Source organism: Ambystoma mexicanum, chromosome 12 (genome assembly GCF_040938575.1).
Source record: "Ambystoma mexicanum isolate Mex_15411 chromosome 12, UKY_AmexF1_1, whole genome shotgun sequence".
NCBI classification, from domain to species: Eukaryota; Metazoa; Chordata; class Amphibia; order Caudata; family Ambystomatidae; genus Ambystoma; species Ambystoma mexicanum.
Window position 1 is genome coordinate 1,111,517,663 of NC_090936.1, and position 541,878 is coordinate 1,112,059,540.

At 47.0% G+C, this 541,878-nt stretch overlaps 1 protein-coding gene across 1 annotated transcript; it reads right to left on the bottom strand.

Annotated features, from left to right (window-relative positions):
• Window positions 1-63,340: 63,340 nt before the first annotated feature.
• On the bottom strand, window positions 63,341-438,933 carry KIN (Kin17 DNA and RNA binding protein). The gene is made up of 13 exons (XM_069629676.1): window positions 438,669-438,933; window positions 377,035-377,129; window positions 345,903-345,946; window positions 345,688-345,810; window positions 241,596-241,777; window positions 210,185-210,233; window positions 201,280-201,337; window positions 186,779-186,905; window positions 169,452-169,502; window positions 125,126-125,194; window positions 111,347-111,446; window positions 64,310-64,410; window positions 63,341-63,626 (listed from the first exon to the last, which is right to left on the bottom strand). Exons 1-13 carry the CDS (start codon window positions 438,885-438,887, stop codon window positions 63,564-63,566), a joined length of 1,281 nt encoding a protein of 426 aa, XP_069485777.1. The 5' UTR covers window positions 438,888-438,933; the 3' UTR covers window positions 63,341-63,563.
• Between the last annotated feature and the right edge of the window lie 102,945 nt (window positions 438,934-541,878).

Consider the following 541,878-nt stretch of genomic DNA (forward strand, 5'->3'; position numbering starts at 1 on the left):
GGGTGAGTTTATAAATACCTCACCCTCCCAGGAGAATATATGGGTGCAGTTCACCCTGGAGACCCTGGATGCCTAGGCAGTTAGTCAGCAGCAGGCTGGCCTGTGGTGGCAAGGCGGCACGGGCCAGAGGGGGTCATCTCTGTACCCGGTGCCCAAAAGGATGATTTATTATGATCAACCATATTGATTATTTACCTATAACCATGTTTTGTATCAATAAAATCCAACGGCCTTTTATTGCCAACGCTTGAACAAAGTGGTGTGGTAAGTATTTTTGGGGGACGAGGCAAGGCCGGGAGGCTTGATGCCAACCCGCAAAATAACATATGTATGTCTGCTGCATATGGGTTCAACGGTTATGTGGATTGAAGGTGGGCGGCCAGCGTGAGGGAGGATGCTGGCCGGAGACATGTGGTATGACAAGACAAGGCACAGGAAGACTATTCAATGGAGACACAATAGATTCATTTAAAAAATCAAAACAACCATTGTCAAAATATATGTTGGGTTTTATTTTAGATCTTTATTTCAATTGAACATAAATAATAAACATTACACATTGTAAAGTTCCGGTTGCAGCACATCCAGGGAAAATCCGCGGTATTGTCCACTGTCGCTGGGGAAATGTTGTCTAATGGCAAGTACCGCACAGGCAGGTATTACTCTCTGAACGCGGTGTCCGAGCCTCCCGTGAAGCCACCAAGTGAAGCAACGATAGGCCACCAGCCTGTACCACCTGTGAAAATGAAAGATGCAAACTGTATTAAAATGACAAAACTTTCTTATCACTGTCGATTCAGGTAAAAAATGTCATTCTGCTTTGAAAAAAATTCTATCTAGAAAATGCACAATATGGAACCAATTTACATGCGTTCGAATGATATGTAGATGTAATTTTATATGTGGGAGACGACCATGACATAGTAGTGGCATCACTGACATCACAACCAGAGTATACTTACTCGTTACTCGGATTACGCGGACGAACAGTGCCGCGAAGTTCGTGCATAAGCACCATCATCATCCTCAACACGGTCCGTGAGAGGCAGGCTTCCCTGAACTCTGGCAGCTCGGTGATGCATTGCGGACTTGGCTCCCCTTCCGAAATGTAGGCCAGGCACCCGGAATTTTCACGGCAGCAGCAGTTCTCCTCCTCAGTTGGCATTAGCTCGCACCGATTGCACGTGCACCAGGTGGAGACGCCGTCCATGCGACATGGTCCAGGCTCTTCATCCGTTGACTGGTCCTTCCAACTGCCGTCAGAATCCCCATCGTTTTCGCGTGCTTGCCTTTCCAGTAGTTCCTCCTCGGTGTACTCGGGCTCGTACATATACGGCATTATTGTAGCCATTGTGTGGTAAAGAAAGTAAAATAATTTACAGAGATGGTACAGGTGTTCACAAGGCCTAGAAGCGGCGAAGGTAGCTGACCAGAGCACAGAAACGAGTCACAGAATACTCAAAGTAACACACAGAGAGTAATGGAATCGAAAATCTGCTGCTGTGTGTTGTGAAACGGTGTGTTTATACTTATTGAGGAAAGAGGCGTCCTGCCATTTCCATGGCGACACTTCATTAGCTGAGGCGCAGCGATTGTTGACACGAAACGTGCTTTGGCGTTGGGAAATGGGCGGTACGCGTCTGCTGATGTCAGGCTCAGGGGCGGGGGATTTGATTTAGTGCCGCAAAAGCAGTGCAGCCAGGGCGATGGGGGGAAATGATAGGATTATCAGAAAATGGCGGCTGATTTCGAGTGCGTTAATGGACGAAAAGTCGGGTAAGGTCCATAGGAAAGTTTTCTACGATCTACCGAGTTATGCTTAAAACACATGGCCGAACCGTAGGGACAATAAAATAAAAGTCCCGGAACTATCCTTTAACCCTAAGAAGTTGTGTATATTCCCCTTGGGTAGATATAAAGGGATTCTGCGAGAAAACCTACCTGTATTACAAATACCTTGTGAGACTAGAACCTTTAGATACCTGGGGATTGATGTCTATCATACGGTGGAGGCTGAATATAAACAACACAGAAAAAGCAGTGACAAACATTGAGAATAGCATGAGATTCCGGGTTAAGCTCCCCTTGGCCATGGTAGGGAGGGGGGCACTGTTGAAGATAGTTGTATTGCCGAGGTTGCTACACTTTTTTGGGAATATACCATATATGATACCCAAGAGATTCTTTGTTAAACTTCAGAGCATATGCAGAGGGCTCATATGGCACAATACCAGGAATAGAATAGCCCTCTGGACTACAGAACGTGTATGATAAAGTGGTCATAAAATTGCCCAACTTTGAGATTTACTATTTGGCCAGTCAACTACAATATGTGGCCAAGTGCTTAACGGAAGACTCAACGTCGGAGTCCAGATTGTTGAGGGCTGACAGTGTCCTGTACTTTTTGAAAGAGTGGATATGGCTGCCAAAATCGGAGCTCAAAGGGTGCACGAGGATGTTATAACTGGGATGGAAGATGTGGCTTAAGGCTTGCCAGACCATGGAGAACCCGACCCCACGTTCTCCACAGGTGCCGTTATTGGCACTGACTGGAAGGGAGGAGGACTTGAGGAAGACTATTCTTAAGCATTGGGAGCCAGTAGTCACAGCAACGCTGGGAGATGTATGACAAGATGGGGAGATAATGGAATTCAATGCACTGGTAGAGGACACTGGCCTACACTCAGGGCAGTACATTACGTATACTAGATTGATACGGCGGGTGAAAGAAACATGGTCTGAAAAAGTGCTGGAGGACCATCCCGACATGGCCATTGAAACAATTTATGATGTCTCAGTGGGGGGCATGAGGTCTCCCGAATCTACAAACTATTGATGTCCAGGGCGGGAAAGGAAGTGATTCAGCTGAGACGGGACTGGGAAGAGGAAGCAGGGGAACCCCTGGGAGATGGGTTATGGGAGAGGGTGCAGAGATACCACTAAAATGTATCCAGGAATGCGAGGCTGCAACAGATCCAGCTATATGTCACTCCCCAGAGGATTGATTGATCCAGAACGTATATGACCCCCCAGAGGATTGCTCGATTCAAGGATGCAGACATACAATCATATCCCAAATGTGGTGAAGTGAACGCGGGGATGATGCATATGTTCTGGGCATGCCCAGAAATTGGAATATTCTGGGGAGAAGTGGCCCACCGCTTAACCGAGAAAGGGATCACGCTAAATGTGGAATCTGTGTGGGCATGTATGGTAGGTTTTTTTTCCAGACCGCGTACACTGAAATTCGTGAGCAAACTCAAGGACTTGGCCTATATACTCGCCAAGCGCAGGATCGCCATGGGTTGGAAAGCAAGCAATAGGCCAAATGTAGAGGTTTGGTGGCAGGATCTCCAGATATGGGCGGAAACGGTAGTATGGAATGAAGTGGCCAATATGGGCGGGGGGGGGTGAGGAAGCGGAAACCCTGGTAGCCTGGAGACACTTAGTGGCCACACTGTCTGGGTTCACCCAATCCTGTACAAGTGAATGTGATTCCTCTGAGAATACAGAGGGGGCGATACCCCAAGAGGAAACAGCGGAGAGCGAAGTGAAGTAGGCTCGAGTTAGAGGGGTGGGTAATGGGGAGACAGTGGACACGTCACAATATGGAACATGACGGTTGAAGTCATATGACATGCACTGTTGTGTTTGTTTGTGTTGTAAGGTTGTTGATAAAATCAATAAAAATTGTTTTTAAAAAACTAGGAATGTCACTTTTGAAGTTGAAGTTGATGCGAGTACAGGAAGATTTGAGCAAAAAGGCGGATCTACTTTACGAGTCGCTATGTACCTAGGATACTTTGCTTTGAGCTCTCACTTAGAAGAGTTTTTTTGAGTAGATTGAAATTCCTGTACTGATGCCTGAAGATAATGTTAATTTGGATGCTCAGATTGTAGTGGAGGAGATTCAACAACTTAAATTTGGCAAATCTCCGGGTTTAGATGGTTTACCAGTAGAATTGTATAAGTCCTTTGGTTCTGTATGCGCTCAGTTTTTGTGTGAATTATATAATTACTTTGTGTGCAATGGGGTTTTGTGTCCAAGTATGTGAGAGGCGATCACACTAATATCAAACCAGGAAGAGATCATACGACATGTGGGAATTATAGGCCAATTTCGCTGCTCAACGTGGATGTGAAATTGTTCTCTAAAGTTTTAACAAATAGGTTAGATGGGTGTAATGGGGGGCCTAATTCATACTTCCCAGGTTGGTTTTATGAGAGACAGGTTCGGGTATATCAGGACTATAATTGATATGAAGGGGCATCGATAAGACAGTCTTCCAGATACAGTTCTGGCATTTATGTATGCTGAAAAGGCATTTGACAAAGTCAATTGGAAATTCTTGACGTACACTATGCAAAGGATGGGGTATGGTGCAGAGTTTCTGAATACAGTGAGTTTTCTACATTACACAATGACAGCGAGGATATGGGTGAACAATGAACTGTCTGGTTCTTTCTCTCTTACATGTGGCATGAGACAGGGTTGTCCTTTGTCGTCCTTTATATTTAATATTGCTCTGGAACCGCTGGCAGCCTATATTCGTCAGGATCAAGGGATTCAAGGGCTTTGTTTTGGTGATAAAGATATCAAAGTGCTATCTTATGCGGATGATATGGCAATTATCCTCTCCAACTCAGAAGGGGGGCAGGGGGAGTGTGGCCTTGAAGGATGATTTTGAAAAGGTGGGCAGATCGTCAGGTCACAAAGTCAATTGGGAGTAAACAGAGGTCTTTCCACTCTCTGCGACTTGTAGAAGGGGAGATTTCTTAGAGTGGAACTGTAAGTGGTCGGATTCTCATGTGAAATATTTAGGGATTTATCTAAAACGGGATTTGAAGAAGTTAGCGTAATTTAACGTAGGGCGGCTGGCTGGGGTGTTGATGAATGAAGTGTGGAAATAGGAATGGCTACCTATGGGTATTGGGGCTAAAGTCAACGTGTTTAAAATGTCTCTCCTACTAAAAGTTCTTTATGTCCTACAGTCGTTACATCAGGATTCTCTAAAAAGGTGCTGAAGAGGATTGACAATATTTTCCATAACTTTTTGTGGGGCGAGAAAAAGAAACCGACAATGTCTAAATACATACTGATGCAAAGTGTCCTGTAAGGTAGTTTTGGCTACTCAGATCTTACTAAATATAGGGCGTTTCTACTGAAGGCGGCAAATCATTACTTGGTACGTGAAAATACGCAGGAACTACTTTTGTTGATGGTAGAGAAGGATAGGTTTTCTCCATTCGGGTTGAATAACATATATTCGATGGGAAAATTGCTAAATGTCAGGGATAAACTATCATCTATTTCGGTGACTACGGAGGCCCTGGTACATAGGTTAACTGTGAACGAGCAGAACTGTGGTTGCATTATAAGGGCTCTCTTTGGAATAACCCTGGTCTTCAGATTGTGAATAAAATGTTATGTTGTCAAAGTTGGATCTCAAAAGGGGTTCTGGAGATATGATGCGGGAGGGGCGTATGAAACCTTTTGTGGAACTTCAGTATGTTTTTGGTCTGGGGAATAAGGAAATTAGTAGATCCAGGGAGTTAAAAGTCCGTTTTGTTGCAAAGATTAAATATGTGGTCTACCCCAATAGAGATTGAGCCACGTGGGTGTGCTATATTTGCGCCTCAGCCACGCATGTTGTTGACATTCCTTAATCTAATGCCTATGGACCTTTTAGTTGTTGAACCTTGGGCAAAACTGCATAGGGCTTGGGAGGGAGATTTGGGTTGTTACATTTTGGATAAGGAGTGGAGGCAGATGCAGAGGCAAGGTTTTAGGAGTAGAATGGACATGCATTTGAGACTTACCCTTCAGAAGATTTTGGGTCATCTGTATTGGACTCCAGTACGGATGCATGGCTTGGATTTAATGGATTACAATGTGTGCTGGGGTTGTGGTAAGAAAGGGGCACTTTGTTACATATGTTGTGGGATTGCTCTAGATCAAGGGATTTTTGGGGAATGTGTTGGATAGAATGAACACAATATTATCTATAATCTTTACAAGATTGCCTCTTCAGATTCTTTTTTTGTCTGGCAGGGGAAAATGTGTGGTTGCTAAAAAGGTTTGGACGATGGATAGACAAAGAACTGATGGTGGCGGCTAAACAGATCCTGAAGCTGTAGAAGACCAGGAAGTAGCCATTAGTGGAAAATTGGTTGAATGATGTGCAGATACTGTCAGACTTTGAGAAGGTTTTGTTTCATAAGCGGGATCGAGAAGACAGTTATTTGGACTTTTGGTCACCCTCTAACGAACTGTACGGTATGTAGGGATTTATGGTTTGAGTAAATGGTGAGAATTATGTGTGGGTTATGTGGTTGTGTATATGTGTGGAGTGTCTTTTAGCCTTGTGTTTTGTTGGATTGATGTTTGAGAAATATATGTTTTGAGATGGCTTGCACTATGTTGCTTTCTTTGCCATTTTATTTTATATTTTGTTATCAGTTCTTTAAGATTTATTATATGGTTGGTAGTATATTCATTTGTTCCCGTGGGGTTATTGCTCATAGTGTTACATAGATGACTTTATACTTTGTTTGATTTGGTTTCATTGTATAAAAAAGTGTAAATAAGAGTTTTACACAAAAAAAAACATTCGACTCTTTGCCCCAGCACCTCTTTACTACCTGCCATATTTCTCATCTAGGATCCTCCACAGCTTCTATTACCTGTTCCACCATCTCTCTGCCCTGCGGCGGCACGCATTATAGTACTACAAACAGTAAAAGATCTACCATTTTCTGCTGTTTATAGCGTCGACCATGTTGGTTTGTAGTTTACTTTTTTCTTTACTTTATTGAATGCATTCTCTTAAAGGTTTCTCAATTGATCAGTTCCCTGGTGTTCACGGCTTTACTGAACAGAATGCTTGCTCGTTTGTCTGAATTAAGGGGGTAATTCATAGAATTCAGCGCACAAGTGGTGCACGCGGCTGGCACACAGTGTGCGTGTGCGATAGTCTGCGCCAGCCACGCGCGCTAAAATCCATTTCCGCGCACAGCGTATTCATGGATTTCAACATCCATTGCCAGCCGTGGCACAGAGTGGCGCAGCGACCCTGCAGCAGCACCAGTTACGCCCCCAAGAACGCCCCTAGCGCAAGGAAAAGCCATCAAAATCCTCAATCCAGCGCAAAGGGCTGCAGCAAACGTCGAGCGGGGAGCGTGTATTACTGGGGTTCGCGGGAAGTCCTACACGCGATTTCAGCAGGGTACGTGTATTTCGGGGTGCGCGGGAACTTCCACATGCGATTTCAGCAGGGTATGTGTATTTCGGGGTGAGCAGGAACTTCCACACGCGATTCCAGCAGGGTATGTGTATTTCGGGGTTGCGCGGGGAGTCTCACACGCGATGTCAGCAGGGTATGTGTATTTCAGGGTGCGCGGGAACTTCCACACGCGATTCCAGCAGGGTACGTGTATTTCGGGGTTGCGCAGGGACTTCCACACACGATTCCAGCAGGGTACGTGAATTTCGGGGTGTGCGGAAACTTCCACACGCAATTTCTGCAGGGTACGTGTATTTCGGGGTGCGCGGGAACTTCCACACGCAATTTCTGCAGGGTACGTGTATTTCGGGGTGCGCGGGAACTTGCGATGGGATCCCCACCGAGTTGGCTGCGTTGGTCGGGGCAGGTCCACAGGGGGCTCTGGTGGCATCTGGGCTGGAAGACGGCATGGAGAACGACTGGCGCATAGCCTCCACAGAGGAGGAGAGGGTTGCCAGAGTGGCCGACACATGTACGAAACCCCCGACCATGGCCGCTCCCAACTGGGCCACGTTGGCACGGTGCTCTTCGTGATGACGTGCGTGCTCCCCCGGGAAGCAAGCACGTCATCACGAAGGACACTCGTGCGCTACGCGACACCAATCAGGACCTTCTCCATACGGCCAGGGGTCCCCTCGTCCGCAGGTGGAGGGGAGTCAGATGACATGGACATCCCCCCTACCTGCGGACAGGCCTGGGATGGGGCATCCCTGCTGGTGCATGGTGGTGCAGTCACAGTGTCAGGGACAGTGACATGCACAGGCCCCTCCACGGCCACCTGTGCTGCCTCCTGCTCCTGCCCCTGGACTGCACCACTTGCACCAGCAGGGATTCCCCCACCAGGCCCCATGTGCGGCTCAGTAGCGGCCTCCTCCTCCTCTGTGGAAACCACCAACCTGGATGGCTCCACACCGTCTTCCGCCGTTGCAAGCCCCTGTGGGGGCTCACCCACCCCTTCCGCTGCAGCCGTGGGGGCATCCCCCGCCGCTTTGCTCCACAGCACCGTCTCTGCCCTCTTCTTCACTTGGCTCTGTGTAGAGGGAAACATAGAACACAAGCATCAGGATACTGTACAATGGTCCCCTAGACAGGAAGCAATAGCAGATGAGTGGCACTGTCAAAGATCACTTCCATCATGTCCCTCCACAACACATGGGTCAGTGCAGGCAAAACACATGCAGTAACAGGCATGGCGCATGCTATGGACATTAGCATACATGTCCAAGGGACTCTTGAACATACAATGTTGTTTTGGAACTCACATGCATCATGGGTCATGCCTATCACATGCACACACTTCACCTCGTACACCCCAGACACAGTGGATGCAAGGATAACTAGGCTGCATCAGTGAATCTGAACATTGTCACAGACATGTGTCATGCATCCATAGCATTCACAAGTCACAGACACGCAGGTCAGACACACAGACATGGACACCATACATGTACATGGCATCAGCACCCATCCCTCACCCCCACCCATGTCCAGGAACAGAGACTGGCATGCTCTCATGTGTCCATTCCACATAGGGCTCCCCATGTTGCATTTAAACACATGCACCAACCGTGTGGTTCACACATTACTGGTCTCACATGCATGACCATGATGTCCCTGCACACACACATGCGTACATGGCCTATGTCACACATACAGGCAAGTATCAGACAACCAGCACACTGCAACATGCCGTCTCACACAGCAATGCTTGGCCACTTACCGCTCGACTCCAGACGGGTGTGCCTCTCAAGGATCTGGGCATGGAGCGCTGGGCGTACGCGTTCCAGGACCCTCATCTGGATGGTACTCATGCTGCCCCGGCCTTTATGAGGGTCCTGGACCTCAAGTCCTCCCAGCGCTTCTTGACTTGCTTGATGTTGCGGGTTGCTACCCCCTCCGCGTTGATGGCAACCACAAAGTCGTCCCAGATCCTGTCCCGTCCTTCCTTGTCGGCGCGTGATGATCCGAATAGGGCATCATAATGCCCCAGGGCAAGCTCCACCAGGGCACCAACTTCCTTCTGACTGAAGCTGGTGGCCCTCTGCCTCTCTGGCTGGGGGTCGCCAGTGGTCTCAGATGGTGTTTGCCCCGACATGGCGACCCCTGAGGCAGGCGTGGGTGCGCAACTGGGTCCTGTGGCTGGGCTGTGGAGCGACGGTATCCCAGTCGGGAGTCTTCTGTTCCAGCAGGGGTGGGCACCGCAACTGGACCCCTGCAGATGGCTGATGTGCAGGCACCAAATGGCAGGGCACGAGGGCAGCAGGCAGTCAGGCAGCAGCAGGTGGGAGCGTGCTCGGGGCTCTGGGGGGCAGTGATTCGGCCTTTTGGGCAGGAGCGTGGTCTTCCGTGTGTTTTCGCGTGGCCAGCTTGATACAGAGTGATTTGGCACGTGAAAAAATTGCACGTCAGCGTGTAATTCGAGGAAAGGCCCTTAGCGTGTAAGCGCGTCTGCACGCATATGAGATTTCATTGGACCAAAGGCCCTTAGCGCGTAAGCACGTCTGTGACGTATCGCGCACGGGCGTTGCCCTGGCAGGGCTTGAAGATCCCATATGGATTTCCATTGCTCTGCATGTGCTTCTCGTGGGGTGCGGTGCGTGTGCTTTCCAGGCGTTGGGGTTCATACGCTATTACTTCATAGCGGGTGGGTGTTTGCTACGCGTTTTTCTACACGCAGACAGTGAGTGGTACCCCGCTCGCCCAAGGCCTATCGCGTGTGAAACTTCACGCACACCCCTGAAATACATGTGCCCCGCTCAATCGCGTGTAAAACTTCCCGCGCACCCCGAAATCCACGTACCCCACTCAATCGCGTGTAAAGCTTCCCGCGCACCCCCGAAATCCACGTACCCCGCTCAATCGCGTGTAAAACTTCCCGCGCACCCCCGAAATACAGGCACCCCGCTCAATCGCGTGTGAAACTTCCTGCGCACCCCCGAAATACAGGTACCCCGCTCAATCGCGTGTGAAACTTCCCGCGCACCCCTGAAATACACGTACCTCGCTCAAAGGCGTGTGAAACTTCCCGCGCACCCCCAAAATACACGTGCCCCACTCGCACAGGCCCAATCGCAGTATGGGACATTCATCCTTGCTGTATATTGCCACTTTTATAATGCGCAGGGACGCTACTGCCTGCCTTCGTGTGGCGGACGTGTTTCGGCTTGTGCGTGTCTTTGGCTGTGCGTGGCTTTGCCCTATTTGATTCCATGAATACGTGTGGTTCGAGTGCGTGTGGGCGTTCTGTCTGCTTCCCTGCAGTACATCCCCAGTTACGCCCTTATTTTCGCACGTTGTTCCCCATTCCGCGCGTTCCGCCCTGTGTTCCGCCCACTTTCTGGTGTATGCGCCGAGGTTGTGCGCTTTCACTGTGCGCATCGTGCATGCCGTTCGGGATGTTGCAGTGACGTGTGCGCCATGCACGGGTTTGGCGCCATCCCAAGGAAAACACGCGCAGGGACTTCCATGAATCGCACGCGTGCGCCTGTTTTTTCGCGCTTGCGCCAAGATTTTCGGCGCACATTTGTTCCATGAATCGGCCCCTAAGTCTTCTGTGAGCAGAGGCAAAGGCTGTTGTGTTGATGCTACATTTAGCAGCAGAAAAGAAAAGGCGAGAGCCATTTCCGGCCAGCCTAACCCACTTGAAGAGGATTGCTCCTCCCAATAACAGCTCGGCTCAGTGATCGCTCGGGAGGGGAAACGCAACGCAGGATTAGCATCAAGATTACCCTTGCAATTTTGCTGGCAAACAGCTTGCAAGACTTTAAGATCTGGTCAAAGGGAGGTCCGTCCGGATGCATCAGATCCGAGGACTGCGAGACAGTCAAAGCCCTGCCTTTCAGTGCCTCGTGGGCTGGGATTTCCAGTTGCGATTTACCTACGCTAACTTTTCCCAAAAATAACATTTAAAAAGATGAGTGACAATACTACTCTTCACCACTAGATGGCATTGTCAGCAATGTTTATAAACATCAGACATTCGTTCTGAGTATAGGCGTAGCTTCAGCTTTGAGTAAGGTTTACAGTGAGCATTTGGCAGAAATCGAATAGCTGGTTTGCGGACGGAATCCAGACGAATACTTACTCGAAGCCATAGTTCCGTGCACCCCTACTAGCAATGGCTTTTGGCCATTCTTTGGGGCCCACTGGCCATGGCCACTGTACATGTTGCACCAATAGTTTTCTTTGCCGCCCACCAGCCATGGCCTTGGGCTGTGGCCACTGTACATGTTGCACCAATAGGTTACCTTGGGCCCACTTATTATAGAACCTCTTTTTTCTTTCACTCTCTTCCGATTCCCACGTGATTACCCCGATAGTCCCTCGATAATGGCAATGAGCAACAGATACAGCGGCAATGGACTACTCATGTCTGCGGTATTCTCCAAGTGTTCTTGTGCCTTTCTGCATTTTAATCGACTGCCTTTTTGGCTCCCTCTGCTAAAATCGAATGCAAGTATCTAGGTATCTGTACCCTAATACGCTGCTACCGCGGTTACTGCTGCCTTACTTTCTGTGCACGCCACTGCATCTACGGTGGTCATTGTTATTATTATTTAACATTGTGTGCAATTGCCTACGACAGCACCTCTACCTCAACCACCCTTTTTGTAGATCTGGTAGGCATCGGCTTTTAGACTGTATTAGGCCAACATGCCCTCCACCCTCACTACTCTATTTGCAAGAATACTGCCCACCCTACTCTACCTCACACCAGTGGGACAGTACCCAATTACACCACCGCCTCCCTCCACTACCCCAATCTTCACAACACCATGACTATGCCGTCCATTGCTCACCACACCAACCCTTACCTCAACAACCCAGCCTTATGGCTCCAACACTTTGCTTCCAGACCTTCACCAAACATACCATGTTCCATCACCCTGAGAAATGCCAGACTTGGTTCGCGATTCACGCATGCCTCCCATCACTCTGTGCATCTTAACTAACAGCCTCCGACCTCCACCGCATCCACACACTTGAAAAACCCATCATCACCTCACCCCAACCTCCCTAACACCAGCAATATTAAGGGTGCATTAATCAATGTCAGATCACTCAGGCTCACGCTCTAGAAGTGGCTGACCTTATTCTTACCCTCGACCTCGACTTTATGGCTATCACCGAAACTTGGCTTCATGCAGCCTCTGGCCCACTACTCTCCCTTGCCATCCCTCCAGGTTACAACATTATCAGACACGATCGTAACTCTAACCAGTCCAAAGGTGGTGGCATTGCCATCATCCATGAAAATGCTCTAAACTTCCACCTCTCCACTGTGCATCACGTTTCCTCTATGGAAGCACTGACAGCCAAACTAGCCGTCACTCCTAACTACTCCATCACCTTCCATCTACTTTACCGGCCACCTCGGCCGCTATCCACCTTCGCTGAGGACCTCTCCAACATCATCACTCATAACACCAAAACCCAATCCCAAGCCTCGATATTAGGGGACTTTAACCTGGGCCTCACTGATACCAATGACACTGCTGCCATGACTATTGATAATATGCTTATGAATGCAGGATTCATACAGCTTATCAACAAACCTACCCACGTTAAGGGCAGAACCCTTGACTGGCTAGCCTCCCACAATTGTCCTATCCACATCATCTCTAACCAACAGTATGCATGGACCGACCACAACTTAATTACGTTTAACATTCAGTCCATACCTGCCAGCCTCTCTCCTACCATTGCACCGGCTACTGCCACCTGCAATAAACGTGACATCACTTGCAACAGACTCCTCCCCCTCCTCCTCCTCCTCCTCCCGGCTCTCAATGACCAGGTTCGCTCATGCTCCGACCGCACGGTTATGGTTGACACCTTTAACCTTGCTATGCAAAAAGCCTTAGATATCATCCCCCCCATCCAAACTGAGAAAACCCAAACCTCGAGCCCACCTGAACTCTTGGTTCACACCCCAGCTCAGAACCCTGCGCAAAGAAAAATGAATTGCGGAATCACATTGGAAAAGCAACCAGTCCGCAGCCAACAAATCGTGCCACCTCCTGGCCACCCTTAACTACAAGGAAGCCATATTCCAGGCTAAAAAAGACACTTACAATAAACATATCGAACAAGCCAAATCCAACACCAAAGAATTGTTTAGAATCCTAAAAGAACTTGAAACCCCTGACACTGCACCAGACACTTGCATCAAAGATAGCACTTGGTGTACCAAAATCCAAGAGGCTCTCCTCGGCAAGATTGCCACCCTCCAAATTAAAATCAATAACAATCAATCAAGCCTACAATCCAACCCACAACCCAACCCTATCCCCACCCTAAACCACCCCATCCCAGACTCTGACTCCTTTTAGCTTCTCTCCACTCTCCATTTCCGAAGTGGAAAAGATCATCACCAGCCTTAAACCGACCAACTGCCAAGGCGACCTCTGCCCGGTACCTACAATCAAGGAAGCAACTCATGACCTAGCGCCATTCATTACTACACTCATCAACTCTTCCTTTAGCTCTGGGATCGTACCTGACAATCTAAAGGACACGTGGGTCATCCCCCTATTGAAAAAACCTACCCTGTACGCTAGTATACCCACAAACTACAGGCCAATCACCACGGTCCCGTTTTCACTAAAAGTCCTCGACCGTGCAGCATATCTACAAATTCAAGATTACCTTGAATCTAACAAACTCTTGGGATTTAGGCAATCTGGGTTCCGGCCACGTCACGGCACTGAAACTGCCCTCATAGATTTAAAAACACATTTTAAAGATCTAAAAGACAAAGGCAAACTTGCTCTCTTACTCCTCTTGGACCTCTCGGCGGCCTTTGATCTCGTCAATCATGAAATCCTCTGCCACCACCTTAAATCAGCTGCACACTTCTCTGATAAAGCTACAACCTGGATTAGCTCCTTTTTAGACAATAGATCTATGCGCGTGTTCTCTCCACTAGCAGCCGCACCACCTGCGCCTGTCTCCTGTGGCGTGCCACAAGGATCTTGTGTTTCACCCACATTGTAGAACGTATTCACCAAACCTCTCTTCGATATCTTGGACTATCTGGGTGTCACTTGCACCAACTACGCTGACGACACCCAGATACTAATCCCTATCTCGGGTGACTACACGGCTGACTCCCTCGCTATCAATGTCATCTACCAGGTCATCCAAGCGTGGATGGCACAACACAGACTCTGTCTTAATGATGAAAAGACTGAGCTCCTTATTCTTGGTTCGCCACAAAAACTTACCAAACTCGACCCTGCGTTCAAGTCCTTCATCATCGATGGGAATATTATCCCAACCGCCAAGGACACAAAAACCCTAGGGATCTACATTGACTCGACCCTATCCTTGACCAGACAAACTAACTCAGTCTCTTCCACAGCGGCATATACCTGCAAGCTTATTACCGCCTGTAGCCCTTTCCTCTCTGCAACCAATTGTGTCACCCTGACTAGAACTCTTGTATTATCCAAGATTGATTACTGCAATGCACTGTACCTAGGCACCAATTGCTGCAACCTAAACAAGTTACAAATTGTCCAAAACAATGCGATTAGAGCTGCCCTCAACATTCCCAGGCGCCAACACATATCCGACACCAGACGCAGTTTTCGCTGGCTCTAAGTCCCACACCGTATCTCCCTGAAAACCCTGGCTCTTACCCACAAATGCCTTCATAACCAAGCTCCCTGCTACCTGGCCAACCGATTTGCCCTCCACAACTCCATTAGACTCCGCAGAATGGCTCATTTAAACTGCCTTGAGGTTCCACGTTTCACTCTCCAAAGATCAGGTGGAATTAGCTTCCCTATCTTGGCAGCTAAACTCTGGAACATGCTTCCTAATGAGCTTAGAGCAGAACCCTCATTCCCAAGATTCAAACACCTTACGAAAACCTGGCTGGCCGCCCAGGACATTTAGCTCTGGGTTCTCTGCTTAATTTGTACATGTATATGTAATCTGCTTGTCCTCTCATTGCTATTATTATACCTGTAAATTCTGTATTATACTTGTAAACTTTGTAATTATGGTTCTATCTGTTTTTCTTATGTTGTAACTAAGTGATGCGCTCGGTTGCCCCTGGGCCTGGTGCGCTATACAAATAAATAAAAAAAATACAAATATTCCTGTGATAATGAGAAATCACTCGAACATTTAAAAATAATTATCCCTGTCCTCATAGGCACTCACCCAAGAGCCCTCCTTACCGTGGTCCCCCCCCACTGCCCTCAGCTGCTTCTTCCATCTCTGGCCCGCTCCCATTACAGTGTTTTTTTTTGTTGCTTTAATAACTTTTATTTTTTATCAAATCTTCACCAAAAAATCCAGTCCGGGGGGAGGGAGTGACACATTTCTTGTTTGGAAAATATCAGACAAATCCATCCTGCAAGTCACAATTTAGTTGGCAATAGAATTTTCGGATTTCCTAGGACTCAAGGCCATCACCACAACTATAGAGGGATGATAAAAAAAAGATATGGGGGGTTTAAAAAGGCTTAGGGGAGTGGGGGGTGAAATGTTTCACCTGAAATGTGAAAGTAGGATAGTCCATTCCAGCCACACATTCCAAAACGTCACCTAGTAACTATTGCTGGAAATTCACATACAGATCTGAGCCACATCAGCAAGGAATTGTGGGTATGCAAAATGAGCCCAAATGCAAGCTGTTTGCTCCAGGTAATTGTCTTCGTCTTGGAGGGTAGTGCTACTTTATACATATCTTACTCAACCCAAGATGGACATTTTGCAAGGCTGAAAAGAAATATAACACTATGCACACCTAATAGTAACAATATTTGTGAATAATTTGAAATAAATCCTCAAATGGTTATGAGAAAAATCTTTACAAATATTTTGAGGTGCGGGGGAGATAATCTCAACCTTGGCATCTGGGTTGGTACAATAACAAAACAAGAAGTGGATGTTCCCAAAGTGGGGAACTCCCGTCCCCTGCACACTGTCTAAGATCTATCAAAACAGACCAATAATTTTTAACCATATGGTGTCTGATATACAAAACACCATATGTAGTTAATGCTCTTCAAATGTATTTATATACTGTTCATCAAAAATAATTGAAATGGAACATTTTCATAAGTATTAATAAACCAAAACTTTCATGATTAACACAAGAGCTTCAATTTAATTCATCATTTGATGGCCCAACGCGTTTCGAGTATTCACTCTTCATCAGGGGCAAAATTCACAATTTTCAAAGTTTCTACAAAAGCAAAAACAAATTACGGAAGAAAGTATTAATGAATAATATTATAAAACTTAAACAAATCTACTGTGCAACAACAGTTTGTGGCAATCAAAACAAAATATATCTTCAAACCAAGCTTGATAAATGCATGATATGGGTAACATCTATGTAGTGCTTCAATATTGACATCAACATTGTTATCAACCTAATGATGTACATTTTAGATTAAATTAGTGAATTCAACACTCCAATCGGTCCAGAAAACTAAGGACTATTTATTTGAACCAAACCTGTAGATAAGTGTATGATTAAAAGATGTGATGAGAAGTGAATTCTACTGACCTTGTGTTTAGGCTGTATTTTTCAAACTGGAATAGAACGTTTTCTTAAAAAGGATGAAAAACATCCGGCATCATATGTGGGAGGGGCTATCACCCAGGGTATACACGATACTATCTGTAAAAATAGTAATCAGGGATATTAAGGGCTGAATACGCACAATTAACAAAAAGAAATGTATGTTAAAAAAGAAGGTGCTAACCCTATTAGGTGTATATGCCACATGATGACACTCCAGCCACCGCAGTAGTTTCCAAAAGGAATGTATATCAAGCCCGTACTCTATTTCTATGAGTGATCAAAAAGACTCCACATCAGCGAACTGCATGGGAGGGAAGAAAGAGTATACAAAAAGTACTTAGTCTCATGGTGTAATGGACCAGGTCTACAGTAACCCATAATATAAATCAATTCAAGACTTACTTATTTACACGAAAAAGAAGTCGCTCTGCAGAACACGCAAAGATTCACAGGAGCAGGCGCCGCCGCTGCTGGATGTAAAGGTTTTTATCGTTGTCCACTTAATATAGCGTCATTAGGGTGACGATTGCGCGTCCTACGTCACACGCGTCATAGCGTGATCCCGTCAACGGGAGCGGACGTCAGCGTGCACATGCGTCGTGCAATTGTCCGGTAATTAGCATGATTGAGATGAAAGACGCGACCGCGTCAGAATTAGATGTGTCAGAAGTACATGAGCGTGATAACAGCTAAAGTTCTCATATACGATTGTAAGGAGAAGTGGAACGCATACAAATGCATTCCGAAACCGGTCGAGATCGAGTGCTCCAATATATTTAGCCAAACAGAAATGTAGGGCTACGGTTCAACAAAATCTGCGAGTGTAATTATAGTAGGTGTTACTTACACAAATGGGAAGAATAACTCAGAAGTAGTAGAAAGTGAAGGAGTGGAATCTCTATACTACGAAAGATGGTCATGGGCATATAATATGATCTATTGTTATTGTCAAAAATTAATGTTAACCTCAAATGATAAAATGTTCACTCTGCTGCTGTTCCATCTATGGATTCACAATCTGATACAGGACATACACACCTGTATATATACAGTACTTGAATACTCATAGTAAGCAACTCCTATGTAGTAATGACTTCTGACACAATATTCAACTCATTTAACAGTATCTGGTAAATATGGTTAAAAATGATGGAAACTGCTAAATAGATAAATGGTAGCAGTTTTATAGAAAAGGTCCCAGATAGTAATTTTCATTAATCCCTAGTGGGTTAAGAGAGTCAAGGCGATGGATCCAGTATAATTCTCTTTGAGATAATCTCTTTTGTAGATCTCCTCCTCTTGGGAGCGGGTGGAGTACCTCAAGTATAACCACTCTCATTTGTGCAACATTGTGTTTGTGATTTCGAAAATGCCTGTAGACGGGTGACTTAAATATTTTTGGTTCTGATGTTTGATTTATGCTCCGTCCATCTTTCTTTGGCTTTCCTGGCTGTTTTGCCCACGTAGTATTTACCACATGGGCATCGTAGCGCGTAAATGACATTTTTAGAATCACATGTAGCCTATTGTTTGAGTGGAATTTTCTTGCCAGTATTGGCATGTCTGATGTGATCACCCTTAATTACATGTGAGCAGTGTTGGCAGTTGAGACAGGGAAAAGTTCCATTCTTTGGTTTGCTCAGGGTGCTTTGTGTAGATTGTCTTACTTTTTCTGCTTTGATCAATCTGTCTCTAAAATTACTGCCCATTTTAAATGCCCCTTTTAAATGCTAGCATGGGTGGTTCTGGAAAAAGAGTATTCAACTGAGGGTCTGTTTTGATAAGGTCCCAGTTCTTATGGATTATCCGCTTTATTTGAAAGCTTTGACTAGAATATCTTAGTGTATGTATTAAGTTGTTTTTGATATCCTTTGGTTTCTGTGTCAAAAGTTCTTTGCAACTTTGGGTTTCTGTTCTCCATATCACATTTTCTACTAGATCTTCAGGGAATCCTCTTTCAATAAATCTGTTTTTTAGGATCCCAAATTCATCCTGTAGATGAATTTTTTAGGATCCCAAACACATTGTGTCAAGACCTCCTGCACCCCTAGCTCTCTCACTACCTCTGTGCCCAGGAGTTGCAGTTTTGAGGGAATCTCTGGTCAGCCACAGATGGTGGTGCAACGTGTTTCAGTTGAAGAAGGCAGCTCACTCGAGTGCAGGCCTCATTTTAGCACACGACTGGATGCGGGAAATTCGTTTTTGGTATTTGTCACCGTTGCACAGCGACAGGAGGGCGCACAGTTGCGGTCGCAGTCAGTCTTGTATCTCAGGTGCCTTGGATGCTGGAACACCGAATTCTCGCAGAGACGACTCCTTTAGGACAGTCTGGTGGTCCCCAAAGTTCCGAGCCAAAACACGGAACTGCAACTTCTGCTGTTCCATAAGCCCAAACCTCGAGCTGGACAGCCACTGATTGGCGCAGGGACACCTCCAAAGGCTCTGGATCGCAGGACACCATGCAGACATCTCAAATGGATGTTTCCTCCACTCCTAGGGTCGAAGCCCCACTGTAGGACTTCTGAAGATCTCTTGCCAGGCATGGCTCTTCCAGGACAGCAGCAGAAGTTGGTCACCAGGCCTTCTTCAGTCGTGTCCACGGTCTCTTCACTCTTCTTCAGCAACACAGGATACTTGGCTCCTTGCAGGATTTCTCCAGGATCTACGGGGCATGGCTGCAGGACACCTCTTCTTATCCAAAGTCAGGTGAATGATCAGACTCAGCCTTCCAATGGCAGGATATGCCCCACACAGCAGTGGTCCAAACAGGGACCAATGTGGGTCTCAGGCAAGCATGCATACCAGACTCTCTGGCACCAGTATATGGATTGGGTCCACACAGTCCCAGCCCAGTTCCTCCGACCACACTCAAATGATATGCACTAGATGCAAAAAACAAGCCTTTCCCAGATAAGTGCATGACCATAAAAGGGATTCCCTGACATGAAAGAGAAGAAGGTCAAAGGACAAAATGGCCAAGGAACAAATTAAAAACCTTGTGGCCCGGCCATGTTTGGGCACTAGCCACTGTCAGTAGCCAAACACAGTAAATGCGGTAAGGCCAACAAAGAGTACAGTAAAACATAGGAAAAGAACCTGCTGCCAAAAAAAAATCCTTTTGGAGAGTAGTCCAGGTCCATACAAAAGAAACGTAATTTCACCACATTGTAAGATGCATTGTGCAATGATAGAACGTTACCAGAAGAAGCCTAAGGGAAACAGTTTCCCAGTACTGACAGCCTGAAGGACTAGCCAGTTTCCCAGTCCAATTACTAGGAGTAGCAGCTTGGCTAAGGCGTTTCAACGGTTGTGCAACTCGCTTCGAAAACTATTGCAATCCTGTGTGTTTTTTTCGTTTCTGCCGCCATTGTTTTAGTATTGTTATTGTCCTCGTGCTGGTTCCTCCCTGTGCCTGACATTGAACATTGCAGTCTTGAGGTTTCTTCCCTCTCTGATTTTGAAGTTTGTCAAGAATTTCTCCTTGACTGGGATGAGTATGAGTACCCCAGTAATGATTCTCTTTCACTTCTTTCATTGTCCATGCTTTATCTCACTTGGAGGAGTAGGAGCGTTCCAGTAGGGATTGCCCCAAAATATAAAATAAAAAATGACAAATGCATGCTTTTGCCACATTCAACAAAGATAAAAAATGCTGAATCCAAAAATACTGAACTAGGAGAGCGCAGGTTGCGTGGGTGTCCCCCAGTACCCTAGTTCGGTATTTTCACGTTCGGTGGGACAATTGCACAAATACCGAAAAGCTTGAATTGCAAAATGCAACAAAGTGAGACTTGCTATTTTGTAATTCGAGCTTTTCGGAATGCTGTGTGATAATGTAGATCCATTCCAGTAATTATTCCTTTCACTTGATTCAGTGTGCATGCTTTATCTCGCCTGGGACGTGTAGGAGCATTCCAGTAATGATTCTCTTTCACTTCATTCAATGTCAATGCTTGATATCGACTGGGACGAGTATGAGCATTCCAGTAATGATTCTCTTTCTCTTCATTCGATGTCAATGCTTGATATCAACTGGGACGAATATGAGCATTCCAGTAATGATTCTCTTTCACTTCATCCAATGTCAATGCTTCATCTCGACTGGGACGAGTAGGAGCAGTCCAGTATTTATTTTCTTTCACTTCATTCAATATCAATGCTTTATCTCGACTGGGACGAGTATGAGCATTCCAGTAATGATTCTCTGTCCGTTTTCCCAGTTAACTGCCATATTCGGGGATAACGTCCCCAGGTTGATTATTCGGGTGGGACCTTCTCTCTGGTTTGTCAGAACGCCCTTGTGATTCTTCTGCTGCTTTTCCTTCATGTCTTTGCCCAAGTGAGTTCCCAGTTCTTCGTCTGCCGGTAGGTTCTGCTTTAGTCTTAGCAGAGTGGTATCAGCATCTGGCACACCACAGCCCTGTTGTGGTCACGCCACCACTCGGCTCACTATCTGGATAAGGATGTCTGGCATCCACCATAGCTTCCCTCCTCTCTCTGGTTTTGTGATGTTGCACATTTACTTCTGCAGTATGTTTCTACTTGGTCATATGATGCCACTCATCAGCCTCCTCTCCCTTTTTCCACTCTCCTACCCTTTCTTGTATTATGTAGCCATGTGACTTCCCCAGCACATCTCGTATTCCATTCTCTCTGTTCTGTAATCTCTACTCCTCCACAGATCTTTCTCCTCAACCCAGTAAAAGAAAAGATGATTTTTCTTTCAAAGGAATAGTCAAGAGTTTGACGACAATAGCACATATTGGTAGTTTCTTCATACAATTCTTTACTGGATGTATTTGAAGAGGTGCTGATGAAAGGTTTCTCTAGTAGTTCCTCACGGGAATGGGTGTCCTTGTCCCCAAAAGGGAAGTCTTTCCCAATGAGATCCCACTTGCCTCGACCCACACGGAGGCTGTAGCTGAGTGGGCTCACCTCCCTAGACTAACAGGGAGCCTCCCCTTGGGGAGAAGGGATGAATTATAGTGATTCATCACACACCTCACCTTGGTCTTGCCATTGCAGGAAAAATTATCAAATGGTGGAAGATATATTACATCCACTAAATATGGAGCCAGCCAGACTAGATGTAAATAGGAGGTTGGTGGCACTTACTGAGCAGGAAAGAAGACAGGTTTGGGAATATTGTGAAGGACACTCCTCAATCATTGGGCAGAAGCAACTCAGCCAGTAGGGCTGGAGAACTGGAGATGGAACTAATAAAAGTCACAACGCAACAAAGCCAGATAAAGAGGTACAAGGGAGATCAAGTGAAAGTCGTGAAATCTTCTGAAAGGACCCGCAAACCTGGCCTCCCTATAATAGAGGAAAAGATATATAAAAAAAAATTAGCCAAAGCAAGAGACCCAGCAGAAAGGTATCTGCAGAAATGATCGAATTAGAAAATACCTACTGCAAAATGAATGCATTTCTTTGGTCGAATTTGTTAGGGATTTTTGTACATTTTTAGTAAAAGATAGATGGGTGTGGTGTAAGGGTATAGGTTAATGAAGGTGGGAGTGGCAGTGGCGGGTGTCTCCCTCCACAATATAAAATAAGAATTCAACCAAAAACAATTTGGTCATTTTGCAGTAGGTATTTTATTTTCGATCATTCCACAGTAATCCAGCAGAAATGGATGCACCCCTGTGACATATTGCCAAATGTGGAAGATTACAGCGAGGGAAAGGTACAGTTAATCTAGTTTTAGACCAGGCCTCCAAAGTTGAACATACCACTAGCTATTGGTGAGTGATAATTGACTGAGTAAGAAATGATGAGATGTGGGCAATGCAAGGGTTGAGTGACTATGTATGCCTGGCTAATAGCCTGCAACTTGAAAGTTTATTCCCATTGGGACATACTATGAATTTAGAGACAGAAGGCAAATGTAGTCTTCACACAAATATGTAACTGATGGCAGTTCACCTCGCAACAGGGAAAGGGACAAGGCACAAAACCTGAAACACGCTGACCAGAAAGGGGAAAGAAAACAGACAGCAGCTCTACAAATAGAAGAATAAAGGGTTTCACAGACACATAATAACAGCAATGAAGGTTCCAGATAAATGGATTGAACTAGGACTACAAAACAATGCTAAAATAAATGCATGTTTGTAGGTCGCCTAAGAAAAAGGCTGGTATTTCTAGCCCAATGTTAGGCGGCCTACAAAAACCAAAAAAGAGAACATTGCTTCACCCCCTCACCCCCACCGTCTATGGCGGGATTAGTTCAAAATCGTGGAGGGACTGGGTTAACAAGTACAATTGGTAAAAGTATTAACAATTTAACAACTTACCATATCAGAACAGGTCAAAAGGAAAGATTTTGAAATATTATTTGGCATCTCTGTGTATATGTCCAATATACATAATCCCTTCAGCTCTTTCTCCAGGCCAAAGCAACTGCTAGTAACACTGCTGAGAGACTAACGCCTGGTGGGAACTGCAGACCTGAATGCCTAGAAGGAGGGTGGCTGGATGCTGGAGAAAATCCCAAAGATTACACATTCTGGTACTTCCTACAGCCCGGCAGTTCAATAATGTGGCTAGTGGATTCCAGAATAGCTTGTATTACCTAGGCAGGCATGAACTGCATTGATTTAAAAATCCCTTATTAATCAGGGGAGTAAAAAAATTCAAAGGCTTCCTGAAGAGCACCAGGTACCCTGGGGGTGGGGTGGGCAAAAAATAAATCCCCACTACCTTGCAGTGTCACTTGGAGTTCCAGTGTTGAGAAAAGTGCAGTGTGTAGGCTGACCTGCGGCTATGAGAAAAAGTCAGGTAAGTCCCAATTGTTACCTGTATTACAAGTAAAAGAAAGGCACAAGATATGAGAGCCAGTTGGCACCTGAGGAGCCAGAAGAGCAGAACGGGTAAACCATGAGTTCAGGCCAATTAAATGATGAAGAAATCAAATTTTCCACAATTGAAAACAACAAAACATACTAGAAATGTATAGAGACCCTGCCCTCTTGGAGGAAAAGGTATACAACATTTTGCATGATGAATTTGTTTTGGACTAAAAAAAAATATGTGCAAAACAGTGGCAAGAATCATTTTTTAAATTTTTTTATTATTTGATTTTGGTTTGTTATACCAAATTTACATTCATGCTTACAAGTCTCCAAACTTAATATTTGTAAAATCATTCATCATACGACTAAGTTATGTTAAGTTTAAGAACTCATATAAAATTTACAATAGCAGTCTGAATCCTCCTATTTTTTGTCAAAAGAATCAACTTCCATAGTTCCTGTGGCTTAATTAAGACATAGTTCTCGAACAGGGGTTTAAATTATAAAGTCCTCGTACTCCCCAGCTTTGGGCACTCGTTTATTAGATGTTGAAGCGATTCTGTTGCCATGCAGCCACAATTAAATCTACAGCTGCTATCTTCAATGTTAATTTGTTTCCGACAGGCTTTCATTTCTCCAGTGTACAAAATATTTAGACGAAAGCGTAGAATTATCTGTCTGTAGTCGGCACTAGGAGCTTTAAGCAGGTAACCTTCAGTGGTTTTTAATTTCTTATCAATGAATATAGCAGTGTGGCCACATTTGTAGTTTTTTGCTTGATTCATAGTCGTAATCCAATCGCACAGGAAGATCTTGTTTTTTGCGCGAACAGGATTTGTGAGAAGAGTGTCTTCATCTGTGTCTGCTTCTTCTAAAATCTGCTTTATTATTTTTCTCCAATTGCGTGCAAATGACTGGTCAGCTTTTTTCATATGCTCAGCAAGTATGGTGAGAACAGATGGGCATAATTCAGGCTCCAGAAATCTCCTATGCGTCAAGCAGATCCTCCATTTATACAGTACATAAAGTGATGGCAAATCAAGTTTGTACCGTAATTGGACTATAGGAACAGAATTCTGAATGTTTAAGATGGATTTCCAGTAACAGCTTTCAATTTTTAGTCATTGTTCTTGGTTAGCCAGTTTACTCTCTGATCCATAAAGAACTGTTGGAACCATTTTTTGCAAATAAAAAATAATTGCTGGTTCAATTGAAAATGTTCCAAATGTATGCAAAATTATTTTGGGTTGAGATATAGAGTGATTTACTTTAGCTCGAATGTCCTCCTTATAGGGTTGGTCTTTGCTACAACTGCTGATATTAACTCCCAGGTACTTGTAGGCCTCCAACTCTTCCAGTGGGGAGGTCTCTAAATACCATTTGATAGTTTTCTTTTTTCTTGGTGTCTCAGTTGGATGTATCGTCAGTATTTTGGTCACCAAGTCGTTTCTTTGAGTGTAGTTTTCTAGGATATGGAGTTTTTGTAATCCAACCAGCTTTTTGTACATTAAAATCAAATCGTCAGCGTAAACAGAATCTATTTTTCATTATGGTTAAGTCTAATTGATGCATCACTGACTTCCGGATTTTTTTTTTTACTGCAGTTCCAGCACATCCAGCCATCAATAACTTGATCTGAACTCTGAAGCCATCAAGTGTGTTACAGATACCTTAAAGACAAGGATGTACAGGTTGTGGACATTCCAGCCTTATACAAACACCTTCTCTTACCTTGGGTCATTTCTGGGCTCCACAATCTAATGAAATTGACGAGGCATGTTAATATATTCTAGTGCACACACCGTATGTGGTAGATTCATCCAAGCTATTTACACTTTTTTTATTTAAAATGATATAGTTTATATATAAACTTTTCATTTAATTGCATAAGACATTTTACATTATTTACAAATTAGAACACTATGCCGCATCCTTAAGAAAAGAAACGAGGACCAAGAGACACAAGAGTTACTTTAGGCGACTTGTGTAAGCTCCAAAATATTGTCAAGGAATTGTACAACTGTGTATATCAGCTTATTATGTTTGCCTTGAAGGAGTTTTAGCCATTGTTCTTGTTGGTCTGAGATCTTCAATAGGTCTCCAAAGAGGATTCTCTTGTCCGCTACTGCAGGGCATATCATGATTAGATGCATGAGAGACTCTGTTATTTCTTTATTCTTGCAAAAGCGGCAAAAATGTCCTCCTTTGGTATATTTCGAATTTGGGATAGTCTTTGTCTGGTAGGAAGGATATTTAGTCGTAGTTTCATGAAAATTGTTCGAATGACTGGGTCCGGAAAAAGTTCCAAGTAATATGGAAGTTCATTCAGAGCTCGTATGTCAATTGGGCATTGTAAGTTCATAGAGTATGCTGACTTTTCTGCTTTTGTTCTAGACCAATCATTACACTGAAGTTTGATCTTTGCATGCTGTGGTCGGTTTATCAACATTTCCGTTGTGATTTCTTCTTTTGTCATTTGGTTGAACAGCTCATTCTTCCATGCTTTCAAGCTGGTATTATGCATTGCTTGTGGCGTTATTTTAAGGATTTGCATTGCTGGGACTGTATCTTCATTTATGACTTTACGAAGGAGATCAAACTGCTTCCAGCGTACTATTGAGACAAGTGATTGTAGGGCTACCTCAAAACGTATTCTGGGCATAGGATAGTTCCTTGGGAGCTGTAAGATTTTACGCCAGAATGATGCCTGTAGCTTTTGCCAGTTTATTCTAGTAGCAATGGTCATAGCGTCGCTACCATAAGTGATGATCAGAATTATCTTTTGGCGGTAGAACGCTATGATCGGTTTTGCAGAGAATTTTCCATAGCGTCTATGCAGCATCACGCCTTGACGTGCTAGCAGTTGGATTTTTCCTTCGAGACTGGTCACCCAGGCTGTTTCTTCCTTTTGTTGGTTTAATAACACGCCAAGATATTTTAACAAGGTTACCGTATTCAGCACTTTGTTATCCAGGGTGAAGTTTGGTCTGCTTTGGCAAGACGATTTATGATAATTGGTTAATGCCATGATTTTGTTTTTTTTTAATATTTATCCGGAGTTCGTTATTGGTCATATATGATTCTGTCATACGTAGATTCCCCTGTAGTCCAGATGGCGTTTTGTCTAGGAGTACAATGTCGTCAGCATACATCAAGTATGGGATCGGAATTGAGTTTATCTTTGGTGGATTGAGATTTGCAGTGTCGATGCTTGTGGAGTAATCAGCAGTTTACAGATTATACAGGGTTGCTGCTAAGGGGCATCCCTGTTTTAGGCCATTCCAGGTTCTTATCGCCTCCGTCGTTGTACGTTCTTTTGTTAACCTGACCGAAACTGTCGTGTTGGTGTATAATAGTTTGATCGGTTCGCTGATTTCAAGTGGGCAATTCCATTTAGCAGGTTTGTTCCACAGGATGGACCCGTTTATGACATCGAAGGGCATGTGTAAGTCTATGAATGCTGCATAAACGGGGGCGTTGTTGCTTATGGCTACATGTTTTAGCAGGTTTAAAGTTAGACGGTTTACATTAGTTCCTACGTTCGCGGTGAAGCCGGTTTGTCGACTATCCAACTGGTTGGAAGCTTTCGCCCATGTGGTCAAGTTTCGTAGCAGATATGAGGCGAACAATTTTCCCAAAGGATCTAGCAGGGCAATTGGTCTAAAGTTGGCCGGATTATCTCTGTTGCCCTGTTTATAAATTGGAATCAGTACTGCTTTGGTCCAAGTAGATGGTAATAACTTGACTGTATTTATTAAGGTTAGTATGAGATCCATTAGGTTCGCCCAAGTCTCTGGATCACGCTTCAGGGCAGCATTAGATAACCCATCCGGTCCGGGTGCTCTTGAGGAATTTAGTTTGCCAATCATTTCTGCAAATATGTGCTTCTCCCAGGAGATGGTCCATTGATTTGAGATTGTCGCTATCTCCATATTTTCCTCATTATTCCGCGATTTGTAGAGATTAGAAAAATGTGCGATCCAATTCTTTTGGGTGACATTAGATACCATCGCTTGCTGTTGCTGGTGATTATTTTTTAGCAGATCCCATAGAGATCTCAAGTTCTTGTTTCTGAGTGTTTGTAGCATAGCTTTGGCATCCGTTTGCTGCAGGGCCATCACGTTTGATTTGGTCCAGTTTCTGTATGCTTGCTTTGCTTTCCGGATGTTTTCCAGGTTTCCCGGGTTTGGATCTTTTCTCCATATACGCAGATTTTGGCAGAGCAATTTTCTTTTTTTAACTATTTCTTGGTTGTAGTAATGTTGGTGGATCGGTTTCACTGTAGCAGGCTTGTTTTTTTGGAAGGGGAGAAGGACCCAGTCATAATTTATTTTCTGGTCATCTGGCAGAGGGGTTTGTTGGAATACCTGCGGGATGGTGGCCAGATCTTTGCTGATTCTTAATCTGGTGTAACCTCCAACAATTTCTATCTGAGGAGGAGGAGGACAGGGGGCGGGCACGTCCACTCCCGCAACTGCTATCGAGAGGATCGAGTGATCACTCTGATTAGTAGATATTATTTGAAATTCCAATAATATGTTGGTTATGGCTGGCGATAAATATATGTAGTCGATGATGGTGGTAGCGTTTTGACCAGTCCAGGTTGGGATCAGCAGGTTCTGAGCATCATGAGGTTGCTTTATTAGTTGTAGATTTCTCATCGAGGTCTCTTTAGTCCAGCGTAGGGCTCTGGTTGAAAGGTCAGATTGCTTAAGGAGTCCGTTGATGTCATACAGATCCTCACCAGCGTTAATAGGCCTGCGGCCGCGCGGCCCCTAGAGCTTTTCAGCGCTGGGTTGAGGGCAGTAATAAATCCATCACAAGCTGGGGTTTTAGTCAACCACGTCTCTTGAAGGTATATAATCTGGCAGGATTCTAGCAGTGAGTCTGGAGAGTCGAAGAGATGGGAAGATCCTCTTGTATTCCACGAGCATAGTTTCCATCTGTCGCTCTTTGTTTCGATTGATGGTTATGAGCAAGGTTCTGGAGGTGTCAAAGGTTGTGATGGACCTTCATCATAATCTCTCCAAAAGGTTTGTTTATTTTGTAGTTTTCTGTTAATATTACACTGGTTGGTTGATGTAGGCGTGTGAATTCTTCCAGAATATAAATTAGTGCTCATATGTCGTGCTGGTCTATCATCTCGCGACTTAGTATCGTCGTCAGGGCAGTTCACTTGTTCATATGAGCGTGTAACGTCATCACCATCACTTGTTTCATCCACAGTTGGCTTTAGTACAAATCCTAATGAGAGCAGAGGCGTGGGCATGTCTAAGATTCGGTTCATGATCTCCGGGGTGTAAAGTTCAATCTGGACCTTGTCTAGATAATATTCATCTTCAAAACTCACTATCTTTATATCTTGTGAGCTAATTAATTTAAGTTGTGGGATTGCATGGAGCAATCTTAGTACATTAGTCATGTTGAGTATGATGGATGTACTTGATTCATTAATACAGGCTAGTCGTAGAATACATTTCTGATTTTTCTTCCACGGATCTATAAATTGTGGTAGAATGTAAGTATCGGTCTTGTGAGGATTCCTTATGTCTTTTCTCTGGATGTCTGGAGAGTCAATTGCCGAGGCTGATGTAGACGCCTCAGTCTCAGTAGTTTTGTCAGACAGATAACTTGTTTCATGCGACTAGTTTGACGGGTCATCTGATATGTTTGTGAGGTCTCCTGTTTGGTGGAGAGAAGCATTGAGATTGTTTCACAGGACAGATTCAATTACTTTAATGAATCTGTTAGGTCAATTGCATATTCATCTATTATTACAAGTATCGATTCATTGATTTTTGGTAACTGTTCATTGGACTCTTGGTGAGCTGAATACGTGCTGAGGTTGAGGAGATCTTCTGTTTTCACTTCCGGGGTGTTGGAGGATCCTTTTCTCGGGCTTGTCATGTGGTCACCCTTTGGGTGTAATCTCATTAGATTTCTAGGGGTGCAGTTCTGTTTCTTAAACTCAGGGCCTCCCGGAATATTCCTTAAGAAGGCTCGGGAGCCTGTTTGTTTATTCCCCTTTGTTCGTTTGGTTTGAGGTTTTGGAGTCTGTTTCACCCGCTACATCTCCTTGTAAGTTTTCTTAATTGAAAATATCTGAAATGTATCTGGAGGGTTCGGTACTCAACGTATCTGATGGGTTTGTGTTAGCAGACTGGAGGCCAACGGCTGAAGTTGCCCTAGAGGTTGATAAACATGGTGGCTTTTGCGTAACAACTGGTAGAATTACACTGTTTGAAGGAGCCGTTCGGGGATCTTGAGGAGCTTTGGGGATTGACACAGGATGAGCCTTCGTCAGGGAAATCATTGTGGCAGATAGCATGGCTTTTTCAGCGCGTTCAGCTGCAGCCGTTTTGAAGAGTCTTGTTTGCCATTGATCGGAAAGTTCCGCTTCTCTTTCTAATCATTTTTCTACATTGGTGATGAAGGCTTCTAGATGGATTTGCTTCGTGTGGATTAATGCTAAGAGCGTAGCTTGATCTTTAGTACTTTCGTTTATTTATTCATACAGCTTACAGAACGGAATCATGGCTTGTGTGGTGACGGTTGTGAGCATATTTTGTAGATCAAGCATTGTAGTCGGGATCCTCTGAGGAGATTGGTCTTCGAGGGTGGGGGATAATGCTTTGCTGAAAGCGTCCTGTTCTTCTTCATAGTAAAGAGGGGTGTCACTCTTCTTCTGTGTGCCTGAACCGAAAGGGAACGAGGAGTCCATTTCATCGTATTCATGCTTTAGGTTCTTTATCGGTTGGTCTTTTCGTTTGGAAGGTTTTTTTGGCATCAAGTTCTCTGCCATCAATTTGGTGGGCATGGTTCGAGTTGACGTGGTTGGTAAGTCATTTAGCCGCTTTGGCCATGTGTCTCCGAAAACCTCTTTCCTCTTTTTGATGTTGGTCAACGGTGATTCAATTTCAGTGATGTCTAAAGACAGGCGGGCTACTTTTGCTCTAGATTGTTGAGTGTCTTTAGCGCTTTCAGCTTTAGAAAGGCTCTTAGCAGTATAAGATTTCAGCCATCTCAATTTGGCTTGCCTGGCTTTTTTTTTTTTTGACGAGTCAGGTATTTCATGATTCTGTATGTGCTCTCGGGGGGAGCATAGTTGAAGGTAGGTGCTGTGATAGTCTTTGATAGGAGGGCCAGATTTGTCTCAATGGCTTGATCTGTTTTACCAATTCCTTGACTGGCTGGCCATGTTAGGTGAGACTGTTAGAGTTTCTCTTCCTTTTAAGCAGGGTTTTTCACACAGCAATGGGGTTTGCACCAGGGGTACCGTAGTTAAAGGAGATGTGGTAAGGGCTTCCAAATTTGAAACAGTGGTGGCTGTAGTCTCAGTGTCCGGCCTCGGAATTTTGTTTGAGCTCAGACTGGCAGCGCCATTATCCCGAGGAGGAGAAATCAGTATCTGCCCTTCTACGATTTGTTGAGGGAGACATGCCGCCATTACTTGCAGATTGTCTTCTGGCGAAAGCGGGATTTCTCTCTGAGATGGAGTACGGGAAATTACCTCTAGTTCCTGTGTGTTGACTGCTGTCGAATTGGCACTGATGGTCTGGGTAGGTTCGCCATGTATGTCTCTATTTGGCACTTGGTAAGTGAATGGGTGCATTATTCTCTTCGCAATTTCTTGCTTAAGTAGGACTTCTTTTATTGAAGGTTGTGATGAATCATTCATCATATTGGTCTGGTGTTTCTTGGCACTCTTTCCTCGTAGCCTGGTGCGAGGACCCGATTTCTCTGTTTGGGACTGATCTCCTCCAGCACTAGACGTATTTAATCGGGAAGACATTTCTAAGGCAGTTGTGTGCTCAGGCGAGGAAAGATAGTTACTGCAAGTTCTGCAGTGACCCGATTGCAAGATTTTCCGTACTTTGTCTGATGGTATGGCGGAGCAGCAGTTTTATATAGTACCAGACACCAAGGACGGCAAGACAGCTCGAGGTAGCAGGAGTGATATCAGGATCAAAGGGGCGAGCCCCTGCAGTCTCCTGGTAGAGCTCTGGTCCTCAGAGCTAGTGATCAGACAAAGAGGCGCAGAATATTTGCTAAGAGCAGGTAGGCACTGGAAAGCACTGGCGGCCCACGGTTTCAGGGGCCGGTATCGGGATTAGGATCAAAGGGGCAAGCCTCTGCAGTCTCCTGATAATTCTTACCCTGAGGGTTAATGGTCGACGATAGATGTCAAAATATAGGCAGTTCGAAAGGATCACCTACCGCAAGTTCCTCTGGTGGTGGCAGGCGCGGCAACATGCCGGGGATTGTGAATGGAAGTGATGCTTCTGTTCTAGTTGTCCCTCACAGCCGTGAGGTAAGGTCCAGCCGTGGGGGGGGGGGGATCAGCAGGTATACCGCTGACCCAAGAACCCAAAGGACTCAAAGACCAAAAGACTCAGCGTCTCGACTCCGCGGCCCGCTCCACGGTCTGGGTGTGTTTTTGAATCAAAAGACAGAGAAAGTGGACTGGAAGTCCTTGTTGCTCGTAGCTCGCCGCACATCCTGCAGGTACTGCAAACCAAAAGACTCAGCGTCTCCACTCCGCGGTCTGGGTGTGTTTTTGAATCAAAAGACAGAGAAAGTGGAATGGAAGTCCTTGTTGCTCGTAGCTCGCCGCACACAGTATCCTGCAGGTACTGCAAACAAAAAGACTCGGCGTCTCTACTCCACGGCCCGCTCCGCGGTCTTGGCGTGTTTTTGAATCAAAAGACAGAGAAAGTGGACTGGAAGTCCTTGTTGCTCGTAGCTCGCCGCACACCTGCAGGTACTGCAAACCAAAAGTCTCAGCGTCTCGACTTCCATAGTATTCGCATATCCATAATATACAGAGAATTGCTGAGGGCGATACATATGAAATTCTCAAAATGCTCTCTTTTTACCCTTCTGATATCAGAGTAACTTTGTTATAAAGGGGGAAATGTTTTGAAAGAGCATTCTTGTTTTTTAAACATATTCCCATCAAGTGTCTCAATCCCACTCCTTGGGTGCATTGTTCAGTGTAATTTGTACAATCCTCTCCTGTGTTTAAGGGTCTGTTTCCTATATTTCACTTGGCAGCCGCAAGGAGGGAAACTAAATGCTTGAAAATTAATATACATTCCCATAGGACGATAAAGTGGACAATTCTTCTATTCCACACATTCAGTCATATACCCCACAAGCTATTGCTAAGAAGATGATCAAACCTTAGATATGGCATGCAGATGATGTGAGCAACCAAATTGTATCCTCACACCTGCTCCCCTTGGATCCAGTTCTCAGGTGGCCAGGGAAAGGCCATCACTTTTGGATCCTGACCCTGGGGGTGGAGATGCGAGAGAGGATCACCTGGGTGAAGGGGCCTTGGTGATTGGGAGAGGATATCTGCATGTGAGACATGGTACCCCCCCTTTTCTGGTGAGAACCAATCTTCCCCTCCCCCTGCCTTTATAGGCTGTTGCAAACCATCTTCCCCAATTTTCCTTCATTCAGACAATGAGACGTGGAAGAGAAGACCAAAAGTAGTGCACACTGATTTGTCATTTCACCACTCTAGTGCTGAAACGAGGAAGAGGCGTAAGGACTGTTGTGACGGTCAGGCATGTCCCAATAACTATGGTCAGGCAATGAGAATTACGAACTAACATCTTCAACTGTTAAATGGTTGCATGTGTATAAAACGAGAAGCAGCAGAGGAGAAGCAGCCGGGCAGGAAAGCGTGGCCATCCGAGGTCGCTCAGGTGGAGCATGGGGCGGTGAAAAGGACACTGACAGCAGAGATGCCAAGAAGACACCTGGGCCATTGCAGGACGCAAGAGGATCTGGAGATGAGCAGAGCCCATTACTGTGTGTTCCCTGTGGGGGACACAGACACTGCTGCAGGAAGAATCAGACAGAGTAAGCGCTGCTCATCGGAGGTCCTCGGGAGTGAGAGAGGAGCGAGCAAAAGCCCAACAGCGAAACCAGAGCACCCGCCGCACACTGGTGAGTGACAGGGCAGGTTCACTCAGGCTGGGACGCTCCAGTGGCTTGGTGTGGGTGACGGTGAATGCCGGTCAAGCAAGAGCACATGATAAAGGGGTCTGAAAACCAAAAAGTGAACTACTGAATACCAAATCAATTGCCAAGCACATAATACATATTGAATACTGATAAACGAATACCGAACAAGTTGACAAGCACGTTTTAGAATGCTGAACTGAAGAAAGGATATGAGAATATTGCACAAATGAAACAGAAATTGATGTGCATTTGCGAACAAGATACATTTAAAGAGATAGCATTTGCAAACACAGAGCAAAAAGCAAAACACTATTGGATAGTGTGGCAGTAAGGTGGTAACCAGGAGAAATACCACAAAGGAAAGCGTGAGAGTCACATGTTGATAAAGGCAAGAAGCCATTAAAGTGAAACAGAAGAATAAGTGGACTTATAACGCAGATGAATAAAGGAAACCTGTGTTGTCAAGAAAGTCCAATGCGAAAGAATGAACTGTTGTAAAGTGACAAGGGTTATCGGTTCCATGACCTGTGCCTAGACAGAGAAACCCTTCTTTGGAGTAAACCAAGAGAAGTCAAGAGGCTGAAGTTGGTTAGCCTAAAGTTGTTCAAGTAATCGAAAGGAAAAGGCAAACAAAATAAGTTGATGTGACTGTGAAGTTGAAGACTGAGACCATTTTATGGAACTGTATTGAACTTGGGGAAGTGAACCCCAAAGCCCTTTTGTTGGAGCTGCCTTAAACTTGGCGAAGGGAGCCAAGAGCAGGCCTGGAGCTGGAAGAAGCTCGGAAATTTTGGTTGAACATGTTTTCTTTGGTTGCTGACATCCCTACACTTTGTTTAGCTTTAGTTGTGAGGGCAAGAGTTTCTCCGGGCCAAGTTTGTGCGCTACTATCCCAACCGTTAGCTGCGTTCCGCAACTGCTGACCTGCTTATCGTGCCCTCTTTTCGACGAGCACGGATAGGTCAGGCTTTTTCCGTGGCAGCAGCTATTTTGTGTAATGAGCTGCCACTACCCATAAAGAAACTATCTAACCACCTAGCTTTTAGGAAAACAATCAAGACATTTCTTTAATTGTCTGGCCTCTTTTTGTCTTTCCTGCTATGGACGCTGCTCTCTCTAGCGCCAAGATACCCTTGGGTGGCCATTGCGCTTAACAAATGCCCATGACATAACAAGTATAGGTTTTGGACACAAACCTATACTTGTTAAGTTGAACTTACTGACTCAGACTATCCTTAGTTTTCTTTAGGTAGGGAAATCCCACCTTAGTATAGGGCAAGTTAGGCCTTACAAAATCCTGACATTTGAGTTAATAAAGACCTTTTATTTGAACTTTGAATCGGTTGTCTGTGTTTTGCTTCATGATACCTTCACAATGTCCACACCTCATGCATGTTTTTGAAGAACACACACTTCCAAACCTCATAGTAAACGGTACCTATTTGTACCAGACTGAAAAATGAAAGAAGGTGGGTTTCCAAATACATCCTGTACAGAAATAATGAAACAAAGCCAATCACATAAGCATCAGGCATTCTGTGTGGACGGGCATCTCAGACAAAGAGATGCAATAAAAAGGTATTCATTATCTACAATCAGTACTGAGCTACAGATGGCAAAGCACCAAGCATGGCCAGCTCCACATACACTCAAGCAAGTGTAATACGAAAGCAATTGTAATCCTCTTCTTCTCAGGCTGTAGATCCAATTTTCTTGGGCACTTCATAGATTAGTGAATATCTCAATACAATACTGGGAAAACATGCATTGGTTGAATAGCACATAGGGTAAGAAACTACATAGTTTGTAACGCACATTCTTGTATCCCTAATGGAAGTGCAGATATAGAAGCATATTTATTAGTACCCGGCGAGGGGGTGTGGCAGCCTCTCAGAGAATGAGGTGGCTCGGAATAGGGTCATTACCAGCAGTAATACCCCCGCTCCGAGCAGCCTTACAGCTGGGGACCGCCATCTTCTGCCGCCGGGGAATGAGGTAAGTGGTGTCCCATTTCCCCTCTCCCCTCCCTCCTTCCCCCATCCACAGAATTCCACCCCCGCCTCCCATCCCCACTTACCTTCATTGAAATCCATTTATTTCGTGAGCAGACGCGCTGGTAACACTTGTCCCCAGCGCGTCCGCCCCTGATCTGCAACAGGCCGTCATGGAAAGGAAGAAGGGACTACATAGTCCCTTCTCCCGTTTCCATGGCGCCCATTTTTTTGTTTACTTTTTTCAATTTTTTTCAATGGCTGCCATGCAAAGGGAAAACTGACTTTGTTTTCCCTTCCCTGGTGGCCATTTTCTTACATTTTTTTTCTCTGTTCAGAAACGCTGGAGCGTTTCGTAACAGAAAAAAAAATACTTATAGTACGGGGTACTAATAGCAATAGGCCCCGAGCAGGTGTGGCATTACCACTTCAGGTAGGCCCCGGGGCATTACCCCTCACCTGCTTGGATCCTATTGCTTAAAATGAGAAATCTGACCAGAGGTGATGTTCCCTACCTCAACCAAACTAAAACTCGGGTCTGTCAGGAAGTCAGTGATGTTCAAATAAAGTTTACCATCCTGGTCCAAACTTCTAAACTATCCCTACTACTGAAACACAAAAGTCCAAAACAACAACAAAAACATATCCCAGGAGAATGTCTTGCTTCTCCAGGGTAGAAATGTCTATGGCTAGGAGAATGCCTCCTTTCTCCTAGCTTGTGAGTTAGACCTTGAGTTGAAAGTCACTTCTTATTCAGTTTTCTCTCCCCTAGTTTGCTTCTCTTAGAGTCCCTTTCTTGAAAGGTTTTAAGGATGTTGTCCCTTATTGTTGAAAAGAGATAGCGGAGAGAATAGCTGACTCTTGGGGTGATCCGGTGTTGACAACATGCAAAAGAGGAAGATCGACTTGGACAAAAGACCAACTCCTAATGAGTTATCTTCCGTGGTTCTGAAGTTCCCAGTGGAACACAGAACTTTGGCATTTGTGGACATTCGCTGCGTGGGGCAGGGATGTCTCAAGGCTGTCGGGAACAACTTCCAAAGGATGCTGGTTTCTGCTTACCGGGTTTCTATAATTTCTGTTTCCCCAAATCACTAAACTGATGGAAACAGTTTTCTCCCAACCCAGGAGAATGACTCCGTTCTCCTTGATAAAAGTCTCTCAAGTTTAGGTTTCACATTGGTGCTCATAAATATCACTGGACAGGATTTCCAAGATGGCCACCTGCTAGTGCAGTCACAGCCAGTTGAGCTCTGTCCCCAAAAAGAAGCCCAGCTCGGCACAGAGGTTGTGAACAGACGCAGCTCATGTAACTTGCTATTCAACTCCGAAAGGACCGGCAGCAAAGCAAACAAACAAAAGTAAAAAGAGAAAAAAGGAACAAGTTACTTACCTGTAACTGTTGTTTTCCAGCATGGGTCTGGCATGGATTCACATGCGAACCCTCCCTCCTAACCCTCTGCGACCGATGAAAGTGCATGATGCAGCCGGAGAGCCATCTGGAAATGGAAGCCTTCGAGAGGGCCTTCCCTTGGTTCACAGTTCCAAAGTTCACAAAAAGCTGTGATGTCTTCCGAAAACTCTTTGTGCGGTCCACGTAGAACTTCAGCGCTCTAGCTACATCCAGCGAGTGCAAAGTCCTCTCGGCCGGCGACAAAGGCAACGGGAAGAAAACTGGCAACACCAAGAGCTTGTTGAAGTGGAAGTCCGACGGCACCTTGGGCATGAAGGAGGGGTGCGTCCTCAGCACCACCCTTGTCTCGTGGAAAGTCAAGTATGGAGGCTTGCAGGATAGGGCCTGGATCTCTCCCACCAGTCGTGCGGAGGTGATGGCCACCAGGAACGCGGTTTTCCACGACAGGAACTTCAACGGTGCCGAATGCAGAGGCTCAAATGGTGGCCCCATGAGCCTGGTCAGCACCATGTTGAGCTCCCACGCTGGGGCTGGAGCCTTCACCGGCAGGAACGATCGGAAAAGTCCTTTCATAAATTTCTTCACCAGGCGATGAGACCACAGGGATGACCGTCCTGCAGTCCTGGTGTATCGGGAAATCGCTGCCAGATGTATCTTGATGGAAGCGTGAGCCAGTCCAGCCTTGGCCAGAGACAGTAGGTACGGTAGCACTTGGGGGGCCGTAATCTGTAGAGGGTTAATCTTCTGTGCACGGCACCAGACAGAGAACCTTTTCCACTTGTGTCCGTAGCACTTGAGAGTTGAGGACGCCCTGGCCTTTGCAAGAACCTCTCTGCAGTCTGCCGGGATATCGTACCCTCCAAACTCTAGTGCTGTAGGAGCCAGGCCTGCAAGTTCAGCGACTCCGGGTCTTGATGAAGGATGGCACCTCCTTCTCTGGAGAGAAGATCTGGGTCCGTCGACAGTTTGACTGGTGGGGACGCTGACAAGTCCAGAAGGTCCAGGAACCATATCTGTCTCAGCCACGCCGGTGCAACGAGGATCATCCTGCACCGGGACCTATTGAGTTGGTTGACGAGTCGCAGTAGCAACGACAACGGAGGGAACGCATACGGGAACAGGCCATCCCAGGGGAATGAGAAAGCATCGCCCATGCTCCTCGGCTGGCGAAACCTGCTGGCGATACCTGCTGGCGAACCTCTGGCACTTGGAGTTCGTCGCCGTCACGAACAGGTCGATCTGGGGTTTGCCCCATCGTTGGAAGAGTCGATCCACTTGGTCCTGACGTAGTTCCCACTCGTGGCACGACAGCAGCTCCCTGCTGAGTGAGTCGGCAATGGTGTTCTTTATCCCTGCTAGATGAAAGGGTACCAGAAACATCCCCTGGGCAATGGCACAATGCCACAGATCCTGGGCTTCCTTGGAGAGGGCTGGGGATCTGGATCCTCCCTGCTTCCGGATGTAGAACATTGTGGTGGTGTTGTCGGTGCAGAGCCTCACCACATTGCCCATGAGAGATGGGAGAAACGACCTGAGGGCCCAGAACACTGCTCGGAGTTCCAGGATGTTGATGTGGAGTGGCCCCTCCTCCGGGAGCCAAAGGCCTCTCACATGAAGATCTCCGGTGTGCGCTCCCCACTCTTCCAGGAAGGCATCCGTCATCACCGTCACCTGGTGTGCTGGGGTCTGAAAGTCCGTGCCCGCCGTGAGATGCGCGTGGGTGCCCCACCACCAAATTGCTTGATGGAAAACTTCTTTGAGTGGGATCTTGCCCTCGAAACTGCCCGCCGCTTGCATCCAACGGGCGTCGAGGAACTCCTGTAGGGGACACATCCGAAGCCTGCATAGGCGCACCAGGTAGATGCATGAGGACATCATCCCGAGAAGGGACTTGACGGACCTCACCCTGGCCACGTCCGTAGCCAGCAGACGCTGCACCTTGCCCAGGATGGCCTTCGTCCTTTCCTCCGACGGCTAGGCCAATCGCGCTACTGTATCGAGCCTGGCTCCCAGAAACAGTGCGACCTGCGATGGAACCAGGTGGGATTTGGGGAAGTTGATGGAGAATCCCAGGTCAGTGAGAAGCTGGACGGTCTTCGCTGTGTGCTCGACGGCGAGTTCCCTTGTTCTTGCTCGGATGAGCCAATCATCCAGGTAGGGGTAGACGTCGATCCCCTCAGGCGCAGCTGCGCCGCCACTAGTGCCAGGCACTTGGTGAATACCCCGGGCGCTGACTTCAATCCGAATGGGAGGGCCTTGAATTGGTAGTGCCGTCCTTAGACCACAAACCTGAGAAACTTTCGGTGTCCTTTTAGAATGGGGATGTGAAAGTACACATCCTCCAAATCCAACGACGATAGGAAGTTTCCCTCCTCCAGCTGGCCCAGCACGTGCTGGAGGGTGACCATCCGGAACTTCTGTGCTAGATGTATTTGTTTAATCAACGCAGGTCCAGGATGGGACGCCATCCTCCTGTCTTCTTTCTGACGAGGAAGTATCTTGAGTACACTCTGGAGCCCCGGAGCCTCTTTGGGACGAGCTCGATGGCTTCTTTCTTGAGCATCGCCCTTACTTCTAACAGCAGTTGAGGGACATGGTTTTCCTTCCTGGCCACGGGAGGAATGCAGGGGCACTTTTATAGAAATTTGAGAGTGTGCCCGCGGGCCATGGCATCCAGCACCCAACGGTCGGTGGAGATGGGACTCCCACACGCTGACGAACTTCGCCAGCCGGCCTCCCACTGGGGTGCTCAGGTGGGGGGGCCCGACGCTACGGCCGGTTCAGTCTTGCTTGGCATCGGCCTTGCCGCCTTCGCCTCCCTGGCGACGGCGACGGCGAGATCCACCTGACTTGCCTCGTCCTCTGTAGGCCTCTTGCGACGAGGAGCGTGCCGCCGCCTGCCGGTACGTCGGGGAGCCACCGCCGAATCCTTTGTAGGCACCTTGCTTGCCTCCGGAGTTCCGAAAGGGTGGCCGTCGTTGCTGCAAAACTCCCAAGGCCCGAGCCGTCTCTGTGTCGGTCTTGATGGCCTGAAGTGACTCATCCACTGTTTTTCCAAACAGGCTGTTCCCGTCAAAGGCCATGTCCAAAACTCTGGTTTGCACGTCCTGGCGGAAATCTGTTGCCTTGAGCCATCCCCGCCGTCAAAGGCAAACGCCGTTGCCCAACTGGCGGAAACCGGTGTCGGCAATGTCCGTGGCCACCGTTATGGCATGGTCCGACACAACCTCACCTTCCTGTAGGATCGCCAGGGCCTCTGCCCTCTTGTTGTCCGGGAGGAAGTCCAACAGGGGGGCGATCTTGTACCACAACTCCCTGTCGTAGCGGGCCACAATCGCTAGGGCGTTGGCCGCCTTAATCGTCGTCGCCGCAGACAAGATGTCTCGTCGTCACATGGCATCCAGTTTCTTTCCCTCGCCGTCCAGTGGGGAAGTTGAAGTTGAAGCAGACGCCCCCGCCGCTTTCTTCTTGGCCGCCACCGAGACGACTGAATCCGGGGATCGGCTGTGCCCCAAGGCACAAAGGGGCAGCATCGGGGACCCGGTACTTCTTCTCGTACCGGTCCCTCTTGGCAGGCGTCGTGGACGGGTTCTTCAGAAGAGCAAGTCCCTCGTCCCAGATGTCATCCAGCAACGGCAACGCGAGGACCGTCTTCTTCTTGGCCTTGCGCCGTTGGTAGAGGAAGCCTTCCTTCTTCTGCTCCTCGGGGCAGAGCTGGAAAAGCTCGGATGCCCTGGCAAGCATGGCGTGGAAGGAGCCAATTTCGTCGGGAGGCCCATCCCGTCGGCACCACCGTCGTAATCCGTCCCCGTCGTGGCCGTATCTGTTCCCGTGTCATCCTCAGGGACAGGGGAAGGAGATAAAGGCTGGGGGCGCCGTGAGGGCTGGAAGGGCAGGGTTGGATGAACTCTCCTCCTCTTGTTTGGGGGACTTCCCGACGGGCCCGGTTCTGCTGGGTCGTCCATTGGGGGTAGGGGCAATCTCGTCCTTATCTCTGTGCATAAGGTTTGGATTCCCATCAAAATGGCCGAGTTGTCCTGTGGCTCGGGTTGCGACGGTTGCTCCTCCTCCACGGGAACCTCGTCGGCGCCACCGTCGCTCTCTTTGTCCTCCTCGTCGGGATTACTCCCGCGGGACCAGACCTCCTCAAACTTCTTGTTGAGGCCCTCCACGACTTCAACCAGCTCGTCCTCGAAGGCTGTATCCGTGTCTGTAACGGCCACCGCCACCCCCCCTCTTTTTCCAACGGGGACTTCACAGAGGTCTTCTCGATGGGCTGAAAAGAGGATTCCCTCCGCGGTAGCAGGGAAACTCTAGGCCTGAGGTCACCTCCACTGGGGTAGCCTCCACAGGCTTCGCCAGGGCTGTCGCGACTACCTCGGTAGAGGCCTTAGCCGGGTGAATCAAGGCCTTCACCACCTTGTGCGCGCTTGAGGCCTTCACCTTGGGGGGAGGGTCACTGCCTCGCTCCCCCTCGGCTGGTTCCTTCGAGATCCACCGGGGCCTCTCCAGAAGCTTAGCCGTGTTCTCGGATTTTCTCTTCCCCGAGCCAAAGCGTTGGCTCGTGGTTGATGGCGCCGGTGAAGGTGCGGCCTGCCTAGCAGCCGAGGAGCCCGACCGTTCGGCGCTCCAGGTACCCGCGGACACTCAGTGCTTTGCCTTTTGTTGCGCCCCTGTCGCCAGAGCACCCTCACAGGACTTAGAAGACCGCTCAGACTTCTTCTCACCTGCTGGGCTCTTTCCTTCCAGCCAGTTGGCGAGTCAGGTCCGACGATCCCACATAGTCCGATCCGTCATGTTCATGCAAAACGCACAGTCCTTCTCCACGTGCGTTTTGTCTTCGTGAAGGCAGTAGAGGCATCTAGAATGCTCGTCCTCCTTGAACACGCTCTGTAACCCGCATCCAGGGCAGTTCCTAAACCGCTTGGATCCGGGTGTCGAGCCCTTTTCCTGGGCCATGTCCAAGAGGTAGGCCTCAAACTTCTGGAATCCTCCAAGAAGCATAACTCGACAAAAACTTCACCCTTGAGGGGCGTGAAAATTCCGAAACGGGTCCCCGCTGATCGGAAGTAGAAACGGTGGAGCTGGAGGCTCGATTGACCGAAAAAATGAGATAAAACTCTTTGAAAAAACACAAAATGCAGTAAAAGCTCGAGAGCTATAGCATGAGGACTCCCAATACTTGAACGTGCGGTACAAATCTGGGGATGGCTGCCAGGGGCGGGGCATGGCAGTCATTGGCTGGGTGCATTATGACCCAGAGACCAGTGATTGGTTACAACTAAGAAAGACAGATCAGAAACGAAAATGATACTGATTTTTTCTTTACCGAGGATTCCCAGCCTGACGACGGGGAATATTCATGAGCATGTGAATCCATGCCAGACCCCATGCTGGAGAAGGGGGAAATACACACCGATGCAACTGTGGCGCAGATCGGCACCCCCCCTACGCAGCAAGCTGTGAAGGCCTGTGAGTGTGTGCGGCTCGCTGGGACACGGCTGCTAGATGCAGCGGATGCGGGGGCCGGTGTGGCCCACACCAGATTTCACTTATCCTCATTAACGGGATCAGCCTGCTGGCAGGCAAAGTAAATCCCTCTGTACCGGCGCAGCTGTTACGTCACCCCAGGGTGTGGCTTCGGAGAGGGGAGCTTGCACCATCAAGAAGACTAAATGGAGTCCCGGGGGCCTTTGAGCACTATTCCACAGCTCATAGTCACACGTACATGCACAAGAACTCAGGAGTGCCTTTTCTCTGGTGGGTAATCTAACGGGGCCGGCCTCGTAGGCGGTAACATATAGCTATCGGGAGAGGCTGAGAAGGATGCCGCCCCATTGAGCCATAAGGTGAGCACCCTGAAAGTGGCAGAGTGGCATCTTGACATCCTGCTGACCTGTCGCGTGGATCAAATAGCACATAGTGGCAGTAGCCTTGTTTACCCCTCCCCCCTGGAGGGTCGAGGTCCCTCGGGATGTGTAGTTTGGGGGTGCATGAGCAACTGAACTCTGGACAGGGCGTGTAGAGGAAGATACCCCCGCCTCCAACAGACAGGTTAATCGGCTCAGCAGGCGGCACACGCAGTTCATTGGGATACCGGACAACAAGGGATTGCTCTATATAAAGCATTTTGAACAACAAGGGGCAGAGGAGACGCTCCTGTGGATTTAGCAGTGAATGCCAGGACTCAGGGGGGAAAAGATCAGCGCATATGCCCACACCACAGTTCACCTCCAAAGCAAACCCAATTAGTAACTGTTGATTAAGGTCGGAGAGGGCACATCCGAACTCCAGACCAAATTCTCTGCCTCCCTACACACACAGTTCAACTCCTTTACTAGTGAATTCAAGTCTGCACTGGCGAATATGAGGAAAGACATCGCCTCTCTCGGGGAAGGAACCAATACGAACAAAAAGGCGCTCCGAGACCTGGCCCTTGACACCTCTAAGTCCGATGAATTGGTAGAACATCTGTCCAGGACAAAGCACAACATTGAGTTGCACTGTGAAGATCTAGAAAATAGATTGTGGTGGTCTAACATCCGTATAAGAAATCTCCCAGAAACGGTGCAGGACACAAACTTGAAAGACGAAGTGACAGGTATCTTTATGGACCTGTTGAACGCAGAAGGGGAGATAGACATCCCAAATTATAGGATTCACAGAGTGGGGCCAAAACACCAGGATCCGGGTGCACATCCCAGAGACCTTAGCCGCACTTACATGCTTTCCACAAAAGGAGCATATCCTGAAGGCAGCCAGAAAGGCAGCCCCTATAATGTTCAATGGCGAAGAAATTCAACTCTTCCAAGACCTTTCCCTACTGATGCCTCAAAGACAGAGGGATATGCGGTGGCTGCTGGTACATTTGCAATCCAAAGAGATAACTTACAGATGGACCTACCCATTTGGCCTCCTGTTCAGCTGGGAAGGAAGACCGCATCGGGTGACAACAAAGGAGGATGGGGCCCGGCTACTGCAGATTGACCTTGATGACCATCCTGGATCAAACCCGGCCCGACGGTATGCCCCCCGGGCACCCCGCCATTGGGAATAGACAATAGAACAAGGTCACATGAAAAATGAGAAAGGCCCGCCGAAGCAATCAACCTCAAGCACCCCGGCCACCAAGGATACAGCTGAAAATGGACACCATGGCTGATTGAGTTAACATATCGCAGAGACAGAATATTTATCGCAAGAAAGCTGGGGCACGTGGAATGCTCGACTTGGAATGCATTAAAGACCTATGAATGTGATACTAGGATGCCCCAAACATACTCCTGGTTCTAATGTCAGGCCACCTGTTAGGGCCGAGTGCGAGGTGAGACTAGCGAAGGTGGTCTACACCAGGGAGAGAAGTGGGAGGGGAAGTTTAGTTACTGGTGAGCGGGATTTGGAGTTAGTAGGAAGGTGGGGGAGTAGGTGGAGGGAGCTGGGTAATACACAGTGATCCATTAAATGATATGATATCACATCGACGCCTGTGCCTAGGACTAGCCCAAGCATGATCATAATAAAAGGGAACAACCTTCAGGTGCCTCACAATCAACATTAGGGGTCTGAATATCCCCGTCAAGAGGGGGAAACTACAATAACTTCTCTCTACACATCACCCGGACCTAATTGCATTACAAGAAACACACATCAGGACCCAAGACTGTCACAAGCTGACGATAGGGCACTACCCAAAAACTATACAGGCAAACGTCAAGGGGAAGACAGCGGGGGTACTTCTCACCTTTAAGCAGGCACCGAGGTATCAATCTTGAAGACTAATACTGACAAAGAAGGCTGGTATCTCGTGCTCCTTATACAATTGGGACCTCTGACCACAACACTGCCATCCATATATGCCCCACATTCTGGCCAAAAGGGGTTTCTGGAAACTGTCATATCGAACCTAGAACATTTTAACAAAACCAAAATAATAATGATGGGTGACTTAAACATTGCATGAAATCCCCTTCAGGATAGAAGTTCTAATACAAAATATGCCCAACCTCTGTCATCACACGCCCTAAAAACGAAATTTGAACAACTGACACTTAGATATGTCTGGACAGCCTTGAAGGGTAAGGAAATAGCATATACCCATTATTCCCATGTACATAAATCCTTCTCTAGAATTGAATACATCATGCCTCCCCATTGACGTTGGACCTCAAATTCCCCAGACGGCAACCCAAATTATGAAGCTGGAAATTCCCAAGGGTGTTATTGAGAGATCAGGTCGTTTGTGACGACTTGCAACACAAAATCACAGAATATTTTAATATTAACACTAGTGGAGAAATAAGCAATGCAGTAATCTGGGACGCATTTAAGCAATATTGATAGGGGAGATTATAGCGACGGAGGCGCACAGGCAGAAACTTCAAAGAAAGACTGAATTAGATCTCAAACCCGAAATAGAAAATACACCTAAACAAATGGAGATGGACTCCAGTCGGGCTCCCCACAGGCTATATAGAAATACTAAGGGCAAACTAGACCCCTTCCATATGAAACAAGCCGAAAGAAGCCTATTATACTTAAAGAGGAATATTATATTAAGGCAAACAGAGCAGATAGACTGCTAGCATGGGAACAAAAACAGAAAAATGCAGCCCAAACAATTCCGGGGGTGGAAGATTCAATGGGGAAAAAGGGTGATGACGACAGGCCTTCTACAGCACCTTGTATAAATCAGATCATCCCGACCAAGGAACAAGTTACTTACCTGTAACTGTTGTTCTCCAGCATGGGTCTGGCATGGATTCACATGCTCATGAATATTCCCTCTCGTCAGGCCGGGAATCCTCGGTAAAGAAAAAATCAGTATCAGTTTCGTTTCTGATCTGTCTTTCTTAGTAGTAACCAATCACTGATCTCTGGGTCATAATGCCCCTAGCCAATGACTGCCCTCTACCTAATCCCCTCCCCTGGCAGCCATCCTCAGATTTGGTAGCACGTGAAGTGGCAGTATGACCAAGTGAAGAGCCGCAGAGGGGAAGGAGGGAGTGTTCGCATGTGAATCCATGCCAGACCCATGCTGGAGAACAACAGTTACCTGTAAGTAACTTGTTCCTTCTCCAGCATGGCGTCTGGCATGGATTCACATGCTCATGAATCTAAGAATACATAGCAGTATACACATGCACAACTACGGGAGGTGGCAACAGGCTCAATATTAAGCAATACAAAAACTCAACATTAAGCATCTCTTGCCTCCCCACCAGGCACACCTTAAGCGAACAGGTTGCGCAGCACTGCTTGGCCGACCCTGGACTCCTCCCTGGAGCCCCGATCGACGCAGTAGAATCTTGTGAAGGTGTGCGTCGACCACCACGTAGCAGCCCTGCAGATGTCCAGCAGGGGCACACCAGACAGGAACGCCATGGTAGCAGCAATCGCTCTGGTCGAATGGGCTCTCGGATGGCCGGGCAGCGGTCGGTTTGCCAACCGGTGACAGTGCATGATGCAGCCAGAGAGCCATCTGGAAATGGAAGCCTTCGAGAGAGCCTTCCCCCGATTCACAGGTCCAAAGTTCACAAACAGCTGTGATGTCTTCCGAAAACTCTTCGTGCGGTCCACGTAGAACTTCAGCGCTCTAGCCACATCCAGCGAGTGCAAAGTCCTCCCGGCCGGCAACGAAGGCGAAGGGAAGAAAACTGGCAACACCAAGGGCTCGTTGAGGTGGAAGTCCGACGGCACATTGGGCATAAAGGAGGGGTGCGTTCTCAGCACCACCCTCGTGTCATGAAAAGTCAAGTATGGAGGCTTGCAAGATAGGGCCTGGATCTCTCCCACTCGTCGTGCGGAGGTGATGGCCACAAGAATCTTCCAAGACAGGAACTTCAACGGCGCCGAATGCATAGGCTCGAATGGGGCACCCATGAGCCTGGTCAGCACCACGTTGAGCTCCCACACCGGGGCAGGGGCCCTCACCGGCGGGAACGATCGGAATAGTCCCTTCATGAATTCCTTCACCAGGCGATGAGACCACAAGGACGCCCGTCCTGTAGTTCTGATATATCGGGAAATGGCAGTCAGATGTATCGTGATGGAGGCGTGAGCCAGTCCAGCTTTGGCCAGCGACAGTAGGTACGGCAATACTTGAGGGGCTGTAATCCGCAGGGGGTTAATCTCTTGTGCATGGCACCAGACTGAGAACCTTTCCACTTATGTCCATAGCATTTGAGAGTTGAGAACACCCTGGCTTTTGCAAGAACCTCTCTGCAGTCAGCCGGGATATCGTACCCTCCAAACTCTAGTGCTGCAGGAGCCAAGCCTGCAAGTTCAGCGACTCTGGGTCGTAATGAAGAATGGCGCCTCCTCTGGAGAGAAGATCTGCATCCATCGCCAGCTTGATAGGTGGGGACGCAGACAAGTCCAGAAGGTCCGGGAACCAGATCTGTCTCGGCCACGCCGGTGCGACAAGGATCATCCTGCACCTGGACCTCTTGAGCTGGTTGATGAGACGGAGCAGCAACGGCAACGGAGGGAACGCGTACAGGAACAGGCCGTACCAAAGGAACGAGAAAGCATCGCCCATGCTCCTCGGTTGTGCGAACCTGCTGGCGAACCTCTGGCACTTGGAGTTCGTCGCCATCGCGAACAGGTCGATCTGGGGTTTGCTCCACCGTCGAAAGAGCCGATCCACCTGGTCCTGGCGTAGTTTCCACTCGTGGCATGAGCGCAGCTCCCTGCTGAGTCGGCGATGGCGTTTTTTATTCCTGCCAGGTGGAAGGGAACCAGAAACATCCCCTGGGTGATGGCCCAGTGCCACAGATCCTGGGCCTCCTTAGATAGGGCTGGGGATCTGGTGCCTCCCTGCTTCCGGATGTAGAACATCGTGGTGGTGTTGTCGGTGAAGATCCTCACCACTTTGTCCTTAAGGGACGGAAGGAGCGCCCAGAAGACGGCTTGTAGCTCCAGGATGTTGATGTGAAGAGACCTCTCTTCCGGGAGCCAGAGGCCTCTTGCGTTGAGATCTCCGGTGTGGGCCCCCCCTCCCTCCAGGGAGGCGTCCGTCGTTACCGTCTCCTGATACGCCGGGGACTGAAAGTCCATGGCTGCCGCGAGGTGCGCACGGGCACCCCACCATAGAATCACCCGACGGAACGCCTTGTCGAGCGGGATCCTGTCTTCGAAGCTGCCCGCCGCTTGAATCCAGCGGGTGTCGAACTCTTGTAGCAGACGCATCCGAAGTCTGCAAAGGGGCACAAGGTAGATGTATGAGGACATCATCCCGAGGAGGAACTTGATGGACCTTACTCTGTCCACATCCGTGGCCGACAGGCGCTGCACCTTGCCCAAAATGGCCTTCGTCCTTTCTTCCGACGGAGATGCCAATCGCTTCACTGTATCGAGCTTCGCTCCCAGAAACAGTGCCATCTGCGACGGGACCAGGTGGGATTTGGGGTAGTTGATGGCGAATCCCAGCTCCGTGAGCAGGCGGACGGTCCTCGCTGTGTGTTCGACGGCGAGTTCTCTTGACCTTGCACGGATTAGCCAGTCGTCCAGGTAGGGGTAGACGTGGATCCCTTACAGGCGCAGCCGCGCCGCCACAGGTGCGAGGCACTTGGTGAACACCCTGGGTGCCGACTTCAATCCGAACGGCAGGGCTCTGAATTGGTAGTGACGCCCCTGGACTACGAATCTGAGGAACTTTCTGTGTCCTTTTAGAATGGGGATGTGGAAGTAAGCATCCTCCAGGTCCAGTGACGATATGAAGTCACCCTCCTCCAGCTGTCCCAGCACGTGCTGGAGGGTGACCATCCGAAATTTCTGTGCCTTGATGTACTTGTTCAACCGACGCAGGTCCAGGATGGGGTGCCAACCGCCTGTCTTCTTTCTGAGGAGGAAGTATCTTCAGTATACTCCGGAGCCCCGGAGCCTCTTGGGGACGAGCTCGATGGCACCCTTCTTGAGCATCGCCCTTACCTCCAACAGCAGTTGAGGGACACGATTCTCCTTCCTGGCCACGGGAGGAATGCGAGGACACTTCTTTTGAAATTCCAGTAAGTGTCCACGGGCCAAGGTGTCCAGCACCCAACGGTCGGTGGAGATGGACTCCCACACACTGACGAACTTCGTCAGCCGGCCTCCCACTGGGTTGCTTTGGTGGGGGCCAGACGCTATGGCTGGTTCAGTCCTGCTTGGAAGAGGCCTTGCCGCCTTGGCCTCCTTGCTGACGGCGGCGAGACCCTCCTTGCTTGCCGCGGCCTCTGTAGGCCTCCTGGGACGAGGAGCGGGCCACATGGCGGTAAGTAGAAGAGCCGCCGCTGGATCCCTTGGAGGCTCCCTGTCTGCCTCCAGAGCTCTGAAAGGGCCGCCGTTGCTGAAGGACTCCTAGGGCTCGGGCTGTTTCCATGTCTGTCTTGATGGCCTGGAGGGACTCATCCACCGTCTTTCCAAACAGGTTGTTGCCGTCGAACGGCATGTCCAACACTCTGGTCTGGACGTCCTGGCGAAAGTCCGTTGCCTTGAGCCATCCTCGTCGTCTGAGGCAAACCCCGTTGCCCAGTTGGCGAAATCCAGTATCGGCAATGTCCGTTGCCACAGTTATGGCGTGATCCGACGCCACCTCTCCTTCCTGCAGAATCTGTAGGGCCTCCGCCCTCTTGTCGTCCGGCAGGAAGTCTAGCAGAGGAGCTACCTTGAACCAAAGCTCCCTGTCGTAACGGGCCACAATCGCTAAGGCATTGGCCGCCTTAATCGTCGTCGCTGCCGACGAGATGACTCGTCGTCCCATGCAGTCCAACTACTTGCCCTCGCTGTCCGGCGGGGAAGTGGAAGTTGAAGCCACCGCACCCGCTGCTTTCTTCTTGGCCGCTGCCGAGACGACAGAGTCCGGTGTGGGCTGGGCCCTGATGCACAAGGTGCGGCATCGGGGACCCGGTACTTCTTCTCGTACCTATCCCTCTTGGCGGGTATCGTGGAAGGGTTCTTGAGGATAGCCAGCCCTTCGTCCCAGATGTCATCGAGCAACGGCACCGCGAGGACCGTCTTTCTCTTGGCCTCTCGTCGTTGGTAAAGAAAACCTTCCTTTTTCTGTTCCTCAGGGCAGAGATGGAAGAGCTCGGATGCCCTGGCTATCATGGCGTGAAAAGAGCCAATTTCGTCGGGCGGAGAGGCCCGAGGGGGGGTGATGACGGGATGTCCGTTGTGTCATTGCCGCCGTCCTCCGTCCCCGTCGCCGTATCCGTTGCAGTATCCTCCCGGGGGTCCAGCGAGGGGGATGAAGGGTCCACAGGCCTCGCGGGCACGAAGGGCGGAGCGGGGTGGACTCTCCTCCACTTGTTCGGAGGGCTTCCCGACGGGCCTGGTTCTGGATCCTCGGTCGGGGTCCGTGGTAACCTCGTCCTCATCTATGTACATAAGGATTGGATCGCCAACAAAATGGCCACCGAGCTATCCTGGGGCTCGGGTAATGGCTGCGACAGACGGGATGGCTGATCCACTGGGCCCTCGTCGTCGCCATCGTCGCTATCTTCAATCGCATCAGTGGGAACTTCCCCCTGGGATCGAACCTTCTCGAACCTCTCGTTGAGGCCTTTCACAGTTTCCACCGGATCCTCCTCGGAGGCTGAATCCGAGTCCGTAATGGCCACCGCCTCCCCCCCTCTTTTTCCGCCGGGGTCTTCACGGGGGTCTTAACGATGGTCTGGAAAGAGGATTCCCTCCGCGGCGGCAGGGAAACTCTGGGCCCCGAGGCCACTTCAACTGGCGTAGCCTCTGCCGGCTTCGCCAGGGCTGCTGCGACAACCTTGATAGAGGCCTTTGCCGGGTGGATCAAGGCCCTCACCACCTTAGGTGCGTCCTGGGCCTTCGCTTTGGGTTGAGGGTCATCTCCTCGCTCCCCCTCGGCTCCCTTCGAGATCGACCGGGGCCTCTCCAGAAGCTTACCCGGGTTCTCGGACTTCCTCTTCCCCGAACCAAAGCGCTGGCTCGTGGTTGATCTTGCCGGGGAAGTCGCGCCCTGCCTGGCAGCTGAGGAGCCCGACCTTTCGGCGCTACCGGTGCCCGCGGACTCGCGGTGCTTGGCCTTCTGTTGGGCCCCCGTCGCCGGGGCGCCCTCACAGGACTTAGAAGACCGCTCAGGCTTTTTCTTCGCCTTCTCATCTGCTGTGCCCTTCTCCAGCCAGGCGGCGAGGCGGGAACGACGATCTTGGCAGGTCCGTTCCGACAGGTTCTTGCAGAATGCACAGTCCTTCTCCCGACTTTCGACTGTACAGGGGATTTTGCTAGACCCCTGTATGACCACTCTGACCTTTCCCTTGCAGCTCTCCTACGGCCTTCTGGTTTCGGTAGTTTCAACAGTAGGGGGGAATTAACCAGAGTCCCCCGAGTGAGAACCCACGTGGTGCCGGACCCCTCTGTAGCTAGTTTCCCCTTTGAACTGTTAACAGTTCTTTAACTACCCTTTTCTATTGCCATTTGCAACTTTCGTTCAACACAGTTCAGTTTATTTGTTCTCCCCTCGACTCACCGGCTGTGATGAACTGTTTGGTTCCTCTTTCATCTGGAGTCAAGGATGGTGCCACTGTAGCATGTGGCTCCCCCTAACCTGCTTATCAGCATAGGAGGGCTCTGTGTACCATTGGCATCTTCTGCAACACACGCTGGCTATTGTTCGCGGTCTAACGATTCATTTCAGGGAGGCTCCATAGGCCTAAAGTTGGAAAAGGCATGGTCCCTTCTCTCCTTGTCAATCCTCTGCTCCTCACCGCCTTTCTCCGTCTCCTGAACTGCTGTACTTGGATAGCTGTCTTGTCGTGCAGTTTACCTTGCTCGTATTGGGTTCTCGTGCTCCACCTTTTATCCCTGTGGGGAAGGGGAAGGGATGTCAGGTGGGTGTGATTCTGGTCAATTGCCTGACTCTGCCTGACCCTTGTGTTGGGACATATCAGGTAAACGACTCTGGTGTTAGTCCATTTTCTTTCATACTGTGAAAAAGTGTTCATGTCGGAAGGGTGGCGGGGGGTTAGAGTTTTCAAGTATCCTACATGGCAGGATGGGGAAAAGGTGTTAGAAGAAGGGGGATACTGCGTCTCACCCGTTAGTGTCCCACTTTCACTCCCTGAGGACCCCCCATCCAGGTGATCCTCCCTCACTGGTCTACCCCAAGGACTGGATCCAATAGTGATGGCTGTGTCCTGGCCACCTGGATGACAGATTCCCGTGGCCTGTCAGGGAGACACCTTCAGGTTTCTCACAGAGGCAGAACACTGGAAATGAGGAAAGAAGGAGGAAATCAGGTGAGCAAGAGGGGCAAGATAGATATTTAAGAGCCATGGCGATAGGGTAGAGCCCTGGGGGACGCCAAAGGTAGAGTGAGGAGGTGGAGGAGAAAGGGCCCAGTTACAATTGGGAAGGGCAGTTAGCGAGGAAATAGGTCAGCCAATCCAGTGCCCGGTCAATGATGCAGAGGGTGTAACAGAGTCGTTTTATGAGGATAGAATGGTTGACCATGTCAAAGGCAGAGGTGAAATCAAGAAGAATGAAAACAACGGGAGCGTTGGAGTCGTGACTTGGAAGCATAGTTTCATGGGAGTTCAGGAGAGCAGTTGCCATGCCTCTGGATGCCCGGAATCCAGATTGATGGTCATGAAGGTAACCAACAAGATCAGTGTGGAGGGTCAGTTGGGGGAGGACCAGCTACTCCAAGAGTTTACCCAGAAAGACTGTCATGGAAATAGGGTGATAGTTAGCTGGGCAGGAGGGGTAAGTAGATGGCTTTTTAGAGAGAGGGGGCACAAGGGACTGCTTGAGGAATAGAGGGAAAGAGCCAGAGGCGAAGTAGTGTGTACATAAGTCAGCAAGGGCCAGGGCGAGAGAGGAGATGTTGTCCTTAATGATCTGGAGGAGCAGGGGATCACTTGTTTGGAGGAGACCTTCATAGAGCAGATCACTTTAGAGAACTCACCTGGCGCTATGGGCATGAGGGAGGAGAGGGAGGAGGTGGAAATATGGGACCCAAGGGAGGCAGGCACATGAGTGGAGATGGGGTGGAGGAGAGTGAAGACAAGATGTCCTGAGTGGTATCCAGTATTTATAAAGAAATTATTATGTAGACATGCACATATAACAGAGGTTTTACAACAACAAACCCTAACGAAAATGTATGTGGCGGTGGGGTAAAGGGTTAAATATTGTCCCAGTAATTCTAAAGAGGTGAACGGAAGTGGGAATCATTACTGGTACCCTCATACTCGTCCAAGTAATTCTACACATGTGAAGAGAAGTGCAAATTATTACTGGTATCCTTAAACTTGTCCCAGTAATACTAAAGAGCTGGAGAGAAGTGAGAATTATTACTGGTATCTTCATACTCGTACCGGTAAAACGAAAGAAGTGGAATCAGAAGAGAATCATTATTGAAACATACATACTAGTCCCAGTGACTGTCGAGTGAAAGAAAAAAAACAAGAGTCCATTTGAGAATCTTTAGAACTAGCCCAGCCAAGAGAAACAGTGGACATGGTCTATAGAAGAAGTATCAAGTGGACTGAAAAGAGAGCAAGAGAGGAATAACTTCAGAAGGTGAAAACAAGGTGTCAAGGACACGAGAGAGAAATTGAAAAGCCCTAGTTCTGAACTGTATTAACTGGTCAGAACAGTTGCCAAGAACTATCTACGTTTAATAGCAGACCACAACAGAAGGGAGTCACTCTTCTGTGCTTAGGTTATTTTTGATAGTGGTAGTGACAGAATACTTTAGCTTTGGAAAGAGGACATAATCTCCCTTTTGGACTCACCGACGACTGACAAGCAGCCTAGTTAGTTTTTTGCTAGGTAGGGAAAACCCATAGCTTAGGGGTAGCCAGGAGTTTATTTCTTCACAGTTTTGTGGAATAAAGTCCATAGAATGGAAAATATCCGTCTCCGTCCTTCCCGGCGGTGACCTCCTCCCATGTGGCCAGGGGACGGCAGCTGCTACCTGATCATTACCCTGGGGGCAGCTATATAAGGGAGGATCACATGGGGGAAACAACCTCCGGGGAGATGTCATGGCTTCATCAGGTCAGACATGCTATCCCCTACCCCCCGCCTCCATTTTCTTTTCAAAATAACCTTCCTCTATCCAATTCCCTCATGGCCTATTGTTATGTATCCACCATATCATTCATCCAGAGATCATTCATCATTTGAGACTGTTAAGAATATTTATTCAAGTATTCCAAATCAGTTTTCAAAAATGTCGTTTCCCAGAAGGACCGTGATAGTGGGACGAGGAAGAGGGATCGAGCAGTGCAGAGTACAGGAACCTGCAACACCAGTAAGCGCTCTAGTGGTTAGGCCTTTACACCAGCACCCAGGAACTTTAAAAGGCACCTGAAGCAAAGAATGGTTGTCGACTGCAACTGGCAGGAGAGAGCGAAGTCTCTCCATAAGGCTGAAACCGAAAGGCGAGAGGCAGAGCCAGGAGGCTCACCAACAAAGATCAGAAGCTGGTGTGAAGCAAAGGCACGTCACACCAAGGCCAGGAGCCAGCAAGGGACTCGTGGGCGTTCAGAGATGATCACAAGCAGCCCTTTGCCTACCAACGCCCGGAACAGAGATGATGTGGAGAAGAGGAGCTGCAAGAGCGGAAAACCCACGAAGGAAGTGGTCGGGAGAGAAAAGCTAACAAGATATATCTCTGGTTGACCACGAAGCTGCACAACCATGCCAACGAATACAGGTGAGTCTGCCCAGAGGCAGTGGGGACCCGTGGGTGTATCAGCGGCCATACCGAATGAAAGCAAATGAAGTGCAAGGAACCAAAAGGGAAAGAGCAAATGAACTGAAAGGGACTTTAAATTGCAAACAAATCCCTTACAACCAGATAAATATATGTTGATAATACATCCGAAGGACATAGTAAAAGATAAAGTGTATATGCAACTTTGGGAAAAGGGCAGAGAACCCCTATAACTACAAGTATGGAAATACAAGAGGTTCTGGCAGGAAAGTATAACAGGCAGTCACAAGTGCATGAGAATCAGAAGCCCTAGCAGATTATAAAAGGCAGTCACAGGAGTGTGAAAACAAGAAGAGATATATTCAAGAAGGAGAAATTACTTACCGTAATGATCTTTCTATGGATTCTGACAGATGTCCTCATCCAGCTCTGCTGCTCTGAAACTTTTTCGACAGGGGGCGTAGTGGACCTCGACTTGGCCCTCGATCTGTCCTCGACCATCAGCTCCGGACGGGACGTCAGGCGTCTTATATATACCACATCACTACGCCCATACCTCAGTTCCCTCCTTTTTCCTGTGATTGAACGCTGCAGAGGAAAAAGGATGTGAGGCAAGTCTGATCAGCTTGTAAACAACGGAACAATGGGAAACATCCCAAAGGGGTGAAACAGTGTCAAATTAGTAAATGGAAAGAAATGTTTTTTTTTGTAAAAAAGCAAGCGGCTAGCCAGATGGAAGCGGTCATCACAGTCCGGAGGTGAGCAGCAAGTGTCATAGTAACAGATTTTGCAGCACTGCCCTAGCAACACGTGCATCCGCCCCACAGCAACATCCACACAATAGTGCCTGGTAAATATGTGCAAGGATGACCATGTGGCTGCACGACAAATGACTCCCCTCTGTAAGGCCATAGAAGCCGAGACGGCTCTTGTGGAGTGTGCCCCGATTCCAGAAGGAAGCTCTTTACCAGCAGATTGGTAGAACTCCACAATGCAAAGGATAATCCATCGCGAAAGAGTCCGTCTTGTTATGGGAAGACCCAACCGAGACAAAGAATGGGCCACAAACAGCTAGTCAGATTTTCAGAACGCCAATATCCCAGCAACCTAATTGCTCAAGACTCTTTCAGGATCTAAATGATGGAACCGTTCCTCCTCCTTTGAAGGGTGCAGTGGAGGGTAGAAGACCGTTTGATCTATGGACAGAGGTGGAACTCAGAAACCACACTAGCGAGAAAGCCAGGTCTGACCATAAGGGAAACCTTTTCCTGAAAGAAAACGCAGGAATGGGTGGTTGCAGCACAATGCCTGCAACTCACCAATCCTTCTGGCTGACGTGATCAAAAACCAAAAAGGCTGTTTTCAAGGACAACAGTCACAAGGAACAGGAATGCATGAGCTCAAACGGAGCCGCCATAAAAAATGTCAGAACCAGATTTAAGTTCCAATCCGGGACAACAAAGGGAGTTGTCAGAGACATATTCACAAGGCCCTTCAGGAATTGGGCCATAACAAGTGTCAAAGAAAAAACCTTGATCCGGGAACCTTTTGAATACAGACAAGGCCGACAAATAACCTTTGACTGTGGTAACCTGAAGGCCTGCTCAGGCCAGTGACAGAAGGAGCTGCATCACTGTAGTGTTGGGACAAGAGATGGGATTGATATTGCGATCCCTGTACCACGCCTCAAATCTTCTCCATCTGTACGATAAGATACAGAGATCTTGTAGACAGTCTGCGTGCAGCCAGCAACACCTCGAGCACCTTCTCCGAGAGGTCCCAGTCATCATATCTCATCCTCTCAAGAGCCACGCGTGTAGATTTAGGGACTCCGGGGTTGGGTGGAGTACCCGACCTTCTGAATGGGTCAGGAGATCCGGGCACTGAGGCAAATGGTGAGGCGGACAGATCCAAGAGATCCGAGTACCAGGTTCTCCTCGTCCAGTCCAGGGCGATCAAGATCATGGTTGCTCTGAACCTCTTCAACCTCCTGAGAACCCATGGACTGACGGGAATCAGGGGGGAAGAAGTAGTGGAGTGGGAAGGTCCAATCCACCAGAAACGCGTCCCCCAGTGCACCTTTCGCTGGGAATTCCCTCAAGCACAACTGTCTGCACTTCCTGTTGGACTCTGTGGCAAACAGATCCACTGCTGGGGTACCCCAAAGAGAGAGAGAGAGAAGACCTCTTCCAGGACTTCCTGGCACACTTCCCACTCGTGTGAGACCATGCTCTGCCTTGTCAGAGCATCTGCCAAACCATTCTCTGACCCCGCCAGTAGAACTGCAGAGACCGAGATCCAGTTCACAAGCAATCAGAACCACAGCTGCATCGTCTCTCTGCAGAGGGCAAGGGAGCGCACACCACCTTGTTTGTTCAGGTAGTGCATGACCACTGTCTTGTCCGTCAGAATCAGGACATGTTACCCCTTGAGAGACGGGGCGAAGGCCCTCAGGGCTAGTTGGATGGCTAGCAATTCCAACCTGTTGATGTGCCACCTGACTTCTGTTGCTGACCAAAGGCCAATCACTTGCAACTCTTTGCAGTGAGCGCCCCAACCCTTCAGAGATACATCCATGACCACCCGGGCCTGAGGCCAGAAGGGTTCCCCCGCCAAAAGATTGCCACGGTCGGTCCCCCAGTTGAGGTCATGGACCGCTTGGCTTGACACCTTGAGTGGATCTGTGAGTGCTCCGAGGTACTGTGACCAGTGACCTCTTAGGAGCCATTTAAGGATTCTCATGTGCAGCCTGGCCTCTGGCACCAGAAAAATATAGGAGGCCATTAGACCTAGGTGACAGAGGAAGGAAGGCGTCATTCTGGAACAAGTGTACCATCTGTGCTATGTTGCTGACTTTCTCCTCGGGAGGGAAGGCCTTCCCCACCCGGGTTTCTAGGACTGCTACAATGAACTGGAGCCTCTGGACTGGCGTCACATGGAACTTGTTCAAGTTCAGGGAGAAGGCCAGCCTTTGGAGTAGAAGACAGGTGTCCTCCAAATGAGCGAAGACCTGCCCCGCCAACTTCCCTCGGATCAGCCAGTCATCCAGGTATGGGAATACATGGACCCCGGATCACCTGAGGTTAGCCGCGACTTCTGCTATGAGCTTGGAGAAGACCCTTGGAGCGGAGGTCAACCCAAAGGGAAGCACTTTGAACTGATAGTGCTTGTCCCCAATTTAGTTATTTTTGCATTTATAAAGCACGCTAAACCCTCGGGCATCAAGGTGCCGTTACAAACAAGCTACTTGCCGTGCTTATCGTTATACAGGAAACATCCGCAGGGCTGGAATAGTCAATTCAAGTGAGATGCAGGCAAAGTTATACACAGCACAAGGCTGGCATTGGTTGATTCAAGTGATTTGCAGGCATAGGTTATACATAGCACATGGCTGGAGTAGACAATCTAGGCGAGTTGCAGGCATAAGTTATACGTCCACAACACAAGGCTGGAATAGTCCGTTCAAGACAGCACGATGCTGTAATAGTCAGTTCAGGTGAGTTGCAGGCCTAAATTATGCACTGCACAAGGCTGGAATAGTCGATTCAGGTAGATGCAGTCGTAGGTTATACACAGCACAGGGCTGGAATAGACCGTTCAGGTGAGTTGTAGGCATAGGTTATACACAGCCCAAGGTTGGAATAGTCAATTTGGGTGAGTTGCAGGCCTAGGTTATACACAGTACAAAGCTGGCATCGTCTGAGCATAGGGATTGTGGTTGCGCTTTCCAGGTGTATAGTTATTGTGCAATGCTGTAGCATGCTGGGGGGCCATCGAAAAGGGGAGAAAGGATTATACAGAGTGGGCGGGTACTCATTGGGCATAGGGGGCTGCTAGCTAAACCAGAAGTGATGCCGGACAGTAGGAGGCTTGTGGGGCAGGGGGTGGGTAATTATGTCGGACAGCGTTGGGGTGTGGGACCATCGCACACAATTGAGTACATACCGGCAGTACCTTTAGATACAACAGGCTAACCTTCTGCCTGGGGGCAAGTCGCTGCATCAGTGGAATAGGATGCCCAATGGCCATGCTGTATGGAAGTTTCCATGGTAACGTGGGGCTTCTATGCAGGGAACACGGCGGCCCTCTGGTCGGCGCTGGCTGTTGGCCCTAGAGTGCGGAAGTTACAAAACCAAGGTGAACAGGTTCCGTTGGTGGTAATGTAGCAGGTGAGATCTGAGGCACTGTGCCCTTGGCCTGCGCAGACTTTGCTGCAGAGGGTCGGGTGTGTAGGTTTTATTGTATCGAGCGGCGAGCGTGGTGTAGAACGTAGAGAAGGTCTAACAGGCAGCAAGCTCTGCAGACCTGCGGAGCACAAAACCGCACTCTTGGCCTGCGCAGGCTTTGCTGCATAGGGTCGGGTGCATAGGTGTTATTGTATCGAGCGGCGAGCGTGACAGAGAACGTAATGTCGATCGGTTTGCGGAGCACAACACCGCGCCCTTGGCATGTGCAGGCTTTGCGTGCAAGGCTGACCCAGCTGGCACTGAATAACGCTTGGGCTAAAGCCAACAGGTCAGCTTGGTTGTCGTAAAAATCAACACCTCCCGACCTTGTATACATGGGATCAGTGTCCCCCCCCTGGTCATCGTCCTGGTCGACCCCGAATAGACATCATGGATTCGGATAAACCTGACCTGGAGAGCGAAACTAAACACTTGTCTCCGATAGTCCAACAGTTTTTATTTCGACGTTGATGGAACAGCCGTAGACATTGATCAAGGATTGAGTAATGCTGTGACGTCAGGACACCACGCTGTTGACAATGAAGAGATGGACCAGCCGTCGATTGTTTATGCGCCTTTATCGACATCAAGCCCGAAGGTCTCTCCGACGTCAATGGCGACGACGGATTGGCGTGTAGGGTCAGGAGTACCAAGCGCTGCTGAAGCTTGCTGTTCGGGGTGGACACCCACACCTGCAGCAGCCTAATTTTTAAACATCTCGAGCATTTCTTTTTTAGAACTGTCCCCACGAGTGGTCGGCACAACAGGGGGCTAAACTTTTTCTGTTGAAAAGCTGGACTTGTGTCAATGACGTCTCTTCCTTTTAAGGGATGAGGACAAGCAAGAGTGACTCCTCAAGTGTGACCGCTTTTCGGTTTTTCGCCAATGTTTTTCCCCTCTCCTTCTCGAGGGTGGGGGCCTTCCGTCTCAGCCTCGGAAAACCCGAAGACTACCGCGCCAGAGATTTCGGGGACCGTCGGCCCAAAACAAGTTTGGCGACCTGCTCTTGGATAGATTTTAGAAAAACAGAAAGGTGATGGCTGGAAGGTTTTGAATTAATCATAACCACGGGCAAAGCTCTAAGCAACCCTCCAAACCATCGTTTTTCAGCCTGCCAAGCCATTACAGAAGGGGAAAACCCATATGCAAATCAGGCTCGGTCCTACCCCAAAAGGGGCAGTCCAGCCCGAACTGGTAGGTCACAACCCGTATGCATGAGACTACAAGCATACCAAGACATGTTTCAGCCTTGTTGGGCGACATCAATGAGGAGTAGCTTGAGTCTCTAGGCCGGGCATACCCGTCCCACTCGGGGTGACTTTAGAAAAACAGAAAGGTGATGGCTGGAAGGTTCTGAATTAATCATAACCACGGGCAAAGCTCTGGGCAACCCTCCAGACCATCATTTTTCAGATTTGGCTGCATTTTGAAGCACGACGCAGATCTCTCTGTGTTCTGATCCGCGCCTGGACACCACAGACAATTGTCATAAGGATTGGTCACCGACATTTTGGAATCTTAGTCCGTGCACCTCTTGAAGCCTGAAACCTGGTGAGAGGACATTGTGGTTGAGGAATTGAAAAAAAATTGAATTGAAAAAAAGTGAAAAAAATTATTTTAGTCAATTAACGCAGAGTAAAGACTCAATGTCGTGTTCCCAAAGCAGCGTTTAAGCACGCGGAAAAAAGGAACCGAGGTATAGGGCATTGTGACGTGGTATATATGCGGCGCCGGACATCACATCCTCAGCAGATGATCGAGCGCCAAACAAGAAGGATCGATGGCCGAGTCTACTACTCCCCCTATCGAAAAGGTTTCCAAGCAGCAGAGCTGGATGAGGATATCTATCAGATCAGGAATCTACAGGAGAAAATTGAAGAGACATATTGTAAAATCCGACAAGTTTGTGCATTTACATTGCGGTGGGTCATAAAAGGCATAAGACTTATATGAGAAACAGCAAAGAACAAGGAAGGATCCAGGTGAAGGGAGCCACCCTCTTCAGCAGAGACTTCTGATTATCACAGAACGTTTGTGTTGGAAACATTTATTCTTATTTTGTAAACACTTATCAAAGACTCAGAGAGGTTAAAAGACAATTCCAGCTTCACCTTAGAGTTTAGTTTTAGTGTGAGGGTCAGAATAAAACTTTGGACAAAAGACAGTATTGTTTTGGACATTCCAACACTGACAGACCTTAGTTTTGGTTTAGGCAGGGAAATCCTCTTAGAGCAAGGTCAGAGAGGCATTTTCCCAACCCCTTTTCGTTTAAATAAAAGTCTCTAACAAAAAACATGGCAAACCTATGTCCGAGTTTAATTTATGACTCCTCACAGGGGCCACAATCCTGCCAATTGCATTTCGTTGTTCGCCTTCTCTGTTGGGAGGTGATCCCGATGTAGATGCTGGAGCACCATTTTCTTTTTTTACACACACTGGGAACATGACAGAATCTGGAGCAGGGTGCCAACTAATTGGGTCCTGTTGCCAGATATGCATTTTCTTCTGCAGCTGTGATTTAACAGATTGTGTGTTGGTTGGAAGTATGCTCTGCCACTGTGGGCTAAAAGGGGCCACAATTGAATTTGCATTTGGGGAGTATTTAGGTTCTCTACGAAAAAAATCTTTAAAATGAACTTGAGAGCTGGAGGATGACCAAGTTAATGCTCGCTCTATGTATAACTGCATGCTGCTTTCGGGTCATTAGGAACTATACCTTCCTTCAGGTGACACCAATACACATTTTTCGCCCCACGCTCTGCTGCACATCTAAAATACGCCCATGGCCCTTCTCTCCTCTTAGAGGTATTAGTTTCTTTATAGGCCATCTGATTTGTTTGGCTTAAGGCCACTATTACCCTTTGGCCTCCACTTCTGACTATTTTATTTCAATATCGAAGCAAAACTTTGACAATCGTTATTTCTTTAATTTTAATATCATGCTGGTAAATGTTTAATATGGACTCGAAATCAGGGCCCCCATTCAATTGTGGTTATTTCTGGTGTATGACATCTACACCCAAATCCTGCATACAAAAAGTACCTGACGTTTTCAGCATATGAATCATACTATGTGCCATGTCTTTGGGTGCTGTGCATTTCAGTGGTCATCACTTCAGTGTCATGTCTTTTGACTCCAAAACATTCGGCACCATGTCTGAGAGGTATGCCTTTTGGAGGCAAGTCTTTGAAACATAATTTTCAGCATGTGGCATTTTAGCTACATGTTTAAAGTGAGTTGTTTGACGCACCATCATTTTTCAGGGTTGTGTATTTCGGAGCTTATGCCACAGAATCATATTTTGGTACTGAGGTAGCCAGTTTATATTTTGCACTTCGAGGTTCCATTGCAGGTATGATCTCCTCTGTCTAAGCAAGTGATGCCGTTTTGAGGCTTAAAGCTTAATTCACAGAAGTGTTTTATAATGGCAAAACTCCATTGGAAAACACTCTGAATCAGGGCCTTAATCCTAACCATTTTGTGTTTCAATATGGACATCCCTACCCTTAAGGCTATTATCCATTGCTTTTAGCAGTAGTTTCCCTCCCCCATATAAAGAGGTTTAAATAGGAGATGTCTTGTGGGCCATAACTGATAGGGGGTGGATTGGCATTCTTCACCATGAGAACCTCCTCTGTAGACATTGTTGCTCTGGGCTCCTGGGGTCCAGTTTTCTTTCTCCACATTAAATTGTTTTAAGTACTCAGCATTTGGTAGCATTCAAATTACATCATCCACTTCTTCTAGTTTGGTGGAGTCATTTGTGACGATCGAAGCCATAGGTATAGAGACTTTCATGACATGACATATGCTACCCAACATCCTGTGTCTTTATAGTTTTGGAAGGGGACCGCCTAACCTTCTCACAGATGGTGTCACCAAGATCCGTTGGAAGAAATGTATTACACAATCATCATTGCTAAATTCGTAGGAGTTGGTTATGAGACCCAGGAAACTCTTATGTGTTTTGTCCATAAACCCTGAACATTAAAGACACAGGAATTGGCCAATTTACAAAAGCATATAATTGCATTAGATACAACCTGTCTTAAGTCAAATCTAAAAGAATCCTAGCCAGGTTACATCTTGGTCCTCCAACCACTTCCTCTGTGATGGCAAAGTATCCTGTTGCTGATCGGCCCATGCCAATTTTCATTTTAAACGCCAAGTAAATACATGAATACACTGGACTGAAGATTACATAGCAACTAATGCACAGCATAAGCCTCTAAAACCGATTCATGCTACCGAAATGTTGGCCATCAGTCAGATAAATAAAATGCAATCATTCTAGAGACTCCAATTGTGTTTATAATTGACTGGATGCGTAGCCAACAGGGCAATGGCCTGTAAGAAATTAAATGGCTGACTTCGAGAATCAGGTTTCTAGCGAACATTGTTAGACAATGAAGACATACCAGAGTAAAGAAAATTAAGTAGAAATATACAACTTTAATGCAGAATTAATTTGGAACTGCTTTCCAAAGCCATTTGCATTGTGATAGTATTTAAATATTTAGTCTGTTTTTTCATTAAAAATGTATACCAGATGGAATTAAAAACCCTGACATAGTAGAGTCTTCTGACTTCTTAACAGCACTGAGGTGTATGTTTTTATAAGGGCCACCCAGCAAGGGCTCCACACAATTCAAATCTCAGGCAAGTTTGGAGATGTCTTCATACTGTATTCCTTCAAGTTTTCGTCCTTTTAAAGGCCCCTGGAAATATAGGAGCAGAATTAGTTTTGAATCCATTTAATGACCTTCCCCATCTTTGCACTGTTATATTCATGTCATTGCCTTGGAAACTTCATCCTAAGTGATTTAAAACTAAGCCAATTGACATAATAAAGGGATATTCATGGTACATTATTGACAAGTTTAAGACCAACATGACTGCCTTGGTTTCTCTTCCTTAGTAATAAGATATTGAGCTCAGAAGTTTATCTTAACTTTTATTGGGAAAAGCAATAGCTGCTCCAGTGCTGAAATGTAGCACCCGCTTGTTAAACAATTAGTCAATGACTGCTGTCTTCTCCCTCTTCTATTGTACACTATAGCCTGCGCCTTTCCAGGGAAAGAGAAAAGGAAAGACCACCTGTTATTGCAATAGCCTTTTAGCGGTACCATTATGCTATGGGGTCTACCCAACCCACAACGGGTATCTTAATAAAAACATCAACAAAAACATCACAGTTAACAATGCAATGTATAAAGGCACAAAAGGATACTTGACATGGAAAAAGACAGTATAAATGAGCACCAGAAAATGTTGTGCCATTAGTCGAGTCATACTTCATTCTTACAAATACCATCAGAAAAATTGCAGCGATTCAATTAAAAACGTTTTTTCTACAAAGACCATTGGAACATTTAAGCCAAGCAACTGAAAGCATACTTACAGAGTCAATGACTATTATGGCAGAGAAGCTCTTTTCGTTGATCGAATCCAAGATGCCCTCATGTCCCCGATAACCTCCATTCAAAATCCGAACTTTTTTCCCTGACAAAATAAAAAAAAAAAACACATTAACAGAACATACATTATACGCTGCCCACTCGAATGTTTAAGTCTCAATGGATAAATAATGTGATAGCCACTTTTGAATTGAATCCTGCAACAGAGAAATTTGGAAAACGCATTAGAACATATAAATGTAACCTCTTTTTTTGCATAGAGGTCATAAGAGGCTGCAAGAGGGCCGATACGTTGCATTGAACAAATTCCCCATAATTAGGTCAGCAAATATACTTTAGAATGGTAACTGGGCGACTATTGACAGTAAATATTGTGTTTGGTCTAAAATCTGAGGAAAGTGGAAGGTGGCCGTTTGCATAGCACCCACTCTGCATACGACAACACCATATACATCAGAGGGTCGAACGATCTGATTCAAATCGTGGCAACGTTCAAACAGTCCTCTGCCAGAAACAATGATGTCCTTGACAAAGCAGTAACAGCGCTCCACTTCCCTCAGATGGGAGGTGCTCCTCTATAGTTAGGGTTACATTATTATTCACTAAGGATGTCTCAGAAGCAAACAACAAGATTAAGATACACCTATGAGTTTTCTGGCTTCCAATAGAAGCTGTACACCACAACGGGAATGAAAACATTTTCCAAGTCTAATGAATATGCAAATATAATAGCAAACAGGGAAAATAAATACTGTGCCTTTTATTGTGTTATTCCAACAGTCCCCTAGATACCTCTGCTAGTCTTAAATAAAATATTCCTTGTCTCAAATTAGGATGTGCCTGAACAATTAACTAGAAGTGCCAAAAAGTAAACTTGACAGATGTGTCCCATGATTTTCCACTTTTCTTCTCAAAATATACTATTGGGTACTGTGATGAAGCAAGAGTATTTGCCTCCTCTCCCTTTGAGGCTAGGGAGGTGCACTCCGCAAGACCGTACCTAGAGTTCTGGGCAAGTGGGACCTCAATGAGAGTGACTAACCTCTAAGGGTCAAGGATTCCCATTCCCATAAGGAACTTCTTATGGCAGAAAAACTATCTACATATATGGGACTGCATGTAAATACCAGTAACATGGTTTCCCTTCTATTGGCTTCAGGTAATGCTGGACAGAATACACCACCTGAAGAGATGCAACACAGTGTGGAATAAAGAACAGACTGTAAAAAGAACAAGCGAATCATGGAAAGACAGGAAGAAGCATACACAGGGCAAGCCCTCTGACGTAGGCATGTGTTGGAGGGGCGGAACAGTGTGGAATCGCAGACCAAGCAGCAACCTGCGAGGAAGAGAACGTCAGGCAAGGACACCGGAGGCCCGGTATCACATACAGTCAAGCATGCACTGTAGATATGTGAACCACAGGAACACCCAGAGTGGTGTATCCACCACAAAAAGATCATACTGGGCCGGGGACCTGACTAACAATGCTGAGATCCGAACAAGTTGGAGGAACAAACTCTCCTGTCAGCAAAGCTGTGTTGAATGCTGCAAGCTAACAGAAAGAGGAGGGTGAGTAGGGAAGAGAAGGGAGAAACAAGAAGCATAGAATAACCAAAGCAAATGTGTCCCAACATTGATCCCTGTGAATCAACCCACACGAACTGAAGGAACCTGTGTGATTCTGACAAGGGGGAGGTAGCACGGACTGTGTGAACTTTACTGCAGGAACAGCAATATTGAAGCTGAAACCTGAAGAAAGCAGGAAACCCTGTATTGGGAGAGACCAAGAGAGTTGGTTCATGGAAATTATAATGAATACTGGCATTGTTTGATGAGACTTTGATAAAAATGTTGAGTTCAGCCCAAGCACCAGTTATAAAACCCAAAAGACACTTGAAGCAAAAACCAGAGGAACAGCCCCCGCCGGGGGGATATCAAGTAAAGCAAAAGGGTATAAGATACCCCAACAAAGAGGAAGAGAAAGCCCAAGAAGTAGAAAGGTTTAAGTTGCTAAGAAAGAAAGGAAAAGACCAAGGAGGGCATGAGAGAGACTAGAGGGCGTTAAGTTATTTATTTTCCATTTATAGAGCGCACGGAACCCGGGGGTATCTGGGCGCTGGTTACAGATAAGACATATAATGTGGCATACATTACAGATAGTTTTCAGATATGCCTATAGTACGTGGAGTAGGTAGCACCATTTCAAAGACTGTTTGAATAGCCAGGTTTTTAGTTTTTTGCGGAAGGCCGAGTATGATGGTTCAGATCTGATGTCGAGAGGTAAGGGTATCAGGTAATATTTTCGCCAGCAAAAATATCGCCGAACATATGGTCGTCGGGAACAGCCATAGGCGATATTTTTGGTTGCGAAAATATTAGGTGCGGGGGTGTCCCCCGCACATAAAAAAATGATGCGGGGGTGTCCCCCGCAGGATCCATGTGTTATTTTTGCCTCAAAAATATGGCGATATTTTTGCATCGCAATATTTTTGCGGCGAAAGTATCACATGGAACCGAGGTAAGGTGTTCCACTGTTGTGTCGCCATGACCAGGAAGCTTCGGCCCCCTGCTTTGGCTCTTTTGAATTTTGGTGTGGTAGGGTGGTGTGATATTGCCGCTCTGGTCGGTCTGTCAGAGTGAACGGTGGAGATTTTGGTGACAAGGTTAGATATTAATATTCATGCCATATCCCCGTCTCCTGTGAGACTCCCAGCTTCTAGACTTGTGTATTCTTTTGTCCATGTTCCTGAGTGAGTGGGAACCCTTTCCTTTACTCTATCTATGGGAGTCATTTGTGTTGGAGTCATACTTTATACATTTTACTGTTGCAGCAGAACACAGCATTTTCTCCGCAGTGTTGCTGGAGAGCCCCTTGGGCTTCCCTTTTCATTTTCTCACATTTTCCTTGTGTGAACTAATGTTCCCAAGGGTAGAGGGATACATTTTATTCTTTCTACGATTCCCACTGTGAGATCAGCATACCCCACTGTATGTGGAGTGCTGAGGGGTTACACTCTAGCCCCTTTATCACTGCTCCTGTAACATTTCCGTTACAGTGAAAAGCATACCTGAAAGGCTAGTGGTAGTAGATGCGTTATCGACTTTTGTGCGATCTTGCCCCGCAGGCTGTGTTCACAGCTGCAGTAATGCACAGAAGGGTCACCAGTGACCGAAAAGGGTGGCTGTATTCTTTTTTGGCATTTCTTCAATGCTTGTCCTTTCTTGGTCCTTCTTCTGCCGTGCTGGGTGGGGGAGGTCCTCGTTTGACAATTGTTTTCGGAGGGAAACCTTGGTGAAGCCTGCTAAGGCTCGAGAGTGTCTGTGAAGACAGGAAATCAGGAAATGAGGGAGAAGTTCGAAACTTCTCAGTCCTTTGTCTTCTGGCCTGCCTGCCTGGAACCAGTTCCAACTGGGAGGCTGGCTTTCCTGAAAAGACAGCCACCCACCAAAGTTTGAACGTAGCATGAGTGCTGATTGGCTTGGATCCTGAGACTGAAGACAAGTAGACCACTGGAGCCAAATCCGATGAGGAAGAAGAGAAGACACCTGTAGCTATTTCGAGCGACCGGAGATGCCTGCTAAGTAACTGCTACCTGTGCTGATCCTTTCTTCCATGCGATGGAGGAGTCCCGCAGATGACGACTCCGACCCTTGAAATGGTGTGTCCAATCGTATTTGCAGACATCCCACAATGAGCTGTGACATTCCTTGGCTGCAAACCGCCAATGTCCTGGGACCTCAAGGCTAAGCGCTGTGCATCGTCTTCCGAAGAGAGAATCTCTCTGCAACTTTGGTGGACTCATTCCAGACCTCCAAAGGCAAGACTTCACTCCATGAAGTCCCCTCACCAGAGTGCTGGACCGAGATAATGAGATGAATCGCTCGGACGACAACCATTCTTCATCTGGTGTCTTGAAAAATGCACCAAATCCACACAGCCACAAGAAGCTAGGGAGAAACGTTTGCTGGGAGCCTTTCCACCGACTGCTGTAAAGAAATTCCATACAGTGTGTTAGGACAGTTTTTCTGAAGTCAAACCGAGGGCTTAGTAAAACCATACAACTGGGACAGTACAAAACTCCACTCTTAGTATACGGCTGTACCACCTGAGTATTTGGTAGTGTAGACAGAGCAGCCAGGCTTATCTTAGGAGGGAGAAAAGTTTGTAGCTTGGTACAAAGAAAGTGTATCCTACTTACGGTCCGAAGAAACACTACAACACTGTAGCTGAGGCTAAAAGTGCTTTCCACCATACCCTCACTGCCTATCATAAGCCACCCGGCTTATCTGTCACTCATAAAGCCCAAATGAGCTAATTATTGGAAACCACTTGCTGACACCTAGACTGATGAGCTTATTTTAGACCCAGCCGAACATAATTACACATCCTTTAACTCCTGGCAAAAACAATTCTCATCAATTTCTCGAGGTCCTGGCAAATTTAGTTGGCAGCCTATACTGTGGAAAACCCAATAAGCTAATTTTGTTTGCTGCAAAGTAATTCTGCTGATCTGTACTAATTGGTAACTTCCTTGCTTTTATCTGATTTACCATCAATCATGTCTGCTTTTCCCGGCCAAGTTTCAAATTTAGTCTCCAGACTCAATTATTTCACAGCGAGATACTGCCAAAGACCTTTTACTGTGCAAGCATGATTCAGGACTTTTTGAAACCTGTCCTTACAATGCAATTTTGTGTTTGGCATCCATTTGAAAACATATCATTCTGTTCGGACAAAATACCAAACAGTGAGCCAATATTTAATTTTAAGCATATCCAATTTTCTATCCAGTTTCCAGAATATATTTTTACATATTGATGATATGCGTGTAATATTTGAGATACCCTTCACTTCCTGGCCATTCTGACCCAAAAATATGCGCGGCCCACAAGCACTTTTTTTATCTTTAAAAAGACATTCTAATTTCTGCAATACTAGAACCATTGATCAGCCTGTCATGTTATCTATACTCAGTTGTGGTGGGGTGCGGTCGGAACCCCTCTACAGTGAGTTTTAAGGAAGTTTATTAACCATAAGGGTGGTTTCAATATTGAGGGACTGATCACTGCTTACCGAAATAGCACAGGACCGGATATTCTTTAGGGCACAATTTATTTGCTGGAATCAAAAATGAAATTGCTGGAACTGGTGGAGGGAAAGATCTCACGTTACATCCTGCCTGTCCCTTACTCGGTCCCGGTTGAGGCCCTAAGGATGAAGCATGGCCTATATTCTTTAAGATCACACTGGTTATTCCAGCACTGTACATTTGTTTTATCCCTTCATTCACCCAATTTGGATGCCAACAGCTTGTTGGGACTGATTGCAAAACACTACGACCGGTACATCTCTAACCCCCTTCATGAAGGATCTTCGGGAAAACACCAGGGCACATTTGGCTGATTTATCTCTGACTTTGGAAGAGCTGATTGCTTATCCTAATGCCACAAGTAAATTGAAAGTTAGAATGGCTGCTTGGGATGCTGGCTTAAACATCAGCAACTTGTATAACAAAAGAAGTTACTCTTCATTTGCTAGCCAGGGATACTGCCTTAGTACTCCTTGTTCTTACCTAGTTAAACCCTGTACTAGTCAACTGAGGAGATTCATTCTTTATATGAGGCTCAACATCTTTCTCACCAGGGAACTTATGGGCCAATTGTCTGGGATCCCTCATGATGAGAGACTATGTTGTTGTTGTTGTAGCAATAAAATTGAAACCATTCAGGACCTTCTTACTGGTTGGCCCAATTTTGCTGTTCCTTATGCGAAAGGTTACACCTCCTTGACTACTCACATGGAGTCTATAGAAACGGACCAGTTTTGGAACGCCATACATAGTGCCCATTCCACTGTATTTATGGCTGCTGCTTTCTATATATGGAACGAAGTTTTGCGGAAATTGAATACATTTTTTTGAATATACAGAGTATCGTAATATTAGTATTTCTTTCTATATGATCTTTTCAAATAATTAATATGTATATTCTGCTGTTAGTTTAAATTTTTTTATCTCTTAACAGATTATCATTTGTATGTTACATATTTATTCTTTTGGTTGTTTCAGTTGTGAAAATTTTTGAATGTAATGTGCATACGTTTTTTTAAAAATAAATTCACAATAGATTAAAAAATAATCACAAAATAATATACAGGGTTCCTGCCACGAACCCTGTAATAAGCTTCTCAATAAGCATATTCTCTTTTGGAACCACTATCAAATGCCATGCATTGCAGCATTCAGCACCTGGTCGCATCAAGTGGCAGTTACTTAAAATGCTGTGTGCTAAAAAGAAATTCTTTTTTAAAACATTTTCATGAAAGTAAAAAAATGCACATGTACATTTATAGCAGCAATGTGTGTACCATTTTTCTAAAAGAAAGGAAAAGCAGTTTGACGAGATGTGTACAACATTTTTAAATGGCACTTGGTGTGTGGAAGTTTAATATGTTGGCAGTGCATGCATACTTGCCAACATGACCCTTTCCAATATATAGGTGCTTATCAAGTTTTGTTTTTTTCTTTGCATTCTGTGACTTGTAATTCCACTTTTCCCATTACACAACTCAGACTACAAGTCCCAGAATGCAACAAAAAACAGCATTGGACTGGAAGATTTGAATGTGTGCCGTATATGCAATAGAACATGGAAAATACGGTGTGTTTAAAAATATTCCTTTTTAGGAGCATTTTCATTAACGTTAAGAAATGCATGTATGCATTTATAGCAGCACTGTGTGTAAACTTTGTAAAAGAATCAAAAAGCTGATGAAAGATTTGTACAACAATTGTAAGTCCCACTTAAGTGCTTGGAAGTTTAATCTCTTCGTAGTACATGCATACCTGCTAACATGACCGTTCCAATCTATAGGTGCATCTCTACTCCTATTTTTCTTTCTGCATTCTGGCACTTGCAGTCCAAGTTTCTTAATGGAAAAAGTGAAACTACAACTCCCAGAATGCAAAGAAAAAACAATTGATAAGCACCTACATATTACAATGGATCATGTTGGCAAGTATGCATGCACTGCCACCATATTAAACTTCCACACACCAAGTTCCACTTCATATTCTACACATCCTTTCCATCTACTTTTCTTTTACAAAAAATGTACACAATGCTGCTATAACTGCAGATATGCATTTTTTTACCGTTCATGAAAATGCTCTAATAACTAACATTTTTAAATGCTCATCATTTTCCATTTATCATTCCATATAAATGTCACACTCTCAAACCTCCATCATTACATCCCTTATTCTGCCACCATTCTCCACCTGCTCACACAGCACAACACTTCACCTTACATATAAAGTACTCTACGTTCCCAATCTGTACTATGAGACACCAAACACTACTGCAACAACAATCCACTATTGCATTACCACTAGGCCACAATTTCCCTATTCTTAAAAAAAACACTGCAACACATTACAAATACATTGCACCACAAACACAGCACTTTTCATTAAAATCAACTGCACAAAAATAACTAGACATGCACCTTTTTCTCACACCCATTTTTGCCTTTTTCCTTCTAATGTCCCAAACAGAACTACTCATACTCCGATCGTTGAAACAACATAGTTGATATACTTTAGTACACCATCCATACCACAACTGTATTACCTCTTTCTCAACAATTCCTCCTAGCTTCATAAATAACAACCTCTCTTACTAAAAGTACTGCAGCATTACCACATATACCCACTAACTTTCTTTTACAATTACAACAAAGAATTAGATTCCTGAAGACAGCTACCGAAAAAAGAACACTCTTCACATCCTAAGTACATTAATATAGCATATATACGTCTATAATTGTAACAATGTACTTTCACTATATATTAGCCTCGAGTATTCTCTTCAAATCCACATTAATTTCACTCTTACTCATTATATTGCAACATTCAAACTCTTTCTATTCCCATCCAAACACCACAATTATAACACCCACTGTTTTCCTCAGAACATCATAATGTCCCTACTTATGTAATCACAGCACCACTCCCTTACTCAGTAGAGGTCATGATTCCTGCCCCTCATGTCCCCAGACTTCCAAGATGTCAGGCTGGAGCCAGGCCACGATCACCTACATGGCCCTCAAAGGCCTCTCCATCCCTCCAAAGACCCACTTGGAGTCAGACTTGGTGCTTGTGGCACCAGACTCACTCACTCCCATAGGATAACATTGGGGATTGGACTTGTAGTGAGTTGATGGGGACAAGATGGATGCCCCCACATATTTCGGTTCCCAGAACTGCATGTGCGGTCTAGTCTTTTGGGTGTGGTTCAGCCCAGAGACACCTGGGATACCCAGAGACTATTTAAGCCACACCCAGGCTGAGAAACATGCTTTGCGTTTTCTGCACCTGCAGCGTGACACTCATCGTGTTCGGATCGGTCTCCAGTAGGCCTGCATCTTTCTTCTGCACTCAGCTCCTGCAAGAACAAGAACACCGTTAGGAACAGCCTTACCTTGTAGCGCTTCTGCCCATCATTCATCGCTCCTTCTGTTCTGCGGGCATCTTCGGCGGTGTCATTCCCATCCCGGCACGCCGCTTCATAAGGAAAAGGGAAAAGAACAGAAAAAAGGCATTAGTAAGCATTATGCAAATCTTTGCTTATTGTTAAATACTGGGGGGATCTCTGTCTCCGGAACTTCTCATCCATCTGCAAGAGGGAAAAGACACTCCAGGTTAGCGTGGAAACATCTAGAGGTGCCACATACCACGCTTACCCACCGCATTTGTTCTTCATACCGGCATCCACGCTGAAAACGTCGCGGCACCTAAAAGACACAGAAAAATAACTCAGTTCAATGGAAATACGAAAGGGGTGCATCGCGCTCTCACTCACCTTCACCGCTACTCATCTCAGCAGCACGCCGCCATGCCCGGACGCTGACCATCATCAAAGGAAGGAAAGGAACGAAGTTAGAGAACTGTTCAAAAGACTCATACTTACCTGTCGGACTCTTGCCAGTGAAGTAACTAGGCAGCAACGAGCCTGTATCAATCAACGCGCCCCTGCGCTGAAAGCAGGATGGAGAGCACACTATCCAAGAAAACAAGGTGAGCTGTGGATCAAAGGGAAGGGTTGGACCGGGGAAGCACACAGAGACAATCGGGAGTTAAACTCTACCAATCCTGTGTTTCAGGCCCAGTCTCCAGTCGAATAGCCTCCAGGGAAGGGTTCAAGGTCGTAAGAGGTCAGAACAGGCTGAGTGACATCCCCATGGATACCAGGTGAGCGTTACAGTAGACCAATCCTATCACACCTGAAAACGCTTACTCTTACAAACTTCCCAACCACACCTACAACCCCACTACACAATCACAAAATACTCTAATCATCTCTACAATCACACCCACATACCCATGCACAATACATCCAAATGCATTCCACATCTTTCAAAACCAAACTTTTTTTTCCCCAACAGACAAAACAAAATGCCTACTAAAAAGCAGATAAGACTAAAAGCAAGCCATATAGTCATCCACCTCAAACAATTTATAGAAAACATAAAAACAAAACAGCTAGTAACCTCACTCAACAAAATTAAACCAGCCACCACTAAAAAAAGGCCCCTCTTGCAAAAACTAAAAGTAAAAAAAGATGTACAAACAAAAGCAAACCTACTAATGAACCTAACCCTATATCTACCAAAGCAAACGTAGCCAAAGTAAAGCATTCCCAAAATTAATTTTACAAACAATGTTCCACCGTTGAGATCTTCAAAATCTTATAGAAACAGCTGAAAACGACTGCAGAAGACTAATCATAATCATTGAATCACTAATTGACATGGCATTTCTACTAAAGAGAACTACTCTCTAAGTTTCCATATTGTTTTTAAACAGAATGAAACCACCAACTAAATTGATCAATAAATTACGAAAAGTAAACATGCGCAATGTCAATATAGATACCTTTTCAAACTTCTGTGAAGGTGAATGGATTCACACAAGCAGCACAGAACCATATTTCAATGCATAGGCTAATAAACAAGAACAAAAAAAAACAATTGCCATAGACTAGGTATGAAATGGTAGGAGACACCATTATGGCTAAAGAAACCCTTATAGAATAAACTTCCCCTACAACTCGCCCCAAACAAACCATCCACTGTACAAACGGACAAGCAGCTCAATGTGTAATGTACGCCAACAATCCTTTAAATCTTTGCGACAATTTTTCAATCACAATGTCAAGCGAAAACCTCAAAAACACCAACCTCCTAACAAACGCATACAAAAAAGAAATGGCTACGTTTCAAAACATATCTGCTGAAATACCAGGCCAAGAATGGGTCTGTTGTCGCAAAACATTTTTAAAAAAGGAGCACAAAAATAGTAGATTTGACCTACAAAATAGACTAGGAATTCCAATGGTTCAAATTAGCTTTATATATATAACAGCAGAAAATAAATACAAAATAACTGACCCCTCAATAGTTTGCACGTATTGCAGTACATATCTTGACAATAACCAAATGCCATCACGTGCCATCACTAATAACTTCGAAATATTCCCATTTCCAAAGGCTCTCCAACAACTTAACCTGCATGAGAGCATTATAATCCAAACACTCATTTTAAGCTATAATACGCCTTCAACCGAAAACGGCCAAATTGCCACCATCTGAGTTACTAGAAGGTATCCGTGGCAAAGCAGTATATTTGCCATTAGATCTCAAAGAAAAAGTAGAAACTCTAGGAGTACACCGGCCAATAGATCGATCTTTGATTGTACTAGTTATTAGTGTACCAACAAAAGACAAAACTATTTGACAACAACTAGTCGATTTAAACAAAGTTAGACAACCGTAAAATATCTGAAAGAAAACAATGAATACTACAAAGATATAAAAATAGAAGAAAACTTAAGCGAAACCATCCAAATAATTCAAGATTCACCAACAACTGGCCAATTTGACAGTGTAGATCCTGATACTGTAGCCAACATTTTAGACCAGGATACAATTCACCCACTACACTCCAAAGACACCATTGAAGATGCATTGGAAACATATCAAATGCGTCAAACCAAAGGATCCCCAATGAGCATATGGGAGAAAAGTGTAGAAGCACATTCTTTTCCTATACTCTTTCCTACAGGAAACAGAGGAAGATCTGATAAAAGATCCACTCAAATTAGTGCATCGGAATATAACTCTTTATGAATGTATAGTTTAGTTTATTATTTATATAGCGCCACCTGGCCCAGGGGCATCCAGGCGCTTGGCATGGTTACAGAGTAGCCAAAAAATTGCAAGCATGGTATAGACATTATATTGACAGTTACTGGGATTATACACATTATAAACGTATTTACAGATTTGTAATTATACAGATTATACAGGCAATATATACATCACTGAGGTGATAGGATGGCGTATTAGGCTTCTTTGGCCAAAAGCCAAGTTTTGGCGTTGTGTCTAAAATGGTGAATGGATGGTTCAGCTCTGAGATCGGCTGGTAGTGAATGCTAGAGTTTGGCGGCAAGCACAGGGAAGCTTGTGCCGCCTGCTTTTTGGAGCTTAAATCTGGGGATATTTAAACAATGTGTTTGGGCTGATATCGTTGGAGGAGATGGGGATTGGTGTGTGAAATTGTCTGAGAGGTATTTAGGTGCTTGGTTGGATAAGCATTTGTGTGTGAGGGAGAGTGTTTTATATTCGATTCTTTGTGGTATGGATAGCCATTGACAGGAGCGTCTGGTGTCGGAGATGTGCTCGCGTTTGGGTAAGTTCATAGCTGCTCTTAGTGCGTTATTGTGTATAACTTGGAGCTTGTTGATGTTCTTTTGGCTGGTGCCCAGGTAAAGAGCGTTACAATAATCGACTTTAGAGAGCACTAATGCTCTGGCTAGGGTCGTGCAGTTCGAGAGGTGAGGTCTACTGGCATTGATGAGCTTACATGTGTAAGAAGTGGCGGATGAGATGGCTTTGATTTGTCTTGTCAGTGTAAGGGAGGAGTATGTATTCTGAAGACCCAGATTCAGACAAAATGTAGAATACATTTTCCACCTCCTGTTCGAAAGTGAATTAGCAACTCTATGGTTCTGGAGTTGCGCAAACATTAAAAACATGCTCTAGTTTTTTAAACATGTTTGCTACCCAACTGCTTCAAAAGATATCACGCTGTTGTACGTTGTATGCTGAGGAACCCACCCACGTGGTTTCTTACTTTAAATTGTGCAAAGCACGCATGGGATGCTTTGCACAACTTCTTACGCACTGCAAACCAAAATAAAGAGGGCATAGATATAAAAACACCAGGAGAACTCTTTTCACTTGACCATGTCCATGCATCGAGGTACTTTCACTATCCCAATAAAACCACCCCTCCGCTTGGAGAAGTGCAACACTTCTTTTGGAGAAAAGAATATCAGTCCAGAGGAGCGCCACACATCCACATATTTTTGTGGATAAAATATGCTCCCAAATTTGGCCATGACATTGATACCACTGTTTTACAGTTTATTGAAAAATACATTAACTGCAACATCCCTCCCGAAACCACACACAGTGCCGTAGGTACACAAATCTTCCACTTCCAAAAACATAGGTGTGGCAAATACTGCCGACGTAGATATAAAAACAAAGGTAAATACTATACCAAATGTCGCTTTGGTTTCCCTAGACCAGTTTGCAAAAAAGGACAAGTAAATAGCTTGATGTCTTCTGTTAGACGCAGTGTAAAAGGCAAATCCCCTAAATTTTAATACAACATTAAAAGGGACGAATCATCCAAGTAAGCCAATGATTACAATTCAATCATTGCCCGCTTGTGGAATGCAAATATAGACATACAATATATTGCAGACAATTCCACTGCAGTTGCAAGGTATGTCACAGCCAAAGCTAAGAAAACAGAGCAAAAAAACCTCTGGGTGACATATCATATGACAAAATACGGTCACAAAAATTGTACAGCTATGGTATCAAAATGCCATCCCATATAGAATGCGGGTGCTACGAAGCTGCAGACCATTAAACAGGTACAGCCTTATCTGGCAAATCTGAACACATTGTCTGGCTAGACCTTGTTCCAGCTTCATCCCGAAAAAAAAAAAAAGTGCTAAAATCCTACCAACAAATGGAAACAATAGCCACAAATGATCCCAACAGCCAGGACATTTTAAAAAAACAACTTCTTTCACAGATATTATCCCCAAAAAAAGTATTGCTTTGGAAAACGTGCCTGTACGACATAGCCCAAAACTACTCCTACAAAAACAATATCACACCAGATGAGACAACTGGCAAATATTCAGTCTCAACTTGTGAAGGCAGGCTAGTGAAACTTACCAAGCCCAGCCCAATTAATCTTATAAAGTTATCATTTAAATCTCTGCAACATAGAGAACGTTATTACATGGCCCTAATGCAAGTAGAATTTTTAGGTGAACATGACTCATTTGAAGCTGCATTCAAAGCAAATGAAAGTCTAACAAATGTCAATTTCAAACAATAGAAAGAAATGTTGGACAACGTACGCCAAAAAGAGGAAGACAAGTGAAGCTGTACTAGATAAAGTCACTCCTGAGGGCAGTCAACCTTACAGGAAGCCAAGCACCACTAGGACAACCACTCATTTTACATTAAGCAGAAATAGCCATGACTGGGGTAGAGAATACCATGTATTAATCTAAATAATCGAAAGAAGACTTGTCAGTGCTGAAATCACAGCTAAATGATGAACAACTCACCTTTTATCTAGAAGTTACTGAAGAAATTGAACATGTTTTTAAATATGAAACTAAAACTTGTAGCTGTAAAAAATGATAAACCTTTCCTCCTGTATGTAATTGGTGAAGCTGGTTCTGGTAAAACATTCTTAATTAACATAATCAGCAAATTTCTGCAAATTTCTGCAAGACTTAACAAAAAACAACCTTTCATCTGTTATAACAGCCCCCACAGGTTTAGCTGCCTACAACACAGGAGGTGTAACTTTAAACTGACTACTGCTCCTCCCAGTAGAACACCAAAACAAATTAGACTACAAATTATCAGCAGAAGCTGCTACTGCAATACGCTGAATTCTGAAACAACTGAAATAGCTTGGATATATGAAGTGACAATGGTTTACACCTCATGTTGGATTTAATTCATCTCAGAATGCAAGCAGTCCTAAACGAAGAGCTGTTCTACAGTTCACACCAGCAAAAGGTCAACCTAGTTTCAAAACAAACAATGCCGAAAACACACTCGGCAGCATCCCAAATGTAAATCTCAAGCAACATTTTCGCTACAGAGAACCAACTCAAAACATGCATCAGTCTGCAGATCTCCCCTATGCTAACATTTTTTAAAGTGAATTTTTATTGAATTTCCAACAAGAACAATACCAATATACTCAACAAAGGTAGCAAGCGCCCCTCTCTCAGAAGAACAAGGCATGATAACCTGTTCAGTGGTTATTAACCACATTGAGAGTTTGCAGCCATCTGCTTTTTGCTCACTGTACCTTTCACAGATGGGAAATATCCATTTGCATATCAGTCTTTGTACCGCCCACACGGGCAGTCCAGCACCGAAATGCTATGGCAATTCCTCTCTGAGCAAAAAACAATGGCTGCGAACTCTCAATGTGGTTAATAACCACTGAACAGGTTATCATGCCTTGTTCTTTCGAGAGCGGTCCGCCTGCTACCCTTTTTTTGTATTTTTGAAAGGAACTTGGGGTTGGTCACCCTAGGTTACCTGGGGGCAACCAGACGGGCTCCCTGCTCACTGTACTTAGAGAGGCTCAGCTTCACCTCACTGATGATGCCCAACAAGGCTGAAACACGTGTATGGGGTTGCTGATGGTACTCTTGTTCAGAGAGGAATTGCCATAGCATTTCGGTGCTGGACTGCCCTTGTGGGCGGGACAAAGACTGATATGCAAATGGATATTTCCCATCTGTGAAAGGTACAGTGAGCAAAAAGCAATGGCTGGGAACTCTCAATGTGGTTAATAACAAATGAACAGGTTATCATGCCTTGTTCTTTCAAGAGAGGGGCGCCCGTTACCCTTTTTTGCAATACCAATATACCCCCCCCCCTTCCTCTCCACCCCACCCCCCTGAGTTCGGCCAAAGTCGGCTTCTTGTCTTTTTCTCCTTCTCCAGCTAGGATTCTCAGCTGACGACCCATTGCTTATTTCCCTTGGTCCTTAGACTAAGCCCATTAGTCTCATTCTCCTCAGACACCATGCCATTCTTGCCACCTGTTGGAGGTAACCCAGCACCCTTGACCAGTCTGCCAGGAAGCCCTGGTGATCCCATTGTAGCGAGTAAGTCACCCATTTGAGTCCCGCAAAGTTCCACATCTTCACCAACCATTCATGTTTCCTGGGCGGATCGCTCGATATGATATATGATATGGTATTTATAACACGCCGATACACAAGTGTTTCAAGGCGCGACGAGGCAAGGGAGGGGGAACAAAGGGAAGACAGACAACGATCCTACTAGGCCAGGTGTCATTCAGATCGCGCAAGTGCATGGGAAGGGGGAAAGGGAAAAGTGCGAGAGGGAAGGGAGAGGGGGGGAAGTGCAGTACAAGGGATAGTACAATAAATCAGATAAATAAAAACGGCCAGCAAGTGGCAAGTGTATGGTAAGTGCAGAACATAAGTGCTGGTAGGGGGACTGTAAGGATACAGAAAACAGTCCCCAGGTGCAGGGGTTGCCAGGGAGGCAGTGCAAGTGGGCAACTGGCGGGCCTGGGCCCAAGATCAGAAGGGAGGCCAGGTATCCAGTGCAGTATCTGTCAGGAAAATCAACAGGGGAGAGGGGAAGTGAAAGCAGAAGCAATGAGGAAGGTTTTGAGGTGCTTCCGGAACCGGAGATGGTTCTCCTCAAGTTTCAGGGAGGCAGGAAGGCTGTTCCAGAGGGAGGCCCCTGCCGCAGAGAGAGATCTACCACCACCTCGTTGCTTGGAGAAGCGACTGACCCTGAGGGAGTTGGAGCCGGAAGAGCGAAGAGGTCGAGAAGGAAGATATGTAGGAAGAGAGAGTTGAAGGTATTTCAGCCTCAGGCCCCAGAAGGCCTTGTGGACAATGCAGAGGGTTTTGAACTTAATCCTCGCAGCCACTGGGAGCCAGTGCAGAGATTTCAGTCCTGGAGAGATACGATCCCTGGGCTTGAGGCCAAGGACAAGTCTCGCAGTCCTGTTCTGGATAAGTTGCAGAGAGCGGAGAGTAGAGGCAGGCAGATTTAGATAGAGGCCGTTACAATAGTCCAGCTTAGAGAGAACCAGGGCTCTGGAGACAGTGATCTTCCAGTGAGATTTCCACTTCTGCGCCAGGATGAGTGCCCCAGCCAGCAGCATTATAACATACACCTTCCTTTCAGCTCTTGTGGGTAAGTCCTCCAAGCTAGCCCCCATCCCCAGCAGCACCAGTACTTTGTTTCTCTTTACTGTTATCTCCAGAGTCTTCTCCAGAGCATCGTAAATTGTGGCCAGAACTTCTCAATCTGTGGGCATTCCCGCCAAACATGGCTCGAAGTGCCTTCCCTTCCTCATTCCCTCCAGCACATCCACGAGACTGCTTCATAGCTCTTATTCAGTCTCAACTGGGTCAAATGCACTACACCATCAGTTTCATCCACATTTCCTGGGTTTGGAGAGATCATTTTGGGATGTGTCTCCATAGCTGGTGCCAGTCTTCCTCCCCAATTGTTTGTGCTGTTGAGTCCTCCCATTTGCTCATGTATCTTCCTACCCCAGGCCCCTCCCCTTGCTTGGCTAGTGAATAGATTGCCCCCACCACATGAGAGTTCCCCGTCTCTTTCGTTAGGTACCTTTCAAAGTAGGTCAATGCCCTGGTGGCTCCTTCCCTCACCGGGCCTTGCATCACACAGTGCCATAGTTGGATGTAACTATAGCTTTCCCTCTCCTCCAGCCCAAAGTAGTCCTCTTTACATTGATTGAAGGATTTGATTTAATTTCCCTCGAACAAGTCTCAAATTTTGTGGCACCCTCCCTCTTTCCAGTTATGGAATCCCCTACCTCCCCTCCCTGGTGTGAAATGTGGTTTGTTAAATATGGGGGAACGGCGCGGAGTTCGGTGTTGAGTTCAGTCAACCCAGCAGATGCTACTGTGCAGACCTGTTTCTATTGAGGAGCTGCAGCAACGTTGAGCCTGCTACTGCCTCTTTAATTCAAGGGACAACCTTTAAAAGTGAACTTCTGGCACGGAGCGGAGTTCGGTGTTGAGTTCAGTCAACCCAGTCCGCCCAGCACGCTCCAGTAGGCGCGAGGACCCCTTGACCGAGCTGCTACCGAATGACCTAGAAGCAACCTTGTCTGGAGTTGGACCACACACTCGCAACCGTCTGCTGAAGATGTGGCGGCTGCAGACTCAATCTGCAAAATCCAAGGTAAGCGAGACTCATTCTTCACCAAATGTGACTGTGGCTATAACCATGCCCCTGCCGAACTCAAGTTGTTAGACACAAGAACTGGCGGCAAAATGTCTGACACGGTTGTTTTAAGTGAACCATGTGGCTGCACCAGCACCGACACAGATACATATACAGACTCAGTCATTGAGGGCAGATCATCTCTGATGCCCGTGCCGAACACAAACGCCGTAAGGGAGAGGGAGGCGGCAGTGGCCGAAGTGTCACAGATAGCCCAAGAAACTATGTCTCCGCCCATTGGCATAGAACGCCTACAAAATCAGGGCACAACGCTTACTCTCCCAAACAGTGGACTTGAACAGCCGGTGACAAAGGCCTGAACGCCCACTCCCCTTGATGTTTCACATGATGTTCACAAACCCACTCGTACACCGCCGCCGCAGACCGTCTATATAGACGCGTCGGAAACAACCTTTTTGTTCGACATAACCGATGCTGATCTGTTGGCGATGAGGTCACTGTCTGTTGGAACATTAAAGCCATCTGAGTCCCTGGTTGGTTCAGTGTCTCCTCTTGGATCAGTAACAGCATCGGAGGGTTCATCAGGACCAACCGGAGAGCCCAAGTGCCCGAGTGCCGTGGAGTGCCGCAGGGCAGCCGATATTATTAACAAGGCGCAGACAGGCACGGAGGCCGACGCTCAGCAGAACTGCCAGAAATCGAAGGAAAGGACCACGAAGGCTGGTCGAGTCACTGATAATGACTCATGGAAGTCAGACAAACCTAGGGAAACGAATGAAGAGGAGTCTGCATTTATATCTGGTCAAATGAACAACACGGGCTCTGTCTTGAACCTAGATTTTGTTGCACGCGAAGCACGGCTGACTGAACGTTTAAAAGCTGACTTCATGTTAATGCGTGAACGCTTGAATGCCAGCTTTACTACCAATTACGAAAAGAAAATTGCACTGGCTCGCAAAGTGAGCACTCTGGTGAAAGAACCTAATCTCGCCAATAATAAAGCAAATTCTCTAAATGACTAACAACTGTGAGACCCATCAATCTAATCTAATCAGAAGACCGTCATACAACTGTATCCCGTAAATCAACTTCTGACTGTGTGCATATAGATGAAGTTAATTCCTTGTCGGGCGAAGAGCTGTTAGGACACAGACCAACACAGCCAAGTTCACACAAGAAACATGAAGAGACCTTAAATTCCAAAAGGGAACATATCTATTGCCGCAGGAATACAGATTCACAACAAGGTGCTTGCTGCCACGTCCATAGCGCTGATGCCATTCATGAAGCTATATGAGTCACTAAATGAGACGGTGCGGGATCAGAACTCTATTCTAGCTACAATGAATGGGAAATTAACTGCCCTTGAAATACTTAGTGAGCAATTAAGCGTTTGATTGAACTCAGAAGCCGCAGCCTCATGTCAGTGGCACGCCCGTTTGAACGAAATAACTAAACGTGAAGCCCATGAGAAAGTTGACCTTGCTGAGGCCATAGTCGAATGCACAAGGTGGATAAGACACAACGTTGCCGTACGGCCTGTTGGATTCGAAGGAAGCAAGGATTGTACTTGTCAGCATTCGAGTAATGACTCCCCTGGAACCAATCCAGCCAATGTTCAAATAGCGCGCACTAAAGAGTGTATAGCAGCGAACGAGACAAACTGTTTAAAAGTCCCAAACATCGCTATTGAGCTTGTAGATGAAAATAAAATCAATGCAAACTCAAGACAGATCAAACCACCAATACGAATGGCATTGAGAAGGTAAAGGCCTTGAGCTCAACATCTCAAACTGACATGGCAAGATAAAGAATCAGTTGAATCAGCTTCCCCGAGCACATTTCCTCAGGCGACAACTATAGATGAAGACCTTACCTCTCAGAAATTACAAACAAATAAGGCGCTAACAGCAGATCAAAAAGGATCCTTTGGCATATTCTTTGGGACTGCCAAATCTATAAATTCTACCAAGGCCAAGTCAGCGTTGTCCAAGGCTAAACAACCGAAAGTTGCGAATACCATGAGCAAGGGACCCGCCCCAAAACGCCCCCGTACCAATGGTGCAAAAAAATGTATAAGAAACTTGACACCACCGCCACGGCTAGTAGTTGCAAAAGTTGGTTCGACCGCACTACAGCCAAGAACGACAAACAGCAACAAAGATCATATGCGGAGTCCAGCCATTAGTTCAAAAACAACGACAAAACGGAATCGTGATGAAATAAATTCATCCATCGACGTCACTGCAAGCGACTCCATAGACCTATGTGATCTCTCAACATACTCAATAGACGATGAAGAACCAGCTACTTCCAAGCTGGCAATGAGACAGACACGAGATGTGTTGAGAACCAGAATTCAACCGCAAGTGATAATAAGATGCAGAGCACCCGTTATCCACTGGGACCCTCAGGGCTCCAGCCACCGACTTGCAACAATGAGCCGGATGCTACTCCCATGATGCAATATGGCTCGCGAGAAAATGTTCGAGAAGTGCCGATAAATCCGATACTGAAGCTTAATCCTAAATGTACAGCCACACAAACACAAAAACTAAAACAGCAAAGGAACAGTAAAAGAACCGAACAGCACACCATAGCTGAAGCTAGTGGGTAGAAATTGTATCTTGAAAACATCTTCAAAGACAAAAACGACATAAACCTGAATAGAGCAAACGCGATGCGGCTGTTCCATTACATTCCGGCACTACGGATTTTACGTTCGGATGACATTGCCATCGTGGAATATAAATGTGAGTCGAGATCTGATTGGGTAATTCTGCACATGAAATCGAAGACCGTTGCACGACCACTACTAAATGCCAAAGATGAACTTCTGCTCTTTGGATTTGATTTATCAGTGTGTGAAGATCAGCACAAATCAACCAATGAAAGAAGTCAACATCTTGCATCCAGCAAAACAAAAATAGATGAACTCTGGCAAGAATTGAAACATCAATCTTCCCATCCAGCCGAAAAACAAAATAAGGAAAGGAACATCTAGGATGAAGTAGGGTCAAGGGATTTGACCCAACTTTTAACTTCATGGAACACGCGAGGCTTCGCGCATCTGTTGAGAAATTGCGACTTTCAAGACATAAAAAGTACTTTTATCTGCCTACAGGAAACGTGGCTCCGTGAAATTCCCTCATGTGATGGATACACGCTATTGTTAAATGAAGCAAAAAAAAATTCTATTTGGACGCCCGTTTTCTGGTTTTCTATCAATGATGAGGAACTCGTCTGGCTGGGAAATATTAGCCACTCAAAACCCCAACCTATTTGTACAAGCGACTACTCTTCAAACGACAATGGTGGATTCAGTAGGGAAAAAATATCTGCAACAAGTCCTGTTAATAAACACGTACTGGAATGTTTCCGATTCAGTCTACCTAGCCTCGACATCATTACTAATTTACAATTGTCACAAGTCCTTTGTCGATCCATTCATCTTGCTATGTGGTGATCTAAATTACAATTTTTATGATACAACAAAAGAGCGTATCCCCAACAACATATTCAAAATTCCAACTGAATTCTCAGATCGAGCTACCAAATGGGAATACGAGCTAAAGCTAGGCCACTTTGTAATGCTGAACAGCTGTACTAGAGGTGAAATCCCTGCAGCAGACACTTGGCATCGAGGCGAGTAAAAAAAAAACTCTCGACTACATATGGGTTTCGGAAAATCTACATCGGTGTATTGCAATTTTTGCAATAAAGAGAACAGCAGCAAGCGATCACGATGCCTTAATAGTTTCATGGATGTCTCCACTGACAATCGGGCAGCCCTGTTACTCCACCTCACTAAGCATTAACACAGCTCACAATCGCCTACGCATGAAAAGCCATCAAATTGAAAACTTGATAACTGAGTATACCAATAAAAACGTAATGTGTCCGCAAGTCGAATATGAATCTTTACTAAAACAATTCATCTGTACTCATAAGCCAAGATCAATAATCGATAAATACCCATTCTGCCCAGAATTATGGGAAGCAAAGAAATTGCTACACAAAGACCTGAAAGATCTAAAGAGGTCAGGTGGAAAAAACTTAAAACCACTAATGAGGAAGAGACGTCAACAATATCGAAATTGGCTTAAATATTTTAATACCCTACGGACACAAGAACAAGGGGAACTGATGCTTTGCTTGCTAATACAAAATGAAAGCCGAAACATCTGGCAAATCAAATTTTTGTCAGTTAAATCAAAAGAGCACTCTGGCAAATGGCGTGAATGCCGTGAGCTGGGTACGGCATTATACGGCGGTCTTTAACAACTTAGAATCAGACAGTACACTGAATATTGAGTTGGCTGCCTGTGTATGGCAAGTCACTGAAAATGTTGTAGACATTGAAGCGGCAATTAATAACTTGAAGACCTCACGTGCCGCATGACCAGATGGAATCTCAAACTCAATGCTAAAAGCAAATAAGGAAAACTGGGCGCAATTCATAGAATTGCTATTTGATCATATAGCACAAACATCAACGATCCCTGAATCCTGGACCCAAGCCGTGGTAGTCCCGGTGTTTAAAAAGGGCAATCGCGAATATTTAGCGAATTATCGACCCATAGCGTTATTAGACACTATGGGCAAAATATTTGCCACTTTCCTCCAAAGGAAACACTCTTAATGGGCTGAAGAAGCCAACTTAAATGACAGAAGACAAACCGGGTTCACAAAAGAGGTTGAGTCGAATTAAATCTGATGTTACTAAACCTGGTGAAACTAGATGCAATAAAAAATAAGAAAAGATTGTTTCTAGCCTTTGTCGACTTGAAACAAGCATTCGACAGCATCGACCGACAGCTTTTATGGAGAAAATTAAAGACCTGGGGATGTCCCAATCAACATCTGTCTCCACTGATGGCCCTACATGCTAACACCAGCATTCGTGTACGACTAAATGCTGAAGGCAAGTTAACCGACGAAATAAAGACAACAAAAGGACTGAAGCAGGTCTGTCTGTTGGCAGCTTTGCTGTTCAAACTTTTCATATCGGATCTTCCGGCTGCCTTTGCACAAACCAGTTCATTTCCGCACAAAGTAAATGGAAACCACCTAACCCACGTAATTTACGCAGATGATGTGGTGCTGTTAGATAGTACTGAAATAGGTCTACAAATACTCCTGTCAGCTCTGTAAGTCTACCTAACAGCAAATCATTTGTTTATAAACGTGAAGAAGTCACAAGTAATGGCTATGGGTCCAAAAACCAAAATGAAGACGAAGGTCTTTAAGTGGAAAGTGGATAACGAGGCCTTGTCTAGAACAGATGTAATTCGTTATCTGGGAGTTCCATTCAATATCTCCATAAGAGAATGGAGTTGGACTAACGAAGTTACAGCTCGGATGAGAATTTTTGTGTTACAGGGCTTGAAACTGCACGCAAAATACAGGAAGTTTTCTATACAGCCAGTAATAACTTTCTACCGGCAAAAAGTTACCCCAGTAGTATGTTTTGGTTGTGAAACTGGTTGGAACATCAATGCCAGCTTCTGGTCACAACTGGAGGGGATCTTTTGGCGTAAGGTACTAAAACTACCCCAAGGTCTCTCAATGGTGGCAATTAGACATGAGTTGGGGCTCGATTCCTTACTTTTTACAGTCTTGTGGAAATCTATAACATTCCTTCGTAAAATGAGAATAACACCTGTGATAAACTCCTATCAGATCTTGAAGAATAAAAGTCACAACACATCTGCATCACTACTAAATAGTTGGGAAGTGAAACTGATGGCAATTATGGATGCTGTAGATATAAAAATGTCCGAGGTGCTACAGACTCCACAAGTAGCGAAGAAAAAATTTAGACGATGGAACTGGATAACTAACTTAGAAAAACGTTCCACACTGTCATTAGCGCTGGACTTAGGACCAACGTGTTACAAAGTAGGAAACTTACCAAAATATCTTGAAAAATTTCCCTCGCCATATCTCAGTTCCTAAAACTACGCCTTAATCTATATCATACCAATGAGCGGTTGATGAAACTAAAAGATTCCACGACCAAGAGTGAGGCCTGTCGATTCCGCCAGTATGAAGTTGAATCAATTAAACATCTGTTAATAGAGTGTCCCTCTATTGCCGCTCAGCGCTCACTCCACTTATTTTCGTTATGCTCCAAAAAATGGTAATATGCTGGAATGGTGGAACTATGCCATAACAGGGTCAAATGTCCATCTAACTTGTGACCTCATCCATTTCATCGACATGATCCTTCCATGCCCTTCCCGCCATTGTTTCCAAGGAATTGGTGAAGTGAACTCCCAGATATTTTATATCCTTCGCCGCCCATTTGTACGGGTGCTCCCTTCTAATCTCATCTACCATTTGTGGAGGGATTGTTCGGGATTTTGAATTTGTGGGTGTTCATTTTTAGCCCTGCTACCCCTCAGAATTCCTGCAGCTCACCCTCCAGAGCCTTCAGAAGCCTTTCGGGCTCTTGAATCGCGTATGATCTTTGAGCAGCTGGGTTGGGAATCGCCACTTCGACGTCCCCGGCTGTCCTGCTGTCCTCCTTAGCTCTATTGTGATGGGGGCGTGGTCCAAAAGTGCATTGAGCCCCACTTCCCTCTCTGTGATGTGGTCTAACAGTAGTCATAATATCAAGGCATAGTCGATCCTGGACGATGAACGAGAGAGTAAAGGGTATAGCCCTCCCTATCCCCTTCCCTCTCCCTCCAGATGTCCACTACCCCGAGCCCGTCCATTTTCGCTTTCAGTTCCTTTGACCGTCTTCCCTGCGATCCTGATATCCCCCTACTTCTGTCCTTACATGGGTCCCAAGCCATATTAAAATCCCCCATGAGTGTTAATGGGATCCTTGCGAATTTCTCCAGTCTCCTTATGGTCACCTGCCGGTAGGGATCTTGTCCCCGATTGCGGGCATATACTGTGGCGATGGTGTAGTGGTCGACCAGTCCCCGGACATGCAATGCAATGTACCTCCTCCGGGGATCCCCATCTATCCCTTCGATGGTGAAATACAGATTGTTCCCAACGGCTATCAGTACCCCTCCCCTTTTGGTTTGGTCACTTCCTTGGTATACCTACCGGAAGCCTCATATTCAAACCCTGTCTCTGTCCCTGAGTTGTACGTGTGACTCCTAGAGAGCCAGGATGTCTGGGCCCTCTCGCTTAAGTGATCTCTCTAGTTTTCTCCTTTTTGTGGGGGAGTTAATGCCATTTATGTTGATGGGAATCTTCAGCCTCATACCCCTATCCATCATCCCTTGGGGTGGCTGTGAAATGCTTTATTGGTAGCCGACACCTACCGACCCAACCCACCCTGACCCCACCTTCTCCCCTCGCTCCCCCTCCCTGCTAGGGGTGCTCAACCGGCTTATAGCCCCACTGGAACCCCTTCCTCGACAATTGAGCCCCTTCATGTGCCCAGCTTGCGCACCTGAGGGTACCAGCGTACCCCTTCCAAGACATACGTCTCCCCTCCCCTCCCCCAGGAACGCTTTCGTGCTTCCTGTCCCAGCCCTCCACAGGCTTCACCTTCTGTCTGAAGTCCCCTTGATTGTCCTTTTAACTTTTGACATATCCTATAACCTTCCCCCCCACTCTGCTCTTACTGGTTTGTGCAGGCCTTCTTTGTTCCATCAGGTCTTCGGCCCTTTCAGGCGTGGCTGAAACCCTCCCTTCTTGCTTTTCTTGCCTTTGGCCAGTATCCACTCCCAACTCCTAAGCTTGTCCTGGCCCTTGTTCGCAGACTCTCTCAGGTTAGTGTCCTCCTCTCTGATGCCCAGCAGACTTGCTCCTTCCTCATAGGAGCCTATCTTTCTCTGCTTGCCATACCAATCTGAGACCAGCCCGAACGGGAACGTCCACCAACATCTTATGTCCTTATCCTTCAGGACCCTGAGAATTGGGGCCATCTGCCTCCTCTTGATCAGTGTTACCCGAGTGAGGTCTTGGAATAGAAGAATGACTGATCCATTGTACGATATTTGGGTGTCTTTGCTTGCCGCTTGCAGAATTCCCTCCTTTGCTGTGTAATCGCGGATCGCTGCTAGCACGTCGCGTGGTCTGGCTTTGGGTTCCATTCTGCACGGTCCGACCCTATGCACTATCTATTCGGACCTCCTCTTGGCTGCTCGGGTCGAGGAGGTCAGCGAAGATGCTGGTAACCGGTCCCCTCAGGTCTTTATCTGTTACCTCCTTGGGCAGGGCTTTAATCCTAATATTACATCTTCTGGACCCATTTTCCTGATCTTCCGTCTGAAGTTCTAGGTTGCCGTGGCCAGCTGTTCCAAAAGCGTGTCTGCCTTCCAGGCATCATTGGCTAAGTCCTGGATTGCCCCTTCATTGGTGTCCACCCATTCTTCACTCTTGCTCACATCTCTTAATGTCTTGGAGGGCGTCCACTAGGTCCTCCCTCATTCCTTCGATCTGTTTCTGGATCTGTTTCTGGACTTTGGTGATTTTGTCACCAAAGTCCATGAAGAATTGCATTGTATTGACCACCTCATCTCCAGCCACTTGTGTGTGGGGGTCCTCTTTTTCCACCTGTTCATGCTCCACTTCCCCCTGCTGGGGGCAACACCACTTCCCTTCCACACAACTTTGGGAGGCTTGAATCCTGGGGTTTCTTTGCCCCTTTTGCGGATGTGATGGAGTCCTTGCCTCTGGACTTGGACATGTCGGCCTTTCCCCCTCTGACCGATTAGGTCCTCTATTTGCTTCCTTTCCGCTTGCTGTGTCCCTGGAGCTCAGGCTCTGGGGCCCTGCTTTGTGTCTGCTGAATGGGCCGCTGCATCGCCCTGTGGGCCTGCTGGCACCGCTCTGGCCCTGCGACTCCTTCTCCTTCCTCCTTTCTGTCTATATTTATCTCTGTGCCCCTGTGTTCTTGCCCTCTCCTGCGTCTGCTGCTTGGTGCCTTAGCCCCCTGCCATATTTGCCACTGTACACATGGACCACTACGTTACCTACATATTGGGCAGGGCCCCTCTTTGGACCAGCATTCGTTGTCCTGTGGCTTGTTGGGCTCCTTGGCCGCGCGTGTGGTGCTCTGCTGGGGGATGAAGGATAGTGCGAGGGGCCTCTTCACGTTCCGGGTGATAGTATCTGTCCCTGCGGGGATCACCTCACGCCCATGCTCCAGCCCCACCTCAAGTCCACCGGGTCCTCTGGCTCCTTCCTCCTTGGCAGGGCCCTCTTCCCGGACTGCCCAAGCTCCTCTTCCTTTGCGCTCATCGCCCCTATCAGGCTCTTCGCAGCAACCACGGGGGGAGTTCTGTGTCTGTGTTTATCTTCTGGGGGGGTTGGGGCATGTAGGTCCCTTGATGCCGCCGGTATTGCAGTGCTTTTCCTCCCCCCTGCTTCAGGTGGGACCCCTTTCTGGGCCACCCTCCCCGTTCCACGGGGTCCGTCCTGTCCTTTCTCAAAGCCCAGAGCGGGCAGCACGCTACCTATCTTCTTAGCTGCTGGGCCTCCGGGTTGCTGCACCAAACCTTCCCCTCGGCTGGATCCTCTTTGGTTGCCTCCTGGGGAGGGGAGGACCTACTTGCACCTCACCCCGGCTCCCCCACCTCCAGATGTGCCGGGGTCCATGCTTCACTTGCGGTGCCAAATCCTGCAAGGTCAGGCTGTTGTCTTCAGGTCAACACACAAAGGTGTGTATCTCGGCTGCCGTCTGAGGCCGAGTCGGCCCTCCTGGGGCTCTGCTTTGACGCTTTGGATGCGCCTTCTGGCGCTCAGCTGGGCGCTGCAGTTTTTTATCACCTGCACCGTGCCCCCTTCTCACAGGACCTCTGTCGCCTTTTCCAGAGCCTGGGGAGGGCGAGACTTGCTTATTTTTGCCTTAACGTGGTGCCGGGGTGCAGGGAAGCATAGATTACGGTGCTACCTCTTGTAGCCCTATGCTAACATTTGAAAAAGTATTCGAACTGGTCTGCTTACTAAAGAATGAAAATCCATCTTGAATACTAGACTAATCCATGAGCTATATTGGCAAAACTGATGTCATGGAACAATTAACTCAACTAAATCTAAATCTAAAATGCATGTCCTTAATGCCACCCCTTGCAAGCAGTAGTCAATTCAAAGATACAATGTTGAAAAAAGAAATACAACCCATACTGCATTTCAATTTAGAGAAGAGATGAGAGCACCAGGGACATTTGGCTACCGCGCTGAACTTTTTAAGTCAGAGTGCTACGTAAATGCAGCCAGTTACAGGAATACACTGGGGCAGTGCTCATGTGCCCTGGGAGAAGGTTTGTTGAAAGAGTAAAAAATATTCTGATATTTATTCGAATTGTTAGATCCCAATTTGTTGAATAAGGAGCAGACTTGCTCTAATATTAAGTCAAATTTGGTTTTGTTTGGGGAAAGTCAAATGTGGGTGTGTTTGGGAAAGTCAAATGTGGGTGTGTTTCTGTAAATCAAATTCCCTCAATTGTGACCTGCTAGCCCAGTGACTGTCCCATACCTCTGGTTTTGTCTATTTCTCCTACTGCCTCCTCTCTCTACCTGCCCATGGTATTATCTGTTTCTCCCATCTATTCCAACTGTTTCTCTATCAACTATGCTTCCCTTCTCACCAAGTCTGGTAAGAAGAAATTTAAAAAGGATATCTTGGCTTCCAACCCAGGTCTCCCCATCGCTGATACCTATTCCAGCGCCTCTGCCAGACAAACCCTCAGTGACATCCTCTTTTTCGTTCCCTCACCAGGTCTCGGGAGGATAGCTCAGGGACAACATGCTCGCCTTGGAAGCAAGACGACACGGAGCACCACAGGTTCGATTCCCGGGTCTGCGCTTAGAAACCTCAGGTTATTTATAGCGCGCTTAATACCCAATCATATCATATCTCTGGAGCCCTCATATGATCTCTACGCTCTGTCCAGTCTCCTCCTCTCCCATTATGGTGGCACACGTTGGGAAGTCCATATGGATCTCTTGGACTCCTCTAGAATCTTTATTAACATCTATCGAAATGGTACTGTCATGGTGAAAGGCCCTTGGGCCTCCCCCTCTCCTCCCCTTTACCACTCCTCTCTCCTGGATAGATCACTGCCTCCTCTCTTCTCATCTCATCTCTCAATCTCCTTCCCCCAAGGCAAGTCCACTCCTAGATTGCCAATCACCTTCTCGGATATCTGGCCCATGAAGCGTGTGTCAGTCGAGGCCTTTGCTGCAACCTTCTCCCCCCCATCCTCCACCCCATGCTGACTCACACCCTGACACAGCCCTCTCTTTTCTACTCCTCTATTTCTGCTACTCTTGATAATCTTGCCCCCGTCATGAGGATCCGTTTGAAGTCCAAAGCCAAGTGCACTTCTTGGTAGGACTCTGACCTAGCTACACTTAAACGCAAGAGTAGGGAGGCAGAGAGAAAATGGAGGGCTTCTTGCTCATCCTCTGCCAAACTGGCCTGCCGCCTGCTCGAAAGGCAATACTGGCTCGCTGTCCGCACTAAGAAGAGAGTCCACATACAAGCCCGCGTCTCAGCGACATCTAACGATTTGGCCGAACTCTTCAACATCTGCAAGGAGCTGGCCAACCCTGCTGCAGTATCCACCCCTCTCACCTCACAGGCTCTTTGCAATGCCCTTGCCTCTCACTTTCTCTCTAAAACCCTGGACATCCTGTCCACCCTCTCCTCCGCTCCCCCTCCGCCTCCCTCTCCGCCTCCCTCTCCTTCTCGGCTTGTTGACCCTCCCTCTGCTACCCCCACCCCCTTTCTCAGCCTTTCCTCTTTTCTCCCCTGATGAGGTCGCTAGACAAGTCCGATCTATCAAAACCTCATCAAAACAGATCATCTCTATTCCTCTAAAACCACTAAGGACCACATCGACACCCTTGCTCCGGCCCTCGCTGATTTCTGCAACTTCTCCTTTGCCTCTGGCTCTTCCCCCCCCACCCCCCTTTTAAGCACTCCCTTGTGCGTCCTCTCCTCAAGAAATCCACTGCTGATCCCAATGTCCGGCAAACTACCGCCCAATTTCCATTACTCCCTTTTCAGGTAAGCTCCTGAAAAAGTTGGCCATCTCTCAGCTTAATCTTCATTCCGACTCTGTTGGGTCCCTCCACGACCACCAATCTGGCTTCAGAGCTGCCAGAAGCATGGAAACTGCTCTCCTGAACATCTGTGAAGACCTGCTCTCCAAACTCGATTCTAACATTCCCTCTGTCCTCACCCTACTTGATCTCTCCTCTGCATTCGACACGGTCACCCATACCACCCTGCTCAACCGTCTCTTTGACAACCTGGGTATCACTGATCAGGCTCTAGCCTGGCTGACCCCTTCCTGATTGACCCTCCTAGGTACAAGTTGGGTCCTTCCTATCCTCGATCTCCCTCTCCACCTGTAGTGCTCCCCAGGGGTCTAACCTCTCACCATGGCTTTTCAACCAATACCTGGTAACTCTCGCCTACTGCATCTCCATTTTCTGCTCAACTTTCCAGTGCTATGCTGATGATACTCAACTCATTTTCAGGCTTCCTTCAGCCTCCTCCTCTCCTTCCCTCATCTCCAATTGCCTAATCGCCATTCATAATTGGTGTGCCGCCAACAATCTTTGTTTAAATACCAACAAAACCGGGATCCTCCTTATTGGTACACCATCTCCATCCTTTCCTCTCACTCTCTGGCAGGCCTCCCTTGGCTCTCATCCTACCCCCACCTACGTGGCAAAGAACCTTGGGTTTATCTTTGACTCCACACTTTCCTTCTCCACACACATCTCCGACGTCTCCAAAAAGTCATTTTATTGCACCTCCTTAGAGGTACTCTGCCTTTCCTCTCCTTCCCCCAAAAGCTCACTGTCTCCCAAGCTCTGGTTCTTTCCAGACTGGATTATTGTAACAGTCTCTTCCTAAAGCTACCTGCCTCCACTCTCCGCCCTTTAGAACTAATCCAGAACAGGACTGCAAGACTTGTCCTTGGCCTCAAGCCCTGCGATCGTATTTCTCAAGCCCTGAAATCCGTTCATTGGCACCCAGTGGATGCAAGGGTTACATTTTAAACCCTCTGCATTGTCCACAAGGCTCTCTGGGGCCTGGGTCCAAAATCCCTTCAACTATCCCTTTGTAAATACCTCCCCTCTTGAGCCCTTCGCTCCTCTACTTCTAACTCCCTCAGGGTTAGTCATTTTGCAAAGAAACAAGCTGGGGGTAGATCTCTGTCTTCAGCCGGTCCCTACCTTTAGAACAGCCTCCCGGCCACCTTGAAACTTGAGGAAAACCATCTCCGGTTCCAGAAGCACCCCAAGACCTTCCTCTTTGCCTCTGCCTTTGCCCCCCTTCTCCCCTGTTGATCTGCTTTTTCTCTTGGCATTGTGTACCGGGCCACCCTCTGTCATTTGGGCCCAGGTATCTGCTCACCCTGCCACCCTCCTGCACTGCCCCCAGGCCACCCTATGCACTAGGGTTCTGTATCTGCACCCATACAGTCCCCCTCTCACTTTTCTTCTGCACTTATCAGAGATACCTTATCTGACTAACTGTCACCTGCCACTTGCCGGCTGCACTACCATGGTTTATCGCCATTATTTATTTATTTTATTTAATATTTATTCTGTTCTCTCCTTTGCTCCGCACTTTCCACTCCCCCACTTCCATGCACTTTTCCACTTTTCCCTGTTCCATGCACTTGCGCTTGTGCTTTTTTAATGTCACTGGGCCTAGTAAAACCGCTGTTTTCTTTTTTTTGTTCTCCCTTGTTCCCCCTCCCGTCTTGCCTGGTCACGCTCTTCAACACTTGTGTATGAGCGCAATATAAATAAAATATAATTTCATAAGGTCTTTCTTGTCACTGAAGGTGCCGACACGTGTTTCGACCACAGAAGGGTCTTTATCAAAGTTGTGTTGCAACACCACGGCAATCAGTGGGTAATATTCTTGTGCCCCGCCTCAGATTATATCGTAGGTGGGCAATGCTGCGTGCATGCTCCGACATATATTGCAATTCGAATGTAAACAGTGTACACCATAATCCGATCAATCATGACATTTTGCTTGTAACCTTATTTTAGACATATGCAGTATGATGCAACCATGTGCTAACGTTTCGCTTACAGTATGTTTAGGTTCTCTATTTTAACATGTCACCATTATCAGTCGCAACACCACAGCAATCGGTGTCTAATTTTCTTGTGCCCCACCTCAGATTATATCATTGGTGGCCAATGCTGCGCGCATGCCCCAATATATATAGCAATTTGACGGTTAAACACTAGACCTTGTTACTGACTCAGATCCAGAACGACCGAATCCTTCCAACCACAGGTTGGACATGCGGGGAGTCCGGACCTACGCTGTCCGGCTGAACCGGTCAGTCACTTTACACTCAGTAGAGCTAACAGGTACCTCGCAGCAATCAAGGGTCCATATATAGGCACACTAACTCACGAGTACTAGAATAGCTATCGCTCAGGCACAAACAAACAATTAATTGTTAAACTCCGAATTTGGCTGCAAATACTGTCCAAACCAGTGATTTTATTTTCCCCAGAAGCATTACTCGGTGCACTGAACTAAGAATTAATGCGGGCTTTGCACCTCAATATCTTAACCCCACTGAACCTCCAAACTTGGTGAGCTTAACCCACACTACTCACTTGATATGATAGATAATAATTAAGCTTTTATTGATACCAATCATGACGCATCTTTCTCTTTCTGCTTCCTTGCTTGGTGCAACCTGATCCTCTCCTTACTTTGTGGGCCCTTCCCACTTGCATGCATTCGCACAATGAATGTAATCAAACCTTAATATGCTTGAAATCTCTATGACGCACTAATAACAATGCGATTACTACCAACTAAAATGTACCTTTGTCTCTCACAAAATGCACGACAATTACCATTCACCTTGCTCTTTTCACCTTCTGGGGCACAAATTGGGTCTCATGTTATGTCACAATTGTGTATGATCCGACATCTGATTAAATTAACAACTGCTGTATGATGTATGATGTATGACTTACACAGCCTTGATAAATACCCTTGTGTGGTCGAAACACCTGTCGGCACCTTCAGTGACAAAGACCGTATGGCACAATATTAGAGCAGGTATCCTCTCTATTCAATAAATTGGGAGCTAACAATTCGAATAAATATCTGAATATTTTTTACTCTCAACAAACTGTGTACTCAGCACCAATTTCGTAGGAAGCCAACAAAACTCTCTATACTGCATATCAGCTCCACAGAAACTACAAGTGCGCTGCATGACACCATGTGTCAACAAGCAATAGCATGACTAAATAGCTTAGAAAAATGTATCTCCAAAACAGCTGGATTAGAAAAAGTATTAACTCTGTGTCTAAAGTGCAGAGTAATTCTAAAACGTAACTTTGACGTAGAACAAGGTTTAGTCAATGGAACAATAGGTACAGTTGTTGGCATCCAAACATATCCACATGATAACAACATTCAGTTTGTCAACATCCACATTGACAAACTTGCAGAAGTAAAAAAAAAAAAAATAGGCTGCACAAAAGCATGTCTCCTCCTTTTCAAAGACATGTACATACGCAGAGAACAATTCTCTCTAGCTCTTGCATATGCAGTCACTATTCACAAATCGCAAGGTCTAACCCTACATCACGCATTGATTGGCATTGGCAGCACAGTCTTTAAAGAAGGTATGTGTTATGTAGCACCTTCCTGTCTCCGTACACTCAATGGTCTATTCCTAGTTAACTTTGATGCAAGCAAAGTCAATGCTGACATTCCTTGCATCCTAGAATACAACAGGCTATGTGCACTGTACACGCCACATCTACATATGTACACTAACTCCAAAAAGATTTTTTTTAAAAAGAAAACGAATGCAAACAGAACCTATAACAGATCTCCCAATAATACTGCTAAAAAAACAAAGAGCAACTGCTGTTCCATCAAATAATGCAACCACAAAACGTTCTAGTCCAAAATCAACTGCACATTCATCAGAAGACAAAGAGACAAACACAACTGGAGTAAATCTTCTCTTGCAGTCTTCCAGTTACAACATTTACTTAAATGGCTCAGACCAGTTGTGTTTGCAAATGCTCGTCCTTCATAGAAATGCCACCAATAATCCTGATAGCACTTACAGTGTCTCAGGTATAAGGCAAGAATTGGACTGCTGTGCAGGAATGGTAAAATGTAAAATAAACACGCAGAAAGATCCACAAGATTTCCTAATGTACTTACTACAGGTACTCGAAACAAAAACATCCCTATAAATGAAAGCTTCTAGATGTCACACACGTGGAAACATGCATGCACTCTCTGCAACCATGTTTCACAAGAGCACATCCCTAATGAACGATTTGTGTATGTAACCATACCAAATTCTGAATATATTCAATTTCACCAGCTTCTGCAGAATGCAAATAGCATAGTATGCCTTTTTTGTAATTCAGACAATCGTTCCAACATACAAATAAACTCACATGGCCAATATGTGATACTAATGCTTCTAAGATACAATGCAGATTGTACCAAAAAACTCCAGGCAGAGAGTAGGGGGGTGGGAGGGGTAGATCACTCTCCTCTGCAGGTGCCTCACTCTGGAATGGCCCCCCTGCCCATCTCCAACTTGAGCCAGACCACCTGAAGCTCCGGAAGCAGCTCAAAACTATCCTCTTCATTTTATTTTATTTAACAAATTGTTCATTTATAACGCACTTAATACCACTGAGTGGTTTCTAAGCGCAGGATCGGGATTCAAACCTGTGTTATGCCGCTTTGTCTTGCTTCCAAGACAAACACGTTGCCCCTGTGCTATCTTCCTCCCTCTTCTCTTCTGCTTTCTCTCTCTCCCTCCCCTGCTGTACCGACTGGTTGCTTGGCTACCCTCAGAGTCTCACCGGGTATCAGGCTCATTCCTGATCACTCACCCTTGCCCAGTCTCCGGGCCTACCATGCACTTAGGGGCTGTATGTGGACTCCCCACATAGGCTCTACAGTGTCTGTGAAGGCAGGAAATGAAGGAGTCCAAAACTCTGCAGACCTTTATCTTCTAGCCTGGCTGCAAGAATCCTGTTCAAACTGGGCTGCTGGCTGTCCTGAAAGGATTGCCAATTCCCCCCAAGTTTGAATCATGCAAGGCTGTTTGATTGCCTGGGTTCCTGCATAAAAGTCTGATCCTGGAAGCTGAAGAGTTAGTCGACCACTGGAACCAAAACCGAAGAGGATGATGAAGAAAACACTGCCGAGATGAATTCCAGTGACCAGAGAGCCTGCTGTGTAACCAGAGCCTGCTATTACCCTTCCTTCCAATCGACCTGCGTATCCAGAAACGGACAGCCCCAACCTGTAGAGACCCCGCTAGACTCAAGAAGACCTGCATTTTGAGCCATCCCACGTCATGCTACGCCCTTGCGGGCCTGCAATACCACAATACCCTGGGACCTCGACCCATTGCGCGGTGAACGGTTTTCTGAATTCCGAATCTTGCTGAAACTTTGTGGGCATCCTGCTGGACCTCCAGAGATGTTAATCGAGTCAGAAAAGTCCCCTCACCAGAGTGCTGGACCTTGCGAACGAGGAGAATCCAACTGGTGATATTCTGTCTTCTTCTGTGCGCCTGCCACAATCCTGCATCCAGCCACGAAGAAACCCTTGCCTGAGGCCTTCTGTGTCGATCCCTGCTGAAAAACCCCATCCAGGGTCCTGTCTTCTGTCCTACTGACAAGGAATGCACTGCCTGGGTTTTTGGCTACATATCCTTAAGTCATCTCGCCTCAAAACATTCTTCTGTGCTGTGGTACTGTGCTGGCTTGGGTATTTACTTACCTTAAGTCTCTTGTGATTCCTTTGCAGTTTAGGGGTGTTTTCTGTGATTGGGAGGCCTCTCGTCCAGTTCACCCAGGCCCACTGTTGGAATCCTCTGAGGGTGTCTTCTCTGAAGTGCCTGGGCCCTCAACTAACTCTAAAGTAGAATACTTTTTTTTATTTTTTATTTGGTTTAGTTGTAATACAACTTTTTCAAATATATATTATCATTAATTTGCACATAAACAATAAAATGTTCATTTCGATCATCAGATTTGATACATACTATGGTAATTGTTCCAATCTTAAAGCACTGTCTTCAAACTATTACATCAATCACAGTTCTATTTATTTTACTAACATAAAATGAAATGATTTAAACACACACTTATCAATCTAGTGATCAGCGACAAACTACTAATGTTGTCATATCAGCTCTTTGGACCTTAAAATAGCATTAAACAAAGTAGAATACTTACTTGTTTGAACAGTCTTCCTTTGGAACCCTGAACTTTGCCTGCAACTGAGCCCTATCTCATCCTACCTACAACTAGCTGCTAGACCACTAGGGTCCCTCTTCTGCCTCTGAGAGAACTCATGTACTAGAATCAGGAAGGGTTGGATACTTTAAGGGGCATGCCTTGAAAAGTAAAACAAGAATTGAAAAGTTGACTTACGTGTAAATGAGTTAGTTGGCAACTTTAAACTCTGAGTGAATAGTTACAAAATGTTATGACTTACCTTAGATCTGGTCTGCCATCCTGAAATCTATATATGGGATTTATTTACCTTAAATAAGATGTGTGCCTTCTAAAATAAGTATTCTCAAAGTCTTACTTTCCTTATAAACTGTCTCGCCATTCTACTAGAAAATTGTTAGAAGCTTAACATGTGTGAATTGTGTTCCCCTCTTCCCAACAGTAATGCTGTTGGTTTCACTTTATTATTCCTGTGAGGATAATTGTATGAGTGTCCCCAATTAGGTTTTGCTTCCCCCGACTTGCTTTTAGCCTGTCCAGAATAAGTCTGCCTAGCACATACTTACCTTTAAGGTTGCTGGTAGCTCCTTACAAAAGTTAGGTTTTACTTACTTTGCATAGTTGTGTGCCATCCAAAGAGAAGTTAACAAGTTATTGCTTCCCTTAGTCTGTGAACTGAAAAGCAACTGTAATTGAATATATCAAAATGGTTTACTTCCCTAGAATAACTGTTATACTTAATCAGAGTTCTAGGTTTATACTGTTCCTGGAATAAGTGGTCCACTATTCTGAAAAGTAGATTGTCCAGTTGACTTACTGTGCGATTTCTTGCTGAGCGTCACGGTACAACTGTTAGGGTCTACTACCTTTGTATTAGTGTGTAATCCAAAAGTAACTATTGGATTTGACTTCCCAAGAACTACTGTTAGGTGTTCCAAATAAGGGTATATGCTTTGGTCTGTGCACCTTCAAGCATAGTGTTGTGTTTTTAGAATTGTGGTTATATATAATGCGATAGTACTTATTTCCCCCAGGGTTTATCTTGGCCTACTCGTATTTAAATAAACCATTTATTTTTACAATACATGGTTTTCAGTGTTTCTTTGGACCATTTGTATTACAATTTCTTTGTACTGCGTCTACAGGCTTCTCTCCCTCCTAAAATAAGCCAGTTTATTTATATAGCACCTATACACAATGTGTTTCAAAGTGCTTCAAGGCAAGGGAGGGAACAAGGGAAAATACAATGACATTCTTGCAGGCCATGAACAATAAGAATGTGAAATTAACTATCGTACTCGGCCTGGTGACATTTCAGATAGTGCAAGAACTAAGACATAGATAAGGAAGGGCGGGGGACAGAAAAGGAAATGGAAACAGACAGGCGACTACCGTACTAGGCCTGACAACACTTCTGGTAGAGCCGGAGATTAACAAAAGGTGAGGGAGAGGGGTGCAGAAAGGGAGGGGAGGAACAAAACAAGCAACTAATGTACTAGGCCTGACGACATTTCAGATAGTGCTGGAGGAGGGGGTTGGAGGACAATTGGAGGAGTGGGAGGAGACAAACAAGATAGCTATCATACTAGGTCAAGGACAATTCTGATAGAGTAAGTGCATAGAAGAAAGTAAGGGGAGGAGGGGAGGAGATAGAAAAAGGGAGAAAGGAAGAGGAGGAGCAAACAGAGAATGAGCAGTGAAAAAGTGGAGAAGCAAGAGGGGAGAGCGAATACAATTGCATAAGTCAGTAGTGACACAATGTTGCGAGAGAACAGCAAATACAAGACAGGATTCAAGATGAAAATGGGAACAGTATGATTCAAGGCGACCATGAGTACAAGATGCTGGGGAAGTCCAGCATGAGAGTTGAGAGAGGGCGAAGCACTGTGGGGGGAGGGAGGAGAGATGATTGTAAGGGGGGGGAGCAGCAGGGACGAATAATCAAGCAAAACAGGCAACTCTTGTATGCAAGAAGGGGGGAGCACAACGGAACATCATGGGGGACCAGAGGTGGGGATGGCCTGTGGGGACAGAGGGAGTAAACACATGTTGGCGAATGCTTACCTGTTGTCTGGGCAGGAGTTTGGGCCCTGGGTCCTTCTGGTCCGACCAGGCCCAAAAAGGATTTGCCCTTTTCTTCGTCTGCCCTTTGCTTCGGACGCCCGGGTGAGAGACTCTCTTGATCTAAGAGTTAAGAGCAAAAGGAAGAGGCAGGGCTATGAAGGTGGGCAGGTCTTAGGCCAGGTGACCTAGATCCACTTGCACTTGCTCGCCATCTGCAAAGGGAAAGAGGCTGGAGGGCTGCTTAATTAGGGAAAAAGAGTGGCAACCAGGAAGGCACCAGGTGGGCGGAGTTTAGGCCAAAAGAGCGGCAACCAGGAAGGCACCAGGTGGGCGGGGCTAAGGCCAAAAGAGCAGCAACCAGGAAGGCATCAGGTGGGCGGGGCTTAGGCCAGGTGACCTAGATCCACTTGCACCTGCTCCTGTGCTACCCTATACTCAGGTGGTACAGCCTTATACTAAGGATGGAGTCTTGTACGGCCTCAGTTGAATAATTCTACTAAGCTCTTAGTTGGATTTCAGAAAATAAACTGTCCTAACACTGTTGGCATGCGGTGGGATGAATGTAGATTGCATTACATTGATTATTGAGAAACCTTGTGTCCAAAGGAAACCGTCCAGTAGATTTGGTTTAGCCAAAGTGAAGTGTACTTCTTGTATTTAACACAAGAACCAACACCATGGCTTGCTTTAGGCCCGAGGACTACTCTTCTGTTGCAATGGAACGTTTGTTAACAGTGTGGGAAGAGGAGGGCTTCAACTGTGAAGGGAGTAAGCATGATTTAATACAAAGGTTATGGGACCATAAGAATGGCTCCCCAGAACCTATGTCTCCTTCTAACTATATTGCTGAAAGTGAGGATGAGGAGGGTTCAGACATCTGTCCAAACTCCTCTAAGGAGGAATATGAGGGTTCTACTGAGGAGGATGTTAGTTCACCCCCTCTCCTTCTCCTGCCTCTACCTTAATCTCCACCATGACTTTTGAAATGATTTTATATAAGTCAAAGCCTGTGGAAAGACAATCTGGGAAAGTGAGAAAAGGTGTAACCAATCTGTGGGAAACCGGTTTCTGAAAACTCCCTTTTCAGTGTCTTCTGCGTCTCAAGCTTCCAGGATTGTAGAATTGGTGAGTCAGTATGACAGGACCTATGATATTGTTGTATGGATGAAAACATTGGAGCTCACTTGTAAAAGTGTTTGGTCTGTGTGAGAATGATAGAAAACCCTGGGTTCTTTTTTGGCTTCCCAAGAGAGACTGCCATGTGATCTTGGATAAAATGAAGTTATAAGTAGTAACTGGAACTCTCATAAATAGATATAAGAAGAAAGCTTCTCAATATCTAAACCCCCTAAGGGACCATGAGACTAAAGGTAGGTCTAAAAGTGCTATCTTCTCATCCCTTAAAGAATCTGTTAACACTGAGTGTAGCAGAAAAGCTGTGGTGTTAGACTCAGCTGAGCCCCCTTGTAAAATAAAGTTGAGGCTCTTAAACCTGAAAAGAGGTCCCCTTAGGAGACCCATCCACAGAGATAAAAGGCGTTAACTGCCACTTGAAAGGGCACTTGGTGGTAGAACCCATAACCTCAAATAGGGACCAAGCCTCTAGGCCCACAAAGTTAGAGATCACTCCTGTGACCCCACCTTTAGTTAACATTGACGTGAAAACCTCTTGAAAACCCACCTAGAGTGGAAGTAGGTCACCCTTTTAATAAGAACTTAAGTGTTCCTATTCCCTATTTAACACTGTGTACAAACTTTGTTACAGTCACTGATGTGACTCTGCCTACAGCTGTGCCCGAGGTAGAATGTCCCCATGAAACCTCACAGACACTGGAGGGGCTCCTTGAATCTCAAAACTTGGACCCTCGACCAACTGCTGTGGAGGGAATTCCTAGGGCTGACCAGAACTTTGGTGTTCCTGTCACGCACCCTGTGTGGTGTATGTCCTTTAGACTAAAGACCCCTCCAGTAAAATCTGCCCCAGCGCATAAGGTCAGAGACCGGACAGATGAAATCACTAGACCAGGAAGGGAATGCAAGTAACCTTTCCAACAATGGTGTTGCAAAATGAACGAATGGTAATCAGTTCACAATAATGAGAACAGTACGATTGTGCCAACCGCTGAGGTAAATAGCAAGAGGTTTATAAGTTATATTTTATGTGTCACACTATCACATCTCACATAATGATTGCTCAAGAGTTCTGTAATCGTTCACGCCACTCTTCCTGGAGCAACCAAAAGCAAATCAATTCTGGCTGATACATGTTTTAAAAGGAACTGTCCAATGAAAGCACGTGAGAATGGAAGTGATTTCACTACACATGAGCTTACTAGCGAACATGTTACCTCTATCAAGTGATTAGAATAGACCAATCATTGCATTTATTTATTAAATGTATTTGTAACATGCTGGAACGAAAGCCCTCAGACAAAGAACGCAAACAGGACATACAACACAAAACAGCAAAGGGAATCATTAGGCTTATGTCTTATAAGGAGTCAGGGGAAAAAATGGTTCATTCGAACAGCAGAGTTTTGAGCTTGTCTTTGAAGGGACAACAGTGATGAGCAGGACCTCCGGTCCGGCGGAAGAGCCTTCCAGAAGCGAGGAGCTGTCATAGGGAAGCAGCCTTCTGATACAACTGACAGTTTAGCCTTAGGAACCAACAGGAGAACAGCAATACTGGATCCTAGGGTATGCCTAACAGGAAGCCAGTCCAGCAGAGATGAGAGATACTTCAGGCTTTTCCCAAAGAAACAAGGATGCACTATGCAAAGAGTATGAAACACGATTCATTTATTTATAGGCAACCAATGCAGCAATTTCCTTGTCATTGAAACGTGGTCAAATATCTGCAATCCACAGACGACTCGCACTGCCTTGTTTTGAACCACCAGAAGGTGATTCAATTCTCCCTGACCCAGACCTTGCAATAAGCTGGAGCAATAGTCCAGCCGGGACCCTATAATAGCTTGAGCTACTGTGGCACAGCTGCAAGGGTGTAGAAATAGATTGACAAGGGCCAAGAGCTTCACATAGAAAGATGAGCAGGACACTAGATGACTCACATGGGCTTTAATGCTCAGCTCTTGGTCTAGGATAAAACCCAACGTCTTGATTTTAGGGAGAGTTTTGAGTACGCAATCAGCCACTTTAAAAGATTTGAGCGCTGGATCCAACTTGCAAAGCCTATGTGAGGTGCCTAAAATCATGTCAGTTTTTGAGTTGTTCAAAGCAGCCCATTTAATAGCATCCAACAGGGTGTATGGCTAAAAGTCCTGTTGATTGTTGCAGAGTCCTGTGCACGATCACCTGTGAGAGGGATAAGACACTGGGTGTCGTTTGCATAGTTTACATACATTATTCCTTTTGAGTCCAACATCTTGAACAGAGGTAAGGTGAAGATGTTAAACAAGGTAGGCAACATACATGATCCCTGAGGGACACCACAGAGCAGCACAAAAACGTCTGCAGTCGCCTCCTCACTGTACACATTTGCTGTTCGGTCAGACAGAAATGACAGCACTCAACTTGCGGCTTCCTGGATAAAAAGCGGCATATTCTTGAAGCCTAGTTACTAGTAAAGCATGATCAGCCAAATCAAATGCCCTGTAGCCAAGTACAAGGGGGGGGGGGGCAGAGGGAGGACAAAACAACTATCTTACTAGGCCTTGTGTCATTCAGATCGCGCAAGTGCAGGGAAGTACAAGGGACGAAGTGCCTGGGGGTGTTTGGGGGGGATGGGGGGGTGCAGGTAGTCAAAGAGTGCATCCAGAGAGAGGTTCAGTGCAGGTAAATAATAAAGTGCAGCCAACGGGTGGCTAATATGTGCAGAGAGAAGGGACTGTAGGGTTACAGATACAGACAACAAGTGCTGGGGAGCCACGAGGCAGTGCCAGGTGAAACTGGACATGCAGGGGCCTGGGCTCAAGTTCAGAGGGTGGCGAGGTGACCAGTGTGTGGAGCAGATGGGTCATCAGCAGGGGAGAGGGAGAGACAAAGCAGAAGCGAAGACGAAGGTCTTGAGTTGCTTCCGGAACCAGAGGTGTTTCTGCTCAAGTTTCAGAGAGGCAGGGAGGTTGTTCCAGAGGGAGGCCCTAGCCGAAGATGGAGCTCACCCCAAACTCTCTGCTTGGAAAAGCGACTGACCCTCAGAGTTGGAGGTGGACGAGCGGAGAGCTCGGGTAGGGAGATGTTTAGGAAGAGAGAGTTGGAGGTAGTGCGGTCCCAGGACCCAGAAAGCCTTGTCGACGATGCAGAGGGTCTTGAACTTGACCCTTGCCACCCCTGGGCGCCAATGAAGAGATTTCAGAGCTGGAGAGATACGATCCCTGGGCTTGAGGCCAAGGACAAGCTTTGCAGTCCTGTTCTGGATAAGGTCTTAAGGATGGAGAGTAGAGGCAGGACGATTTAGAAAGAGGCTGTTGCAGTAGTCCAACCTGGGGGAAAGGAAGAATACCTTGAGGAGGTGCAGCTGATAGTTTGACTTATTAGAGGCGTCAGAGATGTGAGGAGCGAAGGAGAGGGTGGAGTGGAAGATGACCCCAAAGTTCTTAGCTTCACAAGTAGGAGCAGTAACAGGGCCCAGAGTGGGCAGCCAGAAATGGCGAGAAAGGAGGGAGCTGGTGTTCCGATAAGGAGAATCTCTGTCTTACTGGCATTAAGGCAGAGATCACTGGCGGCACACCACTCCTGAATCGTGGACAGACAGTCTGGAATGAGAGGAGTAGAGGCAGCCGAGGGGAGCCTGAAGGAGAGCCGGGTGTCCTCTGCATAACACTGAAGGTTGGAGCAGAGAGCAGCAATGTGGTTGAACAGCCAGGGAGAACTGTTAGACTCCTGGGGAACACCACATGGAGGAGAGAGGGGGGAGAGAGAGAAGAGAGAGAGAGGGAGGAGAGAGAGAAGAGAGGAGAGGAGAGCGAGCGAGAAGAGGGAGGAGAGGAGAGCGAGCGAGAAGAGGGAGGAGAGGGTAGCGAGAGAGAAGAGAGAGAGAGAGAGAGAGAGAAGAGAGAAGAGAGAGAGAGAGAGAGAGAGAGAGAGAGAGAGAGAGAGAGAGAGAGAGAGAGAGAGAGAGCGCGAGCGACAGACCGACAGACGATCAGTGAGGAAGGAGGTCGGGCCTGCTCAGTGATACTCAGGTCATCACGGAGGTGATTGAGAAGGATGGCATGGTTGACCGTATCAAAAGCAGAAGAAAAATCGAGGAGAATGAGGACAGAAGGAAGGTTAGAGAGCAGGTCTTCACAGATGTTCAGGAGAGCATATTCCATGTTTCTGGCTGCTCTGAAGCCAGACTGGTGGTCATGGAGACAACTAACAAATTCAGTGTGAAGATTAAGCTGGGAGATGGCAAACTTTTCCAAGAGTTTGCCCAGAAAAGGAGTGATGGAGATCGGGCGGTAGTTAGCCGGAGAGGAAGGATCGGCAGAAGGCTTCTTTACGAGGGGGTGCACAAGGGAGTGCTTGAAGGGGGAGGGGAAGGTTCCAGTGGCAAAAGAGTGATTGCAGAAATCAGCAAAGGCTGAAGCGAAGGTGTCTATGTGGTCCTTAATGGTTTTGGATGAACAGGAAAGAACCTGTTTAAACAAGACTTTCATAGATTGGACTTGTCTAGAAACGTTGTTAGGGGTGAACAAGAGAAAGGAAGAGAAGGAAGGAGGAGAGGCGGCCACAGGCAGGCCAGGAGTGGAGGAGGAAGAGGAAGAGAGGGTGGACAGAATGTCCTGAGTTTTAGTGATGAAATGAGAAGCCAAGGCTGTACAGAGGGTCTGGGAGGGAACAGGAGAGGTAGAGACTGCAGCAGGATTGGCCAGCTCCTTGCAGATTTTGAAGAGTTGGGGCAAGTTGTTAGATGCCGCAGAGACATGTGCTTGGATGTGCGCTCTCTACTTGGCGAGGACCGAGAGTCTGTACTGCCTTTGGAGCAGGCGACGGGCCAGTTTGTCAGAGCGTGCACTTGTTGCCCTCCACTTCCTCTCAGTCACCCTGCACTTGTGTTTGAGGGCGACGAGGTCGGAGTCGTACCAAAGTTTGCACTTGGATTTGGACTTCAAGCGGATCCTCATGACAGGGGCAAGTACATCAAGAGTGTCAGGGATATAAAGATGAAGCTTAGATAGGGCTGTGTCAGGATGTGACTCAGCAAAAGGTGCAGAAGGAGTAGAGAAAGTAGTGGCGAAAGGCCTCAACTGATGCTTCATGAGTTCAATGACCGAGAAGGTAGGTGGCAGTGCCTGAGGGGTAGAGAGGGAAAGATGGGAAGAAAGGAGAATGTGATCACTCCAGGAGAGAGTAGTGGTGAGAGGGTTGAAGAGTTGGAGGTCTGAGGAGATCAGAACATCCAGCGTGTGCCCTGCAGAGGGGGTCGGGCCCGAGGGAAAAATAGAGAGAGAGACAGAGAGTCGCAGAGGTTGCAAAAGAGTACTGCATAAGGACAGGAAGCATCCAAGTGAATGTTACGGTCTCCAAGGAGGACAAGTTGAGAGGTAGAGGCAAGGAGGGAAGAGGAGAGGACCGCCCACTCATGGAGGCTACCTGGCTGGGCGGCTGGTGATAGTGGCTGCAGTGAGAGAAAGGCCAGGAGAGATAGAGAGCCTGCAGACCAGGCATTCAAAGGAGGAGTAGTCCTGCATAGCAATGATGGAAGCAGGGATCCCATCTGGGAAGATCAAGGCTACGCCCCCACCGGGACGGTTGGTTCTGGGCACGGAGAGGATCTTGTAGCCATAAGGAAGGAGAGTGTCAAAGCTTGTGACAGAGCTGGCTGTGATCCACATCTCGGTTAGACCGTGTACATCCAGATCGAGTTCTTCCAGGAGACGGCAGATGTCAGAGGAGTGTTTGACAATTGAGCGAGAGCTGAGAGTAGCAATGTGGAGCAGGTTGCCCCCTTTGAAGGTCTTCCGTGGAGGGATACAGGTCAGAGGTACACCCTGCAGAAGAGTTGTAGGCACCTAATGATAGGCAGAGGAGGAAGGAGGAGAGGGCAAGGTAGCCAAGGAGGAGGAGGAGGATGCCAGAGGGATGGCGGAGGAAATAGGCAAAAGGGTGGCTGGAGATGCAGCAGAGGCAGCCGCAGAGGTGGTAGAGGATGGGGGTGGCAGATGAGCCAGAGAGGGGAAAGAAGGCACAGCAGGAAAAGAAAGGAAGTTGATAAGGCGCAGGAAGCATCCATCAACAAGGAGGTGGTTGGCCTGAGGGCTTTGGACCAAGATGGTGCAGTTTAGGTAAACATTAATGATGGTCTTGTAGGAGTGGAAGGGGGCCAGGAGGGCCTCCCACCAGGTGCCACCATTAATGGGTGAAGAGGAAAAAGGAGAGAGAACAGAGACCATATGGGGGGTCCATAGGCCTGAAGAGGAAACGACAAAGAGGATGTTGGTAAGGGTCTGTTCTATAGGAGGCGAGGCACTGGTGTAGGTATCAGCGATAGGGAGGACTGGCTTGGAGACCAGGATATCCCTTTTGAACGTGTTCCTGCCAGACTTAGTGAGAAGGATAGGATAGGCGATAGAAAAGCAGTTAGAGAAGATAGGTGAGACAGAGAGCACCATAGAGGGTGCAGAGGGAAGAGTGGGGGGAGGGGGGAGAAGGGAGAGTGGAGTGGGAGTGAGCGAGGGAGCAAGCAGGAGGGGGAAACACTAGGGTGGGGGCACACAGTAGGAGGGGGGGCACCCAGAACAGAAAACTGGCAGAAAATCAGATGCAATACATTGACAAAGTCAATTGCCAACAGAACCTAGAAGTAAGAATGGACACAGCAGGGAAGTAGGCAGTACAATGTAAGCAAACAATCATGTGGAAACAAAAACGAGAGAACCAAACAATCACTTAGGGAACCTAGAGGTAAGGAAGAACACAGCAGGGATGCAGGCAGTGCAATGTGACCAAACAACCATGGATAAAAAAAACGCAAAAGTGCAGAACAATCGACCAGGGAACCTGAACCTAGAAGAAAAGAATGAACACAGCAGGGATGCAGGCAATGCAATATAGCCAACAACCGTGGAGAACAAAACCTCAGGAACAGTACACAATAGGTCAGGGTACGGAGCTAGGAGAGGGGAAGGGGCAAAGGAGGGGAAGGGGGCTAGGATAGGGGGAAGGAGAGGGCATGCAAGGAATGAGGGGTGCGTGCGGCCAAGTGGAGAGAGAGCAGCCTAGAGTTGAAAGGTAGCGCACGCAGCCTAAGTTGCGCGTGAGCGCACACAATCAATGATTGCGAGAGAACGAACATGGCCCAGGATGCAAGGGAGCACATGCATCCTAAGGTGCGAGTGAGCGCACGCAATCCATAATTGCTAGGAAACAAACAAAGCCAAGGATAGTGTATGCGGCCTAAGATGCGAGGAAGGCCTAGGATGCTAGGTGGCATACACGGCCTAAAGTGCGAGGGAGTATGCGGGGCCTAGTATGCAAATTACTGCACGCAGCCTAAGATGGGAGGATAGTCTTATAAAGTTCCAAGAAGCTGGACTTTATCAAAAAAGGCCTAACAACGGTCTCAAGTTCCCAGAGAACAAAGTTTTAGGCACATATCATGAGCTACAGAAATTCATAAGACATGGTTACCGAACCCGGATGAATAAATAATACAGACTTTATAGCCCATTTTGGAACTGTTGTACCTTGGAAACCTTGAGAGAAAGCTGAGAGGTCCGGCTAAAGGAAAGCTAACTTATCTAGTTGTTTGCTCCAAGTGATAGGGCTAGATAGGATTAGATTATTGGACAGAGGTAGTTTTGTTTTAGACTTCTAATGACTTAAGAGCTTCTTTGGCTAGTTTGGTTAGGCAAGGAAAATCCCATACCAATAGGGCAAGATAGGCCTTTTTATTATTTTTGTCAAATAAAGAATATGCAAACGTCCAACTCCTCCTTCTGGTTCGCTACATTACATAGCCAATTTAGGCACGACATGGAACACTAAAATGACCCAGCTGGTTTGGAAAGGGTCACTCACACACAAATTGCATAATACACAGATGTATAAATATTGATAGCACGTAGGCAACGACAACTATTATTCAGTCCATTTCACAGTTTACTGCCACACAGCAGCCCCTACCTAACCTCTAGTTTTTGCACGCACCTGCACATTCAAAGCGACTTCTGCTTGAAAAGTAGCACCAGAACATTTCCAAATATGGTGTAGTGCATATAATTGCCTAAGCCAGTATTTTCATTCTGTTGCCATTGTTATCATCTAAAAGGAAAAGTGCAAACTACCGTAGTTAATAAACGAAAATGGCACTGAAAACATCAAATGGGGAAATTGATCGCGATTCAAAAGAAACCATCCATTACAATAAAAGTCTATGTGTTAAGGCACAGGTGACATCAATCAGAGTTTACCTGGTGCAGGGATGACAGTTTCCAGGTGAGCCTGGTCCAGCCTCAGTTTGTCTCCAGAATCAACCATTTTCACAACTGCCGTGTATTTATCAATGACTTCCTATTATACAAACAAAAGGGACACAGGATGAATCTGCAGAGTTTGAAGGACAGGCCAATTAAATCTCATTAACTAGGAACACTCGAGTCTCTATTAAGACGGCAATGCCACTGGGAAGATTTAAATTAAAACACAGGAGAAGCAATCTTGGTTAGCTGTCACTGTCTGGAAAGTGCAAATGGTCTCAAAGGAGTATACAAGTGCAGACAATTCTAAAGAAAGTGCTGGTGGGATAGAAATAATGAGCCAGAAAGGCAGAATTTCTGTATCATCATGGAGAGGGTAAGAGTCAACGCTACACAAAGCCATCTTGTGTCCTGGCCCCTGCGAGGTGAGTGCCCCCCCTTCCTGCACTGTGCGCTGCTTTCCCTTTTTTTCAGCTTTTTTTCTGCTGTTTGCATCCTTCTTCTGCCTTTCCTTTTTCTACTACCTCTGCCATACCTGGGTTTCTTGTTCAGCCCCTCCCCTGCCCTCTTTCTCGTTCCTGACCCACCTACCTTACCCCCGATTGGCCTTTACTTAAGAGGAAGGCAAAAGCACCTTCTGAGACCAGGACTGCTCCACTCCATCTTGCGTCCTGGCCCCAGCAGAGGTGAGTGCCCCACACCGTGCACTGTGTGCTCCCTGCTTTTCCTTTTTACTGCCTTTTTTCTGCCGTTTGCATTCTTCTTCTGCCTTTCCTTTTCCGACAACCTCTGCTGTACCTGGCTTGCTTGTGCAACCTCTCCCCTGCCCTCTTTCTCGCTCCTGAACCGCCTCGCTTACCCCTGATTGGCCTTTACTTAAGAGGAAGGCAAAAGCAACCGTCTGGGACCAGGACCGCTCCACTCCATCTTGCGTCCTGGCCCCAGCAGAGGTGAGTGTCCCACCCCACACTGTGCGCTCCCTGCTTTTCCTTTATTTCTGCTGTTTCAATCCTTCTTCTGCCTTTCCTTTTTCTATGGCCTCTGCCGTAACTGGCTCTCATGTGCAACATCTCCCCTGCCCTTTTCCCCTCTTTTTTCTGTTCTTTTCTGCTGTTTGTATCCTTTGTTTGCCCTTCCTTTTTCTAAGGCCTCTGCCGTGCCTGGCTCTCATGTGCAACCTCTCCCCAGCCCTTTTCCCTCTTTCTTCTGTTCTATTCTGCTGTTTGCATCCTTTTTGCAGGCGCAGGCTGCGTTTGTGTACTGCTGCATACTGGGGCCTACTGTGCTCTCACCACACTTGTTGCCTCACCATGGTGTGGTGCAGTTTGTTGCAGTGCAAATGTCCCAGAAACGGTGCATTCTAGTGTTGAGGACCGGTCCTTCTATGGCCACATTTTCTTTTTGACGATTTTAGGCAACAGTCACATGTTCAGGGGAAAGGGGCGGGATGCCCAAATGTCATGTAGCCACTTATGTCTGGAAGGTCCCAACAGGAAACTATGCAAAATGTGTTGCAGATTGGTGAAACAGTGTGGAATTGTAGAAAGAATAACGCCACAGACCCACAAACAAATGTTGACTTTTGCTGAAATCCAGGGAACGGGGTGGGGTGTCCAAATGTCATGTAGCCAGTAATGTCCAGAGGGCCCCAACAGGTACCTTTGTACAATTTGGAGCAGATTGGTGAAACAGTGTGGAATGGTACAAGGAACAACTCTTCGCCACAAACCCACACATTTTCACTTTTATAAATATAGATATTGCCCTAGCAGGGGGGTTGGGCTGCATGCATGTGATTAAAACAGACAGACTTTAAAAGACTATTACTATTACAACTAACTGTTTTTTTTGCAGAATGTGAAGGCTTTCAGTTCACATTCTAAGCCTACATTAGCATGCAGTATTCCCTTCCTCATGTAGGGTCCATGGTATGTACAGTATTACATCTATTCCTCAGCACTGCATGCCTTCTGTAGTTTGTGCGTTTCAATTGCAAGGGTCTGTAACATGCAGCTTTTCAGAGGTTTTGTACTACAACTTTCACAGTCCCACACAATTGACATTGGGTAGGCTTGATGGGAGTTGTAGTTCAAAACATCTGGAAAGCCAAAGGTTTCAGATATCTGCTATATAATGTTTGTTGACAATATGCATTGAACTTGAAAACGTAGGGAAGGGAGGCCAAAGGCCTGAACATCCTGACATATCATTTTGAGAACACGTCTTTCTTTTTCTTAACACTTTTCCCACACTATTTGTGTTTAGAGGTAAGGATTGGCAATAGGTTTATTAGTATAGGCCCTTTCATTTTGATAAGACAACACTAGGACAGCGTTATTATTTGATGGTCATAGCTTGCTCCCATCTGTAGATTTAGGATTAGATGGGCGTTTTTCAAACCCTTTTTGAAGTTCAATAAACATCCTTGAACTGTGGTCAGTTGCGTCTGTCTTACTGTTGATACCATGCCTTCCTTTCATGCGGTGTCAGGTGTGGGATGTGACTCAATTGAGAAATTGGGGAACCCTAAAATTCAAGAAGCTTAGTCCTAGAGACTCAAACCCCTCTGTTGCCACGAACGAATGAATAGGTTTTGATATCTGTAGCAGCAGAGAAGCTACTATCCCTCCAGGGAAAAAAGGAATGATTCCCACAGACTTAGTTTAGTTTAGATACCCTCTCCTGGGTTTCATATAAGATTGGCCCCAAAATCTGGCCTTGCCTGGAAGTTCGTACTAGATTGTCTAGCAGGCATCATAGATCCCGACTTCCGGGGAGACAAAGGTTCTCTTACAGAACCATTGGGCAATTCCATTTGAAGTATACTGTGGGGACAAAATTGCACATAGAATTCCATAAAGGGATCCATTTCCTCATTTTAGAGAGAGTGAACTGGAAGATAGTGAGAGAGGTACCTTGGGCTTTGGGAAAGCTGATAAACCATCTGTCACTGAAGAGAAAAGGGAAGAAGAACTTACCATTCTTCCCGACAGCGCCTTCGCCCAGCAAAATGATCCAGCCCTTGCTGAGGCTTTCTTACAAGCAATTCTCAAAGGGGAGGGAGTAGAGAGGTTATATGTGATCTTACCGACCACAATTAGAGTGGTACATTTCATTGCGGACAAAAATGCCACTTATTTTTGTTTTTTTTATTTGGGGGGTCCTGCCTAAGCCCCCAATTTTTTTAACCTTATAACGCCACCATGACCCATTTTAACCCCACTACCCTTTATTTATTTAATTAATGTTTGCAGTGTTTTTCTGTGTTATGGTTCACTCTGAAATGTACCACTCAGTAATGTTTTAGATATATTGACTGGATACCGGGTAGAGAAGAGAAGTCAATTTTCTTCCTAAAGCAGGGATTACTGTATAGCAAGGAAACATCCACAGAAAGCCTAGTAAAACTCAGTAATCCCCAAAGCTCATTGGAATATCGTACTAGAGTGCACATTTGCATGGACAGGGGGACACTTAGGACAATCTAAAACGCAGGCGCTCATCAGTGTGAAGTTTTACAGACCAGGTATCCATGCTGATATAAAAGAAACTTAATTCAGACAAGTGAAAAATGTCAGAAAACCAGTACTCACAATCCCTTGCCTGCTTCTATGAATCCTTTACCAATAATAGAAGTCCCTTTCTCAAGGATTGGGATGGATATCATTGGACCGTTAGAAACCTCAAATAGGTAATAAATATGTCCTCGTGATTGTCGATTGCGCTACAAGATACCCTGAGGCATTCCCTATGCGGAACATCACCACCCAGCAGATTTAAAAACACCTATTACCATATTTTGCCTGGGTTGGCTTTCCTAAGGAAATCCTGACAGATCAAGGTTCCAATTTCACAAGCAAGCTCATGGGTGAAGTCAAGTAGCCATATTACCACCTTAAGATCTTAAGTTTACCACCGCCAAACAGACTGATTGGTAGAAAGATTCAATAAAACACTCAAAATGATCTTAGGAAAGTTGCCAGATAAGCACAGGAAGGACTAGGACCTTCCTGTCCTCATCTGCCAACTTTCTTAGGATCCATGGGGCGCTCTTTGCAGTAAGGAAAACCCCTCAGGTATCCACTGGATTCTCTCCCTTTGAACTACTCAATGGGAGAGAACCCAGAGATGTCCTGGACATGGTCTGAGAGACCTGGGAAGAAAGAGAAGAGGCACCCATTCCCCTTTCGCAAACCACTACCATATTGCAAGAGCATATGAAATCTAGTATATATTCTTATGGAAAAAGCCCAAGCACAACAAAAATCCATCTATGACAAAAAGGTAAACCTAAGATAGTTTTCCGTAGGACAAAAAGTATTGTCCTTTTGCCTACCTCGGAAAACAAACTTGTCTCCAAGTGGCATGGGCCATTCGAAATATTGATACGAACAGAAACCTGTACTTATAAGGTAGCTCAACTGACAGGAAACAAAAGACACTTCAGCTGCCAATGCCAACATACTATCCTGTTTGATACCAGAAGAAAAAGATAACTTTGAATTAATTCCTCAAGAGCTACACAGACAACAAGAAGATTTAAAAGATTTAGTTACATCATTTCCCGATGTATTCTCAGAGAAACCAGGAAGAGTGAAAGGCACTAATCAGTATATTAGAACACCCAAAGTAAAAGTGGTCCATCTGAAACCATGTAGACTCCCGGAAGCCGTAAACAGTTATCGTTTTGGTCACAAAACCGGACCATTCCCAGAGGTTTTGCATAGACTTCTGCCAAGTTAATGCCATCTCCGACTTCGATGCCTATCCCATGCCACGCATCGACGATTTAATATTCTGAAATGCCACCTTTCTATCAACCCTAGACTAAACCAAAGGGTACTGGCAGGTTCCTGTGCATGGACCTGATCAGGAAAAGACAGCTTTCTCAACGCCCCTGGGACTGTTCCAGTTCAAATATCTCCCTTTTGGCTTACACGGGGGCCCCCCACCACTTTCCAATGCCTTATGCACAGAATATTACAGCCCTACTCTGATTTCTGTGGAGCTTATATTGACGATATAGTCATTTATAGTCAAACCAGGGAAGACCATCTTTTCCATCTTTACTATTATGAAAGCCCTCAGAGAAGCCGGCCTAACTGCCAATCCATCCAAATGCAAGCTGGCCCAATGTGTGGGCCCTGGGTCCTGCCCCCCACACAGAGGTTCGGGGGTCACAGGTGAAGGGCGCACCAGTGCGATTGCTCTGGGCCTGCCAGGAGGCTTCGGGGAAGAGGCTTTAAGGAACAACTCCACCACATAGAGTGGTCACCCAATCCTAGGGTGGTAGTAGCCGGCCCCACACCTAAAAAGGGGCCACGTAGGAGAAGCGTAGACCGCCCCTGTGTCACAGTGGAGAGCTGAGGAGAGCCTACCAACCACCCCCCCCTAAACTACTCGCACAAACCTAGCCCGCAGGGGCACAGAGCCCCTACCTGCACAGGAGGAGGAGCTTGGAGATAGAATGAAAGGGGTGCTGGGAGGACCCCTGGTCTATCGGCATCACCGGGGCCCAGGGAGGGCCCGACGAGAGGCCCAGGAACACGTATCTAGTGATGGTCCAGTGACACCCAACGAGGCACGCGCTGCAAGATCGCACCCCCGGGCCTATGCACTGGAGAGACGCTTTGCAGAGGTTTTAAATTAAGGGCGGGTTGAGAGGGGGAGCAGGCCTGGCCACCCACGAACCAGCATGGAAGGGGACCCAGTGGCCACGAAGTCTGATGTGGCGGCCCTCATGGAGGAAATTAGGGGTATTAGATTGTTTCTCGACCAGAAGCTGGACACGATGAAACAGAGACTCCTCTTCATGGAGGACAGCATGCAGGGTCTGGAGGCAAATCAAACTTTGGTGGACACCATAGAGATGCAGGCGGAGGTGAGACTGGCGGAACTGGAGAGGAGGGAGGCAGAGACCATGCTTAAACTGGATGACAGAGCAGGGAACGCTGTGATGATCTGCGCTTCTTTGGTTTTGCAGAAAAAGAGGGGGTGACAGACCGTGACATCAGGAGAGCCATCAGGGAGGTGGTCTGCACGCTCTTCGGAGATGACACAATGGATGAACCCACCATCGACTGAGCCCATAGAGCTGGGGGAGGCAGAAGGGGCCTGCGATCGGTGCTAGCACGCTTCCACTACTATGAACAAAGAACGTGAATCCTCGAGCGTGCCAGGAGAACGGGCCGGTTAACTACGGTGAAGCCCAAGTGACTATCTTCCAGGACCTCTCATCGCTCACTCTTGCGAGTAGAAGGATGTGCGGCCCACTCACCAAATGGTTGTCAGACAAGTGAGTGTGGTACTGCTGGGGCTTCCCTTTCGCCCTCATCTTTGAATGTGGCGGCCAAGACTACCGCCTTGTCATGGAGAGCGACATAAGTAGGGCGTCAGACGAACTCATGGGGGACTGATGACGCTGGGTATCGGCCCCGGGAAACACCAATGGCTCTGGCGCTGAATTTGCCAGTGCCAGGAGTAGACGCAAGAGGGCAGGGGCACGTAAGTACAAAAATCTCAATACTCGAACGAGGGGCCCTTCAGGTCCATGACCTGGTTAAGAATGGGAGGGGCCGGAGAACGTTCCTCCCGCAACAGGGAGTTGAAGGAGAAGGGGTCCTGTGGTGGCAAGCGGGGAAGCTATAGTGTCATGATTCAAACAACAGAGTAAAAGCCCAGAAGAAAAACTGACCAATGGCGAAAAAAGAAGATAAGGACCATTTTGTGAAAATGGTCACCTTTGGGTACTCCACTGCAGCTGAGGTATCAGCCTGCAGATACAGGTCACCAGGTAGTAAAAAAGTAAAAAATAACCCACTGCCACCACCCATTCAAGTGAGTTAGTATGACAAAATGTTACATGAGAAATGGGTTAAAGGAGTTACTGTGTAACCCCCCAGCACTCCACATAGGGTGGTGTGTGCTGGACCCATAAAGTAAAGGCAAGAGAGACAGGGGTCATCTTACTATTCTTGGGAACAGTAGTTCACCCAAGAAAATGTAGTTAAACATTAAGAGAAGTCCAAGGGACTTCTCAGCGGCACTGCAATAAGGGTGCTGTGTGTCGCAATGCAAAAGCAGATGCCTATGGTGTTTACCAGACTCCATAAAACAGTGAGAGAAACAGACAATCTTAGTCAGGAAAAAAATGAGGGTGTGAGAAAAAAGTCCCACTCACTCGGAAGTAAAAATTAAAAAGCCCAGAGTCCAGCAAAAGAGCTGGGGGTCTCTAAGGTTAAAGGGAATTGGCACAGAAGAACAAGTTACTTACCAACTGGTAACGTTCTTTCAATTGGATGTTCCTCCAAGGTATTCCTCATCTTAGATGTATTCCATCCAGCTTTAGCTGCTTCGTAAAAGAATTTCGGCAGAGGGCGCTGTGCGTCAATGTCGTCGAGTCGATGGTCCCTTGAAGGCCTCTGTCGAGGATGACGTCATTGGGTGTATAAGTAGCACTGCGGCGCCCATTGTCCTCAGTTCTGTTTTTCCCCTTTCATTATTGATTTTTCACTATGTAGACTGTGCTGGGAGACAGGTATTTGCCTTGCGAGAGTTGGAGTGGCAATAGCCTGGAAAAATCTACAGAGGGGTAGGATGGGAGGTTGATGAGGAATACGTTGGAGGAACATCAAATCGAAAGAAAGTTACCCGTTGGTAAGTAACTTGTTCTTCGAGTGGATTGTGTCCTCCAACGTATTCCTCATCTTAGATAGACTCCCAAAGCAGTATGGACAATTTCTCTGGAGGAGGCATTAGATTTTTTCGATACCCTTAGATGGCTGAATATAGTACTGCTTTACCAAAATTCAGCTCCTTAGACTGGGAAGCATCCAGGCTATAGAATTTTGAAAAAGTATGCAGCGAGGACCAAGTTTCTGCTTCACAAATGGACCTTATTGGAACACCTCTTTGTAGGGCTGTTGAAGATGCGATGCCTCTGGTGGAACGAGCCCTTAGAGCTTCTGGTGGGTCTTTTTGTGCTAATCTGTAGCATTCTGAAATACAAAGCACAATCCAGCGTGATATTGTTTGCTTTGTCACTGACTGACCCAATTTCTTTCCTGTGTAGCCAATAAACAGCTGATTGTCCACTCTAAGCTTAGACAGCCTAGAGATGTAAAAGCTAAAAGCTCTTTTCGGATCCAACCTGTGTAATCTTTCCTCCTCCTTACTAGGATGAGGTGGAGGATAGAATGCAGGTAAAACAATCTTCTGACTTAAATGAAAAACAGATACCACTTTTGGTAAAAATGAGGGTTTAACCCTCAACACAACTCTGTCCTTATGGAACACAGTATAGGGTGGCCCAGAAGACAGTGCCTGCATTTCGCTCACTCTTCTTGCAGATGTTAAAGCAACTAGGAAAGCAGTTTTCCATGTCAGTAACCTTAATGGGCAAGTGTGCAAAGGTTCAAAAGGAGCACACTAAGAATTTTAGGACCAGATTGAGATCCCAAATTGGTACTGGGAAAGGAGGAAACACATTAGTGAGTCCTTTTAAAAATTGCACTACCAAAGGAATTTTGAAATAGGAGCATTCTTCCGACGAGCGCTTGAAGATGGAAAGCGCCGCAAGATAACCTTTAATGTTTCCAACATTTAGACCTCTATGCGTTAGGGTCAGGAGGAAGGACAGTACTTCTGGAATAGAACATAGAAAAGGATCGACATTCTTTTCTCTGCACCAGTTGCAAAACTTTCTCCAACGGCAACGGTATATAGACTTTGTTGCTGGCCCTCTTGCCGAAAGCAACACCTCCATGACGTCATCTGAAAGGTTCCAATCCTTGTTTCTCAGCCTTTCAGATACCAAGCGTGAAGGTTGAGCGTTTTGACCTCTGGATGGAAAACCTGACCCTCCCTTTGAGAGAGAAGATTCTCTCTCTGAGGAAGACGTACTGGGGGACAGATGGACATGTCTAGAAGGTCCGGGTACCACGTTCTCCTGGCCCAATCCAGGCAATTAGGATCATGCGGCTCCCGAAGCGTCTCAGTCTCCTGATGACCTGAGGAATCACAGGAATCGGAGGAAACACGTACAATAGTGGGAAATTCCACTCCACCACCAACGCGTCCCCCAGAACTCCTCTCGCGGGAAATTCTCTTGAGCAATACCTTTCGCACTTCCGGTTGAATCCAGTCGCAAATAGGTCCACTTGAGGGGTTCCCCAAAGGGCGAAGATCTCTTGAATGACTTCCTGAGCCAGTTCCCAATCGTGGGACACCGTGCTCTGCCTGCTCAGAGCATCTGCCGTCATGTTCTCCTCCCCGGCTAGGTGAACTGCTGTTAAGGAGATTCCTTCTTGAATTGCCCAATACCAGAGCTGCATTGCCTCTCTGCACAGAGGTAGTGACCCTACACCACCTCTTTTGCTTAGATGATGCATGGCCACTGTGTTGTCCGTCATTATCAGGACATTTTTTCCCCCGACAGATGGCAGGAAAGCTTTAAGCGCTAGTCGGATTGCTCTCAGCTCCAGAAGGTTGATGTGTTTGGATTCTGACAGAGACCAACGACCGCTGATTGTCAGATCGTTGGCATGAGCTCCCCACCCCCTGAGTGAGGCGTCCGTCACTACTGTGATCTCCAGCCATGGTTGCCAAAAAATGTCTCCCTTCTGGATATTCTCTGAACAAGTCCACCATAGAAGATCTTGATGGACCTTGTTCGGAATCTGGAGAAGATCTGTCATTTGACCCGAGTACTGGGACCATTGAGTCGTTAGAGCCCATTGAAGGGATCTCATTCTCAGACGTGCCTCCGGCACCAAAAAGATGCAGGATGACATGAGGCCGAGTAACCTTAAGAAGTCGTAGGCCTGAAGATTTTGGGCATTTTGTAATTTGGAAACCATCTGAAGAATGTCTTGAGCCCTCGACCTGGGAGGCGAGCTCTTTCCCAGGGATGTGTCTAATACAGCTCCTATATATTGGAGCCGTTGATAATGTATCATTTGTGACTTCTTGAAATTGAGGGAGAAGCCCAGTGTGTGGAGGAAGTGGCAGGTGACTTTCAGGTGATCCAGTGCCTGTTCGGCAGAACGTGCTCTGATCAGCCAATCGTCCATGTAGGGGTAGATGTGAATCCCCCCTCTCCTGAGGTGCGCTGCCACCACTACCATCAGTTTGGGGAAGACCCTCGGGTGGAGGTCGATCCGAACGGCAGGACTCGAAACTGATAGTGTGAGTCACCAACTACGAACCTCAGGTATTGTCTGTGCTTGAGATGAATCGGCACATGAAAATAAGCATCCTGGAGGTCCAATGACACAAACCAATCCTGAGGTTGAAGGGCCTGAAGGATCTGAGAAAGGGTAACCATCTTGAACTTGTCCTTCAGTTTCTTAAGTCCAGGATGGGTCTCAGTCCTCCGTCCTTTTTGGGGATCATAAAATACGGGGAGTACCATCCCTTGTTCCTCTCCGCTGCAGGTACTGGCTCTATAGCACCTTTCTCCAGCAGGGTTAGAACTTCCTGCTGTAGGAGCGGGTCTGAAAACTTCAAAGGGTGTCTCCCTGGTGGATAGCTTTGAGGTTGTGTTAGAAAAGGAAGGCAGTAACCTTGGGCTATTATTTCTAAAGCCCAAACATCTGAAGTAATGGCTCGCAATTCTTGCAGATGCTGTGACAGCCTGCCTCCTACAGGTGTCTTGTGATGCAAGTCCTCAAAGTGGTTTTGTGGCGGTTGTTGCAGCTGCTGATGGCAGAGAGGCTGTAGCTGGAGCTGGAGCTGGCTTTGCACGTTTTCCTCGTCCACCGTGAGTGGCCTTTCTCTAGCCCCTTTGACTGGCCATTCCTCTCACCTTTCCATATGAGGAGTAGTAACGATAGGATCATCCCCTCCAAGATTGACCTGGTGCACGAAAAGGCTGAGGTTGCCTAATGGCAGCTCCCAAAGATTTGGCAGCTGCCTTTGAGGTCTGCAACCTCTCAAGGCTCTCGTCAGCGTTGCTGCCAAAAAGGTGAGACCCGTCAAAGGACATGTTCAGGAGACGGTTCTGCACGTCTGGTGCGAAGCCCGACTTCCGTAACCATGCAAATCTGTGCATTACCGTGCTAGTACCCATGGACCTGCTCACACTATCTACAGTGTCCAATCCAGATTCAAGGGATTCCTGCATAGCCTCCTTCCCATCTCCAACGATGGCTAGGAATCCTTCCCTTTCGTCCCCTTCTGGTATGTGCTCCGCCGCCATCGCAATGTACTCCCACAGAGTGTACGAAAACTTTGGCAAGGCACATGTGGAGTTGGCTGATTTTAACGCCATGCTTCCAGCTGAAAATACCTTCCGTGCCCAGCCATCCACCCGCTTATCGTCCCTGTCCGGAGGGATAGAAGTGTACGCCAGTTTGTTAGAAGCTGTGGGTACCTGTATGACCAAACTCTCGGGAGTGGGATGTTTAGACAGATAGCCGGGGTCGCTACTGGCAGGGCAGTATTTTGAACTAATGGATTTATTCACTGGCGGAATAGAATCCAGAGTCTCCCAATTTTTGGCCACCCTATTTTGCAAGGCTACGTGAAAAGGTAGTATTGGGTCTTCCGTAGGACCATGATCCAATATGTCTGTTAGTTCATCTTGGATGAATTGGGCTGGAAGTCCGGCCCATCCTAAATAATCTATTACCTTTGTCATTAGCTGACGGTATGATGGACTGGCATGTTCTCTCCTGGTTCTGGTCTACCAAAGTCATTTTCAGGAGATGTATCAATACCACTTGCATTGTGTAGTGATTCAACCAAATCCCTCATCCTGCTTTCTTCTGAAATCAGGCATTCTGGGACATTTGGGGTGCCATATTCCAGCGAGTGTCAGAGCGATGACGCTCCCGGCCAGCTTCCGAGGAAAGCGCGGACCGAGGCTTCGCTTTCTCAAACACCTCCATCATTTTGACCCTGAATGCTTCCCATTCTTCGGATGATGAATGTTTAGTGGGACATTTCATCCTTTTTGGGGATTCGTCCGAGGACGAGGTGGAGGGGGACCTGTGGCGTTGTTTCTTCAATTTTTTCGTCGAAGACGACGAGCGATGGGAATCGCTTCGGACCTGGACCGATGCCTTTCGCGTCGAGGATATTTCTCCTCACGGGACTTCGACTCGACGCTGGAGGCTTTACAGTCGGATTTGCCACCTACCTGTAGTTTTCCCTTCCTCTCTCGCAAGGCCTTCCCTGTCATCGCCTGACACTTTGTACAGGCCTCCATGTCGTGGCCTTCTCCGAGGCACCACAAACACTCTGTGCAGGTCTGTGATCGACATTTTTGAACCGCACGACTTACACTTTTTGTAACCCGATCTCGGGGTCATGGTCATATTCGTATTATTTGCTATTCTCACAGAACTCGAGGCGCGCCGTATCTCCGAAGCAATGTATACTGTGGAAAAATGGAACTGAGGCCAACGGGCGCCGCACATGCTACTTATACACCCTATGACGTCACCCTCGACGGAGGCCTTCGAGGGACCATCGACTCGACGACATCGACGAACTCTGACACATTTTTTTACGAAGCAGCTAAAGCTGGATGGAATACATCTAAGATTAGGAATACATTGGAGGACACAATCCACTCAAATTGAACATTCTCCCCAACACTAAGCCCTTAGTTGGACTTCAGAAAAACGGTCCTAAAACTGGCTACTAGTTACTTACCTACTTGTTGGGTTATATACTATCCTGTTTCTCCCTACGCAACTGTTATTTTATGTTGGGCGCTGGCCCTTGGTAAAGGACCCACATATAGACATTGGGGGTAGGTGAGTGCTTGTATAGGCATTACTATTTTTTTTAATATACTTGGTCTCTTTCAATACTGTGCATTATGACTGTAGTCCTTACTTGAACTGACAGTTTTAGACGTGTGAATTTATTAAAGTATACATTTTCCGGGGGGGGGGGGGGGAGAGGAGAGAGAGGGAGAGAGGGAGAGAGGGAGAGAGAGAGACTCTCTCGATCTCTGTAGTTGACCTACTACTCCAACCTGAGGGTTGAGCCTTGTCATTCTGATCATGCTACCCACATTTAAGATAGGTTGGCTTCCCTTTCTTTGTCAGGTGTTTTAGCCCTCACCTACAGTTGGTTGTTGTAGCATCCCCAACAGAGGGTGCTACAGAAATTGCCTTAACACCAACACACAGACACACAGATGATTTTCTGCAGTGAAATTGCCATTCCGAATGGGTTGTAGGTTTGACGCACCCCGACTGCTTAGTGCATTCTTGATAAGGTTATACTTTGGGTTGTAACCCATAAGTATTGAGTTAGTTTTTATAATTGTATTTATATGATATGTTATAGTACTTATTTACCCAAGATTTTTATTGACCTATTTGGATTTTAAAAAACCCTTTATTTTTACAATACATAGTGTTTCAGTGTTTCTTTGGACCATATTTATGCTACCATTTCTTTGTACCAAGCTACAGCCCTTTCTCCCCCTGGCTGCTCTCTCCATGCTACCCACATTCTCAGGTGGTACAGCGTTATACTATGAGTGGAGCGTATGTACTGTCTGATTTATGGTTACATGAAGCCCTTGGTTGGACCTTAGCAAAACTGTCCCAACACCAATGCATTACAAGCCAAAGATTCATCTTCCCGCCAATTACTGTAGCACACTGTATGCATTGGCTTGTTAAACGAAAGTCCAGGATTAGAAATATGATGTCCCAAATGGTTAACCTATAAACCCACAAGCCCAACAGACACACACAACACAGCTCATTAGTCTATATCAAAGATGGTGTGTCCCAACCAAAACAAAATTACCTTAACTACTGCTTTCCTCTTGTGGTATTTATCTCCAAGTTTTTTTGTCACAACTTTCACAACAATTTCCTAAAACAAATTAGATGGTGAAAAGGAATGGTTAACAATAAATGGATTAAAAAGATTTCACTTTGTTCTAAAATTGCACAATCAGCATAATTAATAAATATCAACATTGAGCATTCTGTTTGACCCGCTTCTTGTATGTAGAGGGGAAACTTGGAAGACGCTTGCCTGAAAATCGAGGGAACTTCACAATGCGTTTTGGGAAAAGACATGTTCACCTTTTATGCTGTCACTTTGCCATAGTTCTTTAAAATATGTGTCTCTTGTTCACATAAGACTCTTGGCATATCCAAATGTCATCATTGCCTTTTAAAATCAAATATTTAAAAAACCTTTATTGAAATAGCCAAGCAAAAAAGGGCCATGCTGGTGGCCCTTAGGGAGTTTTTCTAAAGTCCATCTGTGGTAGGACTTTATAAAACTATCCCCTTGGTATACAGCGCTCCAACCTCTAGCATAGGCCTGTACCACTCAAGGTATTGAAAGTGTGGCAGAGCAGCCAGGCTTATTTTAGGAGGGAGATGGGAGCCGTAGATCAGTACCAAGAACTTAGAAAATACATAGCACCAAAGAAACACACAGTGCCGAGTTGTATCAAAAGTTATTTATTTTATATATGCTCAAGGCAAAGTAAATTCTCCAGATGGGTAAGTAAAATTTAAAAGCTAATAAAACAATAGAAAACTAATGCAATGCTTCAGGCCACAGGCAGCATGTCTTTTTCATAGTGTGATTGGAGTTATAGTTTCCTATAACTTTGGACTGACTGTAATGTACTATGGTAGCTATGGTAGCACATAGCATTTCAAATGCAGTGGCTTCCTTTTTAATTCTCTTATTATTTCTTGAGTAAATTACTGTTCCCAAGAAGTAAAGTGGGATTCACATCCCCTTTTCATTGATTGAAGTGAGCCAGCACACCCCACCTTATGTGGAGTGCTCATGGGATAAAATGTATCCTCTTTCTTACTTACCTGGTAACATTTCTGTTACAATTACAAGTTTACTTGAATGGCTGGTGGCAGTGATTTTACCTTAGTGACTTTTTAGTCTCATTACTCACAGGCTGTCAAATCAGCCTTGGTAATGCACTGGAGGGTCACCATTCTTCTAGAATGGTGGGCTCCTTTTTTCGCCATTTCTGGTTAGCTTGTTGCTTCTTTGGTCTTCTTGTGCGATTCTAGGCAGAAAAGACCCGGGTTAAAGTATTGTCTTCGGTGGGAATCCTTTGTATTCACAGCCAAGGGTCCAGATTGTCTGAGAAGGGAGGAAGCGGCACAGGCATCCAAAACCGTGCAACCCTTTGTCTTTCACCTTACCTTAAAGGAACAAACTCCCAGTGAGGAGCTGGCTGTCCTGATTGGACAGTCAGACCACGCTTGCTGTAAAATTCAGGGAGAGCATGCAGAAGTTGTGCTGTAGTCCCTGATAAAAACTCAGAACCTGGAAGCTGCTGACAAGTCGACAACTGGAGCTGAAACTGAAGAGGAAGATGACGAAAAGACAGCTGTAGCTATTTCCAGTGACCGGAGACTCTGCTGTGTAACCGAAGCCTGATGCAACCCTTCCTTTCTTCCTTCCAATTGACCTGGGTGCCTCGGAAAAAAAACGACTCCTGCCCAGAGGCTGGTGAGACCCACTAGTCTCAAAAAAACCTGCATTCTGAGCCATCCCACGACGGGGTGCAACCGTGCTGGGCAACAAACCGCCAATACCCTGGGACCTCAAGCCTGAGTGCAGTGCATGGTCTTCTGAAGTCCAAACCTCGCTGAAACTTTGGTGGACTCCTGCTGGATCACCAGAGATATGATTTGAATCCTTTAAGTCCACACACCAGAGCGCAGGACCAGATTAGTGAAGAAAAGAGAATCGGACCAGCAATATTCGTTCATCTAGCTGCTGTAAAAAGGCGCTAAATCCACAGAGCCGCGAAAATACGTGAAGATCCTCCTCTGGAAGCCTCCTCTGATGACTGCTGCTGCTAGTTCCCATCTAGTGTTCAGTTCTTTCGTCTCCAGACCAAGAAACCAGGGACTAGGTCCTGTGCTGCTGCATCCAGAAGGCATCCACTTCAAAGCTCTTCTTTTCTAGGTACTGTGCTGGCTTGGGTAATACTTATCTAAGTCTTGTGTGACTCCTGTGAGGCTACAGGGATGATTTGTGTGGTTGGGATTTCACCCATAACACTTGCCCAGGCCTAATGCTGGAACGCATATAGGGAGCCTTCTCTGAAGTCCCTGAACACTAACTCTGAAGCTAATACTTACTTGTTAAGGAAGATATCCTCTGGAACTCTGACTTTCCTGCAACTGAGCAATATCCTGAATTTCCTAAAGCTGGCTCCTAGAACACTCGGGTCCCTCTTCTGCCTCTGAGAAAACTCATGCTATAGACTAGAGAAAGACTTTGATGATAAGGATTCTGTCTGGAAATTGTAACAAGTATAAAGGTACTTACTTATCAGTTACTGTTTTAACACTTGCTAGTGTAAGCCGGTACTAGTTTAACAGTGGATCTGCCATTGCTGTCATTTTCCTGTAACGATTGTGGGTGTGAGCCACTACTATTTAAGCAGTCACATGTACAAGTATACAAGTTGCTTTACTTACTCTGAATAGTGTTCCACATTCTAAAAAGTAATATGTGTTGGTACTGTTTTAGCATTCTTAACTGAATGAGTGTAAAAGATCACCAATAGGGTTTATCTACCTTGAAATACATAGTGTATTTCTTAAAGTGTACCATTAGGTTTTGCTTTCCCTGATCTGCTTTGTACAGTGCTAAGACAGTCTCTTATTTAACATTTAAATTTGAGTTGCTGATAGATCCTCTTAAAAGTATATAGGTTTTGATAAGCTGCTGCTCTTCTAAACGTGTAACCTTGGGCTGTGCTTCCCTGCATTGCTTTGGTGATATTCTACAATTGTTTCATAAAGTTCTTACTTACCTTATAAACTGTATTATACACTTCTTAAAAGTATACTGGGTACTGACACAGTTAGGTAAGAATTGGTGCAGTCACACTGTGTGAGACTACACAACACTTATCTGCTTGGTATTAGGTAACCCACCTTTTGGTATAGGTCTGTACTACACACGTTTTTAGCTTGACTGAGCACCCACGTCCATCTCAAGAAGGGTAAATGTGAGCTGTAGAGCTGTACAATTGAAATTCGTAAATACAAGTATCCAAGTAACACTTACACTCAAGGTTTGAGTTAAAAATAGTTATTTAACATCAGTTTAAATAAGCATTTTTAAAAAAAGGCAATTTGTTGCAACAATTCAAATACAATTTAACATTACTTTTCAGAGTCAAATAAAGCCAGTGGATAATCTTTGGATATGAGGTGACTTCAATCACAAGGATAGTATTTGCATTTATATATCACACTAATATACTTTTGTAGACTCCGAGTTGCAGAAAGGAAAGGGTTGGGGAAGTAAAAAGGTTAGAACAATTTCTCAGCAATTGTAAGGACAACTGAATCCTCCAATGAAGTATAGATAAGCCTTTCCTCGCAGTACCAGTATACAACAAGCTACCACCTATGAGGGAAAGTCAATGGATTTAGAAGAGTGCCTTTATGGAGCAAGGATAGCCAAAGTCATTTGGACACAGTCTATGGATCAGATGCACTTCTTGGATAAAGTATTGCTCAAAGTTAGAGAGTTAAGAAGAAAATCATTTGTAGGTTCACAAGCTGTAAAACTTGTGAGAAAGGAGCTGAAATCAGCTCCAAAAAGGTAAGCCAATGCAATTCCCCAGTGAGAAAAGCACGGCTAAAGGCAATAAGGTAAGTACCCCAAGCCTAAACAGTATATCTGGTTAGAAGAAGAGTGGTCCAGCTGGATTCCGTCTTGCTACAGCGGTGCAGACCCTGGTTCCTGAGCCTCAGTCGTGGAGACAAGAGGGAGGATGTCTGGAAGGCTCCTGTGGCAGTACTCGGGAGGTCATCGGCAGCAACAGGCTCTTTTCGGTTCAGCGGCACTTCACGGTTTCAGTGCTTAGCAAACCGCACTGATCCGGATCTCGAACACCAGTTGAACTTGCTTCACTCTCTCGGTCTTGCACTCTGGTGAGGGGACTCTGGGATCTGGAGGTCCTGCTTCTGGAGGGTCCCTAGGAGGCTACTGGAGCTTCAAGCCAGATTCGTTCAGTGACAGACGTTGCACTCGACTGCAGACACTCGACCCCTAGCATTGGGCTCTCACAGCAACGGAGAAGCACAGCAAGTCGGAGATGGTGGTCCAGTGGAGTTCGTCTCTGGGTAGTTGGTCCACTAACCCAAGGGGAGAAGTTGTTCCCTTCTCTGTTGAGGAGAAAGGAGGAGGTCAGCACTGCACCAGGGCTTCACCAGGCAATTCAAAGGCCCTGTCATGCTTCTGCATCTCTGCCTCTGGGTGGCGCTGTCTTCATACCCGCGGGGCGTTTTCTACCATCTTCAGAGAAGCACCTAAATCATTATTTGACATTTCCTTTCCAAAATCTGTATTTCCGAAAACATGGACTTCAATTCCCATAATGCACCTTCTGGCAGTTCTCCTTTCCTGGTTATTCCTCTGCATCAGTGTTGGAACCACAATCCCCAGAAGACCTAAAGATCAGTGCTACTTTCACCTTCCCAGGACCAGCGAGGGAGGAGGCAAATTACCTTCAGGTGTGCTGCTCCAGGTGCTGCTAATTAACCTGCTTCAGCACAGGGCAGGGCAGGATTTGAGCAGCTGCCTGCAGGAGCACAGGTCTCTTCTCTTGCATTGATTTCGCTACCAGCCCTTTTTGCCTTGAGCCACGATAGTCTGCCGATTCCTGTTGCTGTCAGATCCTGCTCCTGTTCCAGTGCCCAGTGCTCCCTGCCTGGCAGTCCTGCCACTCTTCTCTGGCTTCTGCCCTGCTCCTCTGGGTTCCCTGCCTTGCAGCCTGCTACTCTACTCTGCCTTCTGCCCTGCTCTTCTGGGCTCCCTGCCTTGCAGCCTGCTACTCTCCTCCACCTTCTGCCCTGCTCTTCTGAGCTTCCAGCATTGCAGCCCTTCTCCTCTGTTGCAGTAATTGATCCCTGTCTGCAGACCCTTGCTCTCTACCTCCTATTATCTGGCTCCCTGCCTACTGCTCCTTTCTTTCCTTCACTCTGTTTCCTGGCTTTAGCTTCCAAGTTCTACTCCTGGGTTTCCTTGTATCCGTCTTCTGTCCTGCCCTTGTTATCCCACTTCAAAGCTACAGTTTCCTTGTTTATCCGTCTTCTGTCCAGCCCTCGTTATCCCAATTCAGAGCTACAGTTTCCCGGTTATCTGTCTTCAGTCCTGCCCTGGTTACTCCAGTCGAGATTTACAGTTCCTGATTACCAGTCTGCAGTTCTAGTCTCCTGTATTATTGCAAATAGATTTTCTACTTGCTTTTCCCCCCTCTAAACCTTGCTTGCTTGACTGCCTAGTTTTCTCTAATTATTTATGTTACTGTTCTTGTCCTCACTTGTGCTTCTGTTATTCCTTTGTTCAGAGTTTGCCTGCTGGGTTTCCCAGCAGGCAATCCCTGCCCCTTCCCTCGTCTTGTTTTAATTGCAGTCTAAAGTGAATTAAATGTAACAGTGTGTTGCATTCTGTTCCCTCAGAGGGCATCTGCTGTAGGTTCTGGCTGGACCCATACCGGCTTGACTCGTGTAAGTACACTCCTTGTTTGTGCCATAGGGTCCAGACACAGAAGCCATTCCTGCTTCCCCTTTCCATGGGCTTGCAAGGAGTGGTGCCTGTAAAAGTAACTTACACAGAGGCATTGAGCTTCCCTTATATCTGTGGGCAATCTCTAATGTAACCGGTGTATACACCCCTAGTGCGATTCCTCATTGTTTGTCGACTGCATGGTTCCCATCCCTTTTTGTTCACCATTGAGATACGGCCTTTCTTCCTGTTCCGTCGTTCCCAATGACCTTGCCTATTCTTCATTCTTGTTTAGCTTCCTGCTGTGTGCGCTTACCTGCGCTCTTACATCAGCACAGCCACCCAAAACCTACCTGGGTGCCCTCCGCATCTTATGACAGGCCCAGGAGGTTGCAGCAAGCTTGTTCAAGGTTTCTTCGTCAGGTGTTTCTCCAGTGGTCGGCTCTGCTTGTAGTCCCAAAACCCTTGCCTTGTAAGCAGGTTTCTCCCGGTCATGCACAACCTAGGTTGTCAATCACACAGCAGGGTGGCTGTCCTCACAGGACAGCCAGCCAGTCAATCAGGACTAGTTGCATTCAGGCATTCCTAGAGACAAAGGACAGGGTAGTTAAATCCTGTACTTCCAGACACACTGGAGCCAGGGGCGGGCTTCAGGGCTGATGCCCGTCAAAGGCAGGACAAACAAAGGGCCCAAACCTGTCGCAAAGCACAGAGATGTGGATTATGTTTCCTCTGTTCTTGGAGTCTGACAAACTCCATAGGTATCTACTTTTTGTATGGTGACACACAGCACCTTCAGTGCAGTGTCACAGAGAAATACTTTAGATTTCTCATTAGGTTTACATACCTTTTATTGTGTGAACTACCATTTCAAAGAATAGGAAAGTGAAATTGACTTTACTTACCTTTTCTCTTTGTGGGTCCAGCACACACCATCTTATGTGGAGTGCTGGGGGGTTACCTAGTAGCCCCTTATCCTAAGTTCTCATGTAACATGTTTTATATTACCCTCACTACTTTAAATGGTTGGTGGCAGTTGTTTAATGTTCCTACCATTGTGCTTTTCTACCGCATGCTGACGCCTCAGCTGCAGGATAGCACCCATGGGTGACCATTTTGTCAAAATGGCCATGGTGTTCTTTTTCACCATTTTCTCTTTGTGAGGTCTTTCTTGGGTTTTACTTTGTTCGTCAAGCCAGCCTTAAATCCATTGTTCGTTTTGCCTTTTGCGGGCTTCAGGCCTGAAGACCGCCCCTGGCTCCAGTGTGTCTGGAAAGGCAGGCTGTGAGGGAGGTTCCCGAAACTCCTCTGTCCTTTGTCTCTTGGAATGCTTGAATGCAACCAGTCCTGATTGGTTGTGTTCGGCAAGATTGTATGCAGTACCCTGTGGGAGACTGCACCAGCCTTATCCCCTTGGCAATAGTTAACCTAACCTTTGATATAAGCATGTACTACACAAGTTGGTTGCGTGACTGAGCAGCCAGGCTCATCTCAGAGAGGTCATTGTGAGCGGTAGGGTTATCACACAGAGATTAACAGTGACAAGTATCCAAATAAACACTTACTCTTAAGGTTTCTTGATTAAACAATTATTTATTAATTTAACAGTTAGTTGTATAAGCCTTCTTTAGAAGGGAGCAAATATATGTAACACAATAATATACCTCAAAACTACACACAATCAGTTTCAGTAAATCAATAGATACCCATTTGGGTTGGCACACTGACACTTCCTACATCCTGAGGTGACTTAAATAACTATGACACTGTAGACATTGATATATCACTGGTATATTTAGAGCAATACTGAGTTTAGAGTCAAAAGGAAAAGAGGAGGAAGAAAACAATGGTTAACAAATATTCTTAAGCAGGTAAGTACTTTTTGAACCCTCCAATGAAAAGTACATTAACCCTTTCATGGGGAATAGTTAAAGCACAAAGTCAGAGGTAAGAAGAGTCTTTCGGGGAGCCAGAACAGACCATGTTAGTTGAGCAAATGTCTAGGTGAGCTGAAGCACTTCTTGCATGTAGGTAAACAAGTATTGTACAGTGTTTTAGAAGTCTGAAGAAAATGAAATCACTGTAGGGCCACAAGCTGGCAGGCTGTGAGGGGCAAAGATGCAAGCAACTCAGCAAGGGAAACCAAGACATGTCTCAAGTGAGAGCTAGCAAGGCTACACTATAAGGTAAGCCCCCTTAGATTTACAGTAACGGGTTCCAGCTGGCTTCTGTTCCTGTGTAAGTCTGCATATCCTGTTGTTCCCGGGCCTCAGTCGTGGGGACAGAGTGAGGACGTTTGGGGACTCCTGCACTACGAATCGAAGGTTGGCGGCAGCAATGGGCAAACTTCAGATGAGCAGCACTTCGTGGTTTCAGCTCCTTGCGGCCCTCGCGAACAGCACCACTGCAGTTCTCGGATACCTTTATGGACTTTCCTCGCATCTGGGGTCCAGTACTCTGGTGAGGTGGCTCAGGCTTGGTCAGTCCCGCTTCATGTCCAGAGGATATTCCGGAGGATCTTCCTGTAGCTCGGGTCCGACTTAAAAATGATGCACTCGATCTGGTGTTCCTCTCCCTGGCAATCGGTTCCTGCAGCAGCAATGGAAGTACAGCCAGCTCCGAGAGGATGTCCAGACGAGTTCGCTTTGGGGTTGATTGGTCCCACCAACCCAAGAGGAGAAGTCATCCGTTACAAGGCTTCTCTAGTCGAGGCGAATTCAGAGCTTCAGCAATGCAGCAGGGCTTCACCAGGCAAACCAATGTTCCAGGAGTTGCAGCAAGCGTCTCTTCCAGGTTCTTCTACGGATTCCTTCGTCCAGTGGTCGACTCTGCCTTCCAAGCCAAAAGCCTTGCCTTTTATGCAGGTTTCTCCCATTCATTCGCAGCCTAGCTGTCACTCACACAGCAGGTTGGCTGTCCTCCAAGGGGATTAAGCACAGGGAGTTTCGGGCACCTCTCCCACTTCCTGCCCTGCGAGACACGCTGGAGCCAGAGGCGGGCTTCACCAGTGAATCCCGGCAAAGACAAAATGAAAAAAGGAACCAAACCTGGTTTGGCACGCAGAGTAAATCTCAAAAAGGACATTTCCAACAAGAAATGGCGAAAAAAGAAGACCGCACCATTTTGTCAAAATGGGCACCCATGGGGTCTTACTGCAGCTGCAATTGCAGCCAACGCCAGAAACACAAAATGGTAGGAAAAACTAAACCACTGCCACCAGCCATTAATAGTAGAAATGGTAACAAGGAGAAACTAGACAAAGGGGATACTAGGTAACCCCTCCAGCACCCCATCGTAAGATAGTGTGTGCTGGGTCTAGAAAGTTACAGAATGTAAGTAAAGTCAATTTCAATTCACTGCCCTTGGAAACTGTAGTTTCACCAAGAGAAGGTATTTAAACCGCTGGGAAATCTGAGAGACTTCCCTGTGCCACTGCACTGAAGGTGTTATGTGTCACAATGTAAAGTTTGTCAGACTCCAAAGTCAAAAGAAACAAGAGTCCAAATCAAAGAAAAATACATGAGTGGGGAAAAAGGTCACACTCGCTCCAGGTTAGAAATGAAAAGTCCTAAAGTCCAGCAAAAACAGCTCTGGCTCTCTAAGGTAGAAGAGAATTAATACATTTCTGAAAATTCCCCCTAAGAGGCTGATCCTGCTCTGTGATTGACAAACTAGGCTGTGCATGAATGGGAGAAACCTGTTTAAAAGGCAAGGGTTTTGAACTAGAGGCACAGTCGACCACTGGGAGAAACAACCAATGAAGAAACTGAACGAAGCTTGCTGCATCCTCCTGGACCTCTGAATTGCTCGGTGAAGCCCTGCTGCTGTGCTGAAACTTCTAATCGATAAAAGAAGCTCCAGAAGGGATTACTTCTTCCCTTGGGTTAGTGGGACCAACTAACCCCGAGACGAACTCCATTGGACCATCTTCCCACATTGGCTGTACTTACTAGCTGCTGCAAGAACCGAGTGGAAGGGGTCGAGAAATCCATAGTCGAGGGTAACGTCTGCAATCCAGCGAGAAGCTCCAGGAGTCTCCCAAGGACCCTCCAGAAGCAGGACGACAAGAGCTTGAGTCCCCTCATCAGAAGGCAGGACCCAATGAGTGAAGGAAACCCAACCGGTATCTGAGATCCGTGGTGGTGCAGTTTACCTAGTGCTGAAACTGCAAAGTGGCGCTGATCCGAAAAGAGCCAATAGCTGCCGACGACCACCAAATCGCTGCCGCAGGGGCCCTCCAGACGTCCTCCATCTTGTCCCCACGACTGGGGCTCAGGAACCCAGGGTCTGCACCGCTGCAACAGGACAGTACCAGCTGGACCACTCTTCTTCAAAACAGAGGTACTGTGGAGGCTTGGGATACTTGCCTCATTATCTCTTTAGTTGTACTCTTCTGAGTTGAGACTTGCAGTGGCTTACCTTAGAGTGGATGCTAACTCTGCTTTTCACAGGCTTAACAGCTTGTGACCCTACAAGTGATTTCTACAAAACTCTGTAACTTTGTGCAAGACTTTGATTATCTAAGTACCACCTCAGCTCCATAGACTGTGTTCCAATTGACTTTGGCTGTCCTGGCTCCCTGCAGACTCTTCTAGTCCATTGACTTTGATATTTCTGTCCCTCATAGGTGGTAACTTATTTTAGACTGTTATTGCTGGGAAAGGCTTGTCTAGATTTCATTGGAAGATTTAGTTGTCCACATATATATTGAGAACCTGTTTACCTTCATTTCCTTCCTTTAACCTTGCATTTCCACTCTTCGATCTTAATTTCTACACTCTGCGGTGGCGAGGGAGCAACAACTACATCTTTGTGCCTGCCTTTAACATTGCTGGCTGGACTATGCCCCCTCTGGCCCTGCTGGGTAAGACCTTCTTGAAATATGAAAATGTTCATGCATGCGGCGTAAACGCACAACCTGGTGCATAATGTTATTCCTTGGTTCCACAGCTACATGTTGTTTCTGCAGGACAAGTTACCTTGGCAACACGTTGTCCAACAAAAGGATCGAAATCCTTTTCAAATCTGACTTTGGCTTCTCCCTGCCCATTAGGGAGAATTCTTAGAAATGGGCAAATTCCCTTCTACCTTAGAGAGCCCCAGCTCTTTTGCTGGACTTTAGGACATTTAATCTCATGTAATTTTAATGTGATTGAATTTCTGTGTTCTTTTTAACTTTGGAGTCTGACAAACTCCATAGGCATCATCTTAACATTACGTCACACAGCACCTTCAGTGCAGTGGCACAGGGAAGACTCTTGGATTTCCCAAAGGTTTAAATACCTTCTCTTGGTGAAACTACTGTTTCCAAGAGCAGTGAAGTGAAATTGACTTTACTTACAATTTATAACTTTCTAGACGCAGCACACACCATCTTACTTAGTATCCCCTTTGTCTAGTTTCTCACGTAACATTTTTCTTATGTCACCCTTTCTACAGTTAATGGCTGGTGGCAGTGGTTTACTTTTTACTACCATTGTGTGTTTTTACCGCGGGCTGCGTTCACAGCCACTGTAAGGCACCCATGAGTGCCCATTTTGTCAAAATGTCCCTGGTCTTCATGTTTTGTCATTTTCTGTTGGAAAGGTCCTTCTTGAAATTAACTCTGCGCGCCAAGGCGTGGGCGTGGCTACAGGGCCATGTAAGAGGACGTGTATCCAGAGGAGCTCTGGCCGAACCTGCAATGATCCGGACAGAAGTTGTATACTAAAATGCCAATGACCGGCCAAAAATAATTAGCAGGCTCGCGAGACTGCACGGTACAGCTGGAGAATAATTTAGAACAGAATGGCACTGTGGCTCACTAATAACAAGCCCGAAGAAGATTGCCGCGGATCGTAGGCAGAGGATCCAAAATGGCAATCAACTAAGAACAAAGAGACAGAGCACAAAGATAAGCATCTGTGCTCAGGATGTTGCGGGCGTGTACTGAAATTACCAAGCGAGCTTGGATGCGGGAAGGTATGGCAGTGACTCTCCATTGATGTGCAGCGGTGGAATAAATGGATGAGCCGGAGGACAACAGGGTAGCCGGAAAGAGCACACAAAAGACCGTGGGAGGCTGGACCCCTGCACCGGGCGATCTACTCGGAACGAAGAACGGACACTGTAGCAGCGCGTCTACTTTCCTGTGATGCTGGTGGGAGAAACACGAGGACTGGCAGAGTAAACATACTGCCGGCAGCACGCCAAAATTCCCGAAACTCAACTAATACAATATAATAAAGGTAAACAGAAAGGAACAGCAATCACGCCTTTAAACTTAACTGTAGCGAGCCCGAAGAACCCTTCAGCAGACGCCGGCCATGTTACATTTTTATAACGATGGAAGATGCAGCTGTGTAGGAAAGAGTGACTGCTGGCCGGGACGCCCGTGACATGCAGATGTTTAAAGGCAGAAGCATATAGCCGACTGCAGACGGTACGGAGCATAATGCAAGGCGGGGCTCAGGCAGCTGCGAGCAGCAGAAGAAGGGGAGAAAAACGGCGTGCTAACCAGACATTTGCAGGGGCCAAACAGCGGGGCTATTTCGGCCCATAAAAGAGACACATCAGCGGAAGAGCAAGCAGATGCGGGGGAACAATTTTATGAAGGTGCATTATTTTACCCAACCTACTGGCACGCCAAATCCTAAGCAACCAGCGAGGGCACACACCATCTCACTAATCCGGTGCCCGCATGTGCAAATGGTAGAGTCAGAGGTACGTGGCGAAGTGAGATTCATTACCAAGATATGCACACCACAGGCGTGGAATTTCGTCCCTAATGCACAACGAAGACAGGATACTGCAGACGGCACATCCAGGGGCTACCTCTAAAACTTGCATACTGAAAGCTGAAATGGGCCGCGCATGAGAGGAGGGAGGAGACAAAGTGCTACAGGAGATACGAAGTGGGGGGCCAGGGACTCCAAAGTGTCACTTGCTTAACAGAAAGATATAAGACTGGAAACAGCCATGGACAGCAAGCAAAGCGGGCAGCGCACACCATAAAATGGAATAAAAATGAACAGAATGGATGTAAGGATGTCATTTCCTCTGTAGTGAGGAGAATACAAAACCATGCAGTTAAGACCTGCGCACACCCAAAGGCACAGTAAGTGGATCCTGGGGAACCAGAACACAGCGCTATGACTTACCTTCTGCAGAAGCGCCCACTGCATGGGATTGTGTGAACACGGAATACCTCACAGGCCCGGCGCTACGGAGAACTAAGGAACATGGACTGCCACATGGAGAGCATTAAACGCAGGTAGTGGGCAATAATAGCTGCTCCAGGACCAGACAGGGGCTGCCCCCCTAGTAACAGCCTGGTGGAGGACAAGTGATAGAACAAGTAGCCCATGAGACAAGTATAACTTGTCGCAAAACTATGCCCGAAGCGCATGAACCCCGGGAGCGAGGACAATAAGAAATAATAACCAAGAAAAATTGCGAAGGCCCCTGTGGGCACCTGGACTGTGACCTGGGATTCCCCAAGCTCTACTGCGTAGATGAGTGACCACAAGGCACAGAAGGGCATTACCCCTCAAAGGATAAAATATGCAGACGCTTCCTGCACCAAACTAACTAACCTCTGACACACACAGGGCCCTAGAGGGGGCCGGGGTGTACAAGCCCCTGTGTGGCATACCGACTGCTGCGCACACGCTGAGGAAGCAGCAAACACATCACATGCTGGTGGAGGGGGGACCTGAACAGGGTGGCCCAAGGACAAAGTGGGGCTGACCCGCTGCTGGACCCATTCAAAAGTGCTGAGGAGCCGGAGGGAAGCACCTAGGACAAGACTGTGAGCCGGAGGGCCCTGGGGCCAACAGAGTGCTGGAGAGGGGGAGCGCAGGGTCAGTGTGTGTGCCCAACCACCAGCCACTGAAGGTAATACGGCAAGGGCTGATTGAGCGATACTTCGTGGGCGCAGGTACGTGGGAGGACACAGCCCATTCTAGGAGTGCGACGAGGAATAAGGGTATACCCAAATACGGCTGAAGCGAGAGTGGCCTGACGCCACGTTGGTGTCCGCGAGCAGGGGGGCGCTGCTGGTTCGTGCCCGCATGGCACAGTACAATGTCTAATAAAATTGTCAGACCCAGGAGCAAGCAGCCCACGCTGGATGCCTATGCCAAGACACCTCCAGGGGCAGAAGGGGGCAAAAGCAGAGACAACTCTACCACAGTGGCAGCGGAGACTCCTGGCATGATCCAGGAGGTGCTGGCAGCGATTGTGGACCAGAAAATTGCCTGGGAGACCAAACTGGGCCTGGCAATGAACAAACTAAAAGTGGGACTGGACCTTAAGATCGGTGCGGTCGAGGAAGAAGTCAATTTGCTGAGACAGGACCTGAGGACGCTCGCAGAGCGCACTGGGAACTTGGAAAAGGAGATGGCCACACACACGGCAGCATGTGCCGCCCACGGATCGGAATTTCATGCCCTGGTGCAGCGGGTGGGCAACCTGGAGAATAGGTCAGAGGAGGCAGAAGGGCGCGCCAGGCGCAATTACATTCATATTGTAGGATTGCCAGAAGGAATGGAGGGGTCTAACCCATCGGAATATGTGGAATCCATGCTTCTGCAGGAAATAACTGGCAAAGCGCTGTCCCAGGGATTTGCAGTTGAAAGGGCGCACAGGGCTTTGACAAGGAGACCACCACCGGGAACCCCCCCCCCCCCGTGGCCGCCGATTGCAAAGATTCTAAACTACCGGGATCGGGAGAAGATACTTGGATACTTCTGGAGGTATGATCAAAAGGGGGCCGGCGAAAATCACTGCGTACCCGCATTACACTTTGCACGTACAACGCAGCAGGATGAAATTTGGGTCGGTGAAAAGGTAGTTAAGAGAGGCTGGCCACAGGTGAATGTTGCTTTATCCGGCCAAACTGAAAGTGTTCTACAAGAACAAAACCCTGTTTTTCGAGATGCCGGAGGATGCTATGGACTGGCTGGATATGCAGGGTCACCCCCAGGAACCGGGTGTCCAGACAGAAGCCGCAGAAGATAAGTAGCATGCAGCTGGGTCATCTCTGGTGACATAGCACAAGACACTGGGACTAGAGTATAGGACTAAATAAAGCTTGTGGGGAATGTGTTGCTGAAAATACATGCTGGCAAGATCCGCTAGGAGCAAACACTCATAATCAGACAAGCGGGAGCTCCTGGGAGACATTCCTTGAACCCCATAGCATTACGCTTAGTTAGGTCACTGTTAGTCCGTATGACAACCCGCCGGTCCTAGCCCTCGGTTCACGAGACAGGACCAGACGTGAGTGGGCCTGAGATCCAGGGATGGAGCTGGGCATTTGTTGGGGTAGGGTGGGGGGGGTTGTGTGCAGTGGGGTAGGGTTGGGAAGAGGGGGTGGGGGAAGTTGTTGGGAGGGTTGAGAGTCGGAAAATGGGCCATCGAGGCAGATATCAGAGGGAGTGGGGAGGGGAAGAACATCAAGTCAATGGAATCGGGTAATCTCAGAGTCGTGACCTGGAATGTGCGGGGCATCAATAGTTATCTAAAACGTAATAAGGTGATGATGTACCTAAAGAGGAGGCGGATTGACATAGCTCTGCTACAGGAAACCCACCTCACCAAGGAGAAGTTGGAGGTGGTCAGGAGAAAGTGGAAGGGTAATGTCATAGGGGCCACAAACTCGGCATATGCAAGAGGGGTGATTACATGGGTGGCACCGCATGTGCCATTTCAGATGCTCAGTTCGACGACAGACCCAGAAGGTAGAATGGTGGTGGTGGCGGCGGGATCCTGGGAAACGGAGAAGTGAACATCATAAATTTGTATGCCCCTAACCATGATACAGCGGCATATTTTAGGTCCCTATATAGTAAAATTAGCCCCCTGGTGGGTGGCGCAATGGTGTGGAGAGGGGACTTCAATTGCACCCTGAACCCCAAGGTAGACAGGTCTGATGACAAATCAGAAAAGCTGGTGCCAGCAGCTAAAGTGCTGAGGACACTATTGACAGACCTCGGCCTGGAGGATGTGTGAAGACGGCTGCACCCAATGGATAGGCAATACTCGCATTACGCAGCGCCACATGACCTGCATACGAGGCTGGATTATGTGTTTGCTGCTGCCGAGATAGTGGGGGAAATGGTGGGTGCGGAATACAAGGTCCGGGTACTATCCGACCATTCGCCTTTGGTCAGAGTGGCGACATCAACCCCCCAGAGCGCGAATCCCGACATGGAGGCTCAGAACTGAGGCTCTACAGGATGCAGGATTTCAAGAGGATTTGAGGGAGGCCATCGAGGAATATTTTGAAATTAACACGGGCAGTGTACGCTCTGTGGGAACAGTATGGGAGGCATTTAAGGTGGTGGTGCGTGGGGTAGCTATATCAAAATCCAAAGGGCTCCAAGGGGGTATAGAACGGGAATTGCAAGAAACAGAAAGAGAGCTAGAGGGCCTGATACAAAGTGAGGAGACCACCCGAGAGGACAGCGCCAAGATAAAGGACTTACAGATGACTTGTAGTGAACTCTGGGACAGATTATGCAGACTAAAGTATAAGAAATACACGGAGAGGCTACATGCAGGGGGGGGGGGGGGATAAGCCGGGTAGATTACTGGCCTGGTTATACAAAAATGAGACCCCCCCGCTCGGTGATCAGAGAGGTCAGGGACGCGGAAGGTCAAATCTGCAATACCCAGGAAGGGGTAAACGAGGAGTTCCTCAAGTATTATAGACGAGTATATGAGAACGCAGGAGAAGATATGAGTCAAGAAATACTGGAAACAATCGAGGATATAGGGCTGCCCACCTTAGATGACCTAGAGCGCGCAGATCTAGACGCCCCCATCACCTCAGACGAACTGGAGGCAGTGATCCTATACCTGCCCACATGTAAAGCACCGGGGTCGGATGGGTTAGCCAGTGAGTTTTATAAAACGTATAAGCAGGAGCTACTTCAGCCGCTGCAAGCCATGTATAATGAAGCCTATGAGCGGGGGGAACTGACTGCGCCCCTCCGTGAGGCAGGGATCATCCCGCTCCTGAAACCAGGCAAGCCGGACGTGGAGTGTGGGTCTTATAGGCCCTTGTCTATGCTTAATCAGGATAGCAAAAAACTCACGGCAGTGCTAGCCAACAGACTAAAGAGGGTAATTGGCAAGTTGATACACCCGGACCAACAGGCTATGTCCCTGGTAGAAATATCACAGACAACCATAGGAGGCTGCACCATATCATTGACCAAGCCGACGGAGACTTGGGCGAGATGGCTATCGTGTCGTTGGACGCGGTTAAAGCCTTTGATTCAGTGAGGTGGCCATGGTTGAAGGCGACCCTGAAAGGATACGGGATGGGACCAGGATATATCAGATGGGTCCAGATGTTATATAGCTTCCCGATTGCGAGAGTTAAAACAGGAACCATAATTTCAGATAAATGGCAACTCAGTAGGGGGACCAGACAGGGATGCCCCTGGTCGCCCATGTTATATATTCTGGCATTAGAGCCGCTGGCAATTTGCCTGCAGCAACAATACGGGCAGGTGGGGATTCGTACGACAGGAGGCACACACCTGTTATCACTATATGCAGATGATATGCACCTCTACTTGCGCTATCTGGCGGAGAACCTGCAATATATGCTGGCGGTGATGGATCGTTATGCCACCCTGTCGGGCATATCGGTGAACCCTGGGAAGTCTAGTTTGTTCCCCTTGGGAAGGTATAAGAGTACCCCATTGGAGAGGCTACCCATCCTGCAGATACCCTGGAAGACCGTGACATTCAGGTATCTGGGTGTAAACATTTACCATAAGATAGAGACAGAGCATAAACACAATACAGAGGAAGCAGTTGAGGGAATTAAAAATAGCATAGCGTTCTGGGTCTAGATTACCCCTAGCCATGATGGGGAGAGCAGCTCTGCTCAAAATGGTGGTTTTGCCCAGACTCTTGCATTTTTTTGTGAATGTCCTGTACTTGATTCCTAGATGCTTTTTTGTGAGACTTCATGGCATGTGCATGGGCTTCATATGGGGAAACTCCAGGAATAGGGTGGCCCTGTGAAAACTACAGAACACATGTGATAAGGGGAGCATAAACCTGCTGAATTTTGAATTGTATTACTTGGCGGGACAGCTGTTGTATGTGGTTGTCTGCAGAGGACTCTGCAGAAGCTAGGCTTTTGCAAAGTGATTCAGCTCCATACTTTCCAAGAGAGACAGTGTGGCTGCATAAAACTAAAATAGCGGGATGGGGGGGCTGGGAAGTTTGGCACAGAGCATGGAGAACTGTGGGCGTCCCAGATGCGCTTTCTGGTGGTGCTATGCAGGGAAGACTCCCAACTGTTCAAAGGGGTCCGCAGATACTGGGAACTGGTGGGCCTAGCTACCCTTGGAGATATATGGCAGGAAGGGGAGGCATTGGAATTTCAGAGGCTGCAGGATGAGACAGGGGTGCGTAGAGGCCAATACATCACTTATACCAGGCTCATGAAACGGGTGAGGGAGAGGTGGCCTGAGACGGTGCTAGCGGAAGAACCTGATGCCACCCTGGAAATGATGTATGGTATCTCAGAGGGTGGGCATGCAATATCTAGGATATATGAGCTCCTGAGTGCGAAGGCAGGGAAGGAGCTGCTCCAACTGAGGCAGGACTGGGAGAAGGAGGTGGGAGAACCCATGACAGAGGGACAGTGGGATAGAGCTCAAAAGGTACCATAAAAAGTTGTCCTGGAATGCGAGACTCCAGCAGATCCAGTTATATGTCACCCACAGAGCTTATTTGACCCCCGGAAGAATAGCCAGGTTTGGAGGCTCGGCTATGCAGAAATGCCCCAGGTGCAGGGAAGAGGACGCAGGGCTGCTGCACATGTTCTGGGCTTGCCCTGAGGTGCAGAGATTCTGGGAAGAAATAAAGACGAGAATGGCCAGTGGGGGTGTGGTGCTTGAGGTTAGGTCTGCTTGGGCATGTGTGCTTGGGAGTTTTCCCAGGCCACGTAATTCAAAGCATATCAGCAAGATGAAGGACCTGGCCTATATCTTGACCAAGTGTAGAATTGCAATGTGTTGGAAAGTGGCCCATAGGCCTAGAGTGGAGATATGGTGGGCGGACCTCTTGAGATGGGCAGAAGCAGAAACTGTGGTATGGTTTGAGGCGGTCACTAGGGGGGAGAGGAGGAAGTGGGCCCCCCGATAGCCTGGAGGCAACTGGTGACCTCAATGGCAAACCCCCACCAGGTCAATCATGAAACAGAAGACTCGGACAAGTCGACAAGCACTGAAATTCCTGAAAACGCTCATGTAGATGGCACGGATGAGATGGCTCGAGTTTGTGGGGAGGGAGGGCGGAGGACGGAGAATAGCGCTGTATAATGTGATGTTTTGATATTGATTATGAACGTCCTAAAAAGTTGTAATGTTTGGTGTGTTTCTTTAAAAAATAAAAATTGTTTAAAATTATTATTTATTTTTTTTAAACTCTGCGTGCCAAACCAGGTTTGGTCTCTTTGTTTGTTTTGTCTTTGGCGAAATTCACGAGTGAAGGCCACCTCTGGCAGCACTATGTTTGGTGAGGGAGGTGCCCGAAACTCCCTGTGCTTAATCCCCTTGGTTACAGGAATGCACCCAAAAGGTGATTGGCTGGCTGTCTGTCTGTCCGGCAACGACAGCCACCCCGCTGTGTGATCGGCAGCTAGGCTGGAATGAATGGGAGAAACCTGCATAAAAAGGCATCGCATTTTGGCTTGGAAGGCAGAGTCGACCACTGGACAAAGGAATCCTAAGAAGAACTTGGAAGAGACACTTGCTGCAACCCCAGGACTGTTGGTTTGCCCGGTGAAGCCCAGCTGCTGTGCTGAAGCTCTGAATTCGCCTCGACTAGAGAAGCCCTGCAAGGACGACTTCTCGCTTTGAGTTGGTGGGATCGATCAACTCCAAAGTAAGCCCATCTGGACATCTTCTCGAAGCTGGTTTTATTTCCACTGCGGTTGCTGCTGGAACTGAAGAGCCAGGGAGAGGAACACCAGATTGTGTGCGTTGCTTTTAAGTCAGACCCAAGCGCTAGGAAGATCCTACGGACTTCCCTGTTGCAGGACTGACCAAGCCTGAGCCACCTCAACAGAGTGCTGGACCCCAGAAGCAAGGAAAGTCTGAAGTGGTACTAGAGAACCGTGGTGTTGCTATTTGCTGTCAGACGGTAGGAGCTGAAACACTGAAGGAATGCTGAATTGAAGTTTGCCCATTACTGCCACTGACCGTCCCATTGCAGCGCAGGAGTCCCCAGACGTCCTCCCTCTTGTCCGCATGACTGAGGCCCAGGAACAGCAGGATCTACAGTTCTGCACAGGAACAGAAGCCAGCTGGAACCATTTCTTCTAACCAGAGGTACTGTAAAGTCTAAGAGAACTTACCTCTTGTTGTGTAGCCTTACTTGTTCTCAGTTGAGACCTGTCTTGGTTACCTTACAGATTTGCTAAAGCTTTGCCCATCACAAGCCTCTGAGCTTGTGGCCCTTCAAGTGTTCTATTTTCTACAAACATTGTGCAAGACTTTTTACCTACCTGCAAAGAAGATCTTCAGCTCCCCTTGACATTGTGCAATTAACATTGGCTGTCCCGGCTCCCAGAGACTCCTCTTTACCTCCGACTTTGTGCTTTGGAAGGCGTTTAAAAGTACTTGGCCGTTTAGGAGTTAATTGTTAATCTTTGTTCTATTCCTCTATCCTATCTTTTTCACCTAACTCACTATTGCTCTAAATGTACCAGTGACAAATCAATGTCCACAGTGTCCTAGCTATTTAAGGTCACCTGGGGGTGTAGGAAGTGTCTGTGCGACATCCCCAATGGGCGTCATCTGATTTAGAGAACTAAAGTGTGATTTGAAGTATATTTAAGTGTTACATGTTTTTTCTCCCTTTATGAAGAAGGCTTATATAACTGACTGTGAAATAAATAAATAATTGTTACATCAAGAATACTTGAGTATAAGTATTTATTTGGATAACTGTATTATGAAACTGTCTCACATTACTGCTCACATTGAACACTCTTTGAGATAAGCCTGGCTGCTCTACCAACCTGTGTAGTTCAGACTTATACCAAAGGTTGGGTCCCTATTGCCAGGAGTTCAGGGTTGTTGTAGTGGACCAAAAGGGTACAGCATACAATCTTGCCTAACACTGCCCTTTTCAAGATAGCCGGCCCACTGCAGCCCCTCTCTCCAGCCTTGTGGCCTGCCAGCTCCCCTCCCCGTGGTTGGCTAGGCTTCATTAACCAATCGCCATTACCGGGAGGCTCCCTGTCCACTACCGAAATACTGCCCGCTTTCCCATTCACCCCACACACCCCCAGTCCCACATGATGGCCGTATGTACCCCCACACCCCTCTGGTCCCCCTTGATGTCTGTATGTACCCCCACTTTTCCCTGGTACCCTGTGAAGTAAGTGTGTGCCCCCCACCCCCCTCTGGTCCCCCGTGATGTTCCCTTTGTATCTGCCACCGCTCCCTGGTACCCTGTGATGTACGTGTGCGCCCCCCCCCACTGGTCTCCCGTGATCTTGGTATGTAAACCCCCTTGATGTCCGTAGGTACCCCCAGCCCCCCCTCTGGTACCCCTTGATGTTAGTTTATACTCCACACCCCTCTCTGGTCCCCCGTGAAGTCTATATGTTTCCCCTCACCCACTTCTGGTCCCCCTTGATTACCGTATATATCTCCCACCCTGCTCTGGTCCACTGTGATGTCCATATGTTCCCCCCCAACCCCTTCTGTCCCCCCTTGTTGTCCGTATGTACCCCCACCGATCTCTGGCCCTCCGTGATGTGCGTGTGCCCCCCACACCCCTCTGGTCCCCTGTGATGTTCCCTTTGTACCCCCCACCTCTCCCTGGCACCCTGTGATGTACGGTGTGCCCCCCTCTTGTCCCCTGTGATCTTGGTATGTAAACCCCCCCCCCCACCGCCTCTGGAACCCCGAGAAGTTCCCTTTGTACAACCCACTCCCCTCTTGCCCCTCGTGAGTATGTGCGTGCCCCCCTCTGGTCCCCCGTGATGTCCCTGTGCCTCCTCCCCCCTCTCTGGCTTCCTGTGATGTCCGTGTGCTCTTCTTCTCGCATACAGGTGCTGCCTGGTTTTGCTGGATTCTTCTACCCTGCTCCCTTCAGCCCTCTCCTCCCCCCCCCCCCCACCTACATCTAACCTCTGCAGGAGTCTGTCTTGATTCATTATGTTTCACCATCACGGTCTTGATGGCCAATGCTTGGATTAGACTTTTTATGGACTCATTGACTCATGGTGCTTCACCATTTCTCAACTGTCATGCTGGACTTTCCCTGCATCTCATAAATGGTGGCCCTGAATCTTGCTGTGCCAATCTCATCTTGAATCCTTGCCTGCATTTGCTGTTCTCTTGCAACGTTGTGTGTTATTACTGACTTCTGCAACTGTATTTGTTCTCCCCTCTTGCTTCTGCTCCCCTTTTTCACTGTTTCTACTCTCTGTTCTCTCCTCCCTCTCTCCTCTCCTTAGCTTACCTTTTTGCTATGCACTTACTCTATCAGAATTGTCCTTGGACCTACTATAATAGCAACCTTGTTTTGGCTCCTCCCTCACCCCTTACTTCTTCCCCCACTCCCTCCAGCACTATCTGAAAGGTCGTCAGGCCTAGTACGATAGTCGCTTGTTTTGTTCCTCTTCCTCCTTTTTGCTCCCCTTCTCCCTCACCCTTTGTCAATCTCCGGCTCTACCAGAAATGCAGTCAGGCCTAGTACAGTAGTTGCATGTCTGTTTCCCTTTTCTTTCCCACTCACCTCCTCCCTTCTTTATCTGTGTCTTAGCTCTTGCACTATCTGAAATGTCACTAGGCCGAGTACAATGGTTATTTCACATTTATATTGTCCATTGCCATGTAAGAATGTCATTTTCTTTTCCCTTGTTCCCTCCCTTACCTTGAAGCTCTTTCAAACACATTGTGTATAGGCGCTATACAAACTATCATATCATAACCTCAGAATCTGCAAAATATACCTAGTGATATATAAATGCCATTATTGTCTTTATGAATGAAGTCACCACCGGGTGTAAAGAGTGTATAAAAAGCATATCCAAAGAGTATCCACTAACTTGTGCTGATTCTGGAAAAGTATTTTAAAGTATATTTGATTCTTACATATCTTGCCCTTTTTAAAGAACGCTTATTTAAAAAGTAATGTTAAATAAATAAGTAACTATTTATCACAGAAACCTTGAGTGTAAGTGTTACTCAGTTACTTGTATTTGCGAATTTCATTGCTACAGCTCACATTTCCCTCTTGAGATTGGCCTGGTTGCTCAGTCACACTACCAACTAGTGTAGGACAGACCTATACCAAAAGGTGGGATACCCAATATCAAGCAAATGAGTGTTGTGTAGTCTCACACACTGTTACTACACCAATGCTTACCTAACAGATACTGTGTCTCACCCGTCAGTGTCTCACTCCTACTCCCCAAGGATCCCCATATCCAGGTGATCCTCCCGCACTGTTCCACCCCGAACTGGATCAAAAAGCGATGGCCGTGTCCTGGCCACCTGGATGACACATCCCCGGGAACTAGGCAGGGAGACACCTTCATGGTTCTCACATACCCTTCCTCCATACGTTGTAGTCACATTTGTTTCACAGGGGAGCCGGGAAAGAAAATCTACATTTCCCAGATCTTCTCCTTTTCAGTGTTGCACTGTGAAACAATAGGGTTGTAGGTCTAGGAACCATTGCCTGACCCAAGAGTTGTAATCTTTACGCTGGCTAATCCAAACTAGGGATAAGTGGTCAGTGACACGTGTGAACTTCCATTCCAATAGGTAGTACCTGAGATGGATAATAGCCCATTTGATGGCTAGGGCCTCTAGTTTACCACAGAGTCGTTTTTTTCACGTGGGAATAACTTGCGACTGATATTTAGTATGGGATGTCAGTTGCAGATTTGGGACAGGACAGCTCCTAACCCTGTAAGGGAGGCATCCGTCTAACACAAACCCCTTTGAGAAATCGACTACCATCAGGATTGGATTCTGACCAAGTTTGTTTCAGGATGTTATACCATATCTCGTCTTCGTCATTCCAATGAAGTTTCTAGGGTTCAGCATTTTTAAGTTTATCGGTCAGCTGAGCTGTTTTATCTGAAAAGTTGGGGATAAACCTATGGTAATACCCTACTAATCCGAGGAAAGCTCTACGGTCTCTTTTGGCCTTAGGACAAAAACAGCTTCATGTTGGGGTTGTACGTTCACATTCCCTACGAAGAAGCCAATATATTTTACGGCTGATTGGGCCAATATGCACTTAGCTGGATTAGCAGTTAGGCCAGCTGTTAGGCAGAATCCTGTGCAGTTCCCTTGGGGACCACTGCAAGAAGATCAAGACTACAGGAGTAAGCAGTAAACCCAATTGGTAGCAGTCTGTACCACCCAGATTTACCTGGTAGCTCTAGCTGTGGCTGAGCAGTCAGACTTCTCTCAAGAAGAGTAGGGCAGTATACAGAGGATACACAATAGGGCTAAACACAGTAGAGCAAGCAAACACTGACCAAAACTTGGTATCAAAAGTATATAATTATTTAACACACACTTAAAGAAATACACTAGCACTATAAATCAAAGCAAGTTCAAACACAATCAGAAAGGTATACACACCTTCCTTAAGAATTATTAGACAAGTCTAAGTCAAAACACCACTATTTGTAAAAACAGATGCGAGCGCGTAACTTAGATGGCACTCCAATAATTAAGTTAAAGGGAGAGAAAAAGGCAGGTCATGAAAATAAAAGGTCATACAGCCGCTCTCTCAAAAGACCCAATAAGGGTATAGAAGTAATGTAAACTCTCCAAAGCTTGGTAAATTCCAAAGTAAGATGTTTGCATATTCAAAAATGATGATAATAATAAGAGTTCAGTGATTTTTCATAAAGACTTTTATCAGCAAATGATTTTGTGAAAAAAATAATGCGTCTCTTGGTGTGAGGTGTCACTAATATCTTCTTAGTGAGGAAGAAAAAAGCCACTAGCATTTTACATCAGACCAAAACATTTTTTGCCAATGCATTTCGGATTTACAAATCCTTCGTCAGGGCAAGTCTGTAATTAACATGTATGATTTCATAACATCCAAAGGACAGTGTATCACAATGTACATTCACATAAAAAATGTAAATAACATGTAAATACCATACCAATCATTGTAGTAGTAGAAGAAGCCGAAATTGATCGATACATAAAAGATAAAATAGAAAAAGAAAAAGAACGAGCAATAAGAAGTCTGTTAGTAATGAGGTTGGCGGTGACAAGAGATGCAACACGCATTTACCTGAGAAAATGGCAGAATGCTTGCATGGGAAGTGGCTTGGTGAACCAGAACCATGAGGTGGGCAGAAAGCTGCCCAGACAAAATCAGCGCTGAGGCGAAGATAGGCTGCAATGTAAGAAACCCGGGTGGGATCCGTGTGGACAGTACGTGTCATAGCATCCGGGGGCTTACCATAAGGACAGCGAGGAGACGGACTGTTCCTCTCGCTTGCCGGCGTGTAACTGCGTTGTTCGCATCGGAGCGTTGCCCAGACAACGCTCCTTAAATAAACCACGTGGCCGCGGCCTGGGACAAATGACTGCATATGGGTTTCTGAGCAACTGTACAGAGCTATAAACTAATTATTAGCCTTGATGGGAATATGTCAAGAATTATGGAAACAAAATAATATAATGTAAAAAACGAGGAAAGTAAAAAGCATAGAGATAAAAGAAATACTCAAACGAAGGAAAAAATCATAAGTGGACAACTTATAACAGGAGTGAAAAAAGTGAGAGAAAGTGAAGGATACTAACAAGGAGAGAGTCATCAAAGGGAAATAGTGAATACAAAAGAGCCCAAAGGAATGCTGGGCTGCTTGAAGGAAGTTGCAAAGTAAGCACATGGTAATAAAATATACATCAACATTAATATATATATGTCCTAACTGGACCGTGTCGTCGAACAACGGCATCTGAGGCTGTATTATACAGTCATAGGAAAAACCAGCGGATAGATTAGTTACATTAGACATTATTCAAGTACCACCCCACTGTAATGGTGTCGTCGCCAGACGGCACCTTGGGTCCCAGACAAAAGTCCAGGAAACAGCACCTCAATCTTCCGTAAACCAACTGATCGCAACAACCTTTTACATCGTCTGAGTTTTCACCAGCCCAGTTTACTCAAGAATCTCCCATATAGTCAACTCCTAAGGGTTAAGAAGATTGTTAGCGACCCTGATGACTGTTTAGCCCAACAACAGATCATGAAAGAGAAATTTCTAGCCAGGGGCTACAAACAAGCAGAACTTGATACAGCATCAGCTAGGGTCAACAGCCTGGCACGAGAGACCTTGTTATCTACCCAAAATCCTATAAAGAAGAGAGAACTGAAAACACCTGTATTTGTATCTAAATTTTCTATTCAGAGTAACAGAATTAAGAAAACGATCAGTAAGCACTGGGGGATCTTTAGAAATGATATCAGAGTACAAAGTTTATTCACAGAACTGACAGTGTTTGCCTACCAACGGAGCAGGAATTTGAGAGATGAACTTGTGCACACAAGACCACCCCTTAAGGAACCGATAACCCAACGGACGGGCACATACCCTTGTCTGAACTGTACTAACTGCAATTTAGTTATCAAGGGTAATTCCATTAACCATCCCAGAACAGGGAAAAAGATTTTGCTAAAAAAACTATGGTACCTGTGACAGCACCAACATAATTTATGGCATTAAATGCTCGTGTGGAAAATTCTATGTGGGCCAATCCACAAGAATGGCCAAAACAAGGTGGAATGAGCATCGTTCATGTATTCGAAATGCTAACACAAACTCTACCGTAGCACGACACTGGTTGGAAAATGGATATAATTTGACTCAGATTAGGTTTGTGGTTTTGGAGGTACTCACAAGAAACAGCCCACATGAAGACCTTAACCAGCGGCTGAATCGCAGGGAGTCATTTTGGATTGACAAACTTGGGAGTCTGGTTCCCAATGGGATCAACGAGGAGATTAATTATCATTGTTTTCTATAATTTTGTAATTTCTCTGCTTTTAGGTATATGTTTCTAGCTACTATATGCTGCACTATACCTTATGTGTTATGGACCGAGGCCACCCCGCTGTGTTTCCTGGACTTTTGTCTGGGACCCAAGGTGCCGTCTGGCGACGACACCATTACAGTGGGGTGGTACTTGAATAATGGCTCATGTAACTAATCTATCCGCTGGTTTTTCCTATGACTGTATAATACAGCCTCAGATGCCGTCGTTCGACGACACGGTCCAGTTAGGACATATATATATTAATGTTGATGTAGATTTTATTACCATGTGCTTACTTTGCAACTTCCTTCAAGCAGCCCAGCATTCCTTTGGGCTCTTTTGTATTCACTATTTCCCTTTGATGACTCTCTCCTTGTTAGTATCGTTCACTTTCTCTCACTTTTTTCACTCCTGTTATAAGTTGTCCACTTATGATTTTTTCCTTGTTTGAGTATTTCTTTTATCTCTATGCTTTTTACTTTCCTCGTTTTTTACATTATATTATTTTGTTTCCATAATTCTTGACATATTCCCATCAAGGCTAATAATTAGTTTATAGCTCTGTACAGTTGCTCAGAAACCCATATGCAGTCATTTGTCCCAGGCCGCGGCCACGTGGTTTATTTAAGGAGCGTTGTCTGGGCAACGCTCCGATGCGAACAACGCAGTTACACGCCGGCAAGCGAGAGGAACAGTCCGTCTCCTCGCTGTCCTTATGGTAAGCCCCCGGATGCTATGACACATACTGTCCACACGGATCCCACCCGGGTTTCTTACAATGTCTTTCTTACATTGCAGCCTAGCTGCGCCTCGGCGCTGATTTTGTCTGGGAAGCTTTCTGCCCACCTCATGGTTCGGTTCACCAAGCCACTTCCCATGCAAGCATTCTGCCATTTTCTCAGGTAAATGCGTGTTGCATCTCTTGTCACCGCCAACCTCATTACTAACAGACTTCTTATTGCTCGTTCTTTTTCTTTTTCTATTTTATCTTTTATGTATCGATCAATTTCGGCTTCTTCTACTACTACAATGATTGGTATGTTATTTACATGTTATTTACATTTTTTATGTGAATGTACATTGTGATACACTGTCCTTTGGATGTTATGAAATCATACATGTTAATTACAGACTTGCCCCGACGAAGGATTTGTAAATCCGAAATGCATTGGCAAAAAATGTTTTGGTCTGATGTAAAATGCTAGTGGCTTTTTTCTTCCTCACTAAGAAGATATTAGTGACGCCTCACACCAAGAGACGCATTATTTTTTTCACAAAATCATTTGCTGATAAAAGTCTTTATGAAAAATCACTGAACTCTTATTATTATCATCATTTTTGAATATGCAAACATCTTACTTTGGAATTTACCAAGCTTTGGAGAGTTTACATTACTTCTATACCCTTATTGGGTCTTTTGAGAGAGCGGCTGTATGACCTTGTATTCCACTTGGTCTTTTGCTTCCTGTGTATTTTGAATTAGGGTGTCTCCTTATTCGTCACAGCCAGCTCCTTTTTTAATTTATTGACAAGGAATTTTCAGAGAATTCGAACTTCTTCACAGAAACAAATATTTGAGAAACGTGAACATTGTATAGTGGTGCCCACTTTTTTTGCTTTCTAGGTCATGAAAATATAACAGTTCCCAACACTTTTCTAAGACCAAAACAAGTTAGTGAAGGCAGAGTCTACTGTAGAGCCAAAGTTCATAGGCCAGGCCCACTTTAAATGGAGCATGATGAAATGGCCCAAGATCACACAGTTTAGAAATGCATTCAAGTCTTTGCAAAAATTGTTCAAAAGAGGTTGGGTTGATTCAGAAGGTAAAGTTAGAAGGTCTGGGGGCCAACCCAGTTGGAAAGCCAAGGATTTAAGGGTCACCTTTAGCAAACCGTAGAAAAGGAGGACAGGTGGAACACAGTACCTTTAAAGTTGATGAAGCTCCAGCGGTGGCAGTTGTTCCTGGCAGCGGGTGCAGTTCGTGGTTTCGACCAGGGGAAGAGAAGATCTCGTCGAGGAGGAAACTTGCAGTCGTTGCACTGCCCAGGGAAGAGACCAGCCGCAGAGTTTGTTCGGTAAAAAGGTGCGTACCTTTTATTCGCGGTCACAGTGGTGAAACTTGGCTATCCGGCCGCCGGGGTGCTTGGCGCTGGCGATTCGACCAAGAGACGTCCTGGAAGGCGAATGGAGAACTGGTTGATCCCACCAGCTCAGAGGAAGAAGACTCTTTCAGCAGAAGATCTTCTCTTGTCATCGGGAAAGTGGTGAGGTTGTTGCAGCAGAGCTCCACCGGTGGTGTCGTTGTTGCAGATGGCTCAGCTTCTCCCCTCTTTGGATTTCTTAGCTCCTGTGGCGACTTCTGAAGTTCCAGTCCCAAAAGCCCTGCTTTTATACAGAAAAACCCCCATTCAACAGCCTAGCTGTCACTCATACATGCTAAGTGGTGAGCCGGGCGGCTCACCACTGGCCCAATCAGAACAGAGTGCGACTTGAGTTGCTAAGGCAACGCAGTCCAGGGTGCCAATTCCCCCACCCACACATCCTGTGGAACCCAGACAGAGTGGCACCAGTTGGAGGGCTTCTGTGGAGAAGCCCGCAAAAAAGTGGAACAAAGGGCCCGACCTTGGTTGGAGTTACAGAGACGGACACAAACACCATTTTAGAAAAGAGTTCTGGCGAAAAGACCCAACCGGTGATTTTATATTAAATAAATAAACCGGCGGTATCTTTAACATTGCACCAAAAAGTGGTGCGTTTAAAGTCAATGGGAAAATCCCATAGGAAATATTCCGGTGGAATATTTCGCGTGGTAACCACTGCCACCAGCCAGAAACTCGACAAGGGGGAACTGGACAGTGCCCCCCTTGGAAACAGACCCAGGGGCAATCTAATTAACCCCTTCCAGTACTTCCACCATATGATGGTTTGTACTGGTTCTGTTCACAATTTTGGACTAGTAAGCCAATGGTGACTTTACATGCCCTGGGAGACAGTAGTCAGTCCCAGGGTATGGAGTCTATGTTTGGGGGTCACTATGACACCCCTGTGTTACTGCACTGAGGGTGCCGTGTAACACATACACTAAAACAGATAATACCCTATGGAATAAAAAGACCCCATAGCCCATAAGCACACAATAAGTCAAAGACATACCCTCAAATCATGCCTAAGAGCGGGAGAAAAAGAGTATCACTCTTAGCAGGAGAAAAAAAAAACCCAAAAATCCAGCAAAGCTGCTGGGGGACTCACTAGGTTTGGGAAAGTAGCCTTATAAGAGAATTCTCCCTAACACCAGCGTTTCTGAGGACCTTCATGGTGGTATAAAGGTGGAATTGATGATCCTCCCAAGTCTTACTATAAATGACAATATCTTCCATATAGGCTCCACAGAAATCAAAGTAGGGCTGTAGGATCCCATCCATGAGGCATTGGAAAGTGTCTGGTGCAACGTGTAGGATAAAAGGGAGGACTTTAAACTGGAATAGTCCTAAAGACGTTGAGAACGATTTTTTTTTCCTTTATCTGGCTATATACGGGAACAGACCACTACCCTTTGGTTAAATCTAGGGTGGATAAATAGGTGGCTGTTCCGAGTTTATCAATTACGTCATCAATGCGTCGCATGGGATAGGCATCAAAGTCCGAGATGGTATTGACTTGACGGAAGTCTATGCAGAATCTCCAGGAACGGTCAAGTTTTGCGACTAACATGATAGGAGAGGACCATGGACTTGAGGAGAGCTCAATGATATTGGCTTTCAACATTTTGTTGACTTCCTCGATCACTATTTGACTTCCTCAATCACCATCTGTTTACGGGCTTCTGGAAGTCGATATGGCTTTAGATGAACCACTTTACCTTTAGGTGTTCTGATCTAATGGTATGTACCTTTTACACTTCCTGGTTTCTCTGAGAATACAAACGGAAATGAGATCACTACATCTTTGCTGTTGGACCGACAACTTGGAAGGAATTACGTCAAAGTTGTCTATGTCCTCAGAAACCAGACAGGCTAGTACTTTGGCATGGGTGGCTGACGGGTTCTCCTTCCATGCTTTCAAGAGGTTTATATGGTATAAGTGGACTTTCTGTTTGTTTGGGCTAGTTTATACATTATCTCATAAGGTCTGTGCCACTTGGAGACAAGTTTGTTTTCTGAAGTGGGCAAGAGGACCAGTACTTTCTGTCCTGCGGAGAATGATCTTAAATCTACTTTACATCATAAGCAGCCTTTTGTTGACTTTGAGCCTTCCCCATAGTAGTACAAATTAAGTCTCAGACCATTTTCATGTGTTCTCGCATTCGAGTGGTGGTTTGTGAGAATTGGAATGGGGGCCTCCTCGCGTTCTTCCCAGGTTTCTCAGAGAATGTCCAAGACATCCCTGGATTCTCTTCTGTAGTGCAATTCGAAGGGAGAGAAACCTGTGGAAGCTTGGGTGGGGGGGGGGGGTTCCTTATGGCAAATAATGCCCATGGGATCATCCGGTCCCAGTCCTTCCTGTCCTTGTCTAGTAATTTCTGTAAAATTTGTTTTAAGGTCTTATTGAATCCTTATACCATGTCATCGGTTTGTAGATGGTACACAGAATTTCGCACGGTAGTGATGTGGAGTAGCTCTTTCACTTCAGCCATAAGCTTACTCATAAAATGTGAACCTTGGTCTGTTAGTATTTCTTTGGCCAAGCCAACCATGTAGCAATAGGGTAGAAGATGCTTAAGGATCTGCTGGGTGGTGTTATCTTTACATTGGGAATGCCTCAGGATATCGGGTTGCATAGTCTACGATGGCTAGGACATATTTATTGCCCAATTTAGAGGTCTCTAGAGGTCCTATTATGTCCATGTCAATTCTAGAAAAGGGGACTTCTACGATCGGTAACATGTTCAGAGGGGCAAGTAATGGGATGTGCGTGCTGGACTTTTGGCATATTTCACATGTCTGGATGAAAGTTTTTTATCGGCATGGATCCCTGGCCAATAACATTTCCCACTAATGTACGTGTGTGTTTTAAACTGTCCTAAATACCCTCCAGTAAAATGGGAATGTGGGATCCCTAGCACAACCTTTCCATGACTTTTGGGTATTACTAATTGGGCTTTTATCAAACCTTCGGTGGAGGTTTCTCTCCTGTAAAGTAACCCTTGTTTTAAGAAGAAAAAAGGGACTGCCCTTTTCATTGCCCTGCTCTTCCGGAATGGCTTGTAAAAAAGCTTCAGCAAGGACTGGATAATTTCACTGGGCAAAGGCCAGTTCGGGATAGATGGTAGGTTTGTCTCCCTTCCTTTCTTCGATAAAGAGCTTTATCAGCTTCCCCAAAGCCTAAGTGACCTCAATCTGTTTTATCTGGTTCACTATCTTTAAATTGAGGGAATAAAGCTCTTTCCAAAATTCCCCGAGCAATCTGATCTCCTCGACGTACCTCAAAAGGGACTTCTCCATGCTTCTGTAAAAGAACCTTCACGTGTCCCCTGAAGTCGGGATCAATAACGCCTGCTAAAACATCTAGCCCACACTTCCATGCTAAGCCAGATTTTGGGGCTAGTCGGACGTAGCACCCCCAGAGGGGGTATCAAAACTAAATCCTTAGGAATAATTTATCTTTTCCCAGGGGGAATAATAGCGTCCCTACTGCTACAGTTAAACCCCATTGATTCCTTGGTGGCGATGAAAGGGTTAGAGGCTCTCTGACTAAGTTTTTGAAATTGTAGGGTTCCCCAATTTGTTTCAATTGAGTCACATCCCACTCCTTACACCATATGTAAGGAACTCATGGTGGCAACAGTAAAGATAGACACAAGAGATCACAGTTCAAGGGAGTTTATTAAACTATAAATGGAGGGTGGAAAAACGGCTAGCCTAAACCTAAATCTAAGATGGGAGCAAGCGTCGACCATCAAATGAAAAATATGTCATTTGGCGTCTTGTCAAAGTAAAAAGGCCCACACAAAAATAAAACCTATTGCCAAATCCTTACAACAAATTATAGAAAGAGTGTGGGATATCGTTTTCAATAAAGAAGGAAGTGCTCACAAATAATAAGTCAGGATGTGATTGCCAGGGGTCTCCCTTCCCCACGTTTTCAGCACGGGACAAGACGGGTCTCCTGAGAACAGTACACACTCGAGCTTTCCCAGCACGAGCCGACAGTTACGCTCCAGCAATCAGGTTCTTCGACAGTTAAAGTCTCCTTTCAATAAAAAGTCTCTTGCCTTCGAGGGCCCGGTAGTTTCAACCTACAAACACAAATGTTATGTTCCTCGTATGGCTTTGGGAGACTACTTCACCACTGGGACCCCCTTTTCCAGGCGCAAAACCCTCACAGACGTACTCGACAACTCAATTAAACAGTTCTTTTCATATGGTAGTTAGGGTGATGATTTTCCACCCCTGCATCTCCCTCCTTCGGATTCTGACCCCTTTTCAATTTCCAACCTCCCTCCTTCGGGTTCACGCCCGTCAACACAATGTTCATGGGACTTCAGATTTTGTCCCCTCTTGTTAGCAACCCTCCACCGTGTTCACTCTTGCCAACCTTTTCAACGCACTGCTAGAACACTCTTTACCATGCAGCATTTGTTTTCCTTAGTTTCCTAATCATCTGCCAGTCAGACTTTCAACTGTACGGAGGATTTGACAAAAACCCTGTATGACCACTTTGACTCCCTTCTGCCTTGTCCGAAGGCCTTCTGGTTACTGTAATTCAACAGCACGGTAATCGCCTAGCGATTCTCTTGTGAACACCCAAGTGGTGTTTGATTCTGTTATGCTGCCTTCCATATATTAATAGTTCTTTGTTCATTTAAAGTTCAATTAGCCGCTTGCTACTTTCGTTCAACACAGTTCGGTTTCTTTATCAGCTCTCCACTTGACTCTCCGGCTGTGATGAACTGCTTTGCTTTCTTGTCTGTAGAGACATGGCAGGTACCATTGGGCTATGCGTCTCTCCTAGGCTTGGCTGTCAACTGAGGCAGCGCCCGGGTACCATTGACATCTGCTGCAACACAAGCTGGATATTGTTTGCAGTCTTAAAATTCCTTCTCTTAAGGCTTCACGGGTCTTTGTCAATAAGGGCAAGGTCACTTCTCCCCTTGGTATCCTCTCGGCTTGTGCCGTCTTTCTCCTTCATTGAACTGCCGTGCTGAGTTAGCTCTCACATCATGCGGTCTGCCTTGCTCATGGTGTGCTGTAGTGCTCCACCTATTTTCCCTTTGGGGAAGTAAAAGGGCTGTCAGTTGTGTGTGATTCTGATCAATTGCCTGACCCTTGTATTGGGACATGTCAGGAAACGGCTCTAGTGTTAGTCCATTTTTCGTGCTCTGCGAAAGTGTTTGTGTCAGAAAGGGCGGGGGGCAGCGTTTTGGAATATCCTACGTGGTAAGATCGGGAAAAGGTGTTTAAAGAAGGGGGATACCGCATCTCAGCCGTCTGTGTCCCACTCCTACTCCCCAAGGGCCCACCATCCAGGTGATCCTCCTGCACTGGTCCACCCCCAGAAACTGGATCCAAAAGTGATGGCCATGTCCTGGCCACCTGGATGCCAGATCCGCGTGGACTAGACAGGGAGATACCTTCAGGATTCTCACAGTAAGTACTATCATAAAGCATATGAACACATTATAAAAACACAACACTATGCTTTAATCAACCCCTTAAGTGCCAGGCTATTATGTAAGTCTATGAAAAAGGGACCAGCATACTCGTCCTTGGCACTTAAGTGTTTAAATACACAGGTCAAAGCACAGACCTTACTTAGAACACCCAACAGTATTTATAGGGGGGTAGGTGCATAGATTACTTTCTGTAATACAAGGGTAGTAGACCCTGTCAGTTCTGCAGTGACACTCAACAAGGAAATCACAGTCAACCAAGTTGCAAATATACTTTTCTGAATGGTGGATCATAGATTCAAGGAACAGTATATACCTCTACTACTTTTGTTATAACACACAGTTATACTTGGTGAGTACGACCTTTTTTGGTGTAATATACAATTACAGCTGCTTTTCAGCTAGATAAGCAAGAACACTTTACACTAATTATGTATGCACCAGGCAGACCAAGGTCAGCTACACCTAAAGAAACACTTTTCAGGAATGGCACACATCTATTCTAGGCAGGCAAAACCTAATGTTGTAATATTCTATTACAGTTGCTTTTTAAGATCAGTGGAATACAGATTGAGATGAGCAATAACTAACTTGTTTTAGGATGGCACACAGCTAACACAAGGTGAGTAAAACCCATTACCTTTTTAAAGGGGCTATCAGAAACTTAAAGGTAAGTATAACCTATGGCAGACTTATTCTGGATAGGCTAACAGCAAGTCAGGGGAAGCAAAAGCCAATTGGGGACACTCATACATGTATCCTAACAGGAATAGTAAAGTGAAACCAACAGCGTTATTTTCAGGGAAGAGGCACAAGCAATTCACAGGTGAGTAAATTAACCCTATACATACGTTTCAGAATAGTGCAACACACAGTGAAGGTAAGTAAGAACATTTGTAACTCTTCACTCTCAAAGTTACAGTTGCCAACCAACATCTTTTACAAGTAAGTACATTTTGAACTGGCGTTATTCTTTTCTTATCCAGTCCTTCCCTTATTCTATAACTCAAGTTCACTCAGAGGCAGTAGAGGGACCCTAGTGGTCTAGGTGCCAGGTTTAGGCAGCATGAGAAAGGGTTCAGTTGCAGGCAACATCGGAGTGCCAGAGGAAGACTGTTCAAACAAATATTCTACTTTATAATTAGTTGAGGGTACAGGGACTTCAGAGAAAACACAGTAGGAGGATTCTGCAGTAGGCCTGGGTGAACTGGATGAGTGGCCTCCCAATCACAGAAAACACCCCAAAGCTATATAGAAATCAGAAAGGCTTAAGGTAGGTAAAATACCCCAGCCAACACAGTACCTCAGCAAAGAATAAGAGTTGCAGCAGGAAGACTTCAGGATCTGCAGCCAAAAACCAGGTCAATGGATTCCTTTGTCAAGAAGACGGAAGACAGGACTTTGGAAGGACATTTGCAGCAGGGATCTGAGGAGAAGGTTCCAGGCAAGAGTTTCCTCACGGCTTGATGCAGCTCTGTGGATTTGGCGCCTTTTCAGAAGCACCGAAGACAGAATATCGCTGGTCAGATTCTCATCGTTTACAAGGTCCAGCACTCTGGCGAGGGGACTTTTCAGACCTGAATCGTGCCTCTGGAGATCCAGCAGGATGCCCATGAAGTTCCTTGGAATTTGGAAGACCATGCACCGCACAATGGCTCAAGGTCCCAGGTATTGGGGTATTGCAGCCCTGCACGGTCGCAGCATGGCGTGGGATGCCTAAAAATGCAGGTCATCTTCAGTCTAGTCTCACCAGGCTCTGGGTAGTGGTTGTCGTTTTCAGAGTCCCCATGTCGATTGGAAGAAAGGGCTATAGCTGGCTCCGGTTACACAGCACGCTCTCCGGTCACTGGAAATCTTCTCAGCTGTGGTTTCTTCATCTTTCTCTTCGGTTTTGGTTCCAGTGTTCAACTACCACTAAAGCTTCCAGGATCGGGCCTTTATGCAGGAACCCAGCCAATCAAACAGCCACAAAACATTCAGACTTGGGATTTGGCAGTCATTTCAGGACAGCCACCCTTCCAATTTGAACTGGATTCTCGCAGTCAGGCTGTAAAACAAAGGGCTGCAGGGTTTTGGATACCTCCCTCGCTTCCTGCCTTCACAGACACTCTGGAGATTCCTGCCAAAGATAAAAATCACACAAAGGAATTTCCTGCCCTGGATGTCAGGGGAAGGAACAAGAAAGGACAAGGAACACTAAAATGACGGAAAAAAAAAGATAGAGGCCATTTTGGCAAAAGTCCTTCCAGTGTCCTGTCTTCTGTCTTCTGGATGAAGGAATTCAACAATCACATTTTTGGCTGCAGATCCTGAAGTCCTCCTGCTGCAAAATCTTCTGTGGTGAGGTACTGTGCTGGCTTGGGTATTTACTTACCTTAAGTCTCTTGTGATTCCTGTGTAGTTTTGGGGTGTTTTCTGTGATTGGGAGTCCACTCGTCCCGTGCACCCAGGCCCCTGCTGGAATCCTTCTAGGGTGTCTTCTCTGAAGCCGCTAGGTCCTCAACTAACTCTAAAAGTAAAGTACTTACTTGTTCTAACAGTCTTCCTTAATAACTCTGACATTTGCTACTTAAGAACCTATCCTGACCTGCCTGTTGGACACTAGATCATAGAGACCCCCCATTCTGCCACTGAGAACACTCATGCTCCATGAATAAGAGAAAGACGTCTAAGGATTGGGCCTTTTGCCTACAAAAAAGAAAACATGTTTAAAAGTTACTTACCTGCAAAAGAAGATGGTAAGTAACTAACTGAGTGAACAGTTACAAAAATGATGACTTACCTTGGAAATGTTCTGCCATACTGAAAAGTATATATAAAGGTTGTTTTACTTACCTTAGAAACCGTTTCGCCAATCTAACAGAAAGTAGATGTAAGGATACTCACCTGTGATGTGGTTGTGCCTCTTCCAAAAAGTATTGCTGTTGGTTTGACTTCACTACTCCGGTTAGGATAAATGCATGAGTGTCCCCCAACTGGGTCTTGCTTCCCCTGACTTGCTGTTAGCCTGTCCGGAATAAGTCTGCATTAGGTGTTACCTACCTAGAATAACTTTGAGAAATTCAAGAAGTGCAACACTGGGTTTTGCTTCCCTGGTCTGTTGTAGGCAGACAAAAAAACAGTCTTAGGTTTATACCTGCCTTTACGTTGCTTATAGCACCTGTAAAAAGTGTATAGGTTTAACTTACCTTGATTATAACTATGTTATCCTAAAATAAGTTACAGTTACTGCTTTCCTTAGTCTGTGAACTGAAAAGCAATTGTAATGGAATATTATACCACGAGGTCCAACTCCCCTAGAATAACTGTGTAATCCTGAATCAGAGTTATAGGTTTATACTGTTCCTAGAATCTGTGTTTCACAAGATCAGAAAAGTATATTGTCCAGTTGATATTACCATGTGATTTCTTGCGGAGCGTCACAGTAAAACTGCTAGGATCTACTACCCTTATATTACTGAAAAAAAATGATTGGTTTTGACTTCCGTAGAACTCCTGTTAGGTGTTCCAAATTAGGTTATATGCTTTGGTCTGTGTACCTTCAAGCATAGTGTTGTGCTTTTCTATAATGTGTTTATATGATCTGTGATAGTACTCATTTCCCCCAAGATTTATCTGGGCCTACTGGTATTATAAAAGGAAATGATTTATTTAAATACATAGTGTTTCTTTGGACCATTTGTATTACAAGTTCATTGTTATAAACGCAATAATAAATAAATGCTTCTTCCTCCTTCACACAAGAAGAATCTTACCTTTCCTCACCTTCACCCACAAAACACTCACAATCGTCGCCCTCATCTTGTCAAGAATCGACTACGCAAACAGCCTCTATCTCGGGATGCCAGAATACCTCCTGAAGAAACTACAATGCATCCAAAATGCAGCAGCCAGACTCCTGCTCAAACTATCCAGAAGAGAGCACATCCCTCCAGCACTGAAAATACTACATTGGCTCCCAGCCAAACATCGCATCATCTTCAAAATAATGTGCATAACACACAGGGCAATCAGCGGACACGGACCTGAATTCCTTCAAAAGAAAATCTACAAGACTGCTCAGGTCAATCAACAAAATCCACCTGGAACAAAAACCATACCTCAAGAAAAAACTAGAGGGCTCCTTCTCCAACCTAGCTGCAAAAACCTGGAACAACTTCCCGAAAGAAATCAGAATCCCCAAAGACCACCTACAATTCATAAAACTACTAAAAACCTGGCTCAACACTGCTGATTCAAATTGAAAAAAACTAAACAACTAAACAGGAAACAAAAAGAACAGGATGACAGAATTTAGGAAGACACAGACCACACCCAGAACCGACAAGGGGAAACTCCTACAATAACAAGAGAGACAACGCTAAGTTAATTAGGACACAAGCGACACCCCATGAGGACAGAAATTAGCATCCCTGGAAAGCTCCTTCCAACAACCTCTCCCACTCCATAAACGCTACCAGGTATCATATGAATAGAGTTGTGTGAATGTTAACAGTTGCCACACTTGAACTAAGTTGTGGACATTGGCTAGGCACGAATAGATTTGTGAATGACAGCAGGTGCCGCACCTAGAAGTAATTGTTTCTGCCACGCCTCTAATGGGCTGTGAGCGGTAGCTTGCGTGAGCAGCTGGATAAGACAATGCCGACCACTGCCACATCTGGATGGAGTATCGTTGTTTGACTGATGCTGCGTATTGACTGGATCAGGAATATTATCTGGGCCAGATCTGGACAGAAATACCTGCTTGCCCAGCATACAGACAGGTTTGACGGAGCTGGCTGGGGCCGAACTTGGACACGGTTATGAACATGGGTGGGCATCATGTGTGGAAGGGACTGTGGGTGTTGGCTGGTCCCAGATCTGGATGGCGGTGCAGAGATGCTTCCACAACCCACCTGGAGACAATATGGAAGTTTAGTGCTTTGCTTCCAGACACCAACGCCAATTAACCAATCCACTAACAATTTTACCCCTCTGCATACACCTCTCAAACTCTAACCAAACACAACCTCAAGCCTATAACACAACAATCCGCGCAAACTTCACTACATTGCAACAACAAAACAAACCACACATCGACTCGCACAACAGCACACGATGGCTACCGACCAGAAAACACCCCAAGCCCAGCAAACGGTGTTAACCGGGTTGAGGCTGCCAACAGCACATCACTGCTCTCTAGCACTTTTCCAGCTTACTCCCACTAACTCACCCCCCCTCCCCTTTTCAGAGCTGCCAGAGCGCCAGGGTACCACTCCGGTGGTGATAGTGCACGGTACAATTGTCTTTTAACATTAACTGATTCTAAACCCCCTCTCCCTCCTAAGATACGCCTGGCTGCTCTGTCTACGCTACCATGAACTCAGGTGGTACAGCCTTATACTAAGAGTGGAGTCTTGCACTGTCTCAGTTGAATGGTTTTACGAAGCCCTTAGTTGGACTTCAGAAATACTGTCCTAACAAGGACAACCACGCTACTAATGGAAATAAAAGAAGGGCGGCCCAAGTTGGTACTTGGGTGCCCCTATTGTGCACTACCGAGGCAATGGACATAGCCTGCAGTATAGAAATTACACAATAGTTGGTAGACCACATCCACTGCCACCAGCCATAACTAGAAGAGGGATAGTAGTTATCCCTTTGGCACTCCACTGAAGGTTGTGTGTGCCAATCCTTCAGACTACAGAGTTTTGGGAGAGATACTAAGTATCTCTCTAGCTTTAATTAGTTACTTGAGGATATAGAAAAATTATCTTAAAAGGAGGATCCTAAGGGTTCCCAGCAACACTGCCCATAAGGAGCTGTGTGCTGCGGTAGTAAAATCAGATGCCTTTAAGAGCTATGGAGTAGTACAGGTAGAATACAAAGAATAGAGTTCCAAAAGACAGAGCCCACAAGAATGAATAAGTGGAAAAAGCTCCACTCATTCAGGATTTAAAGAAAAAGGTCCAGAAGTCCAGCAAAAAGGGATGGGGGTTTCGCTAGGAGAGGGGATGAAGCAGAACAAGGATGAATCTCCCTAACATCTCTAGATCAAAGTATATTTGCACATTACACTAGGCCACCATCCTCCGCTAGGTTCCTTGGTTTGTTGCTTTCTAGTTACTCGTCCAATTACAGGTTTTTTGGGATAAAAACAGAGGATTTATTTTTTCTGATGTCTACTGATTTTTGTCCATGATATTTTTGCCACGCCTCTAATGGGCTGTGAGCGGTAGCTTGCGTGAGCAGCTGGATAAGACAATGCCGACCACTGCCACATCTGGATGGAGTATCGTTGTTTGACTGATGCTGCGTATTGACTGGATCAGGAATATTATCTGGGCCAGATCTGGACAGAAATACCTGCTTGCCCAGCATACAGACAGGTTTGACGGAGCTGGCTGGGGCCGAACTTGGACACGGTTATGAACATGGGTGGGCATCATGTGTGGAAGGGACTGTGGGTGTTGGCTGGTCCCAGATCTGGATGGCGGTGCAGAGATGCTTCCACAACCCACCTGGAGACAATATGGAAGTTTAGTGCTTTGCTTCCAGACACCAACGCCAATTAACCAATCCACTAACAATTTTACCCCTCTGCATACACCTCTCAAACTCTAACCAAACACAACCTCAAGCCTATAACACAACAATCCGCGCAAACTTCACTACATTGCAACAACAAAACAAACCACACATCGACTCGCACAACAGCACACGATGGCTACCGACCAGAAAACACCCCAAGCCCAGCAAACGGTGTTAACCGGGTTGAGGCTGCCAACAGCACATCACTGCTCTCTAGCACTTTTCCAGCTTACTCCCACTAACTCACCCCCCCTCCCCTTTTCAGAGCTGCCAGAGCGCCAGGGTACCACTCCGGTGGTGATAGTGCACGGTACAATTGTCTTTTAACATTAACTGATTCTAAACCCCCTCTCCCTCCTAAGATACGCCTGGCTGCTCTGTCTACGCTACCATGAACTCAGGTGGTACAGCCTTATACTAAGAGTGGAGTCTTGCACTGTCTCAGTTGAATGGTTTTACGAAGCCCTTAGTTGGACTTCAGAAATACTGTCCTAACAAGGACAACCACGCTACTAATGGAAATAAAAGAAGGGCGGCCCAAGTTGGTACTTGGGTGCCCCTATTGTGCACTACCGAGGCAATGGACATAGCCTGCAGTATAGAAATTACACAATAGTTGGTAGACCACATCCACTGCCACCAGCCATAACTAGAAGAGGGATAGTAGTTATCCCTTTGGCACTCCACTGAAGGTTGTGTGTGCCAATCCTTCAGACTACAGAGTTTTGGGAGAGATACTAAGTATCTCTCTAGCTTTAATTAGTTACTTGAGGATATAGAAAAATTATCTTAAAAGGAGGATCCTAAGGGTTCCCAGCAACACTGCCCATAAGGAGCTGTGTGCTGCTGTAGTAAAATCAGATGCCTTTAAGAGCTATGGAGTAGTACAGGTAGAATACAAAGAATAGAGTTCCAAAAGACAGAGCCCACAAGAATGAATAAGTGGAAAAAGCTCCACTCATTCAGGATTTAAAGAAAAAGGTCCAGAAGTCCAGCAAAAAGGGATGGGGGTTTCGCTAGGAGAGGGGATGAAGCAGAACAAGGATGAATCTCCCTAACATCTCTAGATCAAAGTATATTTGCACATTACACTAGGCCACCATCCTCCGCTAGGTTCCTTGGTTTGTTGCTTTCTAGTTACTCGTCCAATTACAGGTTTTTTGGGATAAAAACAGAGGATTTATTTTTTCTGATGTCTACTGATTTTTGTCCATGATATTTAAATTGCACACACTTTGTTTCCACACCTTTGTGTATGCTTTGCTTCTTTATTCCCCATGCTTTGTCAATTTGCCCACAGCTGTGTTCCTAAATGCATCCAAGATCTGTGGGTCTATTTTCTTAACTTATATGTACACTTGTGTCCTGTGTCCCTTTTGATGTGTTTGTGCCAAGTAAAGCTACTTTCCTGTGTCAAATCGTTCATATATCGACATACCTTAATATTACAGAGAGTTAATATTAGACTCTATAACAACCCATTCACCAGAGTTTTAGATAGTATGCCAAGGACTCAATAGCGTGAAGTAGCCTCCATAATAGATGCTTCCCAGTGGGGTGGGGAGTGCACCAATGAGGGAAAAAAGTAATTTGACCATTCCGGACTAGCTTTCAATATATATTCGGGACAAAAGGGCTGTCCGGCTAAATCTGTCTTGAACAAAACAATTTCCATACTTGCAAATAGGACCATAATGTACAGCGGCAGAGAGCTAACAAATGTTTAAATTGTATGGGAACAGGCTCCCTCCCACCATATTCTCTTGCTACTTGTGCACCTCTTAGCAATGAAGAGCAGTGGGGGGATGGTTCAAGTTGTGATACATGGAGCTGCAACAAGTATTATTTCTGAACAACCAATTGACACCATTCTGCACTTGCTGGGTCCAGCCTCAGATAGGCAGTTCCGCATGTGAGAAACAAAAAAGGCCTGAATGTCACCTCCAGGTTCTCACTGAAAAAGAACAGAGAAGGACTTTTATACCTTGGTGGAGTACTTTTGTGTGTGTGCCAATTCCCCCCAATTCCTTGCCTCATGCAGAAATTGTTCCACAATAAATCTGCTAGCCACTGGGTTGGCCCAGGCAAATATGGGACCCAGTTCTGCCTCAGAAACCCGCCATCATGCTCAGGTGCCAATGGATTATTCTGTCCAGGGACAACAGTTGACTAGCATCAGAACCAGCAACCTTTTAATTTCTCGTCTTACCCACTGAGGCCAACTAGATTTTACTGAGAAATGTGTCAATATTTTGAAGAAATACAGAGCCTGTTCTACAAGGCATATCTGTGAAAGGAAATGGGAAAAATGTTGCTCTTGGTTGACTTCCACTGCATTACTCTCACCAGAGGAGTCCATACTAATAATGCTTGGATTTAGCTGGAAAAGGACTGCAGCTCATGTCCATTCTGGTTCATGTTTCAGCTACAACCAGAAACAAGAAGGAATATCCAAACCAGTCTTTTTTCACACATAATGATAAAAACACATTCCTGAAGGATTTGACAAGGGTTTCCACCACCACATTAACGAGCAAAGCCCTTCCACAAACATTAACACATGGTTCTGTAGTCGATCATTCATCACCAAGACTCGCTGTTTATCTGGCACATTTGGGCCTGAAAAAATAGATTATTATAAGAAAGGATTATTTCATGACACATTTAGAATGTTGAATGTAGCAGTCATTTGTGTTGTTTGAATTGTGCGAGGTTGTTTTAGATGAACTTTTTATGTATTCGTTTTTTTATCCACTGTGTTTTTGTGTTTGGCTCTATATGTGTTTTATTATTGAATTATTTTTTGACTAAACTTAATTTGAGTTTCTGATATATTAATGCATACAGTCTATTTTTTTCAGGACTAAGTGTGCCGGATAACCAGTGATCCTTGAGTCTTGGTGATGAGACAATTTGTGCAAATATTGAATCTATCTCCTCTCTTATAATATGTATGTATGTATTCCCCTGCTGGTGGAGTTTTATGTTAGTTTAGATAAGGGTATTGTTGGACAAACCTATTTAAAACACAGTGTAATCGATCAGCCATCTTTGAACGTTTACATACTCAAAGGAAAAGTCTACCTTCCAGGGCATATTTGTTTTTTTAAATCTATTACTGAGTGGAATGTGCATGCTGTGTGAAGGTGGGCACGCAGCAGGAGTTATATTTGACCATAGCAAGCCAGTTGCATATGTACTTCTATGCTACTTCTTTGCTTTCAATGATCTGAAACGTGGCAGGTGGTATGGAGACTGATCTCTGTGAGTGAGCGTGTGAGTGCTGACATTTACCAGCTTCTAGACAGATTTAATAATATTGTCTTTTTATAGCAACAAAACGGTTTGCACTAATTTGCAGTTGACTTACCGGCTGTAACCAATAATCAGTCCTTGATGTTTTTTTCTTTTGTTCCTCCATCTAAAAACAAGGAAACGTGTCAATTCAATGCTTCGCAGTTCTAAATCATAAAAGATTTACCCAACAAAATGAAAGATGACTAAGGGGATGAATTCAAAATGGTGTGCTCTAAAAAAAAAAAAGAACTAAAACAAACTGGTGTACGGGTAAATAAAAATAAAAATTACTCAATAACAAAAAAAAGGCATTCTCAAATATCGTGGTCAATGGATCATCACAGATATTAGGGACAACTAAATATATACAATAGCGAATGCGGTATAAGTCATGAAAACTAAAAATACTTTAAGAGCAGGCCTGTGCTAGTTAAGGTTCGCGGGTAAAGAACAGGAAAAAAGGATGAGACTCAACTGCAGGAAATTGTTTTCTGGAGTGATCCTGTAGCCACAGGCCTGTGGTTTATTGAGCTAATGCAACTACTAGAGGGATCTGTGTTTGACCTGCGAGTCAAGATTAAAATCCTGGCAGGTTTACGCAACCCTATATCACCCTAAGGTCCATAAAATGGGTAGAATTGAGTTGGTAACCATATACATCTGTTTTCTTTCTATACGACAAGGTACTTCCTGGGCGGATGAACACTGTAAATAAACATTGTATGCTAACTAAATGAAACCTAACACCAAATGACTTACCTTTTACAATAAAGGACACACCAAGAACCATCAGAAGAACACATACTAGGAAGATCATGTATGACGAGTAATGAAATGGGTCATTGCTTTGCACAAGTTGTCCTGTTGTTGCAAACCACTTACGGCGGCTAAGCTCCAGAAAACAGGTGGCACACGCTCCTCAGACTACAATTCGACTGACATGCTTGAATTACAACTCGTCCGCAAAGAGGACCTGCAAACAATCCTTCTCTCGTCACACACCCACACCCTCTGGAACTCAATCCCACTATCGGCTCAGAATGTCCCCACAATTCTACAATTTTGAAAATAGCTCAAAACATGGCTTTTTCAATAACACTTGACCAAGAACTAATCCCAATAGATGTACAGAACGATGCAGAGACCATAACTCACAGTTCTGTGTTACAATTAAAGATGCAGATCATACACTGGCTACCCACACTTTGTACATCGCTCCGCTTACACTCAAGCTAAGTTCGCTATTTAAACAATAAAATAGAATAAAAATAAACTCCAGAACGTAGTGTTCTACAGTACTTGACCAACATGGGATTGGCCGATTCCTGCAGCAGTACCAAGAGAGCAAAACAGAACCCTGCATTACAGTAAAGATTGAGCATGGAGGCCACAACATTTTCACTCACCACTAGTGAGCAAGAAGAACAAGTTACTTACCAACTGTAACGATCTTTTGACTGGATGTTCCTCCCATGTATTCCTCATCTTAGATAGATAATCTGCCAGCTTGCTGCTTCTTTCTTCAGAATTTTGTTTCGCCAGAGGGCGCTGTGCTTGAGGCCACGTAGCTTTAGTCCCTCGAGGGCCGCCGTCGAGTGTCGACGTCGTCCGTCGTATAAAGGGCTCGAGCCGTGCCAGTTGGTCTCAGTTCTGTTTTTTTGGTGTTAAGGGTCGCATCAGTTGTATCAAGCATCGAAGGATGTCAGGCTCTTAAGGAAGTACAAGTGCAAAAAGCGTAAAAACTGTACGGAGGGGTAGGTTGGGAGGGTCGATGAGGAATATGTGGGAGGAACATCCAGTCGAAAGAACGTTACAGTTGGTAAGTAAATTGTTCTTCGAATGGATTGTGTCCTCCCACGTATTCCTCATCTTAGACTCCCACAGCAGTAGTAATTTGGAGGAAGGAGTACCAGAATTTTTAAATATGTACTGAATGAAGGACAGCCTTTGCAAAAAGGCCTCCTTGGTAAGACGTGGAGTCTAAACAATATAGTTTTACAAAAGTGTGCATGGATGACCAGCTGGCAGCTGCACAAATGTCCTGTACAGGCACACGCATCTGAAGAGCTGTGGAAGTTGCTATGCCCCTGGTTGAATGAGACCTTAATCCATCTGGAGGCTCTTTCCCAGCCAACCTGTAACATTCAGATATTGCTAGTATTATCCATCTTGATAAGGTTTGTTTGGACACACCAAGGCCCAAATTGTGTCCAGTGTAACCGACAAATAACTGATCAGTTTGTCTAAAGTCTAGAGATATAGAAGCTGAGAGCCATTTTAGGCTCTAGCCTGTGGAACCTTTCCTCCTCTTTACTAGCGTACGGAGGAAGGCAAAAGGAAGGCAAAGTAATCTTTTGTGACAGATGGAAATCTGAAATTATTTTAGGTAAGAAAAAGAGTTTGACCTTCAAAATAGCTTTATCCTTGTGGAAAATAGTGTGAGGAGGCTTACAAGGGAGCGCCTGCAACTCACTCACCCTGCGGGCTGCAGTTAAAGCCACTAGTAAAACAGTTTTAAAAGTTAGGAGCCTTAAAGGGCAAGAATGTAAAGGCTCAAAAGGGACACATAAGAAATTTTAAAACTAAATTTAAGTCCCAAATGGGAACCTGAAAAGGTGTAGGAGGGAACACATTTGTTAACCCTTTAAGAAATTGGACAACTAAAGGCATCTTAAAATATGAAACTTCTTCTGAGGAGCGCTTAAAGATAGATAGCGCTGCTAAATATCCTTCAATAGTACCAACGTGGAGCCCCGAGTTGGCAAAATGTAAAAGAAAGGAAAGCACCATGGGAGTGCTACATTGAAAAGGATCCACATTCTTATCCCTGCACTAGTTACTGAATTTCAACACCGGTACAAGGATTTTGTTGCTGGCCTTCTGGCCGAAAGCAGAATTTCCATAACGTCGTCTGGAAGGTCCCAATCCTTATATCTCAGCCTCTCAGAAGCCAAGCTTGAAGGCTGAGAGCTTTGACCTCTGGATGGAGAACTTGACCTTCCCTTTGCGAGAGGAGATCCTCTCTTTGTGGAAGACGTATTGGAGGGCAGATGGACATGTCCAGAAGGTCCGGGTACCACGTTCTCCTGGCCCAATTCGGGGCAATTAGGATCATGGTTTTCCTTAACTTTCTCAACCTCCTGATTACTTGAGGAATCATGGGGACTGGAGGGAACACGTATAGGAGTGGAAAGAAAAATCCAGTCCAACATGAACACGTCCCCTAGAGCTCCTCTCAGGGGAAATTCCCTTGAGCAGTGCAGTTCGCACTTTCGGTTGGTACTGGTCGCGAACAGATCCACTTGAGGGGTTCCCCCAAGGGTGAAGATCTCTTGAAGGACTTCCTGAGCTAGTTGCTCTGCCTGCTCAGAGCATCTGCCGCCGTGTTTTTCTCTCCGGCTAGATGAATTGCCGATAGAGATTCCTTCTTGCATTGCCCAGAACCAGAGCTGTATTGCTTCTCTGCACAGTGGGAGTGATCCTACGCCTCCTCTTTTGTTGAGGTAATACATGGCCACTGTGTTGTCCATCATTATTAGGACATTCTTTCCCTGTACAGAGGGCAGGAAGGCCTTCAGCGCTGGTCTGATTGCCCTCAGCTCCAAAAGGTTGATGTGTAGTTTGGACTCTGATGGAGACCAACGACGCCGATTGTCAGATCGTTGGTGTGGGCTTCCCACCCTGTGTGTGAGGCATCCGTCACTACTGGTATCTCCGGCCATGGTTGCCAAAACTGTTCCCCCTTGAGGATATTTTTCTTGCAAGCCCACCATAGAAGATCTTGAGGTACTTTGGCCGAGACTTGCAGAAGATTTGACATCTCCCCCGAACACTGGGACCATTGAGTCCTGAGGGCCCATTGAAGGTATCTCATCCTCCGTCGAGCCTCTGGAACCAGAAAAATGCAGGATGCCATGAGGCCTAAAACCTTAGAAAGTCGAAAGCCGGTAGATGTTGGGCATTTTGAAACTTCGTTACCATCTGCAGAATGTGGTGAGCTCTCCCTGAGGTAGTATCCAGGACTGCTCCGATTAATTGGAGTCTTTGGCTTGGAATCATTTGTGACTTCTTGTAATTGAGGGAGAAGCCCAGCCTGTGTAAGAAGTGGCAGGTTATGGTCAAGTGTTCCTGGGATCGTTCTGGTGAACTCGCCCTGATTAGCCAATCATCCAGGTAAGGGTAGACATGAATCCCTCCTCTCCTGACACTCGCTGCCACTACAGCCATCAGCTTGGTGAAAACCCTTGGGAAGGAGGTCAGCCCAAATGGCAGAACTCGAAACTGATAGTGAGATCTGCCAATTGCAAACCTCAGGTACTTTCTGTGCTTGAGATGGATTGGCACATTAAAGTATGCATCCTGAAGGTTCAATGAAACCAGCCAGTCCTGAAGCTGAAGAGCCTGAAGGATTTGAGAAAGGGTCCCCATCTTGAACTTGTCCTTCCTAAGGAACTTGTTCAAGTTTCTTAAGTCCAAGATGGGTCTCAACCCTCCGTCTTTTTTGGGGATGAGAAAATAAGGGGAGTACCAACCCTGGTTCCTCTCCACTACAGGTACATGTTTTATTGTACCTTTCTCTAGCAGGGTTAAAATCTCCTGCTCAAGGAGCGGGTCTGGAATTTTTACAGAATTGGCTCCCGGTGGATGATCTTGAGGTCTTTGATAAAAAGGAAGGCAGTAACCATGGGTCACTATCTCTAGTGCCCAGGCATCTGACGTAATGCCCCACCACTCGTCCAGATACCGAGTGATTCTGCCTCCCACCAGGGTTTAATGGGTTAAGACCTCAAAGAGGCTTTGCAGCGGCTGCAGCAGTGGCTGAGGAGGCAATAGCCGCTGCTGTGGCTGATCTAGCACCTCTCCCTTTTCCACCACGAAGGGTTTTCTCGGTTGGCCTCTCTGACTGGCCTGCCCCCTCCCTTTTCCAAAGGAGGAATAGAAGCAAAAAGGGCGACTCTTCCAGGAAGATGAGCCTGCGTAAGAGTGTTGTTGAGGCTGTTTTATAGCGGCACTGAGTGATTTTGCTGCCGCTTTTGAGGTCTGCAGCTTCTCCAAGCTCTCGTCTGCCTTGCTGCCAAACAGCCGCAAGCCGTCAAAGGGCATATTGAGTAACTTGGACTGTACATCAGATGCAAAACCAGATTTTCTCAGCCAAGCAAATCTGCGTAAAACCGTGCTAGCCGCCATGGACGTGCTCACACTATCAGCAGTGTCCAGTCCTGACTTGAGGCACTCCTCCATAGCCTCCTTTCCATCTCTTACTATCGCCAGGAAACCATCCCGTTCCTCACCCTTCGGGATGTGTTCAGCCACTGCATTCAAGCAGTCCCACAGGGTGAAAGTAAATCTAGCTAATGTACAAGTCACATTAGTAGATTTAAGGGCCATACTGCCCGAAGTGAACACTTTCCTCGCCCAAGCATCAATCTTTTTATCGTCCCGGTCAGGGGGCATGGAGGGATAAGCTGATTGCTTATTTGCAGCTTGAATCACCAAGCTCTCAGGTGAAGGATGCTTAGACAGATACTCTGGATCTGAAGGTGAAGGTCTGTACTTTCCCACACATTCTTTATTTACAGCTGGTAAAGAATCTGGGATTTCCCAATTTTCCAATGCTCTCTTTTTTAGAGCTTTGTGGAAATGATCGATCGGATCCTTCTGAGGTCCTTCATCAATAATATCTGTCATGTCATCCTGGTCGTAACTGGGGGACACTCTTCGACCCCATGAAGTCGATGACTCTTCCCATGAGGTTACTATACCCAGATTCTGCATGGTCAGTAGGGTCTTGTTTTTCAAATTCTACCTCAGGCGAGGTATCTAGGCCACTGTCTGATTGTAGGCAGTCATAAAGGTCGGCCATTTTGGTACTTGCGTCTATTAATCCTTCAGGAACTTCTCTTGTCCCAAATCTAACACCAGCTGATGTAATTTCTTCATCAGATGATTGTTCTTCAAAAATAGAAGACAGATTAAAAAAATTCCTGCCTGGGCTGAGGATTGAAGATTTTTTCTGGTAAAGGTGGTGGCATTGGCCTAGTTTTAGACATAAATGTCGTTTTGGGTATCGGTATTAAAGATTTCCCTGACAAAGGCATCGAAGGCATCGATGGAATAGACGCTGGCTTCGATATGCTCGAAGGAATCCTCGATGTTATCAAGGAAGGCTTCGATGTCGTGGAAAGAGGCTTCGACACTGTGGTCGAAGGTATCAACGCCATCTTTGGCTTTGACGTAGTCAAAGGACCTGTCGAGTCAATGCCGGACTTCGACGAGGACGCCATTTTGTCCTCTTTTAACCTCGATTTGGGCACCAAAGGTTTTTCTCTTGTTTCATGAGGCGTTGGAGAATCATCCTCCGCGGACACCCTTGATTTTTTGTCGGATTATGCGTGTACAGTTTTGGATTTCCCTCTGTCACTCTTGGAGTGGACCAGGGCATGCTCTCCACGCGACTTTATAGGGGTTGGGGCTGCCTTCTCAAATTTTTTTTAGCATTGAAGCCCTAAAGGCCTCCCATTTTTTTGGGGTATCATGCTTAGAAGGAGATAAAATGAACCTTCTGTCAGGCGAGGAGGAAGAAGAGGAAGAAGATTTGTGACGTCGCTTCTATGATTTATTAGATGAAGAGATTTTCAACTCGACTCTCCCGAGTCTTTGTGTCTTTTTGCAGACTTAAAAGACTCCTCTCCCACCGCTAGCTTACCTTGGCGTTCCTTAAGAGCCTTATTCGACATCGCCTGACACGAACCGCACTCGTCGACCCGATGGTCAGGGCTGAGGCACCAAAGGAAATTGCGTTGAGGATCCGTAATGGACATCTTCCTTCCCCACTTTAGACACTTTTTAAAACCCGTCTTGGGTGTGGTAAGAGTTGAAGATGAAGACATTTTCAATGAAAGAACTCACGCGCCGTTTCAAAACACGAAGCAGAAGCTCCGAAAAACGGAACTGAGACCAACGGGAGCAGCTCGAGCCCTTTATACGACGGATGACGTCGACAATCGGCGGCGGCCCTCGAGGGACTAAAGCTACGCGGCCTCGAGCACAGCGCCCTCTGGCGAAATTTTTTTCAAAAGAAAGCAGCAGCAAGCTGGCAGATTATCTAAAATGACGAATACATGGCAGGACACAATCCATTAGAAACAATGTGCTGTGTGCATAAATAGAACTAGTGTTCATGCCAAGGACGAGTGCCTTATGTCTAGCTAGTCACCTACTGCTTGGAGTTTTTACTTGTGTATTGTATGAAAAGTAAATATTGCACACCCAAAACAGCAGTTCTAATGCAGATTTTGTTCCAAGATACTTACAATCAAGAAAGTTCACCTTTGCCAAATGTAAGTGTAAATACAGAAATGCTTATTGCAACCAAAGACCACAGTGAAACCTCAAACTCAGTTAAGTCAAGCATACACTTTTCAGACACACTTCAACACCATAAAACCAATACACTAGTGATGGAATGTCAGGGTCAGAGGTCTTTCCTTGTCCAGAGGGGATGGGGACCCTTCTGAACCTGGGGCAGGAGGCCTACTGGGGTGTTTGCCAGAGCAAGTCCTGCCCCAGTGGGACTTGCGCATGGCTATTCATCCAAGTACCACTTTTTATCACCCCATAACTGCCATGCCCTGTTATTTTTCAGGACTCCAGAAGTCCTTGCGGCCAAACAGAGACTGAGCAACCAAGCTTTTGGTTACTGTGACAGGTCTATCTATCTGTTTAGGCTGGTGGCAGTGTACCTTTCACACAACTTTTTGTGAACTTTCATCCCAGGCTGTCTTTGCAGCTGAGGTGGGGGACACACCATTTGTGTTTTTCTTCATTTTTCCAGGCAGACGGTGAGTCGCACACGCATTTTCCCACTGTGGTTGCCCCTGTGTGTTGCGTACCCCATTTTCGATGTCATAGTAGCGTATGCATTTTCTGTGTTTCTGGGTGCCACAGCGTACTGCGGGATGTTAATTCCCCGCACGTGGGCTACCGAGGGGTTGCATACACGTGCCTGAGCGTTTCGTGACCTGTTATTTTTCCCTAGGGGTTACATACAGCCTGCAGTATGTTTTCCATCACGTACCCTGCCCCTTCACCCCAATTGAGCCCGGACAATTGTTGTCTGCACCTCCCATTGCGCTAGGACATCAGTGCCATGACGAAGGGCAACAAGTGGTAAGGGAGGCAAAGCTGGGCGACCTCCCAGAGGTGGCCGCAGTGGGAGACGTGGCCAAGGTGGGTGACGTGGCCAAGGTGGTCCACAAGGGCAGGGTGTCCAGGCCAATGCAGGGACAGCTATGCCGCCCCCGAAATTGGGTCAGGGCGATGCAGCTGCTGCTGCCATCCCCAGCGCCCGTCAGACCAGACAAGCAGTGCCGTCTGCTGTCACAAACAGGCAGGGTGTGGAAGATGTAGGGGCAGCTGCAGCTGACACATCCCGGCTCAGGGTCAGCCAGCCCGGACTGGATTGGTCCAGGAACAGGCACAGGATGACTCGCAGTCCGATTTCTGTGTCGGGAAGGCCAAGGCACGTGTGGTGCAAGTTGCTGTCACCAGGTCACGTGGATCTGGGGCAGCCGTGTCATCTGCTGCCCAGAGCAGCCAGGGTGTGGAAGTTGCAGGGGCAGCTGACACCACCCCGGCTCCTAGTCTCCCAGCCAGGACTGTTTTGGTCACGGCCCTTGAAACCGAGGCAGGTGCGGCGCAGGGTCCTGGCAACAGCACCCAGCTGCCGATATCAGCAGGCTGACCTTCGGTCGTCGTGTCATTGCCTGCTTCCATTGGCCAGTCCACCTGCGCTTCAGTCCCTACTGACCAGAGCGGCACAAGCCACTCAGGATCCGCACCACCTCCCAAGAGGAAGAAGCATGCTCCAGCAGAACAGGCTAGACCCCAGACACAGCTCAGGCCTCCAACACATCAAGTAAGCAGAGTTTATGTGATGAGGAACTTGCCGCGCTTGTGGGTTACGTGTTGGAACACAGCCGCGACATGCTGGTGACGTCAGGGAGCAAACATACACCTGCTCAGCATAGGGCCCACTGGCAGTGCATCGCAGACCATATTGGCGCCTTGGGATATGAGAAGTGCACAGCAGACGATTGCCAGAAGTGTTGGAATGACCTCAACGCCGAGCAAAAAGCAAGCTGGCTGCTAAGTTCACCCCTACTCTGGTGACTGGAAGTGGGACACCATCAGAGGACAAAGACCTCACTCCACATGAGGAGATTGCTGCCGATTTCATCGCAGTGGAGCTGGTGGGAGACCTGCCAGATTATGGGTCAATGTCCGGTGAGTGTTGACGAGTGTGTGTCCAGGCCATGTCTATGTTGCTTGGGTGATGTGTTGTGATTGACGGCCAGTTCAGGCTATGTAGTCATGACTGCCATGTGTGACCCATGTGATGTTAGACTGATAGGTGCTCGTAGTCATGCAGCAGACTGCATACGAACCATGTGCTGCACACAGATGCAATCCTCATCATCACACCTGCTCCCTCCTTCCATGACAATCTCTGTGCTGCCTCTCCTGGCCCTATTCTTGCTCCAACCTATGGTCGTGGATAGCCTGTGATGATCTTCTACTCAACACGCGCCTTCTATCGTCACATGACTCACGTCTCTCTGAGGTCACCCTGCTTCTTGATCCTCCCTCAGAGGCATTCTTCCTTACCTCTCCATTCCTCAGCAGCTCACTGTCCCCATTGGACTGCTGATTCCTATGGTGGACTACTGCAACGGCCTGTACCCGATTTTCTGTGGACAAAGACCCTTCACTCTGCAATTCTGCCAGACCTGGACTGTGTGGTTTGGCCTTGGTGCAGGGTATCTCACTCGGACTGTGCTGATGGCACAGGCTCACAGTACCTATGAGTGTTCATTCCTGGACCCTGTGCATTTCAAGCAAGCCCTGATGGGTCCTGGTCAAGAAATTCATTCAACTCCATCTCCAGTATTTGCTTCCTTCTCATGGTATCTGATCGTCCCTTTCCTGCTCACTCATGGTCAGTTGCTCCTCATGGCCGTTAGTTTGGGGTTTTTGTCTGTGTCGGGCGCAAGCCTCCCTCTGGTGCAGCCTCTATGCAACTGCTGTTGTAGCTTTTCTAGGGATGGGGCCACTTCTGATGCTTCCTCATGTGTTGTGCTCTCTGTCCTCAACCTGCTGTAGTCCCAGTTGACTGAGAGAATGCAATTGACACCTGCCCACATTGTCTGCTACAACAGTACTCGGAGCAACCATTTTGACACATCCACTGCCTCCAGGCCATCCCGCACACTTGGGGGTGGGGTTTACTGTGCCCCTACGACCCACTGCCAACACTTCACACAGGATGACTGCACTTGCCATTATACTGCCATCAGTCCACGGCGTTCACTTTACTGCATCTGTGTTCTCAATGATAGTTGAGGCCAGACACATGTACTGCACTGCACCCACACACTTCTGAACCCTGTTCTCCCCTTACACATGCCTATTCACTTGCATGATATCAAGGTGACCTGCTATTGATGAATCCATGTGCCTTCCTTCACTGTATTTCAACACAACAGCGTCGTTGCAGCCTGTGACACGTGTGTTTTATCATTGTGATTTCAATGAAATGTCAAATGACATGCATTGTACATGGCTCATGGACAGTAGTATTGACCTTCCATCTGGGTCTGGTTGACAGTTCGGGCATGGCTATGCTACGTGCCATCTATATGTTGGCATCCGTCATGTTTGTGGACGGACTATGCCAGTCACAAGCTTGTGTGTGATGCAGGTGCTATGCACCATGCAGTACATGTTGTCATGGCCACTGGCCAGGAACCACAGTCCCCACAACATAAAGGGTCCAGTTGGACCTGGTACTGGCGCCAGGCTCATGAATAAGCTGCTATAAGCAGATTAACACAAAGCGCTATTTTTGTGCAAGGTGCTTGTCTCCCCTGCAGGGGCCTCCACGTGCATCCAGTTCGGGCATAACTTTGAGAAGGAGCTGGGCTGCATGTGCAGCATACTTTAGGAGTGGCAGGGTAGGGCCATGAGTCAGAATTAAGGGGCGTGGCCAGAGCCAGGCTATTTAAGCCTGCCCCGCCCACAGGCAAGCGCTTCGTGTTAATCTGCTTATAGCAGCGTAACACTCACCGCCGCCTGAGTGCATCCTTACCTGTTTCCAGCTACTGCAGCCTGAGCGCATCCTTACCTACTTCCAACTACCGCAGCCTGAGTGCATCCTTACCTGTTTCCAGCTACCGCAGCCTAAGCGCATCCTTACCTACTTCCAGCTACCGCAGCCTGAGCGCATCCTTGCCTGCTTCCAGCTACCGCAGCCTGAGCGCATCCTTACCTGTTTTCAGTTTACGGCCAGCATCATGGTAGACCCAGGCATTCTTCATCTGCTTGGAGACCTCTGGAACGCAGCGTTCAAGCCGACATTATTCCACCACGAGCAATCCATCGGAAGACAGAACCTGCAAGAGAAAGAGATAAATACAGATTAGAATTCGCAAAAGACATTATGTTTAAGGTCACGCTTTAACAAATCTTTGCGCTAGAACTTAGATCAACACTCACCTTCCGTCGGAGCATTGAGAACTCCATTCTCTTCTCATTGGCCCCTGCATCATGCACCGCAACTATCGCTGGGCCGCATATCACCTATTGGGAGAAAGCGGAAGAAAGACATTATCAAAAGGATACGGACAATAATCAAGAATCACTACTACAATACCTAAAAGCCAAAAGACACTTACCTTAAGAGTGGTTCAGCCACAGCCGATCTGGGCTGCCACACACATGGACCACTGAAGGAAGTCGGTCCATCAAACACACCCCTGCAGTGAAAAGCAGGACAGAGAGCTCACCATCATCAATAAACAGGTGAGACTACATGGGTCGGCCATGCTCACCACATACTGGGAAGAAGGGTTCGAGAGAAACAGCAATCATATTGCAGCATTCATACACTCTCATATATCCTCGCTGGGGCAGTGCCAACAACCAGCGCAGTCCATAGCACACGACCAGGGGAAGAAGCCTGACAAAGGGAATCCACTTCCAGGGAGGGCTGCAACCGTGCCCCAACGTCCCAGCAGAGACCAGGTGAGTGTAACACATGTATTATTATGCCATTTCACGCGCATCCATGCCTTCTTTCTGGCTCCCCTTCCACCTCATTGACACTGCGTGCCTGAGTTTGTGTTGTGTGACATGGCTGGTTCATGTGTTGGCTATCAACATTGTGATACCTATGTGTGTGGCCTATGCTGTTAACATGTGTGTTCATGTCTTGATTTTCTGCAGGTGATGAGGCACTTGATGCAGTGGAGGAGGACGTGGAGGAGGAGATGGTGGAGGGGGTGATGGATTCAGAGCCCCAACCAGGCACCGGTGGAGGCTGCGGTGTGGTGACCCATGAAAATCCATTTGTGCTCCAGACCATCCTGGCCAGGGGTGTCTCTGAGTACACCTCTGAGGATGCCTATGCCTCTGGTGCGAATCGGACATTGAACCCTCATTGCTGTCGCAGGCAAGTGATTCTGCTGTGGATGCTGCTCTGTCCGACACCTGCAGGGGGGGTACGCCCCTCAGGGAGCCAGTAAGTGTTGGTGTGTCCGTCTGTGGTGGTTACGGATGCAGGGTCATGCTCCACACTGTTTGCTCCTGTTCCTGGGGCAGCTCAGCAAGGGAGGAATGCAGTCCTGCAGCCACAGGCAGCACCAGCGCAGTAAGGGCCAGGTATCCTTAGGCCCGACGTGTGGTGTCCAGCAATGCGGTGGCCGTGTGCCACCCTGGAATACTGTGTGGGAGAATTCTATGTATGCCATTGCACAGCAACAGGGGGCATCATGTGAGATGATGGCTCAGGGCATGGAAAGGGTGGCCAATTCCATTCTCCCCCCTGAAAGGCAGATGGAGCTCCAGCAGCAGGCAGTGCGGTCCACATGCCGCTCGCACAGGCTGCACACGTTGGCCGCCATCAGGTACCGATCGGCTGACCTGGATGCTCTGCGCACAACCATGGCTGCAAAAGCCCACAGGGATGCCCTGAGGGAAGAGAACATCTGCCTCAGAACTACTATGGCTGCACTGGAGGTGGCCAGCAGTAGACAGGCAGAACAGCAGATGGAGCAGCTGACACACAACATCTCTGCTGAACTCCATGCAACCCGGAAGGGGATCCGTGAGGCCTTGCAGGCAGAACTCCATGCAACACGTGAGGTGCTGCATGGGGACCTCCGTACCGTAATCATGCAGAATCAGACTTTTCAGGCATGCATGCTTGCTGCCATTGAGGAGCATTCCAGGGCTAAGCAAGGTCAGCCACCCTTGCCATGCTCACCTTCTGATGTTACACCAGAGGGTGCCGACAGTGGCGAGAGCTCTCCCACTATAGGCTAGCCGTGCAGGCCATGAACCCACGGAGGTATTTATTTTCTCAACGTCCATGCATGTGGGTGTTGAGGTGCACTAAGCACCTCCTCCCTCAAGTTTGTTCCCACCCTCCCCCCGGTCCACCGTGGCCATTTGTTTTTTTTGTCTTTTTTCGTCCATTGTGCATTCATGTAACAGTGTGTTGCTTTGTGTGGCACCCGTAGGCATCCACTGTGTGTTCCGGCTGGGCCCATATAGGCTTGTCTCGTTTTTGTGTTTGTGGCTTGGGGTCCAGACACATATGCCACTCCTGCTTCCTCTTTCCATGGGCTTGCAAGGAGGGCAGCATGTGACAGTAACTTACACAGAGGCATTGGGCTTCCATCATTTCTGTGGCCATTTTGAAGTCCAACCTGTGTAAACAGCCCTTGTGGGGATTAATAATTGTTTGGCCTGTGCATGTTTAGAATGCATTTTGCTTTGGATATTGGTAAATGTGTATTTTATGATGTTAAACCTTCATGTATTACCTTGCTGCCTCCATCATTTATACCCTTCATGCTGTATGTGTTACCGTGCCCCCTTTAGCTAGCAGAGACCCACTCAAGATGGAAGGGATCCATGTGGTGACTTTGTCACATTGAACCACTTGTGCTATTGTGATTGGTCACTGTCCGACATTGTCACTGTTGGGTCCTGTGTTTGTGATATGCTATGCTGGTAAATGGATGTTCCTGCGTACGGTTTCATTTTGATGTGTCAGAGGGAATTGTTTTGGACATATTTCCATTTGTCAAAGTGCACTTTGTGACAGTTGTGTCATGTGTTGTGGGTAGCATGGGTTTTGGGAGGATTTAGGTGACATAGCAGTATTTGGATGTGCTGTTTTGCATGGGGTTAGTGGCATACTGCACCTTGAATGTGTGCCTTTTGGTCACAAGGGATTGTGTTGGTTTAAGTAGCTAGGGATGCATACAATGTAGCACTTGCAAGGACACATTCTCAGGATGGTAAGGTAGTGACAGTTGATTGTCCCTTTGTCATTATAGATTATCACCTGGAATGTGCCAGGCCTGTGTGCACTCCGCAGGGGTGGGATTTTAGGTGAAAAATTGTGCCACAAGCTGGGTACGGGCAGCCTTGCCACGTGCCCTTTCCCCTCCCATGCGCAGCGGGCATGCATGTGGTTGGGTATGTGGGAGCACCACCATGTCCACCGGTGCGCCCGCCGTGTTGCAACATTGTGCTGGACACATGCTGCCACAATGATCCTGCACACTACTGGTGGAGCATATAGTAGCTGTCCAACAGAGCGGTCAAGGGAGTGGAAGCGTGACTTTAGCACTCTGAATGTGCGCTCCACTATGGCCCTGGTTGCAATATGGGCTGCGTTGTATCTTACCTGGGGCGGGGGGGGGGGGGTTCCGTATTGGCATCATCATGAAGGTGTTCAGAGGGTAGGCAATGTCCCCTGGGGAGGTGATAAGGGTTGTCATTGGTTGGGTTTGTCTATTTGTCTGTGTGTGACATGCATGCATGTGCACAGGCATTTGTACTCACCAATGAGCCATGTGTTGCCATGCCTCCCAGCTTCCAGGTCCCGGTTTAGGGGTGACATTCTGAATATGAAACTATCATAGGTCGGACCCTGGATAGTTGGCATAGGACAGAGGTAATGATTCTCTTGGCATCGCATACAACCTGCACGTTGACAGAATGCCAGTGCTTGCGATTGCGATAGATGTGCTCACTGGGCCTAGGTGGACGTAGGGCCACATGGGTGCAATCAACGCGACCAAGCACTTTGGGGAAGTGTGCCACCCTGTAAAAGTCCTGGACCATGGCCTGCCTTTCTGCGGGTATTCTGGGCATGTATATGTGCCTGCGGACTGAGGGGCGTTCAGTCATGATTGCCAACACCTTGTGTAGGCAGCGTGACTGCGTGGGCTGTGAGACGCCACCAACTATGGCAGTTGTCCGCTGAAATGACCCAATGGCCAAAAAAATGCAGTACATTGAGCACCTTTTCCAGGGGGCTCAGTGCTTGGGAGCACAGGGTGGGTGATGTGAGGTCATCCTCCCACTGAGTGACCAGGTCTAGGATATGAGGTTCAAACCTATACCTGCCAAAGACCTGGTCATCAAGCATCCCAAAAAGGCAGGTCCTGGGTAAAAAAATGCGGCGCCTGGCTATCCTCCTCCTTCTCCTGCAGTGTCCCACGATCACTTCTGCGGGAATGGTACATTCGTCGTAGCTGTATACATGCGTTTGTTGTTTGCGCTCACTTTTATGCATTGGCTTTGGTGCGCGGGGGCGCTTCCGCCCGCTTTTGCGTGGCGTACGTGTTTCTGGGTTTGCGCGTCTTTTGCCGCACGCCGGTGAGCCCTGTTCGACTCCATGAATACGCGTTGTTAGCGTGCGTGTGGGCGTTGCAAGGATTTTACTGCGGTGCTTCCCCGTAACGCCCACGTTTTAACGTGTTCCCCATTTCACGTGTTTCGCCCCCTGTTTAGGTGTGTGCGCTGGACAGTGTGTGCCTTCGCTGGCCGTATAGCTCAAGGTGTTCGTGGTGTCGCAGTGACGTGTTGGACCCGCGCGGATTCAAAGCAGGTCTCAGGTAAGCCACACACAATGTGTTCCATGAATACAGAAACAGGCACATGCGCGCAAAAACATGTGCATGCGCCCGTTTTCGGCGCACTTTTATTCCATGAATTACCCTGCATGTTGTCACCTAAAAGGGGACAAGCGAACACCAAGAATGGAACTATGCACAACAGTCGTGTTCTAGTGAGACAGGGATGGCGCTCACTGAGGCAAAATAGGCAGGTCATCCTAAAAATGAACAAAATGTTTAGGGGATTTTGAATCACAGGCAAAGGGAATTTTCTACCCTGCTTCTACCAGCAATTCTTCAGACTAAGAACAGGGAGAAGAATTGGTCACAGGATCCTCCTCCTATTTTAATCAGATGAACAGTTTATAAAAGCCCTTGCAATTTCTATGGTTACTCCCAAGCCTAGGATTTGTGAGAAAATCTAATCTCTGTAGGCTAAACGACTTTTGGGATAGATTGCACATTTTCTTCACCATAGAAGGGGTCCGTTCCCCAACACCCTCAAAAGGAAAAATGTACAGAGCCGACAATTAAAAGATCCCCCTCAATGGGAAGGGCTGACATTTCCGGGATGTACGTTGCTCTGTAGAATCATACCTGCATAAAACGCCAACTTCCTCTCTTACAAAAGCAACCAAGCAACAAGTTTGGACTCCGGAGCCGAGTGAAGGGGTTCTATGTCCCTTTGCCGAGAGCTGTTTTTTTGAAGTAATTTCATTCATCATTTTTTAATTATTTTTGGGGTTCCCTATGCAACACCCCCATTCCCTAAACTATTGATCCTCCCCCAGACCCATCCACACCGCTTTTAACTCCTTACCCTCTATATATTTAGTTGAAAATGTTCGAAAAAACATTGTCGGTAAAACAACATGAGACAGAGTGAAGGATAGAGCCTTCATTTTGTTCTTACTAGTGGTCAGCTTAACTGTCCTCGGAATACCCTCCTTGGAAGGTTGCCCCTTTCTCAGTGTGGGTCTACAAATCCAGGCTTTAACTAGAAACTCAAAACCTTTCAAATGCTTAAGTACTTTAAATCATTGCCAAAGCAATAACATTTGAATGGACAGTATATCATCTCCCAACCCAGTGGTCTGTAGATGTGGGGATGCTTTATAGACTCGGGTGGGTTGCCTACTTACCCATGCCTACTTACCCATTAGGACTTTGCTAAAGTACAAAAAATGAACTTCACTTTCGGACAGGCATCCAACTACAAAGCGCAGCTAAATGCATTTCTTCCTGGAACACAAGCCTCGCCCTTTCCTTAGGAATTCAACATCTACTGGCCCAAAACAAATTAATATTATAGCAATTACCTCAAGGGAAGATCACCAGTATGATAACAGGAGGCTCAGAACAACAAATTCCTTTCACGACCTCTACTAATTAAGTCAACCCATTTCAACTTTAGAGCAAGCAACAATACCTCCATGATCTCATCAAGGGCACATTTCTTCTTTTTCTCCTTTGCTTGTGCAGAGTTCTTAGAGGGCTCTTTTCGTTTCACAGATCCTGCTCCCCCAATTGCCTTAAGTGCACTGGGTCCAAGTGTACTGTTGGAACATATTTAAATCGTTGGCATAAAGCGATTAACAGATACATACACAAAAAGCTGCATTTTAAGGCTGATACAAAAAACTCTGCATATCTATTTACACAAATTAAAATAATTAATTAAAATAATTTGACAGTCCACTACTGTGAAGGCATCAGGAAGTAGGCACAGACAACTGAGTAAAGTTTGGGTTTCAAACTTATTTAAAATCACAAAAAGGTCAGAATAAGGCCTAGCTTGCCCTATGCGAAGGTGGGTTTGGTTTACCTAACTAAAACTAATGATAGTCTGTGTCAGGAAGTGCAAATTGAATGTATGTCTGTGTCCAAAACCTATACTTGCGTAGGGATGTCAGCAACAAATGAAAATGTGTTTAAATAAAAGTTCATAGCTCAGGACACACTTAATCACAAGGGACTCCCTTCCCCAAGCTTTCAAGTCTCTCACTGGTTTCACAACAACACAATTCCTCTGGATTCTTCCCAGCTTTCAGGCCGTTGGCTCTTTCATCAACATCATAAAGTTCAACTCTAAGTTCACAATGCACAAGCATCTCTGGATATTGAACCATAAACCTATAAATTTGTCAAGTGGCTTCTCTTTAGTGGGGTGTATTCGGTCTAGGCAGAGTTATCGGAGCACACGGTCAACCCATTACAGGTCACACAACCGACACACCTGATTGGATTCATTTCCACAACCACTGCTTCAGCTCAAAAAGTGGTATTGAACTTAAATTCTTGCAGTTCTTTTCAACACTTGTTTAGCCACCATTCGCTTGTTGGATTGTCACTTTCTCGTAGTGTTGCCACAGTTTCAACTTTCAACTTGTTCAGTTCCTCCTTTTCTTCTGGCACTTGCCTATGCTTGCTTTTCCTCAATGTATACAATTCACAGTGCTTTATATTCATTACCGATGCTTGCTTTCTTTAGTTTCCATGATTCACAGTTCCTTTGTATCTGGGAACCATTTCCACTCATGTGGAATGTCATTAGTACTTTCCTTTGGTTCGGTATTCAAAATTGCAGTTAATTCACATACAAAACAGTTCAGTCTCCTGATTGGAATTTGCACCCTGCTCACAGGCTTCTCATTCAGTTTCAAGTTTTCTGCTCTCTAGGCCCTTCCCAATTGTACTACATTTCAGTATTCACAAACCGCATCAAACATCTGTGCTTTCCTTTTCTGAACAGGGAATCACATTGCCTCTGCTGTCGCTCACTCATTCGTCATGCACCACGCGGCTCACACCACAGCATCTCTGAGTCACTCAGCCTCACTTGACTCAGAGGGTACGCTGTCTTCGTATGCCCTTCTCTGCTCCAGTCGGTTCTTCATGGCTGCTGCTGTTCCTGGCTCGGCAAGCCCCTTTTTGTGGGTCTCCGACACCTCGGGCTACCGAAAGAGGGAGTCCTCTTGACTCCAGGAGGTTGGCAGCCTAACCCTGCCACCAGATACCTTCCGACAACACCCGCCACAGTCTGCTTCCGCTGCAAAGACTCTGCAGCACCTCCGCGCCTCGGACATGTGGGTCCCTGTATTCACCTCCGGTTTCTCCGTCTGCACGTAGTCCACAGGCGATCTCAACCTCCTTACTTCCTCCATTAGCCTCACCTCAGCGGGCCATTTATACCACCCCATTGGCTTCAGGCGCAGGCCATTCACATTTCATAACAGTCTTGGTACTCAGCATCCCTCTTCCTTGTCCCAGTACCAGAGAGGTGTTTGTGTATATAGGAGTTAATAAAGGATGAATGAGAGTTCCTCTGAGATATATTCCTCATCTCAGCACCATACTGGTGTTTGTATAAGTCTGTATTAATAAATGATCGATGTATGTCTCTATAGGATCTATTCCTTATTTCAACACCATAGTGGTATACATCAGGAGATGGTTTTCTAACACTATAGGGAAGGGATTGGTAATATCCCATAAAAGCCTGGGGGGACATTTAATTCCTTATGAAAGGGAAATGGGAATGCTGCGTCTAGCCCAAGGGTGCCTCCTACCCACTCCCCAAGTCTCCTCCACCCAGGTGATCCTCCCTTGCATATCCACCCCCATAGTCAGGATCCGAAAGTGACTGCCTTTTCCTGACCACCTAGGGGGAGGATATTTTGTGGAAAGAAGCGAGGACACCCTCAGATACCTCATACTACATTACAGATCACAAACCATTTCCATTTTGTGCTAACACTCTCCTCATTCTTTTATTGTAAATGTTAAACTGTAAAGTCACAGGAAACAGTTGCTCCCAGAGGAGCTTTGCAAGTACCATGAAAGGACCTCTATTAGCAGAGTTCTGGTAGCGACTTGGGCGTGCCCATCAGCTAACTGGATTGCTCAGTTTGGAGCATGACAGCTGATCATGCCAGTCGTCCACCTCCTACTGCTGGATATTATCTGCCACAACCTCTGCCTCCACTAACGTTTGAAAGGCTCCTGCTACCATGCCCTTGGCTCCGACAGCCCCTCCTCCTTGGCACAGTTATCACAATTACCATGGAAATGGATGATGGCTCAGGCCATGCCAACTGTATTTCTATTGTGTAAAAACGCAGATTGCACACATGTCGCACACAGTTTTTTCAGGCAAACAAAAAGCCTTAACTTCTTGGACCACCAAGTACAGCCCACCAAGCTTACCATCATTGCTAAAATACTGACCCAGATCGTGTAGGATTAGTTCACGAAGTTGTTGTCTGGAATGGAGAGTGAACAGTACATGCTCTGGTCCCTGGCTGTGTCTACTGTTAGGAGGAATATCAAAGCCTTATGGCTTAGGGTATGTGGTTACCCATCCCAAATCTAAGCTGACATTGTGCATCACTTGGTTCACCTTGCAGTAGCTGTAATTGTGCAATCAAGGTCAACTATTAGACGGGAATTAGTAGGAAAGAATTCAGGGCAACAGTATTACTTTGGCTAAGGAATGACCACACAATTAAGAAAATGTTTTATACATCTTGAAGAAGGCAATTAAGGTGGTAAAGAAGGATGTATACATCAAAAACCGGTTCATAAAGTCGCTAGGTTGGCAAGATAAGGATGTATACATTCTGGTTTCATGAAGACCGAGGAAGAAAGGGTAAAGACTGCTTCCAGTCACAGAGTTTAGTCATTTAAACATCTGGGGGAACCACCCAATCATTGGGAAACTGCAATATTCAACTTTCACAGGCATCTACAAGGAGTTTCTTTCAAGTGTGGAGTCAAGTTTGAATCCCATGCACCATTCGCAAACAGGTCATATCTGGTTCTGAGAAACAATCCTTTGGGGCACTTGCTCTGGGGTAACCAAACTTACAGGGCCTAGAGTCTCTGTGGGATGCACAATCAGTAGACGCGTTTGTTAGGATACTTTTCAACAGCCCTATGATGAACGATGATAAACCATCTAGCCTAATGGTAAAACAGGACACTTACCAAATGAAAGACAGTTCTATGTGAAAACGTCCCCAGGAAAATACAGTCATGTGAAAAGGCAGTCAGCAAAAAGTTGTTTTAAAAAATGTAGTCATTCAATACAAGCAATGCAAAGTGTTGCCAGTAATTAGGTCGCCTAAAGTGCTATTTTTAAATAAGCAAACATACAAGGATGTAACCATAAATATGACCCAAACCTCTAACAAAACCTCCACAGTCACCCTAACTGCATTCCTAAACCTTCCCCTAACTCTAATTACAACCCTTATTCTACCCTGAACTCTTACAGAACACTCACCCTTCAGCATGCTAAAGCATTTTATTTGCACGTGACTAAATAGAAAATGAACAGTGACCCTATCGCCAACCCATCACCAGCTCACCACAAAGTAAACAGCCCATGCCTTAATCCAAAACCTTGCTCTAATACTAATCTTAGCTTCACCATTACTTCAACTCTACCACTACCCTAATGCTTACTTTATCCTTACCACTAGGTTTACCCTAACCGCTAACCTATGTCAACATCACCAACTTAACTATCCCTTTAGCAATTACCCAAACCATTATTAGATTAGCCCCAGCCTTACAATAACCCCTACCCTAACACTAACCCTGACACTCAATTTACCCCAGTGACTTACCAAACCACAACTTCTTTACTATAAACCCTTTCCTTACCCCAACCTATATCCTAATACTAAACCAGGCAATCAAAAGCCCACTAAACCCTCCTTAACCCTAACTATTACCTTAACAGCACTACATTTGTGGCTACTTTTCAGCCGCATTTTCTTACTACTTTTAGCTTGGCAGCTTTATTTTACTGCAGAGGTATTTTTACCACGCCATTGTCACGGACTACATTTCTGTTATTTTCACTGGATAACAGGAAGACCAGACCACTCTATAATGGTATCTCTGGCAAAGCAATCGGGATAAACTTAAGGGAGGTAGGAAGGCTGGTGGCCATTCCCAATAGTTACCCTCAAAGAATACACAAAACTGGTATACTGAAAAACATGCACTTTTTTATAAAATCACACAGACTAGCTGTTGGGTCAAAATAAGTTCTTGGGACTAAAAACAGTAATAAACAGTGAAGAACCTACCCACCCATCAAACTCCCGGCCTTTAGCCACACAACCCAAACCTTTTGGTTCTGGGTGCCACTCCCACTCACCAACCCTGCAGACTCAGGTGTCCTCCAAGAAGGCCCTCTGCCAGCCCCAATCACGTCTCACTAACGAGCCTGAGATGGACCCTAGCTCCACGCACACTGCAGCTCCCTATAACGTGCCCGCTCCCTCAGCTGCCAATTTGCTTACACTGCCTAACTCTGTATCAATGCCCAACATTATGCTAAATGTTACAACTCTGCTCACCTATGCGGTCTCCCCTTAAGTTGCAGATATACACTACGTAATGCCAAATTATATGTATGTGCCTGCTCCCATACTGGACAGCACAATTGATTGCCTGCCTACTACTGCTCCAAATGACCTGCATCAGCTTGCACCTACCAATGCATATTTGTTCCCAAAAAAGGTAGATTTGCCCATTGTGCTGACTAATAGGCATCTGCTTAGACCTACTAGCAACGCTGCATTACCAAATGTTGTAGACACTCCCATTGCTGTGCCCGCTAATATGCATGTGCTTAGACGAACCAGCTCCCCTGCAGTACCAAATGCTGTAGACATGCCCAATGTTGAGCCCGCCGATATGCATCTGCATAGTCCTACTAGCTCCGTTGCATTAGCAGATGTTGTAGACATGCCCAATGTTGTGCCTGCCGAAATGCATCTGCTTAGACCTACCAGCTCTGCTGCAGTACCCAATGCTGTAGACATGTCCAATGTTGTGCCCTATAACATTCCTCCGCCCTTAACTGCAAGTATGGTTCTCACCAGCCAATCCCAGAACGCCCCACTCAGATGTGTCCTCACCAATGCGTGCTCCATCCATGCCCATGCCCTTGACATACATGACCATATCACCACACCCAACCTGGACCTCCTCATGATCACGGAAACCTGGCTCTATGAAGCCCTGCCATCTCCCGTTCACTCCCCCCAGGGTACACCATTTTCAGACAGGACCGACCCTACTCGAAAGGAAGGGGTGTTGCCCTCATAGCCAAAGACACCTTACACATCAGAAAAATTGATAAGACCATCGAGAACAATAGCGACTATCTTCTCCTTAAACTCAACCGCTCCCTCAACTGCACCATCTCCCTTCACCTCGTCTACCGCCCCCCAGGCCCCATGGCCGACTTTCACGCAGCATTGACACGACACCTGTCAGACAACCTAAAGAAATCTACTAAAGCCATCCTCTTAGGTGACCTCTACCTGGGCCTTAACGACCCCAAAGACTCTTCTGCCAAATCTCTCAACAGTGCACTGGAGACGCTAGGGTTCAGAAACACTATCTCTGCCCCTACCCACTCTCAAGGCCGCACCTTAGACTGGCTAGCCCACCACTACTGCCCACTCACCATTAAAGCCAGTTTCCCCACCCCATGGAACGACCACCACGTCATCCTATTCGACATCGTTACCCCTAAAAAAGTGTATCAGCCTGCGAAACCCCTGCCGCCTGCCACCATCAGAAGTGCACGGATGCTCACTGCCGACAGGCTCTTTCCTCACCTACTAGTGCCAGCCTTCAGGCCCCCCTTCTCTAATGACCCAGAAGTACTTGCCCAATCCTACAACACCGCAATCAAATTAGCTGTGGACACCATTGCCCCTCTCACATTTCGTAAAGCCATACCCACTAGACACTCAACACTTGGTTCACCGCTGACCTGCTAGAACTCCGCTCCAAGAAACGCACTGCACTATTCCTCTGGCAATCTAGCCATTCGGACTCAGCCAAACTAGAATTCCGAAATTCTCTAAAGACTACAAGAAAGCAACCTCATTTAATAGAAGAATTGCCAAAGCCAAAACAGACACTAAAGGGATCTTCTCTATCTTCCGGGAATTGGAGACACTCACCATCCCACCCCAAGCTATCACCAAAGATGAGGCCTGGTGCGATGGGATTCAAACAGCCATGCTCAACAAATTAGACACCCCACACACCAAAATTCAGACCACCCAACAATCCTTGACACGCTCTTCACTTCCTGAACTGCCCCAAACCAGCGGACCAACCTCCCTGTTCTCCTTCAAAACAATCCAGGAGCATGATGAAATCACCATCATGAAATCCATCAAACCCTCTAACTGCAAAGGGGACATCTGCACAGCCGTCATAAAGAATGTGCCAACACTCGCTCCCGTCCTTACAGCATTCGTTAATGCTTCCTTCACGACCGGACTGGTCCCAGTTTGCCTCAAAGAAGCATGGGTTTGCCTCCTCTTGAAGAAACCCGCACTCGACCCCACATCCCCCAGCAACTATAGGCCTATAACTACTGTCCCCTTCCTGCTGAAAATTCTGGACAAAGCTGCCTACCTCCAAGTGCAACAATTCATTGAGGCCAACAACCTCCTTGGTCTTCGTCAGTCTGGGTTTCGCACAAGGCACAGAGCTGAAACTTCCCTACTTCACTTAAAAAAAACAAATGGATGACGTTCCAGACTCTGGTAAACCTGCCCTACTTCTACTCTTATACTTATCTGTAGAGTTTGACCTTGTGGATCACAGCGTCCTCTGTCACCACCTGACATCGACAGCCCACTTCTCACCCATCGAGACTTCCTGGATCACCTCAATCCTGCAAGGCAGGTCCATGCGAGTCTTCTCTGACCATGCCTCTGCCTCCCCCTCCCATTATCCTTTGTGGAGTCCCACAAGGCTCATGCATTTCCCCCACACTGTACAATATCTTCACCAGACTGCTCTTCAATATCCTGGACTCACTATGTATAACCTACACGCAATACACAGACACCCACGTCCCCCTCCCTCTATCTGGCGACTGACACCAACTCCAAGACCCTCAATGCTGCCTACACCGCTATCCAAGATTGGATGGCCATGAACGGGCTGTGCCTCAAAAGTGACATGACGGAACTCCTCTTGATTGGTTCCACTGAAACATTAAAGAACCTCGACAATCAATACCTCAATTTCACGACAAACAACATCAAAATCACAGTCTCCGAAACAGTAAAAATCCTTGGAGTCCAACTAGACACAAACCTCTTTATGTCCAGGCAAGTCAACACCATTGCGTCTGCCGCGGCCTACCACGCCAAGCTACTCAATGCAGCTAGACCATTCTTGTCCATCGATAACTGCCTCGCCAGAGCCATAACAGGGTCTAGGTTCGACCACAGAAATGCCCTCTTTGCTGGCACGTCAATAAAAAACATTGAAAAACTCCAAACGATCCAAAACAGTGGGCTCCGTGCAGCCACTGGCACCCCAAGAAGGGACCATATATCTGCTGCCAGGAAACAGCCCCATTGGTTGCCCATTAAAGAATGTATACTCTTTAAAACTCTGGCTCTCACCCACAAATGTGTCAATGAAATGGCTCCCATATATCTGACACACAGATAGACATCCTCCATACCAACCACAACACTGTATGCCAACCTGCTCACCGTACCCAAAATGAAACTAGTCAGAGCAGGCGGCGTCAGCTTCCCATTCTCATCCCAAACTGCCATCTTGGAACTGCTGTTTCCTCATGTGCCTTGCCTCGCTCAGAGTGTGCTCTTGTGCTATGCCTTTTATCTGTGTGGGGAAGCTTAATGGAAGTCAGATGTGTGTGATGGTCAATAATTGTCTGACCTCGCCTGACCATGGTATTGGGAGGCGTCAGGTATACGGCTTGGGTGTTAGTCTGTTTTCCCTCCTAGTGGGATTTCCGTGTGAAAGTGTTTGTGTTGTAAAGAGGAGGGGGTTTTGGGGGGGGCGTGGAGTTCCTAACCATCCTACAGGGTAGGATGGGGTAAAGGTGTTACAGGGAAGGGGATACCGCCTCTCTCCATCCGGTGTCCCACTCCCAGAAGACCCCTCACCCAGCTGATCCTCCCGCACTGGACCACCCCCAGGAAATGGATCCAAAAGCGACGGTCGTGTCCTGGCCACCTGGATGACAGGTCCCTGGGGAATAGTGGGTGAGACACCTTCTGGTTTCTGACACCACCCAGGCTCCAGATTGCCTGGAAAGGCAGGAAGCGAGGGAGGAGTCCAAAAATCTGCAGCACTTTGTCTTTCAGCTTGCTTGAAAGGAACCAACTCCCAGTGGGGGCTGGCATTGAAATGCACTGGTATAGGCGCTATATAAATAAACTATCATATCATATGACAGCCAGACCACCCCTTGCTGTAAAATGCAGGGATAGAATGCAGAAGTTTTGCTGCAGTTCCTGATAAAAACTCTGAACCTGGAAGCTGCTGACAAGTCGACCACTGGAGCTTAAACTGAAGAGGAAGATTAACAAAGGACGGCTGAAGCAATTTCCAGCGACCGGAGAGTCTGCTGTGTAACCAGAGCCTGCTGTAACCCTTCCTTGCAATCAACCTGGGGGTCACGGACGCAACGACTCAAACCCAAAGGCTGGTGAGATCCACTAGACTCAGAAAGACCTGCATTTTGAGCCATCCCACGACGTGCTGCGACCTTGCTGGGCTGTAATACCCCAATACTCTACGACCTCAAGCCATTGTGTGGTGTATGGTCTTCCGAGGTCCGAATCGATCCGAATCTTTGGTGGCCTCCTCTTGGCTCTCCAGAGACACGATTTGAGTCCTTAAAGTCCCCTCACCAGAGTGCTGGAGCAGATTAGCGATGTGAATCCGGCCTGCGATATTCAGTCTTTTCCCAGCTACTAAAAAGGGCGCCAAAACCACACAGCCGCATTCAGCCACTAAGAAACTCTTGCTTGGAGCCTTCCCCATTGATCCCTGCTGCAAAATTCCTTCCGGTGTCCTGTCTTCAGTCTTCATGACAAGGAATTCATCGACTGGATTTTTGGCTGCAGTTCCTGAAGTCCTCCTTCTGCAAACTCTTCTTCTGTGCTGAGGTACTGTGTTGGCTGGAGTATTATCTTAAGCCTTGTGTGATTCATGTGTAGCTTTTGGGATGTTTCATGTGATTGGGAGTCCTCTCATCCAGTTCACCAAGGCCCACTGCTGGGATCCCTCTAGGGTGTCTTCTCTGAAGTCCCTGGACTCTAACGCTAAAGTGAACTACTTACTTTTGAAGAGACTTCCAGAGGAACTCAGACTTTCCCTGCAACTGAACCCTCTCTCAACCGGTCTACAGCTGGCCCCGAGAGAACTCATGCAATAGACTAGGGAAGGACTGGATAAGAAAAGGCTTCTGTCTTGAAAAGTATAAGAAGTGTTTAAAAGTTACTTACTTGTAATAGAGTTGGTTGGCAAATGTCCCTCTGAAATGGGAGCAGTTACAAGAGTTCTGAGAATGTGTTCTGCTATTCTTAAAAGTATATGTAGGTTTGTTTTACTTGCCTGTGAATAGGATCCTCATTTTACCAAAAGAATTGCTGTTGGCTTCACCTAACTATTTTTTTCAGAGAATAAGTGTATTTGTTTAACAACTGGGTCGATTGTCGCCTGACCTGCTGTACAGCAGTCTAGAATGAGTCTGCCTTGTGTCTTACCTACCATGAATAGCTGTGTGCCATTCAGAATAAGTGTATTGTGAGTTTAACTAACCTTGGTCTGCCTTGTGCCATCCTAAAATAAGTTAGTTATTGCTTACCTCCCGACCTAGCTACACTTAAACATAAGTGTAGGGCGGCTGAGAGGAAATTGAGGTCTTATTGTTCATCCTTTGACAAACTGGCCAGTCGCCTGTTCCAAAGGCAATACTGACACTCTGTCGTCGCCAAGAAGAGAGTCCACATCCAAACCTGTGTCTCTGCGGCATCTAACATCTCGGCCGAACTCTTTAAAATCTGCAAGGAGCTGGCCAATCCTGCTGCAGTCTCTTCCCCCTCCTGTTGCCTCCCAGGCTCTTTACAATGCCCTTGCCTCTCACTTTATCTCAAAAACCCAGGACAAACTCTGGTTCTCTCTAGTTTGGATTATTGCAACAGCCTCTTTCTAAATCTACCTGCCTCTACAACTAATCCAGAACAGGACTGCAAGACTTGTCCTTGGCTTCAAGCCCTGGGATCGTATCTCTCCAGCTCTGAAATCTCTCCATTGGCTCTCAGTGGATGCAAGGATTAAATTCAAAACCCTCCGCATTGTCCACAAGGCTTTCTGGGGCCTGGGTCCAAAATACCTTCAGCTATCCCTCCGCAAATACCTCCCCTCTCTCAAGCTCTTTGCTCTTCTAACTCCCTCAGGGACAGTCAGTTTCTCAAAGAAACGTGCTGGGGGTAGATCTTTGTCTTCAGCTGGGGCCTCCCTCTGGAAAAGCCTCCCTGCCACTCTGAAACTTGAAGAGAACCATCTCCGGTTCCAGAAGCACCTCAAGAACTTCCTCTTTGCCTCTGCCTTCGCCCCCCCCCTCTCACCTCCTAATCTGTTTCTCTACCCGCACTGTGCACCTGGCCTACCCTCTAGTCTTCCGGGCCCAGGTACCTGCTCACCCTGTCACTCACTCGCACTCCTCCGGGCCACCCCTTGCACTGGGGTCTGTATCTGTACCCATACAGTCCCCCACCCTTCTTTTCCTGCACTTATCAGACATACCCAGTCTGCTGCCTTAAACCCAGCACTTGCCACTTGCTGGTTGCACTACCACTGTTACCTTCATTATTTATTTTGTATTCATCCGTTTTCTCCTTTGCTCTGCACTTTCCACTTCTCCCCCCTCCCATGCACTTTTCCCCTCCCCCTCTCCCATGCACTTGAGCGTTCTTGATGTCACTGGGTCTAGTAAGATCATTATTTTGATCTCCCCTGTTCCCCTCCCTTGCCTTGTCGCGCTCTGAAACACTTGTGTGCCAGGGCGATATAAACAAAATATCAAGATCAATACCTTAATCTGTTGAAGGTTACCCTAAACGTACTTGTAGGTTCATACCGTTCCATGAATTTGTGTTCCACTATTCGGAAAAGTATACTTGTAACAATGGGTTATGCATCCCCTCAATCTGCTTAGAGCATTTCCAAAAACACCTCTGTCTTTCTTAAAAGTGTAGCAGGGTCTTAAGGTCCCTGATTTGCTGAGTGCATTCGAAAATAGTTGGTAGGTGTTAATACTTGTCACCGAGTAGCTTAAGGCCCCTTCAGAAAGTATATGAGTTGTTTTACTAACTCTGAACTGAGTTCTAAAAAGTACTGTTGCATGGAGTATTCTTGTAACAGGGTTGGTTTGTAATGTGATTTCATAACCGAGCATCACTGCATGACTGACAGGGTCTACTACCCTTGAATGACAGTGTATTGAAAAAGCATTGGTAACCTGGTTTTACTCCCCAAGAATAGCTGTTTTCATTTGGAATGTGTAATATATTTGACTTACCTTGACTACTGATTGTATTCTTAATATATACTTTGGGTTGTATCCCTTAAGTATTGAGTTGGTTTTTAGAATTGTGCTTATATATAATGTGATCGTACTTATTTAGCCTAGTTGTATTTAAATAAACCATTTATCTTTACAATACATAGGGCCTCATTATGAGTCACCCGGTATGGAAATAACGGTGGCGGAAAATCTGCCGCCACTGTTGTTTCCATACCAGGTGATCTCGAGTCCTGCAGGCGCAGGTGTCATTCCCGCCAGGTCTGACCTGGCAGGTTTAACACCACCCACCTGCAGGGGGACGTGGAAACACCGGCACCATCAAGAGATGGTGCCGGTGTTTCCACTTCCCCATTGAGTCCTATGCGACTCAATGGGAATGGGGATTTACCAAATTCCTCCTCCGGAATTCCCGGGTCACCGGGGTCGTAATGCCCCGGTAATTTCGGGAATCACGGAGGCGGAATGGCAATATGAGTCTGGCGGTAATGTGACGGAATTTCAGGCACGGTTACCGCCGGACTCGTAATGAGGCCCATAGTGTTTCCTTCGACCATACGTATGCTACAATTTCGTTGTACCATGCTACAGCCCTCTCTCCCTCCTAAGATAAGCCTGGCTGCTCTGTACCATGCTACTTCATTCTCAGGTGTTGCAGCCTTATACGAAGAGTTGAGCTTATATACGGCCTCAGATGTATGGTTTTATGAAGATCTTAGTTGGACTTTAGAAAAACTATCCTAACAAGGAGAAGTAAAATATATTCAGGGCCTCACTGGTGAGGGTTAGGACAGAACTTTGGTCTCACACCTACATCCCTACACTAGTTATGTTATGGTACTTTTAGTTTACATTCTGCATGAGGGGCTACAAGTCACAGAAGGCAAGCAAAATAACATCAAGACACAGGGTAGGTAAACAGTAGAGTGAGAGGTACATAGCCGGTCAAGTGGCACAGCAGTAGAGCGCTCGGTTTGACATCTGTGCAGAGTTTGCTAACACAGGTTCGAATCCCGGCAGGACCAAACTCAGCCTTTCATCCTTCCGAGGTCGATAAATGAGCACCATACACCGTGGGTAATAATAAGCAACGCTCAGATACCTGAGGGTTCGTAGCGCTATATAAATGCGAAATTATTATTATTATTATGACAGGCCATCATAAAAGTAAAAGGAAGTTCAAGTTAAATAAAGAGACTTCATACTATGCTTCCATGACAAATTAGACACCATCAGTTAAAAACAAAAAGAATCGGACATATCAATTTTTCCGCCTATATGCTATAAATGGCAGAACTAAATGTGAGGGTGAAAGTCCCTATCTGTGCATCTGGTGAGAGGCCTTGTTCGTTTTCATTTTTCCTGACTTAACGACACCTTTTTTAGGAGGAGTAAAAATGTACAGCCTCATATGGGATGTGAGCGGTTTGGTGGAGGTCTGGCTTACAAGCAATTTTGGAGATTTCCCAGTGTGTCTCTGCACCACGGGCATATTGTGTGGGTACCATGGTTTTGTGTTTGTCCTGCCATCGCTTCCGTCCACATTGCACCCTTCCCATCAATCTCTCCTTCACATCCGTTCGAAGTAAACAATTTGTATAAAGCTTCTAGTGTGTTATTCCTCACTCTTAACAAATCTTAGATGCCTATTTTGTTAAGATACGTTTTCTAATCTGTAAATAGGGACAAATGTACTTTAGAATTAACCATTTTGACAAATCTTTTCAAAAATGTTTTTGGGGGTTTGGGGAAGGAGAAACCCCAGACCTCTACTTAGTGTGCGTTGTCTTGCTCTGCCCATTTGCTCACACATTGTAACATAAGGTTGCTTTTAAAAACATTTCCTGGGCCTCTTTTGGTTTCCAGCCCACAATCTCAGAGTTTGCTCCATTACTATATAGCATAAGTTAACATGAGAAACTAGCCCTCAGAAAAAGCTGTCTAAGTCTTAAAAAGAGTGCTCCCAAAATGTAATCAAAATAGCACTCAACACCAGAACCCATATTCACAGGCGGCACCCAACGCATCACTCCACCTGGGAGCATTCTCTAAAAATAGTTTGAGCCCAGTGAAGGAAAAGTGTACCGCTTACGTTGGCAGACAAGCTTTGCGCCGTGCCTCCGACACATCGCCATGGCATACACACCAGACACTTCCTCATTCAAGTGCTTAAGGCATCCCAAGAGATAATCAATAAAAAGAACAAAAACCGGCCTGTAAAAATAAAAGGGTGAGACAAGATGCAGCAAGTTCCTAAAAGCTTGGAGGCTAATCATCTCCCTTTGGAACTCCACAAATAGAACAGACAGTGCCAAGTGAGACTGGTCAATCGTGCAGGGAGCACAGGTTGGGTGGGAGTTATGCATAGGCCTAATGGAGGGAGCAGAGTCAATTTGGGAGTTAAAACAAACTGAAGTCTACTTTTAAAAGCACTACTTTGTTGGTCATATCGACATAGTATTTGTGTGTTATCTGCAGGACTTTATGAAAACAGACATCAAGAGCAGAAACATTTAATGATCACTTGCCTTGCCTTTGATGATGATGTCCCAGAAGTGCTGGCTACTTTTCCTAAATTAAAAGCAACTAAAAAAACAAAAATAAATGTCCTTTAGTGTGAAATTAACCTTTTGTCTAAACAGAAATAATATCAACGTCATTAATAGCACTCAAAACAATAAACATTAAGGTTTGTGTTCTAAAGGATATATTTAAAATCACTACATCAGTTCATTAGCAATTTTTTTTTTTTTTTTTGCTAAAGGAATTCTCAGACAAAAATATAGACTGAAAAGATTTCTGTAATTGGCTTTAAAGGGGATTATGTACAGTGCTCTATAAGCTACAACACAGAAGGATATTCCATGTCACACAAAGAAGTACTTCTTAACTTCTTTAATTGAAGTTGGGAAGCGTTTGGGATGAACTGCTTAGAGAGACTAGGAGTTTATCAATTAAAGAGTGGGGCTTTATTTTGGAATAACCCAATTAATTAAAAAGGATGTGAAGACGGGTTAAACTATAAGCTATATTGCTTCTTTTCTAGTGGAGAGCTTACTGGTCTCCCCCATGTTCCAAATTCTCAACAAAGTATCAAGGACATAGCCCCCAGGCTGTTACATATTTTGCGTAAGCAGGTTGTGAAAGGCTTACAAGCTACAACAGGCTAATTTCAAGCTAATATGTGCACTGGCCTCTTTGTATTAACATATGTAAACTATTTACTGTTGGGTTCAACATGTTATAAACACGCATAAACATAAAAGGTCAAACATGCAAATGTACAAGGACACCCACCCCGTATACAGATGGAACTAGATGTGAAATCACACTATTTAGTTCAAAGCACATTTATTGACAATGGTCTGGGCCTATACAATAACTGCTGTATTTTAAACAAAGCGCTCAGAGCGGCTTCGTCAGCTTTGTTTTTTCTAAAACAAATGCTCAGTGAAACAAAACCAAACGTGCAGAATGCGATTTATATGTCCTTATTTTGACATGCATATCATTAGGTTTTTTATTTACTGACAAATGTGCTCCACTTAATTGTCAGCTGCCCCTAATGGCCTTCTATCATAACACATTGTTACAACATTGTTTATTTTTCATGGAGATTACATGGACCTGAATAATTAACAGAATGTCTTTTGTAAAACCAACTGGATTTCTTCATCATAAAGATGCATCTGGGGGAGGTGTGACTGGCAGCAGCTCAAGATGGCCACTTACCCTTTAAGCTTGGGTGCCCTCGATAGTAAGTACAGTGCTTTCCCAGCAACTCTGCGCTGTGGTCTCTATGAAGGCTATGCTTGGCCTCGCTCCATGTTATTCTCCCTGATTCGCCCCGCTGAATGTCACAGAGCTAGTGCGCACCACCCAGGGAAATGGCAGCGGCTGGGCCAGAGGTGGTGCCGGCATCACTAAGAAGATGGGTGCTCGGTCTACGCAGGTAGGCAGCCCCTGGCAACAGCCACAGCAGGCAGCCTTGTCAGAGTGCTCTTGACCCTCCTGCTTGACAACCCGAGCGAGAACAAAGGCGAGGCTGCATCAGGCGCGTGTTGTCAGTGGCTCTGGCAGAGCTACACCTACCATTAGAAGTGTAGCCTGATCCTCTATTGAAGGCTGGTATTGACCCCATGGTGGGACTGCCCTAGGAGAGCTCATACCCACAAGATGGATTTCAAAAATCTGGCCTGGTGGACAGATTTCAGGAGGCAACTCTAGTTACAATGAACAGGTGAACTCAGAGGTTAGCCAAATCAAATCAAGATAAGCGTGGAGAGTGGTTAAGGCTTAGTCTCAGGAGAGGCGAGTGAGATCAGGGGTCCACAATGTGTCCACACAGTGCAATACACAAGGAGTCTGCCTTAGACAAGTAGGTACAATAATATTCAATTTATTATCGACCCAAAAACACACTAGAAAAATTAATCAAGCAGGAAATACTATCACACAACAGTCCTATGTTACTTTGCGGACAAGAGATTTTTCGGTGTAATTTTTATCGAAAGAATTACAACAAAAACTAAAAGAAAAATGTTGGGGGATCATCTCTGACCCCCTTTTCCCTATGCTTTTAGCTAGCCGACCACCGAAGTTCCAGTGGAAAACACCGAACGGCGACACTTCTGGTGCAGTAGCCCAATTCAGAGTTGGTCAGTCCGGAATCATCCCTGAATCACCTGTTGAAGGCTCAAAGCTGCAGGAACATGAGAAGACGTGGAGACTGGTTGGTCCCACCAGTCCAAGGGTGGAAGCACTGACGAGGGCCTTCTTAGATCACATCCACAAAAGCACAACCACACTGCACTGAGAAACTGATTTCGCATGAAACTGAATTTTAATCCAAGGAGAACATCGGGCACGTGTTTCAACCTCACAGTCTTCTTCCAGGCTGTTTAGTTAATGATGTATCAAAATCAGTAACAATAGTACCATTCGTAATCCCTAATATACATAACACAAAGTACATTGATGAGAAACATGAAGTACAGACATCAGGGTCATGGAGGGTGGGTGATATACATATGAATATTATCAACTGAGGTATATGACATACATCACTCACTGTAATCGTATTTCTGATGATTGTATCTGCTTAGATTCACATGCTGTGCATATAGTCTGACATCTAGTGGTAATCACAGAGTATTGCATCTTTTTTTCGAAGATCGAAAGGGACGTCGACATGGGTGTGACTGTAACACTATACCCAACGTGACAGATAGTGTACTCAAAATTCCTTACGTGTCGATGTGACACCAGTTATTTTTTTCTGCCATGAGAGAGCCTTATAGTCTGCGTGAGCTAGTACAGAAGAGAGAAGGTGTAAGAAGTCTATGTTCCTTCTACTCCAAGAGGGGAGGAAGGGTGAACTGAAAAGGCATGTACTTCACCAACTCTCCTTATATAAGTAATGACCACTAAGAAGGCAGTCTTGAGGTGAGTGCCTTAAGGCTAGTCTTGTGCAACGGTTCAAAGGGAGGTCCCATTAGTCTGCTGAGGACAACAATAGGTCCCATCCAGGAACTGGGTTGGAAATCGGGGAATGAAGCCTCTTTACCCCCTCCATAAATGCTTTAATTACAGGAATCTTCCACCATGAAACCCTGCTCTGGGATGTGGTGTACGCAGAAAGAGTGGCTAGGTGGACCTTTAGAGAGTTGAAAACCAGTCCTGACTCTAATAGGCGAGTTAGGTAAAGGACAATGGGCCTCATTGCGAGTATGGAGGTAACCATGCCCTTAATAAGGGCATGGCTGCCACCATACCGGGTTCCTTCAATGAGGAATAACCGGGTCATTCCGACTTTGGAGGACCCGGTAATTCCTCCTTGAAGGAACCCATCCCCATTACCATTTGAGCCCCCATAGGGCTCAATGGGAATGGGGAGGGAGCTAATAACAGGCCCGTTATTAGCTCCCTGGTCCCCTCGCGGGACCCGCAAAGGATGTCTGGTCTGACCAGGCGTCCTTACCAGGTCCTGCAAGAGGACCTCGTAATAGGGCATCCCGTAATGAAGGGTGCCGGTCCCGTACCGGCACCGTTCATTACGGGAGCGCCTATGTTATAATGAGGCCCAATGTCTTTAGGAGAGTAGTTAATAGGGTTGACGCCCTTGGTGTTGCACCAGGTAACAAAGCGCTTCCATTTGTTGGAGTGGCAATGTCTGGTGTTAGGTTCGCAGGCCTCGATGAGTATGTCCATGCATCTATGGGAGAGTTGAAGGTGTCCAAACTCTAACTTCAGAAGCCAGGCTGCCAAGCCGAGTGTCTGATCCTGGGACAGCATGTTGTACAGGCATGGCAGCTGCTTGGGCGTGAAGACTGACATCATGAGATGGGAAAACCAGGCCTGGCGGGCCCACGTAGGGGCCACCAGGATCAGTGTAACTGGTTCCTGGTGCATCTTGTGCACTATTCTGTTGAGTAGGGGAAATCGGGCGGGGAGGGGGAGCATAGACAAATCTCCCAGACCAAGCTATCGAGGGACCGTTCCCCTTGGAGCAGTTATGAGGCTTCTGGAGTCGTAGCCTGGGCATTGGTCGTTTTCCAGAGTGGAGAACAGGTCGATCTCTGAAAGCCCCACTCTGCAAAGACGTTGAATAAAATGTCCTCTAGAAGCTGCCACACATGCTCTACAGATAGGGGGAAGTCTCTGCTGGTACACCTGACAGAAGATGGAGTTCCCCTGGAACATGTTGTGAGAGGAGGAACCTATCGTGTTTTAGTGCCCACTTCCAAATGTCCTGGGATTGTCTTGATAGCCGTAGAGAACGAGTGCCTGCTTCTTTGTTCAAGTAGTACATAGCTGTGGTACTGTCCGTGAGGACTAGAACTGCCTTCCCCTGGAGGTGTGTCTGGACAGCCTTCAGGGCCCTGTACACTGCTAACAGTTCCAACAGGCTGATGTGATGGGACGCTACTGTTGGAGACCACAGGGCGTGAGCCGTCTGTTGAAGGATGTGAGCCGCCCCCCACCCCCGACAGAGATGAGTCTGTGGTGAGTGGCTTCTACTGCAGGGGTGGTGAAGGTTTTTCCCTGCAGAAGGTTTTCCCTTGACCACCACTGCAGAGACTGAACGATGGCTGTCGAGACAACCACTCGATCGCCCCACCGGCCGCTGGCCTGACACCATTGGCTCAAGAGCCACTCTTGCAAGGTGCACATTTCTCAGAATAGAGTGAGGAACCACAAAGACACAGGAAGCCATCATCCCCAGTAGCCGCATGGCCTTGCGTATGGTCACCCAGTGACTGCTTACATAGTGAGGGATCTGGAACAGCATGTTTTGAAACCTCTCGTTGGAGGGAATGACAAGCCAGTCTTCTGTCTGAATTAAAGCCCCCAGAAACCGTAACTTAGCTGGGGGTCAAACTGGATTTCTTCTTGTTGATCGAGAATTTTAGGTTGAAGAGAAGATCCACCGTCTTCTGGGTATTTGTCTGGCATGTTTCATACAAATCCCCTGTTATGAGCCAGTCGTCGAGGTTGGGATAGACTGGATGGGCTGCCTGCGCAGGTGAGCCGCCAGTACCTTTGTGAACACCCTTGGAGCTGAGGCAATGCCAAAGAGGAGAACCTTGAACTGATAGTGGGTATCCTCTATCATGAACCTGAGGTACTTTGTGCGTTGGCAACATTGAAATATGAAATTATGCATCTTTCATGTCCAATGTGGCCATGTAATCCCTCTTTTGCAGCAGGGGGATTACTTCCTGAAGAGTTGTCATCCTGAACTTGTGAGGTTTGACATACTTGTTTGAAGGGCACAGGTCTAGTACAGGGCGCATTATAAGATCCTTTTTGAGTACAAGGATGTACAATGAATAGATACCAGTGTTTACCTGTAGAAGAGGGATGCCTTCAATGCTGCTCTTTTCCAGCAGGACCTGAACTTATTCCAGCAGGATGTGCAGGTGTTCTGGCGACAGGCATCTGCTCTTTGGTGGGTGGTAGTGGGGTGGTCGGAGGAATTCTATGCAGTACCCGTGGGCAACAGTCTTTAGCACCCACTGATCTGAAGTGATCCCGGCCCAAGCGTGGAGAAATGATGACAGGCGACCCCTGACCGGGGAAGCGTGGGAGGGGATCCGTACCGACAAGTCTCTTGGAATTGGAGGCTGGGGAGCCTCTGGAAGCAGAGTTTCTACCTCTGCCCTTACCCCGACGAGAACCTTGTTGTTGATATTGAAAATTGCTAGAGGAGCCCTGTCCGGAGGACCAGTTGGAACCTCCCGAGCCATATTGAACATGGCGAGAACGGGAGAAGGATTGGCCATGAAAGGGACAGTGGGTGTTAGGGCCACCGCGCTGGTTAAAGGGTTTAGCCAAGATCTGGTTGAGTGACTTTAGTGTCTCATGCTGCGTTTTTGCTGTCTCCAGGTCTTCGTTGACCACCTTTCTGAAGAAGTCGGCATCCCCCACAGGCTTATTAATTAAGGAGGTTTGCGTTTCAGGTTTGAACCTAGAATTATTGAGCCATGCGTGTCACTTGAGCATGGTCTCTTGGGCAAGGGTGCGCCTTGCAGTTTTGGCAGAGTCCAGAATCTTCTTCGGCATGTTCTGGGTAATTTGAGTGCCTTCAGTCACGACCGCCAGCAGGCGTGATCGGGTAGGCTCTGGAATTTCCTGAAGGCCATCCTGTACTAGGTCCCACTGAACACTATAGCTCGCAAGGAGCGTGGTGTTTGCAATTCTAGTGGAATAAACTTTAGAGGTGGTGAGACGCTTACCAAGGGTGTTTTTACAATCCTTGTCTGGAGGGGATTCTGCAGAGGATAGTGGCACCCCAGCCCGCTTGCAAGTAGTGATTACGACCAAAGAGTCTGGTGTAGCATGGCCCAATGTAGAGGAGGTTGGAGGGGGCTGGACGAAACATCTTTTCCACACGGGGGTTACCTGCCGTGTGATGGATGGAGAGAGTAAGGAAGGTGCCTGCCATTTCTTAATGGAGTTTACAAAGGGGATGGCTTGGCTAACAGGTGCCTTCTCCTTGAGGATGTTCTCAACGAAGTACGAGTCAGGGACGGCATTGTGTGTTACAATCTTTTATTGTTCGGCCACCCTTTTTAGAAGAAAGTTAAACATTTGGTCGTGTATGGGTGACAAGTTTCTTGGTAGAGGAGTAGTGGAAGCATCCAGAAAGATGACGTCGGGGTCATGTGGTGGTGTGTGCCACGTGCCCTGGTCGTCCACCAAATGCATGGGTAAAACTTCAGGGGTTCACACTGCCACTTTAGCCTTCATCCCTGAGGGATGAGTCCAGGAATGGTGTGCCGCCAACGACCTCTGCCTTAATGCCAGTAAGACTGAGATACTACTCATCGGCACACCCACTCCCTCCTTCCCTGCAGCTCTCTGGCCGGCCTCCCTTGGCCCTCTTCCTGCTCCTACCTGCAAGGCAAAAAACCTCGGGGTCATCTTCGACTCCACACTGTCTTTCTCTCCTCACATATATGACGTCTCTAAGAAGTCACACTACCAGCTACACCTCCTCAGAGGTATCCTTCCTTTCCTCTCCTTCCCTCAGAAGCTCACTGTCTCCAGAGCCCTGGTTCTCTCGAAGCTGGACTACTGTAACAGCCTCTATCTAAATCTTCCTGCCTCTACTCTCCGCCCTTTGCAACTCATCCAGAACAGGACTGCGAGACTTGTCCTTGGCCTCAAGCCCAGGGACCGTATCTCTCCAGGACTGAAATCGCTACACTGGCTCCCAGTGGCTGCGAGGATTAAGTTCAAAACCCTCTACATTGTCCACAAGGCCTTCTGGGGCCTTGGGCCAAAATATCTTCAACTCTCTCTTCATAAATATCTTCCTTCTTGAGCTCTTCGCTCATCCATCTCCAACTACCTCAGGGTCAGCCGCTTCTCCAAGCAAAGAGCTGGGGGTAGAACTCTCTCTGCAGCAGGGGCCTCCCTCTGGAACAGCCTTCCTGCCTTCCTGAAACTTGAGGAGAACCATCTCCGGTTCCGGAAGCACCTCAAAACCTTCCTCTTTACCTCCGCTTTCTCTCCCTCCCTCCCCTGCTAAAATCACTGAATCTGCAACTGGGCCACTCACACCGATCTCGGTCCTTGGCCCAGCCACTCTTCCCTGCACTACGGGACTGTCTCTGTATCCTACAGCCCCTTCTCCCGGCACTTACCTTGCACTTGCCACCAGCTGGCCCAATTATTTATCTTGTATTCTACTAAGCTTGTACTGCACTTTCCTTGCACTTGCCACCAGAAGGCCCTATTATTTATCTTGTATTCTACTAACCATGTACTGCACTTTCCCCTCTCCCTTTCCCCTTGCACTTTTCCCAGTCCCCCTACCCTTGTACTATCTGAATGACACCTGGCCTAGTAGGATCGTTGTCTGTCTCCCCTTGTTCCCCCCTCCTGCCTCGTCGCGCCTTGAAACACTTGTGTATAGGCGCGTTACAAATGCCATATCATATCATATCATATATGGCAAGTGGAAACTTTCAACTATTGGCTGAAGACCCCACTGGAGTCTCTGCCAGTATTTCTTATAGCTATCTGTCTATCTATCTGTCTGTCTATCTATCTATCTCTCTCAGTGGTTTATCTCAGAGAAGGTATACAAACCTTTGGGAAGTCTAAAAGACATCCCTGTGTCACTGCACTGAAGGTGCTGTGTAATACACATGAAAAGATGATGCCTCTGGAGTTAACTAAAACTTCATAATCAAAGAAACAAACACAGAAAACAAATAGAAATAAAAAGTTCAACGTCCCAAAGTTCAGCAAAAGAGCTGGGGGTCTCTAAGGTAGAGAGGAATTAGCACATTTATGAGAATTCTTCCTAACACCTATAAGCAATATTTGTCATGATTATTATGTACCCCATTATCCCCCTCTTTCATCGTCCTGTGTATGTCATGTCCTGTTTGTAACCTTGTCTGTTATTTGCATTGTTTGTTATCTGTATTGTCACCCGCTTTTTTACTGAAAAGCTTTTATCTACTCTACTCAATTATATACTTGGCTTGCATATGCATCAAATATATGTTAACTTTTCTTTTATGCTTCTTCCACATGTTTGGCATATACTTCACATATCCTTGATACTTAATTGCCCATTATATTACTTTCTTACAATAACAATCTCTTTAAATGTACAAAAGAGTAAACTGGCAACAACCAACCCACATGGTATAGTTGGAACCGCCCCTTCCCGCGCCCCGCCCCATTAAAAGAAGGACAGCAAGGAATGTGCAGAGGTTGCAGCTGAGGTGGAGCTGAGGTGGAGGCATTCAACGCAGGCAGCACCCCCCACGTGACCATAAAACAGAACCATAAACATGATGTTTCAAATACGATTAAATAGATTTAAAAACCATGCAGTGACCACTCACAAGGAGAAACAATTCTTGACAAATAAAATTTGACACAGCCAAAAGTTGAGAAATTGGTTGTTACCCTTCTCTTCTTCGTTTTCTCTACTCAGTTCTGTGAAAACAGGAGCTTCCTAAAAAATAGACAGTGGCATGTTAGCAGCTGCTAAATATTTCCACCCTGTTAAGGAACATTTCATCACGTGCAAGTCTTTCCAGCACAAATCATTCAGAAAGGAAGTACTGTATTCAAAGGCAAGGCTTAGAGCCCTGCACCAAAGAACATTGGCCAATAAAAAAAGAATACTTCAGGTGAAGACAAGCAAGCGTAAAAGCAGGAATACATGGGTTAACATTCATACCTTCGGCCCCCTTTGAACAATCTGCGTACAACTATCCAAGAAAGGCAACCAAATGGCGCTGATGCTCACTGAAGCTGCTCTTGCTCTCCTCCCTCTCACTACCACTAACAGCCCCCCAACCCTCCTTCCATTGCAGATCTGCCAGAGCGCCAAGAGACCACACAAGTGGCAACAGTGGCGATACAAGACCACATAACACATTCAATCAGCGATCGCTGTAGGTTTTCTGTACAGTGCCATGCTTTTCTGCCATGCGGGACAGAAGTTGCAGGGAGCATGTTGCATTTTCCGGTCAATCTCCCAGAAGTGATTTTGCTACACACCAAGAAAAATAAAACACCAGGGAGGGCAAACTTGGTTTGGGTGCGAGGCACATGATGGCAACATTGGTATTTCACGGCAAACATTGCTATAAGCTAAATGGGCATTGCTGTGTGAGAGGGTGAGTGTAGATGAGGTGGGATAGTCGAGGTTTTATGAATCGGGAAAGGAGGAATACTGGAGCACATGATGTCAATGGGGTAAGGCAGTGCAAAGGAGCCCATGATGACGAGAGGATGTGGGTGACTTGATGGCAGAACTGGCCACTGCCCCAGAGCACAGCCACAAGGCATGCCTTGCAGCTACTGCGGTCAACAGCACTTCATCGTGGACATGGTTTATGACAATGTCCCAGGCACTGTGCCTGCAGTGCATCGCTGCACGCAGCATACAGGGACACCACCGTTTTAAGAATATTTAAATTGCAATTTTAAGAAAATGTTATTACCAAGTGGATATATGGTCTAAATGGGTGTTATTAAGGTTTTAAATTGAACTGTGTAAAATGAATTATGTGTAGGTTTAAGTCTGGATTGTTTCTACTTTACAATGGCAACATATTTGCTCTTAGGGAGATTTTTCTTGGACTCCATTTCTAGGGCCCAGCTATATAGACCTACTTGGTTAACAGAAGGTTTCCATTGATTTCCTGAGTGGTAAAGTGGCCAGAGAAAACCGAGGCAACCCTCCAGAATGGGTGAGCAAGTTTAAAAGCCTAACAATTAATATTGATTAGACAAGAAGGGACAGGTCCACACAGAGTTAACTAAAAATACAGTGTTACCATGAAGTTCCACATAGGCATTAACTACAAAATATACAGGTAAGTGCAAAGTTTTCGGATTGCGGGTACAAATGCTGAAATGGGTCTTCCAGAACTAGATTGTTGGCACAAGCCACAGAAGCGAAAGGGGCGTTTTGGGAAGCACACAGGCCTCAGAAAGACAATTACCACCAATTCCTGATGTTTAATCCATAGGGCCATAGGAAATAACTAGCCAATGTTACCCAAAAAGGTAAGAAAGGTATCTGTACACAAGGCCAAGAAAGTAGTTCTGAACAAGAGAAGACCCCCCAGTAGGATCAGTGGTCTTACCAGAGATAGCGCAGTTCAGAGTTTCACTCACAAGCAACCAGGACAGGAAATTGCAGAAGTGAGTGATAAAATCAACAGCATGGAAGGTTGGGTTCAGTTCTGAGGTCTCATCTCTTCCCCTGCCTAACCAGTTCCTACCTGACACTCACCTACTCTTCTTCAGCTAGAAACCTCACCTATGACCCTCCTCACACCTGCTCTACTTTCATCTCCAAAACTGCAAAAGCTGCGCGCTCCAACCTGCTTAATATTAAGAAAATCAGGTATCTCCTACCTTTCAACATTGCCAAGCATCTCTTCAACTTTCTTTTCTCTAAACTGGACTACTGTGCCAGCGTCCTCTCAAGTCTGCCCAACTATGCTTTCTGTCCTCTCAACAAGATCAATAACTTTGCTAACAGAACTCTTTGATCTCACTCTCTTCACACCTACTTACTCATACCGTCACCAGGCTGGATGGTTGACAATGCAAAACGTGGTCAGATTTACATTTTTTGTCCTAGTTCACTATTCTATCCACAATCAGGCACCACTGTATCTATCCTCCTCCATCAACTCTACAAGCATTCTTGTAATCTCTGCTCTACCTCCTCGACTACACTGGTGACAGCTTGTCCTCCATGTGCTTCCTCTCTCAACTGCTTTCTCTCTTCTTGCTCCACTTGCAAGAATTTCCTTCCCCGGACATCCAAGAAACAGTCTGTTTGGATAGTTTTTATGAAGTCCAACTAAGGGCTAGGTAAAACCATTCAAGTGAGACAGTACAAGACTCCACTCTTAGTATAAGACTGTACCACCAGAGTTCATGGTAGCGTACAGAGAGCAGCCAGGCTTATCTTAGGAGGGAGAGAGGACTGTAGAATCAGTACAAAATTATTGTATTATACATAGGGTCCAAAGAAACAATGACACACTATGTATTGTAAAAATAAAGTGTTTATTTTATATACAAGCAGACAAAGAGGTTCCTGGGTAAGTAAGTACTATCATAAAGCATAAAAAAGACATAAAAATACAACACTGCTTTAAATACACACATCAAAGCACAGACCTTATTTAGAATACCTAGCAGTATTTCTAGGAGCGGGGGATGTGTTGGGGGGGCTGGTGTGGGTGATTAAGACCATAGATTACTTTCCGATTACTTTCAGTAATACAAGGGTAGTAGACCCAGTCAAGGAAATCGCAATCAACCAAAATGCAAATATACTTTTCTGAATAGTGGAACACAGATTCAAGTAACAGTATATACCTCTACTACTTTCGTTTTGTGATAACACACAGTTATACTAGGTGAGTAACATCTTTTTTGGTGTAATATACAATTACACCCGTTTTTCAGCTCAGTAGAACACAGGCTAAGATAAGAAAGAACCCTTTACACGTATTTTGTATACACCAGGCAGACCAAGGACATCTACACCTAAATGAACACTTTTCAGAAATGACACACAACTATTCTAGGGAGGTAAAACCTAATGTTGTGATATTCTATTACAGGTTGCTTTTCAGTTCAGTTCAACACAGATTAAGGTAAGCAATCACTAACTTGTTTTAGGATGGCACACAGCTAAAACAAGGTAAGTAAAACCTATATACTTAAGGGGCTATCAGCAACTTGAAAGGAAGTATAACCTCAGGCAGACTTATTCTGAACAGGCTAACAGCAAGTCAGGGGAAGCAAGACCAAGTTGGGGACGCTCATACAGTTATCCTAACAGAAAAAGTAAAGTGAAACCAACCGAATTACTTTTGGGGAAGAGGAACCACCAATTCACAGCTGAGTAACTTTTACCTTGTATATACTTGTTTATACAACACACATTCAAGATAAGTAAGCACTTTTGTAACTGTTCACTCTCAAAGTTACAATTACCAACCAACTTCCTTTACAATTAGTTAACTTCTGGATACTTGCTATTCTTTTCAAGGCAGAACCCTTTTCTTATCCAGTCCTTCCGTTATTCTATGGCATGAGTTCACTCAGAGGCAGTAGAGGGACCCTAGTGGTCTAGGTGCCAGCTGTAGGCAGTGTGAGACAGGGATCAGTTGCAGCAAAGTCAGAGTTCCAGAGGAAGACTGTTCAAACAAGTAAGTATTTCACTTTAAAATTAGTTGAGGGTTCAGAGACTTCAGAGAAGACACCCTAGGAGGATTCCACAGTGGGCCTCGGTGAATTGGATGAGTGGCCTCCCAATCACAAAAAACACCCCAAAGCTACACAGAAATCACAAAGGCTTAAGGTAGGTAAAATACCACAGCCAACACAGTACCTCAGCACAGAAGAGTTGCAGTAGGAAGACTTCAAGATCTGCAGCCAAAAAACGGTAGGTGGATTCCTTTGTCAAAAAGAAGGAAGACAGGACTTTTGCAGCAGAGTTCACAGGAGAAGGCTCAGGGTTTCCTCTTGGCTGGATGTGGCTCTGCGGCTTTGGTGCCTTTTCAAGAGCACAAAAGACAGAATATTGCTGGTCAAATTCTCGTCGTTTCAAGGTCCAGCACTCTGATGAGGGGCCTTGCCGGACTCAATTCACGTCCCTGGAGGTCCAGCAGGATGCCCAGAAAGTGTTCGCGAGATTCGGAATTGTGCACCGCACAATGGCTGGAGGTCCCAGCGTGTTGGGGTATTGCAGACCCGCAAGGTCGCAGCACGGAGTGGATGGCTCAAAATGCAGGTCTTCTTGAGTCTAGTGGGTCCCACCAGGGGCTCGGTCGGGGACGTCATTTTTGGAGTACCCAGGTCGATGGAAGGAAGGGCTACAGCAGGCTCCGGTTACACAACAGGCTCTCCCGTCGCTGGAAATCGTCTCAGCTGCAGTTTCTTCATCTTCCTCTTCGGTTTGGTTCCAGTGGTCGACTATCTCTTCAGCTTCCAGGATCAGACTTTTATGCAGGAACCCAGCCAATCAAACAGCCATGCTACATTCAAAATTGGTGGGTTGGCAGTCCTTTCAGGACAGCCAGCCTTCCAGTTCAAACTGGATTCTCGCAGTCAGGCAGGAAGACAAAGGGCTGCAGAGTTTTGGACTCCTCCCTCTTTTCCTGCCTTCACAGATAATCTGGAACCTGGGCGGGGAATCCACAAAGGCGTTTTCTGCCCCGGATGTCAGGAGAAGAAACAAGAAAGGATAAGCAACGCTGAAATGGCAAAAAAAGAAGACGGGGAAACATTTTGGTAAAATGGTTGTGCAAACACCCCGTGACAAAGGTGCACCAAATTAATAAAAAGTTTCACTGCCACCAGCCATTAAAGGCAAGTTTGTCCTTGTAACATAAATGTTACATTTAAAAAAAGAACAGGCATACTCAGTATCTCCCTAGTACTCCCCATAAGGTGGGGGGTGCTGGTCTCACCTAATAAAATGTAGAAGGGATCCAAAGATCCTTTCTACCCTTGGGAACTGTAGTTCTCACAAGGTTAGCCAGAGAAAGTTAAAAGGGGAGGCCCTAGGGCAACCCAGCAACAATAGGCACTTATTGCCAAAAAGTTGTCAAAGAGGATAACTTTAAAAAAAGACTATGGAGAGTCTTAGAAATGATACCCATAAAAACAGAAAAAGATTCTGTGAGTGCATTAAAAGGTTCCCACTCACTGGGGTATAAAGTAAAATAATCTACCAGTCCAGCAAAAAGTTCTGTGGTTGACACAGGTCAGGAAGATGTATCACTGATATGGAAATCTTATCTAACACAGTCCCACGCTGATTTGTTAAAAACCAAACTGAAAGCCTACCTTCCTCACCTCAGAGTTACCCCCTTAAGCTACCCCGCATATGCCTTCTAGCTACAATTCTTCCCTTTCCTCCAACCTGCTTCTGTCCCTGGCTTTCTCTACCTCCACTCTAGCACTTCATCCATTATGGTCACATCTCTAACACAGCTGGCTGTACCGCCTACCTGAACTTCAAAAATGTCCGGAAATGGCTGTCCTTAATCTATGTATTGTAAGGACATACATTCTGAAGTCCAACTAGGGGCTTAGTAAAAACATTCAACTGAGACAGTACAAGACTCCACTCTTAGTATAAGGCTGTGCCACCAGAGTATATGGTATCTTAGACTGAGCAGCCAGGCTCATCTTAGTAGGGAGTGGGGCTGCAGGAAAGTACAAAAAACTTGCAGTATACCAAGGATTCAATAGAATCAATAGAAACATGTACAACCATAAGTATTATACAAAATAAATTATAACAACAAGTAGGCCAAGTTAAGTCTTGGGGTAAGTACCGGTCACAGAGTCAAACACATTATAAAAACACAACACAATGCTTGAAGGTACACAGTTGTAAGCATACACCTTCTTCAGAATACCTATGAGTAATTCTAGGGATGCCAGACCTTATCATACACATTCAGTATAGGTCACACCTATTCATGGGGGGTAAAACCATATGTTACTTTCTGATTACTTTCAGTAATACAAGGGTAGTTATGCAGTGACACTCAACGAAATCAGATAGTCAACCAACCCTGTTACCAGGATACTTTTCTGAATAGCGGAACACAGATTCAAGGAACAGTATATACCTACATTTATGATAACACACAGTTATAGTAGGTGAGTAAGACCTTTTGGTGTAATATTTAATTACTGTTGCTTTTCAGCTCAGTGGAACGCAGGCTAAGCTAAGCAAGAACTCTTTACACTAATTTAGGATTGTTCGAGGCAGACCAAGGTCAGCTACACCTACAGAACACTTTTTAAGAATGGCACACAGCTATTCTAGGCAGGTAAAACCTAATGTTGTAACATACTATTACAGTTGTTTGTTTTGTTTTATTTGTATTTATATAGCGCACATCCGCCGAAGGACATCGTGGCACTTGTTACAGTAAAGCTTAGTTACATAGTAATGCAGAGTATATACACAGGTTACAATATAGTTATATTACAGTTATGTTTATCTTACAATATACATGATAGAAGCAGAGAAGGAGGGGGGGTCGCATTGCTAGTTGAAGAAGGTGGTCTTGAGGTTGTGGCGGAAGACAGAGATGGAAGTTTCAGCTCTAAGGGTGGCAGGGAGCGAGTTCCAGAGTTTCGGGGCAATATAGGAGAAGCCTAGACCCCCAGCTGTGGCTCTCTTGATGCGAGGTAAGTATAGTTGGTTGGTGTACTGAGCCCTGGTGGGGCGTGTGGAAGTGGTCCTTGATGTTGCTTCAGATAGGTATGTGGGAGCAGTGTTGTTGATGCATTTGTGTGTGATGGTGAGGATTTTCAGAGTAATTCGGTCTTTGACCTGAAGCCACCGTGCTGCACATCTGGCATGTGATACATGGTCTCTTCTAGGGATGCTCATAGCGGCTCTGAGGGCATTGTTTTGTGCGGTTTGCAATCTGTGAATGTTCTTAGCGGAGGTGCCAGCTAGGAGGGCGTTGCACTAATCGAGTTTAGCACCTATAGTTGCTCTAGCTATGGCTAATAGGTCAGAAGCAGATAGGTAGGGTTTAATGGCATCGAGTTTGGTGCTGTACGCTGATGCAGAGGCTATGGCGCTGACTTGTTTTTTCATCGATAGATTAGCGTCAATGTGAACACCTAGTGTCTTGACGGAGGATGAAACAGATGGTTGAATTGTCTGTGTTGAAATTGGCATATTGGAGACTGAGCTTCGTTATTGTGTTTTTCTGCCCAATGATGAGGATTTCAGTCTTATCCCCGTTAAGACAGAGGCCATTGAGAGCCATCCATGCTTGGATGGTAGCATAGATGTTGTGAAGGGCAGCGGCGTCTTGGTGATAGATTCCAGATAGAGGTATGAGTACTTGAGTGTCGTCTGCATAGTTGGTATATGCAACACCCATGGAGTCAAGTAGGTCAAAAAGGGGTTTTGTGAAGAGGTTATAGAGGGTGGGAGTTGTACAGGATCCTTGGGGGACACCGCAATTTATGGTGGTAGGATCTGCGTTAGCTGTGTCAGAGTAGACCTTCATGGCTCTTCCTTCGAGGAAGGATGTGATCCAGGATGCTGCTTGTTTAGAGAAATGAGCTGCCTGGGTGAGGTGGGTGGTAAGTGTCAAAAGCTGCTGATAGATCTAGAAGGAGGAGCAGGGCTTGTTTGCCTTTGTCCATGATCTGTGAGATTCGATTTTTTTTTTAGGTCTAATAAGGCAGATTCCGTTCCATGCCCTATGCGGAAGCTAGATTGCCTTTTGCCTAGTATGGAGTTAGCTTCTATGTATGATTGAATCTGGTTGTGGGCTGCTTTGTCCAGGATTTTCAAGAGGAACGGGTCTGTCATTATAGGTCTGTAGTTGTTGGGTTGTGCTGGGTCAAGTGTGGCCTTTTTTAGAAGTGGTCGTACCCATGTTTCCTTGAGATTGTTTGGGACAGTTCCCGTTTGGAATGATGCGTTAATGAATGCAGTAATCAGCAGTGCTAGATCATTAGCACATTCCTTGATGATTTTGGGAGGGCAGATGTCGGCTTTGCAGAGAGATGGTTTGAGGTTTTTGATGAGGTTGAGGACCTCAGGTTCAGTGACGGCTCTGAAGGTGAATTGAGCGTGATTGGGATTGCTATACTTGTCTTGTGTGTGGCGGTTAGCTTTTTGGATTGGTAGGGCTTTGCAGTGGTTTTGGATTTTATTCTGGCAGAGTTTTTTTTTTTGTTGAGCATAGCGGACGGAATGCTAGCGCACCAGGCCTTGTCTTTAGTTATCTCGTCTGCGGTAGCCGGTGGTTTGACTAGTTCATTAAAGATTGTTAATAATTCTTTAGCTTAGGAATTGGCCTTTGAAATCCTATCGTTGAAGGAGTTGGATTTTGCTGATAGAATGACTTGTTTATATTGGAGGGCTATCTGTTTGAAAAGGCTCTCATTTAGGTCACTGGGATCCGTTTGCCAGTTTTTTAGTGACTGACACTTTTGCTTTCTGAGGGTTTGGAGTTAATCCGAGAACCAGGAGTTGCAGTGAAATTATTTTTTTTCTTTCTTACTTACGAGTGGTGCTATAGAGTTTATGGCATTGGTTAGAGTATCATTAAAGATAGCTGATAGAATATTTGGGTCTGAGAGAAAGGTGGTGCTAAGCAGGGGTTTCTGAGGTATGGTCGCAGGTTGTCTGCGTCAAGTTGTTTAGAACTTCTTGCTATGGCAGGAGGTGCGTGGGTGAGTCTTGAGTCTGGGGCTGGTGGGGATCTGGAAATCTATGCACGTGTGATCTGTCCAAGGAAGAGTGGTGTTTGAGATAATGTTGGATGCACAGTTGTGATCTATAACCCAGTCAAGGGCGCGGCCTTTGGAGTGAGGACTCCTTGGGAGAAACCTAGGTCTGTGAGTTCTTTTGTGAGGGATGTGGCGAATTTATCATTCGTATCATTGTATCCTAGATTTAGGTCTCCTAATATTTTGGAGGATTTTTTAATGTTGTTACTGAGCCAGTGGGAGAGGTGCTCGTGGAAGTCTGCTAGGAGTCTGGGAGGTCTACATAGGATGTGGATTAGATTGTTGGAGGAGAGCGTAAGCTTAACTGATAGGATATCAGAATTTCCATCCCATGTACTGTGGTCTGCTAGTCTAATGGACAGTGAATCTCTATGGATGAGGGCAACTCCCCCTCCAATCTTCTCCGATCTATCTTGCCTAAGGATGGTGTAACCTGGGGGTAGGGCTAGTGCGATGGCTGGGCAGGAGGCATCATTGAGCCAGGTTTCGGTGATGCAGAGTAGATCCAGATTATGAGTGGATAGTAGATCACTTATCTCTTGAGCATGTGCAGGTAGGGAGCGTACGTTCAGTAGTACACATTTGAGAGGTGGGTATTGTGTGCCTGCTAGATGTGTCCTACTGTGATGGTTGAGCTAAAACATGGCGCTGGTGTGCAGTGCATTCTGGGAGCACTCAGAGCCATAATGGATATTTATCCATGCCTCAGTGGAAAGCTACCCTTGCTTTGCGAAACCACATGTTTTCAACGTTATTCGCTGATGGGCTTGGAATGCAGGCCTTCTCCCTCAGCCAAGGACACGGCGCTGGGAAAGCTAAGATCCGCAGGTGCCGGCTGGTACCCGATAGCGAAGTTTGTTTTGGTTTGCTATGCCTGCGCCAAGGTTTTGAGATGAGTTATGGAATTGTTTTCCAGGGCGTTTAGGAGAGAGAAGCGCTTTGCTCCTTGAGGTTACTGTCGGTTGACCCAGCTGGCAACCAACGGTCACCCATCAATGCGCAAGCGCATTGCCAGAAGGTTCGAGAAGTTGCCACCCCTTGTTAAGGAGGGCATATATGCGGAACCCCTCAACGGTCAGACGGGATAAGCACAAAGACCTCAGTCGGAAGGGGGAACGCTTCGGTCCGACACTCCTGTGGGCTGTTGTGCTCTCGGCCTGGCTGTTATCGGGGTCTTTCAGCCGCTTCTGGCGAGATGAAGTTTCATTAAGTTACGCCCACGGTGATGTATTCTTTCTTTGACTTCTTTATGTTTTCTGTGATCTATGTCCATGTTAGTTGTATGAGTTATTTCTATGTACCTGTAAGCTTTGAATAAATAGCCGTAAAGAGCTGATTATCTTCTAAAGTGTGCGTGGCTGTGAATTATTGTGTCTGTTTTTGGGTTGAAGTATTTGCTCTATAATTGCATTGGTGATTTATGGCAGTTCCGTGCACTTTTCAGAGGAGAGCAATACATTTTGGCGACAAGGATGGGATATTTGTGATGAATTGTTCCAAATATTAAAGAATCTGTTTAAACGCAGACAGGCACTGTAAGCAGGATTATTTGTGATGAAGTGTTCCAAATAATCTGTTTGAACGCAGATAGGCTTTGCTTACATTGCGAGCGAAAGGTTGTTTCAATTGGGCAGTGAGTGTTGAACTGTGTTAAGTTGTTTTTTTTTCCTTTTCCCTTGCTGTGAAATGACGATTGTGTGAGAGAATGCAGAGCAGGCTGTCGCCTTTCCTTGGTCGTCTCACTGCAGCTCTGAGACAGCCAATAGACAGCACCTTTTGTGTCGGCCTGCCGCGGCCGATAGCATGTGTGGTTGAGATCTTTCCCCGTCAGTAAATCAGTCGTGGCTGACTTACTGCTTGGAAATTAAACCAGGGAGCCGAAAAGCAGTGAGCAAAGCGGAAAAAATGTCTATGTTCACAGTGCTCCGATGAATGGTGAGGAAAGATTTATGTTCAATTAGGAAATAATTTTTTCATGCGGTTTCCCTTGACAAAGTTACAAAGTGAAAGCTTGCTCTATTTTGGCATGAGAGCAGAGAAAGAAAAAATTGCAAGTATTTGACAGGCAAATTGTGACTAGTGTTTAAACATTAAACATTGCGATTCAGCCCCAGTGTGCTAGCAAGTGGGGGGCTGTAATATAAGGAGGCAAAGGTGCGCCTTTCTTATAATCTATGCTTTTGAAGTGTTCACATTCCTGAAGATAACGTGGGAATGAGCCGTGTTTAGGAGAAAGAGTAACATCGGTGTTGAAAGCCTAAAGGGTTTGTTTTTGGCAACTGCAAATTCCATGTGCTGGTGGTGCATTCTGTTTAAGGAACACACTAAAATGGCTGCATTGCATTCTAGCTGTGCCATGTTTGCAAGGGGTGAGAGACTCAAAAGTGAGTGAATGGCATATGAATTTTCGATTTTTGTGTATTGATTTGAAATTGCAGAACCAGTTTGTACTGGTTTGGGGGGAAAAGACAATTTATATTTTCTAAATTGCCCCTAGAGTAGTTTGACTGTTTGCACGCTATACCATGGAATTGCTGCTAAAAGCAAAAGTACTGCTGTTATTAAGGGATGTATGCTTTATACGAGACAAGGACAAGTTGATTGTGATGTATAGTGATAATGTTGTTGACAAATTAACGGCCCACAAGCAATATAGAGTGTGGGTTGCTTTTGCAGATAACGTGCAGGGAGCTGCACTACACATGATGTTTTAAATGCACTGAAATAAGTGGTTATATTCTGGCAATGGTACAACAGAATGGAAAATCTGTGTGTGATAAGACGGCACAAAGATTTAGTGGGGTGCGGGTTCTTTTGAAAGATCGCATATTGCATTGGAGTGAGTTTGTGAAGCCAAACTACAAGGTTACGAAGAAAAAGAAAAATATATGCCTTTAAATGGGACATCAGTTTAAACAGGCTAAAAGACGATTTGCAAAATTACATGGAGTTTAATCTGACGACAAGAAAAAGTGTCTCTTTTGAAAATAAGAGTCTTGCTGTGCAGAGCTTGTGGCTTGAAGATAACTTGCACTGTCTTGGGCAAGGTGCGCGAAAAAAAAAAAAGAAAAAAAAGAAGCTGGCAGATATGGGAGCTTTTCTGAGTTGCTGGAGCAGTGCAGGAAACAGTTAATCTGGGTGAACTGTCTGAAAGGAGTGCCTTCCATTGAAGCCGCCCCAGTTTAAGAGTTATAGGCAAAGAGATAAGCTTGCTGCCCGAAAGATAAACAATGACATTCCTGCATTCCATCCCCTGTGAGAGACACCGTCAGTGTGAGCAAAAACTGAGGAGGGGGGTGCAAAGACAGAATACTGAAACTGAACTGAAGGCAATAATTGCTGTGAGTGAGAAAATGAAAAAGAGCGCAATCTACCGTACACATGCTGATGTACGCATGCCTTCTGACACTGGCATGCAATAACAGAGCTGATCAGAAGTAAAGAATTTGCCCAGTATCAACACTGGAAGGAAAACAAATGCTGCATGCAGAATGGCAGACTCGCGCATCGCATCTGAATATTTGGGGAAACTGTGCATCTGTGAATGGGCTAAGAAAAGACAGCCGCCCATTTCAAGAGACATTGCCGTGCAAGCTGCATCCCAGTACCCCATGTGATGTGAACTGAAGTAAAGCGCTGTGCACTGGAGAAGAAACCTCAAGGCGCTTTGAGAAGTGAAAATACACAGCTGGCAAAATGCAAGCTACATTGCCAGGGCTGGAGTAACTGACAAAGACATTATAGCGTTCCAGATGGAAAAAGAACTGACAAAGGTAGCCGTTTTGCAAGAGACAACATGCAGATCGGGGTTTGGAGTATAACATGAACACTGCACATTAGCCATGATCCAGAAGCCTCACGGCTTAGTGCAAGAATGAATGATTTGTTGAAGCAACTAAAGGAACTGACTCAGACTATCGCTCTCAAAAGGGTGGCCCAAGAAATCAGCAGACACCCTTTGGGAAAATGACAAGTGGAGAACCAGAGGCTTGAAAGACACTGCCTGTATGGAGAACCTGAGAGAAGATAAACAAAGCTGCTTGTGCAACTGCAGGCGGTATTGGACTAAAGGACTTTACCTATGAAAAATAGAGTGATGCCAGCAGGGAAACCTAAATCAAGATCATGAAACACTGGAAGCAAGTTGGCGCCTGGCATTCGTGATCGCTTTGGTGACAAAGAAAAGGATTGATCGATTGAGAAGTGCGACCTGGGTACTTATTATATGGCTTTTGTAAAATCACAGATCAGTCTGAAGTACCATTGACCAACTATGATCGCATTGCACAAATGAGTTTGTGACTAGGCGGTTACACCCCGTATGGTTGAGTGTAAATAAGCCCCCAGTAACATGCAGAAGAGTGATGAGACTTCTGAAGGCGGGGGTGGTGTTAAGCGAAGGGGTGGACAACGCTGATATTGAAGTTTTGATGACATCCTAATGTGGATAACACTGATAGTGTACCTTTTGATGAAATCTTAACCTTTCTCTTTGTATTTTGCCTAGGCAAATAACCAAGAAAGTAGCGTGCCATGATTGGGGGGTAGACGTGTGCAATTGCCGGGTGACACTGATCAGTCAAGCAGACGCATTCTCAGAGAAAGCGAGTCACTGCGAGATGATATGTCAACTTTGAACCTGTCCTGCACCGCACTCAATGCTGCTAACATGCAGGACGTATGAGGACATTTGTTCTGCAACCTGCGAGAAGTGTCCAACAAAGTAATAACTTTTCCAGAACTGTCACGGTGCAGACTTGGCATATTGTCAAATATTTGATGCTGCATATTCAAATGATTCAGTCGACGGTTGTAATGACCTTGTTGATATGTTTTGCCTTTCTTGTCTAAAGGACTGTGGACAATGGGTTGTGGACTGTGACATCATGCACCACAAACAGCTGTGTGAAACAGCACTTGAATGCTAACATGTTGAAACCTGATTCTTAAATGCATTTTGAGATTAATGTGTGAAAAAAAAAAAATGAAATGTTTTGCCCTTCCCACTGAATTGCCTTAACCAGAGATGTTTTGCCTTTTCCAAAATTACTACATTGCATGTAGCCAGGAAAATGATTCATGAATTGTTGGGGCAGCAGGGTTGGGCGAGCAGGAGCAGAATATATTTTGAGATACAAGGAATGCGCACACCACAGTTAGCTGGGCGTATGTTGAGGCCTTTGATTTGTAGTAATGCTGCCAAGTGTGTGAGCTCTAATTAGAGATGGTAACATTTGAAACAGGATGGCTCTTTCCATGTGGTAACATTACATATACTTATATTCCAGCTAACATTTCTGGAGGTCCATGTGCTTTGACTGGATTAGGATTAATGATGTTTCCTTTACACTCAGTGATAACTTGAGGTAAAAGGTCAATTTTTGAATCTATGGGATTATCTCCTGACTGTGATTCACATGTACATTTGCTATCGGAAGCTGAGGTTTTAGCATTAACCCTTTCCTTCGTAGGTGTTTGGGGTTAAGCTGCTGGAGGTTACAAATCTTTGATGAAACTAGCATGTCTAGTAGTAAAAGTACTCAATCATACTTCTCAAGCTTTAGAAGAGTTACTCCTTGACAGCAAAGTTATTAGAAAAGCTACTTTGCAAAACAGAGCTGCTGTTGATTATCTATTGCTGAAGCATAATTTAGGTTGGAACGCAGTTGAAGGTATGTGTTGTTTCAATTTAAGTGACCACTCACGATCCATTGAAAGTCATATTAGAGGTTTGAGGGTTCTCAAGTATCCCAAGATCATACTGGAAATTGGTGGGATTGGTTATTTTCATGGGTTCCTGATATTGGAGGTACATTGCGTTATGCTTTTGCTTGTATTTGTATTATATTAGCTATCATAATAGCTTGTTGTTGTTGTATTCAATGTATTCCCAATTTGGTTCTAATATTCTGTCGGTTTCAAAGACCGCCTCCTTTGCCACTGGGCTATGGAAAGTAAATATCCAAGGGTGTATTGTGATGGTTGAGCTAAAACATGGCGCTGGTGTGCAGTGCATTCTGGGAGCACTCAGAGCCATAATGGATATTTATCCATGCCTCAGTGGAAAGCTACCCTTGCTTTGCGAAACCACATGTTTTCAACGTTATTCGCTGATGGGCTTGGAATGCAGGCCTTCTCCCTCAGCCAAGGACACGGCGCTGGGAAAGCTAAGATCCGCAGGTGCCGGCTGGTACCTGATAGCGAAGTTTGTTTTGGTTTGCTATGCCTGCGCCAAGGTTTTGAGATGAGTTATGGAATTGTTTTCCGGGGCGTTTAGGAGAGAGAAGCGCTTTGCTCCTTGAGGTTACTGTCGGTTGACCCAGCTGGCAACCAACGGTCACCCATCAATGCGCAAGCGCATTGCCAGAAGGTTCGAGAAGTTGCCACCCCTTGTTGAGTAGGGCATATATGCGGAACCCCTCAACGGTCAGACGGGATAAGCACAAAGACCTCAGTCGGAGGGGGGACGCTTCGGTCCGACACTCCTGTGGGCTGTTGTGCTCTCGGCCTGGCTGTTATCGGGGTCTTTCAGCCGCTTCTGGCGAGATGAAGTTTCATTAAGTTACGCCCACGGTGATGTATTCTTTCTTTGACTTCTTTATGTTTTCTGTGATCTATGTCCATATTAGTTGTATGAGTTATTTCTATGTACCTGTAAGCTTTGAATAAATAGCCGTAAAGAGTTGATTATCTTCTAAAGTGTGCGTGGCTGTGAATTATTGTGTCTGTTTTTGGGTTGAAGTATTTGCTCTATAATTGCATTGGTGATTTATGGCAGTTCCGTGCACTTTTCAGAGGAGAGCAATACACCTACTCTGGGGAGAAATGTGCTTGTTGTGGTGTGTGGTAGTGAAGGACTTGGTGCGAGGTGGTGTAGAGGCAAGTTGGGGTGGTGGGGAGAGAGGGGCAGTGCCTTTGCACCTCCTAGTGTGGGGGTAGTGGTGCGGTGCGGGTGTCTAATCTTGTGTTTCTAGTCGTGATGGGTGTTGGTGAGCAGAGTAAGTGCTTAGGAAGTGATCTATTTCTGAGATTGCAGAGTCTGATAGCTAGGCTGGGTGGCTGAGAATGTGTAATGATGTGATCTGGTGCTGTGGCATGTGAATTTAGTGCTGGGCGCTGAGTGAGGTGTGCTGGGTGTATGTGGGGAGGCATGTGGGCCATTATAGCGAGGACTGTAAGGAGGGCTATTATGCTGCCTGGGCTGGGTGTGGCAGGGAGGGTGAGGGAGAGTGAGTGTGTGCTGTGATTGGGAGGTGAACTCTTGGACATCATGAGAGTGGAGAGTGGCTTAGTGTGTGTGTGTGTGTGCAAGTGGTGTGTGCTGCTGGTGTGTGACGGGAGATGACAAGGGTGATCGTGCGACTAATGCCGGGCAGTGGCAGGTCACAAGTGGGTTTCAATGGGGGCAGGCAATGGCTAGTGGTGGCAGGACACAAATATGCAGCAGATCACAAAATGCAGTGCCTAAATTCAATTTTCAAAGCGTGCCAGAGCACAGTGCCTAGATTCAGTTTTCAAAGCGTGCCAGAATGCAGTGAGCATGGAACAATAACGGGTATGTGGATTTGTGTAAACAGTTATAAAATGCGAAGGGGTGGAGTGCTGGAATTATGTGTCTCTTGGTCTAGTGAGAGTAGTACCAACTATCTGCATTCGCTGAGTGTACTGCAGCTGTCATACGTACAGTAAAGAGGTAATGTCAACAACAGAGGATGAAACAAATAATTGCAATGGGGCTAGTATCGTAACCGCCTGGGTGGCTGTAAGGTAGCCTGAGGCCTGAGAACCAGGGTAGAGTGGCTGAAACGTGAGAAGTTCATTAGGAAATGATCATGGACGTATGGTAGGGGTGGATCCTTAGGCTATGGCGATTGTGAGGGTTGAGTGAACACGTACCTATAGTCTGTGAACCTTACGATGGTGACTGTGCTGCGCTGCGCTTCCATGCGCAAAACAGGACCCTTTGTCGTAGCCCTTCGCCGGAAGCGCTGCTGCCGGCGGAAATGTGTAAATAAATACACAGACGTTGCAACGTAATTTGTGATCAGTAGGCGGCCATTACACGTGGGATTTCGCTCTGTGTGCTCGGGGATCACAAAAAAGATAAGTGCACGTGTGGAACGTACACTGGGGATCGGAGAACATCACCCGCTTTTCTTTCTAACCTGCTGGAGCGCGGGGTCTGGGGCGCTGTACAGCCATGTCTGGATGGCTGCTGGGGCGACTGTAGGCTGATCCTGCAGCGTCGGATTCTGGGGAGAGTGGGAGAAGGGCTCCTGCCCTCTCGTGTCTATGTAGAATGGCAGAAAAGGCGCAAAACAGGGCCCTTTGCCGTAGCCCTTCGCCGGAAGCGCTGCCGGAAGTTGCTCTTCAGGTCAGTGGAACACAGACTGAGGTAAGCAATAACTAACTTATTTTAGGATGGCACGCAGCTAACTCAAGGTAAGTAAACCCCATATACTTGTAAAGGAGCTACCAGCAACTTAAAGATAAGTATCAACTAAGGCAGACTTATTCTAGACAGGCTAACAGCAAGTCAGGGGAAGCAAGACCCAATTGGGGACACTCATACATTCATATCCGAACGTGAATAGTAAAGTGAAGCCAACAGTATTACCTTCGGGGAAAAGGCACAACCAATTCACAGGTGAGTAAATTAACCGTATATATACTTTTCAGACTGGCACAAGACACATTCAAGGTAAGTAAGAACTTTTGTAACTGTCCGCTCTCACAGTTACCAACAAACTCTTTCACAAGTAAGTACTTTTAAATACGTGTTATACTTTTCAAGACAGAATCCTTTAATTATCCAGTCCCTCCAAGTCTATTGCATGAGTTCACTCAGAGGCAGAAGAGGGATCCTAGTGGTCTAGGAGCCAGCTGTAGGCCGGGTGAGATAGGGTTCTGTTGCAGGCAAAAGTCAGAGTTCCTGTGGAAGACTGTTCAAACAAGTAAGTAGTTCTCTTTAAAGTTAGTTAGGGTCCAGGGATTCTGAGAATACACCCTCTGAGGATTCCAGCAGTGGTAACGGGTGAACTGGATGAGAGGACTCCCAATCACAGAAAACAACCCAAAAGCTTTACAGAAATCACACAGGCTTAAGGTAAGTAAATACCCCCAGCCAACAACACAGTACCTCAGCACAGAAGAAGAGTTGCAGCAGGAAGACTTCAGGATCTGCAGCCAAATACCCAGTCGATGGATTCCTTTGTCATGAAGACGGAAGACAGGACATTGAAAGGGATTTCTCAGCAAGGATCAACTGAGAAGGTTCCAGGCAAGGGTTTCTATGTGGCTGGATGCAGCTCTGTGGTTTTGGCACCCTTTTCAGGAGCCAGAAGAAGACTGAATATCGCCAGGCGGATTCCCTTCCCGTCACTTACAAGGTCCCGCACTCTGGTGAGAGGACTTTTCGGACTTGATTCATGTCTCTGGAGGTCCAGCAGGATACCACCAAAGTTTCAGCTCGTTTCGGAATTCGGAAGACCATGCACTGCACAATGGCTCGAAGTCCCAGGGTATTGGGGTATTGCAGCCACGCAAGGTCACAGCATGACATGAGGTGGGTCAAAATGTAGGTCCTGTTGAGTGTAGTTGATCTCACCAGGCTCTGGGCCGGGGTCTTCATTTTCGGAGTCCCCAGGTCGCTTGGAAGGAAGGGTAGCAGCAGGCTCCGGTTTCACAGCTGGATCTGGTTGCTGGAAGTCATCCCAGCCGCGTTTTCATCATCTTCATCTACATCTTCCTCATCAGATTCTGGTCCAGTGGTCGACTACTTCTTCAGCTTCCAGGATCTGACTTTTATGCAGGAGCCCAGCCAATCAAACAGACGTGCAACATTCAAACGTGGAGGGGTTGGCAGTCCTTTCAAGACAGCCAGCCTCATAGTTTGAACTGGATTCTTGCAGTCAGGCTGTAAGAAAAGGGCTGCAGAGTTTTGGACTCCTCCCTCGCTTCCTGCCTTCGCAGACACACTGGAGCCTATGCAGGGACACCCAAGAGTTCCTGCGAAAGGCAAAACTCGCACACAGACCTTCCCCTCCCAGAATGATAGACAAAGGGCTAACAAGGGACAACCACATGAGAAACGGCGAAAAAAGAAAGGAGCCTCCATTTTAGAACATAGGTGACCCTATTGTGCCTAACCAAGACTTTTAATACAATCTGCTGTAAAGAAATAGCACAATATTTGGTAGAACACGTCCACTGCCACCAGCCATAACTATAGGGTTGTCACTGTGACTAGAAAGTAACAAGAGCAGAGAAAAGGTGGATTCTAGGTCTCCCCTTAGCACTCCACATAAGGTGGTGTGTACTTATCTCTCATAAATTAGAGTTTTAGGAAGGATAAAAAGTATCCCTCTATCCTAAAGAACAGTCGTTTTTAAGAATAGTCAAATAATCTCAAAGGAGAACAGAGGGGGGTCTGGCAATCCCTCTACCAGCACGAACACAGCCCAATGACCTGTTCTTGGGTGAATAACCCCTGGGAGAGACTCTACCAAGTCTTTAGCTCACTGTCCCTTTCACAGAGAGGACATTTCCCCGCATATCAGTCTTTGTCCTGCCCAGGGGCAGTCCAGCACCGAAATGCTAGGCAATTCTCCTCTGAACAAGAGTACCAACAGCAATCCCATAACGTGTTTCAGCCTTGATGGGCATCATCAGTGAGGTGAAGCTGTGCCTCTCTAAGAGCAATTCTCCTCTGAACAAGAGTACCAACAGCAACAAAGGCTGATATGCGGGGACATTTCTCCTCTGTGAAAGGGACAGTGAGCTAAAGACTTGGTTGAGTCTCTCCCAGGGGTTATTCACCCAAGAACAGGTAATTGGGCTGCGTTTGTGCTGGTAGAGGATTTCCCAGACCCCCCTTTGTTTTGCATATATTAACTTTGGGTCTCACCCTAAGTTACCAGGGCGATCCAGACGTGGACCCCTTGCTGGATTTTAGGACTTTTAATTTTTAACCTGGAGAGAGGGAGACCCTTTTTTCCCCACTCCCTCATGTATTTTGTATGTGATTTGAACTCTCTGTTTCTTTGTGAAGTATGGAGTCTGACAAACTCCATAGGCATCATCTTTACATTGTGTCACACAGCACCCTCAGTGTAGTGGCACAAGGAAGTCTTTCAGATTTCCCAAAGGTTTAAATACCTTCTCTTGGATAAACTACTGTTGTAACTTTCTAGACCCAGCACATACTATCTTACAATAGGGTGCTGCAGGGGTTACTTAGTATCTCCTTTGTCTAGTTTCTCATGTAACATTTTTATGTTAGCCTTTTCTCAGTGAATGGCTGGTGGCAGTGGTTTACTTTTAACTACCGTGGTGTGCTTTTACAGCGGGCTGCGTTCGCAGCTGCAGTAAAGCACCCAAGGGTGCCATTTTTGTAAAAATGGCCCCGGTCTTCTTTTTTCGCCATTTCTTTGTGGAAAGGTCCTTCTTGAGATTTACTCTGCGCGTCAAACCAGGTTTGGTCCCTTTGTTCATTTTGCCTTTGGCAGGATTCACGAGTGAAGCCTGCCTCTGGCTCCATGGTGTCTGGCGGGGGCAGGAAGCAAGGAAGGTGCCCAAAACTCCCTGTGCTTAGTCTCCTAGGAGACAGAAATGCACTCTTAGGTGATTGGCCGGCTGACTGTCCGGCAAGGACAGCCACCCTGCTGGGTGACTGACGGCTAGGCTGGAATGAATGGGAGAGGACTGAATAAAAGGCAAGGCTTTTGTCTTGCAAGGCAGATTCGACCACTGGATGAAGGAACGGAAGAGGAACTTGAAGAGGACACCTGCTGCAACTCCTGGATCGTTGGTTTGCCCGGTGAAGCCCTGCTGCTGTGCTGAAACTCCAAATTCGTATCGACAGAGAAGCCCCTGCAAGGACGACTTCTCCCCTTGAGTTGGTGGGTGCAAATCAACTCCAAAGTAAACCACCTGGAGACATCCTCTCAAAGCTGGTTGGATTTCCACTGCAGTTGCTGCTGGAAACCAAAGAGCCAAGGAGAGGAACACCAGATTTTGTGTGTTGCTTTTAAGTTGGCCAAGAGCTCCAGGAAGATCCTCCGAACTCCCAGGAAGCAGGACTGACCGAACGTGAGACACCTCAACAGAGTGCTGGACCCCAGATGCAAGGAAAGCCCATCTCAACAATCCAAGAGTCCGCGGTAGTGCTATTTGCTGAGACGCAAGGGGCTGAAACCGCGAAGTGCCACTGAATCAAAGTTGCTCCTTTTCTGTCGCCGACGGTCCCGTTGCAGTGCAGGAGTCCTCCAGGCCGCCTCCCTCTTGTCCCCAAGACTGAGGCCCAGGAACAGAGGATCTGCAGAGCTTCACAGGAACAGAAGCCAGCTGGAACCGTTTTTCTTCTAACCAAAGGTACTGTAAAGTCTAAGAGAAATTACCTCTTTTGTAACCTCACTTGTTCGAAGTGGAGACTTGTCTTGGTTGCTTCTGTAGAGTTGCTATCAGCTTCTTTACCTCACAAGCCTAATCAGCCTGTGGCCCTACTTTGATTTCTTCTTTTCTACAAAGACTTCTAAAACATTGTGCTAGACTTTTAACTACCTGCAAGAATTGCTTCAGCTCACCTTGACTTTTGTCCAATTGACTTTGGCCTGGCTCCCTGAATAACTCTTCTTCCCTCCGACTGTGTTTTGTCTTCCTTCCAGGAAGGGGTTAACTTACTTTGCATTGGGGCTTACCAAAAGTACTTACCTGCTTGAGAATATTTGTGAGATCTCTTGTTTTATTCTAATAATCTTTTTCTTTGACAAACTCCTAAGTATTGCCCTAAATGAAACAGTGATATATTAATGTCCACAGTAACCTAGTTATTGAAGTCACCTAACAGTGTAGGAAATGTCTGTGTGCCATCCCAAATGGGTATTTGCTGATTTAGGGAAACTCAGAGTGTGTATTTTGAAGTGCGTTTGTGTGTTACTATTATATTGCCCCTTCTGAAGAAGGCTTACTCAAACTGACTGTAAAATAAATTTTTAATTGTAAAATCAAGAAACCCTGTGTGTAATAGTTTATTTGAATACTTGTCACTGTAAATCTCTAACTTCCCTACAGCTCACATTGACCCCTCTTGAGATATGCCTGGCTGCTCAGCACACTAGCAACATGTGTAGTACAAACTTATACCAAAGGTTGGGTTCCTATTGCCAGGAGGTCAGGGTTGTTTTAGTGCACCCAAAGGGTACTGCATACAATCTTGCCTAACATCCGGTAAACCGCATCTGGCTTAGCTGCACCTGCAAACGCCCTAGAGCTTCTCCTCTGCTCTCGGCATCCCCGCAGCATGCTGCTTTCCTGCCACAGCTCTCTTCCGTGAGCTTCCTCGCTCCACCACATTGGCACTCACACTTCCATCTACATTGCTTCCCGGGAGACTTGGTCCGTTCGCATCCACAGTCGACACAGTTCTCCCTCTTCTTCCTGTATTGCAGGTATTTAAACATCCTGCCAAGGTAATTGGTTCCCCCGACTACTAGACAGCATTTGTTGGTTCTAGAGTCTTTTGTCTCTTGTTGTTGCTTCTTCCTTATCCCAGTACTAAAGTGGTGTGTGTATAAATGAATGTGCATGGGAAAATAGGGATCTGATCTACAATAGCCCACAAAGGTCTCAGGGATTCGGGGGACATTTTGAGAAGAAAAAGGGGGATAGCATGTCTCATCTAAGGGTACCTTCATCTCCTCCCTCCAAGTCTCCTCCAACCAGGTGATCATCCCTCGCATATCCACCCCTAGGGACACAATGCGATAGTGACAGCCTTTCCCTGGCCACCTGGGGAGAGGGCATATTAAGGGAATATGGGAGCGGTGCTGTTGTTGGATCTTTCAGCCGGTTGCTACACGGTTCACCATCCCACCTTGATTTCCCGCCTTTCTGCTGCTAGTCTGACTGGCCGAGTGCTTGATGTTTGTGGCCTTCCTGGCCGATCGTTCCCAATCGGTTTCTCTTCCTCCTTTATGTTCTAGTCCTGTTTCACTCTTTTGTGGTGTTCATCAAGATTCTCCGTTGTCCCCCATCTTGTTCAATGTTTACACTAGGCCTCTCCTGCTCCTCATCCTGTCTCACAGGTTCCGCTACTACTCGTATGCGGACGATACTCAAGTTCTGGTTCGCCTTGATCTTACTCAATCTGACACGGTGGTCCGGCTTAGCAAGTGCCTTGAGGACCAGGGGGCATGGATAACAACCAATTGGTTAAAACCGAATGGCAGTAAAACCGAGATTCTGGTCGTTGGGACTACTTCCCCGCTTTGCTTCTGGACTGCAGAGTTGTGGCCTACTTCTCTTGGGCCTCTTCCTGTGCCTACCTCATTGGTCAAAATCTCCCCATCTCTCACCATGGACGAGCAGGTTGCGGCAGTTTGTAAAACTGTTTATTTTAAGCTCCGTATTCGTCAGAAGGTTCTCCCTTTTACCCCAGCATTGTGTCAGGTGGTGGCAGTGCTGGTCCTGAGTCGGCTGGATTACTGTAATCCACTCTATTTGGCACAACCTCACTACCTGTTAAACCGGCTTCAGTTACTCCAAAACGCTGTTGTCAGATCTATTCTTCGCCACCCATTTGGAGCCCATATGCCCCCGTTGCTAAGGCAACTTCATTGGCTCCCCATTGAAAATCGTATTCTCTTCAAGTCCATGTGCATCATACATAGTGCCTTCTATGGCCTGGGGGCAGAATATCTGCAGGAGAAATTTGTGCACTATGCTCGTACGCGCACTTTGCGCTCTCGATCCGCTCTTCTGGTGGCAGTCCCTCGGACAAGACTCTCATGGACAGGTGGGCGTTCTTTTTCGGTGGCTGCCGCTAAAGCCTGGAATGACCTGCCGCCCGCCCTACGCGGGACTGGTGATCATCTTACCTTCCGCCGGGTGTCGGAATTATTCTAGTCCTCAATAAAACATGGAAATTCCGTCACACAACCAGCGCCAAGATGCCTTTGGACATACGTGCGCTCAATAAATTAATTTAACATAACATAACGGGGGGAGAATTGAGGATGCCTTCAGATTCCTCAAATAGCTCTCTGCATTATCTAGGAGTTGGAACAAGCTGCATGACCAGTGAAGGGTACAATGCAAGAGAGGTCTTGCTTTGCGGTTGATCTTTCCTTAAAAGTGACGGTCAGTTCTGCAACTGACACATTTTGAAGACAAAAATAAAACATGGAGGCCACCAGGGGGCGCTGGCAAGATGGCTGCCTGAACTTCAAGCTCCCCACATGGCCCCGGGAAACAAGCTCAAAACCATGCTTTAAGTGCCTTCAAGCCTCTTTTGCCAGCAATATTTAAGAAGGGGAGCCGTCGTGGAACACTCGGGAGCTTGTCAGGACTCTGGAGGTGCCTTTGTTCTCCCGCTGGCGGCTTATGGACCACAGCCCTCCCCCTCCCCCAAGCAACAGCGTGAAAGCTCCGTGCCGGAAGCTGCGTGTCTCCAAGCCGCGCAGAGGGAGGAGGAGCCGGCCCCCTCTGCCCTCTCCCGCCAGTAATACGGACAGCGCCTGGCACACCATTGCGGAGCCGGGCGGGCCCCACGAAGATCCCCACCAGCGGCCGGCGACCCGCCCCCCCACCGCAGGAGAGCCAGCATGAGAGACACATAGCGAGCAGAGCCACGCAGAGCGTACATCATGGCACTCGGGGCCCCTAATCTCCTGCCAAGCAGCTTATGGTTCGCGGCGCCCCCACCTCCCCCAGGCGTCCCAGTGGAGACTCCGGGCCGGGAGCAGCTTTTCATCCAGCCCCGCCGAGGGAGGAGGAGCCAGGCCCCCTATCCGCTCCTGCCCGCAAGGCGAACAGCGCCCGACACACCAACGCGAGGCCAGGCGGGCCCTAGGAAGATCCTTGCCAGCTTCCGGTGACCCGCCAGCCCACTGCACCGCATGAGCGGTACACGGACGCCACTATAAGGAGCACGGAGTAAACAGCAACACGCAGACCACAACCTGGGTCATTTGGGGAGCCGTGCCCTCCCCCCTGGTCTCACCATCACAGACACGATCTGGCCCGGGCCAACGCGGGAGCGCGCCTGGGCCCTACTTCTGTGGCCTCCACCTGTGTGTTCTACCATCGCCTTATGGTCACCGGGGGCCCGCCCAGCATAACCCCTCGGGGGGGACCGACACCCGGCAAAGGAGACCACGAATACATTCAGGACAGGCCTGGGCCGTCGCGGGAAAGCGCCTGGGCCCCCTCACCTCTCAACCTGCCCACTTGCCCTTGTGCGTCCCTTGGGAGGATGTCTCCTTGCCGGGCGCTGCAGCTTCAGGCCCACATAGCAAGGCGGAGTCATACTGGGCCTCCTGTCCACCAGCCGCACCTTGCTCTTTGCCGCAAAACACAGGTGAGAAACAGCCCCACCCCTCAGGGGGCTCCCTCACAGCCCCCAACATCTTCCTGCAATCAACACGCCGACACCGGGGGCTCGCCTTACCGGAGGGTAATAGGGCATCATACTAGGCCGGTCCCACCCCTGGGAGTGAAACCGCCAACAGAGACCCCCCCCCCCCCCGGGCTCCCTGGGAGGACTGCCATTGTGTGCCAGGGAACTCTGGCGACCCAGGGCCAGGCTGAGGGATACTGTGGCCTGGGCGAAATCAACAGGGAGCCCCATAAACCGGGATCCGGACACGGGCACACAACCCCACCACCTGAAAATAACCCCAAGGACTTGGCACACACAGCGGGGCTAGCGACCCAGGGCCCTGAGACTTTCCTAGAAGATACCCCAGGAGGTCCCAGTAACCCAAGGCGATCAACACCCCATGAGCTGGAGAGAAACTCTTGCGAAATACCAGTTTATCCCGGGATACCGCAAAATGGAGACTGGCCCCACCACCGCACAGCCCCCTGATATGAACGCTATGCAGTGCAACATCCAAACGATCCTTGAAGAGATCAGGGGCATGAGGACAGACATGGGGGCCAAGCTGGCTGACCTCACAGCCAAGGTCTCCGCGCTAGAGGACCGAAAAGAAGGGGTCGAGTGCAACCAGACATCAACGGACCTCCTTGAAACGCAAATGGAAACCAGATTCCAGGAACTGCAGCGCCGCAAAGAGGATCTCCGGCTCAAAGTTGACGATATGGAAAATCGGGAGAGGGGGAACAACCTGAGAATTTTTGGCCTCGAGGAGACAGAAGGAGAGACCCCGGTAGGACTGGAAAGCAAAATTCAAGACATCATCAGAATTGTTCTGGGCTCTGACTCAGGCGAATCCCTCCTGCTTGACAAGGTCCATCGGGCTGGCGGTAGAGGCCCGCGCCGGGTCCTAGCGAGATTTCATTACTATAAGGACAAAGCTAGGGTGCTGGAGAGGGCGAGAACCTTACGTGACATTCAACATGGCAACTCCAGGGTGACGATATACCAAGATCTCTCTGCCCTCACGCTCCAGATGTGAAAGAAATGTGGCTCTATCACCAGATGGCTACAAGAGAAGGGGATACGATACCGCTGGGGTCATCCATTCTACCTAGAGTTCGAATGGTAGGGCCAGAGGTATCAGCTCGTCATGGATGTGAACATTCGAAGGGCCACAGAGGATCTGGCGGGTGACATCGCGGGACCATCGGGTGACCAGAACGGAACCGACAGGGACAGCAGCCATGCCCCTCGGGGCCCAAACCTTTCCCAGGGGAAGCTAAAGGTCAAAGGCTCATGCGAATTTCGGAAAACCAGACACCCCCCCACAGACCGGGGAGGACACCACATGATCACATAAGTGGCAATCAAGGCTTAATTTCCACAACAAGGCTCGATTCAAGTCCTTCTGGAGCCCGCTATGACCTGAGGATCCCGCTGGACTCAGTATGTTTTTCCCACGACCTGTGGCGAGTTCTTTGTTCAGATGACCTAGGTCGGAGTTGATAGGTTGCCCATTCAGAGGCTGTTTTATGGTTCTATAGAGTTACACTCGATGACCCTCTGCTGAGAAGTGGCGGTGGCTTATGGCCCGGCGTGGTGACACGCTCCACAAAGAGACAAGGGGGCCTGACCGAGTGCTAAGGTTTGGGGACACAATGAGCAGGAGGCACGACTGTCGGCTCCCCGCCGCTAACCAGAAGGGGCAGATACCTAATGGTGGAAGGTATGACGGAAGGCGCCGCACCAAGAAATTCTTTTTCCCGGGGCCGGGGTAGCAACCCTGGCGGTTCGTTGGCTGTTACATCCCCACATGGGGAGTCGGCGGAGAACACCCTACAAAATTGGGTAAGAGGGAGGGAAGGGGTTAGGGGGAGGGGGGACGGAGTTCTTTACAGGTTTATAAGAGAGGGGAAAAACCAGCTCAAGCCACGGACACTTGCATTGCAGCGGGCTCCAAATAGCGGACACTTAGAGATGCTTAAAGTGCACAAAATGAAAGACGATAATGATTGAAGGGAAGATAGGCACGCTGAACGTCAAGGGCCTTAACTCCCAGAATAAGAGGTCCTTCACGAGCAACATGTTCCGCAAGCAACACCCAACAGTCCTTTTCCTACAGGAAACACATTACAGGCAGGGAAGGGAGTCGAAAATTAAGGGGAAGAAGATTGGTTGTAACTACTGGGCCTCGCACAGGAGTTCCAAGAAGGAGGGGGTGGGTATCCTCCTGGGCAGGATGTTTCGTCTCACGGGAGTAGAAACCAAAAGGGGCTTTGGGGGTCGATTCTTAGGTATCAAGGGAACCTATGAAGGAGAGCGCATCACCTTGGCCACTTTATACGCACCCAACTCAGGGCAAATACATTTCCTTACTCAGATCTTTAACGTCATGGATGAATGGGCAGAGGGGGCCATGATACAGGGATTCACCCCCGTCTGGATTGGTGGACCGCGAAGGGGGGGGCACCCAAGGGACCTTCCAAAGACAATCTGGGCCTGCAGACCCTCCGGAGGGAACACTATTGGGTGGATGCCTGGTGCAAAGCACATCCGGGCCAGGGCGGATACACCTTTTTCTCACCCCGGCATTGCATGTACACCAGAATTGACATTTTGTTAATTTCAGAGGAAGGTAATGGGGCAGTTCAACAGCCAAAGGTGTAACCTATAACATGGTCCGACCATGAATTACTCATGGCCAACTGGTCACTGCCCATTTCCCCAAGATCTTCCCAATGGCGATGTAACGCTACGCCCCTCAGGGGCCCTGTATTTCGGGATTTTATGAGGCAAGAAATGCTGGCCTACTTTGAGACAAATGACAATGGCGAGACTGACATGTCCATGGTGTGGGAGGCCGCAAAAGCCACTTTCAGGGGCCTCCTTATAGCGGAGGGCTCGAGGCGTAAGCGAGAAAGGGGCCTAATTGAAGGTAAGATCCGCACAGAGCTGAGCGGCTTGTGAGCCAGACTGGGCCTCCCTGGGGTAGACTGGGAGGCTCTCCTGGAGGAGATGCAGGGCAAAAGACCAGAGCTTCATACGGTCCTCATAGGGGAAGTCGTCAAGAAAATGTGATCTACCAAGCAAAGGTATTATGAACGGGGAAATAAGGTAGGGACCCTTCTGGCACAAAGGGCTCGGGGTTGCAGGGTTGAGAGAGGAGTCGCTCATCTTAGAGACAGGGAAGGCAGGACTTGCGGGGGCTGGAAGGAAATAGTAGAATGTTTTGCTGACTATTATAGCAAACTCTACTCCAGACAGGCAGGTGAATCACTGGAAGATATCCGCGCCTACCTGGCTGAACACCCTCTGCCTAGATTGTCCGACACGGAGCTGGGGGTTCTGGAGGGGGAGATATCGGAGGAGGAGGAGGTGGAGGGCACCATCAAGAGATTGACAGCGAGAAAGGCACCAGGGGGAGACGGCTACACGGCTGATTTCTACAAGCAGACCCAATCTGTCCTGCTGAAGCCTCTGGCCAAATTGTTCAATCAGATCAGGAACCGAGACTCAATCCCACAGACGTTCCTGCAGGCCGTCATCACCGTCATACCTAAACCCGGTAAAGACCAGACAGAGTGCAGGTCTTATAGACCTATCTCACTCTTAAACCTAGATGCCAAGATTTTTGCCAGAATCCTGGCCTCCAGACTGGAGGGCTGCCTTCCTCGCCTGATATACCCCGATCAAGCGGGATTCGTCTTAAACAGGCAGGGCTCTGATAACATGTGGAAGACACTTCATGTACTTACCTCAAGGGGGGTCCGTAACGAGGGCGCTCTCCTGTTGGCCCTCAACGCAGAGACAGCCTTCGACAGGGTCAGTTGGGCTTTCATGGGGGAGGTCTTCACAGCTCTGGGGATGGGCCTGAGGTGGCTTGGTTGGATGTCCGCGCTAAATGGGACAGAGTCGAGAATATTCCCCCTCGAGCGTGGCACACGGCAGGGATGCCCATTGTCCCCGCTTATTTATGCACTTGTAATGGAACCATGGGCAATCTCGGTACGCAACGATGTGGCCATCAAGGGAGTACAGGTAGGAGACACACAATGTAAAATCTGCCTCTTCGCAGATGACGCGCTACTTTACATCACAAGACCGTCCCAAACAGTGCCCTGGATGTTGCAGGGTCTCTCGTGCTATGGGGAACTATCGGGATACAAAGTCAACCTTGAGAAATCAGTGGCATTTATAGGGAGAAACCTGTCAGACCCAGAAACAGTCTATGTGAATGAGCTCCCCTTTCAGCTAAAGAAGGAGGGATTCCGGTATCTGGGGGTCCAGGTCACACGTGACCCTGAGGATCTATACTCAGCCAACTTCCCCCCCCCCCCCTTTGGGCTGCAATTAGAAAAGACACGGAGAGATGGGCGGGGTCCGGTCTCTCCTGGATGGCACGCCTTAATCTTATAAAAATGGTAATCCTCCCCAAATTCCTATTTCTCTTTCAAATGTTCCCGGTATTGATACCCCAAAACATTCTTTACGGAAACAAAGCGGGTCCTTCTCAACTTCCTCTGGTCGGGTAAAAAGCATAGAATCTCCTACGAGGTGTTAACCAGGCCGAAGGAAGATGGCGGGGTGGGATATCCCGATTTGGAAACATACCACAGAGCTTCCCTGAGAGTCTTCGTCGATCACTTCGCCCCAGGTACCAAAAAACAATGGGTAGCTATGGATAACTGGCCCCTTGCGCCTGTTACAATAGAGGAATGGCTCTGGGTCCCAAGGAAGAAGATCCCTAGAAGTGTCCTGAACCACCTAGTCCTAAAAGTGCTATGGTCCCTGTGGAGGGAGGGAGGTTATTATCGTTGGCTCACAACCTGGCCTTCCCCACTGAGCTGTATTTGCCCACCCCCTTCTTAGCCAAGATAGCACAGCCAGCGGCATACCAAAAGTCGTTCGAGGCAGGCCTTAGCAGGACCGGCCACCTCTGGGTGGGGGGTTCGTTCCTACCGTTGAGACCTGGAGGAGGCCCTGGGAATAGGTACCCTGTCCCCCTTTCGCTATCTCCAGTTCAAGGGAGTCCTCACCGAACCATCTTGGGGGGACACCCTCAGGAGGGACCTCAAAGATTTCGAAAAACTCCTCCTTTCCGCGAGGGGCTCTAAGGGGATCATATCTCGCCTCTACAAACTCTTCATGTTCTCTGTCCCAAGGGACCCCCCACCGGCACGCATACAATGGGGAAGGGACCTGGGAGAGGAAATTGATGATGTAAGGTGGGCGGACATGTGTAAGAGGGCCAATCGCTCCACAGCCTCACTCCAATATCGCCACCAAGCCCTCAAGGTATTACATCGATGGCACTAGCCCCCGCAGAGGATTGCTAGAATGAGGCCGGGATATGACCCACATTGCTGGAAGTGCAAGGCAGAGAGGGGAGACTATGTCCACATGTGGTGGGGATGCCCAGTGGTCCAGAAATATTGGGGAAAGGTATTGGCCTGGAGTAAGGGGGTGGACGGGGTGGCACGGTCTTCCTGCCCCTGGCTCCTTCTATTTGGAATCGATACTGGGGATGGTCAGGAAAACACCCAGGACCACATGCTACAGGTTATGTCGGTGGCGGCCAGGTGCTGCCTGGCACAAAAATGGAAGAACCCCGGAATGCCGAGGGAAAAAGCATGGGTAACCAAAGTGCGGGCCATTTACGATATGGAATTTCTCACACATTTACTTGACGAGTCTAAGTCCAACATCGAAGAAATATGGCTCCCCTTCTTTGACAAATATGGCCGCCCAGTTTAATGTTACACACCCAGACCGGGGGATTCTCCCCCAGGGGCGTCAGGCCATTGCCCACTAACACGATTGCGAACCTCTCAAAGCTCGACTCATGACTTTGGCGTGCTAAGTGCACATCGTGAAGACACCGCTATGCTCTCTAAGAACCCGTCAAACAATCAACTAGTGAGAACTTGAATTGGAGGGGGTTGGGGGGGGGGCGGGGGACGGGTGGGGAGGCGGCATGTTACAATTGTTTTTTTGTTAATTCACCTTTAAATATGTTCTGTATTGTTGTAACACATGCACGAAACCTAATAAAATATGGTTTTAAAAAAAAAAACTAAAACATTACCCGGCATCCTTAGGATGACCAAGGGCTAGTAAAAATACCCCAAACAAAGGGAATTACATTTTCTGCTTCATACAAATGCCTTTTACCTGTTCAGTCGTCACCATGCCTCTTCTAACTTGCTCTTCAATAAACTTGGCAGTTTTCTCTTCGTCATCCAGATCCTGTTTCTTCTTTCTTTCTAGTTCTTGCTGCCTGCGGATAGTTTCAGGGTCTCGGTCAATATACTGCATATACCACCCTTTGGGTGTTTCATCCACTTTACAGAAACCTGGGAAAAAGTAAACCTAAGTCAATTGTGATCAAACGGGTGTGACTTTATTCAGTGCAATTAAAAGTACCAATAATAAGAATTGATAAAGGTTCTAATGTATCACAAATTGTAAATTGAATGAGGACAGCGTATTAATGCTCACTGCTACAACCATATATTTTCTAATTCTATATTTGGCAGTGGGCTGTAGAGACAGTCTGTAACCTTAGAATTCGAAAGACTTCAAATTTACCTTCAAAATAAGTCCCTCTCTAGAAGTCAGCTTACTTGTGCAGGTAGATTAAAACATGTTCAGGTGATTTTGAGAGCAAGATATACAAAGCTTTAGAAATACTCTGCAACACTTATAATAATGTATAATAAGAATAATATGTATATATCTGGCCTCAAAATTTGCACTCAGCATTAACAAGTGATAATGGACGCAAACAAAAGTAACAAATGATGTGCTCTATGCATGTGGATAACTCAGGGAGAAAGTGACTTAACACCTAGTTAGTAGGATGCAACTTTTGGGAATGAGTCATGAAAACTAAAGTTAGTAAGAAAAAAAAACAAGAATTCTTTTTTTGACAAACCGCACATCCCAAACCGCTAGATGGATTTGGACCAGGTGCAAAACAACTTGGTCACGAAGCGTTGACTTGAGGCATTTTTGAATTCGGGGTTATTCAGTCTAGTAGTTTTTTTTAAATATTTGATGGAGAAGGGGGTGGCCCCTTCTCCAAAATAGATTGCTATATCTACTGGAAATTGCCAAGAAACTGGTAGTTTATAAATTAAAAAGCCACCATCTTTTTCTTTCCTCAATGCGAGACACAACCGCGGCTATAAACTCGGTTAGCTGAAAACAAAAAATCAGGTGAATGCCATTTCCAGGTGAAAAATCACGCAAGTACCTTTAGAGTAGAGGTGAGGGGGTGAGGCGGTGTAATGGGACACCAAGTTACATTTGGGAGTTGTAGGGACTAGTTTGCAACACAAAGTTTTTCTGTAAACTGGGCTTTCAGATAGAATAGTCAGAAATAGCTGACATTTCATAGCAAACTGCGTCACAGAAACAGCGAGTGCTGGGCGGGAGCTGTGAGGAGGTTATCAGGAGAGTGGGGCGGGCAGGCACAGATGTGGGAGGCACTTGGTGAGGGGAAGGGGAGCATTTTCTCTCATCGCTGTTTCTCCCGATAACTGCGGGTATAAGGACTACAAAATAATAACAAAGGGTATCTGTAGTTCATAGACGCGGATATAGGAAAAAAGTGCACAAAAATATATATATTTATTACATTTATTGACATCTGGGGTGAGTCACTGCCCATAGCATCCGGGTCTCCCATCCATACAGTAACAGGGACCGACCCTGCTTAGCTTCAAAACGAGGAAGAGTTTGGAGCCCTCAGGCAAGGTAGGGACCGGCCCCCTCCGGTCATGTTGCCTAATAAATGAGCACAAGTTACAAGACACCTTAGAGCAATATGGCCTCAAGGGGCCGGCCCCTACCTCACTTTGAAGCTAAGCAGGGTCATCCCGGTTACTGCAAAAATGTGAGACAGTCCACAGTCCTGAATACAGTTTGTTTACTTTGATTTAAATATCTCATAACACACAAAGAAAATATACTACTACAGTCAGTCCTTTAAAGTATTGCACTCTAAAGGTCAAGCTGCCAAGAGGCTCACATGAAAAGAGCTATCTATGCTAACACATGGAGAATTGAAAATCCAGCTTGCACATGCGAGGCAAACAAGAATAACCTTTTGTTATATATATTTATGTACACTCTTTGCCTAAAATGGTTCTATAAGGATTTATATATTTGAATGACACTATGGTATGTGTACTTTTGTATCTTTATAAAGCAGAGTATTGTTGAAAGCCAGACATGGGGGCGAGGATGGGAAATGAGAGGGCAAGTAAGTCATGAGTATTTGCCAAGGATGTGGCAAGAGAGTTTTCAAACCTGGACACTGGTGCAGTTATTTACCCCCGATTGTAGCTACCTTGTTAACGACACATGTGGGTGGGTAGCGTAACTATTATTTCAGGGGGCGGACGCAACCCCTTGGTTTTTTGGAGATTGGCAAGCTTGCTCAAGTATTTGACTACCGATATTTTACTCAGGTTGTCATGTTCCTAGTGCAGACAGTTACCCACAAGACCACAAGTACTTGTCTCGTATTGGGATTTTGTTTTCCTGGGAATATTTCACTGCAGACTGCTGGGTTCTAAAGGGGAGCAACTTTAATACTTTGCCAGCAAAGATATTTTTCGGGTGATCATTACATTTTTTTTTTTTTTTTTTTTAAAGTCCAATACTATTTTGTCTTGTGCACTTTCTTTTAAGGGGAAGGTCAATTGAACTACATTTGTATATTTCACTTAAGATATATGTTCACTTACTGTGCGTATATTCATGGGTGCCAGCTTTTGATTTTTGCTATGGGGGCAAAATTCCCTGGACATATGTTATTCTTACAGCCGGTGTGAAGGCATGAAGCAAGACACAGATTCAAAGTTCAAATAAAATGGTTTATTAACTTAAATGTCAGGATGGTTGATGGCCTAACTTGCCCTATGCCAAGGTGGGATTTCCGTTTCATAATAATGATAAATCTTACTGACCTCCGTCAACCCCAAAACTGTTTGCTTGGACTAGGTAACTATTTTACCTTGACCCTAGGTGAAAGGGGAATCATTTTCCTCTCTCACCTAGTCTTACTCTTTGTATGGGTGACCTTTTTATGTCTCTTCATAGTGTATGGTTGAAGTTAGTTTCCTACACCTTTTGGGCTTAGGGTGGGTTGCCCCTTTGGGCTCCCCTGTTAATTTATCTTACATATACTTGGGTGTACTTGTGTAGAAGTGAGCCAGCACGCCCCACCTTATGTGAAGTGCTAGGGCATAAAATGTATCCCCTTTCTTACTTACCTCGTAACATTTAGTTACAATTGCAAGTTTCCTTGAATGGCTGGTGGCAGTGTAACTACTTTTATGAGTTTTTACACTTCATTACTCGCAGGCTGTTAATTCAGCCTTGGTAATACACAGAAGAGCCACCATTTTGCTAAAATGGTGGGCTCCTTTTTTCGCCACTTCTTGTGTGCTTGCTGTTTCTGCTGTCTTCCACTGCCATTCCAGGTGGGAACAACCTAAGAGGAAGTTTTGTCTTCGGCGGGAATCCTTTGGATTCCCCGCCCAGGCTCCAGAGTGCCTAGAAAGGCGTTAGGGAGAATTCTCATTTCTGTGCAAATTCCCTTCTACCTTAGAGGCCCCCAGATCTTTTGCTTGACTTTAGGACTTTTAGTTTTTATCCTGGAGTGAGTGAGACCTTTTTCTCACTCTCTCATGTATTTTTATCCAATTTTAATCCTGTGTTTCTTTTGGTTTTGGAGTCTGACAAACACCATAGGCATCACTTCCTTGTAAGGTCTTTCTTGAGTTTTACTATGCGTGCCAAACCAGGTTTGGTCCTTTTGTTCGTTTTGTCTTTGGTGGGCTTCAGGGCTAAAACCCTCCTTTGGCTCCAGCGTTTCTGTCAGGGCAGGAAGCGAGGGAGGTTCCTGAAACTCCCTGTGCTTAGTCTCCTAGTGCCAGGGGACAGGAACGAGTGCATCGACTTTAAGCCGGGCCCAAGTTCCAGGACGATCCTGAGGACCCTCTCGAGCATGGTGGCCCAAGCCTGAGCCACCTCAACAGAGTGCTGGACCCGAGAAGCAAGGGGAGCCCACACAGTGTCCAAGAACCGCGGTGGTGCTATGTGCCGGTAGCTGAAACCACGAAGTGCAGCTGATTTGGTGTAAGCCCATTGCCGCTGACGACCTTCAAACTGCAGTGCAGGGGTCCTACAGACGTCCTCCCTCTTGTCCCCAAGACTGAGGTCCAAGAACACAGGAACTGCAGGACTGCAACCCGAGTAGAAGCCAGCTGGACCCTTTTCTTCAGACCTAAGGTTCTGTCTAACTAGGGGTACTTACCTCTTGTTGTGTGTAGCTAGCTTGCTCTCACTGGAGACTTGCATTTGCAGAGTTGCTTGCATCTTTGCTTTTCACAAACCTCCCAGCTTGTGGCCGTACAGTGATTCTTTTCTACAAACTCTCTATAAAACATTGTGCAAGACTTTTGTGCTATCCTCAAGAAGTGCCACAGGTCCCCTAGACTTTGTTCAATTGACCTTGGCTGTCTTCGCTCCCAGCAGACTCTTCTTACTATCTGACTTTGTGTTAATCTGTCCCTCATAAATCATACATAAGTTACTTGAATTGCTGGCAAAGGGTTAACCTACACTTAATTGGGGGAATGTAAAGTACTTATTTGTCCAGAGAACTGTTAACCTTTGTTTCCTTCCCTAATCTTTTCCTTTTTCCACAATCTCAGTATTGCATTTAAGTTTTACAGTGATATATAAATGTCCACAGTGTCCTAGCTATTGAAGCCACCTCAGGGTGTAGGAAGTGTGTGTGTGTGTGTGTGTGTATGTGTGTGACATCCCAAAAGGGTATCTACTTACTTAACTGAAACTGAAGGAGTGCATTTGTGCAGTGTATTTTATTGTTGCCTACTGCCCTTTCTAAAGAAGGCTCATTTTAAAACTTAAATTAATAAATAATTATTTTAATAAGAAACCTTGAGTATAAGTGTTATTTGAATACTTGTCACCGTGAATCTCTATGTTGCACCTCTACAGCTCACATTGACCGCTCTTGAGATAAGCCTGGCTGCTTAGCGTAGTACAGACTTATACCAAAGGTTGGGTTCCCTATTGCCAAGGGGACAAGTCTGTTGTCTCCCACAGGGTTACTACATACAATCTTGCCTAACAAAAGGCAGGAAGTGAGGTAGGAGTCAAGAACGCTGCAGCCCTTTGTCTTTCACCGTTCCTAAAAGGAACCAACTCCCAGCAGAGGGATGGCTGGCCTGATTGGAAAGCCAGACTGCCGTTTGCTGTAAAATGCAGGGAGGGAATGAAGAAGTTATGCTGTAGTTCCTGATAAAAACTCTAACCTGAAACTGCTGGCAAGTCGACCACTGTAGCTAAATCCGAAGAGGAAGATTAAGAAAAGACAGCTGTAGTGATCTCCACTGACCGGAGTGCCTGCTGTGTAACTGGAGCCTGCTGTAACACTTCCTTCCAATCGACATGGGGTCCTGAACGCGACGACTACTACTCAGATCCACTAGTCTCAAGAAAACCTGTATTAGGAGCAACGTGCTGCAACCTTGCTGGGCTGCAATACCCCAATAGGGGTGTCACAGTATTAGTTTTATGGTGGTACGATAACTTTCTTGCCAAATGACGGTATATCATGGTTATCGCAGTATAGCAGGTGGAGTTAACCAATCTTAAATATTTTCTTAAAAAGGTCATAAATTGCGAAGCAGGTATGTGGAGTGGTAGCCGTGAGCAGCCCGGGGCTGGTCCGCGCATCTCTCCGCCGAATGTCGTCGGTCTTTGGGCGGCCTGCCAAGTAAGTGTGGGGGGGTGGGGGATGGGGCAGAGGACAGGTCATAGTGAAGACGGGCCCCCCCCACCCTCGTGGGCCCTTCCCCCACTCCCCCATCCAGGTTGCAGTGGCGGTGTTGTTTGGGCCCTGAGGCCTGATTACTCGTTGAGGGCCCCCCCCATCATATTCCTGAAGTTCTGACCCCCTGCAGCTCAAACAGCAAGAGCGGGACCCCGACAGGAGGGTAGCATCGGGAGATAAGGATTTCTCTCTGTGGACCTGCGCGGCAGACTGGACGTTCCGGTGGCCTTGGTATTGACCTCAAACAGTGGAGCGGCCCGGCCACCCGTGGGCCCCCACACCTGAGCAGCATGTCTAGGAGTAAGTCCAAAGACACCCCAGCCTCGTCCAAGATGGCAAAAAAGCCTCAGGAGGGTTCGTTGGCCCAGATCTAGGCCAGGGAACTCGGGGACCAGACACTTCAGGGGTCCAAAGACAGTTCCTTGCCATTCGCCCCGGTCCCCTCCCAGGAACCCCAAGACCTGCGGGTTACACAATCCCTACTCAGGTCCCTTCTTGGGGAAATAGTGGAAAAAATTACCGAAGCTGGCCAGAAGCAGATGGATGCGCTCAGGGAAGACCTGGAGGAGGGCCACCAAGACATAAAAAGGGACCTCAATAAAATCGAAGAGAGGGTGGACACGAATGAGAGGGCCCTACAGGAATTGGCAGAAGACTCACGAAAAGTGGACTCCCTCTTGGAAACCCTGGCGGCAGCTACCCATAATCTCGAATTGAGGGTGGAGGACTTGGAGAACAGGTCCAGAAGGTCCAACATATGGGTTAAATCCCACCCGGAGGCTGTCCCAGATCATGAACTGGCCGAAACAATGAAATCAATATTCAGAGTCCTCACGAAAATTGACCAATTTGATGCCATCAAGTTTGACAGGGTCCACCGAGTGGGACCAAGGTGCCAGGAGCCGGGGCGAGACCGCGGGACGTACTGGTTGCGTTCCACAGCTACACCCAGAAAGAGTCCATCCTGCAAGCAGCCAGGAAGGCAGGTCCGATAACTCACAACGGTACAGAAATTCAGTTGTACCAGGACCTGTCCCAAACTACCCTGAATAGGAGACGGCGCATGGCTCCGATCCTGGCTCATCTAAGAGAACAGCAAGTGCGCTACAGGTGGCTCCATCCATTTGCTCTTAGCATTCTGTGGCAAGGGAAGCAACATAAAATCACGATCTGCGACCAAGGACTAGCTGTACTAGGCCTCGTGGAGGACGCATCTTTGTCAAGAGCCTCCCCGGAGGGTTTAACGGAGACAATCAGGATTCACGAAACTGGTTCTTATGGCTAACTCTGAGGTACTGAAAGTGCTTTCCCTGAATGTGAATGGCCTCAATTCCCCGCTGAAGAGGAAGAAGGTGGAGAGGTTCCCTGGGCGGGAACATCCTCATGTTGTGGCTATGCAGGAGACCCATGTGCACACTAGGAACACCCATAGGATAAGATTCAGGGGTTACTCGTGGCTGATTCAGGCCACACAAACCACCAAGAAGGGGGGGGGGGGGGGGGAGTCCTCATAGCCTTGAGAGATGGGTTGGATCTGACATGCGGGGATTTTCAGAAGGATAATCAAGGCAGATACTTAGCAGTGATTCTTCAGGGAAAGGGGGTGTTCTTCACGGTAGCAACTCTATATGCACCAAATCTAGCACAAAACCCCGTTATACAAAATACAGTCACCCGCCTAGGTAAATTTGTGAAAGCAGATATTCTCTTGCTAGGAGACTTTAACTTAGCCTGGGACCCCGCCAAAGACAGGAGTTCAGCCCCTTGGGGGACACAGGGTGGACCTTCAGGATATTTGATCTAGAAAAGTGAAGTTCTGGCCCTGTTTGATGGTTGTCGAGAACTCTATGGTGAGGTGCTGGGGTACACATTCTACTCTCATCGCCATAGGTCACATTCGCGTATAGATTATGTCTGGATCTCGAAGCCGCTGTTGAGAAGGACCCTAGCTCTGGAAGTAGGGGCAATTACCCTGGGTGACCACGTTCCACTTACCCTCTCAATAACTAGATCTAAGGGGCCCCCAGGCCTTTGGAAGTGGAGATAACCAAATTCGCTGTTTAAGGATACAGTCCTTGTCAAGGAGATAGAGGAGGAAATTCAAGACTTCACCAACCACAATAACTGGGAGGACACGAACCCCCAGAATTGGTGGGACGCCCTCAAAGCCACTATTAGGGGTAAGATTATAGCAACCAAGGCCAGAAGGGAACAGGAGTTGAGACTGGAAGAGCAAAAACTGGAAGCCAGACTCAAGGAGATCATGTCTCACATGGGTGGGAGGTTATCGGCAACCACTAAAAAGGAATATAGGGCAGTGAGAGGTCAGTTGAAACTTATACAGACAAGGGCGGCCGAGCGCAGCCTCCTAGCTATGCGACAAAGGTTTTACATCAGAGGCAATAAGGCGGACCGCCTTCTGGGCAGGAAGCTGAGGAAGGAGGCTGGAGACAGAACGATCTTGAAAATAAAGGGGCAGTCAGGGGTCCTCCTCACTAATAATTCAGACATTGAAGGGGAATTTTACTAATTTTATTCTGCTCTATACAGATCAGGAGAGCCTTCATCTGCAGAACAGGAGGCCTATCTTTCTCGGGTAAGGTGCAGTCAGATCTTTCAGGAGGAGAGGGATGCGCTAGACCAGGATATCACAACGGATGAGGTTAGAAGGGTGATAAACAACCTTACGCCCGGCAAAGCCCCGGGCCCAGATGGGTTTGTATCTGAATTCTACAAAACACATAAAGAGGTCTTGGTTCCTATCCTCACCAAACTGTTCAACTGCATGGGGTCAACAGGTGCTCTCCCCAACTCGATGAATGAAGCCAAAGTCATCTTAATACACAAGAAGGGTAAAGAGCCCACTGACTGTGCCTCCTACCGCCCCATAGCGTTGATAAATGTGGATGCTAAGATTCACACCAAGGTCCTGGCCAACCGCCTGGAAACGGTTCTCCCCAAACTAATACACAGTGACCAGTCAGGTTTTATTAAAGGGAGGCAAACTTCAGGCAATGTTAGAAGATTGGTCCACCTGGTCGAAAAGGCTCAGAAAAAGACCACCCCGGCCCTTCTTTTGGCGATCGAAGCTGAGAAAGCTTTTGACCGGGTTGAATGGGGATTCCTGTTTGCGGCTATGGCCAAAATGGGGTTTGGCCAGGGCTTCATCGCGAGGGTAAGGGCACACTACCGTAACCCCGTTATCCGTTTAGCAATAAACGGCCAAATATCTGCCCCGGTTAGGGTGGGAAGAGGCACCAAGCAAGGATGCCCGATGTCACCGCTCCTCTACACCCTTCACTTAGAGCCATTCCTGGAAACAGTAAGAGCATCTCAGGACATAGAGGGGGTCCCGTTTGGTGGAGAGGTCCATAAGTTAGCGGCATTCGCGGAAGACATATTTTCCTTGACCAAGCCGATCACCTCCCTGCTGGCAGTGGCTAGGGAGCTAAACAGGTTCGGCCAAGTAGCAGAAATCAACACCCACAAGTCGGAAGCGCTTCCCCTCACTTTGTCATCTAGCCAGGTCCAGGACCTCAGGAAGGCCTTCAACTACGGGTGGGTGGACTCCTCATTAAAGTATCTGGGAATTTCCCTGACAAGGTCCACGGGCGACCTATACAGGGCGAACTTCCCTCCACTCCTTCAGAAGGTGAAATCAAAATTGGTAGATTGGGGACCCCTGGAAATTTCATGGTTGGGGAGAATCAACGCCCTAAAGATGACAATCTTGCCCCTGCGCCTATACCACTTCACGGCGCTCCCTGTGCACATCCCCTCGGCCTTCTTTAAATCCCTACAAAGAATAACCTCTCGGTTTGTTGGGAACTGAAAGCGCCCTAAAATTGGGGCGGCCCTCATGAAAGCTTTGGCCGGCAGGGGTGGGGTGGGGTCGCCTGACTTTAAGGCATACTATCTTGCGGCTCAGATTAGAATCAGGGACTGGTAGAGAAATGATAGGGGGAAGGTGTGGAGGCGGATGGATGGGGCGGTGGTGGGGATGGACCTGGACTGGAGGGAGTTCTGTGGGTGCCCAAGCAGGATAGGCCTGCACGAATGTATTGCAGTGATATAACCTCAACAACTGGAGAGGCATGGGATCAAGCCTTTAATCGAGCACACATCACCACTTTCCCTTCCCCGTATACGCCCATACATGGGAACCCACAGTTCACTCCAGCAGTAGCCAACCCGCGGACTTTCCTTCCTTGGTTCCAGGGCGGTTGTCGGATGGTACGGGATATGTTAGAGGGGGGTGGGAGGTGAAACAATTTGAACAATGTAAGAAGGACTTTGGCTTAGGGGAAAAGCAGAGATACTCCTACCTCCAGATCAGGCACTGGGTCTCTCAGCAGTTGCTTAAGCAGGCAAGCTCGCAGGCAAGCTCGCGCTGACCTATGACCTATGAAAGTTGGGGTCATTTGGTGCAACGAATCTAAGGGGTTTTTGGTTTTGGATCCTGATTCATAGTCTCTCCGAGGCACCTTGGCCGAAAGACTTTACAATGATGGACATAATGTGTGCAATTCATATGTCAATGTTATGTTCTTTGAAGACCTGTCGGACCTGGAAGGGGGGGGTTAGTGGGGGGCTAATTCGGGAGGGAAGGGGCAGTTTTGTTTGGTTTTCTTGAAGTTTCTGTGATGCTTTTGTTGAAAATGGTTAATAAAAATGTATTGGAAAATAAAAGGTCATAAATTGTCAGATTTATCATCACAAACAAAACTAGGCACACAGGGCCAGAATTGGGCTTTTCAACATACACGCACACGCACCCTCTCTCTCTTTACGTTAAAGCCTTTAGTTTACTTGTGGGCCAAAAGGTGTTCAGTAATCACGGACATGTTACCCTTTGGTATGGCAGCATGGAATACCCGCAGAGAAGAGTGAATTTCACGGTGTGACGTATTATATGTAAATTCAATGATCGAACCAGGGAATCCCCCGATTATCATATGTTTAGAAAACATTATCCATTATAAATATATAAACCCCAAAGCCGCCAACCCAACGTAAATCCTTTTCTTTCTTGGCACTGTATTTATTCTTCATATTGCTAACATATTGATTTTGTGTCAGGCACGTGTGGTTTACGGAATGGCATTAAAAACTGCTCCAACTAAAACTACTTGTACCAAAAAAAGAACTTTTTTTTTACATTGCCTTTTTGCATTTGAAGTTCTTTAACTTACCATTAAGTCGATGCTTTTTAGTTAACTTACTAATACACAGGCAGGATTTTCCAGCTGTAGCAAGGTAGCATTTTGAAACGGGTCTATGCACATATTTAGCTGATCCTCCAGGAATCTAAGGCGGCTGCAGAATTGGTCTTTCCTGGAGCTCACTTGTTGATTGCCTTGAATGAAAGAGTGACTAGTGGAAGTGTAATAAAGCACATTTTGAGCAATGAGCTTGCTGCTCAGTCACAGGTCATAGCTTTGAAAACTGGCCTCGACAAATTTTTTTGACAACTCTTTAGCCCCAATAAAGGGAGACAAGTCACTCATGAGCAGCCTGAAAGCCCATGTCATTGTGTTTCTTTTGTCAAAATGTCATAGCCAACACAGACACACCGAAAGGTTGCATAGTGATCTAATCCCTATAGCTTGTTTACCATCTGCCTGGTGTATTATGACGGTCTGATGTCATAGTCACCACTGACCATGTAATCCTAAAAGGGACAAAGTTCAGTGGGCACTGTTGATTTCTTTCTTGATTCTTGCAATACATGTTCATTTACCTTCTTAAAGATAGTGGCAAAAGAAAAACTTGAAAAATGACAAAGTTAAAATACATATCGGCACAAATATGGCCTAGACCACCACCTCACCACAACCCATCATTACCGTTTTCTCCAGGTGCGAGTGCATTAGGACCCTTGTGATGCGAGTTCAGAGGGAGGAATGCTTTCATGGGTGGTGTCACAAATTGAGAATAGACCTAAGAAATATTTCACCCCCATTGCTCTGGATACTTCAAATTGAATGTAGAATCTGTCCTGCCTGAGTCCAGTGCCATATGCAGAAGGTAGGTAGGTAGGTGAAGGATCAAGCTAAGCAACAACTCTATTGCCAATGTGCAAATCTACACAGAGGACAGTGAGGGAGTGGGGGGTCATTTACTAGCAGAAAGCACTGATAGGCCCAGTGTTCACATAGTCTACAGCAGGGTTGGACTGGGGCATAATATTGGCTCGTGCACCAACATAAAAGTGGCCCTCAGTTGCTTATGGGAATGCATTCCTTTTGGAACACTGTTTGAATAGTACCCAAGGGGGAGATTTTTGATAAAATGTGATGCAAATTGTACATTTAAAAGAATATTTATTCAGCAACAGTGGTCAAAACTATTAGACGCATAGTGAAGTCACTCATCAAATTGGCCCACTTTGGCCAAAAAAGTGCCCCACTTTGACCCAGAAAACGGACCCACACAAGCATTTTGCGTTTTTGGTTCGGCCATGGGCCTATTGCCCTAAAGGCCAGTCCATGCCTGGTCTACAGAGCTGATGTTGTGTGTGGACATGCATCAGAAGGGCATCCAGTTCATTCCCCCCTTTAATTTCTGGGATGTGTAGTTCCCCATCTTTCAAATTGGTGGGTGGGAAAACTACACATCCCAGAACTCTAAGCTAAAACAGAACTGGATGGCTATCCGATCCATGACCATGAGAAACTGTAGTTCCTTGAATCTAAACCTTGGGGAGAATAATTCAATATGCATGACTTCACTGGCCATCCTTTTTTTTACAATTTGCACAGCCAGAGGAAGAGCTGTTCCAATGTGTGTTTGCTCAGTGCAGTAGGACCTTAACTTGCTGAACTAATGGCACATGATGCCGGGCCAGGCTGAATCTATACATTTCTGCTCCTGCTGGCTGAGAGGTTGCTAAGTAAAGTGCTCCTGGCTCCACTGTTTAGCAAGTCACTGAACGTTTTATTAAATTTGTTTACATACAAACAAAAAGAAAATAAAAATGCTCACTTTCAGTTCAGGCCCTCAACTCAGCCTTGTGATGTCCCTGTGGTCTTGCTAATTGCAAATTGAAAATTGGGACAATCACCATTGAAGATCTGACCTGTAGCGCGGAGCAGCCTAACTGTGTGAAAATGTTTAAAATCTGTATGCTGCCTTTCAAATAAATAATGCCTGAAACAAAATAACTTTGTTCTAGTTTGCACATGAAATCCAGGTCTGGCGGAGTCTTTGAACTTGAGTCTCTGGTATGCTTATAGAGCCAGTCAGTCAGCTCATCGTTACCAGCTTTGCATGGGGAAAACAAAGGTTCAGGCACTGGGCAGCTTTCAACACAATTTGCGCAAAGTCGGCTGATCTTTGACCCGACTCTACTGATCACAGAGAAAGAGTGGTCACAGCAGCAAAGCTGCATTTACTAATGTGGCCTCACTTTCCCTATGCTCTTGTCTGCCAAACAAGGCCCCCTTGGCAGACGGCACATCCAACAGTGGAAGACCAAGACTGTGCAGCCTTCCAAATCAGATTGAAAAGCACACTTAACGGTATAAAAGGTATACCGGTATAAACATGCCAGTTATTATTGTTCAATTAAGTTGTTCACGGTATCTTTAACGGTAAACCGTTATACCGTTACATCCCTATACCCCAATACCTTGGAACCTCGAGCCATTGTGCGGTTCACGGTCTTCTGAATTCTGAATCTCGCTGGAACTTTGGGGGCATCCTGCTGGCCCTCCAGAGACTTGATTTGAATCCCAGAAGCCCCCTCACCAGAGTGCTGGACCGAGTGAGTGACATAGTCTGACCAGCAATATTCAGTCTTCTCCTGGCTCCTAGAAAGGGTGCCAAAACAACAGAGTCACATCCAGCAGCAAGGAAACTCTTGCTTGGAGCCTTCCCCGTTCATCCCTGCTACAAAATTCCTTCCAGTGTGCTGTGTTGAGTCTTCATGACCAGGAATTAATCGACCAAGTTTGTGTCTGCAGATCCTGTAGACGTTCGGCCGCAAATTCTTCTTCTTCTGTGCTGAGGTACTGTGTTGGCTTGGGGATTACTTACCTTAAAGCCTTGTGCGATTCCTGTGTAGCTTTTGGGGCGATTCATGCGATTGGGAGTCCTCTCATCCAGTTCACCCAGGCCCACTGCTGGAATCCCTCTAGGTTGTCTTCTCTAAATTCCCAGGGCACTAACTCTAAAGTAAACTACTTACTTGTTTTCAAAAGACTTCCTCTGGAACTCTGACTTTTCCTGCAACTGAACCCTATCTCAACCTGCCTACAGCGGGCACCTAGACCTCTAGAGTTCCTCTGCTGCCTCAGAGAACCCATGCAATAGACTAGGGAAGGACAGGATAAGAAAAGGATTCTGTCTTCAAAAGTATAACAAGTGTTTAAAAGTTACTTACTTGTAATAGAGTTGGTTGGTAACTGTCCCTCTGAAGTAGGAGCAGGTACAAGAGTTCTTACTTTCCTTTGAATGTGTTCTGCCATTCTTAAAAGTATATGTAGGTTTGCTTTACTTGCCTGTGGATAGGATCCTCCTCTTCCCCAAAGTATTGCTGTTGGCTTCATCCCTAACGATTGAATTCAAAGAATATGTGGATATGCTTACCAACTGGGTCTTGCTTCCTCTGACCTGCTGTAAAGCCTGTCTAGAATAAGTATGCCTTTGGTCTTACCTACCTTGAATAGCTGTGTGCCATTCTGAATAAGTGTATTGTGGGTTTTACCAACCTTGGTCTGCCTTGTACCATCCTAAAAGTTAGAGAGTTATTGCTTACCTTACTCTTGTGTTCCACTGATCTGAAAAGCAAGTGTAATAGTTTATTACAACATTCGGACTTACTCATCTAGTATAACTGAAGTTTATCCTAAATGTAGTTGTAGGTTCATACTGTTCCATGAATGTGTGTCCCACTATTCAGAAAAGTATACTTGTAACACGGGGCTGTGGCTCCCTTGAATCTGCTTAGAGCATTTCCAAAATATTCTCAGGGTCCATTACTTTTAAGAAAGACTGCAGTATTTCAAGGTAACAAGGTTTTACTGTCCCCGATTTGCTTAGTGCATTCTAAAATAGTTGGTGCGTGGTGCTTTGAAAAACAATTCTGTTGTATAGGCACCTAACAAATGCTCAATAAAATAAAGAAAATAAAAATGTGTCACTGAGTAGTTTATGGCCCTTCCAGAAAGTATAGGAGTTGACTAACTCTGAACCGAGTTCTAAAATGTAAGGTTACAAGAAATACTTGTAACAGAGTTGGTTTGTTGTGTGATTTCATAACAGTGTCACAGCCTGACTGACCAGGTCTACTACCCTTGAATTACTGACTGTATTCAAAAAGTATATATAACCTGGTTTGACTCCCCAAGAATAGCGGATTGAATTCTGAATGTGTGATAGGTTTGACTTACCTGGGCTACTTATTGCATTCTTAATAAGGTTATACTTTGGGTTGTATCCCTTAAGTGTCTTGTTGGTTTTTATATTTGTGTTTATATATAATATGTGAGAAACCAAAGGGTGTCTCACCTACTATCCCCCAGGGATATCTTTCTCAGGTGGCCAGGGCACAGCCATCGCCTCTGGACCCAGACCCAGGGGGTGGAACAGTGCGGGAGGATCACCTGGGTGAGGGGTCTTCGGGGAGTAGGGATGAGGCGACAGATGGTGAGACGCGGTATTCCCCCTTTTCCCATACACATGACCTATCCTATTTTATCGGATTCTCCAATGTCCCAACTTTCCCCCTTTCTACACAAACACTGAGCTGAGGAAGAGGGTGACAGAGTAAAGAGGCTAACCCTTACATATCTCACTAGACCTGCCCTACTAATCGGGTCAGACAAACACAGGCACTTGGCTGAAGTGCATACATCTGATACCAATTAGCTCTCCTCACACGGATAAAAGGCAGAACATAGAGACACACTCTGAGCAAGGTGGACCATGAGCAAGAGAAGAATGTCCAGGGTGAAAGGTGAACCTACTGGAGCAGAGCGACGAACCGAGGGACAAGAGCAAGGGCGAGAGAACCCAAGGAGTTCCATGCAGGAGGTTGTTGCCTCCAAAAGGCCACAAAAGACACGTGGAGAAGGCCAAATCCCAAACAAGAAGACTGCATTGTGTTTCAAGGACACCAGTGACTCTCGCAGGTGAACAGCAGAGTTGGGTAGGCGAGGCCAAGCCTGTGGTACTAACCTTTAAGAGCAAATTAAAAACAGCAAAGACAAGAACGAAAGGCACACAGCCAGCGAGTTGTCAAGAGACATTTAAAGAAGGCATGGTATCGATAGTAAGACGGACAAGTGACGATGGTTTAAGGGTGTTTACTGAACTTTAACAATGGTATGATGAACGCCTATTTAATCCTAAATCTACAGATGGGAGCAAGCTACAACCATCAAATAATAATAAAGGCAGTCCTAGTGGTGTCTTGTCAAAATAAAAGGGCCTATTGTTAGGGAGAATTCTCATGTCTGTGCTAATTCCCTTCTAATCTTCAAGATCCCCAGCTCTTTTTCTGGACTTTTGTTTCATTTTTAACCTGGAGCGACTGAGAACTTTTTCTCACTCTCTCATGTGTTTTGACCCGATTTGGATTATATGTGTCCACTGTTTTTGGAGTCTGACAAGCTCCATAGGCATCTACTTTTTGAATGGTGACACACAGCACCTTTAGTGCAGTGTCAAAGAGAAATCCTTTAGATTTCTCATAAGGTATAAATACCTTTTCTTGTGTGAACTACTGTTCCCACGACTAGTAAAGTGAAATTGACTTTACTTACCTTGTCCCTTAGTAGGTCCAGCACACACCATCTTATGTGGAGTGCTGGGGTGTTACTTAGTAGCCCCTTATCCTACACTCTCAAGTAACATTTTTTATGTTATCCTCACTAGTTTAAATGGCTGGTGGCAGTGGTTTAATTTTCCTACCATTGTGCTTTTCTACCGCAGGCTGAATCATCAGCTGCAGCATTCACCCATAGGTGACAATTTTGTCAAAATGGCCCCGGTCGTCTTTTTTTACCATTTTCTGTTTGTGAGGTCTTTCTAGGGTTTAACTCTGCGCACCGAGCCAGGTTTGAGCACTTTGTTAATTTTGCATTTGGCGGGCTTGAGTCTTGAAACCCGCCTCTGGCTCCAGTGTGTCTGGAAAGGCAGGATGGGAGGCAGGTTCCCAAAACTCCCCTGTCCTTTGTCTCTAGGAATGCCAGAATGCAAGCAGTCCCGATTGTCTGGCTGGCTGTCCTTTTAGGACAGCCACCATGCTGTGGGATTGACAGCCTTCGCTATGCATGAATGGGAGAAACCTGCTTAAAAGGTGAAGGTTTTGGGACTAGAGGTAGAGTCGACCACTGGGAAGAACACCCGACGAAGAAACCATGAACAAAGCTCACTGCATCCTTCTGGACCTTTGAATTGCCCGGTGAAGCCCTGCTGCTGTGCTGAAACTCCTTTTTCTGATCGACCAGAGAAGCTCTGGAAGGGACGACTTCTTCCCTTGGGTTAGTGGGACCAACTAACCCCGAGACAAACTCCACTGGACCATCTTCCCCGATTGGCTGTACTTCTTCGCTGCTGCAAGAACCAAGTGCCAGGGGTCGAGAAATCCATAGTAGAGTACAATGGCTGCAATCCGGCCAGAAGCTCCAGGAGTCTCCCAGGGACCCTCGAGAAGCAGGACGACCAGAGCTTAAGTCCCCTCACCAGAGTGCAGGACTCAAGGAGTGAAGGAAGCCCAACCGGTACCCGAGATCCGCTGTGGTGCTGTTTACCGCATGCCGAAACCGCGCAGTGCTGTGCTGTTGATCTGAAAAGAGCCTGTAGCTGCCGACAGCCTCCAAATTGCTGCTGCAGGAGTCCTCAGACGTCCTCCCTCTTGTCCCCACAACTGAGGCTCAGGAACCCAAGATCTGTATAGCTGCAACAGGACAGAATCCAGCTGGAACACTCTTCTTCAAACCAGAGGTACTGTTTAGACTTGGGGTACTTACTTCAGGATCATTTTTTGACCTGTGCCCTTCTCAGTTGAGACCTGCATTTGCTTACCTTGGAGTGGATTCCAACTCTGCTTTTCACAGACTTAACAGCTTGTGATCCTACAAGTGATAGCTACAAAACTGTCTAACTTTGTGCAAGACTTATATTCTAAGAAGTGCCTCCGCTCCATAGACTGTGCTCCAATCGACTTTGGCTCTCCTGGCTCCCTGCAGACTCTTCTAGTCCATTGACTTTGATATTTCTGTCCCTCATAGGTGGTAACTTGTTTTAGGCTGTAATTGCTGGGAAAGGCGACTTCATTGGAAGATTTAAGTATGCTCACATGCCCGGAGAACAGGTTTAACATGTTTCCTTCCTTTAACCTTTCCTTTCTGCAACCTCTGGATCTGCAAAGTATAAGCTGTTCGCTGAGGTGTTTGCAGTCTGAGAAACCAGTGCCTTGGTAGTCTGTCTACTACCCTATTTGTGAAGGAGGAGGAGGAGGAGGCAGCTTTAAAAAACCCCATCGCGCCGTGGAGCGGCTGCATGTTGTTCGCTGATGTGTTCGCAGTCTGCAGAAGTCTGCGGCCGTCCGGGCGGTAAAGGTTATATGTCCACCAGTTGCCGGGATGAAGACGGGCACTGGCTGCGTAGTCAGCTCACTCGTAGCGGGGACAGTGTTAGGTAAAGTTTGTATGCAGTAGCCTTTGTGACCACTACACACAACTAGGACTACAGGTGTAAGCAAAACCAACCTTTGGTATAAGTCTGTACTACACAGTTTTGTGGTAGCGTTGCCGAGCAGCCAGGCTTATCTCAAAAAGGGAATATGAGCTGTAAGGATGTTACACAGAGGTCTACGATCACAAGTATTCAAATAAACTCTTACACTCAAGGTTTCTTGGTAAAACGTGTTAATTTATTTCACAGTTATAAAACATTCACTAGAAGGAGGCAATCTATATCCTTCACACTATCAGTTTCTGAGGTATTTTAAACTACTTTGAAGGAGGAGCAAAATGGCATAGGTTAATAAAAAGAATAGTACTGTTACTCTTAGATATTACAAATAGTTAGAGTTCGCCAGAGGAGTCAATTCAATGCAATAGGTCAGGCCAAAGTCAATGGGCTAATGTCTTGTATAGGATAGGCAGTTCTGGTAGTTAAATGGAAAAGTCTTTGCAAAAGTTCTCAGAAGTACTTTGTAAAAGAAAGATTCGTATGTTGGGTCACAAGTTGACTAGGCCTGCAAGTTGCCAAAGTTTCAAGCACTTTCGCAGTGAGAGGTAAATTCTCTCGGTCGGGTTTTCACAGTACCTTACAATGAAGATAAAGTTGCAGCTGAAGGGGGGGGGGGGGTGTGGCTACAGGGCCATGTAAGGAGTCATGCTTTCAGAGGAGCTCCGGACGATCCTGCACTGATCCGACATAAAAGTGCACATACAGGCGCCTGCTGTGGATGAAAATACATGTGCATGCACATGAATGTATGGAGCCTGTCTAAAGGACGTCAAGAGCCCACAAGAGGTACTGGTGTTGCAGTTCTGACCATTATTGAGATCGCGGCGGCCCGAGACGCTTCAATCCAAAATGGCGGTTGAGCAAATGCGAACAAAGGATTTCAACAAGACGAACCACCATTAAGACTGCGACACGCAGACACAGAGTCGCGCGAGGTACAGCACAGTGAAAACAAAGCCGCGGCCCTAATATGTAAAGTGGGCTGGTTGCCGGGACATCATACTGAAAAGTAATATCCGAAGCAGAGAGGATCAGAAAATAACGGCTGATGAGGATTATCGGTCGGCTGCCCACCTGACCCCCGCACCCGGATGCTGGCACACACCGAAGCGGCTGCTGTGGCCAGTAGAGCACACATGGGAGCTGCCGCTGAGCGGACTGCACGAATACGCGGCGGGCACGGCCAGCGCTGTAAAGACGCCTAGGTAGATACATTGTAGTGGCATGTGTTCGCGGAACGAGCCCTGAGCTCGGGGAGTGCGGCAGACACGAAGCAGGAATTGATGGTGCAGCTATAACGGAGAGAGACACTAACGGCGGATGCAGCATTCTCACGCGTTGGGTGCAGAGCTATAAACGAAGCGAGGTGAACAGCAGGGGAACGCAGGAAACCCTCTGAAATACACAACGATTCTCACTACGTTAGGAGAAAGCTTTATAGCAGAGACGAGGGGGTGGCCGTGCAAACAGAGAGTGGAGTGAAGCGACATCAGGAGGATGCCCTGTGCCCCTCCATAGCCATCTGCCTGAGGCCAACAAAGCAAGGACTCCACACACCGGAGCCCATCTGAAAACATCAGGCGCTAGCCGGCGGAAAATCCCCTGTTCCCCTGCTAGGAATTGCTGCAACTGAACAGGCGGAGGGGCTCAGAGGGAAGGCCATGCAAACGCCACAGCATAGGGGGCCACACCACCCCCGAGAGACATCTCCTGAACCAGCTGCAGCAGGGCACTAACTCACAATACTATCACCCATCAGGGAAGGTAATTGGCACTGGAGGCGTTGGGAGACACTTGCCCGGAGGGTTGAGGGAAGGTCACGGGACGCATTGCTATTTCCCATAATAAGCGGTGACGACCACGGCCCGAGAGGACCAAAGGAGTGAACTGCGGTGTGGTCAGTGGAGAGCCAAGCTCCACGGAAGATACAGGCCACTATGAGCTGGGGCACATCACTGGGCAACAGCGTTATCAGAGGTGCGGTGCACAATCCACCCGTGTAGCATAGACGGACCGCCCCTGGACTTACAAGTGTAGATGAGAAGCTGTCCCTAACCGTAGGAATGTCCAGTAAGCCTCTGAGAGCGAAGGCTAAACAGCCCACGCTGGATGAATATACCAGAACGCCTGAGGGAGCCAGGAGTAGAGACAAGACCTCAGCAGGGGGAATGGCCACTGTGAGCAAAAACCAGGAAGTCCTTGAGGCAATCGCGGATTTGAAGGCGGCCTGGGAGTCCAAACTCCAATTGGCTGTGACGGAATTAAAAACGGCAATGGAGCTCCAGGTTGGGGCGGTACAGGAAGATGTGAAGCTCCTCAGGCAAGATGTTAGGACTCTGGCGGAACGCACGGAGACCCTGGAGAAAGAGATGGGTCCTACTGTTGCGGACAGTGCTGCACACAAACGCGAGCTACATGCCCTGGTGCAACGAGTGGGCAATCTGGAGAGCAGGGCGGAGGAGGCAGAAGGGCGTGCTCGGAGGAATAACATCCGTATCGTTGGACTGCCAGAGGGGGCTGAGGGCCACAACCCGACGGAGTTCGTGGAAAACATGCTGCTGCAGGAAATCACCGGGGGAACCCTCTCTCAGAGATTTGCTGTGGAAAGAGCGCACAGGGCCCTGACAAGGAAACCACCGCCGGGAAACCCGCCCAGGCCAATGATCGCCAAGATCCTCAATTATCGGGATCAAGAAAGAATTCTTGAACACTTCCGTAAAGGGGGAACAATACAACAAGGAGCGTCGAGAATAACGGCCTACCCGGACTATACCCTGCAGGTACAGCGTAGCCGCATGAACTTTGGATCGGTTAAGAGGAGATTGCGGGAGGCTGTTACAAAAACAAGATGTTGTTCTTCGAAACTCCAGAAGACGCCATGGGGTGGATAGACATGCAGAGCTGCCCACAAGAGCCAGATATTCAGAAAGATGGAGCCGGACGAGACAAGTAAAGTTGTAGAACTGGTGGGACTGCAGAATGTGGGACTTGATTATAGTCATTGATGCGGCTGGACGGCAGGTACGCTTTGGCTGGTGGGAAACATGATCCGTGTGCACAGAGACTGTGGCGCGAGGAAGGAGCCTCCCGGGGCCGATCTTTATACCCCCATTTAGAGTTTAGTTAGGTCCCTGTTAGTGAGGTGACACCCTGCTGGGTTCTCGATTTGGATTGCCATGGGAGAACCAAACGCGGGGATGCTTGAGATCCAGGGATGCAGCTGGGCAGTTAGTTGGGTTGGGGTGTTGAGGTGTTTAAGTTTAAATATGGGCCTTTGTGGAAGTACTATTATCAGGAGTCTGTTTGGTGTGTGGGGTGGGGGCTGTGTGGGGAAGGGGAACCAGCGATAGACCATGGGGGACCTTAAGATATTGACATGGAATGTTAGAGGGCTCAACAGTTACTTGAAGCGTAATAAGGTTATGTTGTATTTGAGGCGACAGAAGATAGACATCGCCTTGTTGCAGGAGACACACCTGACGAGTGAGAAGATGGAACTGGTGGGGAGGAAATGGAAAGGGATAGCGGTGGGTTCATCGTACTCTGCCTATGCAAGGGGAGTGCTTGTCTGGGTGGCGCTGCATGTCCCATTTAAGTTAACTGAAGAAATTGTGGAAGCGGATGGGAGATTGGTTATAATCAGGGGGCTGTTAGAGAACAAAGAAGTATGCATAGTTAATACATACGCCCCTAACCAAAACACGGCGGCATACTTTAGGACATTGTGTACCAAGTTGAGTGGGTGTGTGGGGGCTGCGGTTATTTGGGGAGGGGATTTTAATTGTGTTTTGAATCCAAGAGTAGACAGGTCGGATGGGGGGGCGGCCCAGCCCAGCGGCTAAAGTGTTGCAGACGTTGTTAGCGGACTTTGGCTTGGCAGATGTGTGGAGAGTGAAACACCCTGTTGAGAGGCAATACTCGCACTATTCGGCTCCACACCAGCTACACACGAGGCTTGACTATATCTTTGCCACCCCGGACCTGGTTGCCATGAGTATTCATATAGACTACAAAGCGAGGGTTCTCTCGAATCACTCGCCCCTGGTCGTCGGGTGGCAGTACTGCCCCCCAAGGGGCGAATACCGACGTGGCGCCTCCGGGCTGAGGCGCTCAAAGACCCAGTTTTCAAGGAAGACATAAGAGAGGAGATTGTTGCTTACTTCGAGGTGAATACTGGCAGTGTGCAGTCGGCGGGCACTTTATGGGAGGCCTTTAAGGTGGTGATGCGGGGGATTGCCATCGTGAAGTCAAGGGGGTTGCTGGGTGGAGTTATGGCTGACCTACATGCAGCTGAGATTGAACTGGGGAGAAAGCTGGATGGAGGTGGTGCGGACACGGAGGGGATACTCAGATTGCAGCAAAAGTGTGCGGACCACTGGGACAGGCTCTGTAACTTAAACTACAAAAAATATATAGAAAGGCAACATGCGGGAGGAGATAAAACAGGCCGGCTTTTAGTGTGGTTGTAGAAGAGCGAAGCCCCTAGGTCCCCGATTCGAACTATAACCAGTGAAGAGGGCGAGACGGTGGATACTCAAGAAGGAGTAAATAGGGCATTTGCAGAATACTATACGGCTTTATATGGGGATGATGGGGGGAGCAGCCGAGAAGAGATTGATGAGGTATTGGAGGACATAGGCCTGCCCAAGGTGAGTGACGAGGAGAGGGAGGAGCTTGATGCACCGATCACTCTTGAGGAATTGAAAGAGACTGAGGCAGTTGCTCACCAGTAAGGCCCCGGTTGCAGATGGATTCCCTAGTGAGTTATATAAAATGTATGAGGAAGAGGTGCTCCCACCCATGCTAGAAATGCTCAACGAGGCGTTTGAGGTAGGACGGTTGCTGGAGTCACTTAGGGAGGCGATTATTATACCGCTCCCCAAGCCCAATAAACAGGGACATAGTTGTGGCGCCTACAGGCCCCTGTCGATGCTGAATCAGGATAGTAAGATCCCGACAGCGGTTTTGGCCAACAGAATGCGGAGAGTGATCGGTAAATTAATTCACCCAGACGAAACAGCCTATGTCCCGAGTAGGAATATCACTCACAATCACAGACGACTCCACCGTGTGGTTGAATGGGGGTGCAGTTATGACGGCGAAATGGCGATTGTGGCATTCGACGCTGTCAAAGTGTTTGATTCTGTTAAGTGGCCGTGGCTGCTGGCGGCCCTGCGAGGGTATGGTATGGGGCCAGGCTACATTAAATGGGCTGAAATGCTATATAGCGAACCGCTAGCCAGGGTCCGTACGGGTGCAGTGGTGTCGGAAAGATGGCAGCTGAGCAGAGGCACTCGGCAGGGGTGCCCATGGTCCCCGATGCTGTACATTCTGGCCCTGGAGCCCCTAGCAATATACCTCAGGCAACAATATGAACCGATCGGCATCGAGGTGGGAGGGAAGAGTCATCTCAAATCCTTTTATGCGGATGATCTGTTATTATATCTAAAGTACCCGGAGGAGAATCTTTGGTATGTTTTGGAGGTGATGGAGCGGTATGCCAGGCTGTCCGGAATAGCAGCGAACCCTCAGAAATCATGCCTATTCCCGCTAGGTAGTTACGTGGGAAGGCCTGTAGAGAGGTTGCCTGTGTTGCAGATTCCATGGGCGGTCAGTTCCTTCCGCTACTTGGGAATAGATGTGTATCACTCGATTGCAGATGAACACAAGCGCAACACTGAAATAGCCATGGGAATAATTGGGAAATGCATGAGGTTTTGGGAGAGGTTGCCCCTGGCGATGATGGGCCGAGGAGCTATGCTTAAAATCGTGGTCCTGCCCCGACTTTTACATTATTTCAACAATATCCCTTACATGATCCCTAAGAAGTTTTTTGTTAAGCTGCACAGTATGTGCAGAGAAGTTTTGTGGCATGGCACCCGTAACAGAGTTGCATTATGGAAGCTGCAGAATTTCTATGAGAAAGGCAGTATTAAACTGCCTAATTTTGAGGCTTATTATGTAGCGGCACAACTGCAGTATGTGGCGAAGTGGCTCTCCGATGAGGAGACCCCCCGAACACAGGTTGTTCGGGAGGAATTATGCCCCTTTTTACTTGAGGGAAATGATCTGGGTGGCTAGCTCGGATATGAGGGAGCGCCCTAGAATGTTGTTGTTGGGATGGAACATGTGGCGCCGAGCCTGCCGAATGATGGGGGATCCTTCCCGGTGTGTCCCGCAGATGCCGTTGGTCGCACTGGCAAATGGGGACAGGCAACTGCAGGTAATCATTAGGACTTATTGAGAGTCAGTAGGTCTAGTCACTGGGAGACATTTGGCAGGATGGGGCTATCATGGAGTTGGGGGAACTGAGGGCAGCGTCGGGATTGCACGTAGGCCAATATGTCACTTATCACAGGGTAGTACAGGAGATTCGGAGTAGGTGGCCAGAAACCATTTTGGCGGAGGAGCCGGACAATACTATCGGGTGATATACGATACATCAGAGGGTGGGTATGAGGTGTCCAGGTTGTACGAGATGTTGATGACTAAGATCGGGAAGGACCTAGGGCATTTGAGATCAGAATGGGAAACAGAGATGGAGCCCCGATGGAGGATAAGGTGTGGGAACGGGCTTTGGGATATCATAAGAAGGTGTCGAGAAATGCCAGGTTCAAACAATTACAGCTATAAATAACGCACAGGGCATACATGACCCCTCAGAGAATATCAAAGTTTAGAAATGTTGGGCGCCAGGGGTGCCCTAAGTGTGACGAGGAGAATGCAGACATGATGCACATGTTCTGGGCGTGCCCGGTAATTGAAGGTTATTGGGGTGAAGTGGCACAGAAAGTAGCAGAGAAGGGGGTCACGCTCATAATAGACTCGGCCTGGGCCTGCTTGCTGGGGGATATCCCAGAGCGCGGAAACGCAAACATGTTGGGAAATTGAAAGACTTGGCATATGTGCTCGCGAAACGAAGGACTGCCATGGGATGGAAGGAGTGTCATAGGCCGCGGGTGGAGGTTTGGTGGAAGGACTTACAAAAATGGGCGGAGGCTGAAACAGTGGTGTGGTAAGAGGCTAGTAACACGGGGGGATGAAGAAATGGGCTCTCTCATGGCATGGAAACTGTTGATAGCTGAAGTGTTTGGAGCAGTATCGGCCCCTGCCGAATCAGAGCACGGCGACGCCCTGTCACACGGAACAGATACTGAATGCGAGGAACAAGCAGGCTCATAAAGGGGGGGAGGGGAGTGTAGTGTTTATGTTGTTAGGTGTTTAATTATGTTTGGTTGTATTGTTGTTTGGTTTGAATAAAATAATTTTTTTTTAAAAAGTTGCAGCTGAAGATGTCTGTTGCTGGCAGTTCCTGCAGATCTCGCTGTTCCTGAGCCTCAGTCGTGGGGACAAGGGGGAGGACGTCGGGGGACTCCTGCACTGCACGGAGACTGGTCAAAAAGCTGGCAAAGGCAAATCTTCAATTCCGGTAGCTGTAGACAAGCACACAAACTGGTGTCCCTCTCCCTGGCTATTCGGTTTCCTGCAGCACTCTGAGGAAAATACAAACAGCTCTGAGAATGGTATCCAGATGGTTTACAGGTCGAGTTGATTGGTCCCACCCACTCAAAGGGAGAGGTCGTCCTTGAAGGGCTTCTCTGTCGGGGTGAACATAGCGATTTGAACCTGCAGCAGGGCTTCACTGGACAAACCAACAGTCCAGGAGATGCAGCAGCCGTCCTCTTCCAGCTCGTCTTTGGTTCTTTCGTTCTAGTGGTCGACTCTGCCTTCCAAGCCAAGACACTTGCCTTTTATCCAGTTTCCTCCCATTCATTCCAGCCTAGCTGCCACTCACACAACAGGTTGGCTGTCCTTGCCGGACAGTCAGCCAGCCAATCACGCCAGACTGCATTTGGGTCTCCTAGGAGACTAAGCATAGGGACTTTCGGGGTCCTCCCTCACTTCCTGCCCACCCCAGACACTCAGGCGCCTGAGGCGGTCTTCAGTACTGAAGCCCGCCAAAGGCGTAGGAACAAAGGGACCAAACCTGGTTTGGCGCGCAGAGACAAACTTTAGAAGGACCTTTCCAAAAAGAAATGGTGAAAAAAGAAGACCGGGACCTGTTTAAACAAAGGGGGCCCAGACGCCATCTTGAAAAACATGGCTTCCGCGATTTAACACTACCGGGATTCGCGGTTGGGAACAATCATGGTAGTTTGTTGTAAAACCACTGCCACCAGCCATTTCAAGAAGAAAGGGTAGCATTTGACTGCTACTTGAGTTTCTAGACATAGGGGATACTAAGTAACCCTTCCAGCACTCTATTGTAAGATAGGGTGTGCTGGGTCTAGGAATTTGAAAAGACTAGTAAAGTCAATTTCACTTTACTTTCTCTGGGAAACAGTAGTTTATCCCAGAGGAGGTATTTAAACTTTGGGACAGCCTAAAAGGCTTCCCCGGTGTCACTGCACTGAGGGTGCTGTGTGACACACATGAAAAGATGATGCCTATGGAGTTGTCTAAAACTCCATAATCAAAGAACACAAGAGTAAAACACATTCAAAATACATGAGAGAGTGGGAAAAAAAGGCTCATACTCTCCAGGTAAAAAGATCAAGTCCTCAAAATCCAGCAAAGTTGCTGGGGGTCTCTACGGTGAAGGGAATTAGCACATTTATGAGAATTCTCCCTAACAGACAGCAGGCTGGAACACAGAAGCACATTGAAAGCTGCCTCGCGTCGGATGAAGAAACCCAAAATGTGCCCAGAAAAGAAGGATTTACAGGAAAGACTGCCAGTCGGAACTAGGAACTTGGAAAAACAGCAAAGGACCGAAGAGGATTCCGGCAGTAACAGGGATCAACAATGTTGGGTGGAGCAGGATGATCCTCCGCCGCTCGAGCGGTAACCTATCTCCGAAGAACCTCCACGGGTAATAGAGGAAGTAACAACACATGCTGAAGCAGCAAACTCTCCCGTTAAGACTGGCAAAAGACCCCCATAGTCTTCACAAGTTTATCCCTGCCCCCACAACAGAGACCCGGCACAGCCTCCTTCCCCTGCCCCTGCGCACTTAACAGGCGCCTTGGATGCAGCTCCAAATAGCAAGACAACCTCTGGGTCTACGAAGGCCCCGCCACGGCAGAAGGGATCCGAGAGCACGGAGAGGACTACCGATCCGCAGAGTCCACCCAAACAGCATGGGAAGGCGGTTCCAGGAGGAGACTGCTCGGCAGACGAAACGGCTCTTCTACTCAAAATGACACCTGGCTCAATAATCCTGACTGGAGCAGACACCAAGAAAATTAAAAAAGGAGAAACAGACTCACATAAGATCCCCCTGCCTGAGGGGACTACGAACAAGCCATTGGCAGTCTCCAAAGTCTTAAACAAGGTGACGGCTTTAGCATCTATACAGGCCCTCGCTCTGCTAGACTTGGCCACGGAAGCTGGAAGCTGTCTCACCATTGAATAAAGAAAGCCAGCCTACTCTGCCAATGAAAAACCTAAAAATCAAGATCGACATTCATCCGGTAATTGCCAGAGCAGATCTGGTGAGCCCCCCAAACACTCCAAATGTCTTTGATGAAGCAAACTGGGGAAACAATCCATCTTACTTCACGATTGAGGAAGTGGATTCCGAAATGTCAACGGATACTCTTGGTGAGGCTCCGAAAAGCTCAACACAGCCAAAAGGCCTACTAGACAACGAGAGGACGGGTTGTTTTTCATCCCCATTCAAGACAAACATTGCACTCAAAGGGAGACATATACACAAACGAATAAAACGTCTGAACAAAGTGACACAAATTACAGAGCGAGAGGAGCAAAACTGACAAGACACTGGATATTCAGGTGCAACGGACTGGAACACACAGGAGTACACCTGCAGATAAACATCCTGGCGACAAAAACCCATCTCCTTATCTCACATTCAGAGCTTTGAATCCATTTTTTCACAAATGTGTCAAAACTACAGTGAATGAGACAAATGAACTATCTGATGGGGAATTACTAGAAGGGACCTTACAGATGAAGGAGACTGAGTCAGTCATCACACCACATGCCCAAACAAACAGTGAAAACGACCGCGAGAAAATTGAGAATATGTCCACCCCCAAAAGGTGGCACTTTGAGAAAGCACCTCCAAAAGTTACAATCTCGCAAGATAAACTCATGAGCTCTCCCCAATCCTTACTCAACCCTCCGTGCCTTGCCACCCTACAAATACAATAAGAAAATACTGAAACAAGAGTGTTGAGAGAAAAAATATTGATAAACGAGGGAACCATTGTGCCTGCTCGGGAGACTGAACAACGCTGTAAACTAAAACTGCACCCCTTGAAGCCGAATACAGATGAAACAACGAATAAGGGAGAGTTTAGCGCACTACCTCGCCTCCTACCAACCCCTAAAATACAGGCCCATTGCCCTAGAGTTTCCCCTGAGATAGTATCTAAGGACACACAAGCTTCGCCTCAGTCTTTCCCAAGGACCCCAGCCAGGAGCAAAAGACTAAGTGAGAATCCAGGCGATCTGGGGAAAGAAACTCCTAATAAAAAGATGGACTTTTTCTCAATTATGTCGACGATAACCAAGCCTTGGTGCGCTTCACGAAATTGTACGAATCATTATACGACACCTTGAAAGACCATCCAACTATGGTGGCCCTTTCACATACAAAATTAACATACCTAGAAGGTTAGATAACCTCAATGGAACTGCGCAAGGCCAACACAAGAAAGAAAGGTATGCAAACCCAGGAATCAGTAAAGGCGCATCGAGAGCAAGTATCCATGCAAACGGAATTAACCAATGACAAAACACTCCAGCTGTCGCCATCACTTAAAACCGTGACCCCAAATTCAACGGCCCAATTTGCGAATAAACCTCCACCATTACTCACGGAAACCGAATCCTCTGAAGCTTCCCTTTACAATCTAACTAAAGATAAAAAAAAAAAATAAAAAAAAAGAATTGAACAAGCTTGGACCCCCCTACCATCAAAGACACATCTACGCTTCTTGTTTGACCTCAAGATCCGAAAACAAAGGCCAAAACCAAAACCAATCCCAGAGCAGCTAGACAAAATGGCTGACTGGTCTTTTGGAAGTCATGGCCTGACGTAAATTACAAAAGAACGATCTAATGAGGGTCTGGGCCACCTGCTAACCGAGATCAACAAAAGCTAGACACTTCACAGAGTGACTCAACAACTGTCAAATCAAAATAGACAGCCTCAATATTTGAGAAGAGAATAACTTTGAAGGGAACCAGAAAAATACCTCCAACCGTAACTTGCCTCAAACCTGACACGCAGGAAACTTTCAAGAACACAGCTTCGCCAACAGAAAGTGACCTTATGGACTGCATAATGGACCTCACTCAATATTCAATTGAGGACTCTGAAAGTGAACTGATGGTAAAACAAAAAGGAAAAATAAAAGCAGCGTCTCCATCATATGGTGAACCTGAAAAGAAGATTACAATCTTAGAGCCGGAATCACCATTATTCCTTACATTAGAGGCCAAAAAAGACCTGGCCCTTGCAAAGGAGGCAAAAAAAACAAACTCACTAAAGATAAAGAACTACCAGAAAAAACAATAAGCTGGTCCGCCAAAGAACGTCCAAAGGCTAATGAGGCTGACAGATACAAGGAAGTGAAAGACAGAAGGTGTCTAAGCCAAAACGACAGGCACCAGATCTCAAACTCAAAATTGAAATTACACACAAAACAAGAGTCAAACTTGCCATCAAAAGGACTAAGAGACCACACGAAAGGGACAACCTCAGATGTGCAAGTGGACAGACAAGCAAAATGAGCCCTACTCTCAAGAGCAGGTAGATCAATCAAATTTCGTTCATTTAAACTAGATTGTTTACTGAAAGAAGGTGGTCGTGTTATCCTGAACCGGAAAACAATCATGACCTTAATGCACCATATTCCGGCTCTGAGGTCACTTCGTTCTGATGACTTAGACATCAGAGTCTGTTCACGAAAATTCCATGGACAGCGTTTACTTACACATTTTCTCATCATCGGTCAAAGAAATTCGGAGGGAGGCTGATCGGAGGGAATTGCGATCATTAGTCTATGATCTTAGAGAAATTACCCATTTTGAATTTGATACAGAGAGATTGAGACCAAGAACCTACTCGAATAGGCAAAATCGATCTCACCAATCAAGTCCCCATCATCAGAGTCCATTTACCAATGAGAGCGAGGGAGCCTCACATACCAACCTCCCTAAGATGTCTGTTGCATCCAGCAGACGCCACAGGGTGAAATCGGATAAAACAGTCTGATCAACATCTCCAGACCTCGACCTAAGGGGTTGTCGAAGTACATCGCACTCGCAGCCCCAGGCAGGAAAGACCACAAAACACTGAACAGGCGCAAATGGCACTCTTCAGAAAATAGACAAGTGGAACGTGACACCCAATCCATGCAATATACAAACAAGAACTTTGAGACCTCTTTTGACCGTTAACGAGTTCCCCACAGTCCTTTGCCGAACTTGGAAATCACCATAGACCAAGACAAATCAAGAGCGAGCCATCAGGAGGCCAGCAACGCATTACGTCAAATCGCAAAAGAAAAAGAGCTAAGGAGAGGGGCTTGGTTACCGGAATCTTTGGCAAGCCATCCCAGATCTTAGCCATCAAAAACCCCTTCTAGAACCACAAGTGATCCAAGCTGCATACTGAAAAGCCACGAACCACACCATCTGACCATAGGATCTTGGAACACGTAAGGTTTTACTCACTTAATGACCTCAAGTGATGTTAACGTTGGACTGTTTGACCTGGTGCGTCTTCAGGAGACCTTGCTCACAAATAAACCCTCAATAGACGGCTTTGACATTGCCTCTTCACCAGCATTACAAGGTCCAAAGGGGAGACCCTCTTCGGGCCTGCTTTCAGCCCTACGCTTGGGAAGCAGCCTTCACCTGGAAAAAATACTACTGACACTTTCATCTTAGCAACCTTGATTGCTTGGAAACCAAGCTTACCCTCTAAGGACAAAATGAGATCCAAGTACTACCTAGTGATTAACATATATTGGAACCCTAAAGCACAAACTGATGAAATATTCCTGACCAAGATCGAGACATTAATAGATGAAACCCTGGAACAAAGCGAAACCGACCACATCAACATATGTGGTGACCTTAACACTATCTTACCAAACCTAGGGCACGGAAACCACTCAGATCAGGACATAAGCAAGAACGAGACTAACGGAACAGGGGGGATTCTTTCTGGCCCCGCATTGAGAGGTAAATTGTGGTCGTCCTGCATGGAATCAAGAGATCTGCATAACTTGCACTCCTTAAAGCCCTCCATAATGCCCTATATTCCAACTTGGAAACAGGAAGGTTGTGAAGTTACCCTGGATCACATTTATGTTTCTAGAGACTTAGTGACTAAGGTTTCTTCATTCAAGGTGATCAGAACAATAAACAGCGACCACATCCTATTGACGGCTGTATGGGTCACCCAAGAACCTCAGACTCCCAACAGGAGAAAACACATGGCAACTATTATTGAAGTGGCTGACAGAGGCTCGTGTTTGAGACTAATTACTGCTTCTATAGTGGAAATTACAAAACAATACCTAAAAGCAAAATCAAACAACATGAAGGCTTTAGGAACGGCAAAGACAGATTACTGCCCCTTGTTGGTGCTCTTTCAACATCCTAGGAATAACATCAAATTCAACAAGGCTCACCGTCACACCAAAAATTGGCTCCTGATTGCGAAGAGAAAAGAAATGCGTAGGATAATAAGGAGAGCCAAAAAATCACCAGCAATGGAAAATAAAGAGACTGGCTTAAAAAAAAAAAAAAAAAACACTGCATGAAATCATCCTTTACCAAGAAGATTCAGAAAAAATGCTGACACTTCGCGGGAAACAAGCAAAAGCCTTCTCGTCACTAATAGCCCCATGTATAAAAGCCACACATGACGCACTCTTAAATAGCGTGGACCAGAAAAAATGGGTGTCCTATTTCTCCAATCTGTTCAGACCACCAACTTCGTCAACACTAAGTTCTCCTATTTTTCCCGAATTCTGGGACATCGATCACGATAAAACCTTGATCTGTCAAAAAATAGCCAAACTGAAAAACTAAAGAGCTCCAGCCCTAACGGGATCTCGAACTTGGATTTAAAAAACAACCCTGAAGTTTGGGTGAACTTTATTGTGGAAATATTCAAGACCTGCGCCACCTCGCATTCTATCCCCAATTCATGGAAAACAGCTAATGTCGTCCCCATTTACAAAAAGGATGACAAAGGAGACATGAATAATATGGCCGAGTAGCTCTCTTGGACACCATTGGAAAACGTTTCGGGTCCCTCGTACTAGATACATTTAAAACCTGGGCGAGCATTTCAGAAGGCAATGATCATTTTCAAACTGGATTCATAAAGAACACTGGCACATCAGCAAATATCATGCTCCTGAGCTAATTCAAAGCGAACGTCCTGGCGGGAAGCCCTAGAATATTCCTGGCCTTCGTTGACTTATCCCAGGCTTTCGACAAGGTAAATCGAGAGAAATTATGGTAGATGAGGAGAAAATGGAAATGCCCCTTGTCAATTCTTGAGCCCATTAAAGAGCTATATAAAGGCACATCCATGAGAGTTCGCCTTAGCAGTGAGGGACAACTTTCGGAAGAAATAGCCACGTTTAGAGGAGTTAAACAAGGTTGCGCCTTGGCACCAGCTCTAAACAATGCGTATATCGGCGACTACCAGATCTCAGAAAAAACCATTAGAGCTTTCCAGCCAAGTTTGGGCAAGTAAATAAATAAATCGGTAGAATGCTTGATGCAGATGGCATCATCCTGATCGACCAACCCGCAGTAGGTCTCCAAAGAAAATTGGATGTCTCCTTGCCTACCTTCAATTGAACGATCTAGAGATAAACTCCACCAAAACTAAAGTCATGATCCTCCAGAAAAACCCAAAGAGTAAAGAAAAAATCTTCTGGCATTTGGCAGGCGAACGTCTCGAGAAAGTCGAATTCGTCAAATATCTGGTGGTAACAATCAACGCTAGTCATTTGGAGTCCCCAATGCAAGAATCTCTCAAATGTTTGACAATACAGATGAAGATTCTTGACAAAAAATGTGATTGCTTCTCGTTGACGTCATCGTTGAACTTTTACAAGGCCAAGGTGATACCAGCAATCGTCTACGGAGCCGAAGCTACGCCCTCAATTCCAATGGTTATATAGCAAAAACTTGAAGGATACTTCTGGAGGAAAATACTAAACTTGCCATCCTCCACCCCCCTTGCTGCAATCCAGAGAGAACCTAGCCTGGTGTATCTAAAAGGAATTGTAGACCTGAATGGCTTGATGTTCTTCAGAAAGATCCGAGTCTCGAAACAAAAAATACACAGAATCATTCTTGAAGAAATGAACAGGGGAACCAACAAAATGCTGTCAGAAGGACATTAAGAAAACGCACACTCTTAGAAGAAATAGGAAGCTCTGAGACAGAACTGGAAAACAACCCAATGAAAACAGCAAGTCTATTGAAAGAATGGGATTGGAGCAAAACCTTAGAAACGTCTGCGAAAAACTAACTCACCACCCATCTACCAACGAACATCCAACAAATAAACGAACCAATGGAATACTTGACTAAATTTCCAAACAAGCAGTCGAGGTTGACTTTTTTTGAGGGCACGGTTGAACTTATTAAAAACTAATGAAGTCTTGGCAAGAAGAGGCAGCTCCAGTCAGAATAGCTGCCGGTTCTGTGACCAGAAAGACATAGTGGAAACAGTAAGAAATCTGCTACTGACCTGTCATGGATTGACAACAAAAAAAAGGACCCATATAGGTCATCTGTTTTGGGACTCACAGTGCCTAGAGGAGGAATACTGGTGGAATCGCCTGATGAGCGGTCAAAGCATTAAATCAGCAATTGCAGTGGGTCAATTCCTTCAAAACATTGACTTGGACACAGGATAAAACTCAGTGAACCAAGCAAGACAGAGGCAGAACGAGGTTCCTACCCGCCTATTCAAAAGAAAAAAGAAACTCATTACTAAACTTTCAGATACATAAGCACAATAACTAGTGATATATAAATGCCATTACTGTCCTTGTGAATGAAGTCACCTCCGGGTGTAGGAAGTGTGTAAAAAGCATCTCTAAAGAGTATCCACTAATTTATGATGATTCTGGAAAGGTATTTCTAAAAATATTTGATTGTTACATATCTTGTCCTTTTTAAAGAACGATTTCTAAAAAATTCATATTAAATAAATAACTATTTATAACTGAAACCTTGAGTGTAAGTGTTACTTGGCTACGTGTATTTGCAAATTTCAATGCTACAGCTCACATTTACCCCTCTTGAGAAAAGCCTGCCTGCTCAGTCACACAGTGTTACTACATCAATTCTTAACTAGCACCTATGCTAAAAAACTATTGCCAAACCTTAAATCTAAATACAAACAGCGTGGGGGATAATGTCATAAAATGAAAGAAGTGTTCAAAATGCTATGTCAGGATGTTCAGGCCGTTGGCCTCCCTTCCCCACAATTTTAGCACTGGACAAGGCAGTTCACTAGAGCATAGCACAGACTCTGGCTTATTTAGCATGAGGATACAGTTCAATCATAACATCGGGACCTTCTGTATGCAAGTCTCTTTACTCCTCAAAGACTCTTCATTCAGAGGGCCTTATGAAACCAAACAAAAATGATAAGTTATTTTACTCTTTGAATTTCTACAAGTTTTCATTTTAGGTGATTCACTATTCACCCAGATCAACCCTCGGTCGGGCTCAGATCTCTTTAGCACAATGTACGGAGGATATTCTTTCGGGTGACTCACGGTTCACCCTGGATCCCCATTAGCCGGGCTCAGAGCCCTTTTTTAAACACAATTAGTCTCCCTCAGCCAGGCTTGGACCAATTTCCATCAAGTATCGAAGACTTTCAAACAGGCACAGTGTTTAGCTTGACCCGTTGCAGGACCACTTCGATTTTACAATTCCTTCTCTTTACATTTGTCCCCTTTGGTTTTGGATACCTAACAGACTTTCGAATGAGCATACGAATGAGTGGTGCCGGACCACTCCGTTTACGGTATCTATCTTTGCTTCAAAGTTCAGTCACTCATTCATTGAATTCATTATGTTTGCATCACTTACCACATACGCTTCATGCACTGTCCTCTTCAAATTCCTTCATACAATGTTGCTGCTTGCAACCTTGGGTTCCAGACAGCCCGGGTTGGTATCAGTCTTCCCAACTCACCCGCTGTGCTGCTTTCACTGGCTTTTCATTTTTGTTTGTTTATTTTATTTATATAGCACTCCAGACCCAGAGGTAAAAGGGTGCTTTTGGACATGTATTTGTAGGAGTCAAGGACAGACCACAGTGGCAACCGCTTCTCCCCGCCTTGAATACCGAAGCAGGAGAGCCCCAGGGACCTTGGTCACACAATGCAGGGGTCTTCAGTTTTGTTTCCAGGTCTTACGATTTCTATTCACGTATTCCTTTCTGTCTTGCCGTCTTTTGCCTTGTATTAAACTGCCATCATGGAACTGCTGCTTCCTCATGTGCTACGCCTCGCTCAGAGTGTGCTCTCATGCTCCGCCTTTTATCCATGTGGGGAAGTGTGATGGGAGTCAGGTGTGTGTGTAATGATCAGTAATTACCTAACCCTGCCTGACCATTGTGTTGGGACTTGTTAGGTATACAGCTCGGGTGTTAGTCAGTTTTCCGCCAGAGTGAGTTGTCCATGAGAAAGTGTTTGTGTCGGAAAAGGGAGGGGGGGTTAAATCCCTAAGTATCCTACCTGGTAGGATGGGGTAAAGGTGTTCTAGGGTAGGGGATACCGCGTTTCACCGTCCGTTGTCCCACTTCCACTCCAAAAAGACCCGCATCCAGGTGATCCTCCCAGACTGGTCCAACCCCAGGAACTAGATACAATAGCGATGGCCATGTCCTGGCCACTTGGATGACAGATCCCCAGGGACTAGCGGGTGAGACACCTTCAGGCAACACTATATCGCACAAATGAAGGCTGCATGCGTGTGGATGAGACGCGAAGGAAGGCAGCCCTGTGAATGAACTTTGAATTACAGATAGCTGTGAAACCAGCAATACCGAGTAGCAGAGTGGTCCAGTGAAAGGAAGTAGCCCACTCGAAAGTCTCTGTGAAAGGTGTAATGTTTTGTTAAGAAGCGATAAAGTGAATGAACTGTAAGAAGCAAAGTGATCAAATTTAACCCCCGGGAAAAGGGGAAGGGTTAAAAAGGTGAACGTTGCACTTTTGTGCTTATGACATCGAACTACCCAGACCAAGAGACACTGGGGCAAATAACACAAGAGTGTGAGCTGAAGGAAAAGCTGAAGTGGTCCTGCAGAGGTCTATAGTAAAAGCCCGGCACATTTGAAAGTCTTGGACATCAGGAAAAGGTCTGGGCCCGGCTAAGGAAGACCGGAAGTGTGATAAGTTAGGTGAAGGGAACCCCTAAAGGATGTGAATTAAGCTTGGGGAAGGGACTCCCTGCAGGTTTTGTGTCTGAAAGGTCCGAGCCTGACTGAGGGAGACCGGCGTGAACTTTTTGTTGAACTATGTTTTGAAAGCTGGAAAAAGACTTTAACATGGAAGGCCTGGCGGGCCTCGATCTACGTTTTGAACTGTCTTTGTTTTAAGAACCTGAACCTGAGCCAGAGTGCGTCATCCTGTCTACGGCTTACTCCATGCGGTCCAACGTGGGGAGGAGAGCCGACTCAGCCACATTTATTCTTTATATTCTAATACTGATTTTCCTTTGCATACATATTCTCCTTTACAAACTTTTTGTAGAAGCGATAGGGCCGGCATTAGGTTTGGTTAGTGTACGTCATTTTGATTTGATGGACTCAACTAGGACGGCTTGATTTATTATTTGATGGTAGACACTATTCCCATCCTAGCTACAGGTCAAAGTAGGAGTTTTTCCAAACCCAGAAACTTTAATAAAGGTTTTACAAATTGAAACTTTTTTGTCAGTGTCATACTTGTGATACCATGCCTCCCTTACAAATGTGACAGTACTTATTTACCCAAGATTCATCTTGGCCAAATCGTATTTAAGTCAACCATTTATTTTGTACAATACATTGTGTTTCAGTGTTTCTTTGGACCATATGTAGGATACAATTTCTTTGTACCAAGCTACAGCACTCTCTCCCTCCTAAAATAAGCCTGGCTGCTCTGTCTACACTACCAAATACTCAGGTAGTACAGCCTTATAGCAAGAGTGGATTTTTGTACTGTCTGAGTTGTATGGTTTTACTAAGCCCTTAGTTGGACTTCAGAAAAACTGTTTTAACACCGACCAAAAGAAACTAAGGATATTCTGAGTCAGTAAGTTCAACTTAAAAAGTCTGTATCCAAAACCTATACTTGTCCTCACAACTAAAGCCAAACAATGTGTAAGGAGTCAGCAATTAAAGAAATGGTGTTCCAAATAAAGTTTGAAGCTTCTTTCAGCTCTAGGCTTACTTTCCAGCTCCCCTTGCCCAAATACAAGACAGTTCCATAAAGTCTCAAAAGGAATCACAGGGTTCCGCTCCCCAAGAAAAACACGCAGTTTAAAATTAGACTCAGGATTCTACTTCGACAAGACACCAACTTGCTCAGCTTGCCAACTATTACTTCAGGTCCGTCTCTCAAAATCCAAAACCAATTCTAGGTCAGCTGTATACTCTCTCTAGTACTTGTAATTACTTTCTTGTACATTTCTTTGGCTTTACAGATAGGTTATACCCGGTCTAGGCACAGTTGTCGGACCACACGGTCCACCTATTACAGGTCACGCAACTTATCACCCTAGGCTTACTTGCCAGCTGCACCAGTGTTATGGATCACACTCACTTGGCTCTCTCTTTGCCAGCCTTTGGCTTTGCCACAACGTGTTTCACTCTTTGCCAGTCTCTAGACTTGGCCACCATGAGCTCACTTATACAGTTCCCTTTGTGGTGCTCTTTCCCCTTCACCACGTTTCTCTCACACTCCTTAGCAATGCTTCATTCTTGCTTTAGATTGCATTTCATTAGCTTCACTCGTAACTTGCAATACATGGTATTCGCTTTTCAGACCAACTTGTTTGCACATTGGTTCATTATAAGCTTTCATATGCTCACCAAAAGCTTTCATTCAGTTTGGTATCCAATAGTTTCCAGTTCTTGCTTGTTCACTCTTCCCAGTAATCATCAAAAAAAACATTTACTTTGGTTCATTGTATCTTGCACCTTAATTCTCGTTCATTCAGCATTCCCTTTTGGCCACGTAACAGCCCCAGGAGTGCCCCGGTTCAAATGATCCCTTTTCCTCACTTACCTGTCTCCAACTTCACCTCCGGGCGGCCGCCACCTCCTGCTCTGCGTACATGTCCTTGGTGGACAGCGAGCCCCGGTCGTAGTTCGCTACCCTCTCTCTTTCAGTGTGTGTCGCTGGCAACTCCGCTCAGATCCGGCGGACGCCGCTGATGACTTACGGCAGGATCTCTTCAGCGGCCTGCAACTCCTGATGCAGGCAACGAGCAGTGAGACTCTGTTATGCTCACCTGGTCTCTGCGGAGGCGTTGGGGCACGGTTGCAGCCCTCCCAGCGGTGAGGTCGCTCGGGTCTGACTCGCCCTCTGCGTTTATGTGGTGACTGGTGGTAATAGGTGATGCTGCTCGGGACAGCCCCTGCGTGGAGAAAAGGGGTTGCGAGTATGCCAGCTTGTGTGCCTGATCCCCGCCCAGACCCCTTTTCCCAAACTGTGGTAGCCGTGGGATGCGCTGTCCCTGGAAAGCTCACCTGTTGATTAGTTTTGGCGAGCACTCCGTCCTGCTGCTTCTGGCAGGGGCGCTTGTATGATCTGGACCGAGTTCCTTCACTGGTCCCTTGCACGTGGTAGTCCAGTCCTGCTGCGACTAAGCCACTATACTTCAGGTAAGTGTTCCTGTTTGCCTTTGTCTTTCCTCGTCTGTTTTTGGTGTATTGTAAAGTTTGTTGTCTTGTATTGCTGTCCGTTCCACTTTTGATGTTTGCGCTTTTGCTTTTTTCCTTGCAGGTGATGTTCTCGGCCCGGCAGAAGCTGCGGAGTTCGAGGTGGCAGCCGGAGGGAATGAGGAACGAAGCTGCAGCGGTACAGAAGCTGGTACATTGTTAATTCGGGGGCCGTGGGGTTCAAATGCGGCACGGCCCTAGGACAGATGTTCTTACCTTGTCTTCTTCACAGGGTCCGATTTCGTGGATGCGGAGTGCAGTGCTGAGGCGCCAGGATCAAGATCACTGGATGTCAGGAGATGAGTCTGCAGATGAAGCGATGAAGCATCGGTTTCCTGGAGGCGAGTATGCAGGAGAATGCCTGGTTTCAAAGGTAAGTAAACTGGTCCAAGCGGCAGGGAGTGTCACGTTGCATGCAAGTGCACAGTAACGCGAAGCACCGGCCTCAAGGATGGAGCAGCTTATATAGCTGAGCTTCTGAAGCCACACCCACCAGGTTCAGCCTGCCGGCCACACCCCATGAGTCAGCACATGAAGACCAGGCCTAGGGAGCCACACTCGATAAGTCAGCACATGAGGATGTTCTCTGGAATAAAGGCTTTTAGCTCCTGGAAAGTTCTTGTAAAATAAAAGCACTGCTGCACTGAAATAAAGTGTTCCTGTTCACATCTCTATATGAGCCTGGCGCCACAGGCCAGCCAGGGCACCTGTGTTTATGGGTCCCAAAAGAGACATAAGTCAGTCAAGTGACCCATTGCCCCCATCACTAGATGGTGTGGTTTTTGTGTTCTGGGGCCTGTGGCCATGACAGGCTCCAAATACTGTGGCTTTCCCTCTGCCCTTCCTGGTGCCGTAGTTTCTTCCCAGTTTCACCGGCATCCAGGTTTCCCGACAGGACCACCCTTGGCTGCCTCATACTCTGCAAGATTTATCCGCCTGCAGGCCAACCCCGCTGGTCTCCTTCTGTTCTCTTGGACTCCAGCTTTTATACACCTGCAACTGTTTAACAGGTTGCAGGTGACAGTCTTTATGCTTAATTGTGTGACCACAATTAGTGAAGCATTCTGGACATGCCTAACCCTTAATACAGTCTGTAGGTCTCTTCCTAGTCTCAGTACTAGAATGGTGAACGGATCTATTAGTGTGCATTCCTCTTAGTCGCTTCTTCCTCGTCCCAGTACTATAGTGGAATGAATGAGAGAAATTGAGGGAAGAGGGTTTACAATAACCTATAAAAGGCAAGGGGGGGCCTTGGTTCTCATGTTGGAAAGTGAGGGGATACCATGTCTCACCTGTGGATATCCTCTCCTTGATCCCCAAGGACCCTCCACCCAGTTGTTTCCCCCCCCCTCACATATCCATCCCCAGGGTCAGGATCCCAAAACAATGGTGTTTCCCTGGCCACCTGAGAAGAGGATCCAAGGGGAGTAGATGCGAGGATACCCTCCGGTTTCTCGCACAAGTCATTTTTTTCTCTTTTCCGTGCTGCTTAAATGCGGTTAGTTGGGTGTCGAGCAATGCATCACAAAAGCCACCTAGAGACCGGCCATGAAACAAGGGGCTTGTAACACGCTGCTTTACAAAGTGTGTGATCCTTGGCACATTTTATAATCTCACTGCACATTGCCTGAAATAACGTGAGGAATCCTCATCCCAGAGGGCCAGTGAAAGACCATGGCTTTTGGATCCCTACCCTGGGGGTGGATACGCGAGCGACGATCACCTTGGTGGACTTTTCTCATCCCTTTCCCTGCGCAACAGGGGGGGTGCTTTCGCTGAATTTCCGGGGTTTTGTTGCGTTAAGTTCTCACCTTAACGTCCCTGCAACTAACGTTTTTTTCTCATATATGGGATACATTACTCACCGTAATTGTATTTCTGATGCTTGTATCTGCTTAGATTCACATGCTGTGCATAGGCTGACATCTAGTGGAAGCTGCAGAGTATTACAGTTTGTTTTTCGAAACTCGAAAATGGGCAAACTAGGGCGTGCCAATAATACTATCCCTAGTGTGACGTGCGCTGTACCCATGTACCCTCAGATTGTATTTTTTCGGACATGAGGAGTAGCGCGAGTACAGAGTATCCAAGCAGATAAGATAGATAAGACTACAAGCATTCATGCGCCTTCTATCAGAGGGGAGGAAGGGCGGGCGCATGTGAATCTAAGCTGATACAAGCATCAGAAATACGATTACGGTGAGTAATGTATCCCTTCTGAGGCTTGTGGAATCTGCTTAGATCACATGCTGTGCATAGATTAGAGAGCAGTGTTAGAAGGAGGTGGGATGTGAGAAGGGTCATGAACAAACAAATGTCTCAGAACCGCTTGCCCCACTTGAGTATCTGTCTTGGAATGAGTGTCAACGCAGTAGTACTGAGTAAAGGTGTGAATCGAGCTCCATGTAGCTGCTTTGCAAATGGTGTCAAGGGGTACATTTGCAATGAAAGCCAGAGTGGCCCCAGTACCTCTTGTAGAGTGGGCCCTTGGCGTAAAAGGCAGTATCTTTTCTGAAAGGGAGTAACACAGCTGGATAAATTTGACTATCCATTTAGAGATGGCACCTTTAGAGACGCAATCTCCTTCTCTGCCTGTAGCTACGGAGACAAACAGTTGATCTGTCTTTCTTAGCGGTCTGGTCTTGTCTACATAGTAGAGGACCGCTCTCCTCACATCTAGTGTGTGGAGTTTCACCTCAGCAGAGCTTTTGGGTTCTTGGAAAAAGGCCGGTAGCTCAATGGACTAGTTAACATGGAATTTTGAAATGAACTTGGGTGAGAACATAGGGTTAGTGTGTAAAACCAGTTTATCCTTATGGACAGTAAAGAAAGGATCCTGCACTGAGAGCTTGAATTTCACTGACCCTTCTTATGGATGTAATGGCTACTAAGAAGGCAGTTTTATAAGTCAGGTGTTTGAGACTAGCTTTATGCATGGGTTCAAAGGGAGGCCCCATGAGTTTAGCAAGCACCACATTAAGGTCCCACCATGGTGGTGGGTTAGAAATTGGAGGGTGGAGTCTCTTCACCCCTTCCATAAAGGCTTTGACAAATGGCACTTTCCACCATGACACCTTGTTATGGGAGGTGGTGTAGGCTGACAGCACCGCCAGGTGTACCTTGAGTGAATTAACTACCAACCCTGCGTCCAGTAAGTGGAGCATGTAGGTGACAATATTGGAAGGAGTACAATCAATTGGGTTGATTTGTTTATTCTGGCACCAAATAATAAATCTTTTCCACTTATTAAAGTAACAATGTCTTGTGTTTGGTTTTCTTGATTCTTTTAAGATGTATAACTTCAGGAGCCATGCTGCCAAGTTCAATGAGTTGGGTTGAGGATGCACTGTTTGTCCTTCGTGCTGGGAGAGTAGGTTGTACCAGCACGGGAGTCTGATGGGGTCACACACCGCCAGTTTGCGTAGGTGTGGAAACCATGGTTGTCTCGCCCACATAGGAGCAACTAGGATGAGCGTCATCGATTCCCTGTGTATCTTGTTGACCACCTTCCTCATCAGAGGGGTTGGTGGTAAAGCATAGGCAAACATCCCTGACCAATTCATCCATAGAGCGTTCCCCTTGGAGCCTGGCTGGGGGAACCTGGATGCGAAGTCTGGGCACTGTGTTTTCTTCTGTGGTGAATAGGTCTATAGTGGGGAAACCCCAATGAGAGAAGAGATCTTCTACGACTTCTCCGTGTAGTCGCCATTCGTGTTCCTCTGGGAGGGGATCTCTGCTCAGAGCGTCTGCTAGTGAATTGAGATCCCCTGGAACATGTTGTGATGACAGGTAAATCTTCCGTCTGAGTGCCCATTTCCAAATTTTCTGGGCAAGCTTGGACAGATTTGGCGAACGAGTGCCCCCCTGTTTGTTTAAATAAAACATCGCTGTCGTGCTGTCTGTTAGGATCTGCACTGACAGCTTGGATAGGAGGGGGTTTGAATGCCTGAAGCGCTCTGAAGACTGCCAGAAGTCCAAGCAGATTGATGTGATTCTGAGCCACTGTATGAGACCAGAGACCCTGAGCTGTGTGGTGAAGGTAGTGAGCTCCCCACCCTACCACGGAGGTGTCTGTTGTGACAACGGCCTGTATATCTGGATCGTAAAAGAGTTTCCCCTTTGAAAGATTGTCTCTTGTCCACCAGCAAAGACTCTGTACTAGTGTTGGCGAAACAACCACTACATCGTCCCACTGACCACTTGCCTGAGGCCACTGTTTTGCCCACCATTCCTACATGGGTCACATGCGCAGGTGCGTGTGGGGAACCAGGTAAATGCAAGATGCCATCATGCCTAGCAAACACATCGCTTTGCGTACCCCCTATTTGGCGACCGGCCTGATATTGAGGAATTTGCAGTAACAGATTTCGAATTCTCTCCTCTGATGGATAGGCCAACCCCTCTTGGGTATTTAGGACAGCACCTAGGAACTGTTTTGAGGTGCTTGGCACCAGGCTTGATTTTTTCTTGTTGATTGAGAAGCCCAATTGGAAGAGGAGGTCGATAGTTCTTTGGATGTCTAGTCTGCAAATTATGTGGGTTTCCCCTGTGATGAGCCAGACGTCCAGGTAAGGGTACAGGGGGATTGCCTACCTGCATAGGTGCGCAACCACCACCGCCAGTACCTTGGTGAATACCCTTGGCACTGAGGCTATTCCGAAGGGCAGCACCTTGAACTGGTAGTGATGGCCGTCTATTTTGAAACGCAAGAATCTTCTGTGCGCAGGGAACATGGAAATATGAAAATGGGCATCTTTCATAGCCAATGTTGCCATGTAATCCCCCTTTTTTAGTAGGGGGAATTACCTCTTTGAGTGTAGTCATGCAGAATTTTTGTGGCTTGACATACTTGTTTGCAGGGCGTAAGTCTGCATCTGGGTGCATCGTTAGATCTTTTTGTTGGCACAAGGAAGTAGGTTGAATAAATACCCTTGTTTAACTGGTTGCCCGGGACGAGTTCTATTGCGTCCTTTGCAAGTAGAATTGCGATCTCCTCGTGGAGGATTTTCTGGTGCTCCAAGGAGTGTACCTTCTGTGTTGGAGGCTGGTTGCGGGGGCGTTCCAGTAGCTCTATACAGTATCTCTCGGACACTGGACAGCACCCATCTGTCCGAAGTGATCCCTTACCATGGTTGGGTGAAGGTGGAAATGCGCACCCTACTGGGGATGCATGGGAAGGGACCCGGAGCGGAACGTCACTGTTTATTGGGTGGTCTACCACCTCTAACAGGGCTGCCTCTACCCCTAGTGCTTCCCCTGCGCTGACCACTGGGGAAACCCTGTGTACCCTGGGACGGGTTGTTGCCCCACGAGGTTCCTTGGTTCTGATAGTAATTGGAGCCTCTCTGTGAGTTTTGGCCGCAAGAGCGACGAAAATTACTATTTCCCCTTTGACCTGGGGGTTTATTTGTCAATTGTCAGAGATTTTACGGTCTCGTATTCGTCCTTCGCCGTTTTTAATGCCTCTTCCACTGCTTTACCAAATAGGACGTTTGGCTCTACCGGCATGTCTATGAGGGTAGCCTGGGTCTCGGGTTTGAACCCGGACTGTCTTAGCGAAGCATGGCGTTTTATCACTGTGCCTTCTGCTATTAATCTTCCTGCATTGTCTGCAGCATCGAAGTTTGTTTTAAGTATGCATCAGACACAGATCTACCGTCAAATGCGATTTGGGCCAACTGTCCGTTTAGTGGTTCAGGTGCTGAGGCTATTAAAGCAGCTACTTGTTCCCACTGGTGGCAGTTATAGCTTGCTAACAGAGTGGTAGCATTAGCAATGTGTGCCTGATATGCCGATATGGATGCCACCTTCCTTCCCAGAGCATATATTCTCTTGCTCTCTTTATCGGGGGGCACTTCTGAAGAAGCTAGTGGTGTGCCCGCCCTCTTTCTGGTTGTCGTTACTACCAAATAGTCAGGTTTTAACTGACCCCTTATGTACAAGGGATCAGAGGGAGCAGCCCTAAATAACTTTTCTACTCATGGATTAACCGCACGAGTAACATTAGGGGTAACCAGCGAGGGATCTATTCTGCGCTGGACTGATTTTAATATGGGGATTGCTTGGGCAATGGCTCTCTTGTCCCCTAATATTTCTTCTGCGAAGTCTCTATCTTCTTGGACACCCTGTGTGTCTATATGAAAATGGGCTGCAGCTTTGGCCAGTACCTCGTTCAGTAACTGCTGATTATCAACCGGTGAGTCATTCACTGGGGGATCTTTCGGAATAGGAGAGTCAAGACTGTAGGCATCTGCCTCATCTTCCTCTTCCTGGTCCTCATCGTCCCCATAGTAATCGACCCCTGTCTGGTCGTCCAGCATCTGAGTTTGTTTGTCTTCACCATATGCTCCTGAATGGTAGGGCTCAATTATAAAAGGGTCTGAAACAGATTGCTGTGCTTGAGTCTCAGAACGAAGCTTAGTAGGGGGTTGAGAGTCCTTGGATCCCGAGGGGGCAGAGGTAGCTGGTGTATTTTAATAGCTCTGGAAATAGTTAAGGACCTTTTCGTACAAGTCCACAAAAAAGGACATTTTCCTCATCACCGTGTCAATGTCCTCTGAGTTCCATTCCTTGGAACTGGGAATAATAATTATTTCCTGCTTTGGTTCCTCATTCATGCCCATATCATGAGGAGTGGGAGTGACAATGTTTGGCTTATTGACAGGGTCTGGGACCTTGGATTTCTCTAAAGATTTGTGTTTGTGTTTTTCCTTCTGAACTTGATGTGCTGAGGTCTTTTTATGTTGTTTTGCACCCTTCCCGTGACTAGAGGAGTGTTTTCCTGAACCTTTGCGGTTTTCGGAGGGATTTGGAACCCGGCGCCGAGATTCAGAGGTGGTAGTACGAGATTATAAAGACTTGGGAGAAGGGTGTTGAAACTCGGGAATAGACGTCGAACGTGCTACTTGAGGGTAGAGGTCTGATTCGTCTTCCGACGATCGGGCCTCAATGACTCTTGATAGTGTGGCACCCTTCCCAACCGTGGACGGTTGTTTGTCGTGAGGCGAACGTGACCGGGAACGCCCAGAGGACATCGAATTGGCGGACCGCTCTCTAGGTGCCTTCTGCTGCCGATCGATCGACATGCGTGTCGAATCTCGGCTGGGGCTAATGTGTTAGTGGAAGTGGTGTGTGTTGCGCTCTTGCCGTCGAGTGTTGTCCCCATAACTGAACCGCCGGTCAGTCCTCAGAGGTCAGGGGCTAGCGCGTGGGTGTCTGAAGTCACCCGTGTGACTTCACCATCCGATAAGGCAGCGTTGCTGCCATCGCTGAAGGATCCCACGGCGTACATGGCCTCTAGTTGCCTGGCGTAGTGGGCCCAGCGCATCGTCGAGTGGTCCTTGAGTGTTTTGGGCTTGAAGAGCTTACAGGCTCTACAGGTAGCCTCGGGATGGTCTCGTGGGAGACGCAAGTTACACGTATTGTGTTTGTCTACCCAGGGAAACTTCCTGTTACACTCTGGGAAGAATTTAAAAGGGAATACTCTCCATATGTCACCAATTGGCAGCGGGCTGGTATATGTAGGAAACGAGTGTATGACCACCCCCCACTCTCCTAACTTGAACAGGGCCGAGGCCAGAGGCCTTACGAGGCCCGGGCCGAGGCCAGAGGCCTTCCGAGGCCCAGAGTCCGTCGTGTAGTCTCGACGGCTGATTTCCTCAATCTCGAATCACTGACGTCGATCTTCGGCGTAGTGTGGGAGAAACGGGGAAATATTGTAATAATAATTGATAATTGGCAAAAGCCAAGGGAACTCTGCAATATGCTTCCGACAAGTATGGCGGAAAAAAGCAATCTGAGGGTCCTACATGCGTGAGGGATCATGGGTACAGCGGACGTCACACTAGGGATAGTATTACTGGCACGCCCTAGTTTCACGCCCATTTTCGAGTTTCGAAAAACAAACTGTAATAATCCACAGCTTCCACTAGATGTCAGCCTATGCACAGCATGTGATATAAGCAGATTCCACAAGCCTCAGAAATATATATATACATACATACATACATACATACATACATACATACATACATACATACATACATATTGTGACGAACCAGAGGGTACCGTTCCTTCTCTTCCCTCTCCCCATGTCGTCATAATAGTGCATTGCAAACAAGTTTTCCCCAACTTCCCCTACTGTGACTACTTTAATGCTGCACAAAGCAAAATGTATATGGAAAGTGAAACCAACTACTTATGTGAGAACCATTGAGATGACAAGGCCCCAAGGGGATGAAAGAGAAAGACATGAGAACTCTAACCAACGTTCTAGTGTTTGCTTGGCAATGAAAAGTATTTCAAGAATAAACAGAGAAGAGGGACTAGATCTAAGATGAAGCAGAAGTAGTGGTAGCGGGAAAAGAAGTAGTGAAAGTCAAAGAATGAGACCAGGATGGAAAACCCAAAGGAAAATTAGCAAGTGGACTAAAAAGGGCATGCTTGAGCAGGGGTCATTGGAAGAGGGAGGACCGGAGCGGAAAGAGAACCTACGTATTCATCCAAACAACCAACCCGAGACAAAACCCCAACGCCTCACTGATAAATCAAATCAATTTAGGACGGGTGACCGAACGGAGGCGCTGAGCCCTGTGACTGACCCCGTGGTCAGTAAAGACAGTGGAAGACTTGCCGACAGACACAGAAAGGGAGTCGAGTGGAGACGCCGTCGACCCATGGAAGTGCGTCAGAGCCTTGCAGCGCCTGAGACCTCAGAACGACGCAGCAATAATATAAGCTGCATAACGGAATTGTCACGAAGTTGGGGAAAGAGCACGAAGGGTATCCGAAACTCAAGCTCTGCTGGCTGGTGTTGCCACTGCCGCGAAGCAGCCGAATCTAGCCCTGCAGGTCTTGTGAATGCATTGCCCAGGGAAACCAGGCAAGCAGGCAGCAGGAGGCCTTTCAATAAGGTATGCATCTTGGGAAAAAGGGCTCAGAGGGATTGAAGAAGTAGAGGTTGACCGCTAGCGGTGGAGCAGACACCGAAGAGAGATGGTGGAGACTCTTCCCCTTTTTGGATTCATAACAACAACTGTGGACAAATAAGGCAGTGCTTGGCAGGAGAGTGAACCAACTCTCCCTTGAACAGACAAGTTGAGAAAGGCCAGGGAAGGAATATATCCATGGGCACTTTTGGACTATGAAAACCTAAGCAAGGGTTCTAGGGTGGATCATTACCTTTGAAGACTGTTAAATTGGTCAAAACCTAAAGAGAACCTTTTCACTTAATAAAAGTATACCAATCAAAACATGCCACCATTATGTCCGAGTCTTACTTCTGATCCCTTACAATATATACACATACACACGCAAATCACAAACTGTGCATTTGCCACCAGCCATTGACAGTTGATAATGGACCCTTGGCGAGTGACATTTTTTCATTTTTAATGTTTTATTTATTGTGCCATAGTTAATTTTAAACTTTTAACACACTTATTTCAAACAAATCAGCAAATTTTAACATATTTTAAACAATGGTCCTAAAAAAGAATAATAAACCTATATATTAAAATACAATACAATCCACATCCTTAAAATGTTATACTTCTATTTCAACAGGATACTCAGCAAGTCTCTTTTTTGCCCCCTGCCATATTGCCCAGGCTGCCACCAAATGTACTACAGATTTTGCTCCAACAAGCGCAGACCAAAATTGATCGCCAGTAATGTCATCAAGGAGTTATTTTATTTCCGTAGCCTTTACAGTAGCAGTCCTTTAGGGCCAAAGAAGCAGTCAGTATGTGCCTGCTGTTCTCAACTTCCATTTGACATAATCAACAGCTTTTATCAACATGCTGGACTTTGTTCCAGTGAGCACAATATTCTCTTGAAGGTAAGAGATTGAACCTCAGATAGATTATGAAACGTTTTAGATCTAAAGAACATAACTTATTCAAATAACTGCTAGGTCTGTATATTGAACAACTTTTATAAGAAAACTCCTTATATCTTTGTTTAGTATGTAGGATATCAACGTTTTTTATCCTATTCCACAATGTTGAGTTTCTTTTCGACTTTAGGATCAATTTCAATTGTTGCTACGTCAAGGCCAATTTCTTACAAATATATTTCGGTAGAGCTTTTCAGGTCCTGTAGAAAATTGTTCTTATTCTCCATTCTGTAATCCTAACCTAATAATTTAAATAGGTGATTTGGATTTGGACTAGCTTGACAAATTTTCCTGTATAGTAGTACCCTTTGTATTTGCCACAACGAACTTAGTGATTTTACCCCAAACTCAAGTCTTAGAGCCTCGACCGGAATAGATTTCAGGAGGTTCATAACTGTGCGCAATATTTTCACTTCAAAACTATCTAGCCATTCTGTTAACCTATAGGGTAATGCTTCCAGCGCATACATCATTCCCGGTATTATTGCAGTACGATATATTTCAATGAGGCCTTGGATATTATGGCCCCCTCATGATTCTGGCATTATGTAATGCCGGAACTATTTTTTCCAGATGTTCTTTTATATGTAGTCAGTTTACATTCTTGGTCAAATCTTCCAAATCCCCTTTCTCATTTGCATTGTTAATCTCTTGGATTTTCTGGCCCTGAAAAGCTCGGGAAGCAGCTTTCCCCGTCTGTTCCCCATTAGTTGTTTTACTTTCCTTTTTAAATGGTCGCGCAGAGTTTTCACTAAGTGTTGGGTTCTTATTTTTCCAGCATATCATTAAGGATAGACCCAGACTCGCCAATTCCCTTACACTCGCCTTTAATGGCGAAACAGTCAAGACAGATGAGATCAGACCTCAATTTGTTTTACTCCCCACCCAAGGAAATTCAATACAACTAATGGGATTAGAGCTGATCAGATCCAATTGAGGGAATTTACTCGGTATTTCCAACAGGCGTGTGCGGTACATAAATGGGCTATAATTGGTAGGTTTTAATTTTTCCAAAATAACCCACTTTCCCAAAGCCCTAAGATAATTTTTTTCTACAACTTGATTTTCTCCTAAGATAGTATTTTGCACCATGCCACAATCCATATTTTTTTGAGGCTTTGTTAATTTTCTCTGTAATTATTCTTTTTCAGCTGTCTCATCTTCCTGTTTCCAAAAGCAATCGGCTGGGTTTAGGCAGCAGCAAGAAGAGAAATTATTTATTTTTGCACTAAACTTATGCGTAGCCGGTTTTGTTCGTTTATCTGATCTTATTATTGTTTGCTGAATTTTAGGGTCACTGAGCAACACCTCACGTGTGGAACCATCCAAGAAACTGTTTATAACTTTCTTCCTCTCTTGCTCCCCTTTTTTAGATTCAACCATCTTCCAATCAGAATGCAATATTGCTGCTTTTCCATTCTCTTTCTTCTTGTGCGTTTGATTTAATTTCACTGTTTCAAACATTGCCGTTTTAGGTGCTTTCAAAAAGTTCATCTTTGGTAAGCGACGCATCCTTAGGTGTCTTTGGTGGAAAAAACATTTCCTCATAGTCCCAAATCGTATTAAAGTCTTTTTGTTTTTGATTTTGTATGAAAGTGCAGGGTGCCAAGAGAGATCTATCACTCTCTGCAAGGGATGGAATTTGTTTTATTTCAGATTTTCCAACCAACACATGTGCTTTTTGCCCCTTTTGTGTCATAGTTCGCACTTCTTTCAAATTCTAGTCACCATCAAGGCTATCCCTTCAATTTTACAAAGGAGGAGAACAAAAGCCTTAGTAAATACGTCAATAGTAAGGGTGTTATGTAAACTGTTATCATTAATGCGGTCCATAGACGTTCTTGTAGAATATGAATGATCCGATGAGGACAGCAGAGCTATAAGGTCAGGAGACAGAGATTTGCTTCATTTTTATTGTCATTATCCCCATAGGAGGGAAGTACAATTTCACCACCCAAAGACGCACGCTGAAGGCTCGCCCACAACCATATTTAGCAGAGAATTGTTGTTATCAATTGTTGGTGATCTTGAAAGCTCTGAATCTTCAATTTGTGTACTAGAGTGATTTGTACACTTTGATGGTGCTTTAATGGAATCAAGGAATTTAGTAATCTCGGCTTTAGGCAGTGGATCCTTCTCCACTTCAGAAACCAATTTTTGCGACTGTTTGTTTCTTTTTCCTTTAGGTTGGTATTTCTGTATAGGCGGCAGTGCCACCTTTGCACTAAGAAGAGTGGTCTTCCCTGCAGTAGGCTTTGTCATTTTAGTTAAGGTTTATTCTCATTATTACTCTTCCTTCTAATTGAGTGAGGAAAAGATTTGCTCACCTCGTCACAAGGTGTTCAGTAAAAGCTTAATCACTCCTGTCACAACTGACATATGCAAAGCCACCGCAGTCCCTTTATAGCCAGGCTGAGTATGTATCTTATTGCATGAAACCGTGCCAAAAAAAGAACTAGAGCTGACCGTATCCTGTGTCAAGTTTCTTCAACACAGTGTATTTAAAAGTAGTTATTTAAAACATAAAAGGCACTATATTGGATTTAAATATACACAGAGAATAAACTTTTCAATACGGGCTATGGCGAAAATAATGTCGTCACACTTCCGTAATATAGTAAAATGCAGAAAACCTTCAGGCTGTGAACCACTTCACACTCCCGTTTGGTCTTTCAGTAAGGTTACACAATGAGGCAGCATTTACGTCCCAACAGCGTTTCTCTGTTTAATCGGCTGATACGTGTTAACAGCCTTCTCAGTTTCCCTCAAACTGCTCTCACTCACCTAGCGCCGCACCAAAGCAGCACCATAAGGCCTCGTCCACCTGAGCCTTAACAGCTCAGCGCTGGCGGCACTACGGCTCAGACCTGGACACGGTCGGTCGCTCATCAAATCCTTTCTCAGTCGCTGGGCATGGTTTATGGCTCAAAACTTGCAGTTGATGGTTATCCCTTCTCCTAAACCACCACAGCCAATCTGTGCACCATGCACCCCTAGCGCCGTCCTTCACCGGGTCAAGTTGAGCCGACCAGCTCTGCACAGCCAACAGGTTAGAGGAAAGGACCAAGCAGAAAATGTAACACGTAGAGCAGAATCCGTATCAAGCCGCACTGCTTCTCCACAACACCAGAAAACAGCCGCTTCCCATACTGAATCACCTCGAATGACAAATGATTTGCTGTGAGCAGGCGCAAGCAGCTTTTTGTGCCCGGCTAGTAGCTTGCAACTTGGAATTGACAGATATACACCCCAGATGTGATTTTTCATCTTGTTGACTCCCTGCTGTGGTCTCCTATGTGTACTCATAGGCTAAGATTCACATCACTTCACACACTCGAATTTCATGGGAATTTTTTGCGATAAAATCTGTCTAACTCAGTCTTAAGTAAAACCTTTTTACTGAATTTCAAGGGCTTTGTTTTGCCATTTGTGATGAATCTAGCGATGTCATCACTCCCTCTCCGGGGAAACTCCCTTCCCAAATGGCCAGGGTAGGGCAGTTGCTACCTGATTCCAACACTGGGGGTGGGCGGGGGACAACCCCCATGGAAGGGAAGGAGACTCACTGGCAGGAACATGGTATCCTACCTTCCACTCAGGGATGACATCAACCCTTTGAATTCCAAAGCATGTCTGTCATATTGTGACATAGATCCAGTCCATCCACTTTGCACTAACAGTAGGGCTCTTTCCTATACCTTTTGCAAAACAACTGAGACAAGGACAAGCACAGGAGTAATGCAGAGCACTAGAGCTGCAGAACTAGGGACGCGCTATTGTGGTTGGATAGATCAGCTAGGTGCCAGGACATTTAAAAGTCTGGCACTGCAAGGAGGATGGAGATCCACTTTACCAGACAAGTCGGGAAGCGAGGCAGAAGGGGACAGCAAAACTTCTACCAGTGCCATCACGTGAAGCTCTGAGGTCAAAGGTATGCTGCTCCAAGGCCTGCAGCAGGAGACGCTGTAGAGAGGAGGCCAAGGCACAGCAAGTACCGGGGAGCAGACACAATGCCAGCAGAAGGATGAGGTACCCCGCTGGAGATCAAAAAGACCGTGCCAAAAGCCCAAGCTGCCACAAGACACCAGTGATCCCAGAGAGCAGAAGTAGGACACCAGGGCACTTCTCAGCATATACCCCACACCAAGAAAAGACAGACCATGTAAGGAAGGCATGGTATCAACAGTAAGACGGACACAAGAGACCACAGTTCAAGTGTGTTTATTGAACTATAACAAGGTGTGATAAACGCCTATCTAAGCCTAAATCTACAGATTGGTGCAAGCTACGACCATCTAACAATAATAATGTAGTCCCAGTGGAGTAGAGTCAAAATAAAAGGGCCAATACTAAAATAGACTATTACCAATCCTTACCACTAAACATACATAGTGAAGGGTAGTGTTCTTGAAAAAGAAGTGTTCACAAAATGATATGTCAGAATGTTCAGGCCGTTGGCCTCCCTTTCCCACGTTTTCAGTATGGGACAAGGAGGTTCACTCGAGAAAGGCATGCACTCTGGCTTCTTCGGCACGAGGACACAGTTAATTACCAGCATTCGGGCCTTCTGTGAGGCAAGTCTCTTTGCTTTTCAAAAGTCACTTGACTGAGAGGGCCTGATGTACGAGAGCAAAATAAACAAAGTTCCTCTCCTCTTTCGAGTGTTCAATTCAGGTGTCTTACCCTGGATCCCCTCAGCCGGGCTCAGATCCTTTTTTATATCACAGTCAGTATTGTGGATCCCCCTCTTCTGAGCTCAGATCCCCTTTTTCACTGTTTAAAGAATACTCTCTCGGATCCCCCTCAGCCAGGTTCTGATCCTTTCTCCGTCACAATTAGTCTCCCTCAGCCGGGCTCAGACCAATTGTAGCACGTATTCAACTATTGAATACTTTTGAATGTGCACCGGGTTTAGCTTGACCCGTTGCAGGACCACTTTGGTCTCAAAATTCCCTATTCAACAGCTGCCAATTAATTGGATGCCTGACAGAGACCTTCGAGTGAGCACCCACGTGGCACTGGACCACTGGGGCTATGGTATCTTATTTGGCCTCCCAAAGTTCAATCACTCCTCTGGTTTTCAATTATATTTGCATTGTTAGTCACATACGTTTCACACGCTATTCTCTTTAGATTTCTTCATACAATGTTGCTGCTTGCAACCTTGGTTCGAACACCGGCTGGTTTGGAATCAGTCTCTCAGACTCACCAGCTGTGCTGTCTTTACTAGTTCTGCTTTGAGCCAAGGACAGTACCACGGCGGCAGCCCCTCCTGCCTGCCTTGTTTATCGATGCGGGAGAGCCCTGGGTACTTCTGACACACAATGCAGGTTTGTTCAGCTTTAGTTCCCGGTATTATGTTTCTGACTTTCCAAGGTTCATGAAAGTAACAGTCTGAAGAGGTCAAGGGCACTTCCCTCCTTGCAACCCTCTCTCTGGTCTCGCCGTCTGTCTACTTGTGTTAAACTGCCATCTTGGAACCGCTGTTTCCTCGTGTGCTTCGCCTCGCTCAGAGTGTGCTTTCGTGCTCTGCCTTTTATCCATGTGGAGAAGTGTGATGGAAGTCAGGTGCATGTAATGATCAGTAATTGCCTGACGCTGCCTGACCATTGTATTGGGACGAGTCAGGTATGGCTCTGGTGTTAGTCCTTTTTCGTTCACGGTGAGCTATCCATGACAAAGTGGGCGGTGGGGGGTTGAGTTCCTAGGTATCCTACCTGGTAAAATGGGAAAAGGGGGTTACAGGGAAGGGGATACCACGTCTCAGCTTCCGGTGTCCCATTTCCACTCCCCGAAGCCCCTCATCCAGGTGATTCTCCAGCACTGGTCCACCCCCAGGAACTGGATCCAAAAGCGATGGCCGTGTCCTGGCCACACAGATGACAGATCCCTGGGGACTAGCGGATGCGACACCTTCAGGTTTCTCACAACAGTCACTGTCACGATGCCTGCCCCCGGAAAGCCAGACCAGGCCCAGCAACCCCGGAAGCAGGCATCATGCCACTTGAAGCATGCCCAAAAACCCCAGTTAGGGGCTATTTGGCTACAGTCCTGGCACTTATGGCGCCAGGCTCATAAGAATAAAGTCAGTCCTGGCGCCATGGGCGCCAGGCTCATTACAGAAAACTTACCTGATGGAGACCATGCTGCATACCTACCTGATGCAGACCATGCTGCACGAAGCCACAAGCCAAATGAGGCTTAGAGGGACTATTTTACCTCAGGGACTCCTTTCCTCTCGGGTGGGGCTGTGGAAGAATACTTACCTGGAACTTCTTCGAAGGCTATTTAAGCCACACCCGGACAGCCACATGTGCTTCGCGATATTCTGCGTGCTGCAGCGTAACGCTCACCGTGTCTTCAGCAGCTCCAGTCTTCAGCCACGCCCGCTTCAGCTCTGGAACACCTGGAACAACTAAAGGAGAAGGAGAAGAGATCAGAACAAAACCCTTACCTGAATCCTTGATCCAGCACATCGTCGATCTGGAAGAGAGAAGCCTTCACAGTGCCTCGCAGCGCCGCGCTGAACTCACCATCCGGGGCTGCATTCCTTTACTCCATCGCGAACCCAGCATCTCCAGGCCATTCTTCAACACCTGGGGGAGACAAGAACAAATAGGTGAGCAAGGGCAATACAAACCACCCCCAAAGACTTACCCGATTACCACAGGGGGGTACTCACCTCATCTCGGGTCGGCGCAGTCAATCCTGCATCACCGCCGCACCCCGGCCCCTAAGGGGAAAACAAGGACAATACAACCTAACCCCAAAGACTTACCTGATTTACCACAGGGGGGTACTCACCTCATTTCGGGTCGGCGCAGTTAATTCTGCATCATCGCTGTACCCCGGCCCCAAAGGGGAGAACCACAATAGACTTACCAGGATCTTACCAATTGCCACTTGGAACTCTTCTAGTGGTTTAAATCTGCAACCTGCAAGGAATCTGGCAGAGTGAAGATCAGACTTTTGAACTCTTACGAACGATTGGACTTTAGAGTCAATACTGGAACTCGCAATTCCTCCACGCCAGTGAAGTAACTGGTCGTCTACGCGCCCCTGCGCTCGACGCAGGATGGAGAGCTCTTCTTTCCAAATCATCAGGTGAGATTAAGAGGGGACTTCAGGAGTGTTCTGTGGGCAGACAAGGGGAGTGGGAAGGCGGGTTAATGCTCAGATTACGGGAGGTTAATTCCCCTTCTCCATTGCAGAAAGATATTTGTACGAGTCCAACAAACAAAGCTAAGTGGTCTGTCCAGTCTGTCATCTCGGCTCTACGTGTTACTCTGGTGGAAGCAATAGCGGGCCAGTCCAGATCGACGCCCCCGTGGGAATCAGGTGAGCGTATCAGAACGCGAAGCCTACCCACAAATACCCACCTGGGCGTCATGGAGACCTCGGAAACTGATCAGTTGGCCCAATTATTAGGGGAACTAAGGGCCGAAGTGCATTCCGCCCACCAGGAAACCAATGCCCTCAGGAGGGAATTGATAGTATCAAAAGAACGAACAGATGATTTGGCCAGACAGCTATTACAAAGCCAGGCTGGACAAACACCTCTACCTGGACTCGGGGCCAGCCCAGTTCCGGTGCCACCGAGTAACCCGGTGCAGATAAACCTTCCTGGAGCCGTTCCCTTGGCTCCGCCTGAACGCTTTGCCGGAGACCCAAAAAGGTTTGCTTTATTCATGAATCAATGTCGCTTACACTTATTATGTAGACCTGGAGCTTTCCCAAACGATCAAGCCAAGGTAGCTTTTGTACTGTCATATCTCAGCGGCAGTGCAGCGGACTGGTCCATTCCGCTAGTAAATCAGGATGACCCGATTCTTCGAGATTTCCAAGGTTTTCGAACAAGCATGGAAAGACTGTTCGCCCGACATTCCCAAGGACAGGCTTTGGATAACAAACTTTTATCCTTACGGCAAGGTAATCAGGATCTTTTATCTTACATTGCAATTTTCAATAGATTAGTTGTGGAAACCAAATGGCCTGAAGCCAAGCGAATTACATTATTAAAGAGGGCTTTGGGGAGAACTCAAGGATGTTTTAGCCCAAGTCATGAACCCGCCTCTAGACTGTGCTGAATATATAGATTTTGTGGTCCAGTTAGATCACAGACTTCAAACCAGAAAGGCTGATCGAACCAAGTTTGAAAACAAGTTCTTGGTTAAAACCTACGTAAGCTCTAAGGGGGTAGATGCCTCAAAACCCATGCAAATCGGGGGGGTTAGAGGACCCTTAACCCAAAAGGAAAGAGAAAGAAGACGGCAACAGCAATTATGTCTATATTGCGGGGCTACTGGTCATTTCCTTCGGAACTGCCCTGTAAAACCACCCAAGAAAACTATAGGAGCAGCAGACGAAAACCACTTGAAACCTGACTCGGGAAACGACCACGCCCGGCAAGCGTAGAGGTCAGCTTGCCGAGCTTAAAGAAGGACACTCTGACCTTGCATTTCACCATACCCATGGTCCTTATAGATCCAGAGCAGCCATCACGCATGCACGCGGTAAAGGCGTACGTAGATAGTGGAGCCATAGGAAACTATTTGGACTGCGGACTGGCTTCCAGGATGAATCTATCTCTCACCCGAAAGACCACTGCCGATGTTGATGTAACTGAAATTGCCTCTGGGCCCGTAACTCATTCCACTGCAGAGATGACATTGCTGGGTCAGGATGGACACCGAGAGGTTATGGTGTTTGATTTAATCAAGGCTCCACAGTTTCAACTGATACTGGGAATCCCTTGGTTGGAAAAACACAATCCCTGTATTGATTGGCGAGAGAAGAGACTAACCTTTCCAGAATGTGCTAACACCTGTTACCCAAAGAGAACTTTAAATTCAGTACTGGCCCCAATAATCCCAGCTGCCATACAATTACCTGCTGAATACCAAGACTTTCAGGATGTCTTTCAAAAGGAGCAGGCAAACACCTTACCACCGCACAGATCGTATGATTGTCAAATAGATCTCATACCAGGAGCACAACCACCTTGCAGCAGAATCTATGCCCTCACGGAACCTGAAAATCTCCACTTGCGCCAGTACCTAGACCAGTATCTTGCTAATGGCTTCATCCGCCCGTCCAAGTCCCCTGCCTCTTCCACTTTGTTCTTCGTGCCTAAAAAGGAAGGCGACCTTAGAACATGCATTGACTACCGCGCGCTGAATCAGATAACTATCAAGAATAGATACCCATGGCCTTTGATCTCTGAACTACTAGACCAGGTAAAGAACGCTTGTATATACACAAAACTAGACCTTCGGGGGGCATATCATCTGGTACGCGTCAAAGAGGGTGACGAATGGAAGACTGCTTTTCGCACCAAGTACGGATTATTTGAGTACCAGGTGATGCCTTTTGGACTGTGTAACGCACCAGCGGCCTTCCAGTTCTTCATGAACGATGTCTTCCGAGAGCTCATCGATGTTTGTGTAGTCGTTTACATCGACGATATCTTAGTATACTCCCTATCAGAATCCGATAATGTAAAGCACGTCCGAGCAGTCCTAGAGAAGTTACGCCAGTATAAGTTATATGCTAAACTGGAAAAGTGCATCTTCCACACTACGGAAGTAGAGTTCCTTGGATTTATTCTGACCCCGAAAGGAATCCGGATGGATACACGTAAGGTGGACGCAATTCTTAATTGGCCTTCGCCAAGCTCAGTCAAAGGAGTTCAAAGCATGCTCGGCTTTGCAAATTTCTACCGCAGGTTCATCCCGGACTTCTCACACATTGTACATCCCATTACAACACTATTGCGAAAGAATAAACGCTTTGCATGGACAGAAGAAGCCGAGAACGCCTTCCAAGAGTTAAAAAAGAAATTCACGTCCGCTCCTGTATTACGACACCCGCGCCCAGAGCTTCCCTACATAGTGGAAACAGATGCATCCAGTTCAGCTATGCAGTGCTCTCCCAAAAGGATCCCGAAACTAACCGGCTGCACCCAGTGGCGTTTTGGTCAAGAAAGTTTTCGGCTCCCGAATTAAATTATGCCATAACCGACAAGGAGCTGTTGGCCATCAAGTCCGTCTTCAAGGCTTGGCAGCACTATCTGCTGGGCGCCAGACATACCATTACGGTCATCACTGATCACCGCAACTTACAATACCTAAAGGTAGCCAAGGCCCAATCTTCACGCCAACTCCGTTGGGCATTGTTCTTCGCCGAGTTTGATTTTGTAATAACCTATCGACCAGGTTGTAAAAATGGAAAAGCTGACGCCCTGTCCCGAATTGGAATGGGAGAAACAGAAAGAGCTTTAGAACCTGTACCCATAATTCCCGAACAGAGGATCCTTGGTCTGACATCCATACACTCTTTGGAGGACATTCAAGAAAGGGTCCATCAACTCTTTGATTCCAATGCCTTACAGGGCTGGGCAAGGAAAGGTCCAGAGTATTCTGTCACCAACAATCTACCTTATTACCAAGGCCGGCTATTTCTGCCACTAGAGGAACTACAGAAACTTGTCATTTCTCATTACCACGACACCTTGATGGAAGGGCATCCTGGCATTGCAAAAACTGAAGCCAAAATCAAGAAACAGTTTTGGTGGCCCACCTGGCGAAAAGATGTCAAGTTGTTTGTCATGTCTTGTGGCATTTGCGGTCAAAATAAAGGGGAAAAGAAAAAACCTGCTGGATTATTACAACCATTAGACATACCACCTACTCCTTGGCATACCTTGTTATTAGACTTTATCACGGATTTACCCCCGTGCAACGGTTATAACACCATTCTAGTTATTGTAGATCTTTTTTCTAAAATGGCCCATTTGATTCCTTTAAAAGGAATACCTTCAGCTTCAATCCTGGCCAAGGAGTTCCTTGAAAATGTTGTCCGCCTACATGGCTTTCCTTCCGTGTTAATTTCGGACCGGGGAAGTCAATTTATTTCACATTTTTGGAGGAAGTGCTGCCAGCTGGCACAAATTGATGTTAGGCTTTCAACCAGCCACTATCCCCAGACCGACGGTCAAACAGAGAGAACCAACCAGACTCTTGAGCAATACCTATGCTGTATGCTACATCAATCTGAGGGGGATTGGAAAGACATTCTTTGGATCGCTGAGTATGCATACAATAATTCTGTACACTCGGGAACAAAGCCCTTTTTTTACCATATATGGTCACCATCCTCGAACCTCAGATTTAGATTCTCCCCAGCATTTAGAGATGCCCGCGGTGGACCATCTCCACGCTGTTATCAAACAAGCCTTTAAAGAGGCGAATGCACATTTACAAAAGGCTAAGGATAAATAAAAGAAGGATGCTGATCAACACAGGAGTGAAGCACCGCAATACCAAGTAGGGGACCAAGTATGGTTAGCCACCAAGTACTTACCACTCAAGGGAACACAGACTTTTAACCCCAGGTATTTGGGACCTTATTCTATTAAGGCTATAATTAACCCAGTGGCCGTCAAGTTGGACCTGCCTGGTCATATGCGTGTTCATCCTGTTTTTCACGTGTCTCTTTTGAAGCCTGTGCAACCAGGAACTAGGCTAACCACCCCACCTGAACCTATCCTCATAGACGGAGAACCCGAATTCGAAGTCAAGAATATCTTGGACTCTAAAAGGGTGAGATCAAAACTCTTCTATCTCATTGATTGGAAAGGTTATGGTCCACAAGAAAGATCTTGGGAGCCTAGTGACCATGTGCATGCACCTCAATTAGTGAAAAAGTTCCACCAAGAATTTCCAGACAAACCTAGGCCGAAAGGGAGAACAGCTTTAGGAGGGGCCTTGAGGGGGAGTGCTGTCACGATGCCTGCCCCCGGAAAGCCAGACCAGACCCAGCAACCCCGGAAGCAGGCATCATGCCACTTGAAGCATGCCCAAAAACCCCAGTTAGGGGCTATTTGGCTACAGTCCTGGCACCATTGGCGCCAGGCTCATTACAGAAAATGTACCTGATGCAGACCATGCTGCATACCTACCTGATGCAGACCATGCTGCACAAAGCCACAAGCCAAATGAGGCTTAGAGGGACTATTTTACCTCAGGGACTCCTTTCCTCTCGGGTGGGGCTGTGGAAGAATACTTACCTGGAACTTCTTCCAAGGCTATTTAAGCCACACCCGGACAGCCACACGTGCTTCGCGTTATTCTGCGTGCTGCAGCGTAACGCTCACCGTGTCTTCAGCAGCTCCAGTCTTCAGCCACGCCCGCTTCAGCCCTGGAACACCTGGAACAACAAAAGGAGAAGGAGAAGAGATCAGAACCAAACCCTTACCTGAATCCTTGATCCAGCACATCGTCGATCTGGAAGAGAGAAGCCTTCACAGTGCCTCGCAGCGCCGCGCTGAACTCACCATCCGGGGCTGCATTCCTTTACTCCATCGCGAACCCAGCCTCTCCAGGCCATTCTTCACCTGGGGGAGACAAGAACAAATAGGTGAGCAAGGACAATACAACCTACCTCCAAAGACTTACCTGATTACCACAGTGGGGTACTCACCTCATCTCGGGTCGGCGCAGTCAATTCTGCATCACCGCCGCACCCCGGCCCCTAAGGGGAAAACAAGGACAATACAACCTAACCCCAAAGACTTACCTGATTTACCACAAGGGGGTACTCACCTCATTTCGGGTCGGCGCAGTTAATTCTGCATTATCGCTGTACCCCGGCCCCAAAGGGGAGAACCACAATAGACTTACCAGGATCTTACCAATTGCCACTTGGAACTCTTCTAGTGGTTTAAATCTGCAACCTGCAAGGAATCTGGCAGAGTGAAGATCAGACTTTTGAACTCATACGAACGATTGGACTTTAGAGTCAATACTGGAACTCGCCAATTCCTCCACGTCAGTGAAGTAACTGGTCGTCTACGCGCCCCTGCGCTCGACGCAGGATGGAGAGCTCATCTTTCCAAATCATCAGGTGAGATTAAGAGGGGACTTCAGGAGTGTTCTGTGGGCAGACAAGGGGAGTGGGAAGGCGGGTTAACGCTCAGATTACGGGAGGTTAATTCCCCTTCTCCATTGCAGAAAGATATTCGTACGAGTCCAACAAACGAAGCTAAGTGGTCTGTCCAGTCCGTCATCTCGGCTCTACGTGTTACTCTGGTGGAAGCAATAGCGGGCCAGTCCAGATCGACGCCCCCGTGGGAATCAGGTGAGCGTAACAGTCACAGACCGAACCCAAGCAAGGGAGGTGGCAAGGGAGCTAGGATGCCAAGAGTGTTACGGAGTGAAACCGATGAAAGTTAGTCGAAGACTCATTGGCTGAATGAGTCAAACTTATGTGTGGAGGAAGCCCTTGCAGGAGAGTACACCACGCTACCTTTTGCGTGTCTTGGACCTGCACCCAATTATAAAGCATAAATTGTGAAAACCCTGGCAGGAGAGTATACCAGGTAACCTGTTGCGAGTCTGGGACCCGCACCAAATTACAGAGTGAACATTGTGAAAGTCCTGTCAGGAGGGTATAACAGGAAATGTGATTGCGAGTCTGGGACTCGCACCCAATTGCGAATAAAATATAAGAAACAAGAAGAGGAAAGACAGCCTCTTGAATGGGTGAAGTCCAGGGGAAGGGAGCCATACATTCTGGACTGGAAAATTGCATATTCTGAGAAAGAGAACCGATTATGAAGTTGTGGAAATTAAGGAGAGAAAGGAACACTTAAGCGTGTGGGATCCATGGAAAGGGAACCATACCTCATGAGATGGCAAGTTGAAAATAGTGGAGCGAGTAAAGTGAAGAAAATAAGTCCTGGCAGGAGAGGTCCTAGGTGAATTGATTGCGAGTTGGGGACCCGCACCCAAATATATAATAGATGGTGAAATTAAATAAATTCTTCAATGTGTGAAAACAAGGGAAAGGGGAATCGAAACCCATGAGCTTAAAAAGAGCACTCTTTGGAAAAGGAACCCAAGGGAAGAATCATACCCGTTGAACTATTGTCCTGGAAAGTATCTAAAGAATTTAGGGGAAGAGAAATATCTCCCGAGAATTGCGAGTGTGAACTTAAGGAACGTGAGAAACTCGCCCCCCTCACCCCCCGCCCCGAGAGTTGTGGAACCTGATGGAACTTTCATTATTTGTTTCTTTTTGCACCTTTTGGAGCTTTGTGTTCGAACATTGGAAAAAGCCACAGATGGCCAGTTGAGAGACTATATCACTTTGTACCTTATTTTGATTTTCGCCTGAAAGGGTCAGGTTAGGATTTTGGACACAGGACAGAGAACACTATTTTTGGACATTCTGACACACACATCCTTTAATTAAGATGGGTCTTTCTGCAAACCTTCTTTTCTTTTAATAAAAGTCTATGACAACCACCAGAATAACTCCTGTGTCAGAGTCGTACTCCCGATTCATTGCAATACCTTATCCAGAACAGTAAGATATAGTTTGATTGATACTCTGTCAGGTGGCAAACCCCAATCTAATACCCCTAATAATACAGTCCTACCCAATAATTCTGTGCTATCACAAACTCAAATGAATTTGAATCAAAGGTGAAGTCACAGCAAAGGTGGTCTCCAGCTTTATGCAGGGGCCATCAACACAATATTACAAAATCAGACACGGTTCGTCTACAAAAGCAAAAATGAACTACCTGCATTTATCTCACTATTTCTCACACACAAGCATCCATTTCTATAATCATTTATTTATCTATATTCCGTTCTAAATTACAATAGGTCTGCTAATTTCACTTCTGATGCTTATCGCCCAATAATTACACACTTCTTTGCATCAAAACATTTGCAAATGACATATGAACATACATTTGCAAATTTACCCAATGACTCCAATATATGCTATACAGTGCTCCAGATAAGATTTTGAGGTGGGAGTATTTTACGCATGATTTTTCAAATTTGAGAGTAAATGCAATTTCAAGAGAGTAAAAATGAGTGGTCTCCTCTGCAAGAGAGTAAAATGTATCCAACATATACACACAATGCATACGTAAAATCGGACCCGTAGACAAAAAGAGTTGTAGCTCAAAGTTGTTTGGCTTGCCCTTAACCATTTTATTACACTTGCGGAAAATATTCTGCCATAAAATAAGTGCACACATCCAGGGGTGCACCGAGGCTACAATTTAGACGGGGCTAACCCTTCAAATGTTGGGAGAAGCACTAACTTCAGAGACGGTGGAGGGGTGGCAAACTTACTTGTGCAGGGGCATTTAACTTCCTTACTTGTAATGAGGCTATTCTAGTGCAGCGTCAATGTTACAATCAGTCAACTCTCTCCTTTAAGTCTAAAACACCCACTTCTTGCAGATCCTGGAGGTCTTAGAAAGTGTCCAAATGGCAGATGGTGTGCAATGAAAGACTCAATATCATAACAGGACATTGTAGACTGTAGGGCAGTACTCTGGACGGCCCAAACCACTTCAGTGGCTGGGAGCAACAGGAGAGAAAATATAATGTTGGTTCTACCACAGTCTGCTATACTAGAATTTCTGGTGCACTGACTGGCTGGTGAGACTGTCTGCCTATCGAATCCAGTGTTACGAGATTAGAGGAGGGCCAGTGCAGCAATAATGCATTTCCATGTGGCAGTATTGGAGCTACTAGCAGAGGAGCACCAGCGTACACCAACGTGGCCATACACTTATTAAAACTGTCCTATTGTAAGAGTGTACTCTTATTCATTCATAAGCTCTCCCATTTTTGCATTTGAAGTTAGGGTGAGATTACAATATTTGCTCAGGAGCACACAATGCAGGGATTTTAACCCGCGCTATCAATTTGCGCATGGCCACTTTCTTCCACGCTTGTTAGGGAGAATTCTCTGTAAAGGCTAATTTCCCAAACCTAGTGAGTCCCCCAGCAGCTTTGCTGGATTTTTGGGGTTTATTTTTCTCCTGCTAAGAGTGAGACTCTTTTTCTCCCACTCTTAGACATGATTTGAGGTGTTCCTTTGACTTTGTATGCGTTTTATGGGCTATGGGGTCCTTTACCCAATAGGGTTTCATGTGTTTTTGGTATGTGGGTTACACAGCACCCTCCGTGCCGTAACCCAGGGGTGTCGTAGCGACCCCCAAACAGACTCCACACCCTGGGACTTACTACCGTCTCCCAGGGCATGTAAAGTCACCATTGGCTTTACTAGTCTTAAATTGTGAACAGAACCAGTGCAAACCATCATATTGTGGACGTACTGGTCGGGGCAATTCGATTGCCCCGGGGTCTGTTGTTTGACGGGGCCCTGTCCAGTCCCCCTCGACCGAGCTTTGGCTGGAGGCAGTGGATACTACTTTTTATATTCGACCGCAAATCTATTCCTATGGGATTTTCCCATTGTTCAAGGCTACCACTTTTTAATATAGCCTCGAACATACCACCGGTTTATTAAATTAATATAAATTCACCAGTTGGTATTTTTTGCCGAAACTCGGTTCCAAAATGGCATTTCTGTTCGCTTCTGTGACTCCAACCCAAAATCGAGCCCTTTGTTGCACTTTTTGGCGGGCTTCTCCACAGAAGCCTCCACAAGTGGTGCCACTCTGTCTGGGTACCACAGGGGATGTGGGAGGGGGTTTAGGCACCCTGGACTGAGTTGCCTTGGCAACTCAAGTCGCACTCTGGTGTGAATGGCCCAGTGGTGAGCCGCCCGGCTCACCACTTAGCATGTTTGAGTGACAGCTAGGACTGATGAATGGGGGTTTTCTGCATAAAAGCAGGGCTTTGGGGACTGGAACTTCAGAAGTCGCCACAGGACCTAAAGAATCCGAGGAGGGAGAAGCCAAGCCGACCTGCAACGACGACACCACCGGTGGAGCCCTGCTGAACCGTCTCACCACTTTTCCCGACAACAGAGGAGATCTCCAGTCCGGAGAGTCTTCTTCCTTTGACTGGTGGGGAGAACCAGTTTGCCCGTCTTTTCGCCTTCCTGGACCATCTCGTGGCCGCCTTGCCTGTGCCAAGCACCCCGGCAACCGGAATACCACAGTTTACCACTACCGCAAAGAAAAGGGTAGTATATTGTAACCGGAAAACTCTGCGGCTGGTTTCTTCCCTGGCAGTGCAACGACCGTCATCTTTCCTCCACGTCGAGACCTCCTCTTCCTCTGGACAAAACACTGACTTGCACCCGCTGTCAGGAACAACTGCCCCCGCTGGAGCATCCTTCCCATTTCAGGTACTGTGTCCCCGCCTGGCTTCCCTTGCGACAGATCGTTCGGGGTGACAGTAAATCCTCGACTTTCTAACCTGGGTTAGCCTGGGGCCTGTTAACTTACTTTTCCTGACTTGATCTCAATCTCTTGTGAACTATCTACAAAGACTCTTTGGGCATAACCCAACTGTGTGATCCTGGACACATTTCGCTTGCTCTCTCTAAGAGTGGGCCTGGCATTTGAACTTCCTTGCTCTCCAGTAGACTTTGCCTAACCTGCCTCACTGTGGTTCTTTTAAAAGTATTGAAATGGTGTGCTTTCATAACTCTGCCTTTTCCCTCCCTTTTTTTTATAACTTATTAGAGTGCCATCTTGGGTTAAGCACTCACCTCTGTCTGAAAATAAGTGGTGTTTCTCACTAAGACTTGTCTAATAAGTAATCAGGGTTGTATATATATAATAGTGACTGTGTGTTGAATTTACTTACCTCTTTTTGTGCTAGTGTAATTTACAAGTGTGTCTTTAAATAAATAATTATATACTTTTACACCAAAGCTCTGGTCAGTGTTTGCTTGTGCTACTGTATCTCTGTACCTATTGTGTATACTCTATATACTGCCTAACTCATCTTGAGAGAAGTCTGACTGCTCAGCCACAGCTAACAGGTAAATCTGGGTGGTACAGACTGCTACCAATTGGGTTTACTGCCAACCACCTGTAGTCCTAAATCTTTTGCAGTGGTCCCTAAGGGAACTGCACAGGTTTCTGCCTAACAACGCTTTACTTAGAACAAATATTTAAGTTTTGGGTGTCAAGACCTACAGAAATACTGTCCTATAGAGTTTACTTGCAAAATACCCAAATTGCATAGTAAAGCATCATGCCAACATGTAAATCCTTATAGCAGCATGTTGGGGCAAAATAATATCACTGTACCTTTATTTTTCACATCCTGAATGGAAAACGATAAAATGCAAATGAAAAATATCCTGATTTAGCCACTTTATTTTCAGCGCTATAAAAAAAAAAAAACATGAAGTTGTGCGCATAACACATGATAACGGGGGCATGGGGGCACAGACAGTCGCGGGGGGAGGGAGGGGAGGTATGATACGGTAACAGGGGCATGGGGGCACAGAGTCACAGGGGGAGGGAGGAGAGGCATGACAACGGTAACGGGGGGCAAGGGGGCACAGAATCACGGGGGTGGGGAGGCATGACAGTAACAGGAGGCATGGGGCAACAGACAGTCACAGGGGGCGGGGAGAGGAAGGGGAGGCATGACAGTAACGGGGGGCAAGGGGGCACAGACAGTCACAGGGGGCGGGGGAGGGAGCAGAGGCATGACACGGTAACAGGGGGCATGGGGGCACAGACAGTCACAGGGGGAAGGAGGGGAGGCATGACACAATGGTAACGGGGGCACAGAGAGTCACAGGGGGAAGGAGGGGAGGCATGACACAATGGTAACGGGGGCACAGAGAGTCACAGGGGGAAGGAGGGGAGGCATGGCACAACAGTAACAGGGAACATGGGGCAACAGACAGTCACGGGGGGCAGGAGGAGGGAGGGGAGGCATGACACAGTAACAAAGGGCATGGGGCTACAGAGACAGTCACAGGGGCGGGGGGGGGCGGGCTATACTGCTGATGATAAAGGAAACGTGTTTCCCAGAGTCACAGCCCCCCTGAGACACACAGGCTGCGTCGACAACACTGTGTTGTGGAGTTCATCAGGGACGCATCCTGTGTCTCATATCGTCACAAACCTCCAACCCATTATGTATGGTTTACAACATTCAACTAAGGACATCTAAGCAAACTTTACCTTTTAGCACATCAAGCTATTAAACGTTCAAAGGGTGCTTTATTGTGTTGCTCAAAGCAACACAATAAAGCACCCTTTGAACGTTTAATAGTTTGATATGCAACTTGCTCCCTAACTGTCACATTTCTAAGGGGACTCGTGGACTTTCAGTTGGCTATTCACCATCATGCATATGACGGGTTATGCTTCTGATGACCAAGCAAACGTGTTTCCCAGAGGCACAGCCCCCCTGAGAGACACAGGCTGCGTCGACAACACTGTGTTGTGGAGTTCATCAAGGACACAGCCTATGTCTCAGGGGGTTCTGTGCCTCTGGGAAATGGGCAGTTTCTTGATCATCCGACCCGAGCAGATAGATTTGCTTGGAAGAAACAAAATACTTTCAACTGGTTTAAATTGCATTTTTTTTTCTCTCCGACAGCCCGGACCATGCGAGATTAGATCAGATAGCGGTCCTGGCTGTCAGAGAGAAAATGAAAATGTAATTGAAAAGCGTCAGCAGCAGAAAGACGGGATGCTTACCTGGCTGGTGTCTCTGGTTTCACTGCGTTTGTGGCCTCCTCTCTCAACTTGCTCTCCAAATGAAAAAACGCAGAAGGACACGTGCGTTTCTGGAAAGGTCTTCCAGGGCCGAGGGGGTCGGTTGAGCCCTGGATTAGTGTAACGCTCACCTGATTCTCGCAGAGGCGCCGGTCTTGACTGGGCGACTACCGTATCTTCAAAGGTGATGTGTAGCACCCGGTTGGCTCTTTGGGCTGGACCTCTGTGCACTGTATGCCTGACGTGTAGAGTAAGATGTCTGCAGATAGAAAATATGGGGTTAATGAACTGGGGTTATTGGGGTGTCCCTATCTCTTTCCTCTTCTCCTCTCCTGTAGACCCCCAAAGGTTAACGCTCTCACCTTAGGTAAGTGAATGCCGAGCTCTCCATCTGCCTCGGGGCAGGGTGCTGTAACCAGTTTCTTCACTGGATAGGTAGCGCAGGCCTCTTGACTTCAGAGGACTGCTGTCCGTCGTTTACTGCACGAACGGTAAGTTTCGAGTCATTCAAATGTCTTTAAAGTCTTTAGTAATGATGTCTCTTGTTTTGCAGGGTTCCGGCGATGGCGGATGACGGGCTGAAGTGAGTTGAAGATAGAGCCCGTGTGATGAATAGAAGCGCCTGGAAGCACGTAAGTAAGCGCTTGTTGCCTGCTTCACTATGCGCTCTAACTGTCTTTTTATTTTGCAGGTACGAGTTCGGAGCGGCTGCAGGGTGCCGGAATACCCACTGGATTAGATGTGGAAAGGAGTATTGGCACGTGAGTATTAAAGTTCCCCAATGTCTTTAAACGCACCTTGTTTTGTCTTTCAGATGCGGGATGCAGCGCCGAAGGCCTCCGGAGCGTGCGAAGAGTTGGTAAACTTTTGTCTTTCAGATGCCGGAATGCAGTGTGAAGACCTCCGGAGCGCACGAAGAGTATGTAAGCCTTTGCCTTTCAGATGCCGGAATGCTAACCTGTTCTTTCTTGTCTTTATAGGTGTTGCTGAAGACTGGATTCAGGATGGTAAGCCTTTGCCTTTCAGATGCCGGAATGCTAACCTGTTCTTTCTTGTCTTTATAGGTGTTGCTGAAGACTGGATTCAGGATGGTAAGCCTTTTTCCTTAGGCCCAGGACCGGATGCAGAAGACACGATGAGCGTTCTGCTGCAGAGGTTGCAGAATAACGCAAAGCAAGATTCATCCACCGGGTGTGGTTTAAATAGCCTCCTGTAGTGCTTAGGTGTCTCCTTCCACAGCCACGCCTAAGTAAGAAAAGAGTTCCTGGTAAGAAAAGAGTTCCTGCCTTCCAGAAGAGTTCCAGTGTTCTGAATCTAGGGAGTGGCTCCAGCCCCACCCAACAGGAAAAGTAGTTCCAAACAGAAGATCAGAGGCTCAACTGGCAGGCAAGTAAGCAGCATGGTCTGCTGAAGGTAAGTCCACCCAAGCATTATGAGCCCGGCGCTTCCAGCGCTGAGACTGGGCATATTTATGAGCCTGGTGCCACTGGCGCCAGGACTGGGTCCAAAAGGTCCCAATTGGGACTGGTTGGCACTCGGAACCTGGGTTATGGATCTGCTTCCAAGGGAGTTGGGAAAACCCTGACCTTTTGGAAGCAGAGATCATGACAATTAGGATACATGTCTCAGAGAGACTGGCAAGGGAAGGGTCTGCCTGCCTCAAAGCAGGAGCTTGCTTGCTACAGTGCCATCTAGTGGTGGAAAGTATGTTTTTTAAATTAAAAACACAGCGTACATGGTACGCAGTAGAAACAAAAATCATCCGTATTTCCTATAATTGCATGCATAAATAGGCAGAACACACCTTATCTAGAGGGCTGATGCTAGAAATAAAGTACTGTTTCAGGTCTCACACTTCCCTTGTAGGTATGGTGCGGTGGGCTGCTAACCTGTGTGCAGTTTAAAATTTGCTTAAAATAACTTGCATTACAATTCTGAAGGTTTTGGGTTAGGGAGGTAATGTTTTCAATTTAGAACGCAGACTATTCTGACTCACCCACTCAATTCACACTATTATGGGAATATAAATGACAGTTGAAAATGCTTTAATTTCCCATTTCTTATTAAATAGCTATGGCCCACACATAATACACATCAAACATATCTTCATTAGGCCATGGTACGGGGCCCTCGAACCACAATGCAATGCCAGCTATGTCTCTGATATGTTACTAAGGTGCTTGTTTGACAGTCCTGAGTGTTTCAAAGAAATAAGTCAGCTGTCCAAAACTATCCTACCTGACCCTACCACATATGTAAAGCAACTTAGGTCAGGAGAATGACTCTTCTCCCGAGGGTACCTCTAGCACCAGTCTTTAATCTCCAATTCGTAAATAGTCTCTCGTGACTTCTATGATCAGTCTTTGACGTTCCTCAATTGCATTCTTGAGTTTCCCCTGTTCTCTGGGGTTTCCTTTTGGGATTTCATTACTAGCTTTATGTTCTTGGCCATGGGCGTTAACGTATTCTTAGCATGTAGTCTTATTTTGATATTCTATCCCTTTTTGTTATTGGTTGTCTCTTGATTCACAATCTTTATAGCTACTTTGTTTCAAAGTAAACTTCGTTTCATAGCTTCTACTGTCACAAGTAAACTATGTGATATAATGATTCCCTTTGATCCTACCGAGCTACCCATTCTCCCTGTTACCTTAATTCTTGAAGGGGAACCTATTCAGAAGCAGTCTTCCTCAGTAGCTCTCCCCGTTCTTGAGCCGCCGACACCTTCTCTTATCTGGCATCCGTATCCTCTCCCCTTTCCATTTCCATTTCGTTACGGTTTTGTGGTGTTCGGCTGCACACTGCAACTTCCTCTTGCCAATGGTATCAGCAGCATTATGCGGACTAGCTGTCCACCACGTACTTCCCTCCGTGGTCTTGCCCCCACCTGTTCTTGGGCTTTTGTCTTATTGGGTTCCCATGCTGTGGATCCGCCGCAGGTATGGCATACCCTTCTGCAGTTCCCAGCGAGTTTGAAACTTGCACGCTCCCTGGTACCCGTCTCCAGGTGTTACACCAGATGGGGCCTCTCCCCAACTTGCATATGTAATAATCTCTCTTTGTTCTCTTCTCGTTCCCCTTCCTCTGGATTCACACTTTTTAACGTCCTCATCCCAGTGAACGGGGCATTTTAAATTAAAGGAACATGATCCTTTGGCATAAAATAACAATATCCATTAAGAGTTTCTTCATCCCAGTTTGGATAGTTTATGGTTTCTGGCACAGGAACGGAAGTTCATGTCCCCAAAGGGGGAGTCTCTCCCTGTGAAGTCCCTCTTGCACTACCACTATACCCCTAGACAGGGTATTGCAGAGTTGGCTCTAACTGGGAGGTGAGGGGGGTCCACCTAGGGGAGAAGCGACAAATTCCTTCAATTCGTCACAGGTCGTGGTTAGGGTAGATTTTAAATGTCACTGATTAAATACTAGACTGTCAGTGCTGGGAAACGTTCCCCATTTTACACCATACTCACCACAGAGAAAGCACTTTTCTATTTAATTATGATCTCATAGAGCAACACCAATAATTATTCTAGATATACAAACAAATATAAAAATATACAATAGTTATTAGGCATTTAAAATACACACTAAGCAAGTAAAACATCTAGTCAAATATCACACCAACACTAATAAAACATTAACGCTAGGAAGAAATAGGTTAGCGTTTGATTCAATGACCAGTGAAACACAGGTAAGTACTCAGATGCTTTAGAAATGGAAATAACACTTCAGGATAATCACAGAACAGATTTCCTAGATTTTAAAAAAAAACAACCTTAATATGGTTTGGGGTCTTGCGCCCAAAAGTCACAAGTTCCAAAGTAGAAACTTCACAGATAGGTTTATTAAGATATTGGCAATGCCAGTGGTTATGATTAATAGGAGTATAACAAAAGTTAGATAAAGTTCAGGAAAGATAAACTCATACATTGCAAGTCCTTTAGACAGTCCGAGGAAGGACTCCTTGACCAGGTCTCCACCGACCAAAGTCATTAACAGTAATTTAGGGACACCGCTTTACGCGCATGTACCGCTATCAAGAACACGGAGGTGAGGGGGCCGGAAACAGCAATGTAAACTCCTCCACCCCCCCCCCTGCATGTGATGGTATGGCCACCTCCCCCTCCTGCAACAGTTCATGAGTTTCTGCCTACTTATCATCAGGTTTTCAGTCAGGAATAGGGCACAGCTTTTACCAGAGCGGCCGGTCAGAGCGTGACAAAATGGTCAGTGCATTAGCTGTATAGATAATCATCTTCCCCATAGCATCCAGCTTCGTTCCCTCCTGGTCCGGGGGTACCATGGATGAAGACAGATTTGCAGTTTCCTGGCCGCGGCTGAGACCATAGAGTCAGGTGAAGGCTGGGACCTCAGACACTTGGGGGCCGAGTCCGGGTCTCTGTATTTGTTCGCAAGCCTGTCCCGCTTGGGCGAGGCAGTGCTTGGATTCTTCAACATTGCCAGGCCTTCATCCCAGATATCGTCCAACAAAGGAACGGACATGATGGTCCGCCGTCTGGACTCTCAAAGTTGATAAAGGAACCCTTCCTTTTTCGTCTCCTCAGGCACCAGTTGAAGAAGTTCGGAGGCTTTGGACATCATTGAATGGAAGGAGCCACCAACATTCGGTGGAGAGGCCCTGTGCGGGTAATCTGCGCCTGGCCCAAAGTCATCAGCCTCGACAATGTCTGTCGCCGTAGCTGCCGTATCCGTGTCCATGTGCATAGCAGGGATCTCCTGTTGGGGTAAAATTCCGAGGTGGGGAGGTGGTGGTGTCGGTTGGTGCCTTGAACCCACTGGGTCCTTTGACCTGCGTTTGCGCCCAAGGGGACTTCCGGAAAGCGCTCTTGGAGGACTTCCAGATGGAGCAGGTCCCGGTGTGGCCGGCAGTCTCTGCTGAATTTCTGATACCAGCGTGTGCAGCATGGTCAGAATGTCCAACTAAACATCACTGGGTTGATGTGTAGAAGGAATGAGAGTGGGAGGCCGCGGGCAGGTACGACTCTTCTGGAGAGGTAGGCGATAGGGTTCACCCCAAGCCGACCCACCTTCCAACAAGGGTCCCTGGCCTCTTTCGTGGTCTGAATAGTAGCCCTCAGGAAGGTCGCCAACCTCATCGGAGCTAGAATAAATGTGCCCCGGCACACTTCGCCCAGCTCTTTGTTCTGTACCCTTCCTAGGGACTGTTCCCTCCCCTCTCCTGAGACTTCTGGGGGAAGAGAGGCTGCTGTCCCCTTTTCGGGGGTCTTCACCAAAGTCATGTTAGTTGCCTCACACCGTGCCGGTAAGGACACCCACGTAGGAGCGGTCGCTGTGACTGTGGGAACCACCTTTGTGGTCTGCCCTCCTTCTGAAGAAGTAGTGGTCATCGACGAGACCATCGATGGGGTCGTCCATGGGGTTGCAACAGCAGTCGTCAATGTTACAGTTGGAGTTGTTTTGGCTGAGTGAGAAGTCGATGGAGAAAGAAGGACCTACCTTGGATTTCTCATTCGTCGCCTTATCCGCTAATGGCAAGCAGAATTGCGAAGGGTTCAAGGAGTTTCCCTTTGAATATGTGACCCTTGCAGGCAGGCACACTGTGGATGTGGTCAGTGATGGTGACCTTGTCCTTCCCGAACCGGGGCCCGCAGCAGCAGCTAACCCAGTGGGACTTGTGGCATGCGGCCTTGCCTTCTTTTGGACCCCACAGGCAGGCCGTCATTAAAGGACCACAACCTCTTATCTGAGGGAGTTCAATTGTGGGACCGGCCGGTCCTGGGGGCAGCATTATCATGCCTAGAGGCCAAGTCAGAGGCCTTACCCAATTGTAACCACACCGCCAGCCTGCTGTAGCGGTCCTTCTTGGTCTTCTTCGAAAAACCACAGCAAACCTTGCATCCCTCCTCACCATAGTCCGAATGCAGGCAGTAAAGACATTTGTGGTGTCAATCCTCCACGAAAACGTTCCTTAGTCCACATTTTGCACAGAGTTCGTAGAGGCATCTCTTCTCCTCGGTCATGGCAAAAAGGCACAAAGTAGGACCAAACCTGGGCCTTCCAATGAAAAATCCTCAATTAAGTTTGATCATCACTGACAGCAGATCCCTGCTGCTGGTAGTCGACCTTGATTGAACGATAAATCCAAAAATCGCTCAAAATCTAAATATTAGGAAAAAAAAGCTCAGAGAGCACTAAACCGACTCCCAACACTGAAGCATGCCGTAAACATCATCTGCTGATGGCCACCAGGAGTGGAGCTTACGGAGAGGATACTCATTGGATGGGGTCAGTATGACCCAGAGGACAGTGATTTGTTTAGAGAGAAAAACAAGTTACTTACCCGTGGTAACGTTCTTTCGATTGGATGTTCCTCATCTTTGAATAATATCTTTCCAGCTTCTGCTGCTATGGAAAAGAAAAAAAAATCTCGACAGAGGGCGCTGTGTGCTGTTTCGTTGAATCGATGTCCCTCGAGGTCCTCCGTTTGACTGTCGATGTCATCATTAGTGTAAGTAGCACATGCAGCGCCCGTTGGCTTCAGTTCTGTTTTCCCCCTCCTGGAGAGGAATTACCAGGCATACCATAGACAGTAGGCATACCATAGACAGTAGGCTCCAAGAAAGCATAAAAAGGTCAAGACATGTAATTTCTACAGTGAGGTCGCTGGGAGCGGCGATGAAGAATACGAGGGAGGAACATCCAATCGAATGAACGTTACCACATAAGTAACTTGTTCTTCGAATGGATTGTGTCCTCCCACGTATTCCTCATCATTTCATAGACTAGTAATAATTTTGGTGCTGGGAGTATGAATTTTATTCCGTCCTTACATTTTTACATGGACCAAATAAAGGACAGCCTTCCCAATTTGTCCTTCACTGGAAGATGAATCCAGGCAGTAATGTTTCACAAAAGTGTGAACAGATAACCAAGTGGCTGCTGCACATATGTCTTTTACTGGAACCCCTCCCTGAAGAGCAGCAGAGGTTGCCATGCACCTTGTGGAACGTGCTCTCAAACCTTCCGGCGGGTCATTACACACTAACCTGTAACATTACCCAATAGCCAGAATAATCCATCTGGATAGGGTCTGTTTTGTCACAGCCAAACCCACTTAAGGACATGTATAGCCATAAGTGGTCATTCTGACAAATTTTGGACATTCTTTTTTTTTTGATAACACATTTTATTGTTTTTCATCTTAACAACATTAAACATACATTCTTCATATGAACATTCCACCTATATAACCATCAAAACAATTCTTGGTTAGGTGATAGAAGAATAAAGGAAAAAAGAAAAAAGAAAAAGAAAGGGAAGAAAAGGGTCTTGCAATGTTCATTGTTTCTCACGCTATGTGCCAAAGTGGATTACTTTTGTACTACTTTTGTACACTGTGCCTTATCGTCCTTTATTCATGTTGGTACAGTCGTTCACTGGGCCTCCTCCCATTTATTCCATATCTTGTCCGCCTTCCTCGGGCACCCCCTGGCTGTATATACCCTTCGTTCCATTGCAATGCAAATGTTGACGTCCGTCACCCATTGTTCATACTGCGGTGTTATTTCCGATCCCCACAATTGTGCAATGTTCCTTTTGATTATTGCTGATGTCGTCGATAGAAGCAACCTCTCGTATTTAGACATTTCCCCCTCCTCCTCCACCCCAAGCAGGAATAGCTTCGGATCTCTGTGTATTGTTCTCCCCAGTACCCGCGAGAGTTCATCGCAACATTTTTGCCAGTACTGTTGTATATGGTTACAGTCCCACAGTATGTGGAAGAAGGTGCCCTCTTCCCTCTTGCACCATAGTCAGTGTGGGTCAGTTGTTTTCCCCCAGCGATATAGCGCCACCCTTGGGTAGTAGATCCTATGTAGTATTTTGAGCTGGATTAGTCTGAGTCTGGCCGAAATGGCCACCTCCCGAGGGAACATGAGAGCCCCCACCCAGTCTTCCGGTTGTATAGGCCCTATCTCCCTTTCCCATTTGTTTTTTAAGCTGGTTAGTTCGGTGGTGGCAAAGGAAGTAATTACATTGTACATGGTGGACGTTACTTTATTCTTGATGTTTGCCTCAACTATGTTCCTTTCTAGGGGAGTGCTTTCAGCCATGTCTTCTAGTGCTGGGAGGTGTGCTTGCAGGGCATGCCGTATCTGCGCATATTGGAATCGTTCAGTGCCTGGGAGGTGAAATCTGGATTCAAGGGTTTCAAAGGATACCAGTCTACCCCCCTCCACAATATCGCCCACTGTGTTGATATCATGTTGTGACCATGTGCGCCACCTCGGAAGCTTATTCACCTCAGGTAGATTCCTGTTGTTCCACAGTGGTTGTAGTGGGGTGATTTTCCCTTCCCATCCAGGAATCTGTGTGTGTCTTTCCAAACTCGGGCGATGTGTGAGTGCATGGACTGTGGGGTTGAATTACCTATTGCTCTGTAAAGGAGTTCAATTCGAGGTCTGTCGCGTCCTCCGATGCTTCCCAGTCTATTGTGTGGCAACGTGGTGTCCCCGTGCAGTAAGTCATTGACCACTGCCATTTGGCTGGCCCAGTAGTAGGATTGGAGGCGGGGGAGTCCTATTCCTCCCTCCCATATGGAGCGCTGCAGGGTGCTCAGTGCAATGCGTGGATGCCCATTGTTCCAGAGGAGTTTCCTTAGTGCGCTGTCTATCTTCTTGAATTCTTTCGCTGGGATGTGTAATGGGGCGTTTTGTAGTATGTATAAAAAACGTGGGAGAGCCATAATTTTGAATAATGCTGCCCTTCCTAATAGGGTCAACGGGAGAGAGACCCAGTGTCTGGTATCTTCTGTGAATTTGGTTGTTATCGGGTGGAGATTGTTGGTCACATATTTGCTTAAATCGTTAGTTATCTGAATGCCGAGGTATTTAAACCGCTCAGTTTCCAAGCGAAAGGGACAATTGGCTGGTAGTATAGAGGTTGTGGTGCCTATTGGGAACAGAGTTGATTTGGACCAGTTTACTCGCAGCCCGCTGAAAGCACCGTAGCCCTCTAGTATGTCTACAATCACAGGGCAGGCGTGGTTTGGGTCTTTTAAGTAAAGAAGCAGGTCGTCCGCGTACAGGGAGACTATCCTCTCGTCCGTCTTCCCATTGAATACCGCGCCAGGCCGGTGATGTTCTCAATGCCTCTGATAGCGGTTCCATGGCCAGGGCGAATATCATGGCGGACAGTGGGCACCCCCGTCTGGTTCCCTTCCCAAGCTTAAAAGTATGCAACGGCCACCCATTCACCCTCATTTGTGCCTCAGGGGATTTGTATAGGAGTTGTACCCAGCTCAGGAACTGGGGGCCAAACCCCATTCTCCGCATTATTTCCCAGATTGCCTCCCAATACACAGAGTCGAAGGCCTTTTCAAAGTCAATCGCAAGTACGGCCAGGGGACCTCGGGTGGTGGGCGCTTCCTCTATTACTGTATGTAGCCTGTGAATGTTCATGCGGGTGGACCGTTTAGCCGCACTGGTCCGGGTGGATTAATGTCGTAATGACCTGTTGCAAGCGGTTGGCTAACACTTTTGCTAATATTTTGGTCTCGCTATGAGTGAAATTGGTCGATATGAGCTACAGAGGTCCGGCGGTTTGTCAGCTTTGGGGATCACAATTATTGTGGCTCTCTGTAGGTCTGCCGGTAGGCATCCTCGCTCTTTGGATTGTAGGAACATTCGTAGCAGGTGGGGGGCAATTTCGTTCGTACCCAATTTACGCCACATCTCAATCGGGAAGCCGTTTGGCCCTGGTGTTTTCCCTGTCTGGAGTTCCGACATGGCCGCTATCAATTCCTCCTCTGTAATATCTCTCTCAAGTAGAGCCTGCTGTTCTGTGTCGAGCATGGGGAGGGTTATGTCGTTTAGTACTGAGCTGTTGCGCGACAGTGTGGGTGGCCTGTATAGCTCTGTGTAGTAGGCTGCGAAGCCCTCGGCTATATCTCGGTCGGTCAGTAAGGGTTCCCCACTTTCTGATCTTACCTCTCTGACCTGGCTGCTGCCCATTTCGCGCTTTTCTAACCAAGCTAGCATTTTGCCGGCCTTATCACCGGTCTCATATATTCTGGCTCTCATCGTCTTATGCGCTTGTCTAGCATTATCCAGTGCCACGTTCTGTAAACGTTTTTGGGCAAGTATTAATGCTCGATTTGTTGCCGGTTGGTCTGCCGTCAGGTGGTTTAGCTCAGCTTGTGTCACTTGGTCTTCGGCTTCTGTTAATTTCTGTTGATGTTTCTTTTTATGTGCAGCAGACCATGACAGAATCACGCCTCTCAGCACCGGTTTAGGCGCCTCCCACAGGGTCTCGGGATCGTCCACCGATCCCGTTCTTAACTCGAAGTATGTTTTAGTCGCTTCTTGCATTTGTTCCAGAAAGTCTGGAAGGCCTAAGTAGTAGGTATTTAAGCGCCAGGAGGGAGGTGGACGTGGTCTAGTCATATTAAGCTCGATTAGCAAGGGGGAGTGATCTGATATGCCACGCGGCAGTAGAGTTGCCATTGCGGCCCTGTGGATCTCTGGCCCCGGCATAAAGAAGTAATCTAGTCGTGATAAGGAGGCGTGTACCCCTGAATGGAAGGAGTATTCTCTCTTGCCGGGGTGCAGGTCACGCCACACGTCTCGCAGCCCCATCGCCGCGGTGAACGCTGCTAACTTGGTTCGCGCAGTGGGGTTTCTACCTCTTAAGTGTGAGCGGTCCATCCCCACCTCCATGACTTCGTTGAAGTCACCCCCAATTATCATTAGGTCTGAGTTATCCCCCGTATCAGAGGTGTAATATCCTGTAGCAATGTGGTAATCAGTGCTGGTGGCGAGTAGATCCCGAGCAGGGCTATCGTCTGGTTCCATAGTGTTCCCGAAATGAGTGTATACCTGCCACTAGTGTCTTGGATCACCCGTGTCATGGTCAGGGGCAGGCGTTTGTGAATTAGTATAAGTACCCCACGAGAGCCTGTGGTGAACCCAGCGTGTATTGCAGCTCTGTAGTTCGTGCGTTTGAACAAATTACATGTAGCACCTCCTAGGTGGGTCTCAGTTAGGAAGGCTACATCAGGTGTGTGCCGATTTAGGAGCTGTGTGATGAGTCGCCTTTTGATCCCACCTCCCATCCCGTTAACATTCCAGGTTAGGAGTCGTAGGGCTCTGCCGTCTACGTTAGTGACGGCCATTTAGCGAGGAGTAAGGGTTAGACACTGTTTCATAGCACCGTGTACATGTGTCATTTGCTGGTGGTGTTGTGGCAAAGCGTTCTGGATGTGGACCCTGGATCCCTTTCTTAACAGTACTAACGTTTAACAAACTACCCATCCCCCACCCTATACTCCTTCCAACTCGAAGCATCTGTCGCCCGAACATTCAACTTTAAACCTCAGCTAACCGTAGCTGAGTGAGCCCGCTAACAAATAAACTGCTTGGATCTGTGTCCCTGTGCGTATGTTCCAGACATGTCCCGGTGTGATGTCGCACAGTGACATCCCAGGGGAAGGGTGGGCTTCCGTCTGGGCTGGCCGCTTAGCTGTATGTTTCTACGTGGCTGTTCTGTACCCATATTCAGCATTGAGTTAATATACAGTACCTTAAACCCCATATAGTAGGGTCCCAAGTGTTCCTTCTCTCATACGTTTCAGGAGTCGATACTCTCATTCCTGCGGCTGTAGTGCGAGTCCTGGTGCAGGTGGTCGTTGGTCTGGCGGGTCTGGGCCTGGTCGAGCACGGAATGGTCTGCCTCTGTTTCTGTTGCCCCTTGTCAATGTCCAATCTCCCTCGATATGTTGTTCCACCCATTTCCACGCTTCTTTGGGGTCGGTGAAGTGGACCGTCTTACCTCCGTGGTAAATTTTGAGAGGGGCAGGGAACATTAGGCCGTATTTCACCTTGAGGGACTGCAGCTGTTTTTTCAGTTGGTCAAACGATTGTCTAGCCTTCTGTACTTCTCTGGTGTTGTCCGGGAAAAATGCTATTTTGGATCCATTGTAGGTAAGAGTGCCCTTCGCCCTTGCGGATTGAATCAGTGCATCGTGATCACGATAGTTCAATAGTTTGGCGATCACTGTTCGGGGTGGGGCGCCTGGCAATGGACGACCCCTTGGTACACGATGGGCTTGTTCAATGGAGAAAAAGTTAGAGAACGTATTTGCTTCCAACATATCTGTGAGCGGCTGCTCAAGAAATAGCTCCATCTGTGGGCCTTCTGCTTTCTCCGGTAATCCCAGGATCCGAACGTTGTTGCGCCTAGATCTTCCCTCGCTCTCATCCACTCGCTCCTCCATGGTTTTCAGGCGCATTGTGACTCTAGCCAGTTGCTGTTCTACGTTTCTTATTCCATCCTCCGTGCCAGATATGCGTTGTTCTGCCTCTCCGGTGCGTGATGTCAACTTCTGGAGATCGTGGCGCAGGAGGGAGCCGTCTGTGCTGATCCCGTCCATTTTCTGTTCCATAGAGGTGGGCGAGTCTGCTATGGCTGCCATGATGTCCTTTAATGATATCGTGCTCTCCATGTCTGCCAAGGTGTCTAGTTGATCTTGCTCTGGCTGGCTGTTCATTGATGGCGTGGTGAATTGGTCTATCCTGCTCTGGGAGATCAGCCTTTTAGATTTGTCCTTGCCCATGCTGGATATCTGTCTGTGTTGCTATTTGGAGGGTGACTCACAATGTGTCGGTGGCGGGCGTGTGGTCTGACTGATGCGGGCACCCGCTGTCCTTAGTGATTCCCCGTCCTGCTTCTCTTGCTCCGCTGCGGCCGGGTTGCAGGTTTGCAGATGCAGCTGTCGACGATTCTGCTCTGTGAACCGTTCCCGCTCAGCGCAGATGCTGCGCCAATGTGTCGGGGGGTGGGGGGGGAGATAAAGGAATCCCGTTTCTTGCGCCTGTGGTCGCGGGTAACTTCCAAATACTGGCAGGCCACCCCCGGTTTACAGCCCACCATTCAAGTATGCATGCGGTGGATTCCGCGTATCTGTTCTCCGCTTCTGGGCCGTTACGTGGGTGTGGGCCAATGGTGCTGTGCCTTGCTCCGGACCGTCTGTTTTCCCCCCTCTTTTTGGGGGGAGGGAAGAGGGAGAAGGGCCCCCGGCCGCGGTCGGCTTTTGACCGTGGACAGGGGGGCTGCAGCAGCCTCCCGATGCTAGATCGTGGCCGAGTCCGGCTGGTGCGTTTCAGGTCGCGCGTCCGCTGGGCCCTCACTTCCGCTGACACCTCCGCTGCACCCCTGCGCTGCGCTGTCCACACCAGGCATTGGGGTTATACTTGTTTATCGGGTACGCAGCTCCCCCTCTCCCGAAGGCCGCGGCGTCTGTTCCTGGACTCAGAAGTCTATGAGGTTCGTTCCGATCCGGCACACAACCCGGTCCTCTCCCAGCGCTGAGGCCGTCTCGGCTCGTCGCATTGCCTGCCGAGGCTCTCGCCTGCTTCGTCTCTCCAGCCGGAGACTGTCGGGGCTTCCGTGCAACAGTTCGGGTGGTGTAGTGGGATGCGGTCGACGGCCTATCCACTCACCGTCCAGGGTGGGCACTGTCGTGGGTCTCTTTCAGCGCGGCTCTCTTCTTCCCGGTTCCATTCCTAAGGGCGCGGCCATTTTGTTCGCGTATTGCCGCGCTCGTGTCGTCTTTACTCCGCTACACCGAACCTGCTCAGAATGTCGCGTTTTGGCTCGCAACTTTGTCCGTGTGTGCCCGAGGCGCTTACCCACAGGAGGAGAGCTTTTTGGGTCGATTAGCCTCTCGTAGCAGGCTATTCAATCAGGATGTTTGCAGCGGCCGCCGGAGCTCCAGGGGCTCACGTCCTCATCGCTCCGATGTTGGCCACGCCCCCAAATTTTGGACATTCTTGATATATAAAAACAAACCCATTTTTGGATCCAGACTATGCAATATCTCCTCCTCCTTTCCAGGATGAGGAGGTGGGTAGAAAGATGGCATCCTCATTTTTTGTGACAAACGGAAGTTGGAGACTACTTTTGGTAGAAAAGAAGGTTTCACCTTGAGAACAACCTTGTATTTATAGAAAACAGTGTATGGGGGTTTACAGAAAAGTGTCTGCAAGTCGCTTACCCTGTGGGCTGACATTATTGCTACTAGCAAGACAGTTTTTAAAGTTTTTTTTTTTTTAAAATACATGTTAGTGATTTTTACAACAAACTTTTTACCATACATTTGCATATTATTTATTACTGTCTTCTCCCCCCTCCCCGCACTTTAACTCGAGCTTCCAACTGAGTTCCTCGGATTTCCTTTCTCTTGGGGTTAAATCCCCTTTGCCGTTCTCGGGCGCGTCATATTCACTGGAATTGGCATGGCAGGATCCCGACAATGTGGCTACCATTTGTCTCCATACTATCAGAGGTCCCACTTCATCATCCTCCCCTCTGCTGGCTGCCTCGTACCATACTACTGTCTCGGCATCTGCCTATTTCAGGAGATCGTTCCACCATACCTCTAATCTGGGTCTGTGAGCTGGTTTCCAGCCCATGGCTATTCTCCTTTAGGCCAGAATGTAGGCCAGGTCATTGAGTTTGCAAACCTGTTTCAGGTTGCGTGGTCTGGTAAATCACCCCCCCCCTGCCCATACGGGCACGCCCAGAACATATGGATCATCCCGGCATCCACCTCCCCGCAATTGGGGCATTTGTGTACTTCTGTACTCCCAATTCTGGCGATCTTTTGGGAGGTCATGTATGCCCTATGGGTGACATAACTGAATCTGCTGCAGCCTTGCATTCCTAGACACCTTTTTATGATGATATCCCTGGGCTCTTTCGCACTGCCAGTCTTGCATAGGTTCTCCCGCTTCCTCCTCCCAATCCCGTCTCAATTGGAGCAACTACTTACCCACTCTAGACATCACCAGTTCATAGATCTGGGATATTTCGTGCCCTCCCTCCGAGATATCGTACATCGTTTCTATGGCAGTCTCAGGTTGTTCTGCTAGTGCTATTTCCGACCATGTTTCCTTCACCAATTTAATTATTCTAGTATATGTGATATATTGCCCCGTATGAACCCCAGTTTCGCCCACTATCATTTGGAAGTCCAGTGCCTTCCCCTCTTGTCATATATCTCCCAAGGTCGCAAGGCCTACCGGTTCCCAGTGTTTGCGAATCCCTTTCCTCAGTTGCTCTTCCACCCCGCGTAGCGCCACGAGTGGCGCCTGCGGGGAGCATGGGGTCAGTTTTCCCACAGCTCAGCACGCTTTGCGCTATGTCTTCCAGCCCAGGTCCAGCAATCTCGATCGCCCATGTAGCTCTGGTTTGGGTAGGCATATCAGTTCTTTTAGGAAATAAGGGTCGCATTCACCCCTCAGTAATCTAGATTCTGCTGTCTCGTCTCCCGACAGCCACCTAGCAACATATTGTAGCTGCCCTGCAAAGTAGTATATCTCAACGTTCGGCAGGTTTATGCCCCCCTCTGTCATATGTATTCTGTAATTTCCATAGGGCTACTCTGTTTCTGGAGTTGTGCCACAGGAAGCCTCTACATAAACTGGAGTTTAATTAAAAAAGCATTTGGGCACCATGTATGGGATATTGGCAAAGAAGTGTAGTAGCGTAGGCAGGACCACCATCTTGAGCAAGGCCGCCCTTCCCACCATGGTTAGGGGGAGCTTTGCCCAGAACCCCATGCTGTTCTTGATACCTTCCACTGCCCTTTCCGTGTTATATTTGTGCTCGTCTACGATCGTGTTACATATTAATTCCCAGTTATCTGAATATTCTGGTCTGCCAGGTTATCTGCAAAATAGGTAAGTTTTCCTGTGGGACTCCTCTGTACCTCCCCAGGGGGAACATGCATGATTTTTTGGGGTTCACTTCTATGCCCGAAAGAGTTGCGTAGCGCTCCATCACCTCCAAGGTGTATTGCAAGTTTTCCTCTGGGTACGGCAGTTATAGCAGCGTATCATCCGCATACAATAATATCAAGTGCAGTGCCCCCTAGTATAGACCCCTATTTCTTCGTACTGCTGTCTCAAACAGATCGCTAATGGTTCTAGTGCAAGGATGCACAGCATCGGGGACCATGGACAGCCTGGTCTCGTGCCTCTGCTAAATTGCCATTTATCTGAAATTATCGCTCCCGTTTTGACCCTGGCTGTTGGGGAGCTATACACCATTTTCACCCACTGCAGGTACCCTGGTCCAATCCCGTATTCTTTCAAGGCCGTCATCATCCAAGGCCACCTTACAGAGTCAAAGGCATTCACTGCATCGAACGAGATTATTGCTAATTCACTTGGGTCACCCTCTGCCTGTTTCATGATATGGTGGAGACTCATGTGGTTATCGGATATGCTTCTGCCTGGGACATAACCGGTTTGATTGGGGTGTATACATTTGTTTATTACTCTCTTCAGTCTGTTCGCCAGCACAGCTGTGAGAATTTTACTGTCCTGGTTTAGCATGTATAGGGGTCTGCACGAACCATATTCTGTGCTTTGCTTGTCAGGTTTGAGAAGCAGAATATTACGGCCTCCCTCAGAGATTCCGGCAGTCTCCCTTTCTCAAAGGCCTCGTTTAGCATTGCCAATAGCGGGGGGAGCACTTCTTGTCTATACGTTTTATAGAATTCACTGGGGAGCCCGTCTGTCCCCGGGGCTTTGCACGTGGGCAGATGTATTACCACTGTCTTCAATTCCTCTATTGTGATTGGGGCATCCAGATTCTCCCTGTCTTCCTCATTCAATTTAGGTAATCCTATGACTTCTAGCGTCTCCCGAGTCTCCTGCTCTGCAGTCTCCCCTGCATCTTCATAGAGGCGTTTGTAGAATCTAAGGAATCCCACGTTCACACTCTCCTGGGTGTTCCAGACTTGGCCCGCTTCTCCCGTTCTCTCCCTAATTGCTGATCTTGGTGTCTCGCTCTTGTATAGCCATGCGAGCAGCCTCCCCGGTTTGTCCCCCCCCTGCAGGTTGCCTTTCGATGTATTTTTTATAATTCAGATTACATAGCCTCTCCCAGAGCCCACCACAATCTTGTTGTAATTGGCTTACCTGCTCGGTGTCTTCCTGTGAGGTGCCCCTTTTTTTCATAATTACTTCTAGTTTCTTTTCCGTCTCCTGTAACTCTCGCTCTATACCCCCTTGGAGCTCTCTAGATTTAGATATGGCCGCCCCTCTCACTACCACCTTAAAAGCCTCCCATAGGGTTCCCTCCGACTCCACGCTTCCTGTGTTATTTTCAAAATACCCAATTATCTCCTCCCTTAGGTCCTCTCGGAATGTAGTAACCTTCAATGCCTCGGGCTCTAAGCCTCCATGTTGGTATCCTGGCTCTGGGGGGCTGATGTCGCCACGCCAGGACCAGAGGGGAGTGGTCCGATAATATTCTCGTCTGAACCCGTGATTTCCCCAACAAGTTCCGGAGTGGCGAACATATAGTCCAGTCTCGTGTACAGGTTGTGTGGGACAGCATAGTGTGAGTAGTGCCCATCATTCGGGTGTTGCTGCCTCCATAGGTCTTCCAGCCGAAGTCTCTCAGCAGTAGCGTTTTCGCTGCGGGGGTGGGCTGATCTAATTTTGTATCTGACCTGTTCATTTTGGGGTTCAGCGTGCAATTGAAGTCCCCACCCCATATAACCGCGCCTCCTATGTGGGGACTGATTTTACTACATAGTGTCTTAAAATATGCCACTGTGTCTTGGTTAGGGGCATATGTGTTTATGATGCACAGTTCTCGGTTCTCCAACAGCCCCCGAATCACTACCATCATCCCGTCCGGCTCCACCGTGGCCTGTAGCATCTGGAAGGGCACATGTGGCACCACCCAAATGATCACCCCTCTCGCATAAGCAGAGTACGTTGCTCCTATGGTGGTCCCTCTCCACTTTTTCTTTACCTTCTCTTGTTTATCTTGGTGAGGTGGGTTTCTTGCAATAAGGCTATATCCACTTTTTGCCTTTTCAGGTACATCATTACCTTATTTCTCTTCAGGTAGCTGTTGAGGCCTCTGACATTCCAGGTTGCTATTCTTAGGTATCCCATTATCATCCATACCTTATCCCTTCTCCCTCCCTCCTTGTCCTTCTCTCCGATGTTGCTTGGCGTGGATGTGAGCTCGTTCCCCGTCCAATTGCAACATAAACACCCCAACTGGCCCCCCACACCCTAATCTCCCTAACTAAATTCACTGCACGACTCCCACCTCCCTCCCCTCCCCCCGCCCTTCCCGTTCCCAACTGTTGCCCAGCTCCATCCCTGGATCTCAGGCTATCTATGCCACATTTGGTCCTTTCTCGGTTATGACGATCTTAGGAACCCAGCAGGGAGTTACCAATCTATCGGTAACCTAACTAAACTGTCTATGGGGGTGTGAGAACGAGTCCATTGAGTCTTCTGCAATTCTGCACTATTACGCCATGCCCGGTCACATGTATTTATTCAACCCATCTCATGTCTATCCCAGCTGGCTTCGCCCTATCTTAGATTCAAGTCCCAATGTCTGGTTTTACAGCGCCTCAAATACTGCAGTGGCCGTCTTACTTATCTGATCCATCTTCTTTCTGGTTGTCTGTTTCTGATGGGCAGTTATGGGCATCCAACCACTCTGTCACGTCCTTGGGGGTGTCAAAGAACAGAGCTCTGTTTTTGTGTTACACCTTCAGTTTCACCAGGTACATCAGCATATATTTGTAGCCCGCCTCTCTCAGTATTTTCTTCACTGACCCACAGTTCATTCGTCGTCTCTGCACCAAAAGTGTGTAGTCCGGGTAAGCTGTAATATTCGCAGATGCCCTTTGTATCGTGCCGCCTTTCCGGAAATGTTCTAGGATCTTCTCCCTATCTCGATAATTCAGGATTTTGGCAATTATTGGTCTGGGGGTGGGGGGGGCTCCTGACGGAGGCTTCCTTGTTAAGGCTCCGTGCGCTCTTTCCACTGCAAATCCTTGGGTGAGCGCCCCTCCTCCTATTTCTTGCAGCAACATCGTCTCGACATAATCCGTTGGGTTTGATCCCTCTGCACCTTCCGGTAGTCCCACGATACGCATGTTATTTCTCTGGGCACGTCCCTCTGCTTCTTCCGCTCTATTTTCCAGGTTGCTCACATGTTGTATCAGGATGTGGATCTCTGATGTATGGGATTCACATGCAGCTGTGTTTGGGGTCACTTATTTTTCCAGTTTGCCTGTGCGTTCTGCTAACACTCTGACATCTTGTCTGAGTAGATTCACTTCCTCCTGGACTGCGCCCACTCCGAGTTCCAGTTCTACCTTGAGTTCAACCATGGCTGACTCCAGTTTAGTTTCCCACGTTAGTTTCAGGTCCGCAATCAATCGCTTCCAGGATCTGCTTTTCTTTGTGTACTGTGGTAGTGTCTGTGGGGGGGTGGGAGGGGGTCTTCTCCTTACTCCTTGCCCCTTCTGTCGGCTGCAGTGTTCTTGCATATTCCTCCAGCGTGGATTGTTTCCCTTTTGTCTTGTCTGTTTGTTCGCCATCTCAATGTTGTCGTATGCCTCAATTCGGGCTATCGAGAGTGTAATCTCCGGCTCTTCGAGACTGTTATGTGGTTAACTGTGGTTCATGAGGGAGGCTGTGGTTTAAGTCCACGTGTGCTATTTGAATTGTCCCGTGAGTGGGTTGTGCTCGCCCACGTCTCCTGGCTGCTTCCACTCCTATTGCCTTTGTATTCCGGCCCTTGTTGGGCCGTGTCACCACCTCTGCTCTTTAGGGTCCGTCGTCATATGCCGGCCTTGTGTTTGGCCCGACTATTCTTTGTATGCTTCAAGGCCTCTTTGCTGTGCTCCTTGATCTTACTGTGATGTGTCTGCCAGTGCCTTGCAGTAGCCCCCTTATGTCCGTACCTTTAAGTCCGCTTCCAGCCTCAGCACTGCATGCTCCGTTACTGTTGTAGGTCGTTTTCTTTCTATGCATTCACGGTCTGCTTTCTTCCAGCTATCCCAGGTTGTGTCCGGGACGTGCCGAATATCCTTCTTGTCTAGTGTTTATGATAGGTCTTTGGGTGGCGGGTACATTGTCTGTGTCGATTTATGATTTATGCCGCGCAGCTACCAGTGCTTTATTCCTTCCTTTTCTCTCATGGGTTGTGCGCTTTGCTTTCCTCTCTGCTTTCCGATTGAGCGTGGTCCCCAACGCCTTGTTAGTCGAACCTTTCCGCTGGCACTCTGCAATCTTCTACAGTGCACGCCCACAAAGAACCTCTAGCCCTGCTGGTTGTTATCCACATTTTGCTGCGCATCCAAGGGGATACCCAGGGATTCACGCCTGGATCTCCAGCTGGATGAAATTGTTTACACGTGTCCGCCCTTAGTCATAGCACATTTGTTATGGAGGACTCTTACATCCAGGTATGCGGACCGTCTCGTTCTACATCATTTCGTGGTACTCCTTCTGGCGACAGCCGCTACTGCTGGTTATTCTTGATTTTTTTTAGCCTGTTTCCCACGTTTACCGTACCCTCGGGTCTGCAACCCCTGCGTAGTATTCCTGCCAGGATATTCGCGTTGCTTGGAGCACACCCACTTCTCAGACCATAGTCTGTGTCCTATGTAGGCCGCTTTGACCTGTTACACATGGCGTTCTGCGTTGATGGCCCATTCGCCGTCACTGGCTTTTATGGCCATGGGTGCTTCCCCCTGCGGTGCCTTCTTCCTTACTTTTGCCAGTGTCCTGATGCAGCTCCGTTTCAAATGTTTCCTCACAGTCAAAGCGTTCGGCAGCCTTATGTCCAGACGCCTTCTGTTCGCCTTTGGTATAAATTGCCCCAATGTTATTGTATTCCACCTCCATTCGGGCTGCCTGTGACTCCCCCAGTCTTCCCCCGTCTCTGCTGCAACATGCGCTTTCCCAGGGTTCAGTTCTACAGCTTGGAATCCTGTCCCTCACTTCGCTTTTCTTGTTTCGGGCCGCAGACTTCCTGGTCTCGTGTCCTCACGAGCCCAGACCCTACAGTCAGCGTACGGGCTCCCTTCCAAAGTCCTGCCGGGCTCCGTTCTCGCTGAGCTACGAGTCTGCTTGCAACATTGTTGCTCATCCGGCTCTTTGAAGATGCTGGGGCTGCAACTACGCAGCCAGGCGGCTCCCGACGCCGCCCTGCTCGTGTGCGCGTCTTCTGCAGCTGTGGTAAGCAGCTGTTCCCAACTGCATTCAAGCCTCGGGGACGGTCCGTTCAGGGAAATTGCCCTTCTGTGCATCGGGCACCGCGCACGCTCCAATCCGCTTTTACTCCCAAGCATCTGAGCCCGTATCTCTGGCGCGGGGTGCCCCAGTACGTTGTACCATTCAGCTGTGCCAGTACTTCATTATTGTTGCACTGCCATCACGTAGCCGTATCTCCCAGGTTAATTCCTTTTTTCTCACTCTCTGTCCGCCATTTTGTATCTTCCTTCTTCTCAGGCCCTCGCAATCTTTGTAATGTGCAGAACTTTGTTCCTGTACGTCCTGTGGGTGCAAAAAGTTCAGCAGACAGTCCAACATATTCACAGGCAAGCATGTGGATTCTCAGTAGTCATAGGCATCCGTGTGTGCACTATCTGTACGGATCATTGCAGGATCTCCTCTGGAACACGTCTCCTTGCATGGCCCTCGTAGCCACGCCCCTCCCTCGACAGTTTTTAAAGTTAGCAGTCTTAATGGGCCTGAATGCATTGGTTCAAAAGGAATGCATGTTAGACATTTTTTTACACCAGATTGAGATCCAATATAGGGACTTGGATTGTGATTGGTGGAAACACATTAGTAAGACCTCTTAGAAATTGAATAATCGGAGGGATTTTAAAATATGACTCCACTGAAGAGCGCTTAAAAATTGAAAGCGCTGCCAGATAACCTTTAATTGTTCCAATTTGGAGCCCACGATTGGCTAAATGTAACAAAGATAGCACTATAGGTGTATCATGTAGAACATAAGTGCGGGCCCCCACTGAGGAGGCCCTGGATTGTGGCGTGCCAGCAGAGCGAACCCGAGTTCAGCGGAGCCTTGCTGAGGAGGGGCCGGCGAGCGGACCCCGCGAGGCGCTCCGCAGCGCTGGAGACACAGCTGAGTGCATGTGGCAGACAGGCGCAGGTTGGGACGGCTGTGAGTGGTCTGTGACCACGCGGACAGTGCTGTGCAGAGGAGCACAGTGGGATCTTGCCCAACCGACGCAGCAGGATGTCTTCCAAGGTGGTGCGACCCCGGATCAAGCAGCCCACGGTGGAGGCCTACGCCAGGGCGCCCCCGGGCGCGGAAGGGGGCAAGAGCAAAGAGACCCCTGTGGCGGCGACTGTCAGAATGTACCAAAGTATTAACTGAAAAGGATACAATACTCAAAAGGATACAGGAGGTAGGGTCTTCCGGATCCCTGTTCACACGATTTGATAGTTGTGAAGTCAATTGAAGACCTTCCAAATGATACAACCCTCTGGCTGATAGAACAGGCAGAGCGATGGATCACTGGAAAGGGCGTGGGTAAGGTATAGAAAGCCAGCCTAGGACAAATTAAAGTATCATGAATAACTGCTCCAACCTGAGTATGATGAATTAGATAATGACAGGAATGTTCACACTGACCTTTAGTTTAGGGTAGAATAATCCAGAAGTCTCTTGATGGATTTTGAATGAAAAACAAACGACAAGGAAGGGAAAATTAGTAAGGGAGACTTATCCCGAACGGAACGAGGCTCACGCTAGATACGGGTTGAATTCACCACAGGATAGCGTCCAAAAGTTCAGTTCAATGTCACCTTCCAATAATCCTTGAAAAGCTTCCTTCCCACTATAGGGATCAATCCTTCTGTTAATTCCACAGATGCAGGAGTTAGAAATAGCGCTCTTTTTAAGGAAAAAACAAAGTACACGCGGTTATAAACAGCCGCGAAGAAAATAACGTTTGAAGACAACGTGCGCGCGTGGATTTTACACGCGGGCAGGATTCGCGCAGACTGGGCCAGCCGCGTGTGAAGACAACGTGCGCGTGTGGATTTACACGCGGGCAGGATACACGCAGCCTTGGCCAGCCGCGCTTGAAGACAGAGAGCGCGTGTGGATTTTACACGCGGGCAGGAGTCACGCAGCCTTGGCCAGCCGCACTTGAAGACAGAAAGCGCGTGTGGATTTTACACGCGGGCAGGATTTACGCAGCCTTGGCCAGCCGCGCTTGAAGGCAGAGAGCGCGTGTGGAATAACACGCGGGCGGTGTTCCCGCAGTCCGGAACAGCCGCGTTTGGAGACAGCGTGCGCGTGTGGAATTACACGCGGGCAGGATTTACGCAGTCCGGGCCAGCCGCGTATGAAGACAGAGTGTACGTGTGGATGTACACGCGGGCAGGATTCCCGCAGCCTTGGCCAGCCGCACTTGAAGACAGAAAGCGCGTGTGGATTTTACACGCGGGCAGGATTTACGCAGCCTTGGCCAGCCGCGCTTGAAGACAGAGAGCGCGTGTGAATTATCACGCGAAGAAATAGCTCCAGGGATCAGCGTGTGGCGGATCACACGCTATTGAAGGCCCAAAAGTAGCTGTAGAAATATGCCAGGATGCAGATCAGAGGTTCAGCTACACAACGCCAATAGATGCAATCAGAAGCAGCGAGTGAAGTTTCTACGCTGCTTAAATACGTAATACCGTAGTTCACGTGACGAAGCAAAAGTCACGTGAAGTTAGCGACGTGAAAAGTGCAAACGTCGTTTTCCCGGTAACGTATCGAATAACCTCCATTTGGAGTAGAACGGTCTAGCTGTTCTACGAGCGTAGCGTCCAGCATGCATGACAGTGACGGACCCACCGGGTACTATCCAGGAGGTGCTGGCAGCAATAGCCGTCTTGAAGGTGGCCTGGGAAACAAAGTTGGGCCTGGCCATGAAAGAGCTGCAGGAGGGCCTGGACCTTAAGATCGGAGCGATCCAAGAAGAGGTGAACCTGTTGCGACAGGACGTGCGAATGATCGCGGAGCGCATTGGGGAACTGGAGAAAGAGTTGGCCCCGACCACGGAGGCGTGCAATGCACATGCTAAGGAGCTTCATGCACTCGTGCAACGAGTGGGCAATCTGGAGGACAGAGCAGAGCAGGCAGAGGGGCGCGCCAGGCGCAACAACATTCGCATAGTGGGTGTTCCGGAAGGAATGGAAGGACCGAACCCCATGGAATACGTTGAAACCATACTCTTGCAGGAGATTACAGGCGGGGAGCTGACCCAGGGGTTCGAGGTTGAAAGGGCGCATAGGGCCCTGACCAGGAGACCAGCCCCAGGAGCCCCCCCGCGGCCGTTGATCGCGAAGATCTTGAACTATCGTGACCGCGAAAAGATTCTCGAATTTTTCCGTAAAGGAGGTACGACAGTAAGGGGGTCAGCGAAAATAACGGCGTATCCGGACTATACGCTGCTGTACAGCGTAGTCGAATGAACTTTGGATCGGTGAAAAGGAGGCTTAGAGAAGCAGGCCATCGCTACATGTTGCTCTACCCCGCCAGGTTAAAGGTGTTTTATAAGAATAGATCCCACTTCTTTGAGACGCCGACTGAAGCAATGGAGTGGCTGGATATGCAGGGTCATCCTCAGGAACCGGATGTCCAGACAGAAGCGGCTGGAGATAAGTAGCACGTTGCTGAGGCACCCGTGAGGCCATAGTTATGACATTGGGACTGGAATATAGAACGATATTGTGCTTGTGGGGAGGAAGTCATGGTATCCGCCGGCGGGTCCCGTTGAATGCACTTCTCCTAAATAGATGACTGGGAGCTCCTAGGAAGCACCCTCTGAACCCAATAGTAGCACACTTAGTTAGGTCACTGTTAGATAGGCGACGCCCTGCGGGGTCCTTGTCCTCGGATACGGGACAGGTCCAGACGTGGGTAGGCCTGAGATCCAGGGATGGAGCTGGGCTATTGTTGGGGGTTGGTAGGGAGGGGGGGAGTTGTGTGCAGTGGTGTGAAGTGGGGGGGGAGGGGAGTATTGTTTGTGAATAGAAGGCCAGAAAACGAACTAGCACGGGGAGCATTATGGGAAAGGATGGGATGGGGACAGTCCGACCAGATGACATCGGGTAAACTCAGAATTGTGACCTGGAATGTACGGGGCCTTAACAGCTACCTGAAATGTAATAAAGTGATGCTGTACTTAAAGAGGATGCGTGTAGACATAGCCCTGCTGCAGGAGACTCACCTCACTAGGGAAAGGCTGGAGGTGGTCAGGAGAAAATGGAAGGGCAATGTTGTGGGTGCAGCGTACGCTAGAGGGGTTATTACTTGGGTGGCGCTGCATGTGCCGTTTCGGGTGCTTGACTCTACGGTGGACCCGGAGGGTAGAATGGTGGTGGTAACGGGTCTCCTGGAAAACAGGGAAGTGCATATCATAAATTTGTACGCCCCCAATAACGACACAGCGGCTTACTTTAGGACCCTCTACAGTAAACTTGGCCCTTGGTAGTGTGGTAGTGTAGGGGGGGGGGGGACTTTAATTGTACCATGAATCCCAGAATAGATAGGTCCAAGGACAGGGCAGGGAAAACGGCACTGGCGGCCAAAGCACTGGGTACCTTACTGAAAGACCTAGGCCTAGAAGATGTGTGGAGAAGGCTGCATCCTACGGATAGGCAGTATTCACACTACGCAGTGCCACATGATTTGCACACAAGGCTAGATTACATGTTTGTAACAGCCGAGATAGTGAGAGACATAGTGGGAGCGGAATACAAGGCCCGAGTACTATCTGACCACTCGCCCTTGGTGGTAGACTGGAGACACCAGCCCCAAAGACCGCGGATCCCTACATGGAGACTCAGGACCGAGGCTCTGCAAGACGAGGGGTTCCGGGAGGGTCTGAGAGATGCCATCGAAGAATACTTTGATATAAATCTGGGAAGAGTACGCTCTGTGGGCACACTGTGGGAAGCGTTTAAGGTGGTGGTGCGTGGGGTAGCCATTTCCAAAGCTAAGGGGCTACAGGGGGGTATCGAAAGGGAACTCCAAGAAGCGGAAAGGGAGCTAGAGGATCTCACACGTTGTGAGAACACCGCTCATGATAACAGAACCAAAGTAAAGGAGCTACAGTTGTCCTGCAGTGCACTGTGGGATAGGCTGTGCAGACTCAATTACAGGAAATATACGGAGAGGATACACGCAGGGGAGGACAAGCCGGGCAGACTGCTGGCCTGGCTGTATAAGAGTGAGACCCCCCGCTCGGTGATCAGTGAGATTAAGGATGAGAGAGGTTGCATCTGCAACACCCAGGAAGGGGTAAATGAGGAGTTCCTTAAGTTTTACAGACACTTGTATGAGGACACGGGGGAGGTTATGTGTCGAGACATACTGGACACATTGGAGGACATAGAGCTGCCCACCCTGGATGACCTAGAACGCGCGGAGTTAGACGCACCTGTCACCTCGGATGAGCTGGAGGTGGTGATTCAGAATCTGCCCACTTGCAAGGCGCCTGGTTCAGATGGGCTGCCTAGTGAGTTCTGCAAAACATACAAGCAAGAGCTGCTTCAGCCACTGCTTGCCACTTTCAACGAGGCCTATGAGCAGTGGGAACTCCCATTGTCCCTCCGCGAGGCTGTGATCATCCCACTCTTGAAACCAGGAAAGCTGGCCGTGGAGTGCGGGTCTTACAGACCGTTGTCCATGCTTAACCAGGACAGCAAAATACTTACGGCAGTGCTGGCTAATAGACTGAAGAAGGTGATTGGGAAACTGATACACCCAGATCAGACGGGATATGTTCCAGGCAGGAACATCACCGATAACCACAGGAGGCTACACCATATCATTGACCAAACTGAGGAGGACACGGGCGAGTTGACCATAGTGTCGTTAGACGCGGTCAAGGCCTTCGACTCGGTACGATGGCCCTGGCTGAAAGCAGTCCTGAAGGGGTACGGAATGGGACCTGGATACCTCAGAGTCGAGGCAGAACACAAGCATAACACGGAAAAAGCGATAGAGGGGATCAAGAACAGCATGGTATTTTGGTCTAGATTGCCCCTGACCATGATGGGGAGGGCGGCCTTGCTCAAGATGGTGGTCCTGCCTAGACTCTTGCACTTTCTCGTGAATGTCCCGTTTTTGATACCTAGGAGCCTATTCGCGAAACTTCACAGCGTGTAGGGGTTTCGTGTGGGGCAACTCTAGGAATAGGGTTGCTCTGTGGAAGCTCCAGAACCCATGTGACAAGAGGGGGATAGGCCTGCCTAATTTTGAACTCTATTATTACCTGGCGGGGCAGCTGCTGTATGTGGCCAGGTGGCTTTCGGCTGAAGACTCGGCGGAAGCTAGGCTTCTGCGTGGAGACTCAGCCCCATACTTTCTGATGGAAGTGGTGTGGTTGCGCAGAGACAAACTGGTGGGCGGGGGCGGCTACTGAGGCTGGGCTGGGAGATCTGGCACAGGACATGGAAGATTGGGGGGGATTCAGAGCTGTACTTCCAGCAGGCCCCTTTGGCGGCGCTGTGCGGGAGCGACTCCCAACTACTTGAATCGGTCCGTAGATACTGGGAACAGGTAGGCCTGGCCACCCTCGGGGACATATGGCAGGAAGGGGAGGCATTGGACTTTCAGAGGTTGCAGGAAGAGACGGGGGTGCATGGTGGCCAATATATAACCTACGCTAGGCTTGTGAAAAAGACTAGAGAAAGATGGCCCAAGACAGTGCTAGCGGAAGACCCTGATGCCTCCCTGGAAACTATGTATGATGTATCGGAGGGCGGGCACGAAATATCGAGGATATACAAGCTCCTGCGAGGAAGGGCAGGGAAGGAGTTGCTTCAATTGCGACAAGATTGGGAAGAGGAGATGGGAGGACACATGACAGACGGGCAATGGGAATGGGCCCAGAGGTACCATAAAAAGGTGTCCCGGAACGCGAGATTCCAACAACTTCAATTGTACGTTACCCACAGGGCTTATCTGACTCCCGGGAAGATTGCAAAGTTTGGGGGACCAGCTACGCAGCAATGCCCCAGGTGTGGGGAGGTGGATGCGGGACTGCTACACATGTTTTGGGCTTGGCCGGAAGTGCACAGATTTTGGGATGAGGTTAAGACGAAACTGGCTGGTGGGGGGGTGGTGCTGGATGTGGAATCGGCCTGGTCATGCATGCTTGGGTTTTTTCCTAGACCCCTACATTCAAAACACATAAGCAAGATGAAGGACTTGGCTTGTGTTTTGGCCAAGCGCAGGATTGCCATGGGCTGGAAGGCGGCCCACAGACCTAGGGTGGAGCTATGGTGGGCGGACCTCTTGAGGTGGGCGGAAGCTGAATCTGTAGTCTGGTTTGAAGCGGTCACTAGGGGGGGGGGGCGAGGAGGAAGTAGGGCCCTTGCTGGCCTGGTGGCAATTGGTGGCCTCTATGGCAAACCCTCACCAGGGTAACAACGGAACAGAGGACTCGGATGATAATTGCTTAAGTATTGTGCTACCCAATGATGCTCCTGTAAATGACATGTGAGAATCGGCTCTAGTTCAAGGGGGAGGGGGCGGGAGTTGGGGAGTTCTAATGAAAATGTGTTTGTCTAATGATGCTTTTTATGTATTGAAACAGTTGTAGTGTGTATGTTTGGCTTCAAAATAAAATAAAAATATTTTCGAAAAAAAAAATCTATACCACTGGCTGTCTGCACATTTGGGGTACCACAATTTTAAGCCAAATGGGAGTGCATGGTCGTCTGAGGGCTCGTTGTCTTCATAAATTGAAATTAAAGATTAAAAAAATCATTTTTTGGAAAGGGTTTGAAAATCTTATTTTGCGTTATGGGGGGGGCTTCGACAACTTCGAAGAAATCATTGACAATGATTCTGAAGTTGGTGTCATAGACTTTGAATTTGCTGAGTTGACGGCTCTGATGCTGATGGAGTTGTTGAGAGAGTCGAAGTTGCCGACTTCTTATGCTTCCTCAAAGGGACCTTCGAAGGACTGGATTCTTGGCTTGTCGAAGCCCTCGACGATTTCTCGTCACATCAAGATTTGGACAGTTCTCGATATAACTCTGGCTTATGCCTAAGATACATAGGATTTCGTCTTCGACTTCCTTTGCCTTCTTTAGGCAGATCGACAGGGGCATGGTCTTTCTGCTTCTCGTTCTAAAAGATTTGCAACATTTCTTTTCGAAATGCATTCCATTTAGCTGGGAGTCCGACATGGTTGGACATTTGATTACCTCGGTGGAGGAATCACTAGAGGTCGAAGGTGACCTGGGGCCCCATTTCTTGGTCTTTTGGAAGAATGATGTGATCGACTTCTCGATCGAGATCTTTTAGACTTTTTCCGTCGATGAGAATCTCTCGACTCTTCAGACTTTCTTTTTTGGAAATCTTCAAAAAGGAGCCTTCGAAGGGAGCCTACCCACCTCCAATGTGCCGTTACGCTGCCTTAGAACCTTGTCGGTCATCGCCTGGCAGGAGTTACACTCTGATGTGTGAGGTTTAGTTCATGAGACACAACAGGCAAATGCGGTGGGGGTCGTGATTGACATTTTTGATACACAGTCCTGGCATTTCTTGAACCCTGTTTTAGGCGTTGATGGAGCAGACGGTAAAGACATTTACGTATTAGAAAATTAGTGACAGAAGTTCAGTGAAGAACCAAAGTGTGCCGTAATTCTTCGAATCAAATGCTCTGAAAAATGAAACTGAAGCCAACGGGCACCGACAGCGCTACTTATACTTATGATGACATCGACAGTCCAACGGAGGCCCTTGAGGGACATCTATTCAACAAAACAGCACACAGTGCCCTCTGTTGAGAATTTTCTTTCCATAGCAGCTGAAGCTGGAAAGATATTATCAAAAGATCAGGAATACGTGGGAGGACACAATCCATTCGAAATACTGCTTTCAAGCGAAAGTTAAACTGTTTTTTCTTTTACCGAGGATTCCCAGCCTGTCAACAGGGAATATTCATGAGTATGTGAATCCATGCCAGACCCCATGCTGTAGAACAGTTTATTTTTATAAGAATATCCCTTGGACGATTCCTATAGGTTGGGGTGACTAGCTTGCTGCGAGTTGAAAATCAGGTCAACTTGAAGGCAGCACAATATCAGGCTGAGTTTGAACACCATTGTTATTCAACACAAAAGAATCACTGTTTTTGAACATATACAGTGCATTATATAACACCAACTATATTAGTATACACTTTATACAGTGATAGGCAGTTGTTGAGATAAAACATTGCATTAGAAAGGCAAATTAATAATTCATTTTCTTCACTTGATGTACAAGAGGAAAACTGCAGGAGCATACCATTCAGACCACTTAGCAACATCCTACTACTAGACTTATAAGTGTCTGTATCACAGTTCATGTCCTTTGCACTTTTAGAGATAAAGTTCCATTTTAAACTGGTGCTTTCTGCTTCTCCTGTTTTCACTTAACAGTGGTAAAAACCCAGTCTTTGGGTATAATGTACTCCTTGGGACAGATAAGCTGTGACGCTATTCCCACATGCAGAGTGCTATCTATCAGGTGCACAGATGATTACCGGCATCTGGAAATGACAAACAAAATAATAAATGTTTCCGGCCCAACTCTCACTTAAACTTGAAACAATTTCCATTGGTCTTTGATGCCGAAAAACTACAAACTGTGCTGCTTCTTTTATGTGTGACTCAGATGGCTCAATGTACGAAGAATCAGTTTGCTTTAGTCTTGGGTTCCATTTATGGTGACGGGATCCAATAGCCATGGACGCCACTCTGCAACAATCATTATAAATGACCATGCATGGCCGAATGGCGACAGGCTTCGGCCACTGCGGCCCATATTCATCTCAATGGTAATAAACCAGGTCCCATCAGCCACACTGCACCGATTTTGCTAAAACACTGTGGCCTATGGCTATGTCATATACCCTCTCGTTCATAAATGTTCACGGAGCAAAAATTAGTCAAAATAAACCACCGACCACTTCGCCCTTCCATTGTTCCCGTGATATTTTCCCTCAGAATTTTCCTACAGAACCATAATCACAATCACCATGGTGTCGGCTTGTATTGCTATGCGAATCATTCCAATGGATAAGCAATGTTTTGTGATTACCGCGGAAATTTGCCAATGTTCGAAAGTGAAAAATCAGACCCCAGCCCACTGCCATTCTGCATATACCTCACTCCTCCTTCATAAGTACCTCTACCACCCCTAATTATGCTCTTTCCCCAACTCATTCTCAATGCGTTTTTCCCACCACCCTCAAGCTGATCTTCCAATTTTCCGGTGGGAATTCTGCAGCAAGGTGAAACGGTCTGCCTCAAAACGGGATTTCCAGGCCAACTGCCCAAAGTACCAAACAAACCAGTTGGTTCTCTTTCACACCCTCCGCACCCCTATAACCTGTTTTCTGTCCCCAAAAATTATTTTGAGCACTTTTTTTGCAAACAAAGTTTATTTCTGAGAAACCTCAGTGCTGCAATGCACCAAGAGGGACCATGTTTTTATTTATTTTTTTGACAACTACTCGTTAGATCATACCAAGAAAAGAAATTTCTGTAATGCTTTGTGCCCACTTTTTTCTTATTTGGCGCTAATCCGTCCAGCAGTTTTTGCTGTGCATATGTTCAATCGAAGCACCTTTTTTTCTTGATGCAAAATGAAAGGGTAAAGGACAAAAACAGCTTTTTTTCCTTGCTTAATAACCTTGGTAAGATTCAGCAAATTTGCAACAAAGGTCCCAGTTTGAAGGGGTGTCTGCCAGGCATGTTGTAAAAACTTTCATCCAGATCCACCCAGCAAAGTTCTTAATAACCTGCCCCAACATCAAGCGACGAACAGGGCAGCTGGGAAGGACTCATCTCCCAGCCTGCCCTGCTCTGTAGCTGCAGGCTGGTGGTCCTGCTTCCCCTTCCCGCCATTGGCATGCCCCTCACCACTTCCAGTACTTGACTCCTTGCTTTGGGGACAACTCTGCTTCGGACGACCCAGCTATGGGCAAACAGCTACCGGCAAACAGCTACGGGCCAACCTGCAGCCCCTTTACCTCTTTGGCTTTGAGCTATAGCTTTGCTGTGTCCTGCTACTTGCTTGCGAATACCAATTAGGTCTTTGCTGAGCCCCGCCCTCACCATGCACTTCTCTTACCACCTGGCCAAAACCATTTAAACTCTCTTACTGTCCCCATCATCTCTTTTGCTCAACACTTCTCTTCTCGCTCACCTACTCTCTATTCACAAAACCTCCAAACCCAACTCATCACACTTCCACTTCTCGCACCAGCCCCCTGCGCCCCTCTACTTTGCATATTCAACACCAGTATGCTTCTACATCACGCTGCCTTTCCATGGCTTTTTGGAACGGACAATCTGTAACAAGACTTCCTTTGCCTCCAACTTCCTTCTTTACCATTTTTCCTCGATTGATCTCATTACCCCTAACAGAAACCTTGATTTCTCCCTCAGACCCTGCAACCCTTGCTGTCCTTGACAAGACTACCTACACCTTTGCCCACTTTCCCAGCCCAACAATTAGGGGTGGTGGTATAGGGCGGTTTGCATCTTCCAAACCGCCCATCTCTCCTACACCCCCCCCCCATCTCCTGCTATTTATTCCTCTTTCAAATACACTGTCTGCACAATCACTGCTCCCTATGGCATTCATATTATCTCTCCCTATCGGCCACCTCTCCCAACTAATCAAATCCTTTCCTCCCCATCATCACCTCATTATCACTTGTGACTTTAATCTCCCCTCTCTCTCCACTCCTCTATCCACTGACTTTAGGTCCCTTCTCTTTAATCACTCGCTCTCTTCTGTCCACTCTTCTCACCCATTCAAATGGTAACACCCCCTTGACCTTATTCTCACCTCCTCTCAACTCTCTGCCTCCAATATCTCCACTGCTCCTTTTCCCTCTGATCCGCCTCCAACTCCCTCAGGGTCAGTCGCTTCTCCAAGCAACGAGTTGGTGGTAGATCTCTTTCTTCGGCTGGGGCCTCCTTCTGGAACAGCCACCCTGCCTACCTGAAACTTGGAGAACTATCTCCGGTTCCAGATGCACCTCAAAACCTTCCTCTTTGCTTCTGCTTTCTCTCCTCCTCTCCCCTGCTGAATTCCTAGCTGAAACTGTACTGGTTACCTGGCCACCCTCTGATCTAGGCCCAGGACCCCAACCCCCACCAGTTACACACCCGCACTGCCTCCCTGGCAACACCCGCACTTGGGGACTGTTTTTCTGTATCCCTACAGTCCCTCACCAGCACTTGACACCCGATGTCTGCACTTACCCCTGCACTTGCCACCAGCTGGCCCTACACCTATTGTTCATTTCTTCTATTACCCCGTGTACTGTACTGTCCCCACCCCCCCTCCCAGTCAGCACTTTTCCTCTTCCCCCTTCCCCTGCACTTGCACGATCTGATTGAGACACTGCCTAGTAGGATTGCTGTCTCTGTCCTCCCTCTGTTCCCCCTCCCTTGCAGCGTTGTGCCTTGAAACACGTGTGTATAGGCGCGTTATAAATGCCACATCATATCATTCCATCATCTTTGCTTCAAGCTCCACTCCTACCCCCCACCCTCTCCATCTACCACTTGCATTACCAAACACACATTTTCCTCCTCTAAATTCCCCATCTACCTCTCTGACATACAACACTCTCGCTCTCCGCCAGTGAAAAACTCACCATTCCTGCCACTGATAAAGCCTTCACCAACTTTAACGCAGCTCTGAACGCTTCCTTCTCCTCTCACTTGTCTCTTACTACATTCACTCCTAAACCCTACCCTCCAAGCCCTTGGATTACACCTACCACCAGCACCCTGAAAACAATGAGGAAAAACCTTTGCACTTGTCAAAGATCTAGACACTCTTTGGATCTCCAACTCTACCTGACTGGTCTTCAAAACTACTAAGCTGCTCTCGACACTGCCAATCGTTACTTCTATCCCTCTCTCATTCTGCCTCGATTCTTTCAACACAGACACCTCCAAAAATCTCTCAATTCAATTTGTTCACCTCCTAAACCATCCTCTGCCGCTTCTGCTCTTTCTGTGAATGATCTAGCTCGCTACTTCACTTTAAATATTTCCAACATTCAGAATACACTCACAAATGAGCTTCTACCCCCCACCTGCTCACTTTTCTCCACCACCTTTGCCCTCCTCTCCTACGAGAATATCTTCCTTTGCCCCCACCAACCCCAATGAGATTCTTGACCTTCTGCTCAGGGTTAACCCTTCATGTGCCCCCCCATCAACCCTATATCCCCACACATAGTGAAACCTATAGCTCCTAGTGTTGCTCCATATCTTACTCCCCTCTTCAGCTACTCTCTTGACAGTGCCACTTTTTCATCATCATACAAGTCGGCTACTGTCATCCCTATCCTTAGGAAACTAGGCCTAGATCCTAACTGTCCTGCCAACTTTTTTCCAGTCTCTCTTCTACCTGACTATTCCAAAATCCTAGAGTGTATAGTTTTCAATAGACTGAGTACTGTGGCACACATAACCTCCAGGATCCTCTTCAATCTGGCTTCCGGACTCTGCACTCAGAATCACCTCTCCTCAATATCAGCAACTAAATCTCTTCCGCTCGTCATGCTAACCGTTCATCTATTCTTATTCTTCTCAACATCGGATGCCTTTGAGACCATCAACAATTCTGACCTTCTCTCAACACTATCGCTTATAGGCAGCAGTGACAAGGCCATTGCTTGGATTGTTTCATATCGCATCCCCAGACACTTCAGGTGTCCTGGAACAGCCTTAGTACCCCACTCACACCACTTACTCTTAGTGTTCCCAAAGGGTGAGTTCTGGGTCCACCTCTCTTCACTTTCTATAACCTCTGGTTAGGCACCTTGATATCCTCCTATGGCTTCTTCTATCAACTCTTTGCTGATGGCAGTCAGATCTTCTCCTTTTCCTGCGTATCTGACGAGCGGTCACGGTGATCAAATACTAGATGGCATCTCACTCGCTCAGGCTCAACTCAACTAAGACTGAAGTTCTCTACTTCCCAGTAAAACAGGCTGTTTGAGAGAGAGGGATTGCCCTAGTGCCACTTCCCAAACCCCTTTTCCAGCCCAGCAAACTACCCTGAAAGACATGTCTATTGTTCCTGTGAACCATCTGACAATTCTTTACATAAAGCAGTTTTTGAGATTCAACAAAAGATTAAAACCCTTGAAACTTCCCAGAAGTCTCTGTGTTAAGGCCATCTGTGACTCTGATTACTAGTTATCTATAATTTCGACAAGTATTTTTTAAACTGTCATTGTTTCTAGAGCTGTTCAAGTCACATAATGCGCACTCACCATCATCAAGTGATAAATCACTCAGGGCGATTAAGACATACTTTGCTGTGTGCATTTAGAGAGCTAGCAGAGGCTAGCTGCTTCCTTGCCTGTCTAGTGGCTTTGAACTTGAAAGGCAATTTAACTTAACTGAGCAAACAATATTTCAGGCCTAGAGACATTCTGAAACAGTAAAACGTGCAGAACATTAATAGAATTATTATTACCTTCTCGCCCCAACCACTTTGTGAAATCAGTCAGAGTTTCCCACTGAGTCGCGTTCATATGGATATGTTCTCGGTGACTGATGTATTCATTGTACACAATATTGTTGTGCACCCGCTTTGTTCCTAATGACAACAAAATATTTGAAGAAAGGTCACATTCAAGGCTAGAAAATTATTGATCTTTACTTTACCATGGTAAATAGAATGGGGCTTACCAAACCTTCTTCTGAGAAGTTCCAAAAACTCATTCTTGAATTCACTGTAATGATACAAGTTGAAGATGTGAAGAAGGAATCATAGGTATAACTAACAAACACCCAAAGAAACGGTCGATAAAAATCTGATGTGCCACTAGATTTGAGGAGAGCCGGCCTTAATACAGTGTGAGAGCATTTTACCTACTTTTTTAGGAGCACAAATCTACTTTTCACAGAAATACATTACAAAGTTGCTGTGGGTATTAAGACAGGCACAGCTCTGCATGTTGCCGAGAGGCTTGCGGCTCAACACTGCAGTGAGTAGCTATGCTGCTGACCTGACATAGGAAACGTGTCTATTAGAAACAGGTTAGCCATCGTGTACATTATCCAATCAAAACAAAGCCAGCACCTCAGTTATAGTTACTGCAACCTCCCTGACACACAAGGCCCACCAGGCGACTGATACACAATTAAAAGAGGCACAAGATCAGCTATCAAGAAATATCATCAGCAGTAACATTTTAAATACCAAGAAACTAGCCAAGGATAAAAAGTCATGGATCACCTAGATCAGGGGTCTGCAAACTGTGGCTTTCCAGATGTTTTGGACTACGACTCTCATGCAAGGAAGTCATTTCAGCAAAATGCTAGGGGTAGCGGAAGTGACCTCATATGACTCTTATCCTCTGATGACATCACATGAAGTGATGCCATGTGACCCCACCCTGAAGTGACATCACGGGAAGTGATAGAACACGACCTTACACCCCTTGAAAAAACAGGAAGTGGCATTGCATAGCATTGTTCCCATGTACACTACGAAAAATGTGGTTACGATATTACTGTAATGTGATATACATTTCATACAAAAATAGATCACCATATGCATCGTTAATATCAGTGTGTATAGGCTCATATTACCAACTTACTGTGAATGCAAGCAGGCGTCCAAGGCCAAATGATAATGTGTTATTATGTAGCACTTATGCTCCAGCGCTTCTTCTAAAACAAATATAAATACAATATCACCTAACCTGTGTTGGTACTGATTTATTAGTCTCAGAAGGATGAAAGGCTGAGTTGGCCTTGCCGGGATTTGAACCTGCAACCAGCAGATCACACACACACACACATCACAGCAGCAAGTGCTCAACCCACTGAGCGATCTTACCACCTAGAGCGATGGTACCGGCTATAGCCAAATGAGCAATTACATGTTTGAATGTACTCCAAGTCAGAAAGCAAATTCCACTCTAGTGGATACCATTAAACTGGTAACTGAGATTTAACAGCAGGACATTTAATCTGCAGGTCTGGTGCAAAGTTGTCCACATGTCAAGCCTGTGTGGATCTACGTTTCAGGCTTCGGAGGTTGGCAAAATATATACCATTGATTGGGAGGGTTGATAACTGTGTATTAAAGAATTTAGAGTAGCGCAGAAAAAGCAGCGCACTCACACGGCATCCCGTACTCTGGGCACAAGTTACCTCATACATGCCAGCAAACATTCTGAACAGCATGCCATGGAGATAGGAAAGATAGACACATTAAGACAAAGCATTAATTGTGGCACAATGAATCAAGGGCAACGTTATGTGCTATGGGCAAACATTTCTACACTGTACACAAGCTTTTAGGCACAAGGATTTTGTCAAGTGACCAAGGACACCGAGATGGAATATCTTGTGATGATCATAACAGAGACAGCGGCAGAAACAAAGCATGCGATAACTGCACCTTGCGAAAAGCAAAATACATAGTCCGAAATGGATGCTTGTTCTACTCTAAACGCTTTATGGAAGATTTTGTCAGCATTGTGAATTTAAGGTGTTTAAGAACAGACTAAATCAGTGACTCGCCCCCTGAAGTGTGCCTGAAATAAGCCTTTAATGAGTCTAGCAATTATTGTATAGAATTCCAGAAAGACAAATTATTTGTTATTCCTATTCTTTCTTATTTAGGGTCACTGCTCAAAGTGTTACAATTGTGGAAGTCCCTGTTATTTCTTAAGAGGCCTACACAAGAAAGCCCGCCACTCCAGAAATAAAGAGCCAAATGGCATTGGCCACAGCCAATATTGTTTTAGTTGTTTTTTAGGGGTAGCAAGAGAGACCACAGATGTAGCAAGGACCTCAATGGCATCCCTGCTCTCATCATCCCACACCATTGACTATGCTAGCAAGGGCTAATTGGAATTGTAGTCCAAATTATTCAGAGAGCAGCAGGTTGCAAATCCCTGCACGATGTTCTCCACCTGCACACAGCAGACCATATCTAACGCGGCAAGAGCCAATTACCACACGCCAATGGCTAGTAGCGAGTTCAAAGTTTGAAGTCTGAAACTTTGAAATTTGAGACAGCTGGAAATGGAATAAAACTTGAAACTGCTGAAGTGTGTGTGCAAAGCCGAATGCTAGGGGATTCTTCACACAAACCAAACCCACACAAATAAGCCCAGCACGGCCTTCAGGTTGTGGAGGATACCCTAATCATGCTAAATAAACTGATGATGCCCACTGCAGTTCCTTCTAGGAGCACACACAGGCATGGTTAACCATGGAACTTTTAAGATTTCTCCTGATTCACAGTTATTGGTGGCATGTTGCAAGACTGGTTCTGCCTTTTCCCCATTGGAAAGGTACCAATACATTAGTTGGGATCAGGGTATACCCTTCCTGCCCAGTGTATTTTGCCATTGTCCAAGTTCCTATCTATCCACAAAGGTTATTTAACTCGCACATAAAACCCGTGGGTGAGCTGAACAACAGGGAGATACAATAAGCGGAGCGCTAACAATGTTCTACCTTATCATTAAGTGTTATCAGTGAGTACTATCTATCTTCTAAAAAAAACTGTAAACGCATCAAAGGTTGAAGTTTCTGCCACTTCGTCATACATCATTGCAATTGAAACTGAATTTCCACTAATTCCCTCTGTTTCCTCACACACATCTGCCAGGGTTCGACTGTCAGACCTCTTGCAATGGTCTCGCCGCCTCCACCAAGTTCCTAGGATTTACCATTGACTGCTTCCATAATGTAATTCAGCAAGAATATTCCCAAAATACTTAATGCCAACTAATGTTAGCAAATGTCGCACTCACAAAAGCAATGTGCTACAAACCGTGTTAAATTCAGCATAGTTGCTGTACATTGTGGACCATGATATTTGGGGTGTGGTTGGGATGTCCATTAACAAGAAAATGAATGTCTGACCTACTCTATTTAATCTTAAAAATTAAAAAAAAAATGTTCTAGACTTTGCATTGCTATGCATTAAAGTTCAAAACTTCAAGTTTGAAAATATGTATTTTTTTGGTGTATTTCATTTGTTTATGTTATATTTAAAAAATGGCTTCCTCACGCTTTTGTTTTTCAAACTTTAACCTCTCAAACTTTAAATATTCCAATGTATTCAATGCTGCAGCCAATGGCACCCATTTAAGCGCATGGCCAAATAGGGTTTATTCAAATTGGGGGTTCTGTGAAATATACATTGATTTACTATCAGTGAGTCCTATCATAAATTATGATTGACCTGCTGTAATAATTTGTCAAGAAGAAAAATGTTCTTTATTGTTTTAGAACAATGATAAATAGGTTTTCCATTCTACACAATGACCAGCATGACTTCTCTTCAATTTCAGAGAGCAGCAACGCATTAGAGAAGCACAACTTGGAAATAAAAACAACCTTGCTCATGAAAATTATATAATAATGTAGTCCAAGTGAAAAACAACATGCAGAGTATATAGAAAAGATAAAGCTCTTCAGGTAACAGTGAAAGCATGTCAGTACATGAGTCATTGGATCACGAGTTGGGCTTCAGCATGGGCAGCCAGATGTCCCTAAGCTTCAGGAAGGCCTTTGCCCATAAGGCTTTGACAACAAGTCTTACACCTAGGCAGAAAGGACTGGCACTCGCGGGGGCCTGGATTTCAAGCTCTTCGCTGGTCAGCAGTGCACAGAGACAGAAGGGAGCAGAAAAAGAGAAAATGCTCTGTACGTGCCTCAGATCATATAACAGAAAAAGAAAATAAGAAAAAGTTCCTTTGAGATCCTTGGCCTAATGATACAAGATACACACCCTTTCAACATACGATCAGTTTCTCAAGGAAGGGTTTTTAAGCTTGAGAACTGTCAGGGCGTAGCTCATACCGTACACCAACAACATGGAGACAATGACTGAATATCCTCCAGCTCCTTAGGGGATGTGATCACGAGGACACCACAACACCAGGTGCAAATACAACAGACAGGACAAAGGCTTCTCCCACACAAGAGCAAGAAAACTGCTTAAAGATAGTGCATACCCTTTCCCGTTAGTTACTGCGGGAAAGGGTAAGCACTATCTTTAAGCAGTTTTCAAATAAACACAACATATATAGATATGTAAAACAAAGTTGTGTTTATTTGTGGGTTTGTATGTGGCATTGATCTTTGGGATGCAACTCCTCTTGAATGGTGAGGTCTGGCGGCATGAATTTTGCATGGAATATTCTTTATTTCATTGCCGAATTAATGTAACTATTTCTAGATCAATAGGCCATCCCGTTCCCAAGAGAATTATTATTTTTTTTTTGTCATTAATTTTGTGGTGTTCCGTCATCTACAGGTCATTTGTAGAAAGTGCTCATCGCGCTGTCTGTGCTGAACTGGTCTTGTCTTGTCTTTTTTTTTTTTTCGTTTTTTTTTATTTTATTTTTTTAAGAAAGTGAGCGTGTCTTTTCATTGATTTGTTTTGCAATAAACTCCATACATGTTCATTTCACCAATTAATTTAACACCAAATTTGGATTTAAATGCTCACATGAATATCATAGCTCCCCTAAATCTTCTCTCTTTACGGCCACCTTCTATCGGTCACCAGGACAGGCCACTCTCTTCCTCTCGGAATGGGCTGACCTGGCCTCCTCTCTACTTTCCTCCTCCTCTCAACTCCTCCTGATGGGTGATCTTAACATCCATCTGGACTCTTCTGACTCCTCAGGTCCTTTCTGCAACATTTGCGACTCTCTCTCCCTCTCTATCCTACCCTCTAGCTCTACGCACACTACAGGTCACACTTTATTTATTTATTTATTTAAACTCTGTTTATTGAATTTTTTAACCACATAACATAGAAAAACATACATGAATAAGACATGAATCAGCAGTGTACACGTTGAAGGCAATTATCCATAGCAACAGGGCCTGTAGGGCCGAGGACCGCAAGACAACAATAGGACATGGCAGGCAAACAATGCTAGCAGCGTTGCCGGTGTACCCCCACCCGCGGGGCTCAATGAGCATCTAGCCATTTACCCCATATTTTTTTCGAATTTGCGGGGACAGCCCCTTGCATTATAGATCCGGCGCTAAGGTAGCGCACCTGTCCAACTCATTGCTCCAACGGTTCAGGCTCAATGGTTCAGCAGATCCCCAATTGGCCGCAATAAGTCTTTTGCCTGCCCCAATGCAATTGCCAAGAACATTTTTTCATATTTGGACAGGTCTACTTCACCCCCAATGCCCAAGAGTATCATCTTGGGGTCCCTAGGGATTGGTGTCACCAGAGCGGCAGAGATTGTGTTGACACAGCCCACCCAGAAGGCCTGTATCGCCTGACAGTCCCATATCATATGGTAGAAGGTGGCGGTTTCAGTATTGCAACGGACACATGTCCCGTCTTCTATTCCCCCCCCCCATCTGGCCATTGCAGTGCGTGAGTGGTATGAACGATGGAGAATCCTCAGCTGTATTAGTCTGAGCTTGGATTCTATTCCAATTTCTCTTGGGGACATTAACGCCTCCACCCAATCTTCAGGTTCCAGGGGGCCCAGATCCCTTTCCCACTTTGCCCTTAGCCTGTCGAGTTGTGTAGCCCCGAATGAGTTAAGGGCCTGATAGAGAGTGGAAGTGACCCTAGAGGAGATGTGCTGTGGAAGGATATTGGTCTCGATGGGAGAACAGGGAGGTACGACAGTAGTGTCGGGGAATTGGGTGCGGATGGCATGGGACAGTTGCGCATGCCGAAACCGGTCCATGGGTGCCAGGTCGAATTGTTCGCTCATGGTCTCGAAGCTCAGAAGCGGCCCTCTTGTATCACGTGTGCTAATGTATGTATTCCTTTTGCCAGCCAGTGACCGAAGGAGCCCATTTTCACTAGTTCCGAGAGGAGCGCATTGTGCCATATGGGTTGCGACAGTGTTGGCTGTTCTTCCCAGCCGATTAGTTTGTGTGCGGCCCGCCATGCGCGCCGGATGTGGTGGGTCATTTTGGGTAGCATCGGGAGTTGATCGTGGGTGGCGTAGAGGATTTGGAGCGTTGTGTTAGCGGGGACATGGTCTCCAGCTCTATTCGGGTGCGTGGAAGTGTGGGATCCGCGTGGATCCAGTCATTCACCACCCCTATCTGTGTGGCCAGGTAATAGGTGCGTATGCAGGGTAAACCGATGCCTCCCTCCCACACCGATCTCTGGAGCGTAACAAGGGCAATCCTGGATTGTTTCCCGCCCCTTAGCAGTGTGCGGAGGTTCTTGTCAATGAGTGCGAATGTTTCTCGGGGGATGGGGAATGGGGCATTTTGGAGGACATACAATAGTCTGGGAAGGGTCATCATTTTGAATAATGCGGCTCGGCCCATTAGCGATAGGGGAAGAGATTGCCAATGGGGGGTGTCTCTGTTGAACCGCTCTATGACAGGTTGTATATTAAGCCGGGGGAACCCATCGAGCGTCGGGTCAAGCCGTATACCCAGGTATTTGAGTTCCCTGATAGAGACGTGATATGGGCAGGACTCCGGGATCGCTGATTCGCCACCCTGGATCGGGAAGAAGATGGTTTTGGCCTCATTAACCTTCAGGCCTGCAAAGTACTGATATTCCCTGAGTATGCGGGAGACCACCGGGCATGAGATACTCGGGTTACTGAGGTATAAGAGCAGGTCGTCCGCATAGAGCGAAAGACGGTCTTCTCCCCCTCCCGGCCAGGCGAAACCAGTCCAGTTGGTGTTAGCTCTAAGCTCAATCGCTAGCGGCTCGATGGCAAGGAGGAAGAGGAGTGGAGACAGCGGGCATCCCTGTCTCGTGCCCAGACCCAGGGGGAAAGGTTTGGAGGACCTGCCGTTCACCCTCACCGTGGCTTCCGGGGATGCATATAAAAGTTTTACCCAAGATATAAATGTCTGCCCCAGATTCATCCTAGCCATGATCTCCCACAAAGCATCCCACCACACAGAGTCAAAAGCTTTTTCGAAGTCCACCGGCAGGAGGGTGAGTGGGGCTGGTATTTCCTTTGCCCTGGACAGTGCCAATTGGACTCTGCGTAGGTTCATCCGAGTTGATTTGTTGGGCATAAAACCGCATTGGTCCGGGTGGACGAGGGTCTCGATCACTTGCAGCAGTCTGTTAGCGAGTGTTTTGGCAAGAACCTTCGCTTCGCCATTGATCAAGGATATCGGACGATAGGAGGCGCATTCCTCCGGGGGTTTCCCAAGCTTATGTATGACAACTATGCATGCCTTCCTGAGGTCTGGAGGAAGGGCTCCTAGTTCCTTGCTGCGTAGAAACATGCGGTGCATGTGGACAGGTAACATGCCTCCGAGGCACTTCCACGTTTCAGTTGGGAACCCGTTAGGGCCTGGAGTTTTCCCGGGTTGGAGTTGCGCCAGCGCATCTTGTACCTCGGTGTCAGTGATGTCCGCATTCAGGAGATCAGATTGGTGCTGCGGGAGTATCAGAATCTCGATGTGGTCGCGGTATCGAGAGGGTTCAACTGATGGATTCCCAATAGGTGGGGTATAGAGATTTTCATAATAGGTGGCGAATGCCTCGACGATATCCGAGTCTTCTGTCAACAATGTCCCATCCGGCGATCTGATTGCCCTTACGTGTCCCCTGCTTTGCTCGCGTCTCTCCAACCAGGCCAGAGTCTTGTTATCTTTGTCGCCCCCTTCGTATATTTGGCTCCGGACTAATTGGTGGGCAGTCTGTGCGTTGTCTAGGGACAGGTTACTGAGGGCGTCCTGCGCCGTGAGCATCGCTTCCTTTGTTTCTTGGGTGTTTTGTATAAGGATTTGTCGCTCACACTCCAGGACGCGTGTTTCTGCTTCCCTGATCTTCTGGACTTGGCGTTGTTGGTAGGCGGAAACCGTGGAAATAACCTCCCCTCGTAGGACTGTTTTGTATGACTCCCAGATCGAGATCGGGCAGTCCACCGAGCCCTCATTAATTTCGAAGTATTCCGTTGTCCTCTTTTCTAGCTCCTCCGCAATTTCAGGGAGACGGAGATGGTATGTATTTAGGCGCCAATTACGATCCGGGCGACAGGAGGATTTTTTGAGAGTTAAAAGAAGGGGGGAGTGGTCCGAAATTCCTCTCACGAGGAATGCAGCGTTGAAAAGCCTGTGGGTCACGTTGCGGGGGACGAAGGCGTAGTCGATCCTGGAGAATGATTTGTGGACACCAGAGTAGAAGGAGAACCCTACCTCGTCTCCATGAAGTGTGCGCCACGCGTCCACCATTCCTGAAGCCTCGGCGAACCTGGCGAGCGGCGTAGAGATGGGACCTGTTCCAGCTCGCCTATAGGTTCTGTCGACTGTGATGTCCATTACTTCGTTAAAGTCCCCCCTGAGCACCCACACATCAGCCTCCTCCTCCAGGAGCAAGCTCTGAAGCTCGGCGAGCAGTTCTTTCGTCAGCGTGGGGGGGGCATAGATTGCTGCCAGGCCCCATTTCTCGCCCCAGATGTCCGCTAGCATCAATACATAGCGACCCCGGGGGTCCGCCCTGATCTTCCTAACCTGGAGAGGGACTCTCTTGTGAACGAGAATCATTGTGCCCCTGGCTCCTTTCGTGAATCCGGCATGATAGACATTCGAGTAGTTGGACCTTTTGAAAAAGTTGGTGTTTGTGCCTATCAAGTGCGTTTCGTTTAAGAGGGCAATGTTCGGGGAGTGTCGGTTTAGGTACTGGAGCACCAGTCTCCGCTTTATGCTAGAACCGAGGCCATTGACGTTCCAGGACAGTATTGTCAGCTTGTTGGAGTTCATCCTGTCTGCGTGAGTCTATTTGGCGTGGCAGCAGGGAGGATTAGTGGTCGTTGCCTTTTTCCCCACGGGGACGTGTATCGTTTTCCTCCCGGGGGGGACATCCGGGGGCCGCTTCGCACTGGAGCGCCTGAAGGCTGGTAGACACTTGTGTCTCTGGTCCTGGCCCGGAACAGTATTTGTTTGCCTTGTCTGTTCATGTTGGTTTCCATCTTTCATTTCTCGTGATTCCGTTTCCTCTGTTCCCCAAAACTCCCCCCACCCTGTACTTCCCCCCCCCGCCAACTGGAAGCACCTGTCGCCCAAACATTGAACTTATAACTTGGTGAACTTGAACTGCGTCGGGATGACCCGACCTAGGGTGGTAGCCCTTGTGGAGACTGCGGTACCTGAACGGTGGCGGCCGCGATGATGTAGTTTCCGTGTTGTCACGTAGCCAGTTTGGTTCTATGGTGCCCAGACCTCATCCGTTCTCAGTGGTGTTTTGGGTGGGATGCTGTGGCGATGCGGTTTCCGAGTCTGTCCGGGTGAAGGGTGGCGAGCGCTGCCCGGGCCTGGGTTTGCGCGTAGGCGGTCCGGAGGGCGAGCATCGGGTCATGGGCCCATTGAGGATCTGTGTTTCAAGCCAGTCCCATGCTTCTTTGGGATTGTGGAATAAATGGGTCGTGCCCTCGTGGTGGACCTTGAGTATCGCCGGGAAGAAGAGAGCAAACTTAATTGACAAGGAGTGAAGTTTCTTCTTGACAGAGTCGTATGACTGGCGGGCCTTATGGACCTCTTTGGTATAGTCCGGGAAAACCCCCACTCTATAGCCGTTGTATGTGATTGGGCCGGAGGCCCGTGCCATCTGCAGGATAGCGTCTCGGTCCCTGTAGTTGAGGAGGCGTGCTATTATTGTTCTAGGTGGGGCTCCTGGGGTGGGTCTCCCAGTGGGTACCCTATGTGCTCTCTCGATAGAGAAGAATTTTGACAATTTCTTGGGGGAAAAGACATGAGGTAGCCAGTCCTGCAGGAAAAGTTCAACACTAGGGCCTTCCTCTCTTTCCGGGATCCCGAGAATCCTGAGGTTGTTGCGGCGTGCTCTGCCCTCACTGTCTTCGGCCCGGTATTCCAGTTGGTTAATTTTCTGGGCGATTATGGCTAGTTGTTGTTCCATCTGACGGACATTATCTTCTGTATCCGACACCCTTTGTTCCGCTTCTCCGACCCTGGACGACAGGTTGCAGAGATCCTGGCGAAGGAGATATACTTCCGTGGAGACACCTCCTATTTTAAGTTCCAGCGAGGTTCTCGAGTCCCCAATTGCCTTCATTAAGTCATTCAGGGAGAGTTGGGGGTCCTGAGTTCCTTCCATGTTGCCTGCTTCCGCCGGGTTGTGTGTCTCCTGGCGGGAGGGGGCCTCCACTGTGTAAAGGTCCATTTTACTCTGCAGGGTTTGTCGCTTGACCTTGTCTTTGCCCATGGCCGAGCCGGTGTTTTATGTGAGGATTTAGGCCCGGGTGGGTCGTGTGGATGCCCCGCGGGGATCGCCGAGGACACCAAGTCGGGGTGGGCTCGCCGGTCATCTATCATTTGCCACTCTGTCTCTGTTTCGTAACACTGGTAGGGGCATACACGTGAGGACCGTTGTTACGCTCACCTGACTCCCACGGAGGCGCAGGTCTGGTTTGGAGTGTTGTTGCTTCTTCTATGGTGAAGCGCAGGACCCGGAAGATGGACTGGACCGGACCTTCGAATCTGGCTTGTCTGGCTCGCAGGAATATCTTTCTGTATGTGAAAAGGGAGTATTAACAATCTGCGGGAGAAAGTATAAGCCTCCCGCTCCCTTCTCACCCCTCTACGAAACCCTCCTGCGACCCCCACGTGAAGTCTCACCTTAGGGTTTGAAAGGTTGAGCTCTCCATCCTGCTTCTCATGCAGGGGCGCGTTGTATCCAGTTACTTCACTGGGATTTTGATTGTCGAGGGTTCAAGTTTTGTTTTCCCGGTATAGTACCGTAAGGATTCTGTTAATGAGTATGATTGCGCAATAATAATTGTTCGTTGTCTCTTTTTCAGGTGCGGAAACTATTCCTAGAAGAGCTGTGGAACCGAAGAATGAGACTCTGGTGAGCTTGATGAGAGTTCTCTCAGTGTCCTTGTATCAATGCGCTCACTAACGCTGATGTCTTTTTTCCCCATAGGGGCCGGGGTCCGGAAATGTCTGGATGCGGCACCGACCCGAAACAAAGATCAATCCAGAAGAAATCAGGTAAGTCTTTAATGGGCGTTGGGTAACGTCTTTTCATGCGCCCACTAACGCTGATGTCTCTTTTTCCCCTTAGGGGCCGGGGTCCGGAAATGCCAGGATGCGGCACCAACCCGAAATGAAGTTGGAATTACCCAACAGGTAAGCTTTGTAATGGGAATTAAGGTTTCCTTGTTTTCTTTCACCTCTCACCTTTATTCTTGTCTTTTTCTCCCTAGGCGCGGTGATGTGGCTGCGAGTCCAGATGTCGCCGTAGAACGTGGTGGTACCTTGTACAGGTGAGTGAGATGCGGCTCTGCAGCGATCGATGCGATGTGCTTTTAAATGGATGTCTTCCTTTTCAGGACCGTCGGCGAGATGTCTCCGGAATGCGGTTTTAGCAGGTAAGGACTCTTCTTTACCCTTTTCTCTTCTCTTCTCTCTTTGCAGGTGTTCCAGGATGCTGGCAGGAGTGGCAGAAGACAGAATGCAGGAGCAAACACGGTGAGCGTCCAGCTGCTAGATGCAGAACAACGCGAAGCGTGAGTTGCTGCTTGGGCGTGGCTTAAATAGCCTTCAAAGTAGTTCCAGGTATGTATCCCTCCTCTCAGGTATGTATTCCTCCCCTGACCACACCCGTGTGGTTAAGTAGTTCCAAAGATAAAGTAGTCCCATTCAGGCTTCAGAAGGCCTGGATGTTGCAGCATGGTCTGCATCAGGTAAGTTAACACTAAGCACCTTTAACACAAAGTCCCCTTTTATGAGCCTGGCGCCTATGGCGCCAGGACTGTGGCCCGATATGAGCCTGGCGCCAAAGGCGCCAGGACTGAGTCCAAAGAGCCCCCACTTGAGGCTGTTGTGACTTCCCTTGAAGACATGATGACTGCCTCTGGGGTAGCTGGGTCTTGTCTGGCACCTTGGAGGTAGGCATCATGACAACCGTGCCCACCGTCTCGAATGTGTATTGTTCCTGAGTGGACTGAAGCGCAGAGGAGCGCTGTCTCCGGCGCCAGTCACGCACACCCCACCGCGTGTACTTCTGTAGGAGTATTATCCTCCCAGGGACCTGGTTGTAGGGTGACGGCCCGGTCTCCCAACGGTAATGGTGCCCGAGGCCCTTGATCTGCGGCGGGGGGGGGGTTGCCCCAATGTTAGTCTCCACCGGGAGTTGCTCCCCCTTGTGGGGTGTGTGTCCAGAAACTTTTTGCCAATGGGGCTATGGGTCCTGCAACAGGGGCCTTCGTGCCCCCAACATTCGTGTCCCAAGGTTGCTGCTTGTGGCCAGTCTTCCGGGCCTTTGAAGCCCTTTCGCAGTGTGGAGGTGAGGTTATGCGCCCAGTCACCAGTACAGGGTGCTCCTAGAGGTGGGGGCGGAGAGGGCATTCAATCCCCTTCACTCATCTCCGTTGTTGTCGTGGGAGGGGGGGGGGCTGTGCTCCTTCCTTCGTGCGGGACGTCGTCCCTCGGTTCGTTGGGGGGGGGGGGGGGGTTCCACGTACCTTGTCGGTATTGTTGGGGGGAGAGCGACACCGTGTTGCCCGTGTCTGCGTCGCAGCTCAACCCCGGACGCTGCTGTCTCCCCAGTGGCGGGGGGTAGGGGCGGAGAGATCTCAGCTCTGTGTCTCGTCCCCCGTCCTCTTCCTCTCCTATGCCGTCCTGTCCGGCCCGGCAGCGTGGGTAGGCGTGTGGCTGTCTTGCATGGCTCGGAGAGAGAGGGGCTCCGGGCTGCGGTCTGTAGGTGTCGGTTCGGGGCCGTCTTCTGCCTTCTATGAAGTGCCCGCACCTCGATGGCTCAGAGGGGGGAGGGGCGGAGCGGCCGCTCTGTAGCCGCGCGGCAATGGCGGCAAGTCTCACCCCTGCGACTCCAGGGTCGCGTTCTTCGCCTTTCCGAGACCGATTTCGCCCCAGGCCGCAGCTATTGTTGCCTGGGGACGTCCGCCACCGGGGTGCTGTGACTTGGGGTCGGGTGGTTCCGATGTACGGAATAATTACAGGATATATTCCGCGGCCGCCGGGAGCCCGAGACGATTAGCTCTTCATGCGCGGCTCGCGCATGCGCAGTCCTACAGGTCACACTTTGGATGCCCTCATCTCTACTGACATCCCTCTCTCTACCCCTCTCTCTTGGACTGACCACTCTCTTCTCTCAACAGACCTGAAGCTCTCCTCTCCTCTTGCAGCGGCACACCCGGCACGGCCACTCTGCTTCAAAATCACCAGACCCATGAAAAAAGGGACAGTGGCTGCCTTTGCCTCCACCTATTCTCCCCCTCCCATTCCTGCAGCTGACCCCCACCCTGACACAGCCCTCACTAACCTCAATCTTTCCATCGCCAACAATATTGCCCCTTTCATGAGGGTCCGACTGAAGTCTTCCAAAAAGTGCAACTCTTGGTACGACTCTGATATGGCTGCCCTTAAACGCAAATGTAAGGCAGCTGAGCAGAAATGGAATTCGTCAGGTGAACCATCTGACAAAGTGGCCTGCAGCCTCCTTCAAAGGCAATATCGAGTCTGCATCCGCTCCAAAAAAAAGATTCTTTATTCAAGCCCACATCTCTGCGGCATCAAGCAACACAGCCAAACTTTTCAAAGTCTGTAAGGGACTGGAGAATCCTACAGCAGCCTCTTCTTCTATCACACCCACCGAGGACCTCTGCTCAGCCCTGGCTGCACACTTCATCACAAAAACCCAAGACATCCTTTCCTCCCTCTCTTCCACACCAAAGCACACACCAACACTGGAGCCTCCCTTGGCCACCCCTCAACTCACCCTGTGTTCTCTCTCACCAGTCACACCCAATGCGGTCTCCAGACAAGGCCGGTCTAGGAAAGCTTCATCCAAACAGGTGGACCCCAGCCCCTCCAAACCATTAAGGACAAGGTTGCCTCCCTCGCCCCAGCCTTGGCTGATCTCTGCAATCTCTCCTTTTCCACTGGAATTTTCCCAACTGCTCTTAATAACACTCCCATGTGCCCCCTCTGCTCAAGAAACCCTCTGCCGACCCCTCCATTCCGGAAAACTACCGCCCTACCTCTATCACCCCTTTCCTGGACAAAATCCTAGAGCAGTTGGCCATCTCTCAGCTGACCCTCCACACTGAATCTATTGGTTGCTTCCACAACCATCAGTCTGGTTGGCTTTAGAGCATCCAGAGGCACGGAAACTACTCTTCTGAACACCTGTGAAGACCTGCTCTCAAACCTCGACACTAATACTCCCTCTGTCCTCATTCTCCTTGACCTCTCCTCTGCCTTCGACATGGTTAACCACAACATCATGATCGCACGTCTCTGCGACGCCCTGGGAATGACAGGGTCAGGCTCTGGCGTGGTTAACCTCCTTTCTCTCTGACCGCCCATCCCAGGTGCAACTCAGAGCCTTTCACTCGACTATCGCCCTCTCTACCTGTGGCGTTCCCCAGGGATCTAATCTATCCCGCTGGTTCTTCAACATCTATATGGCGGCCTTGGCAAGTATGATTGCCACTTTCACCTCTAACTTCCAGTGTTACGCTGATGACACGCAACTATCTTTTAGGCTACCCTCAGCCGCCTCCTGCTAGCTCATATAAGATTGTCTATCCGCTCCTCAGTCATGGTGGGCAGGAAATTACCTTTGCCTTAACGCCAGTAAGACTGAAATCGTTCGCATTGGGACCCCTGCTACCACCTTCCCACTCTCACTCTGGCCTCCCTTGGCCCTGCGCCCACCTACGAGGCAAAAAACCTTGGGGTCATCTTCGACTCCACTCTCTCCTTCTCTCACATTTCAGACATCTCTAAAAAGTCCAACTATCGCTACACCTTCTCAGAGGTACTCTACCTTTTCTCACTTTCCCGCAGCGGCTCACTGTCTCCAGAGCCCTGGTTCTCTCTAGGCTGAACTACTGCAACAGCCTCTTCCTCAACCTCCCTGCTTCTCCCTTGCGCCCTCTGAAACTCATCCAGAACAGAACCACAAGACTTATTCTTGGCCTCAAGCCCTGAGATCGCATCTCTCCGGCACTGAAATCCCTGTTCAGGCTCCCTGTGGCTGCAAGGATCAGGTTCAAGACGCTCTGCATTGTCCCTCCCTCCCGAGCCCTCCGCTCATCTACGTCCAACCTTCTGCGAGTGAGCCAGTTCTCCAAGCAGAGATTTGGAGGGAGATCCTTCTCCTCAGCAGGTGCCTCCCTCTGGAATAGCCTCCCAGCTGCCCTTGTCTTGAGCCTGATCTTAAGTTCCAGAAACTCCTCTTCTCTTCCTTCTCTCTCCCTCTACCCTGCTAACCTACCTCTCTGCTCTTTCCCTCTCCCCTCCTCTTCCTCACAGCTAGCTGACTGGCCGCCTGTTGTGTGCCTCAGAGTCTCTCAGGACCCGGGCCCCCGCCGCAAGTCCTCTCTCGCACTTGCCTCAGGGCCCTGCACTCTCCCCTCCCTCACTGCACTTGTGAAATGACCCCAAGAGAGTGGCTCTCTTTGTACTTACCCCAGATCCCACCGAACGGGTGCACTTGGACCTCCCCCTCCCTGTATCCGTCTGAGCATTTGCCCGATCCGAATGAACTGTGCTGGAAGATCATCCGTCTGCTCTCCCCTGTCTTCACCCCTTAAATGCACTTGGTAAAACTGCAGAGTCGCTGACAGGCCTATTTGCTGTGTCTCAACTGTAATTGTTTTATATGCTGTTACTCTGCCTTGCAGACTATAGTCACTGGTTAATGCTGGATCCCAGGAGCTAATAGCGCCTGCTTATCAAATCTTAATTTCGATCCATGCGAGTGCCTACTGTATACAATTGTCGAGAGACCGCATTGGCCAACCTATGCCAACAAGAAACTATGCGGGCAAACATTAAATTAAAACATCTTACTGCTGTAGACTCTTAGTAAAGCCCACCTGTGTACATTTTATAGCAAGACAAGAGCTTTTCGAGGACTAATTTCAGTAAGGCAACTATTTGTCAGTGCCAACATTCAGGTAAGACCACTGGCATAACTGGGGCCCCCATTCCCCTGCAGTCCATGTCCTGAGAGGGGCCCCTCAGACAAAAAAGATTTTTAAAAACAATTTTTTTGGGGGGGAAATCAGAAAAAAAGAAAAGTTTCTTTTTGGAGTACTCTGCCTTCATAACGTTTTTTTTTTTTTTTTACAGAAATAATTTCTTTGTGAAGGCAGAGCGACAAAAAAAAAGTCCGAGGGCTCCCCCACCTCATGACGTGGAAATCTAAAGGCTAGTGGCCTCCAAGGCATGGGGCAGGGAGCCCTATGACTTCAAAAAGAAAAAAGGGCCTCATTACGAGATTGGTGGTTGCCACCGACCTCGTAACACCATTTCCGACACCTAGCTTCCCGGTGCTACTGGACTGGGAAGCTAGGTGCCAGAAAATGTTAGTCCCCATGAGTTCACGGAAGCACTGGCACCGTCACTATCGGTGCCAGTGCTTCCATGATGAGTCTGCCTACTGGGGCAGCTGAGCCTTCCAGGGTCAGACCTGTCGGGCGCAGCAGCTCCAGCAGGCAGACTCGGAGTGTGGCTGTTCGGAAACAAGGGTGCCGTAAGGTTACCGGCACCCTTGTTTCCGGACCGCCACACTCATAATGAAGCCCATAGTTTCAGTTTGAAGTTACACTGCCTTCATAAATTATTTCTGTTCCGGTTTGGTCCTTTAATGGAAATAATTTCTTTAAGTAATGGGACTCCCCTCCACACCATGACATGGGTGCATTCCTGGCTACTGCAGGGAGATGATGGTCTCTTTCCTTGGACCAACGGATTATAAGGTGTGCGCGCGTGCATGCAAGTATGCGTATAGTATATAATGTAATGTGCATTAATGAGTGAGTGCATGATGCAGCCTGGGTATGCCTGTGTGCGTGTATGGTAAAGTGTACACACTTAAATGTATGGGTGGCTGTGTGTGCATGTATGTGTATGGTGAATGGTGTGTGTGCTTGTGTTCACGGGCTCAACAAAACCTAAATTGCGGGAGACCGCTAAACCTTCAAATGTTGGAGGAGGGGCAAACTTATTTGTGTGGCTATTCTAGTGCATCTTCAATGTTACAGGCAGTTAACTCTCGTTTAAGTCTGAAATCACCCACTTATGGACTGTTGTGAGAATGAGCAGCCTCCTGTCCCCTCTCTGTCCTGCCAATCACTCCCCTGGCATGCAAGTACTAAACCCACATCACGATTTCACGTATTTGCTGGGCCTTAACGACGAAACAGAGGTGCCTTTTAACATTGGTGTCCTGTTCTGTCTGGCAACAGCATTGTAGGTCAGCCACGTCGAGTCAACATAGCCCAAAATTTCAGGGGCTCAGGGAGTGGACTGAAGCCCAGTCAGCTCAATGGTGTTGTGCCACTGCTTGGGTTTAATGCCACGATTACTTATTGGTAATCTTCATTACTCGTATCCCCATTCTTCCTCATCCCAGTTCTTTTGTATTTGATTTTGAACCATTTATATGGCGCACCGGATTAAATTAATCGTAATTGGGCGGAGATGAAATCTTTAGAATTAGAAACGTGCCTCTATCAATGCATTTATAGAAAGTCAGAAGTCAACTTCATATGTTCTAAGAGAACAGGTAGGTCTTTACAGCCCTTCGAAATTCTGTCAGATTTGTAATAGCTCGGATTTCTCTGGGCAATTTATTCCAAGCTCTTGGGCCGTAGACTCCAAATCTGCGATCCCCTTTACTCACACACCTTGTCCGTGGTATCAGAAGCAGATTATTATTTGCTGAGCGCAGCTGTCGGGTAGGAGCATGTTTCCTGATTTTATCCATTAGATAGCCTGGTCCTGTGCCATTAACACATTTAAAGACCAGGCACAGAACCTTAAACTCAATTCTCTGTGTTATAGGTAGCCAGTGTAAGGCTCTCCTTAAATCAGAGGTTGGGGCTGATTTTCTTACCCTATATACTAGCCTGACTGCTGCATTTTGAGCCATTTGTAATCTGCGTAACCGATAAGCTGGAATTCCTGACAATAATGCATTGCCATAGTCAAGTTTAGAGTTGACCAAAGTACCAATTACCACCGCCCTATCCTACTACGCAATAGAAGGCAAAATATGCTTCAGTAGGCATAGTGAGTAAAATGCTGCCTGAACCTTTGTGCTGACCGGAGCTCCACTTCCCATGTTGTCCTCCCAGATACACCCCAAGTTCTTAATTTTCTTGGAGAACTCCAACTCTGTCCCCAGGAGGCAAGGGGGGTGTAATTGCTCTCACTGCAGAAGGTGTTTTGATGCAAACAAAGCCACTTGCATCTTACTGGCATTCAACATTAGTTGATTGGCACACATCCAGGTTTGGATTTCCTGCAAGCACTTTTCCACAGGTCTCCTCTAAATTATGTATCCTCATGAATACCTGGGTATCATCTGCATATGAGTGGAAGTATATACCATGTTTCCTAAGGATATCCATAAGTAATTTAACATATAGATTAAAAAGCAGCAGGGAGGGGGCGTGGCCAACTGCGAGATGCAGTAGACGTGTGCCCTCGGAGCTCCCGCGGCCTAACATCCTGCTACAATTGACCATTTGCAGTGATTGGTGAACCCCCAAAATAAACTCCCCAGTGCCCGATACCCCTGGGGCGCATCTGGGGCGAATTCCAGCCCGAAACGCGCAGGAACCGCGGTGATAGTAGCGAGAGAAAGACGCCGGTACGGCCCGCGGAGGAATCAACATGGCAGCCGGAGCACAGGGCGCGCTCTGAGCGAGAAGCGAAACATCTCTGCAACCAGCGGTGACAGCAGTGGAGACGGAGACCCGGTGTGCCTGTGAGAGCTGAGAGCGCCGGCGAGGCCCCGAGGGAACCTGTGAGAGGAGCTGCCCGAGAGGCCCCGCCCGATCGGGGAAGGATGGGCGCGGAGAGCTGCGGAGGAGGCCCGCGTACTGTGGAGGCGGTCCCGCTGGTGCGTGCCTGTTGCTGGAGTCCCCCGCGCGAGGCATGTCCCGCTCGCTCGGGGGAGCGCCAAACCCGGAGCTGAGAACCCTGGGAATCGGCCCCATCCTGGCCCCGGCTGAGTAGACGGCACGATCGCCGGCACAACTCCCTGTATGTGGACACTTTGGGACCTGCTAGCCTGTTGAGTGAGCAACAGCGGGCTAGACCATCTGACGGGGCCCGCACCTCCGAGAGGCTTTGCTCCCCCCCCCCTCTGAAGATACTGGGCGATACTACCGAGGTGGAGGTGGCCCTGGTGCGCGCCACGGGGCAGTGCCTGGAGGGGCGCCGGCGTTCCCCTCTCTCCCCCCCTGCCGTTGGTCCTGTGGGGGCAGACTGCTGGCTGGAGTCTGTTGCTGCGGCTGGGGCGATTGGGGAAATCTACCGCAGCCTGGAGCCACCTGTGGGGAGTGAGGCCAGCCGGGTCTCCCCTGCCCATGGATCTACAAACATTGGGGACCCAAAATCAGGAAGTGGGGACATGTCAGCACACTGACTCCAGCAGCGCACAGGCACCCCAGGCGCAATATAACAAATCCCTAGCGCCGGTGGCCGGGCCAACACACCCGCTGACACGGATTCGCCACCCGGCTCTGTGCCCTCCTTTTCCCCACCCGCTTTAGTTGGGGAGGCTGCCTGCGCCCATTTAGGGTGTGTGAAACGTTCATAGACCTGTGCACTTGTCCAGGTGGGGCTGGGCCAGTGTGTGGCAGGACCATATCCGAGACACAAGAGGGCGCCAGTGGGGCCTGGCAGCGACCATGGGGAAAGACAAAACTAGAAGACCCACCATGCAAAACAGAATCGACCAATATACGATTCCCTCATCGCAACCTCCTGATATTCAACCGCTGCCGTCGGTCGAAGAGGACTCTGCACCTGGGCTCTCCCTAAGAGACATTATGGCAGCTATAGCGGACTCCCGCTCATCGATGGAGCAAAAGATGGACGGTATTAGCCTGGACATGTCCCTCCTCCGACACGACCTGCAGAAACTATCGGCACGCACAGGTGAGGCGGAACAGCGCATCTCCAACACGGAGGATGGGTTGCACGCAGTACAACAACAGCTTCAAGGAGTTACCGCCAAACTTAAAACTCTGGAAGCCAGAGTCGAGGAAGGGGAGGGCAGATCCAGGCGCAATAATATCCGCATCCTCAGTATCCCCGAAAAAGCTGAAGGCCCCTGCATGGAGCTTTTCTTGGAGCAATGGCTGATGGACCTGTTCGACCAACGATCCTTTTCTAAATTCTTCTCTATAGAGAGGGCACATTGAATGCCCACTGGCAGGCCAGTGCCTGGTGCTCCGCCGCGAACAGTGATAGCAAAGTTATTGAATTACCGAGACCGAGACACGCTGCTGCACCTTGCACGAACCAAGGGCACGACCACCTTTAATGGGTCCAAGATAGCCTTCTTCCCGGACTATACCCGGGAGGTCCAGAAGGCGAGGCAATCCTTTGAAAAGCTTAAACGCCAGCTGCAAGCAATGGCAGTCAAGTATGGCCTGCTCTTCCCGGCCCAGCTGAAAATATATTCTAAGGGTACAACAGTTCACTTCAACGACCCAAAGGAAGCCTGGCGTTGGGCAGAACAACATATTGAAGGGGACTGGTCGGCTACCCAACCCAACAGGGACAGAAATCCTAGACCACCACCAGTACATCCTCCGGATCCGGACCAACCACCCTCACCGAACCAGCCGGCGGTGGCCGGAGATTGAACATGACTGTTTCTTGCGGATGGGTTTACCCCCACATGCGGGTGCATGTCCAAACTGATGCTACAAAAGGTGCGGGGGTGTGCCACAGTACTGTTACAAGTCGTCTAGGTCATTAATAAAGCGGCTTGCGGGGGCATATTTCCATTGCACGTGAGAAAGGCAACGGGCCCCCCCCCCCCTCCATTTTCTAATTTCTTCTAGTGTTAATTTGTACAAGGGTTTGTAAGGCTGCCACCTTACAGTTGTTGAGGGTCAGCGATGTTGGGGCGACAGGTACTTCGAGTTGGGGTGGAGTATGGGGTGGGGGCGGGAAGGGATAGTTTTATTAAGTTCTGCGTTACCCCGGGAGCAACACGTCACCGCAAGCTCCGAGGTCTGTTGAAGTTCATGGTAAAACGAGGCTACAGATGGCTCAGGCAGCACAATACTCAGCATTCACGGTACATACTGCAATACATCACCAATGACGGGGATGCCCTCCTCGTAATACACCTGGTCAACCCCTCGTGCGAGTCTCTAGATGGCACCCTTACAACCCCAGTCGACCCCGACTGAACGTCCCAAGTCTCTCAAGGTGCTTACCTGGAATGTAAATGGGATGGGCTCTGCGATCAAGAGGTGCTTGATTAAACAAACTCCCCCGACGTGGCCCGGCTATCCGAAACCCACCTTGCGGGTTCAAACTGTTTTCATTTCCAACGCACAAACTACTGGGCTGCCTTCCACGCGGGATATACAATGGGATCCAGAGGCACTCTCGTTCTCATACATAAACGCGTCCCCCTTCACCCTCCAGTGCTCGGAACAAGACCCACGGGGCCGCTATGTGCTGATCCTAGGTACACTTTGGAATGAAAGGGTCGCCTTCGTCTCGGTGTACTCCCCGCCCGGATTGGGGCAGGAGCTACAGGACGAATTGACTGCCCTGATAGGTAAACACCAACCTGATCAGTTGTTTCTGGAGGGAGATTTTAATGATGTCATATGCCATACCACCGATCGTACCCATCTCAGACATCGCAACCCGGACACCCCCACGAAGCTCTCTACCTTTGCGGCCGCCATGGGCCTGGGTGATGTATGGCGAGAGCTACACCCGGACGCCAGGGGGTACTCCTTCCACTCTGGTGCCCACAGCTCCCTCTCCAGGATTGATCATCTCTTTGTCCCACATACAGATCTTTATAGGGCAATAGCGGCGGAGTTCCTTCCCCGGGGCATCTCAGACCACTCGCTCTGCTTGTGGAGATTCCCACGCAAGGCGCTTCCCCCACTAGGACGTGGATCTGGGTTTTCCCGAGCTTGTTGATCACCTTATCGAAGTTTCTACTGAGTACTTCGGAATTAATGACAACGGAGAACAGGAACCAGTGGTGGTTTGGGAGGCCTACAAGACTGTTTTGCGGGGCGCCTTAATCTCCTGGGTGGCAAATAAAAGGCGGGAGAGGCTCCAGGATATAACGAAAGCAGAGGACGAACTGGCCCAATGCGAGAACGAACACACCCTTGACCCATCCCCGCAGACCCAGCTCTCCCTTAAACGAGCCACCGAGCGGCTCCGAAACCTCTTATTAGATAATGCTAAACAGGCCCATTGGGACTCCAGAGCCAGAATTTATGAGCACGGAGACAAAGCTGGTAGAATGCTAGCCTGGTTGGAAAGGAGGGATGAGGGACAACGATGTGTGCGTGAGATTGTCACCCCATGGGGAGAGAAGTTCCAATCGGATGCAGAAATAGAGGCCTTCGCCCAATTTTATGAAACACTTTATCGGGCCCTGACCTTGCGGCTGGACCCATCCCCCCTAAATGACATAATATTCCCGGCCCCCTCAGTGCAGCAGAGGGCGAATCTGGACTCTGATCTCTCGGAGACCGAGGTGGCTGAAGCACTAGCCCAGCTGCAGACCGGGAAAATGCCGGCCCCGAACGGGTTCCCGGTGGAGACATGGCAGAAACTGTGGCGGGGGGGTCAACATAGCGTCTTCTATCCATAAATTGTTATTGTCAGCCCGGGAACGAGGCGCTCTCCCACAGGACCTGTGTAAAGCTACCATTGTGGTCATCCCCAAGCCGGACAAGCCCCAGGAGCACTGTGCCTCCTACAGGCCAATCTCGTTAATCAATTGCGAGGCTAAGGTCCTCGCCAAGCTCCTGGCCAATAGGCTACAACGATGGCCAATACCCTAATAGAACCCGGACCAATGTGGCTTCATGCCACATAAATCGACCCGGATGAACTTGCGTCGACTTCACTTAGCGTTAGAGAGAGCTCCCACCATTGATAACCCGCTTGCTTCTGGCAATTGACTTTGAGAAGGCTTTCGACTCGGTCCGATGGGATGGCCTCTGGAAGATCATGGCACGTATGGGCTTTGGGGAGGGGTTTATGGGATGGGTGAAATTGCTGTACACAAACATATGGGTGGAGGTCAAGGTGAATGGGTGGACCTCTCGATCCTTCCGATTGGGCAGAGGCACACGGCAGGGGTGTCCCCTCTCCCCCCTTCTCTTCACTCTGGCGATAGAACCATTGGCCATATGGCTTCGCCAGACCACATCCTGGATGGGATTCAGATGGCCAGAGGGACACGAAGATCGGATATCTCTATATGCGGATGACCTCCTGATATACCTGGGTGAACCTTCCTGAGCTTGCCCCATAGTGACCCAGATTCTTGTCTAATATGGGGAATTTAGTGGTTTTAGGATCAACTGGAAGAAATCTGTTTTCTTTCCGGTGAAGGGAGGGGGACAGCCTGACTCACAGGAATGCCCTTACCAAATAGAACAACTTGGTTTCGGATACCTTGGGATCTGGATCACATCGGACCTAACTAGTTATAGCAGGCATAATCTCAAGCCAATCCTGGATCGATTCTCTAATGACATACAGCATTGGAAGCTTCCCCCCGGACCCTCATGGGTAGAGCCGCGCTTTTTAAAATGTTGGCTCTCCCGCGATTTCTCTACGTCCTCCAAAGCGCCCCTTTGCAGATCTCAGGGGCTGAATTTGGGCGGGTGGAAACCCTCCTTAGGGAGCTCTTGTGGGGTGGTGGACAAGCGCGCATAGCCCTGGCTACACTTCAGAGGTCGGTCTGGGAGGGTGGGATCGGAGTGCCCCGCCTTCAGACCTACTATTGGGCTTCACAATTGGTGGTGGTCAATGACCAACTCCACGGGGACCGGGAACTACCCCACATTAAAGCCGATGTGGCAGCCATGCATGACACCGATCCAATACAGTTGTTGTATCAAGCGCCCCCTAAGCCCTCCCCACTAACGACAAGGGCACAGATTACTACCACTTGGAGGCAAGTACACAAATTTGTGGGATGGGAGAACAAGATATCAGCGGTGCAACCCCTATGGCGAAACGCCAACCTGAGAGAAATGGCGAGGTTCGAACCTTGGCCGTGCTGGGAGAGAGCTGGGATTCAGAAAGTGGGGGATGTTCTGAGCGATGGGAATCTTGCCCGTTTGCGGACCTGCAGCGCAGGTTTCGACTCCCTGACACTGAGAGATACCATCATATGCAAATGACCCATGCCCTAAGAGTCCACATGGCGTCAGACGACAGCATCCCGGAGTACTCACCTATAGAACGTAACATTCTACCCGAGTACATCCCCTCCAAATGCACATCCATTCTATACAATGCCATTACATCCTTCGCGACTCCTGAATTGACCACCTTAAAGGCCAGGTGCGAAACAGATGTAGGGGATATTGACCCAGAGGACTGGATACGGGTACTAATGCACCCTAGGGAAAATGCTATCTCCTCGAGACTCAGACTAGTGTAACTTAAAATATTGCACAGTGTATTATCCTAGAACTGCACTGTTCGGGCGGAAGAGAGCAACGAACCCGAACTGTCTTAGATGTGGGAATGAGGAGGGGACCTTCTTTCACATTCTATGGTCCTGTCCCCGCATCTGAATTTTCTGGGAGGCCCGTTGTCGGGAACTGGCCCGGATACTCTCCAAATCAATAGAACTTGACCCGAAGGTCCTAATCCTGGGAGTTCCAGGGGAGTACGAACTGAACAAGTGGGAAGAACTGTTATTGCATACGGCGGCAGCCCTTATGAAACGGAATATTGCACAAAAATGGGAAGTCCCCGAATCTCCGACAATGGAGCAATGGGCGATGGACATGGACACATGTGCTATGTTTGAAAGACGGATTTATAATGCAAGAGGCTGTCCCAACAAAGCCTCTAAAATATGGGCGGCATGGGAGGAGGGAGGGCCTTTAAGTATGTGGCCTTGGGAGACTCCACTTTCAACACCTATACTGTAAACCGCAGGTGTGTCCCGTGAGAACGGTAATGCAAGATATATCAATACTGCTGAATGGGCCGTGTTGGCCTCATCTGTTGTAGCTGCCTCTTTTTTCTTCTTATCTTTTCTTTTGCGCCTCTCTTTTGGTTTTGGGTTGTTAAGTCTAAGTTATGACTAAATGATAATAAAAAATGTTTTATCAACAAAAAAAAAGCAGCAGGGAAAGGGAGGATTCCTGTCGAACACCACAATTTAATGGAACCGAGTCTGACATGAAATCTCCAAGTCGAACTCTTTGCTCTCTTTTAGAGAGAAATGATTCGAACCATCCGAGAGCTACTTCCCCCACCCCACCAACTTCACACAGACGTTTAAGTAGGGCCCTATGATTCACTGTATCAAATGCTGCCGATAAGTCCAGCATGACCAGCAGGGACAAGCCCCCCTGGTCCGCCGTTTCCAGCAAATCGTCCCATACTGTCAACAATGCCGTCTCTGTGCCTACCCCTGGTCAGAAACCAGATTGCAGCGGATCAAGTAAATTCTCTTGGTCCACATGTTCCAGTAGCTGGGTTGTCAATATTTTTTCAAAGATTTTCGCTGACCATGACAATCCCGCTACTGGTCTATAATTCAGAAAATATTTGGGGTCTAAATTGTTCTTTTTTAACAGTGGCGTGACCACCGATTTCTTCAGAGTCGTTGGTACTACCCCTGATGTGAGAGATTTGACAAATTTTGTAATTTTGTATATCTGAACCTATTCGCTTAGCCACTGATGATGGAATAGCAAAGAGCTCATCGTTAGTTGCTTTTGATGTAGACAACAAAGAACAAACCCTTTCTTCTGACACTTCAGGAACATAAAGAACTTCTGGTCTGCCCCAGCTCCCAAATCCTGGGCTTGAGTTTTTTTTATTTATTTCCTCCATTGGTTCTGGAACTACAGGGGGGTCTGATGGTTTAATTTCCCAAATCTTACCCTGTATTAATTCTATTTTATTGATGAAGAAATTGTTAAAGGCATCCACCTCTCCTTGTGATGCTTCTGGTGCTGCCGATGCACAACCAGGGTTGACTAACTGGGAGACAGTCGCATACAGTTCCCGAGGCCTATTCATGACTCTATCAATCTTCTCCATTGTAAAATTGGATTTGGCTTCAAATATAGCTTTTCCATATTCTCTTCGCAAGCTTTTGACCTGTCCTAGATTGCTCTCTGTGTGATTTTTTCTCCATTTCTTTTCAAAGGCTCTCAACTGCCGCCTTTTATTGGCCAAATTTGGCAAGAACCAGGGATTAGTAATCTTCCTAATTTTCTTTTGTTGGAGAGGAGCCCGTTTGTTACATTCCATAGCCATGATATCCGACCCTCTATTGAAAAACTCTTCACATGGGAGGGCATCTTCGATCTGTGCTAAAGCATCTTTCAGGGCCTCCCCTGAAATGTTCAGTAGATCTTTTGGCTTACGATAGTATCCCCTCTGATTTTCTATGTACGCCTCTAGATTTTTTTTGGGTAGTTTCAATTCAAATATTCTGGCATAGTGATCTGTCCATGATATTGGGATTGTCTCTTCAAAATAAATTATCTCCCCTCGATATAGCAGGACATCTAGACAGTGAGAGGGGGATACTACTAGAAGTTCCAATGAATGAGCTTCCAAGATGTCTCAATTTTCTGCCGTCCACAGATGTCATATCCTCTACCCATATGTTAAAGTCTCCCAGGCATAACAGCTCATCATGCTTATGTTTGGCAGGAAGAGTTCTAGATTCTCCAGAAAAGCCCATGATTGGCCAGGTGGTTGATAGCCAAATAATTTTTCTATAATTTTATTAGGTGTGCATTGAATGCAAGCATGCCCCATCTGGGAATCATCGCCCCAGTCTAAGGATTGCAGATGTAATAGCTTCAGAGGGGCTCTCATAATCACTGCAATACCTCCTCCCCTATTTCCTTGTCTATCTATGTGTTGTATCAGATATTGATTAGGAATTAGGAGATGAAACACAGCCTGTGAGGTCTCATTGAAACAGGTTTCTGTTTAAGAATTGACAATCCAAATCTATAAGCTCATGGATCTCTATTGCAGGTTTTACTGCTGATCTGACATGGAGTAACATTTCTTTAAAGACCTGTGTCTCCTTAAGGTTTGTTGTGGAAGTAGAATCCACTTTACATATCCTGTTAATGGCCAGACTCCTTATTTTGTTCAGAGTGCCTAGGGATACATTCCCCCTCCCCTTGCTCCCAATCTCTCTTAAATCTGAGTCCCAGTATGTTATCATGCTACTTTCATATCTTGAGTCCAATATGGGCACATAATCCAGCGCTCTCACCTGTCACCCCTTCCTTACATTTGTCCACAGCTATGAGCAGCGTATCCTGCCAGATGCCACCAACAGGCCACTAACAGGCCTATAACAGGCTTCGCGTCAGCGCAAAGCGCTGAAGCAGGCCAGTTATAGCCTGCGGCGCGTAACTGGTGCGTCAGAGCCGGCGCCCGGCCCAAGAATGCTGGGGGATGTAGTATTCCACCCGGGCGTAACTATACCTGGCGAAGCCTTCGTTCCCTCAGGCACCAAACACTAACCCTCAGGTAATTCCCACACTTCCCACACTTTAATTCGTAATGCATTCAATACATTCAACAGTATAGTTTGCGTCTATCTGCTGTTATAATTCCATTAAAATGACTTTCTAAATGAATTGTTAAAGGCTAACACCTTGTGTGTGAGGCCCCTAAATTTGCCTCACTCTCTCTCACACACACACACACACACACACACAAGGCAGCAGAACATGGAGCGAATGCCTGGCTTAGTTACGTGTAATCTTCATTACTTCTAGCCCCACTCTTCCTCGTCCTGGTACTTACCTATATGGGAAGGTGCCTCATACGTCAGCACTGGGACAAGGAAGAGGAACGTGGAGGTAATTCTGGGCCGATGTGCTGATTTTGGAGTTTGGAGGGAGAGGGGATTTGTGGGGGGCAGGGATTGTGGGATAAATCGTAATGGCAATCTATCGCCAGGCTTAGCAGGCCCGATATGTGGCATTAGTGGCTAGAGAGGCATTTTGATGCAGCCAGTCTAGTCATTTCTTAGTTTGGCTAGACTTTCTTTAACTGGGCATCGCTGATTAAGCAGTTCTGCTAAGTGTAATTGCCTGGCTAGACTAGCATTTGGTTGCTGCCAGTCTCGCCGTTTCTTACTGTTGCATTGTATATTTTTCTGGGCATCTGTGATAAAACAACCATAATATGGGTTATTGCTTCGACTGCCATTTTGGTGCAACCAGTCTAGTTATGTCTAAATGTGGCCCTTCTTTGCCCCCACAGTATCTTGGGCCGCTCAGCCCACAGCATGCCTCGTAACCGCCGGCCTTTTTCAGGGACGATTTCCACCACCAAACGGGATCAAGGGTAATTCAAATCAGTCCTTTATGCTACAGCATGCCTTCTGCTGTCCCGGGAGCTGTTGTGGCTGTTTCCAGGGACTTCACTCCGCCATACACCAGGGCAGGGTACAGAGCCTATCTGTTAGGCATCCATCTTGCCTGCACCTCTGGTAGTCTCCCTATATATTTATTTTAATATAATGGAGAGTACATTATTCCTGAGCCGAGGAAAGCGTTCTATAAAGTGGTGAGATGTGATGCTAAAGTGTTGGTTAGGTTTTATGAACATCTAGTTGCCCTAGACCGAAGACCTCCCTGGACTGTTTGTTCAATGCCTTCATGAGATTCCACTTTGATGTTATGTTGACACAGACACACACCCCCTTTTGTGAAAGGTTGGAGCCAGAATGTCGAGCATTGTTTTTCCAGTGCTCGTCTTTTTGTCTTTTGTCTTAAGTAGTTATTCTGGTGTTGAAGGTCAATGCAAATCCTCATGGGAGATTTTTTCTAGTCAGCCTAAATTTAGTAAAAGTAGTCCATTTGCATGTTTTGTTCCTGATTGGCAAGGAGTTGAGTGTCCAGCGATAAGGAAATGGACTGATTAATTGAGGAATATGTCGTTAAGGGCTGCGTTAAAACAAGATTCTATCCAATACATGCCCTCCGTTGTAAGGGTTGATGTCAAGGAGGTCTTCAATTAATCCTAATCTGACATAGGTCTGGCACGCCTTCCATGCCATTAAAGAATGGCAAACATCATATGCTTTATCCCACTCCTACTGTAAAAATCCTATACCTCCTTAATGAGACTACAAGTAACCCCAGACCTTTGTCGACCTCCTAGGACATAATTTGTGAGGTGTCATTTGGACATTTCCGCACATTTGCTTTGGTGCCCAGGTCTGGTCATATGAAAAAGGTGGTGTGTTGACTGCATTCACTTTCACTTAGGGCTACAAGGATAGCTTGCCATTGGCAGAATTGAAGGTTGATGGCTAGAAGGTTTGAAGTGGGGCTCGAGACTGATTAAACCCTACATGTGGTATGTGGCAAACCATTTCTTGTTTCCAGTGATTTATATAGGGTTGCCAACATATAGGCCTGTCTCCTATCTTCCCAATATTGCTTGACGAATTTAGAATTGACTGGGTGCGAATCCAGCTAGGGAAAGTGGGTAGTAGCTAGGGGAATAATAGGCTACCAGTATCCAGCTGCCTTTTGTTCGCATTAATCATACATGTGGTTAGTAGGATTTCAAAGACTTTGTAGGTCCTTCAGCCCATCCCTTGATTCTAACAGGTTGGATACATTGGATAGCAAGTTAGAAAAGCATGGATTACATATAACAATGAAGTTAACAAACCTTTTATCCCTTGCATGCAAATTAAAAGAACATATTTATTGGGGCGCTACAGGGTGGCCGTTTCATTGGCACCTTATAAATCACCAATAAATACATGTCAATTACCAGAGAGGTGGGTCACGAGCAGTTTGTGGTATTGATGGGTGAGTAAATGGAGGCAGGTCACCCTGCCACTCTCCCTGAAGCTGCATTCTAATTACGATACAAAATTAGTATAGGTGGTGCATTAACGCATGGAAAGCTGCAGAAGATTTTTTATATGTTGCAGACAGTGAGAGCTGAGCTGAGACCAGGATAGTGGACACCATGTCTCTGTATAAACATACTTGAGTGGGATTCAGCGGTAGATCCCCAATGTTTTGCACTTAGATGTATTTTGGGGGAAGGTAGTGTGTTGCATTTAGATTAATATACAATCTATCCAGTGCATGGTATCTAGGTGTGGTACAATAGATAGTGCAGTTTTTTAAGACTACATATCTACCAGAATTGCCCGAGCAGAACCGGCGAGCACCACAAACACCAAACACTACTCGATATATAACGAGCAATTCTTCCAAAACGGTCTTGGAATCAACCCAATACATACTGCTCTGTGTCTTAAACTCGCTAGACGGGAGTCCATATGTAATGGACTAACCTACATCCACACAAATGCAATGCATTTCCCCTTTGCCCAATTCTCTCCTGGCATCTGCAACCTTCTTCCCTAGTTTTTTCCTCCTTCACTCTTGTTCCCCTTTTAAGCAGACTAGATGAAGTGTGGTACCTTTCACCTGTAAAAAGACACGGAAGGGGGGGGTGGAGCAAAGACTGGGGCCCACCCAACTCCCTCATCCCTACTCTAGGGCAGGACTAGCTCTGGCACCTACAATGTTAGAACTCCTACACCCAGGTTGAGAGTAGTCCTTATAACCCCTTGACAGGATCAAGTCCCTGATTCGGTCACACTGGACTAAAGAAAATATGCCCATTTGTAAGGGAAATTGCTTCAGCACGTTGAAAATCATTTCACTTCACCACTTCAAAAAACGAGCAGTAACAGGTTTCCCACTTCAAAATCATATCTGGGCTCTCGTCTTAGCAAACCTTGCTAGTACCAGAGTAAATACTCACATTCAAGTTTACTAACAGGCAGATTTTCTCATACTTTGTGTTTGGCAATACTCACTCTGAAAAGTAGTCCATAAACTGTTGAGGGTCTTCCGATGCAAGAAGCAACTGCCTTTGATGGGACTCGGACATGCAGTGACATTTGAAGCCATTCTACAAAAAAACAACACACATTGTTACACCAAGTTCTCATTTAAATGAACACAAAATCCTAATGTTGAACAAAGACCAGCTAATGTAGTGATCACACGCTCTATTCACCCACCTTTTTCTAGACAGACCCAGTGGGAAGACTAACTAAAACTAAAAAGTGGTGGTTGGATGGCTTTATCATAAGCCATACATTCGTTTTAAAAAATTGATTAGCAGAGTTTGCCAATTTATGTTTTCTTGAATAGCAAGCAAACCCATTTGACTAGTAATTCGTACCAATATTTTTAATGTCACCAGATGTTTCCTAGACATAAAATGAGCAACGATACAGCATTTTTGGGTACCGCTGAAGACAGACATTAATGAGATCAGTGTCTGAAATGTAAAGCTGCATGAATGGACACAAATAGATGTGATAAAAACTCTATGAAAACAATTTTCATGTAAGGCTCTATGCAGCTGTCGGTGTTGCACAGGGCAGTGTCCCATTTATTCTAGGATTTACCCATCATTTGCTGTGTAAGGAGAACTTCAGAGGTTTCATGAATCAAAAACAAATAAGTGTTAAAGGAAAGTTATAGCCTGATCTCATGTATGATGTTGCCGGAGGCTTTGCCCGTCATTGATATCAACTGTTTTCATTATAGCGTTAAATACCACTTTCAGTGGACGGCAGGGCTGTAACGGTCCTAAAACCAGAGTCAGGTAGGCTCAAGTGTATATTTTCAGCCCTGCGTGGCCAGGAATGTGGCATTTATCATTATTAGCACTCAGAGCCGCCATATGTGGTGGAACCAGGCTTTGCACCATTCAAGCTGCCATTAAAAAGAAATTAGACAGGATCGGAAATAACTGTTTCCAGGAAATGAAGGTGAGCCAGGAGGTGTGCAGGTGAGTGGGTAAGGGGTGTGTAGGGATGGGGTCAACGTGTGGCACTCCAGTAGAGATTCAGCCTGCGGCAGAGGTGCAGCGGGCCAGCATGAAAGGTGGGAGGTTACTTGCTGACTGACCAGCCCTCTCCCACAGGTGCCAATATATAATGCAATCAATAGTAGAGCAAAACAAGCTCTGGAGGCTAACTACAGTGCGTGGTATTGCAGTAGATCTGTACATGTACAGACTGGATGGAAGTATTGATCACTACTTTGCGTGAACATCTAGTCATCTGCGTGTAGTCATTATGTAAGGAAAGAAAGGAAGAGACTAAGCAGAGTGGATGGTGTATTAGGCAGATAACTGGGCAAACTATGCAAAATACTGTAGTTTGCCGCCATCTCACTTTCAGAGTAACTGGTGTAAAGTAACAGAGGGACAAGATAGAATCTCAAATGTTTGGGATCAGCTCATGAGTTGAGTACCATTTGCACAGATGACTACCAACCAGCAATTCCAGAACTAGGTTTGCCATCAAAATCCATTTGGAAGTGTGATCATGTACATTTTCAAAAGTGTTCGCTCGTCAATATGATTCATCATTTCCAACAAAATGAAATATAGTTGACAATATGAGATTTAGATAACTAACCTAAACTTTTCTAAAAAACATGGAGTGGAGGCAATGTAATGTTTTACAGTAGCAATACTGTAATTATGCATTATGTAACAACTTACATTTTTAAGAATATAATTGCAGATAACACCCCCCCCCTCAAGCAAGTGAATCTTCTGGACCAACCCTCGCATCTGAAACTTAAGTTCACCACCTTGAACGTTAGGGGCCTGAACTCCCCCCCGAAGAGGAAATCAATCCTACAAAGGCTACAAGACGACGTGACCTCGATCGCCTTCTTGCAAGAGACATTTAATCCCAGGGGACTTTCCTCGCTTGCGGAGCAGACTCTTTCCGCTACAATTCCTTGCCTCTAACGGAACTAAGAAGGGAGGCACCGCTATTTTATTTGCAAAGGATCTGAAGCCCCAGATCCTTGACTCGAGGCGATGCCAGGAGGGTCACTTCATTGCAATCAAATGCTCCATTCATGGCCAGCTCTATACCCTCATCTCGGTGTACGCTCCGAACGAATATCAGGAGGGCTCCCTTCTCCCATTCATTGAGGGACATGTCGTCATGGGAGGACCCCCTCAAGGACAGATCCCACCCCCCCCCCCCCGACACCCAGAGACCTGAAGTTGGCCACTGGCCTGCTCCACCTATTTCGCACGCTGAACATTGTAGACTCCGAGGGCGCTATCCCTGGATGAGAGGGACTTCACCATCTACTCATATGTGCATCGTACTTTCTCCAGTATCGACCTGATCTTGACCTCCCCGCAGATCCTGACTTTCACTGATGATGTGGTAATCGGCCCCTGGATCCTCTCGGATCACGCCCCAGTTACATTGACCCTGCGGTCCCACGACCCGAAGCCCCCTCCACGCCGCTGGTGGTGGTGCCTATATGACCCTATTCTGGGGACATGGCAGTGAGACTCAATCGCCAGCTCCATAAAGCATTTCTTCGCTGAAAACCGGGATGAGGACACTTCCCCGGCCAACACCTGGGATGCCATGAAGGCGGTCCTCAGAGGGGAGCTGATTGCCAAAGGTGCCGCATTTCACAAAAGAAAGCAGGCGACTCGAGCCATCCTGGAAGCCGAGGTCCGTGAAGCTGAAGCTATTCAGAAAAGGAAGGGTTGGGCCCCCAAATCCTACAGGATCTTACAAATGGCCAGGAAAAAGCTTGAAGCTCACTTCGCTGAGGGTACAGCGAATTTGCTAACCAGAACCAAGCAATGGTACTATGCCCATAACAATAAGGCCAACAAACTCCTGGTTAACAAACTGGCAAAGGTGAAGAGTCGGAATTCTATCCTGGGCCTTCGCGATCCGCAGGGGGTTATCCACCACGCGGACCATGAGAAAATATGCCTGGCAACCGCTCACCACTTGGAAATAATGACGGCGGCCCCGAAAGACCTGATTAAACAGCGTTCCTACATCCAAGAGGCGGCCCTCCCGCATCTCACCCCGGCAGCCAGGGAAGATCTTGAAGCGCCGATTACGACAGAGGAGGTTGAGGCAGCCATTAAGAGCTTAAAACCTAGAGCCCAGGGCCCGGATGGATTCTCCACCCGCTTTTACAAAATCTTCCGGCCCCAGTTAGTGGCCCCTCTGGCCCGCCTCTTTAATTCGTTCGTGGCCACCGGAACGGTCACTCCTACAATGCAAGAATCTATCACAGTTCTTATCCCCAAGCCCGGGAAGGACCCCCATGACATCAGCTCGTATAGACCCATCGCCCTACTGAATCTGGATGCCAATATATATTCCAAGATCCTGGCCAATCGCCTAGCACCTATCCTCCCAAACATCATAGACCCGGACCAAACAGGGTTTATAAACCACAGGTCGACAAAATATAACCTCCGCAGGGCTCTGGACCTAATAGAGATCGCCACCCGGGACTCTCAACAACTGGCCTTACTGGCGCTGGACGCAACCAAAGCGTTCGACAAGGTGGACTGGTCTTACCTGCGCCTCACTCTAGAGGCCTTTAGCTTCGGCCCGACTTTCCGGAAAATGATCTTTGCGAACTACCAGGCCCCTAGGACTAGGCTGAGAATCAACGGCCGCTTGTCGGACTCGATCTCCCTCACATGCGGAACGAGACAGGGATGTCCTTTGTCCCCTTTGCTTTTTGGTTTGGCCATGGAGCCGCTGGCTCAACGAGTTCAGAGAAACCACGGAATCAGTGGCCTGAGGACCGGCTCTGTGCAACATAAAGTGGCCCTCTATGCGGACGACGTTCTACTCACCATTACAAACATTGAGGGATCCATGAGGGAGGCCTTAACTGAAATCCACAGTTTTGGGACGGTCTCGGGCTTTGCGATTACTTCCAAAAGTCAGCGGCGCTGGGAGTGGGCTTTGCCCCCGGCTGAACGAGAGTCCTTAGAGGAGAGAGGCCCCTTTCAGTGGAGCATCAAATCGATCCCCTACCTTGGGGTCCAGATCCCCGCACATCCAACAAATGTTTTATCGGGCTAACTTTCCGCCACTCTTCGAGGAACTAGAAAAGGATCTGACCCGCTGGCAATCGCAAGAGATCTCCCTCCTAGGCCGTTTCACGACATGCAAAATGAACTTACTTCCCCGCTTCCTCTATGCCTGTGCCGCGCTCCCGACCACCATTCCACTTCCCCCCATACAGCGGCTCCAAAGGAAGATGGTGGACTTCATCTGGAGGGGGAAGAAAGCGCGCATCCTTAGGAGAACAATGATGGCCAGCACGAGACTGGGAGGCCTGGGGGTGCCCAACCTCCGAAAATACCAAATGGTGGCGCAACTGGCCCACCTTCAAGCATGGGGGCTCGCTGCAGGTCGGCCGAAATGGGTGGAGATCGAACAATCCTGCCTCTCTCTCCCCCTTCGTTTTCTCCCGTTCCTACCCAGAGCCTTACGCCAAAGCTGGCCGGGAACACTAACGGCCACAAAACAAATGATAAAGGCCTGGGAGAGGGCTCGCAGGTACCGGGGCGTTCCAGGAGACTTGAGCGCGCTCTCTCCAATCTTCCTCAACCCAGCTTTTTCCCCTGGGGCCCATCCTCGAAATTTCAGAAACTAGGTCGCAGGAGGCCTGGCCACTCTAGGGCAATTCTTCGAAGGGGACTCCCCCCTAACATTTGAACACTGTAAAGTGACATTTCAGTTAGCGGAAACGGATAGGTACTCCTACGCCCAACTCAGACACTTGTGCTCCCACCCGCAGACCCGCGCGGCGGCCACTAGGCCCCTTACCTCACTAGAGCTGATGGTGAACGACCTACCGGCCCGGGGTAAGATCTCTGCCCTATATAGACTGCTGCAGGAAGACCCCCTCCAGTTTAGGCCTTCATATATGTCTCAATGGGAAATGGACCTTGGGCACACCATTGAGGATCACACTTGGGTGGACATTTGGACAAGAACGCGTTCGGCATCCCGCTGCATTACCAACCGGGAGTATGCCCATACGCTACACCTGCGCTGGTATTACCCTCCTCTACGCCTTCACCACTTCCAACCGGCACTGGACCCCCACTGTTGGCGACTTTGCGGCCTCCTAGGATCCTACTTCCACATGTGGTGGACCTGCCCCCGAGTGAAGGAGTTCTGGACTCTCCGTTTAGCCACCATACAGGACGTCATCCAGGTGACCATTCCGCTCTCGCCCGAACAGGTCCTCCTGGGGATCCCACTGCCAGGCTCATACCCAAGGTCGGGGAGAAGAGCTGCCCTGGTGTCCCAGTTCTTGTTAGCGGCTAAAATCACGGTGGCCCGCACCTGGAAGTCTGCGGACGGACCTCTGATGGCCCTCTGCTGGGTCAAACTCTGGGATATTTTGATAGCGGAGAAGGTCACGGCAGCCAAAGCGGGATTGCTTCACCGATTGAGACATTTGGGCGCCAGTACTGGATTATGACCTGAACTACCCGGCCTTGACCCACAAACCACACCTGATTGCAAGAGCCCTTCACTCTATGGACGACCCGCAACCGCCACCAAACCAGTCCGACTGAGGCCCGAGAACTATGCCCGCCGTGGAACGCAGGGGGGGGGGAGAAGGGGATCTTGTGTCTGTACGATCTGAGAAGCTACATATGATGTGATTGTATAATTATCCTGTGTGTTGATTTATAAATAAACAAATTTAAAAAAAGAAAAAAAATAGAATTGCAGGACGGTCTTAAAAAAGAAAATTAAGTTAACACTTATAGGTCTTTTCCAAACAGCATATAGTTAGCTTAATACAAATATCATCGATTACCTCAGACTTGTAATTATTTAAAAAAAAGAAAGCCTGTCTTGCATTGCACTCTCACGCAGTACTTTGGCACTTTTTTGGATTGGGGGCAGCCCTCCAGATAAGGTGCGTATCAGGCTTTTTTACGCACAGAAATCTGGTCAATACTGCCCTGTTAATTCTTCCTTGCGTACAGCTTAAACAGGATATTTATAGCAGCACACCTATACATCTTGGAGGTCACTGGTGACAGGCTGGCCAGCAGGAGCTTGCAAACCCACTATTTACTTTAGCAATCAACACAGTTCCTTGAATGAAGCAACTGGGGTGAGTCCTAGTGTATTTGTTTTTTAACACTCTGTTAATAATCCTAACAAGATAATACGTAATGTAGAAGGGAATTTGTGTTTTGTTCACTTTATTCAACTGCCTGCATTTTGTAGGTTACAGTGTTATTGAAGCATTTTGAATAGTGAACATGCTTTTCACATTGCTTTAGGACACATGTAGTATTGTGTACAATGAAAATTGTCTTAAACTAGTGCTGCATGTCTGCTTCCTTTTCCTCTGTTTATCATCAGCTTTAATAAAGGCAGCGCAGTTGCCGCATAATGGGCATTTCATACTTGTATTCTTTTCTTCACAGAAGCACATCAATTGCGTTTGATGTCTAGAAGTTTTAGAAGAGCCTCCCAGTAAGCAATGGTTTGGCATTTGGTGTTCTATATGAAGATGTGTTATTTTTAGTCTTAAGATTGTATATGTGTCTGTGTGCATGCATGAAAGGGCACTGTACATAGTGTGTCGTCTTAGAGAGCAAGGAATAGCTGGGCATGTAGTCTGAACTTTACATTAACTCCGTTTCGGACCACCCGCCCACCGCACGCGGGTATAATGTATGCAGGTAGAAGCAGTGCTGTATATATTTTCAGTGGCACGGATTGTACTGTTACCTCTGAACAGGACTGCTATGTATTCAGGCAAAGTAGCCTAATTTATCTGCAGAGCTGCTATACGCACATCATAAGCATCGAGGTGATATTTCCCTCTATGATGGTCTATGCAAATTCATTTACTATGAGTGCATTGTGTGCAATCTTTTCAGACTTAGGTCCCCGCTACCACTACAATTAAGGAGTAGCCAGTCAGGCTTTTACATTAGTATAACCAGCCATTTAGCATTTCCTCTCTCTTGTTAACGTACTTATAGGATATTCTGATGATTATCTTCACCTTAGCACCTTGGGGCTATTGTATAATTATATCTATCCCTCGGCATTTGTTTGACTTTTTTTCTTACTTCTTGACACGCATGTGCGTTTATACGTCATAGTGTTTACACTGTGACTCACTGATCAACATCATTCGCCCACAAACGTGTTTGTGGTGTTTTTTTCGCTCAGGTGATGTTTACTGTTTCCACGTCCTCCTGAGGTGGCTGCTAGATCCCCCTTCATCGACCGGGTACATTATCCGGTATTTATTTTTACCAGTGGCATTACTTACTTTCTTACAGACCCATTGGGCTTTTTTGACTAGATCTCCTCTTTACCGTGAATCTCGCATGATACGCATGCGCGTTGTGACGTCACAGTGTTTACACTTTGACGTCCCACCACACGTCATACGCGTACGCGAACGTTGCGCCTTACTACGGCATTACGTCCGTATCCTAGTATATATAGCCGTGCCTTCCTGGTCTAATCGTCCAGGAAGCGGTTCAGCCGAGAACAGACACACTTGTTCCCAAGTAAGTTATTGGAGGGTTTTTTCTTACTTACCTGCGCTTATTCAACCATCTACCATTTTTTTACTTTATTTACTCTGGTCGTTTCTATTACTTCCAGGTGATTTCTTATGGGACCTTTGTTGGTATTTTGGCCAATCTGCAGCTATATTTCCTGTAATGACCCTTTCTTCTGGTGACCGATTGGACTGCGCAACCTCTATTTTATGCTGACTCGGGGTAAGCTACTTGTACTCTTACCTCTTGCCTCCACGAGTTTGCAATATAGCATCCTTGAATATTTTCCATATTTGCATCTATTTAGGAATCCTCTTTCCTTTACACTTACCTGAGTTGATTGACTTCGGTTACGCTGCACATAATGAAAAACTCCTTTCTGGCCCGTGGTAGGACTTCTGGTGAGCATTTATTACTAGGTCAGATTTAAACACCCTGTTCTTTCTAGTGTTTAGGCAGAATATAATCATGCACAATTGATTATAGACTCTGTATTTGAAATCATGATGAACATTTAAAACAATTTATGTGTAAAACATTGGAGCACACAAAGGTAACATGTTATGGACTGCTTAGTTAACTTAGATATCTATCATTAATTGAAGACAGTTCTAGGCAAGTGGATTGCAATATGCATTATTATGGGTATTATCTACCATGGGTTGTTTTGTAAAAACACGAATCTCATTTATTAACTTTAGGATAAGATTGTCAATAATTCATTTTGCTGTTTGAAAGAATTGTTCGCTATGCGTCATTTCATATTAATGAAATATTATTATAAATTCTTTTTCCAGATATTAACATGAAAAGTAACTATTTAAAGCATGTGCTGCAAACTCTCATCTCAGAACAGGTTATCATGCCATGTTCTTTCTGGAAAGGAGCGCCCGCTACCTTTTTTGAAATATTTGCAAGGAACTTGGGGTTGGTCACCCTGAGTTACCTGGAGGCAACAAGACGTGGACTCCCTGCTCACTGTGCTCAGAGAGGCACAGCTTTACCTCACTGATGAGGCACAACAAGGCTGAAACATGTGTATGGGGTTGCTGTTGGTACTCTTGTTCAGAGAGGAATTGCCATAGCATTTCAGTGCTGGACTGCCCATGTGGGCAGGACAAAGACTGATATGCAAATGGGTATTTTCCATCTGTGAATGGTACAGTGAGCAAAAAGCGTGTGCTGCAAACTCATCTCAGAACAGGTTATCATGCCATGTTCTTTCTGGAAAGGATCGCCTGTTACCTTTTCTTAAATGAAAAGTAATTATGATTTGCCCCTGAAGAAGTGATTGTTCACGAAACGCGTAGGGCCTACAATAAAAGAATCAAGTTTTATGAAATAACTTGTGTATCTTAAGATCATTGGGATGTGCATTACAACTCATGTGTATATGTATGTTCAGGTTTGAATTTTGTCAAAAACACAATTATGCAAAAATCCTCTATGACAGAAAGTGAAAATTACTCATCAAATATTCCCTTCATTAACAGGACTCATTATTGAACCTTTTTTGATAATGTGCAGAGGACGGGAGTTCCCATATACGGGAACTTTTCTGTTTTTCTCACAGTGCCAATTATTCACAGCAGGGCTGATTTCATCATGCCCACATTTCTTAGCAGCACTGCTATGCTTTGGGGCTGTACCTGAATTTCTGAAAAGAGCTGCTGAAATGACAAAGCACAAACATCTGTTGGCATTTTCTGCAGCGAGCTAAAGTACTGAGCAAGAACAGTGTCTGAGCTCTTCCCACCAGTTTCACTACAAAATTCCTGAATCCCATTACTGCAATGTAGAAAACCTGGCAAGGAATACAAAAAAATGTCCCTCAAAGAATAGATGGGAGGGGTGTTGGGTAGGGGTATTTAATAAAGTGGACGGCTGTGGAGGGGTTTTCTGCGAGCGGTCTCCTCCTGCACTAAAAATACAGAAAATGTGTTTTACATGCGGGATTTTCAACTTCGTAGTAAACAAATGTGGTCTTTTAACATAGATCCTTTCTACCATCCTCCTGAGCTGGTGTCATACACACTGGTGGACAGTGTGAAAAGATGGCTATGCTGTCATATAGTTCAATCCCTCCTACTCTGGCTTGCGCTTTTCAAAACTTCTGCTTCTCCCATGTCACATTACTCAGTCCCACTACCAAAAATCTAGCAGATTTCAAAGCCTCATTATGAATCTACGGACTCATGTAGGATGGTCCAAACAGGCTGAGGGATTTTGCCAAGCCAGTTATGTCAGGCAAGCCTCACATGGAACTGGCAGTGCCCTAAGCCTATTTGCCTTTCCAAGTCAACAGCCTGTTGGGAAAGGTAGCTCAGTGGGTCAATAATCCTGCTGCAGAAATCATTGTGTAACCTGTTAGTTCAAACCCTGTTGATAGGTGAGTTAATGCATCTGCATCAAAGGTAGGTGTTTAAGATGCAAGTAACATTCAATTGTAACAGAGCTGACAGCTTTTGACTTATCAAAAGCACTACTAAATGTTCAGTGATTCAGAACACACACCTCTTATCGGGATCATACAATTACTGAGCCTTTTCTAACGCCGACCACTGAAAATGTTGACTTTTTTTATTTCAAATATAAATATATATATAATGAATGTGGGGGTGAAAGGGGAGTGCGGTGCGGGGGGTCTTGCCTTGCATATATATGGGGTGAAAAGGGTATCGATTTTTCTTTTACATCAGCATTTTCAGTGGTCGCAGTAAAAAATGGCACAGTGATCACATTTATCCCCTCTCATCAGGCCTGCTATACCTGTAATGGCTCGAGAGACACAGACACAGACACAGAGACACACACACACACACACACACACACACACACACCCATCCCCCCCACTCCCACTCCCCCCCCCGCAATCAGGGCTGCTATACTTGTAATGGCATACAGTGCCAGTAAAGTATCTGCATTCAAGCAAGTACTGCATCTGGTGAGTCACACCTCTAACTCTATGATTCCCAACCTAATGGCCTAAAGTAGGTTTGCACACATCTAAAAAAGGAGCACCCAATGGTAAAGTGGCACTGGATTTGTAAATGGAAAAAGCATTTCCAGCTTTTTAAGTATTTATTGGGGCCATGTCAAAAGACAAAAAGTATAGAAAGAGCAACGCCGAACCTAAGCAATACAGTGAAACAAAGTGAGGGGTGGGGGCTTGAGGCTGCGAGAACAAAGAACGTATTAAACAATCCAAAACAGGAATTCGAGCAACAGGAAGCGAGAGACTAATGAGCTACATAAGAGAGGGAAAAAAAGGGAGAAGGCAAACGAGGTAAATAACAGGACACACGCACACACAATGGGAGTGAGGGATAGAAGCAGAGCAAAAGAGACAGAGACAGTAACATAAGAAAACATAGATCAACAGCATACGGGGAGATCTGGAAATAGAAAATCCAGATTGGAGAAAGGCAGGACAATAACATAAGAGGCAGTGCAAGAAAGATAATCAAAATAACAGAGAAAGAAAGGCAGAGAGAACAAGAGAGGAATGCATGGAGAGCTGTGCTTTCATTGAACTGGGTAATTTAAATAGCATGCGTTGCTACATAAGTGCCAATTTAAGTATCAAGCCTACAGAATTGCATAGCAAATTGCTATTTGGTACTGCTTATCGTAGGTCTTGCATAACAACGTGCATTGCTCTGGGTGACTTTCCATGCCATTGGCGTTAATCCATCTGAGTCATTACCACCCATATTTAAATTACTTTTGAATATGCCACCATTGGGAGCAGTCCAGGCCAACCTGTTTGGGCACATCCCATAGGCAAGGAAGCACAAGTAAACCAAAAATGTTTCAGCCTTGCTGGGCCTCAGTGAAGTGCAGCTTTGTTCGCTAGTCCCAGTGGGCAAGGAACACATCTCTAGGCATACCGTTGCTCAGGGGGAATAACTGACAAGGCGAGTCTTACCGTGCCTTCTTTCAGAAGAAGAGTGCCTACTGTATCAAACTTTCCTGGGACAGCATTAGCCAACCTATGCCAATACTATACTAAGACAAGAAACTATCCGGGCAAACATTCAATAAAGACAACATCTTATTGCTGTATACTCAGTAAAACTAACCTGTGCAGATTGTATAGCAAGACAAGAGCTTGAGGACAAGTTTCTTGTGATTCAAACAGTTTATCAGTGCCAACATTCAGTTAAGAAATGAGCCCAGCTGCTCACATTTTAAAAATGGTACCAACTTGCAGTATCGTACACCGATCTGTCTCACTCTAGGACAGCAAGATCTGCATTGACAGATGGGCATTTGTTAAACTACGCCAGCCAGAGCCATTGCTAAAATCTGTAGAACAAGGGGAAAAAACATATCTTGAAAGAGGGGATGCTTCATTTATATTATAAAACAGAGCGACGACAGCAGCAACAGGAATACAGCGTTATTGGGAGTGTCCTACAAAAATGTCCCCTTCAAAGCGAGGGCTCATGGTCCATTCAAGCATGCGTAAGGGGTACATGAATATGCTGTAATGTGTTGGGGAGTACATCCAACGCCCCCAACCTGCAAGGACACACAAGCTTCAAAAGTCCCTGTGAAGAAACGCACATTGTAAAGAAAGCAGCCCCACCCATAACGAATTCCCTGTGTAGGCCCAACATGTGCTAGCATCCATACTGCAGAAAGCAGTATCCCTGAGGGATAGGTCAGCCCTAAAGTGCAGACCTTCTACCCGAGCATAACCGCATATCCTTAACAAATACAGTAGCATTTAACATTAGTCAGGGAACCATTAGGAGCACTCGTAATGATAGCAAACGACAGTGAACTTTTAAACTAAATGAATGAACAACACAAGTAGGCCTCGAGATAACATTCAGCCATCCCTGAATCATAAAGATCCTCATCCCATTAAAAGAGAATATCAGCCAGGCTCTTGCAAAGAAGCACACATACACAAAGCTGTAAAACTTCCCACAGCAAGACTGAATTCCACGCAGTGATTGGTCAAGGCAGGTAGGCGAACACATTCTCAAGCCTGTATTTGGGTAGTGAGATCATGCAAAAGCAACAAAGAAGTAACAGACCCCAGAGTTAAGGGACACATACTGCACACGGATTGATTGTGACACATCATCTTAGCCAAGTTCCCAAGCCTGTGGTCAAAAGATAGCAACTTATGTTCCTAGCCAGCACATGGAAACACATCACAATGAAGGTCACAATTTAGCAAGGGTGAAACGATGAGCAGTGCCGAGTATACATGCTCCGAAAGGACTGCCCTCTGTAATAAAGCCTCACTGAAGGAGATCCAATCATTAAGACAGGAACCACACACAACACTGGTTAAAGACAGAGCCAATGAAGTCATACTCAATCAAGAGAAAGGAAGTGTTGAAGAGAAGGCGAGTAATGTTTCCAACAAGGAGTTGCAACGCTAAACTGTCAATCGACAGTTCATAATGGTGGGAACGGTAAATTGGTGCCAACCGATGAAGACTTTGAGAAAGGATGTAAAGTTATCATTTTGTTACCAATAGTATCATGTCAACACTTCACCTCGGGATTGGTGGAAATCTATTAAGTCACTCACTCCACGAATACTCCTGAAACAGACAATCAACATTTAGTCTAGAGGATACAAATTATAACGAGTAGCATCCAATCAGCATCATGAGACGGAAGATGATCTCAGTGCCAAATAATGATTAAACTGATGTCGGAGCATGGTCACAAGGGTAGACTATGCCAATAGGGCTGGGTATTGTATAGATTCACCTATAGCGGAAATTACTTTGTCCAAACAGGGGCTGGCAATTTGCAAATAATCAGTAACATTTGTTGTTACCTCACCTCTGATCGTACTATAAATGCAGCCATTTTTATGAGGCCATAAAATGTAGCAGAAGACTGCGCAGACTAGGAGGAGGTAGCATGCGCCAGGGTTACCCAGTGGCTCGCCTAATCACTTCAGGCCTTGGCCCACCCCCTCGAGTGCAGGCCCATTGTGGGGAGAAACAGCCCCGGAAGACCATAGCACGCCAGTGCACCTGATCTGAGAACTACAGTGGAAGAGTGAGCATAAATGCAGAAGTGGAGTGAGTGGCGGTGTGAAACACGTGGTCTTTTTGCACTGTTTTTTTCTCTTTCTTTCATAGTACAAACTAAACAGGGCTCCAATAGCGAGGAGCAGTAACATCACATTATTTATAAGACTTGGTAAGTGAAGTGTACACATACCTCAGCAAAGGGGGGATGGCAGCGCTGCTTTAGAAATACAGTGGGAAGTCCTGCACTAGCGAGGACTGTACCCTACGTCCGTGCTAAGGGACAAGAGGCGGGGAACATAATACATTGTCTAAATAAGTGTGCTTTCAATTGAATTGTAAAGTATCAGGTGATCAGAGGCAAATATTTAATGTAAGACTTGAGTGAGGAGAAAAGATTGGGGTCGAGACTGCGTGTGGGAGGGGCTGTAGTTTTGGGAATTTTGACATGCGTGGAGACGCACTGTGATTTTGTGTTCAGGCGTTGTTTTCTTTGTTGCCCTTTTGTGTTTTGTGCTTATGAGGTTACTAAGGAGTGCGCCATAGTAAATACACTTTTGTGAATAGTAGGTACTGATCAGTTGTTTGTGATTTTCAAAGTTTAAAAGAAAGTGGGTACTCCAGTAGAGCATATCTGCAAAGAGCTCACAACTTATAGGGAGAATATAATTAAGTACAATAATGGGAACCGAAAGAACATTTTTACAGCATGGCCTGCCAAGGGCAAAGACGATAAAAATAAAATCCAGCATATGTACACCCATTTATTGTCCACAGAGTAGGCTCTTCAACACCTCGGAACCAAACAAACAACTAAACAATCTAACAGGAAACACATAGAACAGACTGACAGAATATATGATGACACAGACAACACCCGGAACCGACTAAGGAAAATGTGACAACAAAAGAAGAAACAGTAGGTGGAATAGAACACAAGCGACAACCCCATGAGGACAGATTTAGCATACATGCCCAACACTACCTACAACCTTACCCATTCCATGAACATTGGCAAGTGCCACACTTGGTTAGATATGTGAATGTTGGCAGGTGCCACATTTAGACAGAGTTGGGAAGGTTTGCCCGCACCGGACAGAGTTCGGAATGATAGCAAGGACAACATTTGGACGGAACCGGGAACACTAGTCTGCGCCAGACCCAGACAGAATTGTAAAAGATAGCAAGTACCTAATGTGAACATTAGCTTGCGTCCCATTTAGATGGGATTACGAGGGTGAGCAATACCACTCTTTGGAGATGTGAATGTAGGCAAAGTGCCACCCTTGGACAGAGCTGTGGACGCTGGCCTGCGTCGCATCTAGACAGCAGTGTGGGTGCCCATCAGTGCCACATCTGGGCGGAGTAGCGGATGCTGGCCACTGCCACACTAGACTGCATTGGGAATACTGCAAGTGCCATATTTGGATAGAGCTGTGGATGCTGGCTTGATTTGTATCTGGATAGGTTTGGAGGAGGGCTAGTGCTGCATCTGGATATAGCAGTGAATATTTACATGTGTCATATGAACACAATTGGGAATGTTGGCCAATGCACAATCAGGATAGAAATGCAGAGATATTCGCTCACCTCATCTAGAAAGAAAGTAGAAATTCAGCACACATCACTTCTAGATACCAAGGCCATTAACCACCCCACTAACAATTTAACCCCTTTGCATACACCTCTCAAACTCTAACCAAACAACCACAACCCTAAAGCATCACAAATCGCACAAACTTCACTACACTGCAACAACAAAACAAACCACACATAGCTTCACAAAAACAGCACACGACGGATACCGAACGGAAAGCAACCCCAAGCTCAGCGAACGGTGTTAACCTAAGTGAAGCTGCCAACAGCACATCACTGCTCTCTTGCACTTATCCCACTCGTTCCCACTAACTTCTCCCCCACCCACTTTCCTTTTCAAATCTGCCAGAGCGCCAGGGGACCACTCCGGTGGTGATAATGCGCGGTACAATTATCATTTAACATTAACAGTACTTTAGAATTGTGAAAACTATATGAGGAGGTTGAGAGCAGGAATAAAGAAAAGGGAGATACAGAAGGTACACCAGCCATGCCCCTCTCAGGCAGCAGAAGTACGACAGACCACCTCAGAAAAAACACACCCAGTTGGCACAGGCTCCAGCGCCTGCGCAGCCGACAACCCTGCCCACAACCAGAACCTATCCTCTAAGACCTGCAGCAGGATATACAAACCCCTGATACAAACCCCCAGCTTATTCAGAAACCAACACATTGTGGGGATCAGATGCGCCTAGTGACGAGCCAAATCCAGCTATAGTCAAAATATAAAAAGTGCGTAGAGATTCAGAAGCGGCAATACATAAAAGAGGAATTGCGAAGGGAAGCAAGGTCGAGGGAGGGGCATTGCCCTATGGCAGATGCTGAGACGTGTGCAGCAGGGGGAATACTATTAAAATTGCATAAGGCTATGATAAAAGAGCCAGAGCAACAGGGTGTAGATTATGAATGAGGGAAGATGAACAAGAAGAGTGAGGAAAATTGGGAAACTGAAGAGGATCAAGAAGAGAGGACTCAATGGGAGAGAAGTCCTCGCCCCAGTACAATGGCAGTAGTATGTGGGGAGAAAAAGGCTAGGAAACATCAAAGCCCAAAATCAGGGAGGCAGTTTCCATTAATACAAAAAGAGGTACGCAGATCACAGTACATACCATTGCCCCATATGGGTAAAAATAAATAAGACCCTACCAACCCTTACAGCAGGGGCGGGCAAGTGGATCCACGCATTAGAAAAACACACAGCAGGGGCCACCTTTGCAGTAGGATGTATAGGAAATGTATTAGCCAATATAATAGGGGTTCAGACAAACACTGTTTGGGAAAGAGCAGGGTACCCAAAGCAAGGCAGAGTTTGCTAATTAAACTTTTCTTGATTGGCAAACAAACCCATATGAATAGCAATGATGTACTAATATGTTTAATGTCACCAGAAGATATTTGTACCAAAGACATAAAATGGGAAACAAAGCTGTTTTGTGTACCGTTGAAGACATTAGTGAGCTAAGTCAGGTCTCGCAAACTCTTTAAAATTCTACTAGACGGTCAGGTTGAGTATCTTAGTTTACTTGACGTAAGAGAAATGCACTTGACCAAATTTTAATGTGCTGGTGCATGTTACCACAAACCCACTTTGTTTGGCACTCTGATGCCACCCAAAGGCCAGCAATACACAGTGAAACATTTATTTGACATGTACTGCAGACTTAGTAAATGTTAAATAAAGGTTTTAAACATCCCCTGCAAATGGTAAACGCCCTACATAAAATCTACTCGACTATGCGAGTGAGCGAAAAGACTTTGCGATCCCTATATGAGTCTCTGTAAAATGTGAAAGGTTAGCTACATGAATGGACACAAATATATTTGATAAAAAGGTTTTGAAAACTGTTTGGCCAGCTCTCTCCCACAGGTGCCAATATATAATGCAGTCATTATCATAGAGCAAAGCAAGCTCTGAAAGCTGTATGGCAGTGTAGTAGATCTGTAGCTATACAGACTGGATGGAACTATTGATCATTACCTTGCATAAACATCTAGTTCGTTTTGTGTATTTAAGAGAAAAGAAAGTAAGAGACCAAGCAAAATCGATCGCGTAGCAAGCAGAGAACTGGGCAAACTAGCTGCAATATTGTAGTTTGCGGCCATCTCATTTTCAGGTTAGCTGGTACAAAGCAACAGGGGGATAAGATAGAATGTCAAGGAGCATGGTAAAATCTCATGTATTGAGCACCATTTACAAGATGTATGCAACCAGCAGGTTACAAAACTTGACTTGCCATGAAAAGCTTTTGGCCATACGATAATGTACATTTTCAAAAAAGTGTTGATCGTCAATATGCTGCATCATCCCCAACAAAACAAAATATAGTTGACACTATGAGATTTAGGTACACTAACCTGCACTTTACTGTTAACCATGCAGACAATGCAGTGTTTTACAGTAGCAATTCTTTAATTATGCATTATTTAACAAATAACATTTTTAAGAATGTAATTGCATGACTCTTAAAAAAAAAAAAGAAAGTTGCCAGACACAATATAGTTGGCCTAATAAAAGCATCAGCCTGATAACTTCTTGTTTGCAATTATTTGAAGGAAAAATACATGCCTAGCACTCCCATACAGGTCTTGGCACTTAAGAAGATTACTGCTCTCTCTCTCTTTCTCTCTTTCTCTCTACCTTTCTCTTTCTCTCTCCCTCTCTCTCTCTCTCTCTCTCTCTCTCTCTCTCTCTCTCTCTCTCTCTCTCACTCAATTAGCCCCTTTGAATTTGCAGTGAACAGAGAAAAGAGGGCGGGAAGAGCCCTGAAGGCAAGACAAGAATGCAGGGCAAGGTGTGCTTTCATTGAACAGGTTAACTTAAATAGCTAGCTTTGCTACACAAGTGCCAATTTAATTAGCAAACCTAGAGAATTACATAGCAAATTGCTATGCGACACTGCTTATTTTATGCCTTGCAAGGGTCTGGTTAGAGAGTGATACACACAATGGAGCTCCACTTCACAACTGTTGGGCCCTTGTGTGGGATGCATTGAGAAGGACATAGCCAGATAAACCCGACGTAGGTGCCATCATGGCATGTACAATAAAACACGATGGAGGACCCGGCTTTGTATATTCAGTCCATCCAAGACATGTGGCGAGATGATACAGGGGAGACATGGCAAAAGAACATACCATTCTACTACCATGTATCATGACGGGGTCTTCCCACAGGCAGAATCAGACAGAATACTAGGCATGGAAGCAAAAGGATGGGGCGAGATACAGGCGCAAATACTACATTTTTGTAAACGCAAGTGCGAGAAAGGGCAGCAGAAGAAAAGTCACAGCATGCAGAGGCAAAGTTAGTACAAATGAAACTAGCGAAAGTTAGTATGGAAGGTGCAGTAATAACCAACCCTGCAGATGCCCAACAACAGTCAAAGCCATCACAAGAATGGACAAATAACCCACATAACAATCGACCAGACAGGGGCGGGGCCCAAGGGACAAGAGGTCTTTCACAAAAAGAGGGAGGATTTGGGGGATTACTACCACGATTTTGAGGAGCATGTTGGACATGTGGAAAGATGGGACACATGGCTAAGTATTGTCGAAGCAGACACTCCATGCAATTTCACCCGGGGACACGCCCAATGCAGTATTATACACCAGACCTCTCGTACCGCGGACAAGCACAGGGAGTTTATATCCCAAACCAAATAATAACCCCAGGACCCATGTATGCCCCAGGATCTGCACAACCCCAGAACGTAGTCCCAGTGTAAGTAATCACACCCACACAGGGACAACCCATACAATACCAAACCCTGAATGACATGCAGAATGTCACCCAACAGGCCCCATCACAAGCAAATACGGTACCATGCGAACAAAATGCCATTCCACGAGGAACAGTGACACTATACTGGAGCCAGTGTCTTAGAGAGAGAGCAAAACTTTCACACTTCTAGGGTCAAACACGTATACGCAATGGGACAGCCCACAGCAAACCAGACATGCCTAGTCCTCTCAATCACCCCGGACTCAGACAAAGAACCTACAGTGGGAGGGAGGATAGGGGACAGAATGTTCACCTTTATGGCAGACACAGAAGCCACCCGAACCTGTATACAGGAGGGATGGTTTCTTATGGATTCTCTGGGGCTATTGTAAGGGTGCCTTTTACAGAAGAATTAGCCTCACTATAGGGATTCAATAGATAGAAGCACCATTACTTCACAGCACAGAGACACCAGTGCACCTATAGGTAGGAACTCCTCCAGAAGTTAAACATGACCATCTCATTTACTGACAAGGGCATTGTATGCTCCACACCAGGCACGCATTACAACAGAATAGCCGCAGTAATACAAGCACTCTATAGCACCAACACAATCCGAGCCCTACCATTACACGAGGCCGATGAGGGAATTTATGACACAATCAAAGCATTACTTGATCAAGGAATTATAGTACCCTCAGACTCACCATGCAACACAGCTATTTACCCCGTGAAAAAACAAAATACCCACTAGTGCCAAACCCTACAAAAAACTGTGCAACATACCTTCAGACCGACTGATGGAATGTGGATACCACAAGGATACCATAAGAAGGTGTCAAGGAATGCAAGGTTGCAGCAAATACAACTATATGTCACCCATAGAGCGTATATGACACCCCAGAGGATAGCTAAATTCAAAAATGCAGGACGACAATCATGCCCTAAATGTGACAAGGAGAATGCCGGGATGGTGAATATGTTCGGGCGTGCCCAGTAATTGAGAGATTCTGGGGAGAAGTAGCACATAGGCTGGAGGTAAAGGGGGGTTAAGATAATAGTAGAATCAGCGTGGGCGTGCTTGATAGGAGGGTTTACCAGACCACGCAAATTTAAGCATGTCAGCAAACTAAAAGACCTGGCATACATACTTGCGAAGCACAGTCGCTATGAGATGGAAGGTATGCCACGGTCCGAGAGTAGAAGTGTGGTGGAACGACCTCCAGAAATGGGCAGGAGCTGAAACTGCAGTATGGCAAGAGGCAAGCAACTCTGGTGGGGAGGAGGAAGCAGAAACCTTGATAGCCTGCAAACATTTAATAGCTAAGCTATTTTGGCCCACGCAAGATTGGTCAAGCGACCAGGACTCAGGAGAGAATACGGAGAGAAGGACCCCAGCTGCAAGACGAAGAAACACAATGTGTAGGAGAATAGGCTTCGGTGGGTGGGAAGGGGTTAGGTGTTACGCTCACCTGGCTCCCACGGGGGCGTCGATCAGAACTGGGCCGCTGTTGTTTCCACCAGCGTGACGCGTAGCGCCGAGATGACTGACTGGACTGGCCCACTCAGCCTAGTTTGTCTGGCTCGCAGGAATATCCTTCTGCAAAGGAGAAAGAGGATTAACCACCCGTGGAATTGAGCGTTAACCCACCTTCCCCACCCCCCGTTGTCTTCCCACAGATCACTCTTGATATCTCCTCTTTAGTCTCACCTGATGGTTTGGAAGGATGAGCTCTCCATCCTGCATCGAACGCAGGGGCGCGTAGATGACCAGTTACTTCACTGCTGTGGAGGAATTGGCGAGTTCCAGAGCGGTATTGACTCTAAGAATCCAGGCAAGGCGCCGTGAGGCGGTAGGTAGAAAGAGTTCAAAATGTCTGATCTTCACTCTGTCCGATTCCTTGCAGGTTTGCCGACACGAAGAGTTCCACGTGGTAACCGGTAAGATTTAGGTAAGTCTATTGTGGAGATAGGTTTTCCCCTATAGCCCTTCGTTTTCCCCTTAGGGGCCGGGGTACGGCGAAGATGCAGTGTAAGCTGCGCCGACCCGAGATGAGCTAAGCACCCCCTGTGGTAATCAGGTAAGTCTTTGGGGGGTAGCTTGCTTACTTGTCCTTTTGTTTTCCCTTAGCTCACCTTGTTGTTCTTGTCTCCCTAGGTGTCGGCGAGCGGCCGGAAGATGCTGAAGATCGCGATGGAATGCGGAGATGCAGCGAAGGCCGGCGAGTTCAGCGCAACGCCGCGAGATGCGAGGCAACGCACGTGTGACTTCTTGCTTCCAGCTCGAGTGCGTGATGGATCAAGGATTCAGGTAAGGATTACTCTGATGCTCCTGTTCTAACCTCTTCTCCTTCTTTCTTCTTATTACTAGGAGCTCCGGGCTTGAAGCGGGCGTGGCAGAAGACTGGAAGCTGCTGCAGGCACGGTGAGCGTTACGCTGCTGAATGCAGAATAACGCGAAGCGGGTGCTGCTGTTCGGGCGTGGTTTAAATAGCCTTGGAAGAAGTCCCAGGTAAGTATCCTTCCATAGCCCCACCCGAGTAAAAAGTAGTCCCTCAGGTAAAATAGTCCCTCCTAAGCCTCATTTGGCTTGAGGCCTTTTGCAGCATGCTCTGCACCAGGTAGGTATGCAGCATGGTCTGCATCAGGTAAGTATGCAGCATGGTCTGACTCTATGTTTATGAGCCTGGCGCCATAAGCGCCAGGACTGCACCCAAACAGCCCCTAGCTGGGGTCTTTGGGGGCACTCAAAATGGCATGATGCCTGCTTTTGAGGTTGCTGGGCTGGACCTGGTTTCCCAGGGGTAGGCATCATGACATTGGGGGTGCAGTATACATTCCTGGAGTGATGTAAATCCGAAATGACATAAAAATGTACTGCAAGTTTGGTTTGTATTGTTGAAAAAAAACAACTTGGTTTAAAAAAAAAAATACCCTGAGACAGTCTTGTTCACTAGAATTGATCTTAAGAATGCATTTTTCACCATATTCTTACACCCAGAGTCCCAGTACTTGACCGCATTCTCATATCACGGAAAGAGATTCCAGCACACTTGTTTACCACAAGGGTACTGTGAATCTCCTAATGTTTTCAAAAGGGTCCTCCAGATGGATTTAGGAAACATCCACATGACCAGCACAGTTCAACAATATGTAGATGATCTATTAGTATGCAGCACCATAGAGGAACAGTGAAGGAAAAGACAATACAACTCCGGACGATCCTTGCAGACAAAGGTTACAAGTTGGACAAAGAAAAATTGCAGTATTGTCAAAAGGAGGTGGTATACTTAGGACAGATCATATCCTCAGTGGGAAGGAGGACAAGCCCAGACTGAGCCACAGCAGTGAGGAATACACAACAACCTAAAACAGTCAGAGGTGCAGCAATTTCTAGGCCTGCGTAATTATTGTACAACATTTGTATTTGATTATTCGTCACATGTCAAACCCTTGTTTGACACCCAGAGAACAGGTCATTTGGCCGCGTTCGTTCTCGTTAGAGGGGCTCAAAGCCTTTTTGTATTTATGTTTAGGGACTTCCGGTTTCAGCCTAAACTACCCAGGGTAATCCAGGCGTGGGCCCCTTCCTCACTGTGCTTAATTAACTGTCAATGGCGCACCCAAAATCTAACCCATGGACCTTGTTTTGGGCATGCATTTAAGGCAACTTTGATGGCACAGAAATTCGGCTTTGGGACTTAACCCAGCATGTCTAACAACCACTAGAGACCAACTATAAGGAAGTTATTTATCGAACGAGCGCACAAGCCATTGAAAGTTTCATTTGGGGAATTAACCCTGTGATCAACAAGATTCTTTTCAAGGTATTACTCCACTCAACTTTAACGTCCATTTCTGGTCACCATACCAAATATTGAATACTAAGGCCTTGAGGACGACTTAGGTCGAAACACATGTCGGCTGACTTTATGGGAATAAAATCACCTACAGATAAACATTTGATTAAATTGATTTGACTTCATACTAACATTGGACAATTAACTTTAAGGCGTCAGAGCGTGTTCCGCCAATACCAATCTTTTTTTTCTCCTCTATGACCACTTTGACCCATCTTGGCGGCTCTCCTACGGCCTTCTGGTATGACATGCATTACTCACCGTAACAGTATTTCTAATGATTGGATCTGCTTAGATCCACATGATGTGCATATAGTTTGAGATCTGGTGGAAATCGTGGAGTATTGCATCTTTCTTTCTAAGATCGAAAGGGGACGTCAATATGGGTGACTAGAATTATCCCCAACGTGACTTGCAGTATACCCAAAGTCCCTCTGGTTGTGTTTTTCTTTTGCGGTGAGGGAGCCTTACAGTCAGCGTGAGCGAGTACAGAAGAGAGAAGGTGTAAGAGGTGCATGTTCCTTCTACTCCACGAGGGGGGGTGGGGGGGGGGGGGGGGGGGAGTATGGGCACATAGAATCCTCAGAAATGCTATTACGGTGAGTAATGCAGGTCTTCTGATGCTTGTGAATCTGCTTAGAATCACATGATGTGCATAGACTAGCGAGCAGTACCCAGAGATGGTGGTGGGATGTGTGAAGGAACAGTAGCAAAGAGATGTCTTAGCACCACTTGTCCCACGTGAAATTCAGACCTAGAGTGTGTATCTAGGCAGTAGTGTTGTGTATAGGAGTGTACAGAACTCCAGGTTCCTGCTTTGCAAGTGGAATCAAGAGGAACAATTGCAATGAATGCTATGGTAGCCCCTGTGCCCCGAGTAGAGTGTGCTCTAGGCGTGAAGGGCAGACCTCTCTTGGCAAGAGTGTAACACGGTGTGATGCAGTTTATGATCCACTTAGAAATAGCTGATTTAGAGACAGGGTCCCCTTCTCTACCAGCTGCCACTGAGACGAAGAACTGGTTTGTTTTTCTTAGTGGCTTTGTTTTTTTCCAGATAGTAGATAACCGCTCTCCTTACATCCAGTGTGTTGAAGCTTCTTTCTGCCACGTTAGTGAGGTTCTGGAAAAAGGTAGGTAGTTCTATGGACTTGTTTACCTGCAACTTAAGAGATAAATTTGGGCGCAAAGCGAGGGTGTGCGCGCAAAACCACCTTGTCTTTGGGAATCTTGACGAATAGGTCCTGAACTGAAAGGGACTGTAGTTCACAAACTCTCCTTATAGAGGTGATAGCCACCAGAAAGGCGGTCTTATAGGCGAGTGATTAAGGCTAGCCTTCTACATGGGTTCAAAGGAAGGTCCCATTAGTCTGGCAAGAACAACATCCAGGTCCCACCCGGGATCTGGGTTGGAAATAGGGGGATGACGTCTCTTTGCCCCTTCCATAAAGGTTTTGATTACAGGAATTTTCCACCATGAAACCTTGCTCTGGGACACAGTGTAAGCCGAAAGCGAGGCTAAGTGGACTTTAAACCAGCCTTAAATCTCACAGGTGAGTTAGGTAGAAGACGATATCTTTAGGTGAGCATTGAATAGGATTGATGCCCTTGCCATTACACCAGATGACAAAGCGCTTCCATTTGCTGGAGTAGCAATGGCTGGTGTTAGGCTTTCGTGCTTCTTTAAGTATGTCCATGCATCTTTGAGGGAGCTGGAGATTCCCGAACCCTAGGACCTCAGGAGCCAGGCTGCTAAGTTGAGAGTTTGAGGGCATGGATGTAGTGTTTCCTCCTGGTCTTGAGACAGCATGTTGTACGGGAACGGCAGCTTCCTGGGAGGGGAGACTGACATCGCCATGAGATGGGAGAATAAAGGCTGACGGGCCCACATAGGGGCCACCAGAATCATCCTGACGTTCTTGGTGCATCTTGTGCACTATTCTGTTGAGCAGGGGAATCGGAGGGGGGGGGGGGAGCGTAGACGTAGACAAATTTCCCAGACCATGTTATCCAAAGACCATTCCCCTTGGAGCAGTTCTGAGGGTACCTGGAGGTGTAATCTGGGCATTGGCCGTTCTCCATAGTGGTGAATAAGTCGATCTCTGGGAAGCCCCATTCTGCAGAGACGCTGAGTACAATGTCTTCCTGTAGACGCCTCTCGTGCTCTGCTGAGTACTTCCGCCAGAAGATTCCCCTGGAACATGTTGTTTGACAGCCCACTTCCATATGTTCTGGGAAAGTTTGGACAGCCCTATTGAGTGAGTGCCCCCTTGTTTCTTTAAGTAATACATGGCCGTAGTACTGTCCATGAGGACTAGAACTGTCTTCCTCTGGAGGTGTGTCTGGAAGGCCTTCAGGGCCTTGAACACTGGTAGCAGTTCCAACAGGTTGATGTGATTGGATGCTACCGCTGGGGACCACACACTATGCGCCATCTGTTGAAGGAGGAGGGGGACCCCCCTAACCCATCTAGGTCCAAGTTAGTAATGAGGTCGTAGATCTCAGTTGCGTGAGCTGGCAGTGATCTAGCATTGATGAGTGCACATTGTAGGGGACATGGTTCATCTTTGGTGATAATGGACCGTGAGGAAGCCGAGTGGCTGAGGCGATTTTCGGGACACACAGAGTAGTCTGGAGAGGTGATCCGCTAAGGTGAGAGTAGTTTAAATTGGTTTCGAGGGGGATGTGATTTAAGGTGTGTCGGGAGAGGTACTAGAGGTGTGTATTACTGGTCAGAGTAGATCTAGGGCGTTTGCAGAAGTTGGGGGGTCTTGTGCGGTTTCAAAGCCTGTGAAGTCTACGGGCTAGTGAGTTTGTCTCGCATGTGGTGGAACCACTGAGCGTAAGGTTAGGGATATGTTGTGTGTTGAAAAAAGGTGACAAGAAACAGGTAGAGGGGATGTCTTCAGACTTGGGTAGTCTTGTGGTTGCCATGATGTGTGAGCAAGAGAGGAGGGTGAGGAGCAGCTAGTACTGTCCAGTCAATAGGAGTATCGAGTAGAACTTTGAGCCTGAGAACTATGCTTTTCCTGTGACCTGACTGGTAATGGAATATCAAGTACTATGTTTAGGTGAGGGTCTAGTGTACAGAGCTGGTGATGGGGAGCAACACAGTACAGTAAACATATACATATGACTCAGCACAATTGGCACTCGGTATGCATGCAAGTTTGGTATACATACAATTGTAAAAATGTTTAGGTAGAACAAAATAATAGAATACTTGCAGTGTATTTCTGGTATGGAGCCAGGAGGCAACAGCCTAACAGGTGTGCACAAGAAATGACCATAAGAAACATGGGAGAGGGCACAATTGAGACTTAGGTATGATTTAGAAGCAGCGCACGTAAGTTAGGTGTAGTGCGGGGGGCTGGACTGCAGTCTTGTTGTTTTGTCATAGGCGGGCAGCTGATGCGAATACTAGCTACAGGGCTGATTGAGCGTGAGCAGCAGCGACGCAGGGACAGTCTTGTTTAGAGGCCAGCTTGCCCTCTGAAGACCTGTTCCGCAGAGGCTGTGCAGCGGGAAGCGAAAGCTTTCTTTACAACAAGGCTGCCTTCAGTGGTGACAAGCACCAGTGAGCCTTTGGAGTGAAGGAAGCTCCTTTTACAAGTGGCGCAGGCGGCGAACTAAAAGAAGCCAATTGCCAGGTCGCTAAGGAGCCACCGAAGCAGAGTACCTGTGAGAAGAGAGGGAAATCAGATGTACACGCCTTACCCGGAGAGCTCACCAGCTGATAGTGACCCTGGAGTGCTCCGAGACCACTCACATGCTCAATAAAAGCATTTTCAAAATAGAAAACACTTGCGTATGAGTGAATGCAATACCAAAGGCAATTTTGAAAACTGAACTATCAGAAATGTATGAAAACAGTATTTTTCCAAAACAAATGACTGCCAAATCCCAGACAAGAAGACTGCATTGTGTTTCAAGGGTGCCAGCGACCCTCCCGGGTGAACAGCCGAGTTGGGGAGGCGAGGCCAAGCCTGTGGTATTAACCTTTACTCGTGAATTAAAACAGAAAAGAGAAGAAAGGAATGCACACAGCCAGTGAGTTGGCGAGCGACATGAAAGGCTGGTGTGTGTTAAGGAAATTATACGCGCCAATTAGCAGGGCGTTCCAATAATCCAGCCTTGAGAGAAAGGGGGCTCGAGAGATGATTGCTCAGTTAGAAAATACCAGATATTCTTGAGCAGGCAGAGATAGCAATTGCAATTCCGGCTGATCTGACCGACATAGGCATCTGCATTCATAGAGTCTTCCAATTCGATGCCCATAGTTTATTTACTCTGAATTGGGATAGTGCAATTCTCTATTTTAAAGCTTTTAAAGTCTGGGATCAGTTTGGAAAGAGCTGCCATGGACCAAAGATGAGACATTCTGCCTTGCTACCATTAAGGCACAGCCAGATTCTAGACATCCAAGACTCAATTAGATTGTACGTGCTAAGGAGTTTAAACAAGTCTAAGGTGCAATTACTGTGTTGTCATCGTAGTTTGTAAATAATACACTAGAGTCCTCAAGAAGAGAATACAGTGGTCTTCGGTATAAATTAAACAGTACAGAGGACGGCATGCTCCCTGGGGTACACTGCACTAGATGGACGCCGCAGACGGGAAAGCTTCACCCCAGTGAATTCTGGACACCTGGTTTCAGAGAAAGGAATGAATCCACCCAATAGCCTGCCTTGAGCAGTTTCCAAAATTACCTAAGGTATGTAGAAGGCAGGGTCGTAGTCGAGCAAATCAAAAGCCGCCAGCAAATGAAGCAAGGCCAAAATCCTGGCTTTTCCACTGTCCATGATTTTCAGCATATGGGACTGGACATAGACAAGTGCTGTCTCCGTGCTGTATGCTGGTCTAAATCCCGATTGGCTGTTGTGAACAATGCTATTCAGTTCCACGAAGTATTGAAGTTGGAACGTAGCAAATTTGTTGAGAATTCTTAAAGGAAAATTACCATTTTTGATGGGCCCAAGGTTGCTTGGATCTTTGGGATCCAATCTCGGCTTCTTGAGAGGAGGAGTGACCGTGCCTTAATTGAATCAGGAACAGAGCAGTCTCGAAAAGAAGAGTTCACCAACCTAGTAAGAAATTGTGCAAATAACTCCTTATGCACCAAGATGAATTTGGGTGGAAGGATGTCGGAGCAGGAGGTCGTTCTCATAGAAGATAACATATTCGCCATATCAGAAATTGATATCGGGGAAAATTAGAAATCAGGATGCTCATGGACTAAGGAGTTAGGAACAGGTGGTTCCTCAGTCTGGACAGAAGTGGTGAAGATGTTCTTGATCTTCTTATCTCTAGCTTTTGATACTTTTGCCTCAAAGGCTGCCTGAACTGTTGCGCAGTCCTGATTTGTGAGCAGAAAAAGGTATTGAATGTGCCTTTGGTTTTTCCAATGATTTTAGAATTTCAAAATGTTTTCCAGGGCTGTTCATAGCCTCGTGAATCTAATAAAGTTCTTTTTTTGTTTCCACAATGTGGAGTTTGTAAGCTTTTTCTACTACTTTACAGGAATTTTTATTTTCCTCAGATGGACATTTTAGCCAGCAGGTTTCAAGTTTACGTTTGTCTCTCTTTGGTGCAAACCATTTTTGGTGCCAGATGTTAGACCCGACAAACTATGATCGGGTGGGGAGGGTGGGGGGGGGGAGATGTGGGGGGACTATTTAGCATCTTCACAAAGCAGCTAGAAACAGTGGTAAACCAGAGACTCTGCCGGATCTGAGACTGCTGTGCGTATCATAACTGATTCCACGCAGGCTTGAATATCTTAGGTAAGCATCTTATTAAAATGCTGACTAATTACTTTTCTGGAGTTATTGTGAATTATTGGAAGCGGACCTTTTAGCAGGATATGGAAGTCAATAATGTGGTGTTCCAATCATATACACGGGGTAGTATAATCTATATAAGTTGTGAGATTTCTTGACACCACCCAGTCCATGGCATTATTGTTTCCATTAGTGGGCTTGTTGTTATAAACCTGGTAGTTGGTATCATTCAATGCAAGTTCCAGCTCTAAGGCCTCTTTGTCCGTGGGATTTCCCTGCCACCGGTTAAGGTCCCCCAGGAAAAGTGTGGCACAGTTTAGGCCAGAGAAATTTCTCAAAAGCTGAGCACTCCATGATTGAAGCCCGGCATCGCCGCTGGTGGTGGACGGTAGACCAGGATGAGATTGGTGCAGCTCTCATAGGTCGGGGTTATTTTAATATGCAAAATCTCAGTCTTGGCAAGAGCAAGGTGAAGCAAAGAATTCCAATTTTCTCTCGACAATAAATGCTACCCCCATCACACCCTCGGTGACCATGTTCCCTGTTCTTACAAAAGATGGCGTATCCTTCCGAGACCGCCAGATTGATCATAGGGCCACTGGCATCCGTAATCCATGCCTCCGTGAGACACATTACATCCAAGTTTCTTTACAATATAAGGTCAAGTATATCGCCTGGGCGACTATAGAGACCTGGTGTTGAGAAGGGCCATTGTTATTTTCGCCCTTAACACCAAGGAGAGGGGAGTTTTTCTTCCTGATGCCTTCATAGGGTTTGTGGCGCAGGATACTTGGTCATCCCTTATTGCTGTTACTAAGGAAGTGGAATCCTGTTCAGAGTGCGCAACCCCGAGGGAGTCCAGGAGACTCCAAGCCAAAGCTGCCGCATTGAGAAATACAACGTTGTTGTATTTGTAAATGTTGCAGTATTTACAAATACAACAACGTTGTTATGCTGACTGTGGCGGCTTTCGCTTGGAGTCTCCTGGGCTTCCCCCGGGTTGGGGGAGCCCAGGAGACTCCACGCAAAAGCCACCGCAGTCAGAAATACAACATTCTTGTATTTATGATTTCTGTGGTTTTCCAACCATGGCAATCACAAATACAACAAAGTTGTATTTGTAATTTCTGCGCCTTTGCTTTTTGCCTTCATTTTACATTTTCTGTGCTTCCCTGGGCTTGGGGAGCAACAAAAACATAAAATCAAAGTGAAGGCAGCCTCCTCAGCGATGCTCTGGCTACAGTAAGCAAAAGCTCCCAGTAGGCGGCTTTTTCTGCTTGTTTAGTGCGCCAGGGCAGAGTGGGAGGCTGCCTGGAATGGCAAAATGGATGCTCCCATGTAAACGCTTTGAGCCTCGTTTGCTCAAAGCGTTTACATAGGAACTTTCATTAAAAATATGTTTAAAGTATGTTTTAGACTATTGCCCATCTTTTAAAGCAATAATATTTTAGAGCTCACTATTCCTTTAACATTAGATAGGGAACCATTGGGGGCACTCATAATGAAAGCAAACAAAAGTGAACTTTTAAACTAAATGAATGAACACCACCAGTATGCCTCAAGACACATTTAGCCATCCCTGAAGCACCAAGATCCTCATCCCCTTAAAGGAGAATATCAGCCAGGCTCTCGCAAAGAAGCACACATACATAAAGCTGTAACTTCCCACAGGAAGAATGAATGCCGCACAGTGATTGGTCAAGGCAGGTAGGCGAACACATTCTCAAGCCTGAATTTTGGTAGTGAGATCATGCAAAAGCAACAAAGTAACAGACCCAGAGTTAAGGGACAAATACTGCACACGGATTGGTTGAGACATCAGCTTAACCGAGTGCCCAAGCCTGTGTTCAAATGATATTCAGCAACTTTGCACATCGAAACATATCACAATGAAGGGAACAATTGAGTGAAATAATGAGCAGTGCAGAGCATACATGTTCAGAAAGAATGACCAAGGAGCAACACTGCCATTGTAGGAAAACCCTCACTGAAGGATATCCGATCATTAAGACAGGGACCACACAAGACACTGGTGTAAATGAAGTAGAATAGATTAGGCATTAATTGCTTTTATGAACATTTACGAAAAAACCTAACAGTACACACAAAATATTATTCAGCAGTAACAGGTGAAATCCATATATATATATATATATATTACAAAGCCTGCGGTAGCGGCCCTGTAGTTATGGTTAAGTTGGTCCACTCATAAAAAGAGCACTTTTTGGGTGGCTTATAACTTTGGCGCCGTTCGACAAAGCCTCACCAAACTTTACAGAAGAATATGGCCACCTCTGAATGATTTTGCGAAGTTTGGTGCAGGTTCGCCCGGGGGTTGGGGTGGGTGACAAGAATATAAGGGGAGGGTGTCCAAACATTTTTTAAATCCTCAGACATAATGGGAGAAAATGTTGCTCGCTCCTACAGCCCAAACCACTGGACGGATTTGCACCAAACTTGCGCAAGGAGCAGCGGCTTGGTCCCAAAAGCGTCCAGTAGTATTTTTGTTTTAAATGGTCAAAGAGTAGGGAAAAAAATAAGTGATATCTGGGTCCGGTCCTGGGACTCATTTCCTGATTCAGAGTCCGCGGACACCCCCTGGACCAATCAGAGAGCAGCGCGACGTTCACGGACATCATAAGAGCCCACTGATTGGTCAATTAAAAACATGAGGTGCGTCAAAACATTTGAAAAGGGCGCCATGTTGGATTTGCTAACCTGATTTGCGAACTGCGCCTATAATCCACGGACATCGTAGTAAAAACATTAAAGCTAATGAAACTATCTCTGGGGAGGTGAAGGGTGATGAGGATGGGATGGGATATGGCAATAAAAAGCCCATAATCAGGTGTTTTTTCATACAATATAAGAAGTCATTCATAACGCGCCTATACACAAGTGTTTCTAGACGCGACAAGGAAGGGAAGACAGAGAGAGGACAAGACAAACAATCTTACTAGACCTTTTGTCATTCAGATCGTGTAAGGGCGAGAGCGAGAAGTGCAAGGGGGAAGGGAGGAGAAAACAGAGCAGCAATGCTCCGAGTAAGTGCAGCCAGGGCAGCGCGGCTCTGGGTAGTGCAAGGAGAACAAGGGACTGTAGGGTTACAGTGACAGCCCCAAGCGTGTGCTAGGCCCGGAGGCAGTGCAAGGGTGACTGATCAAGAAAGAGTCGGTACCCAGTGAGACACTGAGGAGAGCCAAGCAACCAGTCGGTACAGCAGGCATGTAGGTCCAGTAGGTCAGCAGGGGAGTGAGAGAGAGAAAGCAGATGAGATGAGGAATGTTTTGAGCCGCTTCCTGAATTTCAGGTGGTCCGGCTCAAATTTGAGAGGCAGAGGGAGGCCCCTTCAGAGGAGAAAGGTCTACCCCCCCCCCACTCTCTGCCTGGAGATGCGTCTAACCCTTACAGAGTTTCAGGTAGCGGAGCGAAGGGCTCGAGGAGGAAGGATATTTTGGAAGACAGCGTTGGATGTACTGTAGGCCGCGGCCCAAGAAAGCCTTGTGGACAATGCAAAGGGTCTTGAACGTGATCCTTGCAGCTACCGGGAGCCAGTGGAGAGATATGATCCCCCCCCACCCCCATCTCCCTAGTAGACACAACATCAAAGGTTTTTGCCTCACTTCTACTCCACAAACTACAAAAATGGGAAGATAGGTCAAAGCGCTTGCATACTGGGTTTAGAAGAGGTATAGGAACAATTCAAAGTGGATTGACACTTCACACCTGCCTCTTGGAAGTCAAAAGCTGAGAGCCTAAAAACGTAAATGTAGAAGCCATCGATTTCTCAGGTGCATTCGATATCGTAGATCTAGTTCGCCTATGGGAAATGTTAGAAAGATGGGGGATTGATAAAGGCTTGCTAGGTATGATCCAAATGCTATATTCCAACAAATACCAAGGGAGATTTATCAAGGAACATCCCAGTAACAAGGGGAGTACGGCAGGGATGCGCAATTGCAGGTACTCTTTTTAACCTGTACCTTTCCGATATGTGGGAGGAAGCAACTAAATGGGAAGGATATGCACCACGATGGCTAGATCTGATAGTAGGGTGCATAGCATATGGTCATGACCTAATCATGGTAAACTATACACCCGCAGGTTTACAGCGCTGCCTAAATGGCATGATGAAATACCTTGCTAGTAACCATCTGACAGTGAACCCAGCTGTCAGGGCTAAAGCCAAAACCAGACCAAGACAAGGGGTGCAGAGGGGCATGGTGGGGATTGTGATGGTTAGACAGGGCGTAAGAACAATGTCTAGAAAGTTACCCCCATTTAAAAGGTTGCTGTGCCCCTTCTGCAGAAAAGCAGCCCTAAAAGACTGTTTCCCAGCAGAAGCAGTCTCCTGACTACAACTCCCAGCATGCCCGGGGCCGCTATGGACCAATCAGGAGCCCAGCCGGGTGCGGCTCGTCAACGCGCATGCGCAAGCCCCGAGGCATGGGGCTTGCGCTTGAGACTTTGGAAGGAGAGGACGTGCAGAGCCCAGCTCCAGCAGAATCATTCGCGAGGGGCCCAGCCCCACCGGAGAAGCAGCCCGGCCCCTCGCTCTCACAAGATAAGTCCTTTTACCCATCTTGGGAATCGGGGATTGGGGGAGAAGCGCAGGGGGCCTTTGCTCGCCCATTCCTAGCCCCTGCGCCTACCGAGAAGATAAGTGGGCGTGTATTTTTGGCGCATCGGCATACCGCGTGTGTGTTGTTGTGGGGAAGTTAAGCGTACGGAAATATCCGTACCCAACTTGTGTGTGTGTTCCCGCCTCCTGGGACCAGGGAGAACAAGGCGCACAGGAGGCGAAAACACACGTGGCAACTTTCCGCGGCGGTCTGAAGGAAGACCCCTGTGGAAGATAACGCTGGCAATTTCCATATCGGGAACTAGTCGAAAAAGGCCCAGAGAAGTGACGTAACTTTGGCACACTCAAACGCCCGTGAACAGCAATGAACGTTGTGCGGTTTGAACGTGTATGAGGAATGAATGTGAATGTTATCAGAATTCAGAGGACAAAGAGTTAACTCGTGTTATTTCTTTTAGCTTGGACCAGCACTGAACACTACGGACCTGCCACAAGACTTAACGGCTCTACCACGGACAGGACACTGAAAACCAGAGCTAAGTTTGCATGCTGGAAAATAATGCTATTTAGTTGTGGACTGATCTAGGTGCTTGGGTTAGACTTTGTATGCAAGGTTAACCAGTGAGGGGGCCTAAGCCTGGGTATGTGGTATTGGGGTGAGAATAGCTACTTGGTACCAAGTACATCAAAAGTGTGCAACAATCAGCCCTTTCCCTAAAATTCCCCTTCCTATCCACAACCTCTACCCAATCCTCAATCCGGTTTCCCTAAAACCCCCCAACCTATCCAACCAGCAAGAACCTAACCCTCCTTCCCTGCTCTGGTCTGGGTAGCCTGTGTAAGCTTTGACTTGCAGGCTCCACGACCATAGTGGGGGTGGTTGGTATTGCGTCGCTCCTGCGCCTTGGACCAGAGTGCCTTGACACCAGCTAAATCTTACATTATGACCTGTAGCAAGAGGAAAACAAAATCCAACTACACCTGGAAGATATAAAATGTCCCCTCTCCAGAGAGTGGAATGTATAGGATATCTTGGGTATTTTGTTTCTGTTAAGCAGGGGAGCAGAATAGATGAAATCAAAATTGAAGAGAAAATAGGGGCCAGTATATCCCTGCTAAAGATAGTCAAAGAGCAAATTTGTAAATTCTCGCTACTACCAATGATTGAATTCTATAGAGCAAAGACTTCCGCAATGGTGCTATATGGGTGTGAATTATTAAGCACTAATAACAGAAGATGTTTTGATAGAACGGAGGGTAAAATCTTGAAGTGTATAGGGTCTCCCACAGTCAGTACCAGTAAGTGTCATTCGTTTAGAATTGGGTCTGTGTTCATGGTGGGCACAAATGATGGAGCAGATGCTATCCCTCTTCTTTAAACTATCTAGAGCAGAGAAACCCCATATCAACTACCTGTATAACACAATGCTAAACCAACAAACCCATTCCTACGTACATTTTAAAAAAAAATGAGTTGTTTATGGATCATCTTGGCATCAGTGGAATTATCGCCGAAAGCTCATTGAAATGAAAGATGAAGAGCTGGGACGCGATTGCTGATATGCAGGGTCTGTCCAGGCTAAAATTGTACAGAGGAAGAGAAATAGAATATAGAACAGGCCGTGAAGGAAGATTATATATAAAAGAATTCCATCAGCTAAATACAGAAATTGGTACTTTAAATTCAGACTTAATTGTCTTCCAACATTGGAAGTAATAGGACCCAAATTAGGAATCATTAAACATTTTAGAAACTGTAGACTGTGTGGCGAGGAGTTGGAATCTCTAAAACATCTGGTATGGGTCTGTCCCGAGATGATGCATGAGAGGATTACCCATTTTAGTATCTTTATAAATTCCCCGTCCTGAGGATTCTCTTCAGAATTTTGGTACAGGCTAATGTTAACCAATCGTTTATCACTTATGTTGGCTCTAGTTAAGTTTCTGATGATAACTTTTGCCAAGATTGAAGAGGTAATGTCTGAAGCTCAGCTAGAGGCGCAAAACTACACCTAACATCCTTATGATTTTGACTACTTCACCGGAGCACTATGGTATTTTATAGATTGGTTCTTCTCTCCTTTATTACTTTTTCCTGCACACTCAACTGCCAATTTGCTGAAATTGCTAGGACATGGCATTATGTTAAAACATTAAATCACACAGTAATGCTTCAAGAATTATGAGAAATGTAGAAAAACATAGGAACAGAATGCTATTTTGCTTTTATTTATTTATTTATGATAAATGATATGTAGTCGCTTTATTTTTGTATTTTGATATAATGTTTTGATTTAATCTAAAAGTACCAAAAAGATTTGTTTTAATAAAAATAAAAAATAAAGGCAGTTTTTGGATACTTATAACTTTGGCGCCACTCAATGAAACTGCATGAAATTTTACAATATCTTTAAATATTTTAAAGTATTATGGTGCCGTTTGACGAGTCTGCACAAAACTTTGAAAAAATCATTTTAGGCCCAGATTTGAATGTTCATGCAAAGTTTGGTGGGATTAGAGGGGGGTATCGGCATATTTAGATGTCTTATAACTTTGTTGCTGTTTGACGAATCTCCAGAAACGTTTTCAGAAAGATTATAGAACCGACCTTGAATGTGTGTGCAAAGTCTGAATGGATTTTGTCAAGTGGGGGCTAAGTTCTATGACTATTTCTTGTACGTACATTTTGCCACTTTTCAAAAAATAAAGCATGGACGGATTTGCAGCAAACTCGTACAAGGAGCATTGGCAAGGACCCGAAAGAATGGTTTTGCAAATGTGTCCTGCGTTTTATTTTTTCGAAAGTGTCAAAATGTAGGTAAAACAATAGTCACATACCTTTGGTGAGGTATATACCTTTGGTGACTGAGGTATAGCCTGTTGTCATGGGCAATGGCCAGATTATCCGGGCAATCTGGCTACTGGCCATGACCACGAGGGATCGGCAATGGGGTTAAAGTGGCCATGGCCACCAGGGACCAGCTATGTGGTAACGTTTTTCGAAATCGGGATAGGTTTAAATGGGAAAAAAGATTCTACTTGTGGCTATAGCCCGAAGTGCTGGACAGGATTGCAGCAAACATTCACGAGGAGCATTGGCAAGGACCCGAAAGAATGGTTTTGCAAATCTGTCCTGCGTTTTATTTTTTCGAAAGTGTCAAAATGTAAGTACAAAGTTTGAGAGACGTCCACGAATTCTCTGTATACTCCGGATATAGAATAAACACCACCAAATCTGAATTATTGCCTCTCACGTACGCCACTACACGGTCCAATTTTATAGGTTTCCACTGGTCGCTAACATCTATCCGCTATATAGGCGCAGCAGTGTCCATTGATCACTGATCCCTTTATGCCATGGGTGCACAACATACGGCCCGCGGGCCAGTTGCGGCCCGCCATGCTCTTTTGTCCGGCCCGCGAGGCACAAAGACTTTCCTAATGGAGGGCAGCCCATTAGGAAAGTCTTTGTTGTCTTCCGGGCCGGACAAAACAGTGGCCGTCATTGGCTCAGCACACATGCACCACGTTGCTCCTACGAGCCACGTAGTGTGTGTGTGCTGACCCAATGGAGGGCCAGCACTACGGCTGGCGTGGTCCATAAGGCTTGATGCCGGAAGGCATTTCAGCCTTGGACCACGCCAGCCGTAGTACGATTCCAGCGTTCCTGCTTACCTGCCGCTTACCTGCCTTCCAGCACGTCTCCGGTAAGTGGTCTGTTTGCGTTTGTGTGTCAGGTCTGTTTTACTTTATGTTTGTGTGTGTATGTTGCGATGGGAGGGGATGGGGGGTGTCGGATGTGTATGAATGTTGGAATTTGAATGCATTTTATGTGTATGTTGAGATGCGGAGGTGGGGGGGTGTCGGATGTGTATGAATGTTGGAATTTGAATGTATTTTGTGTGTGTGTTGAGATGCGGGGGTGGGTGTCGGATGTGTATGAATGTTGGAATTTGAATGCATTTTATGTGTATGTTGAGATGCGGGGGTGGGGGGGTGTCGGATGTGTATGAATGTTGGAATTTGAATGCATTTTATGTGTGTGTTGAGATGCGGGGGTGGGTGTCGGATGTGTATGAATGTTGGAATTTGAATGCATTTTATGTGTATGTTGAGATGCGGGGGTGGGGGGGTGTCGGATGTGTATGAATGTTGGAATTTGAATGCATTTTATGTGTGTGTTGAGATGCGGGGGTGGGGGGTGTCAGATGTGTATGAATGTTGGAATTTGAATGCATTTTATGTGTATGCTGAGATGTGGGGGGGTGTCGGATGTGTATGAATGTTGGAATTTGAATGCATTTTATGTGTGTGTTGAGATGCGGGGGTGGGTGTCGGATGTGTATGAATGTTGGAATTTGAATGTATTTTATGTGTATGTTGAGATGCGGGGGTGGGGGGGTGTCGGATGTGTATGAATGTTGGAATTTGAATGTATTTTATGTGTATGTTGAGATGCGGGGGTGGGTGTCGGATGTGTATGAATGTTGGAATTTGAATGCATTTTGTGTGTGTGTTGAGATGCGGGGGTGGGTGTCGGATGTGTATGAATGTTGGAATTTGAATGCATTTTATGTGTATGTTGAGATGCGGGGGTGGGGGGGTGTCGGATGTGTATGAATGTTGGAATTTGAATGTATTTTATGTGTATGTTGAGATGCGGGGGTGGGTGTCAATTGTGTATGAATGTTGGAATTTGAATGCATTTTATGTGTATGTTGAGATGCGGGGGTGGGTGTCGGATGTGTATGAATGTTGGAATTTGAATGCATTTTATGTGTATGTTGAGATGCGGGGGTGGGGGGGTGTCGGATGTGTATGAATGTTGGAATTTGAATGTATTTTGTGTGTGTGTTGAGATGCGGGGGTGGGTGTCGGATGTGTATGAATGTTGGAATTTGAATGCATTTTATGTGTATGTTGAGATGCGGGGGTGGGGGGTGTGTCTGATGTGTGTGAATGTTTGTATTTGAATGTATTTTGTGTGTATGTTGAGATGCGGGGGTGGGGGTGGGTGTCGGATGTGTATGAATGTTTTGATTTGAATGTTTTTTGTGTGCTGAGTTGGGGGGGTGGGGGTTCGGGTCTGTATGGGTGCATGTTTGTGTGTGTGCTGAGTTGGGGTTGGGGGGGTTCGGGTCTGTGTGTGTGCTGATTTGGGGGGTGGGGGTTCAGGTCTGTATGGGTGCATGTGTGTGCTGAGTTGGGGGGTTCGGGTCTGTATGGGTGCATGTGTGTGTGCTGAGTTGGGGGGTGGGGGTTCGGGTCTGTAAGGGTACATGTGTGTGCGCTGTGTTGGGGGGTGGGGGTTCGGGTCTGTAAGGGTGCATGTGTGTGTGCTGAGTTGGGGGGTGGGGGGTTCAGGTCTGTATGGGTGCATGTGTGTGTGCTGAGTTGGGGGGTGGGGGGTTCGGGTCTGTATGGGTGCATGTGTGTGTGCTGAGTTGGGGGGTGGGGGGTTCGGGTCTGTAAGGGTGCATGTGTGTGTGCTGGGGTGGGGGGTTCGGGTCTGTAAGGGTGCATGTGTGTGTGCTGAGTTTGGGGGTGGGGGGTTCGGGTCTGTATGGGTGCATGCTTGAGAATGTGTGTGCTGCGTTGGGGGCGGGGGGTTCGGGTCTGTATGGGTTCATGCTTGAGAATGTGTGTGCTGCGTTGGGGGCGGGGGTTCGGGTCTGTATGGGTGCATGCTTGAGAGTGTGTTTGGGGTATAGTGTTTGGTTGGGGGTGAGGGGCCATGGGGCATAGTGTTTGGTTGGGTGTGAGGGACAGGGGGCATAGTGTTTGGTTGGGGGTGGGGGCCATGGGGCATAGTGTTTGGTTGGGGTGGGGGCCATGGGGCATAGTGTTTGGTTGGGGGTGAGGGGCCCATGGGGCATATTGTTTGGTTTGGGTGAGGGGGCCATGGGCATAGTGTTTGGTTGGGGGTGAGGGACAGGGGACATAGTGTTTGCTTGGTGGGTGAGGGACAGGGGGCATAGTGTTAAGTTGGGGGTGGGAGCCATGGGGCATAGTGTTTGGTTGGGGGTGAGGGGGCCATGGGGCATAGTGTTTGGTTGGGGGTGAGGGACAGGGGGCATAGTGTTTGCTTGGTGGGTGAGGGACAGGGGGCATAGTGTTTGCTTGGTGGGTGAGGGACAGGGGGCATAGTGTTTGCTTGGTGGGTGAGGGACAGGGGGCATAGTGTTTGCTTGGTGGGTGAGGGACAGGGGGCATAGTGTGAAGTTGGGGGTGGGAGCCATGGGGCATAGTGTTTGGTTGGGGGTGAGGGGGCCATGGGGCATAGTGTTTGGTTGGGGGTGAGGGGGCCATGGGGCATAGTGTTTGGTTGGGGGTGAGGGACAGGGGGCATAGTGTTTGGTTGGGGGTGAGGGGGCCATGGGGCATAGCGTTTGGTTGGGGGTGAGGGACAGGGGGCATAGTGTTTGCTTGGTGGGTGAGGGACAGGGGACATAGTGTTTGCTTGGTGGGTGAGGGACAGGGGGCATAGTGTTAAGTTGGGGGTGGGAGCCATGGGGCATAGTGTTTGGTTGGGGGTGAGGGGGCATAGTGTTTGGTTGGGGGTGAGGGACAGGGGGCATAGTGTTTGCTTGGGGGGTGAGGGGCAGGGGGCATAGTGTTTGGTTGGGGGTGGGGGCCATGGGGCATAGTGATTGGTTGGGGGTGAGGGGCCCATGGGGCATAGTGATTGGTTGGGGGTGAGGGGGCCCATGGGGCATAGTGTTTGGTTGGGGGTGAGGGTGCCCATGGGGCATAGTGTTTGGTTGGGGGTGAGGGGGCCATGGGGCATAGTGTTTGGTTGGGGGTGAGGGGGCCATGGGGCATAGTGTTTGGTTGGGGATGGGAGCCATGGGGCATAGTGTTTGGTTGGGGGTGAGGGGACCATGGGGCATAGTGTTTGGTTGGGGATGGGAGCCATGGGGCATAGTGTTGCACTCCAAAAGTGAACTCAATAATAAAGCTAAAACAGGCACAGTTAGGAGATGTACATCCTTTGCTTTTTTGAGGAAACCTGACTCAACGAAGGCCATACTCCTCTTGGGTAACCCAAACAGCAAACTATAGCAGTCCAAAATAACGGAATGTCCAATCAAGCGTCAATAAAATATATATAATTTAATTAAACAGACGATATACAATAACTAAATCGAAATAAATGATAGCAATGGAAAATGTGTAGTACAAAATCTAAGTTTGAAATGCAATAAAAATCGTTACCCCTCAAAAACATCTTTTTCCATGTGTTTAATACAAATTGGGGGTTGAAAAAGCCTCCTGACATGTCCCGCCTACCGCCCCGCCCTCTTTTACTTTTCGGCCCACTATAGCCCTCATGTAAGGTACTTTCGGCCCTCTGTCAAAATCAGTTGTGCACCCCTGCTTTATGCAAACAATCACGACCTATATTTACACCAGCTGGAAGCCAAGTTTAAAATCTGGAACAACCTCCAAATATATCAATCTATGGTGGATATCGTTAATGAAAATGATCGTTTAACTAAACTACTATACCGGTTAAGTAACATTCCCATATGGCCCGGGAGGGTTTTCTTCTCCAAATTGCAATCCATGAACCCTCGTTTAAGAGGGGGGGAATGGCTATAATGATCTCGGCGAAGATGACCGAACAATACGATACTGACTGTCTCTCAGCACCAGACTTCAAGGTATACTCTTTGTCGTCTCAGGCCCAATACGCAAGGTATTGGTTCTCCGCCTCTGATGAATTTGCTCATCTCAGGGTAGAGAGGTATGCTGCATCCCCTACTGATCTTCGCTCGGTCTTATTCACTGAGCGCTACTCAGATACTAGTTCTTTCGACCCGGTTAAGAACGCAGAAAATGTTTGGGCCAGAATATTTAAGAGGATTAACACCAGTTTGCCCTACAGCAACACTTCCCACTTAAGACGTTTCCCTGGGATAGCCCCTACATATGACCCAACCATCAGGAACGCCTGGGACCCCTATGCCCAACTAAGACTAGGCGGCATGCTCCCCAATGGGAAATGTGTATCATTGACCGACCTTATGGCTAAACTGGGATACGGACCGTTGCGGTCTCTTCAATACCACAGACCAAGGGCAGCATTTCGTGGACGATGGCCCTCATTTCCGGCCGAACCCGAGGCACTCCCATTTATAACCAATGTCATGGCATATGACAGGATTAAATGTGGAACCTCCAAATTGTAAAAAATAATAAAAACCCATACTCCCTCTCACAATTCTATGATGGGTATATGGGAGTGGGACCTGGGCTTGTATTGACGAAACACATTGGGCCAAATACTGTCACTTACCAAAACACTGCCAACTTAAGATTGATCCAATTCATGATCTTGAACCACCTGCACCTCACTCTCCAAAAAGTGGTGAAAATCTCCCCCGAATTATCTCCAGGCTGCCCTAAATATCTGGCCAAACAAGCAGATTCTTTGCATATGTATTGGGCATGCCCTCATATACTTGAATTCTGGAGGAACGTGGCCAGGCCTGTAGAGGACATTCTTGATATCCCCATTCCCTTTTCCCCTCCATCAAATACCCATTTGGCAACATTGAAAGGTCCCCGTTAAGACGCACTGGTTAATCAACGCGACCTGTGCGTTGGCGAAAAGGAATATACTTAGGTGCAGAAAGGGTAAAACTGCACCCACATTGAAATGTAGGATTAAGTACATGATATATGTGAATGAATGCAAAGTTTTTGTCCAAAATGTTTCTCCCACGAGCCGACCAAAAGACATCCGGCCACCATTTAGATCCTTTCTCACCAAACTTGAGACCATATCCCTGAATACTTCTTGGGAACCACGGAGTGCGACTAATGAATTCGAAATACATGTATTTATAAATGTACCATTGTCATGGAATGAACTGACCAATTTGCATGTTCTGACCGTCTGACAAATAAAATATTTTTTTTTAAAACAAAGTACAGCTCCAGGGATGGCAGATTAAGGGCTGCGCTCCTGTGCCCTGTACTTATCTCTCTGTTTGATTATACAACATGGCTTAGAAAACACCTGAAAAATTGCAAACCTCCAAGAGACAAAGGGGAAGAAGAAAGAGCAGATGGCGAAAAAAGGGAGGACAAAGTGTTAGGGCTTTTGACCATAATGACTGCTGACATTGCTGAGATTAAAGCCAAACTGTTTGCCTCAGAAGAGAGCTATGGTGAACTGACTACCAAGGTCACCTCTGTGGAGACTCAGTTAACCACAGTAGATGAAGAGTCAAGAAGGATGGCTGAGCAGATAAGAGAATTACAAATATTAACAGAGAAACTAAACGTGAAACGCTCTGAGCAGGGAACATTTCACAAGGAGGAATAATGTGCGCAAAGCAGGTTTTCCTGAAAATGTTGAACAAGGATGTCCCACTGATTTTTTGGAGAACTCCTTAATCAAAATGCTTAAAGCACATGTCTCTGGGACCTAAATCAGCCCTTGGACAGAGGCCAAGACACTTTATTATTAAATATTTGAGATTCCCAGTGAGAGAACTAATATTGAGAAGAGCTCAACCATAACTGTCGAATTTCGGGGGGGGGGTTCGGTTTTACCTGTAACCATAACGTCCCTGTAACAACATTTTTCCATAGAATTTCATAGGTTTTTGCTAGTGCAACTTAACCATAACTTCCCTTTAACAATGTTTTTGTTAGTGAATTTCATAGGTTTTTAGTAGGGCACTGCAAGTAGAACGTTGCTTTAGCATAGCGTTTTCTGTAAAGAGGATAGGTATTTGGTACGGCAACATAACCATAACGTCCAGTTAACAACGGTTTATTACTGATTCCTTGGCTGTCCTCTTGATAAACGCGTGGAAAGGGCAAATTGTCTGGTGTATGTATCCATTTGCGCTACCCTTACTTTTCCGAATAGTGTTGGTGTATCGTACCAATTACAGATGTACATAGCAAATGTTATTTAGTGTGTCAGTAGAATCTCTTTCTGTATGGTACCAGGGCATGATAAATCTGTGCTGTACAGTACTAACAGAGATGACTACAAATTAGCAATATTTGGCCCCTCATCGGCCATCTCTCCTTCCTCGTTCTCTGCCTTTCCCCTGTTCTCCCCAGACAAGGTTTCTAGACAAGTCCGATCTATGAAAGTCTTGTCAAACAGGTTCATCCCTGTTCCTCCAAAACCATCAAGGACCACATTATCTCCCTGGCTCCTGCCCTGGCCGACTTCTGCAACCACTCCTTCGCCACTGGAGTCTTCCCCCTGAAGCACTCCCTTGTGCACCCTCTTCTTAAGAAACCCTCTGCCGACCCTTCCTGCTCAGCTAACTATCGCCCTATCTCCAACGGTTGTATACAAATTGTTCGTTTTACAACTGTTCAAATTACAATTGACCTTTTCACAATTGACCGAATTGTGAAGGTCAATTGTAACATATTTGGGGGGAAATCCCCCACAACCCCACACCCAACGCCAAACCCCCCAAAACCCTGATATATATATATATATATATATATACACACACACACACATACGGTCAATTGTGAAAAGGTCAATTGTGACCCATTAAATTCGGTCAATTGTTCATTCGAACAATTGTAAACAAACAATTTGGGTAATACCATCTCCAACACTCCTTTCCTGTGCAAACTCTTGGAAAAGCTGGCCATCTCCCAGATCAATCTTCACACTGAATCTGTTGGTTGTCTCCATGATCATTAGTCTGGCTTCAAAGCTGCCAGAAGCACAGAAACTGTTCTCCTGAACATCCGTGAAGACCTGCTCTCCATCCTTGATTCCAACACCCCCTGTGTATTACTTGATCTCTCTTCTGCCTTTGACACAGTCAACCATGCTATCCTGCTCTACCGTCTCCGTGATAACCTGGGGATCACTAGTCAGGCCCTAGCATGGCTGACTTCTTTCCACTCTGATCGACCCTCCCAGGTCCAACTTGGGTTCTTCCTCTCCTCTATCTTTATCTCTACCTGTGGTGTTGCCCAGGCGTCTAACCTATCTCATGGCTGTTCAACCAATACCTGGCACTTCTTGCTCACCGCATTGCCGTGCTCTGCCCCAACTTCCAGTGCTATGCGGATGACACTCAGCTCATTTTCAGGCTACCCTCAGCCACCTCCTGTCCCTCTTTCATCTCTGACTGTTTGTCCGCCATCCAGAAGTGGTGTGCTGCCAATGATCTCTGCCTTAATGCCAGTAAGACTGAGATTCTCCTCATCGGCACACCCACACCCTCCTTTCCTGTCACTCTCTGGCCAGCCTCTCTCGGCCCTCTTCCTGCTCCCACCTGTGAGGGTAAAAACCTCGGGGTCATCTTCGACTCCACACTCTCCTTCTCTCCTCACATCTCTGACGTCTCTAAGAAAGCACACTAGCAGCTGCACCTCCTCAGAGGTATTCTTCGTTTCCTCTCCTTCCCCCGGAAGCTCAATGTCTCCAGAGCTCTGGTTCTCTCTAGGCTGGACTACTCCAACAGCCTCTTTCTAAATCTGCCTGCTTCTACTATGCGCCATCTGCAACTCACCCAGAACAGGAAAGCGAGTCTTGTCCTTGGCCTCAAGCCCAGGGATCGTATCTCTCCAGGACTGAAATCTCTGCACTGGCTCCCAGATGCTGCGAGGATCAAGTATAAAACCCTCTGCATTGTCCACAAAGCCTTCTGGGGTTGGGGCCTCAATACCTTCAATATCTTCCTTCCTGAGCTCTTCGCTCATCCGCCTCCAACTCCCTCAGGGTCAGTCGCTTCACCAAGCAACAAGTTGGTGGTAGATCTCTTTCTTCAGCTGGGGCCTCCCTCTGGAACAGCCTCCCTGAAACTTGAGGAGAATTATCTCTGGTTCCGGAAGCACCTCAAGACCTTTCTCTTTGCTTCTGCTTTTTCTCCTCCTCTCCCCTGCTGACTTCCTGGCTGATTCTGAGACTGCACTGGTTGCCTGGCCACCCTCTGATCTCAGGTTCCCTCCCCAGTCAGTCAAACACCTGCACTGCCTTCCTGGCATCCCCCGCACTTGAGGACTGTTTTCTGTATCCCTACAGTCCCACTATCAGCATTTGACACCCGATGCCTGCACTTACCCTTGCACTTGCCATCTGCTGGCCTTACTTTTACTTGTTATTTATCCTATTATCCCATGAACTCTGCACTATCCCTTCCCTCTTCCCCCGCACTTTCCCCTTCCCATGCACGATCTGAATGACACTTGGCCTAGTAGGATCGTTGTCTGTCTTCCCTCTGTTCCCCTCGTCACGCCTTGAAACACTTGTGCATAGACGTGTTATAAATGCCATATCATATCAATATGGACGTTTCCCAGGGACACTGCACCTGGTTGGCATATGTGTAATCACACAGCAAGTATCCGTAGGACTCCATTAGTGCCCGCATGGCCGCATCTTCAAATGCACTTTTAAGTAGTTGTGGAAGTGCACGTGTTTCCGTTCCACACCTAGACCCATGCATAGGTCATCCACTGTATGCTGGTAACACCGCCCCTGTCGCCAGCCGTACAGATTCATGCAGTAGGCTACTGCATTTAAAGTACAGCTGCTGACTTCGTGTGTGGCTTTGCAAACCTACCAATGTGTGGCTAAAGTACTCCTAACTGTATAAGGGCCACTGGTAAACAAGGAACAGCAACCTGCAGTGTCACATGGTCATGTTAAATGTTGCATTACTTTCATTTATCTGCTGCTTGCCTTGCCATGACCCATGAAACAGATAAATTGTGTCTGCACCCAGCAGTGTGACGGAAAGTATCAAAAGGTCTCCTGCCGGTTTTACAGTTGAAGAAAACATGTAACTGCAGGTGGGACAGTTTGTACTAAGTCTGCAAAATGGCAAAGCTGGTGCACATTCCTCAGGCACATACTAGTGCATGTAAAGGCAAGTAAGGAAACAGCAGAACATGCAGAGCACAAACAACCTTAGTGGTGGGTAAAAAAAGCGATGTAGCTTCATGGGTCGCACAGAATAAATGACTTCCTGCTGCACGCAATAAAGCTGTGTTTCGCATTCTTGTAAACATTCTTGTATTCCACAATGTATGTATATCCGTGAATGCTACCCCTAACACTAATGGCGTAGCATAAAGTGTTTGCACTGCATGTGACGACAACCAAAATGAAAGCACAAGGGACCAGTGGGCAGGCTACCGTCCTTCCAACAATTACATAGGGTACTTTCACGTACAGCATTTCCCAGGCACTCCTGTAGGGCAGCGGAGCTGTAAAACAACCTTTGCAAACCATATGCCGCGCTACAGACCCTTATCCGGCAAAGGACATTGCATTGTGCATGTACAGCACCGCGCTACTGTACAGAGGGAAGGTACTTGGAAGTGCGTGGGAACGGTCCTTACAGGAGCATTACAATGACTGGTGCCTATGGTGAAGGCCACCCAATAATTCTGTCTCCCGGCATGTCCCCTATAGTATCCAGGCAGCTGCTGCCCCTTCTGTACCAGACCTTTCCTGCCGTTACTTCTGTGGCGTGTGTGAGAACACCATAATAAATGAAAATGAACTGTGAAAGGGAAAAAGGTAAATAAAGAAAGCACCTTTCAACAACACAATTGCCAATGTACGCATGCAGGGCGGGAGGCGTGGCAGTGTAGTAAACACTGTAGTTGAATGGGTTAGAAAGGGGGGGGTCACTGAACAAAGAGGATTGTTTAGGTGTTGCAGAGCGTTTTCAAGAGTGTCACAGCAGAACACCAACTACAAAAAAAAAAATCACTACTTTCAAGAAGGGAACCAAGCCAATTTAGATGGGGTGTGCAAATATTGGGATGGCTGGCTTAGTAAGATGAACATTATAGCTGGGGAAAAGTATTCGTGCTGTGAAAAGTCATAGTCCCATGGGCGAAGTATGCCATTGGCACATGTCGAACAAAGGCACAAATACTCTTCTTTGCAATGTACCGCGCTGTCTGCATTCACTGACCAAATAGAAAAGGACGCTGCCACATCGGCGGCTGCATAATACGATAAAAACATATGCAAGAGATCGGAAACAAACGCATGAACTGAGCAAGAGCCGCCTTCATCGCAAACAGCACTTAAGGTGGTGTAACATGCTGTGCAATTTTCCCTGCACAATGAATAACAATATCGGCATGATTGCATGTCACTAAAGTGTCACAAAGAGAAACCAAAATCTGGCACTTCATTGTACCTACTCCATAGCACTGCATATGCACATGATAGATTGCAAAATGAGTAGCAACTGCACAGTTATTTCCATTCACTTTCACTCAATGTATGTTGAAATCCCCAAAAACCTGCATGCTGTGCCTCGTGAAACACACAGCCATAACCGCACCCTCTGCATTTCTGTCGACAAATACGCCGTGCAGCACAGTCTGTCTGTACACACCCCACCCACAAACGTTGGTGCCCAATCCCGTAGCCTCTGCAAGCCCATTTCTATATCCATCATCTGCAAAAGGGGCGAATGTAACACGTGCCACCCTGCAACTATCGCGATATTTGTGGACTTTTACTGCTGGGCGCCCGCGGGAGTGGGGGAATAACTTTCAACCAGGGGAGCGGACGTTGTTAGCTGTCGTGGCTCTTAAAGGAACATTTTTAAAAAAATAATGTTTAAAAAGGTGCTTTGCTGTTGGCGGTTTTCATATGTAAATGTGTGTTTTCAACATCAGCTCACATTCTTACAATAGGGTCTTCCTAATGTGTAGATGGTTAAACAACATTTTGTTGCCACTGTGCGACAAAGAGATGCCATTTGCCTTGAAAAGGTGTATGTATCGCGAAGCAATGTTCTCATTCTCACAGGAGAACATCCCAGCAGCACTCAAACAGCACTCAAGAAGTCACACATGCTTCTGTTGATGAGACCCCTTCCGACCTCTGGCTGGCGACAGAAATCATTGGAATACTTCCACACTATTCTCAGGGCTATACATGAGGAAAGCACTTTGGCAGAATGAAAAATGCGCTGCACTGCTTTAACACACGGAACAAGGCATGTAACCCATAAAGAAGGCTCCAAAGTGCACAATCACAATGTGTACAGTTGCCGAAGAGGACACGCGTCGACATTTTACAAGCAATCTGCCATAACAGCACGCTTCAACACTAAACCACAAAGCATCCACTCCCTCCAAACCGAAATTGCCAGACAAGTCTTCTTGGCGGGCATACACGCACAGATCTTCCACAAAGCCATCGCCCACGTAGAAAACTGTGCGTCTTGCCATGTTTACCAGCCGCAGTACACAAAGTAATGGGGAAAGTGAATGCCTCCCTTTCCTGTGACGTATACCCTGAGCACCTGATCGGCCAAAGGCCATAGTCCCATTTTCATTGGGCAGCATGCTGAGAAGTGCAGAATGTGGCATGTGCCTTTTTCCAAGTACTGCTTCCTATTGGCGCGCTTTCCTGTGACGCACACCCTGAGCACCACCTCATAGGACAATCGCTGAAGTCCCATTTCCATAGGCCAGCATGGTGAGAAGCGATGAATGTGGCATGTGCATGTGCCCAAGTACGTTGAGGGCCAGGGCCGGGGCTGAGTGAAGCAGGAGTCCCTCTTACTATTGCCACACACCCTAAGCATGTGATTGGACAATCCCCACAGTTCCATTTTCATGGCCGCCACTCGCAAAATCCCCGGATGTTGCTTTCAAGCTGCGTGCGGGCGTGGGGGAATAACTTGCAACCAGGGTAGGGGGGAGGAGAGTGCGTGGTAAAGGGCGACTCTTAAAAGAGGGGGTTGTGTTTTATTTTTGTTTAGATGCTTCTACAGTTATTAGCTTTTGTAAACTCTTCACTGCATCCTGTAGACGAGCAAACAAAACTGCACTGACAATGGGTGACAACAAAATGTAATTTTCTTGGAAAATCTCTGCATTTCCACAACTAATGATGTCAGTGTTGCAGAAGAACATTCCACAAGCGGACAAAAAAGTATACATGCTTCTGTTGATGAGACACCTTCCTGTGTCCGGCTTGGAACAACATCCATGAGCAGTAGGCCATACTCTTTGTGGTTTTATGGATGAGGAAAGCATCTTGGCGGTGGGAAAAAAAAAGCATCCTCACGACATTCAGCAATCTCCTCAGTCTACGGAACAAATCTAAGCAAGGCAGGTAACCCATATGCATGCTGCCGTAATGGATGACGATAACATCTACTACTGGAAAAGTGGCGAGGTCTTTGCAAAGTGCATGCATATCGGCGAAATTGCACTCATACACAGCGTTCCACGATGCGTCCACTCCTTCCAAACCAAAATTGCGGTTAAAGTGTCTTTGCAAGGCATAGTTGTGCAGATCTAGGACAAAGGGATCACCTACAGTCAACACAATGCATTTCGCCATGTCAGCCACCATCAGTATGAGAGTATAATGTACAACAGTTTCACCTCCCCTTCCTGTTAACCACACCCACACTACTTGATAGGCTAATCCCCACACTGCCATGGCAATTGGGCAAGGTGGTGTAAAGGGCAGATTTTGGCTTGTGCGCCTCCCAAAGTAGCGTGAGGGCCACACCCCTGTAAAGCTGGAGTAGTCCTCCTTCCCTTTGCACTATCTTCTCTGCAGCGCTACTTCATTGGGTTACGCGTAAATAGGCACACACGCATCCACCAATCACATTGAAGCCTCCATCATCCAACACTGTCACTCCTGTACAACACTTGAAATGTAATGTTACACATTTACAGTACAAATGTGCCATTCCAAAGCACGTCCACTACAAAGTTCAATGAAAGTATGCACGATTTCTCCATCCGCATAAATCCACATAGCCACCCTAGATGTGGCATGTGTAATCCTGAAAGTACAGCGTAATGCACTACCTTTTTGTGATATTGAGAGTGGGGTAAATAATATCAAACTGGGTATGGTATTCAGTCTTCCATCGTAGATGTATAAAGTATTTTTTTTTTTTACGTGCGTGCAAGCAATTCTTTTATATTTTCTCTTTATATCTCCCGTTCCGTTTGCCCCTCGTCAAATTTTTACCACATTCTGGTCATTCTTGCACAGTGTAAAAGAAAACGGCATTGCCAATGGCGCTCAAATAAATGCCATTTCTACGGAACCACTGCGTATTTTGCGACCTCATGATCTCATAGTAGGTGGAGAACATGCCAGCAGTCTGCATAAACTCACGCATAATTGTTTATAGCACACCTTCGGACCTCTAGCTGGGGACAAATTACACCGTCATGGACCCATTCTCCTCTTGGTGTTATGCATGAGAGAATGACCTTGGCTGTAGGAAAAATATGCATCACTGCGGTCAGCAACCTCTTCAGGTGACGGATTAATCGTCCACACGACATGCAACCCAAATGTAGACTTCCATAGGGCACCACGACAAAGTCAGCGTTCGTGACGGACGCCACATATCTGCAAAGGCGAAACCACCCCGCCGAAACTACAGTCACCCTGACAGGCCCAGAAAGCGTCCACTCCTTCCAACCCAAAATTACCAGCAGCGCCTCTTTGCACACAACACCTGTGCAGATGGCGCACAAAAGGTGTCACCGACGATAAGCACTGTGCATCTCTCCATCTCGACCACCCTCACAACACAGTATTGGGATGAAAGGGTCCCGCCCCTTCCTGTGAACCACACCCTAAACACCTAATTGCCTATTTCCCACAATTCCATTTCCCTTCCAACCCTGCTAATAATAGCAGGATGTGCACATGCGCTTTCCCCATCTACAGTGAGGGCCACGGCCCAGTAAAGCTCAGACAATACTTCTTCCCTTTGCACAGTCACTTTTTGCAGCACTCCGCCATTGGGTGCTGTCAAATTTTCAAACACACATGCAGCAATTACATACAAAACCTCTGCACTGCACACTTTCATTTCTATACACCACTCCATATTTGCCGTTAAACACTCTTAGTACACGTTCCGTTTCATTGAAAAGCCCCTCCACCGGAAACTTCTGCTAAAAAATGCATGATTGCAGCATCCACAAAGATCCTAAGATGCACCCAGCACATCTTTGCCCATGCACACAACATTGAAGCCCTTTCCACACCCACCACAACACTATACATCCAAGCAAGCGACCATGTGGGCACCTAATATTATGCACAAACGTAGCAGCACTTCTACCCAACTCGCCCATACCATAAAACACCCGTTCATGAAAATGTGTCACACTTAGCAGAATCCACAAACATACCACAGCCTGCACCACCCCTATGCACTGTCATTCACAAAGTATTATGTCACTGGCAACCTATGCACAACAGCTTCACAATATTGGGCCTACTTTAATAAATCTGCACACAGCAGAGTAACCAACCACATATAAGCTGCACTTCAACCATACCCACTTCCATACTCACATTACATACACACTGCAGCCTGCGGCCACACTGCACAACTTCTCACTGCACCATCTCCTGCCGCACACCAAATATGCAATTGCATGTTGCAACTACCACCACAACCATGGAATGCACAATACACACTTTGCAACTCACTTGTGGTGCTATGGCACGTTGACAATGTGCTCCACACCCATTCTCCAAAGATCACCACCCTGTGCCTCATGCACTGTCAATCCTGCATTGCTCCAGTGGGTGTGCTCCTTGCACACATTCCCTGCACCGTAATGCAATCATGAATGTCAGCATGTCATCAACTACCACTATGCACATACGCACCACCACTCCTAACCAACCTCCACACCGCAATGGACATGCACAGCGTTACATGCAGCAGTTACCATAATGTATAAACATTACACTGTCTCCGGCACCCCTACTCCCTTTTGGTGGCCGGACATTTCATCGAAAAAAATTCATCGATAGGACATTTGGTCGGCGTAATTTCGTCGAAAACCAAATGGTCGAATTTTTTTTTTAATTATATATATATTTTTTAGGTTGTAGTTTAGGGGAAAAAAGGGTTTTTTAGAAAAAAAAGGAGGTTGGGGGGACCCCCCCCCCAAAAAAAGGGGTAAAAATAAAAAAATAAAAATTAGACCAACCATTTGTCCAGTCGACCAATTTTTTTCGATCAAATGTCTGGTAACCCTCCCTTTCATTCACATACTATTGTCTTACCCAATTTCACTCAGAAGGTATTGTCTCACTGCCAATGTAACCACAACATTTTTTACAACATTGCCCATACTGCAAGCATTGTGCCAACGGCACACTATCCAAGCACATATAAACTGCCCTTCCACCATACCCTCTACCATACTGACAGTATGCAAACACTGCACCCATTGCCCACACTGCAGCATCTCCAACCACAGTGCACTGCCATGGAGCTATGCAGCAACAAATTGCAACAGTTACAATAATGTACAAACAAAACACTCTCTCCTGCATCCCTGTGCACTTTCAATCACATACTATGGACGTACCCAATTCCATTCACAAAGTATTGTGCCACTGACAACCTACCAACATTCTGTTTGCAACACTGGCCTATAACGGCTGTGTCATGGCCACTAGTCAAGGGCCACTACCTTTATCACCCAAAGGGTCCAAATGGACCCAGTCATAAGAAAGTGTGCTCTGCACACTTTGTGTCTAGGGCACGTGCATCCTGGCCGCGCGTGGCCATTAAGAAACATTGGAGGGCATGTGCAGAAGTCTGTGGGAGGGGCAAGGTGGAGCCACAAGCGGGGCTAAGGGGAGTGGCTGGGGCCAGGCTATTTAAGCCAGCCCCACCCGCATGCAAGCGCTTTGCGTTAGTCTGCTTTCTGCAGCGTAACGCTTACCGCCGCCTGAAGCGCCCTTACCTGTTTCCAGCTCATCATCTCAGCACGCAACTCATCAGGTTCCTGAACTTCTTCAGTGCGCACCTACCTGACTCCAGCCACACCATTGCTTGAAGCACAGCTGATCTGATTCCAACACTGCATCTTCAGCGCACATCTTACCTGTCTCTGCAATACCATCGCCTGCAGCGCATCGCATCTTACCCGATTCCCCTTGTCATCGGAGTCGGAAAGCATCCTCACCTGTTACGAGCATCTAGCTACGCAGGAGTCTTCTTCTTGCCCAGCATTCTCAAGGATCCATCCATCCAGCAATCGCCGGCAGGTCTTTGGATCGTCGCTCCTCATCTGCAAGAGAAAAGGAGCATACGAGGTTAGAAACTGTATAAATACCTTACGCTTGGGCGCGCAACAAATAAACCTTGCGTACAACCTTGAAACCCTACTTACCTTCTAAGTGGGGACTGCGCAACCCCCTCTGGCACCATTCAGACTCGCGTACAACACTGCGACTCCGTGTGGCCATCTTCACACATATTGGGGAGAGAAAAGACATTACAAGGGTTACAGACAATCATTGGAAAAAGACATTGCAAAAGGATACGGACAATAATCATTGTTACGAACACTTACCTTCAAGGTGGTTCGGTCACAGCCAGTCTGGCCTGCCTTGCACACGGACCAGTTAAGCAACTAGATCCATCAACGGCACCCATGCTGATGAGAAGCAGGACGGAGAGCTCATCCACACAAGAAAACAGGTCAGACTATATGGGTAAACGCATGCTCACCTCATTCTGGAACGAAGGGTTCAAGGGGAATCACCATCCATTTGCAGCATTCTAATTGCCTCTCGTCTTCTCTCAGGGGCAGTGCCAGCAACCAGAGCAGCACACACTACAGCAGCTGGGGAAAGAGGCTGATCCAGGGGAGTCAAGTCCAGAGAAGGCTCCAACCGTGCCCCAACGCCCCCACAGAGACCAGGTGATCATAACAGGCTGTAATGTGCTCCACAATCATTCCTTACATGTCACCACCCTCTAACTGGTGTACATTCAAACATGCATTACTGCTGTGGGTGTCCTCAAGGCCTAGGCTCTTGAGTGCATGGCCGTAGGCCGTACCCAATAGTCTAGGCCTGGAAACACACCCACAGCAACGTAATGCCACCATGCATGTCACCATGTCAGCAACTACGACAATCCACATACACACCACTGCCACCAGCACTCCTACCCAACCTGCACACTGCCATGGCGGTATGCAGCAACAAATCGCAACAGTTAACATAACGCCCATGTGGGCCGCGAACATTATGCCCATACATAACATACGTAAGTAGCAGTACTTCACCCCAACACCCCCACACCATAAAACACCTATTCACGAAAACAGGTCGCAATTAGGCCTTGAACACACCCACAGCAACGTAATGCCACCATGCATGTCACCAACTACGACCATCCACATACTCATCACCGCCACCATCACTCCTACTCAACCTGCGCACCGCCATGCAGCTATGCAGGAACAAATTGCAACTGTTAACATAATGTACAAAGAAAACTCTCTCCTGCGCCCCTGTGCACTTTCTTTCACTTACTTTGGGCATACCCACTTCCATTCACAAAGTACTGTGTCACTGCCAACCTACCCACATTCTGTTTGCAACACTGGCCCTAATGTAAACAATCTGCACACACCACACTATGCAAGCACTAAATGCAGAGTGAAACATACGTTCCTGCGGCGGGTATGTTGCAGCCCTACGCTCTTTAGTGCATGCCCAATACCCTACGGCCTTCGCCCATGAACCCAATAGTGTAATCCTTCCACAGATCCACTGCACCTTCATTCACCCATACATGCCACCATATGCCCAACTACCGCATTCTATCTGCAGCGCACAGCCACCTGCACTCCTACCCAACCTATGTCATGTGCAATTCACTCCCATTCTGCAATTGACCTGCCACCACTCACCACGGAAAGAGGTCGCTGCAAACAGGTCGCGGCAGAAGCTATGGGGCCGTTACGACGGCTGCCTCCAATCACCACACAAAGTACTCGCCTATATATGTCACAAGAACCACTTCTCATTCGCCCACCCGGTCCCTCCCTTATTTCCGCCAACACATTTCTTTCTGTACGGTACATTTTCCATACCCTTCCGCCGCTACACTCTCCTCCAATACACCATGGCGGCTTTCCCCAGAAATGTTGATGCACACTCAGTTTCCCTGCAGCCAACCACCGGCCGCGTCCAAACTTCTACGAAAGCACGCAGTACCGCGAGCCAATGACACTTCTGTCACAGAGCCAACAGGGAAATGGGTCCGCAGAACGGACCCAGATATCACATTTTTTGGGACGTGCATTTCAGTTCTTTGAAACAAAATTACTGGTCGGATTTCTACAAAACACACAAAAGCGCGCTTTCTGACCCAAGCCCCCGCTCCTGCAGCAAATTTGGTGAAAATCCGTCCAGCCTGTAGCCGTGCGCAAAGTTTGTCCACATTCAGTCTATGGAAAAAAATAATGTTAGGGACCCGCTATAACTTCGCTCCCCCGCACGAAACCTCGCCCAACTTGGCGAAACAATTCAGAGCCGAGCATATACTTCTTTTGCAAAGTTTGGTGCAGATTTGTCCAAGGGGAGCGAAGTTATAAGCCACCGAAAAAGTGCTCTTCCTATGAGTTTAGCAACTTAAGCATAACTTCACCCCCGCTACCGCGGGCTGTGTAATATACACATACATACATACACACATTACTATTATTGCACGAGAATAAAGCATGCAAACATTCTAGCCCCAGCTCATGAGGTCAAAGACAGAGCCAATGAAACCATGAGAAAGGAAGTGTTCAAGGGAAGGCGAGTAATGTTTCCAACAAGGAGTTACAACGTTCAACTATCAATGGACAGTTCATAATGGTGGGAACGGTAAGTTGGTGCCAACCGAGGAAGTCTTTGGAAAAGGATGTAAAGTTATAATTTGTTGCCACACTGTGAACACCTCACAACAATTTAGTCTAGAGGATACAAATTACAGCGAGTAGCATCCAATCAACATCATGAGACAGAAGATGATCTCAGTGCTAATGAATTAATAAACTGATGTCTGGGCATGGTCACGAGGGTAGAATAAGCCAATAGGGTTAGGTATTGTATAGATTCACCTATAGCGGAAATGACGTTGCCCAATCACAGGCTGGGAATATGAAAATGATCCTTAACATTGGTTGTCACCTCACCTCTCAGTCGTACTATAAATGCAGCCATTTTATGAAGCCATATTGAATATTTTTTTGACCGGGTTGTGTTGTAATAAACATTTGTTTTTCTCACATCTGGTGCATTCCTTTTTGGCTCTTCGGACTGATTTTTTATTATTGGATTTGGGACTTACAATTGGTTGCTTGGGTTTGGAAAGTCTTTGTAAAGGGACCATAGGACCAAGGTGTAGGGGTACAAATGTGCTCGCGATTTTCTATTAAAAATTAGTGTTTGTACATACTGTACAAAATGGGCATTTTCAGCAGCACTAATAACCAATTAGTATGCAGCACACAAAATTAAACATTAACTTGGTGCTCACAGAAGAAACATATTATTAGTGACGCTATAAAGGATTGGTTGGAGAGTGTCAGGGCGGACCCCCAATTACCTTCGCCCAAACATGTAAACTGCCTGAGGAACAAGTACATGTTTTGTACTGAAAGTAAGGTTTATTATACAAAGTTTCTGGGGAGCAGTTGGATAGTCCCGTGGAACCAAGCCAAACCAAGTCTCAAAGAACTACATCAATTGTTACATTTTCTATATATTTTGGCAACAGTTAAAACACTCCCAGATATTTTACTAACACCCACTCCTCAAACATGATTGGACAAAACATTTACAAAGAACTTCCATCTTTTACAAATGCATTCTTTCTCATTGGTCATTAACAATCTTTACAACTATCTTCAGATCATATTCGAAGTCCGCCTTTACAGGGGATTGGTCGTGGTAGGTCGTAACATCATGGTACAATGAAGCATGAACATACAACATAATTAATTACTTAGTAACAACTGGCCTAGAGCCTTTAACCTTAAACGTGATTTGCAAATAGTCCGCTCGGATATTGTAGCAATACGAGGAAGGGCTGAACAAACAGGTTTTCTTTGAACTACAGACTGCAATCTCATCCACCCCAGACTCCTGCCTCCTCTTAAGACATTCTAATTTATGCATCCACTACTCCAGCACGTACAGCCTGTAGTTTCACCCTGTGAAAACAATTGAACTCTGGAAACCCAGGCCTCGGCCCCCATTTTTAGCCGCTCCAAACAAATGGTCAACTGCCGCTCTGCGACATCAATGCAACAAGCAAGATTACAACTGTTACTTTTGGAACTGTTAAACCATAAACCTTTGCCCTGCGCACTAGTTGACAATCTACTGAATGACTCAATCTTCCTCCTTCAACCCCCCAGGCCCGAAAAATCAGAATGTCCCAGCTGCCTAAAATGCATCGTGTAACTGCAAAGTCTGAATAAACTCACAAAACCCCACTGCATGCAGATTTATATAAACTCCTTATTAAACTTCTTTCATATTCTTCTCTGTGTGCCTTATATAGCTAGCTCCATGTATGTGTTTTATAAATGTTATTCCTTGTTTACCGCGGCATCTCAGTACAGGGTCCACTCTGCATGCACGTTGAAACCCTCTCTGTCTCCCAGTTTCCATGTGTTTCACAGCACCCTGCGTGTAGGGTCCACTCTGCATGCACGTTGAAACCCTCTCTGTCTCCCAGTTTCCATGTGTTTCACAGCACCCTGTGTGTAGATTGTGTTCATGTTCCATTTGTAATTTTAACATTTTATCTTTCTACGAACATTCAACTCTAATATGTATCAATTCTAGACAAACAAACAACACTAGAAGGTAACATACCATCCATAATTAACTATGCTCGATACATGACATTGCAACATAGCGCCCAGTTCGCTGCCACCCCCAATCAACAATATGGCGTGTGCAACATGCGCCCCTCGTAATCAAGGGGACCCTTGCTGACCACCCCAACATTAGTCATAGGAGAAGAAGCTGACAGGAACTCTTCAAAGCATTAAAATGTCACTTATTTGCCAAAGAGGGAGCTCTCCTTGCCCTCTCCCCAGGACTCCTGGACACCATGAAAATGGCCACAGTGCAGGAATACAAATTGCAATAACATAATTCCCACCAGTACTGCATAAAAACGCAATGATGTATATTTGTACAGTCTCCTATTTGGTTTGAAGCACCTGCCTCCTAGGTTTTGGTTATATTTGCAAATGTTTTTGTTCCTGGCCTATGTCTCGCTTTGTCCATACCTCAAAGTGTCTCACCACTTGTTCTCTTCTTTGTCCTATTGTGCAGGAACCCATCGGGGGACATCTGACACCTGTAAATGTGCTAGTGTGAGTCGTTGCTGATCAAAAGGGACGTTCCTCAAATATATACAAAAACAAAGGTCAGCTGCTTTGAAGTTTGACAGCTGGTAGGATGGAGTCAGTATTTCTTTATTTATGTATTTGTAGAGTGCCTTAGGTCCAAAGGAAAACTGGCGCTACACAAAAACATAGAAATATCACAGCCAAGGACAAGCTTAAAACAACAGAAAAACTGTAAGATCAATAAAAGACTTGACACTAAAATACAGAGGATAAAACTAATTAAAAACCAGATAAAAATACAGTACAAGAATAAAATACCAGCCTCAGCAAATAAAATAGCTAAAAGAGGCAAGACAGCCAAACGTCAGCTACAAGACTAGATAAAAACCAAAGAACTAGGTTAAAAAAATAAAAAAATTATTCACAGCCTTTTGGTTCCAGTGCTAGAATATAGAGTAGTGAGGGTAGTGGCCATCATTGTCTGGTGCCTCATTTTAGAGGGAATGATGAGACTCTGTGGGTCTGTGCGTTATTGAGGCTCTGAGGATGTGATGAAGGCATCTCCAATCCTATGCCAACTCAGTGCTTTAAACATAAAATTCCATTCTGAGCGATAACACCCTTTTTCAGCATCTAAAGCCATTATAAGTCTGGGTTCTAGAATAGGGAAAGGGGGGCTATGATGTCACCAACGAGTCTAGTGTTTGTGTTGCTGTATCTCCCTTTTATGAAGCCGACGTTATTGTTTTGAATCAGGAATGGTAGGTTTTTCTCTAGTCATGAGGCAAGAATGTTAGCGTATATCTTGCAATCTGCATTTATTAATGATATAGGTCTGTAATTGTTTGGGTCAGTATTACCTTTGTTGCTTCTCGGTAAGACGAGAATGTTGGGTTCCTCAAAGGTTACAGTAGGTGGTGCTTTGTTTCGGAGATGGTCATATAAGTTTATAAGTTTGGGGGTTAAGGTATTCATGAAGGTTTGGTAAAATTCTATGGGGTTCCCATTAGGCCCTGGTGTTTTTTTTTTCCTTCATAGAGGAGATTGCATTCATTATTTCTTCCTTTGAGACCGGGTAATTCGAGCTCTTTAGGTCTACTTTTTTTGTTTATTTTATTGGTATGTGGTCCAGGAATGGGAGTATATCTGCCTCGGAGTTGGGAGATAAGGAAGTATCGGATGGGTAAAGTATGCAATAGTAATCCACAAATACCTGTGCTATCTCTGCCAAAGTGAGTGTTTTCCATAGCTTTTTCTTGATGGAGTCCATTTTTGTTTTTTTTCGTTCCTACCCTTTACGTATCTGGCAAAGAGCCTGGCAGCCTTATTTGAGCCACCATGTTATTTTGCCATAATATTTATCATTGTTTATGTGGCTGCAATAGTTGATTTTTCATTAAAATCAATTTCTGATTTTATCAGAGTCTTTAGGGTGGATATTGAATTATCTGATTGGAAGTGTTTCTCTGTCTGTCTGATGTTGATAGAGGAGTCCTGCAATTCCCTCTCATATTTTCCCTTTTTACTTGCAACTCTTCTAATGATTTCGCCTCTCAGTGTAGCTTTGAACGCATACCACGTTATTTCCATGCTGGCATGTTCAGTTTGGTTAATCGAGAAGAACTAAAAGGCCATTATTTCATTCATAAAATCTGTGTTTTTGAGCAGCATTGTACTTTAACACCATCTTTTATTGCAGTTAATGGTAAAATTATCATCCACTACCAGTGAAACAGCTGCATGGTCCAACTGACAATCGGTTCTATCTTAGTATCAATTATATTATTCCTGCTATGACTCCCAGTTAAAAAAATAAAATCAATACTTGTGCATGTCTTGGGAGTGCTGGAGTAGTATGTGAAGTCCCAATTCCTCTGGGTTCCAGAGGCTCCAGATGTCAGGTAGGTGGAGTTTCTTTACCATTTTTAACAGTGATTTGTAAGCCTTCCATCCAGAGAATCTTACTACTATGATTAAATTACTATCGGCTAAGGATTTTTTTTTTTACTTATTGAATTCCAGAAACTTGACTCACTTTATGTCATTGTGTGATATTTGTTGTCATTGATTAGCACTGACCAGGGTAGCCATCTTCCTTCTGAATCAGATTATGTGTGAGTAATAAACACCTTAGATGGTGCCTTACTAAGAACGTGTAATAGGGTTTTTTTGTATTTTGATGGGGTTATTTAGTCCCGCCCCCCACCGTTCCATGATATTATATTAAGTAGCATTGGTCCCCTCTGCTTTTCGGAGATAGTTCTGTAATGGTCCCCCATGAGAATGTTTAAATGCATACAATTCACTGTTTGCATCCCATGAAATACCATAAAATTGAAGCAAATTAATGAGATCACCCATTTGATGGGCGAGACTACTATGATCACGGATACCTTTTAGCAATTTAAACCACCTATTATACTGTACCTCCAGAAGGCACTGACTACCAAAATGTACGTTAACATACAAAGGTAGTATTAAAAGCCTAAAGATGGATCGAAATGAGCAGCTCACCCTCGAAACAACTAACCAAGGCAGCCCCATTCAGCAAAGGTTACGAGACCAGAAGGTGAGTCATCTTATACCGTAGAAAACAACATTGTGTAACAATTCCTTTTTCTGCATAAACACTATCAAACTTCCGTTGTTGGGAAATGTTAGGCACATAGCAGAACGTGAAGCAAGGTGTAAGGACTGACGCATACTGCAATGGTTACCACATAGTTCAGTGTTTGGTTAAAAAGGAACCTGGGAATGTTGAGTGTTTAACACGGAGAAAAGAGGATGTAAGGTGAGAGCGGTTGTTGCTTTGAGCGAGTGCTTGTGAACGTTTGGGAGTGCGTGATCTGAGTCGCAATGTTTTTATACATTGTGAGAGGGTGGTTTGTAATCGAGAATGGGGTGTGGATATGATTGCGCAGTTCTATTGAAGGGCAAATGTCTGGTGTGTTAATTACTTCCTTAGCTTTTCGCATTACCCTTCTATGATAACCATACAGAACAACACCATAAAGCACTTCCTATTCAATCGTGTCATACCCCCTTCAGGAGAGCAAATGTCTCAATGTTAGAGATCTGTATGGGGGAGTTGGGGGTAATAGGTACAAATCAAGCTCATTAAACTCATTTCTATGAAATTAGCTTTAGCCTTGGTGGTTTCGAATTTCTTATAATCTTATTCCATGGGAGATAGAGTACTATATTAAGCAAGATGAATGTGCATTGTGCATCCCCTTCAAACCGTACTCAATGGACTTCACAGGGTGCCCCTAGTAAAGGCATGGATAGCGTTTGATGAGCTCAATTAGACATGAGAGCTCGGATATAAGCGAACAGTCCCCACCCACCCCCAGTCCCATACTCCCTACCCTCTCACCTCGTCCCTGCACTGCTTCTGGCACATCTGGCAGTACCAACGCAACTTTTGCAGCCCCTTCGACTTAATGCGGTTGGCTATGGATTTAGGACTGAGGAAATCGCCTTTCCCCATGACGACCAGCAAGGACAGGACACGCAAGGGCCTTGGGACACAAAAATTGCAAATGAAAAGGTAGAAGATGCTAGGCGAAAAGATTGACGAGGGCAACCCTAGCATGAGCAAAAACCTAAACACTACCTAGCACCGCCCACAGGGCAGCAGTGGAAACACGGAAAGGACAACTACGCTAAAACCCGTCTTGCAAAAGGAACTCAGCGGTCCCAGTAGACTAGAGTTTCTTTCCGTTGAGCGCAAATGAACATAGTAGCACATCAATATTTATCAATTTCACAGTCGAGGTACTCTCTCGTACTCATTAAAATGAATATCTATGTTTTAATTAAAATCCTCAAAGTAGATAAGAACAATTACAGTAATGTATACTTTCAAAATTAAATATACCTAAACGTTTGTTTACCATGATTTAAAGATGAGATGTATATGCCTTGCCTATGGTACTTTGAAACATGAGTAATTACAAGATGGCCGCTATAGTGTCTTGGTTTACTCGAATGGGCTTTGTACGCCACGCTCGACGCTAACAGCTGTCTTCCGTATCATTACGTCTTTACGTGCATACAGATGCAGGACGCTAAAGGAAGCACATCTTACCTCGCTTCGAAAGTTATTACGTTATCTTGTGGTTTTACGTCTAAATAATTACTGCATTGGAGCGCAGAAAGATGGGATGTGTGAGGAGGGACACACAACACAACTTGTGTTTTCGTTTTAGGTCGAACCCAACCCGTTCACCGCTAATGGCCATAACAATCCTAGAACCATAACACCCACTACCTTTGCCTCCTGGATCTCTTTGAGGCAGTTCTATCGTGCAGCAGCATCAAACGTTGTGCTGTATGCCAAGCTGTCAACCTTTTGTGAAGCCCAGGCAAGTGAAAACACCCAATTTGATTTTTGGCGGATGGAAGTGATAAGATGTGCTCTGGGGTGAAATAAGTGCACCGAGCCGCATGTAGGTATAGCAAGACTTTACTGGATTAATACATAAGCTAAGTACATATGGAGGAAATAAGTTGAGTAGATAGGCAGGGGGAGACATCCACCTGCCCCCTCGTCCGTTAAGCTTCAGGTCCCAACTGAACACTGTGCAACACAAACACACTCCACTCATAACATTCTATCATAGACACAAGCATACATACCAACAAACAGGAAGCAAGACTCAGACATAACAGAAAGCCCATTGATTTACGAAGACATGCCAACATTCGGGAGCCCCTGAGAGGGAGGTTTCACCACAGCAATCGGGAGAATGTATTTTTCGCATAGGATTGTGTTGTGAGCACGGGTGGCCAGGGAAACGGGATAAGAAAGGAGCCAGTAGGTAGGTTTAGGGGTAACCTGCTCCCAACATGGGATCCACACCCTCATCCGAGGAAGCAACCGTCTCTCTGATGGTCTCCTGAGCAAGCGCATCACAGAGGCATTCAAAGGATGCTTCTGCGCGACCTGTTCCTTGAGCGCGGCAGCAGACACCCACAAGCCTTCACAGGACAGGCTCGTGTCTGGAAGATCCCTGTACACACCTTCCCCCTTAATTAAACCAACTCAACACATAGTCTTTGAACTTGATAGGCAGTCGCTGGATTTGTTCACCACCTTCCTCTTGCCTGATCTTCGGCTCATCACTTCTTTGCAGGTCGGTCTCATCCTGCCCTTCCGATGATCCTTCCCGAGAACTTTTCCTCATCACTTCTCCCTCTGCACAATCTACACTCTGTCCTCCTACATCATCACTCTCAAGTGAGGGGTCATTATTACTCCTCTCAATTTCCTCCCGAGACCCCACATCAACAACTCCACTCGTACTATTCCCACCATCACCAAGCAACTCTTGTAGGGAGTCTTTGGGCACTACTCCTCTAGACCCACACTCCATTTCATGACATTTTACCAATTGACGTACACTGGATTTTGTGTTATCCTCCAATACCACAACTGTACGTAGGACCCTGCAAATCCTCCTAGGAGCAGACAAATATAGGGTGACTACACCCCTCACCCGGTCAAAATCACCAGCCACAAATGGTGTATTACACACACTTCCTACTATCATACAACCGCTTATACCTCTCCTGGCATTTCCCTGCCCCAGCCATTCCGGGGTCAGCTCTACTACCCCTCAATGCTACAAAAGGCGTAACACCTGTAGTGGAATGGGGTGTGGTTCTGTAAGCCCAGAACATATCCTGAATTAAACTCACCACATCCAAATCAGACATTTTGGCCAGTTGAAGCGTCCCTTTCACCACCCTGTTGAAACGCTCCACCATGCCATTCTGGCATGAACAGTACAAGGCTGTAGTCTCATGACGAACTGCCGCTCCCTTCAAATAACCATGTCCAGCCACCACACTGGACATGGTTAAACTGCCACCCTGAAAATAGCATCCAGGAACTCCACCACTAACCTGGCAGTAATGTCATCTGACCACCCTACACAAGGCTACTTAGAATGATAGTCCATAAGCACAAACATGAATCTCTTCCCTTGATAACGCTTAAGCAAGGGACCAACTATATCCAGCACTACTCTCTCCCAGGGCTTGGCCAGAAATTTAATGGGACACAAAAGAAGTCCTGTCACCACATGTGACTTATCACTTGATGCACATGGCATATAATTTTTAACCAAAAACTCTGCTTCCCTATTCATGTACGGCCACCAATATGTTTCTCTCACCTTCTTTTTGGTCATATCCCTTCCTAGGTGACCTCTGTGAGCGATTTCCAAAATGATACTCCTCGTGCCCTTTGGAGGAACAATCTTCTCACCTCTGTACAAAACTTCACCATCCTTCCACAGCTCTCCTTTAACCTTATCAAATTGCGTGCACACACCAACCATCTGCTCTGGCCAAACATCCTTCAAAAATTGACAGACCTTGGCCATCTCCTCGTCTGCCTCACTCTCTATGCGCCACCTAGCCAAATCCAACACCTCATTCTGACCAATAGCCGCAATCATGGACCAGCCTTCCTCACCAATCTGCTCTCCCCCTTCAAGAGGACGACGAGAAAGACAATCTGCTACAACATTCTTCGAGCCTGGAACATAGACAATTGTAAAGTTGCACTCTTGCAGCACAAGGGCCCAACGATTAATCCTTGGGGATGCTCCTACATTTCTCCCATTCAATGCATGGGCCAAAGGTTTGTGATCATTTTTTAAAACAAAAGGTACACCCCACAAAAAGAACCTGAAGTGGTTGACCGCCCAAAAACATCCCAGAGTTTATCTCTCAACTGTAGAATAGTCTCTTTCTGGACCCTGCAAGGCCCTGGAAGCAAATGCTATTACACATTCTCTGCATTCCTGAACCTGAATAAGAGCAGCTCCAAGGCCCACCGCCGTGGCATCTGTCATGAGAATGGTTTTACAACACAGATTAAACATGCTGAGGGTGGGGTCACTCGTAATACTGCTGTTGATGCACTAGAATGCCTCCTGGCACTCTTGGCATTTTCCTTTAAAAGTTGCAGCAAAAAGGCACAACTGGTTGCAAACCTTTTTTGCAAATTTTGCATAATACTCCACATATCCTAAAAACGCTTTCAACGCATCCTTGTCCTGAGGCGCTGGTGCCTTCAACACTGCCTCCACCAACTCAACCTTGGGCCTGATGCCCTGCCAATCAATGACATGCCCAAGATATGACACTTCCGTACTGCAAAACCAACACTTTTCTTTCTTGACAGTGAGACCAGCTTGGTCCAAAATCTTCAATACCTCACACTCATACTCTTCATGACGTACAGAATCAGGAGCAAACACCAAGATGTCATCCTGAAAGCACTTTATAAAGGTCAACCCAAACAACCTCTCCATAACTCTTTGAAAGATGGCCATGGCGGACGCCAACCCAAATGGCATCCTTTTAAACCTGTGAGCACCAAACGGTGTGACAAACAAGATCTAGAATCTGGGTGCAATACAATCTGGTGAAAGGTGATAGATAAATCAATTGGGGAAAAGTACTTGGCACCGTGCAGAAGGGTAATCATTTCTTGCACCTTGTGTAGAGGATGTCGATCTACCTAGATGTTATTGTTGAGTGATTTAAGGTCCACCCATCCTAATATTTCTGTGCCCCTTTATTGCAATAACCACAGGGGACACCCACTCAACAGCTTCAATACGTTCAATGACGTAATTCAAGCACAACTTGTCGAGCTCAGCCTTAAGTTCCTCCCTCAGTAACAGGGGAACAGAACAAACTTTGTGTACCAAAGGTTTTGCTCCCCTTTACAAAATTAACTTGTGACGGAACCCCTTCAGACAACAAAGATGATTGGCAAACACATTATGAAAATGACCACTCCAATCATTCCCCACAAACATAACTGGTTGCAGAGCATTGGGGTTGAGGACCATACCTAGCCCCTTTTGATGCCTCCAACTCAGTAGCGGCATCCCTTTGTCCGCTACATACAAAACCGCTCTCATCACTCTACCCTTGAATGCAATCTCGGCAGATTTTGACCCCAAAATGTGAATCGGTGAGCCCCCGTATACTTTAGGACATATGTCAGCAAGGTCCAATTCGCCTAGTGTGTGTACAACATCCGCCCCTACAACTGTGTACTTTCGAACCGGAGTCATCCAACGCCCTCAACTTGTGCCCATCGACTTTCACTTTGCACCAAAGAGCATTCACGCCCTCCCCATCTACACTGGCAATGAGCAGATTATTCACACCCTCTTGAAACAGGTTGTCTTCCTCCTCAATGCATCTCCCCAGCTCCTGCACACATTCTCCATTTGCTCCTTCTTGTCGCACATGGCACATGTTGCCCCCCTGGTAGGACAGCGTGGGCTGGTGGAGATGTGGTCCCCCTCACCATAGGCGAAACGCATAATGTTCACTCTGGGACCCTGTGGTCGGGGAGTGTCATGATTCCTGCCCCCCATGTCTCCAGCCCTCCAAAATGTCAGGCTGGAATCAGGCCACGCTCATCTACATGGCCCTTAAGGGCCTCTCCATCCCTCCAAAGACCCACTTGGAGTCAGACTTGGCGCCTGTGATACCAGATACACACACTAGAATAGGATGGCAGTGAGCATTGGACTTATAGTGCATAGGTGAGACAAGATGGATGCCCCTCTTGTTCCGGTTCCTAGAACTGCATATGCAGTCTAGCTTTTTGGCTGTGGTTCAGCCCAGAGACGCCTGGGATACCCAGAGACTATTTAAGCCACGCCCAGGCCGAGAAGCACGCTTTGCGTTTCTCTGCACCTGCAGCCTGGCACTCACCGTGTTCGGATCGGTCTCCAGAAGCCCTACATCTTTCATCTGCGCTCAGCACCTGCAAGAACAAGAACACCATTGGGAATTGCCTTACCTTGCGGAGCATCCAGCCATCTTCCATCGCTCCTTCAGTTCTGCGGGCTCCTTCGGCGGTGTCATTTTCTTCTCAGCACGCCACTTCCTATGAAAAAGGGAAAAGAGCAGAAAGAAGACATTAGTAAGCATTCTGCAAACCTTCGCTTGCTTTAAAGACTGTACTAGATTCAAACACTTACCTGAATCCAAGCCATTCTGGGGAAACTTCATCTCCGGAGCTTCTCATCCATCTGCAAGTGTGAAAAGAAACACCAGGTTAGCTTGGGAAAGCATTCAGAGGCGCCACATATTGCGCTTACTCATCGCATTTCTTCTTCTTAACTGGCGTCCGCGCTGAAAGCATTGCGGCACCTTAAAGACACAGAAAAACGAACTCTGTTCAATACAAGTACGAAGAGGTTGCACCGCGCATCGCGCCCTCACTAACCTTCAGTGTTACTCACCTCAAGCAGCACGCCGTTATCCCCGGACGCCGGCCATCATCTGAGGAAGGAAAGGAACGAGAATTAGAGAACTGTTCATAGAGACTCTTTATACTTACCCGTCAGACTCTCGCCAGTGAAGTAACTATGTAGCAGCGAGCCTGCATCAATCAACGCACCCCTGCGCTGAAAGCAGGACGGAGAGCACACTGCACAAGAAAATAAGGTGAGGTGTGGACCAAGGGTAAGGGTTGGACCCCGGGAAAGAAGAGGTTCGAGCACACAGAGACATTAGAGAGTTAAACCCTGCCAATCCTGTGTTTCAGGCCCAGTCTCCGGTCGAGTAGACTCCAGGGAAGGGTTTGAGGTCGTAGAGGTCAGAACAGGCTGAGTGACATCACCGTGGATACTAGGTGAGCGTTACAGAACGCAAAGCCTCACACCAAAATCCACCTGGGTGTCATGGAAACATCAGAAACTGATCAGTTAGCCTACATGTTGGGGCAGCTAGGTTCCGAAGTACATGCAGCCAGGCAGGAGAACAACACCCTGAGAAGGGAGTTGATAGTAGCCAAAGAACGCACTGATGATCTAAGCCGGCAACTTCTCCAGTCACAAGCGGGGTATGCACCATTGCCGGGAAACGTGCCCTAAATGCCTGCACCATCAGCCACCATCAGCCAACCCTGTTCAGATAACCCTTCCGGGGGCAGTTCCTTTGGCCCCACCCGAACGATTTACAGGGGATCCCAAGAGATTTGCAACGTTCATGAATCAGTGCCGCCTGCACTTCCTTTGTAGACCAGGGGCTTTTCTGAATGACCAATCCCGGGTCGCTTTTGTGCTATCCTACCTGAGCGGAAGTGCCGCGGACTGGTCTATACCCTTCGTCGCCCAAGACAATCCTTTGCTGCATGATTTCAGAGGCTTTCAGCAGGAGATGGAAAAGCTGTTCGCCCGTCGTACTCATGGGCAGGCATTAGACAACGAACTTCTGTCCCTACGTCAAGGGAATCAAGACCTATTAACATACATAGCCACGTTCAATAGACTCGTAGTTGAAGCAGAATGGCCTGAGGAGAAAAGAACCACGTTATTTCATCAGGGCTTGCGGGGGGAGCTCAAGGATGTTCTTGCACAAGTAGTGAACCCCCCGAAAAACTGCTCTGAATTAATTGACCTTGTTGTTCAACTGGATCATAGGTTGCAAGATCGGAGAGCAGATCGAACCAGACCAGACCCTCGCCCTATGTATGTGCGTTCAAAAGACAATGTTTCCCGAACAACGGAAGGCTCAGGAGAACCAATGCAAATCGTGGGGGTCCAATCCCCCTTGACTAAAGCGGTAAGGGATAAAAGGAGACAGCAGCAGTTATCTCTATACTGTGGAAGGTCAGGTCATTTCCTTAAAGAGTGCCCTGTGAAGCCACTGAGGAGGACGGTAGGGGCCACGGACAAGGAAGACACCATCAAGGAATCGGAAAACTCCCAAGCCCGGCAAGTGTAGGGGTCCACTTGTGGAGCGAAGAAAGTGAACTACAGACCTCCCATTTTGCACTATCTGTGGTCTTGATCAACCACCAACAACCATCTCGGATGCACGCAGTAAGAGCGTACATAGACAGTGGATCCGTTAGGAATTACATTGATCAGGATCTTGCGGCAAAGATGGGGCTTCCGTTCATGCCCTAAGTCAACCACCGACCCTGTTACCACTGTTGATGGCACGGAAATAGCTTCTGGTCCAGTATCCCAATGCACTGCAGCTTTAACCCTTCTGTGCCAGGATGGACACCAAGAATCTATCATTTTCAACCTCATTAAGGCACCACAGTTCGGTTGATTTTAGGAATGCCATGGTTGGTAGCTCACAATCCTCGAATCGATTGGCGAGCAAAAGAATTGTCCTTTTCCGAGAATTGCGCCCACACATGTTATCGCCAAGGGAAACAACCAATAAACACCAGAACCTGCACGCTTGCGACAGTGGCAATCGGCACCCTACCAAGCAAATATCAGGACTTTCAAGATGTCTTTCAGAAAGAACAGACTAATACCCTACCACCGCACAGACCATACGATTGCCAAAACGACAGGATACCCGGCGCACAAATCCCTTGTGGACGAATCTACGCACTCACGGAACCAGAAAACCAGCACCTCAAAGCTTATCTCGACCAATACCTGGCCAACGGGTTCATCCGTCCCTCGAAGTCTCTAGCAGCCAGTCTTCTATTCTTCGTACTGAAGAAGGAGGGGGACTTGAGAACGTGCATCGACTATCGCGCACTGAACCAGATTACCGTGAAAAACCGTTACCCTCTGCCGCTAATCCCTGAATTGCTTGATCAAGTCAAAGATGCCCAAATCTACACAAAACTAGACCTGAGAGGTGCCTATCATCTCGTTCGTGTGAAAAAGGGGGACGAATGGAAACCCGCTTTTCACACAAAGTATGGCTTGTACGAATATTAAGTAATGCCCTTTGGCCTTCGCAATGCGCCTGCAGCATTTCAATACTTCATGAACGATGTCCCACGACAATTAATTGATGTCTGTGCTCTAGTGTACATTGACGATATCCTAGTATATTCCGCATCAAAGCAGGACCAAGTTAAACACGTCCGATCCGTGTTGGATAAACTCTGTCAACACCAGCTCCACGCCAAGCTCGAAAAGTGCTCATTTCACGTCTCCGAAGTAGAATTCCTGGGCTTCATCCTCCGTCCAAATGGAATCCGAATGGATGTAGACAAGGTAGATGCAATCCTGAACTGGCCATCCCCAACTTCATTCAAGGGGGTCCAAAGCATGTTAGGTTTCGCAAACTTCTACCGCCGGTTCATCCCGGGATTTTCGCAAATTGTGCATCCCATCACATCATTGCTAAGGAAATGCAATAAAATGTTCCAGTGGACAACAGAAGCCGAAGAGGCTTTCCAGGAGCTCAAGGCAAGATTCACTTCTGCCCCAATTCTACGCCACCCTCGCCCTGATCTCCCATACCTAGTGGAAACGGATGCCTCGAGTATGGCTATGGGAGCCGTCCTCTCACAAAAGGACCCCAAAACGGGCCAGTTACACCCTGTTGCCTTCTGGTCGCGTAAATTCACACCCCCCGAACTCAATTACGCTATCACAGACAAAGAACTCCTGGCCATTAAGTCAGCCTTTAAGGCCTGGCGGCACTACCTCTTGGGCGCCAGACACACAATCACCGTAATTACTGACCACCAGAACCTCCAGTACCTAAAAACGGCAAAGGCTCAATCCTCACGACAACTACGCTGGGCTCTTTTTTTTTGCCGAGTATGACTACGTGATCACATTCCGACCAGGGGTAAAAAAACGGGAAAGCCGATGCCCTTTCCCGTATGGGTGTGGAAGAGCAAGGGTATCAGACCCCTGACCCAATAGCAATCATCCCGAGCGACAAACTTCTAGGAATCACAGCAACCATAACTCAGAAGGAATTACATGAAGAAATCCAAAACTTAATGAGTCTGGAGCAATCACAAGCGTGGAGTGCACAAGGAGAACATTAAATGATAAAAGACCAGTCGCCCTACTTCAGGAACCGTTTATTCTTGCCAAACCAAGAACTACGAGAACAAGTCATGTCCGGTTATCATGATTCCTTGATCGAAGGCCATCCCGGAATCGCTAAAACCCTGGCCACGGTGAAACGAAATTATTGGTGGCCCACGTGGCGTAAAGACATTATCCAATTTATCCTATCTTGTGGAGTGTGTGCTCAAAACAAGTCTTCCAAGCAGAAACCGGCTGGGCTTTTACAACCATTGGAAATCCCACCAGCACCTTGGCACACGTTGTCCCTCGATTTTATTACTGACTTACCATCCAGTCAAGGATTTAACACTATTCTTGTGGTCGTGGACCTGTTTTCTAAAATGGCACACTTCATTCCTCTTAAGGGACTCCCAAACGCTTCCACTCTGGCAAAGGTTTTTCTTGAAGGCATCGTATGGCTCCATGGGTTTCCTTCAATATTGGTCCCAGACCGAGGCACTCAATTTGTATCTAACTTCTGGAGAAAGTGCTGCTCTATGGCCCAGATCGACATCCGGCTATCCACCAGTCACCATCCCCAAACGGATGGTCAAACTGAGAGGACAAATAAAAAGCTTCAGCAGTACCTGCGCTGCATGTTACACCAAGCTGAGGGAAGCTGGTCAGACCTATTATGGATAGCTGAATATGCTTATAATAATTCCCTACACACCAGCACTGGGCAGACGCCCTTTTATACCATGTATGGCAGGCATCCAAGTACTTCTGAGTTAGACGTTCCTACAACCCTGGAAATGCCAGCAATCAAAACCTTACATACGACCATTTCTCAAACCTTTAAAAGAGCAGCTGAACACATACTTCAAGCTAAGGATCGCCAAAAGAAGTTTGCTGATCAACACTGAGTAAAGGCCCCTAATTACCAAGTTAGAGACAAAGTCTGGCTGGTATCTAAACACGTGCCCATCAAAGGAACTCAAACCTTCCGTCCAAGATACGTGGGTCCATTCACCGTCACCTCCGTGATAAATCCTGTGGCGGTCAGACTAGCCTTACCATCAAACATGCAGATTTATCCTGTGTTCCACGTGTCTCTCCTTAAACCTGTTCAACCTGGGACCCACATGGCAACGCCACCACAGCCAGTAGTAGTCGCCGGGGAGCCAGAATTCGAAGTCAAGGACATCCTGGATTCTAAGTATGTCAAATCCAATCTATACTACTTAGTAGACTGGAAGGGGTATGGTCCACAAGACAGGACATGGGAACCTTGTGAGTACATCCATGCACCTCGCTTGCTTAGAAGATTTCATCAAAACCATCCAACCAAACCAGTACCCGATAGAAGAGCCACCTTGAGGGGGACTTTGGGGGGGAGTGCTGTCATGATTCCAAAGACCCACTTGGAGTCAGACTTGACGCCTTTGGCACCAGATACACACACTACCATAGGATGGCAGTGAGCATTGGACTTGTAGTGCATAGGTGGGACAAGATGGATGCCTCCACTTGTTCCGGTTCCTAGAACTGCATATGCAGTCTAGCTTTTTGGGTGTGGTTCAGCCCAGAGACACCTGGGATACCCAGAGACTATTTAAGCCACGCCCAGGCCGAGAACCACGCTTTGCGTTTCTCGGCACCTGCAGCATGACACTCACCCTGTTCGGATCGGTCTCCAGAAGCCCTACATCTTTCATCTGCGCTCAGCACCTGCAAGAACAAGAACACCATTGGGAATTGCCTTACCTTGCGGAGCATCAGGCCATCTTCCATCGCTCCTTCAGTTCTGCGGACTCCTTCGGCGGTGTCATTTTCTTCCCGGCACACCGCTTCCTAAGAAAAAGGGAAAAGAGCAGAAAGAAGACATTAGTAAGCAGTCTGAAAACCTTCGCTTACTTTAAAGACTGTACTAGATTCAAATGCTTACCTGAATGCAAGCCATTCTGGGGAAACTTCATCTCCGAGCTTCTCATCCATCTACAAGTGTGAAAAGAAACACCAGGTTAGCTTGGGAAAGCATTCAGAGGCACCACATATTGCGCTTACTCACTGCGTTTCTTCTTCTTAACTGGCGTCCACGCTGAAAACATTGCAGCACCTAAAAGACAGAAAAACAAACTCTGTTCAATACAAGTACGAAGAGGTTGCATTGCGCATTGCGCCCTCACTAACCTTCAGTGTTACTCACCTCAAGCAGTACGCCGTCATCCCCGGACACGGGCCATCATCTGAGGAAGGAAAGGAACGAGAATTAGAGAACTGTTCATAGAGCCTCTTTATACTTACCCATCGGACTCTCACCAGTGAAGTAACTAGTCAGCAACAAGCCCTCATCAATCAACGCACCCCTGCGCTGAAAGCAGGATGGAGAGCACATTGCACAAGAAAACAAGGTGAGGTGTGGACCAAGGGTAAGGGTTGGACCCCGGGAAAGAAGGGGTTCGAACACGCAGAGATAATAGAGAGTTAAACCCTGCCAATCCTGTGTTTCAGGCCCAGTGTCCGGTCAAGTAGACTCAAGGGAAGGGTTCAAGGTCGTAGAGGTCAGAACAGGCTGAGTGACGTCCCCGTGGATACCAGGTGAGCGTTACATGGAGCTTGAGAAGAACTGATCTGGTTGGGTGGGCAAGGCTGTGGCTCCAACCGCTTAACAGGCTTGCTTGCAACAGTGTTCACTTTCCCGCTGGAGGCATTCAAGATCATGGAGTACATTGAAGACTGCTCAGCCAGTTTAGCAATAGCGATGGCCTGATCCAGAGAGGGATCTTTCACCATCAGGGTCCTCTCGCAGTTTCTTGTCCTCGGTGCATCTGGCTATCTGGTCACGTACCAGGCTGTCGGTAAGCACTCCAAATTCACAATTTTGTGTTAATCCTCTCAGGGATGCCACAAACATGTTCACTTTCTCCCCTGGCTGCTGCGAGCGTGAGAAAAACAAATGGCGTTCAATGACAGCATTAATACAAGGACCAAATTGTGCAAGCAGAGCATGCCCTGTGGCTTGATAAACATCTGGGGCGTCAGCTTGCCCATCACCAACAGGAATGATAGGCAAGGTTTAGAAGATCCTTCGCCCTTCCACTCCCAAGCAGTTGAGAATGGCTTGCTTCCTCTCTGGGTCAAATCCCTTCCCACCAATTGCAGTCAGGTAGGTGTCGAAAAATGTTCTTCCATTGGACCCACACAATGGATGGCTCAGCAGGCGGAGGTTGAAATGCAGGTGGTGCCTGTATTGTTGCCTCCATTCTGTTACAATTGACTAGTTGCAGCTCCAATCTTCACAAACCAAAATCATCCATAAGCACCGTCAAAATTACTGAGAAAATGTTGCATGTGACCCATAAAACAAATTGAAGCTCCCTGTGCCGCAGGTGGCACATGAGGTTATTCAGGGCATAAGTTCTCCTTTCATAATTTAACTACTGCAATTCCTGACCGTCTCCTTGTGAGGAATTTGACCATCCGCACAGGGAGTGTGTGCTCACCGGGGCTTTTTTTAATTTTTTAATGAAAATGAATGATGGGAGATCAACCTCCGAAAATGTGTGAGGCCATTCCGCACACATTTTCTCTGCTCACTGCACAAAACAAATAGTCACGTTTACTCTGGAAGGACGCAGACTACAGGCGCTGTCCTCCCCTGTCATGTTCAACTGGAATGTGACAGCCATGAGTACATCAAAGCATCTCCAGAAGGGAGAAGGCACACCTGCCTCCGGCCATGGGCAGCCTAATTAAAATATCAAAGGCTCCATGGATCTGCTTTCCCATTGTCTAATCCAGCTGGTGGCAGTGCATACTAGTGAGAGATAATTGAGGCAAGCCTGAAGGAGCTTGGTTGCCGAACAAGACAAGAGGAAAGCGGGGCTAACACCCCTTTGGTATTCAATGTGTCACTTAAAGCTAGTTCCCACCCCTCTGTATGAAGGGCAGTGAATGGCATGTCTGGGTCCATCAGTTACCGTAGGTACCCCTGCAGAGGGACACCTTTCAGAGAGGGGAAGTATGTGATTTGAGGGGGACAGGAAGTCTGCTCTAATCACAAACCTCAAGGGAGACCTGCGCTTTAATCAAGTCACAGAGGACTCAGTTAACCAGAGAGACACTTTGATTTACAACAGACAGGAAGATGGGTATATGCTGTCACCCCTTACCTTCCCTGTTGCAGAGCACTCTGGTCCTGACCTCATGCATAACAGAAGATTGTTGGTGGGGTCCCAGAATTGGTTCATTAAGATAGGCTGCACCAATCACTGTGGCCCATTTGGCTTTTAAAAGAGGGCTGAACCCCTCACTTAGCGGTTCATCCTACGACTTCGAAAGAACAGGGAACAGAGGGAGATACCTCAGACGACCCGTCCAGCAGCTCCAGAACCGGTACCCAGCCAGCACACAGCGTGCCCTGCTAGGTCCTGCCAGCAAGCTTATTAGGTGGTAAGTGCCAGAGAGTATCTGAACTAAGGACAAGTCCGTTGCCTGCAAACACCCTCCTCAGCTTGTTACCGTCTACCTTGAAAAGATGACACAAGCTCTGCGAAGAAGCTAGGAGGAGTGCCACACATGCATCAACCAGCGTCCATCTTTTAAGGACATTTTTGAGACAGTTGAGTCCTCGAACCGCAACCCGCTGCACCGCTTACTGTTGTCACGCTGCAGTCACTCAAGCCGTCCAAGACACCTCGACCAGCGTTCCAGATCCGCCAACCAGCAGAGACGAGGTTTCTTGACCCTGAGCCACCAAGTAGGGCAGCCTGCAGCCGTTCGTCCAGCCTCGCTTGCCGAACTGCCTGCCGCCAGATACCCGCAGCTGTCTCCCTTCGTAAATTCTGTCTAAGGAGCTGCAAGGTACATTGTGGTTCAGCCCCTATGGTCCTTCTTCGAAGGCCCCTAGAGACAGTTACGAGCCTTTGCCCCTTGGTGCTGAAACCAAATAACCTTGAACAGTACTACTGCTTACTTTACCAACTACCCTCCTGTCAGTCTCCAGAGTGCATCCCTTTCCTTCGTGAAACTGTCTGTCCTCTGTCTTCCTTTACAGGGTGGGTTGTATTTTGTAGTGTGCTAGATCTGTCTGTTGTAGTAATAATAAAGTAGATATTTGTATACAACCTTAACTGGACAGTCCCTTTTATCATTGGGTAATAATTGTATTTTCGCTGTGTTGCAACTAACCAACGATCCACAACCTTGCTGAGATGAGCCTGCCGTTCGTCCACGTTACCAACATTGGTACGGGTGTGGGGCTGATTGATGGTTTAGAAACTGATATTCATCACTGGTGCCCCAGATGTTGATTTGTCACACTCCTCGAAATAGCCAGCGCACCAGGAAATATCCTGGCAAGCACACAAGGAAAAAATCTTGAACCAGCAGGCACTCCTAGGCATTCTTCACTGGTTCCCCATGTAACTGAAAGGAATAGCACCAAAGGAATTTGATCTGTGCTTACTGTTTGGGTCCTGTAGTTGCGCCAGTGGCCAGCAGGTGGCATCAAATCCAAACAATCCGTAGCCACCGGAGTGTCCAGATGATCGGCAGCAGGGGCATGGAGGACGTCCCGTTGTCGCCAGTATGTTGTGGGCACGGGTGTTAAGACAGATCTCTGAACTCTGACTTGATGGGCAGAGGTTCAGAAGGCCAGCCTAGTTTCTTGTAACAGGGTAACCTGGACAAGACAGACCAATCAAGGTATCATTGGCAGCGATCAAGACTAGGCCTCAGGAGGTGTGAGTGTGACTGAAAGACCTCAATGAGCACACAGAGTAAAGGACACTGACAAATCACTCCCAGTTCTGTTTCGGAGGATTGCCTCCACTACGCTGTGCATTCTCTTGTGACTTAACCCTAAAAGTTCTTTTTGTGGCTCTTTTGAGAGGACGTTTTATCAGATCCCCCACCCTCCATATCTTTGTACTTTTTCCCCTCCTCCTGCTTACTAGGATGAGTCTTGTCCTTAAGGGACACTCTATGTGACACCCACAAATCTGCTGCTATGGCCAGCTTCTTAGGATCTAACTCATTTGAATCTGCCAAATGCTGCTTAAGCTCAGGGGAACAAGATGCAAAAATATGTTCAAGCATCGCAAGACATATCATACCCTCAAAGGTGGAGACCTTATAGCCTTCAACCCAGCCAGTCAAGTTCTTTAAAGTATCAGTCACATATGACACCCAAGTACTTCCTTCCTTCTTTTTGTACTCTCTAAACCATTTCAAGTGTTGGGCAGGAGTCTTCCCAAACTTCCCAAACTTTAAGATGAGAATTGGGGTAGCCAGAATGGGGTAGTCTGCTGATCAACCATGCAATCTTATCAGAAGTTACAACCTCTTGAACTTCACATGCATAATCAAATGCATTCAACCAGTCCATAATGTCATTCTTCTCATCATACACACTGAGCAGATCTTTAGGAAATCTTGAATGAGAGGAGGACCCAGATCCCTTGGATCCATTTGAAACTTGTAGCTTGGCCATTTCAAACTGGTGATCCCTGTCCTTCTGTTTTTCTGCCTGTTCCACATTCAGCTTAGCTATGGGAAATTCAAGCTCCTTCGGCCTAAACAGCAGCTCTTGCTTCTTGAATTTCAACATGGCCTCAGCATCAGAGCTTGCAGAGGAAACATTGGACATTACATCATCCAGGTCCTCATGCGCACCTTGAAGGAGGGCAGCGACAGAACTGTCAGTTCGGCCAGTGGAAGCAGCTCCACCTCCTTCTGCACTCTCATCAGAGGCTATGGCACTGCGTTGCAACTCTTGCCATTCCATGATTCTCTGAATAATTTCCACTTTTGTATGTTGAGCAAGTAAACTTCTCACAGTACACATCTTTCTCAATGTTTCTGATCTAGAAGCATTTTAGGTTATAAAGGTACTTGTTTCCATTATATTCAATAGGTCTATGGCCTTTACAGTTATTACTGCTAGGCCACTATGTGTCCTGGGTAGGGTTAATCTGAAATGCCTTCACTAGTGTGTAAAACTGGATACCTTCAGTCCTATCCCACGCTGTACACCATTTTGTTAAGAGGGATTTCTGAACTCTGACCTGGTGGGCAGAGGTTCAGAAGGCCAGCCTATTTTCTTGGAACAGGGTAACCTTCTGGAAAAGCCCAACCAATCAAGGTAGCATTGGCGGCGGTCAAGACTAGGTCTCAGGAGGGGTGAGGGTCACTGAAAGACCTCAATGAGCACACAGAGTAAAGGATACTTACAAATCACTCCCAGTCAGGTGAATATATATTATAAATACATTTATTCAAGGCCTTTGAGTTTTAACACAATAATTATTAACAGTAATAGTTTTAAACCAACACAATCCTTCTAAAATACAGATATACAAGACCAAAGGGGCCTAAAGGGATAAGGCACGAAATGGGTTCACAATTTAGACAAGGGAAGGAAACAGGTAGTGCAAATAGTCTTTAGGCCGTTCTGCAACAAACATAGTCCTAACTGAAAGGCAGTCCAGTCCCTAAGAAGAGGGGAGCCTATCGCTCAAAGGTACATGCAATGCTGGCGCACGCAGTAATGCAGATTCGCAAAACGGGGTCTTTTGAAGGGTCTGTAGCAGCTCAGAAAGGTGGGTGAGGTGATGCATAATATGTTCCCACTATTCATGAACGGTCTCCCGGACAGGGCCGAGCAGGTTCCAAGAGTTGGGAATAGTTTGCCAGTTTGCACTAGCAGTGGAAAGGAGAGGGGCACTCAGGGGCCACTTGTGCGTAAAAATGGATGGATGTGCTACGGGCCACCGGTTAGGGTTGCAATTACTCACCGACCCCCGGCGCACTCTGGCACAAACTTCAGCAATCGAGTCCACTTCGGTTGCCGATTCAAATGTAGCAATCTCATGGCTCTGCGGCTTTCAGCGACAAAGCTACAGTGTTGATTCTCAAACGGGACAGTGGCGATTTCTCCACTCCTAGTGGATGGATCAGGCCAGTATCGCTGTAGCAGGCTTCAGGGCACAGAGGAGCACAGCTGCAATGAGTTTTGCAAAGTTCGTCACCGCGGCTGGGCTACACGGTAACCACGTATACTCTGGTTCGGACGCTCTTTCTTTACTTCAGACCTGGGAATGCCAAGTGTACGAAATTCGGTGTGAGATTGCCGTGAACACAGAGCTTGCGATGTACCAAGTTTCAAGGGCCTCCTTGAAACGGCTGCGGTTTCAGAGCAAAAGTCCTGCACAAGCTGGTCAGTCCACTGGTTGGCCCAGGGACACTTCCGAGAAGGCTTACTTGCAGGGTTTGTTGAAGGTGCAGAGAATAGTTGGCCCCACTATTCCAATGGGTCAAAGCGTCTTCGCAGACCTTCTAGGACGACCAGATGCAGAGGGGTCCAGCGGGACGACAGCGGGCTCAGTGTGCCAAACCTTCCAGCAGGTCACCAGCGGTTCCTCGACTCGGCTTCTTAGTTTCAGGATACTTGAATCCTATCCTTTGTTCAGTGAGAACTCTAGAGATCGACATGGTATGGGTGTTTGGAGCCTTCTCTTATCCAAAATCTCATTTGCGCCAAACCGAGAGGACCCAATGGGAGATCTGCTCACATACAGGCATACCATACATGGACCAATCATGGACCACGGTGTTCCCAGGCATTCCCAGCACACCAGACTCTCTGGCACCCAGGATGTGTATTGGAACCAGACAGTCCAGCCCACATTCTGGAAGAACACACACAAGGCATGCAGAAACCTGTGAAAGCTTGGCGTTGACCTGGGTAAGGTGAAGGGGCAAGCTGGCCGAAGGACAGGACAAAGAACCTCGTGGCATGGCCATTTTGGAGCCAGGCCACCTATTCGTTCCAAACACGGTAACAATGGTTTACCTGGCAGGAAAAGGTTAAAAATATATGAAAAGATTAGCTGCCACCAGCCCTGTCCAAGGCACACCTGCACTTCTCCTAAAAAATCCTTAGAGTATCTAGGGCCTTTAGAAATGACAGGAAGACCCAAGTGCACTATACTGGAAAGTACATTGTGCACTTGCAACATGTTGCAGAAAAGTTGACATGGACTAAGGGACCAAAGTCTCCCAGTACTGACTGTCTTTAAGGGCATGATAGTTTCCCCATGATAAAGTGAGCGAAAAGCCCAGGGAGTGCAGCAGAAGGCTGTGCTCCTCTGGCAAAGTCAGACTGTGGTGTTTAACATCAGCAAAATGTTGGGGGGTTCACAACTGGAGGGAAAATTACACATGGAATGGAAATATGTCCTAACAATGGGTGGCCAGGGAAATAGGAAATAGGATAAGAAAGGAGCTGGGCACCAGGAATTAGGTTTAGGGTTTATTGGTAACCTGCTCCCAACATGGGAGCCGCACCCTCATCTGAGGAAGCAACCGTCTCTCTGACGGTCCCCTGTGCAGCATGTTACACAGAGGCATTCAAAGGATGCCTCTGCGCGACCCGCTGCACTAGGGATGCAGCAGACAGCCACAAGCATTCACAGGACAGGCGCCTGGCTGGAAGATCCCTGTACAGATTGCATTGGGGTTTGTAAGAAACCTGAAGGTGTCTCACCCGCTAGTCCCCGGGGATCTGTCGTCCCGGTGGTAAGGACACAGCCATCGCTATTGGATCCAGTTCCTGGGGGTGGACCAGTGCGTGAGGATCACCTGGATGGGGGGTCATCTGGGAGTGGAAGTGGGACACCGACAGGTGAGACGCGTGTTACACTCACCTGGTCTCCACAGGGGCGCGGAACGGGACTGGCAGGTCTGCTGTTAGATGGCTCTTGTGTCTTCTCTGTATCTGTGTCCCCACTATGGTGCGCCTAAAGGGTTAAATGAGGTATTACCCAACTGTGAGGCAGAAGACCCACACCCGCCTCCCATGGTCTTCTGAAAGCCCTTCTGCTATGCCTCACCTTTGCTTTGGGGATGGCAGACTCTCCGTCCTGCTGCTGTATGCAGGGGCGCATAGAGTTCTAGGATCCAGTTACTTCACTGATCCTGTCGAGTCTCAGACAACGTTGACTCAATGAGTAAGTCTTTACCATTAAAATGGTTAGCCAAAGAGTTCAAATTGTTCAGGTTCTCCCTTTGTTGTCTTTCTTTTGTAGGCTTCTTACTGATGTGAAAGTTCGTAGAACGCAGAGTTGTTTTCCCCAGAAAAAGGTAAGTTCGCACCAGCGTTCTGTGATAAGTCTGTATATGCGCTATGACTCTTCTGTGCGACTGATCTGCTGCTCTCTTGTTTTGTAGGTGCTGTAGGACTGTGTGACGAAGATCAGCGGATCGCTAGTAGGAGCGACCTTCAGGTGAGTATGTCGCTGAGTTAACTGTTTTCAATTGGTGTTTTTCCCAATTTGCGCTAACCTGATGTTTCCTCTTTTCGTCTGACAGGTGCGACGACTCAGGCGTGGTGGGCGAACGATGAGCGAACTGGACTGGCGTTGTAGCTGACTGGTCTGAAGGTAACAGACACGGTGAGCATTATGCTGCAGGAGTGCAGAATAACGCGAAGCATGTTCTGTTCTAAAGGCGTGGTTCATATAGCTTCAGAAAAGTAGTTCCCAGGTAAAGTAGTTCCAGCAAACACACCCAAGTAAATAGTTCCCTAGGCAAGTCGTCCCTTCAGCCTGCCTCAGATTGGCCCACACGTGCTTTACCTTGTTTGAAACTTGCCATGTTGGTAATGGCAGCATGAGGCTGGCGCCAACGGCGCCAGGACCAAGTCCAGGAGGCCCTTGAGAGAGTCTTTGGGGCCTTAAAGGCCCTCATGGAAGTCGAAGTCCTGGGCAGGTTGGTCTGCACCTGATGTGTGTGGAAATGGACCGTGACATTACTCTCCCTCAAGGCCCCTCACAAGGTGGTTTGTTTTCGCTGGTCCGGGTTTGGTCGGGTAATTTCGATGGAACCGGTTTACTAGTCGAGGTGCATGAACGTGGTCACTGGGCTCCCATGACCTTTCTTGGGGACCATAGCCTTTCCAATCAACTAGATAGAAAAGTTTTGATTTGACCCACTTTGAGTCCAGAATGTCTTTTACCTAATTCCGGTTCACCCTCTACCAAAATAGGTCTTGGTGGTTTTGTTATTCGAGTTCCTGGTTGTACAGGTTTCAACAGGGAAATCTGGAATACCGGGTGGACTCTCATGTTTGGAGGAAACTCCAGTTTAACTGCTACTGGGTTGATGATGGCCTTGATGGTATACCGTCCCAAATACCTGGGGTTGAACGTGTGGGTTCCTTTTAGTGGAATATGTCGGGAGGCTAACCAAACCTTATCTCCAATCTGGTATTTAGGAGCTTCACTCCTATGTTGATCTGCAGATTTCTTGTATCTTTCTTTAGCTTGTTTCAAATGTTCTGTTGCTCTCTTGAAGGCTTGGGTAATGGTGGAGTGTAGACTGCTTACGACAGGCATTTCCAAATGTTGAGGTGGGTCGAGTTCTGAAGTTCGTGAATGTATTCCATATATTGTATAGAACGGGGTTTGCCCCGTGCTGGAATGCAAAGAGTTATTGTAGGCATACTCGGTGATCCATAAAATGTCCTTCCAATTGCCTTCAGTTTGATGCAACATGCATCTTAGGTATTGCTCTAAAGTCTGGTTGGTTCTCTCGGTTTGACCATCCGTTTGGGGATGGTGGCTGGTTGAAAGTCTGGCATCAATTTGGGCCAACTGACAACATTTTCTCCAAAACTGTGAAATAAACTGACTGCCCCGAACCGAGACTAAGATGGAGGGAAATCCGTTTATCCGGACAATTTGTTCTAGGAATTCCTTCGCCAAAATTGAAGCGGAGGGTAAGCCTTTTAACGGAATAAAATGGGCCATTTTTGAAAATAAGTCTACCACCACTAATATGGTGGTGTAGCCGTTGCAGGGAGGAAGGTCAGTGATAAAATCAAGGGATAACGTATGCCAGGGTGCAGGAGGTATGTCCAAAGGCTGTAATAGACCAGGTGGTTCCTTCTTTTGGGCCTTGTTCTGCGCACAGACCCCACAAGGTAGTACAAATTGTCTGCTATCTTTTCGCCATGTTGGCTTTGCAATTCCAGGGTGGCCTTCCATAAATGACTCGTGATAATTCGAGATAACCTGTCTTTGCAGTTCTTTACTAGGTAAGTACAGGCGTCCTTGGAAATAAGGTAAGTGTTCAATAATAGAATGATGGTTGCTTTTGGTTGACCACTCTTGTAAGGCCTCAGAATTAAAGAGGTGCGAGATTTCCTTGTGGATGTCGTCCAGAGTTGGTGACATGATGATTCCAAGGATTCTCCCCTCTGGGATGATGGGCACGGGGTCCAGACTTGAGTATGCCTCTTCCATCCCTATACGGGACAGCGCATCAGCCTTGCCGTTTCGGCAACCGGGTCGGTACGTAATCACAAAATCAAATTCTGCCAGAAATAAAGCCCATCGGAGCTAGTGGGAGGACTGGGCCTTGGCTGACTTGAGGTACTGTAGATTTCGGTGGTCAGTAATCACAATGATGGTGTGCCTGGCTCCAAGGAGATAATGTTGCCACGCTTTGAATGCTGCCTTGATGGCCAGAAGCTCCTTGTCGGTTATAGCATAGTTCTGTTCTGGTGCAGTGAACTTTCGTGACCAAAAGGCCACTGGATGAAGTTGACTCGTTTCTGGGTACTTCTGCGAAAGAACCTCTCCCATTGCCAAGCTGGACGCATCACTTTCCACTACGTAGGGGAGGTCTGGGAGTGGATGTTTTAAAACTGGAGCTGAGGTAAATTTCTTTTTCAAGTCTTGGAAGGCCTTTTCAGCTTCGTCAGACCACTGGAAGCGTTTGTTCTTTCGTAACAAGGATGTGATGGGGTGTACTAAATGCGAAAAACCTAGAATGAATCTGCGATAGAAGTTTGCGAATCCAAGCATGCTTTGCACTCCTTTCACTGAAGTTGGAGAGGGCCATTTGAGGATAGCATCCACTTTCCGGGAATCCATCCGCACTCCACCTGGCGTTAAGATGAACCCAAGAAATTCGACCTCTGTAACATGGAAGTAACATTTCTCTAATTTAGCATACAGCTTGTGTTGCCGAAGTTTCTCTAGTACGGCACAAACGTGTTTTACATGTTCCTGTTCGGAGGCCGAGTACACAAGGATATCGTCAATATATACGACTACACAAACGTCGATCAGCTCTCGAAGGACATTGTTCATAAAATATTGAAACGCTGCCGGGGCGTTACAAAGGCCAAAGGGCATCATTTGATATTCGAAAAGTCCATACTTAGTGCGGAAGGCGGTTTTCCATTCGTCCCCTTTTTTAACTCGTATGAGATGGTACGCTCCTCTGAGGTCCAGTTTGGTGTAAATTCGAGCCTCCTTTACTTGGTCCAGTAGTTCCGGGATTAGAGGTAGGGGGGTACCGATTTTTTACCATCACTTGGTTTAATGCGCGATAGTCGATACAAGTTCTTAGGTCCCCCTTTTTTTGGGACGAAGAAAAAGGGAGAGGCGGCCGGGGATTTGGATGGACGAATAAAGCCGTTAGCCAGATATTGATCTAAGTATTGCTTTAGATGAAGATATTCGGGTTCCGTGAGGGCGTAAATTCTGCTGCATGGGATCTGAGCTCCAGGTATCAGGTCGATCTGACAATCATATGGCCTATGAGGTGGTAGCGTGTTGGCTTGGTCTTTCTGAAAAACGTCCTGAAAATCCTGGTATTCCGGGGGTATCCGAGTTGCTGGACCCGTGATTGTTGCGATTGCCTTGGGCAATAATTTCTCTGGATAGCAGGTATGAGCGCATTCTAAGAAGGTTAACCTCTTGCCACGCCAGTCTATGAAAGGATTATGCGTTTCTAACCACGGCACTCCCAGAATTACTTGAAATTGTGGCGCCTTGATTAAGTCAAACACAATGTTTTCTCAATGCCCGTCTTGGCACAACAGGGTCAGCTCCTTCGTCGAGTGTGTTACAGGACCTGAAGAGATCTCTGTTCCGTCGACGGTAGTGACCAAATCGGTTGTTGCTTTTTGAGACAGAGAAAGGCACATCTTTGATGCCACTTCTTGATCCATGTAGTTACCTATAGCTCCACTGTCAATGTAGGCCCTAACTGCGTGCATACAAGAAGGGTGCTGGTGACTAATAAGGATTATTGGTAAGGCTAGATGCGGGCGGGGTAGTTTTCCGGCTCTGGTTCGACACCGACCTTGTCGGCAACCCCGACTGCCTTCTTGGGAGGTTTCACAGGACAGTCTCGAAGGAAGTGACCGGCCATTCCGCAATATAGGCACAATTGTAGTTGCCTCCTCTTCTGTCTCTCAGACTTGGATAAGGGTCCTCGAACCCCTCCGATTTGCATGGGTTCCGAAGTGTCTGAACTCTTGGGGGTGCTGTCTTTCGGACACACAAACACTCGATTCTCAAATTTAGCTCGGTTAGCCTTCCGGTTCTGCAACCTGTGGTCTAACTACACCACAAGATCTATGTATTCCGAACAGTCTCGGGCAGGATTCACGACTTGGGCCAAGACGTCCTTCAGTTCGCCTCTCAACCCCCGATGAAATATGGTAGTCCTTTTGTCTTCTGGCCAACCGGTTTTTACCACTAATCTATTGAAAGTTGCAATATAAGTTAACAAGTCTTGGTTCCCTTGGCGAAGAGACAGCAATTCGTTATCCAAGGCCTGGCCTTGGGAGTGCCGAGCAAGCTTTTCCATATTCTGCTGAAACCCTTGAAAGTCTCGGAGGAGAGGATCATCCTGATTAACTAGTGGTACTGACCAGTCTGCTGCGCACAAAGCACAAAGGCCACCTTGGATTGATCGTTCGGGAAGGCCCCTGATCGACATGAGAAGTGTAGACGGCACTGATTCATAAAAAACACAAAACCACTTGGGGTCTCCCACAAAGTGTTCTGGTGGAGCTAAGGGTACGGCTCCTAGAAGGACCACCTGCACTGGATTGCTTGACTGAGTAGGGATTTATCCCCCCATCTCGGGTAGCGGCGTATTACCAGCCTGGGGTTGGAGTAGCTGTCTGGCAAGGTCATCGGTGCGCTCTTTTGCCACAATGAGTTCCCTTCTTACAGCATTAGTCTCTTGCTGACCCGAATGCACCTTCGTTCTGAGTTCCCCAAGAAGCTGGGCTAGTTGATCCGTCTCAGAGGTTTCCATGGCACCCAGGTGGAAGTTTGTGTGAGGCTTTGCGTTCTGTTACTGTCACTAACGTCGGTAATGTCCTCTTCTTCAGACGATAAAGTAGACTCTCCCCCTTACCCCAACTCCTCACCTTCCTCTTTCTTCTTAGGTTTTCCTTCCTTGTGTCTTGAAGGTCTCTCTTTTTTTGAATGAAGGTAAGGACGCCCTCGATAGGATGCCACCGTGCCACTAAAATAGGGGCAACGGGGGTAACCCCACCGGGAGCGCCAGCAAGGGGAAAAAGCCTGAGGCACAAAAAACCCCTAAGAGACTTCCTTCAGATAGATGAGGCGAGGTAAGCTGGTTAAGAACGCACAAGGGCTGGACAAAGTCACTCCAGGAGTAGGCAGTAGTGAGTATCAACAAGGTCCAGGAGGTAAGAGGAAAAGGCTAAGGCAGTCCAGGAAACAGGCAAGGATCGGGGTACACAGCAGATCCAACAGGTAAGGAGGCAAGACGAAGGCAGTCCAAACAGCAGGCCAAGGTCGGGTACACAGCCGATCAAACAGGTAAGGAGGCAAGACGAGGGTAGTGCAAACAGCAGGCCAAGGTCGGGTACACAGCCGATCAAACAGGTAAGGAGGCAAGACGAGGGTAGTGCAAACAGCAGGCCAAGGTCGGGTACACAGCGGATCCAATGTAAACAGGAAAGAAGAAAACAAAGAAGAAAAATGGGAAGAAGACGAGAAGAGAAAAGTAGGGACCGAACGAGAAGAAAGAGGGTGAAAAAAAAAGGAAGGATTAGAGAGAGGAGGAGAGAAAGCAGGGAGGAGAGGAAAGGCAGAATATAATAGGGGCTAGTGAGAGCAAGGATACAGAACTCCCAAGAAACGGGATAGCAAAACGAGCAAACAAGGAGAGGAAGCGAGAACACAGTAGGAGCGGCAGCAACACAGGAAGAAACCCGGAAACGTTGCAACGCGTATCTAACCAGGAAGTGATGGAATTTATACTTCCGGCTACGTACGCGTGCAACATCTAGAACGGTGCAGAGAGAAGCCGTGCCGGGAAGCGCAATGGCGGACGGTAACGCCAGCGATTCCGCGCCAGCGATTCCACACCCGCCATTCCTGCTGCGATATGACAGTATGCCCCCTCCTAAGGAGGCCACCCCCAGGTTTCCCAGGATGCAGGAAATGGAATCTGCGGACTAGAAGTGGAGCATGGACGTAAGAGGCTGGTTCCCATGAGTTCTCCGACCAGTTATAACCTTTCCATCGTACCAGATACTCCAATCTACCCCTGCGGTATCGGGAATCACAGATCTGGGCAACCTCAAATTCCTCCTGGGTAGTATCAGTGGGCAATGGAGCTCTTTTGGGGTGACGAGCCCAAGTGTCTTCGTGAAAAAGTTTCAGTTGAGAAGCATGAAACACTGGGTGAACCCTGTGTAGGCCTTTGGGGAGTTTTAATCTGAAAGCCACCGGGTTGATAACCTGTGTGATCTCGTAAGGACCTAGATATCTAGGGGAAAGCTTGGAGGCGTGTGCCCATGGTGGTAAGTATCTAGTGGACAACATGACCCGAGAACCCACCCCCATCCAGGGACCCGGTTACGATGTTTGTCGGCCTGCATCTTGTATCGTTCTTGGGCTTCACTAAGATTCCGTTTAGCCTGCAGGTGGATGTTCCGCAGAATGGTTAGAGTGGAATCCACAGTGGGTAAGCTAGTAGGTATATCAGAGACGGGCAATATTGACCGTGGGTGATAACCATAGTTACAGAAAAAAGGGGTTAGACCGCGTGTAGAGTGGAAAGAATTATTGTAAGAGAACTCTGCTAGAGGTAGTAGAGAGACCCAATTGTCCTGTTAGAGGTTAACATAGCATCTTAGGTATTGTTCCAAGGTGCCATTGAGACGTTCCGTCTGCCCATTGGACTGAGGATGGAATCCGGACGTCAAGGCTCTCTCAATGCCTAATCGGTCACATAGGTCCTTCCAGAATCGAGAAGTAAATTGACTTCCCCGATCGGAGATGATCTTTTTAGGTACCCCATGGAGACGGAAGATATCTTTGATAAATGTCTCAACCATACCAGCCGCTGTCGGGACCCCTGGTAATGGGGAGAAGTGTGCCATTTTAGTGAAGAAATCGATCACCACCATAATGCAAGTACACCCCTGAAATGGAGGCAAGTCAACGATGAAATCAGTTGAAATGATGTTCCAAGGCCCCTCAGGAACGGCATTTGGTTCCAAAAGTCCCACGTCTTTGACAGGTACCCTTGCTGCGAAGACATGTCATACAGGATTGAACGTAACTAACCACATCTTTTTTCATATCTGGTCAGTAGAAATGTCTTTGCAGATAGTCCAAAGTGCCCTTGGTGCCTCTATGACCAGTTATCTTGGAATTGTGACACCAATTTAAAGCCAACTTCCGAAAAGCGGGTGTAGGTAAATATAATTTACCTTCCACAAGGTAGAGGCCTTCCTTGATGTCGTATAAGATGTTCCTGGGATGTTTCTCCAACTCAAATTTGCCTACAGAAGCTTCTCTCACCCGTCACAAAAATGTGGATAGTACTCCGATCCGCTTGGGAAGAGGAAACATCAGGTCATGAGCACAATCCGACCCTGACATATAGTCTCCTCTGCGAGATAGAGAGTCTGCAACTAGGTTTTGATGCCCAGGAATGTAGGTTATATCGAAATCAAACTGGGCAAAGAAGTGGGCCCAGCGTGCTTGACGTGTATTGTAGCACTCAAATTGTCGTAGTACTTGTAAGTTCTTATGGTCTGTTCTGATGGTAAAAGGGTGTTTACCTCCCTGTAGCAAATGTCGCCACTCCAAACAGGCTGACTTCATAGCTAACAGTTTGCCTCAATGACTGAATAGTTCTTTTGGCTGGCATAGAGGGTTTTAGAAAAATAGGAAATCGGGTGTTCCACTCCTTGGTGTTTTTGCAGTAAGACCGCCCCAATGGCAGATGAGGAGGCGTCTGTCTCGACAATGAAGGGTCGGCTTTGATCCGGCTGTTGGAGAATGGGAGCGGTACAAAAGGCTTCTTTGAGATTGCGAAAGCTGTCTTCTGCTTCGTTGGACCATGAAAACAGGTTGGATGATTTCTTGAGCAAGGTGGTAATGGGTACTATCCTGTGGGAGTAGTTGGAGATGAATATCCGATAAAAGTTTGCCAGTCCTAGGAATCTTTGTACGTCCTTGATGGATTTTGGAGAAGGCCACTCTAGGATGGCAGATACCTTGCGAGGGTCCATGGCGATACCCTGATTTGATAGAATGAATCCCAGATAGGGAATGGAGGTTGCAGAAAATACACATTTGTCAAGTTTGACCGAGAGATGATTGTTCCTTAATCTCTTGAAAACATCTTTGACGTGTCCTTCATGTTCTTCCGTAGTTTTTGAGTACACCAGGATGTCGTCGAGATATACTATGGTGGTCTGACACAGCAAATCGGAAAACAGCCTGTCCATAAAGAGCTGGAATATCGAAGGGGCATTAACTAACCCAAAGGGCATCACCTGGTATTCGTATAACCCATATGGAGTCCTGAAAGCTGTTTTCCACTTATCCCCCTTTTGAATCCGGAGCAGGTTGTAAGCATTCCGAAGATCCAATTTGGTAAAAACCGTGGCACCCTGGACGGCTTGAATGATTTCTGTAATAAGTGGCATTGGGTATCGGTCCTTAATGGTCACCTTGTTCAATCCCCTGTAATCTATGCAGGGTCTCAACTCCTGTGACTCCTTTTTGGAGATGAAAAACAGGGAAGCACCAGCCGGAGATTTTGAAGGTCTGATTAGCCCATTGGCCAAGTTGTTATCCAGGTATTCCCGGAGGAAGTGTCCCTCCTTGAGCGAAAGAGGAAACATCCTACAAAAAGGTACTAATGCTCCTGGAACAAGGTCTATGCAGCAATCTTCCGGTCTGTGGGGAGGCAGATCACTAGGAGATTTCTCTGCCACTACCTCAGCGTATTCCTGGAGGTGGTGAGGAAGACAGTGAATGAGTCTGGACTCGTAGATACAGGTGGTCTGGACTGTCTGGAACCTTGGCTCCGGAAGACATTCTGCCTTACAAAAAGCGGATTGAAAGCTTAGTATGTTCTTAGCCCAGTCTATGTGAGGGTTATGTCTTCTAAGCCACCCTATCCCCAGTATGATGGGGAAGTGAGCTGCTCGAATGATATCAAATGAGATCCTTTCAGAATGCTGCTGTATGCGTAGGTTCAGTTCTTCAGTGGTGTGGGTGATCATACCAGAACTCAAAGGCTCTCAGTCAACTCCTTCTACCTTCTGGTCCTCTTGTTTAGCCACTCGGTTTATACCCTTCTGTTCTGCCCACAAGGTGTCGATGAAGTTGCCGGCAGCACCACAGTCGAGCAAAGCCTGAGTTGTGATTTTGGTGTTGCCCAGCGTAAGGGTAACATAAGAACCATCAGCCTGGAATCCTCTGGTGTCTCAGAGGAAGACACCGAAAAAGTTGCATAAGGATGTGGGATGACCCCTCGGGAGTGCGTCCTAACACTTACCGAGGGCGCTCGTTTCCCGAACGTCTAGGAGGGACATCTGGACAGTCACGTAGCAAATGGGTAGAGGCTCCACAGTACATACACAAACTGCCATCCCGTCATCTCTTACGTTCCTCCGGGGTGAGCGGGGCTCGAGCCGTACCAATCTGCATCGGTTCGTCTTTGCCTTGGCGTGGGGACAGTAAAGAGGAAGGTGGCTGAGTCTCTGGGGGAGGTATACTGTAGAACTTGGTCTTCTTTCTTTCGGACCGTCGTTCCGATAATCGGAAATCAATCCGAAGAGCGGTAGTGATGAGATCTGAAAAAGATGTCGGACGGGCTATACGTGCCAACTGGTCCTTGAGATCCTCTCTCAACCCTCGATGAAAAATGGCATATTGAGCCCGTTCCTGCCAGCCGGCTTCTGCGGCTATCTGTTTGAAGGTGGTGATGTAGGTCAGTAAGTCAGAATTTCCCTGACGGATGTCCAAGAGATCCTCGGATGCAAGAAAAGTACTGTCTGTGCGCAGAAAAGTCTGCTGTAGTAGAGTCTTGAAAGCATCATAATCTTGTAAAACAGGATCGGGTTGATTGACCAGAGGGTTGGCCCAAGCCAGGGCATTACTCGTCATGTGGGTAATCATAAAACCTACTTTGGCGTGATCTGAAGCGAAAGTCTGTGGGCGGAAGGAAAAGTGGAGATTGCAAGCATCTAGGAACTCCTTCACTCGCTTAGGCGAGCCATCAAATTTGCCAGATACGAAAGGGAGCGAGGGTAGGTCTGCAGAGGGTCGTTCTCTTTCCGTCATTCGCTGTTGCAGTGCTGTGTTGGCAGCCTTGAGGTTCTGGACCTCCAGGTTAAGGCTTTGAATGGCAGCTACAAGTTCCTGTACTTGCTGGGGAGTTGCCATATTTTTTTCTTGTGGGCGTTGCAAACTGTCACTAACGTTGGTAATGTCCTCTTCTTCAGACGATAAAGGAGACTCTCCCCCTTATCCCAACTCCTCACCTTCCTCTTTCTTCTTAGGTTTTCCTTCCTTGTGTCTTGAAGGTCTCTCTTTTTTTTATGAAGGTAAGGACGCCCTTGATAGGATGCCACCGTGCCACTAAAATAGGGGTAATGGGGGTAAACCCACCGGGAGCACCAGCAAGGGGAAAAAGCCAGAGGCACAAAAAAACCCTAAGAGACTTCCTTCAGATAGATGAGGCGAGGTAAGCTGGTTAAGAACGCACAAGGGCTGGACGAAGTCACTCCAGGAGTAGGCAGTAGTGAGTATCAACAAGGTCCAGGAGGTAAGAGGAAAAGGCTAAGGCAGTCCAGGAAACAGGCAAGGATCGGGGTACACAGCAGATCCAACAGGTAAGGAGGCAAGACGAAGGCAGTCCAAACAGGCCAAGGTCGGGTACACAGCAGATCAAACAGGTAAGGAGGCAAGACGAGGGCAGTCCAAACAGCAGGCCAAGGTCGTGTAGACAGCGGATCCAATGTAAACAGGAAAGAAGAAAACAAAGAAGAAAAAAGGGAAGAAGACGAGAAGAGAAAAGTAGGGACCGAACGAGAAGAAAGAGGGAGAAAAAAAAAAGAATGATTAGAGAGAGGAGGAGAGAAAGCAGGGAGGAGAGGAAAGGCAGAATATAATAGGGGCTAGCGAGAGCAAGGATACAGAACTCCCAAGAAACGCGGTAGCAAAACGAGCAAACAAGGAGAGGAAGGGAGAACACAGTGGGAGCGGCAGCAACACAGGAAGAAACCCGGAAACGTTTCAACGCTTATGTAACCAGGAAGTGATGGAATTTATACTTCCGGCTACGTACGCGTGCAACATCTAGAACGGTGCAGTGATAAGCCGTGCCGGGAAGCGCAATGGCGGACTGTAACGCCAGCGATTCCGCGCCAGCGATTCCACACCCGCCATTCCTGCCGCGATGACAGTTACGCTCACCTGGTCTCCACAGGGGCGCCGAACGGGACTGGCAGGTCTGCTGTTAGATGGCTCTCATGTCTTCTCTGTATCTGTGCCCCCACGATGGTGCGCCTAAAGGGTTAAATGAGGCGTTACCCAACTGTGAGGCGGAAGACCCACACCCGCCTCCCATGGTCTTCTGAAAGCCCTTCTGCTATGTCTCACCTTTGCTTTAGGGATGGCAGACTCTCTGTCTTGCAGCTGTATGCAGGGGCGCGTAGAGTTCTAGGATCCAGTTACTTCACTGATCCTGTCGAGTCTCAGACAGCGTTGACTCAATGAGTAAGTCTTTACCATTAAAATGGTTAGCCAAAGAGTTCAAATTGTTCAGGTTCTCCCTTTGTTGTCTTTCCTTTGTAGGCTTCTTACTGATGCAAAAGTTTGTAGAACGCAGTTGTTTTCCCCAGAAAAAGGTAAGTTCACACCAGCGTTCTGTGATAAGTCTGTATATGCGATATGACTCTTCTGTGCGACTGACCTGCTGCTCTCCTATTTTGTAGGTGCTGTAGAACCGCGCGACGAAGATCAGCAGATCGCTAGTAGGAGTGGCCTTCAGGTGAGTATGTCGCTGCGTTAACTGTTTTCAATTGGTGTTTTTTCCCAATTTGCGCTAACCTGATGTTTCCTCTTTTCATCCGACAGGTGCGGCGACTCAGGCGTGGTGGGCGAACGATGAGCGGTCGCGGGATGGAGGTTTGTTGGTTCGCCGGGAAGAACAGCTCTCAGGTAGGTACGAGTGAAGCGCTGGGTAGCGATGTGGATCCTTGGTCAGCGCGGCTAACCTGATGCCTTTTCTTCCGTTGCAGGTTGCTCGAGAAGGAACTGGACTGGCGTTGTAGCTGACTGGCCTGAAGGTAACAGACACAGTGAGCGTTACGCTGCAGGAGTGCAGAATAACGCAAAGCGTGTTCTGTACTAAAGGCGTGGTTTATATAGCTTCAGAAAAGTAGTTCCCAGGTAAAGTAGTTCCAGCAACCACACCCAAGTAAATAGTTCCCTAGGCAAGTAGTCCCTTCAGCCTGCCTCAGATTGGCCCACACGTGCTTTACCTTGTTTGAAACTTGCCATGTTGGTAATGGCAGCATGAGCCTGGTGCCAAAGGCGCCAGGACCAAGTCCAGGAGGCCCTTGAGAGAGTCTTTGGGGCCTTAAAGGCCCTCATGGAAGTCAAAGTCCTGGGCAGGTTGGTCTGCACCTGATGTGTGGGGAAATGGACCATGACCACGCTCTACCCCCTTTCCTATAACACCTTTCCCCCATCCTACCCCGTAGGATATTTAGAAACTCTACCCTCCATTTTCTGACACAAACCCTTTCTTACACCACGAAAGACAACAGACTAACACCCGAACCGTACGGCAGACCGTACGACAAGGCAGCTGTTCCGGGACGGCAATTCAAGAGGAGGAGAAAGGCGTCAAGAACCGAAAGGACGACCGGGAGGGAAGTGCCCTTATCCTTATCGACCCAGACCAGCAAAGCCTCTGAGAAAGGAATCACAAGGCCGGGAACAACAGCCAGCGTGTGGTGTATCAGGTGTCAACGGTGCACGGAATCCTCCTACACTGATAACCAAGTCAGGAAGAGACGCTTACTACCGTGGTACTGCCCTGGACTCCAGAGATAAGAAATACCAAGCGGTTCATCATAGCGGCGAGTCGGAGGGAGAACCAATAGTAAACAGAACTGTGATTAAGCGAAGGTTGCAGGTGGAGACGTAATGTGAGTCAAGAAAAAAGACTTGGTGTGCTACAGAACTGTTTAGAAAACTCTGGGGGAGACCAGGCGCAGAGTGGTCCGGCGCCATGTGGGCGTTCATTCGAAAGGCTCTGAGAGACTCCTTTTTGTTGAAACTACCGATACCAGAAGATCCTAGGAGAGCTGACGAAAGTGGTCAAACAAGGGTCGAGTAGAATCCCTTGTACACTTGAAAGTCTTTGACCCGTAACCCAGAGGAAAGATAAGGGGAACAAATTCTGCATTGTGTAAAACAAGAATAACTGTATTTGTGGCAAATGTGAACCCGGCTGATGGATGCCTGCTGAACGGAGTGAGGTACGATATCCCCATTAACATTGTGGTGACAACAGTGAAGCCGGCTGAGGGATGTCAGCAATGAAACATTGTTTAAAAAGACATTGAGACTCGTGAATATGACAAGTGAAATAGTCTGAGAAAAGACTGTAGTGAACCTGACGGAGGGAGGCTAACATTGCAGTTGGATCCGAGCCCAGAAAAGCGGGATCCCAGGGTGAACAGTCATCACCCAATGTGCATACAGAAAGGAACTTTTTGTTTTGTTGTTTTGATACATCAGGCCCTCGGGGCAAGAGACTTTGTGTGAAAGAGACTTGACCACCGAGGATCCTGATATCGCTCAGAAGAACAATAGCCTCGTGCTGGGGAAGCCCAGTTGTGTGCCGTGCTCAAGAGGCTTGCCTTGTCCCGTGCTAAGCAGGTGGGGAAGGGAGACTCCAGCAATAACATACTGACATATTATTTGTGAACGCTTCTTTCTTTTCTTATGAACATTATCCCACACTATTTTGTAACTTAGAGGTAAGGATTGGCAATATCTTTTTTTAGTATAGGCCCTTTTCTATTTGACAAGACGCCACTCGGACTGCCTTATTATTATTTGATGGTCGTAGCTTGCTCCCATCTTAGATTAGGCATTTTTCTAACCCATTCACACAGTTTAATAAACACCCTTGAACTGTTATCACTTGTGTCTGTCTTTACTGTTGTCCAACACAGGTAAATACACTTGCACACCAGAGTAAGTATAGTTCAGTAAATAATTTGCAAAAAGATAAACGGAGCGTTAAATAGTTCAAGGTGCAGGGGAGAAAAACACAGCCTTGGTATCTAGGCTGCATATATACAGAGAACAAAGAAGAAATCCAAATGAGGATAGCTACGTCCCCTGCACACTTTCTGAAAGGCCAGAAATGGCCTAATGGAGATTAAGTTAACAATTTTAAAAAATAGTTCTGATTTCTTACATTCTCATATGAGGGAAATAATAAAGATGAATTCAGTAAAAGGTTTTTGTTTATACAAAATAATTATTTGCTTTTTATTAATAGCTTGATAGGCCCAACGCGTTTCGAGTTGTGAACACTCTTCATCAGGGGCAGCATATTGTACAATTATAGTCTACAGAAAGAAAAATTATATACAATAATGTATTAGTATTTGTGTGAAACAACTTTTGTAAATCAATAAAGCATCAATAGCTAATTTTTGTGCAACAATCTAACAACAATGTAGTGACAATTTAAATAGTCATTTATAAGGCAATAATGCCCTTTAAGCAAAAACATCCTGTCATCTGTTTTCATTGGTAACCCATTACTAACTCATCATGAAAAGAGCAGATGCTAATATCTGGATGGTATTCCATTATATGAGAATTTTCATTGAATAATACTGAGTTTTTACACACATTTACTAATGTCACTAGTGACCTAGTGTGTCAAACCTTGGTGCTCCATGTGGGGTCAAAGGAGTTGCATTAGGTGCCAAAAGAGGTTAATAGAATGGTGTACTAATTAGAGGTGATGTGTGTGTTAGATATGGCAATAGCAAGCGTCAGAAGTCGTAATCTTACCGAAAAGATTTAAAGTACAGCATAGGCTGATTGGAATGGCGGTTGTAGACTGATGGATGCACTCCAGATGATTTTAAAGGTGATGGTAGTGGGCGTCTAAGGGACAGGGATCTCTCAATTCTACAAAAGGAAGATCGTAGATCCCAAGGGAAAAAAATGTAAGTTCAAGTAAATGTCTAAGTATCAAGACGGTGGCCAAAAGCTGCTGGCTGAATGAGGTACTTACTAGAACTGCACCGGTAAGTGGGAGCATCCAGATGCGGTCCGGAACCGCGGATGAATGAGCTTAGTGGATGTAAGTCTGCTCATATATACTGATCGTGGCTATGATGTCAATCGCGCATGCGTGAGCGACGTCAGACAGTGTTCTGATGTCACCCGCGCATGCGCGAGATTGATGTAAACAATCTAAAGGCGAATGTGAATGCCGGAAAAATATAATCTAGTTGTGACGAAAGAGATGGCATATAATAGATAATCCCGTTGGTAATCGGGACGTAATTAACTGAAGGAAGAGCCTGATCACTTCAAGGATTAATGTGACTCGCTCAATATGGCTGCTACATGGTGGTATTTTAATAGCCCAAAATTCTGTTACCTGGCGGTATATGGGGTGCCACTTGTAGTAAGTAACCAAATGGAAAGATACAGTAAATGTGGATGTAAGAAGTGTTTGTGGAAGTGTCAAGTGCACTATGTTGCAAAGAAGTAACAAAATATGAACTCTCAGCATGTACTTGATACAGTCCCAAACTTGCAGATGATTTAGAGTTTGCAGAAGATAAAAACAGTAACTGACCCAACCGCTATTTCGGGTGTACAATCTTATGCCAACTAGTGGCTAACATGAACCCAAAATACAGGCATTCATTGAATAGTAATTTAGAAGCAAAGACATTGCAATTATGGAAAAACCAACTTAACTTTTGATGTTGCAAATAAATAAAGAAATATGAACTCTCAGCATGTACTTGATACAACCCAATACATACAGATGTTTTTTGAAGTGCACAGAAGATAAATAAAGTAGCTGACCCTACTGTCATGATGCCCGCTCCCGAGGAGCCGGTTCAAGCCCTGCGGTCCCGAAAGAGGACATCCAGTCCCCAAGGAAGGACCCAGCAACCCCATATAGGGGCCCTTTGGACAGTGTCCTGGCGTCTATGGCGCCAGGCTCATAAAAGACATCAGTCCTGGCGCCATAGGCGCCAGGCTCATTATGGGAGTGCTTGGGTGCACTTACCTGATGCAGACCATGCTGCAGGATCCCGGCCTCCTTGAGGCCTGAAAGGAACTACATTACCCGTGGGACTAATTTACCATCCGGGCGTGGTCGGGGAAGGATACATACCTGGAACTTCTTCCAAGGCTATTTAAACCCCACCCGAACAGCCACACGTGCTTCGCGTTGTTCTGCATCTAGCAGCTGGACGCTCACCGTGTCTGCTCCTGCATCCTGACTTCTGCCACGCCTGCCAGCATCCTGGATCACCTGCAAAGGAAGAGAAGAAGAGAACAGAAGAAGGAAAAGTCCTAACCTGCTAAATCCGCATCCCGGAGACATCTCGCCGACAATCCTGAAAAGGAAGACTTTTATTTAAAAGCTCATCGCGTCGATCGCTGCAGCGCCGCATTCCACTCACCTTTACAGGGCGCCTCCATGTTCAGCAGCGATCATCCGGATTCGCAGTCACGCCCCAGCGCCTAGGGAGAAAAAGACAAGAACAAAAGGTGAGAGAGAGAAGGGAATAAGGAAAGCTAAAGCTCCATGTTAAGACTTACCTGTTGATTCATTCCCTCTTCATTTCGGGTCCGCGCCGCATCCTGGCATTTCCGGACCCCGGCCCCTAAGGGGAAAAAGAGACATCAGTGTTAATGAGCGAATGAAAAGACATTACCAAAAAACGCTCATTAAAGACTTACCTGATTTCTACAAGGATTTCACCTCTCATCTCGGGTCGGTGCCTGTTCCCCGGCATTCCGTACCCCGGCCCCTATGGGGAAAAAGACACTAGCATTAGTACATTAATGCATGGACACAAGGGGAACTTCTTATCAAAAAAACTTACCTGGAAGCCAAGCAAGTTTGGTTCACACCAATCTGAAAATTCAGTGAAGTAACTGGATACCAACGCGCCCCTGCATCAGAAGCAGGATGGAGAGCTCTTCCTTCCAGACCCTAAGGTGAGACGCTACGGGGAATCACAGAAAGGTTTCGAGGAGGGTGAGAGGGGAAAGTGGGAGGCCGATTGCATTACCCCGCAGACAGTTAATCCCCTATTTTCGCCTACAGAAGGATACTTCTGCGAGCCAGACAAGCCAGATTTAGGGGCCCGGTCCAGTCCGTCTTCCGAACCCTGCGCATCACCTTAGAAGAGGTCACAGCAGCGCGAACCAGGCCAGCGCCTCCGTGGGAGTCAGGTGAGCGTTGCACCTACTATGCTTGTGGGTATACAAACTTATGCCAACTAATGGCCAACATGAACCCCAAATACAGGCATTCATTGGATAGTAATTAACATGTACAGACATAGTAATCATAGTAATCATGGAGTAACCAACTTAGACCCAATTTTTTAATGCCATCATCTGGAGGGCATAAGGAACCAATGTTATATCTCAACTGGAGATGTTTGTATTAGTTGACTCCTGAAAGATGTTTGAAATGTGTATATGATATATGAGATGTCTTATGATTTATAAAAATGGCCCTAGGTAATAATCCTCATTGATCCCAAGGGGGGTCATGGCATCCAGTTTATTTATCCAAAAAAGCTCTCTTTGTGACAGAGGTTTTGGAAGATTGCCTCCTCTGCTTAATGGTTGTAAAACTTCTAATACCACAAATCTCATTTGTGAAACATTATGTTTCTTGTCTCGGAAGTGTCTATAGGCTGGGGATTTGCAAAACAACTGGCTGAAGACAGTAGCCTAACCTTAAAACAAGCGGACAAAGGGGGTGCCTGTCACGGCTATTCGCTTTACCCACAGTGCGATGCCTGACTTCAACATGGCGTGTTGCACTGACATGCCTGATTCCAACATGGCGGGTCTCGCGGACCGCTACAGTGTGTGTAGCAGTCTAGTCGTTGCGCCCCATCATGCTTTGCGATGTTTCCGGGATGGAACGCCGACGGCTTATCAACCTGCACATCCCGAACAAGGACGCGTTGCTACTCTCCAAGGAGCTGGCGAACGCTACGTGAGTTCGTGTTAGGGAATCTTTTACTCCCTCTCTTCAGACTTGCCTTTGTTAATTTCTAATAATCATGACTGCGCTCCTTTGATCCTTACAGAACCTTGTTGTTGATGTGTGTTTGTTGTTTAGGACGTCTCGGTGCCTTTCAGTCTCGTGGGTTCTCTGAGCTTTTCTAAGCTACTCGCCTTTGAAGAATGTGTTTCCTGCCACCGTATCCTACCGGCTTGGTTCCCTTGTGGTAGGCACTTGTTTAGTTTGGAGCATTGAGAGGGGTTTTGGTCTCTTTACCTGTGGATTCTTAGTTTAGTTTTTATTTATAACACAGATCCACCACCCTTTGACTTCATTCCTTCTGGACATCTGTTACCCCTAAATATTGAGAGGGTTTCTGGTCATTCTCGGTAAGATTGCCTTCAAGTCTTCTCCTTGATTATAGGTGGCTCCTAGTTTTCATTTCATTTGTTTGTTTACCATTCTTGTGCCTTGCTCTGCTTTGTCTAGCATGCCCAGTCTCTTAGTCCATCCCTGGTCTTCTACTATTCTCGTTGCAAGGCCGTGTTACCAACTGATCCTTTGGTAAGATTCCTACTTCAGGGGTTATCTATCTGATTTCTAGGCAGCTTTAAGACTAATCACTCTGTCTCTCTATCTTTCATCAGCCGGCCTGGCATTACTGCTCTGGCCCCGATCTTCTAAAGACACGACCAGTCATCTCCAAAACTCCTGGGATAGCGTAACCTACATCCACGGGACTTCTCAAGGAGTCTACGTTCCCTAGCAGCTCCACAGGGTTTTATTCCCCAAGAGGGTTTCCCTGGGAACCTTCCTCTGCCCTGGCCTTTGTGCCGGTTCACTGGGAGTTTCTCGGGGGGAATTCTAATTGTCATCGGAAGATCGATATAGACATCAATCTCCACCTGGATATTCGTTGTCTTCTAATCCTCATCAATCCTTGTTCCATTTCCCAGGTGAGAGACCTTTTTGTTTCTATGTAATCCTCACACGGGGTCACTCTGAATGAGATACAGTGAAGTTTTGTTTAAAGTCATAACAGTTAGCAACGCCAAAAGAAGAAGAGTCGCTGTTTTCACTTTCAGTTGCCCCTGGTGGGGAATACATTTTGACTATAGGGCTAGGATGGATCCACAGCAGCAACAGATTCAACAATTGATTGCTGCAGTGCAATCCCTAACTAATGAAGTTCAGCAATTGAAACAAGACAATACCTCCTTGAGACAGCAGCAGCAGCATGCGTCTCAACAGATTGCACAACAAGCTAATATATCTCGCATCCCCCATTGTTCCGAGGTTCCTCCCGGACCTCTTCCGGGTGGGCAATTTGATGGTAACCCGCATAGTGTTAGGCGATCCTCAGTACGTCAGGCCTCCCCACATCAGAACACTGCTCACATTCCCCAAACATCTCCACCCCAGCTTTGAGGCTCAAGGGATTCGGTGAACCCACAGAACCGAAAGCACCGTACCTTCTTTGGTGTACGGGCTCGTTTACAACCTTTCCTGCATTGGCAACTGCCTTGGAGGATGTATCGCAGAAAAGACGGCGTTATGTCATCACGTCGGTCACGTGATACAGTGTGGCGTTCCTCACGTGATCTTGGTGGACGTCACATGGCCCAGAGACGTCACATGACCCAGGGGCACACAGTATAAAGATCTGAGAGGCAGGACGATCATTGCTTCTCAGCTGGCTTCGGACCCTGTTTGGCGTTTATACCTGCTCCTTGCTACCTCGACCACGGAACTCTATCTTGGACTCTCTTGGACACCCTTTGTACCTTTGCCTGGAACTGTTTACCTGTTGCCGGATATTTGGACTACACAACGACTTGTCTTTGGATCATCCCTGAATGCCTTGCTGTACTTCTACGCCCAAGTCAAGTCCTCTCTTACAGGTGGCCCACCTGGATCCACGCTTACCTGCGGTTCTACCACTCCAGGGACCGCTGTATCTTGTTGAGCCTCGAACCTCCCTACTAGGTTTCCTGGGTCTCCCTTACACCAGATAGGTAAGACACTTTAGATTCTTTTGTTTACCTGCCTGTATTGTGATTGCCTGGTGCTTAACCTCATTCCTTCTTGACAGCAGCATCGGTGTTCCAGAGGCTCCGTGGATCTGGGAAGACATCTCTCACCTGTGGCCTCAAGGGTCGCACAGCAGGTTTCTATATTGTTCCCCTGTGCGTCACTTGGGGACGGAGGTCTCATCGGTCTACACGACACTCAAGTCAGAACAGACTGAGAAGCCGTATAGTCGTGTTAGACGATGCAGGGATCCACGGACGAACCCATAACTGCTTTAGTTCAGGCAATTACAATATTAAGGGCAGATATGGCCGCCGCAAACACAGTGATCCATCAAAGGTTGGATACCATACAGAGCGTTCAGCATTCCCTTCCTGCAGACCCTGAGTTTGGAGATGGTAGCTCCTCCATTACACCCCCTCCCTTAGCTACTTCTACAGTCCCGACTCCAATAATCCTCCCGACTCCTTCCCCCCTGGCTGCTCCTGAACGTTACCAGGGTGATCCCAAGAAATTCAGAACCTTTGTTAACCAGTGCAAGTTGCATTTCTTATGCAGGCCTTTGGCTTTTCCCACGTCCACTGCTAAGGCCGCCTTCGCCCTTTCCCATTTAGCCGGAACAGCTGCCGCTTGGGCTAATCCCCTGTTGGAAAACAATAGCCCGGTTCTTTACGACTTTGATTTGTTGGTCCTAGAAATGTCCCGAGTATTCGATACTCGACACAAGGCACAGTCTAGGGATTTGGAGTTGTTAGAATTGACTCAGGGCAAAAGAACTCTGATAGATTACATCACCCGGTTCAATCAGCTAGTTGCGGAAACATCATGGCCAGAAAACAAGCGGGCGGTGATCTTTTATAGGGGGTTGAGTAACACCATAAAAGACGCTTTAGCAGTGATCCCTTCTATGCCTACTCAGTATCAGGAATTAGTTGATCTCGTCCTGCAGGTAGATGCACGTCGATCGGAGCGTAGAGCTGAATTGGGGGCCTCCTCCTCTCCTACTCTTGTTAATGCTCCCGCTTCCAGTACTGAAGAACCTATGCAAGTGGGAGGGGTACGCAGTCCTATTACAACATCTGAGAGGGAACGTAGAAGGGTAGATAATGCATGCTTTTACTGTGGCACCACTGGACATTTCGTGAAAGAGTGTCCTCGACGTCCCAAGAAGAGTCAGGTTTTTCGGATGGCTCGACCTTAGAACCGGAGACCAGGTCGAGTGTTCCATCATCTTCTCCGGGAACCCCTCTTGCCTTTGCTCGTGTTCAACCCATCTCCGTAAAGGCTACTCTATGTCCCTCTACTGGCCTTCTACATGCAGTCAATATCATTATTGATTCTGGTGCCACTGGTAATTACATAGATATTGATTTGGCCCATTCCCTCAATCTACCCTTAGTGGTAAAAACACGACGAACATGTTCAAGCCGTAGATGGTTCCGCATTGGTTTCTGGTCCTGTTAGACATCAAACTGCACCCCTCTTGTTGAACATACAAGACATACACACAGAAACCTTATGTTTTGATTTGATCACCGCACCTCAATTCGGTATCATACTAGGGATTCCCTGGTTACGTGAACATAATCCACTGATCAATTGGCAAGCAGGCACTGTACTCTTTGAGTCCGATATTTGTCAGAATTATTGTCTCCCGATCCATCAAGCCCCTGATACACCCTCTCGGGTCTTGGGAGCCTTAGCACAACTCACACTGACAGTTGACGATCCAGAAGTCATACAGTCCCATACTGTTGGGGGGTTGGTGTCTGGGATTCCGCCAGAATATCGGGCTTTCGAATCAGTTTTCGATCGAGGCTCGTCTGAGGTACTTCCTCCACATAGAACTTATGACTGCCCAATCGAATTGCTTCCTGATTCCACTGTTCCTTCGGGCAGGATCTACTCTTTGTCTCCTTCAGAGGAACTGGTGTTAAAAGAATATGTACAGAACGCCCTGCGTTTAGGACACATCCGCCCCTCCACTTCACCAGCGGCAAGTCCTATCTTCTTTGTACCCAAGAAGGAGGGGGATTTACGTCCTTGTGTGGATTATCGGCGTCTTAACGCGATCACCAAGAAGGATAGATATCCCATCCCGTTAATCACTCCACTCTTAGATCATTTAACACATGCTTCCATCTTTACCAAACTTGATCTACGCGGCGCATACAATTTGGTACGCGTTCGCGAGGGAGACGAGTGGAAAACTGCTTTCTGTACTCGTTACGGCTTGTACGAATATCTTGTCATGCCCTTTGGCTTATGTAACGCCCCGGCCACGTTCCAACGATTCATGAATGACATTTTCAGGGATATTCTGGATGTGTACATGGTGGTGTATTTGGACGACATCCTGATCTTCTCTCGAGATCTTGATGACCATGTAAAACACGTCCGAGAAGTATTAACCCGTTTAAGCAATCATTCCTTATTTGCCAAACCTGAGAAATGTCAGTTCCATAAGACCTCTGTTGAGTTTTTGGGTTTCCACATCACCCCTGGGGCGTTATCTATGAACGAGTCTAAGGTCAAAGCTGTCTTAGATTGGCCAGTACCTCAAACACTCAAGTCCTTGCAGGCCTTTTTAGGATTCGCCAACTTTTATAGGCGTTTCATTTCTTCCTTTTCTACGATTGTAGCCCCACTCACGACCCTGACTAGTCCTCGGGTACCATATCAGTGGCAGAGAGAACAGCAGGAGGCTGGACTACACAACGACTTGTCTTTGGATCATCCCTGAATGCCTTGCTGTACTTCTACGCCCAAGTCAAGTCCTCTCTTACAGGTGGCCCACCTGGATCCACGCTTACCTGCGGTTCTACCACTCCAGGGACCGCTGTATCTTGTTGAGCCTCGAACCTCCCTACTAGGTTTCCTGGGTCTCCCTTACACCAGATAGGTAAGACACTTTAGATTCTTTTGTTTACCTGCCTGTATTGTGATTGCCTGGTGCTTAACCTCATTCCTTCTTGACAGCAGCATCGGTGTTCCAGAGGCTCCGTGGATCTGGGAAGACATCTCTCACCTGTGGCCTCAAGGGGCGCACAGCAGGTTTCTATATTGTTCCCCTGTGCGTCACTTGGGGACGGAGGTCTCATCGGTCTACACGACACTCAAGTCAGAACAGACTGAGAAGCCGTATAGTCGTGTTAGACGATGCAGGGATCCACGGACGAACCCATAACTGCTTTAGTTCAGGCAATTACAATATTAAGGGCAGATATGGCCGCCGCAAACACAGTGATCCATCAAAGGTTGGATACCATACAGAGCGTTCAGCATTCCCTTCCTGCAGACCCTGAGTTTGGAGATGGTAGCTCCTCCATTACACCCCCTCCCTTAGCTACTTCTACAGTCCCGACTCCAATAATCCTCCCGACTCCTTCCCCCCTGGCTGCTCCTGAACGTTACCAGGGTGATCCCAAGAAAATCAGAACCTTTGTTAACCAGTGCAAGTTGCATTTCTTATGCAGGCCTTTGGCTTTTCCCACGTCCACTGCTAAGGCCGCCTTCGCCCTTTCCCATTTAGCCGGAACAGCTGCCGCTTGGGCTAATCCCCTGTTGGAAAACAATAGCCCGGTTCTTTACGACTTTGATTTGTTGGTCCTAGAAATGTCCCGAGTATTCGATACTCGACACAAGGCACAGTCTAGGGATTTGGAGTTGTTAGAATTGACTCAGGGCAAAAGAACTCTGATAGATTACATCACCCGGTTCAATCAGCTAGTTGCGGAAACATCATGGCCAGAAAACAAGCGGGCGGTGATCTTTTATAGGGGGTTGAGTAACACCATAAAAGACGCTTTAGCAGTGATCCCTTCTATGCCTACTCAGTATCAGGAATTAGTTGATCTCGTCCTGCAGGTAGATGCACGTCGATCGGAGCGTAGAGCTGAATTGGGGGCCTCCTCCTCTCCTACTCTTGTTAATGCTCCCGCTTCCAGTACTGAAGAACCTATGCAAGTGGGAGGGGTACGCAGTCCTATTACAACATCTGAGAGGGAACGTAGAAGGGTAGATAATGCATGCTTTTACTGTGGCACCACTGGACATTTCGTGAAAGAGTGTCCTCGACGTCCCAAGAAGAGTCAGGTTTTTCGGATGGCTCGACCTTAGAACCGGAGACCAGGTCGAGTGTTCCATCATCTTCTCCGGGAACCCCTCTTGCCTTTGCTCGTGTTCAACCCATCTCCGTAAAGGCTACTCTATGTCCCTCTACTGGCCTTCTACATGCAGTCAATATCATTATTGATTCTGGTGCCACTGGTAATTACATAGATATTGATTTGGCCCATTCCCTCAATCTACCCTTAGTGGTAAAAACACGACGAACATGTTCAAGCCGTAGATGGTTCCGCATTGGTTTCTGGTCCTGTTAGACATCAAACTGCACCCCTCTTGTTGAACATACAAGACATACACACAGAAACCTTATGTTTTGATTTGATCACCGCACCTCAATTCGGTATCATACTAGGGATTCCCTGGTTACGTGAACATAATCCACTGATCAATTGGCAAGCAGGCACTGTACTCTTTGAGTCCGATATTTGTCAGAATTATTGTCTCCCGATCCATCAAGCCCCTGATACACCCTCTCGGGTCTTGGGAGCCTTAGCACAACTCACACTGACAGTTGACGATCCAGAAGTCATACAGTCCCATACTGTTGGGGGGTTGGTGTCTGGGATTCCGCCAGAATATCGGGCTTTCGAATCAGTTTTCGATCGAGGCTCGTCTGAGGTACTTCCTCCACATAGAACTTATGACTGCCCAATCGAATTGCTTCCTGATTCCACTGTTCCTTCGGGCAGGATCTACTCTTTGTCTCCTTCAGAGGAACTGGTGTTAAAAGAATATGTACAGAACGCCCTGCGTTTAGGACACATCCGCCCCTCCACTTCACCAGCGGCAAGTCCTATCTTCTTTGTACCCAAGAAGGAGGGGGATTTACGTCCTTGTGTGGATTATCGGCGTCTTAACGCGATCACCAAGAAGGATAGATATCCCATCCCGTTAATCACTCCACTCTTAGATCATTTAACACATGCTTCCATCTTTACCAAACTTGATCTACGCGGCGCATACAATTTGGTACGCGTTCGCGAGGGAGACGAGTGGAAAACTGCTTTCTGTACTCGTTACGGCTTGTACGAATATCTTGTCATGCCCTTTGGCTTATGTAACGCCCCGGCCACGTTCCAACGATTCATGAATGACATTTTCAGGGATATTCTGGATGTGTACATGGTGGTGTATTTGGACGACATCCTGATCTTCTCTCGAGATCTTGATGACCATGTAAAACACGTCCGAGAAGTATTAACCCGTTTAAGCAATCATTCCTTATTTGCCAAACCTGAGAAATGTCAGTTCCATAAGACCTCTGTTGAGTTTTTGGGTTTCCACATCACCCCTGGGGCGTTATCTATGAACGAGTCTAAGGTCAAAGCTGTCTTAGATTGGCCAGTACCTCAAACACTCAAGTCCTTGCAGGCCTTTTTAGGATTCGCCAACTTTTATAGGCGTTTCATTTCTTCCTTTTCTACGATTGTAGCCCCACTCACGACCCTGACTAGTCCTCGGGTACCATATCAGTGGCAGAGAGAACAGCAGGAGGCATTTGAGACTTTGAAAACCGCCTTTACTACCGCACCGGTCCTCCAACATCCCAATCCTGATCTTCCATTCATAGTCGAGGCAGATGCCTCTTCCTTTGCCCTCGGGGCGGTACTGTCACAATCATGTCCTAATACAGGCAAATTACATCCAGTGGCATACCACTCCCGTAAGTTTTCCAGTACTGAGTCTCATTATACCGTTACGGAAAAAGAACTCTTGGCTGTCATGGACGCTTTCCGTGTTTGGCGTCATCATCTTCTGGGGGCTAAATATCCTATCACAGTATACTCCGATCATCGGAATCTGCAGGATTTGGCCTCTCTGAAATGCATTAATAGCAGACAGGTCCGATGGCATCTTTTCTTTTCCTCTTTTGACTTCCGGATTATGCACCGTCCTGGAACGGCGCATGGGAAGGCGGATGCCTTGTCACGTTCCCCGGGGGGGGGGTCCAATTGCCTACATTCCCCGATACTGTTCTCGAAAAGAGTCATGTGATTTGTCTCTGTACTCCCTCATTGTCACTGATAGACTCGGTTCGATCCTGGACTAGCGATCATTCTGACCAGTTGCGAGAATGGGACCCAGTGTTTTCCGATGGATTACTGTTCGTACATGAACGCCTGTTCCTTCCCACACCTGACACACGTAATCTGGCCCTTGAGTGGTCTCATGACGCTCCCTTTAACGCTCACCCCGGACAAGAGCGCACTTTAGATCTTCTCAAGCGTTGGTGTTGGTGGCCTTCTATGAAGCGCGATGTAGAATGTTATGTTAGATCATGCGCAGTATGTGCTCAGGCTAAACATCAAAGGGGTCGACCAATTGGGTTGTTGCTTCCGCTTCCGGTACCACCCAGGCCCTGGCATACGTTGACGATGGATTTCGTTACTGATCTCCCCAAATCGAAGGGCTTCGACTCCATCTGGGTGGTGGTGGACACGTTCACTAAAATGGCCCGTTTTGTTCCCTGCAAAGGTATCCCTTCGGCTCCTATATTGGCGGATTTGTTTTTCGAACATGTGTTCATGCTATTCGGCCTTCCTTCGGTCATTATATCTGATCGAGGGTCACAGTTCACCTCTCGGTTTTGGAGATCCCTGACGAAGCTATTGGGCATTGATACCAGGTATTCTTCGGCCTATCATCCTGAGACCGATGGACAGACCGAAAGGACAAATCAATCTATGGAACAATACCTTCGTTGCCTTATATTGCAACATCAGACCTCTTGGTTGGCCGCTTTACGGCTTGCGGAGTTCGCATATAATAATGCGGCTCATTCAGCCACTGGTTATTCTCCTTTTTACGCCCTCTATGGCCAACATCCCAAAGTCTTGCCGGTCCCTGATGCTTCGGATTCCGCGAACCCTGCAGCCACGACATGTCTTAGGGATCTTTCTGCCTTGCACGCTAGTACAGTGGTTCATCTCACTGAAGCAAAGGCTGCTATGAAGGCCCGTGTGGATGGTAAACGTCGGGCTGCTCCCCCTCTGGTGGTGGGTTCCAGGGTCTGGTTGTCTTCCCGTCATCTTCGCCTAGTGGGTTGTCGGAAGTTGCTACCTCGCTTTGTCGGTCCTTATGTGATCTCTAAGGTTGTTAATCCGGTGGCTTTCCGTCTAGTGCTTCCCAGCTCTTGGCGCATCCATCCTGTGTTTCATGTCTCCCTCCTCAAGCCTTGTCCCGACTCTGTCTGTCTTCGTACCCCTGTTGCGCCGGTGTCCTTGTCCTCTCCTGATGTTTTCGAGGTATCGGCCGTTTTGGGCTCCAGGTGGTTTAGGGGAGGGATCCAGTATCTGGTGGATTGGAAGGGTTACGGCCCGGAGGAACGGTCATGGGTTTCCGCCTCTGACCTGAACGCCCCTCGCTTGGTGGCCCGTTTCCATTTAGACCATCCATCCTGCCCACGGGGTCGTGGGCCGTTGGGGAGGGGCTATGTTAGGCGATCCTCAGTACGTCAGGCCTCCCCACATCAGAACACTGCTCACATTCCCCAAACATCTCCACCCCAGCTTCGAGGCTCAAGGGATTCGGTGAACCCACAGAACCGAAAGCACCGTACCTTCTTTGGTGTACGGGCTCGTTTACAACCTTTCCTGCATTGGCAACTGCCTTGGAGGATGTATCGCAGAAAAGACGGCGTTACGTCATCACGTCGGTCACGTGATACAGTGTGGCGTTCCTCACGTGATCTTGGTGGACGTCACATGGCCCAGAGACGTCACATGACCCAGGGGCACACAGTATAAAGATCTGAGAGGCAGGACGATCATTGCTTCTCAGCTGGCTTCGGACCCTGTTTGGCGTTTATACCTGCTCCTTGCTACCTCGACCACGGAACTCTATCTTGGACTCTCTTGGACACCCTTTGTACCTTTGCCTGGAACTGTTTACCTGTTGCCGGATATTTGGACTACACAACGACTTGTCTTTGGATCATCCCTGAATGCCTTGCTGTACTTCTACGCCCAAGTCAAGTCCTCTCTTACAGGTGGCCCACCTGGATCCACGCTTACCTGCGGTTCTACCACTCCAGGGACCGCTGTATCTTGTTGAGCCTCGAACCTCCCTACTAGGTTTCCTGGGTCTCCCTTACACCAGATAGGTAAGACACTTTAGATTCTTTTGTTTACCTGCCTGTATTGTGATTGCCTGGTGCTTAACCTCATTCCTTCTTGACAGCAGCATCGGTGTTCCAGAGGCTCCGTGGATCTGGGAAGACATCTCTCACCTGTGGCCTCAAGGGTCGCACAGCAGGTTTCTATATTGTTCCCCTGTGCGTCACTTGGGGACGGAGGTCTCATCGGTCTACACGACACTCAAGTCAGAACACATAGGGTGAAGGAGTTCCTTGAGGCATGTGCCGTGCAATTCGCATTTAAAGAACATTTTTTTCATACGGACCGGGATCGGGTTGGCTACATGGTATCTCAGATGGTAGGACCTGCATTGGCCTGGGTTACTCCTTTAGTTACAAATAATAACCCATTATTGGACTCCTACACAGCCTTCTGCAATAGCATTCGTACTATGTTTGGGCGACAGGAGATTAAGGTTGCTTCACAAGAACATCTCTTGGATCTCAAGCAGGGAAATCTAGACATACTGGCATATATCACCAAATTTAAACAAATGGCCAGTGAGACCACATGGTCGGATGATGCGCAGGTCACAATATTTAGGAGGGGTTTATCAGAAGATCTCAAGGATGAGGTCTCCAGAGTTCCACGTCCCACCTCTCTCACAGAGTTCATCGCCCTAGTGATGCAGATCGATTATCGTATAAAGGAGAGGATGGCTGAAAGGAGGAAGGGTAGGATCACAAGAACATTCTTTGTCCCTTCAACCTCTAAACCCCCGCCAACAGATGAACCTATGCAACTGGGATCTGCATCTCGTGGACCTTTGAGTCCCGAGGAGAGAAATCGCAGACGAAGCCTGGGACTGTGTATGTACTGTGGCGCCAACTCCCACTCTGTTCAAGAATGTCCTATTGCTCCAGTTCGGCGGTCGGGAAACGCCAACGCCCGGTCGTAAGAGGAACCACGATCCGGGAACCTAAGTCTGATCAAGGTTCCTCACATACTTCACATTCTTTCTATTGCACCAACCTTTCAACCACCAATATGTTGGTATTAAAGGTTTCCTTCACAATAGGAAGTCTCATCTTACAAGATGTTCCGGCCCTAATTGATAGTGGGGCTGCGGGAAATTTCGTGGACGACCACTGGGCTGCTTCTTTAAAGATTCCACGTTCTCCTAAAGAGGAACCGATTCCTGTTGAAAGTGTGGATGGAAGCCCTCTGATCTCGGGTCCCATCAAAGATCAGACCGCAGCAATCCAAATGTCCATTTCTACCCATCAGGAGAATCTAACTCTAGATATAATACGAGCAGCCCATCATCCGGTAATCTTAGGATTACCTTGGCTCAGGAAACACAATCCGTTTATCAACTGGACCGCTGGGTCCTTCTTTCTTGGTTTGGAGTTCTGTCTGACAAACTGCATAGGAAATCACCAAAGGGTCGCCATAGAATCTTCTCCTTCCTCAAGTAATACTAAAGGGGTACATTCTCTCAATCAGATCGCGGGCCTCCCTGAAGTTTACGAGAGTTTTCAGGACGTATTTCTGTCCTTGGAGTTTAACCAGTTGCCTCCCCACAGGAGAGACGACTGTGCTATAGATTTGATACCTGATCAACCGCTTCCCTTTGGACGTATGTATATTCTGTCTAACATGGAAAAAGAGGTGCTGCGTGAATATCTTCGCTCCAATTTGATGAATGGACTGATAACAGAATCTACATCCCCAGCTGCCGCCTCTTTGTTCTTTGTAGCCAAGAAGAATTCTAAGGAATTACGTCCCTGTATAGACTTCCGCGGTTTGAACAAGATCACTGTGCCCGACAAATACCCCATGCCACTTATCCCTGACATTCTTGAAGCAGTAAAAGGGGCTACTATATATACAAAGTTGGACTTAAAAGGAGCATACCACCTGATACGGATAAGGCCCGGGGACGAATGGAAGACGGCTTTTAGAACGCCGTTTGGGCATTATCAGTACAGGGTCATGCCTTTTGGGCTATCTAACGCCCCTGCTATTTTCCAACGCTTTATGGACCATCTTTTATCTGACCTTCTCTTACACAGTATGGTGGTGTACTTAGATGACATTTTGATTTTTTCCTCCTCCATACAAGACCACATACCACACGTTCAAGAGGTGCTTCGACGTCTACAACAAAATCATTTGTTCTGCAACCCCGAGAAGTGTTTATTTCATCAATCCAAAGTTACTTACTTGGGATACGTTTTATCCGCCAAGGGGATAGCAATGGACCCAGAAAAGGTCTTGGCTGTACGAGACTGGCCTACACCCACGTCTGTTAAAGAAATTCAACGCTTTATAGGGTTCGCGAATTTCTATCGGAGATTCATACCTGAATTCTCAAAACTTACTCAGCCACTTACCAATCTTCTTAAGAAAGGAGAGGGGCGCCCCCTACCTTTGTAAAACTATTTGTTAAGGAACCTGGGATTGGTAACCCTAGGTCTCCTGGGGGCAACCAGACGTGGTCTCCCTCTCACTGTGCTTAGAGAGGCATCAGCTTCACCTCACTGATGATCCCCAACAAGGGTGAAACACGTGTATGTGGTTGTTGGTGGTACTCTCGTTCAGATTGGAATTGCCATTGTATTTCGGTGCTGGACTGCCCCTGGGCAGGACAAAGACTGATATGCAAATGGATATTTCCCATCTGTGAAAGGCACAGTGAGTAAAAGCAGTGGCTGCGAACTCTCAAGTGGTTAATAACCACTGAACAGGTTATCATGTCTGTTCTTGCGAGAGAGGGGCGCCCGCTACCTTTGTAAAACTATTTGTTAAGGAACCTGGGATTGGTAACCCTAGGTCTCCTGGGGGCAACCAGACGTGGTCTCCCTCTCACTGTGCTTAGAGAGGCATCAGCTTCACCTCACTGATGATCCCCAACAAGGGTGAAACACGTGTATGGGGTTGTTGGTGGTACTCTCGTTCAGATTGGAATTGCCATTGTATTTCGGTGCTGGACTGCCCCTGGGCAGGACAAAGACTGATATGCAAATGGATATTTCCCATCTGTGAAAGGCACAGTGAGTAAAAGCAGTGGCTGCGAACTCTCAAGTGGTTAATAACCACTGAACAGGTTATCATGTCTGTTCTTGCGAGAGAGGGGCGCCCGCTACCTTTGTAAAACTATTTGTTAAGGAACCTGGGATTGGTAACCCTAGGTCTCCAGGGGGCAACCAGACGTGGTCTCCCTCTCACTGTGCTTAGAGAGGCATCAGCTTCACCTCACTGATGATCCCCAACAAGGGTGAAACACGTGTATGGGGTTGTTGGTGGTACTCTCGTTCAGATTGGAATTGCCATTGTATTTCGGTGCTGGACTGCCCCTGGGCAGGACAAAGACTGATATGCAAATGGATATTTCCCATCTGTGAAAGGCACAGTGAGTAAAAGCAGTGGCTGCGAACTCTCAAGTGGTTAATAACCACTGAACAGGTTATCATGTCTGTTCTTGCGAGAGAGGGGCGCCCGCTACCTTTGTAAAACTATTTGTTAAGGAACCTGGGATTGGTAACCCTAGGTCTCCTGGGGGCAACCAGACGTGGTCTCCCTCTCACTGTGCTTAGAGAGGCATCAGCTTCACCTCACTGATGATCCCCAACAAGGGTGAAACACGTGTATGGGGTTGTTGGTGGTACTCTCGTTCAGATTGGAATTGCCATTGTATTTCGGTGCTGGACTGCCCCTGGGCAGGACAAAGACTGATATGCAAATGGATATTTCCCATCTGTGAAAGGCACAGTGAGTAAAAGCAGTGGCTGCGAACTCTCAAGTGGTTAATAACCACTGAACAGGTTATCATGTCTGTTCTTGCGAGAGAGGGGCGCCCGCTACCTTTGTAAAACTATAAGAAAGGAGTCATGTTTGTCTGGTCGGCAGCTACTGATCAAGCCTTTGACAGACTTAAGAAGTTATTTACATCAGCACCGATTCTTCTAACGCCTAATCAGAACCGAAGATTCATCGTGGAGACTGATGCCTCCCAACATGCTTTAGGCGCCGTCCTACTACAACCGGACGACCTTGATCAGGAGAGACCTGTTGCATTTCTTTCCAAAACTCTTTTGCCTTCTGAGATCAACTACACGGTCCTGGAGAAGGAACTTCTCGCCATCAAGCGTGCCTTTGAGGAATGGCGGCATTTACTTTTAGGAGCCAAATTCTCGGTCGAAGTAAGGACAGACCATCATAATCTCCGAATTCTTCAATATGCTCAAACTTGTAACAGCCGTCAGGCAAGATGGGCTCACTTTTTCTCTCCCTTCAGGATTACGTTTTCATTTATTCCTGGAAGGGAGAATCTAAGAGCAGATGCCCTGTCTCGCAAGGACCATCCTATTGACAATCCTTTCAGATCAGAACCTATATTTCCACCATTAACCATGGGATTGGTGGCAGCTCCAGATTTTCTGTCTCGCCTTAGAGCTCAGTCTGATTCCATTGCTAAGAAGTCACTTTCATTATCTAACCGATCAGTTCTGGTAGAGGAGGATGGATGTTATTTCATGGGACAAAGGGCATACATTCCGACTCGTCCTCTTCAGAAGGAGGTTTTGGACATTTGCCATAAATCCAAGATAGCAGGACATCGAGGCTTCACCTCCACATTGGATCTTGTTTCACGTTTCTTTTGGTGGCCTGCTGTTCGAAGGGACACCAAGGAATATGTGAGTTCATGTCCCACGTGCTTACAAAATAAGATACCTAGACAAGCACCATTGGGAGAACTGGTCAGAATGCCCTTGCCTTCCCGTCCATGGCAAATAATATCCACGGACTTCATCGTAGATCTGCCCCAATCTCAGGGCTATTCTACTATTATGGTCACAATTGACACCTTGACAAAACTGGCACATTTTGTTCCTTTGGTTGGGATACCCTCTGCATCTCAAATGGCACGTATTTTCATCAGACATGTTTTTACCCTTCATGGCTTGCCTGAAACAATCATTTCGGACAGAGGTCCACAGTACACGTCCCAATATTGGAAACTAGTTTGTCGAATTCTGGGGGTATCCAGGGCTCTTAGTTCTGGCTACCACCCCCAATCAAATGGTCAAACAGAAAGGCTAAATCAAACATTAGAAGGATACCTCAGAAGCTACATCTCTGCGGCTCAGGACGATTGGAAGGACCTCCTGCCCCTAGCTGAGTTTGCGTATAATAACTCTTACCATTCGGCCATTCATACATCTCCTTTTCTGTGCACTTTTGGGTTCAGTCCAACATCTTTTCCCACTATGAAGAGGTCTGACACTAAATTCCCAGACCTAAATAAACTAACGGAACATATCCGTCAAGGACACCGCTCCGCGGTTATCGCTCTACGACATTCCCAGGACAGGAGAAAACACTTCGCTGATCGTCATCGCACACCAGCACCTGTCATCAAACCCGGAGATTGGGTATGGCTTTCTTCAAGGTTTCTACCCAGACATCTTGTTCCGTCTAAACTCTCTCCTCGATATTTTGGTCCCTTCCGAGTAATCGCCGCCATAGGATCCGCGGCTTTCAAACTCTGTTTACCTAATTCCTGGTCAAGAATACACCCAGTTTTTCATGTGTCACAATTGAAGCCCGATAATCGCAGTACATTCCATCCCACGGTTACAGACTGTCCTGCGCCCATAATTTCCAATTCAGGGCCTGAATTTGAAGTCAAAGAAATTTGCGACTCCCGATATCACCGGGGTCGTCTTCAGTACCTAATAGATTGGAAGGGGTACTCGCCTGCTGATCGTACCTGGGAACCAGTATCTGCCATCCACGCTCCTCGGCTGATTAAAAGATTTCATACGAGACATCCAGGCAAGCCGGGAGGTGCCAACCCTAAGGGGGGGCATACTGTCACGGCTATTCGCTTTACCCACAGTGCGATGCCTGACTTCAACATGGCGTGTTGCACTGACATGCCTGATTCCAACATGGCGGGTCTCGCGGACCGCTACAGTGTGTGTAGCAGTCTAGTCGTTGCGCCCCATCATGCTTTGCGATGTTTCCGGGATGGAACGCTTACGGCTTATCAACCTGCACATCCCGAACAAGGACGCGTTGCTACTTTCCAAGGAGCTGGCGAACGCTACGTGAGTTCGTGTTAGGGAATCTTTTACTCCCTCTCTTCAGACTTGCCTTTGTTAATTTCTAATAATCATGACTGCGCTCCTTTGATCCTTACAGAACCTTGTTGTTGATGTGTGTTTGTTGTTTAAGACGTCTCGGTGCCTTTCAGTCTCGTGGGTTCTCTGAGCTTTTCTAAGCTACTCGCCTTTGAAGAATGTGTTTCCTGCCACCGTATCCTACCGGCTTGGTTCCCTTGTGGTAGGCACTTGTTTAGTTTGGAGCATTGAGAGGGGTTTTGGTCTCTTTACCTGTGGATTCTTAGTTTAGTTTTTATTTATAACACAGATCCACCACCCTTTGACTTCATTCCTTCTGGACATCTGTTACCCCTAAATATTGAGAGGGTTTCTGGTCATTCTCGGTAAGATTGCCTTCAAGTCTTCTCCTTGATTATAGGTGGCTCCTAGTTTTCATTTCATTTGTTTGTTTACCATTCTTGTGCCTTGCTCTGCTTTGTCTAGCATGCCCAGTCTCTTAGTCCATCCCTGGTCTTCTACTATTCTCGTTGCAAGGCCGTGTTACCAACTGATCCTTTGGTAAGATTCCTACTTCAGGGGTTATCTATCTGATTTCTAGGCAGCTTTAAGACTAATCACTCTGTCTCTCTATCTTTCATCAGCCGGCCTGGCATTACTGCTCTGGCCCCGATCTTCTAAAGACACGACCAGTCATCTCCAAAACTCCCGGGCTAGCGTAACCTACATCCACGGGACTTCTCAAGGAGTCTACGTTCCCTAGCAGCTCCACAGGGTTTTATTCCCCAAGAGGGTTTCCCTGGGAACCTTCCTCTGCCCTGGCCTTTGTGCCGGTTCACTGGGAGTTTCTCGGGGGGAATTCTAATTGTCATCGGAAGATCGATATAGACATCAATCTCCACCTGGATATTCGTTGTCTTCTAATCCTCATCAATCCTTGTTCCATTTCCCAGGTGAGAGACCTTTTTGTTTCTATGTAATCCTCACACGGGGTCGCTCTGAATGAGATACAGTGAAGTTTTGTTTAAAGTCATAACAGTGCCCTGATCTTAATGGACACCACCCACCACCCTCTACGATCTAGGTTGTTCCAAACTTTTGAGAGACACTCGAACTTACATACCACTAGATAGTGATCCAATCCTCAGGATTACAAACATCATCAAAACTACTGTGGATAAAGCACTAACATTGGATTGGATATCAGAGAAAACAGCAGAATTATTGATCCAGAAATATCCAATAACCCCGGTATTTTACGGTTTGCCCAAGATACACAAAAATCTTCAGGATCCACCACTCCGTCCCATTGTTGCTGGAACGGAAAGCACCTTTCAACCTCTGGCAATATATCTCAACGCAGTACTTCAACCACTGGTACAAGCTACAATAACCTACCTTAAAGATACGACTCACTTTCAGAAAATCCTACAAAGATTACAACTCACAGATGACAACTTGATACTGTTCACTATGGACGTCAACAGTTTATATACTTCAATTCCACACTCTGAAGGCATTGAAGCTCTGGAATGGTTTTTATTAACACACAGACGAGTGGAAATTCAGAAAGTCATGCATTGGAATTACTCAACATCATACTCTACAATAACTACTTTAGACATAGCGGCCAATTCTACCTACAGATTTCCAGAACCTCTATGGGGTCCTCTGTGGCCCCATCTTATGCAAACATTTTTATGTGTGATTTTGAAAAAATCCATGTACTAGACAATCTACTTTGGAAGAACAAGATGAAATGCTGGCAGAGATACATTGATGACATTTTTGGGATGTGGATGGGCACTGAAACAGAACTGCTCAACTTTTGGAACTTTCTTAACACATGTAATCTGAAAATAGGATTCACTATGGAAATCAGTAAGCCACACGTGAACTTTCTGGATGTCACGGTTGAATTAACAGGCACTACAGTGAAAACTAAAATATACAGAAAACCCACGGATGTAAATAGCTGTCTCCATCATACAAGCCATCATCCTAAACATCTGAAGGACAATCTACCATATAGTTAACTTCTAAGGCTAAAGAGGATTACTTCAGAAACAGACACACTTCATGAAGAATATAACACAATGAAGAAAAGATTCCTTGACAGAGGCTTTCCACCTGAAGTGGTAGACAGAGCAATAAACACGCACAGAAACCCAAGAAAGAAACACACTACTGGAAGGTAACCCCAAAAGAAAAGAAAAAGGACTTATCCATACATTGAGATACTCAAGTCAAAGCTTCCAGATCAAAAGAATTATATACAAAAATTGGGACTTATTCAAATCTGACAGCACACTCACTGAATTATAGCACACTCACTGAATTATTCCCGGATCCACCGATGATGGCTTACAAAAGAGGAAAGAATTTGAGAGACCAATTGATAAAAGCAGAAAAACCGAAACCATCACTCCAGACAACTCTTGGCAAACAAAAAACAGACACTTTTGCCTGTTTACACTGCCAACATTGTAATAACGTGATAAAAGGAGACAACATCAGAAACCCCCACAATAGCAAAAATATCATGCTAACAAACTTTGCAACATGCAATACGAAAAATGCAATTTATGCAATCCGGTGCCCATGTGGCATCTACTATGTTGGCAAGACCAACAGGAAAGTCAAAGACAGTTGGACAGAGCACAAATCCTGTATCAGGACAAAAAATTGCAAATCCCCAGTCTATAGACAAATGAGATTTGTGGTATTAGAAGTTTTACGACCATTAAGCAGAGGAGGCAATCTTCCAAAACTTCTGTCACAAAGAGAACTTTTTGGGATAAATAAACTGGATGCCATGACCCCCCCTTGGGATCAATGAGGATTATTACCTAGGGCCATTTTTATAAATCATAAGACATCTCATATATCATATACACATTTCAAACATCTTTTAGGAGTCAACTAATACAAACATCTCCAGTTGAGATATAACATTGGTTCCTTATGCCCGCCAGATGATGGCATTAAAAAATTGGGTCTAAGTTGGTTACTCCATGATGACTATGTCTGTACATTTTAATTACTATCCAATGAATGCCTGTATTTGGGGTTCATGTTGGCCATTAGTTGGCATAAGTTTCTATACCAACAAGCATAGTAGGGTCAGCTACTGTATTTATCTTCTGTGCACTTCAAAAAACATCTGTATGTATTGGGTTGTATCAAGTACATGCTGAGAGTTCATATTTCTTTATTTATTTGCAACATCAAAAGTTAAGTTGGTTATTCCATAATTGCGATGTCTTTGCTTCTAAATTACTATTCAATGAATGCCTGTATTTTGGGTTCATGTTAGCCACTAGTTGGCATAAGATTGTACACCCGAAATAGCGGTTGGGTCAGTTACTGTTTTTATCTCCTGCAAACTCTAAATCATCTGCAAGTTTGGGACTGTATCAAGTACATGCTGAGAGTTCATATGTTGTTACTTCTTTGCAACATAGTGCACTTGACACTTCCACAAACACCTCTTACATCCACATTTACTGTATCTTTCCATTCGGTTACTTACTACAAGTGGCACCCCATACACCGCCAGGTAACAGAATTTTGGGCTATTAAAACACCGCCATGTAGCAGCCATATTGAGCTAGTCACATTAATCCTTAAAGTGATCAAGCTCTTCCTTCAGTTAATTACGTTCTGATTACCAACGCGATTATCTATTATATGCCATCTCTTTCGGCACAACTAGATTATATTTTTCCGGCATTCACTTTCGCCTTTAGATTGTATTTTTCCGGCATTCACTTTCGCCTTTAGATTGTTTACATCAATCTCGCGCATGCGCGGATGACGTCAGAACACTGTCTGACGTCGCTCACGCATGCGCGAGTGACTTCATAGCCACGATCAGTATATATGAGCAGACTTACATCCACTAAGCTCATTCATCTGCGGTTCCGGACCGCATCTGGACGCTCCCACTTACCGGTGCAGCTCTAGTAAGTACCTCATTCAGCCAGCAGCTTTTGGCACCGTCTTGACACTTAGACATTTACTTGAACTTTTATTTTTTTCCCTTGGGATCTACGATCTTCCTTTTGTAGAATTAAGAGACATCTGTCCCTTAGACGCCCACTACCATCACCTTTATAATCATCTGGAGTGCATCCATCAGTCTACAACCGCCATTCCAATCAGCCTATGCTGTACTTTAAATCTTTTCGGTAAGATTACGCTTTCTGACGCTTGCTATTGCCATATCTAACACACACATCACCTCTATATAGTACACCATTCTATTAACCTCTTTTTGCACCTAATGCAACTCCTTTGACCCCACATGGAGCACCAAGGTTTGACACACTAGGTCACTAGTGACATTAGTAAATGTGTGTAAAAACTCAGTATTATTCAATGGAAATGCTCATATAATGGAATACCATCTACATATTAGCATCTGCTCTTTTCACGATGAGTCACTAATGGGTTACCAATGAAAACAGATGACAGGATGTTTTTGCTTAAAGGGCATTAGTGCCTTATAAATGACTATTTAAATTGTCACTACATTGTTGTTAGATTGTTGCACAAAAATTAGCTATTGATGCTTTATTGATTTACAAAAATTGTTTCACGCAAATACTAATACATTATTGTATATCATTTTTCTTTCTGTAGACTATAATTGTTGAATATGCTGCCCCTGATGAAGAGTGTTCACAACCCGAAACGCGTTGGGCCTATCAAGCTATTAATAAAAAGCAAAAATTATTTTGTATAAACAAAAACCTTTTACTGAATTCATCTTTATTTCCCTCATATGATAAGTTAAGAAATCAGAACTACTTGTAAAATTGTTAACTTAATCTCCATTAGGCCATTTCTGGCCTTTCAGAAAGTGTGCAGGGGACGTAGCTATCCTCATTTGGATTTCTTCTTTGATCTCTGTCTTTACTGTTGTCACCATGAGTTCCTTACAGGTTATAATTATTTTATGTAGTAGACAGTAAAAAATAGCCAGATTTTTCATTAAAAGATTGTGAGTCTCCCGCCTTAATTGGGATGATTGGCATGTATGTATATGGGCGGGTAGGGAGCTGGGTGGGTGGAATAGCTGCTTGCAGGGTAGGTGACACCCACCAAAAGCATGTGAGTTGAGAGGTATGCTGTATCTGGTCTGCTAGCAGTCTTTTGAGAGTTAATGGCTTAGTTGAAGCTGCATGTATCTGTATGTTTGAGATTATAAAGTGCGAACATAGCTGGGAAGCAACAGAGCACTCTGTTATCAAGCAAGACACAGAGACACTAGTGCTCGTTATGGACGTCCGCTCGTGCACTAACTACATGCCGATGCCCTATTATTCAGGGAGTGCAGTGACATGCAGGGACACATCACACTCCTCCTTTTCAGAGGCATAGCCAGGATTGTCTAACAAGTGGGGCCTGAAGCTAATTTAATTGGGCACACCGCAGTTACATTAACATCTGTAAATGCCCACACAGCACTGCTGAGTGGGCATTTACATATCTTGGGAGGGCTTTGCCCACTCAGGTCCTACCCTGTCTATGCCTCTGCTCCTTTTCAGGGACATCATTTGGGGATCGCACCCGTGACCCATGTGTTCTCCCTTGCTACCACTGCAATCTACCTTGCTACCCCTGTGTAAAGTAGTGAGCCAGAGACAAGAAGGTAATTTACCCAATAGTATTTTATTCTTACAGTTCACCAGAGGTCAAATGGTTGTGCACCCGGACTTCTCCTTATCCAATTAACTTCACTTAGAGTTCATAGCAACAAAAAACAAACATAAAGGGTCTTCCAGGTTGTTCAAAAGACAAAACTCAAGGATTGCAATATTGCTTGTCCACAAATGAATGCAGTTCAAAATATGGAGAACACAGGAAGGGCAGCCTTTCTTAGTTCAAAACAGCAATATTCAGACTCGAGCGTTTACTCAACACTTCCGAATGGTTCAGAGCCTTTCTGTTCAAGCTCTGCAGCCGGTGCTCGGAGTCAGCCGTTCTAAACTGGCCTTGGCTGGAATTCAGTAAATAACCAAACTTTCCTTTTTCCGCCGTTGGGACTCAGGCATCTTCATCTGCTGTGCAGTCGGATTTGACTACAGGTCCGGTACGGTACACTCCGGTGAGTTTTCCTTTTTTCTCTAATACGCCCACCGATATGGGGTACTGTCCTCGTACCATTCCGAGTTCACTCTGTCAGCTTCCTTCCACTCCTGCAAAACGAGAGACAAGTTGAGCTGTTTTCTGATGCTTTTAACCCCGGTGAGTCTCCTCCCCAGTAATTAGCGTTAGGCGTTCCCAGCCCTGGGCTCCTTACACCTGAGGCTAATTCACATCTTCCCAGCTTCAACTTCACGGAGTTAGCTTTGCATTTAACCCCCGCCTGCCCATAACCCCCATTATATGGAAACGTGGTTTTTCGTCTTCCATGTCTGATTTCTATTCACATTTTCTGGCTTTTGTTTTGATTATGTATCCGTTGGGGCATTCTGGGATATGTAGTTTGTGTCTTTTCTCTTGTGTCTCTTATATTTGTATTGTCCGGTGTGATAGTTGATTGGTGGGGCATTCTGGGACATGTAGTCTGGGCATTTACTTGTTCCCGCGTGTCTCTTAAACTTGTCATTATTTGGTCTGGTGTGATCATAGACTCATTCCCCTCCCTCTTGTTTTGTTCTGTATTGGCCGCTATTGGTTCCTCATCACATACTCCCCCCAAAGACTCATGCCGTTCGGGCATGTCAATGGCTCTGGATAGATAGTCAGCCACCAATAGATATCTTCCAGGTTTGTGAACTGTTATGAAGTGGTATGGTTGTAAAGTCAAAAACAACTGTAGGACTCTATGGTTGGAGTCTTTCTGTGTTGCCAACCACTTCAATGGAGTATGATCAGTAAAGAGGGTGAACCGCCTTCCCAGTAGGTAATACCTTAGTGTCTCTACTGCCCACTTAATTGCTAGGCATTCCGTTTCCAGAGTAGAGTACGGGATCTCATGTGGAAGTAGTTTCCTGCTGATGAAAGCTATAGTACATAGGTCTTGTTCGGTACCCTGTGAGAGTACTGCTCCCAATCCACATCCTGAGGCATCTGTTTGCAAATAGAACTCTTTGGCAAAGTTAGGACAATGCAGAACGGGTTTGGAGGAAATCATTTGTATTAACGTTTGAAAAGCCTGTTTTGCCTTAATGGAGATTTGCAGAGGACGGTTTGTTTTCAGAGCGTCCGTAAGGTGGGCTGCTATGGTTGAGAAATGAGGCAGGAACTTCCTGTAGTACCCCACGAACCCTAGAAAGGCTCGAATTTCTTTTCTTGTTTCCGGCATTCTCAACTTTTGGATGGCTTGAATTTTGTCTATCAATGGGGTTACGATACCACCTCCAACCTCATACCCCAGATATTTTGTGGTTTGGACAGCCAGTTTTGATTTTTTTGGGTTAATATGTAAACCGGCCTCTTTTAACGCCTGTATTACTTGGGTTAAATGTAATAAATGTTCATTCCACGTTTTACTGAAAATTATAATGTCGTCTAGATATGCAGCCGCATATCATTCATGTGGTCTCAGTATTTTATCCATTAGTGCCTGGAAAGTAGCTGGAGCCCCATGTAGCCCAAAGGGCAAAACCGTGAATTGGAACAGGCCCTGGGGTGTGGCATACGCTGTTTTCTCCTGGTCAGCCGGTTCGAGGGGAATCTGCCAATAACCTTTTGTCAAGTCTAGGGTACTCAGGTATGTGGCTGAACCCAGTCTTTCTATGAGCTCATCAATTCTGGGCATTGGATACGCTTCATACCTCGAAATGGCATTCAGCTGCCTAAAGTCCATACAGAACCTGGTAGAGCCGTCTGGTTTTGGCACTAAGACGACTGGCGAACACCAGGCGCTTTTTGAGGGTACAATGGTTCCTAGAGCCAGCATCTCTTTTATTTCCTTGGCGATCTCTCCTCGTTTTGCCTCCGGAATTCTGTACGGTCTAAGGCGTACCGTTTTCCCTTCCTCCGTTGGTATGGCATGGATTGCCAAATGTGTTCGCCCTGGTATACCCGAAAAAGTTTCGGCTACTGGGTTCAATGTATCAAACAATTCTGTTCTTTGGTTCTCATTCAATTGTTCCCCCAATTGCACATCCTGTATGCTACTAGTTTGGTTTGGAACCAATTGTTCTGGGACGGACATATCTGATAAGGTTGAACACAGCACACTTTGGGTTCCTTCTTTCCACAGCTTGAGTAGGTTGATGTGATAATTTTGATATTTGTTTTTCCGTTCGGGTTGTTCCACCTCATAGTTTACTGGTCCCAGGATTTTGGTTACCTGATAAGGCCCGTGCCATTGGGCCAGCATTTTGTTAGTGTGGGTAGACAGTAGTACCAGTACCTTGTCACCTATCTTCAAGGACCTGGGTCTGCTTCCTTGGCCATAATACTTTTCTTGCCTTTCTTGGGCTCTACCCAGGTTTTCTTGAGCGTAGTTCCTCAGTTTCCCCAATTGCTCCCTCAGGTCGTGAACATAGTCCGTGAGGGATGTTTCTTCTTGTTGTTCCCAATTGTCCTTCAGTAATCCCAGCACCGACTTGGGTTGTCTTCCGAATAACAGCTCAAAAGGGGAATACCCTGTGGACGATTGGGGTGTATCCCTTAGAACCATTAGCACCCATGGTAAAACCCGTTCCCACCCCAGTCCGTTAGGGCTGGTGGCTCTCCTTATCATCTGTTTAATGGTCTTATTATATCTTTCCACCAAACCATCTGTCTGTGGGTGGTACACTGAGGTTTTTAGGTGATGTATACCTAGGGTTTTGCACACTTCCTTCATTACAACTGACATGAAATTGCTCCCTTGGTCTGTCACGATCTCAAGGGGTATTCCCACCATGGTAATAGTACATCGCACACCTGTTTAGCTGAGGTTCCTCTTAAGGGGAACGCCTCAGGGTATCTAGTGGCGTAATCCACTATTAGTAGGAGGAACCTAAATCCTCGACTAGAGGGTTCTAATGGCCCTACTATGTCCATTCCTATCCTCTGGAATGGCTCCTTGATCGGGGGCATTCGTTGCATGGGTACTCTGGCTGGTGTGTGGTTGCTCGTTTTCTGATATATGACACACTCCTGGCAATATTTAGCTATATCTGCGTATATCCCAGGCCAGTAGAAGTTCTGTAACACCCGCTTCCCTGTCATGTTTTCTGCTAAGTGACCTCCTGTGGAATGATCATGTGCTAGCTGAATCAGCGTCTTCCTATAGGACTGGGGAACCAACAGTTGTTCCTTTTCTTCGTTATTTGTTCCTCGTGTCACCCTATAATATAATCCTTGTTTCTCCTTGAAGTATGGAGTGGTAGCTGGGTTTTCCTCTTTCTTTAATGCTTGTTCCCGGGCTCGTTTTAGGGTTTCGTCTAGACCTGATTCAGTCCGGAAGGATGGCAGATGATCCCCCACTCGCCAGTCTATGAGGGCAATATCTTCTTCTTTTCCCCCACTCTGTTTATTCTTTCTTTTCTGGTTCTTTGTGAGTTTTCCCCTTATATCCCTTCCTCTTATCTCTGTTTGTGAAAAAGGGGCTTCCCTTAACCATTGATCAAACTCAGGAATGTCTGTTCCTATTAGGACGGGAGCGGGTGGGGTAGGGACAATGGCCACTTTAACCGGTAGTTCCTTCCCCTGTAACCCTAATACCACTTCTTTTGTTGGGTACCCTTTAATATCCCCATGTACACATTTAATGTCAATAGATCTCACCTGTCCTGGATCAGGTTCGCTCACATGTGGTTGTATGGCCGTCTGTCGACTTCCGCTATCCATCATAGCATGTTGTGGATGTACATTCACTGTTACCTCTATCACATAGGGCAGCTTCTTCCGATTTCCATGTGGTTGTAAGGTCCCTATTTCCATGGGTTCGGTTTTGTTTCTCTTGGCACAAAACCGGGCAATGTGCCCCCATTCCCCACATTCAAAGCATTGGGGCGTCTGTCCTTTCATTAGGTTGGAGCTGTTATTAGTTTTCAGTTCAGGTCTTGTTCTCGGCTCCGGGGCGCCACCTCGGTTCTTACCGCGCAAGGAAGGTATATCATGGTGGTGCCTCGTTGTAACACTGCGAGGGATTCCAGCTTTTTGGTAGGCCGTGGCTACATCAATAGCTTCCGATAAGGTCAAGTGGTGATGTTGCTTAACCCACCTCTGGATGAGCCCTGGTAAGGCTTCAATAAACTGCTCAAGCATTATCTTCTCTTTTATTTGCCCCATTGTGGCTGTATTGGTCTGTAACCATTTCTCTGTTAGGTCTTGTACTCGATAAAACAGCTGCCTTGGGCTTTCACCGGTTTTTAGTCAGGTTTCACGGAATTGGAACCTATATGATTCATCGTCCATTCATAGCCTCTCCAGTACGGACTTCTTGATGTCGGCATATGGGGTGTCCCCATTAGGATTGGCCGCCTGATAGGCTCCTTGCATCACTCCCGTAAGAAGGGGCGCCAGAAAGAAATACCATCGGTCCTGGGGCCATTGTGCTGCTCGAGCTATTCTTTTAAAATTTACAAAGAAGAAACTGGGATCGTCTCCCGCCTGGTATTTTTGAAGCACAGTCGGCGGAATGGCTGGATGTGACCTCTGTGCCGCTACCGATTCCCCCAGGATCCTCAGGGCTTCCCTGCCCTGCTCTTGGGCTGCAGTTTGTATCTGTAGAGCCTGTTGCAGGGCTTGTCGGTCTGCTTGGGCCTGATGATCTTGCACTTGCACTAGTTGTTGTAACTGTTGTTGCCCCTCAGCCAATGCCTTTATGACTGCCTCCATGGTAGACGTGTCTCTGTGAATCCCACCGCTGGCACCACTGTAAAGTAGTGAGCCAGAGACAAGAAGGTAATTTACCCAATAGTATTTTATTCTTACAGTTCACCAGAGGTTAAATGGTGGTGCACCCGGACTTCTCCTTATCCAATTAACTTCACTTAGAGTTCATAGCAACAAAAACCAAAAATAAAGGGTCTTCCAGGTTGTTCAAAAGACAAAACTCAAGGATTGCAATATTGCTTGTCCACAAATGAATGCAGTTCAAAATATGGAGAACACAGGAATGGCAGCCTTTCTTAGTTCAAAACAGCAATATTCAGACTCGAGCGTTTACTCAACACTTCCGAATGGTTCAGAGCCTTTCTATTCAAGCTCTGCGGCCGGTGCTCGGAGCCAGCCGTTCCACACTGGCCTTGGCTGGACTTCAGTAAATAACCAAACTTTCCTTTTTCCGCCGTTGGGACTCAGGCGTCTTCATCTGCTGTGCAGTCGGATTTGACTACAGGTCCGGTACGGTACACTCCGGTGAGCTTTCCTTTTTTCTCTAATACGCCCACTGATATGGGGTACTGTCCTCGTACCATTCCGAGTCCACTCTGTCAGCCTCCTTCCACTCCTGCAAAACGAGAGTCAAGTTGAGCTGTTTTCTGATGCTTTTAACCCCGGTGAGTCTCCTCACCAGTAATTAGCGTTAGGCGTTCCCAGCCCTGGGCTCCTTACACCTGAGGCTAATTCACCTCTTCCCAGCTTCAACTTCACGGAGTTAGCTTTGCATTTAACCCCCGCCTGCCCGTAACCCCCATTATATGGAAACGTGGTTTTTCGTCTTCCTTGTCTGATTTCTATTCCCATTTTCTGGCTTTTGTTTTGATTATGTATCCGTTGGGGCATTCTGTGATATGTAGTTTGTGTCTTTTCTCTTGTGTCTCTTATATTTGTATTGTCCGGTGTGATAGTTGATTGGTGGGGCATTCTGGGACATGTAGTCTGGGCTTTTACTTGTTCCCGCGTGTCTCTTAAACTTGTCATTATCTGGTCTGGTGTGATCATAGACTCATTCCCCGCCCTCTTGTTTTGTTCCGTATTGGCCGCTATTGGTTCCTCATCACACCCTGTAAAAAGAAAACACCAGATCTGGGGATGCCCCCGCACAGTCTTCACCCATAAGGCTGAAGGCTGGGGCCGGGGTTGCAGTGTGAGAAGGAAACGCTCAGTAGGGATTGGAGCTGACCATGACATGTGACAGATGTGTCACATGCCACATTCAGCTCCGACCCCTACTCCTCCAGCTTCCTCGTGGCTCATATACAGGAAGCAGGAAGCTCTCCCAGCTTCCTTGTTCGTGTTTGTGAGCAGCACGGAGGAGCCAAGGCTGGCCTGGAGTGACGGACCGAAGCTGGAAAAACAGGAAAGAAAGCTTATTTCTTTTTAATCTGATGTGTATTTTGCATTTGTAAAGTGCATGTCAGATGTATGCATGTACTATCAGTCAGTGAGTGGGTTGGTGAATGAGATTAAATGTGATAATGTGTGTGTGTTTGAATGTTCCAGGTGGGTGTGTGTGTGCCTGTGTAGAGAATGCAGTGAGAGTGGATGTAAGAGAAGGTGTATGAGTGAGTGACTGGAATGGGAATGAGTATGAATGTGATAGTGTGTTTCAATGTTCTGGGTGGGTATGTGTCTGTGAAGAATGCAGTGTGAGTGGACGCAAGAGAAAGTGTATGGGTCAGTGAGTGGTGGGTTAATGAGTAGGAATGTGATAGTGTGTGTTTGAATGTTCTGGGTGGTTTAAGGAAGGCATGATATCAACAGTGATGACAGACACTAGTGATCACAGTTCAAGGGTGTTTATTGAACTTCAAATGGGTTGGTCAAACGCCTATCTAAACCTAAATCTAAAGATCGCAGCAAGCTACGACCATCAAATTAAAAATAACCCAGTCCTAGTGGTGTCTCTGTCAAAATAAAAGGCCCTATACTAATAGACCTATTGCCAATCCTTACTTTTCAATACAAATGGTGTGGGCAATAATGTATACAAACAGAAAAGTGTTCAAGAAATAATATGTCAGGATGATAGAGCAGTTGGCTCCCCGTCCCCACGATTTTCAGCACGGTGCAAGGCGGCACACTTGAGCTTCGCACACACTTTGGCTTCTTGGCCACAAGGTAACAGTTCCAAACATAGGTATCAGGGCCTTCCGCCAAAGTTTCTCTCTCATTGACAGTCTCTTATTGCAGAGGGCCTGATGTAACAACCAAAACACAAAAGTTCCTTTCTCTTTCTCGGCTTTTCACATTCACAAGTTTCCACAATGTTCACAATTTGGTCTCCCTCATTCAGGCTCAGACCATGGATCCCCCTCCTTCAGGTTCAGACCCCTTTTCCACACTGTTCACAATTTGGTCTCCCTCGTTCGGGGTCAGACCATGGATCCCCCTCAGATCCGTTTTCCACAGTGTTCACAATTTAATAGTAGAATCAAAGACTTTCGAATATGCGATGGGTTTTGATTAAACCGTCGCAGGACCACTTCGATTCACTTCACACAATTGTATTTCACATCAATCTTCAACTTTCGTTTCTCTTGACGGGATACCTTACAGACGCGTTCGATTGAGCACATTCACGGTGCTGGACCACTCTGTCAACGGTATCATATCTTTCCTTCTCAAGTTCAAACATTCATCAGTGCTTTAGCTTTACTCGCGTCTTTCATCACACGCGTTGAACAATGTTCGTTCCAGCGCTCGTTCTACAATGTTGCTGCTTGCACCCTTGACTTCAATACAGACTGGTCTTGCCTCCGGTCTCCCCAACTCACTGGCAGTGTTGATCTCTCTGATGTTTCTTTGTTCTTGGAGCCAAGGGCAATACCACGGCGGCTGCTGCTGTTCCACCCCGCCTTGGCCAGTTAGGCGGGAGGGCTTTCGGTATCTCTGACACACAATGCAGGATTCTTCAGTCTGGTTTCCTGGCCTTACGCTTTCTGTCTCGAAGATTTCCTGAAAGTAACAGCGCCTTTCCGAAAAGGTCAAGCGTACTTCCTTTCTTACGAACCCTTCCTGTTTTGCTGTCTTTTTTCTCTCGTTCAGCTGCCAACTCGAAACTGCTGTACTTTCATGTGCGTTGCCTCGCTCAGAGTGTGCTTTCGTGCTCTGCCTTTTATCCGTGTGGGGAAGTTTAATGGAAGTCAGGTGTGAGTGATTGTCAGTAATTGCCTGACCTTGCCTGACCATAGTAATGGGACAAGTCAGGTACACGGCTCGGTGTGAGTCTGTTTTCTCCCAGAAGAGGCTGTCAGTGAGAAAGTGTTTGGGCAGGGCAAGGGATGGGAGTTGAGTTTCTAAATATCCTATCGGGTAGGATGGGGTAAATGGGTTACACGGAGGGGGATACTGCGTCTCACCATCCAGTGTCCCACTCCCCAAAGACCCCTCACCCAGGTGATCCTCCCACACTGGTCCACCCCCAGGGTCTGGATCCAAAGGCGATGGCAATGCCCTGACCACCTTAGAGAAAGATCCACGGGGACTACCGGGTGAGACACCTTCTGGTTTCTCACAGTGGTTGGGTGCGTTCCTGTGTGGAGAATGTAGTGCAAGTGGACATGAGAGGTTTATGGGTGAGTGTGTGTGTGTGTGTAAAAATGTTCTGGGTGGGTGGGTGCCAGTGTATGTGTAATTGAGAGAAGGTATATGGGTTAGTGACTGGTGAGTGAATGTGTATGAATGTGATTGTGTGTGTGAATGTTCTGGGTTGGTGGGTGCATGATTGTGTGGTGAATGCAGTGTTAATGAATGTGGGAGGAGATGTATGGGTGGGTGAAAGGGGATGCCTGAGTGTTTGTGTGTGTGAGGCCCTGAGAGATTGGGGATCACTACAGCATTTTTGACACATCCAACTTTGCATGTTTTACTGGTATTTTCAGGCAAAGCCAAGTTCATGGTTGTAATTACCTGGCTAGACTGCCATTTTGGTACGGCAAGTCCAGCCATTGCTTACTGTGGCATGACATTTATTACTCGCCATCTTTGATAAAACAAGTATGATAAGTAGTATTACCTGGCTAGACTGACGTTGTCCTGTATTTTTCTTACTGTGGCATGACTTTTCATTAACTGAGCATCTATGATGAAGCAAGTATGATAAGTGTTCTTATGGGTCTAGCTGGCTTACATTGGAACCAGTTTGGACATGTTTTCTTATTGTGACATGTCACTTTTAATGACCAAAGAAACAGGAGTATTTTCTTACATAGGAGTACTGGCATATATTGGCAGAGGCAGCTTTGTGTCTAGTGCCAGTAATGATACTATAAAAAACATCTGAAAGCGAATATGAATATGTTTGTATATGGAATATTAGCTAATGTTGGTGGAGCCAGCATGGAAATGTATGGGTACAGCCAGCATGAAAATGTTTTTTCTACTGGCATATATTTAAGGGACTGGCATGACAATGCATTGTGAAATGCACTTGTGCACTGTCAGTGACTTTTATACTTTTTCTCTATGAGTTGCTCTACATCCTACAAAAATGATTGCAAACGGTCTGGCCTTCTACCCAAATGTTCACAGAAAGTGTGCTTTAATGCAGCATTTTAACCCATTATTCAAAACATTTTCTTATGGGAGCGTGCAGAAACCTCCTGAACCCCTGCAAACCTGTTTTTGTTAGTTCGGGCACCCTTACTGTGCTTGGTCGCTATCGCATATTTGTCGCAAGTATTTATCCGATAAAACAACTGGTCCATTTTGGTACCAGGATTCGCCCCCTTCTTTCTACGCTAGGTGAAACATTTAAGCTTTTATTAAAAACATATTTACTTCTTTCACTTGGAGTAGTGCATGCCCCTGCAGCGGCATAGTAATCTTGGACATTGCGTACATGTGGTTGTCCGGGCCAACCTGCGGTGTGACATGCCCTGTGCTTTGTTAAGGAGCTTGGGGGGAGACCTCAGCATGACTCGCAGGAGGGCTCCCAAAATGTATGCTATGCCGCTGATTGGGCTCTGCTCACCTTGAAGCATTCAGGTGTGATGTGAATGGTTGAGAGGGGCTGCAAACTCAACCAGGACCCTGCTCTGGTGCAACACTGTTTAGGTAAATAAGCGATATGCGTTGGACACAGAGCCTCAGAATTGAGAGAGCCATGGAGTGACCCACCCTCCCCACTCAAACTCCTTGAAAAGGGCTTTGTGGAATCTTCCTTCACAGGCCGGTCCTGGGGGGGGCGTTATTGAATAATGCAACTCGAACATAGAGCTCTGAAAATTAAAGATGCATTGAGCCCCACTCTTGAAAGAAGTGCAGACCCCCTTCTCCACACCTCATACCATTAAAAAAGATTGAAGAAGAGTCATATATCAAAGCCTAGGACATGATGGTGTTATGTCCGGCACTGGGTTGTGGGGGACAACATGTGGTTGCTTGTCACATAACTTAAAGATAAATGCACACAGAGCCAGATGGCCTCAGCTCCCACCCGCACAATAGGTTTCTTCTATCATAGTGGTAGCTGGCTCATAGATACATTTATAACCAGGGAATTTTGTTGATCCTAAATCCTGGTCAATGTTTTAATTTTCAGGCCTTGCTCGTGCAACATTTTGCTCCTGGGTAAACAGACCACACACACCTCCCCAGGTATTTGTATTTTTTTGTATTTGTATTTGTATTTTATTTATTTCTATAGCGCACCAGGCCCAGGGGCAACCGGGCTCTTAACTTAGTTACAACAAGATGAAAGCATGACAAGGCAATGTGACAGAGTATTACAGGAGAATTTACAGAATATACATTCAAGCGAATATCGATAAGGCAGTGATTTACAGGGTAGTTAATAAGGGATGCAGAGTAGGTCAAATTGCAAGTAGGGCAGTAAGCTAGTGTTAGCTGTCTTGGGCGGATAGCCAGGCTTTGGTAAGGTGTTTGAATTTCAGGAAGGAAGGTTCTGCTCTAAGGTCATTGGGGAGTGAGTTCCAAAGTTTGGCTGCCAGGATGGGGAAGCTGGTTCCACCTGATCTTTGGAGATTAAAACGCGGGATGACAAGGCAGTTGGCTTGGGCCGCTCTGCGAGGTCTGGTGGAATTGTGGAAAGAGAATCTGTTTGCCAGGTAGCAAGGGGCTTGCTTGTGGAGGCATTTGTGAGTGAGAGCCAGGGACTTCAAGGAGATGCGATGTGGGATAGAGAGCCAGTGCAGGTTGCGCCTGGTGTCAGATATATGCTGGCGCCTAGGAATGTTAAGGGCCGCTCTGATCGCATTGTTTTGGACAATTTGTAGCTTGTTTAGATTGCGGAGATTAGTACCTAGATAGAGGGCATTACAGTAGTCGACCTTGGATAGTACGAGGGTCCTGGCCAAGGTTACGCAGTTGGCTGTGGTTAGGAACGGGCGACAGGCGGTGATGAGCTTGCAAGTATACGCTGCTGCAGATGAGACTGCGTTGGACTGTCTAGTCAAGGATAGGGTTGAGTCAATGTAAATCCCTAGGGTTTTCGTGTCCTTAGCAATAGGGATGGTGTTCCCATCAATGGTGAAAGACTTGAAAGCAGGGTCAAGTCAGTGCTTTTTTGCCTTGTTTAACACATCAATGCATGAGAAACCTGAAGGTGTCTCCCTGACTAGTCCCCGGGGATCTGTCATCCAGGTGGCCAGGACACAGCCATCGCTATTGGACCCAGTTCCTGGGGGTGGACCAGTGAGAGAGGATCTCCTGTATGGGGGGTCCTCGGGGAGTGGAAGTGGGACACTGATGGGTGCAACGCGATAACCCCCTTCTTATAACACATATTTTCCCCATCCTACCCCATAGGATACTCAAACACTCTACCCCCACCCCCTTTTCTGACACAAACACTTTCTCACACGACGACAGACAACGGACAAACACCAGAGCCGTCTACCTCACATGTCCCAACACATGGGTCAGGCAATTGACCAGAATCCCACACACCTGAGGGCCCTTTCCCTTTCCACAGAGATAAAAGGTGGAGCACGAGAGCACAATACGAGCAAGGCAGACAGCACGACGAGAGAGCTTACTCAGCATGGCAGTTCAAGAGGAGGAGAAAGACGGCGCAAACCCAGAGGGTGAGAAGGAGAGACACAAGCTTGCCCTTTCCGACCCAGGCCTGTGAAACCTCCACGAAAGGTATCGTAAGACCGTGAACAACAGCCAGCGTTTGTTGCAGCAGATGTCAACGGTACACAGATACCTCTTCCGCTGATAACCAAGCCGGGGAGAGACGCTTGCCTTTGTGGTACTGGCCTTGACTTCCAAGACAAGAAAAGCCAAGCAGTTCATCACAGCCTGTGAGTCGAGGGGAGAGCCGATAAGAAACCGAACTGTGTTGAATAAAAGTAGCAGACGGCTAATTGCAGAAAGTACAAAGAACTGTTAATATGAGAGGGGAAAACCAGCTACAGAGGAGTCAGGCACCACGTGGGTGATCACTTGGGAAACTCTAGGCAATTACTCTATTGTTGAACTACTGGTACCAGAAAGCCTTGGGAAAGGCAAGAAGAGGGTCAAAGTGGTCATATGGGGGGTCTAATAAAATCATCTATACCTTTCGAAAGCTTTTGACCTGCAGATGATCGTGAAGCTAAGGGAAGTGAATTCAGCATTGTGAAAGACTGTTCAAGCAATTGTTTCATTGACAAAGTTGGCAAGAATGAACCCGACGGAGGGATGCTGATAAAGAGGGGGCAAAGCCTGAAGTCCCGATAAATAGTGTGTTGACAAGAGTGAACCCGGCACAGGGTTGTCCACAGTGAACTGTTTAAAAAGACATTGAGATTAATGAATGTAACAGAGGAGATTGTGTTGAAAGCCGTAGTGAACCCGACAGAGGGAGGCTAACATTCGAGAAGGGTCTGAGCCCGGAAGAGGGGGATGCAGGGTTGAAAAGGCATCACCCAAAGCGCAAGGAGAAAGTAACTTTTGTTGGGGGGGTGCGGTTACACGGCTAACAAGATGGCCGCCGCCTGAAAAGCTCTGGCGACGGCATCAGATATCCTTTAAAAATCCTGCACTCCACGGTCCTGGTATCCCCAGTGAGCTGATGCTATTGATAACTGAAGGAGTGGGAAAAACCTGGTCGACCGGTGACTGTGGTAGGGGACCCTACGCACAACAGTGCCTGAGATGCTGCAGCCTCTGTCAGCCCTGACTCCAGCGAAGCCTGCTGGAGGAGAAGACAACCCAGCTCGGACACCCGTGGGCCTGGAGTCCGGTATTCCGGAAGGCGGGAGCCAACAGCCGAACAGAACTGGAGCGTGAAATCCTCATCTACTGCTGGGCATATTGACTTTGGAGCCCATATTTAACAACCGCGGCACAATGTGCCGCCTCAAACCCCTTCGGAGTGCCCGAGCCGCGGCTGATCCTAGGAGCGAGACCCGCCACAACGGTAGAGGACGATACAACCAGTTAACGAGGTGAGACCTCCAATTTCTGCCTACAGAGCCGTGAACACCACCCGCTGGCACATACACTGCCCTCACAAGGCTCCTGCTACGTGACCCGGACAGCAGTGCAACTCTCTCCAGTCCCCCCCCCCCTGGGTCAGTGGCACAGGAGGCGATGCAGGGGGCTCACTTGCCCGCTGCCCGGACAATAGGCCCTCCACATCGCGCTGTTCCACGCGTAGCACATGCACTGTGCATCGACCCGAATACGGTGTTCGTGCGACATACGGAACTCTGCCCAACCTTGCACCGGGTAGACAGAGTCTCCACAAGCTGGGACCGCCCTGAAGGGAACTACGATAACCCGGCATCTGCTGCCCTGATCGGATCACAGAGGCCTCTGACTCTACCCTATCCCCAGTGGAAAAAGCAAGTGCCCCTAGTGATACTTCCAACGCCACATTTTAGGGACATTTAAGTAACTAACCGCCTCAGCACAAGGGAGAGAGCACGAACTGAGCATCTAGTTTAGAGCGTCTCTTTAAAACTCCTCAAAACCCCAAACCTGCTTGGTAAAAAACTATAAAGGAGACGGGTAGGCCTCCTGATTGGAATTTTGGAGATCAAGGTGCACCAACACGACGGCTGATGAACAAGTAATGAGACCCAGGACAGGGAGATCAGAAGACAAGTCACCCTGAAACAGAATCATGACGCCGAAGGCATAAATTGGTGACAGGACCTTAAGCCACCGCTCACCACTTGGGGTCATATGCCACTCGATGAGTGCCCGAGCTGCAATACCATACGTGGCACTGTCAACAATAGACCCCTAGTGGCCCCCCGCTTGGACTACATGCACTCCGTGATCTTCACAAGAGTGGTACCAACACAATTGACCTGATAGCTGGTTCAGACTGCCCCCCCAGCCCGATCCGCCCTATGCATATCCTGTGAGAGACAATCATGCAGAGGGCACTTCATAGTCGCTGTGCCCAGACCCTGGGGACGGCTGGCAGGCCCATACAGGAGCGACAGAGGATCCGAATGGGGGCGGCGCACCTCAGTGAAGAGTAAAGGGCTACACCCAGTGGCGTAAGGCTGCCATAACGAAATTCGGATCTGGATGGAGTGCATCTAATGACCCTACAGTACACAGTGGGCCACATCAATCCCCCAACGTGACCAGAACAACTGATCTGAACCATGACGCCACACACGAGCTAACGCTGTGAGCAACAGGAACTGCATCCCTACAGTTCAGCCCACCACGGTGTCATCCAGTAAACAAACTCATTGCAAGAAAGAAGGGAAGGGCTCCGGGTAGGATCCAACAGAACGCCATACTCACAGATATAATCTGAACGGACAGTCGGCATTGCATCGGGTCAACCTCAGCTCCTTATCCCAGGACGCCCTCTGACCTGGGATCACACCCAACCGCCCAAACCACCTACTCAACTGGCGACGTTCTCAGCAAACAGAAAAGGGAAAGGAGGGGCAGGTCTGAGCACAATGGTCAATTCTAAGAAACAAGCAAAAATGTATCAATTTGCACAAGCCGACCAGTCGCATTCCACCCCACCCCCTGAACAGAACCAGACACCAACCCAAATTTATGTGGCGGTCCTAAATCAGACTCTATTAGCCCTCAAAAGCAGCACCGACAACTTGGGGGTGAGGATTGATGCTCTCACGTGCAAAGTGGCCATTTCAGCGATACAAATAGACAAGCTATTTGGACGCATGACAGGGGCAGAGCAAAAGATAGGGAAGGGGGAGGACAAAGTGGCCACCCTGCAACGCGAGATGGCGGAACTACAGCAATCCATTAAAAAAGTGATGGCAAAGAACGAGGACCTAGAAGGACGCTCCAGACACAACAACATTTGCATTTTGGGAATACCGATACTACCCCCATCTAGAATATGGAGAAATTTGTTGAGAAGTTGTTAGTGGAGATCGTAGTGGACACCCCACTCACAAATATGTTCATGGTGGAGCGAGCTCTTAGATCCCTGGCACCCAGACATCCTCCAGGGGCCCCGGAACGCCCCATAATCGCCAGGATCTTTAGTTATCGCAACAGCGATATCCTGCTCCGTGCAGTGAGAGAGAAGAAGGAACTCCGGTGGGGGTCCTCAATGATACGACTGTTCCTGGATTTCAATCCCACGGTACAAGAACAACGCAAGGCTTTCCATACCGTGAAAAATATTCTGCAGAAAAAGGATATACAATACTCGATGATGTACCCAGCCAAACTTAGGGTGCAGCATGGTGGCTCAACAATCTTCTTCACAGCACCTGAGGCAGCGGAACGCTTCGCCATGAATCTACCACACCCGGAAAGAGCACTGAGGCACTCACCCTGAGGATGATGATATACACATTGACGTGGAAGTAGTTACCTAAAGATATCCTTAGTGACGTAAAACTTCAGCTTATGGGCCGATGGCCTGACTGTGAGCGACACATAGTGGCCATTTCCACCAGGAGCAAATGGCTGCCCCCGGCGCTCCGATAGCCACAGACACTGCCGAGTTGTTGAATAATGTTGAATTGGGATGTTAAAACGTGGGGGGGGGGCGTAGGTTTTTGTTTCTGGCGTGGGAGGGGGAGGGTTGAAAGCAGGGGAAGGCGCTTTGGTTTTTCACCCATGCCACTTGGTGTGGAAAGTAAGGGAAATGGCTCGATGGTCATACAGAAAGGTTACTTAATGCATAAAACGCAACACAGCGACATAGTAACAGTATCCAACGGCAAGACATTATCTTAGTATGCCTGGGACAAACCGAGGTAGGGGTGCTTCAGAGGCTGGGAAGAAAGTAGATAGCATACTATCCATAATGTCATATAATATTCAGGGGTTCACTAATCAGAAAAAAGGCAGACTAATTACAAACTACTGTAAAAACCACAGAGTAAATATTTGATACCTCCAAGAGACACACTTGTACCCCGGGGGGAGGGAGGCCCTCCCCACGCTGACGGGATGGGGCATCCATAGATATGGCTCCTCTTATACCACTCACTCCAGAGGGGTGGCGATTTATATACATGGATCCCTACAGTATAAATTGCACTAAGAGATTGGTGACAAGGAGGGTCGTGTCACGATTCGCTCCTTTTGCTCCTGTCCCCACCACTTGGGGGCATGATTTGGGGTTTATTCCCTACTGGACTTTCCTTCCGAACCTTATGCTACCGTGCTGTGATGAAGTGGTAGCCCTAAATCCTTACTTTCCAAGCTATTTCCCTTCCGGATCCATTCCAGGTTTTTGGCAGCCAGCATGCTGCTTTAATCAAATGACTATGCTTCCCAGAATGCCTGGCCCACTGCTTCATCTCCACCCTTGCAGGACAAGGATGGGTGGAGGATAGGCAACACCTGTGGCTGCAGGTGCAGCAAGCAGCACACCTGAGGCGTGTGCTTGTTAAGCAGCTTTAAAAGCCTCATTTTGCTTCAGTCCAGCGCTGGTCATTGATCAGTGTTCCTGTTTGTGACTGGTCCCTTGTCCCTTGTCCCTTGTCCCTTGTCCCTTGTCCCTGGTTCCTGGTTCTTAGCTTTGTGCCTAGTTTCTGTTTCTTGTTCCTTATCCCTGGATTTCGAATTTAATGTGCTTAATTGATTTCTACTTCCTAGATTCCCTTTCTGTCTTCCTTTGTTTGCAGGCTGCACTTGTCAGTGCTTTCCTTTTTGGTGCAGCCCAGTTTGCCTGTGTTCTATATTTCTTTGACTTTGCCCTTTGCGTCTGTAAACCTTGATGCTTTAGTCTTTCCTCTTTATTGATTTAGCTTCCTGCCTTTTTCCTTGGATGTGTCAGGGAGGTTTGCCTTTGTAATTATGTTTTCTCTGATCCTGCTCCTTTACTTTCTCTTGGAATCCATTCCAGGTTTTCCCTTGCATTTCTGCATTTATTTCCCATTGATTATTAGGTGTGGTGTGCTGTTGTAGCTTAGCTAGCTACTGTGTGAATGTCTATGTTTTCGTCACTATTCTGTAATCACTATTCCTACGTGCCCCTTGTCTTGAGTCTTATGTATTTAATTAATCCTCCCATTGCTGTTATAGCCTTTCTGGGTTCCTGTTTGATCAACAGGGTTCGTGGGCTTGCTGACATTCAAGTGGTATTTCTCGTCCTCGTGAGTACTGTTTTTAAGTTACCTTATTCAATACCATCTAGCGTGTTCGCTCACAGATCCTGTCGTTGCTTGCCCTGTACGTGGGTTTAGCGCTGTCAGTACCTGTAACAGCAATTGTGGGTAAGGAGCTTGCCGACTTTCCTTGTAACCATAAGGAGCTTCCAAGTGCTTACCCCACATCCCTTTTCATATATTTGTATTGCTTATGACAAATCTGATAATATACTGGCCATTTTGTCATCCTATATGTTAACTTCGAATCACCATTTTGTCATAACATGGATGGCACAGATATACAACATTTTAGCAGGGATTGATCTGTCTTTGAAAATGCTCATTGATAATCCGACAAATGCAAAAGAGAAACTATTTAGATGCGACTGGATCCAAACAAGAATGATGTGCCTGTCATATAAAGATTTTGGAATGCTGGCCTTTGAACATAAAACTTGTGGAGTATTGGCCTCATACTTAAATCAATCCCCCGGCAAACAAAAACTATTGTACGTTCTGTAAGATCTTGGCGATTAAAGAAACACTCCAACACATTATCTCAGAATGTCCTGCGTTAACTGCACTAAGAATGAAATATTTTGAATCCCATTTACCTTATTTTAGTGAATTATCTTCTGAAACTCGGTGGTCTGTCTTACTATCCACCAAATCAATAAGTATCCGCATTGCCACTCATAATTTTTTGGAGGCAATCATGTTGAAACTCAAATGTCTATCATCTGAGGTATAGAGCTATGAGGGTGATTAAAACTTGGTGTTGTCTGCAAGTATAGGAAAAGTCAAACTAAATTTGAGATGGGCCTATCTACAATTTATGGAAATTGTCATGTCGATCAATGATGAGACTTATTGATATTATTAAGTTAAAATAGCATTGGGAATTTGATATATGTTCATGTTTACAGTGTGGTAGTTAATATCTTATAATTTAGCCTTTAAGTTAAGTCTCTCATAATTTCGGCCCATCCCAATTGTTCCAAATATGTTCTTAATTGAATTAGATATTCATGGTTTCATTTTAGTTGTTGTTAAATGTCAATTTTATTATATATCTAACAAAATGTATTTTATACTGTTTGATTGGTTCTTGTGTATATATAATTTCTAAATGAATTTGTTTGAATATTGAAAAAGTTGTTTATTCAACTATATTCAATAAAGATTAAATATATATATATTTGTATTGTTGTCACACTCTATTTGCACTCCTGGGTTTTAGTATACATGTGTCTTGGTTCCTGTGTGCATGATGTTTGACTCAAAGCTACTCACTGTGTGATCTTGTGCACATTTCCCTTGCCATATTCACTGCCTTTGTACTCACATGACAGGTCCATACATTGTACTAGCAGGAGAAATATTAGGGAGGAAACTTCTACTTATAAACATATAGGCCCCAAACACCAACTCCCCTGAGTTCTTCCATCAATGCACCAATCACCTACATAATTTCCCTGAATGTGATGCAGTTTGGGTGGGGGTTTTCAATATGGCCCTAACATTGGATCTAGATAGATAATCCACAGCACGGCAGAGCCACCGCGTTAGAGGATGGTGCGTTCCGGGAAGAGATTGCCCGAGACATACACATTTTTCTTTCAACCAACATGGAATCGGTTCCAGATCCGGGGCTGGTTTGGGAGGCGTTTAAGGTATATGTAAACGGGTGCTGTATGTCTAAAGAAGGGGGGTCCTAAAAGCCCTGCGCAGGACCATGCAGGGATTAGAAGGAACCATTAAAGAACTAGAGAATACCCAGGGAGGCGCAGATAATGACGAGGTTCGTAGAGCCCTGCGGACACATAGGGAAGAATTATATCATTTAGCTGTTAGGGAGAAAAGGTTCCTGGGTGACACCCTCGCGGCAAAAAGGTATGGGGAGTGTGACCGCCCCAGCAGGACACTAGCATGTGCAATAAAACAGGAGCAGCAGGCCACCAATATTATTGAGGTCGAAGACAGGGACCGACACCCTGTGGGAGACCTCAAGGGGATCAATAATTCTTTTAGAGAATACTACGCTCAATTATATGCATCCCGCCATAAAGCAGGACACGACGAGCTGATGCGATACCTGGATGAGATAGCCCTTGGGTGGTTAGACTGGGACAAAGGGGATGCCTTGAATGCCCCTATATCGGAAGAGGAGATCTACAAAGCAGTCCTCTCCCTCCCCAGTGGTAAGGCCCTTGGTCTTGATGGGATAACTGCATAATTCTATAAAGCATACCTAGAATACTTGCTCCCAAGCCTGGGTAATATGTATGAGAGCGCCATATCGACAGGCACCCTCCCAGACTCCACAAGAACGCCCTGGTGACTGTGCTTCTTAAATCTGAAAAAGACCCTAGAAAATACACATCGTACAGACCCCTATCACTAATAAATATGGACAACAAAATACTTGCTACAGTGCTGGCAGACCGTATCCTCCCACATATGCCGGCGCTTGTCTTGCTAGACCAGGTGAGTTTCATCCCGGGGCGGTCAACTCTGAATAACCTACGTTGGCTGTTTACTGTCATGCACAATGTAGATCCAGCGATTCCCTTAGCGATAGCAGCCTTGGACACGGTAAAGGCCTTCGACTCTGTCAAATGGCCTTACCTATTCGAGGTCCTTCGCCGCTCCTGATTTGGTCTATATTTCCTCCACTGGATTTGCTTACTATACACCGCCCCAAGGCAGCGGTGGACACGAATGGGATCGCATCGGACTTTATCTATCCGACGTGGGGTGCGCGACAGGGCTATCCCCTCTCACCGATCCTGTTCGCTCTCGCAATGGAACCAGTAGCAGGTCACATCCGAGAACTACATGCGCATCAGGGCATCCGGATACACGCACATCTCTGCATCATTTCGCTATATGCGGATGATATATTACTTTATGTTAACACCTCAGGGTTAACCTTCCCCCACTGACCCAGGAAATATGTAGATTCAGGGAGTTCTGTGGGCTAAGAATAAATTGGAACAAATCTGAGGTGCTACCCCTAACCCCAAAGATGCTATAGACATAGGGTAAGACTTTCGTTGGTCCCCCAGGGTTTATGATACTTAGGCATCATGGTGTCTACTATGGTGGGTGAGCTTTATAAGAACAACTATGTTAAAACGCTGGAACTACTGGAACACAGAGTAGAATCATGGATCCATCTTCCTATCTGCCAGGCAGCATGCATTGCACTAGCAAAAATGGTTTTCCTACCTAAACTACTCTATATCTTTAACAATGTACCCATCTGGCCCCCCACACACTTCTGGACACGTACGAAAAGTTTAATGATAAGGCTGGCCTAGGCGGGTAGACAATCCAGGGTATCCTATGACACACTTACGATGCCTTATGAGCAAGGTGGACTAGAATACCCAGATTTACATTTATATTTCCTGGTGGCGCAGGCTCAGTACATCGAGAGATGGAGGTCCCCCGCTGCCGACTCCCCACATTCTCTCCTAGCGAAGGCAGTTACATACCCGGACAATACGCTAGGAATGCTATGGGTTGCCAGGGAGAGAGTCCCCCGATCCGAAGTCCAACCCATAGCAGTGCCATGTAGGGGTTGGGATGCTATTGCCTGAACGATAGGAGCCGAGACATGGTATGCTCCAGGTCTCGCGATATGCCAAACTTTTGGGATCCCACTTACACATCAAAAAACATTCCAGATCCACTTTCAGAAACTGGCGGTCCAGATCCTGGGTGACCTGGTTCACGATGGGCAGTTTATAAAATGGGAAACATTGCGGGAGAGGGGGGAGTGGACTGCGGTATCTATGCTCCTATATTTCAGGATCAGGGAGGTATTACCAGCCAAATGGTCGGCGTTCCCATTGGCCCCCACCCTATTCTTCAGTACTTGATCAACCCATTATCCACCAGGAAATTGGTATCAACTATTTACAAAATGGTTAGAGGGGGGGAGCACGCCGAGGGTATAACCATATAGAAACACCTGGGAGAAGGCCCTGAAAACCACAATGAATGAGGAACAATGGAAACTGATTTGCATGCAGATTCGTTACCTGTCAATGAACAGCCGGTTCAGACTAATACAATTCAAATTCCTGCACCAGGTTTATTATTCCCCGGCCAGATTAAGTAGATTCTTCTCGGAAAGATCCTCGGCATGTAGAAGGTGCGGGATGGAACCTGCCGATTTTTTGCATCTGGCATGGACATGCTCACACATTAGCCTTTTCTGGGATAGGATTCAGACGGCGATGACTGCAATGCTTCCCTCAGTCCATACATATACACCAGACCTATGGCTTCTAGCGCTGATCAACATGGGCTCCCAGGCTAAAAGGAAACTTAGGGATAGCCACAGCAACAGCTAGATACTTGATCGCCAGAACATGGGGGAAGTTGAAGGTGCTGGTTATTATTTTTATGTTATGTAATAAAACACCAATAAAGAAAGTTGAAAAAAAAGAAAGGAACTTTTGTTTATGATTTTGTTGAACACATAAGGTCCTCGGAGGCAAGAGACTGTTTAAAGAAAAGAGACTTAACCACCGAAGGCCCTGGTTGCTGAGAGCGGAACTGTAGTCTTGTGCTGGGAAAGCTCAAGCGTGTGCTGTGCTCTGGAATCCCACCTTGTCCTGTGCTTAAAACGTGGGGAAGGGAGAACCCTGGCTTACTGCATCCTGACTTATTATTTATGAACACTTCTTCCTTTCCTGTGAATCCTATCCCACACTCTTTGTTTGTATTTAGCATAAGGATTGGCAATAGGTTTTTCTTAGTATAGGCCCTTTGATTTGACAAGACGCCACTAGGACTGCCTTATTATTATTTGATGGTCGTAGCTTGCTCCCATCTTGGATTTAGGTTTAGATTAGGTATTTTTCCAACCTGCATATACAGTTTAACAAACACCCTTGAACTGTGATCACTTGTGTCTGTCTTTACTGTTGCCACCATGAGTTACTTACAAATGCCAGAGTACTTCTGTGTTCATTGATCTATAGATGTTTCATACAATATGTGTAGCCTTCATTAGAGATTTCGCTTACCCTGTAACAAGTACTGCATTATGTATGTTTTACATATAGGCTCCACGTCGAACCTGGAAAATGACATTCCCCAAATGTGTGATCGTGGACACATCTTGCCTCCCTCTGTGCCTCGGTTCTTATATTTAACTGAAATGAGAGTGCCCGGAAACACGGGTGTTAGAAGCATCTGAAGGTAGTGTACCATCACTTCCCGTGCTGTCACTTGGGGGTGGGGCAAATTACATCACTTCCTGTGATGTCATCAGAGGTCAAGGTCTGTGTGATCTCACTTTCGTCACCCCTGTCATTTTGGTGAAATGACATCCCTGCTCCTATTCCATAACAATTAAGAAACCACATATAAACAATAACATAATATTGTCAACAAAGTTGGGGGCCGTGGCCAGCAGCCATGTTGTAGAATCGCAGACTCTGAGAGCTCCTGCATGATCCGATATTGATTCATGCAGTTATCTGTTTATACTATAGTGTGTGGGATATGCTGCTCCATTGGCGGCTAAGACCGGGAGGTTGTGTTCGATTCTATATGCCCATTCACTTCAAAAGGTTCTCTCCCGCCCCAGAAAAATCAGATGTTACCGCTTTCATCGCCCTTGGCGACACAGAGACTGGTACTGTTCACTTGCCTTCTGTCCTGAGCGTGGCCCTATTTATTGATCTTACGGCGTACATTGCTCTGTGTGCCTTAAAGGCATACACAGTTATGAGAGTACAAAGATTTTTATTGAATTTTTCAAGATAATTCAGTTTTCATTACACATCTATTGCCAAGCCCCTCACAGAGGGAAATAGAAGGTCACAAATCAAATGACAAGATAAGTAGCACATACAACATAAGTAAGGGACATGGCTACAGGTACGCAGGAGGAGCCACAACATACGATTACATCATTGATAATAAATTGAAAAATTGAGGGTACAAAGGAATGTATGGTGCTACTGAGAAGAGGCCAAATAAAAGAGAATGATGTGAAGAAAGGACAAACATTTGAGTGGAAAGGAAGGTAGTTCAGTGAACTACCGAGTGGTTCCCTACAGATTCTGAAACGATTCTTCTGAGGTGGTGAAGATGTGTGTAATATAGGCAGGGTACATGTGTTATGATATTGCATTTATAACGTCCCTATACACAAGTTTTTCAAGGCACGACTTGGCAAGGGAGGGGAAACAGAGGGAAGACAGGCAACGATCCTACTAGGCCAGGTGACATTAAGATCACGCATGTACAGGGGAGGGGGCAAGGGGAAAAGTGCGGGGGGAAGGGGAGGTGGTAGTGTAGTACATAGGATAACAGTAAAATAAATAAAGAAATAACTAAAAGGGCGGCCAGCTGGTGGTAAGTGCAAGGGTAAGAGCAGACAACAGGGGCCAAGTGCTAGTAGGGGCTATAGGGATACAGAAACAGTCCCCGAGTGCAAGGGTTACCAAGGGGGCAGTGCAGGTGTGCAGCTAGTGGGGAGGGGACCTGGACCTGAGATCAGAGGGTAGCCAGGTAACCAGTGCAGTTTCAGATTCAGCCAGGAGATTAGCAAGGGAGAGGAGGAGAGGAAGCAGAAGCAATGAGGAAGGTCATGAGGTTCTTTTGGAACCGGAGATGGTTTTCCTCAAGTTTCAGAGCGGCATGGAGGCTGTTCCAGAGGCAGGCCCCAGCAGAAGAAAAAGTTCTACCACCAATTCGCTGCTTGGAGAAGCAACTGACCTTGAGGGAGTTGGAAGCGGATGAGCGAAGAGCTCGAGAGGGAAGATATTAAGAAGAGAGTGTTGAAGGTATTGAGGTCCCAGGCCCCAGAATGCCTTGTGGACAATGCAGAGGGTTTTGAACTTAATCCTTGCTGCCACTGGGAGCCAGTGCAGAGATTTCAGCCCTGGAGAGATACGATCCCTGGGCTTGAGGCCAAGGACAAGTCTCACAGTCCTGTTTTGGATGAGTTGCAGAGGGCAGAGATTAGAGGCAGGCAGATTTAGAAAGAAGATGTTGCAGTAGTCCAGCCTAGAGAGAACCAGAGCTCTGGATACAGTGAGCTTCTGGGGGAAGGAGAGCAAAGGAAGAATACCTCTGAGGAAGTGCAGCTGGTAGCGTGACTTCTTAGAGACGTCAGAGATGTTACGAGAGAAGGAAACTGTGGAGTCGAAGATGACCTCAAGGTTTTTCGCATCACAGGTGGGGGCAGGAAGAGGGCCAAGAGAGGCTGACCAGAGAGTGACAGGAAAGGAGGGAGCACTCATCCTATTCAACACACATGTAGGGTGGCCAACTGTCCTGCGTTTTGTGGGATAGTCCTGCAATTATTGACTATGTCCCGCAGTTTGCAGAGTGGCTGTGCGGGATGCAGGTTGTCCCGAATTGCGTCTGTACAACCTGCCTCCAGCACAGCCACTCTGCAAACTGAAGTGGCCATTTACACAGCATGGCGCTGTCGCCTGCTGTTAGGCAGAAACCTGTGCAGTTCCCTCTGGGACCACTGCAAAAGATTTAAGACTACGGGTGGTTGGCAGTAAACCCAATTGGTAGCAGTCTGTACCACCCAGATTTACCTGGTAGCTGTGGCTAAGCAGTCAGACTTCTCGCAAGAAGAGTTAGGCAGTATACAGAGTATTCATAATAGGTCAAAAGAACACAGTAGAACAAGTAAACACTGACCAGAGCTTGGTGTAAAAGAGATATAATTATTTATTTAAAAACACATCTAGTAAAACACACTGGCACTAATATCAAGCAGTTCAAAAACACGGTCACTAAAAGATATACACTCCCTTCAACGATTAGTTAGACAAGTCTTAAGTAAAGCAACACTTATTTTCAGACAGCGGTGAGCGCTTAACGAAGATGGCACTCTAATCAATCGGTTTAAAAGGGAGAGAAAGGCAGAGCAAAGATAGAAACAGATCCCAACACTTTCAGAAGAACACAGTTGGAGAAGAAGGCAGGTTAAAACCGTAAAGTCAAAGTTAACAAGGCCGGACCCACTTTAAGAGGCTCAGGTCGAAATGTGTCCAAGGTCACACGGTTCAAAGTGCCCAAATGTCTCGCAATAAGTTCAGAAAGAGTTGTACCAAACAGAAAGGGACCAGTTAGATGGTCAAGGCGGCCAGCCCAGTCCAGAAGGTTAAGGGATTATTGTTATCTTGTAGCAATCTTTGGGAAAGGGAGGCCTGGCAGACACGGTACCTTAAAATGGTGAGAACGCTCCAGCGGGGGCAGTTGTTCCTGGCAGCGGGTGCAAGTCGGTGCTTCGTCCAGAGGAAGAGAGGATCTCGTCTGGGAGGAAAGCCGGAGTCAGTTGCACTGTCAGGGAAGAAACCAGCCGCGGAGTTCTCAATTAAAAGGAGCGGTCCTTTTATTCGCGGTCCAGTGGTAAGTGGCTATCCGGTTGCCGGGGTGCTTGGCACGGGCAATTCGACCACAAGACGTCCTGGGATGCGAGAAAGGAAGGTAAACTGGTTGTGCCCACCAGTCAGGGGAAGAAGACTCTCCAGCAGGTCGGTTCAGCTTCTCCCTCGTCGGATTTTCAGGTCCTGTGGCGACTTCTGAAGTTCCAGTCCCAAAAGCCCTGCTTTTATGCAGCACACCACCATTCACTCAGCCTAGCTGTCAATCAAACATGCTAAGTGGTGAGCCGGCCGGCTCACCACTTGGGCCAATCACACAAGAGTGCAACTTGAGTTACCAAGGTAACTCAGTCCAGGGTGCCTAAACCCCCTCCCACGCCCCCTGTGGTACCCAGACAGAGTGGCACCACTTTTGGAGGGCTTCTGTGTAGAAGCCCGCCAAAAGTGGAACAAAGGGCTCGACCTTTGGTTTGGAGTTACAGAGGCGAACACAAACGCCATTTTAAAACCGAGTTTTGGCAGAAAATACCAACTGGTGAATTAATATAAAATAAATAAACCGGTGGTATGTTAGAGGCTATGTAAAAAAAGTATTAGCCTCGAACAATGGGAAAATCCCATACAGATATATTCGCGGTCGAATATAAAAAGTAGTTTCCACTGCCACCAGCTAAAACCCGATCAGGGGGGACGGAGGCGTGCCCCCTCGACTAACAGACCCCAGGGCAATCGAATTGCCCCGACCAGTATGTCCACAATATGATGGTTTGTACTGGTTCTGTTAGTATTTTGGGACTAGTAAAGCCAATGGTGACTTTACATGCCCTGGGAGACAGTAGTCAGTCCCAGGGTATGCAGTCTATGGTGGGGGGTCACTATGACACCCCGGTGTTATATGGGAAAAACACATGAGACCCTATGGAGTAAAGGACCCCATAGCCCATAAAACACATTAACATTCAAAGGAACACCACAAATCATGTCCAAGAGTGGGAGAAAAAGAGTCTCACTCTTGGCAGGAGAAAAAACAAACTCCAGAAATCCAGCAAAGCTGCTGGGGGACTCACTAGGTTAGGAAATTCAGCCTAAACAGAGAATTCTCCCTAACACCTGCTGCTTACTTTCAATGGGCGTAACGCTCTGACACCTGGCTTCATTCAAATGCTAATGCTTTTTTCCTGGGGTCCTGATGCTCATGTTTTCAGTTAAAAAACGTGACCATCACCTTCCAAGGACAAACCATTTGCATTTAAATTAAGCCAGGAATTAAGAGCCATGAACACATTAAAATTACAAAAAAGGGCGGGCCAAACGTGAATGACGTTGTGACCTCATCACCGCCTTTTGGGCAAGTGTCCCGCAAAAAACGATCAAAGAGTTGGTCACCCTACACACATGTAGTGTGTTGGATCGGATGAGGGAAGCTCGAAGATCCCTGAGGCAGATGTGCCATGCTTAGCAGCATTGGGAGGAGCACCCAGACAGGATTGGTAACGGCAGCAGTTATAACATAACGACTCCGTACCATACCCCTGCATTTCCAATGGTGTCGCATTACTTGAAACACTTGTGTATAGGCGCGTTACAAATGCCATATCATATCATATCAATGTCGGCAGGTATAATTTATGGATAGATGCACTTTATTTCTGCATCTCATATCTTCCAACTGATGGATTTCCAATGCTCATTTCTACTTTATCTTGAAAATATTGCGTCCAAAAAAATATTCTTTGAGTGCATCTAACTCGTTAGTTGAAACACCCTTTGATGCTGGGCAGATCTCAAATTCATACTTGTCAACCCTACAGATATAGGCGGTAGGCTACCGCTATTTAAGCAGTCCTACCGCCTACTGATTTGTCCTGTCAACGCTATGGATTTATGGGCCTGCCAGCCCGAGGCATGGAGCAGAGCACTGCAGCATCCTCCAAGGTGGGCGTGACATGTTAATGGCCCTTCATGTTGATTGATGACTGCCTGGCCGACGTGAAATAGACACGCAGACTCTGCCCTGCGCACCCCTGATCCACGAGTGTCTGTGTCAGAGTGTCAGCGTGACGCTGCCATGAGATCCTGTGCCTCTATCGGAGCGGAGCAGAGCTGCCTGCAGACTGCTGTGAGCTCCGCGCTGGTGTAGTCTCTAATCTTCGTTCTGAACTAAACATTCCTCTGTGTTCCTCAGCTCTGCTGTACATTATACAGCTGGCTACTGCAAACGCAGGTTGTCACCAATCTATGCAGGTAAAATCACTTTAACTTGTTTAAGGGCAGACGAGGGCCGTGTGCACTTGACTTCATGTGTCAGCTTGCAGCTCTAAAGTATCCCATCTTGAAAGAATTAGCCTATGCTTAGTTTCGTTAAAGCCTTGTAATTATGGTTAGTAAACGTGTGCCCAGTTACCTGTGGCATTTGATCGTATGCATATTGTGGTGGAGGTGTTCACAAACAGGCCGTGCAAGTGTTGCCAACAGTGAATAAACAGGCCTAAAACAATGAGGCGACTCTGTTTGTTCGCAGACACCTTTCTAGAGAAAACTGAAAATTGGCTGTTGTAAAAAAAAAAAAAAAACTTCTTGTTCTGGTTATTTGTTTTACATCAATGTGGTTTCGCTTGATATAGGTTTACTTTGAGAGGTTAAGTAAGAAACTAAACCATCTTCCTGTAATCCTGAAGTGCATGGCACGAGGCCCATACCCATTTTGATATTGCTTGGCATTTCTAGAAGCCCTTTGTTAAGGTGTGTGTCCCTAGGGCGGACAGCACCTGTCGAGGCGGGATTCTTGGATGACGTCTGTACTGGAGAGGCCAGGCTGAGGGACTAATCACTGGCTAAGGTACCAGGCAAGTGCACCGGTTCTTCTGGAGCGATGACCACCAATAGGTGGGATATCTTCAAGGGGCAAGGTACCACAGAGAGCCAGCGGAATCCCAGTAGGCAGGAGACCAGGGTATAGGGATTGGCTTGCCAATGGTAACAGGAAGGTCTTGGTAACCAAGGATAGAATGAATGCAGGGTGAGAATGCAGGGTGAGTCCAAAAGGCAAGAGAGACTGATTCCTGGTAGGCAGCAAGAAAAGGCTCCCAGATGACCCCAGGAGGGCAGGGTTCGGGAGAGCCAACGTGGAACGGACCCAGGAAGGAGAGCAGGCAAAAGGACCAAGAACAGGAACTCAGGTTGGAGGCGAAACAGAAGGTAGGCGCTGCTACGGCTGGTCAGGAACAAACCGCGTTAAGACGCGATTCGTTACCTGACACAGCCGCTATTTACATCCCTCAGCATGAAGCCGAGGCGTGGAACGCAGGCCGCCTTGTGCATGCGCAGCCCGTAAACCCCGGAGTGACAACGAGGCTTGAAGCGCAAGCCTTTGGACTCCGCGGGCCGTGGCGCATGCGCACAACGGATACTATCCGAGGAATCGGGTGCCGGGAGACTCCTCTCCCTGCTAACCGAAACCTCGGATAGATCCTCCAGGACCGGGAGCGTCTCCCCCCCCAGGTAGGTGGCCTAACACCCTTATTTTCGGAGACGCCTAAAGGAAATGAAATGCACATTTCAGTTCCAAAGTTTAAATCTTGCAATCAGGAGTAGTAACAGTCGGGCCTCATTACGAGTTGCCCGGTAAAACCGGGTTCATTACCGGCATGCCGGAATGAGCGTGTCCGTGCACGTATGAACCCGCTAATTGCGGGTCATCACGAGTGCGCGAGCACGCGCGTTCCCCCATGCCGGTAGTGGCAATACCGCCATGCCGGTAAAGGGCCTCCAAGCCCCCTATACGGGCATCGCGGGGCCCGCCCATTGCGCTACCGCCTCACACTAACCCGTAAATATCGGCACGGTGATACCGTCATGTTATTACCGTGTTCGCAAAAAACGGACCCGGAAATTACGTCATCGCACAGGAACGGGAAATGGGCCGGCGGCCATCTTTAAAAGCACAATCCATTGCCATCCTCCATTACTACCACTACACCCGTGTTGTTGAGTGCCAAAACACAACCAGAGTCAAAGGCCACTGGAAAAAGCTCACAAAGGAAGAGGAAGCAGCGCTTTTCAGATGCAGAATTGACAATGCTAGCGGACACCCTACAACAGCATGCTGACATAATCCGAAGCACGGACCTGAAGCATGCGGCCCAAACGCGTATAGAACAGGTGTGGCAGGAGGTTGCGCAGAGGGTAACAGCAGTGGGGTGCACCCCAAGGAGTGTCCGGGATTGCAGAAAGCACTGGGACGACCTCCGCCTCCGTGTCCGGAAGATCCTTGCGGAGAACCGGAGGGCCGCAATGGCGACAGGCGGTGGCACACACTGCCCTGTTAAGCTCACCACATGGGAGGAGATTGCAAGTGGATTCATCGATCCAGAATCCATAGAGGGGATCGGAGAGCAGGAGTTCGGGGCAGCTACCACAACAGAGGAAGGTGAGTGAACCATCACATCCACCAATAACAAAACATGATGTGACACATGTGAGGTGGGAGTCCGATTAGGCAAGGCAATTCCTTTACCCAAGGCAACATCAACTCACCAACAGAATACTGATTGCCACCCCCTGCTCCACATGCATGCTGCGTGAAATATGTAAACCCAACAGAGGTGCAACATGACCCATCCATGCCCATGTCCCCACCCCCACCTAGACAATCCATTGCCACCAGCCATGCAATCATTGCCAACATGTCCCCTCAGTACACCAAATGCCACACAACAGAAATGAAATCATGCCTGAATGTATCAAGATATTACACTGCAACAAATCACAGCTGCCATTTGGCAATCTCACTGATGACCTGCATCTCTTCTATCCCCCAGGCACCGATGAGGAAGGTGGAACCTAGGACAGGGGGACAAGCACATCCAGTGCACGCAAGGGGACCAGGGCCACCGCAACCCCCTCCTCTGAAAAATTGCCTGCGACCACTCCCAGTGTGCCACACAAGGCATCATCTCTGCAGGGTGCACCTGCTGCGATAGTGCCAGCTGTACCACCGGCCACCACGGACGTTGTGTCCACAGAGGTGGTCGAAGAGGCCGAAGAATCTTTGGGATTGCCCAGCCCAACACCCATTGGCACCCCCTACCCCCCTGTGGAGACAGAGAGCCTGGATGACCCATGTCTCCATGACTCCGACCTAGGAGATTCGGACATCTGCATTTTCGTGGACGACAGTGCCCAGGACGAGGGCCCCACGCAGGTGCCTGCCACCACCCAGCCTTGCACCACCCTGCCTTCCACCACCCTGCCTTCAACCACCCTACCTTCCACCACCCCACCAGCCACCGGTACACCTGCGACAGAAACCACCTTTGAGGTCCGTCTTGCAAGGGTGGAGGCCCGCCAAGACGAGATGCTGCAGATTATGCGGCAACAGGTCGTTGCCGGTAATGAGGCCATGAAGGCCATAGCCACGGCCATTGCTGCAAATACAGCTGCCGTGGAGGCGTCCACGTCTGCATTCAGGCAGTGCATGGGGTCACTGACCGAGGCCCTACTAGCCAACATCAGGCAAGTGCAGCAGCCACACTATGGGTCTGCAAGGGGATTGACAATTGACACATCCACCACGTCAACACCTTCCACCTCTGTTCAATCTAGCCCTGTGCGCTTAACGCGCAGGAGCGCACGGCGCATGGCCATGGAACCCCCAGACCCTAAAGTCGCCAAAAAGTGACTTTCTGAAAATTGGAAAAAATGTGAGGAGTAACATTGGTGAAGGCAACACTGTTTGTTGCGCACATGGGGACATTTGGGATCTGTGGGGTGGGTGAGGGAGTTTGTTTTGGGATTGTGGGAGGGGGGAGTGGGCACAGTTTTGCCCTTTCATATAATACACAAGTTTTCTGGAGAACAATCCCTGGCTGGACATTGTAATTTTTGGTGTGCATCCATTTAATGTGTTACGGTGTTCAGTGTCCAAATTACAACATTCCCTTTGTGCATGTTCACATTGGCCCAGTGTCTGACTGATAAAAGTCATTCATGGTCCCTGTGTCTTAAAAGTATTCGTCAATCAGTGCTTGGCGTACAGCATGGCCGTCCTGTGCATCGCGTACTGGCAGGGGGGCTCCTTCGCCTCCATCTCCATCCTCTTCATCCTCACCCGGGCCATGCATGTCAATGTCACGTGGCAGTGGTACATTCCTTCGGCGCACATGTTGTGCAGCATGACACAGGCCATGGTGATCTTTGCCACCTTCTCAGGCCTATACAGGAGTGCCCCACTAGACCTGCTTAGGCAGCGGAACCGCGCCTTCAACAGGCCAAAGGTCTGCTCAATCACAACACGGGTTCGAGTGTGCACACGATTGTACTCCTCTTCATGGCTGTTCTGCGGGTTCCGCACAAGGGTAAGTAGCCACGGCCTCAAGGGATATCCTCCATCACCTGCAAGCAGATACAAATAGGTGTGTGTCACTCTGAACTGACACCTTCAGGGAGCACGGTCATGGCAGCAGCTATTAGGTTTGAGCATGCACATGTCCCTGTACGTGTACCAAATAGTCATCTATATGGAATGTATACTGTAAAGAGGTGTGGAACACTGGATGGGGTTGAATAGATGATGCAGGGTGTAAGCATGCATGCTGAGGCAGATGTGCTGTGGCAGTGCGACAATGTTTAGCCTCCACTTCATGCAGTATATACTCTTTGCTATGCATGGTCACACTGGCCCCGTTGGCACAGTTGCCATCCTATTCAGTCATGCATTGCTTGCCATCACCATGGTGGCCTGGTTGTGCCTCTTACTTGTTGTCATCCATTTGCATCATTTGGGACATGTGGCCCAGTGATGTGTCATTTTCAGTTTGGCTGTGTCAGGTGAGGAGTGTTTAGCTCTGCGTTCATTCTACACTCACTGGCTATTGCCACCCAGGTGTCCTGGGATCACACCCAACCGCCCAAACCACCTACTCAACTGGCGACGTTCTCAGCAAACAGAAAAGGGAAAGGAGGGGCAGGTCTGAGCACAATGGTCAATTCTAAGAAACAAGCAAAAATGTATCAATTTGCACAAGCCGACCAGTCGCATTCCACCCCACCCCCTGAACAGAACCAGACACCAACCCAAATTTATGTGGCGGTCCTAAATCAGACTCTATTAGCCCTCAAAAGCAGCACCGACAACTTGGGGGTGAGGATTGATGCTCTCACGTGCAAAGTGGCCATTTCAGCGATACAAATAGACAAGCTATTTGGACGCATGACAGGGGCAGAGCAAAAGATAGGGAAGGGGGAGGACAAAGTGGCCACCCTGCAACGCGAGATGGCGGAACTACAGCAATCCATTAAAAAAGTGATGGCAAAGAACGAGGACCTAGAAGGACGCTCCAGACACAACAACATTTGCATTTTGGGAATACCGATACTACCCCCATCTAGAATATGGAGAAATTTGTTGAGAAGTTGTTAGTGGAGATCGTAGTGGACACCCCACTCACAAATATGTTCATGGTGGAGCGAGCTCTTAGATCCCTGGCACCCAGACATCCTCCAGGGGCCCCGGAACGCCCCATAATCGCCAGGATCTTTAGTTATCGCAACAGCGATATCCTGCTCCGTGCAGTGAGAGAGAAGAAGGAACTCCGGTGGGGGTCCTCAATGATACGACTGTTCCTGGATTTCAATCCCACGGTACAAGAACAACGCAAGGCTTTCCATGCCGTGAAAAATATTCTGCAGAAAAAGGATATACAATACTCGATGATGTACCCAGCCAAACTTAGGGTGCAGCATGGTGGCTCAACAATCTTCTTCACAGCACCTGAGGCAGCGGAACGCTTCGCCATGAATCTACCACACCCGGAAAGAGCACTGAGGCACTCACCCTGAGGATGATGATATACATATTGGCGTGGAAGTAGTTACCTAAAGATATCCTTAGTGACGTAAAACTTCAGCTTATGGGCCGATGGCCTGACTGTGAGCGACACATAGTGGCCATTTCCACCAGGAGCAAATGGCTGCCCCCGGCGCTCCGATAGCCACAGACACTGCCGAGTTGTTGAATAATGTTGAATTGGGATGTTAAAACGTGGGGGGGGGGCGTAGGTTTTTGTTTCTGGCGTGGGAGGGGGAGGGTTGAAAGCAGGGGAAGGCGCTTTGGTTTTTCACCCATGCCACTTGGTGTGGAAAGTAAGGGAAATGGCTCGATGGTCATACAGAAAGGTTACTTAATGCATAAAACGCAACACAGCGACATAGTAACAGTATCCAACGGCAAGACATTATCTTAGTATGCCTGGGACAAACCGAGGTAGGGGTGCTTCAGAGGCTGGGAAGAAAGTAGATAGCATACTATCCATAATGTCATATAATATTCAGGGTTTCACTAATCAGAAAAAAGGCAGACTAATTACAAACTACTGTAAAAACCACAGAGTAAATATTTGATACCTCCAAGAGACACACTTGTACCCCGGGGGGAGGGAGGCCCTCCCCACGCTGACGGGATGGGGCATCCATAGATATGGCTCCTCTTATACCACTCACTCCAGAGGGGTGGCGATTTATATACATGGATCCCTACAGTATAAATTGCACTAAGAGATTGGTGACAAGGAGGGTCGTGTCACGATTCGCTCCTTTTGCTCCTGTCCCCACCACTTGGGGGCATGATTTGGGGTTTATTCCCTACTGGACTTTCCTTCCGAACCTTATGCTACCGTGCTGTGATGAAGTGGTAGCCCTAAATCCTTACTTTCCAAGCTATTTCCCTTCCGGATCCATTCCAGGTTTTTGGCAGCCAGCATGCTGCTTTAATCAAATGACTATGCTTCCCAGAATGCCTGGCCCACTGCTTCATCTCCACCCTTGCAGGACAAGGATGGGTGGAGGATAGGCAACACCTGTGGCTGCAGGTGCAGCAAGCAGCACACCTGAGGCGTGTGCTTGTTAAGCAGCTTTAAAAGCCTCATTTTGCTTCAGTCCAGCGCTGGTCATTGATCAGTGTTCCTGTTTGTGACTGGTCCCTTGTCCCTTGTCCCTTGTCCCTTGTCCCTGGTTCCTGGTTCTTAGCTTTGTGCCTAGTTTCTGTTTCTTGTTCCTTATCCCTGGATTTCGAATTTAATGTGCTTAATTGATTTCTACTTCCTAGATTCCCTTTCTGTCTTCCTTTGTTTGCAGGCTGCACTTGTCAGTGCTTTCCTTTTTGGTGCAGCCCAGTTTGCCTGTGTTCTATATTTCTTTGACTTTGCCCTTTGCGTCTGTAAACCTTGATGCTTTAGTCTTTCCTCTTTATTGATTTAGCTTCCTGCCTTTTTCCTTGGATGTGTCAGGGAGGTTTGCCTTTGTAATTATGTTTTCTCTGATCCTGCTCCTTTACTTTCTCTTGGAATCCATTCCAGGTTTTCCCTTGCATTTCTGCATTTATTTCCCATTGATTATTAGGTGTGGTGTGCTGTTGTAGCTTAGCTAGCTACTGTGTGAATGTCTATGTTTTCGTCACTATTCTGTAATCACTATTCCTACGTGCCCCTTGTCTTGAGTCTTATGTATTTAATTAATCCTCCCATTGCTGTTATAGCCTTTCTGGGTTCCTGTTTGATCAACAGGGTTCGTGGGCTTGCTGACATTCAAGTGGTATTTCTCGTCCTCGTGAGTACTGTTTTTAAGTTACCTTATTCAATACCATCTAGCGTGTTCGCTCACAGATCCTGTCGTTGCTTGCCCTGTACGTGGGCTTAGCGCTGTCAGTACCTGTAACAGCAATTGTGGGTAAGGAGCTTGCCGACTTTCCTTGTAACCATAAGGAGCTTCCAAGTGCTTACCCCACATCCCTTTTCATATATTTGTATTGCTTATGACAAATCTGATAATATACTGGCCATTTTGTCATCCTATATGTTAACTTCGAATCACCATTTTGTCATAACATGGATGGCACAGATATACAACATTTTAGCAGGGATTGATCTGTCTTTGAAAATGCTCATTGATAATCCGACAAATGCAAAAGAGAAACTATTTAGATGCGACTGGATCCAAACAAGAATGATGTGCCTGTCATATAAAGATTTTGGAATGCTGGCCTTTGAACATAAAACTTGTGGAGTATTGGCCTCATACTTAAATCAATCCCCCGGCAAACAAAAACTATTGTACGTTCTGTAAGATCTTGGCGATTAAAGAAACACTCCAACACATTATCTCAGAATGTCCTGCGTTAACTGCACTAAGAATGAAATATTTTGAATCCCATTTACCTTATTTTAGTGAATTATCTTCTGAAACTCGGTGGTCTGTCTTACTATCCACCAAATCAATAAGTATCCGCATTGCCACTCATAATTTTTTGGAGGCAATCATGTTGAAACTCAAATGTCTATCATCTGAGGTATAGAGCTATGAGGGTGATTAAAACTTGGTGTTGTCTGTAAGTATAGGAAAAGTCAAACTAAATTTGAGATGGGCCTATCTACAATTTATGGAAATTGTCATGTCGATCAATGATGAGACTTATTGATATTATTAAGTTAAAATAGCATTGGGAATTTGATATATGTTCATGTTTACAGTGTGGTAGTTAATATCTTATAATTTAGCCTTTTAGTTAAGTCTCTCATAATTTCGGCCCATCCCAATTGTTCCAAATATGTTCTTAATTGAATTAGATATTCATGGTTTCATTTTAGTTGTTGTTAACTGTCAATTTTATTATATATCTAACAAAATGTATTTTATACTGTTTGATTGGTTCTTGTGTATATATAATTTCTAAATGAATTTGTTTGAATATTGAAAAAGTTGTTTATTCAACTATATTCAATAAAGATTAAATATATATATATATATATATATATTTGTATTGTTGTCACACTCTATTTGCACTCCTGGGTTTTAGTATACATGTGTCTTGGTTCCTGTGTGCATGATGTTTGACTCAAAGCTACTCACTGTGTGATCTTGTGCACATTTCCCTTGCCATATTCACTGCCTTTGTACTCACATGACAGGTCCATACATTGTACTAGCAGGAGAAATATTAGGGAGGAAACTTCTACTTATAAACATATAGGCCCCAAACACCAACTCCCCTGAGTTCTTCCATCAATGCACCAATCACCTACATAATTTCCCTGAATGTGATGCAGTTTGGGTGGGGGTTTTCAATATGGCCCTAACATTGGATCTAGATAGATAATCCACAGCACGGCAGAGCCACCGCGTTAGAGGATGGTGCGTTCCGGGAAGAGATTGCCCGAGACATACACATTTTTCTTTCAACCAACATGGAATCGGTTCCAGATCCGGGGCTGGTTTGGGAGGCGTTTAAGGTGTATGTAAACGGGTGCTGTATGTCTAAAGAAGGGGGGTCCTAAAAGCCCTGCGCAGGACCATGCAGGGATTAGAAGGAACCATTAAAGAACTAGAGAATACCCAGGGAGGCGCAGATAATGACGAGGTTCGTAGAGCCCTGCGGACACATAGGGAAGAATTATATCATTTAGCTGTTAGGGAGAAAAGGTTCCTGGGTGACACCCTCGCGGCAAAAAGGTATGGGGAGTGTGACCGCCCCAGCAGGACACTAGCATGTGCAATAAAACAGGAGCAGCAGGCCACCAATATTATTGAGGTCGAAGACAGGGACCGACACCCTGTGGGAGACCTCAAGGGGATCAATAATTCTTTTAGAGAATACTACGCTCAATTATATGCATCCCGCCATAAAGCAGGACACGACGAGATGATGCGATACCTGGATGAGATAGCCCTTGGGTGGTTAGACTGGGACAAAGGGGATGCCTTGAATGCCCCTATATCGGAAGAGGAGATCTACAAAGCAGTCCTCTCCCTCCCCAGTGGTAAGGCCCTTGGTCTTGATGGGATAACTGCATAATTCTATAAAGCATACCTAGAATACTTGCTCCCAAGCCTGGGTAATATGTATGAGAGCGCCATATCGACAGGCACCCTCCCAGACTCCACAAGAACGCCCTGGTGACTGTGCTTCTTAAATCTGAAAAAGACCCTAGAAAATACACATCGTACAGACCCCTATCACTAATAAATATGGACAACAAAATACTTGCTACAGTGCTGGCAGACCGTATCCTCCCACATATGCCGGCGCTTGTCTTGCTAGACCAGGTGAGTTTCATCCCGGGGCGGTCAACTCTGAATAACCTACGTTGGCTGTTTACTCTCATGCACAATGTAGATCCAGCGATTCCCTTAGCGATAGCAGCCTTGGACACGGTAAAGGCCTTCGACTCTGTCAAATGGCCTTACCTATTCGAGGTCCTTCGCCGCTCCTGATTTGGTCTATATTTCCTCCACTGGATTTGCTTACTATACACCGCCCCAAGGCAGCGGTGGACACGAATGGGATCGCATCGGACTTTATCTATCCGACGTGGGGTGCGCGACAGGGCTATCCCCTCTCACCGATCCTGTTCGCTCTCGCAATGGAACCAGTAGCAGGTCACATCCGAGAACTACGTGCGCATCAGGGCATCCGGATACACGCACATCTCTGCATCATTTCGCTATATGCGGATGATATATTACTTTATGTTAACACCTCAGGGTTAACCTTCCCCCACTGACCCAGGAAATATGTAGATTCAGGGAGTTCTGTGGGCTAAGAATAAATTGGAACAAATCTGAGGTGCTACCCCTAACCCCAAAGATGCTATAGACATAGGGTAAGACTTTCGTTGGTCCCCCAGGGTTTATGATACTTAGGCATCATGGTGTCTACTATGGTGGGTGAGCTTTATAAGAACAACTATGTTAAAACGCTGGAACTACTGGAACACAGAGTAGAATCATGGATCCATCTTCCTATCTGCCAGGCAGCATGCATTGCACTAGCAAAAATGGTTTTCCTACCTAAACTACTCTATATCTTTAACAATGTACCCATCTGGCCCCCCACACACTTCTGGACACGTACGAAAAGTTTAATGATAAGGCTGGCCTAGGCGGGTAGACAATCCAGGGTATCCTATGACACACTTACGATGCCTTATGAGCAAGGTGGACTAGAATACCCAGATTTACATTTATATTTCCTGGTGGCGCAGGCTCAGTACATCGAGAGATGGAGGTCCCCCGCTGCCGACTCCCCACATTCTCTCCTAGCGAAGGCAGTTACATACCCGGACAATACGCTAGGAATGCTATGGGTTGCCAGGGAGCGAGTCCCCCGATCCGAAGTCCAACCCATAGCAGTGCCATGTAGGGGTTGGGATGCTATTGCCTGAACGATAGGAGCCGAGACATGGTATGCTCCAGGTCTCGCGATATGCCAAACTTTTGGGATCCCACTTACACATCAAAAAACATTCCAGATCCACTTTCAGAAACTGGCGGTCCAGATCCTGGGTGACCTGGTTCACGATGGGCAGTTTATAAAATGGGAAACATTGCGGGAGAGGGGGGAGTGGACTGCGGTATCTATGCTCCTATATTTCAGGATCAGGGAGGTATTACCAGCCAAATGGTCGGCGTTCCCATTGGCCCCCACCCTATTCTTCAGTACTTGATCAACCCATTATCCACCAGGAAATTGGTATCAACTATTTACAAAATGGTTAGAGGGGGGGAGCACGCCGAGGGTATAACCATATAGAAACACCTGGGAGAAGGCCCTGAAAACCACAATGAATGAGGAACAATGGAAACTGATTTGCATGCAGATTCGTTACCTGTCAATGAACAGCCGGTTCAGACTAATACAATTCAAATTCCTGCACCAGGTTTATTATTCCCCGGCCAGATTAAGTAGATTCTTCTCGGAAAGATCCTCGGCATGTAGAAGGTGCGGGATGGAACCTGCCGATTTTTTGCATCTGGCATGGACATGCTCACACATTAGCCTTTTCTGGGATAGGATTCAGACGGCGATGACTGCAATGCTTCCCTCAGTCCATACATATACACCAGACCTATGGCTTCTAGCGCTGATCAACATGGGCTCCCAGGCTAAAAGGAAACTTAGGGATAGCCACAGCAACAGCTAGATACTTGATCGCCAGAACATGGGGGAAGTTGAAGGTGCTGGTTATTATTTTTATGTTATGTAATAAAACACCAATAAAGAAAGTTGAAAAAAAAGAAAGGAACTTTTGTTTATGATTTTGTTGAACACATAAGGTCCTCGGAGGCAAGAGACTGTTTAAAGAAAAGAGACTTAACCACCGAAGGCCCTGGTTGCTGAGAGCGGAACTGTAGTCTTGTGCTGGGAAAGCTCAAGCGTGTGCTGCGCTCTGGAATCCCACCTTGTCCTGTGCTTAAAACGTGGGGAAGGGAGAACCCTGGCTTACTGCATCCTGACTTATTATTTATGAACACTTCTTCCTTTCCTGTGAATCCTATCCCACACTCTTTGTTTGTATTTAGCATAAGGATTGGCAATAGGTTTTTCTTAGTATAGGCCCTTTGATTTGACAAGACGCCACTAGGACTGCCTTATTATTATTTGATGGTCGTAGCTTGCTCCCATCTTGGATTTAGATTTAGATTAGGTATTTTTCCAACCTGCATATACAGTTTAACAAACACCCTTGAACTGTGATCACTTGTGTCTGTCTTTACTGTTGCCACCATGAGTTACTTACAAATGCCAGAGTACTTCTGTGTTCATTGATCTATAGATGTTTCATACAATATGTGTAGCCTTCATTAGAGATTTCGCTTACCCTGTAACAAGTACTGCATTATGTATGTTTTACATATAGGCTCCACGTCGAACCTGGAAAATGACATTCCCCAAATGTGTGATCGTGGACACATCTTGCCTCCCTCTGTGCTTCGGTTCTTATATTTAACTGAAATGAGAGTGCCCGGAAACACGGGTGTTAGAAGCATCTGAAGGTAGTGTACCATCACTTCCCGTGCTGTCACTTGGGGGTGGGGCAAATTACATCACTTCCTGTGATGTCATCAGAGGTCAAGGTCTGTGTGATCTCACTTTCGTCACCCCTGTCATTTTGGTGAAATGACATCCCTGCTCCTATTCCATAACAATTAAGAAACCACATATAAACAATAACATAATATTGTCAACAAAGTTGGGGGCCGTGGCCAGCAGCCATGTTGTAGAATCGCAGACTCTGAGAGCTCCTGCATGATCCGATATTGATTCATGCAGTTATCTGTTTATACTATAGTGTGTGGGATATGCTGCTCCATTGGCGGCTAAGACCGGGAGGTTGTGTTCGATTCTATATGCCCATTCACTTCAAAAGGTTCTCTCCCGCCCCAGAAAAATCAGATGTTACCGCTTTCATCGGCCTTGGCGACACAGAGACTGGTACTGTTCACTTGCCTTCTGTCCTGAGCGTGGCCCTATTTATTGATCTTACGGCGTACATTGCTCTGTGTGCCTTAAAGGCATACACAGTTATGAGAGTACAAAGATCTTTATTGAATTTTTCAAGATAATTCAGTTTTCATTACACATCTATTGCCAAGCCCCTCACAGAGGGAAATAGAAGGTCACAAATCAAATGACAAGATAAGTAGCACATACAACATAAGTAAGGGACATGGCTACAGGTACGCAGGAGGAGCCACAACATACGATTACATCATTGATAATAAATTGAAAAATTGAGGGTACAAAGGAATGTATGGTGCTACTGAGAAGAGGCCAAATAAAAGAGAATGATGTGAAGAAAGGACAAACATTTGAGTGGAAAGGAAGGTAGTTCAGTGAACTACCGAGTGGTTCCCTACAGATTCTGAAACGATTCTTCTGAGGTGGTGAAGATGTGTGTAATATAGGCAGGGTACATGTGTTATGATATTGCATTTATAACGTCCCTATACACAAGTTTTTCAAGGCACGACTTGGCAAGGGAGGGGAAACAGAGGGAAGACAGGCAACGATCCTACTAGGCCAGGTGACATTAAGATCACGCATGTACAGGGGAGGGGGCAAGGGGAAAAGTGCGGGGGGAAGGGGAGGTGGTAGTGTAGTACATAGGATAACAGTAAAATAAATAAAGAAATAACTAAAAGGGCGGCCAGCTGGTGGTAAGTGCAAGGGTAAGAGCAGACAACAGGGGCCAAGTGCTAGTAGGGGCTATAGGGATACAGAAACAGTCCCCGAGTGCAAGGGTTGCCAAGGGGGCAGTGCAGGTGTGCAGCTAGTGGGGAGGGGACCTGGATCTGAGATCAGAGGGTAGCCAGGTAACCAGTGCAGTTTCAGATTCAGCCAGGAGATTAGCAAGGGAGAGGAGGAGAGGAAGCAGAAGCAATGAGGAAGGTCATGAGGTTCTTCTGGAACCGGAGATGGTTTTCCTCAAGTTTCAGAGCGGCATGGAGGCTGTTCCAGAGGCAGGCCCCAGCAGAAGAAAAAGTTCTACCACCAATTCGCTGCTTGGAGAAGCAACTGACCTTGAGGGAGTTGGAAGCGGATGAGCGAAGAGCTCGAGAGGGAAGATATTAAGAAGAGAGTGTTGAAAGTATTGAGGTCCCAGGCCCCAGAATGCCTTGTGGACAATGCAGAGGGTTTTGAACTTAATCCTTGCTGCCACTGGGAGCCAGTGCAGAGATTTCAGCCCTGGAGAGATACGATCCCTGGGCTTGAGGCCAAGGACAAGTCTCACAGTCCTGTTTTGGATGAGTTGCAGAGGGCAGAGATTAGAGGCAGGCAGATTTAGAAAGAAGATGTTGCAGTAGTCCAGCCTAGAGAGAACCAGAGCTCTGGATACAGTGAGCTTCTGGGGGAAGGAGAGCAAAGGAAGAATACCTCTGAGGAAGTGCAGCTGGTGACTTCTTAGAGACGTCAGAGATGTTACGAGAGAAGGAAACTGTGGAGTCGAAGATGACCTCAAGGTTTTTTGCATCACAGGTGGGGGCAGGAAGAGGGCCAAGAGAGGCTGACCAGAGAGTGACAGGAAAGGAGGGAGCACTCATCCGATTCAACACACATGTAGGGTGGCCAACTGTCCTGCGTTTTGTGGGATTGTCCTGCAATTATTGACTATGTCCCGCAGTTTGCAGAGTGGCTGTGCGGGATGCAGGTTGTCCCGAATTGCGTCTGTACAACCTGCCTCCAGCACAGCCACTCTGCAAACTGAAGTGGCCATTTACACAGCATGGCGCTGTCGCCTGCTGTTAGGCAGAAACCTGTGCAGTTCCCTCTGGGACCACTGCAAAAGATTTAAGACTACGGGTGGTTGGCAGTAAACCCAATTGGTAGCAGTCTGTACCACCCAGATTTACCTGGTAGCTGTGGCTAAGCAGTCAGACTTCTCGCAAGAAGAGTTAGGCAGTATACAGAGTATTCATAATAGGTCAAAAGAACACAGTAGAACAAGTAAACACTGACCAGAGCTTGGTGTAAAAGAGATAT

Excerpts from the sequence above, each read along its gene's own strand:
- KIN (XM_069629676.1), bottom strand. The coding sequence starts at position 438,887 with ATGCTAGGGTTGCCCTCGTCAATCTTTTCGCCTAGCATCTTCTACCTT. Across the intron at positions 169,503-186,778 it reads CCCTTGATGAGATCATGGAG|ATGGAGGAACAAAAGAAAAA; the intron begins GTATTGTTGCTT and ends CCTTGTTTTTAG. Across the intron at positions 63,627-64,309 it reads CCATAATAGTCATTGACTCT|GGGCCTTTAAAAGGACGAAA; the intron begins GTAAGTATGCTT and ends CTATATTTCCAG.